Genomic DNA, 534,261 nt, shown 5'->3' with positions numbered 1-534,261 from the left:
GACCGACCCGACCCGGACAAACACAACAGACTAAATACACCGCCGCTAATGAGACACACCTGAGGAACACAATAGGCTGAGGGCACCGATTGGTCAGACAGACTGGGAAGGGACGAAACACAGGTGGACGTGATCAGGCATAACGAGACGAGGGCAGAAATCAGGAACACAAACAAAAACGACAAATAAAAGCTTAATAAACAAAATCCAAACCCTACAAAACCCAAACCTGACAACTTTCATTTGTTTTGGTCATTTTTGTAATACATTTGGACCTTTTTGTCAGTTAAATTAGCTTTTTTTTTAATCTTTTTTTTTTATATATATGTGTATTTGACACTTTTCCCCAAAATACAATTGCAGCTATGCTAATCTTCAATTAAAAAAATAATACAATCCTACCTACTGTTGACTTTTTTGTGTTGTGAGTCGTTTTGATGTTGTGGCGAGTTGTCCAAGGTGCACGTGTGTGTGTGTGTGTGTGTGTGTGTGTGTTTGCGCGAGTGTCTTTGCCGCAGGGAAGGCCCCCCCCCCCTCCCCTCCCCCCCCGCGTGCACGCTCACAGGCAAGATGGAGAGGACACGCCAAGGACTCCCATGATGCAACACTTCTCATGGTGAGCCCTGAGAGTTTGACTCCCTGAAGCCCGCAGGCCCCGTTGACCCCCCCACACATATTCCTCCAACTTCCTGGACCGCTCTCCTGACCCCCCCCCTCCACTGTTGTCTTTGCCCACCCGGGTATGTGGTCCGCGCACGCACGCACGCACGCGCACGTTGACTTTTCCACGCAGGCAGCAGCCAAATGGCCTGCCTGCCCTCTGCTTTAGTTGCTTGTGGTCAACTTTTGTTTTTGTCTTTGACGCTTTGACTTTAGCTCACAAAGCCCAGGAGGACTTGCGCAGCCGAGGGAGTGACACGCACGCACACGCACACGCACACGCGCGCACGCACGCACGCACGCACACACTCTTGCGCCAAGCTGAAGAGTTCCGCTCGGAGAACCTCCGGCATCTTCTCCAGCTTCTGTCAGAGCCATGATGTCATTATGAAGAGACACAATGCCTCTTCATTACACGCCGAACTCTCTACACGCTCGCACAACCTTCACACCCTACACACACACACGCACACACGCGCACATGCGCACACACGAGACGACAGCATGAAGAAGTGGTCCAGGTAAGCCGCTCTTTTTGTTGTTGTGGTTTTGTTTGAGGCCGCGCAGGTGCAGCGCGGTGGCGCTCGTGGAAAGCGCGTCTGCCTCACAGTCCATCCGTTCTGGGTTTGAAATACCAAAGTTAAGGTGAGCTCCATGTTTTTTTTTTTACTTGGTCAAATGTGACGTAAACAAATGATGTCAAACTTTTGATGATGCGACGATAACTGCCTGCTTCACATAAAACATTGAAAGGAAGGAAAAATCATTGAAGACTTTAAAAAAAACACGAATTGAAAACATTGAAAAGCAAGTCGTTTAGTACAGCGCAAGGATATGATTTCGGAAAAATGGATTTTAAAAACGCTTGACGAGACAAAAAAACCCGTTTTCAATCTGGATTTCACAGCATTAACACTCGGGCCTACAAAAACGAACGGAAACCAAACTTCACATTGCACGCCATTTCCCGCCCCAAGTGCGCTTATTTCACACCATGTTTGGCAACGCAAGTCAACTCATCTGAAGGCAAACTTCACCGCGATGTACGTAGCATGTTTGTGTGAATAATATAAAATAGAAGAAGATGTACATTAGAGAGGAGACGGAAGGCCGTGATTGTTCGGGATCGTCAATGCAAGCAGGACGAGTTGCGATCCAGCGGCAGATTAAAAAAAGAAAGAAATACTTGAAAATTCATTGAATTATCGTCTCCTTGACGACTAATAATCGATATCAGTATCGGCCTTGAAAATCGCTCTACCGCTGCTGAAAGTGAAAAGCCGACATCCGACATCCATCCCGAAGCGCATTACAAGACGTTCTGTCCTTTCTTTCTTTCTGAAAAATACAGCAGCAAATAAGCCAAATGGCCTCCAGGATTTAAACAAACATCTTTTTTGGGTGCGGTCGCGTCACGCAAACCAACAACTGACGGCGTTTATCGGCGCAAGCGTTGAATTTGTGTCAAAAGTAATGGACGCTGACGTTTCCATGATGTCGCCAAACGCAGCACGCCGACAAATGCGATTTGTTGACTGAAGACGAGCGAGCGCGACTGAACGTCCCACAAAGTGGACTTCAAGCGCCATTCGCCGATTGCGCCCCCCCGCTCCGCCGAGGGCCCCCGCGCACCTCCACTGGAAGTGTCGGTTACGGTCGGCGCTCCGAGCGTTGTTGGAGCTCACCTTTCCCGCCACATCGCATTTGCGGCTGCGGCGCGTGACTCACCCGAAGCCGTCGAGGCTCAGATGCTAAAGGAGCGGCAACCGGTGGCCAAAAGACGTGTCACGGGTAATAGCTTCCCCCGAGACCTGAGGTGTCTCCTTTCGTTGCGCTGTGGGCCTCCGTGATCCGTGTGGAAGGGCCGCGCGCCGCCACGCAGGCACGCCGTTAGCGGCGCGCTAACGCGGCATTAGCCGGGCGCCCGTCTCTGCGGACCCGCGCTGTCTCAACGCTTTGCTCACGCTCGGCTGCGCGTACCTTCTGCGGCTCCGCCGCGCTTCCCCCTCCCCTCCCCTCCCCTCCCCTCCCCTCTCTCTCTCCCCTCCCCTCCCCTCCCCTCCCCTCCCCTTCCCTCCCCTTCCCTCCCCTCCCGTGCGTGCACCGCCTTCTGGGCCTTGGCGTTCTTCTGGCCGCGCTGGTGGTGGGAGAGGCCTCAGCGGCTCGCTTGCCCCCACAAACAAACACCTCAAGGCCGCTTTAGCTTCAGTGGAAGCTTTAAAGCAACACTAAGGAACTTTCAGTTTACGTTGATTATGGCGGCGCCATCTGGCCCAAAGCGGTAATGTTATGCCTGACGGAAGACCACAAATCATTCCAAAAGACTCAAACGACCAAAGCGCGTTTGACCTTGGAGGTTCGACGAGAAGTGCAGATGGAGAACACATCGGATCCGTTTCTCATCTTGTCTTTTTCTAAGGGGGGCCGGATTGGAGGGGTGGGATCTGGCGTTGCCGGCGGCCACCCGGAGGCCAAGTGACGCCTGTTCAGGAGACCTTCGCCGCCAATGTGGCGCTGGGAGCAAAGAAGCCAGCCGCTAATCTGTCTGTTCCTCGGAGGCGTGGCCTCTTGCCGGCCAGGCGATGGCACAGCCAGACCACGCCCCCTTTCCGTCCAGGGGTTGCAAAACGGGAGCTTGAGAGGAAGGCCGACGAGTTGACGTCTCATCCATTTTGACAGTCATTGCGGCAAAGCGATGATGTCGCCGACTGGGGGGTGAGGAGACGCCGGGAAGCGGGCGATCCGGGGCCGACCGGGGCCGACGGGCGACCGGGGCCGACGGGCGACCGGGGCCGACGGGCCCCCGCCACACTTCAGCAACGTAGCGACGGAGGGTCCGATCTTGAGGGAGCGCCCAAGATGGCTGGCAGTCCCGCCACCTTATGGCATGGCCTGCAGTCAAACACATGCTGCGGGGAACACGCGAGCGAGCGCCTCGTTGTTGTGTGTGAGACAACATGACTTGTTTATTGATGACATGCTAATGCTGGACTTTTTGGGTTGTTGTTGCCAATTTCAAAAGCGAGCTCCGCAATGCATTCAAGTCTCGTCGAGTGAAAAGAAAGATGGCTTCTCCATGAGTGGCGTTGTTCCGATACGCCGTCCGAACGACGCCATACGTGAGGCTGAGCTGACCTCCCGGTTTCGCCGGGACCCTTTTGTCTTTGTGGCCCTTCGTTTTGTCTCACAGGTCTCCGTCCCGGCGTCGCCGTTTTTCCCTCCAATAGCTTCCGGAAATCAGCAAAGAATAACGACGGTGAGTACATGGCTTCGTTTACGGCTGTTGAACTTTCATTTAGCTTCCGCTAAAGTGAAAGCACGACCGCCGCTCACCAGATGGACGAGCAGTTCAACGAGTTCGACGAGTTCCTGGTCATCATTTGTTGTACATTTGATTTGTGTTGTGGTTTTTCATTTTGCAAATGTGGTCACCCGAAAAAGTGAACGCGCTCCCAAATGTGACCTGCCGCATGCAAGAGCGTCGCTAACGGCCGCGCCCGAACGGAACACAACAAAGCTGTCAAGACAAGCAAAATGAAGCCGCTTTCTCTCTGGCTAGCTAGCGAGCTACGTGGCTATCGCTAGCACTGAAAAATGTAATGACGTATTTGTACTTGCTTTTGCTGTTTTGCGATGTTTGCAAACGACCCCGTCGTGCTTAAGAATCGGGCGAGCGGCGGCGGCGGCTCGTTAATAACCCGACGGGCAGTTTTGCGCATGAACATACCAACGTTTTGTAAAAGGACTGCATGTCGTGGGAGGAAGTAAGTGGAAGGAGAGCGCGAGCGAGCGTCTATTTTCTCTCCTGCATTTTTCAAGTGTAAGTGATCGTATTCTCTCCGCGGCTTGAGTGATTTGCTAAGGCGGCGTGTGTGTGCGTGCGCGCACGTCTCCTATTAGGCCTTTTTTTGCCATTAAAGCAATTTTGCCGCCCATTGTGTTGGTGAAGAGGACCCGGGAAGTCACTAATGGTGCCTTGCGTCCACACTTGGGCGCTCGCCGACATCTCTGGCGGCGAGCGCTCGTGCTCACCTGTCGCCTGATTGCCGTAAAACACACACGCATTAGCATAGAATGAGACGCATTATCGCTCCTGAGAGGTTTCGGCGGCAAATAGAAGAACCCGCCACCTTTGCCGCACAATGGCGCCTGCCGCTGAGATAAATGCGTGTTGTCCAACATGCGTGACACCGACGCTAACTCTGAAGACTCCACTGATGCTTTTCAATGGCCTCTTGTTGTCCGCGCACGCCGCATCGCGCCGCGCGCTACTTCTCTTTTAATTGACGCCCGCCAGCCTCCATTACAAGAAGTGCCGGCTGGATTTGGCTCCGCTTGCAAAAGTGTCCCGAATGCGCTTGCTGTCTTCCTTCTTTTCACTCGTAGCAACTATTTTTTTTTTTCTTATTTATTTATTTATTTTTTTTCTTATTTTTTATTTTTTTTCTTAAGAGCTCAGTATTGTTCATTCGGAAATGTCATCATCATTGCTCTCTCACTCGTAGCAACTTTTGAGACGGACCCAAATGAAGGTTCGTCCGGCGCGAAGGACACTTGCGGCCACGCTGACAAATAAAAAAAGGTATTCCTTAGCAAGGTCCGATTGTAAACGATTGACTTTCATTATTAATAATACGGATTCCTTCCTTCGCTCGTCTGCAGAAAAAAAAAGATCTTTATGTCTTGAGTTCTCTTTCACAATTCAAAACTTTATTACCGCATGAAATGGTTTTCTTTCTTTTCCGTTTCAATCATTTTTCTCATTCGTTTGTAAAAGAAAAAAAAAAGACGATTTCAAACAATACCCTTCGTCATTGAATGAAAGGAGCAGAATAAAGACATTTCACATCAAATATTTACTTTATTCCATGAAAAAATCTCTTTCTTTAATACAACAAATGTTCAGCTTTTTTTGCAAGCAACACGCTTGACTTAATTTCTTCATGCTAGAATATTATTCTTTTGAAATGATGATGATATCACCCGTTTAAAAAAAAAGCAGCTTCACTCTTCTTCTGTTCGCTTTTCTCAGCAGGTGGTCTCGTGCCGCCGTCTTAAATTCAGGAAGCGTCTGCCATGTCCAACGGATGCGGCAGACGCTCGCGTGGGGCTAAAAGGGTCTTGCCCGTGTTTTCTTAAGTCTGCGGACCCCAACAAGGTCCTGCCACTGTTAAAAGGCTTCACTCATTTTAGATATTGGTGGGTGGGGGGTCGGGGCGGGGTGCGAACGTGTACGCTGAACTATTTTCCTCTGGTCTGTTCCCTTTTGTGCGTAGTGGAAATGAGCGGAAGGCCGTTTGTCCGTTTCCCCAAATAGCGCCACGGCCTGAAACGGTGGACGACAAAATGGGAATTCCCCAACTTGTGCTGCGGGGTCGCGGGTTCAATTGGAAACTAAATACTCTTGACCTTTTTGTGGTTTTTCTGCTCAACTGCGACCTGAAAACCAAAGTGTGATTTTTTGGCCTCGGGTAGTAACGAGCTACGTTTACTAATTGACTATAAATTGCACTCGTTAAGAAGAAACGATTTGCATTAACTTGCATTTTGTACTCATGTCGTATTTTGGTTGATTTTTCCAAAATGAAGACTTTTCTTTTTCTTCCACGTTGCGCTGAAAATGGGTAATCCACGCCTTCGTCTCTTCTTGGCTGGATCAGACTTGACTTTGGAGTCAGCCAGCCCCCCCCCCCCCCCCCCGCTTCAAAACGCTGACGCTCATGTCGTAACTGGCAGCTCCGATTCCGTGGATCGCTTTCGCTCCACATTTGAGTATTTGTCCGTCGTCTTCAAAGACGTTTCATGCATTTTGAACTTTGAAACTTTTAAATGGAGATTTCCTGGAAACGTTGGACCCTTTTTTCGCAAGTCCACCCCAAAAACAGAGATTCTTCCACGGCACCTTGAAATGCTAGGCTAAGATTTGGACTTTTGTTTGCCAGTGTCACGCAAACAAAAGGCGTGCGCAGCAGTTCGCCGATGGCGCTAATGGCATAATTGTCGCGGCGCGCGGCTAGCATGCGAATGGCGCGCGTGGCCCCGCCTCGCTCTTTTTTGGGTCTCTCTCCATTATTCTAATGCACTGCCGCTGATGACCTGCTCTCACACAATTAGCGCCGGCTGCAGGTGTGTGCGTGAGCGGGCGCGTGCGCTGCCTTTCAAGTATTTTGCTGCCCTCGTCTTTCCACGATGACACGTCGGCCTTTTGGAAAACGCCGAATGCGGAGCGCTCCGTCTCTCTCTCTCTTTCCATCATGTGCCGCGTTTCCAAATGTGGCGCGCTATTCATTTCAGCGCGCGAGAGATCTTGAGAGAATGAGCTGTTGATTCTGCCGCTGTGCTGCCTGGCTCCCGTCGTGGCGGTCTTGGCCCGGGTGCGATCCTGTGATTGGATGCGGGGGTCTTTTGTGGCGGCTGATGAGTAAAAACAACGCCAAGTGGCGAGCGGGCAGATGGGCAGGACGTGAAAGAGACGTATTTTTTTCATTTGCGGGGCCGCTGTCGTCTTTCTGGGGCGCGGACCCCCGCCCGCGGCCTTCTCCGATCAGTGGACCCCGCTTGCCCCGAGTCCAGATGATTGATCCGCCGGGTCTTCCTCTTTATACCGCATAAACAAAACAACAACGAAAAAACATCGAGTTGCCGCGTTTGGGAAGACGCTCGAGCCTTGGCGGAGGTCCGCGTTCACCCCAACTGAAATCGTGCGTCTCGCCTTTTTTGAATCAAGCAAAGCGAAAAGCGAAGTGTTTGATTGCGAGTGTGCGCAGCTGCTGCCAATAAGCTCGTCCGCTTATGAGATTTAGCGAGTCAACAGATGCCCCAAATGTCTGCTCGACATTTTCCAAACCTGATTAAAAGCATCCAAATGGCTGAGAAGTTGACGCAGATAACGCTTGAACCTCTTAATTTTGTCCCGGGGGGATTTTGCCGGCAAGGGCGTGTCATATGTGTTTGACACGTTTGTTTGGCTGAACGTGCCGATTACAGCAGATTACTTAACACCGCCGTTCGAACGGGCATTAAATGCCACCCAGAAAACTGCTTAAAAACGCGGAAAGAACACGCCAGGCCTATTTATGAGGCCGCCCCCCCGCCCCCCCCCATCTTGAGCTCCATCCAGGAAGTGGTCCAAGTCGAAAGTCTGCGAGCAACTGGAAGGCAGCGAAAAGCCGGCAGATAACGCCGATGACACGCATCCGCCGCTAAGGCGCGAGTGATCTACTTCGAACGGGCCGTTGGCGAACCCGGCCGGCAGAAGCCCGATAGATGCCCGAGCGGCCCGGCCTGGCAGCAGACGCCCCCCGTTTTAAATCTGCGAGCGGGGCTAATCTCTAATCTGGAGATTTGCGAGATCTGTTCCACCTCTCGCTCGTGTGGACTTCTCAAATGGAGCAATCTGTGACGAGTTCATAAAAAAGAAGCCTTTATCCCCAAAATGTGTTATTAAAGACATTCCCTGGGCTGGTCCGGCACCGGCCCCCCCCGCCGGCCCCCCAATATCCTTTTGCAGATGGTCACATAATGCACAATCAGCCTGATTATAGGCTGCAATGTTGGACTCCCTCCTTGCTCGGGAACGAGCCACGGGGGCCATTTTGCATCTCCTGGCCAATGGATGCCATCCGCGTGCAGTCAGACAGCGATGAGGGAGAAGAATGCGCGGGTTGCGCACGATTGACAGGCGGATTGATACGGAAGTTCATGGCCGGAGACACGTTGCGGAAGTTCATGGCAGGAGACGCGTTGCGGAAGTTCATGGCGGGAGACGCGTTGCGGACCCGTCCGGGATGCGCAAAAAACTCTCAGCTCGGCTCCAGCGAACCCGCAGCCTCAGCACAACGGATGCACTGCAAAAACCAAGTTACGCCACATGCTGCTACTTCAAATGTCTGCATTTCAGCCTCCAAGAATTCCGCTCGGCGATGTCAACTTGACGAAGAGTAATGATTGGACCGAACGATGACGACTTGCGGACCTTCAAACGCATTCAGCGAGTCGCGTCCGATATCACCAACGTTGAAGTCCAACGCGGCGACCCGGAGACCAAACGCTTTCAAAGCATTCGTCCAACATCGCTCGCGGCCAACAAAGCAAGACGGTCCGAATCCAACGCCGACCAGAATGTCCACAAATGAGCTCCCGCGGGCTTGACTCGGTTCCGTTTTCCAACGAGAGGCCGCGGTTAAGACCGCCATCGTCCCGGCGCGGCTGACGTTGTCTTCCCTTCGCAGCCGCCCAAAAACAAAAGCAGCCTCCCGAGCAGCAATTATGTCCAATCACGGGCCTCCGTCGGAAGCGAGGCCCCTTTTTTGTTTGCGCTTCGGAGGTCATTCAGGACGCCAACCGAGAAAGGAATTAATGACTTAATTGCGGAGGAAAAGCCAGAAAGGAGAAATGACGGCGGCAAGACTGAGACGTGCGCCTGCGAGGCTCGTGGAGCAACATTTTTGGTGCGCCTCCAAAACAGATGGCGGCGGCGGCGGCGGCGGCGGCTTGTTGTTCACGTTGCACCTTTTCTTCCCGCCGTCCACTCACGGAGCTGTCCCTCTTTTGTGCCAACCCACCTGGAAGTCCACGTCCGTGTCCGGGATTGTAAATTGAAAGTTCTGAGTTGTGAGTGTGAAAGATGCTGCTTGGAACGAACGCGCGGCTCGTGGCGGGCTTGGCGGGCTTGGCGCCTTCCTCCTCATCGCTCCCTCCCGCCGTCTCTCCGTGCCGCTGCCAAGCCGCTTCTCCTGCTTCACAGACTTCTGATTACTGTGGATAAACACACAAGAGGACCCCCCCCAGCCCCCCCCCCTCTTCTCTATGCACACCAACTGAGACCTGAGAGATAACGCTACCTCCAGGAAATTCTGGCGCCGTTCGCTCCAGCAATTTCTTATCCCGTCCAAGATTTCAGCACAATAAAGTAATCAAGGGGAAACGGCTCGCCGGCTTCTCGCCACTGACTTTAATTGCTGCCTGAAAAAATGTGAAGCCTCGCACCTTCGGCTTTACGCTCGTCAGTCGAGGTAATTTGCCCACTTTTTTGTGTCCCGGGTGCGTCGCGCCATATTTTTGTGTCATGGCGGGCCAGTCGAGCCTCTTCTCGTGATTCCTCGTGTCGTTGAAAAAGAACAACAAAACGCAAGTGAAGCTGATAATGCATGTATGCTAATGCTAATGCTAATGCTAATGCTGGCCCTGCATTAGTTATTCAAATGTGATCCTTTTGGTCAACAGTTCTGTTTACCCAATTCCGCCGACGGTCCACTCAAACGCAAGTGAGGAGACGCCACACGGCCAGACAAGCGATCCGGCACAACAAAGCGACGCGGCGGGATTAGCATGACAGAGCCGCTGCGCTTCACATGCTAGCCGTAGCCTCCGTCACCTCTGGGCTCTACTTTAGCGTCCTTTTACCTCCAGCGAGAACTTCTCTTTTCCTCGCCATCTGGTTCCCAGCCTTGCGCTCGTTCTCGCTCGACGTCTGAAGGGCCCTCCAGTCTCACCTTTGCAGACATCGAACCCCCCCCAAAAAGACCACAGGAGGATGGCAGGATGCTCGGTGTGAATGTGGAGAAGAAAGGGAGGGGGGGGGGGGCGTTCCCATTGATAGATTAAGGACCAGGTTGGCTGCACTTGAGAACTGCGCTTCTCTTTGGCGCGAGGTGAGACTTGAGAGTCGGGTCACGCATTAGCATGCGTTTCGTGTTCGTGCTCCGATTGCCAGCGGTGGGAAGGAAACGCGCACTGCTGCCTTGAGATACAAGCAACCTGACTTACAAGTTTTCCCAATATAACGTTGACCAGCCGCCATTGTCACGACTTCCACTTTGATCAAAGTCTTTTATGACGACACGTAACACGGACTACTTTTACTGGCAGCGAGAAAAAAAAACACTTTCCTATTTTCTGTCAGTATTTACACAGCATCGCAGGCTTAAAGCTAAGTATGTAAATCTTCCTCTCGCACGCGCTCGCCGGCGCTCGGCGGCGCTCGGCCCCGACGTTGCTTTGCCGTACTAATGACCGCAGTGACGACGTTTGGCCTTGGGGAGGGAAATAATCACAAATGAGTCCCCGGCAGTTTTAGCAGCCGCGTCGGCCTCCGCAAAGCTCAAGCGGCGCCATCTTCAATGGCGGCGCTTCAATGGCGGCGCGTGGCGGGAGCCTTGCCGGGCGGCGACGGCCGCGCTCAGCGGTCGGCGCCGACTTTCAACCTGTCTTTAAAAACGTATTTGGGGGTGTTTCATTTTGCCCCGAGCCGAGCTCCTCAAGGTGATCCGGCTCGCAAATGCCTTTCAACCGCAAGATCAAAAAAAAAGAAGAAAAAAGGTATTTTTTTTTCCCACCCGCCCGTAGTTGGCATAAAAAAATAGAAGGTTGCCCTCTAACTTCACTGATTGTCCCTCTGCAGCGGCAAGGTCGAAACCCCCAGCGTTAAATGAGCCCCAAAACAAGCCATAATGAAACAAAGCGTTTCAGGCGCCCCGCGACGGCGTCCGCGTTTGATCACGATCGCGCCAATCGCGCCTTTTGTTGATGATGACGGCGAGCATTGAGACGGAAATATGGCCGCAGCGGACGGACAGAAGACGAGAAAGCGGACGGACAGAAGACGAGAAAGCGGACGTCAACGTGGCGCCGAGAGTCGCGCGGTTTTCCGTCATCAACGGGACGACCAACAAACGTTCGCTACCTTCGTTCAACAAGCAAGTCGACCTTTTCCGCTAATTCATTTGCTGTGCGGCATTTTAAGAGATGACGCAAGCGTTTACTGCCGTTGGCCAACACGTCGGGTTTGAATGCTCAATAGAGGGCGCTAGCGTGCCACCCGCCGGCGGTCGCTACGAACGTCCGTTGACGGCAAAAACCGTTTCTGACAACTGAGCCGTCTCGACGTCACGTCTCGGCTGCAGCGCTTCACTTTGCCGGCGGAGTTGCCACGACGGGATCAACAACTTCTGCTCAGCAAAGTTGACTTGCCGTCTGTTGGAATTCGGTTTTCAACAAATCAGCTTGACTCAAACGGATCTAATCAAAGTATTTTCAGAAGAAACTCGGCCAAAAGAAAAGGCTGACACCTCAAAAGATTCTTGAGTTTTGCTTCATCGCAAATTGCAAACAAAACTTCTTGTTGTCAAAAAGACAAAATGCTGCACGGCTCCCGCAGAGCGAGGAAAGAGGCGGAGTTTTACGACACTTTTCAGACCGTTGAGTGTTCAAGAGAGTGAAGCGTTTTGTTCCCAACACTCGAAATACTTAAATAATGTATGAAAAGAACAATAATGTGAAATTTGACCATATTTGGATCGACGACGGCGTTTTTTGAATCGATATCCACAAGTCAGCGACGCGTCAGAACAATTTGAAATATGTTGAAAATGGGCTCGTTCAAAAGTATTCGGACGGAAGAACGTCCAACTTTGAGCTGAGGCTGCGAACGCGCTCGCTCGCAACAAAAAAAGCGCGTTCTTAACACGACGCGGCGGTCCAGATGCTGGAGATCTTTCAAAATGGTGGCCTTGTTTTTTTTCTTTCAGTGTGGCGAATGAAAATGGATGCGAAGCCAGCGCGGGTGTGAAATGCTCGAGCCGAGTGTGATTACAGCCGCGCTCGTCATTAGGCCCGCCTCTTTAGTCTAATTGATGGAGTGGATTCTCGTCGCGGACCTCGACGGGCCGGGCAGGAGCTCCTCATTTATTTGGCCTCATCTGCATTTCGGCTGTTTGCGGGTGCGAGTGCAATAATTAGGACGTCACACACTTGAGACACTTACGAGAAAGAGCGCAACAAAGCGCCGTAATCAGCACGTGCGCGTTTGCATGTGCGATGAGATACATTTGCGGCGCTAATTGTGCAAATGTGCCGGCGGCTCGCGGATGTTTGTTTTTTTGTCGGCGGCGGCGGAGAGAGCGCCGCTTTGCATTTGCTGAAGGATCCCGACCCTTCGGAAATGAGACGTTTTCCCGGGCCCGCCGTTCTTTCCCCACACATTAGGTGCTTACAAAAGACAGAGCGCTAATGCATCATCTAATTGGCCGAGGCTCCTGCCGCCGCCGCCTCCCTCCGCCTCCCGCCTCCGCCTCCTCCCTCCGCCTCCTCCCTCCATCACTCTATTAGCTCAGTAATTACCCATATGCCTCGGCGAGGCGGGCGTCCAGATAATGGCCGCCTCAAGGGCCCTTGAGCGCGGCAGAGAGGGGCCGCAGTCTGTCGCCGCGGGAACGCTGCGAGCTCTCCCGACGCGCTCCCAGCGCCGGAAAAACACACAATGGCCACGAAAAAAGGAGTTTGGCAAGTTTGGACGAATGCAAATTGCCGCACTTAAGAAATGTTTTGTTGTTTATTTGGGACGGGAAGGAAACCTTGAAGGTTCGCCTTTCAACGTCCTGCGTCCAGTTTCTGTAAGGGTCTCAAGTTGACTTTATGAGGGGGGGGGCGCTGCAGATTCTGGGTTTGTCCGGACCACATCAATGAATCCGGCTTGACACAAACGGCAACTGGGCCAAGTGATAGCCGAGCAGAATAATAGAAGACGACATTTGCGGCGTGTCCAGAAGCAAAGAGACCTCGTCGGACGCATGACGAGCGTCAATTTCGCATTTTCAACTCCGCGTTTCTTTACGGCCGTAAAGAACCGGCAGCAAACGTTACGACGGCCGCCGCGTCTCCCGAAATACTTCCAGCGCGTTTGCCTTTAATTGGACCGAGGCCGCGCTTGAGCCGTCATCTCCTTTTCCAAATTTGCAATCCTCCAATCGGCCATCTTGAGCCTCTTAATTGAAATCGCATAATCTGCGGCAGAATTTAGCTCGCCGCCGGTCATCCCTTCCGAAAGGAATGCAACAAAAGGCTTCTTAAATAATTCCCCGGCTTTTTCGCCGTCATATAATATGGATTACTCGCGGCTGTCCTCCAGCCGGGACGCGGTCTCATCATCCCCCCCTAAAGCACCCAAGGCAGATTTGGTGACACTCAAGCTAACCGCTAGTATGATCTCTTTTGAAAATCTGATAAATATATAAATAAAAGCCCTCCCGCTAATGCTAATATGCGCTCTAAGAGGGTCCGAGGCTGCGTATCTGTGGACGTAATCTGGATCGGAGGCCGGCGAGGTATCGTTGCGAGATCGCGGCCTGAATTTTCTCTCTCTCTCTCTTTGTGTTAATCTGTTGGCACGCAGATTGCGCTGGACTAAGGTTCAAGAGGGAGGGATTAGGGCAGATCTGAGCAAAGCGGATGCCAAATAAGGCCCGGCATGCGCTCGCTCGGTCCGAAGGGAGCGCTCGCCCTCCTCCTTCGCATAATTCTTCTCTTCAAATGTCCGCCGCGCCCGCGGCGCCCAAAAGCAGATGACAAACAGCGGCTGTGTCCACTCTGCAAATCCCGAACCCTTTTAGAGCTACTTGACGAGGCGAAGTCCATCTGGATCCGAGATCCGGCTTCCACTACTTGTTTATTTACATCGCAGCATCCAAACGAAGCACTTTCAGGAGCTCAAGCCGCCCGCTAATGCCTTATTACCGGCATTTCTGCCGCAGAGCCAGAACACGGACCAGGTTCGCCACTTTTAATTGTTGCCGCTGCGTCCAACGAGGCCTCGCTTTGTGTCCGACTCTGGCGAGCGATAAAATCACTTCAGGCAAACGAGTGATTGCAGTGGAGGAGCGTTCGAGTACGGCTGAGCAGTCCTTCAGCCGCTTCTGTTTGCCAAATGGAGCCGCCGAGTTGGGAGGATGAGGAGGCTGGAGGGGTCACTGTGGGGGAGGGGGTCGGGGGTCGGGGGGGGGCGGCTTCCTCCCGTCCAATGGCGTTCTCTACAAATCCTTAACCCCTCGCGGCCGCTCTTCCACCAGCGACGCTTAATTGAACAATCGCCGTCTCTCAAGTGCTTTGATTCGCGGCGAGTTCTCAACAAAAGGACGCGGACGCGCGGGTCTTAATGGAAACGGTGGAAAAAAAGTGATTTGGGCTCGACCCAGCAAGCGACCAAACGAAAACAGCACAAGATGAGAGACGAACCCAACAGGCACGAGCGAACGGCGCCAGACCGCCTCGTTCAACGCCTGAAGCAAGTAAAAGTAATCCGATTACTCAGACATAACTTAAAGATAAATCCCTGAAAGGCACACTGTGACAGATGCTAACCGTTAGCTCGTGTATGTTGATTTCCATTATGTGTTAGCATGAAGCGAGTACGGCAGCAAACGTCATGCGGGAGTTTGAAGCCGGCAAACTGTCGGCTTGCACGGAAAAGGTATTTATTTGCATGGCTGCCTGCGTGAAAGGCGGTCCGGACCGCTTCCGGCCCACAACCGGCGAGGACGATCCATCAAGCAAATGTCCGTCTTTGACTTGTCATGCTTGTTGCCTATTAGCGTCTTGGGCCGCTTTCTGCCGGCTTGCCAGTGCTTAATAGGTCGATAATGGGACGAAGCGTCCAGTCGGGGGACGCGCGCACGCCATTTTAATGAAGGAGGCCGGAGCGACCCTTCAATCATCTTCCACGTCAAGATGTTTTGCCGCGTCTCCAATTAGCGTGCGCAAGCGGCGAGATGTTGTTCCCTCCGCCTTTCACGGCAAACAAGACATTTGTGACCCATGAGCGAGCAATAAGGACGCAAACAAACGCTGACGAGCGCCGTCCGGCGCGGCTCCTTGCTACGTTCTTGTCCCGGCTTGTTTGCCGCGCATCTAATTAGCTTCAGATGAGGACGCTAATGCGACTCCTCACGTCATCCCGCAGCATCGGTTGGCGCTCTTAGCAAACCGAAGGTTGCGTAATTACGAGCGCCGTTTTTGTAGTAGCAATTATTATTGTCCTACTTTCCTTTCAAGAGGAAACGTGCGTCGGCAGCGGCCAAGAAGAGAAATGGCGAAAACATGTTGAAGGCGCCAGAGAAGAAGAAAAAAAAAAAAAAACATCTTCCGGTGACCTTGTCCTTTTTTACCGCTTGTTTTAATGCTCAGTCGTGTTTTTGTGGTTTTATAGTTTGAAGAAAGAAGAAGCAGATATTTTTCTGCCGGCAAAGTGTGACGTTTGTTTGTCTGTCGCCGTCGGCTTGTGTGGCTCTTGGCGGTTTTGACAACGACTCTTGAGAAGATTCTTAGCCGGGCAAAAAAAAAAAGGAAGCCCACTAAGCAGATCAGCGTCTTGCTGTGCGGTCAACAGCTTGAACCTTTGTCCATTATTCGCTGCCTTGTCAAGAGACGAGGAAGAAACGTCTGTCCCAGCAGCGGAAAGGTTGCATGTCGAGGGACGGACGGACGGACGGACGGACGGACGGACGGACGGAGACGAGAAAAGCGCAACTAAACCACTCGATCGACCCTTTTTGACTTGTTTTTGTTTACAGATTGATTAACAAGCGCCACAGAAAAAAAAGAGAAACCGTCAATAATCTGTTTTCCCAAATGATTTTTAATCACCCTTTCAAATATTTGTGCGTCCTTTCGGATTTCTGACGGCCACACAAACAACGGGAGGAGGCGGCGAGGGCGGGCGGGCAGAAAAAACAAAACAAAGCTCCATCCAGAAAGCGAGCGAGTCGAAAAAAACAATCAACAAACAGTCGACGCGGCGACACAACAAACGCCGCTAATCCCGACTTCGGCGAACGCTAAAGCAAACGCGTGTTTATCAAACGTGGCATCGAGTTGCAGAAACGAGGACGTGCCGCCGCTCGGCTCTTTTGTTCCGTGATTGCGAGCGGCTTTGAACGAACGCAAGGCGGAAGCGCGGACGCGGCCGCCTTCAAGAAACACCGCGAAACTCGGCAAACGCGTCTTCCGGTTCCGTTTTGAGCTCTTAAGGTTTTTCAGCGGTGGGTTCGAGTCTGCTTATAAGTGCGAGTCACAAGTGGACCAAACGTCCCTCATGAGACCACATGCTCTTCTTTTAGGGTCCAGCAGGCTTGTTTGCTCCAAACGTACCTTTTACCCAATTCTGGCCCAAAAGTCCAAACCTTGGTCTCATCAGACCGTCACACATTTTCCCACAATTCCGACACTTTTGTAACCTTGACAGTGAACATGAACTTGCCTTTAAATGTGTTGAATGACATGCAAGTCAATGTATGAGGATGCGACGTTAGCCAGCTGTTTGTTAGCGTTAGCCGTTGCGGTGGACGGCGTTGCGGTGGTCGGCGTTGCCGTCCGTTGAGGTTAGCGACAAGTGTGTTTTCCACCAATGCCTTTTCTTACTCTTTATTTAAGGAAGCCATTGAAAGAGCGCCGGCGGCTTCAATAGCAACCGGAGAAGAATTGAAATTGAATTCAAGCATCGGACAGCACGTTGTGTCCAAAGTATGAAAACTGCGAGTTGAAAGGTCACGGCCGGCCAAGTTCAGCCAAGCTTCTCGTTTTATCTTCTTCTTGAACTTTCATGCCGAACGTTTGAAAGAAGAGGGTGCGCGTCAACATGTTGACGTTTGGCATCTGCTGACGTGCTGCAGGTGTGTGCGTGTGCGAGTTGCAGGAAGGCGACACCTGACGCCCCCCTCCGTTGACACCCGTGAGTGTTGGCACAACTCCGGCTTTGCGCTAGCAGTTAGCGGGCTTCCGCGTCCAACAAGCTAGCGCCGCGGCAATATGTTGTGTCGCTCGCTGGACGCGACGCGTTCCAAACGCGCTCGTGATGTCGTCAACAACGCTGAATGTCAAGGACGCCGGCCGGGCGCATCTCGCCGTTCCTTGTGTTGTGCAATATCGCGCCCGCCATTGTGCGAGCTCGTAAACACACTTCATATGCTGGAGTGTGCGCCATTGTTCCTCAAGTGGCGGCGGCGGCGGCGGCAACGGCGGGAAGGGGGAAGGGTGAGTGTCGGCGCTCTCCAAAATGGACGTTGGCGCATCTCCTGAAACAATGCGGCAAATTAAAAAAAGAAAAAAGGAAAAAAAGCCTTGACCACTTTTACCCGACTGGAAAGAAAATGAGGCCAACACAAAGCGCCGGCTCTTCTGTTCACACCCTAAACGGCGTGAAGTGGACTCGCCGTCATTATCAGCAATTATCGGAGCCCTTCACTCAGTTTGCTCTTTGCGATGCATTGTGTTGCGCGCCACAAAATCGCGTGCGTGCGTTGCGAGCGGTCAAGGTAAGGCTGGACACAAGTTTTGGGACACCTGGTCGGCAACAAGCGCGTTTGTCATCGGTGGGCGGGGCCCTTTTTTTCCCTTCAATTATTTTGCTACCTCGCGCGACAGAAACAAACGACCGCAGTGCAGCGAGTCCCGCAATGTTGAGACGGCAAAGATTGAAAACACGCAAAAGTCTGAAAGTGTCTGCCATGAAAAAAAAAAGAAAAAAGAAGTCCGGAGACGCGAGGTGAGAGACGCGTGGGTGTTTGGCCGGCACCGCCACCGAAGCTTAACGAGAGGTGAGCCAGAGGAGAAACGGCGCAAGGGCAGACGGAGAGAAGCAAGCTGGGAAGAGTCACGGCGGAAGGAGGGAGCGAGTGATGGATGGCGGCCGGAGAGGACGAGAAGTAAACAAAGGCGGCGAGAATAGATGGCAGGTGAGGGAAGTGACAGCGCAGGTGAGGAGGCGCAAGCGCGGCGCCGCAGGAGGAAGAACAAATATTGGGCCAGCCGTGTCGCTCGTCATATCGAGGCGCGCACGTTTCAACAATCGGAAGGGAAAAGAAATCTCTTGCGAGTTCAATACATTTGCTGAACAACGAGGCGCTCTGAAGTGAACACGCCTGCGTAAACCTCCTGCCAAGTTGCACTTGGAAGAAAAGGAAAAAAATCCCCCCTCCACCCTTTTCTGGCTGTTTTGAGTCACTTGCGCCCACTCGCAGCTGACAACGAGGCACTCACAATGAGCTATGACATTGGTTGATCTGAATTTTTAGGCTGTGGGCTCTGAGGTTGCACATTGCACGTCGCAAAAATCGCCATTATGCATTAACCCCCCCCCCCCCATCCCGTCCCATATAAACCCCGCACATTTTGGGGGGGGGAATCGTGTCTTCAAATTTACGATTTATACCCGTCGCCACACAATAAAAAATTCTTGAACACAAAATGAGACAGTCCCAACTTGTTAAGGAGTTTGGGATGGCGGCGTGAAGCCCCCCCCCCCCCAACAAAAAAGAATTCCCCCCTGCCCATAAAGCTGATATATGGTTGGGGGACGGACGCGCCCTTGTCACACGCTGGCATCTGGAGGAGCTGATGGATGGAAGGCGGAGGCGGAGAAAGGAACGCCGCTGATAGGGAGATGACAGTGATGGAGGGCGGGGGCTCGCCAATGACACATCGCACACACGTTTGGCAAAGGGGGGGGGCAGAAAAACCAAAAACACAAGCATGCCTGTGAAGAAAACTTCCGTTTTTCCGTCCAAATATGTCAAACGGTCTTGTGTGTCTGAAGCGCACGTGCCGCAGCCTCGGGGCGGCCCCGGGGCCCTAAAACCCTCCGAGCGCGCGCCGGGTCGGACGGCAACGTGCACAGCTGTGCCTCGCGGGCTGTCTCGGCTCCTCCAAGAGAAGCACGAGCAAAAAGGCGCGCTGGATGTGTGTGCGCTTGCGCGACTAAAGGGGACGGCTCCTGGATTTCTTTCTTCTCTTGGGGCCAAAGGGGGGGGCTTGAAAAACCAATCCAGTAAAAAACTGGGGCTTAACGAGGGCTCTAAAGAGATTTGTAGCGCCATCAAGCCACGGTGTCGCACCTTCCTTGTGGACGACGGCGTTTGCTCGTGTGGAAAACGGTTAGCGTTGTGGCGTTCCCACGATGTGTTAGCATTAAGCTAGCAGACTTGAAGTGACGCCATCGTTAGAAAAACACAACGTGTCATTTTCCCTTTGAAAGCAAAAAAACTGAACAATAGTTGCAAAGTTGAAAAAACATTAAGTGCGATTGAACAGTTTGATAGAATTATTATTCGTTCCGGTGTTTACGTCATTTACATAAATTCATGTTTGTATTTGATATTAATAATTGAAGATGTCATTTTTGCGTGCATACAAGATTTCGTTTCCGGGGTTGTGTCCTTCGGGTTCAGTCAAGACGAGAAAGGACGATGCAGCCGGCTTGACCTCAAGGTCATTTCAGTCCAATGATGTTTATTTGATCAACGACGCAAACGGACTTCAACAACTCAAGACTCTTTTCTTTTTTTTTCACTGAATTTATTAGCATGTATTTTTGTTGTTTTTCAACCTTATTGATGAAAATTGTATTCGTATTTTTGCACATTTTTACGTTGCGATGGAGAATTTGAAGCCGTCAAAGAAAAGCTCTTGGGTTGCTCTCGCCTGAGAGGGACTTGCACCCGCCACTCGCATGTCAAGGCCTTCTTGTATTTCTTGACTTTTTTAACGAATCCTAATTTCACAGAATCGGACCTTGTTGTGATCGTTCGCATGAAGGACTCGCGCGAGGTTTTCGCTCGTGACACGGAACGTTATTGACGAGCCGCTCGTGCCCCTCAGGAAACCTTCACAATTCAATCCCATTGATTCCCCACACAAGAGCAGAGGACGCCGCCTCCGGTTCGAACCCGGAGTCGGCATCACACAGCAAAAAACAGTCGGCACGATCCTCCCAGATGTCTTTGCGCTTTTTGCTTTTGTTTGTGTTGGTTTCGACGATCATGTGAAGTGAGCAGGAGGAAGGGCCAAGTGGGCGGGGGGGGGGGTGTTAAGAGTGGGTGGGGGGGGGGCAGGTTGTTGTATGGGTGGCACAGAGTCCATGTGTTGTCTGACCTTGGTCAGTGGTGAGGGGACCTCGTTTCTTGCCAAGCCAATCAATAAGCTAAACAGGCGGGGGGCGCTTATGGGGGGTTATTTGGAGCATGGGAAGCCAAACTCAAATACTGATAGGTTATCTGTCTGTCCCAGCACCACTTCTGTACAAATATTGGACCAGCACATTTTTCACGGTGACTTGCATTTGGATACAGAAAAAAAAGACAGAACAAGCGAGGGAACGAGAGAGGGAACGAGAGCGGGTGCGCGCATGTTGAGAGGGGGCCAAACGTGTCAAAATCGTCCATTTCAGCAAGTTCATCAGGGGTGCTGGGTTCCGACCCAAGGATACTGATTGAAGTCAATTGAAGCGACCATCGTTTGTGCCAAGAAAGGCCACGCCCACTTCCAAAAGAAAAAGTCTTTCAAACGACCACATGGCTTTTTCTTTCAATAAATCAGCTTAGCTTGATGCTAACAGATAGCATCAGCGTCACCATCTTTCAGACATGAGATCATATTGATGAATTGTGTTGGGAAAAAGCGGCACAGACAAGTCGAGGATTTTGTTGTTGCCGTGGCAACAGCAAAATGTGTCCAATAATGACAGCTTTTACTGAACAGAGCTTGCCAACCACATGTCAACACTTTTATATATTCTTTAGAGCTAAATGGAACTTGTGTGTGTGCGTGTGCGTGTGCGCGCAATAGAGAGCCAGAAGAACGGCCCCTCCCTAAATGATGTGCACTCCATGATGGCAGTTGGATGTGATCAATAATAGATGAGTGACACACGCCAGCGCCTCTGGAGGCGCTCCAGACAACGCGCGCACACACAATGCGCGTGCGCGCGCGCGTATCGTGCAAAAGGTTCCAACGGCACATCCCAAAAAGTCCCACTTGGAACGCGGCGTAAGCGTTTCGGGGGCGTCGCGAGGTGGAAGAGCGCTTTTGCCGTCAGGTGTGGCAATCAAAGGCGAGACTGGAACCCGTGACTTCAAGAGCGGCGTGCGGCGAAAGCGCATGAATAATTGCAGACGAGCGATCAAAGCGCAACTGTGACATGAAATAAATGAATTAAAGGTGGGGGGGGGGCGTGCGGGGGGGGGGGGCGAGGGGTAATAATAATAATATTGCCATCTGGATACAAGAGTTTCTTTTCACACGTTTCAACTCTCACTTTTCAAAGCCCAAAAGTTGCCATTTTTCATATTTTCTTTCATGTCATTTCATTTGTGTACGAAAAAAGTACAAATATGCAAAAATATGACATTTGAAAACAAATCCACCCAAAAAGCGTCAAATTAAGCCCAACAAATATGCAAATAAATTCACATCGTTATATTTCATTCAACATCTCATTGATCACATTTTGTCTTTCAATATTCAATTATGATCTCATATTTCATTCGCTTTTCATTTTGGAATGATACATTTTTTGCATTTATGTATTCGGGGTGCGAATCTCTGCAAAAAAAGATGACTCCATAAGTGATTCTGTCGCGGTGGGGTTGGAGGTCCCGAATGCAGGAAGGCACGAGAACCGCGTCATACTGAAAAGGCTTTATTCAACAAAAACACGACCAAGGGTGCGAGGCCAACAAAAGCAACAAAGGTGTGAAAAGAGCCCAAATCAAAGTCACAACAAAACACAAGAACGGCGACAGCGACGACGATCCAAGCACGACGGAACCAAACCAGGAACTAAATACAAGCCAAGTGACGAGACAACGAGAGACACCTGGACACGACGCAAGGCTGGAGATGATCGGATAACGAGTGCAGGTGCAATCGCGGTTCGATTCTGATTGGGTCGGCTTAGTTGATGTGACGCAACAAGTTGTGGAATGAATTTGTCACGACTTTGAACGAGCATTTCCTTCAAAAATGTCCCTCCAAAAAATCACAATTTGAGACGAATTTTGAGACATTTGAAAGTGATTTGAATTACGGCATCTTTTCAATCAAACCTGATTTCCAATCCAAATGAGTTCTGGTTAGGCCCCTAATATATATATATAGTGGTTGTACCTGTTTTCAGCCGTTGCTCATATTTTGTCTGTCTTTTGTGTGCACGTGTTGCGTTCCAGTTTTGTGGTCTTGCTTCGGGTTCGGCTGCCGTCTCGTCGTCTTCCTCATTTTAACTTCGAAACCCTGCATGTGTGTCGCTTGCTCTTTTCCATTTCCCGCCTTCGCTCGCTCTCTTGCTCACTGACACTGGCCACTACTCGACCCCCCCTCCCCTGCCCCCCCCCCCCCCCCCAACCATCTGGGCCTCTCCTACACATGCAACACACACGTGGACGTGTACACGAGTAGCGAGAGAGCATTCTTCCTCAGAGGCGTGCGTGCGTGCGTGCGTGCGTGCGTGCGTGCGTGCGTGCGTGCGTGCGTGCGTGCGTGCGTGCGTGCGTGCGTGCGTGCGTGCGTGCGTGCGAGACCAAAAGGACTTGCGCGGGCCAGGTGGACAGATGCTACTTAGTAGCTTGACAGGTCGGCCAGCAGAGTCGGGAGGCAAATCTGGCCGCCTTTCTCGTCCCCAACAATCCTTGCCGGCCACAATGCGCCGACGCGGCGGACGCGGCGGACGCGGCGGACGCTGGCACTTGAACGTCGCCGTGGGCCGCCACTGCCGGCCAACGAGGGCTTCGCTCGCTCTTTTCATTTTGTAGCGTTTGCGTGACGTGGACGCGAACGTCCGATATTTTTGGGGGGGTTCGATCAAGATTTCCGCCTCCTCGTCAGTGTAACGTTTGTAACGGTGACGACCTCTCACGCTCGCCACGCAAACAACGGTGCCGTTTCTGTCACTCATCCGACTTCAAATTCGTCCTCACTCGCCAGGCAGCGAGAAGAGAAGACGAGCTCAAGGAGCCGCATCAGACGTCCCCCGGCGGACCGAGACGTGCAGGCTTGCAGGTGTGACGCGCTCGACCCCGGCCTCGACCGATCTCGTGTTTCAGTCCATTTTTCCTGCTTGCCAGCCACGTCCGTTCTTGCCGTACATGACGTGCAGGGGCTTGTCTTCCCGTGGCAGTCCATCTGGCTCCTTCGTTCAGTCCTTGGTATTTCGTCCCTTTTTCATGCTCCTTTTTTCAGATGTTGCGATGAATCAGGATTGCAACGTGTGCTTGTGTCTCGACTGCTGTCGTGTGATGTTTGTCCATCAGGCTGGTTGTCTCTCAGCAGTTCGTCCGTCTGGATCTGGAAGGCCCACAGGATCTTGGCCCGGTTGTTCTCAAGCACCTTTGGAGGCGTCTGCCATCTTGACTCCGGAAGCTCCAGTTCCCTTTTGCTACAGAAGTCGCTGCCGACTATTCCCGCCGCCTTGTAATGGCCGCTCCGTGCATGCCTCGCCTGCCAGCAACTTCCCACCTGCTGTGATGCGCTGCGTCGTCTCTGGGGTTTCTTTGCACAGCTCGCACCTGCGGCCCCGCCTGATTTAGGAAACCCCGGCCTCCATTGATCTCGCGTTTAGGGCCTGTTCTTGTCGTGTATGCCATGCGGGGGCTTGACTATCCGTGACAGCCCATCTGGCTCCTTCTCCTTGCCGGGCTTGTGTTGCCTGAGGCATTCACGAAGCACGGGGTCCCTTGGGGGCCGTCTCGGTGTTTGTTTTCTCCTGGATGGTGCCCAAGACCCTCGCCAGTCTTGTGTACTCTCCCGTAGTTTGTACGTGTTGACGATTCTCCAAAAGTCGAAGGTAACACAAAAGATTGAAAATCATTTGATCTTGTCGCAGCTGTCAGGCATTGTCCTTTTTTCCTTTTTTTCTTTTTTCAAACAAAAGTAAATGTTGCCTTGAAAGTAATTGATTTATCAATCCTACTGAATCGAAATGTTTTAATAAAAAATGTAACTATCCTAACGATCGTCTTTTATTGGTGAGATGCACGAGCCTCATCGGTGTCAAGTGTTTTTGCGATCAACGATTTCAGCCAAACGTCCTTTTGCCGACCGGCGCCTTGTTTTCAATCGGCGCGTTGCGTGCTTTGCCAATGTGCATGAGGAAGCGCGCGTGCGCACGTGCGCGCGACTGAATGGGCGCCGCGGAAATGAAAAAGGCTGATCCGTCCCCGGGGCCCTGTCTTTGTCTCGCCCTTAAATGGAGGTTTAGCCCGTGCGATGGTCGGGGAGTGAGCGAGCTCAATGAGCTTAATCACGCCATGAGGGAGGCCGGCCCCCGAGGACGGCGCTCCATCGCTACCTCCTACCGAGATACGCCGGAAGACAAACCTCTGGATTAGCCCGCTTCGCTTTCCTCCGGCACGCCGGCCTCAATGCGCGCACGGCAAACACGGCAACGCAACACGGCCGCCTGCTTCGGACAACCGACGCTCTCGAACGCCACTCGATGACGTGCACGCCAACGATGTCCTTCCTTCATTTGGATGACTTTGTTTCAGGTTACAAGGATGCCGACTTTTGGTGATCGGAGCTCATATTTTCCTTTGAAAAAAAAGAGAGAAGATGTATGGATAAATCGTTGCCTTCTGTTTGTTTGTGTTGCTGCCCCATGTGTGGTGAAAATCGTGATGACGTCGACGCTCATTTTCGCATTAAGCTCACCTTTGTTAATAAAATGGGTTTGTCGGAAATGTTGGTATTCATCAAAAAAATGTATGAATAAAAAAATAAATAATAGGAAATCTACTTAAATCATTTGTAAAATACAGAAATATGATTCATGATTAAAAAAAAAACAGTAGTCAATAAAAACAAGAAACAAAAATGAAACTATAAATAAAATGCCAGAAATCAATTCCTACTAATGAAAGAATGAAAATGAATCTTCCTTGGTGGAGGTCATTCATACATTGCAATCCAATGTCAGCATCCCAATTGTATTCTGTTTTGAAAATGTAGCAATTGTGCAGTTTGTGCGGCTCGCGGACGTCGCGTCACTCGTCCTTGAGAACGCCAAATGGCGCTCGTTCGCTCTCTTAATTGATTTAGCATGTGACGCGCGCGCGCACGTTCGCCTTTCAATGATCTTTGCGTGTCGTTTGCGTGTTCTTGCCTTGATAAGACCCATCGGAGGATGTTGGGAATTAGCGCCGGCCTCTTCCCGCACGAGAGGCCAGATTAGCAAAAGTGCGGCGAGCATTTGCCGAGCGGCGTCCGCGCTCTTTGGACGGCGATGTCCTTCATTGTCGGCACGCTGGCTCCACCCCTTTTGTGTGTGCGTGAGGCTCTGGGGAGGGCGGAGAAAGGAAGAAATGGGACATCGCTGTCGTCAGCTGCTGAGGAATTAAACAAATGTTCAAATCAAAGAAATAAAAAAAAAGGAGGAGGGATCAAAGCGGCTTAGACTGTTGAGACGAGTGCGTGTAAGAGAGAACGCACAAAAGGCTTCGGGTGTAAATGGCGGATTCTTGCCGGCTCAAAACTTATCAAGCGCGAGCTTTGTGCTCAATCCATTTAAGGGCGTCCCCAACACGCCCCCATTGTGCGCCTTTTAATGGCGCAAAAGTCACTTGTGCGCCTCTTCATGGGGATTACGGCTAAGTGCTTAAGTTGTGCTCAAACCCGGATTTGCTGGTGGCAAAGAGAGCAGGCTGGGGGGGGGGGGCCGGAAAAGGACCCTTAGTGAGGATTTGTGTCAGGATGGCAGCCTTTGCCTCGGGTGTCTCGCGCACCGCAGGGAGGACGACGACACACACACACACACACACACACACACACACACACACACACACACACACACACACACACACACACACACACACACAATGCCCAATTTGGATGTCGCCACCTCAACGTTCGTTGCAACACATCAAAATCCACACAATCCAAATCTTGTCTTTCTACTTTTACGCCTCCCGCAAACCAAAAACAGGCTTAAACTCCTTTTCGGCGAGCAAAAGTTTGCTAGCTATTATTATTATTTGCTAGAATAATGCAATAGCCGTCGAAGCGCTGCTGGAAATTAGCATGGAAAGCTACGAACCCGCGGAGACGCAACGCATGCGACAGTTCTCACAAGCAAATCTGTCGGAGGCTCAGTTGGGGACCTTCCCTGCCTCTTCTTCTTGCCGTCAACTTTGCTGCACTACACGACCGGTCGAAAGTTTTCAAAGAACCCGATTTTCTCCATTTTCTTGATTAGAAGTCGAGAAATTCAAATCCAAGGTGGAGCTTGAAAAAGTGCAAAAATAACTAAAAAAGTGAAAAGGGACCAAAAAGTGAGCAACAACTGGAAAATGAATCCTCATTTCACAAGTCGACAAGAATGATGGAGCTCATTTTGTCCTCATGACCATTTTCAAAAAAAATTAATGTTTTGATTTTCCTCGGTGTTTCGATATCTGACGGCGTTGATGGTTGGACTTCTGGTGGCCTGCGGGTCTCGTCTGACCGCAGTCTCAGACGGACAGATCACGAGAGCGTTTGGTGCAAAACTGACAACGTGACGAGGCTGCCGGTCGCTCGCCGGCGACACTTTTCTTCGTGCTGAGTCAAATTTGGAAGACAAATTCATTTCCACTTTGATGGCGTCTCCGATGACAGTTCGTTGCGAGCGAGCGGCGACCTTTTGTGCGCGCGCTCCTTGTGCTAACAAACGGTGGTCGGCGAGGTGAAGCGCACCTGCCCGTATTGTGGCGCACCTTTGCCTTGAGCACACAAGGGCCCACAATGGCCAGTCAAAAGATGAGATGAGAAAAGGGGCGGCGGCCTATTCAAACACATCCTGTCTGCTGCCTTGCTCGCTTCGCGTTCTCCTCGGAGCCGCCCCGGACCTTTGTGGACGTCCGCGCGCCTTTTGTTGCCTTCAAGCAGCCGCCTGATCGTCATCATCATCATCATCATCATCATCATCATCATCATCATCATCATCATCATCATCATCATGATGGCAATAGCTTAAGGAGAAGCAGCTGCTGCGGGTTTGAGAGACGTGCAGACAATCGGCGTGTTTGCTCGAGAAAACGGACACTGCGCATGCAAAAATGCAAACATTGGGTACGTCCCTGCCAAAGCTACAACGTAACAACATAAACCGCATAGCAACTGACAACTTGATGATCGCACATCGTCGTCACAATAGTCAAATGTAAAAGCACTTTGAGGGCCTTGTAAGGTGGAAAAGCGCAATGGAAATCGAGTACCGGGTACCATTTACGTTCGGCGGGCCGTCGTCTTGCCGGCAAGCTTTGGCTCCGCCCACTGGTGACATCGATGTCGTCGTTTTTTAAGCTCCAGATGCTGAGAGGCTCCTTGCCCTGGCACTGCTGCGAGAGGGCCAACGAGGTTAATGCACCCGGGGACGAAGCCAAGCAACCAGCTGTTGGCCTTCTAATGTTGAAAAGCGGCCCCCACCCAACACCCTCCGTCTATTATATCCCCCCCCCCCCAACCCCCCCTCCAAGAAAGAAAATGCGCTGAAATGGCCAAACATCTGCTGGCAGCGTTTCAGTGCGTCTTAACTGGTCCTGAGCAACAATATGAGGCCATTTTCAGGCCTCGCTCGCACCGACGGGGACTTAGGATGAGATAAGAGGAGATAATGGCTGGGGAGGGGGGACTTGGAGGGGCGGGGGCCACGGGGGCGACGGGGGTGGGGGGCAGCAAATGCACAAGCAGGAGGTCAGCACGGAGATGCGAGGCAGCGCGGCGGGGAAGGAAGGTTTTGCCGGCCAAAGGAAAGTGCTTTGCTAAACAATGGCTTGCTTACTGGGGGGGGCGGGGCTAGCCGGTCCTTGCTAATGCTAACGTGCACATCATGACATTTTCATGAAATATATGCTAAGAATGACGTACAATGAAGTTCTTGGGGGAAAAAAAACCTTTTGGCTTCCATCAAGAGATAAAAATGCACAAAACTCGTTGTTTAAATTCAACAAGGAAATAGTGAGTCATTCTGCGAGAACATAAATAATTGCAGCATCCATTTTCATCCGTTTGTTGCCATCGGCGCTTTTTGGTTCCGTCCTGCCTGAAATACGCTGATTGGTCCGATCGAGAAAATAAATCTGACAAATAGCGGCAGAATTCATCTTGCCGGCCAAATGAGGGATTTTCCTCCCGCAGTCTAAAAAACATGCTAATGCTAACGCTAGCTTCATCGAACACTCATCCATCTCGTTCGCCTGCGACCAGTTGAGCGTGTAGCCCCGCCTTCTGCCTGAAGACAGCTGGGCGGGACGAGCTCCGGCGCGCCCGCCGCCCTTGACGGAAAAAGTGCTTCAGACAATGCGGGGTGACAAATAATGATGTCAATAAATTCATTCAATAATTAATACAGTCAATTAAAATTCTAATGAGCTGGTTTAAAATATGACTTTACGAGAAAAGAATGAATGTTCCCGTTGTTCTTTGAAGTTATATTTCAAAATGTAGATGAATAAATATGGAAATCAATGAAAAATCATGTTTATTAATCCTGATTTCAATATTTGGCAAAAAGAATTGACAGCATTCAATTTTTCCCGGATCGCCGTAAATCTTTGCAATTGGACTTTCATGCAGAACATAAGCGGCTATTAATAAGCACGGACAAATGCTAACAGGCCGTGTTATCGTTACACGCGCGCGCGCGCACGCACACACAATCGTTGTACATCCTCATCACATGCTCTGGAAAGGAGAAGTCGCGACAGCTGAGTTTAGCGCCGGGTCCGAGCAGCGAACATCGACCTGCCGCTTGTGTGTGCGTGTTGTATACTTACTTTGGCGTGTGTGTGTTGGCGTGCGAGTGCGAGTGCCGGCGGCGCCACAAGGCGCTCACGAGGGCCCTTTGACACTCAGCTGTTTAATGGCTTCAAGTGTCTTTGCTCACTGGCGAAATCACACGCACGCACACACACGCGCTCCTGATGGGTTTACATTCCTAGTGGGGACATCTCATTGACGTCCTGCATTTCCGAGACCCTGACCCGAACCCCGACCAAAACCCAATTCAAACCTAAACTCTAAAACCAAGTTTCGACCCTCAAAAAGAGGTTCGGACTTCTGGGGACCACCAAAATGTCCCCACGATGATAGGAAAAACACAGAAAATGGTCCCCATGATGTGATATCAACCCACATTTAACAAGGAATAAGTCTCCAAGACGAGCGAGCTGATTGGCCAACAGGAAGGTCCCGAAAGCTGACAACAAAAACTGCGATATAACGATTAGCATTTAGGCACAGATTTTTGGCTTCATTCATTGTATATAAATATAATTTCAATAAAGTGCGGTATTACTTTTTGCTACTTTTCTTATGAGCCGTTTTTCTTCTTCTGTTTGTTTTGCCTTTGAAAAACGTGACGTAACGAAGTACGTACCCGTAATGATGGCGCCATGTTTGTTGTCGTTGTGCAGGCGGGTCGCGCGGCGGGTCGCGTGGCGGGTCGCGTGGCGGTTCTGCTCCGGAGGCCGTCCGTCCGGCGCTTCCTGCCGCTCTTTGCAAATGGACCGAACCCCGTCCGCTGCCTTTGCTGAGTCGGCGCCAGCGAAGCAGGCGCGAGCCATTCAAGTGGACGCAACGTGACGAGCGGCGGGCGGCGCCGGCGGCGCGGCCGGGTCGCGCGGCCGCCGGAGGTCAACTCGCACTTTCGAGATTGGGTGACGGCGTTCGGGATCCTCCCGCAAAACGTCCGCATCTGCAAAAACGAGACGCGATCATTCATTTGATGCGTCCCACAGGCTGCAAACTTTGAGAACGAATTCCTCAGGGTTTGCGGCGACGCCACAACGACAACGACATCACTTTGACGAAGTGCAACAAAAGACTGCGAATAGAGACAAAGTGCGCTTGCGATTTCTTTTACTTTGCTGGACACAACTTTTATAACGTTTTTTAACGTTGAGAGGAACCAGTTGAGGTGGCTGGGGCATCTGGTTCGGATGCCTCCTGGGCGCCTCCCTGGGGAGGTGTTCCGGGCATGTCCTACCGGCAGGAGGTCCCGATGGACGACCCGGGACACGCTGGAGAGACTACGTCTCACGGCTGGCCTGGGAACGCCTTGGGATCCCATCGGAGGAGCTGGCTGAAGTGGCTGGGGAGAGGGAAGTCTGGGCTTCCCTGCTAAAGCTGCTGCCCCCGCGACCCGACCCCGGATAAGCGGAATTGAAGACGGAACGGAACGGAACTTTTATACACTTCAAGTTCAAACGAATGTTCAAACCCTTCTTTTTGTTCAACAATAGTCCACTAGCTTAATGCTAACATGTCATGTGATTGATGTTGTAAAAATAAAAGTTCAAACCAAACCTTCCGTCTCGTTATGTCATTGTTAAAATGTCTTTTGGGGACAATTTTATATCATTTTGCAGTCATTTTTTGTCGATGATGATCTTACTTATTCTACTTTTTAGCTCTCAATTAATTTGATGATTATAGATTCTTGGAATCATCTTTTAAGATGATGTATGAATTTATTGTTCTGTATTTAAACCTGATTTTGCTTCTTCATCCGCGCATGGAATGTTTTCATTTATTTATGGACATCGTTTTCATATTTGTATCTCTTGTGTTTCGTTTCCAAACAAGCGTTGACCTCGCTGACCTCGCGGTGGCGAAGGCCCTGTTGCTGTTCTCGGTTCTTCTCAGCATTGTGACTTTCTCCCGCCGCGGCGCGAGCGTCGTTGGTCGCGTCTGGCGACGCCTTCGATGCTATCTGCTTGCCGCCTTTTCATTTCTTCAATTCTTCATTCACGGAAGCAGACAAAAGCGGCGATTTCACGGGAATTCCCCCCCGAGTCCGAGATGATTCGCCAGCAAAGGAAGCGGCGTATTTGGGCCGTACAGTACGCGGGTCCCTGGCGTCTGGGCCGGAACCAGGATGTGTTGCTAGGCGCGGGGATGATTGTGTCAGCACTCGCTGGCCGCTGCGTTTCCTTACAGGTGATCTCCTCAATGGACAATGACAGATATACGTTTCCTGCTATTTTCCAGCGCTTGCAGGAGGGCATCACAAAAACAAGGAGGGGGCCGGGAGGGGGGCCGGGGGGGGGGGGGGGGGGGTCAACAGACGCTTTCGGCGAGACTGCCGGTCACAAGTGCAGGAGGCTGATGAGGAAATATTGAGGAAGCCGCTCTTGATTTCTGACGCGTTTGATGAACTGGGATGGAGCGGGGGGGTCACGGGAGGACAAGCGGGGGGGGGGGGGGGGGGCGCGGCGGCGTGTGGCAGGATAGCCCAGGGTTGGACTTTTCCACTTGCTCTCAATCTGCCGCAACAGACCAGCTTGAAAGGTGGCCAAGCGTTAACCGCGCACATTTTGACACCAAAAATGAGTCCAAAGAATTTCTTTCCGTTCATAAAAGTATGGTTTTTTTCATCATTTGAACTCTTTTGGAGTTTTTATGCTACACAAGTCAGAATTTCAAAAATTTGCATAATTAAAAAGTGCATCCGTGCGCTTTCAGTCCCACTTGACGTTGTTCCCCATCAAGTCGTTCAACTTCCAAGAACTTCCACCGCCGTCCAAAACGGGTTTTGGTCCCGAATGTTCCACACCAAATGTGAGTGACGCATGAAGACGCGAGAGAACGTTTTAACGACACTCTCGATGACGGCCGATTAACGCCAGAGGATATTAGCTCTTGGAAAATGACCCCCCCACAGCCCCCCCCCCCCCCCCCCTTTGTGCCCCCCTCCACTGAAGTTGTGTTTTGAAACACGTCTGCGGGGCAAGAGCGATTTGGCCTCCTTTTGTTTAGCGAGGCCAAACGGCGACAGGGGTCATCTCTTGTCCCACCGCCAGGAAACATCTTTACGATGGACTTTGAATCATCGGCCCCCGAAGTGAGAACCCCCCCCCCCCCCCCCCTTACTCTGAAAATGCGTTCCCGTAATAGCGCACCCACTCCCGAGTGGCCGTTCTTTGAGATTAGTGTTGAAGTTAGCGGCTAAATGTAAGGCTTTCTTCTATTTATAAACGGCTGCCTGTCCACAGTCGCGCGCTAAGCGCTAACAATGCGACCCGTCATCCATATTGTTGGGCGGGGCCACCCTTCGACAGCATCCCACCTTCATTAACCGCACACGCGAGCTATTCATTTAGGATTCAAAAGGATTTTGTGTGATACGAGTGTAGCAAAAATGACATCCAGCGTCACCAAAAAAGAAGCGTTAGCAATACTAGCTCGCTAGCATGAGCAGTGTCAACAAGACAAGGCTAGTCACATGCTAGCATGGAGTGTTATTGCTTTCAAGTTTTATTTTCAATCAATGAAAAAAAAAATCATGTGCTCGTTGAGAAGAAATGTTGCGCGTCATATTGTTGTACTTCCGTTTCCTCGTCGTAAAGTAGCACCGAGAAACTTTTCAACCTTAACCAAATATTTTCATAACTCTTCTGATGAAACACGGACTTAAAACGAGTTTAATGATATCGTTGCCATGCTTTTGTCCATATGGCACCGCCGTAATCAACATGAACTGAAAATTCCTTAGTGTTGCTTTAATGTCCATTTGTTACAAAAAAAATGAGGGATGGGCTTTTTTTTTTCTATTGAGGTGCATATTTCATTCTAATATTTCATTTCAGCAACGCTTCTGAAGTCCTCCACTGTCACATCCACACGTTATTGAAAGCATCGCTACGTTTGGCAAACGCGATTGAGCAAAAAGTTCGATTTGCTGGTCGCGGTGCAGCCAAGACAAGCGACCAAATGAAGAAAACGGACGAAACCAAAGCAATTCCAACATCCACATTCATGTTGCAAATGTTGCTTGTGACGCTTTTGAGCAGGCCGACAAGCAGGAAGGTCCCGACGGGCGCGCGATGCCGTGTTTTGGTGCGTCCGTTCCCTCGTCCGACACAGCAGGATACGCGAGGTCAGCGATGGTCCGGGGACCGGGAACCCCCCACCCGCACTTCATAAATCAGCGCCAACGGAGCAGGTTCCTGCGCGCTTCAAAGGCCTTTTGTTTTCCGGCGCCGGCACGGAGGTTATCGGCGGGCCAGCGCCGATTGACCGACTCGACGCGGCCTGATAAAGACGCGGCGGGCGACGCGCCGTCGGTGACCGCGGCCTGTTTTGTCAGGCGGCGTGTAAATGCTCGTTGTGGGATTGTTTGGGTTCCTGTCTGCGGGTCTCCGCCGTTGACCTCGTCTGGGTCCCCCCCCCCCCCCAACAAGGTGACGCCCCCGACATCCAGGCCAGTCTTGGAGTCAAGTGGCGTAATGAGCACCTTCTTCCTCGTTAGCTTCAATTCCATCCATTTTGTAGAAAATGGTGTGCTTTTATTTTTATAAGCATTATTTACACCAAATACATTTCGCAATTATTTAGTGAAAACAAGTCTATATTTTATTAATAATATAATTCAATCACACACATAATAATTAAGAATTAACTAACCAAACATTTAATTAGAAATACATTGACAGGATTTGATTTTATTTTCCCAAAAACAATGATTCAGTATTTTCACAAATGTGTTCCTATTTTTCATGACACTAAATTCACCAATTATTTAAGTCAAATATTTAAATGTACAGTATATGCCAAACAGTTTATAATGTAATTTTTTTCATTAAAAAAAAAACGTAAATTCCGTAAAATATCTAAAATGTTACTATATGAATAATTTTGTTTATCTTAATATTTCATTTGAATGATTATTTCCTATATTTCTACCCAAAAATAAGAATTTTCAAGAACATTTCAGAGTCCGTTTGAATTTTCAGCCATATTTGAGATTCGATTTTTCTGTCTATTTTTTGGGGTCATTTGAGAAAAAAGTCAACCAAAATCCTGTCCAGACATTTTGCGGCCGCTCGTCAATGAGGCCATGTGACTTTTCCTTTCTGTCAAACGGGAGGTCACCCTCACGCTTGTTGGATGCGAGCAAGGAGCCCCCCCGAGCAGAGAGGAGGACGATCGGTGGGGGTGTGGGGGGGTTGGGGGGGGGGGGGCTGTTTGTGTTGCGTTAGGGCGCCTGATCGCTAATCACTAACGCGCCGGCTAACGCTAGCCTAGCAGCCGTGTGTGATCTCCAGCTCACCTTGCCCACGGGCCTCTTTTGTCTGAGCGCGGCCTCGCTGCTATCGAGCGGCAGTAGATGGGAGGGCTGCGGGGGTCGTGTGTGGGGGGGGGGCGCAATCAATGGCCAAATCGCTGGCACTGTTCTCAGGACAATGACCCAAAGCCCCAGCTTGGCATTCAAGCCCCTCCCCTCCTGATTGGCACTTGAAAGGTGTCGCCGACGTGGCCGGAGGCGACGTTGGGCGCGGGGGTGTACGGGGGGGTGTACGGGGGGGTGCGCGAGGGACGCCTCGGTGCGGGGGAACAGCTGGTGACATCTGCACCGAGGCCCACAAAAGGAAGTTGAAAGCGCGGCGCTCGCGTGGCCCCTTCGTCGCGCCGCCGCCGTCGGCCCCGCGCTCTCGCTCCGCGCTTTTAACTTGCCTTTTTGTGGAAAGCAGACTTTTGGCTACGTGCGCCTTTGAAAGGCGCCAAGGTACGACCAACAACAGCACAACAACTCCCCTCGCTCATTTTTCACGCCGTCTGATCTCCTTGCGTGGAAAACCATCGGCTGGATTGATAACCGCGTGCAGTTAAAAGCTGCCTTTTTAAGAGGGCAACCCCCCCCCAACCCCCCCAACCACCCCCGCCCTTATTGCCCTGTTCCCGCTCAATGGCATCAGCTCGCGGTGAGTGAGTACTCGGGAAGCGGAAAGGGGCCTCATCGACTCCCGTTAAAAGAATCCAAGCGCGTTTGTTAACGAGACATGCATCGCCCGCAGGAATGTCAAACTTGCGTTTCCGTCTGAAGCCGTCAAATGTTGCCACGTTGTTCCGATTGCAGAAATGCTTGGAAAACAGGCCTTGACCTTTGACCCTGACCCAACTTTCAGGGAAGGGAAGGAGAATGCATTGATTATTTATTCATTAGAAGCCTGTCGAATTTCAATGATCGGGCTTCGAAATAATAAAAAATCTCAACTGTCAATCAAATATGACACGCTTGGATGCAACTTCATGTTTGAGCTGCACAAAAATATTTGCTTCAAGCCTCCAGTGGATGGAAAATTTCATGGCAGGTTGTCATAGGGCTTTTCCACACTGTGACAACGAGGCACTCTAAATTGGCTACAACAGCATGAAGCTCCTGTCCACGTGCTGCTTGCACTTTTCATGCCTCAATTTCTCTTTTCTTCCAGCGTCCTCACAGGCAACAACGAGGCACTCGAAAGCAGCCGCGGCGGCACAAAAATGAGACATTTTCAACATGTCAACAACGGGACATTTTTCCCCGCTTTGGTTTGTCGTCAAGGGGTGAAAAGGTCAGCAGAGGCGTCGCCGGCATGAATATTTCACGGCGGCGCGACTCGTCCTCGCTCACTGAAGACACAAAGCGGCCGCCGAGTGCGAACGTTTGCGTGTGTGCGTGAGGCTCAGGCGTCCCCCGCGGACCCTTTGTTGGGTCCGGCTGGCGCGTGAATGGAGCGGACGCGTGAGTGACAGAGGAAAGTAAAGTGAGCCGCTGACCTCGCGGCGGCCGCGCGGGTCCCGACCAGCGTCCGAGCGAGCGCCTCAAGGCCGGCCGGCGTCTCTTCAAGTGTCTTCCCCGTACATTTTTTGCGGGCCGACATGAAAGGAGACCCCTCCCGCCCCCCCGCCCGCCCCCCGCCGGCCCCCCGCCTGCCCCGCTCGCGCTAATATTCAGTTTCAGGCGGTCCAAGACAAAAGCGGCAAAGGAAGCTGGCGAGGGAACACAAGCTTCTTGTTGCCGGCTCGGGCGGTAACATGAACTCCTTGCAAGACTTCTGCTGTCATCCCGGCCTCAGCGCGGCCTTTATTCGGCAGGCGGGGGGACGCCGAGGTCACAGCCCCCCGGACGGATGATGCTGGAACGGGGAGGGAGGGGGGCCGCTGGCTCGGCGAGCCAAAACAGAGGCCAGTCCAAGCTCGCTTGAGGGGAAGGAATACGCGCTCCGTCGCGACACTCGCTCGCAAATACGAAGAAAACAAATTCATTTTCACGCGATCGCATTTCGTCATCATTTCAGAATCAAACATTATCGCAGGTCGTGAAAATGTTCAACGTTGCACACAAATAATTGAAAATATTTGACCATGTTTTGTGGAAAGAATATCAAATGAAAAATGTTGAAAATAGAAATGATGAATGGGAAATATAAAACTATAAATGACTAATTATGGGCCTGCTGAGCGACGCAAGGAATATTGTTGTTTTTTTTATATCATCTTCCGCAAAAATGCGGCCCGTACCGTAGATCGCACCGGGACAAATGAGGTATCAAACGATGCGGCTCGATCCGACTCGCTGCGCTATTATTTTTCCAGGAATTCCCAGTTGCCATGGCGACGCTATTCCCAAAAAACTCCCAAAAAAAATTCCATAGGTGAGCAGAAACCGCTGAATGTGTTTACCTGAAACTTTGTAGCCTGGCGGCCATGTTTGTTTGTTTGTTTGTGGTGGCGCGCCCGACCAGGTGACAGCGACGCGCGTTAAGGGAAGAAATAAATGTGCTGTGAAAAGCCGGCAAGCGGCAAATATTGCGGCGTCAAACGCGAGCGCTGCAGCCATGAATCTCTCCAACGCTCCATCAGCCAATGGCGCCCCCCCCCCGCCCTCCTCCCCCCTCCCCTCCTCCCCCTTTCTCGCTTGTCCTCCTCTGAGAGAATGACAGCCATAGATGTATAATTCACGCCGCTTTGGCTTTGGAAGGCTGCGGCTTTTTGTGGCAAAACACGATGACAGCCAAGTTAGCGCGAGCTCTCGTTCCTCTCAGCCACCTGTTCACCGGGGAGGGGGGACGGCCAGGCCGAGGGGGGGGGGGGGGGGTCGCTTGATTTATATTTCATCTCTCCTCCCGGCCCGCTAACTTTGTTGCGCCTCTCATGTGCTAAAGACGTCAACTTAAAGGAGGCCCCGACGTCCTGACGCGCTGACGGCCAAACACTTTCGGCGTGTCGCTTGAATTGCCGGCGTCAACTTCAACTTGTCAGCGGCCAATTCCCGACCAGCGCACTCGTCATTTGGCATTCAGGCCGCCGTCGCCAACTTGGAGATGAAGAACGGCCGACTTCGATACAACGTATGATTTCCTGATCACTTTCTTCTGGGTTTTTTTGCTTTGTTTCAACTTTGCCGCAGAGGCAGACCATTTCGAATGGTGACCACATGTCCTCTTTTCTCAGGCCACGCCCACTTTTTGTTAAGCATTTCACACCCAAATTGACACAACTAAATTCAAATTGTATATGAAGTCATTGAAGATTCCTTGGCTGAAGCCGAGTTAGTTAGCGCTTGGCTAGCTTGCATGTGCGCCTTCTCGGGGTTTTCTCACCCGCGACGGGGGTCGTCGGGGGCTTTTTAACCTCCCAAGCGCGGCTCCGCGGCTGACCCTGATCGCGCATTCATGACACGAGGGGAGCCGGCTGGCTCGCGCCGGCAGCGTACTGACGAAGAGGGCAATTAGCGTGTGGCTAACATCGTAACCTCCGCCGAACCTCCATCGATGCGTGCGCGGGGGGCGGCGGCTGTTAACGGAAAGGTTACGCGGGCAAGACGCGGCGCAGGCTCAAGGAAAGCGCCCGCTGCTGCCGCCAGTTGATTGTCACCCTCGCTTGTCGGCCTCCGATGATTACGTTTTGCCATCAGGACTGACGGCCAAGATGGCTGCCGGCACGTGTCACTTGACTTCCACTGACCCCGCAAGTACACAAAAAACGAGTTTGTTTCGACTCATCCTAAAATATTGTGCTTTGAAAACTTGATTTCTACCATTTTCAATTCTTTAGTCATCGGCAATAGAACACGTGTTGGTCTCACACACAAATAAATTGTTTTAGAACAAAAAAGCATCAGAAACCCTTTTTGTTTTGTAAAAAGAAAAAAGAAGCAAAAATCAATGAATACTGTCACAGTCATTGTTCTGCTTGATTTTGTTCATTTTCTCCACTTTTTGGTCCGAATTTTTATTTATTTTCATGAAACCGATCCGTGTTGAAATGATGACGACAGAACAGAAACAGATCCAATCTGTCACGTGTGGTCACGGAGCGGCGTGGCGTCTGCCGGCGTGTGAAGTGGAGGTACGAAATGCGGGGAGGCAGGAGAACCGCGGCGGGAGTGCGGGTTAGACTGCCGTGCTTTATTTGACAGAAAACACTAACCAGGCTACTGGTTAACGCTAACTAAACAACAAACTGAAAAGATAGAAAATCAAAATGACAGCCAGAACTCCGACCGCGACAAGCGGCAACGATCCCGCGCGACCGATCACCCCCGGGAACTAAATACAGCCACGCTAATTGGGTAACGAGCCACACCTGGGCAAGGCACACGTGGCCGGAAGGGCTGGAACCCACTCAGGACCAATCGGGACCCTCAACCAAAACCAGATCTTCCCAGACGTGACACAATCAAACTTTTTTTTCTTCCTGGTGAAAAAAGTTTCTTTGTTGAAGAATCAGACCAAAATGAGCAAGAAGCTTCTTTTGCATTTTCATCAAGTCAAATCTTGTCAATCGCAAGTTCAAGTCCAATCGTTTATTGGGGCGGCCAGAATCCCCAAATTGGTGACTCCGGTCAAGTCATGTGACTCGATTGGCGCAAAGTCACAAAGAACGACGGCAGCTCAAAAAAAGTGACGGAAAACGGAAAAGTTGCGGATTTTAAAACCATTTTGTGCTCGTCACCTCTGAAGGGACAAAGATTCACATTTCATCAAACTGTCTTTGATTTGGCCCAGGTACGAACACAATCACGTGCACGTAGGCACGCGCGCGCGCACGCACGCGGCAGCGCTGTCAGCCGCGTGCGTTCGTATGAAATATTTACAGGCTCCCGTGACGCCGTTTGAAAGGTGCGCGTGTTGGCCGCTTGCTCTCTTTGAGGCCATCTGCTGGGGGGGGGGGGGGGGGGTGAGTGGGGGGGGGGGTTCCGCGGGGTTCCGTCACCTCCTCGGGGAGGGCAACGCTCGGCCTGCTGGGTGACGCCGCATCAAAGTGCGAGCGGCCACGACGGCCGCTCATATGGAAAGATGGCGGCATCCAATCAGGATGCCCCCGACGCAAGCCCCGCCCCCGTCACCCACCGGTGACGGGGGCGCTCTTTATGTACAGTCCAATCATTAAGTTGATTGAAAAATGTCACATATGCATATATTGTTAATCTGCTGCACGTGCGTGTGACGTTGAAACTCGCCGCCGCTAACGTTTCAATATGTCCGCTTGAGGCGTTGACGCCATTTGTTGCACATTTGCTGCCATCGACTCAAGCATTGTTTCCTGCCTTGCCGTCATGATGGGAATATCGCATAATCCCAGATTAAAAAGGACACACAATCAGCCTTTTGTGCCTTCTGTGCGTGCGCGAGCGTGCGTGCGTGCGTGCGTGCGTGTTGTTTACTGTCCACCTGCGCCGATGTCGAGCCTCCCAATCCGAAAGGACGCCACCAAACTCTCATTTTGTCTTTTGAATAAAAGCAAAGCCGGCGCGGTTTGAATTGTAGTCTGAAATCCAAAATAATCACCCAAATTGCATGTCAGAAGGAATCCTGCCCCCCCCCCCCCACATGGGGGGGGGGGGCTCGTAGAAGGACAGATCCTCGTCCGTCATTTCATTTCCGTCTCCAATTACTCGATTACACACACGGGCAAGGAGGAACATTTACTTGCTATGTTGGGAAAGAGGACAGACTCAGGTTGGGGGGGGGGGGCCCGCGGGGGAGGAGGGGGGGTTGCATAAAGAGGATGTCTCACACACACACGCATTAATCTCCTCATTTTCATTTCTCTTACCATGCGGGATTAGAATGATTTTATTTAAAGTGTCAGCTTGAGCTTGCGGATTGAGAAATCTGGATTTCACAGGGATTACGATAACGCACACGCACACGCACGCACGCACACGCACGCACACACACACTCATTTTCTTTCCCGCCACTAACTAATGACCTGCTTGACCAACAAACATTATTTATCCTCCAATTGAGGGATGAGGCAACATCGTGATACTCTTCAGCGCGCGCGTGTTTGTGTGAAGAACCCGACGCCGACCGTTCTCTTTGCGCGCCAGACAGAACGTTCCATTTCCGTTACGTATTGCTGACGGTGAGAGGCAAAAGTTTTTCCTGTTTTTGAACCCGCGTCACCTTTTTTTCCCTCCTCGTGGTTGCGTTGACGGCAGCCGAGCAACATTTCAAGGCCACGTCGCCTTCATCCCATCAAGCTTTGATTGATGGGATGCCTTTCCTCCATCTGACCTCTTGACCTTCCTCACGTCACCACCAAGCACACGTGCGGAAAAAACGGCAGAGTAGAAATGTTCCCAAAATTCCCGGTGTGAATTTGTTTGATCTTTCAATGACATCAAATCACACCAAAAATCTTCCTTCTGGACAGTCGACTGAATGGCTGCTTTAGAGTGCCCCATTGTTTGCCATGAGTACATGAATGTCGCACAGGAAAAGGCGGGAGAGGCAAAGGGGTGGAGAAAAACATGACAGCCAGCTGCTTTAGAGTGCCCCATTGTCAGCCATGAGTGCAAACGCAGAAAAATGGATGCTGGTGTGCTGGCACTAGAGTGCCTTGTTGTCAATGAGTGCGCGCATGTCACGGAGCTAAAGCACAAGAGTCAGGGACTTGTCAAAAATGAATCAATTGGACTTGATAGCAAGCATGTGGGCAGCGTGGCCGCTTTAGAGTGCCTCGTTGTGGTGGCATGGAAAATGACGTCTCTGTGGCAAACAAGCAAAAACATTTTCGTGCCTCAAACATGTCAAAGAGGAAAATGTCCAGCTTCATTTTTCACCATTTGCAAATTTCATATTTTAGATTTGACTTTTTGTTTGATCATTTGAATTTTGCACACGTCAACAAACTTCTCAGCGATGTGTCCGATTCGCGAGATATCGATTTTCCTATGCAGGGACTTTAAACGTGGCCTTTTTTTCCCTGTCGCTAAATGTCGGCCTTGTGGCCTTCAAGCAACAAGCAGGGCAAAATGTTTTTCAGCGCGTGTGTTTTTCCTGCCTCATCCATGTGCGGGCGTCATCCTTCCTGCTTCCTCCCCTCCTTATCTCGCCATCGCCGTCTGCCTTCCTCCACTCGTTCTCTCCATCATCTCCACTTTTTATGATTTTTTTGCTTTCGTTATTATTATTATTACGATGAATCCTGGCCCACTGCCACAGCTTGCGATTGACTCACCCTGGCTGAGACTCGTCTGCCAATCCGTCCGTCTGTCCGTCCGTCCGTCCGTCTCGGCGTCCCTCTTAAGCGAGCCCGTAATCTGCCGATGACGATTCCCTCTGGAAGAGAGAGCGAGCAAGCGGGCGGTTGAGCAGCTGTGGGCGTCCTTCAAGATGGCGCCTGCGGGAGACAACATCTTCAATGGGGCCTTTTTTTTCTTACTTTTTTAAAGTCAGGCAATCCTAAACCAGTTTTACTTTTAACGGCAATACAATGTAAAGAATTTGTCCATTATGATGAATTGACTGTGACTCTGGTGTGTGTGACTTGGCCACCAGGGGGCAGTACAGTATATTATAATATTGGCCGTTCTTCGCAGAGGATAAAGAATAAAGTGGATGCTTGTGAGCGTCTACGTTCCGATCCAACATTGTTTTTTCTTGAAACGATTGTCAACTATCAATGCTATTTGTTAGCAGGTCTATGGCGTTTTGTATTGTGTCTTAGCATAAAGCTAGCCTCAGGCAAAGTTGCGCTTGTTTAAAATAAAAAACACGCAAGCAAGCGCCTTTGTTTGATGTTATGGTTTGGCCGGCAAGCACAAAAGACGCGCGCAGCTCAGCTTATACTGAAAGTGCGAGAAGCGTCCACGTCAGCTTCCTTCACTTGAAAGAAAAGAAAAGAACGCCTGAGTCAGGTTGGCCACGCGTGTGCGTGTTTTGTGTGTCTTCACGGGTCAGCGGGTCGACAAAGTGGCTGTCACTTTCCTCTGGGGGGGGGGGGGGGGGGGGACGAGGGGGGGGTCACCGTGACTGGCACGTCCACTTTTAGGCAGGAAGAGGAGATTCCGGCGAGGAAGAGGGATCAACTGACGCCTCACATTCAACTAATGGCGCACAAATCAGCACGTGTGCACAAAACGTACGTCGCACACTCCTTGTGATGTTTGCGCGACTTCTCGCCATCGCTTGCACCCGATCGTGGAGCCAAGTGGGCGGAGTTTACTTTGATCAACGTTCTGCTTCTGCGAAGTGACGTTAACACTCAAAAAATCATCCATCCATTTTCAGAAGCGTTGATCCTCACAAGGGTCAAGGGGGATGCTGGAGCCTATCCCAGCTGGCTTCGGCAGTCAGTGACTTTTTGAATTCCAAAAATGACTTTGTATCATCGTAAAAAAAAAAGGACCTTTCTTGTGTGAAGAAGACCACGTTTTGCCCAAATATGGGCTTTTTTCCTGCCAAAAGTCAGACACAAATGCATGAAAATGATGAGAAAGACGAAAATGTAAGATTTTGTCACGTGATGATATTCCAGAAGTTGACAAAAATGTCATGTTGTTTTTCTGCAGAACATTTGAGCGAGCCAAAAGTGGCTTGAGTGCTCCACGTGCGTCGACGGCTTTTGTTCTTGCCGCATGAAGCCAATTGGAGCACGCACGCACGCACGCACGCACGCTCGCTCGCTCGCACGCACGCACGCACGCACGCACGCACGCGCGCACGCACGAAGGCCGAATGAAGCGCCGATTGCCGTCTCGTCCCAATTGGAGGCGAACGTGCCGATGACAGCCGTGCTATAAATAGACGCGCGCCTGGCGCTATTCTTGGGCCCACGTTTGTCTCAAAAGTCCAACATCCAAAATCAAGTCTTTCACAACCGTCATGCAAGTGTAAAAAGAACGTCACGATCGGTCTGAACGTCATCAACTTTGCCACGTTCATGCGTTTCTCTGCCATGACTGATCGAGGGGAAGATTCAAAGCCCTTTTCGATTGATTGCTGGAGTCCGACCATAACGCAGTCCAGAAACACCCGCAATCTCCCATGGTTGCGGCAGCCCTGCTTGCATGGCAACGCCAAAAGGTAAGCAGAGCTGCATGGAGTTTAGATACACAAAAAATATATAGCTTTTTTTTTTTCTCGAGGTTGGACAAACAAAATTGGTTTTAAAAAAAAGTCTTGGCTCTTCTTTTACAACAAGGACTGGGGGGAAAAGCCAAAGAAAAAGCAAAGTTGTTTTTCTCTCTGTTTTCTTTCCCCAACTCGATGTCAAATTCCAACTTTGGACTTTGTCCAAGTCATTTGAGGAGGAAGTAATCAGTTTCGTGTTAGCGCGCCAAACTCCACAGGCGGCGCGGGACAATGATTCCAGGCGCGTTTTTCGTCTTCCTTCAAGTAGAGCCAAGGGCCGGGTCGGGCCGGGCCGGGCCGGGCCGGGCCGGCCGGGGCGCTTTTGTTTGCTCAGCTTCTCCCGGCGAGGCCGTAAAAATCAGGAGAAACAATCAGCAGCTAACCTGACAGCCGACACCTTCTTTCTTCGGTCTTCACCTTTTCTTTCATGTCTCGCTATTAGCGGCCGTCTCCAGTAAAAACACTTTGTTTTGTTTCCCCCCCCACAAATTGCGCACGTTCTCCACAGCGTCAAAGTCGAGGCCTGCGGGCAGCGGCGAAGACCAGCAAAATGAGCTTCGACATCAACGCAGTCGAGCGAGGACACCGAAAATGGAGATCTGAAGCAAGCACGTGTTTCAAGTCAACAAGCCTGCTCGTGGTGGAGCCCATCTGGATCCTTCTGGAATTTTCAAGGCTCGCTGTCATGTCTGCAGGGGTTCTCCTTGTGTCCTCGATATGGAACAATATCGGACGCGTCTCGGGGCTCCCTTCGGGCCAGGACCGCTCGGAAGGAACCTCGTGCGAGGGTTATCCGAAGTGTCAAAGGGGATTTTGACATTTTGCAACAAAAGAACAGAATTGATTTGTTCAACTTTCTTCATGAATGCCAATAAAAGGCTTCCTGTTTACGCAAAAGCATTTGTTGTTCATCTGCTGTACCAAACGGTGATGGAACCGTGACCTAAAAACCAAGGTACGGTACATAGACAACGTGGGCAGCATGTCCAAATATGGTCATTTGACTTTTGTTGTTGTTGATAATGTCCACATTATTAACCAAGTTAAATTGTTTGACGATAGCAAGAGAAAAACTGTTGCCAAACTCCGCCTTCTCCCTCATTCCACGAGAGCCGTGCAATATTTTGCAGCCTCAAGACCGAAAATCTGCTCGTTCTTCAGACAATAAGGAGGGAATGAAATTGTTACGTTTGGTACATTTTAGTGAGCCTGTTATGTTGAAATCGGGACACTGTAAAGGCCTTTTCACACTGCACTTATCGTTGAACACATTCATGGAATGCTGTCAGTCACGTCACAGTGCGACACGCGACGTGATAACGTCAGAAGTGGCACCCCCGCTGCGTCCTAATAATTGGCTATGTAAGCACTTCCAAATATGGACAAGCTTGCAACAGGATGTGATGACAAGAAAAGCAAGTGCAGTGTGAAAAGGTCTTAATGCTTTGGCCAGCCAGGAATGAATTCAGATGTAGTTCTGATTCTTATACTGCTTAGTCAGCACAAAGTTGCATTTATTGGATCACTCATGGCCCTAAGACCTTTGGAAAACAGTTCGAGAAGGTCGTGTGATCACAATCGTTGGCTATTCGGGGGGGGGGGGTTAGCACGAATACGAAATTTTAATCAATCACAGTGTAATAAATGAGCAATTTTGGAGGCGTATGAAAATAGCAATTTTGGAATCATGTCATGTTCATTAGGACGCAACGACGTGCGACAGCTTCGGTCCGGTCCACAGGGAAGGTGGCGGTGGCGGTGGCGGGGGGGGGGCCGGCACACCCGATGCTAAGGCGTCAAGGAGCCCCCACGATTGCGTGCGGCTCCTCCGGTTCAACTTCCTGCTGTTTTGCTGGCCTTGTACTGTTTAGCGCTCATCCCCTTTTCCAAACAGGAAGTCATTGGCGAGATGGAGGGAGGGATGGGAGGAAGGGAGGTGCTGGGGGAGGGGGGGGGGGGGGCGTGGGGGGGTCTTCTCTTGGGTGGCGCTTGCAGGGCGGCACAAGAGGCAGGATGTTTTGGTTTATTTAGCCCAAGAGTGGACAAGGTGCGCCTTGCCCTCAGCACCAGCGCCGGCCTGATTTATGGCCGCGCTGGCAGACGTCCGCGGGGGAAGTCTTTGAACGCCGCCGGCGTGGACGCGCGCGTGTGTGCGTATGCGCACGCGCGCGGGGGCCGTTCTATCTGAACTCTTGTTATATTGCCGTATGGCGGAGCACCGACGGCTTTGATCATTGTAAGAGACGCGACGCAATTCGCTTGGTAAGCGCCTCAAAAAAGGGCCAACGCGCACCAGACGCGCCAACAAGGTCGCACAAACGGCAAACGAGAGCCGGCTCTGTATTCAATAGCAATCTGCAGGCAACTCGGCTTTTCATGATCAATCCAAAAAGGAGAACCAAGTCACGCAAAAAACAAAAACAGCATTTCCAACAGGAAATGATGTCAATACAATGAAGTCGTTTGCTCCCAAAAACGTATAAACACGTTCTTGTTTAAATATTGCCGCGCTCCCAAAGACATATTTATACGCTTTTGTTTATGCTAAAGCATACAGAAGGCTTTGACGCAGCCTCTGAACTGAAGGGAACAATTAAATCAATGGTAGTTATGACAAAAAACGACCAGCAGGTGGCAGCAGAGTATACGAAATCAACGACAAAAACCAAACGAGCTCGTTTACCCAAAGTTCGAAACAGATTTGTGAATAATGATGAAACTTATTCTAATGCTAATTTGCTCAGATTTCAAAACATCAACTTCAGAGACGTCGCAGCAATTCCAAATGCCAAAAACGTTTGCTCAGCAAGCACGTGTTTCATATTTGTTGATATTTTGAAACAATTCACATTTTATGGCCACCCGTGTTTGTTTTTCACAAGGTCACGCTTACAAAACGTTGTTTTAATGTTTATTTTGTTTTTTAAAAATTACAAATTGTAAAAACAATTTTAAAACCCGCCAGGAGCTCGGAATGTCCTGCATGTCTGCAGTTCCAACTCTGAATCAAGTTCTATAAAAAAATAATAATAATAAAAAAGGGGGGGGGGGGTTGTGTTGTAATTGCAAATTTGTGGAGCTTCTATTTTTTTTGAAGGACTGAATTACAAATTGTATAACCTGCAATTTCTTGTCAACGTTACGCATTTTTCTTTCCAAAAAAACAAAACCACTGGTTATAATTTGAAGATCCAATAATTTGTTGTGAATTGTCATGTCCAAATGTGTTGATTACGACACGCAAGCTGGAGTCGGCTGACCTCTTGGTGACCTCGCCCTCGGGCAGGCTGCCCTGGGGTGAAAGGTCAGTCAAAGGCTTGAGGCGGGGTTCAAAGGTTACAAAAGATACACGGGCCAGTCGAGAGGCTGTCAACAGGTAGGGATCGTGCGCACGAGCGCGCGCACACACACACACGCACGCACGCACACACACACTTGGCAGCCATCTTCCCCATAGGGAGCAGCTCACAATAATAACACCTTAAGCTTAATTGGCCCCCTCAGAGAGGTGTGTGCGTGTGTGTGCGCGCGTGCGTGTGTGTGTGTGAGAGAGAGAGAGAAAGTGTGTGAGTTAGTGCCGTGTGAGACCATAAAATGTGTGCATGTGTGTGCGTGCAAGCAACTCCAATTTGTTCCTTTATGTCAAAAGCCTAAAATTCCCCCACAGCAAAGAAAAAAAAAAACATGTCCCTGGGTTAAGAAGTTACAAGGGATGTTTATATATATATGTGTGTGTGTGTGTGTGTGTGTGTGTGTGTGTGTGTGTGTGTGTGTGTGTGTGTGTGTGTGTGTGTGTGTGTGTGCGCGCGCGCGCGCGGTCTTTTTTTAGTGGCCAGAATAAACAGATGGCAATAAATTCATGTTTTTTATGCAACTGTTTTCTTTCAAATGATAATTTCGACGAGATTATTTTTTGATGCGTTGTTGCTGTGAACCAAAAAACCGACGCCACCAAAAAAAAAGACTTCTCCTAAATGTTTCCAGTGTTATCGGCTCCTAAACCCGACATGTTGCTCCACTTTGACAGGTGAGGTCGTCAACAAAGAAAAGTGGACGCGCGCGCGCAAAAGCAACAAAAAACATAATACCAAAAAAAAACGGCGACATGCTGAGAGTGTTTGTTTGACGGAGTTTTTTTTTTTTATTCCACAGCGCGTTTCTCGTTTGGTTTTAATGACGTCATTCGCGCCAGCCTTGCAAAACTGTAAATACTCACGATTCCATGCAGTAGTTCAGATGCAGCTGTTTTACAAGTTGATCTTGTTTTACTAATCATTTGAATGAGATTCCACTCGATATAATTGCACATTCACACACGCAGCATTTACGATGATGATGATGATGATGATGATGATAATAAGTACCTTATTATTATTATTATTATTATGCTGCGTGTCGTCTATATGTTTTGGATGCAAATCAGGCAGAAGTGAAGAGCGCGCGTGCGTGTGCGTGTGCGCTGTGGACGGGATGTGGGTCACCGAACTGGGGCCGAACTGTGCCAGCCAACAAGCAACAATAAGAGTGGATGCAAATTGCGAATTATTTCACGGCAATTACGACCGACGCGATCCTTTTCCTCCTTTTTTTTTTTTTAACACTCATTTGATTCGCTTTAATTGCAAAGTTGCAACAAGACAAAAGTTACATTTTATATCAACACACATCTGCATGCGCCTTCTTTACAAAAGTCCTTTCGGGGCGACAACATGTTTTTTCTCGTCATGATGCCGGCGTGCTTCGTGTCGAAATGCGAATTTGCACTCTCGAAAGTGGAAAAGCGAATTCGAGGCCGCGCATTCGAAGCGCTTGCGAAGGCAGCAAAGTTGATTGGAAACATTCGTGCGCGTTCGTTGTGGTGAAAGGCAACATATGAAGGGTCCGACAAGAACCCTTGATCGGAAGCCAGGCTGCATGTGTGAGAGTCCGACGCCTACTCTTCGTCTTCATCATCATCATCATCATCATCATAAAAGAACAGCATTTAAACGTCTCTTTCTTCGATTATTTTTCTTCATTATAATATTCTACATTCGCAGTATTTTTACTGCAAATGTTTAGTTTTTGTTGTTGTTTTTTTACAATCGAACAATGATCAATAGTGATGAGAAAAATAAGTGAAAGCAATAAAACGGCACCTTTAACACCAACGGGGGCAATATCGTTTCTCCTCGGCCTGCACCCCCCAATAAATGTGTCAGTACACGCAAAGCCCAAAGGAGGTTCGGCGACGAAAGGATCCAACACCAGAACATATCAGCCTGATTTCGGCTCCAGTATTTTCACTTTTTCTTTTTTTTTTCCAGGGAGGAAGAAGGCCGGTTAATTGGACTCTCTTGGGGGTTGTTGGAAAGAATCTGGTCGGAGCATTTAGACATCCAACTTTGCTGACTCGGTTCTATTTATTTCAAACTAAATAAAAGAACTTGCGAAATGGAAAGACAACCGCCTCACCCTTTCCTCTTATGGAAAACGACGACGGGGGGAGGGAGGGGGGGGGGGCAAATTGGATGTACAACATGTGCACAACCTGCAGGAGAAACGCAAAAACGACAAGCAAGCAAAAGCGCTCGACAATCACCAGCAAAATATATATTTGGGGGAAAATACATTTTAAATCCGGCAAAAGGAAACAACCGAATTCCAAAGAATCTTCTCGTTTTAACGACCTTCTCGTGAATTGAATGAGCAATTGATATTTTTAAAACGCGTAAAATCATCTTCAGCATTTTCTTGCACGTTTCCAATCATTGTTTTTAGCATTAAAGTGAGATTTCGTTCGATTTGACTAAATAATAAGAAAACAAGTCCAATTGGGTCGTTTAATATTCAGGCAAATTGCACGCGCGCAACTTTTTCATCGCGTAAAACAAATGAAACAAGCAAAACATGAAAAGATGAAAAAAAAAAGATTCTTACTGGCAAGAGGCTTGATTATTTTTTTTAAGGGGGGGGGGGGCAGAAACGAAGATGGGCGCTGCAGGTTGCTGGGGAAAGGGGGGGGGGCGGTTCAAGTTCAGCGCGTGGTTCTCCTCCTGTGTGTTGGGGGGGAGGGGGGGTCGATCGGGTGGGGGGGGGGCAGTCGTCTCTTATTGGTGGCTTGCCACGGTTACATCACGCCCCGTCGTCCGTGACGCTCGCGCGTCTTCCGGCTTCCTTCAGCCGCGTCTTCAAGTGAATCTTTTTTAGTGGCCGGGGAGGAGCGCGCGGACGCATCCAGTCCTCCTGAGCTGCTGCACCGCGCACACACGCACGCACACTTCACACTCACGCACTCGCCGGCAGGTCTCAAGCAAGAGGGACGAGGGAAGGCAACCGAAGGGATCCGAGCTCGCATCGTCCGCCGCAAGCTCGCTCGACTTTTTGCTTCTTTTTGGTTTCTCGCTTTTCAAGCTTCCCGGCCGGCAAAAGCTGCGCTCATCGCTTCCATCTTTTTGTCGTGGAGCGCGTGAGTGTATGATCTTTTTCCCCCCTTTTTTTTTTTGGAGCCCCCTCCTCCTCTTCCTCCTCCTCCTCGTCATCATCATCATCATCATCATCATCATCATCATCTGCGGGGGTAAGTAACTTGTCGTCGGATCCCTCCCCTCTCGTCGGCGCCTTTGGGCGCTCAGCACATTCAAAATACGTTCAATCTTATTGACGCGGGCACAATCATAATAACAGTAGTAATAATAATTGTAATAATAAAAAGAAGAAGAAAAAAGTGCCCCGCAGGCAGTGCTCGCGGTTTTCCGTCACTTCCTGAACATTGTGCGCTATTTTGTGGGTGAGGAAAACGTTCCTGCTTCGGGAAAGTCGAAAGTAAGTTCGGAAAGTACATTTTCAAGGCTTTTAAATGAATCTATTAATTTTTTTTATGCGTGTGCGCGCGCGCGCGCGTGTGTGTTGATGTACGGGCTGATTCTCGTCATTATTGCGCGAACACGAGTCCCATCTTTCAAAGTGGCGCACGTCCGCTTTGAATTGTTGCATCTATAAGCTGAACTCTCACTCGCTCTTATTTATTATTTTGGAATCATTAAATATAATTTTGGGATCATTTATTAGGGCAACAATTTGAAATTTGGCTTTATTCCACAATGTTTTTGTAGGTAGGAAAGGGAAGTTTATTGAGAGAAGTGTGTGTGTGTGTGTGTGTGTGTGTGTGTGTGTGTGTGTGTGTGTGTGTGTGTGTGTGTGAGGGTGTGTGTGCGTGTGTGTGCGTGTGTGCGCGCGCGCGTTGTGGTAGACAGGTGCTGGCTCCCAAAAGACAGGTGCTCGCGCTGGCGACTATTTCCAGCTTCATTGTTAAGGCTCCTCATGGCGATGATTTTTTTCCTTTTCTTCATCTCCTGTCTGAGCTCTTCTAATGCATAAAAAAAAAAAAAAAACTTCCTGCATGTCAACTATTCTGCCGTCAGTAATAACGTCATTTTTTTCTTGATTTGATTCATTTGCCCCCAAAATTACAGTAAATATAATATTGTTTTTTTAAATGTATTATTTAAACCAAGAATAACAAGTGAATAATTCACCGCCTTGACGCTCGGTTCTGTTAGATTGACATTTCATTCTTGATTTTTTTTTGAGGGGCAGTGACTAAATAGAAATGAGTGCTTTGTGAGAACATTTCAAGTAGTCAGAATTAATTTTCACATTCTTTGTTTCTCAAATTCAAATTAGACTGTCAACTGGAAAGTGCTTCACAAAATTCTCTGTCAGTTTCACATCATGTTTCTTAACATATATTTGGAGTATTTGTCACAGAAGCACTGCTGCTTTTTTTAATGTGATTTTTTTTTTGCACGTCGCGCTTTTTCAGTCTCCGTTTTGACGGTCGCGACGTGCTCGCTTGAGCAGAATGAAGCGAGTGGCCTTGCCACGTGAAAAGGAACAAAACCAAAGCAAACAAAAAAAACACAAAAAAAAAACGCGCCCAGCCTCGAGCTCACGCAGGCAACAAAATCAATTGTCCCATTTTGCTTTTCTTTTGTTGCCCTGCATCGGAGTTGTGGCGGGCTTATTGATCCGCGCGGATCGGGCATTTTGAGAGGTGGACTTTGCATTTAGATCATCTTAACCCCGTTTTGTCACGTGACCCTCGCAATTAATGGCGCCTATGTTCGCGCACACAACACAAACATGGAAATGAGGACAAGTGCTTAAGTCATTATCATAATTTTCTGCCGCTTTGTGTTGCGTGGGAACTGGTTCAGTGTCACGCGGTGTGCGACAGGGGACGGGATAAAATGTAGGACTTTGCCCTGGAATGTCAGGCCGGGGCCCAATTCTGACGCCTGTTTCCCATCAACCCTCCCGAGGGGGTCAAATTGTCCCAGGAGCAAAAGTTGGCCGTGTGCACTTCTCCTGCTTTCTTGAATTTGGAGAGTTTTAATTGCAGGCTCTAATAATTGATGTGTTGTGACCCCGCCCCCTCTCCAGGTGCACACAGCCTTTCCTCCCAGAGACACGTGCGCTTTTGTGGGAAATGGCCCAATAGCAGCAGCACGTGATGCCGGACCATGACAGCGACTCCCTCCTGAACAGACAGACCAAGCGAAGACGTGTGGACATCGGTGTGAAGAGGACCGTGGGCAGCGCCGCCTCTGCCGCAGCCACAGTGACCAGTGATAGCATCGCCCGCGCCAAAGCAGCCATTTTTAGTGCCATGAACTCTCTGAGCGCTCACTCCCACCACGGATCAGACGCCGACCCCATGGAGTGCTCTGTAGTGCAGCCGCACGGGGGGCCTGGCGCGGTATCAGCCGGCGACAGCGAGTCAAAGTCCAACGTGCTGCGCAAGCTGCTCAAGAGGGCCAACTCCTACGAGGACGCCATGATGCCCTTCCCTGGCACCACCATCATCTCACAGTTGCTCAAGAACAACTTGGCGAAGAATGGCGGCGGGCCGGAAAGAGGAGATCGAGGGGAAAGAGGCGACCACGGCTTCCCTGGATCAGGGCTCTCCAATACCAGTTCGGACGCGCCCCAGGAGGACGCCTGCAGCAACTCCTCCCAAGAAAGCACACCTCAGGAATGTTTGTCGCCCTTCGGCCGGCCCCCCGGCCTGGGCGCGTTCGACATGGAGCGTCTCAACGACGAGCACCTGCGCGCCAAGCGAGCCCGTGTGGAGAACATCATTCGCGGCATGAGCCACTCCCCCAGCGTTCTGGTGCCGCCGTCTTCTCGCCACGAAATGGACGGCGAGCGGGAAATGGATCTGGAGTGCCCGCCCCCTCGCTCCCAGCACCAGGGCCAGGGCCAGGGCCAGGGCCAGGGCCAGGGCCAGGGCCCCGGCAGCCCGCGAGCAGGCGAGGTGTGCGGCGGTGGCAGCCGCGAGAATAAGCGCAAGCAGCGTCTGCCTCAGCAGCAGCAACAGAGCTTCACCCAGCTGGCGTGTCAGAGGAAAGAGCAGAAGCAGGAGGAGCGGCGACAACTCAAGCTGCAGCTGGAGGACATGCAGAAGCAGCTCCGTCAGCTGCAGGAGAAATTCTTCCAGATTTACGACTCCACTGATGACTCTGAACACAACGACCTGCACAATGACCTCGGAAACCTGTCCGAGGACAGCCCGGTGAGGTCCGACAACGGCGCCGACGACCGGGGAGGCGACGACTTGCGCTCCGACAATGAGATGTCCGACCTGGATCCGGGCCACTTCCTGGATCGGGCGCGGGCACTGCTTCGAGACCAGTCTCTGCTGGGGGGCGCCGGCAAGCCAAGGCGAGATGGGCTCGGTCGGAGCAAAGGGCAGGGAGGCCCGGGCGCTTCCATGCACGCCGAAGGCAAACAGCTGGCAGAAACGCTCAAGCAGGAACTCAACTCAGCTATGACGCAGGTGGTGGACACTGTGGTCAAGGTGTTTGCCAAACCCCCTCGCCCCACGCCCCAGCAGGCATTCCCCCCGCTTTCCTTACCCCCTGACAGGTTCTCCGCCGCAGTCAACGGAGACAACCCAAACTTCCACACCACCAACCAGAGGTTGCAGTGTTTCGGCGACGTCATCATTCCCAATCCGCTCGACTCCTTCACCGGCATTCCAGGGATTCCAGGTGCGGTGAATGACCAAACGGAGGCCCTGCCATTAGTTGTAAGGAAGGCGGCAAGCGAGCATCACCACCACCACCATCACCAGCCGTCAGCCGTGGGTGCCCACGGCGGCCACCACCACCCGTCTCTTCACCCGTCCTCACTCTCTGCCACGATGGGGTTCAGCCCACCCTCCTTCAGACACCCCTTTCCACTGCCTCTGATGGGTTACCCCTTCCAGAGTCACCTGGGCCCACCCACGGGCGGCTACCCGAGCAAGGAGCGCTCCTCGCCAGACTCCATGGACCTGTCCCGGGAGACCACCAGCCTGAGGACCAAGATGGCCTCCGGGCACCACCTGGGGCATCACCATCGTTCGTGTTCACCAGCGCACCCCGGCAGCACGGCCGAGGGACTCTCCTTGTCGCTCATCAAATCCGAGTGTGGCGACCTGCAGGACATGTCCGACATCTCGCCTTACTCAGGCAGCAATGTATCCTTTCTTGAGAAAATGCGCACGCAGACCTCAAAAAGTCATTTTCCAGACTGCTAACAAATAGCCAAAAGTGTTGATGAATCATTTCCCGTCCTGCTTCACAGCATCGTTGTATGTATTTTTACATTCCTAGCTCGCCTTCTCACGAGCTTTTCTTCCGTCTTCCACAGCGTAAGTGCTTTAAAAGCTTTCTTATCGCGTATCGCTTACTCAGACAGATTAGGTCCCCGTGACGTTTTCTGCCCCAATTGCTTTTGTTAAAAAATACATTTGAAAAAAGTCCTGAATGAACCAGGAGGAAGATCAGCATCCTGCAAGTTGGCACACAATCGTGTTCTACGTCCTGACTTATAGTTTAACCCCAACGGCGGCTCGTGGATAAAGAAGCCCTCCCCTACGGGAGGCTCAGATTGAATCCCCCTGGAGACGAGAGGCTAATAGCTTCAAGTCCCTCCTGCTTCTTTTCCTCCTCAGCCCCCCGCGCTACTCAAGCCCCTTTTACCCTCATGAAAATTTGATTGGCGCCCTCGGTTATCCTTGCAAAGCTTCAAGTCATTAGAATTCATGCTCCGCTAAATGAACCCGTCCCCTCGTTTACCTGCTTGGGAGGAGGACATGTTTATTGAAGGCTACGAGAGGCCCTACCAGAGGCTTTTGCATTTTGCGCATGTGAAACAAGGTTCGGCCGAGGACTCGGCCAAGATGCGTGTTCAAGATTGCTTGTGTTTTCTCCCGCGCTGCTCTTATCGGCCATCGCTGTTGTAAAAAGCCCACAATCATTGTCATTTCTCCTTCTTTCTTTTTTTCATTTCATAAAGATCTGTCAACAGCCCGGGGGGCCCTCGGGCTGTTGCTTGGCAGCCAAATGCTTCTTTTTTGTGTGTTTGTTTTGCCTCCCTGCAAAGGGCCCCTCCTCCCCTGGCTTTTCTTTTGAAGCGGACGTTAACAGGTGTTTGCAGTGAGCTGTTTATCTTTCATTACCTCGCCTTGTCTTGTCTTCTGACCTAAGGCTGAACGCTTTCCAGAGATCCATAATCCTTTGCTTTCGCCCGCTCCCGATGGAGGGATGAAAAGAGATAGAGAGGAGACAGCGAGCGAGAGAGAGGCGGACGGTAACTGGAAGGAAGTGGAAAACAATCAAACAACAAGCGCCCAGGCCAGATGCTGGCGCTTTTCATGGTGGCTTTTATACATTCTGGCTATTCACCAGCTGAGCAATCTGCACCTTTTTTATTATTGATTGCCATACTTGAGGTTGCGCTTTGTGCATCCCCGCTTCATCGTTCTGCCCCAATTTACGAATCACTCTTAACTTCTTTCCGAGTCTCAGAGGTCAGCGACAGCTTGTCAGACATTTTTGCGAGGCGCGCTCAAGTTCACCGCCGTCCTGCGCGCGTCGCCGAGCAGATGGCCGCGGTGGCTTTCTGCTCGTTTGTCCGCGGTCCAACTCGGAATGTTCTTGTGTCCACACCTGGAGTCGGGGAGGGAAGTGGCTATTTTGCTCTCATGACTCCGGGCGTTGGGGAAGTATTGAGGGAGCGGTGATTTCTTGTCGGGGTTGTGTCCCGGCGAACTGCGGCAGCCAGCTGGTGCGAGCGCACCATCATGACAAAATAATAGCTCTGCACGCCACCCCTAAGTCCAATCACAATTACATTTGCAAGCTGTGAGGGAATTAGAGATGAAAACGTCTCATCAGGAGATGCGAGGCTTTCTTAATGGTCGACTCTTGATGGCTGCGGTTGGTTTAAAAGTGAAAGAAGCCTGATAAAAAAGAAAAGTGACAACAACAATATAAAGACAATATCCTAATGAATTTGAAGTGAGAGCGTTCAGATGGCTTCCCCCCAAAGCATCCCACCTTGCCTGATTGAAAACGAGCTGCTTCTCTGTGTCTGAGGGTCTATTGTGTCCCCTCCACTCGGAGCAGATGGTGTGGTGCGGGGAGTGAAGTGCTGCTCTTTTGGCCGGGCCTGATGGAGTAACACCAGCCTGCCAGTGTCCCCCCCCCGCCGCCGCCGCCGCCGCCGCCGTCGCCGCCCCCAACTCCAGCCTCCCCGCAAGACCCTCGCTCCCTCTCTGCCTCTTGCTTACTGAAACAAAGTAGACAGGATCTTTTAAGGAGCCAAGGCGGCGCGGTTGCGCATTTGCTGGCTTCGCCGTGTAACCCCGAGGCCAAGGGCAATCCAATCGAGCAGCTGATGCCTTCTTCCCTCTCTATAGTTACAGCTACATCTGGACACTTGACTGGTTTTAACGATCAGCGGCTACCCCCGCCGATCGTAAATCAAGTCAAGTCGGTCTACTTTGGCCGCTCAAATGTAAATCTTCATAAGAATTTACGGCTCAAACCTGTTCTTGCTACGACTGTTGTTTGGGAAACAACTCAAAGTTGAAAACAGTCCCCCCTTATCCAGATCCCCTCCCGCTTCCTTACCCTTCAGATGGATGCAATCAGACACATTATACGGATGCTAATTCACCGTGGAAATGGCTCGGGCCGTTCAGTGGCGCAGATGTGATTCAGTCCCCCCGCGGTTGGCTCGGTCCAAAGCGTCGGAGGCCCTCTTCTCCTTCTCCTCCGCCTTCTTCTACTCCTCCAAGGCTTTGGCAGAGGCAGGGAGGTTGAGTAGGGGGTCGGGGGGATGTTAGGGGTGGAGCAGAGGGAGGAGGAGGGGGATGTAATTGTAGATTGGAACAGTACGATCCCTCAAGTTAAACCCCCACCAAAACCACCTCCATCCTCTCTGCGCCGCTCAGTCCAGGTGATCCATTAGGAGGACCTCTGCTTGAAGGTGGTCCATGTGAGCGTAAGAAGGCTTTTGATGGGGCGGCGGACTATCTGCCTGAATCTTGTTCGTCAGCCTGTTAAGACAGCCAACATCAGAGCCTCATATTCAGGCTTGGCATGTGGTGTCGCCAGGCCATTAGGCTTTCTTGCCCATCGCTGGCGTTAACTGCTGTCTTTGTCTGTGATATGCAAATGGCTTCCTTTTTTCCCCTGCAGCCCTTCTTCCTCTTTTCGGGTGGAGGTTAGCACAGGGAGAAGGCAAAAGGCGCTCGCTTGCTTTGACTGTGAAATGAGCCTTCTTATGTAAAAAGGCATCAGCTGTAGGGCCGGACGGCGTTTTATTAGCCATGACGGCGTCACGCCCGATACCAACAATGCTAATTGCAAGCAAATTTGAAACTTGGTGCGCCGTCATCTTGAGCAAGTTTAGCAACCCTTCAACAACAACCATCATCTTGGGCTATAGTTGTAAAAAATCTCTTCCATGTGGGGACGCTAAGATATGCATAAAATCGTTCTGAACCTAATACGAGTCAGGTCTTGGTCATTTGTGGGTAAAAAAAAATCCAAGGAATGGGATATATGCAGTCCATGTCACTGCAAACCAGGTATTGCCATCCACCGTGGGCCAGAAACAAACTCGGTTAGATTTAGGATTAGGGACTCGATTTTGGGTCAAATGAGGTTACCATTGGGAGATAAATGCTCTGTCTGAATAAATGTTGGTCCTTAATGGCAGCCGTTTCAGATACAAGAGGGTCTCTCACCCAATCACCTGAAAAAGGCCAAGCTCATGTTCTTCTACACCCGCTACCCGAGTTCCAACATGCTCAAGATGTTCTTCTCTGACGTCAAGGTGAGTCCGACCCACTTTAATCATCGACTCCTTGCCCACTGATCCTCTATTGAAGTTTCAAAATGGTCAGCAGACTTTTTTCTTTTCTTTCAAAGACACACCTGCTGTAAAAAAAAAAAAGAAAAGAGGAAGTTGTATTTGTGACGCTGTTCGGTCTTCAGTTCAAACAAACAATGTATGCCCGTCATTCTCCAAATGAGGCCCTTCCCTACCCCTAACTTGCGGTTTTATGCAAAAGACCCGAGATGAGGAAGTCGGGTTTGAGTCTACGGCCGCAGAGCTTCGGTAGTCGTCCGTATTAACTGCAAAGGGATGTTGAGGATGGCGACAGAGAAGCGCTTATCCAAGCAGGTGTTAGCGTACACGGCAAGGAAGAGCCCAACTGGGAGTTTGATGAAGAAAACAAAGCTCCATTTTTAAGCCGCGCTGGAAAAAAACAAGCACAACACAATAGCTGTTGTAAGCACGCTCAGCCGTGTTTGTTTGTTGCTGCCGCGTTTGTGTGTGTGCGTGCGCCCCTTTTGACCATACGGAGGGTAAACGCTGTGACAGATCCAGGCCATCTTATTCAAATCAGAAGATAAAGGTTCCCCTTTCTCTCTCTCAGCTGCCTCCTCTTGGATGCCGCTGCCACCGGCCGCCATTTGCGGGGTCACGTGACTTTCACTCGCCACGCCGCCACTCGGGCTGAAAAGGGCTTTGCCGAGCATGTTTGGCATCTGCCAATTGGGCTTGGAAAAAAAAAAAATTCTCTTGGCTCAAGATTGAAAAGGATGCGGGGAAAGCGGCAACATTGGTTATTATTATGGAAGATTCAAAGCGCTTTTGTTTGAGTGACTTAATGGCCGCCGCGGAGGAGGAGGAGGTGGCGGGATCACAGGCGACCTCATCAGACAACGAAACAAGGTCAAGATCGTTAAGAGGATTATGAGTCACATTGGTTTGTTTTTGTTTTTCATGCGAGACAATGGAAGCCGAGCCGCAAGTTTGTAGACACGTACGGGAATTAGACGGAGCATCTAATGAGATTCCGCCGGCGTGGGCCTCTTCGCAAGTGGCTGTTCTCAGACAAGTCTTTAAGGCTAATCAGGTCTTCCCTAATCAGCCAAGACCTAATGAACGTGGGAAGCGGGGCTGCTCGGACCGCCGCACGCCGTCCGCTATCGCGCCAGATACCGACTTTGGTTGCGTTTTACAATGTTTTGACAGACGTGTCAAAGGGCATTGTTTGGACTCCAGATCATCGCCATTCGCTTTAAGACTTTGCATTTTGATTGGCCAGGACGGGTTAATGTGTGCTGATTAATTACACCAGATGAAGCAACAGATTAGAGAAAGTTACACTAAATGTTGATGCGCGTGAGTCATCTCAACAAATGTGACATCATTTTGTAGTCAAATGTAGTCAAACGGGCTACAATTACAAACGTATAAAAATCTTTCGACACCAGCTACTGTTGCATTTTTTTAATAAAACAAAAAAAAGTTTTTTTTTTGGTATGTTTTTAAATATATAATGCACTTTTATATATATATAGACTTTCCAATAAGATTACTTATTTATTAAGGGACGAATGGGCAAAAAGTGTGACGCAGCGTTGCAGCAAAAACAGGAAATGTCGAATCGCTCTGGACGTTTATGAATAGTAAAAAAAATACAAAGTCGCTCTGCTTAACTCAATTCAATTTCAAATCATTTCAAATAAAAAAAAAATGAAACGGAAGTCAGGCCAGAGCTGCATTTGGAAGCGAGATCCTGAGATCCGTGAGACCGACGTCCGAACGGAACCAGCGCGCTGCCCACGATGGATGAATTCCTCCATTAGGATTTCCATCTGCGGTTCTTTAGGCGAAAACATGGTGCTCGTTTTTGACACCGTTTAGGAGGGTTAGCCCCCTTCTGGAGGTCATCACTCCTGTTTTCCTTCTTTTGGTTTTTGCTGATGATGAGGGACATCATGCATGCGCCTCGTTGGGGCTGACCAGAAAGAAAAGAAAGAAAGGAAAGCCGGCGGCTGGATTTGAGTCACCGGCGCTAACAAAAGGCCGCTTTCTAGGGCCGCTTTTTGTGTGCAGCCAGCCAATCGGCAGCCGGAGATTATCTCCCACAATTCCCCCCTGCGAAAACAGGAAACGTTAGAAAGCCCCGATGACCGTGAAGGGGCTTACGAGAGCGAGGCCCAGACCGGCTTCTGTGTCTTTCTGCTCTCTGCTGCTCGTTCTGGATCTCGCTTAGCGCGCTGAGGTCATCGGTGTGCTTTTTGTTGGACGCCACCGCCACCGCCACCGCCGCGGACGCACTCCAAATCTCAACACCTCTCAAATGCATATTTCGCTCCACACCAATCCAGAAACGGCAATTTGGGGGGGATATTGGTTTCGTTCGTCTTACAGTCGTGAGGTTTGGGCTCGGAAGCTCGGCTCCGGCTTTCCTGGGCGGACTTGGCGCGCCGGCATATAATAGTTGCTTGACAGAAAAGAAGTTCAAGTCACTTTGTAGAATATTGATTGACTAAATGCCGACAAGTATCTGACATTTGTAACTTCTAAAAAGTATTTGTACTTGGTTACATTACAAGACTGCCTCTGACATTCCCAAGCTTGTTAAGCTCCTAAACGAGTCGTCGTCAAAGTTGGACATTTGAATGTGCAGTACTGAAATCTGATTCTAAATTTGTATCACATTAAAAATGGCCTGCATCAAAAGCTGACATGTTGAAAGATGGCACACTATTTTTGAAATGAAAAATTCAGCTAAAAAAATGCTACAAGATACCAAGCTTGTGTCAACTACAAAGTTGAATGTTACAAAATATTGTACATTTCTTCAATCTAAACATCACACAAATACTGCCAATAACACTAAGCTGTCATTATTTTAAATGTGTTTTTGTTTTTGTTTTTTTAAAATTACATTTCACTGCATCAGCACAGTGAACTGCATTGAGCACATCCTGCCACGTTTTTGTGAGCCTTAGTGGAAAACGTTTGGACATCCGTACTCCAGCTTTAAATGTTTGTCTTCACGTGCCCTGCGATTGGCCGGCGACCAGTCCAGGGTGCATCGCGCCTCTTGCTCAAAGCCGGCCGGGATTGGCTTGCGCTCGCCCTCCGACCTTCACCAGGGCAAGCAAGATTGCAAATGGAGGGACGGACAGTTTGAAGTGAAGCTACCGCTGGAGCGGGTTCTATTCTCGACACTGCGTGCACGCATGTGTGTGTGTGTGTGTGTGTGTGTGTGTGTGTGTGTGTGTGTGCGTGCGCGCGCGCACCACCTTCTATCTGCCGCTGTTAGCATTAAGAGTTGACCTTTCACAGGCTCTTGAGTGTGAGTGTGAGAAACACACTCTTGCTGTCGCTCTCTCATCTGCCTCTTAGCTAAGCGCACACGCGCGCACGCGTGCACACGCGCACACGTGCACACGCGCACACGTGCACACGTATAGGTTGCATCTGATGTGAGTGCTGGCTGACCCCTGCCAAGTCTGATTAAGGAGCGGCGGTGATGTGCTCCTTTGAGTCCGTTCCCTCCTTCTACACCCAACACGCCGGTCCTCAGCTGCATTTGGGATGGGGGTGGGGTGGCGGCTCTTCGGGGGTCTCCTTAGTGCCCCCACCAGCAACTTAATGGAGCAAAACTGCTCAATGTTGCCAAACTTGATGGAAAGGACGCGTTGAGCAAAAAAACGGATCAAGCGGAATTTGAACGCCGTCTATAATTTGTGTATTTTATGATGTGTACTTTGCATTGGGGGAGGGGGGGTATTGGGGGGGGGGGGGGGCGCTCAGTTACATTTCCTCCTGAGCTGTCTCCGTAATAAAGTGACACGTCTATCTGTCACTCCGCCGCCTTGCGCTGACACCAAAGGTCTCCGCCGTGAGCGATGGCCGCCGTTTGCCCAAGTCCAATCTCCAAAGCGAGCGGCTTTGCAAAGCTCCCGCCGGCAGTAATTCACAAAAACGGACGCAGAAGAAGCCGTCTTCCGGGAAGTTTGACGGACAAACGCTGACGCTCGCCGCGGCTCAGTCACGGATCTCGACCTGATGGGTCCTCTGACGTCCAATTTTCACATAAGAAACAATGGACGCGATCCATCCTTCTATTTGTTTGATTTTTATGTTCCAAATGTTGTCTTTCAAAAAGCAAAATAGCTTGACATTTTAGTCCTTTATTAGCCATTTGTTTAAAACCCCAACAATGAATGCTAATAGTAAATAGCATCTGTGCATGTATGTTGCATAAATGCATCGATGTACACTTTATGCAGGATTGAACACAAATGGTGCAGCAGTAGACAGACCTGCATGCCAATACTCAGTCATGTATTCTTTATCCTACGCAAAGAACAACTAATATTCGTGGCGTACTGATGAGTTGAGAAGTCTCAATGAACAGAAGAGATGGCCATTCAATTGATATCGTGTCACAAAAACAGTTTAATACTTAAGAATGATGTTATTCATCATCGCTATTCACGGAGTAAACGAGACACAAGTAACTCATTAGTCACAGATGTCGCCATCTTGAATAGAAACAAGTGCAGGGCTACTACGAACTACAATAACGACTTGCTTGCAGGACTTATAGTGAGTTGGACTTTTTATGTCGGTACCTACAAATATTGCCTCAGGTGAAACCAGACAAATAAGGTTTGGGGGGTGGGACCTGGTCGGGTCTGGATTTTGGCAAATGTTGCACTGCTTGGTAGCAAGCGAAGCTTTTGTGCACATTTAAGCAGCCGCATGCAGCCCAGCGAATATTTGGAAGTGTCAGTGGTTTGTTTGTTTGACGCGTCCATGTCACGACCTCAGCCTGCTGACTGCTCACGTTCCGGCCCCCCCGCCACCACCGCCTGCAGCTCCCCACCTCCCCGTCCCAACGCCATTGTCCGACAGCGCTGACCTGCACCCGTCCGCCCCCCGCCCCCCGCCCCCCTCCCCCCAAACTCATTTCCCAGTTTATGCTCACCACGCACTTTACGGCAGCACCCCCACAACGCAACGCACACCCTCCCAAACCCCCCCAAACAATGTCAAGCGGACTTACTGGGCCGTGACATCAGCCGCCGATGATTCCAGCCTTTCCTGACTTCTTCGTCTTTGCCCCCCGCCCCTGCCACAATGGCGCTATCATGAGGAGCGTGCGCATGTTTGTGTGTGCGTCTGCGTGTCGGCCAACAATAGCCACGAAGCTAATCTCCATGTCAAAACCGCTCGGCCTCCCCAGCCAGCGGTCCGTTCAGTGTTTTTGTCCCCCCCCCATGCATCAAGCCAGCCCCCCAATTCATTATTCTTCTTCAGAGGGGCGGGAAGGCCCGTTTGTGTGCGAGCAGATGACGCTTAGCAGGCTTTTAGCAGTGGCGGGTATTTGCCACCGAAGCCTTCAGCGGCGACGTCACACCGCCATCATCATGTCGCAATGACGACATCAACAATATTACACGTGACGCCACGTAACCGAACATCCTCTCTGTTCAGTCCATTTCCATCGAATAATTGTGAGATTTAAAAAAAGTCAATAAATACATCCTACTCACCAGAGATGCTGACGATCAAATCAGATGAGGAAATTCAATTTGCTCCAAAGTCGGGTGTGCGCATCTCGGCCACCTGGAGGCAGTATAGCAGACACACGGTTATCGTTTATCGGAGGCTGCTCATTTCTTAGCCGAGGATATAGAATGTACGCCTGTCAGTATCGTGATGTGGTCTGTCGAGATGTGTCGCATGAGATCAGTTCTTTAAAGGGTAACAACTTTGTCACATCGATGCAAATTGTTGGCTCGTGTGCCTTCGGAGTTTCCCATCGTTTGTGAGCGTTGAAGTCGCACGAGTCCGCGATGCTGGAACTTGCGCAGCCAAGAGAAACGCCACCAAACCGCGAGAGAATCCTTCATACCATTCCGTCCCACCGCCGACTTTTAACGGGCAACAAAATGAGAGCGTTTGGAGCGTTCGGACCATGTTGGGGTGCCTGCAGTCCTTATCGAGCGTCTGCCTTGTTTAGACTGTGTTTTCACAGGCGGAAAAAAAAGAGCCCGAGACCCGCTGAGGCTCTTAATAGGTTTACTTGGCCCTATTGAATCCAGCCGAGCGGCACAGATCAGATAGCCAAAGTCTCCGTCGCAGCTTATCGTCCCGGCCCCTTTCTCTCGCCCTCTTTTTTTGCCCGGCTCTTTTTCTTCTCCTTTCTTCCTGCCCGGGAGGTGCGGAGAGGGGAGGAGAATCAGGGTGTAATTGGTGAACGGGGTTAAGTACTTGTTTGAGCCCCCCGCAGGCCGGGGCGCTTCAGATGATGACTTAATCGTTTTTCTGCTCAATTATGCGTTTGCGGACCAAACCCCGCCGCCGCCGCCGCCTCCTCGCCACCCTCCATTCACCATTCACCTCTCCCTCCACTCTTCGGGTTATGATGGGGGGGGGGGCGGGGGGGCGGGGGGATGTCGGATCCCAGCGGGGAAGATGAACACACTCTCACTTACGCAGACTCTCTCTTGTCTCGTTGTCTTACTTAATGTCTCTATTATCTCCTGCAATTTTTCTTTTTTCATTCGGCACCTCACGTCTCGACTCCCTGACGGGGACGTCTTGTCTTTTTACTTCCAAATCCAGCGGCTGAGACATGATGGCCTCCACCGAAGATGCAGGAACTCTAATGACATGGACCTTTACGATTTCCTTGACAGATGTTCTGGAAAGACTTTCTTGACTGAAGATTCTGAAGCGTATGCGTACCCCAAAGCTTAATGACGGGTTTGAGATCAGAGTTCGTTCCCATCCTGTTCCCACAGAGACACTAATTGTCCAAGAGATTCAGTATCGGAAACATACTAATTGTCAAGATGTCTCGGTAAAACAACTAAAGCAGCATTTCCGCCTCAAGTAGAAGGACATTTAACATGATTCTTCTTTAGCACTTGAACTTCCAATCAGTCCAGCACTGAAGTACCGAGCCCACATGTTCCTGGACCTCTCAAAACGACTAACTCTCTAGGGAGCTTGAAGTCTCTGGGGAGATCCAGGAACTTTAAGGCCAGAACTAAAAGTTTTACTTTTGCAGATCCCACCTCAAAATGTATCCAGACCTCTTTGTAGCAAAGTCTTGTCTTGACTCTGATCAATTCCACCAGAACTCAAGAGAACTGGGGTCTTCTAAAAGTTTTTAGTTCTGGGGTCAAGTTGAAATGCTAGTCTAAGTGCAAGTCGAGTTGTAGTTGTAGTCGCGAGGAGACATGACGTCTGGTGGTGCGAGGTCAAGGCTTAAGTAGTTCTAACTGTCCCTGGTCTTCTTCTTCCAGTTTAACCGCTGCATCACCTCACAACTCATCAAGTGGTTCAGCAACTTCCGGGAGTTCTACTACATCCAGATGGAAAAGTTTGCCCGGCAGGCCATCAACGACGGCGCCGCCGGTGTGGAGGACCTGAGCGTGAGCCGGGACTCCGAGCTCTTCAGGGCCCTCAACATGCACTACAACAAGGCCAATGACTTTGAGGTACGCACTGGAACCGAAACGTACGACAGCGACCAAGGCCAGAGGTCAACCTTGAGATGCTGATGCTTCGTGTTCTTCTTTCGTGACCCGTTTATGATCGCTCCCGCACGGTTAGGTCGACTAATGTCGAAAAAGTCTTTTTATTTCAAATTTGATCCAGAAAAAAAGACGTTTGGATTATTCTGAGAAAAAAATTGTTTTCTCAGAATAATCCAAACGGCTTTTATGGCATTTTGGGGGCAAAGCGCGACGTTTGATTTTTAAAATGAAAACCCCATTCAGTGAGTGGATTTCATTCTGTGGAATGAAAGAATTGAAACAAACTTGGTGGCAAGTGCAGCGTTGCATCTTATCGTGAACTCGATTGAAGGATGCAAGTGCGCGCACGTAAGGCGGCTGCTGTTGTGTTTTCAGGTTTCTGGCGACTTCAGCTCAAAAGGCAAATGAGGAAGAAAAGTTGACTGACTTGATTGTCGCGCTTCTTCCCCACCTTTTGTTTCGCGGCCTTTCGTGCGTTTGACACGCTTGCTACTTCCCCGTCCTCATCTTCCTCTCGCGTGTCTTCCAATTTTACTGTAAGCTCTCAATGGGTAACTTCAACTTTTGGTGGCTTATTATGGAATGCGCTTCTCCTTTTTCGGCCACCTTGGCTCAACCGTTTCCGTTTTCTGTGTGGGCGGAACGTCAAGAAGGTTCGTACGCGCGTTTGTTTCTGCCGCTCGAGCGTTTTGTTGTTGCTGCATTTCCCAGCAGTGTCCTGTTCACCTCGAAGGGTACCGCCGTCCCTTGGACCAGACCGAGCGTGCTGGCAAAGCATTTCTCCCGCGTGTGTGTGTGTGTGTCACTTTGAAGAGGAGGGGGGGGGGGGGGGGGGTTCCACTGCTATCAAGGTTAAGCGTCCTACTGTTTTAGCGAAAGGAAGAGAGGAGGGGGAGGAGGGGAAAGCGGGAGATGGATAGATAGGGTATGGAGGGTGAGAGCTGAGAGACAAAAGAAAGAGCATTGAAGGGAGGGAGGGAGGGAGGGAGGGAGGGAGGGAGGGGGGGAGTCAGGGGAGAGTGGAGGTGGTTTTGGGGGGGCAAAGAGAGAGATGACGTACCGGATAGAAGTGCCCTTGCGAGCAGTGGGAGTTTTGCACGGCGTACACTTGAAGTGCTTCACTCTGGCTTTTCTTTCTCTTTTTTCCCGTCTGTTTCTCTGTGTGCGTTATTTGTCCACTGGGGCCACACGCACACACAAACACACGCGGGCGCGCACACACACACACACACACACACACACGCAAACACTTTCCTGCATCCATCTTCTGTCCTCTAAAGGGAGGCTTTTGAAAGGTTCGACCTGGCAGAAGCACTTGGATGCTGATGTCTCAATAAGTCTGTTGGAAATGAGCAAAGAAGGACAATAGAGCGCTGCAAGCATCGTCTCGTCAACGGTCTTCGCGCCTCCATTTAATGTCCAATCTTTGAAATGAAGAGCAAACTTTGACACCATGTGGAGACCATTCTTTGAGAGTTTTTTTCCTGTTTGAATTCATATTTGTGTAAATATGTGCAACTGCTGTTGGGAGCGAATCTGTTGCAACTTTCCAAAGCGGGACTCTTAACATTTCTGTTGACACAAGGAGACATTTACGTGCAAAGATTGCAATCCAAGTATTTTGATGACATCTGATCTGCGTGTTTCAACAACACGTTTGCGTGAGTGTGCCCAAAGTTTCATTCAGTGCGTTTACACGATTGGAGGCGCTTCTTGCTCGCCTTCCCCAGCACGAGCGCGCATCATTTGTAAGACAAAAGAGAAAATTGCCAGCGTGCGGCTTGAAAACTGGTTGAAGAGGAACGGCTTTTTTTTGGGCATTTGCAAACATAAATGTGAACATTTGCACGAAGAGGCCAGCACAGGTGAATAAGTCTGTGGAGGGGTGCGTGTGGTGGGGGGGGGGGGGGGGGCAGGCAAGGCGTGTGTTGAGGTGATTGCGGCTGGGGGTGGTTTTGCATATGAAGGCTTTTTACGCAGGCGTGCGGGCGGGCGGAATGGCGGGCGGGCCGGCAGGTGTCTGAGAGATGCGCGAGCTGATTAGAGGCCAACGTGAGGAAAAATTCGCCCATCCATGCAAATTGCAACAGCGCACAAGAGAAACTCGCAATGTTTGTGTGGCCTTTTGTTGTGCGCGTGGGCGTTGTTTGTGTGCATGTGTGTGTGCCACCACAAGTGTGCGAGCGTGGGTTTTTGTGTGGGACTCACGTGTGTGTTATATATGTGCAAGCTTGTTCCGATGTTCCGTCTTAAGTGTGTTGTTTGCCAGTGTGTGCGTGTGTGTGTGTGTGCGTGTGCGTGAGTCATAGAGGAAAAGTGGAGATGGATGGAGATGACGGCATGTGTGGATCAGGATGCCCCCAAGGCCCTTTTTCTCTGGATCTCTCCCCTTTCTCCTACACCTCCTCCTCCTCCTCCTCCTCCTTCTGTTCCTCCCCTACCTGCCTGCACCACCACTTGAAACAGGAGCCTACGCACATTCAGCACACACACACACACACACACACGCACGCACTGAAGTTTCCGTTTGCCAGATTCTGCATCATCAAAGTTCCATCCACCTTGGTGGCGTCTTTGGAATGAATATGTCCTCTGTTTCAGTGTGACACACACGGACACACACGGACACGCACGCACACACACGCACACACACACGCACACACACACACCAGTCCGTGGCCTTTCTTGTTTGATGCTAATCTGCTCTGTCACTGTGTTGGCCTAATACGCTCGCCATCTTCCCTCCCAGCTCCTCTTTTGTGGCGATTGTTTCCTCTTTTCCTTTCATATCGCTCCCTCGCTCGCACCGTCCTCTCTTCCGTCCGTCCGTCCGTCCGTCCGTCCGTCCGTCGCCTCTCTCCTTTCATTCTTTCATCCTCCTCTCGCATGTCTTCCCCCTGCCTCGCCTTCTCCTCCTATTAGGAAACTTTTAATGGCATAATTGTCACATTCCTTCTGGCACAATGAACACTAGCTGGTAATTAAAAGAGTTTGCCGTTAATTACCTACTTTGGCCTCTTTTCTTCCCCCGTCCCCGCCCCCCTCCTCTCTTCTTCCCTTTCTTCTCGGCTTTCTCATTGGCGACGTCCGCCGCCATCAAAGTGCGGCCCTCTGCCGAAAAAGCCTTGACTTTGAGCGGGCGGCGCTTTCATGTCAAGTGAAAACTCTCGCTTAGCGTCCCTTTTTCTTTTGGCAGCCCCCCCCCCCCCCTTCCTTCTGTCTGTTTGAACCCCCAATGACAACACACATCATCTTTCATGAGACAGGAATGTGTGTGACCTGCTAATGGCGAGGAGGGTGTGTGTGATAAAAAGACAGTTTTATGATGGCTCTGGGAAACTCTCAGATTTCCATAGGACGGACCGGGCCAAGTTACCTCAATCACACACACGCACACACACACGGACATTTAAAAGAGGAAGTTCCTATGATCTCTTTGAGAGAGGATAATACCGGCGAAAGTGGTGACACACAGTCAGGTTTTGAGTTTCTCCTCTTCCTCTTTTGTCCATCCGTGGACTGGACGTGTTTTGTCCAACGAGCTCACGGCTGTCAGACTTGTCGTTAAAATACAAAGAAAACTGCTTAGAGAAACCTCGACAACTTCAATCTTTTGTTTTTAAGGAATTAAGAGGCAAAAGTTTCTTGTTGTCGGGAACAAGTGCAAGGGCGGGGCTGTTGGCCAGTGAAATTCGAGTGTCTTCAGCAGGTTCCATATCATCCTTCAGGCCGTAAATCTGCCCACGAGTTTGCGACCCCTGACGTAGAGTGTCCCTCACTCATTTTAAAAATAATGCTAATGGCATCAATTAGGTGAGTTTTATTATTCGTCGAAGGCTGCTGCAGTACTTTAAGGCAGAAAGTTGAAAAGATCGATGGAAAGTAGAAGCCGCTGTGGGAATGAAGAAGTTAATAAAAGAGAGTTCGGGTAGTGGTATGCATGGTGAGCAGAGAGCCAAGATGGGCTGGAATCTTGTAGCCTGGCAAGGTCTGGACAGGCGTCCATAGACAACGATTCTGCACCGGCCCAAAACAGGCCGGCCAATCAAATTCGTCTATTTGCGTGACGTCTTGGTGAGCAACGTCACGCTGCAAGTTTTTCCCACAACAACGATTCACAACGGTCTCGCTACAGATAGTAGCCATGTTGGATTTTTTAAAAGACTTCAATGAGTCACTTTTCTGACATCACGTCCACTCTTTGCTCATTAGTTCATTCTACTGTCACCTCAGAAATGGGACTGACACGGCGGTTGACCAGACTCACTCTGCGGCAGTGAGTCTGGATTTCCAGGCTAGGAATCTTGTAGTGCACAGAAAAATTTGTCTCTAACTTTTCGTGAGTCTATTTTCCGTGGGGGAACCCTAATAATATTCCATAATCGTCCCTGCATTGGATTAAGTCAAGGGAACATCCATGTCTTCTGCAGGCCGCATGAAATGAGACTAAGATGCAGCTCTTGAGTGTGACGCCAGTGGACTAACTCCTGCCATCCTCCCATTTTCCTCGATTCTTGCCCAACTTCCTGCCGTCCTCGTCCACCTGCTGCCCCCCCCCCCCCCCTGCCTGCCTGTCTGCCGCCTCCTTCTTCTCTCCTGGCCTCTCCATCCATTACCGGCGAGCCAAGAGCAGATGCTGTGTGTCCAACCGCCGTGCCCCGGTGCATTGTGTGCTTCACCTCTCCTTCCCCCTCCGTTCCTCCCTCCATCCTCCCTCTCGGGGCTCCATTTGTTCCGACGCCCGTTTTCGGCGCTCCCGCTTTCCCATTCCCTCTTGAAAGGAGCCGAGGTGGGGGGACGTCACCACGTAAGGACACGGTGTGTGTTTGTGTGGAAGGGGGCGTGCGTCTTTGACCAAAGTCTGACCTCTGACAACCGGGGGTGAAAAGTTTGCGGCGGGTGCAGAGGATGCAAGCAGTGCGAGCGCAAGCACTGATAGTCTCGCCCGGCATCTACTCACCGAGATGTGCTCACAGTTGGGACGAAGGCAACAACAAAAAATATAATAACCTCGGGAGATGAATAAGATGCTGCTATAGATTTAAGTTCAGAGCTGCCAAAAATAAGAGCAATACAATGTGCCACTGGCATCCGCACTCCTGAATGTATATAGACTTTATATGCAGCGAGCATATTTCCTCTCATTGAGGAAAGGCGCACTAAGCACTCTCCAACAATATAAGGGAAAACAACTTTTACACACAGGGGGGGAAAAAGGCATCTTTTGGAGGCTCGTTTTGAAACGTGAGGGGTAATGCTTTAAAACCATTGCTCTGGTCTGAGTTTGACTAAAACTGGGGGTTGAGTCGAATCCGGTTAGCATTTTACAAGCACAGAAATGACCTTCACTTTAGAAAGAAATTGTGAATAAAGCAAAAGCATCCTGCCGAGTCGTCTTTCAATTGTCTTGCGACGAGCGTTATACGAGTGGCATCATCTGCGTCTCGTGAATGGCCGCAGGCTATTGAGGACCCCCACTTGATGTGGCCTGACAGCTCTTTTCTTTACCATGTGGGTGTCCTAGTGTGTGTGTGTGTGTGTGTGTGTGTGTGTGTGTGTGTGTGTGTGTGTGTGTGTGTGTGTGTTGATTGCACTGAGCATATTTGTGTGTGTATGGAGAGGTCACAGCTTGGAAGGCCCAATCACTTGATGGTGTTACCTGCTTTGCCCCATTCTTGACTTGTCCTCCCTCCATTTCATCCTCCCCACTCCCTCGGGCCCTCCTTCCTTCCTTCCTTGCTCCTTCCTTCCTTCCTTCCCACCTTCTTCTGTCCCTGGTCACCTTGCTCAGTGGCACAGCTGCTGATGATGTCATTATTTCTGGAGCATTTTGTGTGTGAGACTAATGAAGCGTGGCGAAGGGCCCGATGCCAAAATGACCAGGGCGTGCATCAGAGGTGCAGATGTGTCCAAGTCCGAACCCCCGCCCCCTCACTTCACACCCCCTCTGATTCCATGCATGATTCCCCCTTTCTTTCCTCATCCTCCTCCAATCTGCATCCCGGCATCTTATTCCTCTTTATTGTTTGCCCCCCCCCCCTTCATCACGCCCGTCTATTCTACTCTCCCTCTCCAGATGTCCTCTTTCCATCTTGCAGACTCCCTCGCTCCTTTCTTTCCCTTCCGCCTCCTGCTTGCTCCGTCTCCCTGACTTGCTGACCTCCAGAGTCCCCCTCCCCCTCCGTTACATGACTTGATGACCCCATCTCATTGTGGTTGCTTTCCCCCAGTGTGTAATCACGAGATTGAACTCTCGATTTCTGGCTTCCTTTCGATGTTTCATTTTCTTCAACGTCCATATCACGAATGGTTTCGAGCTTCATCACCTCAACATATCAAATAGCTCCAAATAGGCTTTTCTGCTTGTAAAAAGGGTTTTCAAGTATTTTTTAAAGAAGAGGTGGTCTTCGGATTACCAACACACAAGGTTTTGAGGCACAATGAAGTATTTTGCACAGAGATGCAAGAATACGCGGTCACGCAGCATAAGAAGGCACCCTCACTTAACGCCGTACATTCCGTTTTTTTATTCGATTGTGTTTTATTTGTTTGACTACACTACTGTGTAAGCGTAGATAAAACTCTCCCTACGTGTCTCATTTACCTGACGTACATTAGAAATAGAAATGGCGCCATAGAAAAGATGCAAACAGTAACATCTTGATACGAGATCCCGTCGACATAAATGTCAAAATGACTTTGGCATCTAGAAGTAAGGAAGGAGCGAAGGATGGATATATAAAAATAAGAACTGTGAGGCAAATGTCCTATCCACTAGTACACCATGCTGCCTGGTTGGAGGTATCTTCCGGGAAAATCTTGGTCAAAGACAGCCTCGTCCGCTTTAGCTGGGAAGCATACCGGTTTTATGACTGGTTTAAGAGTTGAGACTAGAACAAGGCGCTAATGTCACAGGCTCCTCTAATAGTAATGTGAGACACGAAGGTGTTATGGTGAGAGCACCGGGGCCTGAAGTGAGCGGGAACGAGAAGGGAAGATGGGGACAGGAGTGCGAGCGCTTCGCTTCCTGTGCGTCTTTGACCCTGTGCTGCCATTGACTCGGTGAACCTGGACAGCAGCTAAAGTGACACCGCTGCTCAGTCTCACAAACACACATTAGACACACACGCGCACACATTCACGCGGACGCAGAAGCGCCTCAAGGGCTCGGCATTCTCGAGGCTATCAGCGGACCGAGGGTGGCTGATGTTTGCTCAGCTTTAAGGCCCCTTTCCTGTCCCGGTGCTCACCTAAGACTTTCTGCCGAGGAGCTGAGCGGAATCTTAGCTGGAGACAATGCAGCATTTGAGGGGGGTGCGAGTAAAAACAAGGACTCTGCGCTTTAGTTGGACTCTTCATCCGTGGCCCGAGTCTTATCAGTGGTTGCGGACGAGCGCGGCGAGGGGCCGAAAAGACAGGGGACATGGGTTGTGTTTGTCCAAAGTGACAGTGTGGGCCAAGGACTTATCGAGGCCTTTGTAGATTATTGATCGGAACAGATATGCGAGGCAAAGGGGACTATGTGTTCTTGCGCGTGAGAGAGGGAGTGTGGCGAAGGTTCGGGAAGTTCTGCTTTGACTCAGTGCAACTGGCCTGTTCAAGGTTCACCGGAACAGGCAAGGATTCACAATAACGTCGAGTTTTCCAACGGCCTTACGTTACTATTGATTGACTTTTTGGAGAACAAACGCCATCCATTGACGGCTTGCGTGGCAGCATTCGTTAATTGCCTCTGTACTGTGTCGTACCATTGACTGCTGACTATAAAAAACAAAAATTGTATTACTAGTTTCTGGTTAATGATTACCAAAAATGGCTTGGCGATTAGGGGGTTAGCGTGCAAGTGAATTTTTAGTGAGCCAATCAGTGTAGAGTAGAGCAAGGATTCATATACCAGAGTGAAACACTGGTGCTGTGAGGCTAAACGTGTTTTTTTTCACCATGAAGCTAACTCAAAAGGATTTAGCTACTGTATGGCTACGTCTTGGTTGTCACGTTGTAAAGGGTCCGTGACTTGAAGTTTTTAATATTTGTAGCTGGTTCTGAAATGATTCCCTTTCAGCAGACATGATACTACTAAACACAAATGCCAAGTCAATGATCAGACACACCAGCGTTTACAAACACGCAGTGAGCCAGAAAGCCATGGGAATTGTGAGCATTCCCAGCCGGAGTGAGAGTTAGGAATTAACCTGGCCAAACTCAGGGTCTGTGTCATTTCACTGCATTTCATCCTTCAAGGCTATACAGTACACAAACACACACACACGCACGAGCACAGCCTTATCTTCCAGGGTCTCGTCTTGTTTGGCCAATGCTGTGCAAATAGAAGGTGCAATACATCTCCTGACAGTTCCCAAAAGCAAGGGGGGAGAAACACGCTGGCCAAACAAACAGCCAACCCTGAGTCACCAAGAGGGAGGCGATTTCTCAGGCTTTCCCAAACACATACAAACGCACACTTAGACGCCGGGTGTGTAACAGTAGCCCCAGCATGGAGGCTTTGGGCCCCCTGGCCACCTTTCTAAACGTTTGTCTAAGCAGTCTTAAGACAGGGTGCCGCGAGAGGAGTGAATGGATCCCAGCAAGCTGTCCACAGGCTCCTATTGTCTGCCGTCATATTTTATTATCTCATCAAAAAGCAGGAAATCCGATTCCCTCTCTCTGAAAAAGAGCTTATCCTTGTGTCTCAAAGCAACCTGTCAGAAGAGCGGAGGGGAGGAGGGACGCCAGTGAATGAGAGTGATTAACGGCCTCGTCGGAGAAGACCCCTCTTTTTCTTTCATCTGCCTTGCCTGCCTTTCTGTCTTCTTGATTGGTATTTACCCAACAAGAATGATCCCCTCATATCGTATTCGTATAGTGCGCGACAACCGCATCTGGACCTGGCAAGTGAACTTTCTTTCTGGTCAAAGGGACTACAGACTACATACTATGTCCATAGATCACAGTGGACGGCAGTTAGTTAGTCCTGGCCCTTCGTTTGGGGTTGTACCCTCAAATGTACTGCTTTTGTACCCTTGATACGAGAATGATACAGCCAAGGAACACAAATTCACCCTGCGGTCCAATAAATCACCCTTTGGCATCCATGTCGTCTGTAGCGTGAGGACGCATGGACTTGGACAGGAGAATATAACATTATTGAGATCTAGCAATTGATTATTTGTGTCTACAACTTCTTTCTTGTCAGAGAAACTGCAGACTACAAGCAACGTCCTGAGACAGGAGTAGACAGCTTCAGTTTGTCTCTCCCAAACACGATTGCATCTCTCAGGAAAACGGACTTCATGGCTTCGATGCTTGTCACTGGGGTGGCAGACCTCTAAATGTACCGCTTTTGTGCCCTTGACAGAATGATACCGCCTGGCACTATTGTTTTGGTTAGGGACAATAAAAATTGACCCCGGGGTCCAATAACTCATGTAGGTTGTACCATGAGGGCGGGGGGCAATGGACTTCTGTCGTAGTCCTCCATTTGCCAGCCTACCTGCAAACGTGCGTTTGCTAATCATGTTTCTTCAGGTCTGTAAGCTGATAAGATGACGTTTTGGATCAGACAAAAAGACCGTGAAGGTCCCTGCAGGACAGCGTTGATCTCTAACACAAATACTGAATCGCCGGCTCCGTTTTTATTTGAACCAAGGCAACATAAGGACAAAAAGAGACTTTGTACTCTCGGTTACCTTGTTTGCCTTTTTGTCTCCTCTCGGCTTTGTGCATCTGTCCTTTAATTTTGGGCTCTGCCGAGAACTTGTTCAAAAGCCCAATGAAATATGTATGAAGGATTGTGAGCCACGCGATTGGCCCCATTTAGCGGACAGCAGAGCGAATGAGCGGCCACACGGATAATCCCCCACAATGCCGGTGGAACAAAGGCCCAACAGCTGACCCAAGAGAGAGTGATGAAGGCGAAGGGGGGCGGGGGGGTGCGTGAAGAGGCTTGCAAACAGTTAAGGCTCGCCGATACAAAGATTTCATTCGAATTTTTCATTTTACAATTGTGATGTCTGTTGTCCGGTTCACATTGACCCAATTTAAGTTTAAAACTCGAGAAAAAAACTCTGGGTTAAAAGGGGTCTGTACAAACTGAATTTTAAACGACATAGATTTTCAATATATGGAGAAGATATTACACAATTCCTTTTTTGTTGTCCTAGGCACTGTGTATGTGTGTATGTGTTGGCGGGGGTGGGTGTGTGTGTGTGTGTGTGGGGGGGGGGGGGTTCATCACTTTATGGGCTACCACAGCTCAGGCCCTTGACAGCTTTCAACGAAATGTATTTCTGAAGTGACACAAAGTGGAAGGAAAAGACTTCCTGTCAACCAGTCCCTGTCATGTCTTTTTCAAAACCCGCTGTCAAGAAAAATCTTGGCGATGAGAACAGCCAATTTCAAGAAAAACAGGAGACGGAATGTTTTTTTGGTTGAGCACGGGGGCGCCCCGACATGTCTTGAATGCACAGAGAAAGTTGTGCTGCTCAAGAAATCCGACGTCTTGGCTCAAGCTGAGGAGGATGCAAAGTAGCAGGAGATGAGAGACAGGACCAGATCAACAATCGTGTTCACATTATGAGGAACTGTTCATGTTCTCAACTAGTAGTAGTAAAGATTGGATTCGTTGGACTTTTTGTTTTTTTAATACTTGCACCATTTTTTGTGGAATACTTGATGTGGCCTCTTATCACAAATGAAATTTGATTCAATTGAGTTCCGTTCCGTTCCGTTCCGTCTTCAATTCCGCTTATCCGGGGTCGGGTCGCGGGGGCAGCAGCTTTAGCAGGGAAGCCCAGACTTCCCTCTCCCCAGCCACTTCAGCCAGCTCCTCCGAGCTAAATTGAGTTGACATTCCAAATGAGTTATAGTTAAGAAAATAAGATTGAAGTTATGATAATTAAATGGCACAAGTGACATTCGCCTTCTCCCCTTCGTCCAGAGTTAACCTTGTCAAAGAGTCCATTTTCCAGGAAAACCTTGCACTTGGGAACCAGTAGACCAGGAGTCACCAACATAGTCTTGTTTTAAAACGAGCTCGCCAAACATTGTGATTTCTTAGTAATGCTGTCGAAGCGGTCATTCGAAAATGGAAACACTTGCAGAGTTATCGAAATAAAGTGCAGCGTATTGACATGTATCTGTTTGTTAAATGAATGAACGAATGATGATTATTACGTTATAATTGGCGGTCATTTGAGAAAATGTGTCACTTCATAAGTGTGCATCAAAGAGGTAAGCCTTCTTATTAATCAGTAGGCAAGAAGTCGCTCTCAGTTTTAAAAAGGTTGCAGCAGACACACTTTGAGAGGTCGATGATTGGGGCATAAACAAAAACAAATAAACTGGAAATAAATAACTGTTCTGCCACGCCGGTCCTTCGGTCCTCAGACTCTTTGCAGCCCCTTGGTCCCCCGCCATCGCCATGACCCCCCCCCCCCCCCCACGCTGCCACCTCCCTTCGTCAAGAGGATCTAAAATACCAATACCCTTTTCTCCTTGACATTGCATTCTCCTTGTAGTCAGCGTTTTGCTGTCCTTTTATAGTCAAAACGTCAGGAGAAATTCCATGCGGGAATATTCTTAGTAATGCGGCACTCCCGGCGCAGGGTCGTCGTGACCAATGCCACCAAAACAAGCTGCTACGTTGGGATTTTTGGTACAGGGGGAGGGGCTTCTTATTCACAACTCACCTTTCACACTGCTGCGTACATTCTGTACACAAGCTCAGGCTAACGGGCTTCGTAGCCTCCATTCATCACTTGGAGGGGGTGCAGGGGGGGGAGGGGGGCAGATTGTCGTCCCATGTGTGTTGTGTGCGAACAGGCATGACTGCTAAAGTGTGTGTGTGTGTGCGGGGGTGTGTGTTTGTTACAATGGCCACTAACCTTGCTGTGTCCTGACACTGGTGATGAGTATCTGCAGGACGGCGCAGGAGCAGGGCCACTGCAAGCTATTCTGTCATATTGCGTGCAGAGGTGGCGAACGCGCTCACACGCTGACGTGCAGATGCGTGTGCAACAAAGCAGACACACAAAAAAGACTCTGGTAAAAGTAGAACTGATTCAATTCCTGTAAGTAAAAGTAAAAAAATGATGTATTCAAGCACAAAAGTCAAAATGAATTTTGTAGCCATTTCATAAGCAGTATTAATAACTTTCCACGATGAACAAAAAATGCTTCTATACACTCAAAATATTTCCCCAATTCCCTCGTTAATAACTTGCAAAGTGTTCATACAGAGAAAATTTTTTTGAAATCGCGTTACATGTATCATGTTGTTGAACAGTCATACTATCAAAAGAAGTCTTATTGTAGCTTTGCTAACATTGCCAAACGAGTAACAAAACAAAATAAAATCTTGTTACATGTAGCATGTTGTTGAGCTAGCTAATGACACTCATACAAATCAAAAGAACGTGCTTTTGTCGCTTTGCTAACATTGTCAGCTGAGTAACGAAACAAAAAAATCACGTTAAACGTAGCATGTTGTTGAGCTAGCTAATGACACTCATGCTACCACAACGTTTTCCCGTAGCTTTGCTAACAATGTCCACTGAGTAACAAAAAAATACCATCACGTTAAACGTAGCATGTTGTTGAGCTAGCTAATGACATTCATACAAATCAAAAGAACGTGCTTTTGTCGCTTTGCTAACATTGTCAGCTGAGTAACGAAACCAAAAAAATCACGTTAAACGTAGCATGTTGTTGAGCTAGCTAATGACATTCATGCTACCACAACGTTTTCCCGTAGCTTTGCTAACAATGTCCACTGAGTAACAAAAAAATACCATCACGTTAAACGTAGCATGTTGTTGCGCTTGCTAATGACATTCATGCTATCAACACAATGTGTTCCCGTAGCTTTGCTAACATTGTGAACCAAGTAAGAAAAAAAATGTTACACGAGCTAATTATAACAACTGAAAAAGAACCTTACCGGTATGTGTTTTTCCAGATGAGACAGAAATTGCGAATGGCGGAAGCGGGCAGTTTTGAGGCTGGCACAAGACGTCACATTCGCCACCAATCCTTCTTGTCCCCAGAAATGTCTTGTCGACGTCATTAATATTCCTCGGTTCGCGTTGCTCCATAGCTGCGTTCAAATGTTGAAGATCTAAACGGAAATTGACGCGACATCGAGCTTTCAAAAGTAAGGAGCCTATTTTGAAAAATAAGGACGAGATAAAGCTAAAGGAAAAAAGATCAGGCCACCATTGTTTCTTCCCTTTTTGGTTTATTTTAAAAGATACAATTGTTTGGACAACTATAATAAGAATGAAGTGCTTGTACTTGGATATGTCCCACCACGGCTTGTGCGTGTGCGTGCGTGTGTGCGCGTGTGTGCGTGGGGGGCGGCTAAGCGAGGCGAGCCGCGGAGACAGTCAGCATTCTCCGAGCAGGTGACCCCTGAAGGCTGCGTCGCCCTGACGCTCCGGTCGGGAGGAAGGAGACGGAGCCAAAGTGTGGCGAGGGTGTGTGCGCGCGCGCAATATGTGGCCTCTATCGCCGTACAGGAAGTGTCATCTCCTTGGCACAAGGAGGTGTGTGCGCTTGTGCGGGCGCATGTGACAGCGTGTTGGCTGGCAGGAAGGTGTGACGGAGGCTTGCCAGGCGTGGTGTGGCTGAGCGCCGCTGTCAGGGGCGCGGAAGGGCCCGGCCGGGGCTCCCGCTCCCCAAAACAGCATTTAGTGCTTCCTCTTTTGCCGGCGCCGCCGTCACACTCGCACCTCTCGGCTTGTTTGGTCACAGCTCGCTTGCGCGCGTGTGTGTGCGTGTTTTTGAACGAGAGACGTATATTGCCAAAGTACAAATACCAAGTTGATTTTTCAGGTATGCTTCCGGGCTGCGTCCATCTTTGAGCACCTTCGGAGGATTTACGGCTCGTTCAAATTCGCGGCGGCAGGCAAACATTTAGCGAACAGTTGCAGTCGTGAAAGCCACTTTTGACTTCTCGCCACTGAATCGTAGCGACGACCACCGTTTATGGTTGGGGCTTGCTTGTGACTTGAGCAATCTTTTGTTTCCCACGCCAACGCTGGGGAGCGAGCGCCGTCCTAAGGAGCTCCGAAGCCTGCCAACTGTTCAGTTGCGATTGACTGACAAAAAGGTTCTCGACATCGTGACCGCTACAAAAACAAGCAAGCAAACAAAACACCTCATTACCGGTACTGTGCAAGTTTAAAAAAGAGGAACGCCATTTTTGTACAATCCACTTCAGAGCCACAAGTTGAGTCACTTCTACTTTTACGAGCATCTGCAACTTCTCCTTCAATAGCGAATGTACGCAGGTCCTTTTATCACCTTTGGGGTCACAGGTCGTATTTTCTTTCCTTTTTTTTCTTTTTACAGCAAGACCTATAAAGATGTCAGCGTGTGGAGGGAAGTGGGCGTTGTGAGAAAGTTGACAAGAAGTGGCTTTTCTCAGGTGGAAGCTTCGATGAGCTTTTAAGGAAGTCGAGATTTATGCTTTTATCATACGGCGACCTATCGTATCGGCATCGGGTGCCATAAAGCAGGGACCACAGACACAATCCAGTAAGATGGCTGAACTATCAAATACATTCACTTTCCTTTTGAGCAATACGATGACAAATCACAACAGTAGTTGTTGCAGGACATATGAAGTGTGGAGGGGGGGGGGGGGGGGGTTCCTCTTCAAATCCACAATGACATCATTTTTCAAAAAGCAAACAGAAAAAGACAATTCCTGGTCCAATTAGAAGAGTGGTTCTTTACTCTGTTGGTACTGAACAACATCAGTTTCTCTTCTTTTTTGAAAAATAATATATGATTTTTGGGGGTTCCAAATTCAGGACATTAGGATAGATAACGTTTACCAAAGAGAGAGCAGCCTTTTCATGGAATCCGGCACGCTTCACCTTCAATTCCAAAAGTGTTGTGTTTTTCAATCTGCATGCAGCTGAAGGACGTGTTTCTTTAGTTTTGCGAGATAAGATAGTTGTGCTGGCCGACAATTGCAAACCTGCCAGACTCCCAACACGCGTATCAACCCAGGCAGCAGATGGAAACAGTAGAGGCCTCAGAACGGAACCTTGCGGAACGCCATATGCTCGGTTATACAGCTCCTGGTTGGATCCCAGTTGCGCAAAAAGTCACCAAACGGTCGGACACGTTGATTGAAACGTTTGGAGACGGTGAAATCCAACTCAGCTGGAAAGATTTGCGCGCAATTGAAATCTCAGCCCAAAGTCCCGCGACGGGCGTCGGTCCGTTGCGCAGACGTGTATTGACGGCCGTGAATCCTTGCAGGTTCCCGATCGCTTCCTGGAGGTGGCGGAGATCACGCTGCGGGAGTTCTTCAACGCCATCGTGGCGGGCAAAGACGTGGACCCCTCGTGGAAGAAGGCCATCTACAAGGTGATCTGCAAGCTGGACAGCGAAGTGCCCGACGTCTTCAAGTCGCCCAACTGCCTCCAGGAGCTCCTGCACGAGTAAAAGCACCTTCTCCACCTTCTCCACCTTCCCTTCAACATGATTCTCTCAGCTTTTGTTTCCTTTTGTATGAAAATGATGACGTAGCATTCCCCGTTTGAAGCCTCGCTGTTTCTTCTCGCTGGTGTGTTGCTTTTCTCCGGAAGACGATAACGGCCGTTGTTGCTTTCCTTTTTCCCGGCGATGAACTGAGCATTCGAAAGACTTCGGGCTGATTTGGGACCGCGTGACTCCTCCTCCGCATTTCTTTTGGTTCGCCTGCTGTCCGACCGACGCTAATGGACGCGTGGCAACGAAGGGACCAGATTGGGAATGACGGTCGGTCCATTTGGGGTCCCATCCAATGAAGTGCCCCCAACAGACCATTCGGCGCAAAGAGCAGGACGAGCGAGGAGCTTGACTGGACTTAGTGGTGCCAGTCTGGACCTCCTTCAAATAGATGCTGACCTCTGAACCCCGTTTTGAAGTGTTATTTTTCCCTGCACGGAGGGCGTTGTGTTTAGCGGGTGTACATTATTATTATTAATATTATTATTATTATTATCATGATTTTGAATTATTTCTGTTGTGTATGATGATTTCATTATTTGTCACCACCGCTTGCTGAAGGTTGGCACTTGAAGATGTGTTTGTCCCCCTCGGAAAAAAAGGCACAAAAAAAGAATAAATTATTCCTATTAAGAGCAATGGAAAAGCGTTTAGATTGTGGAATATCCCGATTCTTGTGTCCGTCACTTGAAATCTTGTCTTTTGAATTTGCTTCATTGGGGATTTTAGCCTGAGGCAACATACGTTGATTTTGTCTTGTCGAGTTTCCTGCGCTGGCCGGTGAGATGCTGATGAAGCAGACTTATTTTTTTTTTTGGGGGGGGGGGGGGTGCCACTCATCTAATTGATGGCAACTTTTACATGGCTGAACATTGGGTTTTTCGCTTGCTCGCTTTACACAAGTGAGGTCATTTTATATACGAGCACTATTTTTCACCAAGCAGCGCAAAAGTCAGCCTTTTTGTACGCCGGGATTTTGATGTTTTCTTGTAAATGGCTTGCGATGAAGTGGCGCGAATAGCAGCTGATACTTGAATGATCGGCAAGCAGAGTGTCACCGATACAATGGACATTTGAAGAGCCTCCACAAACAGGGGGGTCATTAAGAATCCCGCCCCCCTTCCCCGACGCTCACCTGCATTTATGCGATCCGGCTCCCCGGGGGAGGGAACAATACGAGGTCGGAGGTGAGCGCGCTGGCCCACGGCGAGACGCAGGAGACAAAAGGCGCGAGGGGCCCCACGCACCCCAAAAACTCCCGCTCCGCACCCCGCGCTGCGGAAAACATGAAGAGACAAATGTTCGCCGTCAGCACAGGTAGTTTCAAAAAAGATTCATTCAGAAAGAAAGCACTTTGTTTGAAAGCTTGCGTACGCGTTCAGAGATTCAAACGTTGACCGTCACTTCAGTCGTCAAATGTTGAAATGAAAAAAAAACGGACTCAATGAACGGTTCATAAAGATGCTATTTAAAAAATAAATAAATTGCATGTAGAAATGTGCATTTTGGGGGCTCTTTTTTCTTCTTCTTTTTTTTTTTTAAATAGCATTTGTGTCATTGCGCCTTTTGTCGGCCTTCTGGTGGACGTACGGCGAGCAGTTGGATGAAATGTTTTATTAGGTTTGGAAAAGGTTTCACAGTCTTTTTATACAATACTGACAGCAAAAGATTATTTCCCTCTTCTTTTTTTTTACCCTGGAAGTCTTTAACCATAACTTTACAAATGAACAATGTTAGTCATTTTAATTTTTTTTAGGACACTAAAACAGGGGGGAGAAAAAAAAGTGAAATGAGCCCATAAAGCTCTTGACTTTCTTATCCTTTATGGTTTTGTAACTTTCTATTCACACGGTATGTGATATTGAGACGATTCCTCATTTTCCTCGATTGCCGATTGTTGTCGTGAACATTTTTGGGAAAAGACTTTCTTCCGATTTTGATTGCCGACGTTGGCCTCGCGCTTACGGGAAGTTGGACCTGCTTGGGCAGCCAGTGAAGTTTGTTTTGGGTTTTTTTTTTTTTTCAATAAAACCTGTGCTCGACTCTGCACATCACAGACATCGCGTTTGTGCAGCGTTTGCTCGCGGTGCGTCCGCAGGGGATGACAAAAGATGAAAAGGGTTCAGGTCGCTTAACCTGCCGACTTTTGCCCGCCACACAAAGCGGCTGACAAAAGGAGGCAGAGAAAGAGCGAGAGCAACTCCCTTCATTATCTGCGCAGACGGCGGCGGCGTTCTTAAGATCGGCGGCCCTGAGAGAGCGCGTCGGACCATTTTCTCACTCGGCCCGAACGTCTCAAAGCGCCGGCCGAAATTGCCCCGAACAAAAGCAGAAAGGATCCTCGTCTCCAAATGGATCCACGCCCTCGCGCTTCCTTTCATTCAAAGCAGCCCTCGCGACTCAAAAGATACATTCGAGATGCACAACTTTCTTTCTTTTTGGGGATCATGACGTTATTAAATGACATATTTCATCTTTTTCTAAAGAATTGTACAGTATGGATTTATGGGGAAATATAAATACTTTCGTGGCAAATGTTTGGCAACGCAAGTTACTTTTCGTGACGACTTTGTTCAATTCTGTTAAGTGACTTGTTTGTAGATTAGGAGCAATCGTTTTGTGATTTGGTTTGCCCAACACTTTCTTTTTTCCAAATAAATAATGCTTGTTGTTTTCTCCGGATCCGGAAAAATAAAAGCAACTAAAAAATATTGTTCTTGCTACTATAAATACAAACAATAGCTGTTCAGTTTTCTATGGTCAATCAAATGGCGTCACGTTCAGAGAGAGAGAGAAAAAGGGAAAAAAAAGGGTTCCGCGCCTTTAACTGGGGGCCCGTCGGCCTCCGGTTGCACCAGCATCCGCTTTTTCCAACCGAAGCCCGAAGAGAGTTTGCAGGTTCCGTAAGGCGTGGAAAACAACGGGGCGCTCGTCAATACGAGGACCACCCGTGTCACACCTTGTACACAACAGATGGGTTTTTTTCCCTGGCGGGTTCAAACAGTCGCTGAAAACTTGTTGTGTTTCGGTGGAATTTTCAGAGTGCTTTGTGTGTGTGTGCGTGCGCGTGTGTGCGTGCGTGCAAGAGAAAAGGCCGATTATGAGAACCTGTGAACCAGTTAGTGACACAATTCTCAACGCGCCGGCCCCCTCCCCTTCCCCCTCCCCCTCCCCCTCCCCCAGCCCTGGGACTGCCACCCTGACATGTAAATGACTCTCATTAAGCCTCGGCGCCGTGCGTGCAACGTGCAACGTGCGACGTGCGTGCGTGTCGCCATCTTTTCCTCTGATCCGTTCGCTGACCTGTTTGGAGGGATTTTTTTTTCTTTTGCTTTCACTTGTTCATCTTTTTCTGATTGTGATTATGAGTGGAATTTCTTTTGTAAATATCCATGACTTGAAAACTGCCTTTGTAGAAGTGAGCAATATGTTTTGTAAATAGTGTTTTTGTTTTGTATGACATGATGATGATGATGATGATGATGATGATGATGATGATGATGATACTAGTGCAGTAATTCCAATAGGAGCGGTGGTGTTGATTTTCTTTCTCTTGTTTTTTTTTAAGACAAACGTGCTGTCAAGTTCAACTCATGCGACTTCATGGCTGCTTGTTTTTGTTTGTTTCTGTTCTTGGTGTCCATTTTGTCCTGCAGATTGTGTGTAATTTATTGCTTTAATTTATCCTAATTTATTCAACATTGCTTTCTTTTTCAAGCAGGGAAGGCTGTACTGCATTTCATGAAGTAAATCCAACTTTTGGGAAATAAATGCTACCTGAAAGTCAATTCTAAAAAAAAAAAAAATGGTAAGGGTCATGGCAGCTAAACGGACATTTTGAATTTGTTGCTTTTGTCCTTTTGTGCAGGCTGAGGCGCTCAAACGACTTTCAAGCTGTTTTGTGTTTTCTCCTGAGAAATTCTTCTTCCTTTTTCCTCACGTAATTGCTTTTGTCCCGGCCCAAACACAACCAGTAGTCAAATTGCCTTTCGTGCCTTCGCCCTCTCTGAACTGAATGTATGTGCAGTATATATGCAAGCTTGTGAAAAATGAATAAAAAATGGAAATAAAAAGGAGAAAGTGATGCCTTGGTTGTCCTTTTTCTTTTCATATTCTACGTACGTACACGCGAGATCACAAGAATGCATCCATAAAAATGTGCTGCGTATTTCACTCACTCATGAATTCTTGTATAATCACTAACGTTTGTGATAAGGTTGTCAAAATATCAAGATCATATTATTGCAAGTTACTCTCCCAAGCCTTTTGACTGTTTGGCTGATTTCAACTATTTATGGTTACATTGTCAACAAATGGAGGCCAGATTGGGTCGGCTAAATTCATCACAAGGCATACACAATAATAAGAATAAGAAGAATTAAAAAATGGTTATTTATTATACACACACTTGCGCAATCCATTAAAGCAAGAATTGTCTCAACAATGTTGACTTTACAAAATCCGGTCGATGTCACTTCACTTATTTCTAATCGCCTCTTGTAAATAAATAAGGTGTTAAAAAATATTCGTATTTCAGGTGTTTTGAAGGTTTATGCCGTTAAAAATGTGTGAAATGGAAGACAAGCTGTCATTTCCAAGCTATCTCCTATTTGTGTGCATCATTTCCCATTTTAGTCACGATGATGACCTCATCGTACTTTCCAGCTCGCCTGCCCGCTTTTCTCTCCTTTTCCTTCCTTTTGTTCTTGTCCGACCGCTTTTTCTTTCTCTTTTCTTTTTTTGTTGCTTTGATGCTCATTTTTGGAGTAGCTTCTTTTGTGTGTCTGTGCTTTGAGTCTTTCCTTTTCTTCCCTTTTCCCTCTTGTCCTCCACCTGCCGCCCCTCCGCTCGCTCGCCTTCACCGGAGGCGAACGCGGCTCCTTAGCTCGGCTGAGACAGCATCTTTGTACAACACCCACCGTCTGCTCTGTAATCAAATACCATCTGTCGCTACATCTGAAGACTCCCTCTCTTGCCTCGCACGCACACGCGCGCGCGCACACACACGCGCACACACACACGCACATCTGTGCTACTCACGCCTGGACAATGTGTGCGCACGTGTGTGTGTGTGTGTGTTTTATTAGCCGTGTACTAACAATTATTCCACCCGACTCATTTCTTGGCCCGCAGGGACCACGTCGCCGGAGTCACTTTCGCCGCTTCCTGTTTTGCTCCACCTCGGGGTGGTTCAAAGGTCATTGTCTTCAGGTATCCGTGTTTGTTGTGCGACTGCGTGTCAGCAAGACCTTGGCTGCTGTATCGGACGGGAGATAGCGGACGTTAGCTTCTCGGTCTTAGATCAACAGCCGACTATCTCAAAAGGCTGCCAGCCTTTCCCAATGTTTGCCCAATGTTTGTCCCTGCTCCGGCACAGAAAACGTTGACACGGTCCCCAAGGTCCCTCTCGGAGTCCCACACAGGCGCCCGCCCGCCCGCCCGCCCGCCCCGCGCTCACTTATCACATGCTCAGGTTCAAGAACATTTTCGATTCGGCGCCGAGTGCCTGTGCCGCGTCTCAGCTGTATTTTTCCATAGCGCGTCCTTCGCAACACGTGACTCAACGCTTGTGAAATATGGTAGAGCGACTACGAAATATTGTGACAGTCGTCGTAGCGGTGGTAGCTTCCTTTGAGTAAGCTTATCCGAGCAGCGATGCCCCGACTTGACGGCCCGCCACACAGCAAGCGATGACGCCAAACGTGGCTAAACTGTCGCAGAACGAGCGGCCGATTGCCGCACGCGAGTTTTGCTGCAATTCGAAATTTGATTAGCAGGCGAACAGCGACGCAAATTCAAACAACAGTAATTGTTCACGGATTTCTGTAGTCCTTGATGAAAGGAGACTGATTATCTTCTGTGTTCAATCAAAATAAGATATTTACAAACATCAGTTTTTTAAACAACGACCGAACCGATAACATCAATCCCCCGTTTTTGTTTTGTTTTATCACGATACAAATACAAAGTACAAAATAAACACCAATCTCTGCTTAATAAAAAAGTAATCGGGGGGGGGAACGCTTTTGTAAATACACTTCAATGCAAAATTTTAATGAATCCGATTGAATAATCAATTCTAAAAATATTCGATAGTGACAGCACTACTCTGCATTATAAGGCATATTTATAAAGCGCAATATATACAGTTGCGCTTGAAAGTTGACAAACCCTGGCTTGTGGTACGTGAACTTATGAGTGCACTGAATGGTGGGCAAAAGGTTTCATGCCCAAAAATTCCAAAATACTGTAACAATTGTTTTGATATTTTCAGAGATTGAAGTTGACGTGAGTGCGCATGTGAATTTTCGTGATGATTCATCGCATTTTTGACTCATTAAGCGACCTTTAGCTTTTGTATATTTCCAGTTGTGCTCATCATTTTCTTAATCACTTGATGACAGCACTTAGAAAAAAACGTAATTCTGAGGTGACAAAAAACATCCCGTCAGACGCTTGGTGGCGGACTTTTTTTTTTAAATGTATTATTATTATTCTTTTAGCACCGAGAACGTTTTGGTGCTCAAGTAATCCGACGTCACGACTCAGCGAGACATGCAAAGTAGCATAAAGATGAGAAAGAGGATCGGCTCACCAATCTAGTTCATGTTCTGAACTGTTAAGATTGAGAAGATTGGATTAGTTGTGCTTTTTCTTTTTTATACTTGACGACCTTCAGTGACCCCCACATAAGCCGAGTTCGAGATCCCTCATCCAACACTAACCCTCGAGATGCTCCTTAGCACTTATACCCGCCTATTCATTCAATTTGAGTGCAGGCCAGAAGAAAACATCATGGCGGTAAAGCAGTTAGCACTGTTAGCGCACATCAAACTGTTTCAGCTTGGACAAGCATGCGAGGGGCCCACTTTGCCTCACAAATAAAAAAGCATGTCGGCTTCATTTGCAGCCGGTTTTCTTGACCCTGCCCGCCGCTCCACAGGAAGGATTTCAAGACCGAAAAGTTGGTCGTCCTAAATTGGTGACGAAAAACAAGCCCCGTTTGCCGTAACCCGCGAGCGGGCATCTCCTCTGTGATGCGGATGCGAAAGAAGCCACGCTGGCGTCCTTCTGCTGAGCCGCTGGCACCGTGTGGGATTAAGTGTGGGCCGGCAGCAGTGGACACCTAGTGGTCAGCGTGCGCAACTGACGATGATCGACAACGTCCTCGTCTTTCTTCTATTCCCGCCTCGTTCTTTCTTTTGCGTGCTCACTTCTCCCGCGGGTGTGTATTTGTTTGCCGCAATTGAAAGATTCCAGTTGGACAGATCATGCTGCCCCCTTTTCCCTCTCTCTCTCTCTCTCTCGCTCGCTCTCGCTCGCTCAGTCTTTCTGTGTCAGGGACTGGAAGGCTCCAACGCAACTGGAGCCTCGGAGGCTCAAGAGAGGAGCCTGGGAAAGGAGGAACAAAGGGCCGTCCGTCTGCAGCCATCCGCACCCCGCGCCTCCTCTCCGCTTTGGCCGCTACGACCCCCACCGTCCCCTTGCCTCTCTTCCATCTCCCCACTGGCCAGCGCCCCAAATTAAGACTTCAGACAAGAATTGGACTCGCTAAAAACCGGGGAGAGAAAGAGGGCGAGCGAGAGCGAGGGAAGGAAGGAAGTGCGTAACAAGCCAAGAGGAGCAGCGCGACAAAGCCTCCGTTGTTGGCTGGCAGGGCCCCTCTGTCGCTCGGCGAGGAACTGTCACTGTGTCGACTTGGACCTCTTGTTTGCGAGCCGCACCGACAAAAATGCGTTCATCAACACACACACACGCTTGCACACTTTCCCAGAACGTCATAAACCCCCAGGTGGAAACGTCAAGGCCTACAAGTGAGCATCGCTGAGGGTTTTGTCTTTGTCTGGTGGACAACGGCGCGAGGGTCCAGCGCGGCCTTGAAAGACGCACCGCATCCCCTCAGGGGCGAACACCTGCAAACACGTTCATCTTGTATATGAATAGTGTGCGGGAAAAACAGGTTGCGCATCTCAAAGCGAGTCACTTCAGATAGAAAGCGAAACTCACTTGGCTTCCTCTGCACGAAAAGCCGAGTCTAGTGGCTCCAAGGCAGATGGCACTCGGGGCAAAGATGGTCTGGGATTTGTGTCTCCCTTTCCATGGCTCCCTCCAGGACACTCTCGCTTTTAATAGCCATTATTGGCATTCTTTGCCTCTTCCAGATCCCCCAATCACAAATCACAGAGGCCCATTATATTTCCTTTTGACCCATTTGGCAAGGTGCTCGGAGCATTGAGGACTGGATTAATTCCAAAGCAGTTCATAATCCCATAATTCTAATGTTTTAATTACTTAGATGAACAGGAGGCATTTGAGCGAAGGCTAATCTCGGAGACATAAGGGGGTGAAAATGGGAGACAGGAAGAGATTTGTCCTTCTCCTTCACCCCCTCCGCAGTCCACACACACACACACGCACACGCACACGCATGCACACACACACACACAAAGGCCAGCAGAGTATTCAAGTTGACCACCTGTTATGCAGAACAGATTAAAAGAGTGGCAGACTTGATCACTCATAGGATGAAGTTGGGAACTGTTACCCGGCTCGGATGGTCCTGTGTTGGTATGCAACTTGCATTTATGTCCTGATGTTTTGGCCTTCAAATACGCGCTGATTAGCTTTGATATGAAACCGATTTGTAACTTTCTATTTTCTCATTTCTTGCAAACTACATTCTGTTCTAGATTTGCCTGCAGTGTCACCAGAATTCCCGTCAACTTGGCTCAATATATATTATATATTTACTCAACCATGACTAAGTCTCAAAAGTCCCCAAAATTTGGACGACAATTTCTGTGATAAATTGTTGATGAAATAGCTTGAGAAATTGTGATCTTTCAAATCAATCAGCTAATTCTACCTTCTAAACAAAAATAGCACACTTGAAAGGGCAAAATCATTTAAGATGAATTGAGGCCCAAGCAGACCCAGAATGAAGGCGCCGCCCACAACTTAAGCAAGCATGTGCAAACGATTACGTGTACGGCAGGAAATGAACCTCAGTCATGAATATTTTTTTTATTGGCGACATATCGGCCGTCCGCGTCTCTCTGCAAGTCGCAATTGTCGTTGACATGCCAGCCCTGCTGCCAATCAGGCGGCGGGACAAAGGCTTCTAAAGCAAGGCGGGTGACCTCATGCCTGGAGTCAACCGAGGGGTCTTAACAGCGTTCAACGTGCCTTTTGTGTCTGGGGCCGTTTTTCAGATGCTGCTAAGTGCAGAGAATCGCCTCGCCGCATCTCTTGGGGACTCGCGGACGCGCCCACACAAACACTTGTGCCGACACACATCCCCCTGATCCGCGGGCTGGAGCGTTGAGCCAGGAGTGAGCCTTAAGACAAGGAGTGACAACCGGGACAGCTGCAGGGGCTGGAAGCCAGTCTTACGCCCCCCTCCCACCGCCACTCCCCCCACAGGGCCTCCAGCCAGCCGAACCAGCCATTGTTTCTGGCCGGGGCTTGTGGTATTTCATTTGTCATGAAATGGATACAGACGCGGGATGAGCGTCAGGCTCCTCCCCCCCACCCCCCAAAAAAAAAACACGGCTACTGCCGTCGCTGTGGCTGCCGGGCCCTCGCCGCTAACTCCACTCATTCTTAACCTTCTCATCCAGATCGCCCCAAGCAGCCAACTATTAATAAACTTGTCTTCCCCAAGGAGGGGTGGAAAAGTGGAGGGGGTGATTCAGGAGGGGGCTTTTTTTTTCTTTCAAAAATGATATGAGAAGAAAGAAAAGGGGGGGGGGGAAACACAATGTGTGAGGGAGGTTAGCTTTGTGCTGTCAGTCGGTGTTTTTGTCATCTTTTATGATCTTCACTGTCTCGGGTTCCTCAGCAGACACCAGGTAGGCCAACCATTTCCTGCGCAGCCAATTTGGTTCTCCGGGTATTGTGACAGCGTCTCCTCTCAGGCGCATGACAACTGGCCGGTCTTCTCGCCTCGGTGCTAAGCTTCTCGCACTTGCTGCATCTCAGGATGTTTTCATCACGAGTTAACTGCAACGAGAAACGTGTCCGTCTGGACAAGAATAGCCAAGACACCAAGATGGTGGTCAGCTTGGCCGCGAGATCATCTGTAATACCCCAAGTCCGAAAAGAGTTCACGGGCATACAAACAATACCCCCGTTATCTCCACCAAGGGCATTCCTTGGTACAACAATAGGACCATCTCCTCCCCCTGTATTTTCCTTTCCTCCCCTCCCTCCTCATTCTCCGGCCAGTTCCATCAAAGAGCATTCCAGCTCCAGAGCCCCTTAAGCCCTTCACTCAGGGCTCGTCCATGTGACACGGCATGCAGACAGTCATCTTTAAGAATTGATTCACGCTGGTATCCAAAGCCTCGGGGGAGCCGGCCTGCCAAGATACCCGGCACAGGCGCCACTCATGAGGTCCAGGTACACGACAGCTGCTCACGGATAAAAGCAACAAAAATGGGAGGCACTCGGTGGTGGGTGGGGGGCAAGATGCGGCCGTAGCCTCTCTCTCAACCCTGCAGTGGTCACCTTGAGCCATTTGTTGCCATTGAGTGCCAGTCTTCAGGGAGGACAAAGGCTTGACTTCAGCCGTAGGGCGGGTTTGCTAGATGGTGGTACCTACTGGGGGCTCCTTTGCCAATTCATCTCTCAGAAGATATCGTAAACCCATTAGTACCCATGGATTTGGGGTAGTTGTATGCATCTGACATTGTGAAAACCTTGATTTATTCCAACATGTCTGCACAGTGAGGTCCTTAAAGCTTGGTGTGGAAGTACTTGATTGGCCTGCAGACAACCCCCATCTTAAAAAGCATCATGCACCATCAGCGTACGATGGCATGTTGACCATGTGGACGAGCTGGATGGGATGATGGCAGTATGGATGGACGGCAGCCCAAAAATCCATCAAATGTGCTCTGGGAAAAAGACAGACCTGCAAACAGCCCTAAAACGTGATTCGCTGGTGACCAGTTCAGGGTGTATTCCACCTCCTGTCCAACCTTATCTTGGTCCCAGTGCCCTTCTAAGCCAGAACATTACCGGAAGAAACTGCATCAATGAATGTTTGGGGTAAATACAAACCAAATGTTTGAGCCAGCCTCAGTGAACTCCACCAACACAGATTTTGTCCCAGGTGGTACTGTAGGGCACAAGAACCGTTCTTGTACCTCTTGAAAGGCAATGGCCAGTCTCAGCTGTTGACCGTGACGAATGGAATGAGACAATAAATTTGACAATGCTGTGCTGCTTTCTTCTGAGGCTGATCATCTGGTAACACAATTTGTGCTGAAGGTCAAGTCAAGGAAAAGAAGTAACAGCGACGTTGGGACACTACGGATCGACTGCACAAATCATCCGCAAGGAGACAGCTTGGATATTGCTTCACCTCAAGTGTTTCCATAAAGTCCAGTGAACCAAAGCCTTGGGAAGTGGGATCACTCTTCAAAAAGGTCTTGACCCGCACACACTCTGATTTATGATGATACAATCTTGCGCATCATCTATCATAAATAAGAGATTAAATAAACACACTCAGGCTTGAAGCACTTCGAGCCCTTGTTGCGCTACGATAAACAAGACTGCCTGGGACAGAAGCAACATTGCGTGCGTGTGTGAGAGAGGGTGCGAGTGCGATTCCTTGTGGGTATCGGAGTGGAGCGAAAGGTAAAGCAGAGATGAGAACCCCGTTGAATAGAATGGCTTGGCATCACCTTCTTCCTGTTCAATGGGAAAGGCCGGGCAGAGACGAGGAGTAGCGCGAGGGGAGGGAATTTACCAAAGCAGCTCAGGAGGGCCCTCATTACGATATTAAACAAGATTTAATAAGTGAGAGTGATTTGATGAGGTGATTATCCTGGCCCATTAATCAAGCAGGTTTCTGGCCGTGCCGTAATGTGGCACATCTTTCCCGCCCGCCTATAGCAAAGCCTCTTTCGATGCTGAGCTCCTTACTGTGCTAACGCCGCTCCAGAAACAAAACAAAAAAGCCATATTACATCTCATCTCTCCAGCCAGCGGCCATTTTCACTGCTCGCTCATCCCACCTCCTCCCCGCCAGTCTGCTCTTGCGGTGCATCTGATAAATTGAACTCCTTAACATCTGGGTCACAAAGTAAAGTCTTATCGAGGAGCGTTAAGAGTGATAACTGGCAATGATAACCAGAAAGCATCTGTTGGCTTAAAGGCTTTTGGTTGGAGAATAGAAGGAAGTCGTGCCGACTCCACCGGCTGGACTGGAGACGAGCGGGAGATGTGCTTTTTTCTACGTACATTAGTAGATCTGCGTGTATGTTTGGACTGAGTGACTGCAAATTGTAACATCGTTCACCAGTCTTCAGTTGAAATGACCAATCATCTATTGAATATCAATACGAACAAACCTCACGTTGTCTAACACCTCCGAATGTACTCCGATGCCTCGAGCGCTTCGTTTTCATCATCAAGCCGAAAGGGAACATCCTGCGGTAGCGCAGTAAAGGCTCCACTTCCTTTAGCGATTGTTTTCACGCATACAATAATAACGGTCTTGGTTATTAAAAGGAAGTCTTGACACTTGCGGCTGGAGAGACCCGAGCCTTGATTTCCTTTTTGCACATGTGAAACCTGAGCTCGGAAAGCGGAAGTCAAGTCAGGTGTCGAGTTGACCACGCAGATGTCTGAGCTCGGCACTTGAGTTGATTCCCATGGCAGCCACTAGAGGGCATCCGGGACGGCCAGGGAGGCCTCAAATCTTTGCGCGTGAAGACAAATACTGCCATCGGGTCACCATTTATTTATTTGCGGGGGAGTTACTTGGACTTGTTCCCTGCACTTCATACTGTCATGTCATGTCTGTTGTTCTGTCATTTCTAACAATGAAACACACATTTTCTTCCTGATTAAAATCATTTGCAAATGGTCCAAACTAAGTCAACGGAACACATTAAAGAATAGAAACGAACGTTAAAAGTGAGGTATACACTAATTTAAGATGTTTTTCAAATCTACCAGCTGAATCTACTTTGCCGCTAATGCACGGAGAATCTGCATATTCATTTTTGATTAATTATCCAGCGTTTTTGGGACGTCGTTTAAGCGAGAGGACACCTACATTGAAGGAGTAAAGAACACAAAGACAGAGCGCCTCCCCAAACCATTTTAAAAGCTCAAGTGGAAGAAGATTACCTTAAAGCAGGCACAGCACAGGGACCGAGCTTTTAGAGGGCAAACCGCCGCAGAGTATTAATACAATAAGCACCGACAAAATAATACAAGAATGTTTTTATCAAACGTAATCCGGAGAGACGAGGCCAAACCAACCTAGGACATAATCCCAAGGAGAAGGTCAGGGACGCACTTGTACATGGACTCCCTCCGTGTCTCCAACTGGCTTCAAATAATCAACAGATAATCTTCAAGAGGACACGGTGCCTTGTCCCGTCATCATCACTTCAGCTTTCATCAGGTCAACGTCATCGTATTTACAGCCGCCCCCCCCCACCATATCGCGGTTCTTCGTGCACGCCCACGCTAGATTACGTTTTTGGGAGGTTTTTACAGTAGAGTCAACCCCTACTGTTTGTGTTGCGACGAGCGAAAATCTACAAGTCATTGAAACTCACCCAAAAAGGCTTGTCATTGCCTGTAGAGGCCACAAGGTGGCAACACTTTGTTCTTGGAGACTGTGCACATCTCATCCGTTTTTTGAACACCAGAAGCTCACTCAGATATTCACGCGCAGACTTGTCACACACCACCCCAGCAGGCTCCGCCTCTTAACTCTTTCGCTGCCGTAGACGTTCAGAGTCATCGGCCGGAATCCGACCATGTACTGCCGCCGCCGACGTTTATATTTGTCAAGTATGTTTTTCAAGGGGTAGTCGTGGAAGAGGGCCTCGCCGAGACCAGCTTGTCTTGGCTGTGAAACTCAAGAAGGTACAGCACTGTCATGACTAACGCATCTCTGTAGATGGCGCCGTTGACAAACCATCAGTCGAAATTCCGTTAGAAAAGCAGGCGAATATTTTCGATGTTTAAGTGAGTTACAGGTATTTCTTTAAAAAAAAAAAAATTAATTTTTCGTAAATGACACCACTCGGATTGCAGTAAACTGAGTTTGAGTGCAATTTTTTATTTTTATTTTTAAAAAGGGCTGATGCGAAACTCAAAAGCCTTGCTGACGAAATCTCAGGTTTGTTTAGCGGAAGAACGGCCGCAAGATGAATGTGGCCGCCGACTGTGAGACAATGTCGCCTTGGCGAGTACGTTTGTCTGCGGAGCTGGCTCGCTCCCTGCGTGCATCCGTGCAGCATAATTTGAGTAAATGACAGGCGAACATCTGCTGCGCATAAGAGAGAGGCCAACACTTTAACATGCAGATGTCTCTCTCCATCTGCATTAATTCAATAATTACCGCAATGGAGGGAGGAGGGATGCGAGGGAGGGAGAGAAATCTTTTTTTATAGCTTAAGACAATGTTATTGCTGCCAGTTGGTACGGGGAGGGCAAAAGGGAGGTGCGCGCGTGCGTGCGTGCGTGCGTGCGTGCGTGCGTGCGTGCGTATTTGCTGTCGGACGTTTGTCAGAGGAGGGCTCGATTATTACACCGTTTAGCCGGAGCAAGCTGTCACACGGCGGAGGATGCCGCTAATTCCATTGTGCCCTTGGTGAGTCACGGACGGACTCCGAGTGACCGACGATGCCACCACTCGGCTGCGGGGCCTCCCTACCCGCTTCTCTCACGTTTTCCTGCGTGCACTGTATGACGAATGTGCGCGCCCGTGGGCGTGTGAGGGGTACGCTCCGGTCTACGTCAAGTACTCTGCAGGATGCGTGAAAAGGGGCTTCGTGGCCAGCGCAGCCCCAAATGATTCAGAAGAAGGGAAACTGGCATTGCAGCCTTTTCAGAGGGGGCGGCCATTTTGGGACATTGTTGACGTTGAACCATTCTTGCAGGTTTGGCCTGAGAATCTTCCGAAAACGCTTCACCAAACATTCCTCTTATTAGCATTGAGGAGCTCCTACACATCAAACCCACATGTTATTTACGGATTAGGGTGGCACCCCATGACCTTCAACCCCAAATCCTTTCACATTGTCTTCTAAGCTTTCAAACAAAAAACGGCATCACATCCTCATCATCATCATCATCATCATCTTTTGACAGTCGCTGAAGCAAAAGCAGAGACAACGCTTGGACACCCAAAAGTGCTGGCAGATCGTTTTGAGGAGGGTCAGTTGGGGCCACTTTTGCATGTCAGTGGGTGGGTGGGAAAAAAATTGGGTTCATGGCCAGCTCTGCCACAGCCCTGAATCCCTCAGTGGTGCCAGAACCAGCACTTTGAGAAGCCCAAATTAGCATCAGACCCCAATTTTGGCAAGGTTAATTTTTCAGGAGCATGGTTGCTCCAAAAAGGGCCTTAATGCAGATGTTGCGGCAGCCGCCAGATGACCTTCCAAATACAGAAGAGAACATTCTGGGCACTATCAAATTGTGGTCTTGATTTGGCCTCTTTTTTTAAAGTCTGCCCTTTAAATTGGGGGCCATTTTGGCATGACATGCGAGTCCTGAATATAAACAGTTATGTACCACATGACTGGAAATGAGCACGTCGTCCATCGAACAGCAAACCAAAATATCAACAACCTGCCGGTACAGTCACAAGCACTCAAAAAAAGCAAACAAACAAAAAAAGGAGACGCATCGCCGTCGATATCGAGTTGACACGCGAACAAGCAAGCCGACATCCATCGGCAAGCAAGTGGACACGTGCGCGCACGGAAGCGCCGTCTAAACATAGGGACAAAGGAAAATATTTGTAGACTTGGCAAGCCGACTTCCTTTGATTGCAAGAGTGCTGCTGCCGCTGTAGGAAACAATGCACGGGCGCTATTAATACACCAAGGAGAAGCCGAGAATTCCTCTTGGACGACGGCTCAAAGGAGCCGGCGCTATTTTCAGACCCACCGACTGATTGAATGTCTCGGCGGCCAACGCAAACGGCCGCGTCTTGTCTTACGTGCCGGCACTTTTCTCGCCGCAAGGTCTCCCAACGTGCCGGCAAAAACACACACGCGCCACTTGTCACACTTGACAAAACAGGCGTAATTAAGGCCTGGTTCACATCAGGATTTTGAAAATAATTGTTTTTATCTGTGACCGTAAACCACACACACATGAAGATTCTGTTCCGTCACCGGCCTCCGAACCGTCCTGCCATCTCACAAACACAAAGGCGAGACCTTAAGACAATTCCGGGTATGCGCCCAAAAAAAATGAACACTTGCTTTCCTGCCCTGGAAACGACTTTTATTCAAAAAACGTCATCGGGTCGGCCATATTTTGTTCTTTGGCTACATTCTGTTCACGTTCAAGTCCAATGGCTCGAGAGTCGTCAGCTTTCTCCACACTAAGATTTTTGCTTGCACATATTAATAAGAATACAGTTTAATTTGAAGTATAAAGTGTCGGTCCGTTTTCAAACCACAATATGGGGACAAACTGGAGGAGTGGACTTGGCGCGAGTCAAGTCATAGGACGGGCGTCCGCCAGCTCTGTCCCGCGCAAGTGTCCGCTTAAAGACCATCAAATCCCCACTCGCTACACGGGCTTGCATTAGCATAGCTAACAAACTCCCCAAAAGAGCGAGAGTGGATGGAGAGAACAATGGCGGTCTGTAATGAGGCAAGGGGCGGGGGCGGGGGCGGGGGCGGGGGCGGGGGCGGGGGGCTATTGTTCTGGTCTTATTTAGACTTTGGTGTCACCCCGCAACTGTTGTCACTTCTAAGTTTAGCTGAGAGGGCAGCGCCAAGGAGGTGGAGGACGAGGAGGAGGAGACGGTGAGGTAGAAGGGGATGCAAATGGAAGATGGAAAGAATGCAGATGGAGATGATGTGGAAGGCAGCCAATCGTGAGCAAGAAGGAAAATGATGAGGTCAAAAAAATGATGACTTCACCCACACCACACGCTCCCAAAAGACCAACTGTCAAGTCCCAAAGGATTTGGTGGCAAGCCTTGCTACGATTTCATAAAAGCTACCGGCAGACAGTCATCAACGCAATGAGTGTAAACAGTTTGGACGGACGGCGAGTCATCAAACTCAGCTGCAATGCTGCACCCGCAACAAACCGCACATTTCTGTTCAACTGTCCAGAACGGGTGCCAGTTGAAATTTGGTTAGAGTTGACAGTTTTGTCTTTATAGGGATTTGATTGACAGGTCCTGGCCAAGCGCAAGTCAAGGTAGCGGCAAGGATGGCGCCTGATATTCATTTTTGCCGCCGAACAATCCGGGCCGCAGGGGCAGTAAAGAGCACTTCCGTCACAGAACCAAAGGAGTCCAAAGACGCAATTGGACAGGACCGAAGGAGACGGGGGGGGGGGGCAGATTAGCTCAGCTGTCTGCTCATAAAGCGGCCGAGGGCTGAAGGCGCTAAGCCCTCCAGTGAAAGCACAGCTTAGGCGGGGGGGACGGCGGCCAACGGACCCCGCTCGGCCCAACGGTGGCCCACGACGCGGGGCGCCCGCCAAAGCAAAGACACGTGGATAAACACAAGCCGTGAGGGCTTTTCGGCCGGGTTAAGACGGCCGGCGTCACCCTCCCCTCGTGGACACGCGGGGCTAGACTTGAGGCTCGCCACTCCAGATAAGGGCGGGATGAACATTGTCTCGGTCCACTAAGAAAGCGGATTTAGTGTCCGTCCCTATATCGGGACCATTCTTGGCACGCCGTCCCCCTTGAAGCGGCCACGGCGCACTTATACAATACGCACACACAAACAAGCGTCCATCTCCGGAGCCGTGCCCCGCCGGTGACCCCTAGTTAGCGCGGCGCGCTGCCGGCGGCGCGCGATGACAAGGTCAGGAATACGAGGTGACGAGGGCCCCGGTTCACTGGGACCGCCGGGCCGAGAGCGGCAAAGGGTGTTTAACCACGCTGGATTTCACACGCGGCGCGCACGGGCGGCCTCCCGGCAGCGAGGCATTAGCAGCTGCTGCTTTATGAGCTTCCCAATGTGACAATGCCTCCGCGCATCCGTCAACGCTGCGCCTGTAAATTATACGCACGCCGTCTTTCAGGGGTGTAAAAACAGAGCGCTTACCACGCCGGGCGAGCGGATCATTTATAAAATAGCAAACAGATCGGCGTTGCTATCCAAATACAACATGTCATCTGACTTTGACATAAGCATAAACAGAAAGCTTTCATGTACAGCACATGCGGACTCAGTGCTCGTCTATTGTTAGCTTGTGATGACGGATCAGCCGACTGAGACGCATTTTAGCGAAGCGACGCCCATCAATTGCCTTCATAAATTGTCAATTGAATTCTGACGAATGTTGGCTAAAATCCATTGGAAAGAAATGAGAAAAGCTTCCAACGGTAGATTGAAGTCATCTTTGCCAGCTTTGGTTGCAAATGTTTCACTTTGCTTTTAAAATCTCAAAAACATAACTGACTAAATGAATCCCCGATATTAAAAAAAAAGTTTTAAAAAGGAACTTAAGCAACATTAAGGAACTTTCAGTTTATGTGGATTATGGCGACACCATATGGACAAAAGCGGTATTGTTATGTCTGAAGGAAGACTCATTTCCTAAGACAAGCGCATTGACTGACCTTTCATCCAAGGTAGCTTTAAACGCATGCCATCAAGCAGTCGTTTGTCGTTTTCGTGTGTGGCAGCGTTCCTACCATCCTCGTTCACACTGCAGGGCGCGATGCCCGATTTGGAGTTTTTGTTCAATCCGATCTTTTTATGTACCGTTCACATTACAAAAACAAATGCCACATCTAATGTGAACGCACCCGCGATGTGAATCGCATGCGCAAAGAGCACACGTCGAGTGACGTACACCCAGAACGAGGTCACGTTGCGGTGTGTGCGGAAGTAACCCGACCCGCAACGTTTTACCGCCGGCCAAGCCACTGAGGCGAGCGAGGTTCATCAGTGGCATATGCAAATTTAGCTATGCCAACGCACGCTCCAGATTGGTGGACTGGTGGACTGTTTTCGCAGCCGTCTTAGGAATTCCATTCATGTGTCTTGTCTGCATACATTATGCAAATTCACTGTGCGAACGCCGGCGCTCCTGGTTGGTGGACTGCTTTCACGCTCGCTCCTGGTTGGCTGCTATCCTCGGCTTTCCTCGTGCGGCAGTTTTGAACGTGCTGTTGAGAAACAGCAACAGAAAACCGACGGACTTCTTTTTTCATCTCATGTCGCCAGAGTAGCGAGGTACGAAGAGGTCAGTTGGGGGAAATGAGGGAGGGGACACTCCTCGACCTCTTCGTTTCGTTTCATTGAGAAGTCTACCAAAGACGACGTGGCGTCATCGCCGTTCGTGACGAACCGTCCGCAGGGCTGAATTTCTACTATCGCCACACGTGTCAACTTTATGCTTCACGTTTCAAGTGTGATTGAATTAAAGACAAATGAACAAAACAGCTTTGTATATATTGGCAGACGCATATCTGGCTTTTGATGACGTATGAATCGGATGCGCGCGGATGAGCGTTCACAGTGCAGACGCACCGCATACATATCCGATTTACATCCACACACGAAAGACGCCCAGGTCGGGTGTGAAAAGATCGGAATTGTACTGTTCATACTGCATGAAAAATAAAATCTGAATCTGAATTGAGCTGCAGTGTGAACGCAGCAGCCAAAGTTGCGTCGTGCCAGTAAAAAATGAGACAGAACCCCTCAGGCCATGGCAAAGGTGACATTCAACTAGTTTTAAATTAATGTTTGTTGTTTTTTATGAAAACATTTTATTACGGCTGAAAAGTTCCTTAATGCTACTTTACAAGTAACTTCAACTTGAGTAACTCATTACTCTACACAGACGGTATTATTGTAAAGAAACTTATTACAGTACTTTCAAAAGCAAGTAACTAGTAATATGAAATATGTTACATTTTGGAAGTAACGTGCCCAACACTGCTTGCAACAAACTGCCTGGTTTGAACGCTCGTCACAGGCAAAAGCAACACGACGCCGTTAGCGTTGCATGACCAGAAATGCCCGGATGTTGCCAATTGTCCATTGGGTGTTGACTGTCCTTCTTGACTCAGCATCACCTCATGCGTCCGTCAGAAGCATTTCCAAAGCATTTGGGACTCGTGTATTTATTTACTGTTCAATAAGCCTGACGTGGCCAAATAAAGTTGGCCCTTTGATAAATAGTAAATTACAAAAATGATGGATTTCTCTTCCAACACAAACACAAATGGTGGATAAATACATGAATGGACAGCATATTGTAGCATACAACATTTTCCTTCACAAAGGCTTAAGAAAGAATAAAAATTGGACTTACATTGAGCAGACGGAATGTACTTTGTACCTCTTTTGCTGCGGTTTGTGTGTATTAGTTGGCGTTCTTCAAGCTAACAAAAGCTAGCTCATCTGAATGACGACATAACACTCCGAGTCGATAGGGGGCAGCCTTTTCTTGTTCATTCCGGCCTTTTCCTTTCTTTCTTTTTTCAATTATTGGCGGATGGCAAGCGACGTTCATGGCGCATACCGCCACCTACTGTACAGGAGTGTGTAGCGCTCGCGTCCCCATCTCTTCATAACAAGCTACATTTAACAAATGAACTATGAGTTGCCCTTAACATTTAAAAACAGCTTTCCACACACACCTGATTCGTTACGGCGTCATACTGAAAGGCCTTCAAAAATATTTTAACTTTTTTTTTATTTCTCATGAGGAACACATACAATTACACATTCTCCATTTCTAAATAGATATAAATATATTTCCTCAAGAAAATTAAAAATGAACTTTTATATTTTCTAATATTGTTGACATCAGGTCAAATGAGGACCTCTCTGGTCATGACTTTGCAGAGGTAGAATTGACAGAAAGTGGGAACGACAAAAAGAAAACAATAATAAATGCACAGAAGTTTGGAAACAGGTCATGCCTTGTGCATCTATTTAATATCTCTTATTCTGTTTTCCATAACAGGTTTTTCCTTGAGAACTAAATCTACTTTAGGATTTACTGTTTCTTATCATTCCTCATCATTGGAAATGATAATCCTTTCACCTAATCCTCGCTCTTTCAGATCATATTCATCAAGATGATCCTGTGTGTGGCAAAGCAAGAACCCGGCACGCCAGCCAAAGTCCAAAGGGAAACAGGGGTGTGGGGGGGGGGCAGGTTGGGGGGCTTCTTCCAAATCAAATCCGGTTCCTCTGATGTAATCAAGACGAGACACCAAAGACGAGCGACTAATCTGCCTTTGCTTCGACATTATTACAAAAATGAGGAGGAACACATCTTTAGATTGGGAGAGTGGGGACATGAAATGATAATAAAATCATGGAGGGCGGGAGGAGGTAAAGTGGGGCAAGGTTGGATCAAAGCTTCAGATGCACATCAAGGACAACGAGTGCTGATTGGTCGCTTTGTCTGTGACAAACACATCCTTGCGTGCATTACCTGTTCGAACACAAACGCATCAACTTCCCGCTCACATAAGAACAAACGTTCAATGGAAATAAATACTTCAGTTAAGTCGATGAAAGGTCAATGGAAATAAATGATGCACCACATGGAGTTGCGGAAAGGTGGCGTTTTATTAAAAGTGTACTTCCTACGCTTCTCCACCAGAGGGCTCTCTCTGCAATCGGGAGAGGGAAAATGTTACGTGTTTTTCTTTTTCTTTTCTTTTGTGGGCGGCTTTCTTTATTAATTCAAACTCCAACATCCAATTCAAACACACAAACCAGAACGGTGCTGTCAAACAAGACACAAGCAAAAGAAAACACACAAAACAACTACACCACTACTTATTTCATGTATTTTTTTTAACTGGGTAGTTTATCCATTTTCTTAATCGCTTTTCCTCACAAGGGGCGCTGGAGCCTATCCCAGCTGGCTTCGGGCAGTAGGCGGGGTACACCCTGAACTAGTTGCCACTGCCAGCCACTGAGTAGTTATCAGTAGTCTTTATTTAATTTTTTTTAATGTTTTCCTTCAACCATTTGTTTTATTTTGTGGGGTTTTTGTACATTAACATGGAGCCCCTAAAGTGACATGGGAGAAAAAAATAAATGTGTTTCTCGTCTGGACGAGAAAGTGTTGTTATTATTATTAATATTATTATTTTACAGTAGTTTTACTTGGCGACGTGTCGTGTCTGTCAATCTGAGTCTTCACCACCAGGTGTCCTTAGTCACCCATCTAAAAAATGCAACAGCAAGTCCATGGCTCGCTCGACTTCATATAATAACAATAATAATAAAATAATAGCAATAATATTAATATGCTAGCAATTCGTAAATTGTTCGTTATTTATTATTTTTTTAAATTGACTATGCAAATATAACTTTTTGACATTTGTATTTAAATTGGCATTTTCAATCGTACTTATTTAATTGTTTTGTTTTTTACAAAATGATGCATACTACAGATTTTATTAATTAAATGTTTGTATTTCTGTCCCCCCTCCCATAAATACATCAATATTTCGTTTTATTTCATAAAATGGCTTTTATTTGCATTTTGTTTCACTTATGTATACTCATTTTAGCCCCTAAACATTTTTTATTATAAGTAATAAGAAGTTGTAGTAGCAGTAGTAAAAAAAATTCAGTATTAATCATTTAGGATGCTCATAATTTATTATAATAACATTGCTACTTTTAATTTATGAAGGGAGTTCATATTTCAATTTAATGTGTTTTTGATTTGTATTCAATTGGGTGTATTGCAGCCGTTGAACACAGGGGGTCGCTGTTTCCTTAATTTGATCCAATCAAGTGGATTAAAAACACGATGAAAATGACCTTGCCTGGAGCGAACGTCCTCTCATTGTTATTTATGTCACAGATTACCAAAAAGTTATTGCAAACGGAGCACTGCAGTCGTTTTCCCTTAAATGGAGTTCGCATTTATCTGCGTGACAAAATTAGCGTGGGGGGCCAACCGGAAGGAGGGCCCCCAACCTTTTAATAGCAACGCTGACCCCGCCCATTTGAGGACTTCTTCTTCATGAAGCAGGACGACCGACAAGAACAAGAAGAACAAGTGGACGAGCATGAGCACGAGCACGAGCACGAGCACGAGCACGAGCACGAGCACGAGCGGCGTCGCCATCGACGGCATCGAGAGGTTCGAGAGCCCGAACAAAGGGCGAGGCCTCCGGGTAAGCAGAAGCTTCCGCGTCGGGGAGCTGCTCTTCTCCTGCCCGCCCTACACGCACGTCCTCTCCGCCACCAACAGGGGGCACTACTGCGACTTCTGCCTCAACAGGTACGCAACAGCAACAACAACAACAACAACAACAACAACAACAACAACAACCATTGCCGATCGATCGATCGATTTGGGTCCTCCATGCATTCAAACTTAGTATTATTTTAAATTTTAATGGCGCAAATTGCATGAAGCTCTCAAAAAATGTATTGATTTAATAGATTAAAAAAAGTTTTATATGATGTGTAGATTAAACAGTTTACTGTAGTTTTAATTTTATGTATTTAATGTATATAAAAGTAGTCTAACTTATTTTACATTTTATTAGTGTTAATTGTATTTGTTTTTAGATTTTTAAGGTCAATTCATTTAAAAAAATATTTTATTTGCCATTTTTAAGTCGTATTTATTCGTCCCGGAAGTAGTGGTCGTAATAGTAGTAGGATTAAACGTGTATCTTATTTTGTAATTATTATTTATGTGTATACTGCCTAATATTTCAATGAAATTTATTGATTTCTATTATTTTGGTTATATTTATGAACGGTGCCACATGAGTTCATCTTGTCGATTAAAAAAAAGGTTTTAATGAAATAAAGGTAATTGAAGGGCCACAATATTAGGTACAGGAAGAGCAAAGATTGCGTGCGTCACAAGTATTGATTTGACGAGAAATTGTTTTTCTGAAATGGTTTGTAATTGCTGCAGTTTGAAATATTTGACCGTCTTTCAGTCCTGCAATGTTGTTTTTCTCTTCCACGCTGATGCAAAGCGAGACTTTGGACGCGCGTCCTTCTTCGTGTCCGTCCATTAAGCGGGATTTCATGTGCTCCAAACGACAGCGTCTTGGATTTGCACCCTCGCATTTCTTTCAGTACGACTTCACGCCATCTGGCAGAAGGTCGGCGCTATTAATACCGTGACCACCACTCGCAACTGCTACTTGTCGTCAGCGCCGACTGGGATGTCAAAATGTCCACATGGGAGATACCGTGGGATTCAAAAAGGCAAACACAAACGTTTTTTAAAACATGAATCTGATCATACGTGTTGCCTGCCCACGCCATCATCTGAAGACGCTGTTGTGCTGAATATTTAGGCGACTGCACCCGTTTGTATCCACGGAAGGAATCCGTCAACCTCATTGCCTTCGGGCTCGCATTACTAACGCAGCTCACCTGTTTTCTGGCGTTGCTCACGTGACTTTTTGCAAGGCGAGCCCGAAGGCACTTTCAGGTCAATTGAAGTTGAGAGCAAAGGGCGGGACAAGACCACATGAGACGGATCACGCAGGATCCGCTTCGTTCACGCTCCACAAACGCAATATTTTGCTCTCGGCTTCTCGTCTTAACACACACGAAGCAGCAACGCATGCAAGAGTACACGCATCCAAATGCTGTATTCTCGCTTACTGGAGCGTAGTTGGGGACCTTCTCTGCCTCTTGTTCGGACTGACGAAACGTCGTCGGTCCGTCTGCTTTGTGCCGTCTGGCCTGACGTGGCTTCGACGTTGCAACCTTCCAAAGCGGAAAGACGTCTTTCCAAATAGTCGACGCAAGACGCTAGAAAAGAATGTGAGCATTTTGTGTGACTTTTTGTGTTTTTAGGAAGGAGAAACTGGCAAGATGCGGAAAGTGCAAGAAAGCGCACTACTGCGATGTCAAATGTCAGGTAGGATGTCAAGGACAACCGCTCGCTCGCTCTTTGAAATGACGGCCACTTGACTTTGTCATATTTCCACGTACGCGCCGTGTTCCGACCGTTTTTGACTTTGACTTGCAAACCCAAAGTCCAGATGTCAACAAACAGCCGTTTGGCAGATCAGCCACAATCCAGCCACAATTTTGCCGCTCAAAGCAAAAACAAAAACGTAACGAGAAGGCGCTGACGACTGTTGCTAATTGCTGGATTTCCGCTGCGAGCGCAGAAAAGCGATTGGGCGGCGCACAAGCTCGAGTGCTCGGCCATGCTGGCCTACGGGGACAAATGGGGCCCGTCGGAAAGCAGCCGGCTGGTGGCCCGAATCCTGGACAAGAAGGTGAGAGGGGGGGTCGGGGGTTTGTGCTTGCCGGCTCGGCGCCGGTTCCGAAATCCTGCGGTGTGCGTCCCTGCAGAAAACGCAGACGGGAAAGAGCGCATCCGAGAGGATCTTACTGGTCGGGGACATGCAGTCGCGTGAGTCCAAAGTTCCGATTTTTCAAACTCCATCCTGTTTGAAATCTTGAAATCCTAACGAATCCTTTTCAAGCCTCACACTTGAAATGCGAATGAACCTGAGATCACGTTGGATTGCGAACGAGGGTGGCGAGTGTCCGCGGTTGACGTTTGGCGTGCGTGTTTGGGTGGCAGACGCGGAGGACGCGCCGGACGAGCGCCAGGCCGACGCCGGCGGACTGCATCGCTTTTACTCCAAACATTTGGACTTTCCCGACTCCAAGGAGCTGCTCGGCCTTTTCTCGCAGGTCAAAAAACGCTGGCGAGGAAACACAAGCGAGCCAAACCCGTGACGCTTGTTCGCATTCTTGCTTGCGCTCAGGTGTCGTGCAACGGCTTCACTATCGAGGACGAAGAACTGTCCCACGTGGGCGCGGCCGTCTACCCGGAGTAAGAGCAAAGTTGCTTGCGCTAATGCTAAGTGCTAACGCGGACGTTGCAAAAAGGAAAGCGTAACCTCTGTTGTGGCCGCGCAGCGTGGCGCTCATCAACCACAGCTGCGACCCCAACGTCATGGTCACCTTCGACGGGTCTCGTGCGGACGTGCGCGCCGTCAAGGATGTCAAGGCCGGACAGGAAGTGAGCTGCGCGCACGCACATTTCACTTTGCAACACAAACAAGACAACATTTTGGGGCTAACATCATCAAGTCACATTTTGACATGATGAAAAAATAATAAAATCAGCTCCATTTTGAAGAAATTGTACAAATGTATCGAGTGGTGAAAAAAAACGTCACTATTGCGTTCAAAGACAAAAAAGATGTCGTATCGCATCAACATGGATTTTTGTTGATGGCAGGACAGCGTCGTTATTTGCATACCGTCAGTCATTTTGCACTTTACAGAAGGCCGACATGTTTGGTCGCCATCTTTCTGCTACGGATACCTGAAGGAAAAGAAACGGAGTCGCTGCTGGTTGGCTGCCCGCGTGCACGCGCTTCAAAGTCATTGCATTAGTTCACCACTAGAGGTCACTAAATAATATGCACCCTACCTTTAAAGTAATTGAATTAGGAATAAAAGTGCTTGTTCAAAAATAAGGTATAAATAAAATAAAACAAATCACGCAAATCAAAAAATAACATTCAAATGGTTGTCGTGAACGAATTTGCCCGTTTTTCCCCCTTGCAGGTGTTGACCAGTTACATCGACCTGCTGTACCCGACCGACGAGCGCAACGACAGGCTGAGCGAGTCGCACCGCTTCACCTGCGACTGCGCCGAGTGTCGCAGCGGCTCCAAAGTCCGAACGCGCGCAAACGTCACGTTGAAGGCACACGCGACATTTGTCCCTAATCTGCGTTTGATGTGCGAGCGCAGGACGAGCTGAAGCTGAAAGTGCGCAAGCGCGGCCCGTCGGCGGAGACGGTGAACGCCACCTTGCGCCGCGCCCGCCAAACCATCCGCCACTTCCGGGAACTCAAACGTGTCAAAAATATCCTTTTCAACCGGAAACAGCCTTCCATTTTGGACTTTGGATTGGAAAATGCGTCCCCTTGACTCTTGGGCACCCCCTAGCGAGCTTCTGGAGATGTGCGAGCGCAGCCTGGAGGATCTGCGACCCGCGCTGCACGACGCCAACGTCTACATGCTGCACATCAAGTACCAGGCCATGGGCGTGTGCGTCCACCAGGGGGAGCTCCAGGCCGCCGTGCGCTACGGAGAGAAACTCCTCACACCCTTCAGGCCAGCAGCAGCATTCCTTCTTTCTGGTCGTATTGCCGTTGTTCATGTTTTGTCCAGTAGGGGGCCTGGAAAACAAAATGTAGGATAATCCCAACGGCAGCGTGTCTTAACAACGGCAAGGTGATATTGTGACGGCGTTTCCCGCATGTAACCAAGGTGAACGTGCGCACGTTGCAGCCAGCTGTATCCGGCGTACTCGCCCAACGTGTCGTCTTTGCACCTGAAGCTGTCCCGGCTCTACTTTGCCTTGGACCGGCGCTCGGCGGGCGTGGCCGCGCTCAAGAAGGTACGCCGCTTTTTCCGTACTTGGCCAACCGTTGTTTTCCATGCTGACGTGTCAAACGTGCGTCGGCAGGCAATCGGCATCATGGAAGTGACCCACGGGAAAGATCATCCCTACCTGCGAGAGATGCGCACACGACTCCAACAAACTTCACATCAAGGGAATACGCTGATGCCGTAACTCATTCACTGGCAGCCATTTTCACTGAAGCAACCCCTTTCGCGCCCGGACGTTTGACTGAATTTGGACTGATTTTGCAAGGCCCACAGAATATTGTGTTCTATTGCTATAAAAAAAAATGGAACCTACCAGAAGAAAGATTCGAGTCTCTTCCTTCATCAGGAAAAAAAATATATATTTGTATCTGTTAGCATTAGAATATAGCTAAGTTTCATCATTGTTCGCAAATCAGTGGGGAAAAGAGCTTTTTGCAACATGGCCCTGGTTGATCTCTTATACTCGGCTGCCACCCGCTGGCCATTTTTGTAATAACTACCATTGCTTCCAGCGTTCTCTTCACTTCAGAGGCCGCATCAAGTATGCTCTAGCATAAAAAAAACATAACGACCAAACATATCAATACATCTTTGGGAGCATGCTAATCTTTAAATGAGAATCTTTTTTTATACATTTTTGGGAACCAATCAGTTGAGAGTTTACAATCCGTCCCAGGACGGAAATGTACTTGAGACATATTTTTTCTTTATTGCCACCCTCAGTTGACGTTCACGCATACTTGCTACGTTGGCACCTGCAGATTCACGTTTTCCACTTATATTTTCATGGAAAACACAAAATGGACATTCGTCAGCCATTTTTGGGGGAAAACATTTTTCAACGGACGGCAAGTTTTGCGATCAACGGGCCGGCTGCGCCGTCAATGACGGAGGTCCACTTCACTGTACTGTGAAAGCCACGCCCCTCACAATGCGTGGGTGCTACATGGCTAGCGTGGCGACGAAATGGGAAAAAAGTTGCATTTTTGAGATTGATGAACAGTTGATTTTGCAGGCCGCCCTAGGAAATCACCATTTCATTTGCAAACATTTCAACCATTGAGCCAAGACAAAAGCATCGGCGCCGTACACGCTCAATTGATTGACAGCGGCCAGCGCTTCATTTGAATAATCGTCGCCTCAGACGCGTTTCGGACAAAAAGTAGGTTTTGTTTTGACTTTGAACGCATTTTGAGATGAGCAGAATTTGCATTGATTGTGAAGTGACGGAGAAAATCCACCAGGTCGCACGTTGACGTGCAGGGACGAGAAGAATGTAGTGAGAAGACATCCAGAAAAAAACGTACACGGCAAGAAAGAAAGGAGGAACAAAGTGCAAGAAAAGACGAGAGCGCAGGAAGAGAATATAAGATATATTTATATGCTTATATATACATTCGTACAGATTTGTTTCAAAACAAAAAAGGCATGCATAGGTGAGCAGGTTGCGGTATTTCTGATCGTACCAAGTCATGAACAATTCACACACATTTGCAAACAAAACACGTGGCTGTACAAAAAAAACACAAATATATATATATATAAACATGTTGAAGGATAAATAATGAGTCCAAACATTTCGGATGTCATCGGATAGATTTCGGCACAATTTACACTGTGTGGGATTTCATGGACTCCTTTCCTTAATTGTTGAAATGTTCGCACCCGCAATGCAACAAAGAAAAAAGACTTTTCAAGAACTGCGAAGAAAATGTAAAAAAAAATCCCAGAATTCAATTTGTGATGCATCATATGAAAAGCATTCACAGTTTTACCATTTGAAAAGTCTGCTTGCATGGCCGCTTTAGAGCGCCTCATTGTTGGCCGCAAGTGCATGCCCTTTACGGATGGTGTCATCGTGGGAAGGTTTTTGTAAAGTCGAACTTGACAGCCATCTCGTAGGCGGGATTTGGGCGAGCGTGACCACTTTGGAGCGCCTCGTTGTTAGCAGTGAGTGCGCGTGGAAGAGCAGTGTGATGTGTCAAATACATTTTCACTTTATAGCAACTTGAATCGATTCAGAACATTTTCAAAAGAAATTTGGTCCTCTATTGTGTTTAGTGGATTATTTGGAGATTAACCCCCCCCCCCCCCCCATTAAAAAAAAAAGGCTGTGATGAGAAAATGTGCAAAAATGAAGTGCTTTAAATATTAGTTCCGTAATGTCGTGGACATAATCAACTGAAATGTTGAGATGGAGAAATAAATATCCAAGGCAAGAGGACAAACTTTTGTTGCAATGTTTATATTGCTGCCGCCTTCAGCCCGCACGTCATCATGTGGGGGTTTTCATTTTTATTTACACAACTGCAGATGGGGGAGGCACTTTTTTGGAGTCACAGGAAACAAGATAACCCGCTTACGTTATCTTTCAAATGATGACATCACTTTTGTGTTGATAAGTGCTGTTGTTTTGGTTAGCAACAGAGTTCAAATGGGCCAGCTGTGCGCCAAAGCACTACTTTTCTGTTACGAGGAGATTTGGTGCGTCGAAAGAAGCTCCTCCACACTTCAGAACGGTCACACAAACGACTCCAGTGACATTCAAAGGCAGTGCTTTGGCGCCATCTTGTGGCTCGTTAATGGGGTCCATTGGAGGGATGACGGCCACCGCGAGAGGAAATGAAACATTTGAGCGGTTTAAAAAAAGAAAGCAAGAGGGTGAGGGCTTGCCAGTTCAGATGAGTCTGGAGTTGTTGAGGAACTGGATGAGGACCCGGTAGACGAACTTGTACTGCGAGATGGTCTGGACCATCAGCATCCTCTGCTGCCTCAAACCCGACAGCATGGTGGGGATCTCCACCGGCTGGAAACACACACGGGAAAACCACAACGAGCCGTCAACTGCCGTCCAAAAATAAAACATCCAAAAGATTCAGTCCCGCCCGGACGCTAAACGTGCATTTGGGGCAATGTTGTACGCGCCCCACGACGGAAAAGGAAGAAGAAGAATGAGGTTTTTCCTTCGACGACCTTCGACATCGGTGCTTGCCGGCTTTCTTTAAGGGTTGGCCACGCGGATGCCAATCGTTAGCATGTTTTCCGTTGCTTGTTAGCATTCAGCTCAACACACTTGATAGCCGAAGTGGAGTTTTTGGGGCCCAAAAAATGCTAACTTTACTTCACATTTGAACGGAACTTTTAGGTTTTTGTTTAAATGATAGATTGGAGAGAGACTGATTATTGGCGGTACACAGCATTTTGGCATTTTATATATAAAAAAATATATATATTTTTTACCCAATAGCCGATAATATTAAATCATCCATTTCTAACTGGGTTCGCACTTTTAGCGTTTAAGTGAAAGTTGAACGTTTGACTTCTGTTGAGATTTTGGAAAACTTGATTTGGTGTGGAAAGGTTTGGTCAGATCTTTTTTTCTGCCGAAACTGAAACTGAACACATCTCGCCGGCAATATTGTCCACAAATGATGAAATATTTCGACTAACTAATAATGGCTCTCATCATGCCAAGCGCGGCTAATGCAACAAAGATGCGCTTATGATGACCTCATTGTGCTCCAGGCAGCTAATCATCAACTCGCTGAGAATGACCACGCCGGTGCGGCCCACGCCGGCGCTGCAGTGCACCACCACGGGCGGGTTGAGGCTCTTGGAGGTGTCCAGCATGGAGTTGGTGTGCCGTCTCACCGACTGGATCTCCTCCAGGTAGGCTGAGGGCCAACAAGAGAAGGACATGAAAAGGGGGCGGTCCCGCTGGGCAAAACGGAAGCCGCCGGGCCGGCTGACGCACAGAGGAAACCCTGAACGTATTCGGGGCAGCCCTGCTCGGGCCAGTCGGTGTACTGCAGGTGCCACACGGTCCTCTCCTGACCCGACAGCAGGTGCTTGACCTTCAGGCCGGTGGTGGCGTAGCAGCCCGAGTCGGTTCGGAACTTGGTGGTCACCTTGAACTTGCCGTGCGTGGCCGAGTTGTGCTTGGAGCCCAACTTGGGCCAGTAGCGGTGACATTTGGACCGCCCGCCCTCCTGCGAAGGCAAAAGGCGCCGTCAGACTCCAAGACACGCTCGCTCGCTCGATGGCTCACCTCTTCGGCCGTAACCATGGCGATGACGTTGACGCCCTGCTCCCACACCATCTGCCAGAAATCGGCGCAGGTGTTGGCCAGCGGGCCCTGCGTGGCGATGTAGTGCCACTCGTCCCCTCGGATGCTCACCTGGCCAACACACGACAAGGCCGACACCGTCAGAACTGCTTCAAAACCCAAAATATGTTTTGTCTCATCGTGACTTGCGTCAGGGCTTCATTTTGGACAAAAGCCGGCAAATACCTGCCGTGGCATTGCAAGAAAAATCTTGTTGTTGTTGCGCCTTCAAAAACATTTTTATGGTAAGCGGGTTAGACGGGCCGGTTACAGGCGGCGATGGCACCAAACGCAAACGCGGGCACGATGTGGCCAGCGAGGTGGGCGGGACACTTAGCGGCTCAACTGGACTTAAGGAGGTTTTAGTATTTGCGAGCGCATTCCTGATGAATTCCTGCGAGCTGAAAAGAGCCGGCGAAGACGTCAAGCGCGACGGTGGAAAAAATTAAACAAGAAACAAACCACTGGAAATATTTGGTCACGATGAGCTTCAGCTCACAAACCCGAGTCAGGATCAGGGACAGCAAAAAAAATAAGCAAAAATGCTTTTTAAATGCATGGATGCAAATATTTTGGACATTTCAATGATTTCTGGTTTTATGACTTTTTGGGGGGGAAAGAAAATGTCAGGAAGGTTTTGCCAGGACCAAGTTGACGATTTTGTGTATTTATTGGACTCATTTGCATATATCATGTTTTAAGAAATGGAATAACAAGAAATGACTTGCAATTTTTCGTATATTATAGATTTATATACAAATCAATTGAGAATAATTTTTGGGATGAAATCAACACAAAATGTCCGTTTTTTTTTTGCTTTTAAAAGATATGGATTTCTTTCCACGCATTGCAAATGCGAACGTGCGCGTGGCGTTGCCGCGTGCCCACCTTGACGTGCGAGGCGTTGACGTAGCCGCTGTTGTTCTCCTTGTTGGGCACCAGCTCCACTCGGTTCTCCTCGTAGGGCAGCACGTCGCGGAAGCGGTTGCGCTCGGCGTTGTCGGCCAGCGTTGCGCTGGTGAGGGCGCCGTCCGCCATCTTCTTGGGCACCTGCTCGTACTCGGTGAAGACGCGTTCCTCCTCCAGCTTCAGCTCCAGCATCTTACACTGCCGGACGGACGGACGCAAAGCGTTACGGGGAGCTTCAAACCAGTTCCTACCGAGCTTCTTTTTTTTCTGCCGCTGTCCACGAGCGAGGCCGGCGGCGCACGTGCTTCACACGGAGACGGGCCGTAAAGCGCCGGCGGGCCCGCTCGGGCCTCATCCTTAATAATGAAACATTTCAACGCGGAGACGCCATCACATCCATTAGAGCTTCACTTTTTCCCCCCAAAATTGAGTAAAAATAAAATGACAATGAAATGACCTGATTTTTAAAAATCATTCTTATTTAAAAAAAAAATTATAAAAAAAGTTTTTACTTGGTATGTATTAAAATAAAGTTTGTTATTTTAGATTCTACTTCTTATTTCAGTTTAAAAACAAACAATGCAAATAAAACGGAGTTACTTCATTTTGAATCTTCAGTGAAATAAGTTGTTTATGTTGGGAATGTTGACTTGTCATATCACACAATAAAAAATATTCTATTTTAAGAAAATGTAATTGAGTAGATTTGGTAGCTAAAAAAAAAACCACATTACAAATATTATGAAAACATTTTTCCCCAAGTCAATTTGCCTTTATGGGAAATTTTTGCTTTTGCTTTTGATTTGCATTGACTGAATCAAACGTCAAGATGAAGCAGTCCAATCGTTAGCCAAGTCGGTCTTACCCGTTCGTCGGTGGCAGCCTTGGCGCCGTCCTGGACCGGGCACTCGGGGACGGGCCCGCGGGCCACGTAGAGGCCGTTGAGGGCGGCCATCATGAGCGGCCGCTTCATGGAGTCCACCGACATCTTCTGCCTCTCCAACGTCTTGAGGAGAGAAGAGAAGCTCGCCGTCATGCTCGCCAAACAGAACATTGACTCACGTGGGCCGGCCGCCTCCCTCCCTCCCTCCATCCCTCCCTCGCCCCCCTCCCTCCTCCTTTCAAATCCGATTAGCTTCCCTAATCTGCCACGCTATTAAAGCTTGCGAGAGGAATCCGTCTTGCCTCCTCTCAACTTCACCACGGTCAAACAATAAGACTCCATTCAAGGCGATGGTCCGCTTTGCTTTTGCTTTGGACTTGGGCGGCACCGCGTCCACATTGAGCGCGAGGCCACCAAGATGAAAAAGGACAGACAACCCCCGCCGAAGTTTCATCGGCGGGATTTAAGGTTTTAGCGGGCCTGGCGGTGGAGTTGCACCTTTTCAGGTGCCGAACGGCGGATTAGCGATCATCGGCATGTGGCTAACAAACGACATTTTTGTACGCTGTGCACTTATTTGCCGCATTTGCCGGCGGCGGCGTTGCTCACCCTCTGCGCGATCTCCCTCTCCACGATGCTGTCCTCCAAGGAGAACATCTCCGACACGGGCCTCTCCTTGAGCGGCTCCTTCCTCAGCCTCTCCTTGACGCTGGTCAGGTCGGGTTCGGAAATGGAGGGCCCCAAGACGCTGCCGTTGACGGCGGCCTGGTCCCCTCGCGTCAGGGTCCCGCCACCCTCGGCGCTATCCTCGCCCCGGGACGGGCCCGGGTCCGTCGGCGGCTGGCTGGCGTGCGGCGGCGGCGGCGGCGAATTGCGGTTGTGGTGGTGCGTGAGGTTGTGAATGGAAACGTTGCCGGGGGCCCTGGGGGGCCCCGGGTACTCGGGAGGGGGCTTGTTGGGCAGTTTGGCCAGCGCGGCCTGCAGCTGCGCGCTGATGCTGATGTCCTCGTTGAGACCCGGGATTTGGACATCCAGCTCGGGCCTCTCGTCTTCCTCCTCGTCCTCGTCTTCCTCGCTCTCGCTGCTGTGGATCAGCATGGTGGCGTTGGAGAGAGTCTTTTGGTGCTGGTAGGGTTCCGTCTGCGGGGGCGCGGCCACCGGCAAGTCTTTGGTTTGCGAGGGAGGAGGCGGCGGGTGAGGCTGGGGGGGCACCACGTGATCCCGGAGCGTATTCCTTCGATGAAGAGGAGCGTTGATGGCCTTGATGGCGGCGGCCTCCATGCCGGCGCCTCTCATGCTGCTGATCACCTCCATGCTGTGCCTCTTGGCCAGGGCGCCGCGCTGCTTGGCGGCGGCGGTGAGCGGCTCGCTGACCTCCTGCAGGGACTGGCGCACCACCGCCGAGCTGTCGGGCTGGAAGGTCTTGACGGACAGCTGCACCATGCGGGTCACCAGCTCGGGGCTGCTGCCGCCGATGCAGCGCAGGCGGTGGCTGGCCAGGTCCGGCGTGCTGGTGGCGGGTCGGAAGGCCGTGGAGGGATACGGCGGCGGGGGGCGCGAGATGTGGTTCCTGGTCACGTGAGCGCCGGCCGCGTAGCCGCCGCCGCCGCCGGCGTTGTTGCTCCCTTGCTGTTTGCTATTGGCGAGCTCGGGCGTGCTGACCGTATGAGAGATTGAGCTCCCCACGCTGCCGCCGCCGCCGCCGCCGCCGCCGTTGATGCAAGGTGAATGACAAGGAGCGCTGGCCGGTCCTCCCTGATGAAGGCCGTGAGACACTGGCGTGCTGTAGCTGACCTACAAAGCAGAAGACGTCACATGTTGTCAGGACAGGAGCGGGGGGTCAAGCAAACCTGCACGCCACAAGATGGCAGCAAGCACTACTTGTGTCCAAATCAAACAACTTGACTGACTTCAACATTTGCATACAAAAACAACTCCACTTTATTTAAACAGCACTTTCACAACAAGAGGGAAAAATCCACAATTAAGCAAATTTACTGCGAAAGCAATAATCTTTTCGAAAAAGAGCTTACCAGTAATGGGACATCGTGATTTCCTAAGAATGTTGTAGAAGTGATCGGTTGAAAAGGTTTATACAAATTAAGTGTGGCACGATGATTGTTTCCTTGGCATTGTGAGAAATCATCAGAATGATCAATACGGTCACATAAATGAAGGTTCATTATTCGTATGTTCAATGTTTTCTCTCCAGAAATGTGAACAGCAGGTCTTACCCACTTTTTTGGAAGTGAAAACTACTTTTTGGGTACCCATTAATGCAAAGGGCGACCAGCTTGATACACACTTCTGAAATATGAAACATTTTTGCTGAAATGACTCATTGACTTTCACTGAAGCAATCTCCTTCACTCTCGGCTGTTTGACTGGATTTGGACTGATTTTGCAAGTCCCACAGAATATTGTGTTCTATTGCTAAAAAAAAACATGGAACCTACCAAAACAAAGATTCTCTTCTTTCATCAGGAAAAAAAGTATATTTCTATCTGTTTCTGTTTTGCAGCAATTAGCATGAGAATATAGCTAAGTTTCATCATTATTCACAAAAATGGCCCTGGTTGATCTCTTATACTCTGCTGCCACCTGCTGGCCGTTTTTTGTAATAACTGTTATTGCTTCAAGTCACCTCTTCAGGTCAGAGGCCGCATCAAAGCCTTCTGTATGCTCTAGCATTAAAAAAAACATGTAACACAAACGTATAAATACGTTTTTGGGACCATGGCAATATTTAAAATAGAACGCTTTTATGCGTTTTGGGGAGCAAATGAGTTCATAATATCGTGTTTATTGACTGTGTAAAGACACCAATTATGGTGATGATTTCTCACAATAATGAGCAAATATGCCAACACTTCATGTGTAAATCTTTGCCAGCGTTTAAAAAGAAAAAGAAAAAGAAAAAGAAAAAGCACAAGGTCCCATCAGGTTGGCGAGCTACGCCTGCGCTTACTGGGGGCCAACGTGGTAAGCGTCAAGTATCAAAGCGGATGCCCTTGGCATTAAGCGGGATAAAGCTGTCAATTGGAAGAGGTTTCAAGCCGAGCGGAACGCCATTTAGCCGCAGGTTTGCGTGCACATCCAAACACACGTGATTTCAATTTGGAAGCAAACCTGAGACGCGAATGTCCATCTTGAATGAGCTCCTTCATCAAAGTGCGAGCTCGGCTATCATTTGACCCGGAGTGACCTTTGTCCACTTGCCGGCCGGATATCGCAAAGGAACGCATAGGCCGGCGTCTCGCTCACCTGCGCGTAGGGCCCGTGTCCGGGCCCCAGGCCGTGATAGGGTCCCCGCTCCCGCATTTCGGGCTGGCTGTAGACCAGCGCCTCGGGCTGGCGATAGGCGCAGGCGTTGCTGATGTTGAGGCTGCGCAGCGATTGGCTGTGGAGGTCGTGCTGAGCGTGCAGCAGGCGGCGCTTCTGCCGCATGACGGCGTCGTACTCGGGCGTGGGCCGGTAGGACGGCGCGATGATGGCGCTGTGCCGGTGGCTGGGGATGTAGTCGGGCCGCATCAGCTCGCTGCCCGGGATGCTGAGGTTGGACGACATCGGCGAGGGCGGCACGAAGGTCTGCGAGTGGTTGAGCGAGCTCAGGCTGGGGCTGCTGTACACGCTGCCGTTGGGCAGCGTGCCGTTGCGGAAGGGGAAGTCCGCCTGGCAGCGGTCCAGGCTGCTCTCCGACTTGTAGTACGGGTCGTCGTGGAAGATGCTGTCTGCGAGGCGCAAAAGCAACATTGGGCAACATTGGGCAACATCCGGCAACATTGGGCAACATTGGGCAACATCCGGCTGCGCGGATATCCTACCTTGCGAGCTCTTTGTGTCTTGATAATGTTCTCCGTACTGGGAATGCATCGTCTGGAAGTTACACGACTGCGGGCGAGGCTAAAACAAAAGCGCATGCAAGATTTGGGGGATTTGCGCAGATACGAGCCAACAGTAGCATCAAAAATTGTTATCTTCACAAGACCACAGAATTCAAATATCATATTTGATATTTCATTCCATCTCATGAACTTGTTTCTGTTCATCTGTTTGGAATCCAAACATTTACGACCGCTGATGTTTTCAATGTCTTCGGACGGTCTCGCTCTGCTTGCACTGCAGTGTCGGGCTGGCTTTTAAAAAAATCACACTATTTCCTTTTCAAGCCTGATATCGATTCTTAAAACCATGAATCAATCACGTCCAAAAAGAAACGCGCGGTCAGCGTTACTCACGGCAGACGTTATGTTGACATCTCTCGGTCTACTTTTGGTTGTTTTGTAGTTTGAAGCGTCACAAAAGAAAAGATAAGCGTCAAAGTCATTCTTGTGTTTGTTTCTCTTCATTCCAAATTTCCATTTTGACATTGGATGGATTTTCGATCCATGTCGGAACTGGGTCAGTGCGACATATTTGTGGCCAGCATGCTCGTAAACAAGCAGCCAGCGCCTGCGGTGGCACGCGCACACGCGCATTGTGCCGCATTTAGCCGCTCCATTGTCTGAAACCGGCGGCAAAGGAGACGCGCAAATCACCGGCTTCTTTGTCAGACCGGAAATCACGCCGAGCCGCGGCCAGGCAACAAGAAAGAAAAAAGAAAACAGATTTGGGCTGTTGACTTGCGAGGTACCAGAGAAAGGCGATGCGTCCAGGTGGGCCGCCTCCTGATGGGCGCCGGCGAACGGGTGGGCCTAAAGAAAAGGAGGCAGACGTGACGTTACGCCTATTTTTCTTTTCCGGCGGCCTTCAGACGTCCTTCCCACTCACTCACTCTGCGCAAATCTTGTTCTGTTTGTAGAACTTGTGTCTGGCCGTGAAGAGGCGAGCGATGTACTTGGCCATTTCCATATCCTCCTGCGCTCACAAAGACAAAACACGCACACCAACGTTGTCCTTGTGCAACGTTCGCTACACAACGCCAGCCAAAAGTACTTTTGATTTGATTAAGGCAGACTTCAGTTTGAACTTTGCAACGTTTGAGCTGATTTGAGAGCGCTGCCGTCATCTGCGGACGACAAGACGCTACTTCCTTTCACCCGCCTTGTCGAGAACGTACGCACGTTGGCGTGCGGCCCCTCGCGAAGCGTCCCGGCAGGCAAGACTCACCATGTGGAAGCTGATGGTGTCGTCGCGGCTGGTGATCTCCACCGTGATGGCCGACTTGTTGTGCGCGATGGTGCCGATGTCCTTCCACCTGGTGCGCAAAGCACACAAGATTGTTCCCGCGCCGGACGGCAGGCGACGGGATGGGGTGAGGTCAAAGGTGAAAACAAACCTGTGGAGCATGATGGATCGGCCGTTTCGGTGTTTGACAAACACGCCGATGAAAGACATGCCGATGAAAATGTCGTTGGTGTAGTTGTCCTGCGGGGAAACGCAATGGCTCAGAAGAGAACGGTCGCCGGCAAATGTTGGGCGGTCCGACCACACACCTTGGCGGCGAAACTCTCCTGGCCGAAGCCGTCCAGTTTCTCGATCTCTTTGATGTACAGCAGCTCCGCTTCGGCCGCCTGCATTCGACTGCAAACCGCATCGCCAATCAATCAATCAATCAATCAATCAATCAATCAGCGGAAGGCTTCATAGACGCGCTGAAGGTGTTTGTCGCTCTTTTCTGCAATTATTTACGAGTTTGCTTGGATTCCTTTTGTAATCATTGAAAAGCAATTTGGTACCAGTGGCTCTTGTGCTCTTCTGCCACCTTCTGAGTCCACTCCTCCAGAACCTCGTCGCCATTGGGCCAGTTCTGAACAAACGTGCAAAATCAGGACGGAAAAGTCTGAAGGTGTGAAGGTCCGAAAGCTTGGACTCACCACCGGGAAGAGCACGTACTCCCTGAGGAAGTCCTGAGACATGAAGTGCGTGAAGTCGCCAAAGTCGGCTGCAAACACAACAAAGCGCCACGCGTCGCTTCAAACTCAAAGCAAAGGATTTCCATTGGATCAACACAAAAAAAGTTTCAAGCAAAATAAGCATTTGGAAAACAATTGCACTCGAGGGTTACATTACAAGGAAACATTTTGTCAAACTTGAAAGCAAGACAAATAATAAAAAGCTTTTGTGACCTCTAAGTTGAAAAAATCGCATTTGAATTCTTCTCGTTAAATGGAAGTCAGCAGCGTGAAAACCCGCTGTTATTTCAAATGTTCTAGTAGGCTTTCTTGACTTGAAAGTGGCGAGAGTTCAACAAAGCTCCATCTTGAAGAGCCCAAAGGATGATGATGATGATGATGATGATGATGATGATGATGATGATAATGTCACCAGCACGATTGACTGCGCTTTTTGTTTTTTGTTGCTGGGTTGTGCTTTCCTTTCATCAGAACGTAACACCTTTTCATTTTTATGCCCCCCCGCTACTTTTTGTTTGATGTGACAAGACAGCATTGCGTACTTCCATGCACTCGCTGGAGTGTCAGCTGAAAATCGTGTTTGTAGCAAGTGGATCGTCGCCTCGCCGCCGCCGCCGGCCAAGACGAACCTTGGAGACGCCGATAAGCAAACTGGCTGTTTACATTCCCAACGGAGATTTAGATATCAACCAGGAGTGTGTGCGTGTGTGCGTGTGTGCGTGTGTGCGTGTAGCATAGGAAGTCAAGTGGACTGGTCTCTCCCGCGGTATGCAGCCATATTAGGTAGCGGAGTCAAGATGACCCGAGCACGTGCGCGAGCTTGCGCTGCGGTCGCCGCCAGTGAAATTCTTGGCACGAGTGTGTTGTCGTGTCTTACCTTGCACCGCCAGGCCAGCCAATCGGATGCCCGCCTCCACCGCGCAGTGGAGGCGTCCGTCCAACAGTTCCTTCTTCACCTGCAGGTAATACTGATACCTGCAAAACACAAAACAAAAAACATCCCTTTGGGTTCATGTTTAGAGTTCGAGGAGACGCATAGTGTCGCTTGATTTGATATTTTCCCACTAATCCTTACTATCGCTCTGTCCCTGTTATGTTTTGCATTCTTGAATGAAAAACTGGGCTCGGAGTTTAGGTGTCAATTGCTATAGCAGAATGCTAACATCAGATTAGCACACGTCGATGGATACGGAAACAAGGATTGGCGACTGTCATTTCCATCCAACGGTCCACTTCAGCCGCTTTCCGACACTTTGCTTGTTGTGTAGCAGAATTCAGGCTTCTTAATTCTACTTATCCACGGAGAGGATAAATACGGTAGCAAACGCTAATTGCAGTTGGAAAGGCAAACCTTTTGAAATGTTGTCAATAAGGTGCAAAAAGTGTTTCATCTTGAGCCACGACTTCTTTTGTTGACTTAAGTCAGCCGAGCAAATAAAGCGTCCTACAAAAACTTGACTTGAAAGCACTTCTTGAAGCTTTCAACGTTCTGCTCATTTCCAAAACCGCTTCTGTAAAAACAGTGGCAAAGAAGAAAGTAACGTGATGATAGATGAAAAAAATGCTGCAACGCAGAAACGTGGGCAAGATCACAGAAGCCTTTTGGTGAATTTGAGCGAGGAATGAGTGAATCATCCAAGTGACTCATTCTGGACGGCAGATTTATGACAACCCGAATTCTGCTTGGTTAAGATGGCCGAATGCGAGCGAGCGTAAAACGCAAGCCCGCCCGCCCGCCTGAAAAAGCCGCAGGATGCCTCGCGGTTCCGGGCCGTGGCGGTCTGGCCTGCCGGCAGGCTGCCAGAACATGACGCTGCGAAGAGCACAAAAACGTTCTCAGTTGCTTCCCGGCCACTTTGAGCCCGGCTGGCGTTCGTCATTTGAACGAAGGCAAGTCGAGCCGTTGGAGCTCCGCCACATTGCGACACTCGCACGCCGTTTCCTGTTTGTTTGTCGCCATGGCGACCGCAGGCCGAGACTTTCCAGTGTGAGGTGGAAGGCAAACGTTCCCGACAGCGGAGAACGCCGCAAGACATCACCGAGCAACATTCGACATTGTGGCAAATTGCGTTCCTGCAAGGTTCATTTTCAAGGCCGACACGCTTCCGCGCCTTCGCGTTCAACCTTCCGGACATTTTTTTTCATTTTCGTCTCCTTTTTTTAGCTCCTCTCAGCGCATCGTGGCGGCTCTATAATCGGACCTCGCACTCCTCCTCCCTCACTCTGTCATTACACCCGCTGGCCAGGATGCCATTCCGTTCCCGTGGCAACCCTCTAATTAGCCAGGCCGCACCGCCGCCGCTGCAGTGAGAAGAGTGGGGGTGGGCGGGGCTTGATGGGGCCAAGAGAGGTGGAGCAGGGCGGGGCCAAAAGTGGACCTTGTTGATATGAAGCTTTCGTGTTTTGGGGTCTGCGGAGCGCTCGGCGCGACGATTTCATGACGCGCAACGGCGAGCGGCGATGGCGGACAGGAAGCTCTAAAGCGTTCCCGGGTTTGTCCGGAGCACAAAAACATCTCCTCTTATCGCCACACTGAAACCAAAGCAGGCATGTTGACTTTTGCACTCGTATGGCGGAATGTCGTGAAAACAAGAAGCACAATTCGCTCTCACTTTTTGTGGATTTCAATATTTGAAGAGGCAAAACAATATCTTACATTTACAACGTTTTGTTACTCCTTCTCAACTTATTTTTTTTTGGGGGGGGGGGGGCAGCAAAACGGGCATCTTCACGCCTCGATTACGTACAAGAACCGTTTTTTTTAGTCAGTAATTTGATAACCGACTAATTGGCCAAGTAATAAACGAAAATACATTATGGGTACAATAACTTCTTTTTTAGTCCCTTAAAACTTATAACATGAATGATATGAATTAAAGGCAGAACATTTGTACAATACTTTGTCCTTTAGTATTTGAAAGAAAACGATGAAATGATTTGATTGTGTGTGTGTGTGGGGATGTCAATGTGTTTTTTAAAAAAAAAACATTAAAACGGCCGCTTTTTGTCCATTTTCAAAGAGCTCAGCCGGTGTGGCCCTAAATGATTGCAAATGAATCGTAGTTCCTCATTGCAGGATTCAGTCCTCGACCCCCCACTGGCATCTCAAGGGCCCGCTGTAAAAAGAAAACCAGTGTTTTGCTGGAAAAATGTGAGAAGAAGATGGCGGGCTCACTTTTGGGACACCTGACGTCACCAGCGGGTTCGAAAAGGGAGGCCAACTTCCGCCTGCATGCGATTGCCGCTTGTGACTTGCAGCGGGGCCGACTTTGCTCTTTTGGCTCTCACCGGTTGACAAAGAGCCTTTCTAACGGTCAGGAACGTTGAAACCCGCCACCAGATGTCCAAGTGGACCTTTTGTGAGACCAGCCTGCAAACATATGCGCCAACTAAGCCTTGCAGTTTGACCCCCGAGGACCCCCCAAAAAAACCTCAGCCATGACAGCAGACGTGTGGGAGGGCTCGAGGATCTGCATTTGTACAGCTGTGCGTGCGTGCGTGCGTGCGTGCGTGCGTGCGTGCGTGTTGGATTGAAGGGTGTTGTTAGCCTGGAGGTCTGTTGAGGCCAGACGGTCAAGTTGGGTCAACAAAGCGCAGCGTTTTGTCCCCGTGGTCCTCTTGAGACACATTTTGTGAACAGGGCCCCCACAAAAGTGTGTTGCATGCAGCGTACATGCCAGTCGGTACGAGGGCGTCTTCTGCTGTTTTTTCCAATGCCGCTGGCGTGTGTGCCGAAGAGACCGAGACCACGCCCCTTTCTACTGTCAATTAAATCCTGGACTAACTTTGTCAAGCATCTTTCTTTCTCCATGTTTCAACCACACACTTGAGATGTGAAAATAAATATGCAAAGCCTTTGATGGTGTGATTATATCCCACTATTGTGCACCGCAACCACGAGGCACTCTAAAGCAGAAAGACCCGCACAAAGCCCTTGTCCACATGCTGCCTGTGTTGGTTGCTATTTAAAAAAAAAAAAAAGACCTTACTTTTCTGCCGCCCCCCTATGACATGCACACATTGAAAGCCAACAACGAGGCACTCTAAAACAGCCACACCAGCCTATCGCCCACATGTTGGCTGTCGCAGACTTTTATCCAAAAATAAATAATTGACTTCACTATTCCGCCTTTCTTCTGCAATATGTATCATTGTTTTGTTCATATTATTGAATTGTTGTCCTGATTAGCTACAAATGGGATTATCCCGAGTACTCCTTGCGGCGACGGCAAAAGGAGCCAGTGGGAGGTTTTCACATCTGCACAGGCGAGGAGGAGACACAAGGCGGCCGAACGGCCGGACGCTAGCAAGCGAGGGAAGAACGGGCGTCGGGTTCCACCTCAGCCTGCGCTTGATTCAACACAGATCACCCGAGCTCGCCGCATGCGGACATCAAACACGGGTCACATCACGTGAGAACTCGTTTACAACCTGCAGTGGGATTTGAGAAAATCATTATAGTTGACAGCTCTAGGGGGAGCTATAGAGCAAAAACAATAACAACTGGGTTTTGCCAGCGGCCAGTCAAGAAAACAATATAGCCAAAAGCCGAGTTACTCACTCTTTAAAAAAAAAAGCATAAACATAGTTTTGTGTGTGGTGAGCCCGGACGTAATTATGCTTGAATTCAAGTCCCCCAAAAAATAAAAAATAAACAAAATGGGGAAGGCGGTGAGTTATAACCACATAAATAACGCGGTATAAACCAAAAGACAAGTCTGGCTGCAAAACATTGAAATTGGTCTGCCCGCCCGCCCACCGCTCGTCTTCTGCTCCTCCTTTGAGAGGCGGAGACAAATTCACCTTAGAACGCCACTTGAAGAGAAGTCTCGACAGCATTTGGACACGAGAGACGCGCAGACGTCAGCGTTTCACCAAAAACGTTCGTTACTAAACAAAAAGCTGAGAAAAGCGACATTTTTTGTCAAGCAGAACGGTGACTGACTGAGCAAATACGTTTGACCTTTGTGACCCCTCAAACGAGGAAACAACACAAATAAGAGCTTCTGAGAATTGATTTATGAAACATGCCGCGAGTGACGTGGCTCGACTTTTTTTGTTATGCTGTTCGTCATTCACGCCATGAAATGCATCATTTCTCACGATCGTGTTTATAACGTACGAACGTGTCCCGTGTTCGACTGTCGGCCGCCTGCACGTTTCTTTGCCGCGCTGAAACCCAAAACAATGCAACGGCGCCATCGGCGGGGATCTTCTCGTCATTACAGTGATGGACAGAAGAATGGACCAGAATCATTCATCCATTCATTTTCAGAAGCCTTTTCTCTACTTGATTGAACTCTGCAGGTAACCAAAGAATTCGGTTTTTGTAAAAAGAGGAGATTTTGATCTTGTTCAAGGAATAAGATGACTTTCTGATGCCTCTGATACGACACAGAAAGGTGAAAATTCACAGAGGTCATCGCTAGCGACCTTACACTCGGTGCGGAAAACCTCAGATTAGCAGAGACATTTGACAAGGTGGATTCTAATACAGGACAGGAATTTGGTGTACATTTATAGTCACAGTGTTTCCTAACAAATGGAACATCGCCAACTAGTGGCCTGGCATGCATATTACAAGCTTGTCCTGGCAGGTTTGAAAGCAAGTTGTCCCATTTTTGCGAGCTTGTTGGCAAGTAAACGTACACGCCATGCCTCGGCCTAAGTGTGGCGCCCAAACCTTGCGACTGTGAGGATTGTTTACAAGCTTGAAGCGAGTGGGGGACTTGGGGGGCGCTTTCCCAAAGCCCGGGGCGGCACGTAGGGGCCCACAATGCGGCGCTTTGTGACTAAGTGGTCTGACAGCGCTTGCGCAGCTGGCTTCTCCCAAGATTCTTGCGAGGTGTGTGAGCTGAAGCCAGCGTGTGCGCGTACGCATGTGTGTGTGCGTGCGTGTGTTGTGTAAAGCAGACATCGGCCCCCTTGGCCAGGCTCCCCCCACTGCACTTCTGCTTGGAGGAATGTGCGGTCCGCCTCCTACGCTGGACGGCTGTGCCAACATTCCTGACTCACACAAGGAGAAAAAGGAGGCAAGCAAGCGATGAAAGGGAGCGAAAGACGGGCCTGGAATGAAAATGAGCTGGCGACGCCACTAAAAGTAAGAAGAAGGGACTAAAGAGGAGACGATTGTTGCCGAAATTTCACGCGCATAACCCCCCATAGACACGCACGCGCACGTGCACGTGCACGCGCACGCGGCCTTTTATGCCGCGGGGGATTCCTGGAATACCAAACCTTTAACAGAGCAGATCCCGGCAGCTGCACAACAAACCTGCGATTTGGGAGTTTTGTGTTTTTAAAACAAGCACCAGGCTTTGGGGAAAGTCCCCTTAGCCTAATGCTAACAAAGGCTGCAAAATGTCATGGATGAGCTAACATATAGTGGGCACATAGAACACAAAGAGTGGAGCAACGCATGTAGACAGGTACTTCAACAAATCTCACCAGCATATTTTCTTGATCATCTGCAAAGAACGACCATTTTTACTGTCGCACTGAAGATATGAGACCATGTCCACACACACCAGAAGGAGCAACATAATGTCCAATGAACTGAAGCAGAAACCGTTTCACTATTTTCCTACTGTTTCATTACGTCATGACTGGAAACACAACCCTAGTGTGTGCAGTCTGCTCATGGTTTTATTTCTTGCATCACCCACGACTCGAAGACTGAACACGATTTGTTGTGCTGTTGATTTTGGTTGGTTCGTAATCTCAATATTAGATATAATACCGACTTGAACGATGTTTGGTAACTCATGCATGATGGTGGGTTTTTTTTTTCTTTCCTAAAAAGTAGCAAATCATTTTGGAGATGCGATGATTGGTCACTCCTCTTGCCCGCCATTTGGGATAAATAACATCTTGTACAAGCAAAATAAACACAAGTACGCGGTCAAAAAAAGGTCAGCGGCAAGCGCAGTCGCACATATAATTATTATGATGGCTCCTCTCTTATGGAATCGTAATAAGCATAAACAAAAAAGTAGTCCCGCACGGCTTCACTTCAAGCGTCGTGACCCGCCGTCGACCTTTTTGCGCTGGCAGCCGGACAGAAGCCACAAATTCAGCAGCCGGGTGTTAGCGCCGCCTGCGCGCGTACACGCCACCCGCATAGCGCGCTGACCCCCGCACCGCCCCTCACATCTGCTCGACCAAACAAGCACGCTGCGCGGGAAGAAGACCGTCGCTGACGTTCATCGGGCCGCGTTATGGCGCGTACGAGCGGATTCAACACGCGGGTGTAATATTCTTGGACGAGCGGCAAGACCGGTCCCGGCGCTTTGGACTTTTGGAAACGCAATCCTGTGGAAAAAGTTGTTGAATGAGAAATGACAACAAACAACAGCAACTTTACCCAAGCCGAGACTGAGGGCTGCCTTGGAGCCAATCACAAGAAGGAGTCATGCCATAGCAGCGGCGACAAAACTCTTTGTCTTTGTTAGTTTGAGTAATCCGTTATCAAAATATTTTTCAGGTCAATATTGGAATTGCATCAGCCTCCAAAAATCCGTATCGGTAAGACCCCGCACATCCAATTGTCACAAGCTCGGGCAATTAAAGTGAGGCTTTTATGCGGTTGCTGCCTCAAACTTGCAATGGCCTCTCAAATGTTCCATAACGACCAAAAGGCTCTTTTAAATTGGGGATACGAGCTGTCGGGATGTTTCAATCCTTATCTACTAACCAAGTGGCCTTCTGATGCAAACAACTCGCCACAGGTCTGAGCCACTCAAGTCCATAACACACTCGACCAAACGTCGTATCATCAAAAAGATTTCTCCGCTCGCCCGCTATTTGCGAAACGCAACTCATAGAAATGGCAAAAATCCGGCGGCGTTCTTTTACCTGGTGGCTTCCTGCTCCAAGCGGGACACGCTGGGGACGTAGAACATGACCCCGAAGAAGAGCAGCGGCTCGTTGCCGAACTTGTCCAGCTGCTTCTTGAGGGGCTTCTCCAGCTCCACCCAACGCTGTGCCGGGGCCTGAGTCTTCCCTTGGAACCACAGGCCGAAGTAGGGAGTCTAAAGTCCGGCGGCGGGGACACAGCAAGATGGATGTCACGAGACGTATTCAAATGCATGGCAAACATCCGATTTGAATCAAAGTAGAGAAAAGAAAATTGAAGGACGGATCGCTCGATCGAGGTCAGCCAAAACATTGAAACTTTTCTACGCTCTCCATATGTTGTCTTACAAGATACACTATTTGTCCATAGGTAAAAAAATAAAATTAAAAAAAGTGAATGCTACGTCACATATCTTTCAAATTGATTTACGTTGACACTCAGTTACAAGATATTACACACAATTTGCTTTTAAATAAAAATTAGTTTAAAAAACATTGTTCGGCTCCTCTCGTTCTTTAAAAACCAAAAAAATTCAAGTTTATTTGGTCACAAATATCACACGATTACAAAGTTATTTGACTTTAGTATTGTGATAACAATATTTAAAGTGGCACTAAGGAACTTTTCCACCTTCATCAAATATTTTCATAACGAGTTAAATGGTACATTTGCCATGGCCTGAGGGGGTTTGCATCATTTTGACGAGCACGACGCAACTTTGAGGAGGATGGTAGGAACACTTCTACACAAAAAACGACAAATGTACTGACTGCTTGATGGCATACGTCAAAAGCTACCCGGATGAAAGGTCAGTCAAGGGTCAACATTGGCCCGGATTTTACTCGCTGGAGTGAGCTTTAAAAAACAACGACAATGCGCTTGTCCTCATAGGAAATGTGGCTTGTGCGAGATCGTAAAATCTCGCAACGTGACTTCAACGTTCTTCTGACGTGAACAAGCATGCAAGAGCAACATTCATTGGGGGGGGGGGGGGCATGTGTGTTTTTGCATACACTGCAGTGTGTCCTACACTCGTAAAATATTAACAAGAAGCTGCCACAGCTGCGAGGATGCACGTCCTCAGCAAAAAACAAATAAACAAAAAATCTCCTTCCCATGCAAGCGCGCCAGAGCCTGGCCGGCGTGAAGAAAGAAAAATGGAAGGAACGAGGCCAAGGCGTCGCGGCATCAAGACTTGTATGGTGTTGGACACCTGACCAATAGTCCAACACTTGACGCGAGTGCAGATTTTGTGCTGACCAATCGTTATATGACGCCGATTTCCTTTTCTCCACTTCTCGTCTGTGAGGTCAGCATATCATTTCCTGCCTTATCGTGTGCGGCGTCCATTTCAAGTTTCAACGAGTGTTACTTTCCTTGCCCAAACAAATGAGATGGCAGCCATGTTGCGCTAGTGAGCTTTTTTGTTTGGATAGCTCACCTCACGTAGTTCCAGTCGCTGCGCCACGGCTTCCAGGCATTCCTGCCCCGTGCTCTCCACCGACAGAGTGCATTCGATCACGTTGTTGTCCAGCAGCCGAATGCGCGTCACAAAGTAGTTCTTGCTCAAGACGTTGTAGCGCCGCGTGCGCCGCAGCTTCAGCCGGAAGGGCATGGCAAGTTCAAAAGTGAAGAGAGAGGACCAGCGAGAGAGCGAGACAGCGAGAGAGCGAGAGGAAGAGGGGGCAGGGTTAGGCCGCCTTTAGGAGCTGGCCGTGGCCCCCCTCAACTCTCGGGCGACGCCAGCCGCACCGCCGCGTGGAGAGATGCTCATTGGCCAGATGCTGGCCCATTCCCGGCCGATGACGACGCGTGCTGGAAGACAGAAGGAGAAGCAAATGTCAACAAACAAGCATTACGTAGTCATCATCACTTCATAGGTCTGAAGCCCCGTCCCACTCCGTGTCCAAATGACTTTTCTATTAAATCAGAGGACATTGCGACTCTTAATTTGCTAGCGACGGTGTGGGAAATAACGACAGCCATCGACAACATGCAGAGTAATAAAGCGCCAGGACCGGACGGATTGAAGATAAAGTTCTTGCTACGTGTACAAATGAAATTCTATTATTGGCTCCATGAAACATTGATTGCTTGTAGTTCAATCGGATTTCAGCCCGTGTGTGGTGCCATGTCAACGTAATCTGCCCAGGGCCCTCAGAATCAGATGTGCTGGCCCATCTAACTTCAAGCAACGGGACAACTTCCACTTCCAAATACAATCTGCACCCTTTGTAGGGTTATTCCACTCAAAACGACCCAAAGTGTATCTGAAGTCAGCAACAATAGTCAGCCATAAATCTATATTAAAAACAACAACAACTATACTATATCTGTCTCCGTCAATAAAAAGGACTCTTCAACACACAAACCGCAGCAGCAGGAATAAACAGCAATGCCGTAAGAGACGCGATTAATGGTTCAATCCGTGGCACAGTTCGATCCGAATGACACTTGAGGCCGAGCGTCAGGCAACATTTGGGAAACGAGTAGGCAAGATGGCCGCCAGTCAACATCAAACGGCCGAGCGGCGGCAGCTAAAAGAGCTTCACCATCTCCTTCCTCCTTTTTCTGTCTGAGAATGTAAACAACTGTCAGCTCCAGTAATATCACACACACACACACACACACACACGTTTTGTTGTTAGCTCATGCTAAAAAAAAAAAAGCATCTTTTTCGTCGTTCCTAACGTTTATGCTGATGTCTGCTAACAGGTCAGTATTGCCAATGAGAATCGGTTTTCAATTGCCGTACCTGGAAAAGTTCCGTTTAAATGAAACAAAAAAAAAATGCATATGGTTTCACTAATGGTGGACACGTCATTGACAATAATAAACAATACACAAATGATTGATAAATGAATCCACAATAAATAACAATAAATAAATCAAATGAGCCAAATGTAGTCTAAAACTGACGACACGCAATAAAAATTCCACAATTTTGTGACATTTGTGGTCGGCCAGATTAAAGAACAGATGATTTGTCCAACCCTGGACTAAATCCTGTCAAATGGAGTTGACGCTTATCTTAGCAAGCGGAAAAGGAATGATGGAAAGTGGACAAGCGGGCGTAAGAAGAATGCTTGGCTGAGCAGAGGGGAGGCGCAGAACAAATGTGGATGTGTTGTTTCTTGTCCCGGGATCTGGCAACCCACGTACTGATGAGAGTCAGCTTGGACGCCGGCCCAGATTCCTCCGACTCGGAAAACAGGGCACACCTGACCCAAGTGTGGCGCTCACGCAATAAGAGCAGGAGGCAGCCTCTTCAAAACAATGTTTGTTTGGTGAATGCCCCGCCCCCAAAAAAATTCATGACAAAAAAGAAAAGCCATCCCAGGCGTGACGTCACATTCTTGAGTCATCAATCAGTCAGCGTGCCGTGAAGACGTTTCACAATTTGTTTTGTAATTGGCAAAATCCAAACGAGGCATGAATAACAAGCGGCAGTTTACTATCCTTGAAAGACAGAAGTGACCTGCCGCCATTGACGCTAACAAAGCGCCGCGGTGCCAGCAATTGCGTGGCATACGTGTAGCAAACAAACACGGGCATGCGCTAACAAGGACGCGGCGCAGAAACACACGCTCGGGATCAACAACACACCCGCCGTGAGGTTAGCCAAGGGACCAGACGGCAATTTAGCGCAGCTCCGAAGCTAGCAATCAGTGTCACGCCGCGGAGAATGCGGCGGCGTCGGGCCAGGCACACACACAGAAAGACAATTGGTTAGTTTGCATTTTTTTAAGTCACGCTCCGCTGTTTATTTTAAGGCGCGAACCTTTAAGAATTTGCACGCTGTAATTTTGCGGCGTGAAGAGCAGCGGTTTTGCTTTTCCGCCGCAAAAACTTTGGGCTAAATTTACGAGAAAACATTCCTTGCTAGTGTTGTTGATTTTTTCTTTTTTTTGTGACTGCTGTAACTAAAACACCGTCTTTCTGGAATTGACACTTGAATAAAGGAAATTTAACTTATTTAAATGATTGAAATTCTCAAACTTTTTCCACTTCTTACTTCTTTGGACCCGATTGGTGAGGACGTAGCATGCCAGAAAAAAAGTAAAGTCATCATGCTAGCTTGGGGTTATTTAACCTGACTTGCAGTCACTTGGGAACTAATTTGGACAACAAAAACATCAAAAATGCTTTTTTTTTTTAAGTGTTTCCTTTTTCCAAACAGCGCTCCAGTAAAGTAGCTAACTACAAAATGTAACTAGTTAAGTAACTCAAAGTATCGCTAGCATTCTAGAGAGTTAGCTTGGTACTTAAAGGGTAACTTAACACTAAATCACATTTTTTGCTGATAAACTGCATAAACTGGTGTCTACAAATGCTGTCTTTGTGTCCTGGTCATCATTTGGACATTTGAGTGCAAGTTTGTTGAAAGCTAAGTGTCAAAAAGCGAGTGTTTGGGTGCCATCTTGAGGCCAAACACAATTTGGCCGTTTGTCCTCTCATTACACGAGAAGTCACAGACGATAGCGGGTTTTCCAGCCACCCGTTTTTATTCGAAATTTCAAGAAATGTGAACAAGGGCCCAAAATTCGCAACAAACGTTTTTACGCTTGGGGGGGGGGGGGTGAATTTGAAGCGTATCGAAAAAAGGAAAATGCGAATGTTGCCGATGATTTTGCGAATAACCGCTGGCGAGACCGGATACACGTGGCCCGTTTTGACCGGATATGACGTCACGCGTGCGTTTGCAATGTCGGACGATAAAGCGAGTTATGTTTGGGGGGGCGACAAAACAGAAATCGGTTTGAAATGAATGAAAGAAGCGAATACTCGTGCAATTTTAGATGGAAAACAGCAAAGTAACGCTTCGGTTGATCAAGAATTACAAAAGCAAACTCTTCTTCTTCTTTGAAATGAATGGCGGATCTCATCTCGATGGTGTATAGCGCCACCTACAGTGGTAGATCCCCTCTTTCAATATTCGCAAAAGAACAACAGATGGAAAAAGTGAGTACATTTGCTTTCAAACTTCCAACCAAGAGGATGGAAACCTGACTTGTGGCGCATGACGTCGTCGGCCCCGCCCCTCACCGGCTCCTTCTCGTACACGCCTCCTCGAAGGCCTTGTTCGCAAGTTGCAGCTGTCAATCACAGACAGACGCGCCCAACTTTCTTCCCATTCGCAACCCAGCGGTCCGTTAGGCCACACCCCCTTTCAGCGCCCTCATTTGAAATCATATTGAGGGCCGCAGCAAGAGTCTGACTTCCTGTCGAATGACTCGTCAACTTGACACTCAGTCACTTTTGAATTGATTTGGACTGAAAAGCGCAAGGACGAGACTTTTTGAATTGGATTTTCAAGCGAAAAGAGCCGACGTGAAAAGGAGGAGGCGGCTTTCGGCAACAACGCATGCGTGCCTTAAAGGAAGCGAGAACAGAAAAGTCGGAGAATCGCGTGTTTGCCAGCCATGTTCTGCTACGTGTGAACAACAGCCGGCAAAAAATGAGCCTGAAAAGAGTTTTGAAGTTCGGCTCGCAACCGTCGAGCATCGGCGCCGTCGGGCGGCATCTGAAAAGGACGCGGACAATACGCCGGCAAAATATGGCTGCTCGATAATGGTAAGGATTGCAAATAGTATGCGTACGCGGACGTGTCTGCGCATGATGGGACACAAAGTTGTCCCGCTCGCTTTCGGCCCCCCATTGGCGTCCACACAAAAGGCGGCAAGAACAACAAAAGAACACTTTGTTGCCCACCGCTGAGACGTTAGCGGAGGACGCAAGTGGAGCGCGTGTAACTCAATCAATGCGATCTGTGTGGCTGGTCGCGGGCTCGAATAGCACAGATGACCCAACACACACACGTGAACAAATGGGTTAAGCGCTTTGCCGCCTGACTCCTCCCCCTCGCACCCGCTGGCTGCTTACAAGTCGACGCCAGTCCGTTCTGATTTCAGTCAACGTTTGACTTTCTGCTTCAAAGCGACCCCGACGAGGCTCAAAACTGGATGGATGAATATTGAAACAGAAAAATGTTCAAGCAAGCCAAATGTTAACAAACGTCTGCTCGCTTTTTGCCGCCAGATCACGCGCAACACCGGAGACCACTTTGCGGAAATTAACTCATTTGCTGCCAAAAACGCTCGATTCTAAATATTGCCATGGTCCCGAAAATGTTAAATGCATTTTGGGACCTTTTTTCTATGTTATGCAAGAGCATACAGAAGGCTTTGGTGCAGCCAATGGTCGTCAAATACAAATACAGCCAGCAGGTGGCAGCAGAGTATAAGAGATCAACCAGGGCCATGTTGCAAAAAAGCCATTTTTCCCGCTGTTTCCAAGAGGTTTGTGAAGAAGGAGGAAAGTTAGCTATTTTCTAATGCTAATTGCTGCAAAACAGAAACAGATACAAAACTTTCTTTTGGTAGGCGTCCATGTTTTTGTAGCAATAAAACACATTCTTTTGTGGGCCTTGCAAAATCAGTCCAAATCCAGTAAAACAGCTGGGAGCGAAGGGGGTTGCTTCAGTGAAAATGGCTGCCAGTCAATGAGCTAATGACCACAATTATTGGAGCAGCAAGAGAATACAACATTTTAAACACCAAAACGTTTAAACTTGTCAACAAGCATGAGCAAAATTGCTCGGCAGAATCCTAATCGACACCCAAATTGACACCGGCGTCTACCGCGCACCGCTAGAGGGCCACTTTGTTGTTCAATTGGGAACGTTTGGGTCACAGGTGATGTGAAACCCGCATAGCGACAAGAACGCGCGCCAACATTTGATTGGACGGCGAAGGAAAAAGAGAGCTACTGGATTCTGTTGTTGCCTGTTTAGTCAAATACAATTGCAGGACAACCGACAGAGAGCGATTGGTCATTTGACCAGAATGCAGCGTGCGCGCGCACACACAAACACACACAAGCAGCTGCAGAGACGCAGCTGAGTTGCCAGACGTTTCTTGAAAGCGCATCTGTTCACTTTTCAGCGCCCGTTTTTTCCTCCATCCTTGATCCATATCATAAAAAGAAAGAACGCGGTCATAACAACGCAATAATTCTTTTCTTGCCAGATGCTAACGCCTTAGCATTAGCTCAAGACGCTTTAGAATGAAACAGCACAGTAGGAATAAAAGCCTTTTCCAAAGTGGCCCGTTTGATTATTTATTTATTGAATTTTCACTTGCACATCTTTGATGAATTCTTCTTCACGTTTTTATAGTTACATTTACATACATTGCTGTTTTTTCCACTATTTTTATATTTCTATTCTAATTGATCTCTTATCTATTTTTTTGTTATTTTCTAATATGTTAGTATTCAGTTGTTTTGCATTTTTGCTGTAACATGTTTGTCCATTTTTTTCGAATATGTTTTTGGTGGTATTTTCATTTAGTTTTGTTTTAGTTGTCAAAATTGTGTACCCTTTTGAGCCTTGTTTGGATTTGTGCCACCGGCCCTCACGCCGCACTTTGTACAACCTTGCTAACATTTGCTAACGGATCATTTTGTTGACTCAGATTGTGAAATGAAACTTTTTGAGCGCCACAATTTTGGACCGTCAAATGGGTTAACAATTGACACGTTCACACATTAGCAGGGAAAAAACATGCAAATTGCAAGTGAAATAAGCACCGAGATGACAGGGAGTGGGCGGGGCCACAGTAACTTTTGGTGGGAAAGGGAGGAGGTTCGACGTCTCTTATCATGTTGTTGCAGCTGTTCCGAAGAACGGAAAGGAGGAAAAAAATCAACAGCGAGGAACACGCACGCCGTCATGGCGCCGTTCACTTTTCCCGTGACGTTCCCACCAAGCGCGAGCGGTGCTCTCCCACCGAGCGAGCGCATCACACTCACAAGCAAAATGGCCGACCCATTAGCATTCAACCAACGCGCGCGCCTTCTGTTTTTGGCCTCCATTGAAGCTTGTTTGCAAGCCACAAGCTTTTTTTTTGCTGCATTGTGAAGAAACGTTCTCCGTGATTTCTTCTTCTTGTTTGGATTTTCACAAGTCTTGCGACTTACTGGACTCACCTGAGACGTCGGCTGTCAAATGACGTGATTGGCGTGTCGCACTTTTCGCACCTAAGAAGGGCGCAGGTCGTAACAGGCTTTCTGTCGTAGCTCGCTGGGCTGCCAGAACACAAGCAGGTAATGTATTGTTAACGGGTGGCGTTTTTTTATGTATTTATAGAAATCGCGTTTCCTCTGCTTCAAAGCACGCAGAAGGTCAACGCACGGGCCCGTTCCGCAACCCCTCGTCTTGTCCCCGCGCTAAATTGGTGCTGGCGAGACGTGGAATTTTTCAGACCTTTCAAATTCTCCAGCAAACTGATCCATATTCCTCAAAAACCACCGGCCCGGCGACCGTGTCATTTACACAGCGTGCTTTTGGACCCAACATGCGGCCAGATGTGCATGCGTGCGCGTGCGTGCGTGTGCGTAAGGCCCACACCTCCTGCAGCTGTATTTGCCTTCTGTTAATTGCACGTGCATGTTTTTTTCTTTTTTAAAGATTATTGGGGCATGTCCAAACACATGCATACACATATAAACATGTACGAGTTATGCAACACAAATATGCATCATGCGCTAATTAGCAGCGTGTATAAGATGCACTTTGGGCTAATGATGGACGCCACAGGTGAGTGTTGTGATGCATTCCAAAAGAAAAACAACTAAGAGAATGTTGCGCTATTTTGGAACGGTTTGATGGTAAAAGATCCAGGTGATAGACTGCTCCCTTGACTTGACCCTTTAACGGTGCCATCTTTGACTGCTTTTTTTTTGGGTTGGGGGGGGGGGGGTGGGGTGGGGGTGGGGGGTCTTGGCTCCCAGCTTGGCTGTCGTTTTTGACTGATGTAGCCAATGTAAGTCCAGGTAATACGCCGCGCCTTCATTTTTGACCACTTTCATGGTGAAGCTCCAGGTTCGAGACAATGAGATTCTGGACTGACTTTGGGCCGTGAGTTGGAACCTGCCACTCCACCGCAGGTGATAGATACGCTTCTCCGTTGTCTGATTGGATGCCGTCCTGTGCACATTTGAGGCCTCCTTCAAACGCAGCCCGAATCTTCCACCTCGAGTGTCTTTTTGAATTGAAGCATGTCGATCTTGTCGGCAGACTGTTGCTTCGTCTCCAAGCAATTCCTGACTTTCCGAAGCCATCACAGTCGCGTCCTTTAGGCCGAGCTGTGAATCTTTGGTCACCTCACGAACGTGTTTTGGAAGTGGGTGGGGTGCGAGGCGTGCCAATGTTTGGGATGCCCCCGTCTCGCTTCCTGACGTGGCTCGGCCATTTGGCCTGTTTTCCATTGACAAACTTTTCTTTTCTTTTCTAAGTAGCACAAACGGACATTTTGAAAGGGTCAAACTCACCTCGCTACATGCCGATGTGGCCCGAGGAGACTTTTCTCCGTCTCCTTCTTTCCCTCACGACAAAAATGTAATCCCCATCCAGTTTGGATTAGGTTTCCACGTGAAAGGCAGAATTTGGCGACGGACTCTCGGAGGTGGGTAAATCTCAGACGCGGTTGTTCAAAAAAATAGAAGAAGAAAAAAAAGAAGAAGAAGAAGAAACGGGGGGAAAAACGACAAAGTTTTCCGCGCGCCTAATTCAGAGTTGAATGTCAACAAACGCACGAGTGGGCCAACTTGGCCGCGGAGGGCAGTCGAGAAGCGACGTGAGGTTCTCGCCTTTGCTAGGCTAAGCGAGCCGAGCCGAACCGAACCGAACCGGACGAGGAAGAGGACGAAGAGCCCCTGCTAGCCCCACGAGGGCGTTCTGGACACGAGGGGGCGGGGGTGAGCCGGCGGCGGAGTGCGTTCACAAACGCCACATAATGTCGGAAAACAGGCAATTCTTACAAAGTGGACACTTTGCACAGAGCTGAGCAGACACAACTTTTCTCTTAGAAACACGCGTACACAACTTGCAACTTATTTTAACATACCATAACAAATTCTCAGAAATAAACAACTTTTTCACAAAATATATATTTTTAAAAAATAATCAATTCTCAATACAAAACTTCTTCATAATGGAAAATGGGAAACGTTTTTCTCTAAAACATACACCATTTATTTTCTTTAAAAAAAACATAACTTCGTTTTTTAAATCAAGATCAAGATCGCTTTATTAGGCAAATTCGGAAATTGTTGCGACATTGCAATACAATATGGAGCCCAATCCGCCACCAAGCCCACAAAGACAAAAGCACACCTTTTTCTAGTGAGTATATTGGCACGAGGATGCGGAGTTTCCAAATGGCAGGCAGGAGGTCGCGAGGAAGACCAAAGACGAGGTTTATGCATGAAGTTAAAGAGGACATGAAGGCAGCAGAGGATGCAGAGGATGCAGAGGACAGGGTTCGATGGAGACAACTGATAAACTGTGGCGACCCCTGAAGGGAAAAGAAGACACATTTTTCCAGTAACTTTTTTTCTAAAGAACACCCCAAAAAAAAAAATTTCTTCCCCAAATGTATTTTCTTTGGACATTTTTTCCCCCCTACAAAATGCATAAAACTGGTTAAGACGAGTAAGTCTTTAAAAATTCCCAGCTCTGTGGAGTATCTTGAAGGCAGCAGGCTGTGACATCACAAGATAGGAATGCGAGGAATGCAGGGCTCCTGGTCCAAGACCTCCTGCTTTCAGGCTTTTCCAGGGGCCACACAAGTGCAACAAAGGACCCGCATATGTATTTAGTTCTTATTTATATGCGCCCTCCTTTTTTATGATTTACAACGTTATTTGAATAATCAACATTTTTAAAACACACATTTGTAGAATGTGCGAGCAATTCTATTTTTTTAAGCCTTCATAGTAACAATTAGTGTAATATTAACTTCGTATTTACCGGAGTTCCTTTTTTCTTTTTCTTTTTAATAACCTTTGCAGTGCTTGACAAAGCTAGAAATGTTGTAATTCAATTTGATTATTATTATTTTTGTTATTCTTGTTGAAAACCGTCAATGTGTCATTGTAAATGTATTAATATTTTTGTTGACGCAAACTCTCAGAATTATTTGCAACTAAATTGCGACATCGTGTGGCCTGTCGGAGAACTACCCAAAACCGCCTCAAAACGTACAGTGCGCTGCATGCACGTTTGCATATTCTTTGGCCATTTAACCACTGAATCCATTCGAATGGCTTACTCATTGCAAACAAAACAAAAAAAACGCCAGAGTCACAAAAAAGAAGAAGAACAATCCAAAGTAATAATGGTAACATGAGTGCATGCCAGAAATGTTTTTTCCGTGGGGTTATCAGGGTGACGCAACACCTCAGTGAGGGGCGAACAACGTGCACGTGTGCATGCGTCATCCTTTTTCAGGCCGGCTCTCATCAAGTCCAATTCACAAGCATCCTGAACAATCACAATCCAAGTCCATAATTGAGGGGTGCTCAAGTTGGGTCCTGGAGAGCCCCTACTTATGCAGCCTGTTTCCTCTCCACTAACACACCTGATTGATGATCAGGATCGTTATCAGGCTTCTGCAAAGATTGCTGACGAACCGATCATTAGCTTCAGCTGTGCTGCAGGAGGAGAAACATCGAAAACAGGCCGGATAGGGGCTCCCGAGGACCCAACTTGAGCACCCCTGACATTGACCTTGGATGGTGCGTGAAGCACGACACGAGGTTTAGCAACAACAACAAAATACATTCCTCGGCAACTCGGGTATAAACATGGACACAAAGCAAATCATTACAAGTTGCACTTGCAAACAATCGTCAAGACAAAAGAAGAAAAAGGCTCACAAACTTCGTGGCTCGCGACCGCAAGGGACGAAATATGCGTCTTAGACTTGCTTGTCTCCTTCTTTCTTGCTTTAAGTCAAGAGTTAAATGTTATCGCGCGGGAACAATTCTGGTGGTTTCGCGCATGCAAATCAAAGAACACGTGAGGCTTTTTTCTCTCTCTCTCTTTCCAGTAAAGGGAATAAAAACAATCTGGTTATCCGAATTGAGCATCTTTGGGTGTCTTGACAGGCCTGACATAATCGCATCGTCATTTATTATTCGTATGGTAAGAAAAACAGATCTGTCACGAGGAGAAGAATTACAGGTCAATGTTCTCCCAAGCCGGCCTTGAGCTCGTCCGCCGCCCGCCAGAAGCAAGCAGACGGCTCGGCCGCCATCTCTCCACGTAACAAAGGGAGGGAGTGCCTCAGGGGTCAATCGAGGGGCCACGGATGTTGTGAAATGATTGCTCCCAAATCCAAAAAGAGAGTCGGCTTGTTGGTGGATGCTGACGACGCGGGCCGGGTTGGACGCGGCGCAGGACGGTTCCGAGCTTCTTCAGCAACTTCTCTCCGTGTCCACACGCACACTCGAACCTCCGTCATTCCAGGTGAGCGTCTTGCGCTCTTCGGGACTTTCATGAGCCGTCGGGCAACGTAAGCGTTTTTTCTAGCGTCTGTCTTGAGGGTCAGACTTGCAAAAAGACGTTTGCTCACGTGACAAAATGGCGCCGCAGGTAGCCGAGGACAAGCGAGCGGATGGAACAGCTGTCTTACCTCCCAGCATGAAACGACGGCCGCCATCACTTCCTGGTGAGGCAACGCGCTCCACATTTCAGCATTCTTGTTTGCTTTAGAGGCGCACACATCTGCTTAATATCAGCAATAAGAAACGATTTGCTTTCTTGCCAGCATACTCGCAGATCTGCTTGCAGAAGAATGTGCAAAAACCAAGCAAGCTTATTATTGTTATTATTAGGGCCCGGCCGAGAGCACAGCGAGCAGCTGCGATCGCTCCGATGAAGCCGAACGTTTGGAGCTTGTTGCAAAAGGACACAATTCGAGAAGCTTCCAAAATCCACCCCATTCAAATAAATGAGGGCGCCTTCACCAAGTCTCAGCACGAAACGCGGCAGCACAAAGTGTGGGGGGGCCACGCGTGGAACTGAAAGGAAGTTCGGCCATTTGGCCAAATTGCCCCAAATCAGTCCCATTTGATAACTATTAGCGTTAATTGCAAGACGCATTCAATTGATAACGGCGTGACTAGTATGATACTGCCCCCATGTGGCCAAGAACAAAAGTAGGAGCAGCTCCTGAATGAAAGCAGAAAATGTGGACAAAAGTTCCAACACCATCTCTTGGATGTGTCAGAAGGTTCCTTGTGGACTTCTGCAAGGGTTCCGACTTCCGTTTGGATTTGGGTCGATGGGAATCCCGCGACTCTGTTGGGAGAACAAACTGCTACGACCGCTTCAACGTCAACAGAATTGTCGTTGAAGCTTCCTGACAATCAAAGCGCTTTTTGTGCGCTTCTGTCGCTTCGGCTTCGCTCGTCGGCGGATGACTTTTGCCGCCCGCCGACGGGAGGCCGCACGCGGGCAAAGCAAGCGCGCTCATTTTGGAATCTTCGAGGGAGTCCGCGTCTTTGGCTGGCGAATGCGGGAGGAAGCCCGAGTCGAGTTGACTGCAAAAATGGAGCCCAACCCAATCAAGATTCATCAAAGATGCTCGCTGCTCGTTTGCCAAGATCTTTCTTCTCTCCGGGAAGTTTCAGGGAAGCAGCCTTTCACTTGTCGAGCGTTTTCCCCAAAAGCGAACATTTTGCTCTTGCAAATTTGAGAACAAAGAAAAAGGAGAAGACAGCCGTCAGCAATTTGAATGATGATGAAAACCGCCACACGGACAAGATGAGGCTTCGAAAGCACGAAAAATACAGTCCGCTTTCTCGCAAATGTTCTGAAGCCACGCCCCCTCAGCTGCCAACTGCCAATCAAATATCACGTTGACGACCTGCAAAATGCTGGTTCTCGTATCTTTGCGAAACCAAATGACGTCGTCGCCGGTACGAATCGTTGCCACAGGATCACATTGGAGCTTTTCCACGCCGCAGCAACAAAGCGCTCGACAGCGGCCGCGCCAACGCCAACGCCAAGGCAAAGCAAAAAAATAAATAAATGCTTCATTCATACAAAATGTCAACAGTGTAGCATCCGCAAAAGCAAGTGGACTGAGCACGGAGCCTTTTGGAACTCCAAGTAACTATCGGTAAATATTTGTATCTACTCCCTTGTCCATTATAGAGGACAGGACACGCCCATCGGCAAATGACGGCCACGGAGATGACTCTGCTCGTGTGCGGGCTCATTCGTTCGTCGACTTTGACCTCGGGTCAGACGAATGAACAGTCTGTTCCGCACAAGACGATGATGTTCCGCAGCTAATGCCGTTGCTTGAAGTGGCCACGCTTTTGGCCTTCAAGGCACAACATGAGGTCAAAGGTCGTGATTGCCGATCACAATGACTGGTCGCAAACGGGGGCCAAAGCAAAGTGGCCAACACGGCAAACTGTGTTGAATAAATGGCGCGGCTTCTTGTTACTCCTCAGGTGCGGCAACACACACGTGATGGAAATGCATTTTTATGTGTCCTCATTTTCACACATGTAACATATTGGCGTCAAAGCACAGCGCCAGCAATATTTCAATAAAGCAAAGTGATTTGTTGTTTTGCGTAAACTGGAGCGGAACCAAAATGTTCATCATAAGCAATGTTTTTCATTTCGGGGCTTTGCTTCAAAGGAGTTTGAGGGCCACACTGAAAGCAAAACAAAACTACTGATGCCGTTAAAGTCACCATCATTTTGCAAGAGAAAAATGTTGAGGATGAGGGTCCTAATGAGGAATCTTCCATCTTGGAACGGGTTTGTTTTCACTTGAGTGTTGGTGGGCGAGCTGGAGTCGGAAGATTGGAACAGAAAAAACTCAGACTTTTTCTCGTGGCTTTGTGAAACCAAGGAGCCCTTTTATAGCTGGCGTAGCATTCATATTTGGACATTGATGTAGCGGGGACCCAGTATGGAGCCTTGTGGTATTCCAGCAGGTAGGCAAACTCATCGACTGCCATGACGACGACAGATGCCACGTGTGCATTGTTGACAGTCAATTAGCTTGCGTTCATGTGGGCCGGGTATAGTCTGGGGACTGAGCAGCAAGCCTTGCGGAACGCCACTCCTTTTCTACTCAAACTGCAATTGTGACTTTTGTTCTTTTATTGTTGCTGTTTTTCGCCCCCCCCCCCCCCCAACATTACATCCTTTTATTTTCTCTCGCGCCATTGCAAATGTTCCCATTTCAGTTTTCTCACAAAACATTGACTTTTTCTCACCCCCACCCCCAACATTGCTTTTTATTTGATCTTTTCAGGAAATGACATCTTTTTTGTTGCAACGGGCATTTTTGGGTCACATTACAACTTTTTTACATCTTGAAATGAAAATGTACCTTAAAAAAAACCTGCAACTTTATTGCGCAATACAACATGTCTTTTCCCACATTATGACTTCTTTGGGGGGGTTGCAATATTCCGACTTTTTATTTTTTGCACTGAATTTGTTGTCTCGACGCCGACTTTAAAATGTGAACGTTTTACGGATTGTATTTTTTAAAATGATGCTCTCTTTTTTTGTAACGCGACAATGTTGTGTTAACGTCTTGGTATGAATGAGCCTGTTGTTTTTGTAACCTCACTTTGTTTCCTTCCCCAAACACAATCGTCCCATTTAGCCGTTGGAACATGAGATTTGTTTTGTGTGTGGGAAAATCCCGTGGCGGGAAGATGAAGATGCTGCAGGTCAAGTGTCAAGGCGGCATCAGCGCACGCATTCCAAAAAGGTGCAGGGCCACACGAACACACACGCAGAGAGAGCAAACTGTTCTCCTGCTCGCCCACGCAGAGTGGGAGATCCATCGCCCCCCCCTCGCCCCCCCCCCCCCTCGCCTGGCGTCCATCACACCCCCCGAGGCCTTGAGGCGCTCTATAAAAAGAGCTGCGAGAGAAGAGAAGAGAAGAGAAGAGAAGAGAAGAGAAGAGAAGAGAAGAGAAGAGAAGAGAAGCGCCTGCCTGCGAGCTGACAGCAGCTGAGAGCGTCAGGAGACGAAGCGCAACAGGACCACAAAAAAGTCGGAGGAGGTTCAAAAAAGGAAGAGATTGCAAAAAAAAAAAGACAACCTTCAGACCGGAAAAAGGTAAGAACATTCGTCTTTTTTCTTCAGTGAGAGAAATCCGTTGGTTGCATTGTTGTAAATGCCTTTGTGCTTTTCATGTTGGACAACAAAATGTGCGAGCAGAGCGAATTGTGAGTCACGGCCAAGAAACGCAACAATTATCAGACGTGAAAACAAATAAAACAAAAGACCTGAAGCAGAAAAAGCAGATTGCATAACTCATCTGCAATCTTCCAGTCAAATTGGAAAAAAAGGGCAAGAACGGAAGCTGCTCACTCGTCAATATTTTACGGCAGCCTTCCTTCGGGTGGGGAACAAACTAATCAATCAATCAATCAATCAATCAATCAATCAATCCATCGAGCTGAAACTGTGAGCAGCAAATCATGTCAATTGAAATGTTGGGGGATCAATTTGGCTGCGGCCACATTTGCTGTCCGTCTTCTTTGTTAAAATGACGTCAACAACTTTGCCTTTTTACTTTTAGAGCAAAAACAACTCGATTTGCAAAATGGAGTTGTTTTTTAAATGCTAACATTAAGATAAATATTGTACAAAGTGGAAGACTTTTTGCTTATATAAGATTCAGGCTGGATTCGTCCGACATTGTGACTTGTCCTTTTACAACTTGATTATTATTCTAGCCGGCTTTTCATTTTGTCTTTTGTATTGCGATGAGGGCTGACCTTTGAGAGGGGACCAAAAAAATACAAATAAAAACCCACAAGGGAGCAAACAATAGCATGCAAATGGGTTTGATCCATTCGACTTGGAAAGCACCGCGTGGGAACTTGATTTGTTTCCATGTCATTTTACAATTTGATGAAATACTAAAAACAATAACCGGCTCGTTCAATAGCAACGCATCAAGCAAACAGCAAAGACGGGGCGAATTCAGAGCATCTACGTTGCAATGCTCAAAAGTGAGCCACTCAATATAATGGCACATTTTCTTTATCCTCAGAAAAGCAGTCTGCGTGTGTCTGCCAGTCGGTACGAATTGTTGAATTGAGGACATGATGACATTTAATGATGTTGTTTCGATGTTTATTTCTGCACAATTAATGGTGAGATTCTTTACTTGAGATAAAACGGATCCCAAAAAAGAGAATTGACTGAAAAGTAGAAACCCCCCCAACAAGCTTGAAGAAGCCATAAATGAAAATGTTATAATGTGCCAAGAAAAACATACCTTCCATTCGACCGCCCGCAAAGGGGGCGGAGCTATCTGCTATCATGACAAACCTTTTGGACTTCAAATCAACTCCCCAAATTGCTGCCAGACACTTTTTGCACAAGATTTTCTTCAAGCTGTGCTGTGGTATATAAAAAAAAAAAAAGAAGAAGAAAAAAAGAAAAGAAAAAGTGTTGCCATTTGGCCGCGCGGTGACATCATATTGAAAGAAGACAAAGGCAACATTCCACCGCGGGCTCGTTGCAGATGACGGCAAAGTCACATGACCTCCTCCATCCCCAAACGGCCATCATTGGAAGTGAGCCATTCCATACTGTACAATAGCAAACATACTATGGACACTTGCAACTTCAAATATGTCAGCTTTAAACTAATTCGACTTTTTTTTTTTTTGCTACTCGTTGTCATTGTTCGTACAACAGCACAAAGCAGACGTTGAACAAGTTGATGCCGTCATCCAAGTGAAAAGTGTCTCCACTGGAATGGAGACGCTCGCTTGCCCTCGAGCCTCTCGTTAGCAAACCGACGTATCACGTGACGCACGTGACGCTTTTGTGATTGGCTGCAGCTTTTCTCACCCAGCTCAACTTTGGCTCCCGCACGACATTTTAAGCTTCTTACGTCGTATATCAAAGGTTGCCTTAACTCCGCCCAACAGTTGGAATGGAAGAAGAACACGCAAGTGTGCCCTTTGCCCCAAAAAAAATTAAATACAAAATTGGCATAGCGGACGGGCCCAACCGCAAAAACAAAACAAAAAAATATGCAAAGAACTGATGGCACTTTTTTTTCTTTTTACTTTAAACCCTGCCAAACTGTTGCATAAGCGAGGATATAACACAAATAAGCACTGTGCATAAAAAACAGGGTTACATCCCCTAAAACAAAACATTTCTTAAAATATTGGGGGGGCGGATATTTCGGAGCGAAATTTGATAAAAGTGCGCTTCTCAGCATCGCCGCTAGATGGCGAAAGATTGTGCACATGTTCTCCCCCCCCCCACCCCATTTTTTTATTTTGCTCCCAGCAAACTCGCCCCAATTTGGACTTTTTGTGGCTGGCCAAAAGAGTAATTGGAGCTTTTCAAACAAAATGGCAAGAAAACAATTTGTGTTGGATTTCGGGGACGCGTTGTCAAGACAAAGCCCAAAGATGGAGATCGGTCCCATTTGTCATTCCTGTTTTTCTCTTCTCTTCGGCAGCAGCTGGCCGTGCACCTCTCAGGCATGGCGTGTCCACTTTGGTTGTCGCTGGCGCTGCTGACGTTGGCGTCCATGCCGGCGTTGGCCTCCCACTGCTCCGTCTGCCGAAAGATCAACAAGGGCCGGATGCTGGTGAGTCGCAAACGCAGTCGGCACATTTACGAGACTTCTCCTCCGGACGCACGTACAAATTGAAGGATCGCATTTTGGAACACGCAAAACAGTCAGGATCCAAATTGAAATTGAATCCTCAAAAGGCTGCCATGACCACAAATCACTCAATTGACTACATTTCTTGACTTTTATTTCATTGAAACGTTTCAAAATGTTGCTATCCATTTGCTCAGCTGCAATTTGTATTTCATTTTGATGTGCATTCCATTTTCAATCGTTATTTAATATATATAAATATATATATATATTCGAGAGCATACAGAAGGCTTTGATGCAGCCTCTGAAGGGAAGAGAACGCTTGAAGCAATGGTCATTATTACAAAACCCGCCAGCAGGTGGCAGCAGAGTATAAGAGATCAACCAGGGCCATGTTGCAAAAAGCTCTTTCCCCCACTGTGTTCAACTGATTTGTGAAGAATGATGAAACTTAGCTCGATTGGAATGCTAATTGCTGCAAAATGGAAACAGATTAAAGAAGAGATTCTAATCTTTCTTTTGGTAGGCTCCTTGTTTTTATAGCATTAGAACACAATATTCTGTGGGACTTGCAAAATCAGTCCAAATCCAGTCGGGAGCAAAGGGGGTTGCTTCAGTGAAAATGGCTGCCAGCGAATGAGTTAATTGAGTACATGAGCACTTGCGGCTCGTCCGCATCTGTCTATTAATGTTCTGGTGGTATTTTTTGAGGTGGTGTTAAAAAAATAAAAAATGAAATAAAGAAATGTGAATAGGATGAAAACCAAATCAGTTACCTGCAAGTGATGACTTTTGGGAGCGCAGGTGAGGTGGCACCGCCTCCGTGATAGAAGCTCAGATCACCTTTTGGGTGTTTTTTTGTGTGCTAAAGTCTTGTTGGCCTTGCCTCCACCTCTGACATCATCAGTTGTGAAATTTTCAATCTCCTCGCCGAGTCTTTCGTTCTTCATCTTTTTGGCAACTGGTGGGAGCAAAAAGACACCGCAAGAAAATTGGCATCTTGTGGAGTCCATTTTGTTGAGATTGGCAAATTCTAACCCGAAGCTCTTCTTGTCTTTGAAGGCCTGCCTGGACATCTGCGAGTCGACCAGCCAGACGGCGCGTCCGCACGTCGACGGCAGCCAGGAAAAGCAAACGTTGGCCGGCCTCCCCAAAGGAAACGCGTCGGCGGCGAAAGGCGACAGGCGGCGCTCTTACCTGATGGAGCATTTCCGCTGGAGTCGACCCTACAGGAACAAGACCCAGGAAAGCCGAGCGGGCTCCCGCAACCCTAAGAGGGGTTACGCCATGGAGCACTTCCGCTGGGGAAAGCCCGCCGGCAACATGACCCCCGGGACCAAGCCGGCTCGCAAAGGCTCCAAGAGGAGCCCCTACGCCATGGAGCATTTCCGATGGGGAAAACCCGCCGGGCGCAAACACAAAGCCGTCAAGATCTTCGCCTTGCCCGCCGACAACGCCGGCTCCCCGGAGGCCGCTTGGCGCCCTCGGGCCAGCAGGCATCGCAAGGGCAAGGAGGACGCCAATCAGATGCCGGCCAGGCCGCGGGGGAGGAAGACCCGCCCACAAAGGGGGAGTCCGCCCAACGGCGACGTCGGCGACAATCCGCAGGGACTGCTGGCCGACATCTTCAGGGACATTCTTCTCAATGACGTGCACAGGATTGTGGGATGACGACGGGGGGTGTCCACTTTTGCATGTTGCCGTCAGTAACTACGCCGTTTTGTCATTAGCATGTTTTAGGACACTAAAGAGGAAGTCTTTTATTATTCCTGGGTGTAAATATGGTTAGTGAGCCAATGTGATTGTTTTAAACTGCGGCTGTCAAAGTCGAGGCCTGCTGGCCACATCCGGACCCGCAAAAGTTTCACCTTGTGACACCTTCACAACATCCCGCCACCGTCAATTTGTGACAATCAGTGGTACTTTAATTCCCGGTTTCCTCGCAATGGCAGAACCATGTCAGTAGGTGGCGCTAACGCAACATTATGCTGGTTTGCCAACCATCAATAAAGGATGGACAATACATTAGGTACAGCCCAGCCCTCTTTTGTTTTGCTCACGAAAATGCTAACTATGACGAGGCCCGGCCTGACATTGACACTCTGGCTTGAAACTGCCGGCAAGGATCCTCGTGGTTTTGTCAATTAAACGGCGCACGTGAATTTCCTTTTGGCATGGTGCTGCTGAGTCTGCCTGCAAAAAGACCAGGGAAGGCCAAAGGTGATTGTGGTCGACGGGCAACTTTTATTGGACAGCTAACACATCACAGGAATTGCATGCAACGTCAGGTAGGACACGTGACCGACCGGCGCTAAGGCCTCTTTCCATTCACGTCCCGAAAAGCACAAGAAAATAAAGCTGCCTTGCTCCTGCAGTTTCTAAAGTGCAAAGTTGACAGGAGGACTTGACACGGACGGACAGACGGACGGGCACGACGACGTTTGCAATTGGAGAGATCCACAGCTGGACGGGCACAGTAAGGTGGCAGGGAGCGTCACGTCTTCAAATGTCAATCGGGACGCTTGATAGATGACAACAGAGTCACATGACACGACTGCAAACAAGGAAGAGTTTGACGATCGAGACCAGGACATTTATGACGTGACGGCGTCCGCTTTGCACGCACGACAAGCGACTGGGAGACCAAACGCATCACGACAACTCAACTCACGGAAGATCAGAGGTCACAGCGCCACACCAATCTGGGTTGTTGCTTCTGTCACGCACGCACGCACACGCACGCACACGCACACGCACGCACGGTCCACAGTTGGCAGTCTACTTGATTTTCCTTCCATCGTTTGTGATGATTTTTCACATTTCAGTTGTTTGCTTTTGGGCCGTTTATTCACGTCAGTTTCATCTTTAGGAGGCAAAATGCATCCTCGATGGTGTTTAAGTCTGTCGGGACGGACTCGAACCTTTCGCCGTCTTGCAACGCATACAAGAACTGCTGCTTGATTTATGGGCAGCTTATTGTTTGGCGATGGCTGGCAGTTGGCAAGACGCCAGCGCTCGAAGGCGCCAACCCACACGCACACGCGCTGACTCAGTCAACACGCTACGGCAACAAAACTCCACTTGGAGAAAAGTCGAGCCTGCTAATCATAATAAGAACATTTACAACTTGCACATGTATAACACATTTCAATTTAGCAGTTCAAATGTGACTTTTTATACATTACATACATACATACATACATATATATATATATATATATATATATATATATATATATATATATGTATATATATATATATATATATATATATATATATATATATATATATATATATATATATATATATATATACATACATACACACACACACACACGCACACGCCCGCCCACCCACCCGTGCATACCTCCTGACTGTACACGAGCGTCAAGATTTATATTCTTTCTCCATATGTACACATTTATACTTGACTTTGGATGATCTGTTGAAAGATATTATGATCCTACTGTTAAAAAGGAATGTTTGAATAATAACTAAGGGTAAAAGCGCGGCTGCATGGATGATGGAAATCACGATTGGCTAACCCATAAAAAAACAAATAAAACAGAAATCAGTGCAGAGGATGTAAAAGATTGTCCATGGCGAGTGAGAGCAAAAAGTGGCTTGTTATCAAAGTTTGGAGCTTGCAACATCTGCATGTTCACCCCCCCCCCTCTCCCCCCTCAACAAAAGCCGCGCTTGCGGTTTGCCCCCAAGGGGAGGATGAAAAGTTTGTTTCGTCAGCTCAATACACGCAAAGGTCGGGAAACTTCATCTCGTAGATGGGCACCGAACGAGACTGGCTCTGGCCGTACCCGGACGAGATGGTCCCGTACGGGCTGGGCGGGGGCCTGCCAACAAACGGGCCTCGTGTCATCGTCAAATGGAAAATGGCGGAGGCACGCACGCACGCACGAACGAACACTGCGGCTCACCTGATGGTAATCTCAAAGATCTGGTTGAGTTTACTCTGCAGCAGCGTGGCCTGAGCAAGACAAAAAGCGAGTGCGATGTGAGACAAACAGCAGGACGAGAGAGAAAGAGAAAAAAAAAGTCCAACAATGGTCTTTGTCGTACCCGAGCGCCGCAGTGGGCAGCAATCTCCTCAAACGGAGCTTTCTGGAACTTTTCCACCACTTGCCTCCTCCGCTCCCTCTCCTGCTCCTCCATGCCCACGCTGTCCACTAGGGGGAGACACAAACAAGACAACTTACAACAAAGGCCTCCGGAATAAATACGTCCGTCTGTCCGTCCGTCCGCAACACAAACGTTAGTTGGCACATCAATCGTGACTTTCGGCCTCGGAAAGGTTGCAGAATTGCAAAGGCACCGATTGGCTGCGGATTGGCCACCCAGGACGTGACACACTCGCGGCGACAACAATGTTTACATGTGGCAGTTGGCATTTCCGTGGACTTATTAGTCCCATGACAGCAAGACGTCACGTGATTCGTGCCATCTGGGCCCGGCCAAGTGTCAGCTCGCTCAACATTTCAATTGAGGCTTTCGTGAATTACGAGCACGACTCCCCAGATGGAACCTCATTTATTTTTGCTGTAGATTGAAAACAGATGTCTTGCACTTGAAAAGATCAACATTTCAACTTTCATTTGCAGGCCGATACATCAGGATCTAATACTCAACGTCGAAAGTATTTTGAGGTGAGCCACTTTAGGGTTGAAGAAGGGCTGGGCAATAATAAATGGAATGAATTTGATACATTGTCATTTTAAAAATCAAATTGTTGAAAATTTGCTACATCGTTAAATCTCATTTTGTCTTTTGGATTATTAAGTTGTTGTTGTTGTTCTTTTGTTCTGTTACATCAAAATATTTTTGTGAGTTACAATTTTGCACAAGTGGCAAAATGCTGAATGGGTGCTTTACAAGACATGTTTACAAATAGCAACTCCTTAATTGTGGCATTTAAGCACAAACTATCAATGCGAAGTTTATGTTCAAACGGATTTAGAATCAGCATACATTGTTGTTGTCTGAACATTGAAACCATGAAATGTTTTCTGAATGTATTAGATTGAAATCGATTAAAATCGTAATCGTCCTGAATGACTGCAAAAAATTATTATTATTGAGTTTGAATTTTTGGGCCATATCGCCCAGCCCGAGGTTGAAGTCGGGAGAGAGTGACTTCGACAGAATCAAAGTGTCTCGTCTGTGGCAAACTCGTGTGTCATTTTGAGAGTCGCTTCAAAGTTGTGCTTTCAGATCCAGATGTGGCGCAAATACCTGCTCATAAAAGTTACGACTTGTCTCGTATTCATCTCGGGATAGCAGACGCAACCCTGGTTTGGCTGACAAGCAGTTGAGGGTGTACCCCGCCTACTGTCCAAAGCCAGCTGGGATGGGCTCCAGCACCCCGCGACCCTTGCGAAGAATAAGCGCTTCAGGAAATGGACGGATGGATACCAGAAGCACGTGTTGGCAGTCCACAGCAAAAATCAAGCAACTGGCCTTTTTGGAGGGGAATTTGTTGAAGCTCAAGACAGAAGACACACGCAGGACGGCCTGGCCTGGTGGTCTCCGCAAATCTCTTCTCCGTGTCCGCGCCAGACAATGAGAATTCATGTCGAGGTCATGCAATAAACACTCGTGTTGACATGGAAGCCTTCAGATGCTCAGATGAACACTAAAGCTTCAACATGTCCAGCGACCCGCTCGTCAAATTGAAAAGCAATCGGCGGTGGTCTGCACATTCAGTCATTCTCATGTTTCTGTTTGGACGAAAGTCTGTGGAGCGAGCGGACATACCGATGGCGTTTTTCAACGTTTCGAAGGTGATCTCTTCAGCGGGAGTTCGCTGAAAACACAAAGGGTTGGCAGAAGGTGATGAGTGAGCACATCACTTTGCAATGCGTGAAAAGGACTTTTGGCAAGGACCTCCTCTTTCTCTGGACTGTTTCGGGACTCCACTTCAACTTGAAGCGAGATGGTCTCCCCGATGCTCTTCCTCTTTGACAGCCGGTCCTCATCTGGACAAACACGGCAAGATGACATTTGAGAGGAAAAGCAGACACACTTTGAGAAAACACATTTGAAATAAACAAATCATTTGCTTCTGACTTGCGCAGCACTTTGGAAACGCTTGTTTGTCAAATGTGCTATAGAAATAAAGTTAAAGATAAATGACGGGAAAATTGCGCCACCCGCTGAGGTCTAATTGACAGAACGGCCATACGATGAGCTGGGGACGTCCTTACCAGTATACTGGGGGACGTAAGGGGTGGCCAGTCGCTCCGTGTTGTAACCGCTGCCTCCGAGGACTTCCGTGATCTTGGACTGCAGGAACAGCACGTGGCCTTCCACCTTGTCAAGCGAGGAGGGCAGTCTAGGAAAGGGGAGGAGGGGAGAGGTGAGCCGACACGTCACCGGAGGCAAACATGTGGCACGCACGTACCTGGGCGCATCAATGAAAACGTCCTCGGGCAGCAGGTAAGGACTTTCTTTCTGTCGCACCTCGATCACCTGAGGACGAGCGGAGAGCGTGGAACAAGGAACCTTCGCCGCGGCGGCAGCGCAGACGGCAAACTGACCTCGTGTATGTGCTGGCAGAAGGCGGGCACGGTGGTCAGCTGGCAGATGAGGTTGAGGTAGGCGGCGGCCAGCGCGTGGACGGCGCAGCGGTTGTAAACGGCCAACGCGTCGTCCGTCGACACGGCCAGGTCCTGCGGCAAGAGAAACGTCGCATTTGTCATCTTTCCAAAGTGGCCTACGACACGCAACGCCGTGCGTGACCAAACGCGTCCTTCCTCGCATTCCATCCCCACCTGCAGGGCGAGCGCCAGACGAATGAGGTCGACGACCACTTCTTCGTTGGCCAGCTCGACGCTGAGAAGGCCGAGCAAGGCAAAGAGACTCTCGTAGTGCTGCCTGCCGCTGCTCTGCTCTTTGCAGCCCAAGTAGATGTGCCGGTACAGCTGCTGGCCGTGCTGGCGGAAGAAGGCACAAGGCCTTCAAGACCACACGCTCGCCATCGCTCGCCATCACTTCATCACTTCCACATTCGTCACACACCTTTTTCATGAACAGGTTGTCCTGTCTGGAGCACTTGTCCACTTTGAGCTTCAGCACCGAGATGTCGCTGATAATGCTGCAAAGGGAAAAGTCGAGTTCAGCGGTGGGTGGCCGAGCGCCGAGCGGGAGGAGCCCTGGCAGGTACGCACCTGATGTTGGAGAATTTGGGCCGGTTGTCATGCCTGTCGATGAGACTGAGGAGGATTTGGAGCACCAGCAGTCGAACCTCGGGCTCTTCGGTGAGGGAGAACGAGAGCAGAGGCTCCAGGAAGGAGCTCGGCAGGGCGGTGAGCATGTTGGTGGTCTGGAAACCTGCAGTCACCTGCACAAAAGCCAACAATGATTTCATTTGATGTCCTGACTAGTCATGTTGAGCGAGGACGCAGACTTGCTTACCTGGACCAATGACTTGAGTAACATAACCTGAATCATCCTGGTGCCCTCGGGCCTGACACAGGATGAAAACCATTAACGCAACAATTGTTAGGCCGCGGGAGATTTTCAATAACAATAACAATAATAATAATAATAATTGGAGGTGTCAAAATGAGTGCGTTCATTTTGAGATCATTTCAAGTTCCTTTAAAGGACTGACCCTGTACTGGGGGAATTCCGGTCGCACGTCCACGTCAAAAGTTTGCACTAATAAATGTAATAATAATGCAAATATTTGTGGAGACCGGGTTCTAGTTGCATTTTCCAATTTAAAAAATGTGCACAATTTCACAAGTTACTTACATGTTAAGGACGAAATAGCCCTTAATATGAAAAGCAAAATGCACTAAGCTGTCATCAACACAAATTAATATCACACTCATTTTTTACAGTACACATCTTTTACAATATATTGCAATTTTATGAATTCTGTATTACTAAAAGATGCAGCCCTTTTTCTATCAGTTGAACATTTTTCCCACGTTTACATTAAAAAGAGTGTGAAAAGAAAAATATGTTGTTGTGCGATTAATCATGAGTTAACTATTGAAGTCCTAAGATTATTGACGATAGAACTATTTTAAATTGCCCGACACCCCTAATAATAATCGGTGAAGTGCGGCGTTTTGAGGGAGTACCCAGAAGCCGAAGACGGTAGGAGCGGGTGAACCCCGGGAACGGGGATCTTGCCCATGATGAAGAGCATGACTTCGGACCGCTGGTAGGTCGGTAAAGTGTTGGCAAAGGAACCTGAGCGACACAGAAGATGAACATAAGACAAATTGAAATTGAAATGTAGTTTTCAGGGCAAACACATTTGCAGCAGTCTCCAAGGTGTTACTACATAAAAGTTTGACAAACACCATGTCCTGGGAGGCCCGAGTCGTGCAAGGTTTTGGATGTCGGAGCAGGGAAACATCCAAACCCTGCAGGACTCCGGCCCTCCGGGATCCAGTTTGCACACCACAAGTGCAGCATATGCAAATAAAGTACGAGTGGCACGCTCACCGATGGTTCTGATGACGGCTTCCTGCAGCTGCCTCTCCTCGTGAGCTTTGATGATCTTGGTGCCGATGTTGGCGCCGCCGTCATAGGAGCCGGTCAGCTCGTAGTCCACGCTAAGACGGAGTTGTCGCAGCAAAGTGTTGAACACCTCCAGCACAGTCGGGCCTGCAAGGCAAACACAAATGGCGTCAAAAAGCGGCCAGGTGCGCCCGGGCGCCGCGGCGATCTGGTCTTCGGACCTACGGAGCCGCTGGCCGCGATGGCGGCCGCCTCCAGCAAAACCTCAACAATGCCAGCTCGGACGGTGGCCGAATTCTTGCTGTTGGCGTCCAGATGGCCGAGAAGTTGCTGGATGACCAAGTGGGAATGCTGCGACTGAAATCAGCAAAAAAGACATCAATCCCACTGCTACGCATGTACAATGATCTAGTTAGGATCCCTGTGGAACACCCACACTAGCACACATTTTACAAACATCTCAATTCATTAGTTAAATGATTCCTCACAACGTCAGAGGCAACTATGTGGATATCACACAAAGATTTGTATTTTGTAGATAAAAGCAATTAAAGGCATGACAATCCTGTGCAGGTCAAAACTGGTGGCAGAAATGTGAATGCATTTCTTCAATGACATCATCAACATCCTTGTAGCTGGTTACGCAACCTTTCAACATGAATCGATACGTATTGAAGTGGTGCCTAATCACACGGTTCCAATTCCAAAATGGCGTCTATGTGGCACTTACCTGAATGGAGTACATGATGATTTTAAAGCAACGCACGGCGAAGGTCTTTCCCTGCCACAGCGAGTGATTGTCCAGGTGCCTTCAGGGACACACATGTGAAGAATTGCACGTTTTAGTCATGACTTATTGACTCCAATTAGAATAACATCACCGTTGTCACAATGACACAAACGGCAAAAAAAAACAAAAAAAATGTTCTGCACAATCCATCAAACATCATCAAGGTCGCTCAGCAGGGGGGAGGCAAAAATCACCTCAGACAAAAACAAGGACAGTGATGGATGGGGGGGGGAAAAAGAGAAAAAAAAATCAAGCTGCTCTATCACAGCAAAAAAGATGAGCGGAAGCGAATGAGGAGGAAATCCAAGCTTAAGGACACGAAGCAGCGATTGAAACATGAATTGGAAAAATAACATCCGTCAGTCGTGTTTGTTGTCGACATCTTACATGAGCACGGGTGTGACCGCGTTCTTAATGTTGCCATAGGCGGCTCGGCCCAGCAGCTCGCGGAAGCAGCGTTCCGTCAGCTCCACCGGGCTCTCTTTCTCCTTGTCCGACGCCTGCAGCGGGGACGGCGACCGACTGGTGAGGAGGAGAGGGGGGTCAAGGGTGCAGAAGGAGGTTTGAGGGAGGAAGAGAAAAACTGCATTAGTTTGATGAACAAACATTCCCACACGGGTTCCACAGTTCAACTTGAACCTCAACGCGCATACGATTGGAGGAAAAGAAAAACAATGCATTCAATGCCACTTTTTTCACGAAGTATTTACGCGAGTGATACTTGATCATGTCGGTACGTCTTGCAGTTTAGATTTCATTTTAATCAAATGTAAAAAGAAAAAGAAAAAGATCATTAAAATCAAGAGCCCGTTTCAAAGCAAGGCTTTTATTGTTTGGAATGTCGGCATACTAGCCTGATTAGCTTCAATTTAGCAACGTTTAAATGCGACTTGCCTGAAGAGTTCCAAAATGAAGACATTTGTGAATGTGGAAGGGATTACTTTATTCCAAATGGAATTCAATGAGAAATGTCAACGGCCGCCATGTTTGTGCAAGAGGGTGTTATTATCCGCAGTTGGTCCACTGCTGATTACATTATTCATCGTAAGCCTGCCACTGTCATCTCGCCTGCTGCGTGAGGACTCGCAACCTCGCGGCGGTTTCGCTACTCGCCTCTCTAATGACTTACATAGCATAAGCGCAAACATGTTCGAGTGTTCGTACACCACAAACCGGAACGATAACACAAAGAAATTGTCTTTTAAGCGTTTTGTTGACGTGTCCACCGGTCTGCACGTGCGCATGGCGATTAACAGGAAACGAGCAGCATCTGTGAGCCCGCAGTAATGTCATGACACAATGTTGCGATTTGTGCCAGTCACTTGCTAAAACTCCCTGTGAAGGAAAATTGAGGAGGTGCAACGGGAGGCGACCTCACGCGGGCTACAAGATGAAAGGAGCAAGCCGCGCGTTTCGCCATCGTTATGATTTTTGTCCGACTCTGACGTTATTCTACATTCAATGCAATATTTCTGCTCAAAGTCAGTGTGCCGAGTGACGCGTGATGGCTGATCGTCTTGCTGGGACAATTGTGGCAACAGCAACAACAAAAATAAGAGACTTATCTGCAGTATTTTTTTTCCCGCAGAGCAGACAGAATATTGTTATACGCGCTTTTTGTATTTGGGTTCAAATTTCAATTGTTTCGAGGTTTAGACCTACTTGATATCAATGTTAGATTTGGTGGCCCTTCTATGGTGTGTTAGCATTAAGCTAGCAGACTTTCTTCAAGCAAAGTTATGTGCTTTGGTTAAATAACATGTAACGTAATTCATTTTTTGTTTGCCATTTTTGAGGGAAAAAAACATTCTATGAAAAAAAAACATTAAATATTTTTGTTTTTGTTTTTGTTTTTAAAACAAAGCCCATGAGCACATTTATCCAAACGGAACCTCTCTGCGCGCTCGCTACTCTGCAAGTTGAAGAGCAGAGACGGGACGATCTTGTCCATGTGCTGAGGATCCCAAATGTTGGCTTGAAGCTCGTCGTTCACGGTCTTCCTCACGACGCCCTGAAGACCCTTGATGCCCGCCATCCGGATCCTGGGAACGAGCAAATACGACCGTTTGGAAGGGAATCCATAAAAGCCCGCCACACATTGCCAAAAAGAAGCCACAGTAGTCAAACAAAAGTTGAAAACATTTCCAGATGTGTGATGTCAACAATTGTGTCTCTCAGGCATCATCAAAGGATTTACACAGTTTCCGTTTACATCTCCATACTCCGTTAAGAAAGTTAAACAATCATAACTAAAATATCAGCTGACCACGTCCAAGTCAGGCGTCTATCTTCAAGGTTGAGCTTGTTTATTTATATTATACAGTAGCCAATGCTGTATGACAGTCAAGAATGTTACTTAAATCCTTACCTGACCAATTCATTCACAAATTTGTCACATATTACTCATCTTAAGTGCGCCCCCACCCAAAAAAAATCATGAAAACTCAAATGACAACGACATAATTTGCACGTTTACAGCAAATGGCTTCAAACATGGAGAACGTATTTCGGAATAAATGTCTGAATGATGTGAAGTTGCCAAGTGAGCGTGTCCACTGACTTGGTGCGGATGTCGGGGTCCTCGTAACCCGAGTGGCACATCTCGCTGAAGCGCGACACAAAGAAGTCATAACTTCGGTGGTAGGAGGGCGTGTCTTCCTCGATGTTGGCAAACTTCACAAACTGAAGGAGACCAACAAGTTGATTAGACGACCGGCCGCCATTTATACACTTTATAAACGATGTTGCTTTCATGTGATCAAAACCATCTTCCACTTCGCGGTGAATTACCGTGAAAACCTCGTCACATCAAATTTGATCAGGAGTGAAAAGCACTCTCATTAAAACATTTCTGACATTTAGCATCACATCCAATTCATAAGCTGTAAAGTGGAGGCTAATTGCAGTCCATATCAATAACAGATTTCCCATAAATATCAAATGTATGTTTGCACTCATTCTCAAGGGGAAATGGAAATAAGCCCACGGCTTTATTGACGTTTTATACCTTTGGCAGCAGTTGTGTCGTTGTATGTCTGTAAACATGCTTTGTTGTTATTAACACTTTTACTGCCAAACGTTCTTCAAAAACAACAACTGATTTCCAGCATTTTCAATCATATTTCAAGGCGAACACAATATTGTGTGCTATGACTACATAAACATGGTGGATTCCATTCTTTCAATAGGGAAAAAATAAGTATGATTCTACCTTATTCTGTTCTTTAGTAATCACTATTTGAATAGAGATCATTTGAGTGACGCCAAGCGAAAATGGAAAAAATAAGGAGAGAAGAAGCTTTTTGCGAAAAGAGAAACAGTGACTTTGACACGAATATCTTTTTGATTAATGACACTGTGAATACGATTTAATGTGACAAACGCTCTGATTATTCACGTCATCCTTGAAAACGTTCTCTTTCCTTAGTTTTCATGTACAGTAATTTGATACACGGGAGCCCATTGAAAAAAGATACAATGCTGCCATCTGCTGGGCGTAGTTAGTGGGTGTGTCCCCCCCCCAGCCCATTCACAAATCAGAGCTGCACAAGACGTTGCGCTGCACATTAAGGGGGGAAAAAAACGTAGTTGACGTCAATTGACGTTATTGGCGGTACTCGTTGGCTGTTTCCTTAATGTCAATTAACGTCTCTGGCGGGAAAAGAGTTAATCAATCAATCAATTCAGCAAGGCCAGTGCTGTCGCTACTCTCAATCACGGCAGCCGTTACTCACTCTTGACTCAAAAGTAGCAGTCGAGTCGTAGGATCGCATTTCATCTCAGCGTACATGGCCTTTATACGTGTTTATGGAATGAACTGCACAGGAATATAGTCAAATAAAAAACACGGTTAAGTCCTGTGGTGATAAACGCTCCAACACGCACGCACCTTTCAGCTCTGCCTGCTGAACGTCTGCTTCCCATCGGCGACTTAAAGCGCGCGTTAAGCATTCAAACAAGTAGCACACAATATTTCAATTTGATTTTGGGGCCCCATGTTGAAGGTTGTGGCAAGCCTTGAACATGGGCTCGCGTTTCTTAATCTGGTTTGGAAGTGCAAAGCACTGACCAAAAGTAATTGGACACGACTGTCTTGAATACTTCCAATGAGTCTGATTATTTTCTTGCATGACTTGACCTTTTCAAATTGCGCCAAAGGAAAAAAGCTCAAAAGATCAAATCCCTTGCTGCTGTCTGAAATGAGGTCGAGTGAGGCAAACTGACAGCTTGAAGATTTTGGCTACAATTTCAAATTCTTCAAGCTTTGAAGGTGCACCACTTTTGCTTCAAATGTTACGGCAAAATGAATATCCTGGCCAGGTGACGTGCGCACGTCGTTATCGCCGCCTTCGGACGTCTGCCAGGAAGACCATAATGGAGATGGCGGCGCGTCTCGTCGAACCGCCGTCGCACTCCGCGGCTAACCTCGTTTTCCTCTCAGCGTCGAGCTGCTTATGTCACCGGATGACTCTGCACTCTCAATATGACTTTGATCAAACGTCCTCTAAAATCAGCAGTCCCCGACCACCACTGGTATGCAGCACATTCGGTACCAGGCTGCACACACAAACTGGACCCAAAATGGATCCTCAGAGTGTGAAAGAGGTTTTGTGCTTGAAATGCATCAACTTGGTCATGTGATATCAATGTGAGCCCGCAAGCTATCAAAAAGGAGTAAAGGCTTTTCCATTTAGTTTCTGCATTGTGCACCCGAGAGGGACCGCTTTGGACCGACACCATGTGGTTCCAGTCGTACTCCATTTTGCAAGCTTCGCAAATATACTGCAACTGCATTCGGTATTTTGTTGGGGGCTGCCGCTCAAAATCAGACACGCTAAACGAGTGTCTTTTACTGTAACAAGTGTTGAAAAAGGTATCAGCGACTGACCGAGTTGGTTCCCAGGATCTGCAGACTGGGTTTGTCGGACTCCAGCAGCTTGCGGACCATCTTGAGGAAACTCTCCACAAACAGGTTGATGCTCTGGCAGTGGCAGGCCATCAACAGCTGGTCCAGCGCTTCCATGGCGATGCACACGTAACTGGAAGACCAGACACACGACACACGACACACGACACGGGGCGCTATCAAAATGAGCCAACGCTTTTGCTTGTCTTTGGATTTGAGATCAGCTTGGCAGCGGGACATAAAGATTAGCGGGCGAACATCGGCTTGTTACAGCCATTATGAGGGTGACAAATGACAAAAGGCTGACGAGGTAGTAGAAAGTGTGTGCCGCGTTTAGAGCTGGGTCGTTATTGCCGTTAACCGGTCGCAGGGCTGAAGGGATTTTTGGTCGTCCGACATTGCTGCTAACTTGATCAAATCCCACTTGATTGGATTGTGTATAAAAGGCCATTTCTGGGGATCTCAGCATAAAAGAGTCGTGGCTAACAGGATTCAAAGTTGTCCAAGCGTTGACATGCTGCAGAAATGGAGCAGCTTCCGTCCCGACTGTTTTCAACAGGTTTGTGAATAATGATGAAACTTAGCTATATTCTAATGCTAATTGCTGCAAAAGGGAAACACTTTTTTTTCTGATGAAAGAAGAGACTCTAATCTTTCTTTTGGTAGCTTCCATGTTTTTCTGGCAATAGAACACAATATTCTGCGGGCCTCCCAAAATCAGCCCAAATCCAGTCAAACAGTCGGGAGCGAAGGGGATTGCTTCAGTGAAAAGAGGCTGCGAGTGAATACGTTAATATTGAGGGATGTGGAAAACAGTTGGCGGTGCTCACCCATATCTGTGGCGCGCCACGTCCCTGGACAAGCGCTCAGACAGGTACGCCCCGATACGGTCCAACTTCTCGGGCGCTGACAGGGCGTAAAATGTCAGCTTCTCCATGTTGGCCTTCACCAGACCATCCTAGGGGAAGAAAACAAATCAAAAGAGGCAAAAAAAAGAAGAAGAAGAAGGAGGTACTTTTTCCGCCACTTCCATGACCTACTTCCTTTGCATGCCAGTACAGTCATACGCATGACTCTGATCTCATTTACAAAGAGGATATTTTAGGAACCAAAGTGGTGACTTAATTTAGAATAAATATTGTGACAGGAATCTTGTTTGTTCCACTTCCCGAGTGGATGGCTTAAAAGCTAAACTTGTGGACGAGTACGAAATTCAGCCGTGAAAGCCACGGAAATGAGGCAAATTCCCCGTTGGATGGTGTTGGCTGCAGATCTGACGAGGAAAGTGGGCGAGTGCCCAACTCGCAGAAACTTTTCAAGCTGTAACAAATCAGAGCCTTTTCTGCACAACTTAATTCTGTGTTTACAATTAAAGACAAGGTCTGCGTTTTGTGTCAACTTCTGACGAGAGCAATCATGGTTACACGTTGACCTTGACTTTCGATACAGCACAGCTGTTCTGTGGGCTTCTACAGTCATTTGAATTAGGAAAGATGCTTTGAGATCAGAGTATATAAAATTGTATCTCAAGGCACCGATGCCACTATAAAGAATCAATGGCCATGTAAGGCGCTCACCTCCGGGTCTTCGGGGAAGATGTTGTCCACCAGCCTCTTGTAGCGAGGCCGGAGAGCCCCGCAACAACCGCACACCCCTGAAGGCAGCACAGACAAACATGTCACGAGAATTCCAAATCCTGAATTGAAAAAAACACTGGCATTCCATTTCAAACATTTGCAATTTGCTTGTCGCGATATTCAGCAGGCAGAACGCACATGACAAGGAAATTGCAGGTGCAATGATTCATCCAATCAAAGGAATTCATAATCCATTCATTGTTTCGGGACGGCTTGTTCAATTGAAAATGATCCAACTCGGAATTTTTGCCTCTCAACAGTAAATACTTGCAGATTTTTTTAATAGCTTATCTTTGTGTTGATTCCAAAATTGACATTTGCAAACATTTGCTTTTACTTTGGAAAACAATGATCAACATTTTTGCATGTTTTCGTCATAAATTTATGTTTGTGCATTTTCATTGTACTGTTATTATGAACAAAGGGATGCAAATTAAAACGTTTTTTTTTTTTTTTTTTTTTTTATCAATCTGATCCATCGATCAATTGGCAAAGGAGTCATCCATAATGGTTAGTTGCAGGCAGCCCTAATTGGGTCCTAATGTTCAAGCACACGTTTCCTCTTCAGTGTCATGATGAGAACAAGCATTGCAGCATTCCTCTGCTTTTTTTGGGCTGTTAAATTTGGGAGTCACCGATTGCTGTATTTTGGTTGGTTGAAGGACTCCTGCAGTGATGACTCATGAGGGGCTTCCAGAGGAAGAGAGAATAGACAGCAAAAGAATCCAAGATGAATGATGGGAGCCGTTAAGGAAGTGTTGTTGCACCTGCTTCCCGACAAACACGTTTGAGCGGGCCGGGCGGGTCACTGAAAGGCCAACAGCCACTTCAAAGGCCTTCCTGACCGCTTGGACGCCATCTCAGCTCTTTTCCTTCCTTTCATCACAACTTGGCGTCTCTCAATGTGAACGCGACACTGAGGACGCATTTAAGAAGATTATCAGAGAGTTGCCAGCGGCCCATCGAAACAATCAATACCTCGTCACTCTGGACACGCACAAACTCGCCCATGAGCACTGAAATGTATTAAAAGTCTTGACAAAGCGCTCGGGCCAAAAGAGGCCAACAAAGAGGAGGAGGCCTGACCGAACGTCAAAAGTATTATCCATATGATGGATTATTTAACAAAAGTCATAAATTGTTTCCACGGAAGCTGGAGTCGTACAATCTGGGCATTTCATCCCATCTTTGGGGGAAATACAACTCTCGAGGAACAATGAAAGAAGTTCTGGCAGCTCAGTAAACATAAGTACGTGTTCAAATGTGTGCTGCCAAGTTACATCATCGCAAATTGTGAGTAGAAGGTTCAAAACATGCTAAAAACAGGTTCCGCGATCATGCGTCCTATCCCTCACTAACTTTTGAAAGTATGACATTGGGATGAATGAGGTAACTTTGATTATTTGTTGCCATTTGAGGCAGAAAATAGAAAAGATGACGAGTGACCAACAGTAATACTTCTCGAAGGAGCGTGCGGGTGGTGGTATGCATGGTGATCAGAGAGCAAAGATGCCAATGAGGACTTTCCAGATAAACACTGAACAGTCAATGTTTCAGCGTGAGCGAAGGCAGGGCCGATCTGGAAGGAAGGTCAGACTGATGTATAGCAAGCACTGAAGGCCATCTAATGCGGCCAACGTCTGAGGATACTCACAGCGGGAAAACTAAATTACTTACACCCAATGAAACACAAAATCGCGATCATCTCTTTCCTAATTCCACGGCGGTTCGTAGCACTGTATGTACTGTTGACTTTCTTTGGGCCCATGGCGAAGAAAAATGTCGTGGAAAAATCTAAATGCCCTCACGAGTATGAAGCACCTCCGGGAGTATTCACGATCTGACTGGAAATGAGCAGTGCATCGTCTCAACTACCGCAACGTGAGCATTCGGCTCCGCTCGGCTCCGCTCGGCTCCGCTCGGGTCCGCTCGGGTCCGCTCGGCTACCCGTTTTCAAGGTACGTTCGGTTTAGCTTGCTTTGCTTGGGTGTTCGAACTCCAAAAATGAGTTCAAACTCAGAGGCATTTTTTTACTCAGGTTTTTTGGTTGAAGCCCGATTTGTACGAGTTCCGAGACGTTCAAACTCCGAGGTTCCACTGTATAGATTTGTGCAAGACAAAAATCAATAGTTCCTAAGACAAACAGTCCCTGGATGGACACCACTGCGGGCACAATGACCTTGAAGAGTCGTCGTGTCTTGAGAGAGTCAAAGAATTTGAAGGCGGGGACATGCGCGCGCTTATCAAAGTTGCAGTCAAGTCGACAAGAGGAGGCCGCGGCGCCGCGTCTATTCATAGAGACGCTCTTCCTTGCCCCAATGTTGGCATGCCATCAATTCAGGACTGGAATACGCAGGTCGAGGTCCAACGGAATCCCTTACCGAGTAAGGGATCAAAAATATGAAGAGCTGGATGGAGCGTGCGATGGGGCCGAGGGCCCGGTTTGTGACGCAATGAATGAGTGGCAGTTAAAAGCTTGCGATTGCACCTTCTGTGACCAGCATCAATCTGCTCCTTTGCTGACTGAGCACTCGTGAAAAAGAGATTTGTGGGTGAGCGTTTTTGAGGCAACGCAGAAATAGTCGCCAGCCCACAAGCAGTGAAATGCGAGCAGCAGAGCGCTCGCAATATCAATCAAATGCACTTGACACATTTCCTGCAATCATACTTTGGTCGTCAAGTCATGTGGCATTAGTCAACATTTTCCTAATTGAATGACATTCGGCTTTCATGTTTTTGTTGTGCATTTGAGCAAGCATCCATCCATTGTCTGAAGCGCATGTCATCATTTCGACCGCAGACGATGGACCACAGCAGCTAACGTTGGACGAGCCACGACCGATCGCACAGCAATTTTGAGCCTCCACGCATGTTTGTGTGGGATTGTGTGAGAAAGTTGACCGACCCCAGAGAAAACTCACGCAAGCGCTGGGAGAACATTCAAACGAGGGCTGAACAAGTCATCAAAGTCGTTTGTCCACTTGGAAAGTGTGCAATTGAGGTTGGGGGCGGAGGGGACTTCATTGGTCCTTCATTGGTGCCGGTAGGTAGGTAGGTAGGCCTTATTCATGGATATTCTTTATATACTGTACTATCCATCTATGTGGAAGTCCGCCGGGGTCGACAAAGACCAGAGAAAGAGAAAAAGAGTTAAGAAGTATCGTTGTGCCGCCTGCGGCTTCGAAGATGGGAACGAAGCCCAAACTCGGAAGCGCACCTTCGTCCGCAAGTGGGGCAGAGGATGCCAATACCGGGATAAAGTTGGCTCTCCAAGCGCTCGTGCCTGTGTTGGCGGCGGTCCTCACTGGCACGTGTGCGGTCACGTTCAAAGGTGTTGATGGCATGGCGACAGGTGGAACGCCACAGCTCTCGGTCAGTGGCAGTGGCCTCCAGCTGAGAAGGTTGGATGCTACATTTCTTCAGGACAGCATGGAGATGGTCCTTGAATCGCTTCTTCTGTCCACCTTGCGAGCGTGGACCAGACGAAAGTTCGCCGTAGACAATCTGACGAGGGAGGCGGTATTCCGGCATGCGGATAACGCGGCCAACGTAGCGAAGTTGCCGTTGCACCACGAGCGCTTCGATAGTCCGGAGGCCAGCTCTCTGCAGTCTCTGCAGTCTCTGGACGTGTGGTACGGGGTCCTTGCAGGTGATGCCGAGGACTCGCTGCAGAGATCTGATGTGGAATGCCTCAAGTTTACAAACATCAGCTCTGTACAGGGTCCAGGACTCGCTGCCATAAAGCAGGGCGGAGATGCAGACGGCAGAGTACACTGCGACTATTGAAGTGATAAAGCCACAGATTCGTTGACATTATTGTTGCTATAAGACTTATGGACTACTTACGATTTCTGTTTATCTCACACTTGATTGGTCGAATTTTGGTCACATTTTGTCCATGACTTACTTCAAAGCGTGCAAGTCAAAGTGTTAGCAACTCAAATTGAAGTAGATAAATAAATGGTCTTGTTTGCTTCATTTGCTTTAGCATGAGCCGAGCCTATAAAAGCAAAACATCAACCTGGTGGTGTTTATTGCGATGCAGACGGATTTATTTATTGCTCAGCCCTACAATGCAAAACCCACGCAAGGACTGCGGAGACCAGAGGTGAGGTTCGAACCCACACGTGTGAACTGGTGGGCCACTGAGATGTCCTAACATGATTTCCAGGAGAGAAAAATTGATCGGCAAGGTGACAAATTGCAGGTCTGTTAGCATCTCAGAATATTGAGTTGCTATAGGCACTGATGGAAGACGGAGTAAAGAGGAGGAGGGTCCGAAAAACACATCTGGTATGCCCACAGGCAGGTTAAGTTTGTGCATGGTGGGATTTATCAAGGCGGATTAGTGCGGATGGAGCTCAGCAAACAAACACTAAGTGGGTGCATACAGTCAATCAAGTGTTTTAATGGCAGTGGTGGAAAAACACACACGAGAAAGAGGAGGGGTCACGACATTCGCCCACCCAGCGGGAGGAAGTGACAACACTTTCCATGTTTGGAGGCGACATGCAAACACCAACAAGGAGACCTTTGTCACATCTGCAACCTGATTGGGCACACAACACCAGTGCAAGTGTGTGTGTGTGTGTGTGTGTGTGTGTGTGTGTGTGTGTGTGTGTGTGTGTGTGTGTGTGTGTGTGTGTGTGTGTGTGTGTGTGTGTGTGTGTGTGTGTGTGTGACTGACGGGGGTCCCGCCCCCTGCTTGTGCACAGCAAGGAAGCAGCCAATCACGTGGTTATTTATATCTCCCTAATAGAGGCCCGGCCACATGAACAGATTACTGCATCACAAGGTCCATTTGTATTTGATGTAAGATTAACATCCTCCCATCAGGATAAAAGAAGGAGCAGAATGACAATCCTCTGCTCAAGTCACGTCAGGGTGAAAATTTAAATCCAAGACATTAACTGACAAACCAAACTCAACGTAATATTTGGGATGGCATCAAAAATCTAACTTTTTCAATATGTGAAATAGTTTGACTGGGAAGCTAAGCAAAGAAGGAAAGTAGTACATGAATTCCATTTCCAGTGAAGTTCATCTGCATGCCTTCCCTTTGCTACGACAAAAGGCAACACACACAGGATGACTAATGAAAGGCTGGAGGAGGAGGATGAAGATGATGATGAGGGTGCGATGGCAGGAAGTGGCGGGCGAAGCTCAACCGAGCTGAGGATGAAAAGCGACTTCCTGTGGGCGTGCGTCCATGCGATCCAGAAGAACACGCCTTGATCACGTGACGCGAGCCATGATCTGCCCACAGCACGATTGAAACGAGCCGCGCGGGCTGCTTCGTCGCGCGCGTTTCACAGCCCGGGATTTCATATCGCATTCACACTTTATCAGTCACAATCCATCAGAAAGGAGGTTGGGAACGAAACATTTCCAAAGGACGCAGAAGTAAACTGCGTCCTACCACCTTTTTCTTGAGAACACGGCAGAACAAGAAATGTCTGATAATTAACAAATACACGAAGCATCCACGGGCGCACGTTTCATCATTCCAGTGTTTGTCGGGACAATCATGAGTCCGCCCTTCCGCAAACAGCCACAAGACACCGATCATTGACATTCCCCAAGAAAAGGAGGTTGTCATTGCGAACAGATGTCACAAGATGGCGACATAAAGCATTGAAAAACCACAAGTGATCATGTGACATGAACACAAACGCGAAACCTAAAGTTTATTTGTGCAATTATTGGACACAAACTTAACTTCCCACGAGGCTCGTCAATAGCATGAGCTAAATAACAAGCGAGCACAAACTCAAGTGACATCGCACGCTAGTCTTGTACGCGACATAATAAGCGTTAGTGAATACAGCGAAAGTCGCATCGGTGAAAGATACTTTTCGCTTTTAGGACTAAAAAAAACATGAGTGAGCTAAGGAAACATACAACAGCAAGATTCCACTAGATGGCGCCAAAGTTTTATTCCTTCCGCCTGAGCACAAAAACAACAAACGGACGACAAGTTCAGCAAATAATACTTGTAAAAGCTAGCGTTCCCGAAAATGGATTCATTTGCACATTTGTGAATGCCAAACCACGAATAAGTGGGCCGGGCGGCTCACTGCATTTTCATAGCATGTTGTCACGCTATCGTTTGATATCCGATCAATTCGCAAATACCTTCTCTTTCCGTATGTCTTCAAACGGGGAGTAGTTTGACGTTATTTTATCAAGAATAGCATCTAACAGATATTTAGATAAGACGAAGGTTGAGAGGAAATATGCAAATTGTGTGTGGGAAAGATGTTTTGTGACGTGGACATGTCTCAAGTTATTCACAAACTGCACAAGATGGTTCCAATCGACCGATTCAGCAGATCAACTCGTCACTTTGACGACAATCAGTAGCGTGGAAATGTGACTTTGAACTTTCCATTTTCATCGGCAGCTCGCGGTTTGGCCTTGCAACATTTGTTCACTTGACATGACATCCCAAGGGGGCGTTTGTTTTGAAATTGAGAAGAAGTTGGACGTGACGGAGCGCATCGGGACCGCGATGTTTTCGCCGCGTGGGGAACTTTTCAAAGGAGGCGGAATGAAATATTGAGGTCGCCAAGATGCGCCAGCCAAGAAACCCGACACGCCGTCAAAGGGGCCGAATAGATATAAGGCAACATTTTCTCCTTGGCTGCAGCAGCCCACGCTTGCTCGACACAAGTGGACACAAACAAAAGCCAAAAGCTCAATTCCACATCGTTAGCCGATGTAGACATCTCCAAAGCGGGAGTCTGCTCGATCAAGATGCCGTCCTTGTGGGCGCCGGCGGTCCAATGACGCAAAAGTCACGCACGCGTGTGCAAGGAATGCGGACAATCCGCCAAAAGCGTCCGGCGGGCTTCCAATGGCTGACGTTTGCCACAATTGACCAAACCACGGCTTGTTCTTACCGTACATCGAGCGTGACGCTGGAGAGCCGTCGTCCGCCTGCCGCCTGCCGCCTGCCGCCGCTCGGGTTTGCTTTCAGCAGGTTCACTCACTCGCACGCGTGCGCGATCGCACTTACGCACACGCGCTGCTGTGCCAACACACGCACACACATGCACACTTGGGGATTAATGGCTGCCTGCATGCACGTGTGCTTGGAGCTAAAAGGCATGAGAACGCGCACGCACGCTGATTGGTGCAGAGGCTGCATCCATGCCATGAATTATACGCGCACACACACAGAAAAGGGGGGCTGGTATTCGACGTCACAAAGAAGCACGCCGGGATGACCTTGGATTTTCCTGTTTGTCTTCAGCAAAAAAATTATAATTCCATGCATGTGCACGCTCAATGCATCATGCACTTTGCAGATGGGGGGTAGCGAGGGCTGAAATTAGGATAGCGCGTCGGAATTCCGAACGCCCACGCAATCTCCTTGCTTCACGACTACACCTCCCCCCCACCACAACTACTTCCCACTATTATCACCCCCCCCCCCCCCCCCGCAATACTCCTGGCTTTACTTTCACTACCCAAAACATGTTTGCAGTTTAGCCAAACGTGGGGGGAAAAAAAAGTGTCCTCAAATTCAGATATTCATTAATCGATTTGCAATTTCTTGTCCGCCTCAATATTGCAATTGCAATTTCATTCGCATTTTTTTTCAAGGCGCTCTTCCAATGTATGATTTACCAAACACAAGCAATATGAGAATCTGTGTTACAATAAACAGAGTGAGATTGATTATGAATAAATGTTTTGTCTTCCGAGTCATATTTCTGAATCAAATGCGATGACATCCACCACATGTGTCCGCTGAGCTCAGCATCTGCAACCTCAATCAAATCCACCTGTGCCACAACTTAGACCTGCTTTCGTCCGGTCTAATGTCTCATCTACTTTCTTTCACCTGCCTGTCTGTCTGTTGTCACCTGCGCCAGGGGCAGGTAAGAGAAAAGGCCCTTGGCAGTCTGCCAAATTCCCCAAACGTGCTCAACGAGACTTGCCTCAGCAGCAAAATGAAGATATGGCACTTTTTACGCCGTCGACCAAAATACAGCCACAAAATTCTAACAAACAAGTGTGGCGTAAACGTATGTCAGTCAGTCAGTCGGATTACAACCAAAATGCAAACTCATTTATGGCTTGATCACTTTGTGAAACAGTGTAAACATGTGGACTGCACTTAACTTATGTGGACCTTATATCAACAAATGTAGAAATAAAATATAGGTTGTAAAAAATCAACCCTACCGACTGACTGACCCAAATTGCAGAGACTTTGCATTTGAAAAATTGCATTCTATGACATTACAACGTTGATATGAAGTCCATGAATTGTTCAGTCCTTGTTTTTGTCGCATGTTAAAACGCTGATCAAGTGCAAACAACTGAAGGTAGCACAAGAGAAAATGCATACGGCGCTTCTTTTCGTGGTTGTGATTATCTCCTCAACTTGACTGACTAAGACTTGTATAAGCCTGGGGGGTTGGATTGCAATACTATGCGTTACACTCAATCTTTTTGCAGTGTATCAAATGTTCAAAAGTAGAGTTACGTGCCTTCAATGGGGGCAGCTGGAGGAGATGCGGTGTGATTACAAAATGGAACCAAAACCATGTTTTTCTTGCAATTTCAATAAGAAAAGTTGATTTGAGATAGACATGATTTGGCAGGTGTGCTCCCAGAATAAAACGGACTCATAGTAGTAATGGTGGCTAGTTTGACTTTTTTTCTTTTCTTTTGATTTTCCCCAGCGAGGCATCCAGTGACGAGCTGTGACAAGCATGCTGTCAAATCGACAGGCGGTGGCAATTTGAAGAAATCGACTACGTTGCCATTTGAACATGAAAATCGTGAAGATGCAAGAATGCAGGAAGCAGATGTAGAAGGCCACACACACACGCACACGCACACGCACACACACACACTTACCCTTGCCAACACGATGGTCGAGAAGCGTGCGACAGTCCAGTGCCAGCCTCTGAGAGGCCGGCCCGTCCACGGGCACGGGCAAGGGCATGACAGCCAAAGAAACCTGCTCCAGATAATGCAAGAAAGCTCACGGCCGCGCCAACGTCTTCAAAGTCATTAATATTTAGCACATAGGCAGGTCGGCCGTATTAACGAGAGAGATTAGCCACGAGTCCGACAGCCTTGCGCTCTCTGTGCCAACGCTTTCCTCTGCGTCTCATTGATCAACATCTCACTGACACACAATGGACCTCTCTATCCGCTCCAAGAGTCACTCTGGACCAGGCAGAGACAAAAGACCCACGGACAACTCAAAGCATGGAGTCACTGGGTTTGGCATTCAAAAGAGAAGTTGTACTCACAACATACTGATAATCAATTACAACTGTAAACCCTTTCAATATTTCTAATCGCAGGCTTTTTTCCAACATCTAAAACTTCAGTCCGCCTCTGGCTCTGAAAGCTTTGACATCATGGAAACGGTTACAATGTGAAAAGGAGTTGACACTGCACCAGAAACAGTCCAAAGTTGCTCCTTAAACCATCAGAGAAGATCAATGACAAAAGTTATTTCGTGTGGTAAATATGTCGGGAAATTTGCGGGGTTTTCAAATGGTAAATACAGTTTGTAATCACGCAGGTTGTTTTCAGAGATACTCCAACATTATGTGACCAACAATTTCACTTTTGCCAGGCCTGTGTTTGTTTTGATGGTTTGAATGTAAACTGGGTGACTTGATTACATAGTTCAAGAGAAGAAGAAGAAAAATGAAAAAGTGCTGGTTTGAGCAGCATAAGAGTGACCAGAATGGTACAAATTCTGACGTCTGGAGACAAAGACACTTCCATCCATCTATTGTCTATCACTCGTGTCACTGGACGGCCTGTCCCGGCTGTCTTGTGGCGAGAGGTGATGCCGGTAAACCCTGCAGGACTGGTCGCTCACATTCCCGCTTCCAAAACTCACATACGTGTTTGTGGAATGCGAGTGGAAACCAGATAACATGGCGAGGTATGTTATGGCTTGCTTGAGTTTTCCATTATGGCTCACCTGTCATGCTGAATGTCAGCCACAAGATGGCGGTGCACCTCCAGCGTCACAGAGGCGGGAAGGAGTCAGACACTCGGGCGCCCTGACTGACGCTTACGCCGGCCTTGGACACTCAGGAAAACCGCGGGATGTCCCTTGGCCTGCGGAAGTCGCGGGTAAACCAAAATGAGCCGACTATGTGAACAGGCTAACGTCACTAAGAACATGACAATATATATACATATGTATCGCACATGTATACTGTCGTTTACGCATTACGACGTTAATGCGGTTGAAGTATTCTGACCGAAATAGTGAATGAGAACTAGCTAGTACTGTATAGTAAATGCGTGGCTGTGTTTGGCTTGTCATTTTAGTTTACATTTGCACACCTTCGGTGTTTTAAAACATTCGTTTTGCTTTATCCGTCAACAGAACTACCGTCATAGACACGTGAAATCGTGTCTACGATAAAAATGTCATCGATAGTGTGTCACTAACCAAGCTCTGCTTAGCTAACCATTAACTAAACCATCTCAACCACTGTCAACATTGACTAAATTACTACTCACCATTAAATGACGATAATTGACAACGTGTAGCGACTCTTTTTCGAGAAGTTGGGCTTTCCACCAGCCAGGAAAAAAATAAATAAAGTGTTTTGTTGTTTCAAGCGAGCGAGCGAGCAAGCGATACAAGCGCACAGCTGCGCTACTCGCTCACCGGTAAACGTGAGTCAGCCCAGCACGACTTTGAAAGGAGCTCATTTGAATACATGCACTTCACTTTCATGCGGATAGACGTCACAAAAAGCAATGCTTCTCGAGCAAAATTCTCTCAAATCAATTCAAATCACCTTGTGAGTGAAACATAAAGGTCATGGATACATCATATCGGTGTTGTATTTAAATTCAAGTTCCAAGCTTGCGAATGCTGATTTTCGTTCCCCTCCACTTGATGGCAGCAGTGAGTCGGGATGATACTACCGGAAGTGTTCTTTATAGACGTCTCGCTTTACGACGGCGCCCCGGCGTAACAATAATTAGGCATGATGATAAATAATAGTAGTACAAATCTAGATTTACCCGTTTACACAAATATAGTCATTGCAAGTAAGGAGTTTACTTTTACTGTGCTTTCATTTGCTGAAAGATTCATTCATATCAGTCTTTTTTCTTCTTCTTTTTCAATTTAAGACGTTTTATTTGTTTTGGGCAGAAATCAAATTCCATACGATCTGCTGTACCTTCCTACACAAGATCATATTGTACATGCCAAAATAACACTCACTTCTCACATACACTATACCAACAATAACTCACAGTGAGGGCTGTTTGTTTGTTTTGTGTGTGTGTTTTTTTGTTGTTGAGAGGTTCATGTTGTTTTGGGCCTATATATGGCACCTCATACTATTCTCCTTTTGATTGTTTTATCTCTATTGCCTACAATGGTTTTTCATACAATTGCTAACATTGTATTTACAGTACTTATGATTTTACTGGGCAGCATGGTGGGTAAGCCATTAATTAGCACATCCGCCTGGCAGTTCTGAGTTTGGAGTCATTTTGAGCACTATTACGTACCACGGCCATTTACAGTACGATTTGTCCTTAATAACAAAGCCAAAGACAAATTAAAAAGCGCTATGCTCAGCAGCACTCATGGAGGCAAAAGTGTCAGCCTGTTTGACAGTGAGCTGATTAGCGCGCAGCCAAAGACATTTGCCTCAATACCAATTAGCTGCCAGGGCTTGTCAAGTTCACAGGTCGAGCCATCCGAAGGCCGGGTCGGGGGCCGCATACGGCCGGTGCAATTTTTTATTTCTGGCCTGTACAATTCTAAAAACATCAAATATCACCCCAAAAAAAGAACTTTTCTCAGACACTGGTTCAGAACGTGTACAATGTGTAGTAAAGATGATTGACAAACCTATTTGCAAGTTGCACCGACTTAAACAAACACAGTTGTGCTCATAATTGTACATGAGTTCAAGAAAACACAAGTGATAAAGCCAAACACATTTATTTTTTAAAATATGATTCAAATTAAACTAAGGCATTTCAGAATTTTTAAACAAAACATTAAAAAAATGAGAGAGCGTCTATTCGGCCATCGGTCGTATTTTGCCCCAAATTGGCAATATTGGACACATTTGGCCAAGCTGTCTAAACTGCCGAACACATTTGTGCCAAGTGTAATACCAACATGGCTGCGGACGGCAATAATCGGGCTAATTGCCTTAAGGTCCGCTCGGGTCTATTTTTAGAGGTACGCTTCTCAGTCGCCTTGGTCTGAGCTGCTGTCACATTGAGACAGATGGGATCGTGTTGGACAAGCTTTTGTGTGTTGTACTGGAACCGGCTTACAGGCCATGGAGATCTTGGTGCAGCACTTTCTGCCTTTCCTCAAGTCCAATCAATAATTAAGAAAAGCATATTTGTGAACATCACATTGAAAAACATGCTTCTTACTTGACTCGTCCCGTAAATGTAGTAAAGAGGTGCAGTAGCTGCAGCTCCATCTGCTTATTATGGTTCCACCATCACACAAGCATTTGTACAAAAAAAAAAGGCAACCTCTGAAATAAACGCCTTACTTGCGGGGGTAAAAGAGAGAGAGAGAGAGAGCAAGAGAGAGAGAGAGAGAGAGAGTGGCCTGAGCTTTGCCGAGCAGAGCCGAGAGAATGGCTGCTGACTAATTAATCCTCTTTTCACTCCTGAGTGGCGCTACGCTGCTTCCTGACAGTTATGGACTTCCTTTGCAAACAGGTGCTGATCTACAATCCTGCCGGAAGCACTCCACGTTCTCCGTCTCGACCACACGCTTGTCCTCCCATGTTAGTCCGTTTTGGATAAAGTCATTGATTGTTTATGAACATTGTTTTCCCGTTTGCTGGATTCTGCCAGAAGTTTTGCATCCTTGTATGGATCGTACGCTATGCGATCCGGGAAAAATGGATTGTGACGGGCCGGCTGCCGACATCGAGGCTAAACCTGAACACGAGTGGCAGCGGATACAGCAAATGCAAAACAGTACAGGTAAGTTTGGCGGGCGTGACTTGTGTTGACCCATGCAACCCTTTGTAATCTATGGAAGTGCATCCTTGAAAATGCAGGTCAAGACGGTAGGACATGTTCTGCTATATTAGGGAGGTCTGTATTCAGAGACGGTGCGGGAAGCGGCCTGGTGACAATGGGAGTGACTTACATTTGGAAGCAGAGCCACCTGGAGGAGTTTTAACTGTGGGGCATTAGCCAGCTCATGTCTATATCTGGCCACCAGATTCAGAAGCTTCTGGCGGCACGTGGACTCAAGCAGATGGTCCAATCTGGTCTTCTGCACACTGTCGTGTCCCCGTGTGAAAATAGGTCTTTGCTATGTCCCGCTTTGCTGCTCTTTTTGTTGTTTGTAATTCAGAAACTAGTATTTATTTCAAAAATGTCAATGAAGATGAAAATTCATTTGTCTCTTCGTCTGAACAAAAACTGAATACCTTCCTCTGTAACTCAAGAGTCGTGTTTTTGACTTCATATTGAACTGCTTCATGTTTGGACATTTCTTCAATTTGGTGTTTAGAGTCATACATCGGGCCACCCATGACCTTTTCTTGTAGTTTGCTCTTCAGATTTGGTAGTTTTCCTCCCTCAATTGCAAATAAAATATCAGAAACATACATGCATGTCATGACAATAGATACAAAAGGTTTGGTACCCGATATTGAGCTCTGAGGGACTCCACACACAGAACAGCACTTTGGTCATTGTTTCCTATTGCCTCAGTAAGTCATTCAGTATAAAAGGTAGAATGTTCCAGAACATGCAATTGAAGAGCACGAGAGGTGATTATGCCTTGTGACTGAATGACATTTTTCTCACCCAAAAGGTCTTCGGCCTCGTCCAGGCCAGCGTCTTGATTGGATCTGACGACGCCAGCGACTGAAGCCAGCTCCGTGCTATGGTGACTTTTTCAGAGACAACTCAGGTCTCCCCGATGGAACTGCGCGAGCCCCCTTGCCTGACGGCCACCCTGTCCCCGGGGCTCCGGCGTAAAAAGATGCTGTGGCAGAATGCTGTCAAGCACATCATCATCCAGCAGGAGCTCAACGCTCAGGTGAACGATTGCTCCCGCAGTTGTCCTCAATCAGGTTCTTGGAAGAACTAAACAGTATTTCATGACTCTGGGTGACAGGTGGGCGTGGAGCCAGCTCGCAAAATCTTCGTGACGGACGCCTACATGGAAGAAATCAACCGGCAGATCCGCAGCAAGGCCTCACGTGGAGTCAAGCGGCGCTCGTCCACATTTCGAGTCCACCCTTCCCACCTCCGTGGTTCTATGAGCCACAGTATGGGAGGCTCGAGCGGGAACGAGTACGCCAGCGACGCCGACTTCTTTGTGCACTGGGGCCGCATTATTCACGGTATCTACATACCCACCCTGAGGCACACCTTTAAGTCAAAAGACCTGGAAAAACTCTACCAGCAACACTCTTCTCACCAAAGACGCAACTCCTTAGCCATCACCAATGTGATCGATGCTATGGCCAAGCTGCAAATCCTGGTTTTGTACCTGGCTTTGGCACCTGAGGAGGTGACGGAACCCCTACGAGGGTGCTTGACGTGCGCCTTCATGGTGTTTGCCATCGCGCTGTGCATTGTCGTGCTAACCTTTAGGGACTCCATGTCGCCGAGGTGGCTTCATTACGCCGGCCTGGCCAGCTGGCTGTCGCAGACCGCGCAGGTACTGGGAGGCCTGGCATACGGGCTGGAAAAAGACCCGTCCTGGTACCTTTTGTTCTCGCTGTTTGCCACGTACACGCTGCTGCCGTTACCTCTTCTGTGGGCCATGTGTGCCGGTTCACTGACGTCGGCGTTGCATCTAATAGTGGAGATCATATGCTTCCAGAACGATAGCGTACTTTTGAGAAAGGTGAGGGAAGCATTCTTCAAGCGTTAGACCCTCGTTCTTCATACTTTGGACATTCGTGCAGGTAAACGAAGTGAAACTTTTTTGGGTTGTAGGTTTTTGCCAAAGGCCTTCTGTACCTGGGCATGAACACAGCCGGATTCTTCATTCACTACCTGACAGATCATTCGCAGCGACAGGTGTTCCTAGAAACGCGGCGTTGCATCGAAGGTCGCCTCAAGCTGGAGCAGGAGAACCAGAGACAGGTCGGATGACGGCATTTTAGCAATGCTTACCGGGTAGGATCTGATGATATCTGGCCTTCATGTTCTCTCACATTTCTTCACCATAGGAGCGTCTAGTGTTGTCCATCTTGCCCCGGTTTGTAGCCTTGGAAATGATTGCCGACATGAGTTCGATGGAAGATGAGCTTATTCCTCAAGAGTTTCACAAGATTTACATTCACCAGTACAAAGACGTCAGGTAAGCACAAAAGCGGCATTTTTTTTACAGAACCTGATTTCTTATGGAGCTAGTCTGTCAGGTCTTGATGTTGGTTTCTCTTGTCTGCAGCATCCTTTTTGCAGATATCAAGGGCTTTACTCTGTTATCCATGAACTTGTCAGCTCAGGATTTGGTCCGAACCCTCAACGAGCTCTTTGGACGCTTTGACCGTTTGGCCGAGGTAAGAACCTGAGCCGAATTTTCCTCAGATCTTGCTTCCATTTACTTTGTCGTCTTGGTCTTGTCTGTGTTACAGGAGCACCAGTGCCTGCGAATAAAGATACTTGGGGACTGTTACTATTGTGTGTCCGGGGTCCCAGAACCTCAGCGTGCCCACGCCCGCCACTGCGTGGAAATGGGGCTGGCTATGATCAACACCATACGGTCAGTCCGATTCTTGATGGGTTGCTACTGGAACACGTCTGATCCCGTTCCATCTTGCTGATGTCAGGTCTGTCCGCAAGCAGCTCAACTTCAACATGGACATGCGGATTGGCATCCATTCAGGCTCTGTCCTGTGCGGGGTGCTGGGTCTCCAGAAATGGCAGTTTGACGTTTGGTCTTGGGATGTTGGCATTGCCAACATGCTGGAGGCAGGCGGCATACCGGGGTGTGGATTTTCCCTGCTCGCTAGTACAATTGGAGAGCATTCATTGGAAGCGCTGCAGCTCACCGCTGATTTTCTTGACCTCAACAGGCGGATCCACATCTCCAAGGCTACCCTGGACTGCCTCGAAGGCACCTACAAAACCGAGGACGGGCATGGAGCTGACAGGAACGAGTTCCTGCGGCGACACAACATCGCCACGTTTCTCATTTGTCCTCAAGAGGACAAACATATCGACGAGCACAACGAGCCTCGCAAAGTCCAGAAAACTAGTCGGGCCCACGAAATTCCTTTCGGGAGCGCCATTGACATGAATAGTGTACGTTCTGTTGACAGCACCGGTGGCCTGGCGGCCCTCCCTGCACCGATCTGATCCATGGCATATTTCATTGTAGATCTTGGCATCGTTCACAAATGGATCGCTGCCCAACATTTGGCCGTCCACCTCCAAGGAAATCAACCAACGCATCAAACACGCCATCGAGGTTCGCAGCAGCGAGCGTATGCATAAGGAACATATCACGCCTCTGTCTCTGGTCTTCAAGGACACACACATTGAGGACAAGGTATGGATGTCGATTTTTTTTTTTAGACGGCAATGCTTTTTTGGTGTGAGGCGTGAGGGGCGGCGTTCCTTGGTCTGCGGATGCTGTATTGGACTGTTGTGTTGTTGTTCGCAGCTCTGGGTAGTGACCGAAAGGACAAGATTGCAAATATGAATTGAGTTACCTTCACAGTGCGTCCGTGGCTACTGCTACCGGACGCATCCTTGTGGAGGTGTTCCAAGCATGTCTCCCACCAGCGCGAGACTTCCCGGAAGACCTAGAAAGAAGGAGTGTGAGAGATAGGGAGGCAATCTGTCTGATCCAGGTGACTTCGGGGTCACCAGGAATAGGATTTTCTTCCTCTTCCTGGCTTTTTCCTATTCAGGGTCCCCAAGCCTTCTCCTTTTTTTTACAGACCGATGCCCTTTCTGACTCCAGACCTCTTATCCGGGCTCCTGAAACTCTGCCACGTGATCATCCTGTCTTAGATGGCTTTGACACGTTATAGAAGTCCCACTTAGGTCGTCACATCGATACTCAAGGGTTTTCCTCAGGAATTGGATACCGTACAAATACAATCTACGTATGAAGTCACTGGTTTCTCTGTGTCATAGAGGAAGATCTGGAGCACCACAACCTTAGTTAGATGTTAGACACCTCCATTCACTTTGAATCTTAAATGGCAATCTTAGCAAGACAGCATCAAGCTGACTTTGGGTGATTTTTGTGGAATGTGCGCTAGTCTCCCGTACATGCAGTGGGAGAACTTGCAAACTGGAGTCCAGTACCACTTGTCCACCGTGCTGCTCCCTTCCTTACAAAGACATTCTGTTCTGGCAAATTGCCTGCTTCCTGGCAAAGAGTTTGGGGCTTGATGGGCTCATGAGTCCACCGTCTATGCGGTGTCCAGTATGTACGGTAAATGTCTGTGCTAATGGTGTTTGACATGCAATCCTCTTTTGTGAATGACTTCAGTTTTCCCAGATGAGAGACGAAATGTTCAACTCCAACTTGCTCTGCTCCTTCATCCTGCTCCTCTTTGTCATGGCCGCCCAGGCCCTCATCCCCGCCCCCAGGTTGGGAATTGCCAACTCTCGATGAATCTTGAAATGTTCATTCCTGAGGTCTGCTTTTGATCATTTCCTTGCCCCCCCCCCCCCCAGGCTGATTCCAGCCATCCTGCAGTTTTCCCTGTTTTTGCTCACCTACTCGCTGCTGCTGCTGTTGGTGCTTGCGGAGGAGTTCAAGTGGAGTCCCGCCACACTGCAGCAATTGTGCTGCTGGATCCATGAGAACAACAGCGCTCGCAACACGCTCACCCTCACCGCTGTGGTCATCAACTTTGGTTTAGCCTCCACCGACATTGTGAGAGGTCACCTGAAAGTGCACAGAGAGGCGATCGTTTCCTTGCTGACTTTTTTGTATGCGTTTAGCTGTGGTGCATTCTCACGGACACGGAATTGGCTCACGAGATGGAAAGGGCAAACGTGGCTTCGCGTTCACTCACTGTGTGTTCGTACCCGGAGGTAATTGTTCTCATTTCGCAGAAGTGCACGTCCTTCCAAACTTGGAGCTTGAATATATTTCTCTTCTTCAGGTGTTTGTGCTGAGCGGCGTGATCGCCATGGTGACGTGCGCCGTCTTTCTTCGTCTCAACTCGCTGCTGAAGCTGGCCGTGCTGCTGCTGGCCGTGGCCGTCTATTCCTACCTCATCCACCTGGCCTTCCTCAGTCTCGCGCGCCAGGACGTCACGCACAGGTCGGAGACCAGTAGGGATGCAACCATAACCACAATATCGCAATTTCCCCATATTTAAATGAGCACAATATCGTCATGTCACGATATTAAAGGCGGCTCATCTGTTTAAAAAAGCGATGTAGTATCCATGTGTGCAGTTCTAGCACCCACTGGTGGTTAATTTACTTTAGTGCACTTTCATTTGAATTAGGAATGTTTTGGCCACTGTGGCAGTTATGACTCCCATAAATCAGTCATAGCAGCAAATATTTGTCAGCATCTCTGTATAAAAACAGGACTTTTGGCCCAACACAGCACGGTGAAGCGCGTAGATACTTTGTGCCAGTCGGAGCACATGACAGTGACATGTGACATGACATGATATGGCCAAGTCGATTTCTGCGTCACTATGATGTACAAAAACACAATATTCTGCTTCTTTTTTTCCAATATGAGCTTCTTCTTTTTTTGTTTTGATATCGCCAACCTTGCCACTATATCGTGATCATTATCGGATTGTGATGTTTGGATATGGTTACATAGTAACTGCATGCTGAGCATTCTTGATATCGACAAGGGCCATAAAATGGTGTTAAGATAGGGCAGTCCTGTTCTTTAGTGTTTCTGGGTCCAGGTTTATATGAAATATATCACAGATTTGGACCTGTTGTGGGTGGTTATGTCCCCCGGCTGATGATGCGATTGGCTGATTGTCCAACGAGTACCGGGCAGCTTGATGAGCTCGTGGTTAGCACGTTTGCCTCAATGTTGTGAGTGTGAGGATTCAAATAAATAATCATAGTTATCTTTGAAAAGGATGGTTTTAGTTGTTATCTTAGTGCTAGCGTACCTAATGAAGTGTCCAGCGAGTGTCTTTATCAGTCCAAATGAGATTTGTTGTTGTTGTTGTTGTTGTTGTTGTGTGTTCCAAACCTGCACAGGTCTCACTATGCGAGGAGGAAAGGGATCGCCATCCTCCTCTTGGTCATGTTCATCGTGGCGGTCTTCTACAACGGACGGCAGGTACTGCTGACATTGTCAATTTCTGGGCAATTGAGGTGAGCGAGTGCCGCTTGTATTTGCTCCGCAGTGGGAAGCCACGGCCAGGCAGGACTTCCTGTGGCGTCTTCAGGCTCAGCAGGAAGTGGAGGACATGAGGGAGCTGCGGGAGCACAATGAATGTCTCCTGCACAATATTCTGCCCGTGCATGTGGCCCGACACTTCTTGGACCGCAGCAAGAACGATGAGGTGCGCGTTCAACCTCGCTCTGCCGCCTCCCCCCGCTATTCGTTGGCCCGACCCTCCCTGCCTTGTGCTCTTCTTTGCAGCAATCTTTTTCTTGTTTTTCTTCAATCGTCCGCCAGCATTGAAATGAATGCAAATGCCATTGATTGGATAGAAGTTTTCAAATTGTCGTTGCTGTTTGAAGCGAAGCAATGGCATTTTTGAATCCATCGTGTGCAGGCAACGAAGAGTCCTGTTTTGTTTGCAGGAGCTTTACTCGCAGTCCTACGATGAGGTGGGAGTGATGTTTGCATCGATTGCCGGCTTCAATGAGTATTTTGAGCAAAAGGAGATCGGACATGAAGGCGTGGATTGCCTCCGACTCCTCAACGAGATCATCGCTGGCTTCGACGAGGTGAGCGAGCGACAGATGTTTAATGAGGTTGGTTTAAGGTTAAGCTTAGGTCAAGGCGGGTTTTTAGTTGGGGTTAGCGCTAGCACCAAATGGAAGCTAGGCTTAGGTTAGAATTTCCGCTTCAGGGTTTGGTGTTTTGCCTCGTTGGGGCTAAGATTGAAGATGGAAATGTGCTTCAAAACAGATTCCAAATGTTTGACAATTATTGAAGAATATGCAAAGACAGAACACGATGTAGTACTCAGATGTCTCAAAACGTCTCTTACGATAGCACATTAGAGTGCCTTGTTGTCAGTGCATGCAGGCCATGGAGGGAAAGACAAACGAGTCAGGATGGAGATTTTTTGTTTTGGGTCCAACTTGCCAGCCAGCATTTAGAGTGCCTCGTTGCCAGCCGTGAGTGCGCGCAGGTCAAGGAGCAGACGAGTGTCAAAAAGAATGGCGTACGCCTGTTCTGTGTAAACAAATTGAAACGATGCCTTTGGTCTGGAGTAAAAGTTTTCCGTTCTAGCTGCTGGAGGAGTCCTACTTCCATTATGTGGAGAAGATCAAGACCATAGGCAGCTGCTATATGGCCGCCTCCGGTCTCGCGCCGGACAAACAGGTGGGAGAGACACGCCGCTAACCTTCCTATCCATGCGCTGCTGTCTGACTCCGTCCGTCCGTCTTTTTCAGACGTCGATGGACGAATGGAATCACTTGAGCGAACTGGTTCTGTTTGCGTTGGCGATGCAAGAGACCTTGAAGGAGATCAACCGGCACTCTGCCAAAGACTTTCAGCTGCGTGTCGGTAAGTCGCCGAGCGCGTCCGCGGGCTGCGTTGACCGCGTGTCCGCAAACGCTTCTCGTGGCGCAGACGCGTCGTGCCGCGCTGTATGTGACCGGGATCCGTGGCTTAGGCATCGCCCACGGGCCGGTGGTGGCGGGTGTGATCGGCGCCAGCAAACCGCAGTACGACATCTGGGGCTCCACGGTGAACTTGGCCAGCCGCATGGACAGCACGGGGGTGAGCGGACGCATCCAGGTGCCCGAGGTCACCCGCAGGATTCTGGCAGAGTGGGGCTTCGTCTTGGAGCTGCGTGGGGAAATCTTTGTCAAGGGGGTGAGTGCGGCCAAAGGCCCGTGGACCATCTCCGCTTGCTCCGATTGCTTGCTTGGATGTGGGACGGTTGCTCAATAAAGCGCACGGGGACCGTGGTAGTCAAGTCATCATGGAATATACTGTACGCGTCAATCTTAATGGTGGCAACGCCAATTCAAAACGAGCTAACTCACTGACTAGCTAAATGACCCACGACTGTACTCAACGAACGACCAATGAATCGACTTACTAAGCATGTGACCGACGGACGGACGGACTTGCAAACTAAGCAACTGTCTCATTAACTAATTGCCTGACAAATTGACTCGTACTACCTCACTGACCGATTGACTAACTGAAGGGTTTACTCACTAACCGACTCACAGACTGACCTCTCATTGGCTAACTAACTGACTGATTGAACAAACTAATTCACAGACTGAGTAACTTATGAACTGACTGTCATAAGTGCAGGATGCTTTGGAAAGCAACGCGACGGGGCCACCTCGTGGTGCATTCAGTGTCCACTCGCCTGTCTGAGGCAATGTGACGTGTGTCCTTCCGCGCAGGTGAGCGAGTACCAGGGCAAGATGCGCACCTACTTCATCAGCACCATGCGCAGCAAGCGAGCCAACGCCGCCACGGACGGACGCCCCGGAGGCAAAATGGAGGGCCGCATGACGCTGGCGGGCGTCGTCTTCGGTCTGGTCCAGGCCAGACACAAGGACACGTTGAGGGAGAGCAACGGGGGGGGCTTCGCTTTGTCAACGGGCGCCCTCAAGTGCTGATGATGAGCGGCAATCCACGCGCGGGAACCGTACAGGAAACGCTGCCATGAATGCTGTTGGAACTGCACTTTAAAGCATCATTTCCGGTGCTTTAAATTGTGACAATGAAGAAATTGGCCATATTACAAGGCCAATCGTCTTCTTACCTGCAAGCCAAAAACACGGAATACCTCAACAACAACCACAACAACCTCAACCTTTTCAATGAGCTAGATAGTTGTTGTTGTTTTGTTTTTAATGCTTGATCCTTATCGGTATGTGTTTTTAAAAAGTACGTTTTCATTATTTTGTATCAACAGGCTCATTTCCTCGATAGAAGGACTGTCTTTCATTTGATCCACGAATCTCAGACACCACTTCAAGTCAAGCTACATGTTTTGAAATTCACCCCACCCCAAATTCATTTCAAGAAAAACAACTTTCTACTTTAATCACAACCGTTTTTCCATCACAATTAATTGGACCCTAAGATTCTTATGTTGTTTTTTTACACTCATCGTAAGTGAATCTCAAATGTATGTGCTGTCAGAAATAGGAAACTTTACTGAAAATAAAACATTTTAAATGTGTATTTTAGATGCAATGATTTATCGGCAACTATTCGATTATTAATAGCCTTAGCCTATACTTCTTTTCTTTTCTTTTTTATAATCGATGAATTGTTCAGATACATTTTTTGTTTTTTTGTTTTGAAATTGGATGGAAATTACAACTTTTTTAAAATATAAATATATATATATATATATATATATATATATATATATATATATATATATATATATATATATATATATATATATATATATATATATATATATATGAGTAGGCTATTCCATTGACCAACAAAATAAGAGACTGATTACTCAATTATTAAAATAATATTTTAGTTGCAGGCTGCAGCTCTAGTGTATTTGTTTTTTGAATCATGTATGCAGATTTCCATCACTGAGAAACATATAACTGGCCAAGTGTAACCTGCAATAAATGTGTTGAAGTGGATACGATGATTGCGTTTTTATTGGGTTTGTTTCTGAAGTTGTAAAAAAAAAAAACGTGCAAGCACGCCGGTGGTTTCTGTTCACGACGCATTACGGACGTTGAGGTAAAAGTGAAAGCTAATCGAGCGAGCTGTTCCTGTCGCTTGTGGACGATTACGCTCCACTCGATTAGTGCTGTCTGCGGCGGGGCCTGATCGTCTATTCATTACAGATGGATCATAAAGTGGAAATGATGCCAATCGTGTTATCATGCTGTTATTTCGTGCTTATTTGAAGGCTTTCACTTCAAAATGATAATTATGAACCAACAATTGCAATAATGAATTGATCACGTCGATGTCGGAACCTGATAAAGAATCTGCCTTTAATCGCCACTAGACAAATACGATCCTTTAGAACTTGGAATTAGTGAAACGGTTGATTTTGATGAGCTTGCTATAAGAGTGGCGAAGCACGCGAGGAATTATTTGAGAAAATGTTGCGTTGGGAAGCGTAAACATGGAGGCAGACGTTCGCGTTTGGCGTCGGACTGTGAAAAGCGATGGAGAATGAGCCCTCCTGTTTTGATTGCTCTCTCTCTCTCTCTCTCTCTCTCTCTCGCTCTCTCTCGCTCTCTTTGAGCAGGCCAGCACTCAAGCACGCGGGCTTTGCGCCTCTGATCTGATTGTTGTCTGCCTGGCTGCCTAACAGCGAACTTTTGCCAGCTTTCTCTTCGTCACTTTTCCGGACAAAAAGAAAAGAAACATGGCGGAGGGTCAAGAGGACAAGCTGTACAAGGCCGAGTACGCCAAGAGCGGCCGCGCGTCGTGCAAGAAGTGCAAAGAAAACATCGCCAAAGACTCGCTCCGAATGGCCATCATGGTGCAGGTAGCGTCGGCCGGCGGCGATTCTCAAAGCAGGAACACTCCAGCTAAGCGGCTAACCGCCACCTAAGACCTTTTTTCGCGGGGGACAATATGGCGCGTTATCGTTGAATAAAGTTCACATTCTCTCGCCTTTAACGTACAGTTAAAGGCGTTTTTTCGTGTGTGTAAATGGGGCGTTCAATTGTGCAACGAAAAGAGAGGACAGTGAACGACGACAGCCTTTAAAAGCGATTCCATTTTCATCACACGTGCAAGATGGTTAAGGCCTAAAACGAAAGCATACATTTGATCACACCCCCAAAACATTTAGGAAGTGCTCTCTATAAAGCACGCTGGTCCTGGTTAGCCTCCATTTCGAACCGCCCGCTTGCACGCTTTGACACATTTTCACCGATGAAAAAACGTGTGATGAAAATGGACTTTTTATCAGGTTATGGTCGGAACAGCCAACAACTTTTATCGACAGCCTTCAATGCTGTTTGTTTTCACCCAGTAAGGGGCGTCACATTGCGGAAATATCACAAATGTTCGGAATTGTCAATAGAAGCACCCAGAGATGGGAAATCCTGGTCCAGAAACTAAGTTAAAAACAACAACAACCCTGTCACGGCTTGGCTTTACCTGCAGGTGTTTGTACACAACCGGCAGGTGAACGGGGTCATTACGTCGAGCAGCACCTGTGGCTAAAGCCAAACTCTGGTAGGGCTTTTTGCTTTCTTGAACCTGCTTTTAAGCATCTCCGGAAGCACCAAACCTACCACAAGAAAGGCTCGATTTCTCTCGTCATCAGGTTTCACCAAAACACTTGTTTCTGATCACATAGTCGAGAAAACGAGTGTTTGTGCTGTGCGGTTCCTGCCTCGCTTCAGCGCCTTTGTGACTTGGAAGTTTTCATTTTGTTTAGCCAAAGACAATCGGCTGTTGTCGGCATAACCATCCTAACCATAACCTTCAAGCGCAAGGTGGCAAGAAATGAACATATGTCAACATATGAACAGAGCGTGGTTCGAACCCACGACAGCACGTTCAGGACAATTGTGCTCACCACTCGGCCGCAAGCTGGTGCACGGGCGCGGAATTTGGACTTGTAGTTCTTGAGCGATTCACGGCAAAATAGCACTAGGTGGCGACGCGTTGCCGGTCGTGGCAAAATATGCACTTTGCTTGTGTAAAGGAACAAGAAGAAGCGTGACTTGGACTTGCTTTCGTGACACCTCAAACTATAAATGAACAGCAAGAGGTCGAAGCAACGTGCCATGATTGACGCTAAACGAGTATGAGGCGGCGTGCAACATTTTGGAATCTGGACGATTGCTTGGACAACTCTGTCGGCTTTAAACCGTCAAACTGAAGTTTTCCCTTTTGGAAATGACGTACTCGTGAGATTGTGCTGTGTCGTATCTCGGAATAAATGTATGGCGACGACGTGATCATGCCTGGCTTTTCTTTGCTCCTTTTCCTCGTGCCAGTCACCCATGTTCGATGGCAAGGTCCCACATTGGCATCACTTCTCCTGCTTCTGGCTGCGAGCGGCGGCCCAGTCGCCCTCCGACATCGACGGCTTCTCCGCCCTTCGCTGGGAAGACCAGGAGAAGGTCAAGAAGGCCATCGAAAGCGGCGGAGCTGCCGGAGGCGGTCGGTCCCCGTTCCCAGGCCTCGCGAAATTGCGCTCAAGCGGCCGCTCGTTGATCGCCGTTTGCTCTCGTCTTCCCTCGTAGGGAAAGGCGGTAAGAAAGGCGGCGCGGGAGGGGAGAAGACGCTCAACGGCTTTGCGGTGGAATACGCCAAATCCAACCGCAGCACTTGCAAAGGCTGCGAGATGAAAATAGAAAAGGTTTGTCGTCATGTTGGCCCGCTATCAAGATTGTTTTCTTGCCAAATCCCATTTCTATGTTCATCGCACCGCAGTCCATCCTCGATCCATGCGACTTGCCTTTTGTTTGGAATCCAAAGCAATCGTTCCCTCCGCAAATAAAAGTCACCAGTGGGCATCCCACCGACTTCTGGCTGGCAAAAACTGCTATTGCGCCACCAAACATCAAACAGTTGATGCTGGCTCTCCAAAATGGACGAGCGAGCGGAATGCGTAAGAAGTGCGATCATCGGGGCCGCCCGTTGACTTTTCCGGCTTAACCGGCAGGATCAGATCCGCGTGTCCAAGAAGACGGTGGACCCGGAGAAGCCTCAGCTGGGCCTGATCGACCGCTGGTACCACACGGCCTGCTTCGTGGGCCGCAGGGAGGAACTGGACTTCAAGGCCGAGTACTGCGGCGCCCAGCTCAAGGGCTTCAACACGCTGAGGTCCGAAGACAAGGACCAGCTCAAGAAGACGCTGCCGACGCTTCAAGGCCAAGGGTGAGAACAACCGCGCCGCCTCCTCGCCGCAAACGCGCCAAAACACAACCCTTCTCATATTTGCCTTTTTGGGCCCTTTCAAGTGGAGACATGTTTTTAGTAAGAATACAAAAAGAAAAGATCGTTTCGAAGTTGGCCTTCAACGCGCGTTATTGAGTAAACGAAGCCCGCTTGATAACGCAAACCAAATTAAGAAAAACGTTACCACAAGCAAAACCAAATATATATATATATATTTTTTTTTCATCAAGATACGGTACCTCAAGAATGACTTGAGGACTTTTGTCAACAAATCTATGCAAAAATGATAAGTAATATGTACAACCGTTTGAAATGAATGAAATATATTTTTTTAAAACAATGAACACAAAATATTTCAAGTGGACACAAATAAATAAATGACGATATTAAAAAGTGGGAAATATTTTTTATGAATGATAATGAAATATAACAAATCTGAAACTTTCTTCTTCTTCTTTTTTTAATATTTGACACAAATGCCACCAACTCGAAGCTTCAGTAGTATTTGTGAAAATAAATGTGACTATTTATATTGATTCAGAAATAAACATGGAAAATGAAGTCATTTTGACGTCGAAAATCTCATTTGCTATTTTGAGAAAGCAGAAAAGTTGTTTTTAATGTCAGAGCCCCAAAAAAAGACGTCTTTGCGCCTCTCGCAGGAAGCGCAAAAACGAAGAGGTGGACGGAGTGTCAAAGAAGCAGAAGAAGGAGGACGAAGAGGAGAAGAAGAAATTGGAAGAGCAGCTGAAGGTAACGTTGACTTGTGTTGCGCCGCGCGTGTCGCCGCTGCCCGCCGCTCACGCCAGTCTGGCGACAGGACCAAAGTCAGCTGATCTGGGGCATTAAAGACAAGCTGAAGAAGCATTGTTCCGTCAACGACATGAAGGAGCTGCTCATCGCGAACGGCCAGGAGGTCCCGTCGGGAGAGTCCAACGTGAGCGAGCGCCTCCCCCGCGACACGTTGGGCGGGAAAAAGCGTTTGGTCCCACCCGAGTGCCGTTGACAGGTGGTGGACAGCTTGGCCGACGGCATGGCCTTCGGCGCTCTGGAGCCGTGCGAGGCGTGCTCGGGTCACTTGCTCTTCAAGGGCGACGCCTACTACTGCACCGGCGACATCTCGGCCTGGACCAAGTGTGTCTACAGAACCAACAAGCCCGCACGCAAAGACTGGATCACACCCAAGGTACGGCCGGGGGGGTACGGCCGGGGGGGTACGGCATCACCAGTTATTTCTGTCAGTCAAATAAAAAAACCGGGATGATATTCCAGGAGACGTCTTTTGCTCCTCGTACATCACAACAAGCACCTTCGCATGTTCTCCAAACACGTGCACTATTTCCTGTTTTAGGAATTCCATGAGCTCGCTTTCCTGAAGAAGTTCACGTTCAAGCGCCAGGACCGAGTTTACCCCGAAGAGGAGGCGCCCGCTCCGAGCCAGCCCGCCGTCAAAGCCGAGCCTCTGGCCGGCGCCTCGGGCGCCCCCGCTCAGCCGCTGCCGGAGGGCGGAACCCCGGGTCGGTGGCCGCGGCGGACGTCCCCGGCGGGAACCGCGACTCCGTCTGACGGACGTGTTTGTGTTTGTTCCGCAGACAAACCTCTGAGCGGCATCAAAGTGTTGACGGTGGGCAAACTGACCAAGAATAAAGACGACATCAAGGCGGCCGTGGAGGAGCTGGGCGGGAAGATCAGCGGCGCCGTCAGCAAGGCCTCAATCTGCATCAGCACCAAGAGTGAGAAACTCCCCGGCACACGCTGGCCAAGTCGCTTTTGTTGCGTCAACGTGTCATGTCATGTCATGTCATGTCATGTGACGCTCGCAGAGGAGGTGGAGAAGATGGGCAAGAAAATGGAGGAGGCCAAAGAGGCGGGCCTGCGCGTGCTCTCCGAGGATTTCCTCACCGACGTCAAGTCGTCGGGCAAAACGCTCCAGGAGCTGCTCTCCCTGCACGCCATCTCGCCGTGGGGGGCCCAGGTCAAAGTGGAGGCCCCCCCGCCGACCGACGCCCCCGCGCCCTCCAAGTCGGGCGCCGCGGCCGCTGCCAAGAGCGGCGGCGGCCGCGGCGGCAGAGTCAAGGAGGAAGAAGGTAAAGCGCTCGGCGCGGATGGAAGCCGCCGACGTACTTGAAACTGATCCTCGTTGCAGGGAAGAGCAAAGCCAAGAAGATGAAGCTGACGGTGAAAGGAGGCGCCGCTGTCGATCCCGACTCAGGTAGGCTCACTTCAAATGCCGCGTCCGCATTTGTGGCCTCAACTTGATCTGTTTTCCGTCTCTGCCCTCAGGTCTGGAGAACAGCGCTCACGTTTTGGAGCAGAACGGCCAAATGTACAGCGCCACGCTGGGCCTGGTGGACATCACGCGGGGAACCAACTCCTACTACAAACTGCAGCTGCTGGAGGACGACGTGCACAAAAGGTCGGCGCCAGCCGTCCATTTTCGCACACGCTGCCCCCGGTGGCCGTCTTGCACACACCATTGATTTGCCTTGTGCGCAGGTACTGGGTGTTCCGTTCGTGGGGTCGAGTGGGCACCACCATCGGGGGCAACAAGTTGGAGAAAATCGCCGACAAGAACGCGGCGCTCAACAACTTCCTGTCGGTGTACAAGGAAAAGACGGGCAACGAGTGGGGAGCCTCCAACTTCACCAAGTACCCCAACAAGTTCTACCCGCTGGAGATCGACTACGGACAGGTTGGCCCCCCACAAGCGCACGCGCGCACGCACGCGCATGCCTCTTGGAAGCTGCCCTTGATACCATATTTGGAATGTCAGGACGAAGAAGCCGTCAAGCGGCTGACGGCCGCCGCCGGAACCAAGTCCAAGCTGGCCAAACCCGTCCAGGATCTCATCAAGCTCATCTTTGACGTGGAGAGCATGAAGAAGGCCATGGTGGAGTTTGAGGTTGGCCACTTTACACTTTCAGCTCGCGCTCAAACTCGGGCGCATCACCATGGCAACGTTTTCCTCGCTCCTCTTTTTAGATCGACCTCCAGAAGATGCCGCTCGGAAAACTGAGCAAGAGGCAAATTCAGAGCGCTTACGCTCTCCTCACACAAGTGCAGCAGGTCAGTCGACATTCCAAAAAAGAAAACAAAAAATTGAGCATGCTGCAGTTTGATGAGAAATAAAGAACAATTGGACACAATTGTTACCAAGAAATGCACCAAAATCAAGCAAAAGTCCCACAAAAGAAAGAAATATGGAACTTTTCTCCCCAAAATATCTTTACAGTAGCCTTTTTTATTTGACCATTTATGACTGAAATGTCTTCTAATTAGTTGATTAACACCTTAGCTGTTCACAATGGGCACTCCCGCCAATAGTTTTCAGACTGGATTCGGGTTCGAATTTCCCGCGTCCTGTTGCGCATGTGACTTCATGTGCGCGGAGTGTATGTGAAGAAGGTTATGTGCAGTTTCATCTTTCGTCAGCAGGTGGCAGTAGCAATTTGAAATGGAATCTTTTTTGTTCAGTAGCGGTAAGAAATTCAACATTTTACATTAATAACGTACAAATATTACAAGAATGTAGCAAGAGAAAAAGTAGATTTTAACTAACGATATTTGTAATATCACAACCCAAAAAATTTTTAATAATGAGAATAAAACATTCCAATTACAGAAGCAATGTAAAACTTTAATTGTGTCAGGTGGGAAAAAAAAGGCAATTTAACATGCAACAAATTGTCAATGTTATTTACGTTAAGGTGTTTTAGGTGAAGAAAACTAAAAGGCATGAATTGAGAGATGAAAAGCCTTGTTTGTCCTTTTTTTACAAAACAAATCAGCATTTCACAGAAATTAAATGATAAGAAAAACATGTACAGTATTGTGTTAAGAATAAAGCCATATTTAGGACAAACCAAACTATAATTTAATTAGAATGCAGTTGTCATTTTATTCATTTTTTTATAACTATGGGAAAAGAAGATGATATGGTAAAGGTCAAAAATAAAGGATATTACAGTTGTAATGTCTTCCTTGATCTAGGCGGTGTCGGACCATGTGGCCGAGTCGCACATTTTGGATCTGTCCAATCGCTTCTACACGCTGATCCCGCACGACTTTGGCATGAAGAAACCGCCGCTGCTCAGCAACCTGGAATACATTCAGGTACGCGCGCGCGCACGCACGCACGCACGCCGTCGCCATCCTCGTCTTTCCTTCTGCGCTCACACAAAAACCAGCGCAGGATTGACAATGTGCGCACGTGACGGCCGCCCGCCAGGCTAAAGTTCAGATGCTGGACAACCTGTTGGACATTGAAGTGGCTTACAGTCTGCTGAGGGGGGGCGCGCAGGACCACCAGAGCGATCCCATCGATATCAACTACGACAAACTCAAGACCGACATTGAGGTCAGGCCACACTTGGATTGCTGATTTCGTCTTTTTTGGCTCTTGCATATTTCCAAATGTTTGTTCCTCAGGTTGTGGACAAGAGCACGCAGGAGGCGGACATCATCTTGCAATATGTGAAGAACACGCACGCCGCCACGCACAACACGTATACACTGGAAGTACAAGAGGTAAGTCGCACCCGGGAGATGGGCGGGGCTTTCAAAGCGGCATTTCCGCACCGACCCGGAATCCGCAATGCGCGACGAGAAATGTTAAAGGGCCGCCGCGCTTTTAGATTTTCAAAATCAAGCGCGAAGAAGAACGCCAGCGCTTCCAGCCCTTCGAGGAGCTGCACAATCGCCAGCTGCTGTGGCACGGCTCGCGGACCACCAACTACGCCGGCATTCTGTCTCAGGGTCTTCGCATCGCCCCTCCGGAGGCGCCGGTGGTGAGAGATGCTTTTCTTTGTCCTTTTTCACGGCCGCCCATTTCCTCTTCTTCTCACATGGAACCAAATTGTGCCTTCTTAGACGGGTTACATGTTCGGCAAAGGCGTGTACTTTGCCGACATGGTGTCCAAGAGCGCCAACTACTGTCACACCTCGCAGTCGGACCCCGTTGGCATGCTGCTGCTCGCCGAGGTGGCCCTCGGCAACATGTGAGTGAGCGTTTGCGCGGCTGCCGCAAGAAGGCCACGCCCCACTGATATTGCAATTGTCTTGGCTTGATTGCAGGCACGAACTGAAAAAGGCCTCCCACATCAACAAACTACCAAAGGGCAAACACAGCGTCAAAGGTGCGACGCTCGCACAAAACCTTGCAATCTCACTTGTCACGTGACAAGAACATTTTCATTTGTCTTTAGAATCACTTTGAATCAGTCGTCATTACAAGAACAAAAGAAAGTGTTTGCAGCCAGCCAGCCAAAAATTCTACAAAGGAAAAATGGAGTCTGATAACATGACATATTCCCGATTTTGAGAAAAGCTTTTATGGACATCCACAACAGTATTTTGGCAGGAAGTCGTAAAGTAGAGTCCAATGTCGTCAATGATGGCGAAAGACGACATGTTGAAGGAAAGAAAAGTTGTCTGTTTTCAAGAAAGTGGCGGAGAGATCTTGTGGGTTTGGTCTTTCCTCGCAGGTTTGGGTCGAACCGCTCCCAAATCCAGCGCCAGCACCACTTTGGACGGCGTGGAAGTGCCGCTGGGCAAGGGCGCCAACACCAACATTGACGACACCAGCCTGCTGTACAACGAGTATCCTTTCCGCCCACGCCGCCACTTGATTATTAGCCGGCCCAGCTTTCCTTTTCCTGAGCCGTCGCCACAGATACATCGTGTACGACGTGGCCCAAATCAATCTCAAGTATCTCCTGAAGATCAAGTTCAACTACCCGACCTTGTGGTGAGCGCCATCGCTTCCGGGGGCCTGCCGTTGCTTCCCGTATTCTTTTTGTCCCTTTTCAGCGGGTTGGCTCGTTCGCAGATCCCGTTAGGAAATCCCCCTTTCAGGTTAATTGTGGGTGGGGGGATGGATTAGCTTTTTATGTTTTCCTTGTTGAAAGACAACGACTCGGATGCTAGATTTAGGGAAGTAGTGGGGGGGGGGGTACTTGAACGGGCTCACCACAGACAAAAACACGCCGCTGCAATAAAAGCATCATACTCATAAGTGATCGTCATACCCCACAAACATTTAAAGGACAAACGGTTCCCCTGGCCTGATTTATTAAAGGATTTGCGACCGACAAACTCACCAGGCCTGACTTCATTTTAAAATAGTGTACGCCAACCATTGACATGATGTATATATTTGCATTGTTTTTGTCTCTTCCTCACTAGCAAAAATTAATAAAATGCTCTTCCTAAGCAGCAATGTCCTGTGTTGTGTATGCCATTTACGGTCAGTTGCATCAATATTGCGACATGCTCACAATTCTCATTTTTTCACCACAACGGATTTGAAATAAAACGATCAACATGTTTTAGGCTATTTGCATCCAAATCGGCAATTGTTTGCGTAGATGCTTCCCAGCTTGTAAGGGACCAAAACGTTTAATTAACTTTTTTTTGTATCACTTTTTAATATTTTGTTACATATAACGTGTATGTTATTTCAAATGTCATCACTATGCGCCCTGTTGTTTTTCCTTTTTTTAAGACTAAAAAGGTTGTGCTTTACCTTGACTAGTTTCGGCGACGACTGCCGCCTTCCTCAGAAGCTTCAACAGGACGATATCGATTTGTAGACGAGATTATTTTTATTTATTTTTTTGCCATTCATCACTGCCTTTTCGTTTTTCTCATCTTGTGAACATGCATGCACAATCAGATTCAGGTCTGGTGATTGGCGTGGCCTTTGCTTAAAATCACAGTGGTTTAACACTAGTGCTCACGGTTTTTTTTTTTTTTTTTTTATAATAAAGCATTCATGCGGTTACGCCTTCATCTTGTTTGAAGAGCACTGAAGCCCACTTGATGTGACTGAGGCAGCGACGTCTAAAAAAAAAAAAATGGAGCAAGTAAGTGTCTGTTCTGTCGAAGTTGCGATCTGGCAGTTGTGGCGGCGTTGCCGACCCAGAATGCATTTTGACAAACCCTTTGAAAAAGCGGCGCGGCTCATTCAAGATGGCGGAGATGGAGCAGCTGTTGGACGAGAGTGAGTAAACCAACGCCAAATTGCACCCACTTTCGCCTTGTTGTTAACCCCAACAACTCGCAGCCGCGTGGCCGCCTCCCGCATTTAGTTCCAAGTCTTTATTATTGTGATTTCCCACCAAGTGGGAGACAGCAGCGGTCTTCCCCACCCGAGTCGGTCAGGCTAATGCTTGTTAGCATAAGAGGCTAGCGCAAGCTAACGGGGGAGTTTGTCAAGTTTCTCGTACTCGCGCTGGGTAAACAAATAACGTTAGCCTAGCCGCTAGTTAGCACCGGCTAATAACAAAAGGACCTCCGTAGCGTCCCGGGAGTGGACTAAAAACACCCACGCTTAGCAAGGTAGGTTAGCTCGCCGTGCTACTCGTACTCTTATTAACTTTCCCATGTTATCGTCTTTGTGTCATTGATTTGGATGCAAGAAGCTTCCGGCTTTTCACTTCTCAGCCCGCAATTTGAGTCGGCCTGTACTGCACAAAGTGCCGGTTGTTGTCGGTTGCCAGCCAGCCAGCTGCCGCCGTGACGTTCCCCGCGTTTGACAGCTCGATCTTGGGCGAAGGCCTCGCTGGAGGCGACCCGAGAGCTGCTCAGCTATTTGCATTGCCACTGTTTTGCTCAAAGACAATTGACAGCATGTATACATTTTCCTCATCTCGTGTTTAGGCTCCTCGGCAGAAGCACTTGTCAGTCTAAAAGGTATGTGGCTTCTTTTCTTACTATTGCAATCTGGGGAGCATTTGGTATTCAAACCAAAAACATTACTTTTCCCACCAATGACACGCCATGTCATTTTTTCTTATCGGATTTATAGGGTTTAAAGGGCAAAGTATCTCATTTTTGTTCACCAGAAACTGTGGTTACTTAGTCTTTTGTTTTGTTTTTGGTAAATATTGTGTCATTTATGGTAGCATGACCTGGAATGATCCCATTGACACTACATAGAGTGGACTTTCTCAGTTGGCCTCCATCTCGAGCTGTTACTAACAATTATCAATTATTTCTTCATTATTATTGATTGATGACTCTGATTAAGAATACCATTGTTAATATCAAGCCCTCTATTTAAAAAGATGACATTATTTCAAATTGACAGTGCAGAAAATGCACTCATGGTAACTGATTATGATGGATTTGCCGGTTTGGGTCATAGCTTGTTGTAAGGGAGGCAATCGTGTTGATCATTGGATGTTTGTAAATGTCTTATTTTCACTCAACACAAAGATAATAAGTCTGCTTTCATGGAGGACTGCAGAAATCACCGAATATTTACTGTTGGCAGGCCGACGTTCCAAGGATTTGTACAATCTTAAGTGCTACTGCCTCTGCCTGAATTTGAGCGAAACCTTGCTTATCAATTGTGAATGACTTGCTCGTCCTTCAAATGACCTCCGACAGAAGGAAGTTTGTCCAACACTCTGAATGAAAAGAACGCCTTCCCAAGAGCTCACAACACCCGGGGTCGTCCGTCCACCCTCACCATGGAAACGGCAAGATATTTCCCGGCTTATTATTCAAAGTATGCGGCCGCCATGATGCCAGACATCCTCGTTTGCCCTCACAGCCCACCCGGGGCTCAAAGAGGAGTCGGTACGAGGACGATCATCCACCGCAGCGGCTCCCGTCCAGATCGCCACGGCGGAGCCAGAGGGTCAACACCACACCGCAGGTCTGGAAAATGGTTCATATAAGCACGACGACGACGATGATGATGATGATGGTGGTGGTGTTGAAGGGTCAATCTCTGCTGCTGTTCTGCATTTTCATGCAGAAGTTTTCCAGTGTGGTGACGCCTGACAAGAAGTCGTCGCAGAGAATAGGCTTGAGATTACGAAACCTCCTCAAGCTGCCCAAAGCTCACAAGTGGTGCATCTACGAATGGTTCTATTCCAATATCGACAGGCAAGTTCAACACTCGCAAACCGTATGATCCGATGATTTTTGTCCCGATTTCATACGCAAATGTTTTTGTCTTGCAGGCCTCTTTTCGAGGGCGACAATGACTTCTGTCTGTGTCTGAAGGAATCTTTCCCCACCTTGAGAACCAGGAAGTTGACCCGGGTGGAATGGGGCACCATCCGGAGGCTGATGGGGAAGCCCAGACGGTACATCCGACGCCTTTGTCGGCCCTCTTGGATGAGGAATTGAAGGCTGGCGCTTTTGTGCAGGTGCTCGTCAGCCTTCTTTGCTGAGGAGCGGACGGCGCTGAGGCAGAAGAGACAAAAGATGCGCCTGCTGCAGCACCGCAAGCTGTCGGACGTGTCCAACTGCAAAGATCTTCCGGATGAGATCCCGCTTCCTCTCATCATTGGAACCAAAGTCACGGGTAACGTCTGCCGTCACAACCTTTGAGCTGCAAGTGCCCAAGTCAATATTTCGAACTTGTAAACAGTAGATATATCCCAGTGTGTGTGCGCGTTTTGTTTTTGAACGCATTAGGTGTCTATTTGGTTATTTGAAAAATAGGCTAAAATATTCTTTTACATTCATACAGTATATATTTGTTGTTTTTATCATAATTGAATGTGTCAAATTGTCCTCAAACCTCTCCAGAATGTTTTAACACACCAACGGTCAGCCTACTTTTGACCCACGGTTTTATATATATATATATATATATATATATATATATATATATATATATATATATATATATATATATATATATATATATATATATATATATATATATAAAAAAAGTTTGTTTTGTTCCTTATTAAAACACAATACAAACATTTGATCATGGATTCCATGCATGTTTCTTTTGATATTAGCAACGCTGCTTGAAAAATGTGAATTGTCACTCAAGTTGAAATGTTGTTGGGTCGCGCGTGTCAACAGCTCGACTGCGAGGCATCCACGACGGCTTGTTCACCGGGCAGATCGACGCGGTGGACACCAGCGCCGCCACATACCGCGTGACCTTTGACCGCAGTGGCCTGGGAACGCACAACGTACCCGACTATGAAGTTCTGGTACGCCAGGCGCGCTGGTTGCGTGTGCTGCCTTGCCAGCTATGACCACAACTTTTTCAAGCTGCTGCTCATCACTTGGCACGTTCTATTTATTAATTTAAAAATTTTTTTGTGCTTCCAGAGCAACGAGCCCAATGAGACCATGCCCATTTCCGCCTTTGCCCAGAAGCAGCGCACCACGCGCTACATGCAGAACATCATGACGCCACCTCGAGGTCCCTACACGTCGGCGAGCGCTCCCGTCCTCATGGTACTGCGCATCTTCGGGATGAAAAAGAGCTTGAAGCGCACGTCCCGAAAAGATTAATCGCATCCGCTGACCCCCCCCCCCCCCCCCCCCACTGTCCAGGACCACGACCCTCTCATCAACCAGTCGCCATGGAGGAACAATCTGCCCGCTGCAGACGGAGACACCCTGGGAGGCTTTCCTGTCAAGTTCCTGGTCCAAGTGGTAAACTTTTTTTTAATTTTTTTTTTAGAAGAGGCGTATTTTGTTTTGAAACTCACGGCAGACATTTTCCTGCCGCGTTACCAGACACGGTTGTCCAAGATCCTGATGATCAAGAAAGAGCACATCAAGCACTTGAAAGAAATGAACACCGAAGCGGAGAAGATGGTACAAACAGGTGTTTTTTGTTGTTGCCATATTCTGATGTGAAATGCCGAGTTGAGGCGAGCCTTGCGTTGATGTTTCAGAAATCGTACGCGTTGCCCATCGAGCTGGACTTCCAGAAGCGCTACGCGTCCACCGTGCTGGAGCTGGAGCAGCTCAATAAAGATCTCAACAAAGTCCTACACGAAGTGCAGCAGTTCTGTTGCGAGGCAAGTTGAGCAAACGGCGGGCTCCGTTCCCGTGGCGCGGTTCGCTCGTGTCTGACGCCGGCGTGGCATGCAGCTGTCCCCAGACCAGGGCGCGCTGGCCGCCGACCCGCCGGCGGACCTGCGGCGCCACTGCGAGGACGAGGCCCAGCAGATGGTGCAGCTGAGCGCCGACGCGTCCAAGGACAGCCAGCAGAGCGTGAGCAACGGCGGCCTGGCGCATCTCGTCTCGCGCCTGACGGCTCTGCTGCTGCAGATCAAGGTGCGCAAACGCCCGCTCGCCGCTCGCCGCCCGCCGCTCGCCGCTCGGCACAATTGCCTTCCCGTGGCCTTCGTGGCAATCGTATTGTTTTTCAGTGCCTGGCCGACGGCGGAGACCTGAATTCCTTTGAGTTCAAATCGCTAACGGAGTCGCTCGACGACATCAAAGCGTCCATCGATCCTTCCAACCTCAGGTAGCTTGTTGCGCAATCGCAATGTCCGCACCGCTCCGTGACTTGAGCCGACCTTTCATGGAAGTCGCTTGCTTGTAGCAACCTTCAATATTTTGCAACCTCCTTAAAAAAGGCAGCAATCAAAAAAACAAGGCTCAAAAAAGCTTATTAGGATTTTTTGTTTGTCCAAATCTCAAAAATAAATTTGTGTTCTTTAAAAAAAAAAAAAAAGAAGATGGAATGACTGATAAGATGGTGCAATCGTGAAAGCGGAACCTTTTGCTGCTTTTGGTTTTCTTCGAGAGACGTCTTTCATGTACTGGGGCAGCTTTGGACAGCACCGCATTTGCTCAACACAACGTTGTTGTTGTGTGCTTGCAGTTGCTTCCAGAACAACGTGGAGATCCACGTGGCGCACATCCAGAGCGGCCTGAGTCAGCTGGGCAACTTGCACGCCTTTTCGGCCAACAACACCAACGCGGTGTGAGCGCGCGTGCGGTCGCCATCTTGGTTTATCGCCCTCCACTCTTGACGTTTGTGCACTCAATCCAGGAGATTTTTGCCACAAAAATCTCCACCTCGTTCGTTGGCTCCGCGTGCCAAAATTTCATTCTTTAGTTGCTATGTATTTATTTCTGGGGGGGGGGGGGGGGTAAACCTGTTTTGCTCGTTAAGGCTTTGATCCGAGTGCAGGCAAAATAATGTTTTATAAAATTGTAGATCATTGTACAGAATGTATGAAATTATTCCTACTGTTGGCTTTTTGTATTCTTTTCTGCGCCCTCGAAACGAGACTTTGGTATTTTTGTAACTCTTCAGCGGGGAGTTTAAAAAGGCCGTTTCCTCCAAAACACCTCGTGGTTGCATGAATCTTCAGCGCTGTACATATCTCATGTTTGTCCTTCGCAATGTTGTTTTGCAGCAAGACAATGAAAAAACATTGAATTCCACATGAAACAAAGACTTTTATTACAATTTGACAATAAATAGAAGACATTTTATGCAAACAAATGTCGTTTTACTGGGTTATGTTTAATAACCCAGTCATAATAACAACTGGGTCGTTGAACAATAAGCTGCCACAAGTCATGATTTTTATTTTATTTTTTTTCCTGTAATGAATGGAAAAGTCGGGGTCACGTCTCTCATATAAAAGCGCCAAATCCCAGCATGGCGTCATTTTCCCAGTCAGAGTCCGAATCTGAAAAGTCGCCGCGGATGGGGGAGAATCCGTTGAAAGGCTCGCCCGCCGCCCTCGCGTGCCGGTACTGCAACGGGCCGCCAGCATCTTTGGGCGACGAGCCACTGAAGGTGTTTTGCGCGGGAATGGGCGGGATCACCACCTTCATCTCGGGCCCGATGGTCTTGTTGGGCGGGAAGTTGTCGTACTCCACCAGAACTTTGGGATCGCCGCTCGTGCCGTCCTCGGGCGAGTACATCAGGATGTTGCCGGCAGGGACGTCCGAGCTCGGCTCCCGGCGCCGCATCTGCTCGCCTTTCGCTCGGCCGGCGGCGGTCTCGTAGAGGCAAGATGGCGGCAAAAGGTCGCCTTTGGTCCTGTGGGGGTCCTTAATCGAGGTTCTGTATGCGTCTTCGCGTCCAAAAACAGTCCGGTGAGCCTCTGCACTGCGGTTGTTGTCAAAAACTGAAAGAATGAAGACCAAACTTGAAATTCAGTTGACATGGATGTCATCATCATCATCATCATCAGGTGTGACGCTAGTTGTTACCTTTGTCTTGGTTGAGCTGACTAAAGGACGGCGCAAGCGGCGGCGGGTTGGGGGCCTTCATGGCCGCCGAGGAGCCCACTTGGCGACGGGATTTTGCCCTCCTGTTCTGGAACCACACCTGAAAGTCGAGAGCAAAAAGGACGTTTGCATTTTCTGCCTTCCAAACGTCAAGTCGTCGTAAATGCCGCCAATATTCACTCGTTTGCATTCACGTGACCACAAAGTCGTTAGTTGCCCATCGGTGCAGAACCTTCAATAGGTGGACCTCCATCTGGATTTGGAACTATTTCACGTTCGTTCTTTGACATTCTTTAGAACTAAGGCAGGCATTTCAAAATGCTCTCATTCAAACCTTCACTTCTTCTTTCATATCTGACAAAGAGTCAGAGCGGTTGTGTTTGACTTGGATTGCACCTTTTGCACATTCCGATGCTAGCCCGGAGGACCGAGAATCCACACAGACAAAAAGAAAAAAACATTTTCAGCAAATGCATTGTTTTGGTGTACAGCAACTTCATCACAATCAATTATAATATATGGCAAATAAACGTGGAGTTTAAAACGTGGTTTCCTTAAAGCTCAGGTAGAACATGCACAACATTGCGGAGGTAGAACATGCACAACGTTGCGGTCTCAGTCTACTGCGTTATAGAGTCTAATGAAAAAATGCTGAAAGATGATGACATGCAGTGGAGGTGACTATTTGAGGAAGCACCGTAGCTTCTTTTTGCATTTCAGGCTAAAAAGTGCGCACGCGCGCGCGTGCGCGCGTGCTACTTGAAGATACTGTACCTGTATCCTGGACTCGGGCAGGCCGGTGAGCGCCTCAAGCCGCTCCCTCAAGTAGATATCCGGATACTTGGTGTCGGAGTACACCTTCTCCAGGACTTCGATCTGCTGCTGGCTGAAGTTGGTCCTCTTCCTGCGGTGGGTCAGAATGGCCACGCATTTGTCCACTCGCGGCGCCGAGCCGCCTGCCGTCAAGTAGTTTGTTACGTCAGCGCCCCGGAAATCTGAAAGAGTCGTGTTCGGTTGGTGTTGTGTCCATATTGTACCCCACTGGAATTGGCATTTTACAACAATATCGGTCATAAATTGTCTTTACCTATTTGAACTTGAACTGAATGGGAATGTTTTATTTTAATTGTATTTGAAATAATTAAGCCCCCCTTCAAATCAATGGCGTGCTGCTCCTTGTGGTGCGCGTACCTTGGCAGCACCAGTGGCAGGATAATTGCGATAGGGGGCGCCCTTCTCAAGGTCCTCGCTAAAATGCTGCACTGTGTTCATTTTCAGAGGATTGCATGTCTGTCATGGCAGTTGTTGCTTCGTGAGCTTTGAATACTGGGACGGCGATGCTGTTCGTTAGTCAGTCACCTCGACAGCATTTTGCATTCTTAGCATTAAGACATAGGAAACTCTCAGCCAAAGCTGAAGCTACAGTACGTGTTTTAAATACACGTGTAAACTTGACCGCGAGTCGCAATAAACATCTTGAAGGTTCTTTGTGGAGGAATTGTTTACAATCTGCCAAACGACAACGCGATTGAGTTGAGTTGACTGCCACCATACAATGCTCGCATCTCAAACTTTTACTGGCAAGTCAAAAACAAGACAAATTCGAAAAATCACGCAACTCGTATCTCAAAGCGAACCATCGCTGTACTCATGAGACACCAATTTTACGGAGGAGAATCACGTGTCATACACCAAATAAAAGTGGTAAGGGAAAAAATCGCAACGAAAAAAGTATTAGCACTCCTTTAATGAAACGATTGCTGTTGTTTGTTTTTAAGTCAAAAGTGAAAGGAGGGTATGAGGCCAAAGCAATCGCACTGACTGAACGAGTTGGGTCGAGGTGAGCGTCGCGTGACGTACCGGCGGTGGCCATCTGGAGGCTTCCCTCGTGGTACATCTGCAAGTGGTTGAGGTCCCCGACCGGAACGTTTCCGTGGATGGCAGACATCGCTCGCTTGGTCGCCGCCGCACAAAGTGAGCTCGCCTGAGGCTCGGCTGCAGTTAAATGTCCCGGCGGATCAAAGGTGTGACGTGACGTGCAAAAGTGTGAACGAGGCGGCCGGCCGGCCGGTGGTCGACGCTCGCCCACTTCAGACGTCTGAGCGAGGCAAGCAAGGGGGGGGGGGGCGTGGGGGTCAGGAGGTGTGAAGCCTCGGAGGGCCGCCGCGAGTCTCCCAAAAAAGGAGGAGAAAAAAAAGGAGCTTTTAATGGAATGAGTGCGTTCAATACACATCGGCAGAGAAAACATTTATCCGCTTTGCAGCCATTAATGGACCTGTCGCCTTCAAAGGCCGTCGGAAACTACCATCTTCCTCTCTGACCTCACAAGCTGCAAACTTGCCCCTCACGCACTTTGAATTCGCCCGAAAGACCAAAAATAAAGTCCGACCATTACAACAATGGCGCCCAAATATAACAATTTTAAACAAATCCAAGTAAGCTGTAAAAATGACATTTTACAATATTCATTATGCACCAAGTCATTTCAGAAGTCAGTTTGTCATCACCAATAATAATAAGAATAAGAATATAAGAATAATGTCTACACTAATTAAACACAGTTACTTGACAAGAACATTGACATGATGTCATTTTAATTTTACACCGTGATTAGACACAAATTGGAATTTTATAAGCCATTATACAGCCAATAATGTCATTTTATGAGAATGTCCTCATGCCGCAATAAAAGTGTAATTTTACAGTACTAATCAATACACAGTAATAAAATTGCAATTTTACAGCATCAGTCATGTATGCTCTAATAAAATTACAATGTTACAAGACTGAGATTTTATGAGGGAGAAAGTCAAAATATACAAGAAATGATATAACTGTGGACATAGATTTGCTTATTTTCTTCTTTCTTTTTTTTTACTATTAATGTGTGCTTTGACTGTGTACTATTATCGACTACTAAAATATTTGGAGTGTTGACTTGTTAATACACCTAAAAAGTATAATGACCGTCTTGTTTTTAAGCTATGTGAATACTTGCACATTTGTTTTCAAGATGTCAAACAATCACTGATCTTGAATGACGCGGTTCCTATTTTCATATCAAGTAAATGATGGAGATTTTCTGTGGTTCTTTGAACCTGGCTGCACATAGGAAGTGATTCACCTTCAGTGACAACAAAGTGTGTCACAATACACAAAGCCCAGTTCAAAAGTGCTCCAAGGTGCTTGACACCTGAATGGCCTCATTAAATCCTTGCGAGGATCATGTCCAGAGGTGAGGAGACGCCAACTTCATCCTGTCTACTTGACCCCCCCCCCCCCCCCCCCCACACACACACACAATTAAAAAAAGAAAAAAGAAAGAAAGAAAGACAAAGAAAAACTTGAAATGGAACAATCGTATAAACTTTAGGAACAATTAATAGTCTAAAAAAATATGCCAATATACTGTAAACCAAAGTGAATATGAACAGCAGCAAAAACAGCTAACAGCATTGGATGCAGCCAAAAGCGCATACAGTACAGTACATGCATCAAATTAAATTCACCAGCAGCAGCAACACTATCAGTAGTGGATTAACAAAAACACATCACTAATATCGCAATAAATGTCTCATGTGCTGTTTATTCATTAGTGCGTAGCATTTAAGAAATTGAGATGTGAACAGCAACAGTAATAGTCAGCAGTGTTTTACTATATCAAATAGGCTTTTATAGTCTTTTAAACGTATTTTGCTTAATTTTTTTTTTATCCACGTTACAATAAATCGTCTTGCAATAAGCATTTGAGCGTAAACGAAACAGTACAGCACGAGGCGTGACGATAACCGGAATAAATCCATTGATGATGCGCTGAAGTGCCATCGGCCGTCTAATGAGCAAATATACAAAGAGCACTGGACTGTTAACATGTCACTGCACAATGGGGGATCATTTACTCGTCTGTCTGTTAAATGTATAATGGTCAGAAGATGTGGGGGGTGTTGTCGTGCATCTTTGGTGTCAAACAGACAGACGAGCAGTACATATCACCAAAGTGTTGTACCCTGTTTGATGTTTGACAGCACAACCTCCACAACTGCTTTTTAATCTTACTAAAACTCACTCACGGCACAGTCAGTGCAGATGTGTGTGTGTGTGTTTAAAAAAAAATGTCTATAGAACCAGGTTGTATTTGGAAATGCTAAAACATCAGACAAAGCAACGTGGGGGCTTTTACAATGGCTGCAGAGAAAGATCACCTTCAAGAACGCTTGTCCTCGAAAATAAAGATTTGCAACAGGTGTATGTGAGTGACATATAATCATTTCTTTTTTGTCATATTAAAAAAAGTGCTTTTATTGACACACAGGTAGGTGCAGGATAAACATTATTTTTTTTAAGAATTAGCATAATACTGGTGTATAGACTGCAGGATACATTTTTAAATATACTTAAAACACAAATACATAATTCTAACAAATAAAAAAACAGGATCCTGAATAAATACGAAAACAAAATATAAAGTATAGACCTATACAAAATATAGGATGCAAGATAAATGTAAAAAAAAAATCACGTCTACAATGAATAAAAGATACAGTATTAATAAATGAAGTTAAAAGTCAACCCCAGTGATGAGCTCATAGATTTGGACGCAAATAAAAAGCAAACACAAGAAATACATTACATCATGATCACATATAATACATTCCAAAAATATACTTATTTCGCAGTGAAAATATTGAAGTTTAATGAGTCAAACTCGATTTGTAGTCTTACAAAAAAAGAAAAACGGCTATATTTGTGAAATGTGTATATCCCGGACCCGGAAGTACCAAAACGGAAGTAGGTACGTGGCCGCTTCAGCTGACAGTCTGCATGATGGCGACTGAGGTTCACAGCGGCTACCTGGACAGCGCTGCTTCCAGCCGGCTCGAAGTCTCCATCGACGGCCTGACGCTCAGCCCGGACTCGGAGGGCGAGCAGGCCCAGCCGGAGGAGACGCCGCCGCCGGACGCCGCCGACGCCGCCGCCGCAGCCGCCGCCGCCGCCGCAGTCGCAGCCGCCGAGCCCGACGCCCAGACACCGGCCACCCTCGAGGGCAGCGGCGACGATGGCGAGTGTGACAAATCGTCCGTCGAGACCAAATGGGGCTTTCCTCTGCAAGAGCTCTACGGAATGGCGCTCAAGTTCTTTAAAGGTATGGCGAGTGTTCACTCGGAACGCCGAAACGGGCTCCAAAGTCTCAATGTGACGCTTGTACGTGAGCTGCGTGAAGCTAGCCGCGGCTAGGCTAACTGTCACTTCACCTCTCGCAAGAGTGACGTTAGCACGTTAGCCACCGAAAGCTAAACCGAACGAGCGCCGCCTGCTTCCGCCTTGCTCTCGCGCTGTCTTTTTCTATCCGCCTGGCCGGACTGGGTCGCTCCCAGTCGGCTGTTGGCACTCAAGCAAGTCTGCGCGCTAGCAAACGTTCGAATTCGCTCTCAATTCATATTCGGCAGTTCAACTGAATGAGATCCTCCTCCTTGATGTTGGCACCTTGTTGGCTGTAGGATTTGAAAAACAAAATATGAGTTATTTGGCGTGGGGTGGATGACCCACCTGGCCAGGAACAAGGTGTTGCGTCACGATCAAAGATTGTAAGATTCGATCCCGCGTTTATAGTTAAAAATCAAAACAAGGTAACCTTATTAGAGATTTGGGGCGAAGCGCTTATTTTCTCAAGTGGATGACGATGATTCGAGTCCACTCTCTCTGTTGCTCATAAACCAAAACAGTTATTTAGGTTGAGGCGTTTATTTTCAATCAAACAATTACGGTGAGGTGACGGTAGCAAGTCCAACCAGGACTAATCAATAGGTATGCAGCGAGCGGCTGATACTTGAAGAAATGTGCAAAATGGCGCCGTTTCCTTCTCTTGGGTAATATTCTGCCAAAGACAGAACCAATGGAGTCCGTTCATTGTTTGAGGGAATGTGCAAAATGCCACCGCTTCAGACTACGACTATCTCGCCGTCTTTAGAAGCTAAAAAGCAAAACCAAATATGAGCTGTTTGTGGTAAGGCCTTTATTTTTGGGAGGTAACAGAAACACGGCCAGTTTGGACGGACTAATTAATACTTGGCTTCCGTTGAAAAGGAGGCCACTGCTTGAATACGCGTGTGACCAAAATAAGACATCTTTAAGGGGCAGCGTGATGTACGACGCTTTGTGGAAAAGTTATCTTAAGCGGGTCATGCATTCCGATGTCCACGTAAGGAAACGTTGTCCAAATGTCAAGAGTTGCGTTTCTGTGTTTACGCTGCAAGCACGCCTGCAAGCAAGCCGCTGCGTTTGTGCTGCTCATTGGCGACGTTGGCGTTTGATTGTTTTTGTTTCCCTCGCCGCCCTTCTGCAAACCTTGTCGTGTGTCAGATAAGGACGGCAAAGCCTTCCACCCCACCTACGAGGAGAAGCTGCGGCTGGTGGCGCTGCACAAACTGGTTCTGCTGGGCCCTTACAACCCCGACGCGTCCCCCGAGGTGGGCTTCTTTGATGTGCTGGGCAACGACCGCAGGTAAGCGAGCGAGCGAGCGAGCGTCGTATGCGCATGACGCCTCCTCCGGTCTCAACCCTCACCCGCGCGCCGCTCGCTTGTCTGCCTGGAAGACGTCTCACCTCTGACCTTTAACACTTGATTCACAACAATTCAAATGATTTGCTTTTCCACTTTTTTTTCTTTTTTTTTTCAATTTTGGCCACCAATTTGAATCAAAGCCTCTTTTTTTTTTCCTCTCGTCTTTTTTGCTGTTGCCGTGCAGGAAGGAGTGGGCCTCCCTCGGTAACCTGGAGAAGGAGGAGGCCATGGTGGCGTTTGTGCGGCTGCTCAACACGTGCTGTAAGCTCTTTGCGCCATACGTCACCTCACACAAGATAGAGAGGGAGGAGCAAGACAGGAAAAGGTACGCTTAAGCCCCTCCCTCATCCTTGTCACAGATCCATTTGTACTATCTTGTAAAACAAGACCGGGGGAGGGGGGGAATCGCCAGGTGTGTTTACGACTTTTCGAGTCGGTCAAGTCGAACCCGTGCGGCTGACGCAGATTCTCACCAGGCCGTACGATAAGCAATTGGGACAAAAAAGATCGGCGCTCCTGTTGGCTTCCCTTCCAGGAAGGAGGAGGAGGAGCGCCAGCGGCGAGAGGAGGAGGAGCTCCAGCGGCAGAGGCAGGAGGAGGAGAGACGGAGGCTGGAGGAGGAGCAGCGGCAGCGGCGGGAGGAAGAGGAACGGAGGCAGGCGGAGGAAGAGAGGATGCGGGTGGAGCAGCAGAAGTATGCGCCACACCGACGTCCGTCCGTCCCTCCGTCCGTCCCTTGGCTGTCCTCAACCAATGGCTGCCTTGCGCTCCGCAGGCAGCAGATAATGGCCGCCCTCAACGCCCAGACGGCGGTGCAGTTCCAGCAGTACGCCGCCCAGCAGTACCCCAACAGTCCCGAGCAGCAGATGGGCCTCATCCGACAGCTCCAGGAACAACACTACCAGCAGTACATGCAGCAGCTCTACCAGGTCCAGCTGGCCCAGCAGCAGGTCCGTCCGTCCGTCCGTCCGTCCGTCCGTCCGTCCGTCCGTCCCTCCGTCCGTCCGTCCCTCCGTCCGTCCCTCCGTCCGTCCCTCCGTCCCGCTTCTATAGCGCTTATCCCCACTTGGAAGGGTTACGGTTAGTTAGTCACCTGGTGGTACTGGGCCATCGAGGTAGACCCCCCCAGATGCCGATTATTAGCAGTCAAGGACGCCGATAACTGATATTTGAAGGGGGGAAATATTGGCGTCAATTTAAAAAAAAAATACAAATGGCAATCTTGACTTTGTTGTAATGTCTTACTGCATGTTTATTGAACCATTTTTCTTAGACAATAGACTTCATTTAAAATTTCAAAAAAAAATGTTCTACAGTCTTTTTTTTTTTTTACCCAAGATGTAAAAATACCTGCAATCCTAAACTTTCAGCTTTCTTTGTTTTGAAGTCGAACAAAAACAAAAGCTTGAGAAGCATTCCTTATAAAGTTGACTGGAAATTGAAATAAATAGCTCCCTGACATTCAAATGTTTTTAGATTGACCTTTTATCGGCCGGCAGATTTTTTTTAAAAAGGCCGATAGTCAGCCAGCCCGTTTATCGGTCTATCCCTACCGGGCCGTGACCCAAAGACCCGCTCGCGAGTCAATGGAAGGCCGCATGAAGTTAAACGTTCACTTTTGCGTTCATGTCTGTGGATGAACCTGACATGCTTTTTTGTTGTTGTTCTCATTTGGAAATTGGGAGGAAGATGGACTTCCGTGTTCCACAAGCGCTCCTGCCCGCAAATGCCACATGATGGCAGCGAAGCACTACTTTTGTCTCTGCGGAGCTCCGCTTATCACGTCACAATGCTTCCTTGGCTCCGAGACGGCGCCAGATGGTGCCAAAAGCACAAAGTAGTCAACATTTGTTGAGCGATTGGAGTTTTTGAACCGCAGGAAGTTGAAATGGGACACCAGAGTAGACGGAATGTCATTTCCACATCGCCCAGGAAGTTTTTTTTATGAAGCAGCAGCACATAACGGTTGACGCATTCTGAGGTTCTGATGCCAATTGCTTGAAATGTGTGACGCTCGTGCAAGTGTGGTAGCAAGCGGCTCACGCGCCCTCCTGTGGTCTCAGGCGGCCTTGCAGAGGCAGCAGCAGCACGCCGAGCACCGGGACGACGGCGGCTGTTGCGGCGGCGAGCCCCCGCCCATCTCGGCGGCGGGGCCCGCCTGCGCGCCGGCGGCTTTTCCGCTTTCGGCCCAGGATGCGCCCGCCGTCAACGGCGGCGACGCCTACCTGGAAAGCGCGGAGCGGGAGATGGAGCCCGAGCCGGCCGAGGAGGTGTCTGAGAACGGGCCCTTATTTGGTGAGTTGCCGCCAACCCAAAAAGGAAACCATTTTTACTTTCTCATGTTGCTTATTTTGTGATACTTTCAAATATTTTGTAATATTCTATTCTTTGTTTAAAAAAAACAAAAACATTTTGTTGATTTGATTCAGAATCCTGAATCTTCACATTTTGTTTTGCGTATTTTTCTAATATTTTTAAGCCACCTTTTTTTTCTTCTGTAGGTAGCAGAGCGCCACCTTGATTAAAAAATATTATTTTTTTAAATAAATATCCTAATATTGAGTTATTTATCTTTTGGACTGCAAGTCTCCCTTTTTTTCATAGTTTGGCTGATCTTGCGACTTTTAATACTCAACTTATGTTATTATTTTTTGTCATCATTCATGCGTTTTTTTTGGACCGCGTCGACTTTTACTACGAAGTCGTGTAAAAGGGCAAAAAATCTGCTCGTTGAATGCTTATCGGAATATTCTCTTCTTTTTGTGTGTGAACCGCAGCAGACTCTCCGGCCGTCATCGCCGCTCCCTCCATGTGGACGCGGCCCCAAATCAAAGACTTCAAAGAGAAGATCCGCCAGGACGCCGACAGCGTGATCACGGTGGGGCGCGGCGAGGTGGTGACGGTGCGCGTGCCCACGCACGAGGAGGGCTCCTACCTCTTCTGGGAGTTCGCCACGGACTATTACGACGTGGGCTTCGGGGTCTTCTTCGAGTGGACGGACGCCGCCTCGGCCTCGGTCAGCGTGCACGTGTCGGAGTCGAGCGACGACGACGATGACGATGAAGGTGAGGAGGGCGGGGCCGGTGGGTGACTTTTCTAACAGCGGGGAAAAAAATCTGTTTTTTTTGTCTTTTGTGTTCAATGTTCGCAGTTATCTTCAAACATATCTAATTGGAAACAAATGTCTGAATTGACTTGACATAGTCTTCAAGTAAACGAGTTTTTCATGCCTTTTTTCAAAACTTGTATTTAGGTGTATTGTGAGCAATTTTGCCACCTGTGCTCATGAGCAAATGTCAAACTTGTGCGCGGGAGAGTGGAAAGCGCGAGCTCTCAACCTCGCTGTTGTGGCCGCAGGCGAGCCGGGCAACGAGGAGGAGAAGGCCAAGAAGGAGGCGAGCAAGCCTCAGGTGGACGAGATAGTGCCGGTGTATCGGCGGGACTGTCACGAGGAGGTTTACGCCGGCAGCCACCAGTACCCGGGCCGCGGCGTCTACCTGCTCAAGTTCGACAACTCCTACTCACTGTGGCGCTCCAAGAGTGTTTACTACAGAGTCTACTACACCAGATAAGCCTGAAGACAAACCCGGCCGGGGAGGGGAGTGTGTGTGTGTGTGCGTGCACGCGTGTGTGCGCGCGTTGTCCATATATACAGTATATGTATGTATGTGTGCAGGTGTGTGTCTTTGTGTGCTCGTGTGTCAGGGGACTGAGGCAGAAGATCAAGTTCCTGAAACCACCACCAGAGGGGGGGACAAATGAACACACTTGGAGCCCTGTTGTGTTTTCTTTTGGGTGAAGGGACCAATGAATGGAATGATTTGTTGTCCCCACATGGACAATACATTTCTATTCCTTTCAGCCACATACTCCCAAAAAGTTTGGATGCCCTTGCTCGCTCGTTAGATTTTATGAAGGAAGAAGCATCCATTAGTACGCTGTTCGCTCCACTTGATATCTCACCGAGTATATAAGACAGAATTTCAATTGATATTCCAACTACAAGTGAATGCAGCACATTCATTATTTTAGCAACTACTTTGATTTTTTTTTCATTTCTAACATTTTTTTTTTTATATATATAAACCGTCATCTTTTGTGCAATTATGTTTTCCCACGTCCCGAGTTTGTGTCGTTTTTCACAAGTTGACTCGCTCAAGCCTTTGTAATGTAAATAATTCTATTAATAAGTTTATGTAAGGGAGGGTTTTTAGATCAGGGCGGAGGCTTTGGGAAATTCAGTGCACTGTTGAAAGTACGGTGAATGAGATGCACGTTATACATTTTACCCCCACTTGAAAGAAGGTCTAAAATAGAATGAAAAAGTAAATAAAGGTATATAAAGCAGCTACAAGACTGTTGACATGGCAGAAATGGGAGGCATATTTTGTTTTTGTATTGTTTGGGTTTATCAGTTGGAAAAATCTTTTGGGCATATATTTAATCTTGATTAAAGTTATGTTCATCTCTTGGACTGGAGCAGTTTGTTTACATGGTGATTGATTGATTGATCATGCCCCCCCCCCCCCATTTCTACGGTCTGTTTCTTAACCATCTCAAACGAAGATGAAGCCGCCTCTTGAACAAGACGCAACTCTTTCAGCAGATTTGGATGGAGGTTTATTTTGAAATGATCATCTTTGCTAATGACAATACAAGTGCGCCGTCTGCTCGGTGTCTACTTTATAGTGAGCGTTTTATGCCTCATTTCTACCACTTTATGTTGCTGTGCGTACACACGACGCAATCGTACCAGAGAGACACTCGAACTTCGAATTTGGAGCTTCAGTTCGGGAAAAAAAGGGAGCCTTATTGTGCCTTTGTGAGTAAACCGGGAGGGAGAAATCACAAGTCAAGTGCTTAGAAAACGTGGAGGAGTTGTTTTCAAAAGAAGGTATGAGCAAACGACAAGTTGGATATTTTTGCTGTGAAGCCGCTTGAGTAACTCGAGCCAAGCCAGCAGGCTCAGAATGGAGCGCGCTTGACGACGACTTCTTAGCACTCGTAGTTGCTAAAGCTTGAATTTACATCCATATACACCACCATTTTTTCAAATGTTGAACTGCTAGACTGCATTTGAATGGAACGTTTCATTTCTTACGTTCATGTGCCGTTTATTTTCCAGTTTTTGGTTTTTAGCTTAGCATGCTGCTAACTCTACAAACTACCACAACGTGACAAAGCCACCAGGGCAGGTATGTATGAAATTGTCGATAAGAAGAATATACTTGCTTATAAAAAGGTGTTCCTGGTGTATTTCATAATTTACAACGTTGTCTTGCCTTCAATTTTTAAGTGTTTTAAATATGAAATGTTAAATCTATCTTAGAATTTTTGTCTATGTGCCACGTTTTGCTCCCTCAGTTTGTTGGTATAATGTTGTAGTCACGTCGAGATTGTTCTAGATTGTTGTTACATGTAGTTAAAGTTAAACACAGGTTTTAATTGGTCTGCCTCGCGATTTGACTGAAAAAAGTAAAAGAAAAAAAAAGAATTGTATTCATTTGAAATGAACCTAAAGTCCTCCGGCTTATTTGAGTGTTACTACAAGTTTAGTATAATTTTGAATTGTATTTATTTTCTACATTGGTTTACTTGAACAATGAAATCGGGTTCGTTTTTATGATGGGCATGTAACTCGACTTTGAAACATTTTGTTGTTTGTGCATCCATTTTTACATATGGAGTATTTCTGCATCTAAAATGATGATGCGTTGAAGTTTACAGCCTTTTATGTTTGAGTAAAAACTAGATAGTCTTTTTTCGATTGTTGACGGTCGTCTGGCAGCCATTTAAAACTTTTATTTAAATGAATATTTTGTTTTAACCTTATAACTTTTGTTTAATGGTATGTGACCAAGTTTGTAGATGAGTTTATCACATTAACAGTGAGCGCTTTACTCTTAAGCTAATAAATAATACTTGAAAATGCTCTAAAAAAATAGCATGCACCGGAATCAACATTGAGTATTAAAAAAATAAATAAACTACAGTATGTCATTCACCAGAGCTGATTTTTTTGTTGTTGTAATAATAATAATAATAACGCATGGGATTTTTATAGTGCTTTTGTAGACACTCAAAGACGCTTTACAATGGAACGGATACATTATTCACACTGTGGTTGCGTTAAGCTACTTAAGTAGCCATAGCCGACCTGGGGAAGGCATTGGCTGACGGAAGGAAGCGTGGCTGCCAGTGTGCGCCTACGGCCCCTCCCGCCACCACCAAACATTCGCACCTTCCATACGCCAGTGTGAGTCGCACCGGAGGCAATGTGTGTCAAGTGCCTTGCCCAAGGACACGGCGACGCATGACTTGGGGAGAGCGGGGATCGAACCTTCCGGTTACTGAACGACCGTTTCCACACCGAGCCACGGCCGCCACGCTGTGCGTTATGTTTGCTCGTCAAAAGTTGACTGTAACAAACTTTGCTCTGAACAAATTGTCATGAAGTGCCAGTCGTCGGGCCTGTGAAGATGAATTTGAAATGCGGTTGGGTAACGAAGCTCTCGCGCTGCTGTGAGAGGCCGTTTCTCAACTGGCTTTCCTGTCCGTCCTTGGGATCTCGTGAAGCATCATCAGTCACGGCCCGAGTACCGTTCCAGTTGAATTGTGAATAAACGCACAGAATACATGAATGTTGTTATTCCGTGTATTTATTGTTGGCTTGCTTGTGAAGACTCGGCCAGGAAAATATCCCAAGATGTGCATCATCTTTTGTGCTGCTATCACGGAGACGCGTCAGGAGTTAACAAGTACACGTCCGTTCCAATTGACAGAGAGATTTGCGTTGGTTCTCGTGTACGTTCTTAAGATGAGGACTTGATGATACCATCCTCCTTCATATTGGTTAAGAAGCGACGTCAGCCAGAACTACAGATTCTGAAGGGCTGACGTGTACTGGAAGCCGTGCGGGCAAGAGAAGCGATGTTAGGTGAAAGAATAGACTTGGGACTAAATGAAGACAAATATTAAGATTGAGGTTGCAACCGTAGGCAAGATCCAGTTCTGCTTTTGCCAACATCCTCCATGAGCGCCCGGCAGGTAAAAGTTGAGCTTTGGCTGACTCCGGTTCCAGCGTTCTACAGGTGGTTGTTTGCTAGTATTCTCCGGGTTTTCTGTCCCCCCCTTCCCTCCCCTCCCCTCCCCTTGCCTTACTTTTCCTTGTGTGTGTGTGCGTGTGTTTTTCTGCCTCCTGCCAGCAGCCCGCACTCCACACGGCGTCGATTTGAATTTCAATAGACGAGTCCAGCTGCACGAACATGGCGGGATTGTTGGATTATAAGGTTGAAAGAGCGCGCGCCATTTGGCCCAGTGCGCCTTTCTAGCGCGGAGCTCGCTCGACGTTCGTCCCAACAAAGCAAAAGTGATCCCGGCCGAGTGTTGACGATGCCTTTCCACCCGAGGAGCGTCGAACCGCGGCGCGCGAGCAGGTTGCCGCCGAAGGCGAGGAAAGCGGCGGCGCCGTCGCCGTTGCCGTTCGCGTCGCTGGACGAGGTGGGCTGCCTGACGCTCGCCAACATCATCCACCAACTGGCCGACCTGTCCCGCTTGGCCGCCGACATCTTCCTGGGCATCGAGCAGGAGGCCCACTCGGTGTTCCGGAGGTCGCTTCGGGTTCACGGACGCCTGCGCAGGCTGCACGCCGCCGTCCACGTCATGGAGCCCAAGAAAGTCCAAATCCGTAAGTTCCCGCAACTCGCTCACCTTGCATGCGCTCTCGGTCCTCCAGCACGTCACGGGACATTGTCCCTGCTAACTTACGACATGCAGGCGTTCTCAAAACTTTTGAACCCAAACGTTGGCGACACATGAGCAACATGTAAGGTAGTAAAAGTACTCATCGAAAATGACACGGGTTTTATTCGTAAAACGTGTCTTCATGATTGAAAACCACTGTAACATTATGCACACTGGACTTCAATAGAAGAAACAAAAATGTTCTCAAGTATTCAATTCAAATGTATTGCTGTATACGTCACGCTCGCTAAACTGCACAACTGCACTGACTGTAATTGTCTTTTGAGGCCTGTGAACATATAATAACTGTTGTAGAGTCCCCCCCCCCTTTTTTTTTATTTTAAAGTGGAATTGTATTTTTCATCCCCTGGATATGTTACAATATTGACATAGGTCCAAATCCTGCAAGCGGTTGTATACTTTTAAGTGCGTTTTCATTTTCCAAACGAACGTGTGTGTTGCTGTAACGCAGAAATAATTCCAAATCTTGTTGCTTTCCATACTAAACAACGGCACTTGCAGTACTTGCATTTCGACTTCAACAAACATGTAATGTGCACTACATCGTGTTTGACGCGTGAAAAGCAAATACGGAAATGTACAATCTGACCTTTTAGATATCGACTCACAAACCTACGTTGAACGTAACATACTGCAAGTCCAAATCCGTCAAATCCGCCATTTCGTCCTCACAACTTCCTCAAGCTGCCCCAGCGCTGACATACACACGCCATACGTAGAAATGAACCAAGTTGGCCTGTCATCGAGCTCCCTCCAAAGCGCTTGCGCGAGCCACTTCCGCTTCCCAGATCCACACGTTGGCAAGCGCAGCTTTGGAGAATTGTCTTTCTTTCCTGCCATACTCACTTTGTGCGGAGTGAGGAGAAAATGTGGCCCTTGCGCAAGTTTCAATGAAGCGCGTTCCACCTTGTGTGCCTGCTTTGGTTTCGCCACCGCAAAACATTCCGACTGGACCAAGTTTTGCTTGACTTGGTCAGAGAGGCCTTAATGTCACAATCTGTTTTTTTGTGCAACTGCTTGACCTCAGAGTTTCCCATAGATAATAATAGAAATCGTCTGAAGGCGTCTTAAAGGCTTCATTAAGTGTACAAACCTGTTTTGAATGTAATATTTTCGCATTGCTGCTGTCAAAACAAGTCGACTTCATAAACAACCGCAGCGGGAACAAAGTGCTGAACATGAATCAAAATTGAACAAAGCTCAATCATAAAAAAACAAATAAGATGGATAAAATAGATGTGTGCAAACCTTTTCATACTGCACTTATGCTGATACTATTGCTTTAGCATCACGTTAGTAAACCCCGTCGTAATCAGATGTGGCCTGTATTTTGTCACAAATATCTGGAAACCATTTAGCGTAATAACAACCCAAAAACGAACAACTTGGAGATGCGTGCTTTTGATTGGATGGCAAACTCGGCATCGTGTTGAGGAAGCAGAAACTTGGCTAACTTTGTACTTGGTGAGCCGCCACCACCTGAATACCAAACTTGCTCTCAAGTCATGCGGCACATCACGACCTCCATTTGGCGCTGTCGAGAGTCCGTCGTTGTTGGAGGTGACGGCGAGCAAAGCGGGAAAGCGCGAGCAGCGCCTCCCGACCGCACGCGGCTCCGTTTGGTGGCCTCGTGCTAAATTGGAGGCGTCGGCGCCTGCCGCCACTGATGGACATCTGCCGCCGTCCGTGTCTCCGTTAACACGCCTCAGCGCGCCAAATGTGGAATGAAAGCCTTTGACGGGGCGGCCATTACGTGGCAGCTCATCTGCTACGTTAGCATGTGCTAACCTGCTGCTTTGATTGATTCACTCCTGCGAGGATTTTTGCTTTTTCTTTCTTCTAAAGAAAGTAGAGGCAGAACTTTGGCCTGAGTGGTTTTTTATTGTATTTATGTGCGTCCAATTGATTTAACATCGTGGCACTTTGCATTGTTGAAATGGAAAAATGAATTGAAGTTGGAAATGTCATTTTCTGCCCTTCTCGAGTCTGTCGACATCCACGAGTGGGTTACGGAGGACGAGGTCAGAAGGGGAACGAACACCTGACGCTCAGGAGTCAAAAGTTCAAGCGTAGTCGTTTATCTGGCTTGAGTTTCCCCTGCGGGGTCACCTGCTGTGCTCCGATTGGCTGCTCAAATATCTTCACGCACGCACACACAGTCAGAGTGCAAACAAACAAGAACAGTCCCTCAGTGCGTTGACGGTGACATCATCCGCGGGAGTCCACAGACGAGCGGCGAGTCAAGTTCATAGGAGCGTTCCACTTCCCGTGAATCATTTGCTATTCAAATATTGCGGCTTGGCGACTCCCAAGTTAGTGCAGTCGGTGCTGTAAAAAATGGTAATAATGATGTTCCTAATGGCCTGGCTGTCGGCGTGTTCTGAATACTGTCGGCTTCAAGATCGCAAAGGCGTATTGTTTGCTCATTTCAAAACGCATACGTGGCCCGAGGAGTGCGCGGAATATGGCAGCCCGGCCCACTGAGCAATTGCCCGAACGTCCAAATGGACGACCCGGGCCTGCTTGACTTGACGTCTTGTAGCTCCACTTGCTTTCACACGGAATGATGTCATTGTTAGCATGTCTGCCAGATGAATTAAGCGACAAATTCATTCATGATGCTCTCGCGTGAATAGGGGCGTGTTCTATTTTTAGCTGCAAAGTAGGTCGCAGATGTAGTAAAGGTTAATTGGCAGCCGGTAGCAACTTTTCTGCCCGTCCTGTCAAAAAGATCTCACCGGCACTCGCCACTGGTGTGCCGCCTTCCGGGTCGGCACTCGCCCCAAATGGAGACAAGCCCGTTTGTTTCCTGCTAAAATGCACTCCATCATCCTCGCCCCCTTTCACACTGGCTGGAAAACTCTCACCAGACAAAACCTCATGGCAAGCAACATGGCACAATTTGGTGGAGCTGCCGCCCTTCGAAAGCCTTTCCGGTTAGACAATAAACTGGAGGGAAAAAAGTAGCAAAATTGCAGATTTTTCAGGCAGGAGCGCCCAAAATTGCTGCATCGGATCCCTCGTGAGCTCAAGTATCTTTTGCACGAAGCGAGACATCAAGCCGCTCATTCTTGCAGCATGCGGTGCTGCCTTGAGATCCAAATTGGATTTCGCAGTGAACTTGGCCACTTTCATTCATTTGGACGTCTCTCAGATCATCATGATGGCCCTAATTGTACTTGTTCTACGCAGGGGAGAAAGAATACATGACTGAATACTGTTATGTTGTCTGTCTGCACTGTTTGTGTTGTTTGTTGTTGTCGCTCAAGTCGCCTTTCTAACCATTTCGAGAGGCCTAATCTAACAGTTGCTTGAAAGTCCGCATCACTGAGCATTCAAGGCTTGAGATACGGTGCGCACATCGTGAATGATGTTCGTTCAAGGGTGCAAAAGGTTGCAAAGATGTCCGCAAAGCGTTTTCATGGTCACAAAGAACTTGTTCTTTTTTTTGTCCCGGTGCTGAACAGTGGAATTGAAGACGGCCCAAACCGTGTAAAAGGTTTCAGCAATTTTGTGGGATATCGGTGTTCCAGAGGCTTTTGTTTCCCACAAACGTTTCTTCTGCCGCCCCTCCGATATTGGTCGACGTCATGTGCGGTCGCACTTGACTGATCTGGCAAAGGCCGTTTCTCACTCAGGCGGGCGCCGCGCTCAATCGTTGTTGTTGTCGCGCTCATCAACAAAAGTTGCTGTTTCGGGTGTTTAGTGCCTTCCGACGGCGTGTTTGGATGCATAACGCGCGTCTGTTTATATTCCCTTGAAATGTTCCTTTCGTTCTAAAGCCCTCAAAAGAAAGTTCACGCGTGATAAGATAACGTCATTGAAAGTGCAGCTTGGCGTTTCTTGTCCAACCTCTTTTCTCTCCTCTCCTGGAGAGTTCCGACCCCAAGTTAGTTCCCACGTGCAGCTTCAGGCTATGAAAAAAAAAAAGGATTTTTCTGGACCAGGGTCCGCCATGTCCCACAAAGGACAACAGGGCAGACTGGACAGTGAAAAAGGGGCAGGAAAGACGAAGAAAAAGGTTTGCAAGCGCAAAACTGGAGGAGGAATTCTGCCATTCAGCACCAGCCCGCGTGTGTGCGTGTGCGTGTGTGCGTGTGTGTGTGTGTGTGTTTGAACTTGTATCTGGCTTCTCTCACGCCTCCCCGTGCCAAGGATTCAGCCGCTGGCCCGGCTGGGGCACAAAGTGCTTCTTGGGAATGAAAGGTCCATGGGAACGAGATTGACAGATGCTTGATGCGTGCAAGCGTTCAGTCAGAACCAGATTGCGAAATGATGATCAAAGAGTTAAAAGTGATGCAGCACTCGGTCGTGAATTGAATTGCGTTCTCGCCGCAGGTGGTCAAGGACAGACACCTGACCACTTTCAATGTGCAACAAACGCTAACAAAATAAGCACATTGTGTGTGCTCGCTAACGCTTTAAAAGGGAAAACCTCTCAAGGGTATCCATTTTGTTTTCCGCACCACATCATCCACCTGTTCCGCTCCTTGTGAGCACGTTGCGCAAAAAGTATATTGGAGGAAGGCAGGCCATGCAAAAGGGCCTTTTGTTTTGTCAAGATGTGAGTTGAAGGCAGCGGGATGATTTGGGAACGTAATCCCGGAGGTCGCGACCTCTGCTTCGGCGCAAGATTGAAGAGATGCAACTTGTGCCACTCCGTCGATCCCCGCAGCCGTTGTTCAGGCGCGAGAGAAGAATGTGCTCCGTGTTTTCCTCTGGAGAGCCAAATAGTTTGGCCGGCCGCAGATCTCGTTTGGAATCTGCTGGAAGCAGACCAGCTCCGTTTGCCAGGACGAACAAAAGAGGTCTGAGAACATCTTCACAACTTGCGGCTTTGCGGCCGCTTCAACTCACGCCGCGCCATTTTTTCCTCTTTGTCCTTTCTTTCTTGTCCTCCTTTGGACTCATCCATCTTCCTGCCGCTTCATATGCTCGACCGACCGTTCCCCTCTTTCCTCGTCCGTCCGTCCTCGCCGCTTTCATCTTGACGCTCGCCACAACAAAGGTCGCGCTCGCACCTGCGGGGCCTTCATCCTTTTCGTCCCTCTTTTTGCCCGCTTTTGTCATCACAACAAATAAGAAAACGATTTGTGCCGAATCAAACGTTCAAATCAATTCTTGTGTCATTCGTTCCACTTTTTACATGCCTTCTATTCTTGTGTGACGCAACTTTGTGCAAATAATCAACGCTCTCTTCCAAGTGATGATCATCGCCTGTTCATAAATCATAAACATGCCACAAAACACGATCCCCAAACACTTGCCGAACGCGCCATTCATCAAACCTCTTCAAACGGGAAGCACGCAGTTGCGCAATGCGCACTATTTGCATGATCCGCAAATGACTGTCGTGTCGAACCGTCACCATTTGACAGCGTAGCAATTTAAAGCATGGATGGCGGTGACGCTGTCGGAGCCTCCTGCGCGTGTTTGGAACGTCGCCTGCTGGCTCCCAGAGGGCGAGCGTTTATTGCTTCGGGTGCCCGTCGATTGCGTTCGTGACCTTCCACTTCGCTGCTGCTCCGGACTTGCCTGATTTTCATGCCCTGTTTGACGATGTTTGTCGATGTTTGTCTATCCTCTCCTGCTCACTGCCAATCGCAAACATGGCTACTGTTCGACTTGTTCTTGGACGTGGGAGAGTCGAACCTTCTCCTGAACAACTTTGGTGGCACAAGCAGCCCGCTTGATGTTTTGTCTTTCGTACTCTCAACTTGAGATGCGGACGTGAAGCAAGGGGAGCGCGTAACCCCGCGTCACTCGGGGTTTGAAAGATTGGCAGTCGGTGGTCACGCTCGGGGGGGCGGCGCGTGCGCACGCGTGGAGCGGAGCGTCAGGCTGGCAAGCAGATGTCAGTGAAATGCACGCTCAAGCAGGTGCGAGCGACATGTCAAGCTTATTGTTCTCCTCCATCTGCGCATCCCGAGCCTGCACCAACACACGCATGCACTTTCCCGTGGAAAAACAAACTGCGTGCTTGCCGCCATGTTGGTCACGCGTGGCGCATCAGATGTCAACGCAAGCGGCCGTCCGCGTTCTCCGTGCCGAGTCGACTTCTCGTCTCGCAGCAAATTTTGTTCCTTAGAAAACAGCCGATGCTTTTGTGAAATATATTTTTCTCTCGTCAGCACATCGTGTCTTATGCATCGTGTTTGTTTGTTGTCTGTGTTGGCGTCCGGTGCATCCACGGGGAATCGTTCATGTGTCACGACATGCTGAAATAAGCAGCGTGGAATTCAAGTTGTTGTCATGGAGTAGTAACGCTTTTGTTTGTGTGCGCTTATGTTTGCCCTGTGGTTTGCCTGCAGGCTTAGTTTATGTGCAAAACATCTACTCGGTGCTTTCTATTGACAGTTTGTCCGTTTTTTTTTAGGAAGGTCTTGTTGGTGCACACGGGCGGGGCCCTTTTCGTGAAGGTGTGCTCAAGGTGGAACATGTTGACTTGCACGGGTTCGCTTGCAGGACAGAACAGGCCGGGATGTCATGCCAGGAAAAATGATGTGGGCCACAAAATCGTCAAGATTTGTTGTGGCACCGCAGGCCAGTTGTGTGTAATGGAGGTCATGCCAACAAGGTCGCGGCAGGACATTTAAGACGGCAGCCGTGAGAGAGACAAAATGGCACGCCTTCGGGTTTGTACTCAAGGAAAGAAATTGAAGATTAGTTCTGACATGTCGGCAGCACAGTGGAGTCCAACCGTAATATTTTGCAAATCAATAAGCCTCAGACGTCAAAGCGCTTCAGCTTTATTGATTGTATGTAGCCCAAAAGAGTCTTAAGGGGATTGACCACATTGACCACCGGCTGCAAATTCACACGTGAGTTGAAAGATGAAGTCAAGTGAGTACGTCGGCTCGCCAAATGAGCACCAACAATCGCGTCCAAGGAGATTTGAGCTGTTAACTTCTTTCTGTCTGTAGTTTCGCCTGCACGGCTAATAAAGGCTTGGCGACGGTGACATCATTTGTAAATGTGGGCGGAGCAACATGCACTGTGACGATTCGCTGTTCAATGTGTCGCATTTGCTCGTGCGCTCGATCCCCTGACATTAATCCACAGGGTATTGTTTTCATCGTCCCGCTGTTTTGTGGCGAGCGTGCGTGCGTGTGGGAGGGAGGCCGTCCCGTGAGCACATGGCCAGATTTTCCCAGTCACTGAGGAGGATTAGGAAAAATATCATTTCATACATCTGGGAATGCCTAAGCTCCTTAAGCGCTCACTTTTGAGGCCGAACGCCTCTAAAGGCAGCAGACACTCCTGTATTGTGTGTGTGTGTGTGTGTGTGTGTGTGTGTGTGTGTGTGTGTGTGTGTGTGTGTGTGTGTGTGTGTGTGTGTGTGTGTGTGTGTGTGTGTGTGTGTGTGTGTGTGTGTGTGTGTGTGTGTGTGTGTGTGTGTGTGTGTGTGTGTGTTAGCTGTGACTTTGCCATGGCAAGGGAGCAGCTGATTGTGCTGAGCAGTGAAAACAGGTCGGGCGACATTTCATGTCTGAAGTTTGCTCAACTGAGAGTGACTGCAAAACTTTTCCCACGCGCTTCAACTTCCGCTTCAATATGTCAGCGCACACTTCTTCACGTTGTCGTCGCTCTCTTGCTCAAACGTTGCCAAATAAGCGGTCAAGCGTGCTTGCTTCAAGCTGTTTGTCACTCCGAGTTGAAGTGGACTGTGAAATTGACACATGCGAAAACAAAATAGAATCAAGCGCAAGCGAAACATTGGATTCCGTGTAATGAGCTAAATGCTGAAAAGTTGAGCTCGCCTCGTGAACCAGATGCTACAAGTCCTGAAGTGCTGCTGATTGGCTTGCCTTGGGTTTGTGCGAGGATTGTGAGGATGCCGCACACATAATCCAATGACGCCTTTTTGAGTGGCTGCTCTCCGAGTAAGTAAAGTTTCATGCGAGCTACAGTAAATGCATCCCGGCACGGCGATGCCAGCGTATCGGGTGACTGCTGTTGAGCGTGTTTCGCTCGCTGCATACGATGATGCTTGTGAAGGATCCGATATCTCCCTCCGAGCTACAAAACTTTTTCCCGGCTCTTTCGTGTCTTGTCTTCCCACACTAGTGAGTGTGTGTGTGTGTGTGTGTGTGTGTGTGTGTGTGTGTGTGTGTGGTGTGTGTGTGTGTGTGTGTGTGTGTGTGTGTGTGTGTGTTTGTGTGTGTGTGTGTGTGTGTGTGTGTGTGTGTGTGTGTGTGTGTGTGTGTGTGTGTGTGTGTGTGTGTGTGTGTGTGTGTGTGTGTGTGTGTGTGTGTGTGTGTGTGAGTTGATCTCACAGTGTATTTAGCGCGGCACAGCCTGATATCTTCATATTATGCAAAGTAATATCTGCGGTCAAAGGATTTGCCATGAACCCTAATCCCCCCCCCCAAAAAAAGGTTTTACAATTTGAAAATTGAACACAAGCCTGAAATTGAAATGTTGCCTGAAACAGAAGAGAGAGAGAGACTTAACTGGTGGCCCTGCAGCCAAATGTCAAGGGACTTGAACTGTCAATCTCCTCCGCCATTAGGCTATGCGGTCGCCGTCGTGACATGAAAGCAGCAGCATCTCCCATCTAAAATGGCCGCCTGTAATTTGGTGGCCTTGAAAGGCAGCCGCCTCCTTGTGGCTTCTTGGGCCGGGGGCCGAAAGAAGCCCCGCCGGCAGCCACCTTCTACGCGCGCGCACACGCCCAAGCCAGCGGGTCTGTGATGTGGTTCGGGGCGGGGAGGCGGTTCCACAAGCCGTCAAGTGACACCGGAAGATCTTTGAGGAACACGTTGGTCTTGCGCTCGGCGTTTCAACCGCAAGCATTTTTGTGTTTTTGAATTTTTGGGAACGTGAAGAAATGGAAGGTTGCGCCCCAATATTTGTTGCAAGCGCGCATCAAGTGGCCCCAGAGTCGCATGCTTGAACATTTTGGAACGACGAACGTGGCCCTTTGCTGCGTATCCTTTACGAGCTCCCTGGAAAGAGGAAATCACAGCAGAGGAGAACGTTGTTAGCACCCTTTGCTAAATTTGACCGATAACAAAATCACCATATCAATCAAAGCGTTCCCTGAATGTGCACACTCATGGCAGACAACAAGGCGCTCTAAAGTGGCCACACGAGTGGACTATCCCAAGGGAAGAAGATGCATTTTTCAGGGTGGAGGCCAAGCTCGTGCGCTTAATGCACATTGCAATTGGATATCTCGGGGGGGGGGGGGGGGGGGGGGCAACTCATGCCTCACTAAAACCCCTTCGAAGTCACGGCCAAGAAAATCCGTCAAGTCCGATTTGTTGACACTTCAACGTTGACGGCATCTCCACAAGTGAGCGCTGCATCGTTTTCAGCAATTACCTCCAAACAAATCTCTGAATGGACATGACGGGTCTCGTTCATAGTTTTGGGACTTGGAAGAATGTCCAGTTCTTGAACCTTGCATTGTCGTTTCAGCAGCTTCCAAAGTAAAAAGTCAATTCCCACAAGCTTTCTTCTTCTTCCTCACTTGCTTGCCTGCATTTCATCTCATTCATTTCTTCTCCCCAAACAAGGCGGCCATTGTACAAGCAGTTAGTCCAAACGCAGACGACTGTGGTCCGAATCAGCTCGGCCCGCCTTTCATATTTCACACCGTTGGATGCGTTTAAGATCTTCGGCAAACATGAACATTCTTTCCAGGCTTCTGTCGTTACACGTGTTTTGAGACGTTTCCTTGCGAGCTTGTGATGCTTCCATGATCTTGAAAACATTTGCGTCCCAAAAGTCGTCCTGCGACTGGCGTGTTGCGCAATAGGCAGATGGCCGAGGGGATCGTGGGGAAAAAGGGAAAAGAAAGCCTCGAGGGACTAATCGCCATCAGGGAAGGAAGCGACACGGCTTACGAGAAAGGCCGGTTGCGTTCCAAAAGCGTTGACGGCGCGGCTGTGATGCAATCCATCATCTCCGCCATTTTTTCTTCAAAGTCTAACTCTCTAAGCAGAATCAACAAAACGCTTCCTTTCACTGACTGTGAACAGACACCAAGTGCACGTTTGTTAGAGTTGCTGGGGCGACCCCCCCCCCCCCCCCCCCTGGGGCGACCCCCCCCCCCCCCCCAGCAGTCAGCAGCGTTGCAGATGCACACAATTCAAAACAAAAGGCAAGAAATAAGCTGACCAAAGGGAACATTCCAATTATGAAAACAACTTGCTGCATGTTGGGTGGCGGTGTGCGCCATGCGCGCGAGGACGCCGAGGGGGCGGGGCTGCTTTCTTTGGAGTCATCATCTCCCCCAGACTTTGTAGTATTAGATGTTGAAGGAGATTTTCATCCCTTTGATATCGGTTGTACGTGCATGCCAGCGGTTGCCATTTTTCTGGAATGCTGAGCTCAAGTCAGCTGATATGCGACACGGAGGAAACGAAGCGCACGAAGACTGAACGGAAAGAGGAAATCCGAGCCCGTGTTGTGTTTGACGTTCCAAAGGCAGAGCAGAAAAATGTTGAAAAATGAAAAGTTTCTCCTCCTCGACTTTCGCCCAACCTCCCCAAGGAGCACCTCCGCGTCCCCCTTGTTGAGCCGTCCTCGCGCTCATCTCGGAGCGTGTCCGTCTTTTGGTGGTGTCCCGGCTTCCTGCGGGTGACGGCGCCTTCGCGTACATCCTGCCCCGTTTCCCGTCCTGTCATCGTCCTGTGCCCGTCCTGTCACCTCCCTCTAAACATTTCCTGGGGCCTTTTTCCAGCCGCGCCATTGTTGCTTCCTGCTGGATCTGCTTGGATGATGAATTGGCCTGGTTCCTTTCCGATCCAGGTGAAGACAAAAACTGCATGGAGGCTTTCGCGCTGACAAACAAAAAAGACACCTCTAAAATTGCTTGCTCACCTTTTGTCCGACCATTCAACTTACTTGCTAGTTGTGCAAGTATGTAGCTAGCGATCGGATTAGTAATGTAAAGTAGTTTGCTATCATGGAGGCCGCCAACTGGGCTTCCTCAAAACCTGTCCCGCTCCCTCCGTGCAGAATCCTTCCAGCGACAGCCTCGCGTCACTCATCGCCAACTTGGCCCGTCTCCCAACAGTCAGAGGGAAAAGATGAGAAGTGGCAGTAAAACAGGCCAAAATCCAGATGCCATTGGGTATTTGCATACGAGGACTGCTTTAGGGTTAGGCTTTAAAAGCTACGGACTTCTTTTTAGGTCTCAGACCACCAGAAGACCAGCACGTTGCCGGCACAGGTCTCAGGATGGAACATCTGCTACAACTAAATCAATAAGATGGGAAGGTGCGAAGCCAAATCCTATTTCATGACTGACAAATCTCCGCAGACCTCGCAGGTCAAATGGCCGCGCTCAGTTCTCCTTTGGTCCACATTCCATCCAAGCCGTACCATCCGTTGCGTTTTGCTCTCTACCGCACGCACGCACGCACGTGCGCGCACTGGGAGTGTCCCAATGAGGCCTCGTCATCCGCGCGCTGTTTTCTCACTGGAGTCGTCCGACCTGCTCTCACGCTCGCGCGGAAGCGTATCGCTTCACTCGGTGCTCACGCTGCTCGCCTTGCCCCGTGTCGTTCGGCCCCCGACCACAAACCGACTTGTTTATTACCTCTGCCAAGGAGCGCAGGTTTGCATTGCTCTGTGTTTGTGCAAAAAGTGATTTTAACTCATCTTAAGTGGTAAAGACACGAAGCCTGAGCTTTTTCATTCCAAGTTGTGGGGACGAGCACCATTTGAGGAAATGGCAGGAAATGAATCTTTATGAACAGTACAGGAAATGTTTGGAAAATATGTTGACCGCTATTGGCTTGTGAGGTTCCATTGTTACGTTAGCATCCTGCATGCCTCTGATCACGTCACTCGTTAGTCACCGGTTGACTGGCGCTGACGGGGGTTCTTCTTCAATCCAGTTGAAGCCATAAAGTACAACAACACATCAAGCCTTATTACACACGATCTCCAACCTGCTATACATTCTGTTCTCTTTCATTTGTTCTACGACCATTCATTCGTATAACTTAAAAACCACCAAACATTTTTTGTAGCATGTTTTTCAGAAGGAAAGTAGCACTACAACGGTGACCCGACTTGACGAGTTTTTCGAGATACCAGCCGCCATTTGGACCGGACCATTTTTTGGCTTTTACTTGTGATGCTAGTGTCTTGATTGACTTCATTTCATAATAAGCAGCAAACAATTCTTTCTTTCGTGCCACACACAAACTCTCTTTTGTCTTTTAAGCTGCTGTGGCTTGCTTTTAAAGTGCTCGAGTTGAGTTAAGAATGACATACTTGCTTAATGCTAGCATATGATGGAAAATCCCATTGGCATACATGCTAACACTTAGCATCAATAGTTGTGGTTTGGCAAGCCTTGAAGCAACGACTATTTGGACACAAACAGTGGAAGAACGCATGTAGACAAATAATATAGCAATACTGACAGCCATAGATTCTTGATCCTCTATGAAAAATGACAAACGTCACAGCAACTGTCCAATATGATGGAGTGCTGCTCGGCTTTTCAAACTAAAACCAACACTGATGGTGGTGCAAAGGTTGCGATAAACCAAAAGAATAACAAACCAGCTCACCTGCAAGTGTGTGTGTATTGCACTTTTGTGTGTTAGCATCTGTGGAGGCCCCCAAAGCGGGCCCCTATTGTCACGCTAACGCCGGAGCTTTTGTCTGCCTCATCAGCATGAATCTTGCTTTCCAATTTGCTTGCCGGGTGTCACCCAAGCAGCTTCTGCGATGGTGGCAGAGGATCTCGCTTCTTGCGATGTGTTTGTTCCAAGACTCGGTTAGCAAACGACTTCAGCAACAAGTGCTCTCAAGTTGTTAGTGTAAAATGACTACGAATGGCAAAATATCATATTGAGACTTTATCCAATGATGAGTAGAATCGATTCCCAGTCGGTCAGTACCAGACCCGATTCAGCCCTGCCACCGACTTCTTTCAGTTTGATGGCAGTGTCGAGGTTCCACCAACAGAGGGTGCTATCAAACTGTTGATGATGTGTTGGTGACACATCTGCTGCAAATGCGCAAAGATAAGAACAAGGTTAAGCTTCAGGCCCAACATTTACAGCTGACATTTTTTTGCTGTCTCTTATGTTATGCATTGTTTTCTTTGTTGTTGGTGACTTTGTGAGGCGGCGGCAACCTTTTCATGCCTTTTCCATTCATTCCGTTTCATTGTGAAAACACATTTGCAAAAACCAGCGCATGCACGCAAAAACACATCTGGCCTCAGGTCTGCTGGACCGCCGCCTTTGCTCAGGCAAGACCCGTCAGGAATGTGCAGACGACCGCACCCCTTCTCCCTTTCAACCGCTGGATGGGAGGTTTGTGTGTGCGTGAATTCCCCGCTCGCATTACCACCCGTTTGTCTCGAAAGCGATCACGCTGCTCCTTTCTCACACGCTTGTTGTTGTTCTCCGGAGTTGCTGTTTTGCTTCATTGCCATCGGCACTCAACAGGCAGCGGAAACAAACGCACACGCCTTGCACATGTGTGTCCGCTTTGTCTTGTGATGCGTTTGGGAAGCGGACGGAAGGACACTTGACACCCTTTTGTTTGAAAAAACAAAACAAAGCATCCTGACCTCAACTCGCTTGGGGTCAACGGGCAAAGCGGGCAATACCTGCTACGCATGCACACGCACACACTTTTTTCTCCGCCTATAACTTGACCCTTTGTGTGTGCGTGTGTGTGTGTGTGTGTGCGTGTGTGTGTGTGTGTGTGTGTGTGTGTGTGTGTGTCTTCCTCCTGAGTTTTGTTTAGGGACAGTAGTCTTTTTTTTTTTTTCTTTTCTTTTTTTTTTCCACGCATAAACACAATCCTCATGCTAATCTCCTGGGCTGGCCGTCCAAAGTGGACAATCAGGACATTTTCTGCCCCATTAGCTTCTTCTGCACAAGTGTTTTTTTTCTCTCTCTTTCTGTGCAATCTAGTGAGATGGCGCCCCCTTGTGGAGTTAGTAGTCAGATGAGACAGAAGGCCAGGCTTATTTATAGGAAATTGTGATTGCAGGCAACGCTGATCAGTTGCACGAGTTCACAATGACTTTTCTTGTGGCACAGCATATTTAGATTGAAAATATGAGTGACAAAATCAACAAATCTTTTTGTCCTTTGCTTATTTGTGACTGGACAAGTTTAATATGTCACAAAGGTGCAAATTTGGCAAAATGCAAAGAAATTGCTTGGTCTCCCTCTCAACCACAACAATTTTGCGCCCACCTATACATCGCACAATAATAGATTTGAAAAAGAAAAAGAAATTCCTTTCCTCAGCTGTGAGTAAAAAGTACAAGCGGACGCTTGTGTTGTATTTGAAGAGCTGGATGTCATCCTGCAACTTATTGCTCAGCTCACCTTTGCTGAAGCCTGCACACGTTAAGTGCCACCAAATCTACTTAGCGTTTCTATTGACGTGCTATTTATCGGGGCTCAGATGGCCGAGCCAATTTGTCAAATGTGGATGAAGAAAAAAATGAGAGCAAATAAATGACGCAAGTGCGATTTGATCTCACGTCTTCTTAAGGGATTGCAAGTCACCGTCTGCAGTCCAAAATGCGTGAATGTGCACGTCGCACATTCAGTGACCTTTAGTGACCCTGGGCTGGCTCGATCCATGAGCGTCTGTGCCTTTTAGGAAGGAAGAAGAAACAAAGAGAAAAGAGAGCTGATGCAGCCCAGATCAACATGAATACAATCTTGTGAGCATTTGTTTTCATCCGTTCTGTAAATTCTTTATTCCAAATGTTGTAGTGTGAAAACAATGCACAGAGCTCCCTTTGTTTCCTGACTTGTCCTTGACTGTCTGAAGCCGACAAAAAGAGGGAGAGAAACTGATGTCTTGCCATCTGTCTTGTGTGCTTTACGGTCACGTATTTAGCCTGCGTTGCGTGCGTCCGCTCCGCTCGCAGGCTATCGGTGTCACTGATCGAGTTTCTTGCGGCGGGAAGCCGAGCGTGTCTTTTGTTTGACCGGCTCGTCACGCGGCCGTAAACACCCAAACGTGTTTCATTTCTGGCCTCGTCTCGTCGGATTTTGACAAGTTGGTCACAAACTCTTGAGGCGTCTTCTGGACCAACCTCAACAAATGAACAAAAGGTCAAATAAGGCCGTTAGCCGTCAAACACCGCAAAGAGTAACAGATTGCCGTTTATCGATCCAGGAAATGAAAGCAAAGTGCTCAAAAGTGGACGTGCTGACCTTTGACATTCTAATGCCCCTTGGGGTTAAACAGCTTCTCTTACTCAAATGGAGAAATCAATGGACAAAAGCAGGTTTCGGTTTCTGTTCTTGTTGTCGATGTGACATGAAGGTCGTCATTGTCCTCAAACGGATTCCTCAACAACTTGACAATTCCAATGTAAGATGCTGGATTTTCCCACTTTAATGGAACCTAGCACAGGAACGTTGTCGTGTGTCTTACGAGCTCATCTTGGGACCCGTAAAGTAGGATATTCAATCCTCTGTGTTAACAGGACCATTTCCTCTGGAAAGGGACAAATTGGGGCTGAAATGAAAGTCAGGGTTGAAGTGGGTTTGGACTCCCTTGACATCAAAACCTCCACACAAGACTCGGATGAACTTTCAGAAGTGTAACAAAGATAAATATTGTAACTGAAGAATAACAAGCATATAGTAGCTTTTTGTTGTCATGTGTGTGTATTTCTTCATCTTTCCATAAAGACAAACACACACGTTTGCTGCTTTTTGTCACGCACCGCCCGAGTGCAACCGCAAAGCTGAGACTTGGGTGGGAAGCCGAGTAAAAAAGAAAAGAAAAGAAAAGTTGTCGTCGTCCCAGAGGGCGCCTGTTCTCAGACTCCGTTTTCCCGCCCACAGTTTTCTGACTTTGTCACTAATGACACACGAATCCCCCTCAAGTTCTTATGACGACGGTCGACTTTGTGGTGATTATGTTCCATGTTTGTTTTCTGTCAGCTCAGGCAGAATGTCAGCAACATGCGCCTTCATGAACGTGTCCTGAAATAGAGACGACTTAAAGCAGTCGCTTAGAAAATTCTTGCAGACCAACAATATGCTCGCAAACAATCGACTTATCAAGTCATGGCAATATCATATTTGTAGGACGCTTTGTCTGTCAGCTTAAGACTCGGAGGGAGGATGTGTCGGGAGGTGCAGCAGGGGAGGTTTGAAAAAGCCAAGAGGGGGCGGAGTGGTTGCCATGTCGGCACATGGACGGAGGGGCGGTGCGAGGATCTTCGGAAAGAGCGTGAGGGAGGAGACAAAGGGGGCGGAGCGACTCGGGTTTCAGCACCGCTGCTCGCAGGCTTGGGTGGAATCCTAACCTTAACCTCACAAGACACTCAACCAAGTCTACAGTTCGGGCTGATCCTTCCTGCCCTGTGCAGTTCTTACTTCGTCATGTAAACTTCGTTTTTTCAACCAAGCCACCACCAGCTCAACTGCCTCGTCTTTGTCCGCTTTTGATAGTTGATCGTTTTCTCACGTGTTGCTTCTGTAGACCTTCAGGCTGGTAATGGACTGGAGGCTGCCACATCTTGGTCTCCTGGTGTGTCGCAGTGGCGAGACTGTACGTGTCAGCTGGTGCGCGCTCACTTCAAGTTCGCCACACTTGAGGGCGCACGTGGTGCCGAATAACAACGGGCGACTTGTTTGAATTTGTAATCGTCAGGAAAGGGAATCTTCTTCTCCGCGAGCATTTCTGTCCTCCTGCACGCGCGAGTGTGCGTCTATCCCGAAAATCCACTCGTTGGATTTGTGAATCCCATCCAAGCTCTTTAAGCTTGAAGGAAGAAAAAACAGCAGGAGGATTTAGTCAGTTGTGATGTAGAAGCCCGGATGAATGTTGAAGTGGCTGCGACTTGGAACTATTTTCATCCTCAACATGGGGTCCAAACACTGGACTTGTGAAGTCCGTGTTCAAATGTGGGTGAAGATCTCAGAAACGTGAGGAATCTCTCCTTGTCTCTGCACCTGATAACCTACGTTGGAGGATTGTAACTTCCTGTTACGACCTCAAGGCGGAGAAGTCTCTCGATCCGTCATGAGCTTGCGAGGATGAGGGGGGATCGGCGGACATTGGACAAACCGGCCAGGCCGTCGCGTGCTCTCAGCTGGCTCAGCGTGTCCACCCTCTCGCGCCAGAGCAGGCACATCTTCCGCAGCCAGAACGAGCTGCACCTGGTCCACAACCGACGCCCGTCCCAGGAGCCGCTTTCGCACCACGGCCGTCACGCCAGCGCCGCGGACGCCGCCGATGACTGGGTGTACCAGCCTCAGCACAAGACAGGTTGTTGTTTGGATTTGTTCGTCGCTCGGAAGATCTGCGAAACCACGAGGCGCTTGCTTTGCTTTTCACGACACAAGTGCACGTTGTTCTTGCTCTTCAACAGGAAGACGGTGAAGCGGGCCACCGTCTTTTTATGGCCTCTTGTTCTCCACTTCCTTGTTGCTATACAAAGCATGTTTTCTTTTTAACGGGGACGTTTAAGGGGTCAAAGGCGACAGGTAAACAATGATGCTTTGTACTGGGAGAAGCGCTGTAGGTGATGTCATGGTGGGACCGTCTTACAGACTCTGTGGGTGTTAAGTTCTTTCCAGATGTTCAAATACGAGTCATCTACCCAAGAAGAGAAACTGACACCACAAGCTCATTGACTTTGACCTTGTTTTGTCGTCTTTGGCAGCGTTCTTGTTTGCTCACATCAGCCTCAAGCAAACGGGCTGGCACAAATAGTCGTCCATATTGAAATCAATTCAAATTCTCTGACACCAGCGAGGCGGTGTGGCGCCTGCTTGCGAGGGTTCTGACACATTCCGCGGCCTTGTGCGAGTTTGCCGGAGTTGCGTGTCGCCGCTCTCGTTAAAAAACCATTACGGAGGTTGCGCCGGTGCGCGCAATGGAGTCGAGTCGCATTCCATTTTCTCCACATCCACTTGAATCTTGTCAGCGGTTCTGGGCCAAATGTGTTCAATAGCCTGAACCCGATGTCGATAACAAGTTACACGTCTGCAGTAATTTCTGTTAAAATGCTGATAAGTTGGACGGAAGCCATTATGGGCGTAGACAGTTCTTGCTCTTCTTTCCTCTTCTTTGAGTTTGTGTTGTCTCTGGCCACGCAACACAAAGTATGCACATTTAGCGAAGGCCGCGCGGAGAAAACTTGTCTCATCGCGATGCTGAAGCTATTTTTACGATCCGGACGGCACGCCAGGAGTCGTGACAAGACGTTGAGAGCAGCGCCGTGCGTAAATTTAGTCCCAAAATGAGCGTCTGTGGCTCGCAAACCATCAATTTTCACACCGCGGCTCCAGGCTCGGCTGTTTGGATCCGTCTCCACGGCAATGATGCGCATGTGAGTGTAAGCCTTTTGCTCGCTGGCTCCAGAGGTTTTAAGCCGCCTAAGAGGAGGGGGGGGGGGGGGGGGTGACCAACCAGCTGTGACAAGAGCCAACTGGAGCCAAAGCAGCTGGTGAAGACGGGCCAAACTGGCCAAAGGTTTTTCAGCCAAGAGCGCGGTGACCTAGTGGTTAGCACATTAGCCTCACAGCTCTGAAGTTAAGGGTTTGAATCTCGGCTTTTTCTGTCAAGTGGCTTTACAGCTGCAAGAAAGCCTAAAGAGAGAGAGTGTGAAAAGAAATGCATGCACTTCTTTCATACTTTCTTTTTTTGGACGCTTCCTGTCGGCTCTGGATTTGGTTTGACTTTCAGCAGCAGTGCCAGCGAGCATCTCCGCTCATTCGTCACACATTACACCTTGGTGGGCTTTAAAACCTTTGCCGGCAGACGGGATCCTGATATGATGAGCGCTAATGCAACCCTCCGTGTCTACGGTTTTCTTCGAAGTACTTTGAACACTTTGGCCGCATGAAATCTCAAAGTTGCTGGAAAACAGTCAAGTTCTGCACGAACAAGCAGGACTTTTCGTGGAATTCCTTTTGTAATTTCTCTTGACAAGAACTTTGCCAGTCAAACTTTCGAAGTCGAGGCGGTGATTCGTACTTTGCGTGATTGCTTCCCGGCATTGTCTTGTATGTTGATGCGAGACGCCAGCTATCACGGGACGCTACTCGTTCCGATTTCTGGCCAGCCGAGCATACGATGTGTCAAAAGCTTGCAAGCTTTGGGATTTGAGACATGTCGTGTATTTGCTTCACGTTTCACGCATGCACAGATGTGCGTGGCATTATGTCGAGTATTGCAAGTATTTAGGGCGGCAGCATTTTGGCCTAAATATTAACCCCACCTTGGCAGCAGCGCGAAGCAGCATTGGCCCTCGTGCAAATGCTTTTAATGAGATGTTTATGAATTGAGGTTGTATACACGCAAGCTGATTGCAGGACACAACTTCTCATTATCAGATCATCTCCCCCCGTTATAGTGCACCCCTTTTTTTATGGAGTCGTACAGTATACTTACTGTTAAATGCCCATGCACGTGGGAAAGGGGCGCCGCCAGTGTTGATGTGCTTTTCAACTGTTTATTGACGGTAAAAACATCAGAGGATAAAACAAGCTTTTACTTGAAAAGAAGCATTTCAAGCGGAACCGTTACTTTTACGCTCGTAGTTTCTTACTTTTGTGATACCCTAAAACTAGAAAATAGGAAAAAGAAGACCAAGAAAAGGCCAAATAATCTTTTATTTTTAGACGCACAATTATGAAACGTGCTGTGAGCAAGCGACTGTCTCAAGTTGAGCATCTGCGACTTTTTCACATGGCTTTGCCGTTTACTGATCTTTTCTCACTTGTGTTCATTCTCGTACGTGGGGCGACTTATCCAAATCGTTCTTGAAGTCAACCAAGCAGGTTTTCCCGTAACTTGAAAAACTCGTAAGGTACCACAGCATTTGCTGCAATGCTGTGCGTCAGTCAATCCTGATGAGCAGCTGATGTTTTTCCCCAAGGGGAGGGGAGGAGGACGTGAGGCCTCATCAAAAAATGGCCGATGGGGAAGATGTTGGTTGTTCACGCAACTACTCGATCACACGCGTGTCTGTCACCTGTCTTGTCTTGTCTCCTATGTGGCCAGGACTGTCCTGCTCTGTCCGGGTAACTCACTTCCTTTCTCTTTACTTGATGTCTCTTTTGGCTGATCCCAGATCAGTCCTACAAAAGCCGGCTGCATGTTTCAGCTTTAAGCCTGCATGGAAGTGAAATCGCATTAAAAAAAAAACACACTCGCACACAAAATCTCTCACTGGTATCGCGAGTGTTATTTTGTCTGATCTTGCGTGCATCCTATTAGCTGGGCATTACCGGGTCTGCCAACCACGGCCCCCCCCGAATGGCCCAAGACTTGATGAAAAGGATTACATTTTGTGGCCGTGGTTTCAATTTGCCAGCTTCTGCTTGATGGGCCGTTGGGCCAACACGCTCCCCGTAGGCCGCGGGCGATTTGATCACTTTTGCAAGTAACAAAACGTTTGCTGCACTTGATGACGTGCGGCACACTCGCGACTTGCGCGATAAGATGCCGTCGGAGCGAGGGCACTGACTGGGTTTTATCTTTTCGCTTGGGATGTCCTGTACGTGGAAACGATAAGAATCCTAATTTGGAGGAGCGCTACAAGTTTGACTACAAGCAAGTATTGCTAAGTGGCGACATCTGGTCTTGGCAAACGTGTCGCAGCCTGCAAGCAATAACTGGGCCGGATTAGCGAGCTCACCACGCAAACACGTCGACTGCGCTCGAGCTGCCTTTGACAAAACGTTCTGGACTGTCTGAAAGCAAAACATCGACTTGTTTGCTGGCATGGAAGCCGCCTTGTCGTCTGTTGTCATGGCCAAGTATCCCAAAACTTGATGGATGACCTCAAAAACAGAATCAGTCCATGTGAAAGGCCATTAGGGAACCTTCATTGGAAATCAATAGCTTTTTGTTTGCTAATGCTAGTGAAGCATTTCAGATGTAGCGGATTGCCGCGAGATGGGGACCGGCTCGTCTTTCCATCAACGCTTTGGCAGCAGCGTGCGCAGACGAGCTTGAATTGGGGGATCACATTTGATCAGGGCTTGATGGCAACCGCCGATTGGCCGATTTTCTCTACAAGCGCATACACGAGCGTCACAACGCTGTCATTGTGCCATTTCGCCAACTAAAAACTTTGCCAAAGTCTTGATGTTGTCCTGCGTACATTTGGAAACAATGCTGGTGGTACCTTGACTTGCGAGCGGGCTTGGGCTGATATCAGATTCGCTAACGCTCTGATAGCCCGCAAAAATATCAAACTTTTGCGCGTTTGCAGTATTCAAATACTGTGAAACCGGCAGCGCCAGGTTTATACTGACGACTGATCAAAAGTGTTTGTTTGGGAGGGAGGAAGTCGGCAAGTCCTCCTTGAATGACATCATTGTTTTCAGATTGCTTTGGGTTAACATCAGCGAATGGATTATTTAGTCCAAGGTTGTCATCTGTACATTAATGCAAAGAAACACACAAGCTTGCTTTTTTCTTTAGCAGACTTTTGGCATTGAGTTGGATTGCAATAAATAATTGCGTGCAAATCCCCATCGAGGAGGTCCGATGTGGTTAAACGGCGACAGTAGCGTGCTGAGGCTTTCGAGATGAGAGACGCAAAAATACAGCAGCCAACCGGAGGGAGGGGGGGGGGGTTCAAAGCAGTTTCCTGCGGTGAGGAAGCTGGCGTGTTGCCGCTGGTGTGTGACTGGAAGAGGAGAAGAGGAGGAGAAGTAGGAGGGCGACAGCGGGCGAGCAAGCGTCAGTGTCTCCGCGGCGGCGGCGGCGGCGGGCGTGAGTGAGCGGCGACAGCGAGGAGGAAGGAAGAAGAAGTTTGTTTCTCGTGGAATTAAGTGGGAAGGAATGTTCTGCTTGAGCGGTAAGTGTCCGCAACGGACGCCGATGTTTTTGGCATTAAGGTGTGTGTGATCGGCGCAAGGACAAAGACAAGTTGAACTTCATCGCAGTCTGTCCGAGCCGAGCTCTTTCCTCTTAACGGCGCGTGCCGGCTTGCGAAAGCGGACGCTTCAAAGTGCAGCCAGCGCAACAGCAGTCTCACTTTTGTGCCGTCCGACCCTTCGTGCTCTCCACTCGCTGTTGTTGGCTTCTACCACCTCCTCATCACCTCCCAAGAATGCGTGTGACATCATTGTCTTGGATAGAGTTTTCATATTTGCCCGACTTTGCGTGGAAGCCCAACAAAGACAAACGCATCTTCGTCACATCGGAGTTATGATTTCAAAGCAGTATGATGGTGAAAATCATCTGCAGCTCATCATTTCATGACCACAGGCGGCGAAGAGAAGCCAGAAATTGGACTCAAATCACAATATTGTTACTTGACAATAAAATTGACTCAAGTACAAAGTTGGCCTCCAAATAATGACTTGAGTCAAAGAGTGCAAGTGTGCTACAAAGACGTCATCCTTGTGGAAGTCGTTTTTTCTTCCAGAAGTAACAAACACTTGGACTGTTAGGGTTTGTAAAAAAAAAATAATAATACGTCAGGCCGATTGCAGTGTTTGGCACCAAACAGATTTTGGGAATTGGAAGGCTTGACTTCAGTCAATCAAAGGAGACGACACCATTTTGCAAAAAGTTTTTCCCCGCAGAAAACATTAATGTTGTCACATAATGGAATGTTGACTAAATAATAATACGGACATTTGGATGTACAGACGCTTACTCCTCTGTAGGCGGCAGTCATATTAGTCTTTCTTCACAGAGGATAAAGACTATATACTGATAGGATTTTTGTATTATCTGTTTCAAAACATATGCAGTCATATCAACGCAATGAAATGGAATGCAAACTTTGTTGAAATGTTTGTCGGTCTCTGAGCAGCGACGGTTTCAAGTGCCAAGATGAACTGACCCTGATCCTGCCGTGCCCCGTCGTGCTTGCCAGAGATGCAGATTGCTTGCTTATGTTATGATTTCCACAAGCCGTAATCCAGCGTCACGTCCGTGTTCTTCGGCAGCCAGCTGACCAGTAAGCTTCCCGATGGGGCTTTTTGGCCTTGCGTAAGCAACCTCTTCTTAAGGACCCCAAATTGGAAGGCGATCACACTTGGGATGTTGGATGGATGTCGTCGTTGTCGTCGTTGTCGTCGTCGTAAGGTTTGTTCGGGTCGGGTCGTGTCGGCTCTCAAAGAGGCTGGAATGTAACCCTGTTTACGAATCAACATTGCACTTGCTTATCTTTGGATGTGTTAAAAAGATCAAGCGGTTGTTAGATGGAACTAATGTTCCTTGCAATTGGCCAAATGTAGTCAACTGTACATTTTTGGGGCTCAAATGGATACGCATTACACTGTAATTCATCAACATGCCCAATAGGGGCAGCAACTACACTCTTATCTCCGAGAAGTGTGGCAAGCAGGGTGGCTGCTTTCAACAAGCTTTCTTTTCACTTTTTTTGTTTTTTTCATCAGCGTGTGAGGATGGGAGGGTGCGCCAACTTCACTGGGATGTTGAAGTGGATGCTTGGCTTCAATAATTTAAGAACAGTGCTCAAATTCCGCATTTGCCACAATTCCAATGAAATCAAACATGTTAGCTTCGAAAGTTGACTAATTGCTGGTCCAAATGGTTTTATTTTTCTATGCCAGGGTGTGTGTGATGAGTGACTCTTTTGGGATATTGAAGGGGGATGTGTATTAAGCCAGGGGGTGCGCCAACCCTGCCAGGATGTTTGGATGGCCAAAAGGTTTGGTCAATTTTCCCTAAATTCTTAAGCCACGACATTACAGAAACTCTTGTCATAGGGGTGCGGGGCTTTAAAGGTTTAGGCAACTTTTTAAGAGGGGGGGGGGGGGTGCCAACTCTGTCTGGATGTTGAATGGGGTGCATGACTTCAAATTGTTTTGAAAGACTGCTCGAACGAATCCTTTCCCTGACCTTTTAAGGAGGGGTTGCGCTAACTCTGTCGGAATGTGAAAGGTGTATGGGATGGGGTGTGCCACAACCGTCTGGGTCGGCGTCCCCTCTCGAGTGCGCACACGCCAGCAAAATGTCATTGTCAAATTGTGCAAATATAAGCAAAACGTTTTGCAAATATGTCCTTGCATTTTGGAAGGTGTGACAAGTTCCGGAAGATCATCTTGGAAATCTATTTGCTGCCCAAAAGGTGATATTTTTGAAGGATTGGAATGTGACAGGTCATCAAGTTAGTTGAGGCTCGCGAGGGCAGCGAACTACCTGCATAGCTGTCTGTATGGCCAACAACTACATTTATCCGCAGCTATGTTATTGCGTTTCACGCACCTTTTTCACGGGACACACGCAACACACACCAGGAGTTGGAGAAACGGACCCAGAATGCCACATCAGAACTGATTTCTCCAAAACAAATGCAAGCTAGTTTCATTCTCTTGATCCAAAGATACATAAAGACCGTTTTGGAGTCAAACATGGTCAATCATGGCAAAATAGTTTGTTCCGTGGAGAAAGGGGTCCAATTTACCATCACCACCCACACAATCGAATCCGATTATTTTTTTCAAATGGCCAATTAAAATAAGATGTTAGTTAGCGCTAGAAGCTAATGTAGCAATCGGCATTGTTTTCTTTGTTTTCTCTCAAGAGAAAATTCAACTACTTTGTTTGCAAAAACATGCTTCCTTCTTCTCTTACCAACATCCTGCTGTTAACAAAAAAATGAAACACAAAACAACTATGATTTTTCCCTTGTCATTATGGAACGAACGGTGTGTAAATAATATTGCACCGAAGTTTGGACGGGGTTAAGTTTTGTTTGGAACAATGGCGGTCCCCCTGCGGATGAGTGGAGGACTAAAAGGCAGCATGCAGGTGCTCCTTTGGGATTCATGTGCAGCCATGGTTACTTTTGTCCCTCGTTGCCCAAAGCCTTCCGCTCGAGTCCTCCCTCCCCGTCAACCCCCAAACGCTTCCACGCTCAACACATGTGGACGTCCACAAAAATGCATTTGGACCTTTAAGTCAGGCGTCAGCGCCCGCTAATCGCGTTGCACTGGACGACCTGCGAAGTGGACGCTTTTATAGGCTGCGGTCGGCCCATTATGGTTTGCACGCATGCAAGCAGTGGTTTTAGCTGCCTAATCAGCTTGCGTGTATTGGCTGAGCCGACCCTGCGCAAATGATAAGCGTCGTTAATGGCTCCGTTAGCCGCTGGCTATCTGCTGCTGAGGCTTTGGCTGGATGGCAGCCAAGCATGGACACAACCACACGTTCCAATGAGAGAGGATTTCCCAAGTACTCTTCGTGTTTTGGTCTTACAATTGTCTTTCTTATACTTACAGATAGCCTTGAATTGCCTTTCAAGTGTAAAATCCTTGAGATGAGCAATAGTGCACTTGTCTGTCACAGTCTGAGCTGTGAGAACCACACTGGAACGGTGCCACAGCACATCCAGACTATATATATAAATAACGAAGGAAAAATAAAGAAATCAAGGACAAACTCGGCTAACTGTGAGCTGATGATTTTGTCCTCTGGTCTCTTTCTGGTGACTGATGGTGACCAGTTTGCATCCCTATTTATGTCAGCCAGCAATTGGCTAATGATTCGCTTACGTCACAATCTTGGAATCCGTTGCTCAGCCTAATTCGATGTTGACTAAACACATGCAAGGATTTGCCACCGTAAATATTGAATTGGTTTCACATTTACAGACCTTTTCTGAGCACATCGGGAAGGAAAGATCGCTTTACACACCCACGATAATCGCTCGGGATTATCTTTCAGAGACAGCCAACAAGCAGGTCTTTTCTGACTTGTATTGGAAATGGGGGCAAGACGCTTTTTGGTTTCATTTGTGCTTTTGTTCCACCACTAGAGGGCGACGTTTACCCCCCACCCCCAAGCGCTGACTAGTGATCCCAGAATGGCAGCCCACTAACCAGCTGCCCTCATCCTCACCTATCACGGTAGATGCCAGCAGCAGTCGCGGTCTGACGGTGATCTATTCTGCTTTAATCTGCGGTGTGTACATCCGGCCACGCTGAGGTGTCGGGTATTAATTCACGCCGCCCATCTGTGACTCACATGGCTCCAGTAACACTCGTTAACGCTTGTCGTACCAGCTTGTTTTGTCCACTAACAGCCATTATTTTGTATGTGACATCATCAGCCCGGATGGGTGCATGTTTTTAGTAACAACAGCAATTCAAATGCGGGGTTTGGTGTTCCATCATGCACCCGTTTGTGCCATTTGTGTACCATCTGACAAACAAGCGGCAACCCAGTTTTCAGGCACCAGCTAATTAGCACCAGTATGGTGTCCATCTGTGTTGAGTGCGTTCTTGTGGAGACCAGGCTGGATAATCTGGGTTTACAGATTAGATCAGCAGTGTTGAGAGGCAGCGGCATTGGGGACAGGCAGGCGGGGTGGGGGGGGGGGGGGGTGAGGCTGTAAGGTTCTGGACTATCACCAAGTTCCTTCTCAAGTTGCCTGACAAACTGAACGGACTGCCTGCTGACGTGCTTCAAACTGATGCACAGCTTTCCGGATTTCTTGTGAACATTACAAAATGCGTTTAGGTCAGTCTCAAAGTTTGATTTAAAACATACGGTAACGATTTGTTTTTCAACCTCATTTTTGGATCTATTCGATATCTGGATTTCTGTGGTCATTTTTGAGAGTCCAAGATGCCAAGAGCCGGCCAGGATTTTCTGATAGCCTACGGCTAAAATAAGTGTGGTGAACGGTTGTTGTGGAGTTCAATCTTGTAATCTAACCCTGCGCACAAGCCGCCATTGTCAAGCAAATCAATGCAAATCAATAGGATCCCCTGAGAGAGGGAGCGGAAGGACAAAAACAGTAGGAGGAGAGGAGGAGTCCGAGTTGGGGAGGCATCGGGGTCCCCGGCGCGTTAGGAAAACTACCAACCAGCACGCTCGCAGCCACCACCTCAAGTGGAGGCTCCAGAAAGAGGGAGGAGTTGGAGGGGGGTCTGCATAGCCCAAGGGAGGAGTTGGAGGGGGGTCTGCATAGCCCAAGGGAGGTGGTGACTTGCTTGGTGTGAAGGTCTTAGTTGGGGATGATCACATACGTGCACTGCCTCTCTTCGGCGCCGGTGGTCAGCTGCTGGCACAGGGCCTGCTATGAGGACCCCCCTGGCGAGAGGCAAGCGCCGTTCTCCTTCCAGCCCGCCAACAAGATGGGGAACCGCCTCCAGTCCGAGGCCCTCCCCAGCGCCCGGCCGCCCAGGAATGAGGGCTGCCTACGCAAACGTCTGCTCTCTGTGTCCAAAGTTCACCAAAAACAGGACTCTCTCTGGACACCTAAACCGCTGCTTGGACCCCTCGGTAAAAGCCCGTCAGGGAAGACTCAAACCTCCCATGATGACCAAGGTACCGTGTCGAATTCCCAAGAAGCAAAGTGCACATTTACGGTCCAGACTTTTGACGCTTGTTCCAGGAGACATTTAACTTGAATTTTGGAGTTGTGTACGAATTTTTGAGGCAGGATTACCCAGGATAGCAGTTTTTTTTTAGCCTAGAATTTGTGTTTACTTCACGAGTGATTGAGTATTCTCTAACTACGATTTGTAGCATCCAGACTTTTGCTGTTTGTTCCACTAGACATTCAGTCTGAATTATAGACTTCTTTGAGGGTTTTGAGCTTGGACTACCCTGGTAGCAGCCTCCATTAGCCTGACATTGTTTACTACAGGACTGATTGTAGTATTTGTCCTGGCTCGGTGTACTTGAATCACCTGAGGTGTTTTTCTTACAGGTAATAATGACACAGCGGCCAAGCGTCTTGAGCTCCTCCCCAGCCAGTCTTTGTCTCTTCCCATTAGGTGATTTCCATCCCCCTAGTAGCTTAATGATCCATTCCTTCTGTCTCGTGTAGTGTGTTGAGTGGCGTCAGTTCAGATTGGCTTTGTGACCTCTGACACCATGCAGTGGTCTTTGGTGTGGCATTGTTAGCGTGAGTCCCTAAGAAGGAACTAGATGGTCCAGAATGGTCTCCTGGTATGTTCTGATCGTGTTTCTGCGGACCGGTACTGTATGCACACAATACTCGCGTCAAACCTCCACAGGGGTCACCTCTTGGGAACCGGAGACAATAGCTTACAGCTGGAGGCAATGCTTCTGCTCTGAAAGGAGGTTGAGGGGTGACACATCGGGGTCACGGAGGTGCCCCACTTTCACCTCCGCAACTCCATTCAGGAGCGATCATGCAAGCCACGTTTTAGCACTGCAACTTTTCTTTCTCACCTAACTTTCTCTTCACTCCTCTTTTTCTTCTTTTTTTTTCTACCATGCATTTAGCGTGAGCAAACTGTCGCAGACGGGCACGCTCCATCTTCACGCCCGCTTTGGCTAATGTGTAGCGGCAGCTCGAGATGCGTACAGTTTTGTCCCGGCTCGCGTCACAGTCACTTTGTGCTCACGCGTCGCTGAACTGACGCGTCGCGTTGGCACACACAAAAACGCAAGAGATAGATTTGCTCCTCAACGCTTTGATTTAACTCTTGTGGTTCTGCTGCAGTGGATATGAACTGTGACAGACAGTTTTTTGGGATGGAGCAGGTGTTGGACAGGCCCCGCCCACCCTCCTTCCTCTGAATCCTTTAGAGGGAGGCAGGTTGAGCTATCGACCAATCACTGCCAACAGCTCCCGTGGGTACCTGAAGGACCTCACAGATTAACGAGAGGAGCGCAAATGAAAAGGATCGGATCCGGTCAAAGTCAGCTGGGAAAACCCAATTATGGGGGGTGCGTTGTGTTCTGGTCCCACGTAAGCGAAAATACAAGCAAATACTTCACTTTTTCTGGGACAAAGTCTGCCCAGCGATTTTCCTCTTTAGGATTTAGTATCAGAGGTGGGCGGTCGCCCCCCAAAAATAGTCGGTTTGCGGGAACAATGGAGAAGGGTGCATGTCACAGCGGATAATGAGGAGGTTCCACACTCAGTTTGCGGAATGGGGGGGTCAGGAGGTGAAGTGAGAATCATTCAAGTGTAAAATGGCGTGTTCTGTCATAGCAACGTGCGCTGCACGATTCTGCTTTTTAACTTTTGATGAACGTCTCGTGCACGTCTGAACGCTTTCTTCTGTCGAGCAGGACCAAGGAAAGGAGGTGAGCACTATTTGCTGCTTAATTGCGAGCTGCGCCACGGACAGGCCAGCGCACAGGCGGGCGTCTCGCTGATCTCATTACGAGATTAATGGATGCTTAGCGACGAAACGGGCGCAACTGCTCCATCACAGCAAACCAAATCAAGCTGCCATTGTCAAATATTGGCCAGTAATGGAGTTGGGGGGATTCTCTGCGGACCCTCGCAGGATTTTACAACTTACGCACTTTGCCCACCCCTCCTCAAAATGTGACGTTATGCAGCAATTGTAGTCCTTGGAGAACGAGAGTTATTTTCTGGATTTGATTAAATGGAACAGCGGCGCTATTGAAGACCTTTTTTTTTAGTTATTTTAGATATTTTTATGGGTATCTGCAGCATCCAGGCAAATCTGAATTTACAGTTGCCTGCCTTCCGTGTAGCACCACATTTCAAGTCAGCGGCACTGAAACCGACTGGAAAAGATACAACATGGTTAACAAGAAGAAGAGGCGAGCATAAGTCTGTGAATTTTGCTGTATGCTGTTGGTTACTCATTAGCGATAGTCAAACATCCCGGGAAAAGCTATGATAAACTTGACGTAGGCCAAAGAAAGTCAATAACGTGAACAGAATCGCTAATGACGAGCATGAAACGAACCAGAGAATCTTGCTGACGAGCAGAAATGAATCTGGTCACACTTAACTTCGTGGCTGGCCTCTCCCTTCCGCACGCACGCATTACAGAGATCAATTTTTAGCAAAACAAGCTGACTCTGACAAGATTTTTTATTTCACTCATTATTGTCTTAAAGAACCCTCCAGACTTTCTTGAGACGACTTAAAACTGGACGGCTCAGACAGACAAAGCTATTTTCAACACTTGAAATGAGTTAATGATGACTAAGAATGACACAATACGGGAGACAGATCAATAGTATCAATTTATGAAAATATGAAATGTTTGGACACACAAACGTTTTTTCAATGGCGACAATCTGTATGAATTCTTGAATACCAATGTGACTGCAAGTCCTTAAGTCTGAACCTGGTTTTGGCATCCCCAAATAATACTGCGCTACATTTGTTAGTTTGGAAGGAAATCACACTGACAAACATCCGATTGGATGACAGTATCGTATAGTAAAATAGTGAAGTTGTGGAACTTGATTGTCTTTCATCAGATCTCTCAGTCCACTTTGTGCGCCAGACTCGGCGCTCCCCCCATCCTGTCTTCGCCTCCTTAAGGATCCCAATCAGTTGGAGTTTCCATTAAGCCTTTATAAGAGAGCCAAGCAAAGCCTTAAAAAAAAAAAAAGGAAGGGGGAAAAAAGCTCATGTTTGTTCCCCGTGGAGAGTAATAATAAAAGGAACAAGCGAGCGGCTGGAAAGTGATTGAAAAAAGCTTTTGTCATTGATAAGTAATCTTCTCTATGGCAACGTCTTTTTTTCATGAGCTTCTTTGCCAGTCGGAAGCAGGACAAGCCTTCAAACATGGCAAACCTAAAGCTACCGTCCCACTGTCTTTGATTTGATCTTAGCGTCTGCTCATTTTCACCACAAGGGGGCACTACAACACAGGCAAGCAACAGCTGCCCTTATCCAGGCTGCTCCCAATTGGATTGTCTGTTGATTTATTGGCTCGTAAAACTGATGCACACACGCATGCTTGTCACAATTTATTAACATGCTGATGGTCATTAGCAATTGGAATTATCGTTGAATGACACAGCAGACGCATCTTTTTACTTTAGACAAAAAGACACACCAGGCGTCACCAGGAATTCGATTTTGGAATTTCTGCTTTTAAATTTGCTCCCTTGAGACTCGCTAATATCTCCATGATGGCTGTGCCGTAGAAGGGGACGTGTCAATGGACAAGCACAGCGAAGGAGGGGGTGAGAAAGGGAGGGGGCTTAAGTGGATTTGGGGCTCTCCTCATTTTCCCCAGGCAAGGTCTCGGCGTAGGGTTAGCACGAATGGGAACCTCCTGTGAGCACATGAATGTGCAGACACGTCTGATTTGAGTTTTGATGAGACAACTTGAATGGCTGTTGTGTTTTATGGGTTGCACGCCACTGCCACGTCCATCTTTGAACATCGCCAAACATTTTTTATCCCCAAGACAAGCAGCTTGCTAACGCGATATTATGCCTTAACTTGTGTGTAAAAGTCCAAAGCAGATCAATGTTGCAGCAGTTCTGATGCGGCTATTTGGCAGAATCTCAGGCTCAGAATTAGGTTGCGCAGTTAGAACCTAAATGCAAATGTGACATACAAGTACAGTACATTTCAATACATTAGAATATTCTATAAAAGTTGATGTATTCGTATGAGTCTTTCACGATGCGGCAGACAGGAAGTAAAGCAAATGATGAAATCCGTCGATGGCGTCCAGCAGAACTTGCGTCCGACTTGCGAGTGAACCGGCGCCCCGAGCCTGATAGTCTAGCCCACTTCCTCTGAATTAGCGCCGGTCGCTCAATTAGTCATGCTAATTACTGACTGGCTGCTTCAGCCCGCCCCATTTATGGGGAGGGGCCACTGACAAACGAAAGTAGGTCACATGCTCCGGTGTCGATCGAATCGTCAGATTGGAGGAAGTGCAGATGAACGCAAGGACACACACTTTGTTGTTGCATGAGGATTTAACCCACTTCCTATTGATAAGCAACCACCCAACACCCCTTGCTATGATTGAGGTTAGCCCCAGGTGGCTTGTTGCTATGTGCCCTTGAGCTTCTGGAGGCACTTAACCTAAATGAGCTCAGTGTGTCGCCGGACTTCTGTCAAAAGAGCCCTCCGATGGAGCTCAATGTTACTCTTTTGTGAATTGCTTAGAAATATTCTTGCCTTTTGGGGGGGGGGGGGGGGGGGGGTCCTGACCACCAAAGCATCAAAACGTACTCAGTAGTTTCCCCTGCAAAGTTTGGCAAAAATTACCCACAACAGTAGTTTGACTGATCAACACCAAAATAAGAGCCCGCACAGCTCGTACCCAACTTGGAGAGTCCCTATCCTTGGAGATTTGCCCAAATTGGCAAGCAGGCATGGATGGACCATGTTAAATTGAAATGCTTGTGACACACCTCCATCAGCTAGCTAAGCTAATGTGGGCGGAGCAGTGCGGCAAAGTTGGATGATCGTTTCAAAGTGGGTGCAAAGGGCACTTCTATCACTATTGCAGCTCTAGTTATTGTCACATTCTTGCATTTGATTAGAAGTATGGATGGATTGCTCTGTTAAATGTGTCACAATCCTGCCTCATGGCATCATACTGTAAATGTGTAGATGCACATATAAGTGGATTCGTGAAATTGGGTATGCACACAAACAAAAGGGAGAGCAGCTGATGAGATATGTAGGTCGAGATGTACAATATATGTTGAGGCGTTTGCAGCCACCTAAAGAGCGACAATGTTGTGCGTGATGAACTCCGTTGTTGGTGTAGAAAGCGCTGCAGGCGCACCCTCGCCCAGGAACAATAACGCGTCGGTCCACACGCACCAGAAAGGGGAGTGGTGGCCCACTTAACCATCATCAATATATCAGTGACACACACACACACACACACACTGAGTGTGCCTCTAAGTAGATGTGGATGTAAGAAGGTCTTTGAGTCGATATTCATGGAGACGGCACGGCTGCTGGGAAATGACGCCATCTTGATCACTTCTTACTTTTTGTTGGGTTGAGAGCTCAAACTTTTGCTGGGTCTTTTGCTGGGTCAGCATGCGTGAGCGTTGTCCGGGCCGTTTGGTTTTAGGATGAAAAAGCGCGTTGCCAGGGACAGCAACGGGCGGTTAGCGACCAATCCGCTGTGCACATAAAGCTGGCTAAGCGCTAAGAGACGCGACAAACAAATGCGGCCGCTCATAAAACGTCAACAGCTGCTGACACTTTGGATGGAGTTCGAGCCGTAAAAGTTTCCCTGCTGAGCGAGCGCTTAGCGCTTAGCGCTAACGCGCCTTCCGCACCGTCCGGGCTGCTTCTCGCTTGCTTTTCAATGTTCGCGGGACTGGAATTGTAACGCACAAATCGAAATTCATGATGACCTGAAATGTTGGTATTGGAAACATAAATATAAAACTGTCCAATGAAAACCAGTAAGCACGACCGGTAACTTAGTGTTAAGAAAGAGTACATTAAAAAAACATTAGTTTTTATTTTTATTTATTTTTTTAAATAGCACTCTATATAAATTGTGACTTTATAAAAATATAACCTCATTTAATTGAATGTAAAGAATTTACCAATTTGTGCATGCTCACTAATTAATTGCGCTGCCTTCTAGTGTGCTTAAAATGGCCACCAGGGCAGCAGTATATTACAATCAGACAGACACAAACGAAAAAGGAGTTTCACAACTACTGTAAGGGACTCGGTCATCTGCAGAAACATTTGTTGTCGTTTTTTCTTGGGTTGCAGAGGATCAATAACGTATTCCAGTGACTTGTATTGATTGTTTGGCTTGATCAAAGACACTCAATTGATTTGGTTTGTCAACGAACGTGCGTGAAAATGTTGTCTGCGCGACTGGCCGGCGACCAGTGAATGACGTGAGCCCGCCTCTCACCCCAAATCTGACTGAATATTTTGTTGTGGCATGCAGCAAGTCACATGACTCCCATTTTAGGTGACTAGCGTAACGTAACGTAGCCGACTGTCAGCAAGCTTCAAATTTCAAAGCGGCAAAGACCGTCAACGCCTTTCAGTCTTTGTGGCGCCTCACATTGTTGTTGTGTGTGTCCACACTCTTTTTTTTTTTTTTCACTTTGATCTCTTTATTTCACTTTGGCCTTGCATGGCTGCTCAGCAAAAATGGCTTCCTCCACATCAAAGTGACCATTTTTTCTTTTTGTCTGGTCTGCGTTTGTTTGCTCTCCATACAATCGCAATATCATTAAAAGCGGGACCCGGCGTTCCCACACGTCCAGTTGCATTGGCAAAGTCAAAGGTCAGAAAATGTTGCAATTGTGCTTGTAAGCATTTTCATCAACGTGCTGGCCTTAAAACATTGAAACGCAAAGTGTTGCAACACAAGCAGGCAAACAATTCATCTCGTTTATCCTCATTGAAGAACAATATTAGCGCCGTACTGATGAGCAGAGGTTGTGTCCCCGTGCACGCGACATGCAAATCCGCTTCACTTTCTTATTCTGTCAACAAGAAAATTGCATCTAAAATATTGAAAAACAAAATCGCAATTCGATGATTCTTCCAAATCGGTCACGTCTAATTCTTATTACAAGAGTGAAGGAATCGCAGCCAAATGAATGGAGCCGGTTAGATGGAAACAGCAGAAAGTGTGTGTGTGTGGGTGGGGGGGGGGGGGGGGGGCAACTCTGGCGTGAAAATTGTGTCTGAAACACATGCAGAGTTGTAAAGCTCCGCTGACAGAAGGTCTGAGTACACACACACACACCGCGGGAGAGTTTTTAGGTGTCAGCAAAAGGTCAGAGGAGGAGGAGGAGGAGGAGGGGGAGGAGGAGGAGGGTTCCCGGGAGTGGTGGGCGGGGCTGTGAATTTCAGCGTCATTTGTCGCGCTGCAACAGCATTTCCTCATGTTCAAATCATTAACGGCGTTGTTTAGTCAGGCTCCTTCGCGTGTGTGTGAGATTGTGTTTATTCAGGACTCGGGTCGACTTTCGCCTCCCTTGAGCTTTTTAGTGAGACGGCGGCTTTTTTTCTGCTTGACTCGTGCTGTTTGGTGGCAGTAAACTCGAGTTGCTCAACGACGATTCTTCCAAAAAGAAGCTTCGAGCTGTTTAATGGCACTCCCGGCTGAAGTTTGACCAAACAAAACTTGAAACTAGGAAGACCGTTTCACCTTGTGCATTTTAAACAACGGCATAGATTTACTGCATGCTAGCTTAATGCTAATGCTAATCCATGCTATCAAAATAGTTCGGAAAATCTTTTGATTGCAACTGAGCGACGGTTGTGACGTCGTGCACCACAAGTGTTAATTCGTGTCGTCATTGGCTGGCGCGGCGTTAAACACGCCGATTGACAGCCAATCAGCCGTCAGTTGGCCCGGCGGCGGCAGCGGCAGCTTTTTGCCATCAAACCATGTGACAGCAAAGCCATCGCCTTCCTGCTTGAGTTGTTTAGGAACTTTGAACATTTCCTTGTATTTTGAAAAGGATTTGACTTACTCAACAACCTCACAAGAAAGTCCCACGTTTAGAACACATTCCCCGGGAAAACCGAAAACCTCATTGCTCTTGTCCCCGCACACCAAATGTGTCCACTTGAAAGCAAAGCCGTGCCGCGTGTGCTTTTCACGACTCGGGACACATGCGCGCACCTGCCTTATAACGTACCTGCCTGCCGCTTAGTTTCGAGGCCCAGCTTATCTCGGGCTGGCCGACGGGCAGAAAATGCACAAATAAATCAACTCCGGCGAGAATCTGAGATCAGAAAATCAATATGGCCGACGCGCTTCACATCTGAGCAAGGAGAAGAAGAAAACGGGGGAAGATTTGCCTTGAGCCGATCAGGTCCAGTTGAGGGATTTTCAGAACAATAAAAGGCCAAGAAATCACTTTCTGCAGCGGTGCCATGAGGTCCCGTTTGTGGGACGAGTTTTTCAAGATACAAGCCATCGTTTGACTCCATTTTCTGCTTTGACTTGTGAACAAAAACGTTGATGCGAGCGCGACTTTGTGGCAACTCAACTCAAAGAGAAAACTAACACTTTGTTAGCAATCCGCGAGCTAAATGCTAACACCTCATTAGATATGCAAAAGAGGGCCTAATGGAAACATGCGCGTAAACCCGAGAGATGCACTTGACCCGCCCGCGTCTTTGTATGCGTGAGAAAACAATCGGCTGTTTAATGACTGATCCTAATACTGTACACGTGCCAGCCGAGCCCAACAAACGCACGTCACAGGATTTGTCGGAGCGCTGCTTGTCACACGGGACCAAAATGTCACCATTCATCACTTGGGGACTTTTCGAGGGTTCAATTTGTCTCCTTAGTTCAAAGGCTTTTTCCATATGAAGAAAAACATCTTTTGCTGGCACTTTTGTCAACATTGCAAACAATGTTTTCAAGTAACATTTGGACATTTTGTCACGCAAGTGTCCAATGAGATGAGCCGCTGCTTTTGGTGTCATCTCGAAGATCGGGAAAAGAATATAATAGAGAACTTTACGACGGGACTTTACTGAACTGGTATTTCAAGATATTACGTACCTGTGAAGGCTGCTGATAGTTAAGACCCAAAAGTAAGTCTTCCTTGCCAGTAGGTGGCGCTACACCGCGCTGGTTAGACACATACTTGTGCTGGTATCGGTCTGAAAACTTGCAGTATCGGCCATCCCAAGTGCATATCGAATGTAACGCGTCTTCAGTCTATTCCTGAAGTGCCTCCCCCCATCTGAAGTTGCGCTGAAAGGGGGGGGGGGTCACTTGCAATCCCATTCAAGCTCTTGTTGCGCTAGACCCCCCCCCCCCCCCCCCACCAGACAACATTCTCCTCTCCTCATTTGTCTTGAAAAGAAAGACGCTGGCAGGAGGGGGGCTGCCGACGTGCATTTTGCGTGTGTGTGCGTGTGCGCGCGTGTGTGTGTGACACAAAAGGAGGCTCGCATGTGACCAGCCTCAAATTCTTCTTCTGCCATCACCTTGTGGAGGCCTTTCTTCTTTCCTGCTGGCTGGCAACTCCAGACGACAATTGCGGCAAATGGAAGCCAATTCAACTTAGCAACATGAAATCACACGTCGTCGGCCATTTTGCTTTGATTGACGAAAACAATGTTTGGGGCTTAAGGCTTTTATTCCCTTCAAAATTGCCAGCCTGAAACCAGTTTGAGTGGACAGGCCACAAAAACTAAATGAGATCTTGTCCCAACAGCTCGGCTGAGTTTGTGTTTGTCCATCATCGTCATCGTCATCATCGTCATCGTCATCATGACCTAAACACTTAAAGTGGTGGTCACACTGCTTGTGTTTTCCAACGCAAGGTGCGGACGTCTGAAATTTGAGGCGAGGGAGGGAGGGAGGGAGGGATAGGCCGCTCCCTCCCTCCCTCCCTCCGTCTCCTTGGTTACCAAAACGCATTAGCTCCCAGGCCCCTCCCACCAGTGTGTGTGTGTGCGCGTGTCCCCGAGGACCGGACCGCCTCAGGGTGGAGTGATGATAGCGATGGTGCAAGGGGTTCGAGAGAGAAAGAAGGTTGTGGCGAGATCGTCAGCATCGCGGACGCCGGACGATCATGTGAGCTGGCGTTTGCTTTTCTTGCCTGCAATTGTGGAAGGAAGGCAAAGATGGTGTTCATCGGGACCTCGCTCAAGTCGCTCGTTAAATACTTCAAAAGGAAAGGTAACACAAATACGTCTTTTTCTGATCCTTGTAATCTTCTCACTTTTCTGTTTTTCGTCATTCTGCGAGCGTCAAATCGTTCTCATCATATTGCAGGTTTTTGTTTTCAATGAAAATCTTCCTTTCTGCTTTTTGGCCTCACATATTTTCTCTTCATTCTTGTAACACGGGAATTTCATTCTCAACTTTTCCCTCCCAAAAACAACACTTTTCAAAGCTGATCGTAAAGAGAGAAAATCACAAAACAATTGACTGTCCTTATAATTTGCAAAATGGGGGCTTGGAAAGTAAAAATAAATGTTAAGAAAAAATCCAACTACTTCTACTAATACTAATGATCATTTTTCAAAGGCAAGTAGCACGGGTTCGGTTAACAAAAAAAAAGTCTTTGGTCTCATCGTACAACATCATGTATAGAAAAGCAAAACCTGATTTGGTTTTCTCCGACTTAAGTCCAACTTGACTGCTCGTCTTCGTTCTGTTTTTCTGCCGCCGTTGCCGTATTGTCGTAAGTCCTCGTCAACGGTGAAAGCGGCTTCGGCATTGAAGGTGAGCTCGTTAGCAGGAACCCGCGCGCATTTCACAACACTTTGGACAACTTGTCATCCAAATCCCTCGACGATGTTTATCATCATCACACGGAATCTTTATGAAGCGTGCAGACGAGAGCGAGCGTTCTTGAGTGGACGCTTGGCGGCTTGAGGAGCGAGCGGCGAGTCGCTCGTGGCGTGCGATTTTTTTGTGACGTTGCGGACGATTATCTCCCGCGCGGCCTCGGCCTGCCCTTTGCCCGCTGCCAACGCGTTAATGCTTCACTTTGCAAGCGTCGACTCGTGGGCGATGACGTAAATAAGGCTTGCCAATGTGAAATTTGCATGAGTAAGAAATGGCAGATGAAGCAGCAATGTTAACGTTTCACTTCACACTTTATATCCAGCACAATAAAAGCATGTTTTTGAAAAAATCTGATGAATAAAATAGTATGATAATCAAGTTGCAGTGTTATGAGAAGTTTTTATTTTTTATTTTTTTGAACAAACTCGCGTACTCAGATTCACATATTTGCAGATTTGTTGATTTTTTTTTTTTTTTTTTTTGAGATGGCTGAGTAAGTACTGATAGCACATATTAGTTTAGCCTTCTCTTATTTCAAAGTATTGGTGCTTGTAAGGATACTGGTATCAGCAGATGCCCTCTTGTGGCCATTTTACAATCAGGAACTCAAAAATCGAAGAAGAACAAAAAAATGACATTCATTTCATGCAAATTGAATTTAAAAAAATGATATTGGGATTTATATATATATATATGTCTTTCTTGAAAATTATCATTTTTTTTTGTAAATTTTAGATATCAAAAGTAGTAGTGGTATCAGTACTTGGTATCTGTGTGTACTCAAGAGTTGCTGACTTGTACTGGTTGCTATGGAACATTTCAAATTTCAATTTCTTAATGTTGTGCATTAGAATATACGGCGATTTTGTCGATTGGCGGTCCTCGTTTGTCATCAAAGCTCAATTGGCCATCAATTAGCAGTGGTGAAGGCCTCCGCCCTCCGCCACCTTCCTGCCGGCAAACAAACGGGGCCGGTTGCAGTGTGTGAGAAAGCCCCCCCCCCCCCCCCCCCCCCCCCCCCTGCACACACCCCCGCTCGGGTTCCTTCGCGTCCCAGTCTCACTCGGCAACCATTTGGAGGAGCCGCAAAGTTGCCCAAATGGAGCTAATCCTGGCCGTGGGCCCGCCCACTTTGGCTTGGTGCGCGTTGAAGGTCTGGAACGGGTCTGGAACGGGTCTGGAACGGGTCTGGAACGGGTTCTGGTTGTTTGTGTGGCCCAGGAATGCTTCCGATCTTGGTGTGTGTGTTTGAAGATGCGCTTCGAGTCGCAGCTGGTTGACGTTGATGTGTTTTGCTTTTTTTTGTGTGTCCAGCCGTGTCCAGTCTGGACGAGGAGAGCAAGTGGACGGTCCACTACACGGCGCCGTGGCACCAGCAGGAGAACGTCTTCCTGCCCGGCAACAGGCCGGCCTGCGTGGAGGATCTCCACCAGCAGGCCAAAGTCAATCTGAAGAGCGCCTTGCGAGGTAATCCGCCGCAATCCCGTTTTCACCGCAAAGCTTCCAAATGAGACACTTTTGGATTCTGTTCTACGAATGCGTTTCTTTGTCATTCTTTTCGTCTCGTCATCTTCAAACTTGAATCTGGTAGCAGGATGTCGTTTTCACACCGATATTTCAACTCACGAGCTCAACATTTTGCTTTTTGTTTTTGTGGCTTTTTCCTCCTTAAATCTCAGTCCTAACTTTAAGACTTTTGTCTTCATTTGAAATGTGATCGAGTGGAATGATTTTTTTTTCTTGCAATTGGTCTGCTTTGCAGCATATTTGGCTTTTTCCTCGTAATTTACAACTTTATTGTTATACGCTACGTCATTATTTTTCTTCACAATAACATGACTTTGTTTCCCCAAATTATTTCTTTACTGTGAAACTGCAACTTCATTAAAAAAAAAAAAGAACTTTAAAGGGGGTTTTTTTCACGTCAAAGTAAAAAAGCAATAGTAAATATTTTTTCTTATAATATTACGACAATCTTTATTCCTGCAGCATGACGTCCGATTTCCTTTCACAATTTGATTTGTGTAGCGTGACATTAGCGTTCATTTGCTTGTTTGAGGAGCTGTTTGGACGCTCCCACAACACACGCAACGTCTGCTTATCGACAGCAGCGCAAGAAAAATGTGCAAAACGCGTGAGATCCTTTTCTGGTCTAATCAGACAGCGAGCAAACAAACGGCGCGGCCTCGCCAAGCGGCGGGTCAAAGGACGACAAGATGGCGGCCCGCGCTCACGTGTCACGCACTCGCATTGTGGGAGGGTCTTTGCAATATTGACGCGTCGCCATTTGGGATCAAGTGAGCAGGGCAGGGCTGAAATGCAACAGGTGTCACATGACAACACCTGGAATGTGTAAGGGTGGAGCGCGCGCACACACACACACACACACACTGGTTTTAAAAGCCTTTTTACAAGTAGAATAATATGAAATGCGACATTATTTACAATTGTACGACAAAGTCACACTTTTTCACTGACTTGTGTCACGTTATCTCGACTGACTTTTGATTATGTGGAAAGTGATTGTTGCAATGATTTTCCTCTCTTGTAATCACGATAATACATCAGGTTAGGGAACACATCTGTATTTGCATTTATTCGACTGACACGACTAATTGTTAGCAAACAATTGAGTTTGTTTTAAATGCTAAATTATTGTCATAAAATGAAAAAGCTCAAGTGAAAGGTTGGCAAGAATGTGCAATTTATCAAGGAAGGTTGCCTTGCCCAGCTGCTGTTGCGCAATCCACGGCTCATGTGCGGTTGCGCCACGTGCTGACCCGGTTGGCGTGTGACGAGTTGATGACTTATCGATCGATCGATGTGCTTGAGGCCGCTCAGAAAGCGCACGCGGGGCCACGGTTGCTTTGAATCGGGAAGTTCACGCCCACATGATGCAAATATCGCACAAATGGCCGGACTTTGTCACTTCCCTATCGGCGACATTTGGACCAGGAAAAAATGACGAGCAATGACGCACGCGCTTGAGGGAGAAATTATTCGCTGGAGAAGTTGCTGGCTGCATTTCTGCCTAGCAACAGACATCTTTGATCTCAAATCTTCAAGCGTGCCAAACCGCTTCACCCGCTCCATCGGGAACATTTAACCATTTAACTCGTGCGCATAACGAGCCAGGACGTCCATTGAACGCCACTCATGCTGGAAATGTCAAACAAAAGAGCCTGTGAGGAAATGATGCAGACCGAGCGAGTGAGCGCGACCATCTGACACACGCACACGCACACGCACGCCATCCGGTGGCAGCAGGTGGTGATCCGATCCAATGGTGGATGCGCACACGTGACAAAAAACACGCGTGTGTGTGTGTGTGTGTGTGTGTGGCTAGAGTCGTAGGAACATGCAAATGGTGTCTGTCACACGCCGACAAAAGAAAAGAAACACACTTATTGTGTGGAATTTGTATCATTTCTTCCTTATAGCACTTCTGTATGCGATTATTTGAAATATATTTGAAAAGATTTCCGTACTGGAGATGGACCATTCATTTGTTTTCATGCGAAGGTAAAATGTCCCATTTTTGTTGTTGTTGTTCAAAGTGTGAAATGTTTGCGTGTGCGCTTGCAGAATGTGACAAGCTGCGTAAAGATGGCTTCCGCAGTTCTCAGTACTACTCGCAGGGGCCCGTCTTCTCCGACAGGCCGCAGTCCGCCAGCAGCCTGCGCGACGACCTCGATGACGAAAGGAAGGTGAATGCGAAATTGTCTTGTGCTGCTGGTTCACGTCAAATGGGCTGCCCTCTAGTGGCTGCAACCGGAACTTCCATCCCTGAAATCTCGTTCTCATCAACGTTCAATCTTGAGGAGACGTCATACTGCACGGCTCTCGCGCGGTTTATGTTGTCAAGCTGCTTTTGACAAATTGACTACCTTGCCATGTGGAATCCAATTTGCATCATTGTACAGCCTTGATTCAGATGCATTGTCATTCTGTTGCTAACCAGAACAGCAGCCCCTCGTGACAGTCTGCAAGAGGAATGAAAGTGTGGCGTTGTTTTCAACGACTTTCCCACACACTATGAAAGTTGACCTTATGTGATGTGGGCTCGCGTGTGTGCGTGTTCCAGGGAAGCGCCACAGTGCTGTTGCTGACCAAAACAGCAGCACCTTCAAATCAAAGATGATTTGACATCATGTGGAGACCACTTTTCAATTCGTGCCTTCCTTTCCCGTCTCGGTCCGTCAGTCGCTGGCGTCGTCGGCGGAGGACGGCGGGTCCGCGAGGCCGCGCGCGCCCAGCGACAAGGGGGACGTCTCGGAGGCCGACGGGACCAACGGCCCCGCGCTGCCCACCCCGGAGGAGAGGATGAGGCTGACGGCGCGGGCCGTGCCCACCGACGTCATCGCCATCAATGTCACAGGTGTGTGCGTGCGCGCGCGCGCGCGTCAACAGCTCATCGCAACAAAAGTCAACTCATTCGGCTTTCACGTTTTCAAAACAAAGCAAAAAAAAACTTGGGGGGGAAATGTACAAAAATACTATCAAAACTTTAAATAAGAAATAAACAAACTTTAAATCAATTTTAAAAAATAAGATGAAAAAAAACAAAATGATCATGCACACAAAATAATCAAATATGAAAATACTTACAAATAATAAAGCAAAGAACTACAAAATAAAACTAATAGTAAGAAATACATCTGAAATAATCCTCTTACAAATACAATTATTATTATTAAATATTACAAATAAGACAAATATAATATTGAGAAAAAAATCATAATGTCAATATTTACCCCCCAAAATTAAGTGATGTTAAAATGACTTAACATAGTTTAAAAAATAAATGAATAAATACTAAAGAATGAATGTTTATTTTGAAGCATTTTTGAAGGCTGTTTTGTGTTTCCTGTGCATGATTTCTTCCGTCACTCGTGTTTCCTGCTAACATGACGAGCACAAAAACAAAAGCAAAATCTTCTCCTGTTGCTCTCGTGGCATCTTGAAATCTTCGGCACCATTTGCATGTTGACAAAGTGTTCTCTTTTTTTGCCACGCACGCACGTTGGCTTGAAGATGAGCAGACTTTTGTCCCCTGCATGTGCCCGCCACTAACAGTTTGCACTTGTCTTGTGTTGTGTTGCCTGCGCGTGCGTCTGGCCCGGCCTCCCGCCGCCCCGCCAGGTGCCATCTTTGACCGCCAGGCGAGCGTGCGGCGCTCCTTGGTCGCCACGGACACGGTGTCCCGCCGGCCCAAGAAGGTCAAACGCAGAAAGACCATTTCAGGGTTGCCCGACGACGACGTCCTGCTGGAGTTAGGTACAGTAAGCCTCGCTGCCCTCTGCTGCCCTCTGCTGCCCTCTGCTGCCCTCTGCTGCCCTCTGCTGCCCTCTGCTGCCCTCTGCTGTATGCAGACGGCAAGTGCCGCTTTCTCGCTGCTTCTTCAAAACCAGCGTCCTCTTTTTCCTTTCCGCTGATGGTCATTTGCTCGACTTTTTCTTCATTCTTAGTTTCAATTGAAAGTCAACTAAGGAAGTTGGACTGAGTTTGATTGTTTTGTTGAACAACTTTTCTGATGTGTGTAACATCTCGACCGCTTGACGACTTTTACCTGCCTGACATTTTCAAAGGCTCAACTGCTGAATTTCAGCAACAATTGAGCTCATGTTCTCGTTTGGGATTTTTCTTTTTGATGTGATTTGGACTTTTTCAATTACACACTCTCAAATTCTTTTAGTGACTTTGAAGTCCGTTCGGAAAATTCTTCCTTTTCGTTGGCATGTTCGTTGTCAGCGTTTGTAGTATTTGTCAATTCAAGGGTTACGCTTCCTGCATGTCGAGTCCCTCCCCCATTGTGGAATTTTTTTTTGTCTTTCTTGCATGTGTGCATGTTGCGTGACCACCGACTTACTGTCAGTGGCGTGTGCTCACACGTGCACATGTTGATGGCGAACCCCGACAGACTCTTTGTTGACTCCTCGGCTTAGGCAAGATGGAAGTAAACACTGCTGCCATCTAGGGGCACTTGTCAATATTGTTCTGCTCAAATACATTTGCGCTCGCGGGGAAACATGCTTCAGATAATAAATGGAGGCATTTTTAAAAAAAGGATTCTTTTAATATTTGTTTTGTGCCGGCAGCTGCGAAAGGACGCGGCGGAGAGCTGCGGCCGCACTCCATGTTCATCCCGGGCCAGTACTCCACGCTGGGCCGGGTGGGAAGCGTCAACTCGGCGCTGCGGCGCTCGCGCACCCGAGATTCCAGCTGCCAGACGGACGAGGCGAAGGTGGTGCCGCCGTCCATGAGGAGAATCCGCGCTCAGCGAGGGCAGGGCATCGCCGCCCAGATGGCCGCCATCTCCACGTCCTCCTCCACCGGGAGCATTTCCGTCTGCGACGGCTCGGGCGTCCGCCGGCGGAACGGGGACCCGTCGCCGTTCAGCAGTCTGCCCCGCCAAGGCGCCAGGGTGTCCCTCAGCGCCGACCCCATCTACAGCAGCACCCCCATCAAGGCGCAAGATGGCGGCGCCCCGCGCCGGCAAATCGGAAAGCTGCAGGCGGACGACACGGCGGTGCACATGAGGAAGGCCCCGAGGACCGGCGCCCTGCCCAGGCCCAGGTCCCAGGAGGTGAGGCGGACGCCTTGCGGCGACTGGGGCGGGGGTCCGGCCTGTGCGGTGTCGCCGCACGCCGCCTACTCCGCCTCGCTCATCCCCAACGCCGCGCTGTCCCATTCGGCGCTGGTGGTCGCCCTCAGCGCCGCGGGACAGTCCACGGCTCGGCCTCTCTCTCGGGCCGACTCCCTCGTCAGCCACAGCGCCACCTGCCCGTCGCTGGCCACTTCCGGCGCAACGCCGGAGGGGAGCACCTTGGCGCCCGCGTCGCCTCCCCTTCAGACGGACGAGCAGTGGATCTACGACGCGGCAGAAAACGTGGCGGTCCCGCAGCGGACGCTGACGTCCAGCTCGTCCACTCCCGTCAATCAGCTGTACGCCAGCCTGGAGGCGTCGTCCCGGACCACCACCGATTCCAGCTCGCTCCACTCCCAAGACAACGACGGCTATTACACCTCCATGCACCTGGACTCGGGTCTGCGTTCGCGTAGTCACGGCAACCGGGCCGCCAGGCACAGCATGTACGAGTGCCGGCAGATGGCCGCCGATCAGGACGAGTACGGCAGCTTGTACGGCGACCGCTCCTTGTCCCGAAGCATCTCCCTGCGCAAGTCCAAGAAGCCCCCGCCGCCCCCGACTCGAACCGACTCCCTAAGGCGGAAAGCCGGTCCCAAGAAACCCCTCGGGGGCACGTTGGACCCCAACCTGATCGCCAGCCTGCAGCGCAGCCTCCAGCTGGGGCTGCGGCTCGGCAGAGCGGGCGCCTCGCCGTCGCCGCCCTCGCACAGTCCCGGCAGCGACTACGACGACCCTTGGGTGCCGCGTCCGCGGAGTCAGAGTAGCGTTAGCGCCGGCAGTTCGGCCGCCAGCGCAAACGGCGTCTCCAACGCGTACTCGCTTTGCCACGTCACGCCCGCGCACAGCGACAGCAGCAGCTTGCGGTCCGACTACGCCGACTCGTGGGGCTACTACGCGGAATACCCGCCGCGCAACCACCACGGTGAGCAGAGCGCACCGCCGACGCCGGCGGCTCAGAGCGCAGACGGCGTGTCAAGCGGGCCTCGGCAGAACGGAAGCGACGGGAGCAACGAGGGGCCGGGAACGCCGCTTCAGGAGGAAAGGCTGCCGGCAAAAAGCAAAACGTCCTCGCCGGAGCGAGTGCACAGGCTGACGTCGCCCTCCAGCGGCTACTCCAGCCAGTCCAACACGCCCACCGCCGGGACCCCCGTCCCCTCCGGGATCAGGTCCACGTCCCCCTCGGGCGGCCGCCCCAGACCCAAAGTCCCCGAGAGGAAATCTTCTCTGCTCTCGTCGCTTTCCGTCTCGTCTTCTTCCACGTCCCTCTCGTCCAACACGTCGGACTCGCCCAAGGCGCCGGCGCCGGCGCACCTGCCGCTGACCTCGTCCTCGGCTCCGACCACGCCGCTAAGCCCGCCGCCACCCTTCCCACCCGACATGAATGTAGATCCGCCGGCGCCGGGATGCTCCACGTCCCCGGAGTTCCCACCGCCACCCTCGGACGAAATGCTCTTCAGCCCCACCTTGTGTCCTCCTTCGCCTCCTGCGTCCCTCACGGTTCTTCCTCCGCCGCCGCCGCCGCCGCCTCCTCCGTTGCCTGCTTCCCTCGCCGTCTGCCCCAGAAAGGCGGCGGCCAAAGCCGAGCTTCCGGAAAGTCCCGCAAAGTGTCCCGCCTTCCTCATCACACCGTTTGCCCTGCAGAGCGTCCAGCTGCGCTCAGTCGCACGCGCGGCGAAGGAGACCGACGGCCGCCTGGACTCGGACGAGCGTCGGCCCGCCTTGCTCAACGGCTCCTCGGAGGATCCCGCTCCGCCGCCCGTCTCCGAACTCCCGGAGGAGCCGTCGTTGGACGGCGGTCTCCGAGGTGACGCGGCTGACAACGACAAAGTTGATGAGCGCAACTGCCTGCTTCGGACAGAAGAAGTGCAGAAAGCGTTGCCGAGCGCCGGCGGCGCCCCCGTCAAACGGAAGCCCCCCGTCATGGCCAGGAAGGACAAATTGTCTTTTGCCCTGTCGCCGAATCCCCAACCAGTCCAGGAGGCGGTCCCGTCTCCGTGCAGGGACGCGGACGGAGCGGCGCAATCGCAAGACGAGACGCGCCAGCAACGTTGCGAGACGGCTGCCCAAATCTCCGGCGTCTCGGACCTGGAAATCTTCCGCGACGGCGGCGACGAGGACGGCGCCAGTTGGTGGGCGGACTCCGTCAACTCCCAGGACGACGACGCAGGTTTGTTTTGCAACTAGAGCTGTCAAATCACGTCTTCGAATTTGGATTCATTACGATGAATCGCTTCATTAAAAAGGCTTTTTAATCAACATCTTTTGCCGGCCAAATTGCAAGCGCACCCGTCATGTGTTCGTTTGTCATGAGGACGACTTCAACCATTTTGGATCCACTGCACACGCTCGTCCCCTTTTTCGAATCACTTAGTTACGTGCATGATTTAAAAGGGGGGCAATAGTTTGAACAAATATTGTGAATGTCAAACCCCAAAATGGATGACGTGTTCGTGCATTTCATCCATTTTCTGTTCTGTTTATTGCTGAAACGCAGCCGGCGCCGCCTTCAACGGAACCGTCCGCTGTCAGCGAAAGGATCGTCTGTGGGATCAATCTGACGTAATGAATGAATTCGTTAGTTGAGGCTTGAGCGACTTTCACCGCGGTTGGCGCTTGGCAAAGGCTGACGGCGGTCGACGCGTTGCGCTGGTTTAAGGCCGTTGATGGTTCGCCGGCAAATCGCAAAGCCGGCTTCTCCGGCGAGGACTCCGCTGAGCAGCACGTCACGCAAATCGCAAATTGTGGAGATGGGAGGTGAAAGTTCAAATTTGCCACTTTGGCCAATTTTAGGAGCGTCCCGTCCGACCTGATGAGCGTTTGCTTTGTCACGTGACGGATGACATCATCATGTGACCGCGGTGACGTCGCAACCACACGGAAAACAAAACAAATGTTGGCTGACATTTTGCTGTCATTGGAGACCAGCGCAATTTCAACGCTTGCTTTCTTTCTCTCTCTCTTTCTTTCTTTCTTTTTCTCTCTCTTTCTTTCTCTCTCTCTCTTTCTCTCTTTCTTTTTTTCTCTATCTTTCTTTCTTTCTTTTTCTCTCTCTTTCTCTCTCTCTCTTTCTTTCTTTCTCTCTTTATTTCTTTCTTTCTTTTTTTCTCTCTCTTTCTTTCTTTCTTTTTCTCTCTCTTTCTCTCTCTCTCTCTTTCTTTCTTTCTCTCTTTATTTCTTTCTTTCTTTTTTCTCTTTCTTTCTTTCTTTTTCTCTCTCTTTCTTTCTCTCTCTTTCTCTCTCTCTTTCTTTCTTTCTCTCTTTATTTCTTTCTTTCTTTTTTTCTCTCTCTTTCTTTCTTTCTTTTTCTCTCTCTTTCTTTCTCTCTCTTTCTCTCTCTCTCTCTTTCTCTCTTTATTTCTTTCTTTCTTTTTTCTCTTTCTTTCTTTTTCTCTCTCTCTTTCTTTCTTTTGTCTCTCTCTCTCTTTCTTTCTTTCTCTCTTTATTTCTTTCTTTCTTTTTTCTCTCTCTCTCTCTTTCTTTCTTTCTTTTTTTCTCTTTCTTTCTCTCTCTCTCTCTTTCTTTCTTTCTTTTTTTCTCTTTCTTTCTCTCTCTCTCTTTCTTTCTTTCTTTTTTTCTCTTTCTTTCTCTCTCTCTTTCTCTCTCTCTCTCTTTCTTTCTTTCTTTTTTCTCTCTCTTTCTCTCTCTCTCTCTCTCTTTCTCTCTGTCTCTGCACGATTTACACAAGAGCAGCAGGACAGCGAAATCCTTTTGCTGTCGTTTTCTTGCCGTCGCTGTTGCAGCCGCTGTCGGCTTTCGCGCGTGAGGGGAGACGCTTTTGATGCTCGTCGCCAAGGGGGGAGGGGCTCCATGGCAGATAGGGGAGGGCGGCGGGTGTGTGTAGGGGATGAAGCGGACGCTCGCGCGTAACCTGAGAGCGCTGGCAGCCGGCGGCGGCGGCGGCGCATCGCCGGCACGTCAGCGAGCGGACGGCAGATGTAACTCGGCATGCGCGTGTGCGTCCGGCAGGTGACGTGTTTGACGAGGCGTCGCCCGACGGGACCCCGGAGACGGCGAGCATGGTCACCCCCACTCCCACGCCCACCCGGACCACCGAGGACCTCTTCGCCGCCATACACAGGTACGAGCGGCAGCGTTGTCTTGCGATTGACTGGCGAGCAGCCGCGGGCGGGCGCGAGCTTCGCGCTCACGTTGCAAAAAGTGGCGTTGACCGTCGATGCTCTTTTGCGAGGCATTAGCATGAAGCGAGCTGACTTGTTTTGCGTTTAGTTTCAAGTGCAGCTAACATGAAGCCGCTTGAACATCTTTATGCTCACTATCTGAACCCAGTTTCATTTTGGGCCAACGAGCAAATGTGTCCAATTTTGCCAAACTCTGAAGTTGTCAAGGTGCCGCTTCAGTGCTCCAAGTTGCCGTCGTGTGAATCTGCCGCGTTGTTGCCTCTTCAGACCGCAGCCCAGTGGAGCGCCGTTTGGCCTCCCTGCTGATTGATGGCCAAACGATCTCGCCATCAATCTCGGTGCCGAATCAGCCTCTGGCATCCTTCGGCACCGTCAGCATTCGTCTTGCGGCATTTTTTCATTTAGTGGGAAGCAAATTTCCAATTGCAGCAATTTGGCCCAAAAAAAAGCAAATGAATAACAAAAGCTCTGCTTGGTTTTTGATGACCGGCAAAAAGTGAGTTTTGCGGATCTTTCGCACCTTCATTCGTACACTCCAATGTTGTCAACGTTGAGGGAGCGAACGCTTCAAAGACTCAAAAGTCAACCATTGAAATCCAGCAAGAAAGTCACTTTGGTTTCGTGTCCTTTAGTTTTCTTTTAGTTTCATGTAAGCTGAACCAAGAAGACCAAAAACATTTGCCTTCCAAATGGAGGACATTTGTGCTTGTTCAAAACTGCAAGAGGACCTTGAAAAAAAAAAAAAAGTTGCCACTGCAATATTGATGGAAAACAACCTCAGTCAGATGAGTTTTTTTCCCCCCAAAAGCTGGCGCGCGCGCGTGCGTGTGCGCGCTTGTGCGTGTGCGCGCGTGCGTCTTCCTCGTTTTGGAAGCGACTTGATGTCCGCCGACCTTCTTTTGCCCTCAAGAGACGCAAAAGCGCCATCTTGTGTGTGCTTTTGCGCTCTCTGACATACATCTCGTATACGCTGTTGAAAGGAGGAAGGGGGAGGGGCACATGAATTTGTCATGCGGCGCCACTTTCTTTTTCATGCTCACGTTTCACTTCTCTGCGCACGAATGAGTTGATCGCTTGCAAACGTCGCCATCTGCAGGGACCTGTCGGTCGTTACAAAGCGCGATTGTCTTCCACATGTTGACAAATGGACTTGACCGGTAGCCGCACGGCGGTTCAGACGTCCCAGTGGACGGAGTTAAAGAGCCGGCGATGAGCGGCACAAGCGTGACATGAAACGTGATCACGTGACAGATGAGACGCGAATGGAACGCCGTCACGCCGGCATCCGTTTGTGTTGCCGGCGCGATGCGAACGTTGCGTGCTTATGTAAGGCAAGCGAGGCGCCAGAGTCGGCTTGAATGTAGGCCAACGCCGGCGCATTCCACTTTGCAAAAGCCAGGGGGGAGGGGCTCCGTGGCATGACGGCAAAACACCGCCCCGCCCCCTCCCCTCGCTGACATCTAATCTGAGGATTAGCGATTTTGTCTCACTGCCGCCTTCATTGCTGCAACGCAATCTGCTTTTGTGGCACGTTTCGTTTTCGATACGAACGCATTCGAGTCAAACGAATTCATTCATGAAAAAAATGGAAATGTGGAAACAATTTTACAATAAATGATTTCATTTATATATTAAATAAACAAATACATGTTAAATGCATTTGTAAAATTATTTTGATGTTTTCTTCATTTTAATCTATAAAATAACAAATATTTGATCAAATAATTCCAATCCACCCCGTTTGCCGCATTTCCAACTTTGTGTCGACGCATTCCAAAGTTGACAATTGAGGTCAAAGGTCACAGAAGAATCCAAAGTTTTTTTCTGACAGTTGATCAAAACCCAAATTTTTACAATTTTCGTCATTTATTTTTCATTTTAGTATGTCAACAAAATATTTTATGGAGGGGCAAATGTTTGAAACATCATATTAATGGGGGGGGGGGGCGTGTGTTGTCATTTGGGATGTGACGTTTGTGACGCGAGTTGAGTTTGATGCTGACGTGCCGTCCTGATGATGACGTTTCCCGCCGGCAGGTCCAAGCGGAAGGTCCTGGGTCGCAAAGAGTCGGAAGAAGACAAGCCCCGGTCGGGGAGTCAGTCACCCCCCGCCACGCCCCCCGCCACGCCCCCCTGCGGCTCCCCCGTGGCGGCGGCGGCGTGTTTGTCGCGGCCGTCGGGCTCCATTCAGCGTCCGCTGCGCAAGTCGTCCACCAGCAGCGACAACTTCAAAGCGCTGCTGCTGAAGAAGGGCAGCCGTCCGGACGGCGCCTTCCGCATGTCCGCCGCCGAGATGCTGCGTTCCACCGACCCCCGCTGGCAGCGCGACCCGCCGTCCTCGCCGCCCCGCGGCAAGCGCGCGGCGGACGAGCGCGGCCGCTACGAGGCGCCGGCCCTGTCGCCGCCCGCCGCCTTCAAGTACGGCCGCTCGCGCGCGCCCCCGTCGGCCGCCAGCAGCAAATACAACGCGCGATGTCGGATCCTCAGCAGCCCCATGACCGTCATCTGCGAGCGCGACGGCGAGTACGCCGACGCCAACGCCGCCGTATCCGACGGCGGCGGCCGTTGAGGACTCGAACGAGTTGGGAGCTTGTTCAGGTTTCATTTTCATGCGTTTGTTTGCGTTCTGCTGCCACGCGTCCTCCTTGCGTTTTGATGAGCAGCCATGCTTCAGTCCAGTACCACAACGCGCTGCGCAAACTTTGTTTTCGCCGCCAGCAACCCGTTCAGGCTCGTTAAGATTTTCCATCGGGCGACAAGAGTTTGTTGTTGAATCCCACAGAGGCGGACGCTCGCCGCCATTCCGCATCGCGACGGATATTGATATTGAGGAGATCATTTTTTTCTTTTTGTTCCAATCGAACCGTGCGGCAAACCAGTGGTGGGATTTTAGTTTACTTTTATGGCACACAGGTTGACACTTGACCTTTGCGTGCCCCAACGTACAGTTTTCATTCATGAACGGTCATTTTGTTTTTTTTGCTACTGGCCAAAATTCCAATTTTGTGCTTCAAATGAAGGCCAGAAAACAAAGCAGAAAACGTCCCAGTCGCTGTTGCGTTTTCAGACAAAGACATCCAAGGATGCAAAATGAACACATTCACAAGGAGCACTCCAGCTCCTGATGTCAAGCAATAAGGCCACGCCCCTTAAAGGTACACATCTAACACCAATTCTACAATACGATCCTTTTTTCACTGCACTTTATACAATACAATGTCCTCTCTTCTTTGTAATAAAGAACAATAGAAAAGTGCTGAGTCACTGTCTGTCTGTCTCACTGCGCTTCCCTCCTGTAATGCCCTCGCATGTGGGAAAGGAGAGCCACTGTTGCCGATGCACTTTTCAGCCAGCAAATGGCATAACGAGAAGGCTCATGCACGAGCTGCTGTGGGCCACGGCTCACACCCGGACACTTACGCAGATTCTCGGATGTCACCGCCAAGTCCCGCCTCTTAAAGGCACATGCATGTTCACGGGTTGTTTTTGTGTTGCAAAATGTCTATGCCGCATTTGAGAAGTGCGTGTTTTGAATGTATTGCTCTGGAGCATGTCTGTTCACCGAGACAAAAAGTTGACAAGGTGCTGTCCAAAACAAAAAAAAATTCCAATCTTTTGCACTGTGCGTTCTTGTGCTGTTCCGTTTGTTTGTTCAAAACGTTTTCCTCCAAACCAGCTTCAACCGGTTCTTCTTTGGCTAGTGGTCGCCATGGTTACCAAAGTCACACAAGCTGCCGTTTATCCCTTTTTTTTTGTTACATATTGTTCTGTAGTGTTTGTAAATAAATGAACGTTTAAAGCCACGTGCAGTTTTTCATTGATTTTGTTTGCTTGATGAACGAAACGTATATTCGATTTCAACGTATGGATCGATTATTTCATATCAAGTATTATTGAGGCCATCGCTACGACTGTCCACTTTCAAATCAAACCGGCTCGTAAATCACGTTTGCCTTCCAATGCGACGACTGCGGCTCGGTCTCACCTTCCGCAAATGTCAACAGGCAAGTCAGCAGCTCATCGTGTGACGGTGGCTGGGTGGGCGGGGCTTGTCTGTCCAATCCCACCGAAAGGACAAGACGTGCCGGGACAGTCGACTCGGCACAAATTGACACCGCCGGTGCCCTTGGCGCACTTTTTCCACAGCGAATCCAAATGCATGTGAAGCGGATGGCCACTGGGGGGCACTGTAACATTAAGACGCAAACAAAAGGAGCATTTCACAGCTGTTGGTTTTTGCACAGGATGTCAAGTTCAATCCGATTCATTTTTAATCACAAGCAATTCGCAAGGCCACTGCCCGCGTCTCGGTTTTTGTTGTTTTTTGCTCGCAAGTCAAAGCCAAAATGAGGACAACCGCGACAGACAATGGCCTGTCAATGTGAACGAAATGACATGAAAGTGACTTTCCTGACAGCATCGACCTGAGGGTTTTTAAATGCGCGCGCGCGCGCGTGCGTCAACGGGACGTTTGCTGCAACTCAGCACATTTGTATCCTTTCAGACAACAATGACAGCACAGAGGGCGAGAAAAAGGTTATATTGTGGATATGGGGGGGGGGGGGTGTAGCTATATTAGTTTAAAGTGATAACGATACTGAGCAAATGTCGGGAAAATCACAAATAAATGATGACAGTACACAATCATTATTAGGATCAAATAGTTTTGTTAAACAGCAAACTACACATTCAGATGCATGAATTTGAGTCAATAATGTTAATTTCATGCAATGCTTTTCCTTTTTGTTTATTGAACATATAAACCAGCAACAGAAATTCTGCAATTAAAATAAAAGGATTTAAAAGAAAAGTTTTGGGGGGTGTACATACTTAATCATCATTAAGCACAGCTTACATGTTCAAAAGGGAATAGGAAGAAGTAAAAAAAAAAAAGCGTATGGAGTCCTAACCCCTTACAAAAGAAAAAACCCACAAACGTACACATAAACAGCTGCACTTATACGTGCATAGATATGTCAACAGTATTGTAATTTTTTACAAATACATAAATCAGCACAAAGGCTTACACGTACATTTTTAATTGCACTCTATTTTCTACGTTTGTACTGACTTATATTATTATTATAGTGATTATTTTCCAAATGTGAAGTTGTGAGCAAAGGAGAAAAAGAATCCGGCTCAATTCAGAAAGTGTCCAAAACAAAAGAAACAAGACAAAAAAGAGCTTCATTTGACTGTTTGCCCCCCCCCCCCCCACACACACACACACACACACCCCACCCAGTGACCCAACCACTGACATTTTTCAGAACTATCTAATCACGAACCCAATACACGCATCCAAAACTATTTATTTGTTCCACAAAAAAAAGATGTGTATTTTTGTTTGTTTATATTCACGTGTGTGCGTGCACGAAGATTACAAAGATGGCCAAATGTTTCCAATCCAGCGCAGTCTTGCTTTTGGCCAGGAGAGGGCACCATAAGTGAAGCTGGAAGAACTGAAGGCAATTTTCCAAGCAGTTTCTTCAAGTCCTTGTTTGTGTTTCTGGCCGGGGATGATTTGATTTAGAGACAAATCTCTTCCCGTGCATGTAAACATCACAGATATATTTGCGTATGTGTAAAAACGCATGTGAAAATTACGAATTTATTTATGCGAGCCAAATCTCTCTCTGTCTTGGAGGTGCGTGATCATCATGTGACCAGCGGAGGGCAGCAATGCGCTTGATGTGCCTGTGCCGGGAATTAAGAAGAAGAAGGAGGAGGCTTTCGCCGTGACGTCATCGTGATCTTGTTTGTCGTACATGCTACAGCTAGGCGCTCGTTTGTGTGTGTTTTGTGAAGATGGCAAGCCCCAAACCCGTCAACATCAGCTCCATACCCATCGACGGCTTTAGCCATTTAAGAATTACCTCCATTTGGACCTTCCTCATGTCTGTAGGTTCAACAAATGAGTGACGCTAGCGCGCTAAGCGCCGTCGTCGCCAAGCCAAACCAAACGTGCTTGTTTCGTTTGTTTGACTTTTGGCGTGTTGACGGTTTGTTTTCGTGTTGTTGTTTGCAGGTGAAGTGGTCGGAACCGTGGCTGTTGGCTGCTTTGGCGTTTCACATCGTTTGTCTTTGCCTGACTTTGCTGACGTGCAAGTTTTACCGAGCGCAGATCTGCCACTTCCTGCTCATCAGTAAGAAAAGAAAACGATTCGTTGGATCGCCACCTTGTTTTGATTTAGTGCTTCCTTTAAAGTAAGGCTTGTTGCTAGCGTGTAATGAAAGCATTTTGATGGCGCGCGGTGACATCCAACTGCAAGTATATGCTGAGTGTTTGCTGTTGTTTCCCACAGTTGCCTTAGTGTCCAGTGCTGAATATTTAAATGAGTTGGCAGCAATGAACTGGAGGTAAGCCGGCCCGGTCGCCTTTTGGGAATGTCGGCTCCATTGCGACATGTCGCTGAGCGCTTGAATGAGTGAAGGCGAAACCTGTTGCAGGTTGTTCTCCGAGTTCCAGTACTTTGACTCCAAGGGAATGTTCATCTCGTTGGTCTTCTCCATCCCGCTGCTCTTCAACGCCGTCTTCATTGTGGTAATATGACATGTCATTGATTTCGAAGATACGACTTGTTGTTTTGTTCTGGAGGCCGCGCGTTGTTAGCGTTGCGCAAGTGAATTTGCAAGTTGCGTTTGTGCGCCGCAGACGGTGTGGCTTTCCAGGACCTTCTGCACGATGGCCCAGCTGAAGACGCTGCAGCTCAAGCGCAGGGCGCGCCTTGCCAACAAAAGCGACTGACGCGTTCCTCGTGCGTCGCAGCGTTCCCTTTGTTAGCGGGGGTGGCCACGTACGGCCCCGCCCGCTCGCACGCACGCCGCAACATACAAAAACAAATGCAACCTCAGAGGAAGTGCTGCGAAAGTTGGATTCCAAGTCAGACTTGTTTTGTTTCTTCTTCTTTCTTCCTCCTCACTCGACATGCTGTGCGCACACTGGCGGCCAACAACGGGGCACTCTAAAGTGGCCACGCCAGCAGACGATCTGACAGGAAGATGCGTTTTTCCGACCGTAGACGTCGCGAGCCGGCTCACTGCTGATGCGAAAGAAGACGCTTGAATGAATTGTTTGACTTTGTTTTCAAGTTTTTGATCCCGATATCAGCATTTGTGTCCATTCCATGTAGATAACAATATGACACAATTCGTCGCTGCTATGTGAAAAACACGTATGTCCATTTTTGACCTTTTTACGCTTTTGGGATGAAATTGAATGCTGAATCCAAAAAAGGAAAAAAAACAATGGACACAAGTGTTTTTCACATGGCAGCGATGAATTGCAAACGATGACGTCGTTAGGAACGAAGTGGCGTCGCGTCCGTTTCAACACTTTGTCCAAAAGGAAAACTCCTTTTCAGCTGGCCTTCACCCCGTGACGTCATCTAGTGAAAGTGAGCCAACACGGCCCCTCGGTTATTCACCAGCTGGCCGCTAGAGGGCGCCATGAACTAAAATAAACGAAGGCTCCTTGTTTGAGGCCCGTAGAAGAAGCGGAAGAGGACGAAGAGGTGTCAAGTTTCATCCTGGACGAAAGCAAATGAGGAGCGAGTGTGATGGAAGCCATTTTGGCCGCGGTCGGCGTCAACTGACTGATTGGCTGATTAGCGATTGTCAAGGCAAGCGTGTGTAAACTTGATTTCTTTCAAGCAGGATCGTAATTGCTTGGCTCGGCTCGTTTTCCGACATTTTTATCCAAATTCCTTTTCTTTCATCAACAATTGACTTTCAAATCGCTTCTTTTCTTTATAAAATAGAAGTTCTGTTGGCATACAATTTTGTGTAACTTGTGGAATGTTTTTTGAACAAATATTTTGAATGTAAAAAAATAAATAAATGTATTGACAAGTCAGTGTTTTCCATTAAATTTTCAGTTTGATATAAAAAGATCCCATTCCTTCAAAGTGCTGTTGGTTGAGAACGGAGTTCCTCTCCCTCCCCAGCTTGTTGTCACAAAGCAACATTTTGTTGTCCGGCGGCCTCCAAATTGTCGGACGCGGCCAACTGTCCTTTTCCCACGGTTCCATCCGAGTCGGGTTGAAAAGTGCGGCAGGCAGAAAAGAGAAAAGAAAGCTGCACGTCGGCACGAACGAACGCGTGGACAAATTGACACCAAAGTTAACACGAAAAACTCTTCAAGGGTGACGCATCACTAAATCAACAGTTTTTTTTCTTGCTGATAAATTGCATAAACTGGCGTGGACAAACGCCGTCCACATGTCCTGGTCATTATTTGGACATTTGAGTGCATGTTTGTTGAAAGCTTGAATTTGGGGCAAAAAGCGTGCGTTTGGCGCCATCTTAAGGTTCATCACTGACATCAACTCCATTTGTCTGATTGTCCTTTCGTTAGATGAGACGAGACGGACGACGTCACTTGTGGCGCATGACGTCGTCGCCCCCGCCAGCCACCGGCTCATTCTCGAACACGCCCCCTCAACGCCTTCTTAGCCAGTTGCAGCTGTCAATCACAGCCGGACCACGCCCAACCCTGCGGCATGCGGCGGCCGTGGCGTAGAGACGGTCGTCCAGTAACCGGAAGGTCGTCTCTCCCCGAGTCACGTGTCGTCGTACGGAAGGTGCGAATGTTCGGTGTTGGTGGGAGGGGCCGTAGGCGCACATTGGCGGCCTCGCTTCCGTCCGCCTTCCTCGGGACTGAAGTAGCTTCCCGCCGCCACAGTGCGAATGTGTGAGTGCACGAATAATGCATCCATTGTGGAGCGTCTTTGAGTGTCCAAAAAAGCGCTCTATAAATCTAATGCGTTATTATTATTATTAAACACGTCCAGCTAATTAACCACCGACTTTTCCCTCCCTCGCGCCCGCGCTCAATTGTCGCCCGATGACGAACGTTTTGACGGCGGTAATGGATTTGCTTTTCTCTCAGCCATTCGCCGCAATTAAAGGCGTCAACGCAAGCAATTAAAGAAAAGAAAACATCTTTTTTTTCATGCTGTTGTTGTAATATGAGTCCTCGTTATGCATGCGGACGCTAATTGGCGCCAACCGGATCTCGTCGCACTCAATTAGTCGCCACAAAACAAGTTTGCTTTTGTCGGCTTAAGCTGCAAAAAGAAAACATCTCTGCTGTTTGCTCCATTTTGGATTCGAAACCAGATAGTTTGCAATTGACAGGATTGTTCACCTTGAAGCAAAATGGCCGAAAGATGCCGATCAACAAATCAATCTTTTTGGATGGCTCGCCTCAGCAAGATGGAACGAAGAAGGCGGGCCTGCCTGCATTTCTCTCATCGACTGGACAAACAGACGCCCGCCGCGGCTCGACTTGACGCGGCCACAACATCGGCGCTGCGAGCAATTTTCCACTTCGGAGTGGCTATAAAAAGTCTACACACCCCTGTTGTTGAAATGCCAGACTTGTGTGACATCATCACGAACCCAAGACCAATCATTGATCCCTTCATCAACGGCGGAAAATAAGAAACAGAGGGTTGCGCAAGTGTGCACACCCTGTCATGACTGCAACGCTGGCATGAAACTCTTTTGAAACGGGAGTCACACCTGCCACCATTTCAAGTGCCACCGATGAATCCCAAATCAAGTTCACAAGTTCCAGCAGGCGAGCAGACGAGCATCCCTGTTTGCAGGTCGTACTACTTTGTTTGCGTTTGAGTGACAGTTGAGTCGTTTCAGCGCATTCAGTAGACAAGGACGGACGGACGCAGCATTTGGGAGCGCAGACGATTGCATGATTTGTTGCCATTTCCAAGCCTCATTTGATGCCTTTTTCATCGTTCAAATTTGACACGGCCGTTGACAACGCTCCATTGCGTCACGAGGACAAGACATGGAATGTTGGACTTGGAAAAGAAGGAGCTCCCTCTGCTGGCTTTTCAAAGCTGCTGCAGCAGTCGATCCAAGTTGACTTCTTGAGCTGACCAAATTGACAAGGACATTTTGTATAATAATGACAACAAATGATTTTAAAACGTTATGCAGTAGAAGAAGCCAAAAAAGAAATGATCAACTGTACACGGCGACGCTAATTTGATGAAGGCCTGAAGGCTTTCAGGCAAACTGTTTTGTTTTTAAATGGAGAGTTTGCTGCTTGTAAACAAGATTTCAATCTGCTATCTTTCCTCAAAATGTATTTATATCACAGACGGTGCATATTAATAAACATTTCAGTAAATATGGCAGAATTGTCCAGAAGGCTAATTGTCATCTGCAGTCTTAAAAAAGATCGTAAATGCCCCCCCCCCCCAAAAAAAAGGAGACCAACGAAAATACGATTAAGCTCAAATGACATGTTTACATAACAAGGCAATATATTTACTGTACTAAAACAAAATGACTGAGCTCAAATGTACAATAAACAAAGACTTGCGGCCATTTTGAATGACGAGCGATTGTGAAAGTGTTTGGCTGCTTGTTTATTCAAAATGGTCACTGACAGCAGAGAACCTGCTCGCACCACCTTCAACTAAAAAAAAGCGCGAGCAATTTCAAGCTAGCATTAGCCTACGTCAGCTAGCCACGGCTGCTAAGTTGCTAACATGACGTATTAAATGTTTCTCTAGAAGTTTTGTTTATCACAATGCGTCGTGAATTCAAGATGGAAAAAGATGAACAAAAATGTAGCAGGCAAAAACACAAACTGTCTTTGCTCGACTTATGCTTGTTTTTTTTTAGCAAATGAGGGAGGGATGTGTATTTATGTATTTCTTCTGGAGATGTGTATTTAATAGTCATTTCAGCCAAACTAGCAGGTCAGTCAGCGAGTGCAGACCAGGACAAATGATTGACATCTCATGCTGGTTTCTAAAAAATAAAAATAAAAAACTCTCCACTTGTTAAAACGCAAAATGCTGTCCAGTTATTAGAGGGTTTTTTTTCCATTCTGTAAACATAAAAACAAGCTTTTAATAAATGATGTATGTTCAACAAGTGGATGACTCACCTGATTTTGTGAAAGAAAAAACCCAACATCTTCTGACCTGCGTTTCGTGACGCATCGCCTTCCAATCATGTCAAGACGCTTCGGCACTTGTCTTAATTGATCCTGATAGCGAATCGGCCCCGACACTTATGTGGATGAATAAACAGGCCCGAGAGCCACAAGGGAAAGAAAGCCATTAGCACACAGGACCAATGTTTGGTCACAATGTCTTGTGTGTGCGTGGGGACGATCTTCGGGCTTTGTTGTGCGGAAAGCCACGCGACGGAACTTCTTGAACCGTCGACATAATTGACCCTGAGCGCTCATGTTCTCAAGCTGATCTTATCGTTTGCCATCTTGTGTCTCGCTTCGGGTTATCTTTAGCCAGATGTGCGGGAGAGCCCGGCGTGGGCCGCTCATCGGGCTGATTGCAAATGGGGATTTGAGGGACAGGAAGTGTTTAGACTGTAGACCGACTTTGTTCGAACCCGACCCCGTCAGCACCGCAGCAAGATAACATGAGGGCAAACAAGGGCTTTGGAATTCACATCATCAAAGACTCGTCTGTTGTTTGGGATGGCTGCCGGCGGGCGGGGTACGACCCGGACTGGTCGCCAGTCAAGCGCAGGGCATATCTAGACAAATCGACAGTCACGCGATGAACAATTTCAAGCATGGTCGTGTCCCGAGTATGGCTCACTATCTTCTACAGTGCTTATCTTAAAAAATGAAATAAAATCAGAGACAGGGCAGAAGGCGTGACTGATGAGGTGTCAGTCGTTTTCAACAACTTTGGAATATCCACATTTGGATCCCTCGCTTGATAACACTAGCAAACGCACTCCAGGGTTCAAATGCTGCGCGGAATTGGCAACATCTCTGCTTGACAGGAACATTTGTCATCTCTTCAAACTAATACATTTAGCGTTCCAGCGTCTCTCCTGATGTTACTGCAGACTTATTAGTGACTTATTTATTTGTGCTTTATTAAGGAGAGTCATTGTAAGACCGGCTTTTCAAGCTGTGGAGCCAAGACGTGTATTTTGTGCCAGGGGGAAAAAAACAACAACAACAAAAAAGAAGGAGAAAAAAAAGCATCATCTTGTCTGACATGAGTCACAAATGTGAGACGTCTATGCTTGTGTCGTTGAACGCTAAGAGGATTTATTTGCATAGAACCACCACGAACGGCAACAGCAGATGGATTGGATAGCTTGCTTGTACCTTTTGCCATCCAAATGAAGAGCATTTATTTGTTATGCCTGGCAGGAGAAGAATAAAATAATCATTTCAATAAAATAATAATAATTATTAAAAATGAACATACACTTTCACTTAACTACAAGAGATAATAGATTTTTCAAAGAGTCAACGCATACTGAACCAAACCGAACACCGTGAATAAAAAACTGAGAACCAAAACTAAACCGTGGACCTGATGTTTTTATTCAGGCACAACTTAGGGTGTCTATAACACGTTATGATGACGTCATGCAGGACCCCATTACGTCGGTGTCAAAATGGCGGCTCCAAGCGGCAAATCTGTTCTGTTTGTCTGTCTGGGTAAGATGCGCACTTTTCATTGAAACAAGCAGAAAAGGTGGCAAACAAATACAAACGTTTAGCATTTGGTGAAAAACTGGACACGCTATTTGCTTCCGAGTGTTCGCACGTTCACGCCGCGATGTCCTAAACGCAATCAATCAGTAATGACGACGAATGAAGTTGAAATCTGAGCGTGAACTTGTGTTTAATGGTGTCCAGAAACCGGCAGTGAAGGTGAACATCGTTTCGCGTCTTTTGTTTGTTTTTTGTTTTTTATCAAGCGTAATCCGGCCCGAAAGGTGTGTAGAAATCTCGTGACTCGGAACCGCTGTGAAAGTCCAAGGTGCGTCTACGGCAGGCTTTCACCCTCCAAGGTCGGATCCGTCATCGAACACAACACTGAAGCTCAACTTGTGGCTATTTTCACTTCCTGTTTATTTGCTATCAAGAACGCAAATGTTTGCATCTTCCTCCCCAAATAAAAGATGTTGATTATTTGAATGTCTTTAAATGTGTTCCCATTTATGGCAAAAACCTGAAACCAAAAATGTCAGTGTGCGGTTACACATCAGTGATTAAAAACGTTTGTGGTTTTTACCCCGGTAACTCCCCCTGAGGGCAACCCCTATCCGGTCCTGCAGCTTTTGGATGTTTCCGTTTGTGTTGGAAGAGGGAAACCTCCAAAACCTGCAGGGCAGTTTGACACCTGTGCCCTAACCGTGACGTGGACCCAGGTCGAAAACAAAACCACACATGACTTCATGATCACAGGAGGAATTTGCCATCATTAATTGTTACTCCAAATAAAGTATCTTTGTTCATCTATTTATGCCATTGATGTATAGTGGCAGACAGAAAGGCTTGTGTTTTTTTCCCATTCGGAGGCAGAAGTTCCATATTGAACTTGCGTATCCGCTCGTCGCCATTCACGCCACCGAGTCGTGCCACAAACGCAAGTCAGTAAATGGCGAGACATTTTTGAAAAGGTCTTCCTGTTGCAAAGCGTCATCGGACGGCGCTCCAAATTGTTGAGCATCTTCAGAGCATCTTCAGCTGTTCTCACGTTTCTCAAGCTTTGTAATCAATTTGCACGCTTTTGCTTTTCAGGCAACATCTGCAGGTCCCCCATCGCGGAGGCCGTCTTCAGGAAGATGGCGACCGAAGCGGGCGTCGTTGACAAGGTACCACGCACGGCACACGTCGTTACCACAACGTTTTAAGGAGACGACAGGAAATTGTAGATCTCTTCAAGTCCAATTCGGAATGTAATTGTAGATGCCTCAAAGTAAGGCGAGTTAGCAAAACATGCAATTCCGTTGCAGAGATTAGCAGCTGAGTAGTAAATAAACGTCATGACAAACAATTGCAAGAGTGAGGTTGTTGTTTGTCTCAGGCTAAATGATGCGAAACGTTCATCTTTAAAGGGACACTTGACTCGCGGAGTCCTTCTCAGCAGTCCAAAGTTCATATTTTAATGTGATGGCATCGTTATTTCTCATGTACAATGAAGACCTTTAAAAACACGTTTCCCACCTGCGGCCGACTGAAGATGACATCACCTGTGCCGAGGAAACGGGCACCAATCACGGCTCGCCTCTTTTCTGGCCTTGCTCAGAACGGAGCCGTGATTGGTCGCTGCCCGTTTCCTCAGCACAGGTGATGTCATCTTCAGTCGGCCGCAGGTGGCATGACGACCGCTTGAAGGCTGTTCATGAAAAATAACAACGTGATCGCCTTCATTATCGACATCTGATCTTCTTACTGTTGAAAATGCCTCCATGAGTCAAGTATTCTTTGCATTCAATTTGGGCACGCAAAACGGAATTCTGTTGCACTTCCAAGAATTCAAAATGTAGTCAGAAAGATGTTGTTTATATCTACAATGTTCATTCTTTGAATGTTAACATTCTGGTTTGCTGTGCATTCCAAAGTTAGCATATCCATAAAAAGAAATAAATAATAATGCTAGCAAGGGTTGCAATGTTAACAGATAAAAGCCCCCATCAATATTTGTTCCCTACGACGGCGACTGAAACGGCATTTGTACGTTAGTCGGAACCCGCCGCAGTCTGCCACTAATGCCGCGTTGAAGTCACAATCACGGCAATAAAACCTCCTTGGCTCCAAATATGAAGCAAGCCCATGAAAAATGCCTTCTTTGTCGAGTCGAGGTTGTCGTCAAGCGAGGACCCCTGAAATAAAAAGCAGTCAGCAAAAGTTTGTTGTATTGTCACCGAAGGCCATTTGAAAGGTTTGTTGTGTCCCCCGGCCAGTGGAGGATAGACAGCGCCGCCACGTCCACCTACGAGATAGGAAACGCGGCGGACCATCGCGGCCTGGCCTGCATGACGCGGCACCAGGTGCCCATGACGCACGTGGCCCGGCAGGTATGATCATCGTCCGCCTTTGCTCTGTGTTGTTGCAGTGGCTCATTGACAGCGCCGCCACGTCCGACTGGAACGCGGGCTGCCCGCCGGACGGCCGCGGGCTGGCTTGCTTAAAGGCCCACGCCGTTGACAGCGCTCATAGGGCCCGACAGGTACACGGCACGTCCGCAGACATCCGCTCGCTACGTGACCCCAACCGCTCGGCTGGCTTCTGGAAACGATTCGTAGCTGCAGCGTCATCTTTTGTCACAGTTGACAAAACTATGCTGAGTTTTCGTGGTAGCGGCCGCGACGGTCAATGGCACAAATGGACTCTTACATACTCGCTTGAGTTCAAAAGTCTTTCATCTACCTTGACTCGTTCCGCAAATCTAGACTTTGCTTCCCATTTGCGTTGCATTGCTCACAAAAAGTCAAAAATGTACACTTGACATGATTTGGTTGTGTTTTGTAGAAACAAATAACAATATGAACTCAACTGGCGCAAAAATGGCAAATCCAAATGATGTGTACGTGACGCGTCTCGATAGACGGGACGGGAAAGTCGGTTACTAAACGGAAGATGGAACTTGACCGGCGCGAACAAATGACACCGCCGGCCTTCTTATCAGGAAATGCGTCACAACGTTTTCCCCATTGGGATTTCCATGCCGCTGTAGCTACGCGTAATGTCGTTGGCTGTACAAAGACCAAAAAGGTTTTCTTAACAACCTGCTGGCAACAACAGCCTCCTTTCTTTCGTTTCCCTCGCAATCAATCACTCAAACATCTGCAAGTATTTGTCAACAACTTTCGTGCATGCGTTGCGGTGGCTGAAAAGCAGACGTTTAGCATTCTTGAATACACGGTCGGTAAATGCGGAGTGTCGCCATGTCGCTGACTGGTTGCAGGCGCTCGGCCAATCAACCCTCAAGCGTGACCTTGCGGCTGTTGCTCGTCCTCCACTCGATGGCAGAAGGTTCAATAATCGGCAGCGGGAGAGAAAAAAAATCCAGATATCACACGTCATTCAATTTGTTGTCGTTGAGTCGGCATGGCTCCTTGGTAGAGCGGTTGTGGGTTCCAGTGGATCCTCCATCCTTCTGACCATGTGAAAGTGCCCTTGAGCAAGGTACTGAATCCCCAGTTGCTCCTGATGCGGCGCCATCAGTCAAGTTATCAATATTTTGACAGTCAATTTCCCATCGATTATTCCATCGGCTCGCGTTAGCGTTTATTGCCTCCAAAAAATGATGTCTTTATTTGCAAGTCCACTTCCACTGGATTTTCTTACTCTCCCCCGGGCTCAATCCTCAAAATCAGCAAATAATTACTGTTGAGAAGCGCAAATCGGATGATTTGGACAATTGTAGTGATGGCAAAAAAGGATGGATCAATGATCAAAATAGTGAGGATGGATGAATTGTCGATGAATTGATAGATTGTGACGCCTCCGGCATGTAGGCCACGCTGGCGTTGGCCGATAACGGATGCGCATCGGATTTTTATCCGATTCCAGTCATTGTTTGTCAATGAAGCTTTCATGACGCACATCCCGGTTGTGACTTGAAAGCAGAAAATGCCAATTGCCTCACTCGTGCCAATCATGCAACGCAGCAAGCGCAATTTGGCCCACATGACGCTTGCTGCGGTTGTTTCCCCTCAAGAGCCGGCAGGAGACATGCCACCGTTGCGCGCCGTGATCATAACGGATTAAACCCTGAAATTGCTCACAGCCGAGAGGGTCGCAAAGAAGCGAAAACATGAGACATCTCTTGGAAACGTTGAGGGAGGCGTCAGGCTCGTCCTGCTCTGCACGTGGCCGCAGGCCAAGAATCAAATGGCGGCGGCGGGCGGGCGGGCGGCCGTAAAGTTTGCGTCTCATCACTTCTCAGCATGTTTCACATTCCCAATGAAGCTTGCAAATGTTTTTTTTTTTCATCACTTCAATTCCTGATACCCCCCCCCCCACCCACCTCCCCAACCTCCCCCCAACGGCAATTTTCTCCCGCTTGCTCAGATCTGGCCTTTCCCGTTTGTCCGCCCAGTTGGACCCGCTCTCATCTCACTGCCAGGCCCGCCGCACATCATTTGATATTTGCGGCGCGTCTTGCCTGTCTCGCAAGTAAACAAGCAGGCCAAGCGCGCTTTTCGGAATGTGTTATCATTGAGTGGACGTTTGAGGAATGAGCGCAACGTTGGCCTTCCACAAACTTGATCTGCCGCTGTTTGTTTGTTTTTGGATGGATAACAGAAGCGCCATTCCAAGCAAAGTTTTTGAAACGTGAATAGGTGCGAATGGATATTTGTCGTTTCAAAGGCGTGCCTGATACACGGATTTCCAGCCTGCTCGCAAGCTACTCGTCTTTCAGCCACAACATTAATGAGCTCGACGCTGACAAACGTTGCTCATATTCATTGGCTGTGTAAATATCGCACAATGACCTTTACTTTGTTTTGGGAACTAAGAGCGCTTATGATTTGATTCCAGGCCAAAAATGGCGTCTTTTCCACCGATGACATTTGTATGACAGTCTTTTGGTCTCATTGCATCCAAATGTCATCGGGTCCAGGAGAGCAAAATCCCTGTTTGTGCTTGCGAGCCGGGTTGAAAGAGCGCTCGAGTTGCTTGCACGACGTCCCGACGTGTGAGCGGATCTCGACGCTGCTCTGCTGCTGCCTTGCTTCGTCTCGCTTCGTCTTGCTTCGTCTCGCTTCGCCTCGCTTCGTCTCGCTTCGCCTCGCTTCTCTCTTTCTTTATGGTCACAAGTTGCTCACAATGACCCGGGGCGCTTGCCGTCCGTCTGTGACATGAAGCGTTCCAGCAGCTGCTCGTAACTGATCCAACGAGCCATTTACACAAATTGTCTGCTCCTGCCTGCGCTTATTGCGGTTTTGGGACGAATCCGTGCGTCCGTCTACGGTACGTGTAGGCCTTCGCTGAGTTTGTGCACAAGGTTCGACAGACGTTGTTGAAGCACGGCAATGTTAGCAAACGTGGTACGATGACACGTCAAAGTGGAAATTCCTCCGTACTTGACGCTTTCTTTTGACTCCCAAAAGTGACAATGGGGCGCAAGTGCGGAGGAGGAGAACCTTTGACAGGAGTGGACTTCAGCACCCTTGACTGTAAATGTGTCACAAAATGAGCCACTTTTCTCGTCGTATTTCTTGCGCACATCTAAAAATGACTATATTTTGAAATGTTTGGTGTTTCCTATTTTCATGATCATCTCGGTGATGGGTCATCCTTCTAGCGCCCTCTATTGGCCATCGGCGGACGTTTTATTGACATTTTCTTTCCGTTTCTCCGCTGGGCTGATGTCATCGCTTTGCGTGCAGCGACTTGGTGTGATGCTGTGTTCCGCTTTCTTTTGGACTGTTGTCGTTCTTCCCACGTCGACTCACGTTCTTCCTTTCCTTGGCATTCGTCTGCCACTTTGCAGGTGACCAAGGACGACTTTATGAGCTTTGAATTCATCCTCTGCATGGACGAGAACAATTTGAGGTGCGTAAATGTGCCGTCCGGTTAGCTTTTTTCTCTGCGACTTTCAAAATGTGTGCGGGGGGGCGTCATCGATGTCCGACTTGGCTCAACCAAAAGAAGCGAACATAAAAGCAAGGGGGTTGCATGGCGGCCGTCTCCCAACTTGTTTGCTCCTCGGCTACCGATTCCCAGCGGCGGCGGCGAGCTCCGACTAACGTGGTGGCGAATGCCTCCTTTTAATGAGCAATATCCTCCCTTAATCTCTTTGCAAAGGTCAGCGCGAGTGGCCATTTGAACGTTGAGGGATCATTTTTGAGATCACATGGCCAGCGCAGATCTGATGTGTAAGGAGCTTAGCGAGTTCTTTGGATGCCATGTCTGTGCACCTTGAGCACTTTTCGCACTCTTTCCCACATGTTTTTCTGGGCAAAATGTTAATCTGAGCAGAATGAGCAAAGTAGAAGTTGGCCGGCTTTTTTCTCCCCATTTGCTCTTTTCCTTGTCTGGTTAAGTGCAAACGGATCGGATCCCGCGAGCGCATGTCGACATGCTTTGCATCTTGGCGTCAGTGCAAGATAATAAAAAGCATGTTTTTCCTTTTGTCCTTTCAGCGAATTGAACCGTAAAGCCAACTTGGTGAAGAATCGCCAGGCAAAAATCGAACTGCTCGGCGCGTACGACCCGCAGAAGCAGCTCATCATCAAAGATCCTTATTACGTAAGTGGACCAGTCAATGAGTTGCCCATCGCGGGAAAGAAAAAACAAATAAAAATGGCTGCAAATGCACGGGTCCATCCCGTCCGTCTTTGGACGGCAAAGACTTTTGGACTTCCCAAACGCAGCATGCAGAACTGCATCATGGGGAAAAAATGGCGGCACATTTCACAGCCAGCATTTTCCCAAAGAATATTTATGACCTGCTTGTTTTCCGCACAAAATCGCAAAGACAATCAAAAGCTTTTGCTGACGAAGCACTTTTATGGGCTCGTTCGTCAAATGCATAAAAAGTGTTTGTTGTACATTGTGAGACATTTGACACGTTCGATAGGACTTGCTCAGCTGCTGCTTCTTCATCGGGCTCAGGAAAAGCAAGATCTGCAGAGCAGCAGCCCGTCTTCCGCGACGTTCTCAACATCGGTCGTTCCAATCTTGATTTCGTCTGCACAGTTTGAGCGCTCGACTCGTAGCGACGTGACAAGATGTCCCCAAAATCACCACGGGTACGAATCAGGAAGGGAAACAATACAAGGTGATTGTTTTGTCAACAACTGCCTTGCTACGTGCTGGAAGCCCTCTTCCGACCCACTGGCAATTTTCTGTGGAAAATACCACCAATAAAAAGTGCCGCGTTTGAAGCGGTGTCAATGGCCCTAAAAAGATGTTCGAGGAGCGTCGTTTGGGAGAAGAGCCGCGTGGACGGTTGGAAGGGGGAAATGCCTTTGACCTTCGTGCACGTCAGCCAAGGTCCATTGATCATTAAAACGAAAAAAAAAAAGGACCCGGAGAAGAAAGTCCAATTGGCCGGAAGGTTCCCGTCCAATCCATTTGCCGAATGACTCGCGTTTTCCAAGTTTATGTCTCGTAATCAGTCAAAAGGCTTTTTGTTTAGTTTTTTGTCCACTCTTGGCAATAACAAATCTATTATTTGCACATAAGCATATTCATTTATCACGGAAAGAAACGGTTGTGTTTTGCTGTATTTTTGTAATTTGGCTTTGAGTGCGAGGCACGAATCTCCAGCTGATTGAGATCTCTCGTCAACAACTGAAAAGGCCAAAAGGAACATTGGATGGTGAAGACAAAGATGGAGACGCAAATGCCGGCGCCAAAGTTGGCATCGGGCTTGCTTTCCCAAAGGCCGGCATCTCGACAGCCGTTCGAGTGGATTGGGACATCGTAAAAGTCTTATTTGAGATTGAACTTCCCGAGCGAGAAGAAATGAAGCCGATGGATATTTGTCCCTTTAGAAATGAAAGCGATATTTGTCCCTTTTGTGTCGTCTGACCTTCCTCATTTGTTTCTTTTCTCTTTTTTTGTGCAGGGCAGCGACGAAGATTTCGAAAAGGTGTACGAGCAATGTCAACGCTGCTGCAAGGCCTTCCTTGAGTCCAACTCGTAGTCTGTCACTTGCCAGTCGGCCACGGGTAAGGTGTTTTTTTGGGGTGGGGGGGGGGGGCTCCACGTTGGACGAGCACGTGGTGGCTGTGGCTCTTGCGCTTGAAGAAGGATGACTGTTGAAATAAAAGCATACAACTCACTCGCATCTTCTGGATGTCTTTGCGAGTCGTGCGCAAAATCCAACAATTGCCAACGCAATGACTCATTAATGCAAAAAGTGCTTTATTTGATGAATGAAACAAGAAAGGGGTGAGTGAGGAAGTTGCGTAATGGCTTCCTGAGAGCATATGGAATGCGACTTTTGGCTTTTAATAAGCAACCTGCTCGCAACATGCAGCGAGTCGCCGCTCTTTGATTTCTCGGACCCGGTTTTGCCGAACAACACAGTTGAGACTTGCTCAGCGGTTGCGTTTTTAACCACCATGTGTCTTCCTTCATAAACTCGTGTAATTACACTTAATGCCGCTCGTTTGAACAGACTTAAGGCAATGTTTTTTTTTTACTAGTCCAAAGACTTTGGTAATCCCTGTAAATGATTATTTTATGGTTAAATGACTCATTATTGTTATTATTTTGTTTTTTGTGGCCCGCAAACATACCATTGAGGAAGTTTGAGAAAAAACACAAAAGTTGTCTCGATCAACACAACACAGTACAAGAGGATGCATAAAAAAAGTCTCAACAACCTTTGCCTGATACTGAACAGGAAGTCAGCCATTTTGGTTTGAATCTGCCATTTTGGGCGAATTCCGGGTCCCTGGCATCCAGACGTGGACCTGGACTGAACATTTTGCCAAGAATCTTTTGGTGGACTCAATCAAAATGGGTGTGATGGTCCCGGCTTTCTTTTAAACATTTTATTTCTTTTTGCCATTTGTCTTTGACAACTGGTATCGGAAGCGTATCCGTCACGTCAGTGAGGGGCCAGTCACTTGCGAATCCCAAGTATGATAAAAAAGGAAATGTAACGTTTGCACGTTGCATGACAGGAAGCCAAGGTGACTCAAGAAAGTCCTCTGCTGTCCTTATTTGGCATTCACGTTCTCCATTTGTGAAAAGACCGCTACGAGTCTCGTTTCAAAGGTTCCCGCCGTATCTTTATAATAATGGTGAGCATCCAGGATGCCGTGCTGGCAACTGGCAAGCTTTTGCGCTTTTGCGCTTTGTGTGTGTGTGTGTGTGTGTGTGTGTGTGTGTGTGTGTGTGTGTGTGTGTGTGTGTGTGTGTGTGTGTGTGTGTGTGTGTGTGTGTGTGTGTGTGTGTGTGTGTGTGTGTGTGTGTGTGTGTGTGTGTGTGGTCTGACTGCAGCACATGCTGTCTCTCTTGGGGACAGTTCAAATCTCCATTTGTTTTCACACTCTTCTGATGATTTGCGCCTGATGACGTCTTGCCACTTGTTAACGCGAGGCTTCCTGTTAACAGTCTGCAAAGTTTGGATTGGCACTGTTGCATCCAAACGGTTTCGTTGAGTTTTTTTGGTCTATGTTAGCTCGAGCTTATTTCTTTCAAACGGTTTCTCTTTCATTGAACGCGATTGTGGCATTTAATGTCGATGCGTGTTGTGTCAATCCAGCATCGTTATAACGACTAAATGATGCTGGAAGGGCCTGCGAATGATTAACGAGGGTGGAGCCAAAGTTGAGATGAAGCAACTGCTCACTAGACTCTTGCCAATTGTTTCATATCAGGGCGGCGTCCATGTGTGTCGTTAGCATCTGCGATAGCGAAGATTAATTTCATTCATTTTTCAAAGAACTGTCAAATACGGCAGGACGTGCTTTCTTGAGAAAACGTCTTCATGTCTGACTTGGGATTGGGAGCGTTTTGAATACTCTTTTCAACACAGATTCAATAAGATAGAAACTCGACAGAAGCCCCCCCCCCTCCCCATTAAAAGATGACAGTTATTGTTAGTCCTAATCTTGCACCAATAATAATTTAATGAGAGCATAACGTGTAAGAGAATCCATCTTCCCCGGACCTTGTTGTGGAATTTGCGTCTGTATTATTAAGGACATGAATCAAACTGCTGGCCGCCACTCGTCTCCTACGCAGGAAGCGCTCTGGTCATGGACGACAGCTTCTTTCGTTCACTCTGCTGCTCGGCTAGGCTAGGCTAGGCTAGGCTAGGCTAGCATTAACTTTGTACACGAAAGGCCGTCAATATTGTGTGCTGCGCGGACATGGTGGCCGCCGACTGCCCAATCCACGGATGAGGTCAACTCCGCTGCTCTTCTTTCTGCGTAGCTAGCAAAGCATTACAAGCAAACTTCCTTCTGCTAATCCAGACTTTCCAGCTTGACCCTCTAACGACAAGCCCGCGTTTGCTCTCGGACCCCCTGTTCAATGATGCCTTTGTCCCCGTTTGGTCTCTTGAACCTGCTGTACTTTCTTTTGGACTCAAGAACCAACTTCGACCTCTATGACCTGGCTCCAGTTTTGATTTGGCAAATGCTGGGAAACTCCTTGTCCTTGCTTGCATTTGCTTCCAGTTGTGCAATGGAATCATTTGAGCTGTGCTTTCCAAAATAAGCATTGACCTGCTGACGGCCGCTGATTCCGCACTCCTCCTCATCTCCATCTCACTTTTGGACACAATCACACCTGATGACCTCTCACTTTTCCAAGCTTATCGATGGAAAAATAAGTCAACATTTGGCACCAGGCGGGTCCTCTGAAAATGGAAACCTTTTCTGTTGGTGCGACAACTCGTCGGAAAACGCGTCCATTGCATGAACTTTTGCCCATCTTGGCGTTCTGTCAACTTTCTCAAACTTTAGCGGTTGAAAAAACACAACTTCTCCTCGCTGGCACCCAAATGGACCCTCCGTTGTAAAAAAAAATAATAATAATAATCTGCACCTTTCTATTTGGGTTAACTTTTGGAATCATCAACTTATTTGTGCGTATGGTGTTGAAATCCTGGCCCTCATCAATCAATCTTAGCTTAAGCCTGAGAACGTCAGCGGCCTCCTTCATTGTCCGTCCTCTCGGGTCTTCCTCGTCGGCCCGAGCTTGTCTGATTACCGACCCGTTAGATGACCTTGAGTGACAGCCAAGGCGCCTAAAATACAATTCTTAGATTTTGCATGGTAAAAAAAATAAATAAATAAATCATTTGTGGGTCGGTTGACCCATATCCTGGAACTGATTGTGATTGATTTGGGAAGTTGCGCTTTGAATGAATAATGGCGAACGTCAGATTGCTGCGTTCCATTTTAAGGTCCTAACATCCAAAACTCATTTGATCTGTTGATGTTTTCAAGCAGCCCAAAAAACCAAAGCAACAATTCCCATTTTGTGCTTGTTATTCACAAGTGCAGCTGCATGGCTCCGGATCTGCCAACAAACACAACAACGTGTACTTCCTGGTGGCGGTTCGCACCATTGACAATCTGATAGTAGAAGTCAGACATGATTATTTATTGCCCGCTAACACACGGCCTTCCCGAATGTCCGATTTTCTGAGGAAAACGACAACAAAAGTGGGCGTGTATTCCCTCTCCGGTCTTGTCAAAACGCCGTCCGTAACAAAACGCTTGATAAATGCTGCTGGCTTTTTGGAGGATTGGAAGGATGCCCCCCCCACCCCCACCCGTCCAAACTTCAGGAAGCGGGCGTGACATCGGGCTGTACGTTCGCCACCGTGATTGGCTCAGCAGTCATGTGTTCATCAACATTCCACGCGTTGTCGGCGGGGGAGAAAAAAACAAACATGAAAAGCATCACAAGGACTTTTGTAGCAATGATATAATTTATTTAAATGTATCTTGTTTTGGGTTATATCATAGAGTTATATACGCTTGTATGGCGTCAACGTTGAAATGCGTGCTAGCAGCTTCCTGTCCAGTCTTTTCAAATCTAGAAATGGAGACACGAAAATGTGTGACTGGCCACCGTGGCCGATGTCGTCTCGGCGACATCGGGTGGCGTTGGCGCTCGGGCCCACCGCGCGCGTGCGTGCGCGCGTGCGTGCGTGTCCTTAAGTCCTTCACACCAGCGAGCGCAACATCTTCTTGTCGTCTTTCTTCGCGTCTTTTCCAACACATTTGAAAGGACTCCGCGTCAACGTTGGCTTCTTTTGTCCTCGTCCCTCCTCGTTGGGGTTTAGTTTGTTTTTCTCTCAGCAACGTCCACTTTGTCAGGAGACTTGAGTAGAAGGACACTTGCTATGCCTGAGTTGTGTTTTCCAGACGGCTCTCCCAATGTCCAAGGCACTTTTCCCAATCGAGAGCATTGGAATTGTGGCTAGCAGGTGTTTCGCTTGGACCTTGAAAAGAGAAAACAAGACAAATTCACTGCTTTCTTCTTGGACGTTTTTGGCACAATTGCCAGAATTCCCCCGACGGGCTCCTCTTAATGTGCGCTGTTTATGCAACTTTCCGGTGCAAAGTGCTCTCATACCGACACGATTGGTGCTCGGGGCTTCCAAAATGCTCTAATCAAGAAGGAAAAGCTTTCCATGTTGCAGATTGAAATGCCTTTGCTATCGCCAATCAGGTTGCAGGTGTGTGCAAATACCGTCCGTCTTTCTTCGGACTGCACATTTGGGCAGATCAAAAACAATCCGCATCTCGGGTCACTTGTTTTTTTATTTGATATATTTTATTCCATAGATATCGCCTGCGAACGTCTCCAGAAAATGTGTTTGCGTGTTTGGTGTGATTGTTCATGATTGACGGTTTGGCTAATTGTGATCATGTGATTGCGCTCGTATTAAAACGGCACGCTGCGCCGCTAACAAAGTAGCGTGACTTCAGCGTCAAGTCTCCAAAGTAGCGTTTGTCGACTCGATAGCAGCTCCCAAAATGAAAATATTTATGATTCCGTTGTGTTTTTTTTTAACGGATATTTGGAGTAATACAAGCGACCGAAATGAGTTTCCTCCGCACGGAGTCCGGGCTCTCCCCTCGAGATAGGGTGAGAAGCTCGGCCATCAGGGAGTTGACTCCGTGCCGAGCCGCTACTCCTCCGCATTGAGAGGAGTCGGCTGAGGTGGCTCGGGCGTCCGGTTGGGATGCCCCCTGGACGCCTCCCTGGAGAAGCGAGGCCCCGGGGACGACCCAGGACATACGCCGGAGAGACCTTGGGATCCCGCCGGAGGACCTGGTTGAAGTGGCTGGGGAGAGGGTAGTCTGGGCTCTTCCCTGCTAAAACTGCTGCCCCCGCGACTGGTCAAACTGGTTGGAGTCGGTTGCTGACGTGCTAGCAACGGAGCCGTTAGGGTTAGCCTCGTGGAGGTGTAGCACGCTTTCAAAATGGAAATTCAAGGTGTAACGTTCGTATATTTCTAGAACTCTGTCGTGAAAGGAATGCAAGTGTTTGCAACCAGCTGCCAGAGTTAGCATTTCGACAATCGGTGACCCAAATATGGCTAGCGGGACTTGCACGAGAGAAGTAGCTTGTGCTTCTTGAGTGCGAAATTGCAATTGCCTGCGACGGTGAAAGGCAGCGCAAGGTTTTTGCTCAATGCTGTGGTATCGTCACCATCGCCGAGCGCGTGCACTCAACTTTGTTTTGTGCAAATGCTGGCGACGACGGGGCGTGTCTTTCCGGCATTTATTCGGTCTTCTTACCTTGCCGGTGTTAGCTGCCCGTGCACATGGGACTGCCGGCGAGACGCGTGAGAAGCCGCGCGCATCTTTTGAAATCTGCCAAAAGGGAGAAAAAGTGTTTGCTGCTTGTTTGAGGGTTCGCGTGCGTGCGCGGGTGATCAGTGAGGCAAGCAGTCAACGGGGCGCTCTTCGTCTGGCTTACATGCGGGTATCGTGCAGTCCCTGGTCTGGTGGTAAACGTGGTACACGTGCTTTCTGCACTTGGGACTGAAGTAGAGCGGACCTGTGCAGGCAACACAATCAAAGAGTCAAAAAAGGCCAACGTCCGTTTGGGATCTTCATTTCCAAATGTCGCATTTTGCAACGCAAATGTGAATGTTGTCTTTCCGTTTAACGCTTTGAAGTGCAAATTTGCCAAATTCAAAAGGAAAGTCTCACCCGTGATGTGTTTCAGGTATTTGTCCTTCCTTCTGTGATCTCGCGCCGACCCGGCTGTTAAAGAAGGAAGACAAGACAGACAATTTTTCAAAATTGGCGGACGACGACGACATCGGTCACGCTTTGCGGGTTGGACTGTCCGATGCGCATCCCTGACAACGGAACGAGCGCTTTGGCCACTTGATTGTCGCAAGCATTACCATCAAATGCCAACGAAGCACCAGATGGGCTCTGAGGCAGCTTTTGTCACGCGGAGTCTTGTTCAGCTTTTCTTTTTTGGGGGATGAACTTCATCTTCTGGACCGGAAATGCCACCAAAACGAATTTTCTTTACGTCCAAATGATGTCAGATCAACTTTTTGAACAACGGGCCAGATGTTAGCGTCGCATATCCTCGGGTCAAACCGACTGCAGTCATGAACGGAGCCTTTTCCAGCCACTTGTAATCCCACAAGGGAACATGTTTGTTTGTTTGTTTGTTGTTGTTGTTGTTTTTAATTTGCTTTACTCCTACTGCAGTAGGTGGCAGTGGTGCTCTCATTCTCAGAGTGCTCAAGGAATATTAGTTCCTCTGTACAAGTGTACTTACAACAATTTTATAGACAAGTGATGGTATGTAACGTCGGGCGGGAACAATTTTTCTTCCTGCTAACAAAAAGCAATTGAGAAGCAAGTGGTGTTGCTGTAAGAGACAGTTGAGTCTGGCGTTTTGAGAGCCAGAAGACAAGGACTTGAATTTTGCAATTTTTAAACCACTTTTTTTTTTTCAGTCAAGTTGTTCCAAAACAATTTTCACTTGAGAGACTTCAACCGTTGAGTAGGTTGAAACACCTTTTAGCAGCTGCGCGCTTATTTTGCTGAAAATAGATCATGAATTTGCCTTTTGTATTTGATGGAGACATTTATTTAATTAAGCCCCCCCCCCCCCCAATCCAAATGCGACCGTGGACTTCGCAGCTCACTCACCGAGTGGCCGATCCCTTCGCTCCGTTTTCAATCTCCGTGAATCTCTCAGTTGGCCGTGCGGGGTCGCGCTGACGGTGGCGGTGGCGGTCACGGCGCTTCCCCGGCGGCGGCTCCAGGGGGCTTCGGTGGTCCTCGACGTCCTCGCGGTGGTCCGGGCGCCGCGGCTCAGCTCCTCCACGCGCCACAGCAGCTCGGAGGCGCGCCTCGCGCTCGTTCTCGGCGTCGGTGGCGCGCCGAGCACCGTGCACGCGAGAAGCAGCAGCAGTCCCACGGTGACGTGCGCGCGCATCGCCCTCATAGCTCACGCGGACCCGCGACGGGGAAAAACAAAACGCGTTGCCCTTAATTCTCTTGATAGCTGCAAGACAAGAGAGGATGAAAGTAGTTTAATTTGCCGTGACAAACTCTGGCAACACTTTCTGAGCCTGATGAAGGCATGTGATAATAAAAAAGAGGGAAAAAAAGTACATCAGATGCCCCCAAGCCCTCCCACAGACAGAACCATTTGGTGAAAGTTAACACAAACATTTACACTTAAAAAGATCTGGCTGTAAAAATAGGTAAATAAATGATTCAAAAGATTCGAGGTACAATAACCAAATGGTTGTTTGCCTCGTATGCCAAAGGAAAACGCTTTTGGGTACAATTGAGAGATAAACAATGGCTGCGAAATAGGAAGAAAAGTACTCATTAAAACTTTGGGGTACTAAAAATCCAAAGAACAAGAATTGGCTTCTTGTGTAGAATACGTATTTAAAGTGCAAATAAATGTTTTTACAATGAAAAAGAAAACACTTTAGGGTGCTTTAAAAAACAAACAAATCCTACCTGATCAGATTCATGACGAATGAAGCAATTTCGGCACATAGCAAAGCCTACAGTCTTTTTTTTCTTTCTGAGGTGGAGCCAATTCAAATGATTTAAAATGTGTTACATTCCAAACACGCACTAAAAGAAAAGAAATGGTGCTTTTTAATCATTCTTGCTGACTGTTCTTCACGTTCATGCAAAGAAGCCCCAAAAAGTCTCTTTGATTCAAATCTAAAGAAATCAGCAATTGAAATGATTACAAGTACATTAAGACGTACCTGAAGTTTCTTTTTAATCCCGTTGAGAGTCCGCTAATGAAAGTCAGTCAAGTTGCCCGCTTGTCATTTGTGGACCCGGGTTGGCGGTGCAAGTCCCGCGGCGGCCTAGGAGGTGGGCGAGGGTGGGCAGGGGGCTTCCGATGCCAGTAAGCAAGCAAGCGGCCGCTCGAAGATGAGAGAACGACTCCTGCCTGCGTGCGTGCGTGCGTGCGTGCGTGAATCACTCCGCGATGCTAGCGCTTCGGAGGAGGAGGAGGATGATGATGATGGCGAACATCCTTCCTCGCCTTTATTAGCTCCGAACCTTCTGCTCAATACTTCCAGGGAAATTCTCAATCAGCCTGCTTGGGATCCAATTGCGCGCCTGTCAAGCTTCTCCGAACTCGAGCGAACGCGAACGTGCGCGTCAATGTGCGGCTCGTTCACTCGCAAAACTTTTGCCGTCACAAATGGTGATGGATTGGAAGGCCCCTCCTCCTTTTAATCCAGCCAATCATTGCCTCAAGGCTCGGAAACATTTTCAGCTTGGACTCAACAAGTGTGTTGCTTTGCTTAATTTGCTTAATTGGACGTCGTCGTCACTCGCTGCATGTCCAGTCCGGCCTGGGGGGGGTTGCATGGGGGGCCTGCCAGGTCAAGGTCACGAGTTGAAGGAGATTCTGCTGGCGTTTTTCAGACTCCAGTCAGGCAAGACGACCCAAATTCATCACAATCACATCACACAAAGGCACATCCATTTTTTATTGTCCGGTTTTGTTGGTTGTTTTTTAATGATTTTAGTGTCTATTTTTTAAATTCCACTGGGGAAATAAAAAGTTGCCACTTGATGTTTACTGCCAAACTCATAACACGGGTTCACCTACACGTCCACTAGCTTCATGCTAATGCTAGTTAGCATCTTTCAAGGTGCTGGGTGGAGTTTGTCACTTATTTTGACTGGTGACTGCCACCTCTGGCCTAAAGTGTAACTGCAGCCTCTGGGCCGTGCACGTGTGAATACGTGTGCACCTTTAAGCCATGAATTGAACACAAATGATGCAGCAACACATGTCGATGAAGAAGAAATACTCATCGTGTTTTTATCCGCTGCATAGATTGACTAACATTACTGCTAAAAACAAAACGTTTGTCACAATCAAATCAAATGTGTGCAGATCATCGGAAGGCGCGAACGTGCAGATTTGGAGGCGCACTTTCTTTCCCCATTGTTCGAGTAGCGACTCATGATGCTTTGTTTTACATGCCGATGCAAGATGGCGGGCGATCATGTGCAACGACATGCTCGGGTCAAGCCGGTCAGATCAGATCAGATGAGTGCGAGTAATTGTTGCCTTGAAACAAGCGTGAGGAGGCTTGACGTCCATTTTTTGATCGCGCCGAGCGTCTCACGCGTGTTGAGCGCCGAGCGTCTCACGCGTGTTGAGCGCCGAGCGTCTCACGCGTGTTGAGCGCCGAGCTCACTTGAGCCGCCGCACGTCACAAACGGCTTTTTTCATCCAACGCTTGTTTTGCTTCCTAATCGATTCATCGGCTGAGCAGGATGGGGCTTTTTTTTCTTTTTGGCGTTCTGGTGCCCAAATAAGGGAATACTTGACTTCCTCAAGTTATTCAAGGACACTGCCCCCCCCCCCCCTCCCCCAAGTCTTATTTAGTTGGTGTGTGTTTTTTTTTAAAGATTTGTGATATGTAACACTTTGCCTTGGGATGTATTTATATTTAGAAAAGTATCAAATCGAATTAAAATGATCGTAAAAAAATGAACATCTCGAAGCCTCCTTCTCATCGGAGCCGGAGATTCCAGGCGCGTCCAATGGATGACGCCAATGACCACGAATGGCTCCATTTCAGCGTCGTCGTGTCGGAAAGGGAGAAAATGGAATGTCGCCGAAAGCGCGCTCTTGGAAAAACACGGCTGCGCTCGCCAGGGGCCTTTGGGGCCCACGACAAAGCCGGTCATGGGGCCCCTCCGACCTCCGTGTAATGCGGACACAAACATTGGATTTTCAACGCCGCACATGTGCCACAATGTGTTGCGGCCGGCTTCAGCATGGACGTATGTTGTCGTTTGTTTGTTTTTGCATCCAGATGACGAGACCTGAACGATCTTTGGAGTCCTTCGTCGTCAGCCCCGAGTGTGCGCACGAATGTCCGACAGTTGAGGAGTTTTCTGTTGTTGGACTTTTTCCAGAAAGTGGTTGGGCTCAAAACTGAAAAATGAGCGCTGATTTGTTTTGGGTTTTTGCCATTCACCTTCTCTGTCGTTGTGACACGGTGGACGTCTTTCAAGTCGTGGCGTCCACATCCGTTGTGTGGACTTGTTGAAAGAATGTGTTTGGCGTCCGCTGGTGAAAGCGGGACGCCGGCGGCGCTGCTTTCGCTTGAAGAGCCAAATCGTCAATTGTTTGAGGGACGCGATTCCTTTTGGTTAATTCTCGCAGCTCCTCAACACGCACGCACATCCGCACTACAATCCACGCGCGTGCAAAAGCCATGACTCGCCATCCGCCAGGGAGGGGCGCGTCCCTCGCAAAAAATGTCCCGTGGCTGATATTTCCGCATTCTCGTCATACGACGATTTCTATGATTTCCCCCAATTTTGACCTGATAATCCACGGCAGCTCTTCTTCTTTTTCTTCTTCTTCTCCTTTTTTTCTTCTTCTTAAGAAAGAAGGCTCAAAAGTCTTGTCGCTAGCTAGCACGTTAGCTTGGATTTTGAGTTGTGAACATCTTCTTTTTGTTGTTGTCTGTTTTGAGGGGGCGGATCCATGGCGAGGTTGCAAGTGATGTTGCGTAACCGTTGGCGCTGCAGGCTTGAAGGCCAATTCACATTGTTTGTTGTTGTCGTCACCATCGTATCGTTCCAAAAGCAAACGTGACTTGTAATGTGAAGGCAAGGCATCCGTGACGTGACACGCATCCGCGCCAGGTGTAGTGACACGCCCCCAAAAAGAAGAAGCCGTCGTTTTTCTCGTCTCATATGGACGTCGGAGGAGCGAGGCGGGCGGGCGGGAATTTGCTCATTTCATGACGTGGCGATGATCACCACGTGATTGTCGCAAACGAAGCCCCGGATTGGTTGGCAAGCGGTTGAGGGCGTTACCCCGCCTGCTGTCCGAAGCCAGCTGGGATAGGCTCCAGCACCCCTGCGACCCTTGTGAGGAATAACAAGCAAACAGAAAAGGGATGCGCGGAACACGATGATTTTTTTCTTCCTTATTTTAATGGAGTCAGAGTTTGTGAGGAGCAGATTGTAGCGTGTAACTTCTCATTTCAACTCCGTAGTTTTTTGCGTGCCCCTCTTAGTATTGCTTTGCAATATTCTTGTATCAATCCGTTCTCAGGGGTGTGATGCCTTCATGATGTCTTTTGAAATGTGTCAATGTTGGATCGGTTCCTCATCTTTTCCTGCGTAATCTTCCTGATTGCACTAGCGAGATTAGCCGACGAGGCTAACGAGACGTTTGAGGTCACTCATTCTGAGGAAAAGCTGGTCTGGGAATTGACGTTCCCGAGGAAAAGCCGAGCGCTGCCGCGAAGCGCCGCCGCGAAGCGCCGCCCCGAAACGCCGCCGGCCGGCCGGCTCGCTGGCTGGCTCGGGTTACATCAGCTGAGCTCTCTGGAAGCACCGCAACGCTTCGGCCATTATGCATGACATCAGCCAGCTAGCGTAGCCTCGCGTTGCTCTCCGCTGTGTGCTTCTTCTCACTCCATCTTTCCAGCAGCCGCAAACCAAATTCCAAAAAACACTTTTCTTGCTACTGGCCTGTGTGCATTCAGGAAAAATGGCCTGCTTGCTTCTGGCAGGCGATGTTCAGCAGAACATGACGCATGATGTCATCATTTTCTACTGATTGCAAAACGTCAAAGCGTCCTGCACGATGGACACCAAGTGAGCGCGTGAATTGTTTTGCTGCTCGGCTGGCGATGGCCATCCTCACCTTCGGCATCTCGTGTCTATGACCTTGAATGTTTGTGGCTTGTGAGGGCGAGACCTGGCACCTCGCACGGTGTCATACGTTATGAGCGGTCACATTTGGCATCTGTCGTGTTCTGTCACTTGTGCGCTCTTCTTCAAAATGTCCCATTTGAGCTCAAGAAATGTCATGCGAGACGTTTTGGTTTTGGTTTTCAAATCCAATTGTCAGGAGAAGCTTTTGGATGCAGTTTGGCAAGACGACAAAAGAGCAAAGTTGAGGCTTGCTAATCCAGCGATCTGGGCTGCCATCTTGCATGTGGCAACGCATGCGTTCCCATCAGAAAGAAAAGACAAGAAAACAAACCCGAGTCCATCTTGACGGCAATGTGTAAGAAAAATGTTGCCGTGGCAAGAAATTCTCCTTTAATGTTCCCGAAAGCAACAAAACGTTTCTTGATGACGGAATGTTGACGTCCGGTCTGACGTTGGGCTTGGTCGTCCCCGCAGCGCGTCAGCGGATCGAGTAACGTTCGAGAAGCCGCTCGGCTCATGACGATGACACAAACAAGCAAATGAGACTTTTTGTAGCGCTGACTCGGAAGCGGAATTGTCATTCCGGACAAAAGCGCTAGCTCATCCCGGCCCGGCCCGACCCGGCCCGGCTCGTGTGTGTGTGTTGGGGGGTCGTATTTCCCGCCATGCGGCTAACCTGAGGCGACACATTGAAGCGAAATCGATTCCAGGAAGAGCCAACTTTTCTCCGCTTGTAGACTTTGGTCCCACTTCTTGGTCACTTATTTCTTTATTTTTGCTATCATGGCATGGAAATGTTCTGCTTTTTCCATTTTAGTCGTGATGACGTGCACATGTTCTTGTTCTTGTTCTTGTTTTTTGTCGTGACACCAGCAAGCCAGTTGTGCCACATCTGTGCAGTTTCCATTCTGATTTGTCTTGAGATGTTCTTCATTTTTTTGGTTCTGAATTGAGTTTTTAGCCGCAACGCCGTCTGCATTTACTCACGATTTTCTCCGTTTTGATCCACTCTGACGTCTGCTATTTCTTTCTTTCAAGTGTTTTGGTGCTGAGCCAAGCATTTTCGTCTCTATATTTAGACTCAATGTGAATTTTCTGCTTGCATTCACAAACATTTTTGTGAATGCAGCCCTTAAAGAGAGTCTGCATGTTTGTCGGTTTGTCACCATTTTCATTTTTGCCCCGATGACGTTTGCATTTCTTGTTCAAGTGACTTGTGCTTTGGGGGGGAGAAAAATCATCCCGTGAACTTTCTCTTGACCACGTCACTTTGTCGTGGAGGAAAGCAATAAAGCATTCAAAATAGGCATAAGACAACAAAGGGGTAACGAGAAAAATGTGGCTGAAGTGAAGAATTGGCAAGCAAAACAAGAAAGGAATGAGCGAGGGGACGAGCTGGCGGGCGGGACTTTGACAAACGGCTTGAGCGTGTCTGCTTTGGGGATGGCTGCCTCCCTCGCCTCCTTCGCCTTCCTTCGCCTTCCTTCGCCTTCCTTCGCCTTCCTTCGCCTTCCTTCCTCGCTGGAGATGAAAGCCACGGATGTACGTTTGATTAATCCCTCCCACTTTTTAGAAGGAAGGTGTGCACGTGACAAAGACGGCAAATGTGTCTGGCGGCGGGCGTCTAAAATCTTTGATCCGGCGTCACGGCCGGGCTAATAAGCGTGACGGCTCGACGACGCCATGAAATAGCTGCACAAATGTCAGGAAGGTCCGTGCCTTGTTGTTGGAGACGCAGCGTGCAAAATGTTGTCTTTGTTTTGCTTTTCGTACCGTAGCAGACACATCCGCCGGCCCGTGTGACTAATCAACATTATTAGGGCCTGAACGCAATTTGTTAGCGGTTAGCATCTGATGTAAGTACGCCTTCCTTCCGAGCTTGTTAAAGGTGACCGTCTCCTTCCTTTTGGTGACGCTTCCTGCCTTCGTCCCGATTCGCGGACCCGCGATTTGCCGGCCTTTTGTCTTCTGGCCAAATGGAGGCTCGTCGGCAGCAGCTGTAACCCAAAAAAGGAAGCGAGATGACGGTTGAGATGTACGCGGTGAGAGGAGAGCGTCTGGATGGCACTTCAAAAAACAACGAGAAAGGCCCGTCCACATCCATCAAGGAGCGCAACGCTAAATTTGGACAGGAAAGGATCACTTAAAGATGTGCCTTCTCACCTGGAGCATCCTGGAACGCATCACGGGAGGAAAGTGCTCAATCGTGATCCCGGGATTTGGTGGACGCCACCTGAGGCGAAGGGAAGGCCAGGATATCCCGTGCGGTGGGTTCGGGTGGGCCTCTGCCACGCCATCAGGATTTTGCATGCGCGGCAAAAAGCCATCAACAAGCGGTCGGTGGCAGGTAATGGCCGCCTCCCCGCCGGCGGCCTGACGTTAGCCAGACGCGCGCGCCGGCGTGCCTGTGACGGATTGCGGACAAGCCAGAGCCGCGCTGGCTCCGGCCCGCTGACAAATACGCGCACATTCAACAAAAACAACACAAATGATGCATACGCCAGGTCAAAGGTTAGCGTTGCTTACCTCCCGCAAAGACTCGCCGTTGTCAAGCGCGAAGCTTTCGTGGCGGGCCGACGCTCAGCAAATTGTGTCGCTCCAAACATCCTCACACGCCGTCACAGCTTTCTTTGGAGGGAAGACATTTGGGGCTCGTTGACGGAATTTCAGGAGGAGTTTGCACTTTGAAATTGGCGAGCAAGATATCAAGCAAGCGACGCTAAGCTAAGCTAGCATTAGCGCTGTAAACAAGCTCGAATCACTTTTTTGCAATACATTCCATTTGAAAAAAGAGGCGATAAGCTTTTCAGGATTTATTTCAGGGATTTGTTTCTTGCATATTCCAAAATCCTTCCCACAAACATCCTTTCAACATTTATTTCACTTCACTTTTTTTTCCTTCTTCAGGAAGTCGTCTCTGAACTTTAAGCCGTCGGAGTCGTTTGTCTTAGGAAAAAAGCTTTTTCTTTTCCCTGCCTTGGCGATGTGGCCCTTTGAAAGGGCTCGCTATTCCTGATGATCGGGTTCAATACCCCCCACGCGGACATTTTACAGATACGAGCACTTGCGTTGATCTCAAACGGAAAGCGTTACGTTGCCTTTCCAGGATGATTTTTATGAAATGACTCGGGTTGAGCCGTCCCTCAATACCAACAGAACGTAGGCTACAAAACGTGTCATGTTTCGTACACGCGTGACGGCAAATGAGAGCGAAGGTCGTCCTTTCCTGTGCGTGATGTCATCCGCCCACTTTTGCCCCGAAACGACGCGAGTCCAGACGTGCTTTCAATGTCATCTTTGTGCTCGCACAAGCGGACAAATAAATCCAAGTTGGCCTTGTCATATTTCAACGTGTGTCAACACGAAGGTCAGCGCACTTTCCTGTCCAAAAATGCAGCCGCCCAGACAGCAATAATAGAAAATCATCACTTGTCAGCCCCTGGGAGAGGAATCATAACAAATAACAATAATAATGAGGGAACTTCTCACAGGAAGACATTTATTTTTATTCAACTTCAGCGATGGCCGCTCAGACTGGAGCGATTCGTTCCACTCTCAACATCATACAAACTGGAAAAGCTTTTGCAACATTTTCACATCTTTGAACACACACGAGTGTAAGGAGGCCTTGACTAAATGGGGGGGGGGGTTACTGCCCTGCCCTGCCCAACTGTAACCCACAGAACCCGTACAGCCCCTTTCTGTCTGTAGGGTCTATTCCAGCCCATCAAACGTAGTCTTGCCATATTTGTTGCTTTCATATTTTCACCCAAATAAAATCGATAAAAGCAAATGTTGCACATGGATTTAAAAAAAATAAAAAATGTGCTTCATTTATTGTACGTGAACTGGAAACATACTAACAAAATAAACAATGTTCATTAGTATTATGTTATATTTTGTGTTATTTTATGATGATAGTAATTGTAGAAGTTTTTTTCCCTCCTGAATGTGTGTAAGGGGGGCATGAATCCCCCCCAGCGGCCAAATGAGAGCACCCCCCCCCCCCAAAAAAAACCCAACAATTTTGTAGGAAAACAGATGTGGAATGATGAGCGAAGCCAAAAACAATCAAAGTGTGAATGAATTTGTGGTGGGACAGCAAAGCAAGTGTCCAAAATGGATGGCGTCCGATTGTGGCCGGCGGCGCGGCCCGCTTGAGCCTGACTGGACCTCCGAGCGCAGGCTCATCATTTACAAGCACATGCTTCCATTTGGACAGCAAAGCCTTCTTTTCCCTCCCAATTCTTTTTTTTCTTTTTTATTTGCTGTGGCCCGAGGAGCACGTTCGAAATTGGTTCCACCGTTGCCATTGGGTTTGACAATTTAGCAACACATTTTTTATCGCTGGTGCTAAAAAGCAGCTAATTTGGGAGTGGAGGAATGAACAATTAGCAATTTTGCATGCAATTGGTTTCGGCCCCTCCCACCCACAACAAGTCCAAATCCGCAATCTCGCCGTGCAGGCCATGTTGCTTTTGTTCACAACTTGACCCCTCCCACATTCTTACAAACAACAAACGTAGAAAGGAAAAGAAGAGCGACTTGCACAGTTGCTGTGAAGTTTGCTGTCAAACTGACGCTCGTCAACAGCAAATTGTTCAAGGAGTTTTGTCAACCCAAAACCGGCCGCTTAATGCTAACATATAAACAAAGTGGAACCCTCGACGGGCTGACGGAAATTGCCGTGGATGTTGGAGCAAATTTGGAGAGAATTGAAGTCGATCCACATGCTCGTGTTTTAGAAAGGCAAAAAAACAAAAAGCCAAATAAGGCTTGCGTTCACACCTGAACTCTTTTCGCTGCTCACCTCAACATGAAAACCCGTCCTAACTGTCATGAAGGCTTCAGCTCAGCGGCTTGGAAGCCGGCCGAAGTCGTTCATTAACTCGTCGAGCCCATTTCAACGCTGTTGCTAACCAAAACAGAGTGTGTGCGCTGCACAAGCGTGAGCACACGTGGTAAGCAACAGCAATGCACGCAATCTTGCTCTTTGTGTCTTGAAGGTGACATTGGATCACAAATAGTTTGGCAAATTGAGCGATCCAGTCAATCTGTCGGTCGTTCGGCACCGGAGCTGTTTCAAGTGGACTTTCTCTGCCGCGACATCTCGGCAGCGTGAATGTCCCCGAGTCGCGTGCTGCGAGATGAAGGAAGGGAAAGTCGCAAAATGTGCTTGTGGACGAAACCCCGCCCTAAATGGGAGGGAACGTGTCGCCTTTCACTCTTCAGGTGTACTTTGAACAGGCCCGCGTTTGACTGGAAGCAACAGGATGGGCGAGGCGCGAGGCGCGGGGCAAGGCGAGGCATGTGTCGCAAGAGGAGCGAGGAAACATGCTCAGGCAAAGGACGGGATCGAATGGAATCCTGAGAAAAGCTCACACTTGGCTCGCTCGCAGCTGCGCGGACACGCTATGGAGAGCCCCAGCGATACGTCCAAAATTCTGGAGAAGGGCCCGGACTACCTTCGCAAGCAAATGGAACTGGAGAGCGAGGTGAAGGGACCGATGAGCGCGGTGGAGCGATTGGCCGCCAGCAAGCCCAAGTACGTGATGGGCCCGCAGCGGGTCGAGTCCGCTCGGGAGCCGCCGTCCGCCTCCAGCTCGGCGTCCTCCAACCGCAGCTCGACGCCGCCCGGCGGCTCGCCCGTGCAGGTCCGGCGCTCCAGCTCCAAAAAGAGACCCGACTCCATCCTGCTTTACAGGCAGAAATGCCAACTGCTGCAAGCGCCCGGGCGGGATCGCAAACATCACATCACGCGAAAACTGCTTCGAAGCTCTGCCCACAAAGCCGCCGCCTTACCTGAGGCCAAAGAGAAGGAATGTCAGCCCGACGGCCCCGACGACCCCGACGGCCGACCGGGCGCGCCTGAGAAATCCGCAAGGGAGAAGCGCTCCGGCGCATTAAGGACAACAGCGCCGGAGAGGGTGCGGACGGCAAACCTGAATTGTGCTCCAAAAGAGGCCGCGGCTCATCTCCTCGACGTTCCCGTCAGGAGGGGCAGAGCGGTGGCTCGATCCCGCTCGGACATCACTTCCCGCTATTCCAAGAACTTTGCCGACTTTGACGCCTTCTTCAAGTACTGCGGCCTGGACGGGGAGGTCATCCAGTCTCTGGGCAAGGAGAACTTCTCGGCGCGCTCGGACGAGACGGCCGTCAAGCTGAGCGCGCCCACGTCGGACGCCGGCTTCTCGGACCACGGCGAACACGACGACCACAGCGACGACCACAGCGGCGACCACAGCGACGACGGGCTGCAGGAGGACGTCCTGCGCCAGAAGATCCGCCAGGGAACGTCCGTCATCGAGCGCAATGCCAGGATCATCAAATGGCTGTACAGCTGCAAGAACGCCAAGGAGAGCGGCAAGACCTTGAGAGACCTGGACTGAAATCCGTTCGGATCCTCCTCAGCTGCAATTGTCACAGACGACTTTGGAGGAAAGGCGCCTTACGCCCACGACTGGTCGCCTACTGTGACCACAGATGCAATTGTTTTTCTTTTATTGCCGAGTCAGGAAAGCCACAGGTGAGAGAAATGCTGCAAATTTGACACGTTTTTCTTGATGGAAAGTTTTTGTTGGTTTCAAATCGCAAATGCTGCTTCAATTTGTGCTGTTGTCTGGCGTTGGCCTCCGTCAAACAGGAAGTTGCTTGACAAATGGGAACATCGGCACTCCTCGCGCAAACCAAAGGCCGCCTCCCATTTTGGGATCCTGGACAAAATACAGTTTTGGGGCTCTCGTGCAACACTCGTCCAATCGGGCCACCTGGAAGAGAAGAAACAAAGCAAAAAACAGCCCTGCCATGACGCCATTTTCATCAGCCAACAGCAAGTTTGAAAAGTTTTTTTTTGGGGGGGGGGGGCTTGCACCATCCGCTGCAGGCGGAGCAAGGCATCAAAGTTTGACCAGGATTTGCCATCGCGCTGTCGTTCGTCTCGGCACTCCTGACGGTGGTTGGACGTTTGTGCACGTTTTGTCCTCTGAACCAGAATCTGGAATTGCAACGGGTTCCGAAGCAACACCTGAACTCAAACTCGCCATGAGCTCACTGACTCTCTTTCTCGTTCATTTTTGCTCTCGTCGTAAGCGGCCTCACATGCTAACGTAACGGGCGCACACTAACAAGCTAGCTAGCAATTTCTGTCCGCCGTCCCGCTTCAAGGGACCCTCGACCCATTGAGCCGTTTGCAGCATTAAAAAGTTCATATTTGGTCCCAAATTCATTTGATACTTTCATGATTTTCATGTCCAATGAATACCTTTAAAAAATATTTCTCCCACTTGCTGTCGACTGAAGATGACATCACCCGCGCTGACGAAATAGCCAACGAGCGATCGCCGTGATGGGTTGTCGCCGACTTCCTCAGCGCCGGCGATGTCATCTTCAGTCGGCAGCACAATTAGTTCTTAGAGGTTTTCATATCACAATCGTTCCAGACAAAATAGGATCTCGGCTCCATGAGCGGAGAGTCGGAATCCATTTTATTGCCATGTAAGTGAATCCATTTCACATGAGTAGGAATTTGTCTGTGCAGACATAAGACTTAAACGGCTAGCATTTAAATGACATAATATCAACGATCAAGTAAAATATACAAATATATAAGATAAAACAAACACTTCGAAGTCATACTTTACTTTAATATGTTGTTTAAATGTTTGTGTCGAGAATGCAGATGAGAAGAAAAGAGTGCAAAAAGTCAATATGACGAGAGTGCAGTGACGAGCGACCGTTGGAAGAAAAAAGAAAACAAACAAAAAAGTGCAGCATTTGGTCGCTTGCGTTTCAAAGTACGCTTTCACGTTGCTGTCTCGGAGCCACAATTGTTGTTGACGAACGTTTCGTGGCGAAAGTGGATTTGCCCCGCTTGGCCTCCCAACATGCAAGCAAACCAAAGCCATTTCTTTTTCGATGTATTTGTCTGCAGACTTTTTAAGACGTCCCAGACAAGTCGTGTCCTGCAGGCCGCATTTCAAATGGAACAACCACGAGGCTATTTTTATGTTTGTCTGTTTTTTGCAGCTGCTTCCGTATTGTGCCACTTTTTGTGCGCGCGTGTATAAAAGAGTGTTTTATTTTGCTGTATTCTATTGTTGACTTTATGAGGCCTCATTCTTGACTTTTAAGAGACTTGCCATTTAATTCTGAGATGTTTTTGGGCTTCGTATAACAGTTTGTTTGACTTTTGCCAGCTGGCCGAATCAAATGTCCTCATTGCGCACGTATGACTTCCAGGTTGGAGCTTTTCCGTCACTGCTAATCTCATCTGTCCACAGCCTTCAGAATCAGGAGTGTTGGCCTTGGAGCATTTGCCGAGGTGACGATGAATGCCCAGCAACCAAGTCGTGTATGCCATCTAGTGGTGAATGATGATATTACAACTTAAAGCTACCATCAATGCACATTCAGTTTGACAGCCACTCATTTGCATATTTGCTGATTTAAAAAAACAACACCCCCTCCCCCCACGGCTGCCTTTTTTTCACCCATTTCCTGGATTTGGGATTGCAAAAAAAAGAGAAGAAGAAAGATGCATATGTATACTTCTTAGAAAATGAATAAATGGGCCGCTCACAGGATGCAGTCGCGGGCAGGCAGGCCGCCAGTTGCCCATCCCGCTTCAACCAACCACATTTGAATTTCAAATTCATCCGCCGGTGCGCCGACCCTGGATGACGTCAGCGCTTGTGTGTCCTCTGACTGGTCGGTCAGGGCAACATTTGTCATGGACAGATTCAACGTGCAAAATGCATCTGTAGCAATAAATGTAATCATCAGCATCTCTGGTCGTGTTGCGTACTTGCTGTTGTGTGTGTGTTTTAAATATGTTTTTGCCAGGTTATTTGATTTCTATTGTTTCTGAACTGCTCCAAATGATGGATGTGTAACACTTGCGTGCTGTCACAGACAGTATTGATGTTTCAATAACGACGACGTGATGGCGATGGCATTAAAAGGTTTAAAAGGTGGCTCAAGATGCTTTAAAGGCCACTTTGAGCAAAGTACCAAATGGCGATGGCCGCCCAAACTCGAGGATTGCTGCTAACCTTAGCAGTCTTGTGGAAAAGGATGATATCTTTATTGTTGTTTACAATCTGCATTATGATGATCATTCCATCCTCCCGTTGGACAAATCAAAACAGAAGTCACTTTGTCGCGCGTGGGAGAAAGACCCCAACAAAAGAGAGAAGGTTAGAAGGAGGGGCCGACAAGATTGACAGCCGTGCCCGGCGAATCCGCAGCGACCTTCTGCGTAGCAACAGGGATAAATACCCACGCTTCGTCCAATCGGAGAGGAGGTGGGCGGAGCTGGCTTTACTTCCGTCAATATTTCCAGCAGCTGAGCGAGAAGAACGAAGGCGAAAAACGGCGCAGAAACTAATTGTCATCGCTTCTCAAGGTAAGTTGACGGCTTTATTTGGCTTAAAAGGGTCACTTTTATGTTGCTTGTAGTCCATTATCGACGGTACGTAGTAAACTGACAGCTGGTCATTAATGTAGTTAAAGAAGAAAAAAAAGGACATGCTTATTATGATTCTGTTTATCTGTTAAATGGTGGCAAATGTGTTGTTGGATAAATGTCACGATCAGCGACTCTATTGTTTGTCGTGGAGCCAAAGCAACGCAATGTATCTGGTTGTTGTCAACGAGCTTGTGGTTTGATGACGTCATCACGTGTTGTCTCCTCACGTGTGTTGCCATGTTAATGTGACTAATGCCAAGTTGTCGTCATCCGGTCAGTTACAACATTTGCCATCATTGCCGTCCGTCGGCCAGCTGGGATGCCTTTCTTGGGCAAGGACTGGAGGTCGCCGGGATGGAGCTGGACCAAGACGGAACATGGCTGGAAGAGGATCATCATCTATGGACACGACATGGACCGCATCCACGGAGGGCTTGAGTAAGAACACGTCGGAATGACATCCACATTTGTTTAAAAATGACAAATGGTCGTCGTCGTTGTCTTCACGTTTCAAGCAAGGGAGAAGCGCTCAGGTTCGTCAGGATCATCAGGATGGTACATTAGCGACCCCCCCTTTCCTCTCTCTCGGGGATTAGTTAACGATCAGGAACCCGTCGTTGATGAACGGTTGCCGGTTCGCAAACAACTCGAGAGATGGAATTGATTTTGTTTTATTGCCGTCCCTTTGCCGGTGGTCGCCCAATAAACACCTGAACGCAATTGTTGGAGACGGCGGATAAAATAGGCAAGTTCTTTATTTTCTGTCCTGTATTGTCCCCGTTCCTCCAGTAGCCCTATCCAGCCTCTCTTCCGTGTCTCCTTCAGCCAACACAGCTGAGGATCGTTATCAGGCTTCATGCCGAGCTTGCTGGTCGTTTGAAACACCCGTGTTGCTTGTGGGAGACGTGGAAAACGGGCTGGATAGGGGGTACTCGAGGACCGCGCTTGAGAACCGCTGTCCTCGGTGTCCGTGGCTCGCACATCAGGAGCAGCACAATGTCCTTTGAATTGACGCAACAAGCAAAAAAGCACGTTGTTTCTTTTTTTCAATGGTGTCATTACTTGGCATTTTTCAAATGAAATATTATAGCATGGACTTTTTCTGATTAGAAATGAGTGATTATCATCTCGACATTGTGCTAAAGCGGGACGGTCGACGCGGCGAGTGGCCGACCGTCTCGTTGAGGCCCATTGTTGCTCTTTTCTCTCGACGGCCTCACGTGACGCCACATTGAGCACGTAAGCAAGCAAAGTCCTGGCACCGAAAGGCCCGAGTCGCCACGCGAGACAATTGCAGCGGACGTCATCTCGGCTCCCGCTTGGCCGCTCGCCAAGCGGCGGGCGGCCCGGCTCGGTGGCGTCGTCAAACGCGGCCGCAGACGAGATGAGACCGTCGTTTGGCATCTCGCAGTCGTTTCATCAACATCGGCGGTGAACCGGTCGAGATCAGAACAAAGTGGAGAGGATGTCTTCTCCGCCTGAGTCGATAATCATGAAATCGGTTCAAACTGCCGACATCGTAAAATGTTGATTTCGTGTTTCAGTACAGCAATTGTTCATCTTTGCGCAATGAAATGGAGCCGTGCAAGTTGCGGTGTGACGTACGTGCGCGGCGCTGGTCCGCTCGTCCGTCCGCTCGTCCGTCCGCTCTCGTAATTCAGACGGACGGATTGCCGTGCGTTCCCGCTGTCGTAAATCCAAAGAGACAAGGAGGATTAGCGTGAAGCGCGCTCCGCTCCAGGAGGAGTTGAGCGCGCGGTCAGTCCAGCGCAAGCACTTCATGCACTTGCTGGACGCTCCAAGATGGCGGCCGTCGTGCAGGCAAGCATGTTGAGTGGAATGCGAGATCTCCGTGCTTCTCTTTGAATTTCGGACTTGGCGGAGGTCTGCAAATTCCTAAGCGAAGTCGGGAACCGGTTGGAAAAAGAAAATATGACAAAAATAGATCATCGATATAATCAATTGTTTGGTGCAAATGTAGAGAATGAAGTCAATATTTTTCTTGATGTCTTATTTGTCACAGTATAATGATGCTTTTCTTTCTTTTCTGTTTGACCTTAAATAGCACTGAGAACGCACGCTTCAAAGGAAGCGAATATGCTGTCGCTTTTCTGACGTTGACACGGACGCCATTCAATGAATTGAGCCACACACAAAAATCATGAATCTTCACAATGTTGTGCAATATTTGGATTCTTTGAAAAGTACATTTTAGTTTTTGCGCTCCTTTTGTGCTCTTCTGGGAAGCCCTTTTCGTTGACCCTGATCAAATCAATCTCGAACCCGACAGATTCACCTGCGACGACAAAGAAAATGTGTTTGTGGACGACATTTGTGAAGTGGCCAGCCTGAAACGAAGAAAGGACTTGCACAACCACAACACCAAATCTCAGTGTGAGTTTTTTGCAAGATGGCGTTCGAGCGCATACGAATCGTGTCAAGAAGTTTTCCGTGCTCTTCAGTTGTTTTCAGGGACAAATGGATCTCCGTGCAGAAAGGCAGCACAAAAGAGGTGAGCGAGCGCCGGCGTCCGCACTCACTGGCGTTCTCACCGGCAACAATTTGACCAGCGTATGGAAATGAAATGCTGCTCCTTCCAGCTTCTTTCCTTCCGTGGCAGCCTGCGCACGTTGCCGCCCTGAAAATCACAAAAATCCTCTTCAAGCCTCCACTGGCTGAAACGTAATCGCGGCCGTGACCACGCGAGGTCACGTTCACTGTCATGTAGGATTTAGAAAGAAAAAAAAGGATCTTCCTCCTTCTCTCCCTCATGCGCACACACTCGCAACCAACAACGAGGTGCTCTAAGGCAGCCATGCCAGTGAGTGCACGACCCCAAGGGAAGATGCATTTTCAGGGCCAAGGCAGAGCTCGCTACCTTTTTAATGTCTTCGATTGCACACGGCAAAAAGCGAAAATAAGAAGCGAGGCTCGTCGCGCCTGACGGCAAGACGTGTCCTGTCCACGCTTTGATGGCGCTTGTTGTACGTTGACAGCGCCACGGCTATTGCACTCTGGGCGAAGCGCTGAACCGTTTGGACTTCTCCAGCGCCATCCACGACTTGAGGAGGTTCAACTATGTGGCCAAGGTGAGCGCGCCGCGGTTTGCCGGCCCTCGGTCCGTCTTGACGGCAGCTTTCGGCGTTGCGCCGCGGTTTGCCGGCCCTCGGTCCGTCTTGACGGCAGCTTTCGGCGTTGCGCCGCGGTTTGCCGGCCCTCGGCCCGTCTTGACGGCAGCTTTCGGCGTTGTGCCGCAGCTTTTCCAGCTCATCGCCAGATCGCAGCTGACGTCCTTGAGCGGAGCCGCCCAGAAGAACTATTTCAACATTCTGGAGAAGATCGTTCGAAAGGGTACGAATGCGCCGGCGCCGCGTTTGTGTTTGTGGCGTCTCGTGGGTTTGTGTCGGTTGTCACACTCGGCCATGTTGTGTCTTCTTCTGTGGTCAGTGGTGGACGACTATTACAACCCGCGGCTGGTCAAGGAGCTCCTGCAGGATCTGAGCGGCACGCTCCACAGCCTGATCTTGCACGCGGGCCGCTGCGTGCTGGTGGGCAACGTCAACGTCTGGCTGTGCCGGCTGGATAATATTCTCAAGTGGCAGCAGCAGCTCAACCACCTGCACATCCCCAAGGTGCGCGTCCGTCCGCTTTCTTCTTTTCTGACGCTGGTATTGGAATGGAGGGGAAAAAGCCATCATCAATTTTTCTTAGAACATTTGACCTTTTATTTCCCGAGGAAAAGAAACAAACATTTTTGGGGATTCCCCCCCAACCAAAAGCTGAATTTTCAGGAATGAAGTTGCATTTTTTTAGCCCCCCCCAGAAAAAATGTAAAAAACAAGATCCATGAGCAATTGATGTCCTCCCCCTGAAAAGGTGCAGAATTGCCAGAACATGCCACAAGATGGCAGCAAAGTGCTAAGCTCCTCAGCCAATGGTCCTTTGGCACCAAAGTACATTTTTGAAAGCAAACGCGTGAGTTCTTCTTGATAACGTGAGCGTATTTCTTTGGCTTTGTGTGTGCAGCAAATATGCTCGGGCATGTCGTTGAGCGACCTGCCGCTCTACATGCAGAGCAAGATCCTGTACAACCTCTCCGACGCCTGTGACATCATCAACCTGGGACAGGCCACGCCCACGCTGCGCATCCTGAGCGAGAACCGGACGCTGTGGAAGCGGCTGTGCCATTTCCACTTCTCCGACAAGCAGGTGAGAGCGGCCGCAATCCCCCCGCTCGCCGCTGGAGGGCGCCGGCGGCGCGTGTTTGCTCACCTCCATGGAGCCGGTTTGACAGTTTCAAGGCAGCCTTCGACAAAAATGCATGCTGGGGAGCCTTTGTCCGTTCAACTGCTGGAACGCGCCCCTCACTTCCCTTTTGTGCGTGTGTGACCGTGGGGGGTCTTCTTGCAGCACTTGTCCCGGAGTTTGGTCCTGACCAAGAGCGACAACGTGGACTGGAAGCTGATGTACTTCACTCTGCAGAAGCGCTACCCCGTGAAGGAGCAGTACGGCGACACGCTGCACTTCTGCAAACATTGCAGCGTCCTCTTCTGGAAGGTCAGATCCGCTTTCTTCCTCCTTTCCTTTGCAAAGGCAATTTGTCCAATGAAACGCAACAAATAGCTAGAAAGCGGACGTTCGGAGGCAGCGTGCGTACAGTTGACACATTTGATTGCATTCCTTTTTTTTGGGCCACCCTGAAAAGTGAACGGCACATTTTCACAACGTTGGAGTTTGCAGGCGCACTCGCACTCGCACTCGCACTCGCACTCGCACTCGCACTCGCAGGGTATTTCCAAACGCGCCCACAAGGGAAGGGGGATTGTTTTGTTTGATTTTGCGGCATTTGCAACGCTTGAAATGTGTTCACAATGTGACCTGGGTTGGAACAAAAAATAGGACCCTGACCATATTTGGATGTAAGAAGAACAGCAACTATGTGTACCCCCAAAGAACGTTTTTCATTTCTTTGATTGCGATCGCTCGATATGAGTTCCCAACTTGTCTGCTTGTCCTGTCCTTCGAATATTGCCTGCCCGTGTGACCTTTAACCTCTGCTCTCTTTCCTCCCCCATCTCCTGCTTAAGGACCGCCACCTGGCCTTGTTGTTGAAGGTACCCTCTCCTCTGTCCCTTGGCCTTGTCGTCCTTCCTCCTCCTCGCTGACATTCGTCCTTTGGCATCATTTCAAACGGCAGCTGACGACGCCAGCGTCGCCTTTTTTTCCGCTTTTGTTTTGTCGCGCCGGCTCAATCAATCAATGCCATCAAAGATTTCATGACTTTGTTTTGTCATTGGCAAAAGTGCTGTGTGGTGGTTGGCTCCCCCTAGTGGTACAAAACAATGGCTGCCATTTCCAACACACTTGCTGTGGAATGTTTGACAAAGTAGGCAAGTATTATTTTCACGAGCGAGTTATGAAGGTGAGAGCGATTGTCGAAAGCCATGTTATGAAAATGAGCGCTATTGTTTTCAAAAGCTACTACTTGGTTCTGAAGGCGGGAGTTAATTAGTGAGTCACCTTCTGAAAGTGAGTAGAATAGGTCAGTTGTTTTGAAAGGTGAGTATGAGCCGCAGCAGCGGGTTAGTTACCAAAGCACTTGTTTCAACCAGGCAGTTGGTTTTCTATGACGAGGAGTTTTTGTGTCCAGGGATTTTTGGTTTGTATTTTTTTAGGATGATTTTTCAAGTCGAGTATTGCTTGCGTGTCGTTTGGTTGAGATTCGTGGAAACCGGTGACTGTTTCATCTTTTCCATTTCATGGTCATTCGGCGCCATCTTGTGTCGGAAGTCATTCGGCGCCATCTTGTGTCGGAAGTCATTCGGCGCCATCTTGTGTCGGAAGTCATTCGGCGCCATCTTGTGTCGGAAGTCATTCGGCGCCGTTGCTAATGCCGCCGAAGAAGCCTTTGAGAAAATGCCTGAACGCGTTTGTCTGCTTGTCAGGACTGCGGCCACCCGTGCACGGCCAACGACCCGGACGGCTGCCTGGCGCCCATCTCGCCGCAACGCTTCATCGAGCTCTTCCGCTTCTAGAGGCTTCTTTGGCGTCCCTGGCCGGCGGGCGCCGCCTCCAAAGCTGTGAGTGGAGCAAATGCTAACCTTGTTGACTTGCGCGACGCAAAGGGTTCCGAATGAGGCGCACTTCAACATGCGTCTCCGTTGCGCAACTGTTGCCGTGGCAACCGGGGCGAATCCCCACCAGACAGTACCTTGCTGATTTTTGCACAAATATAAGAGGAAGGTTCCACACTGTATATAAATGTACAAAGGTTCGAGTGATGTTTAGCATGTGATGAGACGTGTTTTGTGTCTTTTTCAGAACCGTTATGGCAGATTTTTAGAAGTCTTGCTGACGGATGAATGCATTAATACGTCATGTAACAAAAAGCGTTTTGCAACCGCGGTGATGTTTTATTTTTATTTGTTTTTAACCAAACGCATGCGTCCGTTAACGTTAGCTTGTAAAGTCATGTTGTCCATTTCCATTCAGAGAGAAAAGTTTGAAATGTAAAAAAAGTGTTATTGATGGGCATTGGGGGACGTTTGTAACTTTTTGTAATATTTCTTCCCGTTGCGCGTGTTTATAATGACGATGTCTTTGGATTAGGAAGTAGCTTAACGGAAAGATTAAAATTTCCCCCCCAAAATCCAGTGGTTTTCTTTTTGTCCAATGAAGTAGCGGAGGTGAGGGACGGCGACGGCGGCGGCGGCGGCGGCGGCGGCGGCGGCGGCGACGGTTTGTTTATTAACGTCGCGTTTGTGAGAAAAGAACGTCAATCGGTTCCCTAAAAAAGATTTTGAAACAATTTGTCATCAGCTGAAACAATTACAAGATCATCATGAAGGCTTTTTTTTTCATTTCAGACAATTGATCACATGAAAATATTTGCCACACGCAAGTTCTCACAATCATTTACAGATCGAATAGAATTTGACAAACAATACATTTGATGACAATTAAAGACATAATTGCAGACTTTGTTAAGCACAATTTGGCACCATATTCACATTTTCAGAACCATTTTTTTTTTTCATAAAACAAGAAGGAAGATTCAAATGTTGCCCTTCACAAAAAAAAACGACAAAATATACTTTGAAAAATCTGATGTCTATTATCACAATTTTTTTTTTTTTAAAGAAATATTTCCCCCCTTTTTTCTACTAATTGTGTTCATCCGTGTTTGAAACTTGTTGTGAGAAGCGACGCAGCAAAGCAACAACATGAGCAGCACTTAAGTCGGTCGCTGGAAATCCAACCATTGCCATCGTTTGCAAACGTGCCGGATGGAAATCATTTGCATTTGCGTCGCCGGCGGAAGAACAAACAAAAAATGGCATCAAAACAAACGAAAGCAACATCAATTGGAAGATTCAACGTGGAAACGTTTGCGATTGTCGTCAGCAAATTTCCGTGATTGCCAAAAAAGGATTGGAGCCCTTTTGTGGGCGTGTCCGCCTGCAGGTGCTCAATCAATGGCTGCCGGTCCTGGAAAAACGCACGCATGCCTGCGTGCTGGCTGGAGAAGCCACGCAACAACGAGGCGCTCTAAATCTTCCTTGTCAGTTGCTTTCATACCGAAGGGCCAAGTGTTGTTGCCAGACGGACTATTCGAGTCCTTCCCAGCTGCCGTCCGGTCGAACCCGCCTGCTCATCCTGCGGATGCCGGCCAGCTTGACTTTGGCGCGGGACGTCCACGTGACGGCGCCGGCGGCGTCCTCGGAGTGCGGCAGGTTGGCGCAGCGGGACCGGTCCGCCGGAGGGGGGCGGGGCTTCTGTCCGTTTTGGACGGCGTCCTCCTCCGGGACGCTGATGTCGTCTTTCTGGGCTTGGGGCGTTTTTTTGTGCCTCATCGTCATGGTGACGCTTTCCCAGAAACAAAGAGCTTTGTCCGACTTTGCCGTCTTCTTGTCCTTCTGCCATTTTGCTTTCTTGTGACGTCTGCAAAGAAACATCATCAACGTCATCGAACCCCGACCCTGGTTTGAAACCTTACTTTCAATACCCGACCATGAAACCCTAAACCAGGTTTGGGCAAATTGGGTCCTCGAGAGGCCGAGTGCTGCAGGTTTCCCTCTTTCAACACAGCTGATGCCAATCAACAGGATCCTTATCAGGCTTATGCGGAGTTTGCTGATGAGCTGATCAAACGTCAGCTGTGTCGGAGAAGGGAAAACGATTTCAGCCCTCCAGGACCCTCGTTTGTCCCAAACCTGGCTTCGAAGCCGTAAACCTGGCTTGACGCACGAACCCTTGTCAGGAAAGCCTGAAGAGGCAACCCAAGCAGGACACGCCCGATGGCCGGTCCGGTCCTGCTTGAGCGTTAAGGTCAGGCCGAGCTGAAAATGAAAAGTTTGTCCGTTTACCCCGAGCGCTCCGCCAGCGTCTCGCCGGTCAACAAAAAGCGTTTGTCGTCTTTGGAGGAGAACATCTGGTTGTCCTCGCGGTCGGTCTTGGGTCTCACCTTCGTCTTCACTTTGGCCTCCTGACACAAGAAGACGTTTGCGAGGGATTAGCTGATGAGCTGTCATCGGAATCACCTGCGTGTGGAATAGGGAGACATGGAAAACCGAAAACCTGCGCCCCGAGGAGACAAACAAACACTGAGCAGGATGAAAAGCTTTTTCCTCTCGGAGTCCAATTTCCTCCAATCTGCATGTTTTCGGTCGTGTCGCTCGCAGATTGCGGAACAAACTCTTGAAGGCCGCGCTAACTTTTGTGAGGTCGTCCTCACAAAATGGCGGGATGCCATTTTGTCAAAACGTTGCCGCCAGTTCTGCGAACAGGCCTTTGATGGATTCCCTTTTGCTGCTTGCGTTTTAGAAGGCGCAAATTGGCGGACGGTCAAGTCTGCCATGTTGACGGAATGTTGACGGAATGAGAACGTTTGGTCCTCCGGGTTCGCGCTTGCGTCCCAGAAATGCTACAAAATGGCCCAAATGCGGACGAATACGATCAGGAAATGCGACGAGCTGCCATCCGGATCACGTCGCTAGCTAGCCCCGTTAGCGTCAAGCGCCGCTCGTTCACGATTGAACAAGGAGAGGCATCCAAGAATAAGGGCAAAGGTCAGCGGTATGCGCGTCCGTTCCAGCCGAGTGCGAAAGCAGCAGTTCGGGTCGCGGTTCAGCTTTCAAAAGTCCGTGTGACATTTTCAAGCCAAAATCAATGTTTGGGTTTTCTACTTCTGGTTCAGGTTTCAAGTTGGGCTTTCAACACCGGCTCGGGTTTTGAAATTAGGCCGAAGAAAGTAAATCAGGGTTTGAATAGCATGGCTGAAGGTTTGCGGGCAGGGTTAAGCTTTTAAGCTGGCTTTCGGCTTTGAACGCGGGCCGTCCGGCACGGGTTCGCATTCCGACTTTGGCTTAGCTTTGAAAGTTGGCTTTTGTTTGCAGCAAGTGAAGAAGAAAGAAGCGCCGGTGCCGATGAACGCAGATTAAGGTCGGCGTCCGCTTGACCTCAACTGACAGCAAGAATTTGCACGTCCGCATGTGACCACGGGAATGCCGACCGGCCCCCCGAAAAGCGGCACTTCCTTAGCTTGAGGGCGGGCCGATGCCTCCAAGCAACTTTCACGGCGAGCTTGACGATGCTAACTTGCTCATGCTAAACTCCATGCGAAAGCCGGCTGAACAAGATGGATGCCATTTCTTTTGGGGTGCAAAAAGACACAGGCTGGTTAGCATAGCGTGCGCGCGTGTTAGCCAGCGAGCCGCCAAGTTGTTTACCTTGGAGACCGCCGTGACGACCTCCTCCTCTTCCTCGCCGTCTCTGTTTTTGTCCTGAAACGCACACGAGCCACTTAAGACGTTAGCGTCCCCTCAAATGCGTGTGCGTGTGTTTGTCCTTATATATATGTATCGATATAAAGATAGACATATAGACGTGCGTGTGTGACTCAATTTGGGTTTTTGCAATATTTGACCGGATTCTTTTCCCACCGAGCGCTCGACTCGATCTGCTTGTCAATCTGTCGCTTCAGTCGGAAGGTTCGAGCTTCTTTCTGCGCAGCTCGCTGACTCTTTTCAATCTTCTTCAAGTCAAGCCTGAGATTTTGTTTCAAACCATAATTCCTTTTCAGCAGCAGCCTGAAGAGTGCCTCGTTGTCGGTCGGCCGTGATTGTGCACATGTCGCGGCAGAAGAGCGCGGCCCGGGGTTTGACACAAATTGAACATCATCGTCAGACTGCGGCAAAGACAACATCACACCTGAAGATCATCTTCAGCATCTCAAGACTTAAAAAAAAGGAAAGAATAACGACGGCAAGACCATTTTGTGCGAAAGGTCCATCCTGCGTCCGTTCTCCTTGAAAGCAAATAAAGGAGCTCATTTTTACCAGCAGGAGGTTCAAGTCGGAAAAGCGCTTGCGAAGGCCTCCTGCAGACTCTTGGACCGAACTTCAAGGTGGGAAAATGAAGCCGCAACAGCGAGACGAGCCTGCGGGGGCTCTCCAAGGGGCGTACGTGGAATTCGCACTTTTGCGCCATCTTGTGGTGCTTCCGTCTTTTTATCCTGATGGAATGCTGACTTACGTTCATCAACATTTGATCCAAAGTGGACGCATGACAACTTTAAAAAAGAGAAAAGAAGAAGAAGCGCAAAGAGAGCAAGCTCACTCCTGAAAAGGAAGCCAAAGTGGGAGGAGTCACAAGTGACAGCGGGGGCGGAGCTACTCTGGGCCAGCCCCTCATTGAGCGCAGATTTGGTCAACCTGGTGACGCGTCGCAAAACTTTTTCTTTCACAACTTCAGTGAGTCGTCGTTTCGAAAACCGTCCACATGACAAGTTTCATGAAATCAAACGCGCGAGTGCAGGATGGAAAAATCTTGTTGACAAATATTTGACAATAAGATGCTGAGCAATTGTGGCGAGCTTCGCTCACGTGCGCGTGCGTGGCTCGAAAAGCTCACGCGGGGCCGATTGGGAAATCCGTTCCCAGCAAGCGCGACCTGTCATGTTGATCAAGCGCGACCTCGTCTTGTCACTCCCACCCTGGGAAGAAGGAAAGAAAGGTCACACTGCTTCCTGGGACCGAACCCAGGCCAGCGCCGCCATTGACCCGCGAGCAGCCGGGAGGAAGCCCAAAAGTGACACGGAGGACCAACCCGCTCGGGTTCCGAGGGGCCGCTATGTCAACACAAGATGCACAATTCAAAAAGTGGAGGAGTTTGTGAAATGGGAGGCCCCCGGGCCAAATCGGCTCCCTCAAGACGCAAAAGGAGCCTCCGAGGAAAGACACGAAAGCCGAGTCGGAATCGCGACATTTCTTCAGCGGGTACGCGTTCAAAAACTTTGTCGTGGTTTTGAAACGCGTGGCTTCATTGGAGATCGGTGACGTCATCGCCACAATTACCTTGTGTGAGTGTCGGCGGCGCCAGGACGCGTCATCGGCGTCGTCGTCCTCCACCAGCACTTGACTCTTGCTTCTGCGGAACATCGCCACCACTTGCGAATTGCCACCCTTGTTCTTGTTGTTGTTGTTGTTGTTGTTGTTGTTGTTGTTGCTGGAGGAGCGGCCAGCGTGTTCGGCTCTTCTTCATTCACTCAAGTCCAGCTTGCGTGTGTGTGCGCGCGCGCGCTGCCGGGTTGGTGCGTATTTACGCGAGCGACCTGGGCCGGCTCCTCCTCTCCTCTCACCCCCCCCCCCCCCCTCCCGCGAGGGAGTGGAATGTCTGGGGGAGCAAGAAGCCACTTTGGCGTTTTTGTGAGCGCTTCAACACATCAACATGCCAAAATGCAGCTTCGGACGCTGACACGCGTGCTGCTGCCGGCAACATTTGGCACGTTCTGGAAAATGGCTCCTTGCTTTTTCCTCCCATTTTGATATACTGTTACAAAAAGCAACATTTGTTTTTTAATGTGCAAATGACGGGACCCACATTGAGCAGGGGAGGCTGTATTTGACTTTACGACCTTTGACCCTGATCGATCAATGTGTTAAGAGCGCTCACCTGACTCGGGGTTCAAACTTGCGTTCCCGTTGCGCTCGCTTCCAGTAAGTCGCTGAGGAATGTCGACCAAATCCAAACGTTTCCTCATTGAAAGGAGCGTCGCGTTCCATTTCATCGCGTCGTCATTTGATGTTTTTACAAAGTTTGCAGCTCTACTGTCATTCTTTTTTTCTTTTCTTTTTTGAAGGGATCGTGGATTTGTGGGAAACGTTCTCTTTGAATGTTGCCGTTTTTGCTCCTGTTCAGACTTCTTGATGTTGCCTCTTTGTTGAGCGTAACAAGAGCCCCGTGCGCGCGCGCACGCGCACACACAAAGGACCCCTGGGCATGTGCGACCCTCACTTGGCCGAGAAGCGGCCGGTCCGATTCCACAGGTGTGCTGTTGAGAATAACAATGCCTTTACGGTTGTGTGCGTGCGTGAATGTGGCGTGGCAGCTTCAGCTTCAGCTGCCGGCAAACATTTTGTCCAAGCGGCTTCCAACCACGAGCGGGTCAGAACGCAGCGGCCGACACGATGGAAGGAGCACCGAGCGTTCCCGCTTGTCTGCTTTCCCACTCGTTCTCAATTCAAAACGTTTTTCTTTTTTTGGGGGGGGGGCTCGATTGGTCGCTCAATGGCGGTCGGTCAGCGGTGAGCTCCGAGTCACGTGCTCGCACTTCACACCAACTTTGCTGGCAAAAGGAAGGAGTGCAGAAAATGTGCTTTTCTCTCCACGCTGTTTGCACGTCAGCTAAAGTCATGTGATCATGCGCTCATGTGACCGTGTGGTCATGTGACCGTGTGGTCATGTGATTCTGTGAGCGAAAGACCGCAGCAAGTTTGCATCGTATTTCGTATTTATTTCTGCTCTTTTACATTCACAAATCTAAGAATGACGTGTTGCTGTCATCTTGTACATAAACAAACTGAAGGAGTTTTTGAGCCACCCCAAAAATAATTCCGGACCTGAACGCATCATTTTCAACATCAGATTAGTCCCAATATTTGTGTCCATTTTCAACATATTTACAAGAAAAGAAATGGTACATTATGTACAACTTTATTCCCCTCAAATTATAAAGTCAATCTGAAATATTAGACATCATTTGTTGTTGTTTTGAGAATAGACGACTTTAATCTCGAAAGGAGTCCAAATAAAACAAAAGCTTATCATCTTTCAAAACAAAAACACTGATTGGACTTTGGTCTCTTTTTGTCATTCGTTGTTCTGTGTAGCCCAAAAACATTTCGTTGGCTTTGCTCATGCATATCTTTCATCGACGCCGACGACGACGACTGACATTTTTATTCCGGTTCTTTATCGTTCTTGAAGGCGACAATGCGATAAGAACGCTGAACTCAACGGGCTTTATCAGCATTCTTAGCACAATACAATCACACCAGAACATTGCAAAATACGCACAGTACAAACAATCCTGTCATGTGACGTGCTGAATTATTATTCCATGATTTTGTCCTCAAACAAAGAAAAGTGACCGTTTCGCATTCAGAGCCGGTCATGCTCCATTTGATCCAGCAGGTGGTGCTGTGGTGGGAAAAAGCATGCATGTTTACTTGATTTTGACTTTTCAATTATGACACAATTTATTTTCCATCAAATTTACAACATCTCCCACAATTGATAAGCAATTGTAAATTCCTGAGCTCATCAATTGACCAGAAATCCTTCTTGCATTCTTTTTTGTTGTTGTTGATAATCCATCTAAATCTAAAAGAACAAGCCCATGAGCAACTACAGAACAAAAACAAGATTACGTTGCATTTACATGATGTGCTGACAGTCACACTTGCTTGCTTGTTTGCTTTTCTTTTTTTTGCTGCGTCACAGTGGCGCTCGTCTCCATTTCGGGGTCGTGACCTCCAACATGCAACAAGTAAGCTGCTCTTAAAACGGATGCTCGCTAAGAGGATCTCCAACATTTCCTTCTCTGCTAATCTCCTCTCACAGCCTCCCTTGACACACACCTCGTCACACACACACACACACACACACATACACACGCTAAAAACAGACACAAAAATGTGCTTGACGTCACCAGCTGCATTTTGGATTGGATGTGGTCCGAGCCAGCTCACAAGTGGAGCCGTCGCCCTCTTGTCACTTTGTGCTAATCTCATGCAGCGAATCAAAGTGACGTGTGTGACGTCATGTGCAGGTTTGTGCGCACGAACACGCACGAGTGCAAAGTAAGCAGCAGGACTACAACTGCATTTTTCTCCCTTTTCCTTATTTCTAATCCAGGAATCAGAAACTCCATTTGAGGGCAAAAGAGGCCAGATTGGATTGTGCCCCTGCAAGTCCAGCAGATGGCGCCACGTTTGCTACTTTTCATTGACAAGTGAGCGAAGCGTCTCACTTGACGTTGCTATTCAATCTCTCGGTCCTTTCTTTGCTCTCGTGGGGCCAGCAAAGATTTCTACTTCCCACGTTCAAACCTAAAGCGGCCATTTTGCATTCTTGCCCCACCTGGTGTAGCAGATGCTACTTTGGTGAGTGGAAGGGAAACCAAACTTGTGCTGCCCGTTGCCCTTTCTGCCTGATCTCTTTTCCATTTTGCCATTAACAATTCAAAGTGGCACTTTTAGGGGCAAGTTGTCTGCTGGTGGATTTGCACTTTCGGTCCATTATAAAACAAAATTGGTCAATTCAACGTTCAAATTTTAAACGGCGGCAGGAGATGCAACAGCAGTTTTGCTTTTGGGGCAAGCATACTTGTGCCCCACTCGTTTGCCTTGGAGAATGTCGGCATCCAGCAGATGGCGCTGGGTTAAGGAAAACGTTTTGCAATGCCAATTTTGAAATCCATGCTAGTCATCAGACTTTGGTTGGTTGGATTTGTTTGCGTTTAGCCACCTGACCGTGTCCTTTCCCCGCTTGCCGGAGCAGCAAAGCCACCTGCCCCGCGTTGCCAGGAAACAACACAATTTGGTGGGTGACAGTTTTTCAAACTGGCAAATTCTGCCTAACAACAAGTGACTATTTTATTTTGGGAAAGCGGGTTCAAATTGTTGCCATCTAGCTACCAAATGGTGTCTCCTTGTTTTCCCTATGGACTGTAAAACCTGAGATGTCGGTGGTGTGCTTGTTGTCGGTGGCCGTGCGTCCATCTTGCTTATCTGAAGAGGCGACCGGCGGGCTTGCAGTGCAGCGTCAGTTGCCGGCAGCTGTAGCCCGACACGCCCACCCCCGTCAAGCCCAGCAGGAAGGCCAGGCGCGGCATGACGGGACCCTCGCGGCTCTGCAGAACCGTCTGGGCCGCCTGCGTCTGAAAGACACGGCGGGGACGGACGGAGAAGTCCATTTTGTCATTCAATCCATTGAACTAAATCAAATGGCCGACGACCAAAAGGTCAACGTTGGTTTGTGTTGATCTTGACGTTTCCTTTAAGTTCTTTCGGCAATCTGGAACGCCAACCCGAATTCACGCCAGCAATATGGAAGCCATACGCACCTGCAGGTATCGAATGTATCCCGGGGTCAGTCGAGGGATGCGGAAGAAGAACATGTTTGTGGTGGCCCCGCGGCGGCTGCACTTTTGCCGTCCAAAAGTCACACGCACACACACGCCAGCTCTCCCGTCCGCGCAGGCACACACCTGCCTGGCCGGCCGCTATATGTAGAGAGGCGGTTGCGTAACCAGCGGACACGCCTGCGTGCGTGCGTGCGTGCGTGCGTGCGTGCGTGGCTGGGCCTGCATGACGAAGCTTTCGTGTGTCGAACGGTGTCAGCGGAGGATTAGCGGCAGCTTCCTCTGGAAATGTGCTCCAAGAAGAGACAACAAATGACACAAGCAACGCCGCGCTGACGTCCGCGCCGATGTCAAACTCATCACGACAAAGCGGATGACGAGAACCGTCGAGCACGGAATGTGGCATGTCTCCTCGATTCGTTCAGTTTACTGTCAAACTAAAGTTGAAATCAGACAATGACACTTTTTCAAACAAGCATGCAGCTCAGCTAGCTTCATGCTAACACGCCATGGGAAATCCCATAGACAGGCTAACAAATAGCATCCGTGCTCATAACGGCCATTTCGACACAAACACGTGCAGAAAGATAATATAACAATACTCACAAGCGTATTATTAATCCCCAAATGACTATAATAAAACAAAACATGACTGTTGCTTAAATAGGCTAAAAGCAATTGCCTCATGACCCGAACCCGAACCCCAGGTGGCCAAGGTCTGTACACAAAAAGAAAGAACACAATGTGCATTGAGTCGAACGCACGAGACGAACGAAGAGCATTAAAATCTCACGAACAAACAGCAAAGATTTTTCCATTTTCGTTTTGTGTGCGGTGGTTAATTTTTTGCATGTATAATGGTTAAGAATGTTCTCATCATTTGTACACCGTTCTTGGCTTCGAAAAGGAGCGCGTTTTTGTTTGTTTTTTTACATGAAAGTCCAGTTGTAAGAATGAAAAGGCTTCCAGTGTTTTGAGAGTCAGCTCAGGATTGGCCGACTTGATGCCAGGTAAGGATTAGTCCAATCCACAACACATGCAAGAGCACACGCGTGCTAATCGCTTCATGGCAAAGACAACGTGCGAGTCAAGCGGATGCGTGAAAGCGATTGTTATTGTTCGGGTGACCAAAATGAAGGTTCTGTTTTCTCTTCAAGTGTTAAAACCTCAACTTTGACACAATAACACTGTCACGAGTCTGTTAAGTGGTTCGGCATTTTCCAAAATAAATGTACCTTTAAAACCTTAATAACACTTTTACATGGAAAAGTATGTATTCAAATGATTGTAAAAATGAAAATGACATACGGCCTACATTCAATGCAAGTTGATACAATTTCAATTGCTTTTTGTCTGATTGAAAAAATATATAATACTTGAACTCTTTAGTGAATGCAACCAAAGTATGACTACCTTCCTTCCTTCCCATAAAATGACTTTATTACTAATGCATGTAGCCATTATTACAAGCAGATTCATCAAATACACTTTTGTTTTTCACTCTTTTTTCCGCAAAAAGACAAAAAGGACATTATTCTAAAGTAACAAAAACACTTTTCTACAATGCAACTCGTCACAAAAATCGATAAGGTACACAGAAATATTTGAATTTGGATGTTAAAATGCAGGCAGCTTTGGCGATTGTCATACGTCATCATCCCGCGCCCAGCGCCTGTCTGCAGTGAGAGGACCCCTTTGAAAAAATAAATAAAATCAAGCTGCAGCTGAGCATTGGCTTTCCGTGTGCAATTTTCATCTCTTTGACAGCAACTGTCACGTCAAGGCCGCATTTGTTGGCGGGATGTTGAAGCCCGCGTGGATTTGACGTTGAATCGCTGAGGAAGGAAGTGACGCGCCAGCACTTTTGTGCCCGAATCGGTAAAAGTTAGCTTAGCTGTCTGTGGAGTAGCTAACAGCCCAACTTAACGCAGTCAGCGAGTGCCGAAAAGCGCCTCGCGGACCTATTTTGGACTTTTTCAACGTCCACATGTAGTTCTATAAACGGGACGCATGTTTTATGTTCTCCGTGGCATGTTTGTGATCAAGTTTGCAGGCTGAGGCTTCTTACTGTTGGTGGGCTTTCTGCTCAATGGACACTACTTTCCAGTCGTTACACTTTCGTCCTCAATGACAGTCTTTTGGTGTCAAGTGAATGTGTGGCGGGGCAAATTGAGCGACATTCTTTGATAATGGGTCAAAACGCCTCGACAAATGTGAACTGTGCAGAATACGTTAGTCAGTCTATCTCGCGCGTTGCTTTTGGCGCTCTTTCTTCTTTACAGAGCATATTCCTCGCTGCATGTTTTGCAGCAGCCATGATGAAGAGAAGAGTCGACGCTGCTCCCGTTCTGGCTGCAAAGAGGCGCTGTGAAGATAGCAGCTCTGATGAAGAGTCCAGATTGTCCAGGCAAGGTAGGCCGAGGCCGCCGGTTCTTCTCATCTGCTCGTCCTCGCCTGTCTCCTCGGTCGTCGGCATGGCTTCTTCTCCTTTCCAGACTCCAGCCAGAATGAGTCTCTCAGCGACCAGGAAGAACCCCGAGCGGGATTCTCCATGCCGTCCGTATCGGTCCACGCCGGCGACACGGACTCGCCGCCGCAGGCCTCCAAGTTCTCCATGTACAACAGCGTGTCGCAGAAGCTCATGGTAACCTTTGGAATGACTTGAACCGCCCCACCCGAGTTGTGCTTCCAAAAGCGTGCGGCACCTCCTCCTCCTCCTCGTCGCGTCTTTCAGGCCAAGATGGGCTTCCGCGAGGGCGAAGGTCTGGGCAAGTTTGGCCAGGGTCGTAAGGAGATTGTGCCGGCCTCCACTCAGCGGGGGAGGCGCGGCCTGGGCCTCACGCTGCAGGGCTTCCAGGGGGAGCTCAACGTGGACTGGAGGGACGAACCCGAGGTAGCGTCACAAACTTGCCTTTGTAAGACGCAATGATGATGACCGGCAGAATTTGCATGAAACAAACAAATGGTTAACATGGAAATGAGCAATGAAGATTGCCAACAAACAGCCATTTTTTTTGTCGGCGTGTCAACTTTTTGTGGCGTATTGCTTGTGTATTACTCTTTAATTTGCAGTTAAGAACTTGATTTGTTACGGCAAAGATTGTACTGTTTGTAAACATATTTTCTTTCTGACTATATATTGGAAATGTGTCTTTTTTTGTTTGTTGTTTTTGTGGGCGTGACCAGCCCAGCGCGAGCGAGAAAGTGGACTGGTTCCCAGAATGCACCACAGAAATTCCCGATGCAGATGAGTTGAGGGACTGGATGTCAGTGGGAACAGTCAGTACTTCCCTTCTTATTATTCTCCATCTGCACCGGATTTCCCTTTTTCTTTTTTCTTTGTTAAATGAATTAATTAATTGATTGATTTATTGAATGCGTATTTTCTTTTGTTCCAGAAAAAACTGAGGATTGAAGATGAAACCCAGTTTTGCACCGAAGACCTCCTGCACACGCTTCTCAGATGCAAGGTCAGCACTTTCATCTGTTCAAGTTGTTTGGATTTTCCCCACCGCAATTTTGCTCCCGCTTTGAGGACGCTCCCTTGAAATTGATGCCGGCATTTTCTAGTTCTGCCGCCATTATTGTGCCCAAAAATGCGACTTGTGCAAGCAGACGGTGTTTGACGGCCTGGAGGGCGAGGAGATGCGGAGAGCGCGCACGCGTTCCAACCCGTACGAGACCATCCGAGGAGGCATCTTCCTCAACAGGTGGGCGGGGCTTGCGGGCGGCGTTCCGGCGGACTGACGAGGTCACGCTAACGTGTGGCGTTTGCAGAGCGGCGATGAAGATGGCCAACTTGGACCACTGCTTCCAGCACATGTTCACCGAGCCCAAAGCTGGCGACGGGGTAAGTTGCGCGCTCGGAAGGCGGTCGTGCTCGCCGCGTGCCACTGACCTCCGTCCGTCCGTCCGCCCGCCTGCCGCAGAAACCTCTGACCCACGACAACGGCAGCGAGCTTCTGTACTTCGGCGACGTGTGCGCGGGGCCCGGCGGCTTTTCCGAGTACGTCCTGTGGAGGAGACGCTGGCACGCCAAAGGCTTCGGCATGACGCTGAAGGGGCCGTGCGACTTCAAGCTGGAGGATTTCTACGCCGCGCCCAGCGAGCTCTTTGAGCCGTACTACGGTACCGACCCAGATGGAATACGAGCTTTGTTTGAATGCGTGGCGTGCGGCGACACTGGAAAAGACGCTCCTGCGCTACGTGACGCCAGTTGCTTCACAGGGTGATGGAATCCTGCCTTCACGTTGTCTCTTTACAACAAGCGGCCGTTTGACGGCGAGTGAACGATGCTTGCCGGAAGGTTGAACGACACCCGCACGCACTTCACTGCTCTTTCAAATGACTCAACTTTTCAGTGCGGCCGCAAACAAGCTAGCAATTCGCATCAATAGTCGCAATGTTATAACCCTTTCATGTATGGCGGACCAAAAATGACAAAATCATCATAAGCAAGAGAAAATGAAAACAATTCAATTCAAAAAAGAATCTAACACACGCTGCGTATTGTGTGCGTTTGTCAGGTGAAGGAGGCGTGGACGGCGACGGCGACATCACGCGGCCCGAGAACGTGACGGCCTTCCGGAACTTTGTGCTGGACAGCACCGAGGGGAGGGGCCTGCACGTCCTCATGGCGGACGGGGTGAGTCGCGCTCGGACCTCTTCCAAAATGGCGCTTGGTTGCTGCTGCTGCTGCTCCAATCGATCCTTCCTTCTTTCCGCTCTCAATTGCCGCTGAAGAAAGTCAAACTTGTCTTTGTGATCTTTGTGAGGGCTTCTCGGTGGAAGGCCAGGAGAACCTTCAGGAGATCCTGAGCAAACAGCTGCTGCTCTGCCAGATCCTCACCGCTCTCTCCACGCTCAGGACAGGTTGGCTCCGCCCACTTTGCTCACACACTCACGCTCAGCAACCTTTGATCGATTTATTGGCAACAAGGTCAAACCTTTTTTTTTCATTCAAGACGATGAAATCTTTGCTTCATGACAAATCTTGCTGAAATAGAACGACATTAATTGCAAATAATGAAATCACGAATCATTATTTTGTCATTGAAATTTGAATTGAAATTGTGGAGCAGCGCCAGCCACGGTGACATCACAAGGCCCATCCAATAGGAGAGAGGCCGGCGGAGGGATTTGAGCCAATGGGAAGAGCGCAGCCGCTTCCAAAGATCAGCCTTGATGCCCTCACATTTGTGGGCAAGGAGAGACACTTTGAGCCAAAAGGACAAACTTTCAAACAAGCTTCGAAGAAGTTGCCGTTGGCGCGCCTGCCTCCGCTCACGAGGCCACGCCCCCTAAAGACGCATGCCGTTTTTCTTGATCATTGTACTTGTGAGTGCGGCCGTCTCAATGTGACGCTCGTTCTCTTCCAGGCGGCCATTTTGTCTGCAAGACCTTTGACCTGTTCACGCCTTTCAGCGTGGGCATGGTCTACCTGCTGTACCTCTGCTTCGACCGCGTCACGCTCTTCAAACCCGTCACCAGCCGGCCCGCCAACTCCGAGAGGTAACGCCTCGTGTGTGCGCGAATGATGCGGGAGGTCTCGAGTTGCCGAGCGTCCCCGCATGCGCCGTTTACAGCTTTCCAAAGGCGTCTTTTTCATTCCAGTTTTTCTCTGAAAGTTTCCGTTTTTTCAAATCTGAAGATGACAACGCATATTTTCCAGTTGTTGGCCATGTTGTATTTGCACGCCACATTGATTTTGTGGCGCGTGTCGGCCGCCGGCTCGTCAGGTACGTGGTGTGCCGAGGTTTGAAGCCCGGCCCGGACGCCGTCCGGGAGTACATGTTCCGAGTCAATCTGAAACTCAAGCAGCTGCGGGGCAGCGACACCGACGTGACGGACTTGGTCCCCCTCAGCGTCATCAAGGAGGACGCCGACTTCTTCCACTTCATGGTCAACTCCAATGAGAGGTGCGTGCGTGCGTGCGTGCCGGCAACATGTGGACACGCACGAGCACTTGGCGACTCCTTTTGTGTCCTCCATTTGTTTCAATCAAACGTGTTTTCTATTGATATTGCTCACATGTCTCTAGTGATCCATTTTGAATTTGAAAACACTCAACTGGAGCTTTTAAATGAAGCCGTTTTTGGAATTGACAGCGAAATGAAAGCAGTCAACGTGACTTGACTTTTTGATGTCGGGCTTTCACGCTCCTCCCCATCGATTCTTCATAATTGATGACACATTTAGTGCGGACGTTTCCTTTATTTTGTTTCCTGTCCATGTCTTGAGCCGCCGCTGGCGTTTGTCTCCTCAGCCTGTGCGTCGTCCAGATCAAAGCCCTGGCCAAAATCCACGCCTTTGTTTTGGACCCGTGAGTACTTGCGGCGGATCCACGTGGCACACGCCTGCGTTTGTCTCGTGTGTGCATGTGAGTGTGTGTCGCACCGGCAGGTCGCTGAGTGAGGCCCGGCAAGCCGACATCCGCAAGCAATGTCTCAAGCTGTGGGGGGTGAGTGAGCCGCCGGCCTCAAGTTCCCGTCCGTCACGTAGCCCCGCCCCCGCCTTCACGCCTTGCGCATCTGCTCCCAGGTGCCCGACAAGGCCAGGGTCACGCCGGCGTCCTCGGACCCCAGGTCCAAATTCTACGAGCTGCTTAAGGTGCGATGCCAACGTCGCCGTTGGTCCCGCGATTGCCGTTGACCCGCCGACGTTTCTGCCTCAGAATGCCGACGTGGAGTTGTTCAAAAGCAACATGGCGGCGCTCGGCTCCGGCACGCTGGAGAAGCTCCGCCACGTCCTGGACCACCGTTGCATGGTGGGAGGCGGCGAGCAGATCTTCCTGCTGGCGCTGGGCGTGAGTCAGCGCGTCATGAAAAGTGGAGTTGCTCTCTTCGGATGAATCCACGCCAACATGGCCTCCGTTTGTCCCCGTACAGAAATCTCAGATTTACACGTGGGACGGCAAGACGCCGCAACGCTGGAGGAAGCTGGAGAACTTCAAGCTGGAGCTGCCCAGAGATTCGCTGCTGAGCGTGGAGATCGTGCAGGAGCTGAAGGGCGAGGTGAGGCCCGCCGTCCGACCCGAACCGGACCGGGCCGGACCGGACCGCACGGAGATGGCGCTCCTTGAAATGTGGCCGTCCGTTGGCAGGGCAAAGCGCAGCGGCGGATCAACGCCGTGCACGTGATGGACGCGCTCATCCTGAACGGCAGCGACGTCCGAGATCAACACTTCAACAAGCGGTGGGCGCCAAAAACGGAAACGCAAACATTTGCACTCCGCAAAATTGCAAAAAGGAGCCTTTTGTTTTCCTTTCAACTCGACGCAACAACAAAACAAACGTACTCGTGTAATGTCATGACTTTTTTATGATGATGATATTTGATTTTTAAACATTTTATTCTCCTTGAATAAATTCTGCATTACTAAGGCTTTATTTCTGAAAAATAAGGCTTTGCTTTCTTGTAATATTGCAGTTTTACGCACATTTATTTTCACAGTTTTCTCATTTTGTGGATGGAACATATCATAAAAAAGTATTTTCTTGCAGTCTGTGAAATGTATTCCTAAAATACTCGTTTTTCTTCCAACGTTTGCGGTTGGTCTTGTCCCGGGTTGTCATGTCGTGCGTTTTGCGTGCAGGATCGAGATGGCGGAGAAGTTTGTGAAGGCGGTGGCCAAGCCCAGCAGACCTGACATGAACCCCATCAGGTGCCGTTTGCTTCTTTTGCGCTCCTTGCCATGACAAACGACGGCGGCGTGCACGAGCGCCGCCTCTTGCCTTGTCCCAACGCCTTCAAACTGCTTTCATGCGTCCGCAACGGATGCTGGCGTCCCGCCGGTCTTTTCCACGGCAAATGTTGCCGCTGACGGACGAATCATCAAGATGGCGGACGTTCCGCTGTAAAAGTCTCGTGAAGCACTTTGGATGTTACGCGGACAATGGGCGAGCGCGGCGGGACCCGTTTGATGATTGATTGTCTGTTTCCAAACAGAGTGAAGGAGGTTTACAGGCTGGAGGAAATGGAGAAGATTTTTGTCCGGTACGCTCGCCGTATGAAGATCCTGCAACTCTCGAGCTCTTCCAAGTGTGAAAGGTGACCCGTGTCGTCTTTTTCAATTTGCCTCCCACTCAGACTGGAAATGAAGGTGACCAAGAGTTCGGGGGGGGTCCCGCGTCTGTCGTACACGGGCCGAGACGACCGGCACTTCCTTCCCACCGGACTCTACATCATCAAGACCACCAACGGTGCGGCTCGTCTCCGCGCACGCTCGCCACGTTCAACATGTGTACAATGTCGTAAAAAAAGAAAAAAAACATTTTGCACGAGGAGCTTGGAAATAAGAACCGCAATGGGCTTGTTTTCATCCCTGCTCGAACGCGCTGTGCCACCTCTCCACGTAGAACCCTGGATGATGGCGTACAGCAAAACCTCCAACAGGAAGTACTTCTTCAACAAGAACACCAAGAAGTCGGTCTTCGACACGCCAGCCGACGCCGCGTCGCCCTTCCAGTATGTTGCGTCCGCCTCCGCTGTCGTCTCACCATCGCGATGGTTTTTTGCCAGCTAGCTTGTGTGTTTTGTTTTTTTCCCCTCCCGCGTGCCAGCGTGTGCCACGCCGAGCGTCTCTTCTGGGGGTGGGAGGACGGCGTCATCGTGCACGACTCTCAGACGCGAGTGGACGCCGACAAGCTGTCCAAAGACGACCTGCTCGCGTTCATTCACCACAACCACCAGCTGTGACACTTTCAGAGCACGCGCGCTGGCGGACAACACGCAAAGCTTTCGTTTTTTTATACAAACGTATTGTATCACTTTCTCAAGTAGCCTTTTGCGTTTTCCTGAATTGCGGCGTGCCATAGCAACTGCACGACAAACCATCCAGCCATACTTTGAGCACCCACGAGGGCAAATCGCTCTTGCGCTCGTTTCCATGATGACAACACAAGGCTACGGCGTTTCTCAAGATGGGAATCATGTTTGATATTGAGTGTTTGTCGGGGCGTATTTTGGGCTTTTTCTTACATTTCCTTGAAAACGGGTTTGCGCGGCACTCCGTGGATTGCGTAATCCAGTCAGCGAAGATTTAGTGGCTGCAATGTCAACCGTCTGCCGGCAAAGTCGAGACGCAATCCTGACTTGCGTTGCCTCCGGGTCAGCGTTGTAAATGAGAATACGTACTCCGTTGCTTTGCCTGCCTGCTGAAGGAAAGAACATTTCTTTCGTGTGTTTGTTGTTGTTTGTTTTTAAAGAATTTCACTCTCAAAACGGACTGTCGCTTTCTCACCCCAAGTTTCACACAATTTCAGGAGCTGTTTCTTATTCATTGCCATATTTAGTTGCTCTTTTTGTACATAACGGACTTAAAGAACCAGCTGTCAGCACTCACAATAACCTTCAATAATTCTCTTTAAATAATTAACTAAGGCAAAGTTGGACATGTTAGGCTGAAAGTGCAACTCTGAAAGGAAATTAAAGATAAGGTGTGTGTTTTTTAAAAAAAATTCCTTATTCATTTGTCATGGATCTGACATTTTGTCCTTTTTTTGGGTGGTGGTGGGGTGCTTGCTCTCGACCCAGACCTCTGGTCCTTTAATGCAGTTTCTTTGAAGAACATGAAAATATCGGCCGGAAACGGCGCTGATGTGTCAAACCCGGAAGTCCGTGGCATTTATCCCATTCACTTCTGCACAAAAGGTCCGGATCAGCGTGGGAAACAAACGTTTAAAGCAGAACAAAAGATGCAGGTCTGAATACAAATGACCAAAATGATATCCAAACTTGTCATTTTTGTTATGCATGACTTAAAAAAAAAAAAAAGTATTCATATGCATTTTATTTGTGATGAAAAAGCTATTTCTTAATGGACGCACTTATTCATAAATAAATAAATACTGTAAGCGTGGTGTCATAAGATGGCACAGGAACCCGCCAAGTTTATAGTTTAGTATAGTTTAACAAAAAAAGAAAGAAAGAAAAAGGCGCTTAGAGGGCGAGAATCCATGTGGGTGGAGTCAAATGTTGACGTTGAGCCACGCCTCGAGCTACACATGTTTACTCAAGCCAATAGTAGCGCCGAACGGGGGTTCACGTGACAGGAAGCGATGTTACAAAACACACTTTGTGTGGCGAGTTGTTCAGACAGGTGTCAAAACAAGTTTAATGAAGACAAAAACGTCGCGGTTTTTAAGCGTCCTGTTAACTAACTTCACCACCAGCTCGTACTTACGACGCGTTATCATTGTCAGTCGATTTAGTCGTCTTTTATCAAGTTGCTCGAAGGAGTGAACCTTTTCGGAGTAGCAGTCATGTTGAAAGCGGCGAGACAGGCTCTTTTCTCCAGCGGACTACAGTACCCAGAGTTCACAGCGCCTGAGAAGCAGGTCCGCTTCTTTTCCCTCTCCCTTCAATGATACTGGCGGAATGCATGACGTCACCGTAGTGAATCGGTTTTACTCGTGCAATGAGGTCGAGCTGCATCAGGAATGAAAGCATTTCTTGCTGGTTTTGTGTGTGCAGCCGGAGGACTACCAGGTGCGCACCTACCAGGCGGCCAAGTGGGTCAGCACCACGCTGAGCGGGACGAGTCTGGATGAAGCCATGCGAGTCGGATTCCGCAGACTCTTCAACTACATTCAAGGCCACAACCACAAAAGTGCGTCCCAAATTTCCCTGTCAGCAGATGGACATTCGCCAGCACACAAACTCTGCATTTGATGTCTGTTGGCAAACGTTTCTCACGGGCTTCAGTGTTCGGTGACATCAATAATAGCGCTTTATAGATCCACTTTGGACACTGTTCTGTTTTCCGGACTTTTCGGGACGAGCGTCTAACAAATTGTTTGTGCTCCTCCCCGAACTGTCAGAGGTGAAAGTGGAGATGACGGCCCCGGTGACGTGCCGCGTGGAACCCGGTGCGGGCCCCGCCTGCGAGTCGCACTTCACCGTGTCCTTCTTCATCCCCGAGGAGCACCGGCAAGTGCCGCCGCCGCCCAGCGACCCCGACGTCTTCCTGGAGAACAGGGAGCAGTTCACCGCCTACGTCAGGTGAGCGGCACGCAAAGTACGGAAGTGCTCGCGGTCAGGTGAAAAGCCGTCTGGAAAATTGGACGACCAGTGTGCTTGTTGTAGGCGTGTCCTCACTCTCGTGGGTGCACTCGTGGCCAACAACAAGGTGCTCCAAAGTGACAATGTCAGACACGTGCCGGCTGTCTGGTTAGAAAAATACATTCCTCGATAAAAATAAAAATAAAGTATCCCTTCTTCCATTTCTCTTTGTGATGCGCACACTCAAGGCCACCAACGAGGCGCTCTGCCAGCAGACGATGCATTTTACTGCTGATACCAACAAAGGCGCTCTGGTGCTTATGTGCGGCAGGGGAGGGGCGACTCATGTTGGGGCGTCGTCACACAGCGGTTTTAAGCCCCCCCCCCCCAAATGTGGAAAGTCATCCTTGAATCGACTTTGGAGCAAGGGGTCTCCAAGTCCGGTTCTGGGGAGCCCCAATCCAGCCCGTTGTCCATGTTCCCCTCCTCCAACACACCTGAATCCAATGGTCAGGCTTCTGCAGAGCTCACTGATCATTGGGCGGTCACAGGACTTGGTCACCCCTGCTTATAGAGGGTAGATTTTGCAAAATGGAGCCTTCTTCTTTGGAACCTTTTGCCTGGTTCAAGTAGTTGAGTATGCGTACTTGCGCTGACTTGGTTTTGTGGTGTGTGTTGTGATGTCAGAAGCTACGGCGGCTTTTCCAACGAGACGCTGGTGCGCGATGAGCTCCTGAAGCTGCTGGAGAGCCTCGGGCGGGACGGCGTCCATTTTGCAGAGCGTCCCTACTACGTGGCCGGGTACGACAGCCCCTTCAAGTTGCTCAAGCGTACCAACGAGGTGTGGCTCCTCCAGACGCAAGCGCACACTTGATAGCTCGCGCTCGTCGCGCTCGTCGTGACTTGACGTCAACAAGATGTCGTCAGCTTTTTTTTATTCTCCTTTCTTCTTCACTGTCACATTTGCTCTCTCTCTCTCTCTCTCCCCCTCCCTCCCTCCCTCCCTCCCCTGCGTCTACTCGTTAGCAGTTGCATGTCTTCCGCCAAAACTTGTAGTATTTCCTGTTTGAATCGCGGGAAATGCGCTTATACTAACACCGACTTGTAATTTGACATCTATTCATACGCATAAACATGTATACAATTAGTAAAAATACTTAACATGCAAATGTTTAATTTCCGCCAAACGCTCCTCAAAATTAAATATTCAAAAAATGCAAACATGTCGTCTCTCTTTGCCATTCAAGTTAAGGATTCCGATTCCTGCCCGTTTCAATCGAAGATTATGAATGAGGAAGCTTATTTTTCAATTTCCTAATAAAAAAAATTCAGCACCGCCGACCGACCGCAAATCAACCCCTTCTGGAAGTTTACACTTCTTATTTTTGGCTGCAGCGGGCGATAATCCTGATGTGGAAGTGCGGACGCTTTCACGGGCTTCTCCGACCTAAAAGCAATTTTGTCTGTTGTTACACACGCGTACTCATTTTTATCCAAATAAAGTTAGTGATCCTATGTAAATACATGTCCAAGGTTGAAGTCATAATATTACAAAGTTGTCATTATAGTCAATCATATTTATATTTTCTGAAACCAAACAAAGTCATGACAATGAAACGTCATTTGATGGGATCCAAATCGTCGTACTTTATTACAAGAAAACAAACGAGTACAAGGATTCTTTTATTGTAGAAAAAGAAAAGCAGAATTTTTTTAAATATTCCGAATAGCTTGATATTATTATTGTTGTAATATTCCAATAATATTGCAATTGGGAAATGAGAAAAGAGAGACATTTTTATATTCATCGTATCGGCCTTAAGAGAATTCACGTTGGTTGGGCCTGAATCGTTCCGTTCCGTCCAATGAAAGTCAGCTAGCTTCATGCTAACGGAAATGAGCGTCAATATGACGGTGACGCCGTTTACAGCGAATACAGAGACGATCCGATGCCTTCAAGGTCTGTTCCTGGCCGGGCTGAAGTGCGGCACGAAGGCGGCGGCGACGGCGGCGGGCCTGGAGTAGACGGCAGCAAAATGGTACAGGCCCAGCATCAGGCACTTCCAGGTGGAACCAAACGCTTTGGACGCGTTCTGCAGGACAAACGGGCCACAACGTTTCCTGCTTGCAACATTGTCCTGATTTTGCACGCAAGACGGAGACGCGCAAACAAACGCCCTCGTCGACCCTCACCTCCTCCGGACAGGAAACGGCTGCAAAAGCAACTTTCCGGCAGCCATTTTCCACTTGAACGCCACAAACGGCAGCGCAGCATTTACGGTAGGTCAGAAAATCATGCATGACGGACGGATTGATTGATTTGAGTGACTTGATTTTGAAGAGCAAATATTTGGAGCAATGAAAACATTCCATTCAATCGACATTTCTTACGTTGAAAGAAAGTCATGTTAACGTGCTTCGTAAGTCGCAATGTCCCATCGCCGCTGAGCTATTTTTGCAACGGACCTGTGGGCTACTCATGTTGTCATTGGGGCTAACGAGTACACGCTGGCACCTGCACATGCACTTTTTTATTTTGGACAATGCATCGGCACCCGTGTAAGTGTCTCTTTTGTCAAAGCTCTGACGAGGGAAAAAATGGAGGTAACAAACTTGAAAGAGGCAGCTTGTTTACTCCATTTTGCAAGCAGCCAATCTTGTGCTGCTTCCATGTCCCGTCAAAAAAGAAAAAAAAAGGTGACAGCCGGTACTCGTGTTTAAGCTTAACGTTTTAAAAGCACGTGAAACAATCAAAGGCACCTCCATGACTTTGCAGCAGCAGTCGGATAAAAGATGACGGGAAAAAGAAGTTGGGACCAAAAGATGACGGGAAAAAGAAGTTGGGACCAAAAGATGACGGGAAAAAGAAGTTGGGACCAAAAGATGACGGGAAAAAGAAGTTGGGACCAAAAGATGACGGGAAAAAGAAGTTGGGACCAAAAGATGACGGGAAAAAGAAGTTGGGACCAAAAGATGACGGGAAAAAGAAGTTGGGACCAACCTTGCCGACTCGTTTGTGCTTTTCCCTCTTGCTCGTCTTCTCCTCCGTGACTTCCTGCTCAAGCAGCGGCTGGTAGCGCTCGGCCCGGAAACCCCGGCGGCCCTCCCCGCGCCGTGGGTGTCGCTCGGCCTCGGCCTCGGCCTCGTCCACGTGCCGGCGGTACGAGGCCGCTGCCGCCTGGACGTCCCGGTGCTGCCGTCGCCGCCATGGCGATCCTTTCAGCTTCATGGCGCTTGTGAAGGAAGTTTGTGCTTGTTGGGGAAGTCGGCGGTCAGATGAGAAGAATTTCCTTTCCACTGCGGGGGGGCATTGGGGGTGGGCGGGGTTTCTGTCCACAGCGGTCATGTGCATGAGTGCATTGTGGTGCCTTAAAGGTGCAACAGTCTTCCAACATTTCATATTTAATACAGACTGGACTCCAAATAATCCATACATTTCTTACAGGACCTTTTCTTGGGTCTGTCATCAATTCTGCCTAGCAACAAGTGATATTGGACATTTTGTTTTTTCATTGGCGTTTGGGGCACTTATGAGAGAAAGCCAAAAGCAGACGTGACACGACTGATTATTAACATGTGAGGCGCTGGCGCTGTTTCAGCCCACCCTGTCGTATCTGTGACTTTGAATGCGTGCGACTCGGCTGGTGAGTGATATGGGGGGCCGGCAAATGAGAGTGTGGAGTTAGCTAACCGTTAGCTCGTCTGGCTTTAATGTCATTTTCCATCGGGCTCAAGGCCACGTGCGGAGTCTGCCTAGCAACAAGTACGAGACATTTTCTTTCATTGGCCAACGGGGCGGTTCCGATCCTTCCAGCCCGAGCAATTTGGACTTGCACAATGCGGTGAAAACAAAACGTCTCTTGTGTTTAGAGTCTTAAAGTGGCAGATCGGATTTGGCCGAGGGCGAATCTCTCAAGGCCAGAAAGGTTCTCATCTTGAAGTCAAAGTCGACGGGACGCCGGCTGGGGAGTTTGTAGTCGGCCCTCATCACCGAGCTCAGGTACGGGATGAGCGCGCAGTCCTCCTCGAACGAGGCCAACTTCTTCTTGTACGACTGCCGAACGTGTTCCGTGCTGCTGTGGTTGAAAGCTGGAAGGCCAAAAAGCAGGACAGTCGAGCCACACGCTGCTTCACCCTCCATTGAGCAAATGAGCAAATGGCGAGCGCGCACCTTTCAGGTAGAAGGCCACGTAGTGGAGCGCGGACCGCTCCATGCTGCAGAAGGGGAACTTGGGCTTGAGGCAGCCCACGGCCGTCATGGCCTTGATGACCGCCACCGCGACGCCCTTGGCAGCCACACAAAGCGCTCACAAACCACTCGCCGGGAAACGTGCGCCGTCGGCGTTCGCTCACCTGCTCCAGGTAGCCCAGCGTGGGGAGGGAGGTGAGCGGGATGGGCTCGCAAAGAGGGGGCACCTTGCTGGGCAGCTTCAGGTCCCAGTAGAGCTCCGGAGCACTTGACCAAAAAGCCAAGACAAACCATCGCAAGCTCGTGACGGCACAAAAGTGGCGGCGCGTGCCGGTCGTCTCTCACCTCAAAAACTTGTACTGCTTCTGCTTGGTCTCGCACGTGTACAGCCGCTCTCGGTATTCCACCGCGAAGTCCGTGTTGCCGTGCACCAGCGCTTCGTACCTCACAAAAGCAAGCACAACTCCCATCTTTACTCTCTGACATTTGTATCCAATACAGAGCAGACGAGCAGTGAAAATGAATGCGAAGAAGTAACAGTGGTTTTCTCGGGGGGGGTGTGGGGGGAGGTTGATATTGCGAAAAAATTGATGAGAAACCAACTTTTACATGACACGTAGCCGACTGGAACTCATGAAAAGATACTTTTTGGCTCGGTTTTCAAAAACCTATTTTGAGGAGGCATTGCAAGAAATGAAAAACTGTAGCACTGGTCTGGACCAGGAGCTGCTCATCCTACTATTGGGGCCATGTGTAAATTGTCATAATGTATATTATTTAAAACTATATATCTTTTTCCTCATATATTTGTGAGTTTTTTTCTTCTTCTCACAATATTTCTACCTCCAATACCTATTTTTCTGTGTCCCTAATAGACCGTACCAATGCAAATAGTCCTCAGGGATGACATTTTGCGGCCTTGGGGGAACAAATAATGATGCTCCGTGAATTCTGCCTGGCAACACGTGTCTGACATGACCAGGAAATGATGTCAACTTTTGGGGTGGACTTGAGGGAGGAGATTTGTCTCCGTCCCCTGAAATCTGCCTGGCAACAAGCGGCTGACATGAATGAGCAGGAAAATTCAAACAAAGCCACCTTGGGAATTCTGCCTAAAGCAACAAGTCAAGGTCATTGAGTTGCACTAAATAATTACTTTCAAGGTCACTTGTGTCCCTTTTTGTTCTCCTCTGCTTTATTGCGCCGTGCCTTTGAAATGTCTTGTGTGGGCGTACCTGAGTTTTCCGTCCAGGTACGTGACGGGGCAGAAGCCTTTCATCTCGATCTGCTGAGGGAACCTGCCGGCGACTTGTTCGGCGCTCAACTTTCTGGGCAGCCGCTCCGCCGCCGGGAGAGGTCGCGGGCACCCGGGGCTGACAAACTGATCGGGATGGGCCAGGAAGCTCTGCCGCGCAAGCAAACTGTCGTCAGAGCAAATTTTCGAAATGTCGCCCCGTTGCTATCTTTGCGGCTGACCTCCAAATGCGGCCGGCTGCACATCTTGAAGTATCTTCTGTTGTACTCGGCGGCGTACATGAGGGAGGCGCTTTCGGAGCAGTCCAGCAGGTGGTCGTGCAGGGCCAGGCAGACGGGGCAGTACTGGGCGAACGCTCCCAGCTGCCGCTGAAACTCTTTGGGTGTGACGCACAGCCGGTCGATGCAGCCCGCTCGACCTGCGTGCGGCAAGTCGCCGTTTGAAGGCCGCCGCCGCCGCCGCCGCCGGCTTTTTCCGCCGCCGACTTACCGCTCCTGGTCCTCCTCAGGTAGGTGTGGATGGAGTCCACGCTGACGCTGATCTGCTTGATCAGCCGCTCCCAGATGTACCACTTGCTCTTCAGGCCGTCCATCTGGACCCAGTTGTCGTACTGCTGTCGGAAGTGGTGCCTCATGAGCTCCGCCTCCTGCCTGTAACACGTGTTGCGGATGTGGAGGATCTCGGCGCTGTCGTGCAGCAGGTGGGGCCTGCCGGGGGAGGAAAAGCACAAGACGGGAGCCGTGCGTCAATGTTGCCGGCTCGTCACGTGACGACGGCGGCGGCGGCGGCGGCGGCGGCGTTTCCGACTTGTTCTCCTCCATCTTGATGGCCAGGCCTCGCTTGAGCACCTCCACCGTGTCCAGCTCCATCTCCACCACCAGCATGGGGATGATGCTGTTGGCCTGCATCAGTTGCGCTTGCTTCATGGTCATGGGAAAGCCGTCCAACACGTACCTGCAACACGCGCAGTCTTTATCCGCGAAGGCGGCCCGTTTCCTGCCTCGCGGCGTACGCACCCTTGCGTGCTGCACAGCAAGCTCATGAGAACCTTCTCCAGGCACTGCACGGCCAGCTCGTCGGGCACCACCAGGCCCCGGTGGAGGTGCTGCTTCATCTGCTGCGCCAGGTCGCTCTGCGCCTGCTCCTCCAGAATGCGCCGCATTACGCCGCCGATGGACAGCAGGTCCAAGCCGTACCTCTGCGCAAACATGGTGGCCACTGCCCACACGGCGGACAGCCAGTTGGAAAGGGAAGGAACTTGGGGGGGGGGGGGGGGGCAAGGCAAGTCAAGTCGGGGGCCTACTCACCGCTGGTTTTGCCTGATTTGGGAGGTCCCACAACGGCCATATTGACGGGAAGCATGGGGGAGGGCTTGGACTGCCTGAGGTACTTCAAGGGGTTGAGCATGAACGTCTTCTGGTTGTTCTTGGAGTTGAAGAAGTAGATGTACTGGTTGAAGAGCACCGGGAAGGCCGAGTCCAAAGGCCACAGCACGGGCTGGATCAGGTCGCCTTCGTTGTAGCGCTGCGCCCGTCGACACACAAGCAGACAGAGGAGCTTCGCACACGCACGCTTTTCATGCCATTGGCCCCGAAAATGGCCGCAGGGGTCCTTTTTGGACCCAGAAACCAATGCGGTCGGGGGCCGCAAGTCTTTCAGCCGGCGCTCGCCACTTTACCTTGACGGGGTCGAGGCATCCGAAGGCGCTGTGGAACTTGAAGGAGTAGAGCAGCAGCAGCTGCGCCAGGTTGTACGAGATGGCCTGACACTTCTGGAAGAGCGACTCGCGGTTGGCCTGCAGCGGCTCCACTTTCAGGAGCAGCTGACGCCGCACCACCGGCGTCTTGCGCGAGGCGTTGATGGATATCCGCGGAATTTTCAGCTCGCTTAGAACCTCCTGCATGTGTGAGACATAAACAACACATTTGAACACTATCCGCTCGACTGCACAGAGCGCGTCAAAAGCAGAGGCGGACGCGTCAATGAATTTTCAGCGCCCGTCATTCAGCAATCGGGACCGTCATCGCCAATAGATCAAGCCGAACCGTCATTCCTTGAGTGCTCAGCAAAATGAGCGTCCGTCAATGTTTCTGTCATTCGAAGCAGGCATCCGTCAAATGTCAGCAAAATGGGACGGACAAAAACCCCTTTCCGTCAATGCTTTGTCAATTTTTCCAAGTTTCACATCAATCATCAACAAAATGGCCGTCCGTCACGGACGGATTGACCTTCCGTCAATATTGACAGAATGCCCACCTCTGGTCAAAAGAATGTTTTCCATTTCACAAGTTGAGATGTGCTAGCCGCCAGTTAACTGCTACAAACAGCATCTTCTTCTTCTTTACATGACATGAATGCTTAACTTCCTTAACCTATTTCCATTTTGTATGAGAAAATAGAGATGATATCTGAAAAGGACCTGTATCTCTGTGACCAACTAAGAGTTAACAAAAAATATGTTATCAAAAAATAGGGAAAACACCAATAAATCATATCATCAGCATATTTCTTTCAATTCATGAAGTTATTTATATATATATTTTTTTTACAAAATCTGCCGTTGATTTAAACCGGAAGTTCCTCCCCCATAGTCACTTGATTGACAGGTCAAGACGAGACGAAAACTTTCGAGAGCACGTGAGACGAAGCCGCCCGAGCAGAAAAACCAAACGCTCAGAAACAACATTTTAAACCCATCTTATGCACATATAAATCGACAAAGACAGCTGTTGAAGACATGAGAAGTGACCAGGAACCGGGAGAACCCGTGTTTTCAATCATTGTTGGCCTTGGTAAGCTAAACCATGCCAAGTGACCTTACTGAGGCAGGCGAGCTAATCGCTAAGCTATGCTAAAGCTCAGCCATGCTATGTTACCAGCCCATTATTAAATGTTTTTAAAAAACGGTTATTGATGCCAAAGCTGGCTGTGTGAAGTTTACAAAGTTAATTTAATGAAGGACGCTTTTACATATGAGAAGAATTATTACTGTAAGTGATGTTTTAGTATGTTTTGAATACAGTGCCATTAAATGCTATTATTTTTATTATATGCTTGAGTATAAAAAAAGCATTGCAGCCACTTACATAGTGTATAAGATGTAATTAATTTGCACTATTGTGACTATTTTGCTTTTTAAAATAAATGAAAAGATGTATCATACAGTTTGATTTGATCATTGTTATTGTTTTGTCAAGTTACATTACCCTTTAAAAATGCTTTAACAGCATTAACCTAAAATGGTTGTACAACATAGACTTAAAATTGACTTTTGACTTGGACTACTTAAGATGACTCTGCACGCATTTTTATTGTCTAATTGTTTAATTTGTGTGGTGCTGTTATTGATGACTTATTGTGTCACTAAAGCCCTTTGTTAAAAGTTACTGATGTGCTCATTTATGGTCACAGCCCACTTCACTTAGCTCGCTCGTCTTATCTAGCGTCATCTGTGCAAACTGGTTACAAAGCCAGAGGTCAATTTGTGCAAGCTGGAGAACGATGGCAATGTGCTCATCTAACAATATGGCAGATTGTCTCATAGTTTTGCTTGGTTGTTGTTGCTGTTGTTGTTACCAGGACGATGGCCATGTTGTTTGAGTCGGCCACGTAACGTTCTTCGATTTCCGTGTTGAGCCTCTCCGTGGTGGCTTCCTCCAGTTCCTCTTCCTCCTTGAAGTCGTCGTAGCGTTCCACGGGGTACTCCTCCTCCAGGATGGCCTCGATCTCGTCCTCGATGTTGGCCGAGTCTTCGTCGTCCTCGTCTTCCGCGCGGCAGCTGAACTGGTTTGTTTCGCCGTGAAAATCAATTCAGATCGGTCACACCATTGCTGACGCGAGCAGATGGCTTACTTTTGCGGTGGCGGTCGAAGAGGCCGCTTTCTCCTCCATCAGTTCTGCCCTCCTCTTTGTTATGTTTTCTTCCTGGAACACGTTGCGTGCGAATGTACACATTACACGGTACACACGCACACACGTCCCGTGAGACTCACCCGAGCCTTGCTGTGAATTTCACGGAGGCCGTCGAGCAAAGCTTCGCGCCGGTCGCAGTGTTCTCGCCACCTCTGCCAGAATTTGGGCAAAAGGCGCGCCTGGACGTCCTCCACCTCCGCCATCAAGGTGACCACCACGTCGGGATAAAGCTGATGCTGCATCATGTGCTGCACGTCCTCGGTGTTGTGAGGGAAACCCTCCAGGATGAAACCCGTCGACCTGGCATGGATGGAAAGAAAAAAAGGACAGATTCCGTGGGAGGGCGCGTTCGTGCACGCGCTCGTGCACGCGCTCGCACCAGCATACATGTAAGGCTCCGTTTTCCAGTATGGATTGATGACCTCTTCCAGGACGTGCGAGCTCAATGGAAGGTCGTCAGCCAAGTAGGCTTTAATACCAATTTCCTCATCGGTCAGTCCCGGATCCTCCTAATGGGCAAAAAAGATTGGGCAGAAGGTGAAAAGGGCAAAAAGCCACGCGGGCTTACCTCGGCGGGTTCCTGGCCTCGGGCGTCCTCGATGGCGACCCTCAAGGCCCTCAGGTGCTCCTCGGTGGACTCGTCGGCGGGGATGACTCGCTGCTTCATCTTGGGCATGAGCAGCGTTTGCAGGCGCTCCTGGAATTGAATGTGGAAGAGGCCGAGCTGCTTGGCCAGCCACTCGCCTTGCGTGGTCTTGCCCGAACCTCGGCAGCCCAGCACGAAGATGCGCAGGGCGGGAGGCTGAAAGACACGCGGGAGATCAGGTGAAAGCGTTCCTTTCCTACCTTTTCCTCGTCTCCTACCTTGAGAAGCTCGGTCCGTCCCACAAAGTGCTCGGGGGCGAGCAGGAAGGCCTCCCTGGCGTCCACGTTGGAGAAATAGTAGACCTTTTCTAGATACTTGGCCGAGATCTCGTCTGTGCAGGGCACCAGCGCGTTCTGCTTGTTCAACACCACCGGGCAGAAAATAAAAGTATTGCCAAAAGCCCGCTTGGAAGGTGCGTCCCCGGCGGAGTCCGACTTTAAGAGGAAGGACAAAAAAAAAAAAAAGTCAAATTGTGGTCAATAAGTTGAGTCAAAAAGAGAGCAAGTGGAGGTCACCATCCTCACGTTTGACACCGTCCTATCAATGACTTTGAATGTGTGTGGCTTTAGGGGGCGGGCCTGGCCTGTTGTGTTACGTGGGCGTCGCCAACGAGAGTGTCGAGTTGCCTGTTGGCTCTGGATAGTGGCTGTGCCTGTTAACTAGCTAACCGTTAGCCTGGATACACGCTGGTACACAAATGTGCTTGATTTGATTTGATCATGTTTGAAAGTGCACCACCGGTGGCAGTGGCGGGAATTACATTTGGTTCGAACTTGCAGTGGTCGCTTGTATGAAATTAGCTAACTTTCGTGATGTACTGTCGTGTACGCAAGGGGTTTTGCATTGCACTTGATCTTTTTTGATGTGCCCAAACTTTGGACCTTCTCTGCATACAGGAACATTAGCCTGTGTGGAAAAAGGATTACAAAAATCTTGCAACATAGCCAATAATGTACGCTGTAAAAATAAAACGGCAAATAACGAAGCGCGATATATCAACGTTGTCGTTCCTATTTTCCAGCAGTCTTGATACACTTTGGCGCTATGCTGCCTCTCACGGGTCAGTCTTGGTACTACGGGACGTATCTGATGAAAGAGATGCCCGTTTCTCATCTCAAGTCCCCAACACGCTAAAAGGACAAACGGCCCGTTTACTGACATTTTCGCCCTCCTCTTCCTCCTCCTCTTCCTCTTCCTCCTCGCCCGTGTCCTTGGAGTCGCCGTCGTCGTCGTCGCCAAGTTCCAGATTTGCAATGGCTTCGATATCTTCTGCTTCCTCATCCAAGTCGACGGCGGAGAACTCTCTGGGCAAATACTTGAAAGGTTCTGCGCAACAATGGAGGACAGACCTTGTTTCAAGCGTTCCCTGCAGTTCTTCCAGCAAAATAATAAAACATCGTGTCATGTTAAATGAATTCCTTTCCGCCTGTGTCATTCAAAACAGGAGCATGATTATATTTGTCAAGGGAGAATATTGTGCACAGGTGAGAGTGGACTTTGGTACCTGGGCCTTCCTTCAGTGGCTGCTTACCTGACCATCTGAAACCATCACTCCTACAAATGTATTATTACAGCACACAACTGTGCTCCACTTCAGGATCAATATTGATCTAAAAAATTGGAATCAAATTCCTAATACTCAGCAGAGATGCATGGCCAGGATGGAGAAATGCTGTCGTTAAGGACTTTTGCTTAGAAATGTGATTCAACGAACAGTCCCCTTGCTAACATAGTTGAAGTTCTTTAGCCAGCACGACCGACTGCGAAGGCCCCAGGCAGGTTTCGATTGTCGGGGCAGCAAGCATTGGCTGAAATGTGATTGGACAAAAAAATTAAATAAAGAAACATCCAAAGCATACTGTATACCGAAGGAGCGCAGCCTCGTGCAGATTGGAAATAAAAAATGAATCCGATTTACGTCCATTTTCTATCACGATGCCGGCTGACCGCGCCCCGGGCTGCTCCATGAGGACAAACGCGGAGGCTTTCCACTCACTCTCCATGAGCTGCACAATCTCGTCCAGAAGCTCGGCGGGGCTCCTGTCGCCGGTGGGCAGCACCGAGTGGCTGATGCTGAGCGACAGCTGCAGGGCCTCCCATTCTCTGGTGAACTGATCCGTCTCTGCTTTGGGCTCGGGCTTGTCTGGAGAACGCGTCGGGATCAGACAATATTTGGGACCTTTGGAAGAAAACCTTCCTTGCCTTACCTTCGGCCTGTTCTGCCGGTGGAGCGCCGGACTGATCTGCAGTGCGAACGGAGCGGCCATGTTCATAAATAGGCGGCTGCGAGGGATGACAAACACCTGACGAAGGCCTGCAAGTGGACACGACTTACTCTGATTCTCCTCCGTGTGGATGAGACAGAAGAGGAAGTCTGGATGGATCCCGGCTCGATGTAAAGCCTCCAACTGTGACGCGTTCCTGGGAAAGTTGTCGAGAACCCAGCCATTGGCCGTGTTGGAAGATTCATTCTGTGGCCCAGAAAAAAAGAAAGAAAGCATTATTGATTGAGATTGGCGTTGAAATGGTTCCACACTAAAATGAATGGAAATGTCATGAATCCGTTCCAGCCCCCCCCCCAAAAAAAGGGAAAAAATACACTCGTAACCCTTCTGATGAGAAAAAACACTTGATGACATGAAATGGAGTACAAATGAGTAAAGTTGAATCAGTGGCCTTCTGGCGTACCTGCCTTGGCCACCGAGGGGCAGTGTCAGACAAACGGATAAACGCTGACAAAATGGCCAGTGATATTCACTAAAAAACCTCGTTAAGTTTTGTCTCACACAAGAGTGTGTACAAAGAGGACACGCAGGCACGTCCACTTGGCCGTCAAAGAAAACTCACTTCTCTTACGACCTTCATCAGAGCTTGAGCATAGACTTCCTTGGCGGCGTCCTGCTTTTTGGCCTCTTCCAGAGCCGTCTGCACGAGCGCCACCACTTCGGGATGGTCCTCCGTCACTGACGGCGGGCCAAGCAACATTTTCACATGGCCTTCACCACATCGGCTTCTTGGGAACTGAACGCACGCTTACCTTCCACAGCGGGGGTTCCATCTGGCCAGGCAAAATGGCGCACGTCATTGAAAGCACGTGGCGAGACACGGCGAAGGAAACGCTGCGAAAGCGGAACGACGACTTGCCGGAACTTTGCTCGTTTTGCTGCTTGGTCCGGATTTTCTCCATGGCCACCTGCGTGCTGTCCTCTTGGACTTTGGCCAGCCACTCCTTCTCCAGCTCGGCCACCAGCGGCTCGGCCAGTTTTTCCAGCTCCAGCACGGACACGTTGCGCCTGGCGCCCATCAGCTTGGCCAGGGCGGGCCTCCCCGAAGCCTCCGTTCCGATGATGCAGACCCGGCAAGGGGGGCTCGGCATGGGAGGCAGCAGGTACGGCCTGGGGTTGCTCACAAACACATCGTAGGCTTCTTGGGACGAAAGGATGTACATTTTGTCCCGAAAGCTGTTTCGGACCAGAGATGACAATCAGGAATGAAAAGGGAAGACCTTTCCCTCGGAAGAAGCCTCCCTCACCCGACGGAGAATTCTGGTTTTCCGGGGACCAGGTGTCCTTCCTTCAGGGCCACCGGACAACTGCGACCCCAGCGACTCCTCCTCCAGCGGAAGCCCGGCACCAACATCCTGGAGGAGGACATAAACCTCAACAGATCCTCCTGCAAAGCAGAGGCGGCGTTGAGGCGCATTGGCGCGTACGCTGGAACCTCGTACACTGGAACCTCGTACGCGAGGACGGACAAACGCAGCTGACCAGGCAGTCAGTTTCCTTCTTTTCTTTTGATCTACACAGCAAAAAAAACAAAAAAAGTGCGCAGGACAGACAAACCGTTTCGATGTCTTCGGGCAACTCTTCGTTCTGATGGAGGACCACCGGAATGGACACGCGCTGTATGGCCATCGAACCCAGGCGTGACAACACAAACTACAAGCAAGCAAGGACACGCGTGAAGTCGGCAACACGCTAGATGCCAACACGCCACACGTATGAAGCCGCTTACTAAGAGCAACTCCTCCGGGGTGTCGCTTCCGTCCACCTCGAAGAGGTAAATAGGGTTGTGGTCCATCATGTAGTCCTGACCCACAACATGGAGCTTGTTAGATCAGAACGGGTGCGAGTCGGCTGCAAATTTGTACCTCCAGCGGGCGCAGGATGTTGTCCTTGTATGTGTTGATTCGAAGAGACGTATTTCTGGACTGCCGCTCAGGGATCCACACCAGCTGGTCTATCGTGCACCTTGGGCTCATTTGCTCCTCTTCCTCTTCACCTTCATCCTGCAAGCGCCACAAAGACACGTGACACCCGAGTGCAGAAGACAACAACCCCTCGATCCTGCCTCGGTCCTGGTAAACGTCTAAACAATATGTGAAAAATGTTTGTTTCTTATTAAGCCCCGCGTATAATAAGATGACCCCACACCCCCGATTTGGAATTTTTAAAAATATTTTTTTTCTTTTGAGAGTGTAATTAACTGGATTTGAGGGTATTTCCTGGAGGTGCTGACATGGATTTTGCTGGATCTGGGTTGGGCGGGCCTCCGCCCCAATTTAGTTGTTGAAGAAATAAATACCTGCGAGTCTTCCTTATCCTCCTCCTCCACGACTTCCTCATCAATAAATCCCGTTACATGGAAGTCATTGTCCCACTTGCATTGATCTTGATTGTACAGAAGACCCGTCATGGGGTGCTGCTTCTGACTGGACAGCCTCTGGACCAGGTCTTTGTCGGCACACTGACCAAACGGCAGATGCGAGTGCATCAGTGACAGATGGGGTTTGTTTTGGATGACTTTTGATAAGCCAAAGAGACGCGAGACGCACCTTGATGTTGATGATGAAGTCCGGCTTGAGCTTGAGCTTCCTGATCATTTCCATCTGCTCATCGACGCCGACGCCCTCTTCCGATATGAACGGCAGGCAGCTCAGCACGTAGCCTGTGACGTCATGTGCCGTTTCAACATGGCTGCCATAAAGCGCGCCGCCATATGCAATATGCGGCTAACGCGGCCCCATACCGACCGTAATGCTCCACTTTGGACGAGTTGAGCATGTCGAGGATGAGCCGCAGGACCACGTCTTCCGGGACACTTTGACCCGCGTTGAGGATATCCAGGAGCTGCAAAACGATTTGATCGGCTTTAGCGTAGAGGTGGGAACAAACAAAGCCAACTTTGGAGCAACTGCTGGTAAAAAGGTTGTAACTCGCGTCACCTTAATGCCATCCTCTGTTTTACTTCTGATGTGGAAGTCGAGCACCTCCGTGTCTGCAATTGGGAAACGGACGAATGAATAAAAAGATGAGGTTTGCAAACGGAAGCGTGAGACAGCAGATGCTTACCATCAATTAAAACGCACCCCCACGTCTCTGCAATGTTTTTGGCCAGGGTGGATTTACCAACACCCTGCAACACACGTCAAAGCTTTATTTTGGGGACATTTTATGGCTGGAGTGAAGCATTATTGCTAAACATGCCAGCTTTGTTCTTATTGATCCTCCTGGACTCAAATGCAGATTTCAAATGGTCTTAATAAAGTTTTGCACTTTTGTCGCTCTTGTATTGGAGCCAACTGGAGCTCGGGTGAGTAACAGAACTGGAGAAAATAATCGAGTTGAGTGCTTCTTTCAGGGTTTTCCTTTCTAGGCTGCAGGTTCTGGATTCAAGCCCTTTTTTCAACCTGCACGTGTGTGTTTGCAGCTCGCTCCTACATTCCAGAAACATGCACGTTAGGTCAAATGAAGACGCCCAAGTGAATGTGAGAGGGAAAGGTTGTTTGTCCGTGCCCTACGATAGACTGCTGACCAGTCCAAGGTGTACCCGGGCTGGGATCCAGTTAAGGCAAGAAAACCTTAATTAAGGACACGTGCAATACAAAATAGACATGGGCGGACAGTATGACCTCATAACAACACAATTGCAATTGCATTTGCATAACGATTGTGTGGCCAGGTCACTCTTGGAAAAGAGATTTTAATCTCAATGAGCTTCTTACCTGGTTAAATAAAGTCATGAATGAATTGAACTCTGCAGGTGTACCTCGTGAGGTGTCTGCTGTGCATATGTGCATTGTTATGTAACCTACTTACCGGCCTTCCTACCACGAGGAAGCAGGTGGGTTTGGAAAGCAGACGCTCTCTCTCGGCGGCCTCTTCCATCAGATTGTCCACCAGATCCATGCCTGACTTGTGCTTGCCTGTCACATCACAAAAATGGTCAAAATAGACTAAATGAAGTCATTAACGTGATATGACAGGAATTGGCAAAAATAATCAGAACATTTATACTTGATTTAACATTTGAACGTTCATGACGTAAATGCGGTGGCGAGGGCTAGCCTGTTAGCATTGTACAAAGACGGGAGAAATTGGGCATAACGTTTTTTAATATTAAAAAGAAAATATTTTCCCGCATGTCAAATTCACATGATGAACGCCATATATTTCAATAAACTCGGTGCATTTCAATAAAATGTGCAGTATGCAGCAATGAACAATTCAGTTTTTGTTTTGTTTGTTTTTGCTAACATTTACATTTCATTAACCACTATTTATCGAAAGATGGTTTTACCTGAGGCCTACTTGAGAATTTTCAGAGAGAGAGAGAGAGAAAGAAAATTCTCCAGCTGATGTGAACTACTTTAATGTTGCATTATTGCTCGTTGGGGACAGAAGCTGCGTCAATTTGGCACTACTCGTTATGCACAGTGATGTTTGTTACCATAGCAACTGTCAACAAGCGTTTTCAGAAACATTTTTTTCAACTAACTTCTACTGACTAAAATGAATTGTGGCCATCAATCTAAAGTTGACGTTTAAGGGTTTGAAGGTATTCAATTAGGCTGTCAATTTTATTACCAATACGGATTATCGTAATTTTTAAGAAAGCGAAATTCAAATATTTGGGCTTCGCCGGGCGCCGTCCCGACGTCTTCCGCGTTCATGACAGTCACATGACTAAAACAAATTCACGTCGCTTGCTTGATTTTGCTAGTCAAATACACCCACGCATTCAATTCAAATGGTTTCCGAACGCGTTGTATGTGAATATTTTAGGCATTTGCGGCCAAATGTATATTGAATATTGGCGCCGTGTGTGGCTGTCGCCGCTCGTCGCTTGAATCATTTCACGGTGAGTCAATTGGCAACAAATTTGCAGCTGCTATTTCGTTCATGTTCCCTTTGTAATTCTTGTCTTTTTTTGCAACGGCAGTTTGTGGATCAAACATTTTGAGCAAACATGCCTCAGTCTGCAGCTGTCATCAGTGGGCTCCAGAGGATGGTTCTGTACGAGACCAGAGCCGTAAGTCCATTCTACATCATCCTCATCCTCATCCTCATCCTCATGTCGGTCCACTAATGTCTCCAAACTCGCATATGTCAAAAACGACTTGCTCCTGTTAATATCACCTATGTACTATTCACACAATGGGGACATTTATTTGGTTAAAGTGCAACTTTACGCTTTCAACTTGTAATCAGCCGCCTTGAGAAGGCCCAAAGAAAACCGCTTTGGAGAAAGTAAGTCCAGTACCGCAGATGACTGGAAGTCATCTGAAAGGAGGATTGACCTCCTCGTGGACATCAGAGGGCAGCAAAGGCCTGTGTGGGATGTTTGGCTGCTTTTCGTGTCGAACTCAAGTCAACTATTTTGGACACAGTGGAAATAAAGCAGTCTTTTTAGTTCCAACGGTGACTTGTCAGCTTTACAGATGCCAAGTCCGCTGATCAGGTTTTGGTGGTCTGGTTCCTTTCTTGTCCTTTGGGGAGACATAAAAGATCATTTTACCCAGCTGTCAGCGTTCTATTTATGAGGACAGGTTTTTTTTTTCATTTGTACCAATGCAATTATTATGATCATGTCCCCCCCCCCGCCAACAGATTGCAAGCATCACAGTCTATAGTTGGAACCCTCTGAACAAGCTCAAGTCACTACAGATAAAACGCTATCACTCACTGAAGCATCTGCTGAATGAAGCTTTTGTTGACGCTGAGTTCCAGTGCAGCACTCCGGGAAAACTTTCAGAGGATTTGCGCCTGTTTTTTGGGTCAGCGGTGGTGGTAGCAGCTACGTTTATAAGAACACATCCTGTTCCGAGAAACTTGCCATGTTTAGCGCAAGTTGTACTACGCGTGGGAACATTCTGCGTGATGATGGCCAAGCTTCTCCAACTGCTGCCAATTTGTAGTCGACTTTTAAAACTGTTGACGTCAGCTTTACAGATGCCGTCCGTGTCTGCTGAGCAGGCAGTGCTTGTTGTGCTGGTAAAATACACCTTCAGCCAAAGACCGAATGCACAAAGTGTTCTTTGGGCCTTTGCAGAGATATTTTTTGGTGGGGAGCAACCAGGCTCAGACCAAACACAGAGTGCTGAAGATTGACCGCACGGAACCGAAGGACCTGGTCATCATGGACGATAAGGTGAGCAGGTGCTTATGTGATGCTGCTTTATGTAATACAGTTGTATTGTGCAACCCCCCCCCCCCCAAGTGTAATTCTGTGTGACAGCCTGGCTGATGACTTGTGAGCTCGCCGCACCCGTTTATGAGCTGCCGGGAATTGATTTCTTGCTCATAATGTCGGCTTGTTATAATGATGATGATGATGATGATGATGATGATGATTGTTATTAGGAAGCATCTTCCAGTAACGATCCACCATCCCATGTTGCCATTCTCGCAAATATTAATGGAGCGTTGTGTAATTGACAGTCTGTTGATTCTTTAGAACATCATTTCATTCTTATTAAAGTGGAGGTAGATGTCCATCTCTCGACTCGAATCGTCCTAAATCTCAATCACTTTAAAAATGCGGCTCTTTCGCGGTTGCAACAAATAGCCCAGAGTGTTTTTTTTTTCTTTTTCTTATTTACGTTTGATTTTACTTGTGTTGCTTTCTCTTGCAGCACGTGTACAGCCAGCAAGAGGTGCGCGAGTTGCTGGGACGTCTGGACTTGGGCAACCGCACAAAGATGGCCCAAAAAGGTCCGTCGGGCCTGTCCAGGGCCGTGTCGGCCGTGGGCGTTGTGGGTACGTGACCTGCGCCGCCGAGCCCACTCTCGGCTCACGCACTTGCATAACCGGCGACGGGCTTTGTGGTCCACGCAGATGGCGGCGGCGTGCGCCTTTTGTTGTCCAGCTGCGGCCGCTGGCCTGCTTTTGCAAATGACTCGCAATAAAAGGCCCAGCTGGCGCTTCTGCGTAATATTGCGCTCGGCCTTTTTCAGCTTCACATCATCACCGTCTGCAACGTACGCACGAGCAGCTACTCTGTCTTTATTCGGGTTCTTTATTATTGTTGTTAATTAATAAGCATGCTTTGTTTAGTCCCCCCCCCCCCCCAAGTTTGGTGCATTGTGGTATCAGTAATGCAGTGTACTATGTCGTTTTTTTTTTTGAGCTTGGGAAGTTTAGTTCAGGCGCTTCTATGATCTCAAATCTGCATGAAAATTAGCTTTCAAATACAGTAGCGTATTATTCCTAAAACGTGTCTAACGGTGAATATTATTGTAAGACAATGACATCATGCACAGATTGAACATTAACACTGGCCAAATATGGAACATTTCAGCAGTATTTAAATAATGATTCCAATAAAAGTCATCACACATAAGCGAAATGGAATATTGAATCCAAATAGAATTGAAAAGCAAATAGTTGTCAACGATGAGATGAGCATTGTCCTAAAAAGTGTAATACAAGCAGTGTCCACACGAGAGAAAGCCTGCATCGTGCTCGAGATACGAGTGGCACACGTTGGCGATCAACAATGTACGGTGCAAGTGGTGTGTCTACAAATGTTCTTATTTCATGAGACCCAATATCTGCATCGGTCCCACAAATCCCGCGTCAATCTGATGGAATGCTTCGTGACTGCTTATTTTTGCCATTTGAAATGACAATATGTTCGTCAACGAGTTCAAGTCACCTGCGTGTCTTGTTGACTTTTTTGTTTGCCGTCTGCGAGATGTTGATGTCAAAGATGTGCGCCATCTTGGTTGTGGAAGGCAACGTTTTGAGAACAATCAGGCGCTCGCTCGTCGGCCTGCCAACTTGAATGACGTCTCATCAAACTTTGCAATCTTCCTCCCGATGTCATCAGGTGGTGACGGACCGCGTGCGACGTGCGTCTTATTCTTTTCAACTCGTCGTCAACGCATGCATACGTTGAGCAGACTGACATAAGACCAACTGATTATTTGCCGGCAAGCACTGGCGCTTGATTTGTCTGCGTACCAGCGTTGACGTTGCCGGGCAACATGTTTGGAGAGCTCGTTTGGGATTGATCATCCATTTTGTCTGCACTCATTTGTTTTTCAGCCATTTCCTTTCAGAATAATGAGAAGAAGAATGGCATTTTCCATTTTTTATCAGGTCAACCAGCTGCTCACGTTCATGTCTCAGAATCTCTGAGACAATCTAAAAAAAAAAAGCATGTCCTTTTCAAGATAAAAGGTCTCGGCAACAAAGTTCCCATTTCCAGTTAATGGTAACATCAAGTTTCTGTAGTTTTTTTAAAATTCCGGTTTGCAATTCTGAAGCTTTCGAAATAGGCCAAGTAGATTCTCATTTTTTGTCTTTCTCGGGACTTGAATGGATGGCAAGCGATGACGCCGTCCGGGATGAGAGGCCAACCGCAGCAGTCCAGTTGCCATCCATTCGTCGTCCTGAGAAAACGTGACCAACGCAAATCTACGTTGTCGTGTTTCAACATCCCCTCACATCACGTACGTGTTTGCTGCCTGCTGAATTGTGACTAGCAAGAGGCGCAAGCACACCGGAGTGGGCCGGACATGTTTTTTATCGTTCTTCGTGCCGGAGCTGCGGTGGAGAAATCCCTTTTGGGAACGAATCATGAGTTGTCACGCTTTCCATTTGAAATCGTCCGTGACCACAGACGGACTCGTTGACATTTGCTCAAGTACACAACGATGTTCTTCCCTCCCCCGACCGACCGCGTTGGTCTCGGGCTGCTCTTTGGGAAAAAAAGTCATCGGGTCGCACCATGCACCCTGCCAGGCAGGCCCCGTTTTGCTCAAATGCAAAAGTCATTTTTTTCGTTGTCCTTCCTTGACAGGCTTCGTCCGCTTCCTGGAGGGTTACTACATGGTGTTGATCACCAAACGCAGAAAAATGGCCGACATCGGGGGCCACTCCATTTACAAAATCGAGGACACCAGCATGGTCTACATTCCCAACGACTCGGTCCGCGTGGCGCACCCCGACGAAGCCAGGTAACCCCGATGGCGTGGCCTTCAACCGCACCCGCGCCTGACTGATTTTCACCCGACGCCTCTTTCGACTCCTCCCCAGATACGTCCGGATCTTTCAAAACATGGACTTGTCCAGCAACTTTTACTTCAGGTACTTTGCTGGTTCGTGTTTCTCTGCTGAATTTGCTTCCAAACTCATCATAGGTCTTTGCTGAAAACATGTCGCGAGCCTAACAGCTGGCGTACGTTGTTGCTGCTTGATTGCAGAGATGGCGCGAAACCTGTTTTGTCACATTGAGCCAAAGAAATGAAATGCTTTGATTTGCTGCTGACGTTTGCAATTTGTCGCCTGTCGCCGGGCAGCTACAGTTACGACCTGAGCCACTCGCTGCAGCACAACCTGACGCTGCTGCAGAGGCCCTACGAGGCGTGGTCATCGGCGTCGGCCGCCGACGCGCGCAACAAGCAGGACAGCTTTGACATATTCGAAGACGAGGGCTTGCCCACTCAAGGTAACTCGGACCCGCGAGCCCCCCCGGCGCCATTTTGTCTTGATCACACGTGTCCCTGACTCCCGCCGCAGTGGTCTATGGCGTGCGCGCCGAGCCGTACTACAAGTACGTGTGGAACGGCAACTTGCTCAAGCGCGTCAAGGGCGCGGTCCACCCCGACTGGCTCATGTATGTCATCCACGGATTTTGTGGGCAGTCCAGTATCCTTTCAGCCAGAAGCCAATAAGATCGTTTGCTCCGTTGGCGTCTTTGATCGGGTCGCGTGTGACATTTGCGACTGGCGCGTTGCAATGTTGCCTCCTTGACTCGTGGCGCCGCCGCAGAGCTGCTCATCTACGGCCGCCCGGTGCACATCACCCTCATCGCCAGACGCTCCAGCAAATTTGCCGGAACCCGCTTCCTGAAAAGAGGAGCCAACTGCGAGGTAGGAAGCGGCTTGATTGGAGCGACTCGCCGTGTTGCTTTGATCTGCGTCCGGCCGCCTCCGCGAGTATTTGCGAGTGTCGCCGTGGAGGTTTGAGGGAGCGCAGCTGCTTTCCTGTCGCCTCTTTTCAATTCTGCACTCATCAGCCCGCTGAGGAGTTCTTTTGCTTTGGTGCTTCAAATCTTTGTAACTAACTGTAGTCCCGCCCCAAATATTTCCCTGTTACCTTCCGCGGGATCGGGCTCTTTTTCGCTCTTTTTCGCTCTTTTTCGAGGCCTGATCAGTCATGTTGATAAACATCCTGTTGGCGTCATGTGACGTGCACGGACACTCGTGGTTAGCACGTCTTTGTGATTCGTCCCACAGTCGGAAATGTGCGTCCGGGTCAGGGTGGAGCCGGCCGAGGACCAAATGAGCTATGTCGGATCGTAACGTAATGCGGATTGGTGCTCCGGCAGGGGGACGTGGCCAACGAGGTGGAGACGGAGCAGATCGTCCACGACGCCTCGGTGATGTCCTTCGCGGTGGGAAGTTACTCGTCCTACGTGCAAACGCGTGGCTCGGTTCCGCTCTACTGGTCCCAGGACATTTCCACCATGATGCCCAAGCCGCCCATACGACGTAAGCCCGCCCGCCTGTCGCATTTGCTTTTGCTTTGCGATTGGATCTGATGGACAGGACGTGAATCTTGACTTATTGTCACCCAAAAGTCGATTTGGTCAGGGTTCGTTGCGAAGACGTTGGCCAGACACTCGTAAACGCTTTTGATGCTGGCAAAGAACATGTTCAAAATGTGATGGCCACAAGAAAAGTGCTCTGCGAGCGTCTTTGCAACGTTTTGCAACCTTGAAGGAAGCAACACTCGCGACGTGCCGCTCAGGCAGTTCGCAACCTTAAGGTGACTTGTGCTGTGCCGGCAGTGGACCAAGCCGACCCGTATGCGTACATCGCCGGCCTTCACTTCGACCAGATGCTGCAGCGATTCGGATCGCCCATCATCATCTTCAACTTGGTCAAGGTAGGCTACGCGCTAAACGCTATTAAGCGCTATTAAGCGCTAGCAGGTTTGCTGGCGCTGCCGTCCCAATGACAGCCGATTTATTTCCATGAAATGCGGTTGATATCTTTCCGCTCCATTCACACACACCAAAATCATCATGGATGCATTTTGGCCTTCTTAGGATTGATTTGAAATGTTTTACATTTTCAAAAGGTTTCAAATAGGAGACCAGGATGCAACTTAGACCAGCCTGGAAGAAGCCGTTTTTCCATTTGGTGTTGAAATCATGATTGACAAACGTGACTATTTATTGATTCAAAACTACCATCACTTCATCGTACTTATTCATCTCGGCACACTGAACACTTTTTTGTTGTCATGTACAAAATGACCTTGAACATCTCGTGCAATTGAAGCCTCGTGCATGTTCCTGCTGCTGCACGCATTCAAACCATCAATAAGCGGCTCTTCGTCATATTTCCTTGTCCCATTCGGATTTTCAAGTCTTACTGGGCTAACCTGGGAGCTAATTGCTACGTGAAGGCAACTGAACTGACTGATGAACGAATGGGTGACTTCGATCACGATCTCTTTCAACGAACCTCAAACGTGCGCACGATCGTCCCGATCGACCGCGGCCGTGTCTTCTCCTCGCTAGCATCACTACGATGGAAAGAAATTAGGAGTGAAAACCTTATCAGCAGATCTGCAAGCGAAGTCACCCCCAAAATGATGACGATGTCTGCAATCGCATTCTGAGGAATTTTGCATTTGTGGAATATGAGTTAGGCAGCAAAGTGCAGCCGTTTTGATCCATCTGAGGGGGGCGGCCATTTTGTCACTGGCTGTCGACTGAAAATGACATCACAGTTGCTCAGGTAAGAACCAATCACGGCTCACTTGATTTGGGGAAGTTGAGCCGCGATTGGTCGTTCCCGGTTGGTTCCCACATGCGAGCGGCAGAGAAAGCAGCTGGTCTCCACCGGTTGAGACTGGAGCCAAACTCTTGAGGTTTCTACTTTCTGGACCTGACTTCTGTGACGTCATTTTTAGTGGTCAGCAAGTGACAAAATGGCTGCCCCCTCAAAACAGGTGGATTTGGCCTGCTTACCTCATATTGCACAAATGCAATATTCATCCGAATGGCGCGTTGACACCACATAGAAGATTTTTTTTTTTTTGGCTCAACCATCATCATCATCATCATCATCATCATCATCATCATCATCATCTGTATTTGTTGGAAATTGGCTGTGAAAATGCACCACGGGCTTCTTTTGTCACATTGGACTCACGCGGCAACTGCACCGCATCGCCTGGCACAATGGGGAGCACGAGCGCGCGCGCACATGCGCGCGCATCTCTCTCCGGCACGTTGTCTCTGGCGGAGGGAGCCGTGGGCGATGGGGGGAGGGCCAATCACGGACCTCCGACATCCCACACAAGCTGCGGCCATGTGATTCTTCTTTTTTCTTTTGTCACCGGACCTTATTAGCAGACCCTCTCGCCCATCCACGTGCCGCAGTGCCGTACATCCGACGGCCGGATGGACAGGCAGACGGACGAAATAATCGGCAATTAGCTGTCAAATGACGGCATTCCATCTGACGGAATGGACTTCCCAGGAAGGCCGGGCGCGCACGTGGCCCGGCATGTGAAGCGCTTTCCTTTAGCAGCTGCTTTAATCAACTACTTGCTTATTTTGTGTCTTCCTTTGAACACGTTCGACATCAGCACACAACGACGCGGCGTTCACAGCAAATGGGATGCCTTTTCAAATCCAATGAAAAGAAATCCAAATTAAATCATTTAGCGTAGAGAAAATGACCTCATTCAAGCAAGTTTCGTTTTTTTTGCTTCTTAATTTGTTTTCTGACACCAGGCAAGGTTTGAAACCGTTTTTTTTTTCGTTCCACACGTGACCTTGTGGCAACTTGCACAAGCAAACAAATGATTGCAGAAGACGTGCAAATACGCGCGTCCTTTCGTCAGGCGTCCAACAAAAGTTACGCTTGCTGAAGAAATGAAATGAAAATCACATCTTGACATTTGAGTTGAAAACTAATCAAATGGTTAAATGTGCCAACACGACTTGCAGTATATTGTCGGCCTTGTAGCGTTTGTGCGCTAATGCCGCAAATGTGCACGTGTGTGCGTTTAATTGCTTCTCAGCTGCTTGTGGAATATGAACTTTGTGTGCGCACGTGCGCCCGACTGCATAACCGGCGGGGCTGAGGAGGATGTTTGCGGCGGTAGCGATGATGCGCCGATGATGGGTTGGGTTGCCTTGGCTGAACGAGCCGCGAGGGCGCCGTCTGATGGCGCGGCGAACGCTACATGCAAAGACGAACCAATCCGCCGCGTCCATCATGACACATGATTGCCGTCCGCTGTGTGTGGGAATAAGATGTGCAGGTGACGGACGAGCAGGTGCCCTTGATGAGGACGTGCAATTATTCCAATTATTCACGCACAAGCGCCTCACCAGGCAAACTTTCACAAACTTAGCTGAACGCACAATTTCTGCCTCTTTCTGTTGTGTAGTAAGTCGCACTTGAACGTCGGTTGCTTCAGCGAAAACGAATCCAAATTTCAGATGGTGAGATCCTCTTCAAAAACGAACTTAACGAATATTCACATCGGCGGCATCGACACTTTGCTGAATCAAAACTGAATGAATTTCAAGTTTGAAGTATCGCAAAAAGTCATCTTCCAATATCGCTTGCGGACGTCGTCATTCATTCTGCTTCTTTTTTGGCCTGTGTTGATGTTTGAACTACTATTTGCTGTTTTTAAATTCCACACTCAATTGCCCAAAAAGGCTTTGAGGCCTCACACTTAATCATTCCACATGTTGTTGCGTCTCATCCTGTGCACATGATGTCCTCACAGCGAGAATGCGGCCGGTCAAGGGAGATCTTTTTGCGCAAAAGGAAGCGGCCCAAGTTGCGGCCCATGTTGCGGCCCAAGTTGCCGCCCAAGTTGCCGCCCATGTTGCGGCCCATGTTGCGGCCCAAGTTGCGGCCCAAGTTGCGGCCCAAGTTGCGGCCCAAGTTGCGGCCCATGTTGCTTTTAGTCAGTCCTACATGCGACGTGTCTTTTGTGCTGCGTTGGCAGAAACGAGAAAAAAGGAAACACGAGAAGATCTTGAGCGAGGAGCTCCATCCCGCCGTCGTCAACCTCAACCAGTTCCTGCCGCAGCAGCACGGGATCGAGTACATCGCCTGGGACATGGCCCGCTACACCAAAAGGTTGCAAACATTTCACATCTTGCGCACTTTTTGCTTTTGCCATAACTTTGTTATAGTTCTTTGTCTTTTCAATTTGATGATATTTTATTATTTATTATTTGGTTTTATGATCATCTTGTATTGGTTTCATTTGAATACAGTTTTATTTTACAATTTATATTTTTCATTTTTTTTATTAATTAAAAAATGTTTCATTGTTGTGTTTTTTCTTTAGTTTTTTTTAAACCTAAAGACCCATAAAAGCCAGAAAGCATTTCCCACCAAAAAGAGATCATTTGTTGCCAGGCAGACTTCCTACAAGATTTTGAATTGATCAAAGCAGCGTTATAAGAAGTATGATGATTTTTTGTCTCGTTTGCCCCCCCCCCCCCCCCCCCACACACACACACGCACACACACAGTTGTTTGAAAGTTGAATTGCTGCTCTGCATTCGCTATAAAAGGCCTCCTTTCGTTTTTGTATTTTTCCCACATGATGCATGTTGTCTTGATGTTTAATGTGTGCGTTGTATGTGATGTTTGGGCCAGTAAGCTTTGCAACGTCCTGGACCGTCTGAGTATGATTGCCGAGAATGTGGTGAAGCGGACGGGCTTTTTTGTCAATCGATCCGATTTCTACTGCCATGCGCTTCATCCCGACGAAAGGTGAGACTCTCTTGACTTTGATTTTGTTTCGTTTTTTTGTACCGATTTGTGTTACTCTTCCATATAGAGCCAAGTGGAAGCAAATGAAAACAAGCTTGTTGATTGCTTTCATCGTTTTACGCTTTGCAGAATGTTTGATTTTGTTCTTTTCAGAAAGGAGAGCAAAACGGAATCCAGCTCGCTCTCTTTCTCGGCCTCTCCTAACATCCTTGCAATTGCAAAGAACACATGAGTGAGGGTTTGTTTTGTTTTTCTTGGACCCCGAGTGCAAATGAGGTCCGGCGGCAGTTGCGCCGCCACCCGTGTTCATTCCTTGTCACGAGCGAGTAGATCGCCGCTCGTGTGATATACGCGCGTCTTCGTCTCCGTGTCGGTCTGCGCGTGGATCGCTTTTCTTGTTGCGTAACGCAAAGCGCGCGCGTTCCCGTCTGCTCAGAGCCTTCAAATGAAGTCCGAAAATTGGGATTTTCCTCTCTATTCTTAAAAAGGGAATTTATTATCAGCTGAAGAAAACTCTTCGGCTGATGTGTCAATAATTGTGGAGGGCCGCGTAATGTATACTGTGGCAGTGGTTCAACATTTTTGCACATTCCATTTCTAAAAGTTGGCACAAAAGTTAAATTGTTTACATTCTTTTAACTTGAGGTAAACAAAAAATAAGTACATTTTAATGATTGAACTTCAAAGTGAAACAAAACAGAACTGCACCCGGTGTCGTTTCCCCCCCGCTTACAAGGAGAGGGCGCTCACGTGCAACCTCACTGATTGGAATGCTTGGATGCCGCATGAAGAAAGTTGTTGTGGGTCGCGTGTGGCGCTGAGATGACCTGCGCGGTTCTGGAGTGACGATCTGTTGATGTCGACCGCGCGCGCTGTCGTTTTTGTTTTGCTCTGTTTTTGTCAGATGGGGAGACTTGGGAGGAAGCGTTTCGGCCAATGGACGAGTGCAGGTTCGTCTGCTTCACGTTACGTTACCTTTGCCCAAGAACACAACATTTCGCATCTCTTTTGTGAATATTAGCAAACCCGTTGCATAGTCGAGCAGTTTGCGATCGAGCGTGGATGGCCGCTCGCGTTTGCCCGATTTGAGCCCGATGTGTGCGTGCGTGACGACGACAGTGGTGACGTGCTTCCAGACGGGCGTGCTGAGGACCAACTGCGTGGACTGCCTGGACCGGACCAACACGGCCCAGTTCATGGTGGGCAAGTGCGCGCTGGCCTATCAACTGTACGCGCTGGGAATGATCGACAAGCCCAAGCTGCAATTTGACACGGACTGCGTCAGGTAAGCGCTCAGGCTCCTCGCGTCCGTCCGTCCGTCCGTCCCCAACTACGTCAATGCGTGTCTGCAGAAAGGTTGCTGATTTTCGTGTTCCCGAGCCTCCCCGATTGGCAGCAGATCACATCATCCATAAGCCGTCCGCTCACGTTTGTTTGGCGTCTTTTCAGCGTTTTGGTGAAATGTGGCTCATTTCGCATACTGGCCCGCTTTTTGTCAAAGCGTCTGTTGCCACAAAAACATGCAAGAGCTTTCTCACAACATGTTGGAAGAGAATTGCTGCAAAGACTGACGAGTCGGCTTCATCAGTTTAAAATGTCCAGACTTTTAAAAATGGTGCCTCGTGATGAACTTGAGCTGCGGCGCGAGTCCCTCCTCCGATGTTCAAGCGCCTTTGTTAATATTATTGGCGTGATTGTCGCGTGCAGCTGGCGAGGCTAAGCTAGCTGTGCCTGCACCCTGAAAATGAGCTTCCTTTTGGATACTTGTCTGGTGTGGCAGTTGCGCAGGTAATAATAATCGCAGCACGCTAATGCTAATCGTGGTTGCTAACCCTTGAGCAGCATCGGCTCATTTCATTGATGATTAATCATGCGTATGTATAGAAGCTAAATAAATGAGGAGTACTTATATCCACTCAATCCAACCTTAGTGGATTAACAAATATATATATATATATATATATATATGAATTTATTTATATTTGAGGGATGGGGGGTCGATTATTCGATAGAATAATGGATGTTTGATTGCTGACGTGCTTTGCTTCTTTTCTCCTCGCATGTCTCCACTTTTTTGTTGTTGTGCGTCCACACAAGCGTTGAGGCTAGCAAAGCAAATGTTTGCGCTTTCCAGGCTGTTTGAGGAGCTGTACGAGGACCACGGCGACACGCTGTCGCTGCAGTACGGCGGCTCGCAGCTGGTGCACCGGGTCAAGACCTACCGCAAGATCGCGCCGTGGACTCAGCACTCCAAAGATATCATGCAGACGCTGTCGCGCTACTACAGCAACGCTTTCTCAGGTTCCTTCCCAACACACACGCAAGTGCATCGAGCATTAGCACAGCACGCATTAGCACTGCCGCTCGCGTCGTATGCATGGGCGGGGCGAGGGCGGGCAAGGGCGGGGCGAGGGCGGGCAAGGGCCACGTCTCATTCTGCAAGCAAATCCACAAGCACGACTGTAGAACGCCACTTGTTTTCCAATGGTGTTATTTATTACCGGTAACGATGTCTGCTGTATCGTTCCAAAATGTTAACCGTATCTGTAAAAGGGTTCCTGTCATGCACATGCTGGCGGGGCTCAGCACCTCACGCACGCGTGATGTCACATGACGCGTGCAAGTGGGCCGGCACCTTTTCAGGCTTTTCATGTCTTGCGTTTGCCGCCTGAATGGCGTTTCTGTCGCGCGGACGAGTGATCGACGCGCTGCCCCTGAAATTGGAAAAAACTGAGACGACGATGATGGCGGCGGCGGCGCTACGTGACATGCGGCGGCCTCGGCCCTTCGGCACCTTGTCCTCGCTCTCGTCTTGATGGAACTTCATTTTCAGACATTTGCCCCCTTTTGCATTTTGGTGGCTCATCAGGCTGAGCTTGACCCACATTTATTAGTCACAAAAGTCACAAATGCAAAAGAGAATGCACACCATAAATATTCCAAAAGAAAAGATGCAAAAATGTGTCCTATTGCGGGAATGCGGTTGCAGCAAGTGAGAAAATGTCGTTTGCAATAACCCGAAAGACGTCCTGGTGATGAATGCGGTCTTGCAAATGCTTTGCAATCCAAATCAATCAGACATTTGTTGACTTGCTCTCGAAGTGCTGCTGTCAAACGTTTCAGATGCGGACCGCCAGGACGCCATCAACTTGTTCCTGCAAGTGTACCGGCCTGCGGAGGGCAAAGCGCACCTGTGGGACCTGCCCACCGACTTCTACCTGCACCAGAAGAGCACCATGGCCCTCCCCGTCCACAGACGCAGGTCAGCAACAAACAACTTGTCACCGCCAAATATTCGGCGACCCACTTCAGTCTGGATATTCTTTAAAAAAGAAAAAAAGTCATGTAATGAGCCTCAATTTTCATATTGCTACGATTCTGTTTTCAACTTTTTTTTTGGGGGGGGGGGTGAAAATTGTGACTGGACTGCGCCGTTCATTTCCTGCCGTGTGTCATGTTGAACAGACGTACGCAAGCTTTGACGAACAACTCCAGTCATAATAACGCCGTACGCCGTCGGTCTGCTCGGCAACACTCGAGTTAGGTCGTAGTATCGCAACTTTATTGATAAAGCATTTTGAAACGAGCATCGCTGCACACGGAATAAAAATCAGTCGTGATCTGCAAAGGCAGACCTTCAAAATAAAAGCATGCGGTTGCACCACATTTTCGTGGCTTATTTGTACTTGACATTTTTGGATGGCAAAAGTTGTTTTTGTTTTTTCTTTTGCTTTTCGTCCGACGCTGAGGAACGGCGGGTTTGCAAAAGCCGAGCTTCTGTCGTCTTCTTGCCAGTTTGATTTATTTTCCTATCAAATCAAAAGTGCGCTGGTTAGGCAACGTTGTCAGGGCAACGTTATTGACTTGAGCAGGACGGTCTGTTTTTGTTTCTTCTTCGTGACAAGTAGGACAAAGTCCCGCTTCCATGAAGACATTTTCTGTTTGGCACAAAATGTTTTGTTAGCACGTGCTCGTCGTGACGCTGACACAAAAGGAGACCCACTTTCCCGCTCCGCCGCCGCACTCGATTCTTCATTCAGATGGACACGCACACGCACACAAAGCTCATTTGTGTGTTTTTCTTTCTCCGTCTGATTGGCAGCTACACGTTGTGGTGGTCCGAGGGAGTCTTGTCTTACCTTCCCATCGCCTTGGATCAAGGTAATCGGCGACATCGTCGTCATTCTGCATAAATGGCCAACATCAAGTTGACGGCAAAAGTGTCAGCGCACAAGAGTGGAAGTGACTTTTTGTTTTGAGGGAAATTGCCGCTATTGGACTTGAACAACAAGCCGGCGGCTGCGCTGCGGCGATTCATCGACTTTACAAAAAAAAAAAGTTTCTTTTGAGAACATTCAAGTGGTTGCAAATTGAGAATTGAGTTCAACTCAAGTTTGTCACAAAATCAGCAGAACGAGCTCACATGTGCGCACCAATGCACTAGTATCTTCTTGCTCCTCATTGGTAAGGTGAGTGCACTAGTAGCATTGCGTCTCAGCAGCCATGTTTGTATTTTGAGCCAACTCATTTGCATTCTGACCTGCTGGTAACCGACGCTGCTGCACTAGTAGCACTACTAGGCCACCTCGAGGCATGTGTCATGCACTAGTAGCTGCTCTCACTTTACTAGTAGCGCTTTGAATTGTTGTACTAGTGCACCCGACCAATTGAGTTTTTGTTTTGCTCGCCAGTCCCGTGCGAGCAAACCATGAAGAAGCTGTCGGTAAAGCGCGTCAACCGCTTTGACGAGAGCATCGACATCTACGCCGACTTCTTCAGACCCGACCAGCTCACCTCCTTCGACGACACCTTCTGCAAAGCCATGACCAACTCGGCCAGGTGCCGCCCACCTTCTGCCCTCCGGGATGTGGCGTCGTGCTAACGGCCGTGCTACGCTAACCCGTCCGTCTCTTCTCCAAGGGAGTTCATGCCCAAAGCGGTGGGCGTCGATCCCAGCCCCTTCACCGTCCGTAAACCGGAGGAGACGGCAAAGTCCGTGCTGGGGTGAGTCTTTTCCTTCAATGATCCTTCATACCCGACTGAAGGTCCATGTACTAGTTGGCTCTTTGGCTCTCTCTCGTAAGACAATTGAGTGCACTAGTGCAGCGACTTCAGTTTTCCACCGAGCATTGCCGCAAGTAGTGAAAATAGGGAATTGATGGCACTCTCAAAAGTTGCCTGTAGAGGCCAGGGGACGGCAGCAAAGCACTACTTTTGTGCAATTGATCCCAATTCCACAATATTCACATCAACGGGCATCTCCCTGTTCAATACGAGGACGCACGCAATCGTTGCTTCGTGAGACGGACAACTGCCACTCAGCACGCCAATCAAGCCCTTTTCAAAAGCAATCTTCAAAGCGGGAACAAAGAAAACGTGTACTCGTCAAGATTTGTCAGCCTGATATTGACACGATGGCGGCAAAGCACGCGTTTTGTCTAAATGAAATGTGAGATGCCGCAAGCTGAGGCCAATGTCCGAAGGCCAAAGTTGTGGCGCTTCTGGCGCACGTCCACTTGTTTTGTCCGACTCCCAAAATGCCCGTTGCCAGCGGTGACGGGCGGATCCGTCATCCGCCTTCCGAGTCTTCGTCAGCCGTCAAACGCCAGCAAAGGACTTTCCCGCGGCGCCAGCCACCGACTCATTGCTGCTCATTGCTGCTCATTGCTGCTTGTTTGAAACTTTTGAATGTTGTTTGCGTAGCAACAAGAGCAGCAAGGAGGAGACGCTGGTCCAGAGGAAGACGGCGGCCAGCGCGCCGCCGCCGCCCAGCGAGGAGGCCATTTCCAGCTCGTCGGAGGACGACTCGGAGGAGGATCGAGACGACGACGCCTCCGTCTCGCAGCGCTCCACGCCGCTCAAACGTTCCGGGGAGGCGCAAGAGGTGAGCCGGCAAAACGAGTTTGCAAATTCAGACACACTCATTGTCGTCGTACACTCACCGTTCGGAGACATTTCGTCATTCCCGAAAGGCTCGGGTTTTGGCAACTGTCAGTTCTTCACGGATTCCTCTCGTCTTTCAAGAAAGATTGTCTTCTCTGTTGAACCCAAATAAGACATTTGCAAACATCGTTTTTTACGATGAGAAAGCAATGAGTCAACCGGAAGCAATGGTCGTTGTTACAAAAAACGGCCAGCCGCTGGCAGCAGAGTATAAGAGATCAACCAGGGTCATGTTGCATAAAAGCTCATGATGATGAAAGTTAGCTTCAGTCAAAATGGCTGCCTGTTAATTTTTTTCTTTTTTTTCTCTTTTCTTTCTTTCTTAAGAGCTCAGTATTGTTCATTCGGAAATGTCATCATCATTGCTCTTTTTTTTTTTTTTTTTTTAAATATATATATATATATATATATATATATATATATATACACATATATACATACATATATACATATATACATACATACATTTTTTTTTTTGTGTGTGTGGGTGAGTATGTGTGTGTGCGTGCGTGCGTGCGTGCGTGTGTTTGTTAGCTCACCAGAAAACCTATTAGAAAAAAAAAATCTCATACCGTTCACCTAAATCGAACACCAGGAGACCCGAGGGGACCGAAGAAAACCAAGGAAGGTGAAATCCAGCACCGACCAGACACCCCCCACCAGAACTCCTCCCCAGCCCAACAAACATCCAGACCCCAACAAATCCAAAAAACATAAAATCAGGGAGGCCTCAAGAGACCAACGGAGAGACCGAGAAAAGGAAGGAAGGACAGACGAAGCCGCGTGAGATCCGAGACACCAGCCTCCACCGATTCAATAACCTGAGGCTGGCTGTTAATAAACGATCATCTAACACTAACGATCATCAGGGGGCAAATGCTTTTGTAACACGTTCATGCAAAATAAAAATGGATGCAATCAATCAATAGAATAATCAATTCTAAGAATACTTGATAGCAAGGGGGTGTCGAGCGTTGCCTGCCGCCAGTTGAAGTGACGACGCCCTTCTGGAGGACGCGTTGATATTGACCGTACCGTCAGATTTGCATATGGTATGGAGGAAAGTGGGCGGGGTCACCTGTGTTGGGATCGTGAAGAGAAATGGAGGACAATCTTCAGTTGAAATGTTTTTTTTACTGCGCCTCCATTTGTCTGCCCTCCTCTTGGCTTCTTCATGAATATTTAGCTTTTGGGCTCTCACGTGTCGGCCGCGCCGCCCGCCGTCCCTCGCCGTCCCTCGCCGTCCCTCGCCGTCCCTCGCCACCTCGCCTCACGTGGCTCTCGTACATCACGCTGTTGAAATATTTACACGGCGGATCATTACTGAGTTTGCCGCCGGCCGGCAATACGTAAGCCGGCGTGTGCGTGCGCTGCTGTTTGTTTTGAGCCGTGCGTGCGTGCGTGCGTGCGTGCGTGCGTGCGTGCGTGCGTGCGTGCTCACAGCTGCACTTGGCTGGAATCCTTCCAAGAACCGTTGATTAATACAAACATGGTGGAAAAGGAGATTTTCTGGAAGAAGATTAGCAGCGGCTGGCGACGCGCTGACATCATTCGTGCAAATTTCACAAAATCTTCAAGTAAAAGTCACATTTTCAAATCCTTCCTGTCAGGAAAAAAACAATTGCGTGTGAACAACTTTACCGCCTCAAATCAACGAGCGAAACAAAAATGTGAAAAATCATTTGGATGGCGATGGACAGTTTGTAATCTTATAGAAAAGTGTGAAAAAGTTGCCCTTCATGTATTGTGTGTGCGTGACGTCGTTGCGCAATGCCAGGACAGAAGGAAAACATTAGAATTAGTTCAGGCTGATTTTGATATTTGTTAGGATCCAGTTTCCATAAACGTTTGGAAATATTTGATCTGATCTCGTCCAATGAGTCAAGGGCTCGGACCGTCGTCAAGATCGCGGAACGTCCCCGGTCCCAGCAATCTCGTCGTTGTCCAGCGGAAGCGCTGGAGGGTTGTGTGACCTTTGACCTTTGCCATCTTCCAGGAGATCCAGCAGCAGGTCTGCAAGGAGCCCTACGGACTCCATCTGGTCCAGTTCCCTGCGGAGCAAGACCTGCTCATCTACCAGCGGTAAGTCCTCGCCTTCAAAATGTCCTCCAGCGCAATTGCATCAACTTCCGATCCATTCTTTTATCTTTTGCTTGTACAAATATTTACAATTGGCCGCTTGTCCCGTCAATGGCGGATTCGCCAAGTGTCCAATGTCTCGCTCACGGACGCCATTTTCACAACTGGACCAATAAGTCAAGATTGACGGCCATTTGCAACCCATTACAAAGTGATGATGATGATGATGATGATGATGATGATGATGCATCAGCACATTTTCCATATCAGGTCCTCTTTGGAACGTTGCCTTTTTTTAAGCTTTCACGTTTTGTCTTCTCAGATGGATTTTTTTCTCCTTCTTTGTTGTGGGATTTAAAAATGCGTGTGCGTATCGCGTTTGACTTGTGGGTTAGTGAGACGTGAAAGTACAGCGAGTTCCCGCTAAAAAGCTGAAGACGCCACAGGCCGAGTTTCCCGCCGAGCACGTAGCGGCCGCTTGATATCCACGAGTGCGAATTCTTCCCGTTGGAGAAAAGAACACACGCACACACATGCTGGACTGAATGTTTGTGTGTCAAGCGTGGACGGGCCGGCCCGGTCGGGGTCAAGTCTGGCTTTCATTTCATGGCCGTGACCTCCGAGTTGGTGACCCCCCCCAAAAAAAAACCAGATGGAAAAAGGTTTGCGAGCTCGTCTTCATTGTTAGCAGTGAACAGGCTTCCTTCCTCCAAACCGAAAATGGCGTCCTCAACCACCAACCTTGATTGAAGGGTGACCCCGCCCACATACCAAACACTCTACACAAAAAGATACAAATATACAGATAGAAATGCAGTCCAGGTTTTCATCTTACAAGTCACATGACCACTTGTCCAATGAGCATCGCCTCCCAAATCAAAAGAAAAGTCTCCCACTTGGGAGAGTCCAAATCAAATCCGGGGGGGGGGGGGGGGGGGGGGGTGCCACCTGGCCTGCACTCGCATCTGTTCGCTCTCACGATGCTGGCGATCGACTTCGGTCTGCTTTGCGAGACACAATAACAAATGGGAACTTGCAAGCAAAGCGCCTTCCGATGACGTTGCCGGCGTCGTGTTTTTTAAACATTGCGCACGAGTAATGCCCTTTTTGGGGGTAAAAACACCGAAACGAACTAAAACTCAACTAAAACTTTTAAAGCATTTATGAAATAACTCAAACTAATTCAAACTAACCACATTTTCAAACCCAAACTCAAAACGAAATAAAAACAAACTCAAATGAAAATGAAAATGTCCAAAACTATAAAAACCCTGATGCTGAATTGCAGTCGTTGAGAATGTCAATTGATTTCTTTTTTTCTTTTGCTTTTTTTGGCGCACTTGTGATATTTGTCATCTTGGACGCCTTCCAACGGCGTGCGTGTGTTTCGTCAGGTTTGCGCGTCTGGGCGAGAGGCGGCATCAGCAGCAACGGCGGCGATCGGCGGCGAGCGAGCGCCTCCACCTGCCGAGCGTCGTCTGCTTGTGAGTCGAACGTCGGTCACGCGAACAAAAAGCTGCTGATCGTCTCGGGAGGCCGCTGAAGGTCGCCGGCGGTTCGGCGGCGTCCGGGCTACGTTTGGCGAAGCGACAACTGGTCGCAGCCTTCCGGCACAAACCACGCACAGCGTTACTGTTTAATAGGGATGTTGGGACGAGCCGATGGGGGCGGGGCTTATGACAATTGTGGCGTGTGTGTCCCCGAAGGGAGCCGGTGTCCCGCTTCCCCGAGGACAGCGTGTACGCGGCGGCGGCGCCGCAGGTGGACGGCGTCAGCCGCCATGTCTTTGAGAGTCACGTGATGGCGGCCCGCGGACAAGTCCCGCCCCTCGCCCGACACGACCTGCTCATCTACAGGGACTACGTCAAGAACCGATTCATGTGACGCGCATTTCTTTTAAAAGTCACTCTCCTCTTTTTAGTTGACGTCGCTGATTTGTAATTATTTTTCAGAAATGTCAATAAAAAAAAAAGTGTTTTGATGATGAAAGCTTGTGTTTGTTGCTGATTGACAACATGTTTGAAAAACAATCGGTTTTGTGAAGCTTTTTCTTGACTCGTGCGGCGCGACCATCCACAAGGAAGGCAAGTTGCACCTTCCCAAATGCGGAAGTTGCCGTCAACCGTTGCCGTCGTCTGACGTGGCCATTTTCACTTTTGCTTTCAGATGTCAGCAAAACGGCCGGCACGCACGCACGCACGCACGCACGCTGGCTGGCCAGCCGCGCGAGCGCCTCGTGAGCCCGCTGCCGGCAGAGGAGGGGCGGAGGGGGAGGGGCCAGCAGCGGCATGCGAGCGCCAGGACGGCACGGCCTGCTTCTCTACATTCACAAGTAAGTCACAATGGAGGTGTCCTGCCTTCACGCCGCTGGCTCACTCGACTGCCAGCATCATGCGGGCACGCGATGCACAACATGCTAACTGTTAGCATTCGCGTCGCGTCAGGAACGATGTCAAATGCTGCAACGGCAAACAGCACGCCAAAATTCACAGCAGGCGTATCTTCTTTATCCTCTGCCGCCGTCTCCATGTATGTCCGTGTTGGACTCTGCTGCCACCTGCTGGCCAAGATTTTTCCCTTTATTATTATTATTATAGCATATGTCCCTCGAGTGTGTCTGTTTGTGATTTTTCTGTATGTTTGTTGAGCATTTGTATTCTAAGTGTGTGTGTGCGCTTTTGTCTTTGCTACATTGTGAGGCCCACACGCGTGTTTTTGCAGGTTTAAGTTCGGACCTCTTTTTGAGGATCAAGACTTGGTTTTCGAGATTAGCTTTGAATTGGTTAGGGTAAGTCCCCACTTGGGTCGTCAGCTCGGTTTGATTTTTTAAAAATATTTGTTCTCGCCAGCGAGTCTCGTGTCGCGCTCAGCTTGTTTGTTTTGTGGCGTGCGGGCGGGGCATGCGCGATGTGCCGAGCGAGCCAGCGCGTTTCCCTCCTAACGTGATTGTGTTGGTTGCACTTTTAGAGCGGCGAGCGTACGCGCTTGTACGTCAACACACCTGCCGAAGGAAAAGAGGGCGGAGTCATGTGACCCTCGTCACCCGGCAAGCTGGCTGGCAGACGGACGTGTGCGCCGTCAGGTATTTGCACCTCACACGACATGCTTTCGTCACATTTGCAAAAAATCAAGATCAAGATGGAGGCCGTCCGATGATATTTGTGTTTGTTTTCAATGTTGACTATTTCTGTTATTTTCTTTTTGCGTCCTTGAAAAATGATGATGAACTTTTTTTTTTTTTCATCCCTCTTGAATATTTTCCATGTGGCCAGCTCAATGTTTGTTGTGTCCACTTGGGGGGGGGGGGCATCTTGTGCCCAATCTGACGACAGCACCACTGCCACCTACTGTAGTGGATGTGTAATCACACTTTATTTGAGTATGTCAACAAAGTGGGGGCCTTATTATATGTTGATCCTCTTTTTTTTTTTCTCGTGCCTTGTGCTTTTTTTGGGTGGTGGGGGGGGGGTGATGTCTTTAGAGGCGTCAGCATGAAAGCGCTGGCAAGCCGCAAACAATGGCGCACGTAATTTGAAGGCGCGAAAGGTCGTCATGCCAAAACCACTTTTGCAACCGGTCGCAGTTACGCGTTGTCATCGGCGATCATCACGCAATCATCGTTTGTGCTTTCAAGCGGGCCGACCCATTTCATGACACGCACGCAGACTGCCGGTTACAATTCTTTTTTTCCTTCTTTTTTTATAACTTGACCGGCCTCATCGCCATTTCCAGCTGGCAATCATCTGTCAAACCAAATCTGCTAGCTTAATGCTAATTTATAGACAAGCTAACATCGATTGGAGCACAAATGGTGCAGAAACCCATGTAGACAGACAATATGACAATACTCACATCTTGACATGTAATTGTGGCTTTCTGAGATGAGCGTTAGTTGTTTGCAATAAAACTACCCTGACAGCAGGACTTTGTGTTTTCTGGCCAGGAACTGTCAGATGCTCAGGTCACACGTGAACGGATGCGATTTTTCCTGGCACAACTGTTGCTTCTTGGCGTGCGCTGAAGCAAGCAAACACGTTTGGCGTGCTGCTTGTGGTTTTGTCCGTCCGTCCGTCCGTCCGCCCGCCGGCACGTGTTCACAAAACGTCTTGAGCGGCCTTCGGATGGATTCCGCTTCCTTCGGCGTGTCGTCTCCTCGTGAGCCGCGTCATGTGAGCCGCCCGCTCGCTCGCTCGGATGAAAAGCGTGCGTGCCCCCATGGTGCCCCCCCCTCCCATCTATGGCTCCGCCTCCTTTTCATCCTCTTCCCTCTTTACTGGGATGTAACAGGTGGCCCAACAGCTGTTGCTAGGCAACCAACAAGTGCTGACGGTTGAAGCGCCTTCTCGACGACTATATTTAGCCGCGATGCGCGTATCGGCTGCAATTTGTTGATGCAAAAACAAAACATGTTTACTGTTCAGATCTGCGTCGTTGCTGTTGTTGACTAATATCTGTATTATACTGCCCCCAGTGGCCAAGCCACGCATAGCACACCAGGGGTTGCCATGGATGATGATGATGTTGTTTAATCATTTATGTAATTATGTTCTTGATGTGTTTTTTTTTCTCATGTGGTTTGTGTTGCGTTCAAAGACAAAATGTGCCTTGAGATGCACTTCAAGTGTTTTGCTGCCGCTCGAGCTCTCGTCAGGTGTCCCTAATCAAGTGTCCGCCGCGCGTCTCCCCGAGTGACAAACCCGCCCCCCCCTCTTCCTCCCCTCCTCCTCCCGCGTGACGTCACGGCCGCTTAAAGCTCGCCGTCCGCCTCCAACGCTGCTTCTTGCCAGCGCGTCTGCCCGTGTCTGGTCGCACCGACGTCCGCCATCCGCCGGTGGGAAATCGCCGCTTCCCCGCCAGCGAGCAAGGTAAGCCGCACGCGCGCTGGCTTTGCTTGTGTTGGTTGAGCGCGGAGTGGAGCTCGCAACTTGCAAGGAGAGCGAGCGTCAGGCGGCGCGCACGCTTGAGCTGCTGTCGGCGAGCTCGAAAGGGGAAATGGCGTCGCGTCTCAGCATCGTGCTGGAAATGCCGGATGACTTCGATGATCGGCAAACGCTGCGTTTTGTGCGAAGTTCCGATTCCAATCACGTTGAAATGAAAAACCGATTTGAGTTGAGGCCGTCGTCCGCATTTATTCAAATTGCGATGCTGAGAGACGAGCATTGAAAAGTAGGAATCGCATGACAACATATTTTCCGAGCATTTGAAATCGTGCGTGGCAATTTTTGTGCAAAAGTCACGACGTCACATTTAAATATTCGCCGTGTCGGTGCTGAGACACGAATGTCGGCCATTCAGCAAAATGCATCGTGTGAATGCCGAGAGACGAGCGCGTTCGCGTTTGACGAGCGTGCTGCTGCGAACGTGATGTTTGCGCTCGTGTTGGGAAGTGAGGACAGGAAGTGACCCCCCCCCCCCCTTCATCCCGTTGCCGCCTCGCAGGAAAGCAGAGAAGCGGCCGGTGGCCATGGACGGCGAAGGGGCCAACGACTCGTGGGCGGAGCTCAACGGCACGGCGCCGTTGCCGCCGCGTGCCCTCAACCCGTGGGACGTGATGCTGTGCGCCTCGGGCACGGCCATCGCCTGCGAGAACGCCGTGGTGGTGGCGGTCATCTTCTACACGCCGGCGCTGCGGACTCCCAGCTTGGCGCTGGTGGGCAGCCTGGCCACGGCCGACCTGCTGGCGGGCGCCGGCCTGGTGCTCAACTTCGTCTTTGAGTACGCGCTGCCCTCGCCCACGCTCAGCCTGCTGACGGTGGGCTTCCTGGTGGCGTCCTTCGCCGCCTCCATCATCAGCCTGCTGGCCATCACGGTGGACCGCTACCTGTCGCTGCGCCACGCGCTCACCTACCTGTCGGACAAGACGCTGCGCCGGGCGCACGCCGCGCTGCTGGCGGCGTGGGGCGCGGCGCTGCTGCTGGGCCTGCTGCCCGTGCTGGGCTGGAACTGCCTGGAGCGGCCGGCGGCGTGCGGCGCCGTGCGGCCGCTGACGCGCGGCTGCCTGGCGCTGCTGGCCGCCGCCTTCTTGCTCATCTTTGCGCTGATGCTGGCGCTGTACGCGCGCATCTGCAAGATCGTGTGCCGCCACGCCCAGCAGATCGCCCTGCAGCAGCACTTCCTGGCGGCGGCGGCGGCCGCCTCGCACTACGCCGCCGCCAAGAAGGGCGTGTCCACGCTGGCCATCGTGCTGGGCACCTTTGGCGCCAGCTGGCTGCCCTTCGCCGCCTACTGCCTGCTGGGCCGGCCCGACGACCCGCCCGTCTACACGTACGCCACGCTGCTGCCCGCCACCTACAACTCCATGCTCAACCCCATCATCTACGCTTACCGCAACGCCGAGATCCGACGCTCCGTCTACGCGCTCCTGTGCGGATGCTTTCGGACCGGCGCCGCCCGGCGCTCCGGGTCGCCCGGCGACGTGTGAGCCCAGCCCACGCCGCTTTTGCCGTCAAGATTCACGCCACTTTGTTGGATTGACATCACGAGAAAGAAATCCCAAGGTCAAAGGTCGAGCTCATGAAATGACCCGATGACGGCGGGAGACTTTTGAGCACGCAAGATGAAGCTCGTCGGGTTGCGATGTTTACGTTCAAATGACGCTTCTCTTAAAAGGCCAACGTTTGGAATTTTCAAATGAATCTCAAAAACGAATCGCTGCGAGATGAAAGTCAGAATCGTCTTGAAAGTGCAAAACGTTTGGAACGTTACGGAACCAAAAGCACGACATGACGGATTTGGTTCTGGCGCGAGAGAAACGACGGTCACGTGACTGCATTGTCGTCGTAACCGGATCCAGCCAGAGGTTCGACATGAACGTCGCAATTGGGTAGTCAAGATTGGAATGAGATATTTCACCTCCGACATTTTCATGCTCCCGAAAGTTCGAACGCTTCAAGTTGGCGGCGACTTCGCGTCAATCTGGAAGGAAAAAGTCTGAACGTTGACGTGGAATGAGGAACTTTGTAACGTTCCAAGATCAAAGCTGTGTTGTTCCGCTTTTATTTTCTCCAGACAAACGATGATGATGTCACGCGTCACGTCCAAAATGGCCACTTGGTTCTTGTCATCTTGTCTTTTTCCGGACCTTTTTTTTGTAATATTGCAAAACTCATTTTTGGGTTTGTCTCAAGCTCCTGCGTGAGCAATCCATGACGTTTTGCAATCCAAACTTGGGATGGGATTTCTTTCAGCGCTTTCGATGGCGTAAAGCGACGGACGGACGGACGGACGGACGGACGGACGGACGGACGGACGTCGGCACTGGAACTGCGCCGCCAGTCGTGTTTGTCAAAGTTTGACAAACACTTTGAACAAGAGCAGAAAGTGGACACTTCGCCTGTGAATGTACCTCGATGACAACACGAGCACTTTGCCAACGTGTGTTTGTTGTTGGGTTTGTAAACGCCAACGCAGGATTGGACCAACAACCTCCTCGCATCGTGGGCGGCGTGCCAATGTTCACGTGTTCTACCTTTCCTGTCTTTCACTGCATTTTCTACCAGGCGGGAAACAAAAACAAATAAAGTGCAACAACAAACGGCAAAACACGTCGGCTTGTCTTGCTTTCATTTTCCGTGGGAAGCTTCAAGTCTTGTGGAAACGCCGCCCGCTAATGAAATATTACGCAATTCCAAATCAACTCAATATTTGTAATTCTACTCAAAAAAAGATTTACTAATGAATACAAATTATTGACACTTCATTTAAAAAAAATACTTGTTGAAAATGCGAAATGAAGAAAAGTCTTCAAGGCCACGCCACGGCTCACGTTGAGTTCAAAGGTCAGCTTGCAAGGGACACACGTTCTTTCTCACAGCCTGTCGAGTATTCTTCTCTCTTTTGTGCAAAATGTCCGGCGGCGGCGGCGGCGGCGGGTCAGCCTGACCCAAAACCCAAAAGGAGGTCGCCATCACTTCATCGCCATCTCGGGCGGATGCAGCCGTCCTCCCTCAGCCCGTTTTTAATGGCCATCATCAGGCGTGTCGTCGCCTGCTCCCTCCAAAGGTCATTAGCAATGTCAAGTGCTTTTCTCGTGCAGACGCCGTTTCCGTGCACTTCATTACAAAATAAGCCAATTTGCAATTCATCCTCATTTGTTTGGACATCAACTAAAGTTCCCAAAAACCTTTTTGCTCCTCAATTTTCACTTTCTGTGCAATTCCCTCCAAACCTTTTGTTAAAAAAAAATTCCTTATTTGAACTTGTACACTTTGGCATCCTGTTTTCTCGGTACTGCGTTTACTCAACGACGACCCCATTTGTAAGCATTTTCTGACACAATCACAAGTTTGTGCAGGTGACATCCGCACCCGGACCACTCGGACCACTCGGACCTCCTAATTACGACTGAGCAGCCGACGTAGTCTTTGCTCGTAAAACCAAACCATTGCGGCAAATAACGCCTTGTGCAGGACGGGACATGACGTCACGGGGCCGATCGTAAAACCGCCTGCTGTGCTCGCGGACGACGACGACAACTTCGACGTGTTGCTTTTTCTTGCCATTCGCGAATCCTGCGGCGCTCGCTTTCCGCCATGTTGAAAAGTTCTCAGCTCAAAAACTCGGCTATCACAATCAATGCCCGACATGAGGGGGCGCTCACGTGCAATTTTATACTCGACATGTGCCATTTACTATCATCAAATTATTATTTTTTTTTAATTGAACCTATAAACCAGCAAGAAAAATACTGCAATTAAAATAAATTTAAAAGAAAAGTTGTTTTTTAATCCAATATCGGCAAACCTATACACGCTATTTAGTTTAGCTTACACAAGCGTTTCGTCTGACGGGAGAAAAGGGTCCATTTATTGTATTCTACAAATGATGGATTACTGAAATGAGCATCGACGCCGAATTTAACGTTTAAAGTCTATCAGCCGATATGATCGAACCGAACCCGCAATTGCGTTTTCTGGCCTGAAGATGGCAGTGTTTTCAGTTTTGCATTGGTGAAGGCGCTGCTTTCCTCGTGACCGAGTCTTAAAAAACAGATTTGTTTTTAACCTGCTCTCATTTCCACAAAACCAAAATGGCATCGAGTTTCTCGCCTGTTTCACACTTTCTCAAACAAATCAAACTTGTATCTTCTTCTTTGTTATTGACGTGCTAAACTGTGGGTGCAGATTACTAAAAAAAGAAAGAAACGTTTTTTTAAATCATACCCTGGAACCAGTAAATAGTACAATAGTAAATATCATCGTAAAATTGTCCGTGCGCATTATTGAGGTGAATCGATTGTCCGTGAAAGTGGAACGGCGCTTTTTAAATAACAATACATTTGATTTGTAATGCACTTTATATTTCAACAATCTCAAAGTGCTACAGAGTAAAACAATCAAAACAAAGAAGCGCACTTGCTGGTGCGGACGTCACAAAGCCGTTGCTGCAACTTGTTGTCGCCACGCGGAAGCCATTGGAGCATTTCGTCCACTTCCTTGCTAGCGAGAGCGCTAATGCTAGCGTGACAATCGAGCAAGCGCGTCGTACAAAAGCAAATCCATGCCACACAAAGGCAACTTTTTACATGATCGGCAGCAGGCGGATTGCTCACAAATCCACGCGCGGCGTTTCCCTGAGATGGCAACAAAACAACAGCAGCAGCATTTAGCGGTCACGAGTCTCGCTGCGGGTCGCCGAGGAACACGTAGTAGACGAGAGCGCCGAGGGCCAGCAGGGCCAGCGACAGCATCGCGTTCCTCCGATTGTGCTCTCGTAAACGCCGCAACTCCTCGTCTGGGACAGCAAAAACAACATTTCAAGCGTTTACTCATTTTCAAACATTGACTTTTGATTTCAAAAATGAGGACGATTTCAATTCCAATCTCATAGTGGCATTTTTGGCACGCATTATCTGATTGGCTGGATCAGATTTCTTTTGTGCCCGTTTTGGCCGCCACGGCTTTAATTGGCCGATAGTGATTGATCGGGCAAAAAATCAAACATTCCAGCAAGCAGTGTTTCCCGCGCACACCTATTTTGTCTGCTAGCAAAACAGTTTGCAAAAAAGTTATTGAAATGGACATCGTGCGATGGGACCGGTCGGCTCCGATGGTGTCAACGAAAGCCTCGTTTGGCGAGCACGACACTTCGCAATTCGTGTCAAAACTGCAGACATACCCAAATGTTGCAGCCTTTCCGTTAAGCTTAGCATTTCTTTTTACAGCTGTTGCCTGCGAAAAGAGGCGAAGGGAAATCAAGTTGAACAAATGCAGACAAACCAAAACAAATCTGATGATGTAAACGTTGGAAGCGCTGACAGTTTTTTCTATACCGTTTGACTGCCTTCGATCATGTGACTATGGTCATTGGCGTTATATCTTATGCTAATTATGATGATGAATATGACCGTCAGTGTCACCTCTCCTCGTCGGACAATTTCGCCTTCCGACTCCTGAAATCGGCCTTTTCCAGGTTGTCATGGCAACGAGCCCGCCGTTCCTCCAAGCGGTCAATCTGCAGTCAGTCAACATTCAAAGTCGATTGCAAAACGTTCACTCGCGGTTGTCATGTCGTTACCTCGCTGGCCACGCTGTTATTGTCCCGTCGTTTGTCCTTCACTCTCACCATTTTTCAAACGTAAAAAGTAACACGTGGCCACCGAAAGAAGACTTTCAAAGAGGGTGACGAATGCGGAAGTCATTTTCTTCTCATCCTTCTTCTTCTTCTTCCAATAGTTAGCGGACTTTTAGCTGCATACCGCCACCTACTGTACAAGAGAGTGTAGCACGCATGTCCCCAACTCTACCATATCTACGACTATGACTTGTATTTATTTATTACTCCGTCCTGCTTGCTCCGCCCACTTTCAGTAAGTACACCGGCTTGCGCTCCGTCGGCGCAATCATCGTGTTCAAATAACACCGGCTGCGTCGTGACGGAAGCCGCCGCGCCGATAGACCTCGTTTCTATTTTTGCCGGACGACTCATCCGTCAAATGGCAAATTAGCACAGAAACACATCGAGGGGGACAGGAAAACCGACGCAGTTTCAAAATACAACTTCCGGTTACTTTTCAGTACAAAACACTCGCCAGATCCTATTTCGCAATCATGTCAGTAAACGTCATTATGGGCGTCGCCAGGCCTGGAGTCATCGGGCCAGGTGCTTCTTCACGGTTTTAATCCCAGCCAACATGGACGAGGAGAGGTTTATATTGGAAGTGGAAAGCCACCAAATAATATATGGCACAGCCTTTTTATAAGGATTTAAAAAAAAAGCAGGAAAAAAATGTGAAATCAAAGAAGGTTAAATCAGAGGTTCCGGTCCACCTCTTTTTCTGCTTTTCTGTTCAGCACAGACAAAGGTGCGTTTATCGTTGTTTTTAATGCCACATTCTCGCGCGCGATCACGCGAGACACGGCGAGAAGTTGCCCGCGACGCAGCCGCCGGACCGCAGCTGTGAGTTTTGGCCATAAAATGGACGTGTCCGGAGCACGCAGTCAAGACGCAGCAATCCCAGGGGAACCCAAAAGTGCTTCATGTGAAGAGACTCGCTCAAGGCCCACGAACGTCTTTGAAATCCAGCACACGTGCGACCGCCCGTCGGGACGAGAGGAACCCGCTTCCAACGGATGCTGCTGACCGAGCGTCCACTCGGGAAATGCGACGCGTCGCTCGCGTGTCGTCACGGGCGCGGGCGCGGGTGAGTCCAGCGCAAAAACGACTTGTTTACACTTCTCAGGACAATGGCTACGCTAACATGACAATTTGATTGATGGATGACATCCCACGCGAACAACTCATTTTTACACCAAACATTTTTATTCATTCAAGCAAACTGTAAATGATGAGACATTGATGGAATCTTCTTCTTTTTTTTGTGTCTCTTCCAAACCTTCCCCAACATAGAAACAGCAAATGCATACAAGCACAAGCAGGCAAGTAAGTAGTAACGGCACAATACATTCATCAACTCAACGACATCACACATTAAGGCAAGTCCAAGAAAAAAAAAAAAAACAACGGACGGACGGACACAAATCATGGCTGACACTTTTTTCTTTTTTGCTGTTTTTTGAGTGACACAAAATGTCTTCCGCAGGTTGCTGCTGTAGAACCCAACGAGCTAAGGCCTCTCGTTACAGTAAAGGGGTGTCCGTGTGTGTCCGTGTGTGTGCGTGTGTGTGTAAAAGCTGCCTTGATTGCCGTTGGACGTGTTGCACCTGAAGCCAAAGTTGAAATGAAGACGAACAATCGGACATCCGGTCCTGCTGAAGCTGACGATGAAAAACACGAGTTGCTCGCAAGCTGCAAGCTCTCTGGAGTTCAAAGGTCAGTGGGTGGATGCAAACACAGCACAACACACACATTGTTCCCAAGCACACACGCACACACACATACACAATATTTTTTTTTGCAGATGCGGCAAAGAAAATGTGCAAATGCCTTCACGAGTTTCTCTTCTGCAGGGCTGGGCAACATTTTGCGAACCTTTTTGGGATCCTTTTTTTTACCGCCAAACCTTGATTAGAATTTTGCAAGCGACTTTCAACTCAAGATTAAAAAGATCAAAACAAAAGCCTCAATTTGCCCAATCGACTTGAAGTGGTGCGATTTATGAGAGGACGCGGAACAGCAAGTCGGCCATTTTGGGCCCCTTTCAGGTGCCTGTGACGCGAGTCAGTCCGTCAGGCTCGACGCAGCTTTCCTTTTCATTTCTTTCTTCTGAAGGGACTTTAACCATCTTGGACAAAACCTGCAGCGAGTTGGAAAATAACCGCCGCATGTGACGGACGTCGCCAGACGGACGGAGACCTTTTCTTTGCTTTTGGAGCCGTCCGGACGGAAATGCGCCGGCTTCACCGACCCAGGGTGGCCCAGCCCCGTTTTCAGCCTTACAGGCAGGACACAAAAAGCATGTGCTTGTTGAAAACAAAACCTAAAAGTGAAATCTTGCAGCACGGAAAGACGACGACGAGGGAGACGAAGAAGGTGGGAGCCTTTGCTTGCCAAAGGAAGACGAAAAGGATGACGGCGCGACGTCGCCTTCACTCCATCCAGTCGCCTTCGTCAAACTCGGACTCGTCTTCAGAGTCCGAGTACTCGACGGCGATGCGGCGGGACAAGATGGTGGCCACGTCGTTGCCCACGCGCTCGTGTTTGGCCTCCTGCTCTCGCTGCTCCTCCACCTTTCGCAGCTGGATGCCTGAAAGGGACAAGAAAAGAACTCGGGTTCGTTTCCAATGGTTTCTTTTGATTGTGCAACGCGGCAAAGAAAATGGAAAAATATTGAAAAAAAGGCTAATATGCAAATTTGGAAATGTCAAACTGCGAATATGTATGAAGTTATGTTTGAAGTTTTAATATCAGCATTCTCCACTAGATGGCAGACTAGATGGCTTGCTTGCATTATATGACACGGTGAGTCGGCCCAACATTAAAGTGAAAAAACAAAACAAAAACGTATTCACATTTTCAGCCAAAAATCAACAAGCGTTCACATCAGCGGCAGAAAAGTCGCCAAGTGGCGCCGGGCTTTTCTTTGCCACCTACCCTTTCGAATGGCCTCCAGCAGGACACTGCGGGCGTCGCTGATGGGCGGCAGATTGGCGGGATGGTGCCGCTTGCTCGCCAACTCGTGCGCGTTGGAGTGGGGAGGGGGCGTGGCCGGCGCGGGAGAGGAGCCCCGCGCCCCGGTCAGGGGCAGGGGGGGGGGCACCGGCGGAGGAGGCAGGGCGGCGCCGTCCGGCCGGGCCGAGTAGCTCCCGCGCGGGCCCTTGTCCGCCGCCTGCTGGAGGCGGGCCGGGGAGGAAGAGTGGAGGGGTGGCGCCACCGGCGGGGGCGCCGGGTGGAGCACCCCCGGGGCGATCTGGAGGGGGGTCGGGGGAGGGGGGACGACCGGGGCTTGCTGATGCCCGGGTAGCGGGGGGACGGGGGGCGGAGGTGTGCCGCGTGACCCTGAGGAAGGGAGGGGCGGAGGCGGGGGAGGGAGGGGCGGAGGCGGGGGTGGGTGAGCGTTGCAGTTGAGGCCCGCCGTCCGCGCCGGAGACTCGGGTCTGCTGTCCGACAGGCCCGAACTGCAACAACAAAACGCCTTCATCAAGCTCAGGGGAAACAAATTATATACAAAAGTTACATTTTACTTTAATAACATTTTTTATTAAAAAGTTGTCATTTCATGCTGCATTTTGTTCACGCTTCCTCCTTCCTTAACTTAAATGTCAAAATTTTCTTTTAGCTCTTGTTTATTTTTAGAGAGAAAACATACAATCATTTAAACATAAAAAAAAGAAAAGATTTTCAAAAATCATACTTTGTATTTTATTTCAGAAAGCAAACAAAAACGATTTTTTCATGGAATAAAAAAACTTTCAAGCAAGAAAGTACTTTTTTTTTTTTTTAATAAAAAAAAGCAGATTTTTATTTTATTTCAAGATTTATTTATTTTTTTTTATTAAAGAAAGAATCTCTTTTAGAGCGTTTTTGAAGTGATTCAAGTGAAAATGAAGACTTGATGCAGTGCTACTACTCGAGGTCCGATACGGTGAGGAAAAGCGTCGAGTGTTGAAAAGGTTTGCCGAGTCCCACCTGACGACAGAGAGCGCCTTGACGTCCCCCAGCGGCGGAGGCGGCGGCGGCGGATCGTTGGGCCGCGAGTACATTCTGTCGCCGCCGCGGCTCAGCAGGTCGTTCATCTGGCTGTAGGGCAGCGCCGCCAACGAGAAGGGTCCGTCCAGGTGCTCCGTGTACGACTGTGCCCTGCATGCCAACAACAACGCACGTGGTCACGCAACATCCCTCATGAATTCGCTTTCCTGGCAGGATTTCCAGCTGTGATGTGACATTAAGAAATTGGCAACCGCAAGGGGGCGTCCCGAACATCCTGACTGGATGCCTCATTCGATACACAAATATACGAGGGGTGCGCCAAAAAACCCCCAAACCAAAGCAATTCTCATAGGAATCTGAACTGATATAAAATCTCCCCAAATTGATTTTATTTCGATTATTTGATGCTGTCTTCAGTGTCTTGCCCTTGTTTGCGTGTGTCTTTATTGGGGGCGCTCTTCGTGTAATACACGATTTGGCCACTTAGGGGCAGCGTGGTTCCGCGCGTGTTCAATTTGTAGCCACATGAGAGATGTGATGAAAGTCACGATCAAATGATGACAGTAAATGTTGTTTTTCTTTTACAGCATAGGAAGAGCATGTGCTGGTGAGTCATGTTAACGTGCTTCTTTATACATTCTTGAAGCGTTTTTGTTTGAATAGCCGTTCTTTTGGGTAATGAAAGTGCTGCGAGTGGCGCGCTAATTAGCGTTAGCGAGTCAATAAACCTGTTTTCATGGCCAAAAGTCGCAGTTTCCTTTTTTCGATACGCCTCCTCGAAGCGTAAACGTTTCTTTGCGAATTTTGGGCCCTTTTTCGAGTTTCTATTCCGTTTTCGCATTTCTTGAAAATTCCAATAAAAACGGGTGGTTAGAAGGAAACCCAACTAATGTGAAGCTTTAGCTTTAGCCTTGAGCTAGCTGTGTTCAGATAACACGATGAACAAAGCGTGTCTGCATTTAAGTGGGCACTGCGTTTAATTGTCTCGGTTTTGTGTGTTTAGATTTTCAGCCAACTCCAAGAAACTGCTTGATACTGTAAACAATAGTATGGTTAGTTTGTCTTTATGTTGCTTGGAGGACCGATAGTGAGGAAACACACTACAGGAAGTGAGGTCGACATGTTAGCCCGGAATAACGAACGTACTTTATGCTGTGTTGAATTACGCAAATACAATCAATACCAGTAAGCAAGTCACTGCTACTCTTTATGGTCAGTGAGAACGGAACAGCGTGAAACGGATTTCAGCGTTGGACTCTTTTTCAGGGACTGTTCGCTGTCTGCTAAACTGGACTCCGTCTGCTCAGGAATACTATCAAAATCATCAACATTTATAGCTCGCTACATAGAGTAGCAGTTGTGGTCCACACACTGTTTTTGTGGGAAAAGGTACTTTCCTTACAATTCAAAACTTAATAAATATACTGTTTAAAAAATTTTTTTATTGTCTCCATTTGTCATTCTGTCTTGCAAACCAGATTGGAGTAGAATATGACGATTATTTGCACATCAGCAGAAATCATTGTCAATCAAATCATTTTGAATCAAAAATCATTTTTTTGGGGATCGAAAATCAATTTGGAATCAAATCGCAGACTGAAAAATCAGAATCAAATTGTGAGACAGTCAAAGATTCCCGTTCCTCAGACATATGCACTCCAGTCTAATGAGATCTGGATTAAAAGGAAAAAAAAGCTGTTGATGAAATGTTTGACTTTTTACAGAAAACAATCGAGTGCAGTTCCAAACAGGGCTCAACACCTGGAAATGACTCACAGCCAGACGTATATTATTTATCCTCTGCCAAAAACAACAATTCTTACTGAGCATACTGTAGTTGTCAAAAGATTTGTGAATTGATGATTATGCACCAGTGCTTTCATTGTGACGTGAGCGCATACCTGTTGTCAGGGTAACCGGCGGAGCCGTTGGCCTCTCGGTGTTTGTCGTCAGCCGCGTCCTGCGCCAACTCGGCGCCCAGCGCCAACTTCTGCCACTCCTTCTTGCGGTCGTGGGGCGCCCGCGGCACCTTGTCGAGCTCCGCTGGACGATCGATCCCCTTCTGCTTCAAGGTAAGAGAGGCCGACGGGTGAGTTTGTTTCCTCTGTTGTCATTTGGGTTCAACTTGACTGTTTGAGCATGCTGGCGCCAGAAGCGCACGCAAGGAAACGGCGCTTTCTTGTGAATTGCAACAAAAGTTGGGAACAAAAATACATTTATACATTTTCTCTCTTTTTTGGGGGGTAAAACTCTTTTAAAAGTCAGATTGTTTGAAGAAAAAAAGTGATCATATGAGAATGATGTTGCATCCGGTAAAATTAGGACACTGTTCATATTATAGTTCCTTTTTCTTGGGGATTTTTTTTTTCGTTCCACTGTACCACGTTTCCCTTATCAAATAGACCTTTTTGCAGTAAAAAATACAAATAGAATAAAAAAAAAAAACCAACTATATACAAACACTGTACAGGCCTTGTCATATCTTTGTCACTTAGTTTTGTAAAAGCCACTTGGTTAGCATTAGCAGTTAGCAATCTACTTCCTAGTCTAAGATCCAAACAGTCGTGAGGTTTCATTCTAAATCTGCGCGGGTTGAACGTTGGGGCCCATCTACTATTTACTGGTGACTGCGTGGAAAAATGCTGCTTATTGTGAAGTGAGTTGGAGCTCAAGTTTGACTTAGCAAAATCAATCAATCAAGAAATCAATAAATACATCTGCCCGATTTTTGAAAAACATTGAAGTTTAACTAGTACCTCAAAGCATCGCTCTATTAGTGAAGACATTATTTTGGAAATAATAGTGTTATAGCAATAAAGGCCTCCCCCAGCTGCATTTGAGTAAGTGATCAAGTAGGGCTTAAATGGCTTGATTTTTGCCACACTTGCGCTTTTTGCCCTCCCATACGAACGTCCGCATTGAAGCACACGCAAGCTGCTGGAGCACAAATGACAAAGAGCAAAAAGACAAATAACGGCATCTTGAGCATGTCACATACCTGCCCGGGAAGGTCTAAGTACCGATACACCTGATCATACATGCGGGGCTCCTGCGACTATAAGAAACAAAGCAAACAAAAAAATACAAGAGGAGAAGCATCGGGGATGGTCAGAACAACAAAAACAAACAAATCAACACCACACTGCACTCATCCGTCATCACGATCACGAGAGGGACCACAAAAGAGGGGAAAAGTGCTGGTCGACACACAAACGCCGGCAGCAAGACGGAGGTCGCAATCATGCACGCGCATTCACGGAATTGAGACACGCATACACAACAGAGCTTCGTCGTGTTGAAAAGAAAACGCCAGATCGATCACCCTCGAATGGATCATATTGTTGAAGAGACAAACCGAATGCATCTGAATGGTGAAGTCAAGGATGAAAAAGCGATGAACCAAAATATAAGACGTACTCAAACGTGCCGTTGGTTCCGCCTATGCCAGGGATTGGCAAGTTTGGACCTCGAGAGCTGCTTGTTTTCGGTGTCTCCTGCCTCCAACCGGCCGGTGTTTCAAATCACCAGCTCATCGTTACGTTCTGCAGGAGCCTCTCAGTTGCGTTCGAGGAGGGAGACATCCAAAACATGCAGGACTGCGGCTCTCTCGGACCCGACTTGCCTACCCCTGGCCTATGCTAAATGTGCGCTGGTGGACTCGTTTGTGGTCGGTGCTGAGATGTTGATGTGAACTCATGTCAGCCGCTTTGCTCTTCAATCCCATAGTTTGTTTCCAAAGTTTGAAAAAATGTGAGCTCATATCGTTGCTTGTTTTGTTTGACAAACTTGGCCAATGGAGTCCATTGGGATTGTGATGAGTGACTTGAGCAACATTCCTTCAAATTGCTCCCTTCCTTTCCCCAAGAGGGGTTTTCTCTCTGCTGCAGGGTCCTTCTGCAAAGGCGGGGACTTCCTGAATAAGAAGATGAGCGCAAGAGGAGGTCTGGGCTGTAAACGATCCCACTCCTGTGATGCAAATCAAACCTTGTGTCGTGTGGCGCCGATGAATTGGAAAAACTCCTCATGGCAGCCGACCTTCCCCTCCCTCGTAAACGCCGTCTCGCATCCTCGATGAGCCTCGCTCGCTCGCTCGCGCTCGATCCTCGTTGACGTCACTCCGAGAGCTCTGATTGGCGGATTGTGAGAGAGGAAGATCTCGTCCTTCCTGCTCCGCATGAGAGCTTTTCAAGTTGCCTTAGCAAACAAGTGTTTCGCAAGCGAGGATGCCTTCAAAGTCCAAAACGGCAGATGACAGTCCGTGCTTGTGACGCAATCATCACGCAAGTACCGGCTCACTGGGTCCATTGGCCAGTCTGGAAAAATCCTCTGTCATAACGAGGTTGAGTTAAAAAGGCGCCCGTGCGCCGAGCGCCACTTTTGCAAGCGTAGCCAACGTAACGCTTCACCATGGAAACGCAAAAGAAAACGTATCCCTAAATCAGGAGACGTACCTTCTGTTTCCGCCTCTCCTTGCGCTTGTCTTCCGTGTCCTGCAGCATCTTCTCTCGCCACAGGTCGAAAAAGTAGGAAGGGTTGGTGTAGAACTTGAGACCCTCCTTCCCGTCGTCCCTGCACACAAAAGGAAGGAAGAGCATTGTGACTTGGCGACCATTTTTTGTACTGCTGCTTCTACTGCCGGAAGACAAAGTACCACAAACAAACTGAAAGAAGAGAGTCTATTTGCTCTCTTGGTCGGTGTGCTGCCGATAATGCAACAAACATTCGATGGCTCGTGAAGGATCTTGAAGGATTCGTCCAAACGCCCTCAAATGGCCACTGACAATTTGAGGAATTTGAAAATGAGTTCTTCGTCATCTGGATTATTTGATGCTGATCCAGGTTAGGATCGTTCACTTGTCGGAGGCTGTGTGTCATCTGGACTCAAGTGGTTGTCGCAGCCGAGAAGTTCTTTGCAGCATGACCCGGATCATGTTTTTGATCATCCAAAAGCGGGAACTGGGCGAGAAGATTGACTGAAACGGCTCCAACAATTTCTTTGCAGCTTGTGACGATCTGATTCCCTTTTGTTCATCATCCATTTGGAATGTTCGGCCTTGCCATGACATCAAATCGTTAGACAACGTGTTTTAAGTTCCTCCCTCAACTCTTGTGTTGTTGGTCTTCGTTGACTCCCGTGAAAAGCACCTGAGGGAGATCCCGCAGTTGTCAAACCGTCTGCTGGTGGTGTCACATCACGTCAGTCCGGCCTCTTGAAGATGAAAACGATCAGACCGAGATGATCGTTCAGATCAGAAGGCGCAGCAGAAAGGAAAGGACTCCAGCCTTCTGACGTCTTCTCGGGGATTTCGTCTTGCTCTTCACTCGGGTGCAAACTTCTCTCATTTCGGGTGCCTTTCGGGTGTCTTTCACTTCTCAGTGTGGACCGTCAGCAATTTGTTTGACTCCAGATGGTTGCCACAGTCCTTCTTAGCAACGTGCACCGAGTGCGCATCAGTCGACAGAAGAAGAATTTGGCTGTGAAATGTAAGATCCTTCAAGCGCAACTCGAAGAGAGGCGCGTCCTCATCGCAATCTCAATGCAAGCATAACAAATCAATTTGTGACCTGTAAGGCGAGAGGATGTTGAGAGGCGGCGGCTGCTCGCAGGCCTGGTAGGTCTCCTGCATGGGGACGGGCAACGAGTCGCGGTCGAACAGCTGCTGGTCCTGGATGGTGGAACTCCTGAAGGCCTTCCTCATGGTGATGTCCTGCAGGGACACTGAAGGGGGGGGGGGGGGGGGCATTGCAAGCTATCGTTAGATCTCGTCTCACCTACAAACACAATCCATTCGTGCGTCTCAGTGGCTAACAAAGCCAACCACGGCGCCATCCGGAAATATCGCCTGCCTCCGACCTTCAGCTCAGTCTCTCATGTCGTCACTCGCATTCGCTCGACGTTTACTCACAATTCACTTTGCTCTCATCTTTCATTGACTTTGCACAGCTAAGATTCGATTTTCAACCAATGCTGACGTTAACATTCGGAACCTTACTCGCATCCATTGATTGACTTTTTTTGTCCAAGCGTGTGCTATATGAGAATGCCCAATGATTGAGTTGTGCTCGCATGACTGACACGTGAGGCCGTCTGACAACGCAACAAACGCGGACTGAAAAGTCCGCCACTGGTTGCACAACATTCGTCTGCAAATCATTCAAACAAATGCACGTCGGACATTTGCATCCGTTTTTCAGATTCACAAATAAATCCACAGTTTCCTGTTTTTTCAGATCCTCAAATATTTGCAATTGTGGCCGTTAAAGAGCAAGACGAGTGCTCACGTTCTTCCTCTTTGGGGTCCAACTGCGTGACGCTGATGGAGAGGCGGTCCACGCGCTCCTGCAGCGAGTTGACCCGGAAGGAGAAGGAGTGGGCCTCGTTAAACAGCTCCCCAAACAGATCTTCCGCATATTTGCCTGCAAATCAGAATCAGGATGATTACATGTCCGTACACGCGGCATCAGTCTTGTGGTGCCGAACACTTTCGTATCATTCGCTTTCTCGTACCAAAAAATAGAAACCGACTCGCCAAATGGATGATTTTGTAAGTCGTGTGTAACATATAGCATTCCACTGTTCAATCTTTATTGAACAAGTGGAGGCAATAACGAGCTTCCTGGTCTGCTCGTAACACTTCCTGTCAGAATGTCAGACCTTCAAAATAAAAGCCGGCCGCTATTTTTGGTTGCATGCTGGCAGTCACGCTAAACAACCACAAAATAATTGGAGTGCAAAAGCCAACAGAAAGTCTTACTATATTGGCCGGCTTTTATTTTGAAGGGCCAGCTTTTGACAGGATGTTTCACCAAGTGCTGTCAAGCAGACCATGAGTTTTGTTATTGTTTGGACAAACCCAAATAAGAGCATACTTGGCTTTTTTGAAACGCTAAATATTTTGGAAGGCTTCTTGACTGAACGTGCGTACCACATATATTGCGTGCGCGTGCGCGTCATGTTTTCGCATACTGACTGAGGCTGCCGAGCTGTCGGATGACGCTGGCCAAAGAGATGTTGGTCACGCATTCCAGCTCGTTCTTGATGTTCCTGGGCAGCGCTGTGTGGCACAGGTGCCGGGGCTCGATGGCGCGCTTGACCAGCGGCATCCTTCCGCCGTCACCTGGGAGGGGACAGCCGGTCAACACCATCGCTGACAACAATCATGCAAAGGGGAGCAAAAGGCCAGAACAGAACGTCTCCAGTCAAGACAGCAATGCCCACAAGAGGCCAGAAAAGGAGAATGTGCTCTTTTTAAAGGTCTCATCTTATTCAACTTTTCAACATACTAAAATAGTTCTCAAATGTGTCAACAACATGTCTGTGACATGCATTCGTCAACATTGACTTTGAATCTAATATTTTTGCTGTCCCGAAATCAGCCCCAAAAAAACGCTCCGTTCAAAACAGCCTGTTTTAGGGGTGTGTCACTTTTATGTAAATAGCCGCACCGGGCCACGCCGAGGGCGTACCCTTCTCTCACTCTTGAAGGGGCAGTGATTTCGGTCATGGTAGCCATGTGCGAAACAACTGGCCGTGGGAGCAGAAGAAAAGAAAAATACAGACATGGCTTTTACACATTTGAGAAATATTTTATTATGTGGATAAGTTGCATAACGTTTTACCATAAGAAGAAGTAGCATAACGTTACTACAGAGACTATGTTGTAGCGTTAGTTTGATTGTTGAGGCAATGGTTGTTTTTGCCGTAAAAAACGCGACCACACGTGACAGGCCTTTCGCCGGCCGCAGCAGAGCGCTGTTATTTCTCGTGGCTTTCCCAAAAGACCCTCACACACACACACGCGTGTCCCCAATCTGACATATAATGGAAACTTTTGAAATCAAGTCGAGAACGACTGGACGGAGACGTTGAACAAAAATCATCAATGCTGAGCAAAGCTTGACCCGCAAGAAGTAGATCATTTGCCAAACCACGAAGGAGGTCAACACATTTTGTGTCTTTTTCAACACGGATGGTATGATGCCCTTTAGCAAAGTCCACTTCAAACAATCGGCAAAAAAACCGAAGCCACCGCCATGCATGAAGTCACGTGACAAGAGAATCGCCGGCATTTTCTTTTGTGCCTACGGATGACACTTCATTCAAATGACGAGATCCATACTGCTTATTGATCTGATTCCTTATCCATTCTCTTATCAGTTCTCACTGGGAGAGGGAATGAAATAATGCAACATGATTGATGATCAATGTTTTTATCGTTCTACATCCATCAAGCCAACCTTGATTGAGCACACTTCATGCTGATTGGAACTGAAAGATGTCAAGCGAGGACGCTGCCTTGTGTGAAAAAAAGCGTCTTCTTTTTTTGCCTTTTGTTGAGGCTTGTCAGGGAAGGTGTCGTCTTTGATAAAAATCAGCGCTTTCTTGACGACTGGCCCGGCAGGCTGAAAGTACACAAAGGCGGCAGGCAGGCCCCCCCCCCCCCCCCCCAACAAAAGAATTGTGGTGTGGCCCACAATGGCGTCTCCTTGACGACGCGCTCAGGCAAACGACACGAGCGGTGACGACGTCGACATTGCACGGACAGGTTGGCTTTAGATGCGTCCTACTTCTGACTCATGCTCTGCTAATTCTGTTCTTTGCCATTCACATAACGGCCAAGCTTTTGTCTTTTTTTCTGTCCCAAATTCCCCTAGGGGACAAAAGCTACAAAGACTACAACGAGAGATACTTGTGTGGGAATTTTTTTTTTTTACATCTACATTTTAAATTTTTACATAAAGAACTGAAATGTGAAAAGTGAGAATGTCAATGGAGCGATCCTCATGAAGCGAGCGGCTTCTCTTTGGATGACAACTTTTGCACAAAACGCCACACTGTGTCGCACAAGAAGGTTACGCTCATTTCCTGCCAATATGGCCGACTTGCAATGTTTTTGTGCCTCTGCATATGGTAGACATGTCTAGCAAATGTCATGCTGCTAAGTCAAATGGGCTAAGAAGATGGAAATGAAACCAAAGTGGTGGCTTCAATCCAGACTGGCGGACTTCCTGCGTCGTTTGCAGCACGGGTTCATCAAACTGGCTTCAGGGGCTGAATTTGGGAGGGGAGAGGGGAAAAAAGTGTAATGTTGGCTCCATTCAAAGCAGCATCAATGATGAACTTTGTACTGCGAGTGAGTCGACACCCAAAGTCCGCTTGAGTCTTTTATTCCAAATGGATCGGAGTTGTGACGCGATCTCGGCGGTACAAAGAGCGACAAGTAAATATTCATGGCTGTCGAGTGTGTGATGAACAAACAGAATCAAAGACGTTGATCTGCTGCCGAGCGCACAGAAAAGCCGCCGCTATGAATAATGAAGGGCGGCTTTCAATAAAAGATGCCCGAATGCTGCCACTGGGCCACGAGTCGGGCCTGGGAGGCACATTTCGCCATTGGCGTACGTGCGCATGCGGCAGGAAGCCATCCGTCAGAGGCGGACGGATGCCAAATAAGGAGAGGCCGCTGCATTTGTAAACTCGTCATCCACTTGGAAAAATATCAACAAATCCCGCAGAAGGCATAACCGCCTGCTGGCGCAGTCGCCGCTCGCAAAGTCCGAGCGGCTCTTCGGCCCATCGTCAAGGCGCCAACGATGGCGGGGACCAAAAGTTTGAATTTCCAGCAACTTATCAAAACAAGACAGTTGACTTCTTTCAACCAATATGAAAGACGATTGAATGTCGCCTGTGGGCGTGGCCCTCAGCAAGCGTCCCAGTTTCTCACATGACCACTTTTGAACGTGAAGTTTTCCCGCCACTGATTTGGAACCTTCAATGAAGCCAACTTGCTAGTTGATTATCTGAACGTTGGACGACAGGGAATCCTCGTCAGCACTCCAGCGATCATCTCCACCACCGAGGCGGACCTGTGCCAAGCGGCACGCTGGTTTTGATTTTGGACGCGGCAGACAAACGACCAGCTGACCTCTGACCTTCAGAGAGGACCATTGCAGGAGGATGGATGTGTAAAAAACAAAAAACAAAACAAGCAGCTTTGCTGGATTTTGCTGATTTTGAAGTCGTTGCACAGTTAAAATAGAATTGCTAGTTGAGAACGAGGAACGTTACATGGAAGGCCTCCTTCCTAATCGACGCCTCTTCCCATCTGCAGTTGAGTCAAGGTCCCAGGCCACCATTTGCTGGAATTCAAATGAATTCAAAGACGTTTAATCAGAAAGAAGATCAACATCAGCTTGCACAATGCACGTCCATCTTTTAGCCGCCGCAATGCACAGCACGGTTTGACAAGTTTTGAATGCGTGCGCTGTCCACAGACCAAAACGTCATCGTGGCAAGTGGACGTGTCAAGAAGAAGAAGAAGAAGAAGAAGAAGAAGAAGAAAAAGAAGCAACAGCTGGCTTGCCTGGCGGAATGGCTTCCCTCCGACCTTAAAGGCGCTGAATCACATTCGCGCATCTTCATCCGTCTTCCAGTCCGCTGCACGGCCGCACACATGCACGCGCACGCGCGCGCACACACGTGTGCCAAAGACACAAGGCCTTCAGAAAGTCAAAGTGCAAGATGCATCAATGTGAGTGCATGCTTACGTTTTACACGGGCGCTCAGCGAGTCTTATATAACGGCAGCTTCACACACGCACGCACGCACACACCGAGCTGCGGGCATGTGTGTAGAAATGAAAAGGCTTACGTAAGGGCCACTTGTGTCCGTCCCCTTTTCTTGCCCTTTCATTTTGCTTGCCGGAGTTTGATGTTGAAGGACTGGCAAGACATCCATCTTTGGCGCCAGACGCCGTCCACGTGAAAGGACGAAAATTGCAATTCCTAGCAATAGCATCCTCATCTATTCACTTGCTAGCAATCGGACCAAATCTCAATTTCGAGGGAGCCTTAAAATTTGACAGACTTGCTGTGCATTTTCCGCAGAATAATCAACACATCCACCCAAACCCGTGTTGCTCATTTGGCTTCGGCGGCTCAATTTCCAACTAAAGTGGACTTTCCAAATCTGCAGCGGTCAACTTTCGCTTAGTTTTAAGGCTTGGATATATGTATTATTATTATTATTTTTTTTTTTTGTGAGCCTACCAAATTTCATCTGGTTAATTCAAGTGAATTTTCAACCAAAATGAAATGCCACTAAAAGGATGTTTTCAACTTTGTGTGTGTCGGCATGAGGGACGTTCCTCGCAAATGTCACGCAGCTAAATGTAAGCGTCTTCGGGCGGGTCCGTTTGACTTTCTGTCTGACTTTTGCATGAAACCAAACGGGCCAAATAACCCCGAAATTGACATTTGAAACCAAAATGGCCGACTTCCTGTGTGCTTTCTACGACAGAATTTCATGTGACAGAGTGAAAGTGGATGTGTATGTTTTGCAATCCAAGCTTTTGCAGCACGCCAGCGTGATTTTCAATCCTGGCCGGTTTGTCATACGGCAATGACGGCCCTTCACTCTTACGCAAAATCGGTTCCATAATGTGACGCTCGCTAGGTTGTCCAACTGATGATTTCACTCATCGCGGCAGACAAAAGCCAAATGTTGCCGTTGGAGCTGGTTAAGAGTCGTGTGTGATCATCAGGCAGCCGGCAGGTTTTGTGCTGCCAAGTCAATCCCAAACTGTTGTCATTTTCATTCAAAGTGACACTTGTTAAGCGCTCCTGCTGCAAAAGGACAACGTGCCAGCAAACGGCAAGCTCATTTCATGCCCAAATTGCCGTCATAAGGGAAGCAATCGGACATGCGTTCGAGTTTGCCTTTCACGCAGAAGCGAGTGGAGCAGGATTCCGTCTGTGCTTTTTATACGACATGACCAAGTCCGCTTTGGCTCTTTTGCCAAGTTTACAGCATCCGTGTGGGAAACGTTTGGACGTTTTGCTTATTGAAATGTCGTCGGATACGGTCCAAGGGCAGCTGGCGTCCTTCCAAGTCAGCTTTTTAAGACCGGCTGACTTGAAAGAAGGCTCGTAAGAGGCTTTCAACTTGTTCTGCTAATATCAACACAGGCCGATCCAAAACTCACCTGTAAGAAGATCCGCTGAGGAAAATTCCTCATCGAGTTCCAAGCAAGCGGCAGCGGAGACGGCAAGCCGTCAAACACGATGCAAATACAATCCAAACACAAAAACCGGAGGAGTGGCCTGCTTGGCTTTTCATTGTGCTCGTCATTCCGCCTCTCATCCCGTCCCCAGGGAATAATCCGGCTCACTCGCGGATACGACACAACCGTGCTTCATTTGGCAAAAGAGTCACCTGTGCCTTTGCCGCTGCCAGAATGTTTGACAGCCGACCTGTTCGCCTTCCATCCCAGTCGAGATAATCATGGGAAGGAATGTCAAAGATGCTTTGGAAGGAAGAGCAAAATCGGATGCAAGTGGGCAAGGTGCGGAAAGTGCCAGGAGAGACTCGGGGCAAACTGCTTGAGACGATCGTCGTTGATCACGATAGCGTCAGCTGTTTAGTAGGAAAGGTTACGAAAATCAGATTGGCTGCTGACCCGTCACGGGTGTACGCTGCCTCCAACTCATCCAGCACCCTAATGAGGACACGTGCAGGCGAAACTGGATGGTTGGGCATCACTTGTTATCAACGTTAAGGATGACCGTTTTTCCCTTGACAGGAAATCAAGCAAATGCACAAGAGTTTTGAGTGTTTCTGACTGCAGCGAAGACGGAAGCGCGGTCGGGGACAGACAAGGGACGCAAGGCCGAGTCGTCCCAATGGAGGCCGGTGTCCGAGCGTGTGGGGGCGGGGGTATTGGGCAACGCAGAGCAGGCACAGAAGCGCCATTTATTGTGCTGGGCCCGGACCAAGAGCACAAACAATGGTTCCTGTGTGAGTGTGTGGCCGCATCCCAACAGCTGACAGATAGGAGGCGGGACCCTCGCAATGATGGCACCTCACATCGCAACATCGCCCAGACTCCTTTTTCACCACTACGTCATTTTCTTTATGTACTCTTCCCTCTCCACGAGAGATTTGGGGGGGGGGGGGCTGGCAAAGCATCAGAGCTATGTCAACAAAGGTGAGCCATCCAGCGACCTCAACAGGAGGCGGGCCAAGGCTCCTCTATTGCACGGCCTCCCCCCAAAAAACAAACAGGCAAACCAAAAAACAGCATGAGAACAGCAAAGTGAGCCAAAACTTTCCTCAAGTTGTCCCCAACTTTTTTGTTCTTTTCTGCATGAAGCAATATTTTGACCGACTGATAAGTTTTCTCTTCTTTTAGTAAGACCATCCTGGGGCAATGCGATACCACCCGTGCTACTTATGTTCAGCAGGTTTGTTTCGGTTGCAGAACAATTCCAAAATGAAAGATTGGCTGTTGATTGTGTGTGCGGCTGGCCCAGGAGCAAGATGGCTGCGAAAGTTGTGAAAAGCCGAGTCACGTGACCGCGTCGGAGGAAGACAACGTCAACAGCTGCAAAGTCTATTTTGCACAGTGCTGCTTTCACACAGCACACACACACACTTGTCTTTGTATCATCATGGGGACGTCTCATTGACATGATGCATTTCCGAGCCCCTTCCCTTAACCCCAACAATGAAAAATGATTGCCTACCCCCATTCCTTACCCTAACCCAATTCAAACCTAAACTTTAAAACGAAGTCTTGACCCTCAAAAAGAGGTCTGAAGTTGTGGGGACCACCAAAATGTCCCCACAATTTCAACTTGGTCCCCACAATGGGAGTTAAACCTGGGAAAACATGTGTGTATGGGCCCCGCAATGTAGCAAAGACAATGTAGCAACTGCAAGATCCAGTTGGGGGCGCTCAGAAGCACTGTGCCCCCCCCCCCAAAAAAAAAAGAGAGAGAGAGAATCACTGAGTGGCCTTCACAAGCATAATTGTGATCTTTGCTGCCTGAAATTATTTGATTTTTTTTTTCTTTCTCCCAAATGTCGGTCCACTCCATTCATCACTTTTGCCTTCCAGTGCACGTAAGTGGATGTCAAGATTTCTTGACCAATCGTATTTCAGCCTGATTGTGTTGCCATGTCAGTCTAATCTGCTCCGGGCCTTCACAATCACTTGTATTGGCCAAAGCAATTTAGGCAGGCAAGGGAATTTTTTTCTTGACCTTTGTCCTCACAGGGTGAGACGCTCGGTCATCTGGGAGGGATTCTGTGTCGAGTCGCTACTCCTTCGCGTTGAGAGGAACCAGTTAAGGTGGCTCGGGCATCTGGTTCGGATGCCTCCTGGAGAGGTGTTCCGGGCATGTCCCACTGGCGGGAGGACCCCGGGGACGACCCATGACACGCCGGAGAGACGTCTGTCTCTCGGCTGGCCTGGGAACGCCTTGGGATCCCGCCGGAGGAGCTGGTTGAAGTGGCTGGGGAGAGGGACGTGTGGGCTTCCCTGCTAAAGCTGCTGCCCCCGCGACCCGACCCCGGATAAGCGGTATTAAATGGATGGATGGATTGTCCTCACAGAGATCTCCACCACGTCAACATTTTTGTCAGCATGTCCTCCTCTGATTGGCTGCTCATACAAGTAGCAAAACAATCACTACTTTTAATCATCGACATTTCTGGCGAGTATGAATGTTTTGATCTCATTTGTGCTTTTACAGAAAAATATTGTGGAGAGTAAGAGACCATAAAGAAGTCCATTCTTTTTCTAAAGTGTCATTCCAGTACAAACTGTAAGATTCACGTGCCGTATTGGATGTGCACTTGTGCAGTACGTCGAAGTCACATGATGAGCTGGAGTCAAGTCGTGAGTGGCCAGTGTTTTCATTGGTCCCGTTGAGTCTGAGGCAGAAAGCGCATCTCGTCCTCTTTCTGCCTTCATTGGCTTGCTTTCATCAACTCCGGAATGGATGCCTTCTCCGTCCGCTCAATCAAATAGCAAGAGTGCTAACGGCCCAGCAGCATGCAAAAAGTGTCAAATAAGGGCGAGCACGTGTAACCACGCCGTTGTCAACAGGCTAGCGGTGAAGGCGGACACAAGCGCCAATACTCGCTGACAATCAACGTTGTGGCCAACAACGCCCGACAGACAAGAAAGGCTGCACAAGTGGAAAGAATCCATGAGAAAAATGAACGCGCTGTTGTAACTGACGGGCGGCGCTTTCATTTCGAGTTCTGCACGAAAGTCTCCTTTTTAATGCGACACCAACTTTTCTTACAAGAGTTTCAGACCATCCATTTTCTACAGTGCACGTGCTCAACGTATCTGGGTTTGTTTTCCAGATTGAGTTCACTAAAGTTGTGCTCAAGAGCTGAATCTGGTCGTCATTTGGGACATTAATAAGTACATTTCAGGCAATAATGTTTTGAGTTGGCTTAGAAAATATTGGTCATAAAATTAGCATTTGATAACCTAGTAGCTTTAACTCATCAGTATGGGTAGTTTTTAACCCATTGTTGGATCCAAATCTTGACCCAACATGCTGGGGCAAATCCTCAACCCGACCACCGTTGGTTCGGTCCCTCTTGGATTAGGGCACCGGTTTAACTAATTGACCCAATTTGGGCTACTTTTGACCCAAGACAAGCAAACTGCAGTGAGCAAATGCCGGAGCTGAGATTCCAACTCCGAACCTCATAACTGTGAGGCAGAAGTGCTAACCACCAAGAAATTGAAAAACCCAAAGTAAAAGTTATAAGGCACTTTCCCGTGGCAGATTTCATGCTACCTGCACCCCGATGCCATTCAGATCGTACCTCGTGCACTTTTTCACTCAAATGAATGTCATCCCATCATGATCTTGAAGCAGATTTCATGACAGTGGCCACTCGAGCGCTCGTAGTACAAAGAAGGTTTCAAATTTCACCAAGCATGATCTTTTTTTCCCCTTCTTTTTCCAGCGTGCCTCCCCATCCCCCATTGTACGGCAACGGCAGGCTGGCCGATGGAGCCCATCCATCCTCTCCAGTGCGGGCAAATCCAGTCACGTCACCTTGAAGGCCAGGCGATGGCTTAACGGGGAGCCCCCAAATCCTGACAGCCACATGCGATATGTTGTCAGCTTTGTGCTCTTCACGGTCAATATTTGCACTGCCACTGATGTGATGTTGCGCATGCAGGCAGGGCCAACATGTCAAGAGGCTGCTACTGCCCAGATGTGGGCCACGCTGCGGCGCAATGAGTTGACATCAGCACAAAATTGCAATCGGTAATGTCACACTTGAAATCGGATGAGTGCACCCAAAGTTACGACGTCTGCTTCGGGCTGCAAGAGGAAGACGCATATTCAAATGTGCCCACGCGAGACGTGCGCGCACTGAGGGCCAAATACCTGTTTCGTTCGATGGATTCCTCTTCTCCCTTTGGATTATTTCCGATCCATCATCATTTGCTTGTCGAGTTTGCCGCCGCGTGCAAGCATTTAAATCCCCGGTTTGTGTCCATGACTGTCGCTCCTCGTACCAAATGTGCTCCTGGGTGCAAGAAGAAGAGGAGGCGGCGGCGGAGGAGGAGCCGGCCACTTTTCTTCCACGGTGGATTGCTTTAGCGTTGGATTGGTGAAATCGGGACCATACCAAGTCCGTCAAGCTATCATCAACATACGCGATATCTAAATGTTGACTCCGAATATTACAAATGCGCTTGCCGACCGACCATGTTCGATATAACAGCGTGTAAATAGCAATTTGCCAGGGAATGTCCCCGTAAAACGTGACGACAATGGTACGGACCACTCTATTGTCAGGGTGCCAAAGCGTCCTATGCAACCGCTCCTGCGTGGGAGCCTCAGGGCAATCTAACATACGCTAACTATATGCATTGATGGAAAATATGGATAATAAATGCTAAAAAGTTGTGGTGACTATTTTAACATAAATGCCTGTTTATCGTTAGATAAGCAGTCAAACGTGTATCGTATTGTTTTAATAATCAATTTAATATGTGATATTGAAGCATTTTAAAGCCTCCCCTTCCAAAAAAAAAATATTATTTTTTCAAATATATATAAAAACAAGGGTATCGTGTTTGTTAGTTTTTTTGGTCTTTTGTCATAGTACCAAAAAAATATCTTATATTGTTTATTAATTACTTTTTATTTTTGGTCGGCTGTTGTACAGTTTTAAAGTAATGCCAAATACCACTGTTTTATACGAGGTTTTACACAATAACAAAACTATAATACTATGTCGGAAGTGAAGATTTCGCACTTCCGGCGAAAGCACAACATCCAAGATGTCCGCCGCCGTGTCTTCCCTCGTTTCATACGGCAGCGATTCTGATTCGGAAAATGAGTCACAATCCAGCACCAGTCCCGAAAAGTCGGACGCTCCAGATCCGGACGCAACGGCACACCTTCAACCTTTACAGTCCGTTCCGACTATGGCCTTAGCGCTTCTTAATTCGGCTCCCGAAGTTGCCGTCAAGGTAAGCTAGCGAAGCTATTTAGCTATCGTTTGCTAACTATAAGCGAGCATATCGATGATTATTCTCTAGCGATTTAAGTGATTTGTGTAAACGCATACTCACGTGTATTTACATAGAATACTTTCAAACGTTATCGTTGTGCTTGGGGCGAAAAGGTGCGAGATTGACAAACTATGAGCTAAAATCGTTACGTGACACTGTCTAAATGTAGATTGTAGAACATAAAATACCCCATTCTTTACTACACAAAAAAATATGATGCCAAATGTAATCGTTTTCCCACCTTCGTGTTGAGAAAAATCCAACGACAGTGTCTTCAAAAGTTTGTCTATTAGTTTAGTTTAGTTTTCCCCCCTTCAAAAAATAAAATGCAACATTTAAAAGTGGACCATATCTTTGCAAATGTTCCACTGGGTACCATTCTTGATATATTTAAAACCGTATGAACATATTTCTGCTCATGTTGTATGTATCTTAAACTCATTAGTCACAATTTTGAAAAATAGCCGCTCTACGCGTCAGGAAAGTTTTGTAAACACACTCCTATTTGTTTTTAATGCATAATGGAAGTTGTTTGAAGAAATACTTGAAACATTGCAACACATTCTCTGGACACGATGACGTTTTTACTTATTTGATCCTCATATCAGGAATCTGTTGAGACCGGCGTACATCTTGACCCTTCCTTGAAAGAAGTCACCTATAACCCAAGATATGAAACCATGTTTGCACCAGAGGTAAGCGCTTTTAGAAGCATCGCATGCTACTATAGTGCTGCATTTGTATACCGTGTGTGCAATGCTGTTTGTTCTTTGTGGCTAATGGTGGTTCGTGGAGATGACGGATGAAATGAATTTGATGGCACCATTTTCATGACCGAAGTGATCAGTAGAAAGAAGGGGAAAAAAATCACTGATAAGAGCATTGAAGCTGATCATTTGCAGTTGAAACCTTGACATTCAAGTGACAAGTCAAATGTAGTTTCAGTTTTTTGTTTTTCTTCCTCCCGCCTTATCGTTTTTATTTTTGTTTGTTACCAAACGTGTTTTGAGTTATTTTGTTAGATTTGTTATTCTTTGACCCCGACTGATAAATGGGTCGAAAGGATGGAACTTTCCAAAAGAGCGATCAATGTGTTCTTCCCTCTTAGTTTGGACCGGAAAACCCGTTCAAAACCGAACAGATGGCCGCCCCGCGGAACATGTTATCTGGCTACGCCGAACCCGCTCACGTCAACGACTTCATGTTTGAACAGCAGAGGCGGACCTTTTCGTCGCTAGGTAAACTCTCCATCGCAGGCCTGTTTAATGTCCATTTTGGCTGCATTTCTTGTTTTGAACGTTTCCTCCCGTCTCTGAGCAGGCTACGCGCTCGACCCGTCTGTGGACACAAACCAAGTAACTGGCAGTAGTTACATCGGTGCGGTGGACGAGGCTGAGAAAAATCAAGGTAGGTCAGCGCGCTACCCGTCGGACGTTTCCACCGAGGCAAAGGGCAAAAAAAGCGCTACAATGCATTGATCTCATACTACTTGGTAATGTGAGGTTTATTTAGAAATGAGGTTTCTCTCACCGCGTTGGCGCCGCGTACTGTCATGCATACTGCCGTTCGCTTGTCTACGAATTCCTCAGTAAACAGATGTCGCATCCAATTTCTGCTGTTCTTTTCGGCTATGCGCACTTGTTTTTCAACTGACAGTATGCACGTGTCACGTGCACGGGACATTCGACGTCAACGTAAAGTTGTGCGCGCCGACGTATTCACGCTAGTCGGGTCAGCTCTAATGCGATGTTGTTACCAACATGCGCTACCGCGGTAAGACGATAGAGGCAAAATCTCTCCCTTCGGCAAAATGTATAATTTATATTGAATACACCGTTTATATCGCCCAGCCCTAAGTCAGGTCCGCCTTTCTTGTATGTAAGTAAGCAATATGTCGCGGGAAGTCCTCCCACACAGTCGGTCAGATTTGAGAACATTTAAGACTTTAAAGTGCGCCTTATAGTTGTGAAAATACGGTCATTTGTTCTCGCATCTATTTTTTATTACATTTCCCGGCTCTCTTTTGACCAGCAGAGGATGCCTCGGTGCTGGAAGTAGTCCACGGTGATACCGTGGCCTAAAATGAATCACCGCAACGTTTTTAATGACTTCAGACTTGTTGTTATGAAGTCTTTGGAAAAACTGATAAAGACAGATCTTCTTGCAAAGATTGAACATCTACTTGACCCCTTAGAGTTCACCTATAGGGCTGGTCGGGGGGTTGAGGACGTCTTAAAACATCTTGAAGGCAAGAAAAAGCATCCAAAGTTGCTATTTGCAGATTTTTCGTCTATCCAGCCCCACATTTTAATCGATAAACTTCTTAACAATTTCAACACTGTAGGCTGGATTCTTGATTATTTTTTTTTTTAACTGCCAGAACGCAGAGAGTGAAGGTGAATGGATGCATGTCGGTGGAGCTGTCATCTACCACAGGGCGGTGTCCTTTCCTCTCCATTCTTTACACTGACGATTGCCGTAGTGGGCATGAGAACAGATTCATGCTGACATTTGCAGACGATTCTGTAATAGTCAGTCTCCTTGAGGACAATGAGGATTCCCATGGCTCTGTGGTTGATGATTTTGTGGATTGGTGCGATAAGTTCTTCCTGCAATTAAATGTACCAAAAAAACGAAAAAAATATGCATTGATTTCAGACAGAAACTCCAAAAAACAAACCATTATTAAAGGCCAGACGCTAGACACTGTTGAGAGCTTTACATTTCTTGGGACAATCTTAGGCAATGAGCAAAATTTTACTTGCCACTCAGACAACCTTCAAAAAAAGGGCCTGCAATGACTGTCCTGTCTGAAGAAACTGTCCAAGTCCCACATCGATAAGTCCTTGATGATTTGATTTTATAAACCATACGTTGGATCTGTGTTGACTTTCTCTCTCCTCTGCTGGTTTGGCAACCTTAACACCAAATCAAAAATGCGCCGAGCAGAATAAATAATACAAGCAGTAAAATACTGCGAGTTCCTCAAAGCTCACTTACAGATTTGTTCAACAGGCATGTATTGAGGAAAGCCAATTTCTTTTGGATGACTCCCATCCTTTACATTTTGAGTTTGAGATGCTGCCGTCTGGATCTCGGTTAGAATTTCCGAGGATTAAAAGCAACGGGTACAAGAATTCCTTTTGTCCCTTCAGCTATTTCTCTCTTGATCTCCGGACGGGAGAGGAGTCGTACCCGATTGTTTTTATCGAATCGCTTGATTTGGTACGAGTATGTTATTTATACCGACATTTCTGTCTGCGCTGATTGCACTTTTTCCCGTCATGTATGGCGTTGCTTTGGACGGAGTTGATTGTTGTGCCAGCATACGCTATATTTTCTCAAAACTGTTGCGCTTTTCGTTTTTTATGTTTCGTACGTCTTAAATGTTGTTCACTGCTTGCTGTAACAATAACTGCCCTACGGGGACACAAATGAATTTGAACTTGAAGTGTCCTAACTTGTGAGCTTCGTTTGTGGTCCTCCAGGTTTGACCGTGTTTGAGAGCACTTACAAGAGGCCGGACAAGCGCAAAAAGGTCAAAGGCGGTGACGCGGGAGATATCGACAACTACCTGGGACCGTGGGCCAAATACGTCGACGAGAAATCGGTGGCCAAACCCACTGAGGTGAAGCACCTCGTTTCTGGCTTATGTTTATTTGCATTGTAAAAAAAAATATATATATATATGTATGACTCATATCTGATCACCTTTCAGGAGGAGAAGAAGGAACTGGATGAGATCACTGCCAAAAGGCAAAAACGGGGGAGGAATGAAGAGGAAGCTCCGGCAGAAGAGAAGACAATCCTTCATGGTACCTTTCCATTTTTCATGCAATTGTGTTGCAGGAGTCAAAAGTCACACAATATAGACTTGAAAATGAAATCAAATTCTGACGACCTTCATGAGAACATTGAGCAAGTTAGCCTGCGTCACGTGTGACTTTGCTCTTGCAAGGATATTTTGTAAAGCTCGTTTGTGGACCTTCTCACCTGTTTTCTTCTTCTTCTTTCCATCAGTTAAAGACATGCTTGACTACCAGGGCAGGTCGTACCTGCACATCCCCCAGGACGTGGGCGTCAACCTGCGTTCGAGCGAGGCACCAGACAAGTGCTACCTGCCCAAGAAGCAAATCCACGTTTGGTCCGGCCACACCAAGGTTGGTGGAGGACGCTGGCAGCTTTCAAATGCAAAGCCAACCTCGTTAGCTTCGGCAGCCGAAATTGTGCCGGACTCACTCGCCTTGGACACTAACATCCCGTCTGTCCGTCTGTCCGTCTGCCCGCCCACCCGCAGGGCGTCAGCGCCATCCGATTGTTTCCACTTTCCGGGCATCTCCTGCTTTCCAGCTCCATGGATTGTAAGATTAAGGTAAGTAGCAACGCACACGCGCAAAGGCAAATGGCTTCTTTTTCATTTCATCTTGTCTATCTGCAGTTGTGGGAGGTGTACAACGAGAGGAGATGTATCCGCACATTTATTGGTAAGTAAATCCTAATCATTGCAAATGGATTTTGAAGCTTCCTTTGAACTGCTGAGGTCGGCCACCAACATCAAATCAGCAACTGCAGTCCAACAGCTTTTGACATTTCAAAAGGAAATTCCCAAACGATGCTATAAGCCTCACTGGTACAAGAGCACTCAAGACACTGGGAGGAATGTTAGTTTAGTGTTTTTCTCAGGAGAAATGGGGTCAGTGGGGGGATGGCGGGTGCCGTGGGACCTTGGTTCATTTTGCGAGATGTCAGGATGGCAACATTTTGTGTTTGTTTTTTCTGCACACTTGTGCTTGTCCGCCTGCTCACAGAACAAGATGCATTATTGATGACTTGGGGCGGGCGGGTGACGAGGCTCACACACACGCGCTTGTATTTTTATTTCTGCTTGATGTTACATGTCACATTCATGGCAAAAGTCTGCTTGTTGTGAGTGTGTTTTCCCGCAACTAATGACACTTCAATGACAATATCATGTTTGATAACAGTTGGCTTCAACATTGGATCGTGTACCCGCTTGAGTTTAGTGCTTGGTGGAATAAATCCACTTGATTTCAATTTAAGCCCCCCCCCCCCCCCCCCCCCAAGTGGACAACAGCACGCTCGCTTTTGCTCCCAAAGCTCTGTCATTAGCCCACATTTGGCGTGCGTCCAATAAATGTCCTATCAAAGGCAGGCGGTTGGGGAGACGCACTAATGAGACGAGGGGGCTGGGGGGGGCGCTTTCTTTCTTTCCTGCGTGATTCTTGGCTACATTCATGTTTTTCTTTTTTCTAGGCCACAGCAAAGCGGTGCGAGACATTTGCTTCAACAACAGCGGCAATCAGTTCCTCAGCGCCGCCTACGACCGCTACATCAAACTCTGGGACTCGGAGACAGGTCGCTATGCCAGCACAACACTTTGACGCACGTGCTGTCAATGCATTTGCACCATTTCTACACTTGCTATTGTTTGAAGGGCAGACAAATTCACTTTGCATTGTTCCCATTTTGATCGTGTCGATTGTGCACCCAAGAGAATGAAGGAAATGCGTCATGTTACTAAATGTGTATTTTAGCTCGATCCAGAATAGCAGTCGATCCGAGGGCCGCGGAGGCGTACACCTGAAGGAGTCGCAATCAATTAAGCATTACGTATCAAATGGGAGTGCAGATGAAAATGAGCTTTCAGCTATTTTTGGTCTGTGCAACACATTTGTTGTGCAGTGTCCCATTTCAAAAAATAACATGAAATGAAACCGTTGAATTGTTTGCGTTGTTGTGGAGCTCCTCTCCAGCAGAGGGCAGAAAAGAGCTTGTTGGCGCAAGCTTGTCATAACACTGCCGCAATTGCTGATGTCAGCCAATCTGCGTTTGCCTCCGCAGGCAAGTGCATCTCTCGATTCACCAACCGGAAGGTTCCTTATTGCGTCAAGTTCAACCCCGACCAAGAAAAGCAGAATCTTTTGGTGGCCGGCATGTCGGATAAGAAGATCGTCCAGGTAAATGACGCCTCTGAAATCTTTTCTTTTTGGGTCAAAAAAATGTCATCGAGTTGCATTTGCCGAATCAAGTCTTGTGTTTTCCCAACATGGAAAGCCATTCGCATTTCTTCAGAATTCCACTTGATGATTTCTTTGTGCAATATTTCATTTTGCGGCTACATTGTTTTTTCCAAAGCTACCAATGCTGGTTTGATGTGTTGACGACGTTATTGCGCTTTTCTGCTTGTCAGTGGGACATCAGGACGGGCGAGGTGGTTCAGGAGTACGACCGTCACCTGGGCGCCGTCAACACCATCACCTTTGTGGATGAGAATCGGCGCTTTGTCAGCACGTCGGACGACAAGAGTCTTCGCGTTTGGGAGTGGTCAGTAAATCCAACGGCACTTTTGACTTCTTCACGACCTCCATGCCAGAGTTGAAAAAGATTCCCCCAGCCACCGAATGTTGGTTGGGGCAGGCCAGTTGGTGTTCGCAGTGCCCCCTTTTCCCACAGATGCCAGCCGCCGCTCGGCTGTTGCGAAACGAGCTCCGCGACAGCATGAGGCAAAACTCGCCAGAAGCTTCTCATTTTGCATGGTCCCACTTGGACCCGGGCTTTTTTCATCTCGATTTTACTGTCGAGATGCTATCTGTGTGTCCTAGCAGCCCCCCCCAGTCTTGGCTTCGGGGCTAACGTGCTGAAGTTGTGTTGTCGTTTCCAGGGACATCCCCGTGGACTTCAAGTACATCGCCGAGCCCAGCATGCATTCCATGCCGGCTGTCACGCTCTCTCCCAACGGTGAGTGTCAAGACGGAAGTGCATCTTGTGTTATTAGCGGGCTGGATTTGTGAACGGAGACCAGCAGAATTGCGTTGAAGCCGCTGTGGGATCCAAACCAAATTAAATCACCTCCTATTTTTTTTCTTTCTGGGGAAAAAAGAAAAACGCATTCAAGTTCCGTGGCAGGATTGGACAGGCAGTTTATATCGAGTCAAGTCCAACATATTTGGGCTAAAGCATTCGCTAGCTCAACTTTTTGGGGGATTGGGGGGGGGTTGTCGACTGCACCATCTTGTGCGATTTTTGGTGCCAAGGAAGTAATGTTGCAATGAGTTGAGAGTCTTCTTTCAAACTTTGCTGCCGTCTTTTGACGACTTTCGGCAATCATAACCTTTTTTAGGGCGCTCGATTACGTGAGGATTTGGACTCTAGACAGCAGACTGATCATATTTGTGCAATGTTCTGCAAGTCGGGCTGAGGAGAATGATTTTTAAAATGCGTCTTTTGCAGCTGCGTTTATATTTGTCTTTCTTCCTTCTGAATGAGGCACGTGATTGGCTCGCCGTCCACTCGGGTGGCTGCTGCGTCTTGCGTGTGTGTTTGACGGCGCCCGGCTCAAAGCAGCCTGATGACACAAACGCGACGTTTCTTAGGAGTCCTTTCATGTTTGACGATACGTCTTATTTGTGTGTCACTGGTCAATCCGATTGATGTGGCTAATCATGAGCAAAATGTCATGAAGAGCGAGCGCCGTGTTAGCCTCCGTCATCTCCACTTTGCTTCAGCGGCGGATGATGGATGAGCGGCATTATGCCTGGAAAAATCTGCTTCCTTCTTCAAAAGTCTCGTGAGGACTTTGTCATCACAATTTAGTTACCACAAGATAATCCAAGACAAACCTGAGCGACAAAATTTGGCCAGATGCACGGAAGAATTGTCTGCGGAGGTGTCAAATTACGATTCTTTGCTGGCCGGAGTGTGGTTTGAAATGTCATCATTTGACCTTTTTCACTGCCCCACCCTCCAACCCAAGGCAAGTGGCTTGCGTGCCAGTCCATGGACAATCAGATTCTGATCTTTGGCGCCCAAAACCGCTTCCGACTGAACAAGAAGAAGATCTTCAAGGGCCACATGGTTGCCGGCTACGCCTGCCAGGTGGACTTCTCCCCGGACATGAGGTGAGTGGACAACGTTTTGAATTGAGACAAGCCAAATGTGTCGATGAAAAAACACGATGTCATGTTGTTTTTGTTGAAGAAGCGTAATCATCTTAAACCCTTTGAGTTCATGAAGAGTTTGGCTCATCCACCAAATGCACTAACAAGGCCCTGAAGTGGACTTGTTAGCGCATTTGGTGGATGAGCAAAACCGTCATTCAAGTCTTCATGGATACCCGCAAAACCAAAATCCGTCCGTTTGTACTCTCCACCACACCTGTTTGCATATTCTCATAAGGTGTTTAACGAGTACAGGCCTGTTTAAATGTCCGCCTTTTTGCTTTGAGCAGCTACGTGGTGTCGGGCGACGCCGACGGGAAGTTGAACATTTGGGACTGGAAGACCACCAAGCTGTACCACAGGATCAAAGCTCACGACAAGGTGTGCATCAGCGCCCTGTGGCATCCACACGAAACCTCCAAGGTCATCACTTGCGGCTGGGACGGCCAAATCAAGCTCTGGGATTAGAACTTTGCCTGCAGGGCCGCCCGCGTGTGCGTCAAGGGGAAGGCAAGTGCAAACATTTCTTCCGCCGACTTGTCTGAAGGCAACATTCTGATGAATCTTGTGTTTGGGAAAACATGAGTGAAGCGCAAAACCCTTTTCATCCGTCTGATGGGGCGGCCATTTTGCAAATGTCACATGACCGAACCCATCGTGACATTCGTTACCTGGCAACTCGACAGCATGTAGCAAAATGGCCGCCACGCGTATATTTCAGCTTCATTCATGTTATTCATCACAGTGCCGTGTTTAGGCTCGCGGGGACATTTTTGACTTTTCATTTCCCGTTTTTGTCCATCTGGGCCGAAAGGTGAAGAATTGCGAGTGAAAGCCACGGGACTGGCATCCAGTCTTATTGTAGGAGCTTATTTTTTTATCCACACGAGTTCAAGATGATGTTGTACAAAAACAAAAAACACCTTTCACATGTTCAACCTTGACCAGGCACGCGTTGGCACGTCTTGATGTTTTATTTTGCATTAGTCTGTGTAGTTTCTATTTTGCAAATGTTTTGATTCTCAATTTTATGGCCAGCTATGTGGAAATAATAAACTGCCCGTCAATTGTACACACCATCGGCTTTGATCGTTATTCATTTGAAAAAACAGAACAAGCTGTCATTTATTGTTTTTATTCCTTTTGTAAGCTTGTTCTTTGTGTGTGCAAGACACTGTTGTGGCAATTTCGCTGAAGACACAACTGTCAAAGCTCTCCTTCTTTCGAGCACACGTGGTTTTGTTTTTCTGCATCTTCCCGCAGGATGGAAGTGTCGCTGATGGAGTCGTAGTGGCAAAACTCCGTGCCGCTTGGCAGTTATCCCCGGGAACTAACCCTAACCTCAGGAACATGGGTTGCCCGAGGGCTTGAATGAATCACAGGGTCACGTACATGAGGTGGACCGACGAGGACGCCGACCCGTAGCGAACGGCGCGGCTGAGATTCCACTTCCTGCCGACGGTCGTTTGTGTCGCTGTGCGTTATTGAGCAGGCTGGCAAAAAGGTCCGTGTGAGCGGAGAGGCCTGCTTCTGCCACTACTTTGCATCTTCAGTCCACGTGTCCTTCTCGCCGAGCCGCTTGAGGCGGTCCAGCCAGCGCGTGTTGAGCCAGGCCAAGGTGTAGGCACTGCTGGCGTTGAGGACGTTCTTGTGCAGGAAGACGCGCGCTTGCGCCGGGTCGCTGTGCGCGCGGAAGAGACGAAAGTTTGCGTGTTCCAGCTCCTTGAGCAAGCTGAACCAAAAGCGGACCACGGAAGGCTCGTCCCCCGCCACCTCGAAACCCGCCCAGTGGAGGTGAACCTGCAAAAGCAGTTGCCCCACAGAGTCCAGAACTCCTTCCAGGATTAAATTCTCCAGAATCTTCCACTCGGCACTCTCCATGTCTGCTTTCAGGATGTCCACCTGAAATGGGACGACAAACCGTTAGCTAATCCAACACTGAGAATCACCCGGGAAAAACATTTCACCCGTCAGGCTAGCGATTGTTGTAGCGCTTGTAAATGTTGGCCGCTTGTGTCGTTTGGATGATGGATTGAGTCCCGGGGCAGCCTGACAAGAAAGCACCTTTTGGCCTGCGTGGAATCACAGCTCAGATCTGGGGTTTTTTTTTCGTTTTTTTTCACCAAGCCTACATGTCTTAATTATCTGACCTTTTATAGCCTTATTTGTCTTCTTTGTGAAAGAGATTTTATTCCCTCACTCTGAATGTTTGATACGAGCGATCGATACCTGGATTCATTGAGGGGGGGGGGGGGGATCCCTGTTCAAGTGGTTTCCACAATGAAAGCAGCACAACACAAGGGAAGGCAGGTGTTGTGAATAACTAATCGTATACAATAATTGCCGTACCCTGGTCTGACCGTGCAAATTTGGGATGTGTTTTGTGTCTCGGTGTGAACTGACATGAGGCCAGTCGAGATCTACTTGCATTGACGCCCTCTTTGGATTCATTCACTCATCTAACCGGGCTTCCGGCCAGTTCATTGATGAGGTTTCATCTATCTGGTCAGGTGGACAAGCGCTCGCTGTTGTGTGAAGTATTTCTCATCTGGAGAAAGTAACAACAAGTGTGCCATAATGTCGACAAACATCTTTTGAAGACTCCTGAGGAATTGCGTCATGCTGCGATTGGTCTGGAGTTGGTATGGGACGCTGTGACTGAACGATGGAGACCCACTCAACTTGTCCGTCTCTTACCTGTCTGTGGCCAAAGTCATTGAGGATGGTGGCCAGTTTCTTGGTGTAGCGGCGCTGGGGAAGGGCAGCAGGGTTCGAATCCCTCCAGTCTACCGATAGACGGTGAAGCCACATCTGGCCGTGCTGCTGGTGCGGCTGCTTCAAACTGGGATCGAAACAGTGGACCTGGCATCCGGAAGCGGCCAGGGATGCTTCCATCTTGCGCTCATCAGCTCCCAATCTGGAAGCCAAACACAACAAGTCAGCGGCCGATCGGGTTCAAGGGCGTTGGACTGAACTAAATCCGGGTTCCCGCTTTGAAACGTGCAGTCTAAGTCTTTCTTTGCTTATCTGGTCTGTTTGGTTTCCAAACTCCACTTGTGTCTTTTCCGGCCATATTCCTGCTCCTGTCTCCACCTTCTGCCGCTTGGTGCTTTGACCGTGTTGTGTCATTGCGGAAGGGGCCGCCGCGCTCATCTTTTACTGATGAGGCCCCAGATTGCATCCCTCAAGCGCGAGCATGAATGATGCATCGGAGGAGAAATGGAGACGCCGCTCCGTGTGCTCTCGTGCCACTAAATATTTCACGGAGACCTGGTTTGCCGTCGGCGCAGCATGACGGACGCGAACGACACCTCAGACGTCGCTGCAATTATTTGTGGCTTGAGACTGTAAAGTGCAGCGATGAGCTTTTGTATGGGATGTCCGTCTTCTCTTCATGACGACAAAGGGTGAGCAAACCGGTTCCTCGAGGGCCGGAGTCCTGCAGGTTTCGGAGGTTTCTCTTTCCCAACACGCCTGATAATGATCCTGTTGATTGGAAACATCCAAAACCTGCAGGACTCCGGCACGCGAGGACCCAGTTTGCCCACCTCTGACTCAACGTGCGTGCCTGTTGCCTCGTTTGTCTTCCTGCTGTTAGGCCTTTCCTTTTAGTACACTGCCACACGTGGACTGAATGTTTCTACTGGATTTCTACGCCATTTGTTTTCACTTCATCACAAGTTGAACCGGCGACCGATCGCCTGCGTCACGAGGCTTCATGTCAGAATGTCTGAATTTTCATCACTTCTTCCAAAAGTAACTCGGAACGGCTGAAAGGTATCCAAGCAAGGACAAGCGCAAAGTTTTCTTGGTTAGGCCCGAGTGAGGCTGACATCTGCTTTCAAGGCAGATTTTCATTGGCTGCTAGACTTCAGCTTTCGGTGGCTAAAAGGGAGCAGAAGAGAACTCTTGAGAGAGCTGGGATAGATTTGGAAGCATGATATAGGTCGGAAAGAGGACGGAACAGTTTTACTCACCCTGCCTTGTTTCGATAAGAATTTCTGCTTGCTTGGGTGTCATTGAATAAGAGAATAAAAAAGCGAGTGGCACTTGAGTCGCTGTTGACTTGAAGGGACGTCCCACGGTCCCGTGGAGCTCACAGGGTTGGGTGCTTCTCCTGCCGAGCCAGAATTGGAATTCAACTGAGAGAAAAATGGACTTTGAAAGACGCAAAGACCGCAGCCTGAATGGCGGTCATGCAAGACCTGAATTCAGTGGAGCCCTCCCACCGACCGGATGTCGGAACTGTTGTTTAGGATGACGGATGAAGATTCTTGGCAGAGACGGTTTGTCCGAAGCTTGCCGAATGTCTGTCGAATGGGATGTCACGTCAACGGCAGGCAATCCAGTGCCGTTGAGCAAATCCTGTTGCATCGTTGCCAGACTCGATTGCAGCACACCTGCTCAGCAGCCTCTCACTGCTCACTTTGATATGCGCGCTCTTCTCCAGAGCTCGAACCGCCCGCCGACTTGAGCGCGGCAGGCTAATGTCAAGCCGCTACTTTTGGACTGCACCATCTTGAGCAAATTTCTTGCCACCGAGTCCTGCTGGCATCTGATCCGAGTTGCTCGAGATGAATTCAACACATGAAGAATTGGAGCAAAAGATGGACGCAGCCTCACTGACAAAAAGGAGGCTTGCGTGGGAAGCAAATCCGGGCGGAAATGTGAGAACAGCTGCATGTGTCGGTCTGCAACGGCCTGACGTGCTGAAACGTGCACCACGTGCACCACGTGCACCACGTGCGGCTGTTAGTCGCCAACATATGTGCACGTGCCGGAACGCGCTGATCATTCATGGAGTGGGCCAACGTTTTCATTGAGTGCTCAAGTTACAGATTAGTACAAAATCTGGAAATGCGGCACCGTATCAAATTGATATTGCGAGTGTCCAAATATTGATATGGCGGTTCCAAATGCTGATGTCGTCTCTTTTTGCTATCAAATGATGAACAAATCGTACTCGTCTAATAATAATGCTGTATCAAATATCAGTTCTGTGCACGAGTAAATATGGCTATTGTGATCATCTGGAAGCAAATATTGTCACTCTCGTTATTGTAACTGGCTCATTAAAAAAACAAATCTTGGAATGATGCCGTTGCCAATCTGACAAGCTGTTATTTACTATTAATCTCATCTCCGTCCTACGTGTTGTCAATGATCCGTATTGTGATCCGCTTTCAAAACTTGCTATTCTGGCTGCCGCCTTATACAAAAGTTGACGATATTGGATGTTGACTTGAGCGGATGGACTCACCCAAAGGAGTAGAGGCGGCATTGCTTGCGTTGCATGCGATGAGTCAGGCTGTACTTCGGGTCCAGACACACAGCCCAACCTCCATCCGGGTCCACCTGCGGACTTGCGCACGACACCTGCACGCATCAAGGTCGTAGCATCCTGGATGTCAAACACTCCAGCACATTTTGGACGCAAACGCGGATTGTTGCGTCAGTCAGTTGCTATGTGATGAAATTGCTCAGTCAGCGGGTTCGGGTTAGTCGTTCCCAAAGGTAGCAAGTAGGGGTGTGAATTGCCAAGCCCATTTGATTCGATACCGATTGATCCCGATACAAATCTATAGGTCAATTATTGTGGTTTTTGTTTTGTTGACTCCAATTGACAAAATACTCGTGAGTAAACTGAAAAAAAGACTCATCTGAAAGTTCAGGCTTGGAACCGTGAGCCACGGGTTGCAGTCTGTTGGAATAGCATTGAAATGAAATGTTTGGTTTAATGTTGCATTAATATAACCTGTAGTAGCGAGGATAGATGGTTAGTCGGTTGCTTGCTTTTGTCAGTTGGTAGATTACGGTCGTCGCTCAGTCAGTAGGAAAAGTTGACATTGCAGGTTTTGGACTCGGAGGTTGTCGGCTCGGAAGTTGAAGTCGTCGTCTGACTCACTTGCGGCGTTGTGATGTAGTGAAGAAAGCGTTTTGCTTCCTCCTCCAGAGACGGACTTTGCTCGGCCCAAGGCTGCATCCGGATGCGCCAGCGACGCGCCTGCACACAAGCGGCGCCGTCAAGGATTTCAAGTCGACGCCAACAGCAGACCACAAGGCAGCCTTCAAGAAATCCAAGCGTTTGAAGCGATTGAGGGAAGCGACGTTGTTGTTTTTGTCCTTACCTGGATTTACGGTGACGCAAGTTCATCTCGCATTGACGGCCGCTTCAAATGCTGCCGTCGCACTTTCTTTTTGTTTGTTTTTTCTTTTACAAATGCGCGCTGCCTGACAGGAGTTGGCGTTCGTGCCGGCGGGGCCCGCGCTTGCTTCAAGAACGCCGCAATATGTGAACACGTTGCCGACTTTGTTGGCTGGAGAAGCTTGACTGTCGTTGCGCTGGATGCAGGTTGGAACATGACGACGCATCAGATATCGGCACGTGCGCACGTCACCCGTGTGCACGCGGGACAACGCGTATACGAACAAATGTCCCCGCCCTCACCGATTGGTTCCCGTTATTTCTTTTCAAATGTCCTTTTTGAAAACAAACCAACTTGACTCACTCCAAATGTTTGTGTGCGCACACGATGGGAATTGGACATCAAGTCATCAACACCAGCCGCCCGCTTTCAACGCCAAAAGCCGAGAAGGTCTCGGCTCGCTGGACTTTAAAAGCGACGTCAGCACGCGACCTGAACACTTCTGAATGTTTGGGGAATTATTTTGCTGCGCGGCCTGACGAAGCATGTCGGCAGATGCGCGCCCGACAGCCGAGGCGTGACGGGAAGGCCGCGCTCGCGCATGAAAACAACCTCCGGGACAGGACGGGTGGCGGGCGTCAAACATTTGGACTTGATTTCACGACCCGTTGAAAGCATTGTTTCGTAAGGGAGCGAGTGAAGGGATGGCGAGTCCGGTCGTCCGAGACGCCGTCATCACTTGATGCTTCCTTGGGACAAGTTAACGAGTTGCACGCCAGCCGGACAATCTACTTCCAATCAGCTGCGTGACGAGACGATCCGCACCCGTCCCCGTCCCCGTCCCCGTCCCCAATTGCAGGAGCAGCCAGGACACGCTTGGGAGGTGTCCCATCTCAAGCGTCCTGAGGTGGGATTCTGCTTGACTTTTCATTGCGCTCGCGCTGGTGATTTACGCTGCAACTCACTTGAACGTGTGTGACAGGAGGCAGCCTGAGCCGCCAGGTCACGCGTGAAGGAGACAAGACACGGACGCACGGACGGACGCACGGAGGAATGCGTGAACGCGTGAGGGCTACGTTCAACAAGAGAAGGGACAGCCTGTCAAAACAATGGGAGCAGGTGAGAGGAAAACACACACATTAGATGGTGTGCATGTGTACGTGCACACAAACAACAAATGTGTGCAATTTAACCAAGATGAGAAAATACGTTTCTTAAATTGGTTCAAATGTTGCCAGGCTTTTTCAAAGTTGTCGTCCACTTTGTTTTTTTACAAAGCTTTTGTTCGTAATACGGTACACGCTGTGTAAATCTTGAGGAGTTGGGCACAACTTGAGCAAATTGCTCCATAATTGCCGATCTTACAAATGGACTTGAGAAGGAATAAAAAAGAAGTCAATGGTGTTTTTATGGCCGCGAGTGTCCAAGATGGCCGCCACGGACGCTTTGCGTTTGCAAGGCCAGTGATGCGCGTCAGGAGGAGGTTTGGGGAATTTGCTGGAATGTTTCCAAACGAGATGCGTGAGAGGAAGAATTGAGCCAGCGAGCTTCTCTTGGGAACTTTTTTTTTTCTTTTTTCTGCCTTTGGCCGTGCAACAGAGCGGCTTTTGTTCAACCGGGATCAACATGAGTAGCAATGAATCAATTGTTGCCTCTTTCCAAATGAAGGCGAAGGCTGCGGAAGGAAAAATCGTGTCTATGTTGGTCAAGTGTTGGATTCTTGCACGTGTTTGAAACACATGCGCACTTCCGCCTTTCGTGTTCGTGAGCACGTGTTGTGAGCAGCTTCCATTTTTGTTCCTGTTCTTGTCGCGTCTGGTCATGTGACGTGTCGCGTCGCACTTGAAGGTTGATGGCGTCCTTTTTAGCAGCTCACTCAAGCAAGCTTTGTTTGGAGTGTGAAACGAAGACGTCTGAATATTCTCGACCATTTTTGCTTGAAGAATCCAAATCCTGTATGAAGACGAAGAGCGTGTGGCGCGCCTGCCTCCTTCCAGGCTGTTCCCTCCAGTGCGCGTGCCCCCTCCGCCTCCCCCTCCGCCTCCGCCTCCGCTCCTCCCGCTGGAGGTGAAAGGTTGCTAAGAAGTGCCAGCAGTCACACCTTTGGGATTAGACGGCCGCCTTGTTTGATCCTCTGCCAGGTGTGAGTCAGCTCAGCGGCACAAAAGACATCACTTGAAAGTGACTTTGGATCTTTGCTCTTATCATCACGGTTCAAAACTTGGAGTGGGGGGTCAGTTGAATGCATTTTCATTTTGGATTAAGATTGATATTTAGATTTTCTTTGGTTTAGGTACTTTTTAAATTTTTTACAAATGCATTGTTAGAAATCGATATGTTAGGCAAATTCCCAACTTTGGTGTAGCAGCATGCGACTTTCCTCCAAATAGTGTACGGTGCGTCGCCAGCAGCGAGGTGCAAAGCGCGCAAGCATCGAAAGCATCGAAAGCATCGAAAGCATGGCAGCGGCCGCACTCGCGACGTGGAGCCTCAGCGCAATGTTGCGAAGACGATCGCGGCGTGACCGGCTGACCTTTGCGCGCTGATGTTTCCTCGGCGAGTCTTCGTCCGTCCTCATCGTGCGTCCCGCCGCCTTCCAAAGTGCCTTTTGGCTGCCGGCGGGCCGAGCGCTCTCCAGGTAGAAGTGGACGCTCACGCACGCGACCACCGCGGTGAGCAACCCAAGCCAACGCAGGCCCATGTTGCCGAGGCGCTCAGCAGCACCGTTCTCCCATCCTGCCTTCTTCTCTCATTGACGAGCGCGTTGTGCCTCGGAAGACTTTGGGAACTCCCTCCAAACACTCGCAACTCCCCCAAGACACACGCCTCTTTCACTCTTTCTTGCTTTATTTTTTAAGACTCCTCCTCTTGCTTCATGTCTGGCAGCACGCACGCACGCACGCACGCACGCACGCACGCACGCACGCACGCACACACACACATCTGGTGACTTGAGATGTTTGCTGTTCCTTCCCGACCACAAGCTTGCATTTGCCAACATTTGCACACAAGTCGACTCCTGTTGAATTTTCCCCTTAAGACTTTTATAAGCCATGATGATGCATTCCTTTTTTTTCTTTTTTCTTTTTGCAAATGTTAACGTGTTATGTGAGATGACTTGCATTACAATAAATTGAAATGGAGCATCAAATCAAGTATTTCATTTTTTTAATGTATGTTTTAATTTGACCTTTTTCTTTGATTTATTTATCTGTATTCTGCTGTATTATTATTGTTGATTATTTATTTTCATCTATATATTTAATTGTATTGCCTTTTTTTAATCGTACAGACTTAAAGATAAATTGTATGGACTCCTAAAAAATAACTAAACTTGTATAAACTTAAAATATTTTTTGTATGTATAATAGAAATGTTTCTTTGTTCATTTATTTTCATGTATTATATATTATTTAATGTATGCATTGGTTTTAGTGTCCTTTACTTTTAAATGGCACAGTTGAACTTTGTTTTTGTTGAATCATTTGCATGTTTTGCATACCGACGCAACCCAGCCTGACGTCATCATTCAGCTTTGCCCCCCAAGAAAGGGCCAATTAAATGGAGCACGCTCTGCTACCATCTAGTGGCAATATTTTCAGCCCAACCACTTCCCGGTGACTTCATGACAAATACACACAGTGTGCGTGCGTGCGTGTGTGCGTGCGTGTTTTTGGACGTCGTGAAGAATATGACGCGAGCTCTTTTTTTTAAGGTCTCACGACTGCTCTGCTTGTTTTCATCCACCGTCCATAACAAAGTTCAAGTGAGGCCCGCGGTAACCTTTGACCCTTTCCTCTCACTGGGTTTGGGCAAACATCAAATGTCGTCCGCGTATCGCTTGTTGACTCAACTGGCATGAAAGCTTGATCACACGCGCACGTCGTAAAGTTGCTGGGAAAATGGCGGCTTCCGTTTAACAATAAAGAATTCATGAGAATGGAACTCAAATGGACGTTTTGTTTCATTGGTTTTAACGCGCGCGCGTGCGTTATTTATTTGTGTTTTTCACACAACAAAGGAATATATTTGATGAGCGTGTGAGGTTTGAATCTTTTTGAGGGGATTTTAAATATTTTTCAAACCCTTCCTTCATGTGAAACTTGATTTGTTGTTGGCGTTGCATGGGCCCTTATAAGGCGTCCTTGCCCACGTGGGTGTGTGTGTGTCGCACCCTCCTCCCCACCCACTCACCCTGGTCCAAGTTGACGTGGACACACACACACACACACAGAGCTGGCTCCAAAATGACGGTGGAGAGGATATTTGACGAGCTGGGCCATTTTAAAAGGTACCAACGTTTTTCTTGTGCTTTATTTCTTTCTTTCAATTCGTTGATGAAGTTGAGGCCAGCTGCTGCGCTGGTCGGAGGAGCGTGCGTGTGCGCGCGTGTCCACTCTGAAGCAAGTGCACAGTTCAAACGCGATCCAGTGCAACAAAGCTGCTGTGCAAATGCAAATATTCACAACAGCATCCAATAATATAATAATCAATATTTGTCAATTGATTGCTCCAGACATGTTTTGTGTTTCTTTTTTTTCTTTTCTCTCTCTCTCTCTCTTATGCGCGTTTGCCTCCCCCGAGTCCAAACGCGCTTCACGTCTCACCGCTGACTTCAAGTCATCAACCCTTTGTTAATTTACAATCCCGCTGTGGAAAACACTGGCGAGCCCGCTGCGCACGTGCTATTAAAAGTCTGCACACCCCTGCGGAAATGGCAGCTTTGAGTGATTTCAATCCATTCCAGCTGCACTCGTGGGCTTTCCCTGACATTTGTTTGCTTCGCAGCAGTTTTGCATGACGGCCGCCTGCCGCGACGAGTATTGACTGTTGCGCGCCGTCCCGCAACGTTTCTTTTTCTTTTTCAGGTTCCAGGCATGCTTGTACTTTGCGGCCGCCTTCCAGGCGGTGGCCTGCGGGATCCACTACTTGGCGTCCGTCTTCCTGGTGGAGACGCCCAACTTTGCGTGCGGCGTCCCCGCCAACGTGACGGACGTCTTGTTGGGCAACCTGAGCGGTTCCCGCCTGGAGGACTTCCTGCCCCTCTTCAAAGCGGACTCGGGCCCCTTGGTGGTGAGGACCGTGGGCGGGGAGCAGTGGGAGCTGAGCCGCTGCACGCGGGCCCTGCGCATCCGACCCCAAGATTTCACCTACGCCTTTGACGGCAATAAATCGCTGCAATTGTGCCTGGACGGCACGTTTGTTTATGATCGGCGTCAAGTGTACCAGAGCATCGTGACCGACTGGGACTTGGTGTGCAACCGAGCTTGGCTGGCCAAGCTGTGCCAGCCCACCTTCATGTTGGGGGTTCTGATCGGGGCGCTGGTGTTTGGGGATATCGCCGACAGGTGAGCGGAAAGACGCCTCGACTCGGTTCGAAAGCCATTCCAACAACAATTTCAACCGATGGGTGAAACGAAGCTGCTAATATCTCCCAACCCTAAGAAATCCATCTCATTTTGGAACCCAATCCAAATGTTTGAACCCTTGTGGTGGCCCAGGGGTGGGCAACCGCTGTCCTCGGGGGCCTGCAGGTTTTGGAGGTTTTGGTTCCCTGCGGCGACGCATCTGCTTGCAATCAACAGGAGAGTTTATGCTGATGAGCCGATCATATATCAGCTGTGTTGGAGAAGGGAAACATCCAAAACCTGCAGGACTCCGGCCCACCCCTGCCTTAGCCTAATCTCAAGCTTAATCTCCAAATCCCCAACTTTAAAACCAACCCGACCTCCACCTTTTACCCAACTTGAATCCACAAACCCAAATCCCCCAAATTGAAGCCAGACGTCTGATTGTGAAACGTAAGCCGAATGGCTGACGTTGGCCAAAAGGTCATTTGCTAACCCTGAAAGCCCTGAAAGGGTCAAAGGCGACCTTCCGGCTCTCGGCCCAAAGTCCGAATCCCGTCCCCCCGAAAGCGAGCCAACGGAAGGCGGCCGTAATCTCCTCGTCGTCGTCCTGAATGTTTTCTCGCCCTTCAGGGTGGGCAGAGCGAAGATCCTGATGCTGACCAGCGTGTGTCAGTTCGGACTTGGCGTGTGCGTGGCCTTCTCCGCCAACTACTACTACTTTGTGGTTCTGCGCTTCTTCCTGGCCATGGTGAGTTCCTTCCTGCGGCGTCCTGTCAACGTCTCACGTGTTGTTTTCCGCACGCAATCGCGCTCTGATAGTGCGGCGGGAACACGTGCGCCGTTTCAAGGACACGTCGTGCTTGGCAAACTCTGGACTGGAACCGTTTCTGTGCTCACCGTCAACAAGGCAAATGTGGCGATTGCGACCACTTTGAAGTTGAAGACGAACGTTGCCCTCGCCAAGTTGGGGCGGGCAAAAGTTAGACTTGCATTTGACGATGGCAGTCGTCAGGAAAAAAGAAAATGGATTCCGTTTGTCGCAGCCTGGACAAATATTCTGTCCATCGGAGTGACGGACTTCCTGTTTGGGTCCCGCCATCCAAAGTTTGTCCTGTTCACAAGCTGGTCTTCAATGCGAGCAACATTGTCGTCAAGTTGCGAATGGCAAATATGCGGCGGGGTGCTCGAACCCGCGCCGGATGTTATTTTGTCGCGAGCAGCCCGTTGCCGTCCGTCCCTTTCCTCCGGTGCGCACTGACCTGGCGTCTTGTGGTCCCGCCAGGTGTCCAGCGGTTACCTGGTGGTGGTGTTCGTGTACGTGACGGAGTTCACGGGCGTCAAGGTGCGCACGTGGACCTCCATGCACGTGCACGCCGCCTTCGCCGTGGGCGTCATGGTGGTGGCTCTGACGGGCTACCTGGTGCGCGTGTGGTGGATCTACCAGATCATCTTGTCGCTCTGCACTTCGCCGTTCCTGCTCTTCTGCTGGAAGTTCCCCGAGACGCCGTTCTACCTGCTGGCCAAGGGCGAGTACGAGCGGGCGCAGGACCTGCTGGACCACATGGCCCGCGTCAACCGCGTGGACGGCCGGCTCAAGGTGGAGGAGCTCCTGCAGGCGGAGGAGGAGCACAACGGCGCGCCGCTCCTGGACAAGGCGGCGGCGGCGGCGGCGGCGGGGAAGAAGAAGAAGAAGCTGTCCATCCTGGATTTGTTCGGCAGCTGGAGGATGGCGAGCCGCACCGGCACCGTCTGGGCCATCTGGTTCATCGGCAGTCTGGGATACTACGTCTTCTCGCTGGGATCCGTCAACCTCGGGGGGAACCAGTACCTCAACCTCTTCCTGGTCGGTAAGTCCACTTGCAAAACCTCTCCAGGCTCGTCTCGTCACTTTCAAGCGAAACCAAGCATTTCCTATAAAAGGATTGTTTGTGTTTTTTACATGACGAAAATGGAAGGAGGGATTCAATGGACATAAAAACAAATATATTGAAAATGTCAAACTAATAATAGACCTTCAAAGTACATTTCTCTAAAAAATGCAATCCAAATATTGTCTCAGTTCATATTATTCGATACGAGTTCCCGTTTGTCCAAACGGAGGTGATGGCAACGGGCCACGTCAGATCGCCTTCCTTCAGGCCTTTGACACCCCGGACGGCACGCACGCACACACACACATTCACGTGCGCACGCACAGCGGAGCGTTTGCGGTTATTTGCGTGCGCTGACTCAGGCCTGCGTCTGCGATTGGTTGCTTGCAGGTGCGGTGGAGCTTCCGTCCTACGTGGTGGGCTGCTTCTGCATGGACCGCATCGGACGCAAGAAGACGTGCGCGCCCGCCCTGCTGCTGGCGGGGCTCGCGTGCGCGCTCATCATCGTGGTTCCCGCTGTACGTTGCACGGCGTGTCGTTTGGCAAAAAGTTGAGCTTGGGCGGTCCCGTCCTGCTGCGTTGCCACGGCAACGGGAGGCTCCTTCCCGCTGGCGGCCTCCCACGGAATGAAATCAAAGACGCGAGCCTTTCCTCGTCAATCAGCGGTCGTGACAGCCAGTTTTATTTTCAGCGCTCAGGTGTCGCTGTCCGTTTCCCAGGCGACCTCTGACCCGCTTCCTTCCTGCCCGTCGTTCAAATGTCCACTTGGCTGCTTTTCAACCAATGCGAGCGATGACGTCGTCGTCGTTGTTGTTGTTTTTCCAGGACCTGGCGGCGCTGACCGTCGCTCTCAGCATGATGGGGAAGTTCGCCATCGCCATCGCCTTCGGGCTCGTCTACTTGTACACCTGCGAGCTCTACCCGACCACCATCAGGTCAACGCAACCTTCGCATCCAAAATGACTTGAGTCCATTTTCCAGCCACGTGCATTTGGGCTCACCAGCGCCCGTCCTTGAGGGCATGTTTGAGTTGTTTCCCTCCTCCGACACAGCTGATTCATCAGGTGCATGGTAGGGGCGGGGCCTGGAGGACCCCGGCCTAGCCTAGCAAGTGTAAGCTAGCAAGCGCGGCTTCCTGAAGAAAAATGTCAAGTCGACTGTTTTTTGTTGTTGAATGTCTCAATGGGCGGGGTCGGGTGTGTGAACTTTGACCCAAGTACAGGAGTTGAATGTGAACTTTTGAGGTGTGCGCTGAAGTATCCGTCCGTTCCCTGCTGATTTTCTGCGGCGGTCTCGGTGGCAGGTCTCTGGCGGTGGGCAGCGGCAGCATGATGTGTCGCGTGGGGAGCGTGGTGGCGCCTTTCTGCGTCTACCTGGCCGACGTCTGGATCCACCTGCCGCAGGTTTGGCCTGACCTTTGACCTTTGGGGATGACAACATTTTCAAAGTCTCGCTGATTGAAGACTTTTGTTTTGCGGCGGCGGTCAGCTGATCGTGGGCATCCTGGCGTTCGTCATCGGCATCCTGACCTTGCTGCTGCCCGAGACGCTGGGCCAGCCGCTGACGTCCACCCTGGAGGAGGCGGAGGCTCTGGGCCGAAGCCCCCCCCGGGCCGCCCGCGGCCAGGAGATGAAGCGCCACGCGTCGGCGTGAGCCGCTCTCTGCGGCCGGCGTGCTTCCGTCACGTTAGGCGCAGCCAGTCGGGCTCGCGAATGACTGACCCCTCCCTCGGCCGGCACGCGAGAGCCTTCTCTTTCTGATTGGCCGGTTTTCCTGGGGCGCGGTGCTTTCATCAAAATCGAATTTTTTTAATGACAAATGAGTTTCAAAACAAGATGCAAGCGCTCATAATCCTACAATGATGGATATTGAAAAAAATATTGGATTAAACGTGACACCAGAAGGGCCTTCTTTTTATTCCTATTTGTCTTTTTTTTTATATAAATAAATTGTACTGTAATTGTCAGGGTAAATGCCATCTTGCGTATTGTCTTCATTTGAACGTTTCAACTTAATTTGATGTCATTTGTTAAGTCTTGCATTGGACAAGAAGACACAACTTCTCATACCAGTGGAACAAAATCTGCGATTGCAGCACTCCGCATTGGAGGTTTTTTTCTTTGACGACTTTTACGCCCTCTTGTGGGCCGTTAGGGTACCGCTGAACGTCATCAAAGCGAGACGTGCGCCGTGATGACGTCGACCCGGAAGCGCTGGCGGCAGCTTTTGTTTTGGTGCAGTCGTGAGTTGGCCGCTCGGGAGGTTCGGACAATGCGTCGCGCTCCAAATGGGTCGAGAGCGCCCGGTGATGGAAGATGCCGACTTTGGAACTAGCACTTGTCGAATGCCGACTTTGGAAGCGGAAGAGAAGGCGATATGGCCGCCGCGAAGCAGTCAAGTGGAGGCGACGCTTCGAAATTGCGACCGACGCATCGGCAGAGGCAAGTTGTTACGGGAACAAGAAGAAGAAGAAGGAGCGCTCGAACAACAAGGCGGGGAAGGGCGGGATTCGGAGGACAACAACAATAACAACTGCAACGAAGGGGGAGGAGGGAGGTCGGAGGCTGCGGAGTTGCCGAGGGGCACTCTGCCGACTTGGACGACTCCCTGTCAAAGCGGGGGTCCGAACGCGGACGAGGGCGCACGTGGCGACAACGCCGCCGGACAGCCGGGACGCGCCGGGATTCCAAACGAGCCTCCCCAGGCCGAGTTGTCCCCTTCCGACTTTGGGAGATTTGACTTGTTGTCTCTTTTGGACATTCGGCGTGACAACCGCGACAGCGTCCGTTCGGAGCCGACAGCGAGCGTCAAAGAGCACCTTTATTGCACCGTCTACTGCATCGCCAACGAGCGCCGCCATGACGTACTTGCCACTTCCGCCTCCGGTCTGGTTTTGCACACGGCGGACGACTTGGTGAAGCCCTTGAGCGAGTCTTTCCTCGGCCGCCGCTCATCGCAGCAGGGCGCCGGCGCTGCGGATGACGATGACGGTGACGATGACGGTGACGATGACGATGACGCCGCCGAGGCGCAGACGTGCCGGGTGTGCCTGGAGGACAAAAGCATCGCACCCCTGCCCTGCTGCCGGGAGCGAGTGTGTGAAGAATGTTTGACGCTCTACGTCACCTCCCAGGTGGGTACGCTGTCGGCACCTGGCTGAAGTTGTTGTTGTTGTTGTTGTTTCCGTTTGGTGACGTACTTTTCGCTGCTTCATTCATTTTGCACGAAGGCGATATTCGTCCGGTGGGACCGCATAGAACCCTTTTCACTCGACTTGCCCGAGCAAAGGAGCGAAGCAAAGCTACGTTCTCGTTGGTAGCATCGCGAGAAAACCTTTCAAATCATCGTTTTTCTTTTTGTTGAAAACAAGTTCAAAAGTGACAAGAATGTCCAATTGATGTGAGTGCAGTTGTTGTATTTTTAGATCAATCATCAACTAATGACTATTTGAATAATCCACAAATCTGTCGGTTCCTTTTTTGATGAATTGCTGAAGTGTATTAAAAAAAAAAACGTTTTAATTTCCATCCCTTCAAGTCCGAACCCGGGTCACAAACAGGTGCTTCTACTTAACCCATGGACTGCCAGACCTTTCAAAATGTGCGCGCATGATATTGTTTTGACAAATTCAACTAATGTGCCAAAGGACCGAATGGACTCGCCCCATTTCCGCCTCGTGCCGTTCTTTTAGAATGGACAGTAAACAAAATGGAGGTTGCACAAAATGCAGCCGTGACGTCCGTGGGCTCAAACGGCGTGAATTCGCTCTCAAATGCGGCCGTGACGTCATCGTCTGCTGCTTGCCTGTTGAGGAGGAGCGCCGCTGGTTCGAGTCAAAGGGTTTGAGGTCTGGACTCCACCAAGCTGCAACTTGCTAACGTTTGAACTCGCGCAACCAGTTTCGTGCACTTTTTGTCCCGCCCCTCATTGTTATGCCCAAAATAGCTTAGCGTCACATCTTAGCGCACGTCGGTCAAATCGAAGGCGATGAATCGTTAGCCGAGATCGGCGGAGAGAAAAAAAAAGGTGCCATTTGAAGCCACTGCGACGTTTCCACTTTGTCGTCGTGTTTTGGGCCGGCCCACTTCCTGGGCCAATGTCGGGCCCGCTCGCACCTTCCGCGTGGCGAACCATCCGCGTCGGGGCTTGTCACGCAGGCGTGCCGTGTGCCGTCCTAGGTGCGAGAGGCCAAGCGCCGCATCCGCTGCCCCATCTCGGAGTGCGGCGGGATGCTGGAGGGCGGCGCCGTGGAGTCGCGCCTGGCCGGGCCGGACCTGCCGCGCTACCGCTACTTCCTGGAGCTCAGTCGGCTGGACGCCGGCACCAAAGCGTGCCCGCGGTGCGCGCTCTTCACCGCCCTGGCGCCGGACGGCCCCGCGCGCCGCCAGCAACGCAAGTACAAGGTCGGCAAAAAAAAAAAAAAAAGAAACCGATTTTGGATTGCAGACACAAAACGAATGACGTGAAAAACAAACGTCTCGAATTCTGGATTTCTCAATTTGATTTTGGCTTACGGTTGAAAAAAGAAAAGAGAAGGGGGAAATGGTGTTGGTTTCTGTTTTGTGATCAATTTGAAACATTTCATTTGAAAAAAAAGATGCCTTTATTTTCCATTGAATACATTTTGGATGACGGCAACAAGTTGAGAGAACTTTTTTCTCCTTTTTCTGTCCACGTCCAAAACGTCCAATATTTGTGCACTACTTGCAAAAATGTCTTTTTGGTTTGCCAAAAAGTCCACGTTGGGTGCGAAGGGTTTTTGGAAGGGACGGAAGCAGGAGTTGAGAACATGATGTGCTGTGCTGGCGCCGCAGGTGCGCTGCAGCGGCTGCCATTTTGTGTGGTGCTTCAAGTGCCACGCCCCCTGGCACCAGGGCATCAAGTGCCGCGACTACCGCAGGGGCGACAAGCAGCTGACCACGTGGGCGTGCGTCGTGGAGCGCGGCCAGCGCAACGCGCAGAAGTGCCCCCAGTGCAAGGTAAGCACGCCTGCGCGCACATCTGCTCATCCGCCGGCCGCGCGGCGGCCGCCATATTGGTCGCCCTGCACGTTGTTGATTGCCGCCTGCGTGTGTGCGTGCGTGTGTGCGTGCGTGCGTGCGTGCAGATCCACATTCAGCGCACAGAAGGATGCGACCACATGACGTGCACGCAATGCAACACCAACTTTTGTTACCGCTGTGGCGAGCGGTACCGACAAGTCCGGTAAGTTGACGTGCATTTCTCGCCATCGCAATCGGACAGAAAATGAAACCACAATCGAAGCGGTCGGCTTGCAGTCGTCGTCATCGGTTCAACTCAAGCGTCTCCTCGTCATGAATATTGAAAGATAGAAATTGTTAACATTACAATCCATTCATCAATCAATTATTCCATTTATTAATGGAGTCATCAGATTGATTTTCGTTTTGCATTCTCGTCTTTTACAAAAGTATTGCGTCCCCCATTAATGTTTATTTTGTACTTTGTATTCGTGGTGTGATTTCGAACAAACAAAGCGCGCGCGGGATCGATTGTTTTCCGATGGCGCCGCGTCGGTCGCTCCTTCTTTTCCAGTCAAAGGAGTCGTTCGCTTCGGATTCAACACGAGTTCTTCTCTCATGTGAACATTTGACAAATCGGTCAACAATTCTGTCCGTTTGCTAAATCGCAAGATTTTACATTCCAAAATGGCTCCAAGCGATGCTTTGATTCTGAAAAGATTCATTTGATAATCCATGACTTGTCAATTGGTTTGGACGGCTCCAGTGCAGCCTTAAGTTCATATCGCAATGAAATTGAGGTTTGGAATCGACAAAACTCGGCTAACATCAAAAAAGCATTTGGAATGTATTGATTGTTTTTTGTACGAAATAATCAATATTGAGTGTTGTGACTTTTTGTCTTGTCAGGTATTTTGGGGATCACGCGTCCAACCTGAGCGTGTTTGGCTGCAAATATCGTTACCTGCCGCACAAGCCGCATCTGCGCCGATTCGTCCGAGGATCCGTCTGCGGTCCGTTTCACCTTCACGACCTCCGCGTGCAGCACGTTCACATTTGCACTTGACAGCAAAAAGGGGAAAGTCTTTTAAAAAACGGCTACCAGAAAAAAAAAAGAAAAGTCTGATTATAAAAGAAAGAAAAAGTTGTACTGCTGAGGAGGAAATGACGCTGGAATGTTGCAAGGAGGAAACGTTTTTCATGTTGGCAAGAAAAGTTTTGCCGACACAAAAGCAAACAAGCGTTAAGTTGGCAACGTTGTCGTGTTGCGCAACTTGAAAACGTTTCCCGGAAAGTCGGTCCGTCCGTCTGCCGGCTATTGACGGACTTGTGTCGTTTGTGCGTCAGGCGCCAAGCTGCTGCTGGCTCCGCTGGTCCTGATCCTGGTTCTGGTCTTGGGAGCCGTGGCGCTGGTCCTCGGTAAACATTTCACGCTCCAACATTTGCATTTGCCGCTTTTGATGCTGAAGGATCTTCCGCCGTTGACGCCACGCGGCAAAGTAGACGAGCGCAGATGGCAAAACATTCTCCACTCCAGTCAAACGACAACTTTGGGAACGAGACTCGAACAAAAAGTCTCTGACGGGCTCGGAAAATTCCAACTTTATGTCTTTTTCTTTCTTTCCGTCTCCCGCGTCCATTTGAGAGCTCATAATGACGCGAGGGATGAAAAGCGGACGTCTCGGCTGTCCGCGGGACGAGCCGCAACTCGCCGGCGTTGCCGGTCCAATCCCGGCCCGCGCGATGGCCCACCGGCGGCCGCTTTTGCGCGTCGCGTTGACGCCATGTTCTAATCCAGCCGATTGCATGTCATGGACGCAATAAAATATTGAAAAAAGAGGACGGACAAAAAGCCGTCTTCACATATTCCGATTTTAATCTCGAGAATGAACGTTTTCCCAAACGATCATCGTCCCAATTTTCGTCTTCATCAAATGTCCGTTTCTGCTCGTCCAAAACCTAAAACGTGACTTTTGGACGACTGCCGCATTGTGACTAACGCGTGTTTGCGTGCAGGTGTGATCGGCTTCCCCGTCTACTACGTGTGCAAAAGGAGGAGAAAGGGGCGGCGCTCGCCGGGCTCGTGGCGCTTTTGACGTCACAGGAAGTCAACGCCTCCTCAGGGACCGTCCTCGTCCTCATCTTCATCCGGCGCGCCCGCCGCTTGCTTGGCCGTCCGCTGCAGGTTCGACAAAAGGACGCGGACGCACGGCTTTCGTTGATGCGCGTCCGGCCGCGCCTTGAGATACGAGGGAGCCGCGCCTTGAGATACGAGGGAGCCCGCTTGGCTCATTTGTGCTTTGACAGCTTGTAAAGCAAAACGAAGATTTGCATTTGAAGTGGCCTGACTTGACGCCTGCGTTCTACTGCCCCCCGGTGGCCAACAAGGAGCAGCGCAGTGTGGATTCCATCGACGCCCAAACGCTCCCATTGTTTGCTGCGCTTTCATGACGTCATTGCCGTCGGCCAAATCCTGCTTTTATCATCAAATATTGTGGAGGCCTTTTTTCTACCCAAAGGAAGAGAACAAAAAGTGGGCGGATGAATTTGCAACGTCGCATCTCAAAGCAGCGCCATATTTTCAATATGAACCCTTGAAAGTCACGTTTGGAAAATAATCATTCCGATTCCATCCTGGGCAGCGGTTTGACACGTTAAAGGAAGTCGGCCATTTTGGAGGGACTGATCAACCGCGCGGGCGCCATCGTCAGACTCGGCGCAAAAAGACAAACCGCAACAAACCGCTGGGATTTCTTGGCTTGCTTCACTCGGGACCTTTTTCCGCCTCGGGTCAAAACGATGCCGCGTTCGCCCGAGTTCGTCGAATGACGGCCGTCGGTGCCTCCGAAGGAAGAAAACTCGGCACATGGGAAATAAGTCGCCAGACAAATTGGAATATTATCCGTGAAAATGTTGAGAGCGGGTTTTTTAAATAAATGCCTCTATACATGGTTGTTTTTTAAATGTATTTATTTAAAGTTTTACTAGAAATCGTTTTTTTTTAACTTCTTACGATACATTGCCGCTTAAAAAGCACTTTCCGATACATGGTCATTGTTTGTTTTAAGAAAAAAAACTCCTGTTTTAGGGAATTTGCTGCGCTGCGAATGTGAACGATGTGCGCTTCGGGTCAAATCTGTTGGCCCTCCCGGGGCCCCTGCTGGCTGAGGGGCCCTCCCGGGTGCTGGCTGAGGGGCCCTAAGCAATTCCCTGCCTTTCCTGATGGCAAGCTACGCCTCTACGCGCGCACGCACGCTGCCAGTAAGACACAAGGCCACGTGTCCACGACATGTTACATTATTAGTCAACTAGAAAAGAACACACGTTGTTTCAAAAACATCAACAAGTTGAAGGTCACAATAGATTTTTTTTGTTTTTTCTTTTTCAAACTATAATTTTCCACTGTGGACATTTGCCACCAGTAGAAAAGCAACACATTTCACACGGAGGCCGGTTGACCTCGTCGGTTGACCTCGTCGTCGCGAGTCATAAGTCAAGGAGGGGGGTGAGGAAATACGCTAACAGGTTGGTGAGGTGACACATCATGCAAATGTGCACGCACACTCCAAAAAGGTGCGTCGCTCTCCTTGAAGGGGAAATGTTGGTCAAGGTTCGACGTCCGTCCAAGTGTCAGCCGGCGAAAAGGACGTTGGGTCCGCAGAGTCCAAAATGGAGACCAGATTTTGTTTGTTGAAAAGTTGCTGCGCTTGCTTCGTTGGCGTTTCAAAGGTGATGTCATCATGTCACATTTGAGATGGACCAAGTAAGGCAAGCGGAGGCGGGCGGGCAAACGTTGGTCCCCGAGGGCCACATTTCATTTCAACATAAAAAAAATAATAATTCCCGAGAGCCGGACGAGCCGCCATTGCTCGTATTTTGTGCCATTTGCAAAAATGTGCATCTCTCCGACCACATGACCTTTCAAATGCACAAGCATGATTGGAAGCCACGCGACACGGGTGCAACTTTTAATATATAGGAACATGAAAAAAAACATTTCTGTGTTTTCTTTTTTCAAACAATGACGCATAAATTGAGTACAAGTTTGAGCTAAACAAGAATTGGAAGACAAACGGCCGTTTTGTGAAATCCAAGTGAAGCGGACTTGGCCAGACGTTCCGTCCCGCACCACTAGAGGGCGGTCACATAACAGGAGTGGTATACTCGTACCACATTTTGTCAATCTCTGGCCTTGGCCACGTGTAGATTGTGCATAAAATTTGTTTTTTTTCCTTTGATCTAAGCCTAAACCCATTGGAGCTCATCATTTATTGAATACAATACATTTTCAATATTAATAAAATAATATAGAATGGTTGATATTATGAAATAAATCAGCTCATCAAAAATCAACACATGAATGAATGTAAATGGCGGCATTTTTTGTGTTTGGGCAAAATATTGAAGGACCGTGTGACGCAAAAGGCCCGCGTCCAGCCGATGGGTTGCGGGGCCAATTCCCGCCTCAAACATGGCAGAAGGAAGACGCCGGCTCGACCAAGTGGCATCCGTCTTTGCAGGTGTGACATTTGACGGACAGACGACAGCTGAAGTGGGCGTGGCTTCGGTAACTTTCTCATCCTTCCGATGTCGCCGTGCCAGATGTTAGCGGATGTTTTGTGCTGTACTCGGTTCTGGCCGTGATACGAAACAAAAAAGAAACCTCAGCGGCTGTCGACTCGTCCGGGCGGGACTGACTGCTGATTGTCCTTCATTTGTTGGACCTTTGGACGTGTTCTTGGTTCTGGACGGACGCGTCTGTCGTGCGTTCTTTGGCACTCTGTTTGTTGGTGGAAGACGAATGACCCAAACGCGCGCGCACACACGCGCACACACGCGAAAACACTTGGCCGTCTCCTCCTTGCAGCGCTTCCGACTGTAAACATTAAGATGGACATTTTTCTACTTGATCTTCAACACTTGAGGATATCGAGGGGGAAGAAAACGTCTGACATTCGCGAGTTGGTGGTCCGATTGCCGTCAGGAATTGTGCCAGGCACTGAAAAAGTTGGCCAAATCGTCCAGCGGGTTTCGACGATCTGCTCGCTGCGGCGCAAAGACAACAAAACGGTTGGAAAGCCAGCAGCCAGTGGAAGCCGCTTGTAGTTACTGCTCGCCACCGCCAGAGGCCAGTGTCGCGCCGCCAGCAATCCACAGGACGGCAGCAAGGAAGTCGGTCGGTGCGGGTGGGAGTCTCAAATCTCCAAAAGTGCTATTAAGGCAGTTTGCAGTCTTATTTGGACCTGAGGGAGGAGACATGCAAATGAGGCGAGACACACGATGACGTCACGCGTTCAAATTCATATCACCCGCTACACGTTTTTTTCCACAGCAAACGGCAAATACGGGATGTGTTGATGTTTCCAAGGGGTGCAAACGGTGGTGGTGTTGGGGGGGCGATGGGGTTGGGGGGTGTGTGCTTAATTTTTGTGTCTGACCGGACAGAGGACGCTTCTGTCATCTCGTGGCTTTTTGTTGACTTTTGCTTGCGTCTCTTGTTAGCTTCTTGTATTCAGCTGTTGCGTCATGGCCGAATAACTTCACACAACTTCTCAACTTGTCGTTCCAAAACTTAACTTGAGCTGCGCTCAGTACAATTGCTTCTCTTTTTCACTTCTGTTTAACATTGTGGGTGAGATAAGGCGAATCGCGCCCTCTACTGGGGAACCCTAATATTACAATAACATGTATTTAACACAGGGGTCGGCAAGTCGGGTCCGAGAGAGTCGCAGTCCTGCATGTTTTTGATGTCTCCCTCCTCCAACACAGCTGAGAGGCTCCTGCAGAACGTAATGATGAGCTGACGATTTGAAACACCCGTGTTGCAGGCGGGAGACGTGGAACGCATGCAGGACTGCGGCTCTCTCTATATAAAAAAATAAAAATTAAAAAAAGATTGTATTTACGTGCGTTTGCGTTCTTGGAAAAGATTTGAGAAAAAGTGCAAGTGGCGAAATGTGTTGAAAGGTCAGGCGTTGGATTTCGGTGTTTGGCGGTGCCGTACTCACATGTACATGGGCTGCAGTTGAAGGTGCGAGGTCTTCTGAGGCCCCTGGTAGCCGTACGAGTCGAATCCGCCGATGAAATCGACTGCAGGGAAGGACGAGCGTCCGTCCACGATTCCGGGAGGCAAAACCAAAAACAACATTTGAGCTCGGAGACGCACGCGCGGCCGCTGGATTGCGAACGCGCCTTGTCGGCGTCGCAGCGGCGCAGGCGAGCAACGACTCAATTAGCGGCCGGCTAGCTTTCACAGACGATCGTGAATATATTGCCTGTGAGTATGTTGCACCACCATTTGTGTTCAAATATCAGTAACTGTAACAACGTCGCATCGATGCTTTCCATTGAGCCCGTTTGTGGCATTTCCCATTTTGTGTTAGCATTCAGCCACTATGGCAACGTTTTGTGCTTTGTTAGCATGATGCTAACGTACTGTATTTCACATTCCTTGAAGTTTACGTGTTCTCTGCTTTTTGTAAAGTATGTTGACGGCACTCACAGCTGTCCTCCTCCTCGGAGATGAGCTTGACCACGTAGCAGGCGTAGACGAAGCCGGCCAACTGGAGGAGACACAAAGACGCGTTAGAGCACAGGTGAGCGTCGCCTCGTCACTTGCCGACTCTTCGAGTCGCTTCGCGTTTGTGATTGGCTGAAAGGCCGTCCGGCCTTTTCTTGGCCTTTTTCTTTTGTTTCCGGTTGTCGGCAAGCAATGAAATGGGTTGCACAAACGCCGCCGTCGCTATTGGGGGGATTAGTGCGGCAGAGCGGCAGAGCGGCGGAGTGACGCTTCTTCTTTGGCCTTCCTTCATCTTTGGATAACAAAAGCGGCCCCGCCCGCATCTCGTCAACCTCACGTTGGCCTCGGATGACATCACAACATCTGCATCCATTGAAAACGGACATCTGCCGGGACGCTCGCTGGTGTGCATTCACCGCCGGCCCGCCCGCCGCGCCGCCGAAGAGACGAGGAGGCGGACACACCTGCTCACCTTTCTCCATTTCTGACGGTTTCGTCATGGCTGCATACGCGGCGCTTTATTGGAGGTCGGCGGCGTGCGCGTGCGTGTTGCGATGCGCGAGCGTGCAGAAGTGATGAAAGCTGAGGGGCCGGCCCGCGTCTTCCCCGCCGGCTCTTGGTTTCGCACCCTGCCGTCTCCTGATCCCGCTCATGATCTGGGCTTGCTTCAGGACGGTTCGGCCAGGCGGAAGGCGGGAAATGGTTTTGGCACAGATGAAAGGAAAAGGCTCCAAAGAGGCCACGTGTGAAAATCAGCAAAGTCTTTCGCCTTTCACATTTCAAGGCAACATTCTTTGCAGTCTGTCGGAGTCGTGATCTCTCAAAGGGGTTCGAATGAAGATTCGTTGCCTTGAAATAAGTTGCACCTTTCAAGTCTTGTGGTCATCTATGTTTAGTACGCCCCCCACTGGCCAGGTATAGCTACTACATCTCGACACGTGCACTTCCTGCCGGGTAAAGGTTTAAAAAGCAAGATGGCTGCCTTGGCTCTGGTTGTGTGCGCGGGTGCGGGTGCGGGAGGGCAGACGCGCTGTGGGCGGGCCTGTCGGCTTGTTCAGCTTTTTCAAGCAACTCGTGATATTCTGCAATGTTTCAAGCGGAAAGGATTGCTTTTGTTCATCAATCAACTCTTCCAACGACCCAACAGCATCCCGGACCGGGTTCGTGGCCCCGTCTCAGCAAACAATTGGTGAGTCAAATGCATTGAAGCCCTGCTGGGACCCGCGCTTGTCTTTCAATTGAGAACAACCTTGAAAAATGGCACAAACCGTTCTCACGGGACTAATTGTGTGTGCGCGTTGTTTGATACGTTTCGGCCATTTTGAACGGTTCTTGCTTTGGACTTGTAACTTCCGCGGCCCCAAAAGGCACGTCCGGTTGATCCAAGAGGCCGACTTGTGCCGCGTTGGGCCTTCGCATGAAAGCGTCTGAGCTTGAGTTGCTTGGCCCGCGTATTGCGTCCATCGGCCACTTGCGCGTTTGACTCCATCTTCAATTGAAGCGCGAGACGATCCAAAACCTTCGGCCCTTTTTTGAATACCGTCTTGCCGGCCGCCATCTCGGCAACGTCTTTCCGCACGAGTCTGCATTGTGACAAGATGGATGACCGAGCGACCGTCGACGCTCTCTCACATCCGCAAACTTCTGCGGCGGCGGCGGCGGTTTCGCTACTTACAGCCAAGAGGATCTGCAGCGAGGAGTGAGCGACTTCCACCACCTGGAAGTCCAAAAGGCAGCCGGAGATGGAGATGTATCGGTGGTCCTCGGGGGCCCAAGGGGGAGGGGGGCTGATGGGGGTCACGCTGCACCCGGGGCCGTTCTCCATCCACCAGGAGCGATGCATGGACAGGTTGAAGGTGAGGACCAGGTCCGAGTCCTGCGGAGACGGACAGGGAGAGACAGACAGACGTTCAAGCACCGAGCGAGGACGGACAAAAGTAAGAGTGGTCGGTTGAGGAGGGCGTCCTTTCACCGTTTCAGTTGTTTTACTTTTGTTTTTGGGGGGGGCAGCGAGTTAAGCATAATACATCTTCCCTTTTGAGCGCCTGATTGTCTGCCCCAAGTGCATACACATCAGGTGTGTATGGAAGAGGATTGGCGTGGCTCGGCGGTAGAGTGGTTGTCTGGCAACCCAGCCCAGAGGGTTGCGGGTCGGTGGCCATTGTGACCGCGTGGAAGGACCTCGAACAAGCAAGATACCGAACCTGTTCAGTTGCTCCTGATGCTGCTGATGTCATCAGCACAGGAACGAGTCATCCAAAGTCAAGCGCCTTCATCGGCGCTTTGAGGGCCTTCCATGGTTTGAAAAGCGCAACCTAAAATTCACAATTGGACTCCTTTGCAGCTTCGGCCGTTTTCAAGAAGACTTTGGAGCGTTTCAAATGCGTGCATGTTGAGAGCGTGCGATCATTTTGCTCAATCGCAGCTGACCTTCGCTGGTGGAAATTGGACGCATCCAACAAATGGATTTGTCATCACGCAAGGAAAGCAAACGGATTCGGTCGCCTCGTCCGCATGCGTCAGAATGCGGCGTTATGCAAATGAGATCAGCCGGATGCGTGCATTTTTCGAGCTGACGGTCCGCCGGCCGCGCTAATAAACGTAGCGCGTGGCGGCGAATGCAGGGACGCGTAATCTGGACTTCAAGACAGGCGGAAAATCCAAATGCAATGTGACGTCTCTGATTGGGAGGCGGGTTCGAACGCACGAGCTCGTCACGTCGCTTAATGGAGAAGAATGAAAAAGCAAGCGTGGATTTGAGTCGCGTCAAAATGGCCGCGACATGACGACGTGTTATCGTTTGAATTGCAATTGGCCGTGAAGAAAAACCGCCAGGGCGCGTTCAGCCGCACCGCACTCTGATTGGACAGCGCAGCGCAGTGGCCTAGTGGTCGAGTGTCCGCCCTGAGCCTGGGAGGCGCTGGGTTCGGTGCCCGCCGGGCCAAAGACCATAAAAATGGGAGCCAATTGCCTCCCTGCTGGACACTCAGCGAAGCGTTGGAATTGCTCAAGTCGACAAAGCAATTGTTTCTTTTCTTCAAACGACTTCGGACGTTTGTCATTCCAAACGATGCGCTTCCTTTGATGACGAGCAAAAAGACGTTGCATGCAACTTGTTGGCTCCGACTGCCGGCACATTTGTGGACATTTTCTGGCATAGTTTGAACGTGGACAAAAAGGCAACATTGAAAATGAAGCATGAAAGAAACGTTTCCTTGAAGGGCGGCCGAAGGTCACGGCGGGGCCGAAGGTCACGGCGGCCGATTGATAAGATGCTCGATTGCAAAGGCGTCATTTATGCTGAAAAAGAACGTCTTTTTCTCGTGGCCGCCGCCGCCGACCGCAACTCGCACAATCGGCACTGATTGCTTCTGTTAATGGAAGACGTGATTGTCCCTAATTATTTTATTGCAATGGACGTGTCGTCTCCAAGCCATGAAGAACGGCTTGAAGGCAACCGGCGTCCTCGTGACGGCGAGTGGAGGACGCTCTGCCATCACGTCCGAAGATGAAAGATTCCAAACGTATTCAAGCCGGACGTGGATTCATTGGCAGGAAGTGAAAGCAAAAGGTTACCTTGGACGCCAGCTGGCCGACCTCCAAGTAGAAGCAGATGATGAAAACGTTCCAAGTCATCCAGACGAGCAGCCAGGCTGCGTACTGCGGAGAGAAAAAACAGCGGCGTCATGGCGGCAAACCTCAACCGACGAGCGGCCGCGCTTCCGTTCAAACGCTCAACAGAAGTGTTGAAAAGTTGAGGACGCTTCGGCTGCCGCCGCGCACGAGACTTTTGCTTCAGATTGACGACGGCAAAGGAACAAAACGATTCCAAATGAGAAAAGCTCAAACGGCTCCAAATAGGAACAGAAAAGTCTTCCACGCTTCCGATACGGATTTCAGAAGATCTTACGAAGGAACGTGTCCATAAAGCGCGTCTTTGCGATCGCTGGACTAAATCCAAACAATTGCCACGGATTGATTGGGAAAGAAAAGACCTCCATGAGAATATCCGCAAAGCTGAAATAAATACATTTGACTCGCTATCCAGGCAGCTAACGAGCACAAGCTAACGAGCACAAGCTAACGAGCACAAGCTAACGAGCACAAGCTAACGAGCACAAGCTAACGAGCTAACCTGCGCGGCGAACATCACTTTGTTGCTGCTCTGGTTGGCGTCTTCGCGTTTCGCCTGCTAATGTTAGCTACGGAGCGCCTTTCACGGAAAATGGAACGCCGCACTGCATTTGCCGGCGTGCGTGGACGCGCCGACGCCGTGACGGCTTTTGCCAGTGTGGCGGCGCTGAGCCTACCCCGGTGACGTAGCGCGGTCGGAACTGGACGGTGCCAAACAAGCCCAGGACGACCACCAGGATGTGCAGGAAGTTGGTGAGGATGGGCGCCCACTGGTAGCCCAGGAAGTCCACCATCTGACGCTCAAAGACGCTGACCTGGCAGAGGACACAAGACGCAAAGCGGACGGTGAACACGAGCACAAGACAGACGGACAAACGGCGCAACTTTCAGCTCGGGTGCGCAAACTGGGTTTGTGCTGAGCTTTTGCGATCACAAATTGATCAATGACAAGCGCCTTCAACGTGCGCTCTATCTATCGGCGGCGGAATATTGTCAGTGTGGCGGCAAGGACGTCGTGCGCGTCTTCCAAGTTTCGACGATTGCAATCGGATCGATGCTCCTTAAACACGTCATTCATCCGACGTCAGCGGCGGCACACGCTTGTCTTATATCGTTGTTTTCAATCGAAAGCCTCCACGATCACAATTTGATGGCGCTAACGCCGACGGCCGAGATGCTCGGAAGGCGCTTTCATCACGGAGGTTGTTATTGACTGATTGACCGCCATTGAAGATGATTGAAGGTGATTGAAGATGATTGAAGGTTGAAGACAGCCTGCCAAAAATCATCCTTTTTTCGGGCCTCTACTTTCTTTCCAAGCGTCTCCAGCTCACAAGGTTTGTTTTCATTTGTGCCTCATGTTTGAAAATGCGATTATCTTATCATGCATCGTAATCATTTCCACCCGCAAGCCCTGTTTATACTAATTTGCATATTTATGTATGGCGTGGAGAGGGAGGAGTCTAATACTCTCACATTTCCGCATTGATTGAGATGCATGAAAGGAATGTGCTTGGATTCGTACGTACGCAGATTCGTACATCTGGATTTTTTTTATGCGTGCGACGTTTTCTGGAAATGGACGTGCGACGTTTTCTGGAAATGGACGTGCGGCGTTTTCTGGAAATGGACGTGCGGCGTTTTCTGGAAATGGACGTGCGGCGTTTCCGTATGAAAGCGACGCAAGTCTTAGTACATGAGGCCCCAGGTAGGCACCACCGGAACCACAAAAGTGCCGCCGCTTTGATAATTGGCGGATCGTTATTGGACCAAAACAGGACAAGCATTCCAAATGATTTCAATGGGCTGGCATGGAATCGTTGTGGGAATCGGCGAGGTGAAGATCTACAATGAACGCTTTGGTCACGATTGGCAACTTGAAGAGTAATCAGCGACCCGCATGGCATCCTTTGGTCCAAATGCTTGGAAGCCCCCCAGCCTGCCGTCACCGACCCGCAAATCTGCTCGTTAACAAATTCAGTGCGTTGCGGTGTGTGTGATGCGACGGCGCGAAATATAAGCCAGCGCACGTCAACACATCAAAAGACAACGGGTGATGACCAGAAAGCTGGAAAAGCGTTCAAGTCACGCGCGCACGCACGCACACGCACGTTGAAGAGTCGAGCACACGCTAACGTGACAGCGTGCGGCAACAGCGCAGCCGTTCGCAAACACAAACACACACCAAACAGTCCCTATTTTCATTGCATGTGAGAGTTTGAAAGCGTGTTATCTCTCACACACACACACACATTATCTCACACACACACATTATCTCACGCACGCACGCACACGCACGCGCGGGGTTCAGTTGGCTTTGTGTTTGTTGGTGTTTAAGCTCGCTGTCATGATACAACAAGTACGGAAGTGATTTAGTGGCACAATTGTTTCTTTTGTGTTCCGGCAAGAAGTGCGGGGGCTTCTGGGCCCATGAGGGCGGCCCCCCCGGAGGCCCCCGGGAGGCCCCCCACCCTCCATCGTTCAGCAGAGCTAATAATAACGGCTCCATCTGGGAGGCGGCAGCGCACCCAACGTAACGCGCACGGCATCGATCGCGACGTGATTTACGATTTGCCAGAAGGGGAACGTTTTGTTGCTGGTGTTGATGATGGCGAGGAAATACGGGAAAGGGGAGCATCCACTAACGCAAAGTGAGACTTGCGTTCATTTGCGGGAGCGAACGACTTGTGGCCGTTTGCAACCCGGCCGGCTCGTCTTGGAAAAGGAAGGTCGACAGCAGGCGCCGTCCTGTTTGACCTCCCGGAGCAACGGAAGGCGGAAGATGGCCAGAAGCAAAAGGCAAAGAAAATGGCCAAAGGTCCACGTTGGCTTTGTGACCATCATCGTCATCATCGTCATCAACCAAGTGGGCCTCATACGGCTGACTGCTTATTCAAAAGGCCGAAAAGGGGGGCGGGTTGCCGGTTGTCGCTCCAAAGACGCATTTGGCGGCGGGGAAGACGACCCGATCACAGAAGATCCCACTGATGCAAGTTCTTGCATGCGGGCGGGGCCGATTAAGAGCGTTTTCAAATGGAATGTTTCATGATGTTGGAAAATGATGGCTGGCTGGCTGGGAACCTTTTGACCCAATCCAAAGCCGCTTTTACCAGCGACAAGGAAGCACGCGCTCCACGCAGTCTGGCCAGCAAAGTGAAGTGGACGGACAAATGTCCTCCCTCGCCTTCAATTCTTGTCTTTCTCTCGCCACGGACGGATCCGTTTCATATCAATAAGCAGCGCGATGAATTTTCCCCCAGAAGCATTTCTTGATGTGAACGTGACATTTAAATGTCAGAACGGGCCGCATCGTCCGCTTGCTATTTCAAAAGCTCGCCTCTGACTCTGACTTGGTGTCTCGCGCTGTTTTTCGGCTCTACTGGATGCCGGAACCGGCAAAACCCTCGCGGGACCCATCACGCGTCCCGTTCAACGTCAACGCGTGTGTTTTGCTTCGCTTCCAATTCGGCCCCAACGCAAAAGAATTCTCTGCCGACTCGTGGAGGGCAAGCGTCGTCGTCGTCACAAAGTCCGGCAGTGTGAGCGTCGAACCCGGGTCAACCCAAGCGCGAGTCTCACCCGATGGCGAGCGGCGGAACTGCGGCAACAGCCTGGCCGGCGTTAAAAACGAAGCAAAACGATCGGGAGCGCTGATCCGAAAAAGTTGAAGCGGGCGCCGATGGCAAACGCAGCCGCCGGATTCAAAAGTGGACCCGGATTCAAAAGTGGACCTTCTTCACATCACAATTCAAATTGTCCTTTTTGTCATTTTCACAATCAAGAAGGTTTTTCACGTTTGTGCAGCGGATGTCAAATGTGCCCTTTCGCTTGCTTTTCCAAAGCCACGTGGCTTCCATTTTGCCTTCTCCGTGTTCTATTTATAGCTTTATTTCTCCCTCCATGATCTCGCCCTCCTCGCCGCTCTCGCTCTCTCCTAATCGGTTTGTGCGCACGATGCAGCAGCGGCGCAAAGAAGAAGAAAAAAAGAAAGCCTCATGCACGCAAATACGCAAAGAAGCCGCCGGTCTGTAAGTGAACGATCGACCGCGCCCGCCGTCCGCGCCCGCCGTCCGTCCGATGGCTTTTCCCTTCATGGACATCTTAATGGAGCATCCGTGCGGCGGCGGCTTTTATGAGGGAATGTCGCGTGAATGCGGACGCTTAACGACTTGCTGCTAAATTGCTCAGCAGCAAGTTGAGCGACCCGATTTGAAATAAGGCCGGAGCGGCAATCTTGTTGCTCGTCACAAAACTGGCTGAAATTTCAAGCAACCTGCCAACAGTCGCATTCTTTATAGCTTATTCCTACTCTTAAAAAAAAAAAAGTCCCATTCTTGATTCCGAGGGAAAAAAGATCCACTTGAACCGTCTTCCTCGTGTAAAAAGAAGGTCAGAAGGTCGTTTGTTTTTGGTTTGAGGCAAATAAGAGTGCCGCCCCCCCAGAGGGCGGCGGCGGGTGTGGAAAGCAAAGACACCAAATCAATCGGCAGATGGAGGACAGAGAGGGGAAGGGGTGCGAGGTGCGAGGTGCGAGGTGCGATTACAACTTGGCATGAAAGTGGCACGTGTGTGGACGGCGCTTTTTCAAGGAAGGGTCGCCTTGAAGGAGACAAACGCGCACTTTGCTTCCCAAACTCTTGAGCAAGGCACTCAAGCTCTGTGCGCCTGGCGAGGTCCGGCCAAAAGTCGCCATAGCAAGCGGGCTTTCCCTGATCCGGAACAAATCCGGAGCCAAATGCGGGGCCGAAGTCCTCGGCCACCTTCGCCGGTCCAAGAGACGGACTGAGACGGAGACGTGACGCTCCGTCGTCTCCGCCGCGTTCAGAAACGCGTGCCGTCATTCGGAAGCAACCGTCGGCTCCAAAGGCCTTCCGCTGGCGACTTGGACCTTGGACGCATTCCAGCAGAATAAACGCTTTGCAACCCGTTGGCCCGCTTCCAAATTGTAATGCATTGACTGCAAGTTGAAACGGCTTGTTTGGCTTTGGCTGACCATGTGACATCGTTTACGACAGCGTTTACGACATCGTTTACGACAGCGTTTACGACAGCGTTTACGACATCGTTTACGACATCGTTTACGACAGCGGAAACATGACCAGCTTTTTATGACCAGCTTTCCTGTCCGCATTGTGAAAGACATTTTCAACGCGGTTGATCAATCGCAGTGTCCCCCAAAATGCACACGACTTCTGTCTTTTTGACTCTGTTTTGCAAATGGCGACCGAATAGTCGACAACAAACGAGTTCATCGTCACTTGGGAATCCAAAGAGGAAAAGTCATTTGGGATTTCAAGTGCACGGCAACAGAAGATGGAGGCGGAGGAGCAGACGCATTTATTGGCAACCGAAGTTGACCCTAATGGTTTTGGGAGACGCGAGTCCGGCCGGGCAGACGCGATGAATACAAGACGAGCCGCGTTTCCCGGAGCGCGTTCGATTGGCCGGCCGCTCCGTTGCTTTCCTTCGCATCATCGTCCGCTAAAAGCCTCGCCGGGGCGGGCCCGACGCCGGCTAATGGTCTCCATCGAGTCACCCTTTGCTGCCTCCGTCCTTGCCCGCGTGCGGCGACCATCAAACGCTGGTGAGCGAGACTCAACGTGCTCGCCGGGGTTACGCAATCGTTTCTGCTGACAGACTTGCGGCTCTTGTTTGAAAATGAAAATCCTGCAAGATGGAAAAAAAATCTGCAACATAGAAAAGATGGATAGGATTTAGAAATTCACTTGACGGCGAGCCTGCGACGCCAACGGCGGAACGGAGAGCGACCACTGACTGCATTGTCTTTCTTTCATCACAACACTTGCAGTCCCCCGTTAAGTCCCATTGGCGGCATCATCGGGACAAACGAAAAGACGATGTCACTTCTTGCTGACCTCAACGGTAAAAACACAAGTCCAAGTGGACCCAAATTGAAAAACGCCACTCAACGCCATCCTGGAAAAAGGGGTCGTAGAAAATGAAAGGTACGGTACGGAAAGCCCACAACAAAATGTCCACAGTTGCTGAGGGCGTAGACGCATAAAAGGGTCCGAGAGACATTCAAACAAATCTCTGGTGACTTGAGGCCAGGACAGAGCGCTCTGCTGCCACCTGCTGCTGCTTTGTGTAATAACTAGCAATTCTTCAACCGTTCTCTGCAGTTGAGAGGCGGCATCAAGGCTTCTGTATGCACTAGCATAATTGTGTTTTTAGAAATACGTCTTTGGGAGACTTAAAACATTCGAAATAGAACGCATTTATACGTTTTTGGGAGCAAATGGGTTAAGAGGCAACACAACAAGGAAGTTGCACACGTGCCGTTTATCACAAATCTACGCTAAGTCAAGTCAGGAAATATTTGGCTGGGGTGAGGGAAGAAAACACAATCCAATGAAAAAGAAGTTGATGGCCCGCCATTGTGACCTTCAAACGTGGGGACCGTCCCAAAGCGAGGGCCGAGGACCCAAAATCATAATTTCCAGCACAAACGTGAACCTCGACCGATCTCCGGTGACGTCGGCTTTGACGCACGTGAGCGCGGGATCATTGATCCCCGACGGGCTCCATCCCATATCTTAGCAATTAGCCTCGCTGACGAAGCAGGACGAGACGTCTCTCAGAGAGAGACGGGGAATGGAAGCGCAACTCTTGCTTGTCTGTCGGGCTGCAATTAGTTGAAGAGGATCGTGGACCGCACGGGTTCTTCAGCACCGGCCGATTGAGCCCACTTTTGTCAAGCCGGCATCTTAAATGCTCGCAAGTGAAGCCAGCTAACGGCTAACGAACTGCAGTGCGTACTCACCCGCTGCGCGCGAGTGTTTTTAAACTGGCAGAAAGGCTAATGGACTTATTAGCAGGCCGGCTCGCCCGCCCGCTCGCTCGCTCGCTCGCTCGGCTATTCCAAAAGTTAAGAGAGCAAAGCGTGTTGTTGACGGCGCCGTGCCATTTGTTCCACCGCATTAGCCACAAATAAGCGCTCGCGACTTCAGCCACGGTAACAGGCCCCTAGACAGCACCATGGCGCGGAAGCGGCGCGGAAGCATTTTGTTGCAAGACGCGTTGCCGTGTTTGACAATGCAGGGGTGGGCAAACTCGGTCCTGGAGGTTTTGGATGTTTTCCTTCTCCGTCACGCCTGATTCATATGACAGCTCATCAGCAAGCCGGATAACAAACCTGGTCACAGGAATCAGCCGTGTTGGAGGAGGGAAAGCTCTAAAACCTCCAGGACCAAGTTTGCCCACCCCTGGTGTCAAAGTCTGGGAAAATGGGGCCTTTTCACACTCTGTGACCGCAATTGTAAAATAAATGACTGCAAGTTTGCTGTTTTGGTCAATGTTGTATTTGTTTTTCTACAAACATCGTTTTCCCCACGTGGTCGGTTCTTTTCTGACAAATGATGAGGCAACATCAAGTGTTGAAATCTCAACTGGAACTTCAGTCCACCTTTTCTTCACCTCACAGCATTTTGTCTCCTCAAGATTGAAAGTCACAACGATGAAGAAATCCGCAACAGACAAGGAGTGAAAAGAGGTCCGAGGCTTGCTTTGTTCCAAATTGGGACCCCCGCCATTGGACAAGCCAAAGTGATCAGCAGAATTCAGTCACCTCATCGGGTCTGCTTTTGCATCTTTGCCCTTTGAGGGTTCTGCTCGACAGCGACGGCGACGCACGCTTGGCCTCCGAGCGACCCTCGTGACGAGAAGTGCTTGGAAAAATGGACGCTTGGCTTTTTATTGGCGTCGGACTTCTTTTGATTTGCCTCATCCGACCACAGCTCCAATTCCAACACTTAGTCCACTTGGCGCTTTACATACGACACAACGGGTCCTCGGTTCCTCTGATGGTGACCGAACCTGAATTTGTACAAAAGTAACGCTAACGCATGCTAACATGTTGAGGTTCGGCTATTTCTAAGCCATAATCACAGGAAGCATTTGTATGAAAAATGCGTGTCGGCCATTCATATGACATGATCGGCAAACCCCAAAACAGGAAGTGAGCGTGTCGTCTTGTGACGCGTCACAACGCATTCCAGTCCACGAGGCATCAATCGCAACCGATGACGTCGCAATGTACTCCATTTAACAGCTAGCGTACACAATCGGACAGCATTTGCAAGAGAATGGCGTTTCTTAGATGACGCTCGACAGCTAAGAATGTTACTTGGCACACGCAGGCATCATTTGCACGCGTTTACCAGCATCGCACTCCGAAATCCTATTTTTAGAAAACAAAAACGACGGATTACTAATTATTATTAATCATTAAGTGTGTGTGTTTCCTCGCCATGTCCGACATTTGCGCTTGCCACGTTAGGCGCAACAGTTTCCGTCCCAAATGCCAATCGATGCGCTTTTCATAACCATACGCAGTTTTACTTTCAAGTGGGAAATTCGTTTCACAAAACGGAGACAGCATCGCTCGCTCGCTCGCTCCAAAATGTCCGCCGCAAGCCTGGCGACATTTGCACTTTGCTATCAAGGGAGGAGACGTCCTCAGGATGTTCAAACGTTCAAACGCAAACTCGGCCAAGCCTCCCCGCCGTCCGTCCGTCTGGCCTGCCGTCGCTCCGCACACAGACGGCGGCGGCAGACGGACGGCGAGCCGTTCAACGGCAGACGTTGCCTTCCGTGACCGAAGCTCACATCCGTTCTTTGTCTTGATCACTGAATCGCACCCGTCCCGAATTGCCGCCTGTTTACGCACCGATTGACCTCCGGGACGTGACCCCTCCCAGCCGCGTCTCCGTCTTTAGCCGTGACGAATGGCGGGCTGCTTGCCTCTTGGCAAGATCTCAGAAAAGCCTTTCACGTCTCGGCACCCGGGCCTCTTTTGAGGGTCGGCTAGTAATGGTAACGCTTACCAGCTGCATGCCACAGATGAAGGCCAAGGTGCACCTGCCGCCGCAGCACCCCATGACGTCCTCGCACCGTCTGCACGCCGGTCGCGCGGGGGCGCCCCGGATCTCCAGCTGGATTTGTTAATTGGCAAGTCCTCCTTTGTCCTCCCTTGGAGCTGTCAGGACAAATCGAGGTCCTCGGGGGGAGAGTGGAATCCTTGAGCTCGGCTCAGGGTTCAGATGGCAATAAAATAAATAAATACATACAAATAAAGGTGGTCGTGTGGCCCGGGAAAGCTGCTTTCGTGTGGCATTTTCATCAATAATTCATATCATTTGGAAAATGGCTGGGAAGCTTTCATCAATAAAAGTTAAGGTCCCAGAGACAATAAAGTATGGCATCATCTCGGATAAAAAAAAAAATGCAATCGATTAAGAACAACATTTGGTAAATAATCCCACTCGGAAGCGCATGTCGAATATGTAGCAAGACAAGAAGTGCGGACGCGAGGAGACTGAGTCCTCCGGGCCCCCCAAAAATGCGTCAGCGGCCACCTCCAGTCCTCCAGTCCTCCAGTCCTCCCCCGGCTTATGCGCGTCTTATGTCGCCCTCAGCCCTTCCGTCTCCGTCTCCGTCTCCGTCTCCGTCTCCGGCGCCGCACAGGTGCTCCTCCACCGAGGCCGTCACAGCAGCACCGTCCGCACCGGCGCCGTGAATAGGCGGGGGGGGGGGGGGGGGGGGGGGGGGGGGGGGGGGACAATAATAATAAAAGAAAAAAGGTGGCGGCGACGCTTCAGTAAGTCACCGTTGACGTGACGTTTTCACCAAGTCATGAGCCACCAAATGACGTCTTCATTTGTCTCTTCTGCCGTCACAGTCGGGCGGGCGACCGAGATGGAGCAAGATGGAGCAAGATGGAGCAAGATGGAGCAAGATGGAGCAAGATGGAGCAAGATGGAGCAAGATGGAGCAAGATGGAGCAAGATGGAGCAAGATGGAGCAGCCAGCCCGCCATCCAGCTGAGCGATAAGCGGCAACCGCGCGCGCGCGCGTGAACCGTGACGAGCGTCTCGCGCCCGCCCGACAAGCCGCCGTCTGTCAAGGCAATCGTAGGCAGGACATGCCGCTTCCGACTGGAGCTTCCAAAGTAAGACATTGTGAAAGCTACATTATGCTTTTACACCATTGTTTTGTTTACTTGGGTCTTATTTTGAAAGCTATCGACGAAATTCTTCTTTATTCCTGTTCGAGGACTTTGCGTCAAACTGAATGAGAACCTTTCTTTCCTTTAACCAAAAACAAACAAACAACCACATTATCGCCTGCATCAGTAGGATCAGCTACGAGAGCTACCTATGAGAAATATCTGCCTTTACAAAGATGGACAGGGCTATTTTGTATTCCGCCTGTAGTGCATCCATCACACAAAGACGTTTCCTAATATTACTGCCATAGGTAAGCTTAAGCCACAAACATAAACATTTGCTTCAAACGGAACTGTTTATTGTTGCGAGCCTGCAGACAAATTGTTGGCTGCCCCAGCAATCGTCAAATACCAACAACCTCCAGTGACATCGTTGGTGTAGCGCCAGCGAGACGTTTGTGGCCGCAGGCGGTAACACACTGCAAGCCGTGTTGAGAAACGTTCTGTATAAATTGATATGGCGTCTGAAGAAATCAGAGAATCACATCATCGTGGCTTTGACTCGCATCGAGTTGAGGAGCACTGCGGAGCATTTGTCCAAGTTTTGGAAGCATTGCTACGTTAGTCTCCTCTGAGGGCTTTTGATTGACTGATTTTTTATCTGGATGTGCAAATGGTTGCCACTGATTGCACTGTAAAGAGATGTTGTGAATGCTTCTTTTATGTGTCTCTTATATCCTTTTTATGTCATGTTTATTTATTTTATTTTTATTTTTTACCTGGACCTTTTTTGAGTCTGTAATCAAGTTTCCATCCATACGAATCTTTTTGCCTTATGCAGCATATGAAAAAGTGATTTCACTCGCAGTTTCTTTTTTTTGGGAACACTCCATAGAATAACGGCACAGAAACCCGTGCAAGACGTCACTCGCGTTTGCTGCAAAATAAAGTTTGGGCTTAAAGATGATATCAGGATATTTCGAAGAAATTTGCGGGGACGATATTGGTCGTTATTACTGAACAATAGATTTGTGATTGATTGGCGCTTGGGAACCGTAGCATTTTTTATTGCGCACAATATTTCAGCTCGCCTTTTCACAATTGAAATGCAAACAAAGTGCAAATGTAACGCAACTGTGGAGTGACACAGCTTGAGAAAAACAAGGGGGGGAAAACGGGCCAGGTCGTGTTTTACCTGCGAGATGTAATTGTGACATTACGGTTTCAAACTTCATGAATAAATGCAAACTCACACAAACAACAGAAGTCCTGATTTTCTGCTGTGTTGATCCTTTGTCGGAATGAGCCCCAAAAACATCAAAACAAAAAAGTAGGTAGCGGCCAGTTGGTGGCGTCACGCTTTGCACATCGCGGGCAAATGTCTTGTTCCTCGCCATTGTTTGCGAGCGTTACTTTGTCCTGAATGTCTGATTGGTCAGTCAGAGGAGAGAGAAATTGTTGGCCTGCCGTTGAATATCGTGATCGCTCGTCGACATTTACAAGCGGTTATGAAGAAGACAAACGTGCGCGCCGTCTCCAGACCGACATACCGCACCGGCATTTTTAGCTTAGCGATTAGCATAGCAGAGTCACGAGTTGGCGATCACGGCAAAATAACCACCGCGGATTGTTTATCTTGGCCAAACAATACTCGAGCGCTTCCGTACCACCATTTTCGTCATAAGGAGTGCGTCTCATAAAGAGTGCGTCTCATCAAGAGTGCGTCTCATAAAGAGTGCGTCTCATAAAGAGTGCGTCTCATCAAGAGTGCGTCTCATAAAGAGTGCGTCTCATAAAGAGTGCGTCTCATAAAGAGTGCGTCTCATAAAGAGTGCGTCTCATAAAGAGTGCGTCTCATAAAGAGTGTGCCATAAAGAGTGCGGCATAAAGAGTGCGTCTCATAAAGAGTGCGTCTCATAAAGAGTGCGTCTCATAAGGAGTGCGTCTCATAAGGAGTGCGTCTCATAAAGAGTGCGTCTCATAAAGAGTGCGTCTCATAAAGAGTGCGTCTCATAAAGAGTGCGCCATAAAGAGTGCGTCTCATAAAGAGTGCGTCTCATAAAGAGTGCGCCATAAAGAGTGCGTCTCATAAAGAGTGCGTCTCATAAAGAGTGCGCCATAAAGAGTGCGTCTCATAAAGAGTGCGTCTCATAAAGAGTGCGTCTCATCAAGAGTGCGTCTCATCAAGAGTGCGTCTCATAAAGAGTGCGTCTCATAAGGAGTGCGTCTCATAAAGAGTGCGCCATAAATTCTTGCTTGAAACTTTTGTTGACTTTGAGGCCAAACGACGCCAGCTGTTTTCACGCCCCCTCATGTGTCTTCAGCCTGTCCATATTTGGCCGCGTGTTAAAGCTCTCGTTTGTGTTTGCTCTTAACTTTTGAACTTTTTCTGCATGATTGGATCGCATTTGGCATCCGAGCTGACCTCTTGTAAGCAAACAAGCCGCACGCGACAAAGGCAACTCGCTCCTCCCACTTTAAGGCTGAAGACGTGCCACGCTGGCCGCTCGCGCTCACTTGTTACGCAGCAGCCAATGACGCGAAGACGTTACGGATGATGTCATCACGTCAATTTTGCCACATTTCGCATTTTTATCACCCCCAAAAATACAGCGGTCATATTGCAGAAAGTGTGCTGTGGAACAGGCCGAGTAGCGATGGTTAGTTGCTTAGTTGCTTAGTTGCTTAGTTGCTTAGTTGCTTAGTTGCTTAGTTGCTTAGTTGCTTTGCTGTGCGAGAGATTCATCAGTCATAAAGCATTGGCCGAAGATGCCAACGCGCTCGGCGAAAGGTGGCCATCGTGATCGGCAGGAAGCTATTTGAACCCCATAAGCTAAAAAGTCAAATGTCCATCCTGTCCCCTTTCATGCCAACGGAAAGCAAGACTCATCGTTGCGGCGCCGTTGCCAGCGAGCGAGCGAGTCGGGGCTTCATGACTTTGTTTGACATTTTCAAGGCAAACATTCATTTGGATCCTTTTGCTGCTCGGTCCGCAAGCGGCCGATGTTGCGCCCAGCGGGGATCCTTTCATTCCCTGCCAGGAGATTTTTGGCCGCGTCGGCTGCGCAGCTGCTCCTGGAAACGACCTTCAGCCATTCAAGTCAACCGAGCATGCCCCGCCCCCTTCAGCAGCTTTCACCATCACCAATTTGTCCTCGTTCCTCATTTGCTTCATCAACGTGGCTTTTCTGCAAAGCGGCTCATGAAGACTTAATGGCGGCGGCTTGACGAGCCAACGGCAGCGTTATTCGCTTTCTGACATTCGATTGGCTGGCTGGAGTCGAGCGATGCAAATTTGAGGCTTGGCTCAGCATTTGTGGCAAATTCAAGACACAACGGCGTCACGGAAACCTTGAGAAGGGAGCGCCATGGTGGAGTTCCGCCTTCCAGGATGATCGGGAAGCAACGGATGCCGGATGGGCAACAATTGATCTTTACTTCATCTCAATTCAACTCCAGTCAGCAAAAGGACAAAAAGATGGCCGGGCTGCTTAAGGCCGAACCTTGGCGAGCTTCTTTCCGCTCGCATGCTGACCTTCCACCTGCCCCGCCCGCCTCTGCCAACATTCTCTGTGTGTGCGTGTGCGCATGCGTGTGTTGCGTATCGCCACAGGTCGATAGGAAAAAGTGGATCCCTGAAACGCAGGCATTTGAATTGATTTCCGAATAGGATCACTAGAAACGCGCTTGCACGCAGGCAAGGACTGTCAAGCAGCAACGCTTGCAAAAGGCCGCAATAACTCGCTTAGCGCAAAACGCTTGCAAAGTGCAACGATAGAAACAAAGAACAAAAAACGTTTGCAGAAGGCAAGAACTATGAACACGCAAATTATAACCAGCAGTAAACCAAACGGAAAGCGACGTAGATACGAGCGATGGGACCCGCAACCCCGATGCGCCGACGCGCGCGAGCCAAGCTCACAAAGCAATCCCCGCAAGCGAAAACCCCACAGCAGTTAAGGCAAAGGTGTCACGCTGGGAACCGTCTCAAGCTTTTCTCTTTTCCAAAACCTTTCGGGGCGCCTCTTCCGCTTCCAACGTTGCTTGCCAGCCTCGCTTGCAACTGACGGCCGAGAACAATTCCCAAATACGCGAGGAGTCCGCTCGTGCCGAGGATTGGACCGGAACCTTGTTTAGCCACACCTTTTTGAGGGGCGGCTGACACGCCACGCGCACCCGTCAAAGGTGCGCGTCAACAGATCAACAGATTGTCTGGCGCTTGCTTTCTTCAGTGTGCGCGAAGAGGCAAAGGTTGTGGCACAACAAGTCACCTGAGCATCTGACACTTCCTCACAGCGAAGAAGATTGCCGTGCATGCATGCGGCAACCGACCTGGCTGCATGTCCATTTTGTCCTTTTCTCAAGTTTTGAAGTGGTGATGATTGAGTTGCGGAGGATCCTGGAAGAATCCTTCCAGGAGTTGATCGATGTGTGATCTATTGATTCCGTGCCGATTACTTGCAAAGTGAAAACTTGATTTCAAATGTCTTGAAGCGACACATGCATGACCAAACATTTGCGGTGCGCCCTACATTCCAAGTTGAGTCCAGCGCTAAAGCCGGCAGCTGCCTGGGCCTCTAATTATAGCCCGTGCAGCTGGTGCAGGCTCCCAGGGCAACGCTGGAGGTCAGGTTACCGCTCTGGTTCTCACACGTTTGTACACGCAGAGCCAAAGTCGCTCTTCAAAACAAAACTCGGCCACAAAGCTTCTTTACGCTTTGATTGGCTTTGTCGCGGATGGCCCGGGCAGCTAGCCGCTAGCCACTATGATGACGATGATGCTAATGATGTGAACGGACGTCGCAAGCTTGGCTGAGTGGATGCGACTGACGTGTAGCTTGTTTTTCTTTTGCAACTCTGACTGCATTTGTCAATAACGAAAGCAAAGCGGACGGAGCCACAACAGTTTGTGCGCACTTTGTCATGTCAGCAATTTGTCTTGACTTTTCCAATCAATACCGAGTTGATTGAAGTGAACAGCATCAGGCAAAGAAGATACGCACCGTTCAAACCGAACGGCAAGTTTGGACATGTTTGACGTGCGGCTTGTTAGCTTAGGGACACATTCAAAACACAGAGAGCAGATTTTTTTAATTTTTTTGGGGGGGGGGGGGGGGTTCCCCTTTTGTTCACCAACTGACAAACACACAAACAAGATCAATAAAAGACTCTTGGCAGTTTGCTAACAGTTGAACCTTGGCGGAAGTCTTTGCTCTTCTCCTTGCAAGTTCCCTTTTTGTCGTCACTGTCCCCCTTCTGTCCCCCCCCACCCTCCTCTTCATCTCTATTTTGGACCTCAGAGAGGTGGGGGCGGACGGAGGTGACCTGGTCTCGTCTGGCTCTGCGTCCTGCTCCAAAGTCAAGCGAACCACCTCGGACTGGAGACTTTCTCGGACGCAGTGAAAAGTTGGGCCGACACTTGACAAACTTTCGACAAGAACCAAAGCGGGACCAAGTTCGTTGTTGTGCGTCTTTTGGGAAACAGCTGCAACCCAACTTCAAGGGTTTTTTGTTTTTTGTTGAAGCTGCTGGGATATCTTTTTGGGGGGGATTTCATGAACGACTTGCATGCTTTCTCCGGTTACAGAAACCTTTCGACTGGCCGATGGTTAGCACACAAACCCGAGCAAGTTCCAAGTTCGAGCTACTGTAAAAACTAAAACAATAAGAAAATATATTTCATTCCTGCTGAATTTTGTGCAATAACGATCTGCTAAGGATGTTCCCAACATTACAACGTGCAAATGATTTCCGCCTTTGAGTATAAATGTCAGTAAAAGGAGTGATTGTCACAGAGCTAACACAAGCTATTGCTAATTGAGCACCGAGACAACAATCCAAGCACGGCTGGAAAAAAGACAAAGAGCGAGCAAAGAAGGCCGATTTCAGTCGTATGAATGCTTGTGAGGATCAGAAATATTACACACGGCACACGCGGTCTGGACAGTGAAAAACTGTCAATGGCTCATTCGGTGTGTCCCGTCCCCCCCCCCCCAAAAAAGGGGCAAATAGTTACATAGGCATGTAAGCGTTCTGAGTGCCACGTGGTCCTCTCGGCCTTTTATTCGTTACAGTCACTCGTCGCTCTCTTTCTCCACTCAGCTGCCTTCTCCACCAATGAGCAGCCGGACCAGCGGCGGGGAGGCGGTCCCTCCGCGGCGGGTCAATCAGAAGACAATTTTGGAGGAGGTGACGGCGACCTTCAGCTCGCCCGCGGCGTGGCTGCTGGCGGCGGCGCTGGTCATCACCTGGACGGCCGTCGCCGTGGCCGTCTTGGACCTGCTGGACGACCGGACGCTGGCAGGTGGACGCATTCCCGCCGTCTCATCGCACCATTGCGGCGCTCGCCTTTCGTCCGTTCGATCACATTTCACTCCAGTGCTCATCTTCCATTGCTCGCCTCCTCCCGGGCATTTTTGAAGGACACTTCAAAAGTGGACGTCCTCATTTTTCACGTGTCGCACACAACAACAAGTTGCTGTCATTGAGTTGCAAATTGTTTGGGCCGTTCCAGACTTCATCTTCGATGAGCTCCCTTTTTTGGGAAGAAGTCATTCGAATTGAGTACAAAAAGTCTTCCACACGAGACATTTTTACTTGATCCATTTGGATTTACGTTTACATGCAATTTTCCGTGCAATCAATTTGTATTTCTTTACGTTGTGAAAAGATTTTGAATGAACAATGGCACTGAAAGGCACAAGCTAACTTAGCTACGGAGTCTTTCTGGCCACACAATAACTCGATTTTTGCTTCTATTGTCATCATCATCTGTTCATTCATAACTCCTCTCCTCCTCTTCCTTGACCCCTGACCTCCTTTTCACGCCTCCTCCATGCTGTCCATCATCTGCCATCCACCCCCAAAGAGTACACGTCATACTGCGACCACCCCGCGTGTTTATCGCCCGGTAAAAACCTTTGCACTTGCAAGACTGCTTTGCATGCCGGCATGTTGACGGAGAAGACAAATGTTTGACGTCGTCAGAACAAATCCGTGTGCTGGCTTTACTCTTTAGAAACCTTGAGGGCCTCCGTCCTCCGACGCACCGCATTGAAATGATCAGAACGGGATCGTTTGAATCAGGTGTGTCGGAGGAGGGAGACGTGCGGTTTCCTCATCTCCTTCAAGCTGGCAGAGGCCGCGGCAGCTTGATGGAAATTCTTACCTGTTGCCAGTATTGTGCACGGACGGACGGGGATGTCGGATGTTGTTCTGCTGCGACTATCCAGCCAGCTGCCCCCAGTGCCCCCGGTGCCCCCGGTTAATCGGGGCTGGATTGCATCCAAGAAAAAGGCTAGGAAAGGGAGACAATGGACTGTTGGGAAGAAACAAATTCCATTTCATGGCTGAAATATTGAAAAATGGCTTGTCAATGTAGCTGAAATGAAGGAGGGACGGACGGACGGACGGACGGACAGACGGACGGACGGACGGACGGACGGACGGATTTGTGAGCGTGACGGGATGTGTAAGCTAATGAGTGGTCAGCTGTTTTGCCAGCGTTGGTCTCCCCTGAATTTGCCCATTGATGAATGCGAATGGTAATCGGCCCCCGCCAGGTGGAAGGCGCCGCCGCTGATGGCCGCCGCTGATGGCCGCCGCTGATGGCCGCCTGCAAACAGCTGACGAATGCGCTGACGAATGCGCTGACGTTTGTGCGATTGGCAGACAAAGGAAGTCGCGATGTCCCGGCACGGCGGCTTCCTCCTCCGCTGCTTTCTTGGACTTGCTTTCACTCTCGGAATGTTTGAAAGTGGCGACGAGATGGTCTGACGCGTCTCCCAGCATGCATTGCATGAAGTCCCGTTTGTGCATGAGGAGCAGCCGCAACGTTTGCGGTGACCGAAGGCAGCTTCTGCCTTCGCCGATTGCAAAATGTTCTTCTTGAATCGTCGAGCCTCCTTTTGCTTCCTTTTGACCCTTTGCGTTTGTTCCTTCAGGTGCCCCGCCTCCTCCCGCCATCGCCAGGCGAGGTTTGAAGGCCAACAGAGGCAAGTGCGCAAACACGGTCCTTCTTCGGTTTTGGGCTCCCGATGGCAGAATGGGAGCGCTTTGTTTTTCTGAAGTAATGTGAGGACAGTGAAGTCATTCGACTCAACTTTGATTTGTAAGAAAAGTCCGTCAGCAAATTGTTGTCACCTGTTGGGCGAAGCGGCGGCATTTGTGATGGAAATGTCTGATGGGTCACCATTTTAGGAAACTAAACTGCGGTCATGCCATGTGACTTTTTTTGCGGACAAGAGACCACGTCAGCGAACAGAGAAAAGTATACGAGCTGTCGAATCAGGGAGAAAATGGCGACTGCTTGCCGCTATTGGATAAAAGTAGCGTTTTTGTCAAAAGCAAGAGTGTGTCTATGAAGAAGTCCATTTTTTTATTGTGATAGCAAAAAGTGAAGGCCGCGCCCGTTGGAGGTCGTTTGACTTGACTCGATTGAATGATTGGCTTTGCCGTATTTCACCGGGCCTTCGAGGATTCCTTCAATGGTCGCTGCTTTTCCTGATGGCGGAAGACGCGTGCGCCTGCATTTCGTTTTTCTTTTCTTTTCTGAAGTGAAAGTGAAGTGAGGGGGAGGCGGCCACTAAAGCGCAGTCCTCTTGTAATACTCCACAGTACGACTTTGACTTGTGAGCTGTAATTTGATTTGAGCCGTAATCGGAGCGAGCGCTGACAATTTGCTTGAGGTGAGCCATTTTTTTTTTCCCCACCCGGCGACTCATCGATTAGAAGAAAGAGAGACTATTTGTGGAGATGAAGAAGTTGCACTTGACTTTTGTGACTTTTGTGACTTTTGTGACTTTTGTGCTTGTGCGCGGGTCCAGGAGGCGTGCGCTCGATGGGCTCCAGTTCCGTTGGCGGGGCGGCCCCCCCACCGCCGCCACCAGCCGCCACAGACTGGCTGGAGATGATGCGGACGCTGGCCGCCAGCCTGGTGGCGCCCGACGAGGAAGAGGAAGAGGAAGAGGAGGAGGTGGAAGGTATTCAGCAGCTCACCCAAAGCTTGACATGTAAGCGCGAGTGTCGGCCATCTTGTGTCCTACTTCCAAAGCGCCTGCCTCACTTCCTTCCACTCGCATGCCGTCCATCCCTGCTAGCGACAGAATAGCTCTCGATAGCTCATGTCGCTACCTTCCTGCTCATGTGGGAAGTTCGTTGAAGGCGCTTTCAAAAGCACTTAGCATCAACGCCATTTGACATTTTGAATGTCCCGCCATTGATTGCAGGCGGGAATTGAGCGACTCTTTCTTTTCTGCCCTTCAGATTTGCACTGGGAGGAGTTGTGACGGAAGCCCCAGAGGTCACGAAAGGCCTTGGAAGGACGCCACGCAGAGAAGGACGACGAGGAAGTCTGGTTCTATGTGTTGTTGTTAGGACTTCAGTGAATACAGACGAACCAACTTGTCCTTGCTTGCTTTGTTTACTTTCTGAGTGCCCAAAAATGTTCATGATGATGAAGACAATAAGAAAAGAGCAAGAACGGATCGTCGACTGCGAGATCACGTTCGCGCACTCCGTTCAGGGTGGGTACGACGCAAGTTGTTGCTTCGACCTTCTTTGTCTTGTCAAATTCCATCTTTTCCATCCCACCGATTACGATTCGCCGTTTGCTGCTGGGAGAAGGCCGTGCGACCGGCCCGTTCGGTCAACTCCCGAATTTCCCGATGGCCGGTCCGCCGCCATTCACACTTGGGACTGACGCCACTTTGGTTGGCGGCCATCCGTGTGCGGCGTAAGAGCTACGTGTTGCTTCACCTTGTTTGCTTTCAACTCTGGCCTTTACTGATTGGCTGAGAGCTCAGAGCTCGGCAGGCCTTCGTATTCCATCAGCATTTATGGAATGACGTGAGCGAGGAACAAAGGAAGGGTGGAAGAAAAAAAACGGCAGACTGCTGATCGAAGGAAAAAAGGACGAATGGATGGACAGAAGGAAGGAAGGAAGGAAGGAAGGAAGGAAGGAAGGAAGGATGGCATGATGGAAGGAAGGATGAGGGAAAGTGAGGAAGAAAGCAAACAGGGAGGAGGGCAAGAATAAGAGAAGGAATGAAGGAAGCAAGGAAAGGAAGGAGGATGAAAGAAGGAAATGGATGTCTGAAAGAAAGAAAAAACTCACCTGAGATGACAATCATCCAAAAGAACACAAAGCAAATTGTGTCTGCTGCTTGCTGATGTGTGTTTGCCTTCAAGAGGCGGGACTCCTGCTGGGATGCCAAATACGCACGCACGCACGCACGCACGCTCGCACGCACGCACGCACGCTTGCACGCACGCACGCACGCTCGCACGCACGCACGCACGCTCACACACAAAGTAGCTAGCTAGCGCCGTCATGGGAGATTAGCGGCTTTGACACATTCGATGTTACTTCTGAAGCCTTGCACAATATTTGTGCTGCGCTAAATCGACTGCAAGACTAAATGTCTGCTGCCAACAAACAAAGAAAAAAAAATAATATTTTCACCAGGACGCTCATACAATATCTTGTTGATGGTTTTAAAATAAGGATTCATTTTATGCGGATGTGTAGAACTCAAAGTTTCACTTGCAAGCATAATGAGTTTTATGTAAAAATCAAGGGGAAAGTAGTGCTTTGGCACAGATGTTGGTGCCAAGGAAGTTGACGTGGGAGGAGCTTCTGCCCTGATAAATAGAAAAGTCGTCTTTTACTAGTAGAAATTCTTGACTATGCTTAGGTTACATTTTCAACTTTGTATTTGGCTTTTACTATTTCCTGAGTAACATGGAACCCCTCCCTCCTTCACACACACACACACACGCACGCACGCGCGCGCGCGCACGCACGCACGCACACACACACACACACACACACACACAGGGGATGTGGATAGAATAGCAAAGTCCAGCCGAATCCCGCAACGGTCAGAGTGCGATCTGCATTCTGTCCTTCGCAGAGGCTTCTTTTACATCCGCCCTCCCTGCGGCAAGCGGCTTCTCGCTCCTGGCTCCTCCCCAAAATACGGAAGAGCTCATCCAGTCACTGGAGAAAAAGGAGGAGGAGTATGAATATTTTTGGGGATGTGTCCGTGGGAAGCGCACATCGTTTTGGTCGACATCACGACGAGACGGCATTCAAAAAACAAAAACAAGCCTAAAGAATCCTGCTGAAAAATGCAAAGGAAGTCGGCGGCCATTTTTTGCTGGAAGCAGCCATTTGAGGGTCCGATTAGATACCACCAGGGAAAAGAAAAAGAATTGCGGCCCGCCACCTGTTTGTTGACTCAACAGCACATTTGGCAGACATGTCAAGAAGGATCCTGCCAAGTCGTGGTGGGGGAAACGAAGCTTCTCTGCCATTTTGCAGCCATTTTGCCGCCATTTTGCAGCTCTCCAACCATCAGAAGAGACATCCATCACAATTCCAGCCCTCCGGGATGATTGGTCCCAATTGGAAGCACATGATCTAAACAGATCGTCAAAATCCATTTGGGAGACATTTCAGCATGCGTGTGACGACAAAGTCTTGCATTTTGAGGACAACGGTGCTTTCAACATCAAAGCTCAGAAACAAAAGCTATTGGCGTCCTTTAAAAGCAGAACATTTGTGTGGTTGGAGGCGGAACGTTCTCCCATGAAAAGATGCAACACGCATTCCAGCTTTCACATCAAACAAAGTCAATCATTACTTCGAAATTGGCCTCATTAACGATGACTTGACTTCAACTGGAATGCGGGAAATACAACAGCAGCAGCAGCAGCAGCAGCAGCAGCAGCAGCAGAAAAGGCCGCATGAGAGAGAGAAGGGCTTGCTATTATTTAGATCTTTCAAACCAGCCAGTCACAGGAATTCACACAAATTCGAGCAATCTCCGACTTCCCTAATAAAGAGGTCAAGTTTACACCCAGCAACTTTCAAGCTTCCCACTTACGCTTGCTTAATAACACGTTTGGACATTTGTGTGTGTGCGTGTACGCGCGCGCGACGTGTACTTGGTTATTGTGTGAGCGCTGAATCAGAAACCTCCACACCTAAAAATGCCAATGTATTTAATAAATAAATATATCCATCCATCCATCCATCCATACTATGTGTGTTGCAGAGTTACTGTGCCGTCGTTTGAAGGAGCGAAGGCTTGTGGAAGGCGACGCTCGCGGCTTTCAACCTCATCTCACCATTATGAAGTTGTCCACAGCTCAGGTCGCAGGTACAACACGCGCGCACGCGCACACAGAGTGTTTCTTAACTTTGCATCATGTGATATGAGTTTCTTTTCGAGGGCAAGTCCTCCGAATCAAATTTTCTGACTCTGAAGATGCCCTCGTGAGGCCTGATTTCCCTCTGCTGGCCAAACTTTAAAACTGCACCTGAAATCTGACTCCATGCAGAAGTAATGCATCCATTTCACAAAAAATATTATTATTACTACTACATTGTACTTAATAATTGTATTTACTTATTTATGTATTTATTTATTTATGCCTTAACATCTCCTCAGGACGCTGGACACCTCTGCAAAAATCGGCTCCATCCTTTCTTCAATACTGTTCTCTTGCTTTTTTAATGATATTTATTTGTATTTTGGCAGGTCATTTAATTCTACCCCAGAAATGAACTTATAAACACAATTTGGTTCGGTTTCGCTGTATTTTTTTTTTTAAACTGACTTTGGGCATTATTTTAGGAGGATGATAATATATTTCAAACTTTATTATTCGAGTAATTGACCATTTGTGGTTCTTGCACTTTGAGAATCTCTCCGCTCGTTGGCTGAAAGGTTTTACATGGTGACGTGTATGTTGAGAAACACAACTTCAGAGCACAATCGCTATTCAAAATGCGTCTACGATGGAACAACATATTGGAGCACTTACAAGAAAGGCATATCAGTCAAGCTTATTTCAAACTAATACATTGAAATGTAATTTTGCCATCAAGAGGGAAAGACGAGCAAAAATAAATAAAACATAAAAGCAATTTTAGGAGCTGCTCAATAACTTTTGTGTCGTGAGCGCCCCACGTAGCTTGGCTTTTATTGTGAAGCCCTATCTTTACCGGAAGCTACGTTTTGATTACAAACAGGTGGCTTCCGATTTGCGTGGAAACGCTCGGACAACGGCTGTTTTTCCAAACAGCGGTAGTTTCTTTTACTTAACAATTCCCGCAAGCGACAAGATATATCTCTCCAGAACAGACGACAAGTTGTTAAGTTTGTCTATTTGGCGTTTGTTTTCGCTGAAGTCGCGGTGCAGCCTGCTAGCTCGGCACGAGCTTAGCCAACATGGCGGATTGATTGATTTAGACAGGTATGCGATATATGTGACGTCGATCACTTTTTTCTTTTTCTTTTAAAGGTATTTGTCTAACTCGTCCAGGGTTCACCAATTCCGGTCCTCGAGGTCCGGAGTCCTGCAGGTATTAGATGTTTCCACCTACCAACACACCTGATACTGAAGATCAGGATCAGGCATGCTGATGATGTGATAATATGAATCAGGTGTGCAAGTCAGCGGAAACCTCTCAAACCTGCAGGACTGCGGACCTCGAAGACCGGAATTGGTGAACCCTGAGTCTATATAAGGCCGATGTGAGTCGGCTGCTCAATGCTAACTAACATTATATAAACTTTGCACGTGCGCGTGTGTGTGTGTGTTTGAGAGCGAGCGCGTGCGCGCGCGCGTCATGCACCTGAGTCGACTCCTTGCTGGCCTCACGTCGACTTGTTCCAGAACTCCTGTGACCCACAACAGTTTGGTTCGCAATGCGAAAGCAAGGATAAAAATACATCAGGTAAGTCAGAAAAGAAACCAAATGAACACATAAAAAGTCCAGTATTTACAAGATGGATGTGCGGGGCGGGGCGGGGCGGGGCGGGGCATAATAACGTTCCAAGGGGCGGTGTTGTGTCTGCCAATCGAAAACCAGTTCTGCAATCATCTTTATCTGTAAAATGCAAATAGTTTCTGCTCGTTCTTTTGATTGTCGGTGTAACCCTGATTCTCGTTAGTACATTTGAAGCCCTCGCTGTTGATTCCCAATCGTTTTGTTTTGTTTACAGGCCTCGGGTCCGTGTCCGGCGGCCATGAGCAAGACGCAGCCTGACAGCTTCTCCGCCCACAGCAAGGAAACCGCAGCTGCTGCTCCCTGCGATGATGCTTTTCCTAACAATGGAGAAAAAGAGGACACTGTTTCTGCAGGCGTGTCCGCTCTTGAGAGGGGCTCAGAATCGGAGCACCTGAAGGAAACCCAAGGCCGGGACCATGGGGAGAGCGGCGCCTCCAGCAACTCGGGTAAACTCTTTTCAAACTTGCGCGCAAAAACCAGGAATTGATCGAGAATCAACGCATGTTTGGAGTTCCGTTCCGTTCCGTCTTCAATTCCGCTTATCCGGGGTCGGGTCGCGGGGGCAGCAGCTTTAGCAGGGAAGCCCAGACTTCCCTCTCCCTAGCCACTTCAGCTAGCTCCTCCGATGGGATCCCAAGGCGTTCCCAAGCAAGCCGTTGTTTGGAGTCGTGTTCAAATTTCCCCCATTTTTAAATATAGTCTCAATTTTTGTCCCGTTTCAATCACGCTTGTTAGTTTTTCTCATAGTTAGTCAAACTCATCCAATTTTTTAAGTCCATTTTTAGTCAACTATGAATCTAGCATTTTAGTCCAAGAAAACATCCTTTTATTCATCTCGTTTTAGTCAACAAAAACTGTCAACGTTTTAGTCGGGACAATCATTTCACCCGTGTATATTTTTTGTCAGCACGTTATGGTGAACATTTTGGATCTAAAAGTATTGCACATCAAAATTTCTTTCATCTTTTTGATGAAAAACAACTTGACGCACAATTACAGTATATCAACAAGTGGCTGCTATGGCTTCATGCTACGAGCTAGTAAATTAGCCAGCATTGGTTAGCGGTTGGATTAACATTATTGTTGGAACATTATAGCCGTTCGATTAATGTTACGTGATAACTAGAGACAAGATTTGAACAAAATCATATCATTTTCCTCTCGTTTTTGTTCATGAAGTCCATAGATTTTTGTCCAGCTTTTATGAAGTGAAGTACATTTTTGTCTCGTCTTCATGAGTCGATGGAAATGCAGACTGATTTAGTCCCAGTTATTGTTTATTAATGAGGGTTTTAGTCTCGTTTAGTTTTAGTCGGGTGAAAAATGTGCGTTGCCGATATAATTTCTCTTTAGTTTTCCTGTAGGAAATGTAAAGCAGTTCCCTCGGTCCCGGCATTCGATCTGTCTCCAAAAGTTGTGGGGGTTAAAGTTCCTGCCGACGTGCCGCTTGAATGTTTTTCTTTCTTCCTTTCTTCAGCGGCGAAGCAAGAGTGGGGCAGGAAGAAGAGGAAGAGGGGACGGCGAGTGGACGGTGAGCAAGATGCGGAGAAGAGCAAAAAGAAGAAGCAGATCCAACGGCCCAACTACTTTGTCTCCATTCCCATCACCAACTTACAGGTGCGGTGCGCTTGCGAACGCTTCACATCACCGCATTCTTGATGACATCACAGATGGCAAACGCTTTGGCCTCGTTTTCCGGCAACACAAATCTTTGTTTGCCGTTTGACCAAGGCGGACTCATTCCACTTTGACAGCGAGCATGCTCCTTTTCGAGTGCCTTATTGTTGGCTGTAAGTGCCCGCCACCTGACGCTTTCATAAAAAAAAAAATCCTTGATCCAGCTGGTAGAAGTTGTATTTGATTGGCCGTGAACAATCGAGCAGGGCGTGTTTTGTTTTCAGCGGCAGCTTGACTTTGAAGCTGTCTTTTATGCACTTGGCCATTTTTTCGTATCATTCAAATTTGTCAGGCTGGTAAACGACACTTCTCAGCACTGTGTAAGATTTACAAGCCATTTATTTTCACGTTACAGCCACTTGAAGGAAATAAAAGAAAAACAACAACTTTTCGGGTGTATGTGGTGGCGCCACAGGTTTTTTTGTCATGGTTGTAATTGAAGTTGGGGGCAGACATTTTGCTTGCGCCACCAGGAAGTATCCCGCCACCTAATGGTCACTTCCAGAGTCGCACACAAAGATTCTGACATGTGTCATGTGTTGCCGTGGTGCGATGCAGATCAGTTCGGCGGTGACTGAGGTCCAAGAAGCGGTGCTGGAGCGGCAGCCCGGCTTGGCCAAAGCCATGATCCCCGTTCCCACGCTCCACGTCACGCTGCTCGTCACCCATCTGGCCGACCAGGAGCAAGTGGACCTGTAAGTGGACCTTCAGCGCTTCTTGTTGTTCTTGTCTCCTTTCCATGGCCACCGGTCAAATGGATGATGTCACTTCCAAACTGAAGTTGAATATGAAAATTGGCTCGCTTACATTTGGAGAAAAAAATAGATACGGTGAGTTTGTAATCAGTGGCATCCATAAAATAAATGTTTCCAACATTCTGACTGAGAACGTTTAGGACTACGACATGAACACAAACCACCAAATGAAAGTTTACACTCTCTTCTTTCATCACCCCCCAAAAGTTAGTTTCTTCTGCCTGATTCCATTTTTTGTGAAAAGATCGATTTGATGGCAACCGTGACCAATGAGAAGAATTTTTGCTTGGTGACGCCTCAAACATCACAACTGTCCTTTTCTTCTCTAAAATAGCAACAATGAAAATGTACTTTTCATGGCAAAAGTCACCAGTGTAGCAGTTTTAACAAAACTTTACAAATCATTTGCGCAATAAATATTTTGTCCTGGTAGTTATTTTGTTTTGTGTGTGTCATCTTTTCTCCCATCGGTGACAAAAACGTTGATCAATCACAAGCTGCTTGTAAGGCTCCAATTTCAAACATGTTTATGATCGCAAGCTCATCTTACCCCAAAAAGACCATCTCATGTTTTTTTTGGTTTTTTTACTTTCTCAAATTGAAGATGAAACCAGAGCTGGCCAAAACTTTCCTCGGCCCATTCCCATTAAAAGAAAAGAAAAAAGTAGTTAATGACAAAAAAGGTCAATGGTGCTGAAAAACTTTCAAGCTGCTCTGTGAAACAATTTCCCCCCAAATATCTCCTTTTATTTGACCATTTGTGAGTGAAAGATTTTGTAACTAGTAGATACTCACCCGACTTCGCAATGGGGACTCCAGCAAGCCACTGGCCAATAGTTTTCCGACTGGATTGGGGTTTGAATTTGCCGCCTTCTGGCTGCAGTTGTGATGTCATGTGCGCATTGTACTGTGTATGCAAAGAAGTGTGCAGTTTCATTTTGCGTCAACAGGTGGCAGTAGCGGTTGGAAATGGAATTTTCTGCGTTCAGTAGCTTTAAGGGTGCATTGAGGAACCACTTGTGTGTTTTGTTTTTTTACTGGCGACTGCCACCTCTGGCCGAAAGTGTAACTGCAGCCTCTTGTGTCAAGCTCATGCAAGGCGCCATTCTACCCTGTGTCCGCGGGTTCGCCCACACAAAAATACTGAAGGGAAGATCCAAGCTGATTAAAGGCTTTGTGTTCATCTGGCCGTTGGCGGAGCACGCATGATGGCCAGAAAGCAAGAGAATCACTCAGAGGGCAAATGCACACCCAAAAAATCTATGCATGGATCATAAATCCTCTGTTTTCATACCTTCTCGAACCCAGGAGAAGATGGCGACATGAGTAATCACAACATTCTGTCATGATGTAACACGAGAGGGATGCAGAGTGAGGATTAGTGTGTCATTTTGTGTGTGTGTGTGTGTGCGTGTGTTTGCCGTCAGGGCGGCGGCAGCACTGGCCCAGGTGGAGCCGTCATTGGACGAGCTGCTGGGCGGGGCGGAGCTGGTGCTGCCCTTCTCGGGCGTCGCTCACTTCAGAAACGATGTGGTGTTTGTCGCCTTGGGCCCGGGACCGCACACGCGTGTGCTGCGCTGCCTGGCAGGTCAGTCACACGCACGCACGCACTCGCACGCACGCACGCACGCACACACGCAGAACAAGATCTTGGTTGCTGTGCTTGTTGGAGTTGTGCCAAATTTGTGCTCGTTCGCTTCATACGCTGGCCGCGCTCGTAATGTCGTGTCGGATCATAACCAGCCAAAAGTTGTATTCACAAAAGAAAGCAACTTCCAAAATGAACGAGAGCAATATTCCAATTTTCTACAAGTCAAATGTTGAAAAGAAAAACGCTACCAATTCAATTGTTCAGATTTGATATTTGTATTATTTAAATGTCAATTTTTTATGCTACTTTTTGAAGTGTTACATTGATTAGGAAATCCCAAAAATTGACCAATGTAAGCTCGAACATAAAACATTTATGTTCTATATCTAATTTATTCTTTTTCCTTTTTATTATTGTTTGTGTGTAAACTACATTAGTGTTTATTTTTGTATGAATGAAAGAAAAATGAACAAATATTTAATTAAATTCTTATTTTCATATGTGTAATATATTTTTAGGAATTTTACCAGTAAATAAAATGTATTTATGAAATACGTGTTGACTTTTTTATATATATATATATATATATATATATATATATATATAGTTATGTTTTGGAATGTTCATACCCTACATTCCAAAGCCTTTGCTTGTTTTTAATTTTTGAAATTTTTATCTGTGTTGTGCCTTTGGCTCACAATATTAAGCTGGATTTTTTAAATTTTTATAAAGAGGATTCTCCTTCCTCCGTTGGGCCAAAGCGCCAAGCTGGCACGCCAAGTACTTTGGCCGACATCCTTTGGACACGTTTGTTACCATAATGTCAAGTATGAGCTCACAATCGAAATGCAGGCAATAAAATGAAGACGCCATCCGGCGTTTTGGTGGCGAAAGCATGAAAAGGAGTTTAAAAATGAAGAGTGGCACGTTCGAGCTGGCGCGAGGTCACAGCGATGACGTGAACCGCTTGAAAGCGGTCAAGACGTTGCTGTGCACGTGACCCGAGCGTCATCATTTGGATACTCAGACGGCTTACGGCTTTCGGCTTTCATTGATATTTGCACTCTTCATATTTGAACACATTTGGAATTGTGGAACTTTTTCAATTAAATTCAATTGTGGCAACAGTAAGAAGTCGCGGTCCTTCGCAAACGTGCAAGCGATGCCTACTCGGTGGACGTGCGAGCTGTTGCGCCTCAAAATGGGCTGCTGTTGTTTTGAGACAGGAAGTTGAAGCTCCCGCCCCGCCCCGCCGTCTGCTGCCTCCGTTGCTGTTATTGATTACGTTCTAACCTTTCGCTCCCCCGCGGGCCGCTCGCTCGCTCGCCTTCTTAAAATATCCGCCTGTCTCTTTGTCCAAGGCCGCTTTTGTCTTCCCGGCTGTGTCTTGATCTGAATTTGGCGTCCTGTGACGCACGCGGTCCACGTCGGGCGGCCGGCCGGCCACATCCTCACGCTGGCGAGACCGATGTTCTCTCGCTATTTTCACCCGTGTGAGCATTTGGCCAACGTGAGTCACGGACACCGTCCGCTTGGGGGTCCGACCTGAGATCACCAGTTCAATAGAGATCCGGACATTGACCTCACGCGTCCCAAATTGGCCGCCATTTTGACAGTATAGAAAAGGCGCTGGCCAACGCCACCCTTTTAACAATGATTAACAGCTGTTGTGTACCAGCTGCCACAAGGAGAAAAGGCAAAAAAAAAGAAAAAAAGAAAGGAACATTTTCCAGGCTACCAAAAGAGGAACTAATGTGTAGCCAATGGATGACAGCAGCCTTAAAAAGGCTGAACAACAAGACGGAGGATTTGGGATCCTCCTCAATTACTGAATCCGTCGTGTAGATGGAGCTGGATTGTATCGTTGTTAAATGAAGGCCAAAGACGTCATCGGGCACTTTTTGTACATGGCGGAATCAGCAAATGCTAACTTGCTTGCTTGAAGCTTGCAGCTAGCAGCTAGCAGCTAGCAGCTAGCAGCCTCCTACCACATACAAAATGTGGGTGGGGAAAAAATGTTTTCTTTCATAGATATTACACAGTTGAATTTAATAGCTCACCAACATCATAAAGAAGATTTTTTTTCCGGCATAAATGTCAGCGGTACCGTCCAAATTAGCCAGATGCTAAGTTGCTAACGTAGCTAAATAACACTGCAAGACTTGATTGAAACTGCTGACTTGGATGTCATTTTCAATCCGTATCGTACAAACTTGTCAAGTCTTTGTATGATCACATTTGAAAGCAGCAATGTCAATGAGGGGCCAACTTTGTCGCACAATCGGCGAGTTAGGAAAAAAAAAGCACTCCTGACACTTCATCAGCAACAGTAATGTCATTCAACCTGTCTGTCTCACCCGTGCACGCCCAGCGCAAGTCGCAGGCTTCCATACAGCCGCGAGGGGGCGTGTTTAGGGAAGTCATGTGACTGCATCTCTATTGCTTGCCAATTGTCTCACTGCTTTCGGGAGTCATTGGCCAGCGCGATTACAACAAAACAGGCTTTCTTTTTGACCGCGAGCGATGACGCGTATGGCGAATCGAGCCCACCTTCGCCTTCGCCTTCGCCTTCCTGAGCGTATTCTCTCGTCATTCCTCGCGTCGAGGCCGAGGCTGCCTCTTCAAGAGTCACAAACCAAGTTCCAATTGTCCGTGTGTGTTGCAGAGTTGCTGTGCGGTCGTTTCAAGGAGCGAGGACTTGTGGAAGGCGACGCTCGCGGCTTTCAACCTCATCTCACCATCATGAAGTTGTCCAGAGCTCCAAAGCTCAGATCGCAGGTACAGCGCGCGCACGCACGCACGCACGCACGCACGCACACACACACACAGTTGTTAAAGTGTGAAATTTGGAGAAATATGTTGTCCTTACTTTCCCACATGCCTGAAAGGTAATAGAAGACATTTGAGAAAATATTCCTTGGCACTCGTCCAACAAATAAGAAGCCAAGTGTATTTTCTTGAAGCGGTTGGTCAGTCCGAGTTGAAGCAAACTGTCAAAGTGACTCGTGAGACAAAAGAGAATGAAACATTGGCTACGTCAACGTGCTCAACATAATAAACAAATTCATCCTGAAAATGAACTCGCTTAAGGCTAACCTATAAGGTGAAAGGCCACAGATGGGCTGACGGAAATGAGCGTCGATGGGATGTCAAGGTTCAAGCTTGAAGGACGTGCAACTTGAGGACAATGCGCCAACCTCCGCGTGGCTTTGCCGTACTCAATACTCGGTCCCGAGTGCAAATGTTTCCAAATCCAGCTTAAAAAGGTTTTTCCCCCTACTTTTCATTGAGGCCTTTTAAACGGTTGAAATCCTTTTTGTGTGTGTTATTTCTTTTCTTGTCTTGTAAATGTTTTTCAAGTCTTCGGTGAAGGTATCTTCGTCACATTGCTGTTGTTTGTAAATGCTTTTGGAGGTGCTGTCTTTTTGCGCGTCGCGCTTCCAAAACCTGAAATAACAAGCGCCTGTTCCTGCCAATGATTGGCTCCGCCCCCTTTCACACACCGAGTAGCAACACATACAGCGAACACGGCAATTGTAAAAGTCGGACTGCAGGACGAGCCGTGTCTGACCTTCTTCCTGCCCTGAAGTGGACTAGAGCGCGTTTCTTCATTGGGCAAGACCTCAGTTCTGCCCGCCCGCCCGCCCGGCTGGCGTGTTGCGCCACAAGATGGGACCGCACTTGCGGCTCTAAAGGCCCACGTTAGGACTTGCCTGTAACCTATCAAAGCCCACGAAAAATGTGTCTGAAGGATTCTTGTGCTCCGACGAGGTCATGCTCATTCTTTGTTTGTCTTTTCCCGAAAGGGTCTCAAGCGCGTGGACCCTTCTCTGTACTCCGACTACACCAGCAGGTAGGCACGCTCGTCGTTAGTTAGGCTTGCGCACGTCACGCCACGCCACGCCATGACAGCCAATAGATAAACCTCTTGAAAATGCCAACAGTGTCATATTGTGGCGTTGTCAACACGTCCTCAATTAACGGGACATTCAATGTATTCTGACCTGTGCAATTTGTTGTCATATTTCTACGCATCACTTGGAAAATAGACTTCTAAAGGCTTGTCTACGACGCTAATCGCACTCGTTCCTTGTGTTTGAGATCATATGAAATGAAGACTTAAAGTCGATAGCATTTGAATGATGTGAATTGCGGCGCAGGTTTTTTGGCGAGCAGACGGTGGAGCGTCTGGATCTTTGCTCCATGCTGAAAAAGAAGCAGCAGGACGGCTACTACCACACGGAGACGTCGCTGCAACTCGGTCAGGGGCCAACTCGCACGTGCGCGCGCACACACGCGTCAGGGAGGTGGGCGGTGACAGGGGCAATGCTATATGCAGCCACAAGGGGGCTCTGTTGGACGGCACATTTGTATACCGCGTGACAGCTGCTTACGTTTTGTCTCTTTCTCCACATGTGAAAGATGTGGAGAATTAAGATTTCACTTCGGTCCAACATGCTTCATGATTTGAAGAGCGGCAGGGCTGGAATCATCGTTTGCTTTATTAGCAAGCAAAATGTAGCGCACTCTTGAGTGAACCCGAGACGGGTGCAAGTGTGGCGCTGCCATCGCATACGAAAGGATTGCTAACCTTGAATCTGGCTAATACTCAGTTCCTCTAAAACAAGCTTAGGCCCACTAACTAGTGGGAATGAAATGCAACCTGCGCTGGTTAGGCCTCCATTTCTTCCAAACATTACCGTCGAGAGAAGAGTCTCGTCATCACATGGGTCAAATTCCACCTCAGCGACCAAATGTCTGTCAAACGCGTGTATATGTTGATTCCCTTCTCACAGCCAATCAATGCAGGCGACACTTTGGGCAGTTAGGACGTGTCAATGTCAAGTGGGAGATTCTTGTCGTCAAACGAATGCATAAATTCAATTCCAAGGCCCTTGGTTCGGTGGCATGCTACGTTCAAAACATTTGGCAGTAAATGGTCCGATTTTGCCGGGATCTGAAAGCACTTTGTTTGGCCGCTGTAGGGCGAGCGCGTTTTTGCTCCGTAACAGGAATAATCCAAGAAAAGGGGCACGAATTCCATCTTGCGAGGCGCCAGCAAGTCGGCCGAGACGTTGGGAAAAGGTTACAATTAGCCGCAAAAGGCTTCCGATCGGGCTTGGCTTTTGTGCGCTTAATGATTGAAGGGCTGCACGATGAACGAGCGTCGCACCCGACCGTTGGTTATCTGCGCCCTGCGGTGACGTGTTCAGCACTTTGGACCCGCGCGCTCGTTTCGTCAGGGATTGTTTAGCCAATCACTTTGTGTCTTACGTGGAGCTTCGTGTTGCCTCATTTTTATATTGTGAGGCTTCACGATATAATAAAACAATCGTGAAAGGTGGGCAGCGTCGTTGACGGGAATTGACGATTAATGGAAGTGCTCAGCTCTGAACTTTTCAACTGGATGCTTGTCAACGTCGCCTCAATTACGTTTCGGTGGCACGGGGACGATAATTCCCAGCAAGTCTTGTGTGCGTCGCACGGCTGGCACGCTAATTGTTGTTCTTGTGCAAAATCCGCTGCTCCGATTTGTCCATCTTTGGCCAGAATCGAGCTCGCGTTCCAGCCTTGATGTTTTTGGCCTTTCCCATTTCCCAAGTTTACGACGATTGTCATAGAAGCCGACTCTGCTGCTCTGCTGCAGTGCAAAGAGACTGAAAAACAAAGATGAGGGATTGATGTCAAGGATTCAATCCTCCCGCAGCACCAAATGGCTTTTCCAAAACCTTCTTTTCATCTTTCTGCTTTATTTGACAGTGTCATGGAAAGTGTTCATTTGGAATGTGAGGCAAGTGTGAAATGTGCAGCAACCGTCATTTCCTTGCCTTGGACCGCTTGTACAAGGCGGGAGCTAATAAAGTAACATCTGCGTCACAGCACTTTAAGCAACACATGCCAATATAACAATATTCAGATTCTTTAGGCTTTGCCAAAAATGACAGATATTGCACATTTACAGGAGTTGAGTAAAACTCTAGTTGGGCTGCATGGCTTTTTTTAACTGCCACCTGGTGGCCAAGTGGCAAACATCAGGAGTCACAGTGAATAATTTTGAAATGCGTATTCTGAATTTGGATTCTTTCCTATTGTTTGAGACGGCACGCACGCATGCTCCAAAAAGATCCTCTTAATATAAATTTGCATGCGGCAGCAGGCGCAGCTGCCGACCATTCAACAAGCATTATTCAAGCTACAGTGACGAGAGGGGGGCGGCGCCTGTGCCCCCCCCCCTTTCTTAATATTCAGTCTCGCGTCCTCTCTGCCTTTGACTGCCCCCCCCGCCCCGACACCCAGTAACGATCCTTTTGCATTATGTTAAACATGGAGGCGCCCCCAACCTCCCTCACACGCACGCACGCACACGCACACACACACGTACAGATTCATGAAAAATGCCGGTCATCTTGTGTCGCGGCACATCCACCAGCAGCGATCTCCCTCCCTCTCTTGCTCCTCCTCGTCCTCCTCCTCCTCGGCGTGTCAGCGCAAAGCGAAGCGAGACGAGGCGAGCGTTTCGCCACTCGTTGGTTGTTTGTCGTGGATGCAGTCTTCATTCTTCTGACGGAGACATTTTTTTGGGAATCCATTTTCCTCTTTTAACAAGGAGTTTGAGGGAGTTGGCCGGCACCCGCATTGATCACCGAGGGCCAGTTGAATGCTCAGCTCCTTTTCAAATCGGTTTTGTTTTCTGGGGGGGGTAAGAAGAAGAGAGGGGGCGGGCGGGGGGGTTCTGGCGGAGAGGCGCCATGGGTCAGCTGTGCTGCTTCCCTTTCTCACAAACGGAGGAGAAAATCAGTAAGTGTGCGGGCGTGCGTCTTTCGGGATGGCGTGTCCTGCGCACGCACGCACGCACGCCACCAGCGTTTGTGTGTGCGTGTTGGGGAGGGACAATTGGGAGTCTGACGCTCGAGGTCATCAGGATCGTGTGTGTGTGTTTTAAGCATGTGACCTGTTAGCAAAATGGCTGGCTTGTAAAAGAAGTGTTGTGTGTGCAAAGGGATTCCATTTAAGAAGTGCCCTGATAATGAGACCCCCCCCCCCCCCCCCCCCAAGCCCAGAAGTCACAAGAGATGTCAGCAAGTCTCGTGGGAGCATCCGATGTCTGAACTCGTCATTTATATCTTGGGGGTGTCGTGTATTATTTTTTGTGCTAGCACCCACAATGTGAGCGGACGCTTGTTCCACGCGAGCATCGCTTCATCATTCGTTCGCAGCAACGCTTGTAAGCAGTTTTTGGATCATATTTCGTGTCCTAGCACGTTGCGCTGCAACATGCTAGGCGGCGCTGATGTGGACCGGAAGACACAATTATGATCTTCCCTCACCTTCGTAATCGTTAGTGTTGAAGGGTTGAAATCAACCTAGCGTCTATGCTAATTTTCTTGAGCCACTCTATGGAATTTCACATGCTAGCATTAAGCTAGCAGACTTTCGTTTGATGACATTAGAAATATCAAATGTTGAACTGCTTTTTGTGTGTGCCAGTTTTACAGTCAACAAACAAACAGCTTGAGTGAGTCCACTTCGATGTTTAGTATTTGGAGAAGCGCGTGCGCGAGTCTTAGTTGTCCCAAAGTGTCATCCGAATGTCTGTTATTTCTTGACGAGCAGAAAGTCACAACAGGCTGTAAGAAATACTTTCTAAAGTGTGTGTGTTCTGATAGCATCAGCGCGGATCTTGCCTGTCCTTGTGGCCAAAGGTGTTCCACAAAATGGATACAACTGGTCACTGGCCACGTGGGACGGACGGCCTGCCGCTTGCGATGGCGACCAAAACCAAAACCGCATTCTCGTTGAGCATGCGTCGCAATTGCGTTTTTTATTTCTGGGTGGCTTTCCTGCAACGTGATGCTTTTGGAGATGCGAGGACTGCGTTCAGGACTGCGTTCAAGACTGCGTTCAGGACTGCGTTCAGGACTGCATTCAGGACTGCATTCAGGACTGCATTCAGGACTGCGCTCGCCCCCGTACAGACGTGTTGCACCTTTGAACCTCTGTCAGTGCACCATAAAAATAGTCTCGTGCTGTACTTGACTATGTTTTCCGCACAGCTACGAGTCAGGCTGATGATTGCGCGGCCGTGATCTGCTTTACGGCCTTCTTGTGCGCCATCAACGCGGACTTTGCCCCTCGCCAAGTGCTTCAATCACAAGCTTTATGGTCATCGTGCCACACGGACACAAGCCGTCCAATAGACAAGGAAGGACGTCATGTTGCTTGTGCTTATTTTCCCCGCGAGCGCCCCTCCCCTCCCCGCCAGCGCCCCTCCCCTCCCCGCGCACTCCCTCGCAGCTGCGTGGCTATAAACAGTCGGGCCGCTGTGGCCTACTTCTGAGAGGCGGAGGGAGAAAGGGGCAAAGAGAGAGAGACGCTGGGAGCCAAGACTAATGAGAGGGGGGGGGGGAGTGGTGGGAGGGGCCTGGGAAGAGAACAAACGTGCGCGTCCCTCGGATGTTGCCCGTCGCGGCTGGCGCCGCAAGACGTGCGGCTTTGCATGCAAGTCGCCGATGCGATCGTGGCCAACAGGACGTCATGGCAGACGTAGCACAGCGGCCGCAAGGGTTCGGTTCGGTGGCGGTGGCGCGCTTGACAATATTACAATTGGGCACATCCAATTATTCACAATTTGTATAGTGTCCCAACTTTTGGGGAATTGGGTTTGTATATATATACTGTATATATAAAGCCGACTTAAGAGGAGGGCGGGAGTCAGGACAGACGTTTTTTTCGTTGATATTTTATTCAGAATGTAGCGAGAAAAGCGCAGTCGAGGCAACAGTCAGCTTTCTCTTCCTTTTTTAAAAACAAATTCTGTGCGCCAATAATGTGCTCTTGTTGCAAATTGTTGCTCTGTGTTTGTTCGTGATTGTTTGTTCCCTCTCGCCTCGCTTTCCTTTTTTTTTTTGTCACACTTCATGTTTAGCCCGATTTCTTTGCCAGACATTTTGTGAGCCTTTTCAGCCAAAAGTAGGACAAGGTTATGCAATGAAATAGCTTTGAAATGTCACCATTTGTCTTTTAGTTTTTTTCTTTTCTTTCTTTTTTAACCCTAAGCTCGGGCGGCCTTTCCTTTGCCCCCCCAATTCATCGTCAGCTGATGAGATGGCGCTTTGCCTGCAGCCTCCGCTGCTGCCCGCCTGCCCATCCTTCCTCATTGGGCCACTTCGGGAAGACGGACGTCCACGCGCGTGAACCATAAGCATTTCACGCGCAATCATTCCAAGCAGGGCTCCAAAAGAAGAACATTTTTCGTTTCCTCTTGGATTGGTGAAAATGGGGACAGCTGATTGCAGAGCTGCGCACGTTGAATAAACATGAGGGCCAAGATGGCCAAGATGGCCACCCCGTCGGCCCTGTCCGCCAATGACCTCGTGGCTTCATGCCGTCGGCCATCTTTCTTGAGTCAAAACCAGCATTCCAATTCCTCGCTCAGCCATCAGGAAAAGGCTCATGATGGTTGCATTCGTTCATTCGTTCATTCGTTTCCTGAAGCGCGGCTGTGTTGGCGCCTCCCCCGGCTGTCAACGGGCAGACGGCGGCCTAAAGTCACTTCTCCGCCATCAATCTCAGTCGGTCCTCTTTCTGTCCAGCCGGCCGCAATGACGTCATTATTGGCAATGGAGGCAGTCAGCCATTTGATGCTTGCCAGTTTGAAGTGACGGCGATCATAAGCTTGCTTAAGCGGGCTCAAAACGGGTTCCGGGTCCGTATGGGCATCTTTCCTTTGAGTGTGAACTCGGTGGTCGGCATCTGCCGTCGTTCCCCGGCAAATGGGTGTCCTCCGCCTGTCCCGTCCATGTCCACCAAGGACGCTTCCTTCCACATCTGTTGTCCCGTCATCTCAGACATGCCAAATAAGCTGGTGTTTTGTCGCGGGGGAAATCATCTCGGTGTCAGTCGGACACGTTGTCGGGCTGCCAACGTCAACAAAATCAAGTGGCCTGCTAACGAATTCATCCAAGCCTCAGCGAGACGACTGCGGCTTCTTGTGAGCGAGCGCTTGAGTGGATGTTGGCGCTCCTGTCAGTCTTGAAGGCGACTTTATAAAAAGTTCGCTCCCACATGGAGTCGTTTGCAAGCCCGGCTGGAATTGCCGTCGCACAAATCCCAAACGGCCACTTGTTTGAAGAGAAATGTTTGTCAGGTTGGCATGCGACGTATTTGCGCTGTTGCGGTTCCCCCCACGGTCCGGACGAGATGAAGTAAACCCAAAGCAGACGCTTGGTCTTCGTCCGCTAACGTTGTGGAGCCGACGCGTCGCTTTTAAAGGCTCTTCGATCAAATATTTGTCTTGACGCTTTCTTGGAAATAAGCAGCCTGTAGCGAAGCTGGCTGCAAAATGCTTTTCCCCGTCAAATTGGTTGCGTAACAATGTTTAGGCTTGATTCAAATCTTTCCTTTTTTTATGTAAGATTGCGGCGCAGCCAACCCAAATGAAAAGCAGTACAATGGTTCGGATTCATCGAGACCTTCGCCATGAGCCTTTGCTAGCGGGGAGTAGGAAGGAAGTGAGGAAAATGATGAGCAAAATGTGGGCAGCGGTAGCCAAATATTGACACTGTGGCTGTGATCGCACCGCAGGCGTATCTGTTTGTCCTCAAATTCCATTTTTCGGGCTGACCGTCCAAATGGGATCTGGCCCCGACCGCATTTGACAGGTCGCTGTCGCAACCGCGACGGAACGCAGGCGTGGCGTGGCGTCGTCCAGCATGTATAGTGTTTGATGTCCTAAAATTGCCGGCGCTGCCCGAATGCTTCCACGCACATTACGACCTCTTTTGGGGGCGGGCAGAGTTTCCGTCACGTGATTGCTATTGGAGAGTTACGGCGTCTTTCACGCCGTAAACGCTTGAAGAAATGTTGCTTTGATTCCTTTGCAGAATCAAACAAAGCTATCGTTTCTTTGACTGACCAGCGCTGCCATCAAATCTTTATTGACGGCAAATATTCCGATGGAAAAAAAGGGGGGGCAGTCAAGGCAGCTGACTATTTGTCACCGTCTCCAAATGGCGGCATTTCTAAAGTTGCCAAATGGGAAGATCGCTGACATGTTGACCTTTCTTGCACATCTTTTCATCGATTCCAAACATTAGAAAATCAAACGCTTCGCGAATAAACACGGCAATTGATAACATTTGCCGTTGCAACCTTTTTACAATCAAATCCCCAAATGAAGAGATTGTATACATTTCAGTTGAATTCTCCCTTCTTGTTTTTAGGTAGTCGGTGCCGGTCTGAGCCTGAGGAGGCGGAGCTACGGAGGATCAGCAAGCGATTGGTGGACGATGCCGTCAACCGCGCCGTGCAGCAATACAAACAAGAAAGCCTCCAAAACGGGGGCGGGCCCAATGCAGGCCAGCCGCCCGCAAACGCCGACGGGGCCGTGGCGACCAAGTCGACGGGCGCCGCGACGGGCAGCATGAAGTGAAGCGACGGCACCCGGAGCTAACCGCAAGCGCTGAGAGGGGGACGCAAATTGGCCTCACTTAGGTGGCCGTGACAATCTGTCAAACTGGAACGGGAACTAACGGGCAAAATGGCCGGTCCGCTTGGTCATTTGCCGGCTAAACTTTGCGGCGATCCTGGCATGAATGAACGGTTGGGTCATCTGGCTAGCTAGCTAGCTAGCTAGCTAGCTGGCTGGCTGGAAAGCCACTTTACCAAGCTGGACTCGGGTAGTTGGTTCACGCCGCAGGGTGCCCGCACACTTGCCTTGCCTAATTGCTAACGTGCTAATCTTCTACTTTTGAGTTGGATCAGGATTGTCGGATGGGGACTCACCAAAAGTCCGCGCTGGTGGACGGGCTTTGAAAGCACAGCTTGTGGTTTGTCACCGTCCTTTTTGGGGGAGCTGCCATTGTTGAACGAGACCAGCGAGATCCAAATCGATCCGCACAAAATAACACAAATGGCAGAAATTCAGCACAGTGTGCATATTCTTGGATGAGCAAGCGTCGACGGCGTGTTTGGCGGCCGCGAGGTGCAAATCACGCATGCCTGGTGTGAAAAAACGCAAGGATCTTTTTGGATCTATACTTTTGCCCCTCCCGCATCTTTTCAAGACATGGAAAGTTTGCGAACGATGAGGCGCAGGTTGCCGACACGTGTTAGGAAGCATCGCGTCCCGCTTTGGAGTCTCCCGTTTGTTTGCCTCGTGCGTCCCAATCACAAACCGGTCTCCTAAAATTTGCCGACCGCGAGCCTGTCGCCGTCGAACATGGACGCCAAATGAGCTTTTGCATTTCTTCCGCTGGATACGAGGACGGACTGACCAGACGTCCCATTGCTAATATTGACATTGGCCAGAAATAAGTCGAAATAATGATAACGGAGTTGGAATTTTGAGAGAGAAAAATCCCAAATGATATCAAGTATTTTTTTAAATGATTTCATCATATCGTCTTTGTTCTTGTAAATCTGGATTTTGTGTAAAATGTTGGATATTGATTTTTCACAAGAACACATGGAAATGATCAGAACCAAATTCTGTTATTCCAACGATTTTATTCAGCATTTCAAATGATTGCTTAGTGAATTTTAATGATATCAATTTTTTTTTTAAATGACCATTTTTTCCTGATCATATTGAACGTTTTCCTTGAAAGGACGACTCAACAGGAAGTCAGACACTAAAATGAGAATTTGGCGCTCAAAGGGGGTGTGGCCTGAAGGGACCGTTGGGTTGCGAGTGGGGTTGGGCGTGGTCTGGCTGTGATTGACAGCTGCTGTGATTGACAGCTGCACCTCACTAAGAAGCCGTTCATGCGCCACAAGTGATGGAGAACATTTTGTCTCGCGTCACGAGAGGACGAACATCTCCGTGTTTAACCTTCAAATGGCCCCAAATTCAAACTTGAAACAAACCTGTACTAAAATGTAAAAATAATGATCAGGACATGTCGACAGCATTTTATACAGCACATCAGGGAAAAAGAGTTACTCCTTAAAAACATCTATTTTCTCATGTTATTTAAAAAAAAAAAGAAGAAAAAAAAAAAGCTGTCCGGGTACCAGTGACGGCTGTCTGAGAATGCAGGGTAAGAGAATGACTTGTTCATGGGAGGACATTTTTGTTTTCTTCTTCAATTGCTTCCAGGAAGATTTTCCTTCCTCTGCAAAGTCCATCGTTTGTCTTGCCGAGGAACATTTTGTGTGCTTTTGTTTGGCAAAGCGCGCCGCTTCATCAACACCGCCGACGTCGGGCTGCGGTGAGCACATTTCAACTTTTACAATTTGTCAACTGCTCCTCTTTTGGATTTAAAAAAGAAATCTATTTGTTCCCCTTCTTGTGTGATGAGGCAGATTTGTAGCTGTAAAGAAAGTGTCCTAATGGGAAATAGCGGCGCTGCCGTCCGCCGACGTCTTGAACGTTCTCCACGTTTGCTATCTGAAGGTATTGATTGAGCGTTGACTCCTTTTGCTTTTTCACTTCATGATCACAACTGACGATTTTCTGTCGGACCTGAGCCCTTTGGATTGATTTATTTTCTCATATTTGGTACAATGCACTTCCATAACCTCTTACTTAAAAAGTAGGTCATAAAAGAAAGCATTGTTTTACAACAAACAGTCAAATCTTATATTTTCTTCTTGTTTTTGGCGGGCGGGCGGTCAGTGTTTGAATGTCATGACCTTTGTCTTACATTGTAATGTTTATTTGAAAAAAGAGCCACTTTTTGTCTCCATTTGAAAGTGTGGTGGGTGCTGGTTTTTTTTGCGTGTTTTTGAAGATGAACAACGATGTTGACTGCCACAAAGCTGGACTGTATCGGACAAGACGGCTTTTGTAGCCACGTGCGTTTGGATTTTTCAGCGCCGCGATGCCGTCTGCATTCAAATGAACACTTTTCATTCAGCGTCTTCTTGTCACCAGATCCTTAAAGCTCTGTCAAATCCCCTTTAATACACGCCACCTTGTCCTCCCGACCCCCATGGTTAAGTCTTGTGACAAGCGCGTTAGCAATTATCTTCCCCAGGGACTTTGTCTTGTTCCATGATTACAAGCAGGAAGCGAGTGTTTTGTTGTCCCGTGCACAATAAAAGACGATGTGAATTTCCAAGCAATCTCCTCGTCTGACTGCTGGGCTTGTTTATTGTTGCTGTGTTTTTGTCTTGATATTTGCCCACAAGGTGAAGCAAATGGCGCCCTCGGCAAGCACTTGGCCGGGCTCCGCCAAGTGACGTCTCGTGGTGAGTCGTCATGTCAAGAGAACAACAAACAGCCCGCGGCCTCCGACTTCATTTCAACAAGTCGACTGTACAACATCTTTTCCTTTCTTTCAAGGGTTAGGGTTTGGGGTTAGGGTTAGGGTTGGGTTAGGGTTAGGGTTTAGGGGTTGGGGTTAGGGTTAGGGTTGGGGTTGGGGTTAGGGTTAGGGTTAGGGTTTAGGAGTTGGGTTTAGGGTTAGGGTTTAGGGGTTAGGGTTAGGTTTTTGGAAAGGGGTTAACTCCCGGGTACCTCCCGCCTCATCATTAGACTGGACGGTTGTCTAGGGTTGGGGTTGGGTTAGGGTTTGGTTAGGGTTAGGGTTAGGAATGAGGGATTGAGCCCTTCCTCGACCAGGATAGGGGAATTGATCCCCCCTCCTGGAGCGAAAGGGAATCGCACGGTCCTTCCGTCCTTGGTACCTCCCGTCGTCACGTTCCTTCCACTGATGTGTGGGCTGGCGTCTCCGCCCATTGCGGACAACAGTCCACCCACCATCCATCATACTTTTTTTTAAAAAATCTCTGATTCCTTTTTATGGTAATTGATGTATAATCTTTTATTTAATAGTTAGGAGTTGCCTTTGTATCCTATGCAATCACTATCTACAAATCTATTTTATTTAAGATGTTATGTATAATTGATTTTTAATCTTTTATTTATTCAATAGGAGTGGCCTTTGTTATATATGTAATCACTATCTATTAATATAAAACAATAAACAAAAACAATCAAAAAAAATGTTTTATATAAAAAAATAGTTCTAATTCCTAATGAGTATAATTAAATGTAAGTGTGCCTTGACAACGTTTCGGCTCATCCAGAGCCTTCTTCAGGTAAATGGCACAATGAAACAATGAAAATGCAATTAAGCTCTTCAGATGTTGTCTCTGCAACGACCAAACTCCAACTGAGCAGCTGTGAGTCTGCGATCCTTTATATACAACTCTTTAATTATGCATGCATTATATTTTAATCGTATTAACCTATTTTAACATCATGAATTAACTGTCCATTTTAATATCCCACTAATTATGCACCTATGATATTTTTATCTTGTTTAACACCATGAAATTGTGTTATTACCGTGTAATACAACACATGTATGTCATAATACAACATTCACACAATATACAGTTTTCATATTTACTATATACATGTAATTCACATCCCACTAGGGTTAGAAAGGTGTCCAGGGTTATATACAATTATAGGGTTGAGGTTAGGGTTAGCACTCAGTAGGGCCATAGTACATCCACTAGGTTAGGGTTAGTATAGCTGGGGTTGGGGTTAGGGTTTAGGGTTAGGGTTGGGTTAGGGTTTAGGGTTGGGTTGGGTTAGGGTTAGGATTTAGGGTTGGGTTAGGGTTGGGTTGGGTTAGAGTTAGGGTTAGGGTTGGGTTAGGGTTGGGTTAGGGTTGCCAAAAAGTTGCCAATAAAGTTGCCGAAAGTTGCTAAAAGTTAATAAAAAATGCCGAAAGTTGCTAAAAATTGCCAAAAGTTGCTAAAAAATTGTTTAAAAAATGCCGAAAGTTGCTAAAAGTTGCTAAAAAAGTTGCTGAAAGCTGCCAAAAGTTGCTAAGTTGCTAAAAAGTTGCTTAAAGTTGCCAAAAATTGCTAAAAAAAAAGTTGCTAAAAAGGTTGCTTAAAGTTGCTAAAAAATGCCGGAAGTTGCTCAAAAATGCCGAAAGTTGCTAAAAGTTGCTAAAAATATTGCTAAAAGTTGCCGAAAAAGTTGCTAAAAGTTGCTGAAAGTTGCCAAAAAAGTTACTTAAAGTTACTAAAAAAAGGCAGAAAGTTGCTAAAAAAAAATGCCGAAAGTTGCTTTAAGTTGCCCAAAGTTGCTAAAAAAATGCTAAAAGTTGCCGAAAGTTGCTAAAAGTTGCCGAAAGATGCTAAAAAAATGCAGAAAGTTTTGCTTAAAAAAATGCCGAAAGTTGCTAAAAGTTGCTAAAAAAGTTGCCGAAAGTTGCTAAAAGTTGCCAAAAAAGTTCCCAAAAATTGCTTTAAGTTGCCGAAAGTTGCTAAAAAAATTCCAAAAGTTGCCAAAAAAGTTGCTAAAAGTTGCCAAAAAAGTTGCTTAAAATTCCGAAAGTTGCCAAAAAAGTTGCTAAAAGTTGCCAAAAAAGTTGCTTAAAGTTGCCGAAAGTTGCTAAAAAAATGCCAAAAGTTGCCAAAAAGTTGCTAAAAGTTGCTTAAAAAAGTTGCCGAAAGTTGCTAGAAAATGCCAAAAAAGTTGCTAAAAAATGCAGAAAGTTGCTTAAAAAAATGCCGAAAGTTGCTAAAAGTTGCCGAAAGTTGCTAAAAAAATGCCAAAAGTTGCTGAAAGTTGCTAAAAGTTGCTTAAAAAAATTGCTAAAAGTTGCCGAAAGTTGCTAGAAAATGCCAAAAAAGTTACTAAAAAATGCAGAAAGTTGCTAAAAAAAATGCCGAAAGTTGCTAAAAGTTTCTAAAAGTTACTAAAAAATGCAGAAAGTTGCTAAAAAAAATGCCAAAAGTTGCTAAAAGTTGCCAAAAAAGTTTCTAAAAGTTGCCAAAAAAGTTGCCGAAAGTTGCTAAAAGTTGCCAAAAGTTGCTAAAAAATGCTGGTTTAAAAAAAACATGGTTGTTTTTATAAAAAATAAAAAATAAAACCTTACTATGCATGGTCGTTTAAAAAACTAAATGCCTTACTATATGGTCTTTTTTTTTTAATTTTTTTTATAAATTCAATTCATGATAATTTACATAAATTTAAAAATAATCAGCCCTACTATATTTTAAGAAAAAAAACTCCTGACTCAGGGAATTTGAGACTGTCAATTGTCATTGCTGCAATGCTAATGTGAAGAATATGCGGTTTGTGTCAAATTCGTTGGCCCTCTGGGGGCCCCTGCTGGCTAACGGGCCCCAAGAAACTACCTGCCTTTCCTGATGGCAAGTTACACCGCTGCAGCTAAGTGAATGTTGTAAAGAACAAACCTTCACTGTTTGCTTATTTTGGTGGGAAGGCACCAAATGAACGTGATGATGATCAAGTTCCACAAAACAGGAAGTTGGTGTTAGAAGAGGAATGTGTATATTATGATGACATCACTTTCTGCTACTGAGAACTCCCACAGAGAGATGACAGGAAGGACGTGGTGATTAATCCAAAATTGTCAAATAAAAAACTACAGCGGTGCCTTGAGACACAAGTTGAATTTGTTTCATGGACACACTCCTAAATTAAAGCGCACACATCTCCAATGATCCTTCCCCACTAAAATGAATGCAAATGCCATCAAAAGTTTCTAGAAAGTTTATTTTGGGACGATATAATATCATTTATGAAAACAAACAGTAATAAAATAATTAAACAGATCAAGAGTTTTTGTCCCACTTAGTTTGCATGGGGACGTTTACGATATACAACGCTGCAAGATGATAGATGCTAATTGTTAGACCGCTTGCCTATAGAGTTTCCCATTCTATGTTAGCATTAAGCACGTGACGGCTATGCCGAGCTGCCAATCATCTGGTGAACGATGACACGACTCGGCCTTCTCCAGCCACGTCGCATCTCCAAGCAATCCCAAAGCGGAAAGTTGAGCGAGGCGTCACAGACCCACAGCAGATTCCTGGTGCAGCAGAAAGCGGATCAGTCTTCCGGGAAGCGCCAAGTGCTTCAAGCGCCGCCGTCCCGCCAGCTGCACGATCCGGATGCGGCACAACTGCAGCAGGCACCGCGGCAACGCTGCGCACAAAATCACAAAATGCATTTTCCTTTTTATTTCCTTCACAAAAACATTATTTTGCAATTTCAGTTATTTGGTTCGTTTTGGTTAACTACCGCTGATTCTTAACAGCTGTCAATCATTGTTCAAGTTTTTTATTGAATGTATTTTAAACATGCATCGCATGTGGTTTACTGACTTGCCGTTAGCACTCTAATCTCTGCCATTCAAATGACGGTTGGTGGGTCGCCTCGCTTTTTTCCCCACGCATGCGCAAACGTAATGCGCAGTTCGCTTATTGTGTGTAAGAATGCCACTTATTGTGTCACTTTCCCAAAATGAAGTTTAGTAGCAGAGCACCACGTGAAACGGAATATTGAAGAAAGGACATTTGAGCAAGTTGACGGAAGATGCGAGGGAAGACGAGTTGGCCGATGAGTGTGTGAAAGGTCGCCGTGGTACTGAAGAAGCCGCTGTTGATGGAGACCGGCTGGCTAGCAGTAGCGTATGCGGACCGCTGGTGGCTAGTGTTGGAAATCATTTCTCTGATTTCTGCGTGTTCAAATAAATTCAAAGTTGAAATCTGTGAACAAGTTTGCCAGCTTTATTTCAGATTCTGAAAGCCACTTGGAGTTACTGCTCAATCATGCAGCTCACCCACAAATGTGTTCTTCTCAAAGTTCATGCATGCATATATACAGAAAACGTTCCCACCCCCTCCATTGACAAAGAAAGTACCTTTTGGTCTATCAGAACATGTGACATTTCCTGTCTAAACAAGTCTACACACCCCCTCTCCCTATCTTAAACACTTCCTCAAGGATGTGGGCAAACACCTTGCCCCCGCCACCTCCCTGCACCAGGGACCCCCCATAAAACTCCACACAGAGCACAGCCCCCGAGGAAGAGACTGTGCCCCCCCTTTGATCTTGTCCTGTCAGCAGAGTGAAATACAATCAGGCCATCTCCCATTGAGTTCTTTCAGTCCTTAACAGATGTGAGGTAAATTATTGGCTTCCTAGATAAACTATTGAACTCTGTAGCAGCTTCGCACCAGAGATTCCCTCATATCTGCCCTGTAGATTATTCAGATTAAGTCAGACACCTCACTTCCTTAGGGGGAAAACAGACCACATTCCACTAAGATATGGGAACAGTTTTACATATCTAACTAAAATCAAAAACACTTTGAAGAATATATATTGAAACAGAAAAACAATGTTAATAATTCAACATTAGCCAAGAACATTGTTGCAGATCCTGAGCACCAAGATGCGAAAATGGTTCAACAACATTTAAGGTTTGGCAGAAGACGCCAACATGCAAGTACTGGGAAATGTAACAGCACTCCAGTTTAGAACGAGAGAATGTTGTTACGTTTTTTACAAAATCCGCATTGTAGCCGCTGATGTGATGGATTTCATAGAGTGTCGGCAGATTGAGGATGAGCAAGATTATCAATGAAAGAGTGGAGGAGTGAAGGGAAGGGAACAGGCAGTTGATGGAGAGAAACAAGTGGTGAAGGAGGGCAAGAAGCGCAGTAAAGAGAAGAGAAAAAATCACTAAGTCCTCCTCGCCAGTAGTTGGCGCCATACTGTGGCAGCTTTGACACACCGAGGGTTCATCATGCGCATCAGAAAGAAAACGGCGTGGCAGTTTTTTTGTGGCTCACCGGCTTTGTCTTTGATGGCGCTCCAGTCGTCGTAGCTGTCCAGATGCTCCGTGAGTCGGGAGCAGAGCGTCACGTGACCCACGTAGTCCAGCAGCACGTCGATGATCGGCCCCGCCCACCGGCTGATGCTGGGCGCGGAGATCATTTCGCAGAACTGCCGGGAACGCACAAGTACGCCGCTTACTTGCTTGACTGCTGAGGTTGATGCCAATACTGGAAATATTTGTTTTTGCGTTTCGAAAAAAATAAACTGCTTTTATAGAGGACTGCAGAAATCGGAGGATTTGGACAATTTGAAATCCAACAGTGGCTCTAAGGTTCTAAACAATTAAATGATGACAGGGCTGTAATTAAGACCCCCTTTATCGAGTCTACGTTAAGTCTGAGTCACAAAGGGCTGAGTCCACAAGGTCTGAGTCCAAGTCACGGGAAAGTCCAAGTCAAGTCCAAGTTCACAAGTTCCAGATGAGATCCAATGACCAGTCTGGGACAAATCCAAGACAAGTTGTAGTCAAATACCAAGAAGTCTGTCAAGTCCGAGTTCACAAGGTCCGAGTCTGCGTCAAGTCTGAATTCACAAGGTCCGAGTCCAGATGAGATCCAATGGGACAGTCTGAGACAAATCCAAGACCAGTCATAGTCAAATACCAAGCAGTCCGAGTCAAGTCCAAGACGAAGTCCGGACTGAACTCCAGCCCTGATTGATGATCAAAGTAGTCATCAATTGATTTGATCGTGAATTGGTTGTCCATTCATCGATGAATTGTTGCACCTCTTCTCATAAGTCAAGATGGCGGCCGAAGAAGGTTTTCCCACCCCCATCACCTGAACACCTGCTGTTGCGCCACCAGCCGGCCGCCGTTCTTCAGAGTATTCCAGGTGACCCGGGTGCGACCTCCTGGTTTGAAGCGGCGGATGCGGGCCGTTCCCGTCCACGCACTGGAAGCAGGAGAGGGCGTCGCCGCCGTGGTCCAGCAGGTACTTGAACATGGGGAGGTACTTCATGGAGAACATGAAGATGGCGGGGAAGGTGGTGGGGTGGGTGGGGAGGCGGGCGTTGATGTCTGCGCCGCGTTCCACCAGCAACGTCACGTTCTCGACGCAGCCCTGCCTCGCCGCCAGCAGCAGCGGCCCGAACAGGTCCAGGTTGGGATCGGCGCCGGCGTCCAGCAGCGAGCGAACGTTGTCCGCGTTGTAGTTGGCCACGGCCCAGTAGAGCGCCGTGCTGCGCCGGTCCTCGAACAGCCGGGATCGCTCTTCGCACAGCTGGGCGTTGACGTCGAAACCCGCCTGGATCAGCGTCTCTAGCACGTCGTCGCGGTTGTGCTCCGACGCCACGTGGAGCGGACTGATGCCGGTGCGGCGGACTCTGGCCTTGCTGGTGGCCGGGATCAACATGGACACGATGCTGGGAAAGAAAGCAAACAGGAAGTGGCAACTTCTTCCCCATTTGGGGCCGGACTGGCCATCGGGTAAACGGGGCTGATGTTTATTGATCTTTTGGGGCCAACGCAGTTCCTTTGAATGATTATTATCCTGGCCGCCATTTTTTTAGAGGGACTAGTTTTTAGGGTAACTCTAAAAACAGTTGGGTCAAAAGTAACCCACCGGTGCGTCATGCGCATGCTTACGTCGGGTTTCCTTTGCGCGCGGCGATGTGAAGCGGCAACAGTCCGGCTTTTCCTGTTATGTTGGCGTCCGCTTTCTGGGAAAGGAGGAAGTCCACGATTTCCACATGCCCGTTTTTAGCGGCCTCGTGAAGAGCCGTCGCTCCGTCGGCGGCTTGCCTGTTGATGTCTGCGCCTGGGGTCAAAGGGTCAAAGGGTCAAAGGGCGAAGCGGGACACGTCGGTCCGCCGCGATCCCAGAAACTTACCGTGTTTGAGCAGCAGGCGAAGGGACGCGACTCGGCCGCTCTGAGCGGCGGTCAACAACGGCGTCATGCCGTAATTATCCACCGGGCTGTGTTTGCCTGCGGCCTGCAGCAGCATGTGGCAGATCTCCACGTTGTTGCGGGACGCGGCCTCGTGCAGGGCCGTCCAGCCCTGGAAGCATTTGGTGTTGACCGCCGCGCCGTGATTGAGCAAGAGCGCCACGAGCGCGGGGTTGTCCCGCTCGCAGGCTGCCGGGTAGCAAATCAATCGATCAATACGATTGATTTTGAGCGTCATAAAAAAAAGAAAACACGTACAGACCGGAAAGGCCGAAGCTCACGCTTATTTTCCACTTTTTACAAGATCAAAGCGATGAGCTCAATAATCACACATCAGAAAATGAATTTGCATATTTTTCAGTAACTTAACCCAAATCGGGTCAAAAATGGACTGACCCAATGTTTTGAGTTATTAAACGAATGAAATGAATACAATTATTAAAATACAATAATAATAATACAAATAATCCACAAAACAAGCTTTTTTTGTGCGCTTGTTTTGTGGGTTATTCATTTGACCCAACTTTTGGGGTTAATTGAATATCCCAACTGAATTTGGTCAAAAATGAACCGACCCAACTTTTGGAGTTATTTCATCCAAATGTTGGATCAAATTAAATAATAACCCACAAAGCAACCCATATTGTTGTTTTTTTGTGGGTTATTAATATTTTAGTTGACCCAAATTTTGGGGTGAATTGGATGAAAAATGAACCGACCCAACTTTTTGAATTATTCAGCCCAAAACGTTGGCTAATATGAAATGAATAAGCCACCAAGCAACCCAATGTTGGGGTTATTGTGTCCGAGTAAGCGTACGACGACAAACGACCCCGCGTTAGACGAGACGGCGGTTTCCGTACCTTTGTACAGCGGAGTCTCGTGATCCCGATTGGGCGCGTCGGGGTCGGCGCCATTTTCCAGCAGCAGTCGAGCGCATGGCAGACGCTCCCGGTCGACTGCCAGCAGCAGCGCCGTCTCCGCGTGCTCAGTGCGCTCGTTGACCTTCCCCGGCTGGGCTGAGTCGCGCCCACAGGGAGGCGCCGGTCCAATCGGGAACACAAACAAAATAGGTTAGCGGGCTAGCATGTTAGCATCGTAACGCTCCTTCATTGTCTATGTTTTTTTTTCGCGGTCAAAAATAAAGGCGCCGACTCCAGTCCGTTTGACGGCGGTGAGCGTGTTACCCGCCAGGACGACCCCGAGGCAGGCCTCCTGATCGAACCACGCCGCCTGATGGATGGCGAGCCAGCCGGACTCGCCGGGCGGCATCGGGCCGGTGCGAGAAGACGCGATGAGAGCCTTGAGGCGGCCCACGTCGCCCGCGCGGATCGCTTGGAACACGGGCTCCTCCTCCCTGACCGACACAGCAAACAGATGCACACGTGACCCCTGACCTCCCATGACTCCCTCTGATCTGATTAGGGATTAAGAGTTAGGGCTCCATCTAAGGAGAAGATTAGGGTTAGGGTGCAGGAGCAGGCAGAGTCCTCAAGTTAGGAATAGGTGGCCAGGGTTCGGGTGCAGGTTTAGTTTTAAGGCTCGGGTGTAGGGTTCGGGTGCAGGAGCAGACGTACTCCTGAAGTTCTGGCGAGACGTGGACCAAAGTGCCGTCCCGTTTGCGATAAGACAACATCTTCTTCCCAGCGCCGGTGGTGAAACGGCCGACGGTGCCCTCAAAAGTTTGTCTGCAACTCAACACACCAGATGAGAGCCTCGCTGAGCCCGACTCTACTTTTGGTCGCTTTGGGCCGAAGCCGGGTGCGAGCCCTCCAGCCTCAAACTGCGACCAAGCCGTCATGCACTTTGGCGCGCGGACATCATCGCATTCCTTCACATTTGCTGATGACATCACGGAGAGCAAGCATGAAAAATAAAATAAGTCAAATTGGGTCAAAAAATGGACGGACCCAATGTTTTGAGTTATGAAACAAATGTAATGAATACAATTGTTAAAGTACAATAATAATAAAAAATCAACAAAACAACCTTTTTTGAGCTTGTTTTGTGGGTTATTCATTTGACCCAACTTTTGGGGAATATCCCAACTGGATCTGGTCAAAAATGAACTGACTCAACTTTTTGAGCTATTTCATCCAAAACATTGAGTCAAATTAAACAATAACCCACAAAGCAACCCAATTTTTTGGGGGCGGGTGAGTTACTATTTTATTTGAGCCAACTTTTTGGATAAATTGAATAACCCAAATGAATTGGGCGAAAAATGACCCAACCTAACTTTTGGAGTTATTTCATCCCAAACGTTGGGTCAAACAAAATAATAAGCCACAAAGCTTTTTTGGGGGGGTTATTAATATTTTTATTTGACCCAACCTTTTGGGTAAATTGAATAACCGAAATGAATTAGGTGAAAATAAACGTACCCAACTTTTTTAATTATTTAGCCAAAAAGTTGAGCAAAATGAAATGAATAACCCACAAAGCAACCCAATTTTTGCTTATTTTGTGGGTTATCAATTTGACCCAACTTTTGGGGTTAATTGAACAACCCAAAAAGTTGAGTTGGACCCTTTTTGACCTAATTTGGGTTATTTTTGACCCAACAGTTTTTAGAGCTGCAGTGGTTCCTTGCGATATGAGCACATTTTGTTTTCGGACGAAGAACACTCAAATGATGTTCAGGGTTTTGGTTCTTTGAACCTTGAGTTTTTGATGACTTTCTTAATTGAGTTTTTCATTTTCGAGATTCCTGCTGCCTGCCTCCCCGGGCTTGGCTCCTCCCACTTATCTGATGGAACGAACCAACACAGATTGAAGGAAAGCAAGGAAATCAACTAAATTCAATCTAAACCAAACAAAGTCAGCAAAAACACAAAATGGATTTTTTTTTTAAGATGAATTTTCTTTGAATTCATCATTCCGGAGTGAAATGACTTTTTGTTTTTTAAAGGACAGCAGAAAAAAAAGTTTGCTGAGGTTTGTGTGGCGGGGGGGCGATACGTACACTTCAGGAGTCTTTTGGCGCGGCGGGTTTGGCGAGCTGTAGTGGGCGGGGCCTGGCTGCTCAGGTGCCGCTTGTTGAACTCTGCTGACCTTCAGGTGGGGAAGTTGCAGGCCGCGCCGGCCTGCGTCGGCCGCCGAGTCGGCCAGACTGCGCTGGACGGCGAGCTGCAGCAGCTGGTCGTCAGTCAGGTCGCCGTACGCCGAATAATCGTCCATTCCCGCCGTGTCCGCCGCCATGACGGCGCTGAGACCAGCAAAGAACAATCCAACAAGTTGAATCTTGCGACGTGCGCACAAAAAATGTCGAGGAGAACATTTCTCACCGTTTTGTTTCAACGGCGCGGAGAGTCGTGTGTCATCTGCGAGCGGCGCCGTTCTTTTTTTAGCAGCCGCTTCTCGTCTTACGCCGCGTGACCTTTTGCCCCGGGTCACGTACGCCCCACCCCCCCCCCCCACAACCCCCCCCCCAACCCCCCTTCGAGCACACTTGAGTATTGGAGTTCTCATGACAAGGAAAACGTAAGTCTTTTGCAGCCTTGAAACCGCAACTTTGATGTCCGCATCTCGCCAACCGTTTCGACACTGGCAGCCATTTCTCGGGTACGGAGTAAGGAAGGACTACCGCTATTATTATTTTTATTATTATTATTACACATCCATACTCAGGGTTTCTGCAAGTCTAATTTAATGCTGTTTTAATGCAACTTCAAACTAATTTAATGGCTACGTCGTACTGTACACGCACACGCACACACATACTGTGAGTTGATTATAATTTTTAAATTGGAATTTATCGCATGATTTCCATAGTTAAGTCGCGATTAATTGCAAATTAATCCCACGTTGTATCTGTTGTTAATGTACGATAAAAAAAAAATAATAATTTATACTCTTGGTAATTAACATAAAAGTGGACATATTGTTACTAAATACAAACGTGGTTTTCTTTTCAACCACGGATGCAGTAATTTCATAATAATTCATAAAGTTATTTGAAGTTAAAAAAAGCTATACTAACTAAACAGTTAAAAAAAGAGCGTAAAACATTGAGTCATACATTTGTGTTTCTGCCACTAGGCGGCATTAGTGTTTCATGTTGAACGTTGGTGACAAGAACAGCACATTTTTATTTTCAAATTCAGAGCAACATGAAGCAACTTGTGGACTTCCGGCCATTTTGTTCATTGTCAATTCCAACTCGTCACCAGCACCCACAAACAAATATTTTTTGAATCACATTTAATACATTGATTTATTTGCACAACGTTGAATGTCAGATAAAGCAGAAAAAAATGCTATGAGATGTTTTAATGCTTGTGGACATGATGTTGAAGGCTTTTGAATGCCATTGAAAGATATTAGAGAGGATTTTAGTTGTCTGATTGGCTTAAAAATCCCTTTATCAACCTGTAACAAACTTGTACTTATGATTCATTACGCATGCGCATTATTGACAAAAGCACAAAGAGTTGTCGGGCCGCACGTTCGCCGCAGAATCCTCTCGAATACCTTCAGAATCTTCATTTGAGTCAAATGAACCCTCATACTACTCACAGCCACCGGGGGGCGTATCGGCACGGGATCTGAAGATTGTGGTTAAAATAACCCTCCATAAATATGTTAGCTTACAGTTAGCTGAAGGAAATCCAAACGGACTTTGAGCTCAATTCTCGCGACACCGTCCGTGTTCGTGTTTATTACAGAAAGTTGATGAGTTATTAACATTGTTTTTCAGTTTCAATTTATATTTTAGCCATTTTGGATTTAGTTATAGCTGTGTAGCTCAATGAATGGGATTGTCTATTGTATTCTTATCTGTCTCACTCTCCTGAGAAAAGAAGGGAGTGTATGTAGCCTGGTACCGGTCTCGGTCGGAAGAGACAGGCTGATTTATTATTGTTTTTCTCTAATCTGATTTATACCTATGGGAACAGAAGGGGGGATTTTCTTGTATTCACTGAGTTGTAAACAAATGTACTGTGGGCTGATGGGAGGAGACTTTTCGTATTCACCCACTTTTCAATAAATAATGATGTGCCGGAGTAGAGAGGACACACAATCTGAACAGAACACGGTTTGAGTGTCGTCAGTTTTTGTCATCAGAAGCTTCTGTTTTAATGATACCTTTGCAAAGGGACTTCTTCACCAGAATCTCACCATTCAGTTAATTGAACACGCAAAGAGTAGAATACTAATATTATCTACTCTAACAAAGTCCAGCACAATAAGACTTTTTTCAAGACAACATCATCTGGAATCTCGCAAAAAAAGGCTCGTGTGCAGTGTCGCAGACATTCCTAATAAAGTGGTTACGATAGCGAAGCATGCAGAGAGCACGCAAATGGCTCCGCCCCCCCCCCCCCCCCCCCCCGTACGCCGGATAAATAACGGAGCTGAGCGACGACGAGCCGTTTTTCTCGGCGAGCCGCAAAGATTGAACGGAGGCAACTGAAGACGTTTCAGCTTCAAGCCCGAAAGCGTCTCTTTTGAAAGCGGATTGTTTCCCGGCTCACGGACCGGACTCGACGCTTTGGTCTGCTGACGTGGGGAAGCCCTTCTCCAATTGGCTCACACTTTTCAGTTCCAAATCTCCGCCAATAAGCTTGGAAGGGCCGAAATTGCGCCCTCAAAATGCCTCAATTGCCTCAAAATGGAAAATGGATTTGATCGGGAGGAATTTACAGGCCTGCCAAGTTTACTCGCCGTCCCGTCTTTCCACAATTTGGACGTCTTCCTCGGACCGAATCAACTGCTGACTACGGACCCCAAGAAAGCGCCCGCCTACGTCGTTCCGAGCGCTTGTGGGAGGGTTTCGCGTCACTTTGAGGGAGTTTGGAAAGAAAGACGTCGCGACGCTACGTTTGGAGTCCAGTTGCCTCGGTTCAACCTTTGCTGATGACGGCGAGTCCCACGCGGGCTTATTTCTTGGTGGGATCGCGCAGCCGTCCCATCAGGAAGGGGGCGCCGCTGGTCTGATGGTAGACCACGAAGAGGAACGGTCGGTTGACGGTCAGTCGGGGAGGAGGGCTGGCGAAGACGCTGGCTCCGCCTCCCGAGGCGTCTCCTTGGCTGCTCTCGTCCATCGCGGCGACGGCTTTGTGAACAACCTGTGGACGGACGGCGGCCATCTTAGGATGGTGGCACGTTTGGGTTTCGGGGTGTCGAATTCCAGTCGCGACGCAGAAGACACGTCAACATTTTGCAGTAATAAATCGTAATGCAAATATTTGTGGAGGCGGGGCAAGTTGCATTCTACCATTTTTAAAATGTGCAGGATTTACTTCACGGTAAAGTTTAGACAGCTCTTAAAGCGATACTTGACTCATTGAGCCATTTTTGTCCAGAATGAATTTGGTAACTTCATATTTTTCATGCTTAAAATACAAATTTTTCCGCTTTTTGTCAACTGAAGATGACGTCACCCGTGCCGAGGAAGTAGGTAACAACCAATCGTGGATCAGTTTGCTGACCAACCAAACCCAGAAAACAGGTGAGCCATGATTGGTCGTTACCTCCTTCCTCAGCACGGGCGACGTCATCTTCAGTTGGCAAAAAGTGGAAACATTTGTTTTAAAAGTTATTAATTGTACAAGAAAAATAATGAAGTCATCAAATTCATTTTGGAGAAAATATGAACTTTTTACTGCTGAAAATGTCTTGACGAGTCAAGTATGTCTTTAATATGAAAAGAAAAATGCACTGAGCTGTCACCAATGTCTTACAAATGCAATTATGCCATCTCGTGGCAGAAAAATGACATCAACACAAAATCTATATCACACTCGTTTTTGCAGTTATCCGTTTAATTTGAACTCAATTATATGAATTATTATGAAATGACTGCATCAATGACTAAAAGCCCCGCCCCCCAAGAAAATATTTCATTGAACATTTTATTCTACATTTAGAATAGATATAAAATTTGGAGTTAACTATTGAGCACTTGACCTGTGACACTTTGGTGCCTTGAGGGACGCCCATGTTGCTTAGGTCGGCGTCATCCTGGAAGATCTGGACCACGCCCAGAGTCCGCAGGACGTCCCTCAGCGAGTAGGAACGATCCAAGAAGAAGCGCGGCAGCTGCACCTCCAGCTTCCTGTTCCGCAAACATCAACAATTTGCCCACGAGTGGCTTGAGCTCAATCGGGGTTGGGTCCAACCTGCGGAACTCACGTCTTCTTGAGCTGCCTGATCCAGGCCCGGATCTTTTCCGAGGTCACTTCCTCCTCCAGCGTGCCGATATCCGCGTCTTCGTCGGGCAGCACCAGCAACATGGCCGCCCCGTCCGTCATGGGCAGCTTGAGCACGCCCGATTTGAGCGAGCGGTCGTAGGCCAGGAAGTACTTGTCGGCCCGGAACATCATGGGGACCGTCACCACCCGGTACTTGTCCACGTAGAAGCGCTCGTCCTGAGTCGCGCTGGCGTTGAACGCTTGACTGAAGCGGCCTGCGGAGAACGCCGCCGCCGCCGCCGCCGCCGCCGCGTCATTTACCCAAGAATCTATTTATGCTTTTTACATCTTATGAATTCATTCATTATCAATTCAAATCAACAACTGCTTTTATAATTGATTAGTCAACAGCTAATTAAGCGTTAAATTCATTGGCAACTATTTTGATTATAAATCAATGAACAACTATTATTTTGATAATACAATCAACATTGTTATAAATTAATCAACTACTGTAATTGATGATCTACTTTGACAATAAAGTGACATAATCAAACCACTATTTTTAATCGTAAATTGACATTTTGAGAACATAATAGACAACTAATTATCAAATTAACCAACAACTATTTTGATAAAGTGACAAATATTTACATAAATTAACAATTAATTGATTATCAAATTAATTAGCACCTATTTTGATAATAAATTAATTGACATCGATTCTGATAATAAATGGAGAACTATTTAGATCAACAACTCATTAAATATCAAATTAACAACTATTGTTATAGTAAATTGACAACTATTTTGATAATAAATCAAAATAAGACATTTTCCAACATCTACTTTTACTTTAAAAAACAATGACAATGAAAAAAAGTCACCTTGGTAGGAGGCAACAGTGGCGAGGAGCAACTTTGTCTGCGGGTCCACATCGGCCACAGTATCCTGGACCTGATCTCCGGTTTGCACGCGGACCCACGCGTTGACCGCGTCCCGCGCCGCGCCCATGGCCACCGTCTTCACACTGCCGCCGTAGTCGCGCTGGAGAAGCTCGGCGAACGCCGCGGACGGCTCAGCGTTGGCGTCGCCAAACACGGCCACGCCCTGCTTCAGGTTGCTCGTCGGCGCCACATCTGAGGACAGGAAGCTCAATTGCTTCTGTGTCCTTTTGCTCAGAACTCAAAAGACACGCGCGGTTGTTCGTGTCAACACACCCGAGATGTTCTGAGGGTCCAGTCCGGCGAGTCCGAGGGCCGTCTGCAGCTGTTCTCGCGTCGTGCCACCGGTGGCGCCAAGCAACGCCGCCAGGCCGCGCCAAACCGACACAGTGGATACCAAGACGTTATCATCGGTGCGGCTCGCAAGCGCTCGATACAAACGCACTGAAAAGTCCGAGCTCCTGCCGATCGGGTCGGCGGCGGGCTGACAGCTGAGCGGAACCGCCAGGCCGAGGACCACCAACACGGTCAGAGGGATGGACGACATTGTGCTACCAAACAAATAAATAAAAAACACATTTGTTGAGTGTTTTTTTTTTTTAATAGACATTTTATGCAAACCAAATAGCAATAAAAAAAATTTTTAAAAAAGGGGCCAATCAAAATTCTGAACTCATTGACTGTAATTTTCCAGTTAAGTGTTCAAGCTAATTTGGGCCACTGTGGGTGCAAAATGAGCCAACAGCTTCAGTTGAAAAAAAATATTGCTTTATTAGGAATTAGAAGTATTTTGATGTCCACATTTGTAAGGCAGGGGGACAACTGTCTTGCAAAGTTCTACTATTTGGTCTGTTCTTCCAAAAATGTTGCTGCCGGAATTGTGGAACGACTCTTATGTTCTAAAACGCTTCACATAGTAAAGCTTGACGTCACTTAATGGCCGAAAACTGCAATTGATCGTTAGCAAAATGTGTACAAATCTCGTGATGCCCTCGTGATGTTTTATTAAGCAACGTTCATCTTTTTTATTTTATTCCTTTACGCTTACGTTGAGAGCTCTCAGCCGCTAGGAGGCAAAAATTACGCCGCTATTATGCGCTGCAGCAATGAACGTTTAAAAAAAAAAAGATTTATGAACGCTTCGATGTACGTTCGATCACCGTTAGTTTACAATCGGTGACGTCACTATGCTTAATTCCTATTTACATCCTGGCTCTTGTGTATTTTTTTTTTTTAGAACGGTTATTGAACATAGATGAACACAAAGATCAGGTAGACCCATTTAAATGCTTACAAAATGATATGCAAACAAAAGTAAAATCACATCGGCCTGGCTCTTGCGTAATGGAAGCGAACGGATGATGGATGACACCATCGAAGTGCCGACGGATCAAAACATCCTTCGGCTGCCGGAAGTCAACAAAGAAACGAGCTACACACCTTGGAGCGGGTTCTTCTTCTCCTTCGTCTTGTCCAAATAAACAGCCAACGCCGATAGCGGATCTTCAGGGTGTTTGTTCGTCCGTTAAAAACTGCGTATCATCGCCAAAGAGCGTCCACCGGAAATAGCCGCGTCTTTTCCGGTGTACCTTTCCAAATAAAAGAATATCTACACAAGGTGGCTAAACGAAGTGCGAAAATGCGAGCTGGCCAGGCTGACACCTATATATACTGTAACTGTACATATCTTGTAATTGATATTGATATTCATACATGTAACATAATCAATGCGGTCACCTTATAATGGCTAACAAAACCCAAGATGTCAAAGTTTCTGTATACCAGATATTGTTTACATTAATCTGCAAAATTGAAACATTTAAAACATCGCATCTGGCGCCGCTATTTCTAAAGTTAACTTTGGGAGAATGTGACACCAATTCTTGTCTTATTTACTAAAAAAAAATATGCTTCATAACTACAATCGGAAACGTGGTAATTTACAAATTGTGAGCCCAAGTGAATGTACGTTTTTAATTAATGAACATGTTTAATACTTATTCCACAAATGCAATATTCATCAAAGTACATTTGATGTTTTTTAACACTGAAGTTGTGATGTGATATTGAGAATAAGTGTCAAAGTCAAAAAGTCTAACTGTAAAAGTCCAGCTCAACTGTTTGTTTTGAGCATTCATGATATATCAAATATAAAGTTGTTGGTGTGTTTGATATGACATGACAACACACCGTCAGCTGAGCGACACGTCGGCGCCCTCCAGTCCTCGGACGCCCTCCCTCCACACTGCGGCGTCTCGTCCCGCTCGGGCGAGGTGAGGCGCGAAAACCACCTCTAACCTGCGGAGGGCGCTGTCCTGCTCGCCCCTGGTCACTGTCCCCCCAAGGCGCCGCATCATCATTCGAACCATCACCTGATTGGCCCAGGCCAAGCCCAGCGCCGGACACACACTCGAGGACGAAGGACTGGTGGACACAAGCGAATCGGCGTCAGATGTTAGCTAGCTTCATGCTAGCTAGTAGGAGCCAAGCGATTCATTGGTTAGCCCATTTGAACCCTTTTTTAAATAATCTGAATTGGCCAGATTTTTGCTGATATTCTTAATTTCTCATGAAGGAGTAATTGCTGTCAAATCTTCTGCCGAATGCTGTCCTTGCACTGTTTGTCCACTAGAGGGCATACAGCATATCCCTCATGTTCTTAAATTCACATCAATAAAACTGAAGGACAAAGTACTGTAAAACAGTCAAATATTTTGTAAGTGCATGTTAAGGGGCAAAAAAAAGTTATTTGATCATTTTCAGCCACGTAATCAGTTATCAGAATTGTTTCTGTCAAATATCAGAAGACATCCATATCGGCTCATAGCTAGCTTGTATGCTACAAAATGTGACGTTACCCCGTATATTCTTGAGCGCCGCTGAAGATGTCGGTCACCTACAACACACACACACGTTTTTGGTTAATGTCAATTACGAGTGTTTGCGTGCGCGAGTTACCTGGTTGACGCAGAGCACAGCGGAATTAAACTGCTGGCAAAGGTGGTGCAGCGTGGACGAGAGCGACAGCAGCTGCTTGGTTCTCTCCAGCCAATCGGCGAGCCCGAACTCCGACCTGAAGAGCGACGCCACCGAGTCGATGGCCACGAAGCGGACGAGACGGCGAGCCAGCAGGAGTCGGACGCGGCGCCTCAGGCACGACTGCAGGGACGTCTGACCACAGAAAAACAAAAACATTCCAATACAGATCAAATGAGTAATAACAGCATATTGAAGCAGTGGTAGAAAATGCAAATATTAATAAGAAAATAAATAAATAGTTTATAGTTAGTTGATGATAAGTCAAATTGTTGTCTTCCTCTCTCAAACGTTACGTTCCCCCCTCATTTGCCGATTAGCCTGGGTCTTAAACATACGTGGGCAAAACATGCCTAATTCAAATTTAACTGCACTAAGAACCTTACCACCAGAGGGTGCTGAAACTGCTCAAATGGAAACCAACAGACGATGATGATATGGCAATCTTAACTGCGATATTGTCGTTATGACACTGCCCATACGCAGTCGGGGCACCCACCAGATCAGCGGCGTGCTCGACGTAAATCCGGTCACCGAAGCGGAGGTCGCTGGCGACGTGCGGAGGCACATCGGCGCGAAGACGCGATTGTTCACGGATCAGCTGCTGCAGACGTTTGCTGGGAAAAACGTCTTCCGTGCACACAAACACAGCTCCTACACCAAAATAAAGAACACATTCATTGTCGTTTTTTTCATCTAAGCAACTGTTGTTGCTAACTAGTCCACTAGATGGTGCACTGACCACCACGTCAATGACGTGAAATTTGCTGCTAGTCAGGATTTGTCCCCTGATTATTGAGTCACTTGTGAAGACTAAAAGATGGCAAGTTTCAGGAGAACCGACCTGAGTCCAGCCCGCCATGACAGACGGGGTACTGCGCTGACAGACAAAGCTGCAGAGCCAGCTGAGTCTTCCCCACGCCGCTCTCTCCGGACAGCTCAGTGACGGCCCCGACAGGAAGGCCGCCTCTCAGTAGCCCGTCCAACACGGGGCAGCCCAGGCTCAGCGTGAGCCCGGACTCGTCCGCGGCCAGAACTGCGCACACACGATGTGACTCAGTTAGCGTCCCGCAAGTGGTGGCCTTTCCGGAAGAGGCCGGAGGTCACCTGCTAGCGGGCGGAAAGGCCTGCAGAGCAGAGCGGCGGCCGTCAGGAGCCGCCGGACGTCGGTGGCTGACAAGGAGGTGAGCCTCTGCAGGTCTGGACCCGACATGCACAGCACGTGGCTGACGGATCGGATGCCAGCTGGAGGAGAAGCAGCATCACGTTAAGCGCACAGTAAACGTCACAAGTTACAAGAAGGGCTGGGTTGGTTGTAGAGGTCGAACGATTCATCCATAACTATTTGAAAATCGATTAATCAGTTGGTAGACTTAAAATTGTCCAAATTCCCAGATTTCAGCCCTCACTAGTACATATTCTAGACCAAGCTGATGTGCTTGTGTAACTCAATCAATCTCGGAAACTGAACATTCGACCTCTGACCCTACAATCGCCCCATGTGTGATGATCATTTATTTCAATGTGGTGAAATATAAAAATGTGTTCACCTTTGTCGATGGCGCTGATGATCCTCGGGTGAAGATCCAGCTGCCGCCACAAGGACATAATGTCATTCTTTACAAGTTTGCCATGGTTTGCGACTCCCAAAGTTTATTTTCTCTGCAAAAAATTCACCCGCGCGATACTACGTCATCATCTTGCGCCATTTGGAATGTTCCATTTGAGCTTGTGGGAAATGGGTGAGGGCTGTCGTATCAAACAGACCCGATTTAAAATAAAATAAAAAGACGCGTTTTCTTGTCAGCAGTCCTGCATGGATATATTCGGTTAGTTGTTAGATGAAGAGAATGATGATTTAATTTAAAAGCGACGAGTTTAAGCAACTGTTTCAATCCCTCATTACTATCGTCAATAAACACAACCAGGAAGATATGACGTCATCAATTCGCGAATCAGGAAGGCGGAAAAAAAGGCCAAACGTTGATCGCTTTTCTTTTTCACAAGTAAATAAAATGTGAAATCATTAAATTAAAAAGAAAAGTCAGGAGTTCAAATGAAGACTTGAACGCGTTGAGCGAAAATGACGACGGAATCTCGAAGGGATCGCTGATGTGTATCAGCGCCAATTTGCACTCTTGTTGTTGCAGTTCGACATTAGTAGTGAGTCAATAAGATGTCTTTGTTTGAATTCGACCACATGGAATGAACATAAACCGTTTACCTTTGTTTTGTTTATTGTACGGCTTTGTATCCGGCGAGTAAAGTAATACCGTGTATTTATCTAGTCTAGGGACCGCTGATTTAGTACAGTGGTTATGATCCGGTTTAAGATGTCGGAGGAGTGAGGTTCGAGCCCAATTGCAAATGATGTGTAGCAGTTTTCTGTAATGCGGGTTTTTTGCATTTATTCTGGAGTAAACTTGTGTTTTGACCGCTTGCACAATATCAAAAGACATGGAAATATGCTTGCACCAGATTTATCGATCTGTAGTCCAGACAATAAATAATAAAACAAATTGTGGTGCAAAACATCTAAAATACTCATAAGTATGAAATAAAAACCGAAACATACAGTGCAAGGATAATGACAATGTTTAAAAAAAGGAAAAAAAGCAAGTTTAACATGTAGCAACATTTACATTGTTACAGATTCCATTTAAATACCAACCGTTGTAATTCAGTTTTAGAAAATTTAGAATTAGAGAATATTTTTTTAAATACCAGAAATAGCAATTCACAGTAACTTGATTGTTTTTCTCTCTTGAAATAAGACTGGCATCTTCATTTCCGTCATGTTCCGTCGTCCTGATGCTCACCCGCTCCCACCTTTGTGACCTTTGACCTCACCTTAGCACAATGAGCTCCAGGCTGTGCAGGACCTGCGGGGGGGCGGACATCGATGTGGACCAGGCTCGGGGCAGCGCCGTGTGCACGGGCTGCGGTTCGGTTCTGGAGGACAACATCATCGTCTCCGAGGTCCAGTTTGTGGAAGGCAGTGGAGGCGTGTCCTCCGCTGTGGGACAGTTCGTCTCGACTGATGGTGAGCAAAAATCACACCTTGCTTAAACAACGTTTCATGTTAAAGGCCAACACACGAATATTATGCTGCAACTACAGACTTAAGTTCACCAAAAACACTTTAAGTAGACAAAGACATGACGAGTTTCTCCACAATGCTGAATCTGCATCAATTGGCAAATTCAATTTGTGGAACCTAGTTTGCTCAACGTCCACAAAAAAAAAAAAAATCCTTTGTACTGCTGGTAGAGTAAGGAATGAGCGACTGATTGTGAACGCGCCCAAACACGATAAGGTTTGCAATCAGTCATTTCAACATTTCCAATAAAGTACAGAAAGTCGGTGGAAGAAGTTGCATTAGTTTGGAACAGCCACTTTAAATGGAGTAAAATGCACAAACCTCAAAAACTTTGAAAATCAGAAATTGGTTCTAGGGGGAAAAAAATAAATACATTTTTTTTAATAGGAGTTTGTTTAAATATTGAGTGTCGTTAAATGGAAGCCTTCTCCAATTGGGTGACAAACTTCAGTTCAAAATATCCACCAATAAACTCATACAGGCCGAAATTCAGTTTCAACGCGACATTTCACACTTTGTTGCCTGCCTTCGAAAATCTAATAGCGCAAGGTCTTCAACCTGCATAATGGTAAGTTTTGTCCTGAATCAGCACAAGCAAAAGACAGAAACTTGAATTTAAGCACAACTTTGTTTGTTTTTTATTGAAACTGGACAAGGTTGCTTGAGAAACAACACAATTTGCGGATGTCATCTTAAGGTTGCATTTTCGAAGACAGCCTGGCGTTTTCAGCAGCCGCACGTTCAAATCCTTCCATGGCTCGTACGATTCCCTGGTGAATACTTTCTCCGTGCTGAGCCGCCAGTCCACGACAGTCCCTTTGGTTGGAGGTCCTCGAGTCGACACCTTTCGCACCAGAACCAGCGGACCCGATGTTCCCTTCCGTGGCGTCCATGTAGCGAGTGGGTAATTCTTGGTCGCTGAATTCTGGACCACTCGGGGAAGACATCCTGTCAGACCATCTGGGTGCTGGTGGCAAGAATCCTCCGTGAGCAGGTTCATTCTTACTTTGAGATGGACCTGGTGGGAGAAGGAACAGTTCATGATCAACGTTTGAAGAATTTTTAATCATTGGGGAGTAGGGAACGATTGGTTCTTTAATCCTCAATCACAACAGTTTCCTAAAAATCCCTGTCTATGTCAGGAGTGTACAATCCTGGTCCTCAAGGGCTGAAGTCCTGTAGGTTTTAAGAAGTTTGCCTCCAACACACCTGATTAACAATTGGGACCATTATCTGGCTTCTGATCAGATGAATCAGTTGTGTTCAAGGATGGGAACTCTTAAAACCTTCAGAACTGTCCCTAGAGGACTGGGATTGTCCACCAGTTGAAACTTTTTCAGTCTTCTGATAAATTTGAGTTCATACCTGCTACTTGAATGCCGTTCAAGTTGGGAGACTTCCTCCCCGGACTGTTGCGGGTCTCAGACAAGCGTTGCCAGTTTGCTGGTTGTTCGAACAGTTTTGTACCTTCTGGATCTTGCGTCTGGTGCTTTGCATTGCTGACAACAGTTCGGCCGGAGCTTTGTGAATAAATTCTCTGGTTGGGATTTTGAAAAGTTAGTCTTCTGTGTGGTTTAATTCGGATATTTTGGACAAACTGGTCATGGGCCAATGGTTTGTTTGGGGGTTGGATGGATTCTGCAGAGATTTGGGAGACTGGAAACCTTTTAGAAGAATGAACATGAGGAGTATTGCCAGGTCTCCTGTGTTGGTTTATCTCTGTGTGAAATGAACCCTGTTGCGACACACTGGGTTCCTTTAAGGTCCACTGGGGCTCGTTTGGCTTAATAAACTCTGATTGGCTTACAGGAGACCAGTTCCGTATTGGACCAGAGTCTTCCACACGTTTCACATTCAAATTGGAAACTGAGTCGCCGTACACCTTTTTCGCGACACTCAAGCCGTACATATGCTGCGATGGCTGAAAACGGCTGTAATACGTCGAGTCGTCATATTTCAGACGAAATCCATCCTCGAGTTGGCCTTGAGCTGAGACTGTGGTCTGAGTAGGAGGAGTTGGAATGTACTCAACCCGCTTTGTAGCAGTTTGCTGGTTTTGGGAGTCAACCATCTTGTTCGTGTGTCCTGGTACTGAAACAGAATGGCTCGGTCCTGGCGTGGCCAAGGACCCAACTTTTCCCGTTCCCTGGGTTTGTTCAGTTTCTGATGGGATCATTTCATTTCTAGAAAAAAATGTTAAGCAGTCAGGGGGCAGATTCTTTGGATCTGTGGAGAGAGGAAAAAAGAAAGAAAATTAGAAGACAATTGAATTTAATTTTCATAAGTGTACACACGCACAAAATGCTGACCTGTGAGGCTTCCGAAAACGTCGATTGAACCAAATCCAGGAATTTCTGCTCTGGAGACCCGATCCGCCGTCAGTCTGTTGATTCCGCTCAGTGGGTAGAAGCACCTAACAGTTAACCTTTGGAGGGGGAAAAAACCCCAAACAAAAATATTTTAATCCCAGATCTTTGAAGGGACTATAGTACTTGTGTCTTGCTTTACTTGAACTGAGAATCTCTGGAGATGAAATTTGGTCCATCTGCAATTAGCTGCCTGTCATGAAGGATCTCGTTCTCGTAAACCATGTAGTCTCCAACCTGTAGAGCAATACAAACTTTTGCATCCCAGCGGACTTTGGTTGATAGCAGGGTACTCTTATGCCATTAAGAAGTTCTTGAGTTATACCGTGGTCCTGGTCCCACAGGAGTCCAGCTTAAATTCGAAAAGGACCCGAGTGGCGTCGGTCTGTTTGGGTCGACAAGAGGGGTCCAGTAGACTGGTTCTTTCCGGCTGTACTTTGGGCCAGGTTGTCGTAGGTGTTGTCACCACCGTTATGGTTCCATCCGCGGAACAGACTGACCACCACAACATCAATTTACATTTAGCACATCCTTGACTGTCAAGTCAAGCAAACCTTTGTTGTTACCTTACCTATCAGGTCTTCAGTTTTGAAGAGACAATGTTTTGATGTGGAGGTCTGAACCTCCAGAGTTCTGGCATCTCGAAGAAGTAGCTTGAATGTGCCATAAAAGTTTGACAGGTTAATGTCCTGAAACAAGTCACAAAAAAACCCCCAGAAGGTTAAGAGACATTTCACTCACTGCATTTGGGCGTTAGTTGGTCCTGGACTACCACAGTCACTTACTTCATATGAGTATCCGATGGAAAACACGGTAACCTCCAAGCTGATTTCCTGACTGTTGTTGAGAAGTTTGTACCCTCTCTGATCCGCCAATTGTGTTGTCAGCGGTTGACTGTCAACGCCCACCTCCCAAAGTGACTCTGCTCCGGGGGGCATGACGACACTGAAGAGGATTCCTCTGTCTAAACACTGAGCCGTGATCTTTGGTGGATCTTGAGAAGATTGCGGTATAAAAATAAATAAATGGGGATACATTTTCAGGAACGTGACTCGGTACTGTCGACATGGTCTTACAAGCACTGAAGACTTGAGCCGTGATCAAGGTGTTATGATAGTAGGAGTCTGTCTGGGGCATGCTGGTCAAAGTGAAGTTGACATCAATGGAGTACTGGACCACACCTGCACCCATGTACTGTTGGAAGACAATTTTCAGGCGCTTCCATATGTGATCTCTGTGCAAAAACTCAAAGTGCCAGAATCCTTACCGTCCTTTGGACTATGGCATCCGAAAACGGAAGCCGGAGTTTGTAAGCTCGGCTGCCGTTCAGGTGGACGACAGGTGTGACGACTAGTCCACTTCCTGTTGCCTCTAGGAGTTCCTTCTTATTAACTTTGACTTCTTTCAAAACAACATCACTTGGAATGTTTCCCAGGTAGATGCTGAATACCTCCTCATCACTGTTGGTCTCTACGGGAAGAAATGTACGACTTGGCGCTTATCAAAGGAATCAACATATTAGAACCACAGTTCAGCTGGTCCAGTAATGTGCTCATGAAAAACCATTTCGCTTACGTCATAGGTCCCAAACTCTGGTCCTCGAGGGTCACAGTCCTGCACGTTTTAGGTTCCCCTCCTCCCACACACCCAATTCAAATGATCAGCATGCTCCGCAGGAAACTGATAATCTTTTGAATCTGGGGTGTGGATCCTGAAACATGCAGGACTGTGCCCCTCGAGGACCAGAGTTTGGGACCTATGACTTTGCAACAAATTGTACAAGCATGACTGGACTTTAACTTGGCAGACGTACGGTCAATGCTGAAGGGTGGCCGACAGATCAGTGGAGTTTGGAGCACCCTGACAATTCGAAGTTTGGTTTCAACACTGCTACCATCTTGATACGTCACTGAGAACCGGTGCTCATACAGCAGAGAAATCACAAACGTCTCCTTGTACACCTTGTTCACCACCGAACTCTGGAAGAAAATATCGACGTCACAAGTCTTCGACAAATGGCAACTGGTCCTCGTCTGAAACTTTGATTGCACTGATTTTACCTTTCTGTAGCCGCCCTCTGCCCCAAAGGGTACCAAGATTTGGACCAGGTTCTCTTGTCGGACCAAATTGAAACCCTTAGCAGCAGCGCTCTGCTCATCCAGCATCACGCCTGCCACCTCCAGACGGTGCTTCAGACTTTGGACCGCTGCTCCCTCGTCAAGGAGAGGACTCAGCACTCTGGGGACATCCCAGACCAGCTGCGCTCCGTCATAAGAAGCAGAATCTGAAAAAAAGGTGACGAATACAATAGTCTGTTCCACGTACCAGCCAGACTCTGCCCGCCCTGTTTTGACGAGAACTTACTGACGGTGCAGGCCATGGACATGTCGATCATTGTCACTATCAGCTGCTGCTTGTAGAACAAAAAAACGCCAACAACTACTACAGGGACGCCATCCACCTGGGGATTCAAGAAAGGGAGCCAGAAATTGAACCAGAATCAAGTGGAATCCTTAAAATATTCGAGTCTCCTCAATCCACGTCAGGTGTGCGAATGTGAGGATGCGTTTGCTCTTGTTGAGCAATGCGACGTGCGCCGCGACCTACTTGGATCAGCTGTGCATCTGCAGCTTTGTAGGGAGCGCGAAGCACCGCCCTCCCGGCAGTCAGGGTCAAACTGTAACCTCTACTCTCGGCCTCCGTCATTGACACCGGGGTCAGTTGTCCATCACCCTGCAGGAACATCAGCTGAGAAGCCGTGCTCGCCGCCTTCAGAGCCTGAAGCACAAAAGTCGTAAACATGAGCCATCCATCGCTTTGCGCGTCTGGCAAAGTTTCAGTTCCAGCTGAAGGTTGGATGAAGAGAAGTTACCTGCGCCACTTGTCCGGCTGGTCCCGGCTGAACTGCGCACGAAGCCTCCCGTTGGACGTTCACCTGACGAGAAAGAACCGAACACTCGTGAGGTGCACACCCGAGCTTTGACCAGAGCGCCTTCTTACCTCCATGTAGTCTTCCTCGCACACGATCTCTCGGTAGACCAAGCTCAGGCCAGAACACACGGCTGAAACCGGGTGGCTCTCCCACTCTGAACCGCCGTCACTCACCATCACGTTAAATTGGAAGGTGAACACCTGGTCATCCTGAAAACAAAAACGAAAACTCAACCTGGCACACCGAGTACGAGAGTCCCGATCTCGATGTGCGGCGCTACCTGGATCACAGTGAAGCAGGAGTAGTACGAAGCCCTGAAGGTGCTGTAGCCGCTCTCCTTGAAGGCACTAACGGTGTAGCCACAGCGCGAGGCCACCGAATTGCTGATGGGGTGCACGCCATTGGGATCTACAGCACCGTGGACAAAAAGGTCACGAGGTCAACCTTGGAGCTGGCGCAAGCGGGTCAATGTGTGAACTGACCTATGGCCTCAAACTGGACCATCTCTTTGGAGATCACATGAATCCACAGGTAGCGATCCCGACAGGCCCACTCAACTAGGTTGACAGGAAAGTCAAAAGTTAGGGCTGCAACAACAACAAAAAACTAAGACCAGCAAACATGTGCCATGCTAACAAATGCTAATTTCATGTCAGGGTTCATTCAAGGTCACGGCGCTTGCTAAACCGTCTTAATGGGTAAAGGAACTTTTCAAAAATGTCCTTGCAACAATAAAGACCCTTTAGGAAACCTTTAAGATTGATTAGAGAATGTTTAGGAAACGCTGCGACCTTGAACAAACCCTGACGCAAGCGCAACATTTGTTAGCATTGTAAATGTTGGATTATTTTTCACTTTAATCAATGAATCCGAAAAAAAACTCGAAGCTCAAATAAAGATATTCGGATTTGGTCTGTAAAAAAGAGAAAAAAATTGATTTTCAAAGTAAAAGCAGATGTATTAATTTTAGTAAAAATAATAGGACTTCATAAACCAGAAGATTTCCTGTCGTGAGACTGACAACTTCAGGCTTCAAACCATTATTGGAGGACTACATTTGTTGAACATATTAACAAGTAGCAGAGAAATAAAGACTAAAAAGAAAAAAATAACTTTAAGCAGTGTCCCAACTGGGTCCTCCAGAGCCGGAGTCGTGCAGGTTTTGGATGCTTCCCTGCTCCAATGGACAGGATCGTCATCAGGCTCGCTGATGAGATTCAGGTGTGTTGGAGAAGACAAACATCCAAAACCTGCAGCAGTCCAGTCCTCCAGGACCAGGTTTGGACACTCGTGCCTCATGCGGTCATCATTAGTCCGGCTTTACACGTTCAAAAGGGAGCAGGAAGAAGAAATTCGTTGTTGCACCGCGGAAACAATAAAGCGCTTTCACCTTCAACCCTTCCATTGGCCAAGCACAGGAAAGCGAGAAAAGTGATCCTGGAAACAAAAGCAGTCACTTCAGTTCGTACTCTTCCTGTTTGGAATGGAAACAAAACCAACAAACAACGGTTGCAAACTCACCCGAGCAAGACAGCGGCCGTCCTCATCTCGCAAATGAACTCGACTCGCGTTGAGCCGAAGTGACGCGTTGGCCGGCAGGTGGGCTAATAAGCAGGTGGTAACGAGCCAGGCAGCCACACCTGCCGCTGATTGCGCTGGCGAGTGTGTGTGTGTGCGCGCGTGCTCCTGTCATCTTGTGAGGACAATATGACGGGTTTTTACACTCATTGTGGGGACCGCCGGTGCCTTTTGGCCGGTCCACAACTCAAGACCTCTTTTTGAGGGTTAAGACTTAAAACTTTTATAGAGTTTAGGGTTGAATTGGGGTTAAAGTCAGGTTTATGGTTAGGCAATCAGTTGCGATGGTTAAGGTTAGGGAAAGGGAAATGCATGATGTCATTGAGATGTCCCCACTAGAAATGGGGACCCAACATATGTGTGTGTGTGTGTGTGTCTCAGGTCCAGCGAAGACTCCTCTGCTTGGTTCTGGTTTCCACACGAGTGTCGGGAAAGAGTCGCGAGCGCAGGCGCTGCAAAATGGTGAGCTTTTTTTCTTTCTTTCTTTTTTTCCAAAAGTCAAAGGTCGTTGACCTCTCCTGCGTGTGCGCGTGTCAGGGAGACGTCAGATCCATCACCTTGGCAACCAGCTGCAGCTCAACCAGCACTGCCTGGACACGGCCTTCAACTTCTTCAAGATGGTGGTCAGCCGACATCTGACGCGCGGGCGCAAAACCGAACACATCATCGCCGCCTGCCTCTACCTGGTGTGCCGCACCGAGGGGACGCCACGTATCCCATCATGCCTTGCGTGCGCGTGCGTGTGCGTGTGTTGTTGCGGTGTGATTGGCTGCTGATGTTTCTTGAACCGCTCGTCAGACATGTTGCTGGACCTGAGCGACCTGCTGCAGGTAAAAAGTAGCAGAAGAAGAAAGAAACTTTTTTCAATTGGATTTTTAATTTTACATGACGTGTGCAGGTGAATGTTTACATCCTGGGGAAGACGTTCTTGTTGTTGGCGCGGGAACTCTGCATCAACGCTCCCGCCATCGGTGAGAACCGATTTACAAACCATCTTCTCGCTGCTCGGGCGCAAATGTCATCATGACCAACATTTAAAATACAATAATGTAGTGGTCATCAAAAACGAGATATGTAAATATGTCGAGGTGCAATAATTCACCGATTAATCGATAATCATTTTGAATGTTGGCAATTGGTTCTCAATAAATCATTCAAAAACAACAACATATACACATTAATGTGAGATTGCATAATTTCCTAAGCTTCGGTTTTGGTGCTTCTTTCTTGAACGACCTTTTTTTTGTTTTTTACATTTGCAACTTTTTGTAATTGGTTGAAATGGACATTTTTCTTCTTTCCTACTAGAAAGTTTGTTTGTATTTGATTGGGTAATTCTTTGACGTACCACTAGGGGTCCTCAGACCTCACTTTGCAAATGACTGATTAGCGTGCCCCGGTCTCGTGAGCTTCTGGACTACGTTCTTGTATCATCCCAGTTCTCTGGTCTGCTGTTGTTCTATTTGTCCCGTTTGTGTTGTTCCGTTGAGATCCGTGTCTGCTGATCCCTCGTTTTGCGCACATGTTGGAATTCGGCTTGAAGACTCACGACGTGTCCATGACGGCCCTCCGTCTGGTTCAGAGGATGAAGAGGGACTGGATGCACACGGGCCGACGGCCCTCCGGACTCTGCGGCGCCGGTACCAGCTTGTCCAGTTTTGTGGAGAACGATACTCCCTCCCTCTTGTCAGTGCGTAACTGCTCGCCCCTCCCCTCCCCTCTCGCCTCCAGCCCTGCTGGTGGCGGCCCGCATGCACAAGTTCCGTCGCTCGGTGAAGGACGTGATCGGGGTGGTCAAAGTGTGTCAGGCCACGCTGAGGAAGAGGTGAGACGTCCGGCTCGGGCGACGCTCGTCCATCCTTTTGGTGACGGCTCATCTGGTCTCGCAGGCTCGTGGAGTTCGAGGACACGCCCACCAGTCAGCTGACCATCGACGAGTTCATGAAGGTGGATCTGGAGCAGGAATGCGACCCGCCCTCTTTTATTGCCGCTCAGCACAAGACCAAGATGCAGCAGGTACGCGACATCCGTTTTGGGCTCCGCCCACGACGTCCTTCATTCTGGTTTTCCTCCACAGCTGGAACGAGAGCTGACCAAGAAGTTGAACGAGGTTGAAGGTCGGTCCCGAGTTCTGCGGCAAAAGTGGGCGCGACCCCGAAGTCCCGCTGATGTTTTGGTCTCATCCCTCAGGAGAGATCACTTGCTACCAAGACCAGATCGAGAGCGAGCTGGAGAAGAGTCGACCCAAACTCCGAGGAATCTACGCCGCCTACGTGGACAAAATGGGTGAGCCCCCCCCCCCCCCCCCCAAAAAAATCAATTCTCATTTAGTACCATTCAGAATTCATTTTAAACGTCCCAAAATCGATTTCATTGAATTGATTTGATACGGTCTTGCCCTTGTTTGTGTGTGCCTTTACTGGGAGCGCTGTTCATGTTGTACACGATTTGGCCACTCAGGGGCAGTGTGGTTCCGCGTGTTAACCTGCAGCCACATTAGAGTAGAAGGAAAAAGTCACCATCAAGTTATGCCACAAAAAAGTCGTTTTTTTGCAGCGTAGGAAGAGCAGATGCCGCTGAGTCGTGTCAACGAGCTTCTCGAAACATTCCTGAAGCGTTTTGCATGAAAAGTCGATCTTTTGAGTGACAAAAGTGCCGCGAGTAGTGCGCTAATTAGCATTAGCGGGTCAGACTGGAGTAGATCATGACGATTCTTTGCTCATCTGTAAATTGAAGCAGAAATCTTTGTCAATCAAATCATTTTGAATCAAAAATCGAATCGAATCGAAGTCCAAGATTCCCACCCCGAGTGAGCAGCCATCTCAAAATGCAAAAACTGGACTAAACCTTCTCATTGTAAAGCAGGCGTCCCCAGTCCTGGTCTTGGAGGGTATGTTGGTGGACGGAAACATCTAAAACCTGCAGGACTCTGGCCATCGAAGAACAGGATTGGGGAAGCCTCAGGATTTCCAATTCCGGTCCTCGAGGTCCGGAGTTCTGCAGGTTTTAGATGTTTCTGCCTACCAACAAACGTGACACTAAAGATTAGTTGATTAAAAATAAAAATAGTGACAGCGCTACTGATGAGCTGATTAAATGAATCAGGTGTGCTAGAAGGCGGAAACATCTTGAGGACCGGAATTGGCGAACCCCGATTTAGAAGAACCTTCCTTCTCTTCGTAGACCTTCAGGACGAGGAAATCCCGAATGGCTTGACCTCTGACCCTGAAGACCGCGACCTCCATAGCGCCGCCCGTCACCTGACGCAGAACTTCCTGTGCCGAGTGATGCAAGAAGAAGAGGAAGGCTGGAGCCCGAAGGACGGCGAAGAAGCGAAGGCGGTGCCGAAGGGGTCCGAGGCGGCGCCCCCTTTGCGGCAGCCGCCTTCCGTTGCCGCAATTCTGAAAAGTTCTGCCGCTTTGGACCTGCAGCAAAGCTTCCAGATCTTCAGCAAGGACAACGTGGACCGGGACGCGTCGGGTGAGCTGAGCGACCGCTCGGTGTTGTCGTGGACCTCACGCGAACCTTTGGCTTCTTCTCGTTGTTTTTCACAGACGACGAGAATTCGGAGGGCGGCGAACTGGATCTGGACGGTATCGATGAGCTGGAGATCGATAAGGTGAGTTGAGCAGAGCGAGCAGTCAAAGCGGAAAGTCGCATTGTTCGTTTCCATTCCTGCCCGTCTCCTTCAGTACATCCTGAGTGACAAAGAAGTCCAAGTGAAGACTCAACTGTGGATCCAGCAGAACCAAGAATACCTGCAAGAGCAGAAAGGTTCTCCTCAGACGCACGCCGTCAACAAAAAGACGACCAGCGATGGATTGACGGGTTGATTTGTACCTTTCAGAAAAAGAAGCACGAATTCAAAAAGAGAAGGAACAGGGGACCTACAAGGAGGTTCGTGTCCCGCGGCGGCCGCGGCGCCGAGCTCCCGCCGTTGACGGCTCGTCTCTTTGCAGCCCAAGACGCCCAAGAAGAAGAAGAAGAAGAAGAAAGACAGCCTGCAGGCGTCCACGGCGGGCGAGGCCATCAAGAAGATGTTGGAGAAGAAGAAGATCTCCGCCAAGATCAACTACGACGTCCTCAAAGACCTCAACGGCGGACAGGCGGGAAGCCAGGCCGGCGAATGTCCCGAAAGGACCGCCCCCGAGTCGCCCATCAGACCTTCCAGGAAAAGACGGCGGCGCAAGAAGACGGACAGCGACGTCATCGTCAACATGGCCGCCAAGACCACCATCATGGGGAAGAGGTGACGTCAAAAAAAGAAAAGTGTCCATCATGAAACACTAATGCCATCTAGCGGCGGGGACAAAATGACCTGACAAATCTAGAACTCCATTTGGACTGTTTGGTATCGCTTTCATTTTTGCTGGTACTTGCAGAAAGTGAATGTGGCAGTGCCGAACAATGGGGGGCACGTGGTCACATGACTCGCGAGCTCATGATTGGCATCCATGACCAGGGATTCAAACATTATGATACCATCATCATCACAATATTGTGGGAAGGTTGGCAAAAAAAAAAAAAAAAGCGCATTTTGACAAAAGTCATGGTTTTTTGTTTTTAGATGGAGATACTGAAAAATATTTGCCCGTATGACTAGGAATGATTCCTGTTTAAAATGAAACGGCACTATTAAACTAACCACCAGAGGGTGCTAGAACTGCACAGAACCAACGTGCTGCTAATGTAATATATCACGATTTTGTCGTTATGACCAGATTTTTTTATGTTTTATTGAACAACTGTTGCAATCTGACAAGTTCAACGGCAGAATTCTTTTGTTGAGTCGTCGGTCACGCGAGCGTGTCCCGTATTTGTTGCAGGCTGGGCCCGTTCTTCTTGGGACCACCAAAGAAGAAAAGCCCGCTCAAGGTGAGTTGGGTTAAGTTTAGGAATTTGGTGCAAGCGAATCCTAACATTCTTATTTTTGGATACGTGCCACAAATGGGAAAAAAATAAACCAATACAAATCAGAATTGAACTTGACCTCGCAGGTTGTTTCCGTGACGACGGACGGCACAACGGCAGAACCGGAGGCCGGACCAGAACCCGAACCCGAAGTGCAGTCCGGCTGCGCCCCCAGCAAGGCGGAGAGGGCGAACGAGGACGGGGGTGAAGATGATGAAGAGGAGGAGGAAAAGGACGAAGATGAGGAGTGTGTCAGCGCCCTGCAGCTTGTTCAACGTCAGCTTGAACTTCGAACCTCAAATTCTCAAACTTTGGCCACTCGTTGATTGACGTTTGTTTTGTTGTTTTTGTATTCCAGATTTGAACTGTTTGGCGGACGAAGAGGAGGAGATCTTCTAGCTCGCTTCTTCCTTGGCTTTTTTAAAACTTTTGATCTGTCTTTTAAATGATGTAAGTATGAAATGTTGTCGATTTGGAGTGCAGGGTCGCAAGTTGAAGACCCGCCGAGGACGCGCCGCTTGATCACGTTTGTTGTCAATGTCTTGTAAAGAAAAACGGTGTGCTCGCCTGTCGGCAATGAAATGAAGTGAATCCACTCTGTCTGAAAATGTGTCTCGATGGTCTGTTGATTACGTCATCAGCGACTCAACCCAACCAATCAGCTTGTAGAAGCTTCCTACTGCTTCCGGTTTGGAAAGGCTAGTCACGTGACACCCACTCGTACTCGACTTGCTGCTGGCAGGAGAAAATTTCACATGTGGCGCCCTCTGGTGGACAAAATACTGTTGGTAACCAAAGTGAACATCCGGTTTGGAACAGGGTTTTAAAAGGTTTGGATTTTTCATTATAGTTAGTTTTTATATAGTTTTTACTTTTGCTGTTTAATAAATAAAAAAGTTCGCATTTTTGTTAATTCTTATCAGTTTGTATTTTTTCTAATGCTTTGTTTTAGTTTAGTTTTTATTACTTGGAGTATATGTCAAATGTAAAACAATATTTTGGAATAAAGTAAGCTTAGACTACAATTCTCAAACGACTGTTTGACCTTTAAGCGTCTTTGAGTACCTTGAATAGCGCCATAAAAGATAAATGTGTTATTGTTATTATTATTATTATTACAGCAGTACCAAAATAAATGTATAACATTCTTTGACAAGGATGAAAACGTAGAACATATTCGCTGGAATTTTGATAAACGTTTCGGTTTTCATTTGATTTTTAAAGCATTTTTGTTTCTATTTTATTTAAAGAAAATATCTGCTCTCGTGTGTTCTGAAATAGTGAAAGTTAGACTCTTATTTTGAAAGAATTTTGACGGCGAGTGCGTTTCTTTGTTACGTGAACCTGATTGACTACGTTTCCCAGCAGCCTCCGCGCGCTGCCGCGACCTCCTCACACCGGAAACGCAGCTGCTGCCCATTCTTTTCTTTTTTTTTGCTCCCCAAAACACCTTTTGAGGTCCCCGTCAAGTTGTCATAGAACGCAACGTTTGCCACTTCCTGTCCAAGTCGGGATTTGTGCGGACGTGAAAGCAAACGCGACGCTGCTAGCGTGCTAACCAGTTAGCTTGCTGGTTTGTTTTTCTTTTGCCAGAAATGATGAAGAGTCGAACAGATGAGGAAGACTACTGGAACACGTCCAAGTTTAAAGCTTTCACCTTCGACGATGAAGACGACGAGGTGAACCTGTTCAATTTAATCATCGTTGCCTTTTATCATGTGTGTTAAATATATAAATACTCACAGCGGACGCAATCAGCCACGTACATTCCCAACATCCGGGTATTTCTGCAATGCAACACAATGCACATGCTTTGTTTATCAAATCAAAAATAAAAACTCAGCGATCCAAAGTCCAATGCTTTTTCAATGAGTGGAGAGCGTCCTTTCACCGAGGACGCATGCTGCATTCGCGGACAGTGGGAAATCGGAATGATCCCACTCGGATTGTGTCCGTTACGACCAAATGTAAATACAAGACATATATTCACCTGACACGACCTGATTTGGAATGAGTGCGTGAATCAGCCATCTTTGTTGTTTACATTTGGGACACTTTGAGTGGGATCAATTCGATTTCAAACCTTCCTCGAATGCAGCATAAGATGTCATTTCTAATACGATTTTGATGTTCAGGCAAATCTCAGCGTATCTCGCCGTCCAAACAAAATCGAAAATGTGGTCAGCATCCGTTTGGCGTGAAAGAATGGAAAGTTTGACTTTTGTCACCTGCAGTTGAAAGAATCCAAAGCGGCGGTGAAGAGCCTCCCGCAGCTGCTGGACGAAGACGAGCCAGACGAGGTGGAGAAGGTCAGCTGGAGCGGCGAGCCCGTCGGAAGTGAGAACGCGTGGCCTTCCTTCTTTTCTCGCCGTCCGTGATGACTCGCACCCTTCCTCACGTCCGTCCGTCCGTCCGTCCGTTCGTCCGTCCTCCTCAGGCATCTCGTGGTCCGTCCGAGAGACGGCGGCGTCCGACCGCAGGGCGGACGGCGACGCCTCCTTCCCAGCCCGGATCGGCACGGACGCCCCCAACCTGGTCAAGGTCAACTCGGGCTACTCGCTCAGCTTGCTCTTTAAAGGTCAGACGGGTGCAAAGGTCAGAAGGTCGCGTGATCGCGCGTGACTGACTCGTTGTCCGTCTTGTCCGCAGGAAGAAAAAGCGCAAATGTTGCAACGTTTCCTGACGGTGAGTCGCACACGTGATTAGACGTGCAAGAACGAATTGATTATCAAATGAATGTATTGTTTTATTCTGATGTTTTGAATTGTGAGCGCAGACTTGAGATACGAGCGCTTTATAGTGCCAGTTACTTCAAGCAGCACTTTAGCAAATAGTCAACAATTGATCCAAACAGACCTGGCCTGGCTAGCTTAATGCTAATTAGCATCTATGGTTCCACTCGGTCGTGTATTCTTTATCCTCTGCGTAGAACGTCCAATATTAGTGCCGTACTGATGAGTAAAGTCAAATTTAGGAAAAGCTTAAGGTTGAACAATCGTGTTTTTTTTTTTTTTTTAAGCATTCTGCGATCCGTCAGGCAGAATCGTGGCTCCGGAAATCCGAAAACCCAAAAGTGAAAAGCAGGTACGCCAGCGTCCAATCGCGGCTCGATCGTCACGAGCCTGTCGATGGCGCTCGTGACGATGTCGTTTGCTGTCAGGATCTGGTCGGCGACTGGTCACCGCAAGAAGCCGTCAACAGGATGCAGCAAGGAAAAGTGTGTGTGCGTGTGTGTATCTTGTGTGCGTGCGTGTCCTCATTGTGCGTGTTTGCGTGTCAGGCGGTGTCCCTGGAGCGCTTCCGATGCCTGCAGGACAAAATGCGCCTTCTGGATTCGTCTGTCGGAACTCACGACGGGAACGTCGTCACGGCTGTAACGATCGGCGCATTTTCAAAAGTTTGTCCCATCGCGGAACTTGATTAATGGCAAACTTTGCTTCGCAGGTTTTAATTTATCTGAAGAAAAGTTTGAGCAAAGGTGAGTCCTCGTCCTTTGGCGCGAGAGCAAGAATGTCGCTGCGGAGATCAGAAATGACGCTTAAGAATCGAATTGCCGATATTTGAGATGTTTGCTTCGAATAATCAAAAGTTGACTTTGTGCGCGCGTTTCAGAGGTTTTGTTTGGCGAGCTGGCATCGCGGCAGACGGCGCTGAGACATTTCATCCACTACTTGAGCGAAAGCCGAGAGGACGTCCTGCTCATGGACGTCTACAGGTGAACGCTTACGTCAACGTCCTCCGCCGACGAGGGTTCGAGTGGCAACATTTCAGCAATTTAAATCCGTTACCGTTTTAAAACCGCCGCATAGATGCTATTTGTTAGCCTGTCTTAGCATTAAGCTAGCAGATTTAAGTTATGGGGCTTGTCGTCATTTTCAAGTCAACTTCAGTTGGAATTAAGGAAGAAAAAAAACAATAGCTTGAGGCCTTTTTCCAATAATTGTTACAAAGCGAGCGATCTTAACGGACAACTTTTTTTTTCCTCAGAACTCTCGGACGTACGGAGGATGCTGCGGTAAACTTGATCAAACACGCCAATCAAGAACTGTGACAAGTACTAACCTTTGCTTTGTCTCCACGGCAACAGCTGCTTCAGTACAAACAGCACCTGAGCATCTCGGACGAAAAAAAGAGGCGGGACTTCCTCAAGAGCTGCCTCAGGTGATTGACAGCTTGCGGTGGGCGGGCTTTCAGAAAACTGGCAGGAAGTTCATCTTGGATTGAAAATGAGACCAAAGAGGATTTTCTTTTTCTTTTTTTTTTCTTCTAGTCTTCAGTTTTCTCCCGAAGACCAGGTCCAGGTCCAGGACCAGGTCTCTCTGCTGGAGCGGCAGATGGTCATCGAGGTTTGACCGACTTTTCTCAATCCGATGATGGGTCGCCGTACTGATTGTGGACTTGCGCTCGCTCGCCAGTCGACGGACCGGCAGGCCGAGCAAGGAGGGAAGGTGGAGATGTTCCGCAAGTTCCCGCGCCGGGCGTCCGTCCTCCACATGCCGCTCATCACCACCTTGTACTACTGCTGCTTCTACCACTACGGACAACCTGAGGTCAGCTGACGGCCGTCCGTGCGAGGGCGGGACTATGGAGGAACACGAATACGTTCAAAATAAAAACGTCAATAAATCAAAGTTACAAAAATATATAAATGGGGGGGGCGGGGGGGTGTATATATATATATATATATATATATATATGTATATATATATATATATATATATATATATATATATGATATAAATGGGAGAGTGTTTTTGATTGTTTAATTCTATTTCTTTCTTTTTATTTAAATTTTTAGAATCAAATTTTTTATTAAATTTTTGCTTTTGTTAATTCATATACATATATATTTATATAGTTTTTATTTCCAATTATATTTTTTGTATTTCATTTTTGAATTATTTTTATATCTATTTTTATTTTTTGAATCTCATTTTTTATTTTCGTATGGATTTTTTAAATTATATTTTTAATATTCATTTTTATTCATGACTACATATTTATTTTTTAATGTAGGCAGTTTTGGTCGTCCATCGTCGACTTGTCAGCCTGAAAATCTCTGCCAGCCCAGTAAAAACGAACCTTTGACGTCTTTCGCCGTCTATGGCAGTGAATGTGTTGAAAGTCCCGAGAAAAATACTGACATGCCATTTTGTCCGCAGGGGAACTTCAGCAGCCCGTTGAACGTCCGGCAGAGCTTCAAGGTGAGCGCCGTCCCCTCGGGCGGGCGCGCCATGGGGGGGTTCCCGCGCTCCGATTGACCGCCGCGCGCGCGTCTCGCAGATATCGGAGAAGCAGTTCTTCGTGACGGCGCTGAGCGCGCGGGCCAAGCAGAAGTCGTGGAGCGACGTGGACGCGCTCTTCACCAGTCGCAGCTGGTTGGGCTTCGCCAGGAAGAAATCGCCGCTCGCCTTCCAAAAGGTCGTCGACATCCTGCATAGAAACTCCGCCCCCGTGCAGGTGAGTAACTTGCCGTTGCTGGCAAACGGGACTCCTTCCATTTCGGTCTTTCTGACGCAGATTCTGGCTTTTTGGATTTTGCCTGTTGACCGGCAGGTGCTGCAAGATTACGTGAGCCTGGTGGACGACGGCGAGGCCAAGATGGCGCTGGCCCACAAACACAAATGTCACGACCTCGTCATCAACGTGAGCGCTTTCACATCGGTCCCGTTTGACTTGTGGCGACCTCACGTGACCCCTCTGCTCCGATCAGACGTACCGAGACCTAAAAGACCGGCGACTGCTGCAAGGATACCGAGAGAAGGTGGAGGCGGGTTCGGCGGCGGAGAGGAAGATCGACGAGCTGCTCAACAATTCGGTGAGGAAGACGAGTTCATCTTCATCCTGTGACAGCTTTTCAAGTTTTCTTCTTCTTTCAGCAAATCCGGTGGAAAAATTGATGGCCGACTTTCACGCCGTCAGCATTTTCATATCTCCTCAATGTACTTCAAATAATAAAAGGAACATTTGTAAACTTGCCTTTGATGTTCCTCCGCCACATTCCAGAAACTTCACTGTCAAATGTGAAAGGTCGTTTCCCTAGCAACGCGTCCAGCACGTAACTCCGCCCCGCAAGACAATGAGCAGGCGGATCATTCAAATTCAATGAATTCAAAATCAAAAGTTTGTCTACCATCAGGTGATGAGTAGCCGGACGTCCACTTTGATTGGCTCAGCTGTTTCCAGGCAGACTGAGCGCTCGTTGGTGGAGTTAGAAACCCAGCAAAGACGTGAGGATTAAAAAATAAGGTCCAACACATTAGACTCGATTTTGGGAGACCGACTCTAATACTTCGTACAAAAAAATGCAAAGTTTTTAATGGTTACAATATTTTCCTTGTTGGACCAATAAAGTTGTAAAATGATGTCAGAACGCTGCTGATTAGATTGAATGGAGTCAGAGCGCCCTCTTGTGGACAAATGGCACAAGGACATCATTTTTGCAGGAAACCATTTCATAAGAAAGAATACATTGCCAATTCTGCAGAGGTGGCAAATCCAGGCCCAGAAGGTAAAAACCCTGCCACAGTTAACGTTAGCCCCAGGTGCTAGCTAGCTAGCTAGCTCCCTAGCAGGTAAACAAACACCCGAGGAGCAAGCAAGGGAGCTCGCTATAGCTAGCAACTGGGGCTAACGTTAACTGTGGCAGTTTTTACTTTCTGGGCCTGGATTTGCCACCTCTGAAATTCAGATTATTAAAAAAAAAAGCTCATTATCGGCTGATAAAATCAAACCAATCCTAGTTAAGAATCCGGCATCTGATTGGTTCGCGGGTCAAGGCTGCGTAAAAGTTTGACCTGTCAATCAAACAGCTTCCACTATCAGTAGATTCTTTTATTGTTTGTCATCATTACAAAGTCGTTTTTTTCTGGTGATTCTGGGAAGAAAAAATTCAACAGTAGTGTTTGCCTGACCTGAGAGGTCAAAGGTTAAGGGGCGGGACCCGGTGCAAGAGGATAAATGACAACAATGTGCAACTTGGATACAGTGTTTTTTCTTTCTGTCGTTCGTTTTCTTTGTTCGCGCCAAAGTCAAACAGGAAATGATTTCATGAGTACAAATTAGTGATTGACGGCCTCGGGTCAAAGGTCAAAAGAGGCCGCCGTGTTTCCTAGCAACAAAAGACTTAAAACTCCGATAAAAGCAGGAAGCTCACTCATACCGCCACAATAAAAGGGGATTAAAATGCAAAAGCAACCGACGGGCCTCGCGCCTGCGTGCGTTTAGTGTTTGCGTGTGCGCGCGCACGCAGCGAGAGCTCGGCTGCAAAAATCAATCAATCAATCAATCAGCGGAGGTGTCCGAAGACAAATCGATACACGACTCCACGGTCGGTGTCACCTCTCGCTCCGAGTCCGGCTCCGCCTCCTGAGTGCTGACGGGTGAAGCTCCTCTCCCAAAGTCTGCCAAAAAAAAAAGAAGACGAGACCAATCGCAGTCAAGCTAGCAGGCTACGTTCTCATCTTGCTAGCGGCTCGAAGGCAAATGTTAGCGAGGCTAAAGTGCAGCTTAGCGTCAGCTTACCTGAGGCAGTACGTGTCATGTGTGTTTTACTCCTTCGGGAGATGCTCGACAGTGGGCGGGGCTTGTCTTTGACAGCATCCTCTTGAGAGGACGACAACGCCCCCTGCACACACGCACACGCACGCACGCACGCACGCGGGTCAAATGACCAGACGACAACACGGTATGCGTAACATTCGATATGACCGACATGAGCCACCATTTTGGGAAAAGGTCATGCATAGACGGCAACCACCAATAAGTAAACAATATCAATATTTTGACATTTTCAAGCTTCATGCAGTTAATACCAACATAAACCCATGTGAAGTGCAGTCGTGATTTTTGTCCACTTGAGGTCGCCATTTAGTGCTGTCGAATCTTTTTTTTTTTTTAAATCGATTCTCTGATCGTTATTCCATCGCTTAAGCAGCCATTTTGACTGAAGCAACCGCCTTCGCGCCCGGCTGTTTGACTGGATTTGGACTGATTTTGCAAGGCCCACAGAATATTGTGTTCTATCGCTAAAAGAAAGATTCGAGCCTCTTCTTTCCTCAGGAAGAAAAAAGTATACTTCTATCTGTTTCAGTTGTGCAGCAATTAGCATTAGAATTTATTGTTATTCATTTGCAACATGGCCCTGGTTGATTTCTCATCCTCTGCTGCCACCTTCTGGCCGTTTTAGTAAACACTGCCATTACTCCAACCGTTCTCTGCAGTTGAGAGGTTGCAACAAAGCCTTCTGTATGCTCGAGCATATAAAACGTACAAATACGTTTTTGGGACCACGGTCATATTTGAAATTCGAACGGGAGCAAATGAGTTATTGGTGGTCGGGCATTATTTAGTGATTTAAAAAACAACTAAACAATTCAGAGCATTTGGACAATTTTAAGTTCTCTCAACGATGACTCGAAAATGAACTCATTCACCGCCAGCCCAGCAAAAATCGATCTTTGACGTCGACAGCCGTCTGTGGCAGTGAACGTGTTGTCAATCGCCTCGCTAATCGATTAGTTGCCGATTGATTAATTTTGACACCTCTAAGTGTGTGTGTAAATGTTTGGGGGTGGGGGTCATTATTACCCTTCCCAGAGAGCAGATGGAGGGAGAGGAAGAGGAGGAGGAGGAAGGCTGCAGGAGGCTCTGCTGGGAGGAGGACGAGGCCGAGTCTTTCAGCAAGAAGACGCCGGCCGACGACGACGTCATGTGATACACGTGTTCAAAGTTGGAGGGCGAGGAGATGAGGGTGTGACGGGAGGTGGACGAGGAGGGGGAGGGGGAGGGCGAGGGGGAGGGGGAGGGGGAGGGGGGAGGCACATCACCGACCTGGAAGTCAGGGAAGGACAGGAGCAGCGGAGGAGGACAAGAGACCACGAGTCAGTCCGAGGAACGGGAAGGAGGACCACATGCAGGTGAGGTGGAGGAGGAGGACGACCACATGCAGGCGGGAGGAGGACGAGGAGGACATGCGGACAGGGAGGAGGAGCATTTACCAGGGGGAGGTCCATAAGGACCTGCATGCCGTCTCCTGGTCCCATGTGAGCCACGTGGTTGAAGTTGGTGGGATTGGAGATCATCCTGGACCGCAATTCAGGATCTCGGAGCATCTCCCTAAAGGGGGCGACACGAAACATTGAAGAATCGGGATGGGGGTCCCGGTAGGGGCGGAGTCAGGGTGGGGGGGCGACTGCGCTTGACCTGCGCTGCAGAACTCGTTCTTCCTCAGGAACTTTGAAGAGGAACTTCCTCTTACTCCGAGTGCGAACCATCAACTTCCTGCTGTGCTCGGACATCTCCGGGATGGTCAGGTCTCCCTCTGAGGACGGCAGGAGAAAAACCCGGGGTCAAAAGGGGGCGTGGCCTACGGAGAGTCACGGCATCCGGCCTCACCCGACGACGCGTTGCTGAAGTAAATGAGGCGAGGGGCTTCCGAGGTGAGCAGGTTGAGGGTCCCTTCCACATTCAGCGGTCGGATCTGAGGACGGACACGCGGGTCAGCGTGCGGCGGGCGCTTCCGAGGCACGGCGACGTTACCTTGCAGAAGGAGACGGTCTGCACCCACTCGGCCGTGTGGATGTCGAAGACGTCCACGCCGTACTCGCTGTAGACCGTCAGGTGGGAGGAGTTGGAACCTACGGCCAAATGTGCTCGTTAGGGGACACCGGGGGGGGGGGGGGGGGACAATGTGGGTTGTGGGCAAGGAGACGTACTGCACGCCAGCGGCGTGGCGGGCCACATCAGCTCCTGCGTCCGCGAGCGCCGTCCCTGGCCGTCCACGAAGACGCCCAGCTGGCTGAAGCACAGCAGCACCTCGGCCGAACCCACCTCCAGCGCGTGCAGGGCGTCCAGCGGCTGCTGGGCCAGGAAGGCCAGCGAGGGGTCGGCCGGGCTCACCAGGCTGACGGGCGACGCGTCGCCCTGCAGGGCCAGCAGCGCGAAGCCCGACGGGTAGCCCATGCACAGGCGCTCGCGGACCACCCCCAGCCACTGCACCGTCCCCGGCGCTTGCACCTCCCACAGACGCCTGTGGTGCGGTTTGGCGCGAGTGATCTCGTAACACAGGACCTGCGAGGGGGGGGGGGGGGAGACCCGCCGGCGGTCAGAAGGAGAAGACCGAGAGGACGAGGACCGCGCGGCGTCGCCCCGACCGGCTGACCTGGCGTTTGACGGCGGCGATCAGGCAGGCGGGCCCGCCGGGCCGCAGCAGGCCCGCCGTCAGGGCTTGGCATCCTTTGGTTTCCGTCAGCTTGATGTCGAACGTGGCCTCGCCGCCGTCCAGCAGGCCCCACGGGTGGAGATGCACCGTGCGGTTGCGGCCGCACAGCAGCGCGAACATCTTCTCCTTGGGGATGAGCTCGATCTGGTGAACTTTCCTGCTGTCCGCCGCGCGCACGATCACTTCAAGGGCAAAGCGGACAAATCTGTCAGCGGGATTTGGCGTCCGAGCGGGGATTTGGCGTCCGGGCGGGCGCCGGGCTCACCGTCTCGGATCACCTCCACCACAAACAGTCCGTCCTCGGTTCCCAGGGCGATGCGCTCCCGGTCTGCAAAAGGCAAACACGCGACAGGCTTCAACGTTGGACATTGACTTCGTTCCCTAAATAAGCTCCCAACTCGAGGTACGCGCCATCCATCCATCCATTTTCTTAACCGCTTGTCCTCACAAGGGTCGCGGGGGTTGCTGGAGCCTATCCCAGCTGGCTTCGGGCAGTAGGCGGGGTACACCCTGAACTGGTTGCCAGCCAATCGCAGGGCACACAGAGACAAACAACCACACTCACAATCGCACCTATGGACAATTTTGGAGTGTCCAATTCACCTGCCATGCATGTTTTTGGAATGCGGGAGGAAACCGGAGAACCCGCAGAAAAGCCACGCAGGCACGGGGAGAACATGCAAACTCCACCCAGGAAGGCCGAAGCCCGGACTTGATCTCACAACCTTTGCGCTGGGAGGCTGACGTGCTAACCCGTCAGCCACCGTGCCGCTCGAGGTACGCACATTTCAGAAGAATAAGAAGAAAAAAAAAATATATATATATATATATATATATTTAAAAAATAATAATAATAAAAAAAAAAAAAGAGCAATGATGATGACATTTCCGAATGAACAATACTGAGCTCTTAAAAAAAAAATAATAATAATAATAAGAATAATAATAAGAAGAAAGAAAAAGGAGAAGTCGGATGAGGGGAAGACGGAGGAGAAGAAGAAAAAGACACAGAAAGAAGAAGCAACCGATAAAGAAGGCAAATGTGAAGAAGAAGAAGAAGAAGCGTTCGGACCCAGCACGGCTCCGGAGAGCGTGGACTTGATGATGGGCAGCGAGGCGTCGTAGGCCTCGTGCAGGACGTGGACCTGCTGGTTCCTCAGCGCGTTCTTGGCCACGATGCTCTGCAGGCCCTCCAGGATTCGAACCCACTTCCTCTTCTCCGCCTCGCTCTCGGCCAGAACCAGCAGAGACGCGCAGCACAGCAGCGAGCTCAGCTGCGACGACGTCACCTGAACACAAGCGGCCGCATTGGCGTCACGGCGCCCGCGGTTCCGGTTCCGAGATCGGGGACGGGCCGTCCTACCCGGAAGATGCACGGGACGTCCTTCCTGGCGGCGTGGATGACGTCCGACGCCAACACGGAGCTGACGGAAAACTCTTCGTCCCTGCGAGGGGAACGTTTGCGCGTCACGGGAAAACCGCGGTCGTTTTCCCGCGGCCGGGACGTTTTGTGTGAGTTTTTACCTGAGATCCAGCACCAGACTCGCCACCACGCCGGGCTGCGTCGTCTTCCCCTCCGGGACGTCGTAAAGAAAAAGCTTGCAGTCCGAGACCACGGCGAACGCTCGCTGCCAGCCTTTCTTCACGCCGCTGGGCTTCGGAATCTGGATCGGACAAGAAAGCCGCGAAGAAGCCGCGAACGCGGCGTCGTCAGCGCAGCAAAATCGCAAGAACGGAAATGAATCCCTTGCCGGCGCTGCCGCGTTCTCGCACCGGGTTCGATTTGTGAAACCGTTTGCTTTGGGCTCATTAAACCCAAAGTGGGGAACATACGATCGATGTGAACCCACATTCTGATCTGGTTCTGGAACTGTACAAAAACGTGCTTCCTTTTAAATGAGTCTCTTCTCATTGTTCTGGTTGCGTGAAGTGGACCTCCAAGAACTTTGGTGTCCTGGGAGCTTACAAAAACTGTTTTATGCGGTTTCTCTGTATTGCGGATTTTCAGGCAGCGCCGGCAACTAGAAACGTGCGTCAGGTGGCAAGTCCCACGTGAGCGTCGGTGTGCTCGTACCCGCACGTATCCTTTATAGGCAGTGCCGATGCCTCTCTGGACGTCGACGCCCTGCGGTCTCTTGGCCTGCTCCGCCGGGATCGGGCACGCCAGGGGGGCGTGGTCTTTGCAGGCCACGTGACAGATGAAGGAGCAGACTGCGGAGACGGAAATGACATCGCCAGCGTGCGCACGGAGCGGCCGGACCGGCGGCCGGACCCGGGACGTACCTTCGCAGGCGAACCCCTGCCGCATGAGGCCCACCATGAGGGACGTGCAGTGCGCGCACTGCGCGGGGCTGGAGAAAGTCTTGATGCTGAGCTGGTGAGCTTTGAGCTGCAAAACGCATCGCACGAATGAGACGCAAGGCACCGCGCGCGCCCACCTTGAGCTTTTCGTCGGGGGGGGGGGGGGGGGGAGCCGGCGTCGTACCTTCAGCGAGCTCATTGACGGACTTTGGTAGGCGGACGAGGGGCTCATCGGGAATGACAGCGACTTCAAGTCCTGAAGACAAAACGCAGCGGCGGTCACGATGAAGATCTGCGCGTTCTTCGTCGCCGTCATCGTCGTCATCGTCGTCTTACCTCGTTCTCCGAGGCCGACGAGGGCGGCGAGCTTTGGGACGTCAAGGGGGTGCCCTCGAGGTCGGCGGTCTGCAGGTCACGCACATTGAGGACGTTAAGTTCACTTCCTTGATGACGTTCGCCAAGTACACGACCTTGACGAGCGAGTGTTACCGATCTCCAAACTTTGTTTACTAAAAAAGTTGCCCGACTATTTACAAGGGGGGCGGGATTAAAGTCTGGGCGTAACCGACGCCCCCCCCCCCCCCCCGAAAAGGTTCCTAATTACCTACAGATGCGGTAACTGTGTTCTTGGGTCTGTTCTAAGACTAGTCTGACACCTGAGAGACGTCATGTGACCTGCTTCCCAGTCACTGTTTGGCAGGATCAGACGGACGGAAGGACAAACAAACTCACTCTGAAGGTCAAGTCAGGCGCCAGCGGGGACGTGTTGAAGTATTCGAAGATGGAGTCCTGGAAGTCCGGAAGGTTCAGAGCTGCACACAAAAGTGAAAAGGTCCAAGTCGGTCAAGACTATTGCGACACTGCTAATGCTAGCTACTAGCAAGTAGGAGGAGTCATCACCTTTGTCCGTGCGTGATCGTCCGTCCTCCATTTCCTTTTTCATATTGTCCATCTGGGACGCCATCTCGCTGCTCCGCTCCTCCGAATCCTTCAGCTTGCTGCACACGTGCAACCGCGCACGCGAGAACCAAAACCACGGGAAAGGGGACCCGAAGAGGAGGGACAAAGAAAAAGCGAGACGGCTTTCTGTTAGCCGGCGCCGATCCGACATGACGACGACAGGCGCGGCGGAGAAACAAATCGCGACCTCTCCAGCGCTATGTTGGCGGCCTTGATCTTGCGCAGTTCTTGGTGGACCACCTGTTTGGCTCGGATCTCGGCGTCCAGGGCGGACTGGAGCTCCAGACGAGCCGACATGTCCAACTTCTGACTGCGGCGCACCTTCCACAGGGGGTCCTGCTGGATACGTCGGGTCCGAGACCCGGGTGAGTCCCGATAGCGGCCAAGACACTCACGGCGAACCCTCGCGCGTCGCATACCGCGGTTCTGCTGCCCAGGTTGGCGCTGCGGAGCGTCTCCAGCTCGTCCGTCATCTTGGTGGCCAAAGCTTGCAGGTAACCGCGAGCGTCTTTCTCGTCGCTCACCCTGAACACACTCGCGGTGAGAGAGCGCCCCCCGGTGGCCGTCGGCGGGCGGTTCGTTGCCGCCGCACTCACCACTGAATGATCTCGGCGATCTGAGCCTCCCAGTGAGCCACGCTCTCCTTCTTGGAGGACGCGTCCTGGAGCTCGTCGTCCAGCTGGCGGTTCTGAGCGGTCAACTTGTCCACAAACGAACACAACTGGCGGAGGACGTTCAGGAGCGTGGTTACGAACGCGCGCGGGGGAGCGGCGCGCGGACGCAAAAAGCGAAACGCGGCTTCGGCGAGTCACCGACCTTGTCGCTTTCGGTCAGCAGTTTTCGGTTTTCTTCCATCAGGAGGTTTTTCTCTCGCTCCTGTTTGTCCTTCAGGACGCCGACCGCTTCGTCCATTTCCGCTTGTCTGCGCAAAAGAAGGAGCCGGCGCGGCGCGTCACGACCGCGAGCCCAGCAGACGGCGTGCCGGTCTGACCCGACTCACCTGTCCCTCTTGTCCTTGTCCAGCTTGTCCTTCAGCTGCAGGATCTCCTTGTTGGCGGCCTGCTGCAAACTCTCGGAGTTGCGCAGGTCTTTCCTCATCTTCTTCAATTCCGACGAGTGCGCAGAGTCTCTCCTCAGCATTTCCTCCTCGTAGAAGAGAACTTTCTTGTCCAGCTCCGCCTTCAGGCGGGACAGCTCCTGCTGGGACTCCGCCCCCACTGTTGCCGCTCCTCGTCCCTGTTGAGACTGAAAGCGGGGGGACCGCCGTGACGACCTCGCCTTTTTGGGTTGAAGACATTGAATCCACGTTGGTGACTTGGTGACCTCTGACCTTGACGCACTGGAGCTCCTCCTCCAGCTGCTTGGCGTAGACTTCGCTGTTCTCCTTCAGCTTCTTCTCCTTGGACGCTTCTGCAGTCACTTCGTCCAGCTGAGCCTCCAGCTGGGACAAAAAAAAAGGCACCAGGACATTCGCGAGGCCCGCTCCGCCGCCTCCACTCCCTCGCAAAGGCTTCTTTCTCCCTCTCACCTCTTTGCGGTTCTTCTCGGTCTTGCGGATGTCCTGTCGCATGACCTCCATCTTCTGAAGGAGGGCGTCCGTCTCCTCCTCCTTGTCCCGCAGCTGGCGAGAGAGACGCTGCTTGGAGGAGCTCAGCTCGGCCGTCTTCTCCGACAGCTCCGACAACTCCTGCAGGGCCGACCGTCTCTGGGAATGCGCCTCCTTCAGTTCCTTGGACTGCGTCCTCAGGCGCTCCAGGGCCTCCACCATTTGCTGCTCACGGGAGCAACAGAAACGTTCAAACTTCTTTTTTTTTAGCAAATACCCGTCACTTCCCTTGCGCGCCGCAAATAAATCGGGACGAGATTGGACGCCGCTCACCTTGTGGACGTCATCCTTCTCCATTTTGAGGGTCTTCACCTGCCTTTCCAGGTTCTTCAGCTTGGAGGCGGAGCTGTCGTAGTCCTGCCGCAGAGTGACCGCCTCCTCCAGCTGGTGCTCCAACCTATCGGAGTCTAGCAGAGCAGAAGGGGGCGTGGCCACGCCGTGATGACGTCATCCAGCCAAGACAAGCGCGCTCCCTTTCTCACCTTCCAGCTTTTTCTTCAGACGCTCGATCTCCTCGTTCAGCTTCTTGATCTCTTTGTCCCGACTCAGCGTTCCTCCTGAAGGCGGGGCCTGTAAGGCCTGTGTTGACTCTAAATACGGTTGGACGATGTCATGGATTAATTCAGAACGAATGATTTTATGTTGGATCTTAAAAAAAAGACAGCAATAGCAAAGAGGGTAAATAATTGAGTCATACATTTTGCGTTGCCATTTTCTGCCACTCGTGACATTAGTGTTTCATGTTGGACATTGGTGACGGAAACCGTTTTTCTTTTCAAATTCAAAGCAATTAGTATTTGGAACATGAAACTCGTGGACTCCAGGCCATTGTAAATCACAACTAGTCACCCGTCCCCATCTCATAGCGCATTTTTTTGGGGGGGGGGGGTCGAATTGAGATGCCGGCCACTTGTCAGGTTACCGCCACAAAGTATGGCGAGCGCCGAGTCACCTTGCAGTCTGCGGTTGAGCTCCTGCTTCTCCTGCTCCAGACGGCGGATCCTCCTCTCGAAGGCCTCCACATCGCGGCCGGCGCCCGCCTCCCGCGGAGCGCCCGCCTCCCGCGGAGCGCCCGCCTCCCGCGGAGCGCCCGCCTCCCGCGGGGCGCCGGTGGCGCGGTCCGAGAAGGAGCTGTCGGTGGTGTAGGTGAAGCCCACGAAGGGGAGGTGCTGCCCGGTGAAGCCGCTGTGAGACATGGGCGGGCTGATGTCCTGAAGACGGCCACGGCCGGCGTGAGGTCGTTAGCAACAGTTAACAGCCATCGACAAAATGGCGGTCGGCGTCAGCGGATGGATTTAGCAACCGCGATAGGACTCTCATTTTAGGTGCTTGATCGCTAGCTATCAAGCTAATGGGAACGCGATGGACGGAGGACGCCTCACCGGGTTCTTGAGGACGTCGTCGTCCACGTCAAAGTTGGACGTGTCGGTGGGCGAGGACACGTCGGGGATGTACGGCGCCTCGGCCATGCGGATGTTGTCCCAGTCGATGCCGCCGAAGAACGGGTGCGACTTGAAGTCCGAGATGCCTTTGGAGCCCAGACGCTGCTCTCGGGAGCACAGCAGCCGCTGGATCAGGTCCTTGGCCGCGTCCGACACGTCGCCCACGTGGGACGGAAACTGGAAACGCTCCTGCGGGACAAAACCTGGTCAGAATCTCACTGCGCGACAGCGTTGGGTTGCTTTCTGAGGAACGGCAATGCATTGACAAGACAAGGTGACAAGATAAAAACGTTTCACGTTTCATCATAAACTGCTACTATTTGCAGTTCTGTAACTTTAAAATGTCCCACTGGGTCAAATTGACCCGGGCTATGTTGCATACGCATTCCGATAAACATTTCATTGAAAATATGCCAATGTGAACCACTTTAATAGATGAGAAATTTCATAGCAAAAAAACAAAACTCATTTGTATCTTTCATTTTAAAATGGGTCAATTTGACCCGGGCTCTGTTTAATGTTACATAAGCATTCAGATAAACATATTATTGAATTTTTTTTTTTTTAAAGGTGAAACATATTTGATGGTAGGTTTCATAGCAAGAAAATGTATTTTCATTTTAGAATGGGTCATTTTGACCCGGGCTTTATTTACGGTTCCAAAAGCATACCCATAAGCACTAGTAACTGTTTTCATTAAAAAAAATATCAAAGTGAAGCATCTTAATTGATGACAAATTTCATAGCAAATAACTACCCACTCGTCTCTTCAACTATAAAATGGGTCAATTTGACCCGGGACATGTTTAACATTCCAAAAGCATTCTGATAAAGACTTACTTGAAAAATATGTCAATGTGAACCATTTTGAATGTATGTTGATAAGACGTTTGCTAAAAATATTTATACTCTTTCACTCTTAAAATGGGTCACTTTGACCCGGATTGTTTAAAGTTCCAAATTAAAAGCAGCCCAATAAACATTGTTTCTCGCTTAAGTGTTTTCATTGCACATACATCAAACTTCACCACTTCTTCTGTTGATGTCACGTTTCAAAGCAAAAAGACGGTCGGGTCAATTTGACCCGCTATTTGCTCGTTCTTTCAAAAGTGTTTTCTTTGAAAATATGTCAAAATGAAACTTTTTTTATTTTTTATTATTGTCTGTTGTTGCCAAGTTTGATCGCGAAAAGCTAACATTTGTTCTTTAACGATGAAGTCATTCTGACCCACAGCATAACTCAACGATTGCGCAACTTTTGATTCTGGTCTTTTATTGGGTCGTGCAAGCGGAGGAAACAAAATGGAGGCCGCTTCCAATTTAGAAACGAGGACGCGAGGAAGAAATGAGGACGCGAGCCCGGGGACGCGCGGAGGACGCAAACCCTCCGATTGCTGACCTCGTGGTTCATGATCTTGCCGTAGGTTTCCACCAGCGACTCGGCGTAGAAGGGCGTCTCCCCGTACAGCATCTCGTACACGCACACGCCCAGAGACCACCAGTCGCACTCGGGACCGTAGCGGCCCATCCCGTCCTCCATGGCCTGCAGGATCTCGGGAGAAATGTAGTCCGGGGTGCCCACCGCCACTGACGACTGCACCTGCGCAACAGACAATGTGTGCGCTCGCACCTCACGCCACAACGTGTGTGCGCGTGTGTGTGCGTGTGCGCGCGTGTTACCGTGCCATCCTGCAGCATACGCAGGCAAGATCCAAAGTCAGCCAGACGAATGTGGCCATTGACGTCCAGTAAGATGTTGTCAGGTTTGATGTCCCTGGAAGCAAAAAAAATAAACGATGGACGGCTCACGAATGGAATCCTATCTTGCTGAAACGATTCATCCAATCGTCTCCAATCACTGTTTGGGAAGTAACTGATGCATCGTTTAAGCCCTCGAGTTCACTATAAAGGCTACTACATAAAATCCCTGTGTAATGATTGGACAGTATTCGGTTAATCGTTTCAGGCCTACTATATAAAAAGCCCCACATGGTGATTAGAGAGTGCTCGATTAATCGTTTCAGAAAGAGTCAACTATTAAGTCAATTATATAAAATCCCTGTGTAATGATTGGACAGTTTTCGATGAATGGTTTCCGGTCTCGAGTCAACTATCTAAAAATCCTTGAAGTCCACTATGGATGACGGTTTTCCCAAGTCGCCCTAGAAAGTGGTTTTGCCGACGGGTCGCGCGCCATTCAATATGGCGGCCGTACCTGTGGATGTAGCGCTGCTGGTGGATGGAGTGCACGGCCAGCACCATCTCGGCCACGTAGAACTTGGCCATGTCCTCCGGCAGCCGGTCCTCAAACTTACTGAGCAGCGTCAGCAAGTCTCCGCCCACGTAGTAGTCCATCACTAGGTACTGCAGAGGTGGGGGCGTGGCCGAGATGAAGGGGAATCAGTACAGGGCAACGGGTAGTAGAAGAAGAAGTGCGCACTACTAACAAGGTAGTTGTCATCCTGGAAGGCAAAGTGCAGCGTGGTGATCCACTGGCTGTCTCCTCGCACCAGCACGTCTCGCTCCTCGCGGAAACACGCCGTCTGCGCACACGTCAAGATCAGCCAGCGCCGAGGAAGCGCCGCTCGCGTGACCCCGTGACCCCGTTACCTCGGCCCGCTTCAACATCTCCCACTTGCTGAGGATCTTCATGGCGTAAACGCGCTCCGTCTGCTTCATCTTCACCACGGCAACCTGACAAACAAACAAAAAAGGGTGACGTCCTCAATAAGCGGACGGCTGCTGCGTCGGCCAATCAGAGAAGGGCTTTCTCAAGGAGCTGACCAACCCAAAGGGGCGTGTTGAAGAAGTTAGGGCGGCAGTAACAATCCAATTGGATTTTCAGCGCATCAAAACAAAACCAATCAAATCATTCCACTTGACACCAACCTCCTCCTTATAACGACATCAATGGAGTAAGGACTGCAGCTAACGATTATTTCAGCCATCGATAAGTCGATTATTTTTCGATTCATCGATGAATCTAATATGTTGATTATTTTTCCATTAACCGATAAAACAGATAACAATTATTTCAGTAATAGATTGATCTGGCGATTATGTTTTCCGATTAATCGATGAATTGCATAGCTAACAATTTCTTTTAGTCATCAATTAATATGTTATTTCAATGATTAATCGGGTTTAAAAAAAAAAAGCGTACCTTTTTTCAAAAACTGGACATTATTTCAAATCGACAGTGCACAAACAAACTACGATTAAGTTACTGGTTTGGGATGTAACGGGAGAACACTTGGCAAAAATGTTGATTATTGTTTTCCAGAGTAAAAACTATTTTGTTTTGGTTCAAAACTAAGACAATCAAAGAGCTTAATGGAGGACTACAGAAATCGGAGAATATTTACTGTTAAGGAGCTAATATTCCGAGTATCAATATATTAAAAAATTAATCAATTCATTTTTGCGCCTTGGAAAAAAAACCCATTGACGATTGTAAGAACTACGGATTTTTGGGAGCATTCGGACAACTTGATGTTCACTGAATATCAAAATGCTTGTTAGCGGACATTTTGGGGAACGAACCAGGTCAACAAGCTCATCAAAACATTCCTGCAGACGTCTGCGATGCACCCACGATGCATCACGCCCTCCTCGCGAGGGTGTGTGCGTGCGTGCGTGTGTGTGTGTGTTGGTGCCCCGAGGCCGCGAGAAGGTGTGGCGGCGCACCCGCCCAAAAGGTATGCAGCGAAAGTACAGACGGCAACGTCATCATGATGGCAAAGGCGGACGGCTCCCGCCTGCGTTTGTTTGTTTGTGGAATGTCGGGCTCGGCCCCGCCCACAAAACTCAAAGACGGGAAGCTGCCATCCGCAAACAGGAAATGCGCTGGAAAGGCTCGCCGTGGCTCAGGAAGTGTGCGCGCGCGCACGCACGCACGCACACACAGAAAAGATCCCAAAGAGGAATGGTTACCTCGCCAAAAGCTCCGCGTCCGATCACCTTCAACATCTCAAAGTCGTCTCGGTGCAGTCGCAGCTCCTTGATGGTCGACGTGAACGGTTTCACTGCACGCGCACAAACACAAAACACACGTTGTCATTGATTAGCGGCATTTTGATAAGGCTGCGAATTACAATGATTTGAATCATCGATTCATCTCCATTTTTTTGTCAATGAACCAGATTTGAAAAAAAAAAAACAAGTTTTCATTTCCATCAAAAATACAAAAACACAATATCATTAATAGCATTTTATTAGAGCCGCAACTAAAAATGACTAATAATCGATTCATCTTGAATAATTTAATAATAATAATGCATGCGATTCATATCGCGCTTTTCTGAACACTCAAAGACGCTTTACAGCAGGATACATTATTCGTGCTAGAGCTGTCAAAATTAATCATTTAATCGACAAGTAATCGTTATCAAAGTCATCGACAACTATTTTAACAATCGAGTAATCATTTGGAGACATTTTTCATTCAAAATGGTCAAAATCTTCTGATTTACGCATTTCAACAGTCATTTCTGTCGTCCTTGATGAAAGAAGACCGATTATCTTCGTGTTGAATCCAAATAAAACATTTTACTTTCGAAAGCAACGACTGAATCGGTAAAACATACCGCAACATCAATCCCCCATTTTTTTCCCATCACTATACGAATACGAAGTGCAAAATAACCGCCAATCACTGGTTCATAAACAGGAATCAGGAAAACAAATGTCTTTATGCAGAATTATTGGACATTAGAAAGGGCAATATTTGTCAAAATGCTGAAGACTGGTGCCGATAATCGGGTCGGACGATCATCCATCTATCCTTATTTTTTTTATGGCACGACAGAAAACTGAACATATTTACTGTTGGGATGCTGACTTGGGCAACTGTCGGTGTCTAAACCATGAACCGGTTTATCAAAAAGAATGAATTTGATTATCGATTGGTTGTCAATCGTTGCAATTCGACATTTCAATATATCGTCCGGTAATCGATACAAGTCGGATGTTCGTACACAAACAAGGAGTCATTGGATGCGCGGCAATCGAGCGGCAACTCATCGAGGACTTGAGATTTCCGCATCTCGAGTGGAAACGTCTGCCAATTTTCTGTCCTGTTTGATCAACTCGAGACGATTTTCTTGGATTGCAAAACAACGATCGACATTTTTCCGATTTCTCAAATCATCAACTTATGTTTTCTCATCGTCTGTTGTCTTTTTTGTTATCCGATTCGTCCATTCTAATTGGCAGATTCGTCGATGGTTAGAATCATTGTTAGCGGCAAGCCTAGAATCGATCAGAACCCCATTTTGGGGTCATGTGGCTTTGTTATTGATGATCTTGAACGGGATCAATCAAGCCATGAGAGGATTTGCATTGCAAGCTTCAAAGACTTCTTTGAGGAACCTCGTCAAGGTTCGTCAGCTGGCCGCGCCCCGGCCGCTTCCCAACCGCGCATCTTGGCTTGTGTTCGGTTCGGTTCGGTTCTTACCCCAGTCGAGGAAGTCCGTGACGTGCTTCTCCCTCTTGAGCGGGCAGTTGGAGAACTCGCTGGTCACGCAGAGGAGGAGGTCGAGCAGGGTCTCGACGCTCAGGCAGCCCGGTACCGTGCGCGCCACAAGCATCTCCTCCAGACGCTTGAGGCGGACCGGGGCCGCCTGAGCCTTCTGGGCCTCCGACATGCTCGCTCGCTCGCTCGCAGGCGGTTCTGGCCCGTCCCGTCCCGGCCTGGCCTGGCTCAAAGGCTAACAAGGTTCGCTGCTAAGCTCCGCTAGCTTGTTAGCTCCCAGCAAACATTCCCGAGCGGTTCGCTCGCTCGCTCGCTCGCTCGTCTTGTGTGAGTGTGTGTGTGAGTCCGGTTCTGTCAGTCCGGTTCCGCCAGTCGCACGTCGCAGACGTCAGCTTTTGCTCCACATCGGCTTTAATCCCGAGCCGAATGTCCCGTCGTCACGTTCGCCTGCGCCGCCGCTCCATGCTCGCCGCCGGCGGCCTTATCAAGCTCGGGACCTCGTCCGGCAGAAACGGCACCCACCAACCGACCGACCGGACCGAACCGAATCGCTTGGCGCCTCAACCTGGGACGATTAGGGAGCGTTTTTCGGATCTTCTCGACGGGAAGACGGCGACGCCAGAATCCAGGTCGCCTCCCTCGCAGCAAGTTGGCTGCACTAACTACCACTTCCGCTTTCACAAGGAACGTTTTTCCTGTCTTTTTTTTTTACACGCGGAAATCAACGAGCTCTATCGGAATAACGACTACCACTTACATACTATCCGTTAAATAGTCATCTTCACCCATCTTAAGTAAATCATGTAAATCTGTAGCTACGACCTGCGTCGATGCACGTTCGCTTTTGTTTTGAAATACAAAGCGAAAACTCCCGGAAGTCGTCCCCTCTATGCCGCTGCCGAGCGATGAGCCGGGATCACAGGCCCCGCCTTCCCTGTGGGAAACGACATGGAGACGTGACGTCACGTCATCGGCCCTCGGGGAGCCAGGAGGAGACTGGAACGTGACGTCATCACAGCCAGCGAGAGACCGGATCCTACGTCACGGGGGCGACGTCACCTGAACGGACGCCTTACAACAAACAGCGTTAGACAACAATCACAAAGGGCCCCGCTCGCAATGCATGCTGGGAAGAGGGAAGGAAGGAAGGAGGCGAGGAGATTACATAAGGAAATGGACAAATTCCGAGAGTTTACGCCTCAAATCAAAATGGCAGTTTTATGCTGCATTCGAGGACGGTTTGAAGTCGGATTTATCACACTTGAAATGTGTCAGTTCCGCCCTCACAGTGTTTGAGGCAAATGTAAACAACAAAGATGTCTGATAAGTTGATTGTTGTTCTGGTTAACGCAGTCGTTCCAAATCACGCTGTGTCATGTCAACATATGTCGTGTATTTACATTTGCCTCGAATGCTTTGAGACAATCCGAGTGGGA

The 534,261-nt window shown here is 48.6% G+C and overlaps 39 protein-coding genes and 3 long non-coding RNA genes across 94 annotated transcripts; 25 read left to right on the top strand and 17 right to left on the bottom strand.

Annotated features, from left to right (window-relative positions):
• Nucleotides 1-22,675: 22,675 nt before the first annotated feature.
• LOC147159026 (uncharacterized) lies at nucleotides 22,676-49,818 on the bottom strand. Its single transcript, XR_015090784.1, has 4 exons — nucleotides 49,285-49,818; nucleotides 41,471-41,632; nucleotides 29,612-29,929; nucleotides 22,676-25,534 (listed from the first exon to the last, which is right to left on the bottom strand). It is a non-coding gene; the product is annotated as an uncharacterized LOC147159026 (long non-coding RNA).
• LOC147159025 (prospero homeobox protein 1-like) lies at nucleotides 49,467-84,636 on the top strand. Of its 2 annotated transcripts, none has more exons than XM_086060953.1 (5): nucleotides 49,467-49,924; nucleotides 51,790-53,869; nucleotides 57,412-57,519; nucleotides 64,818-65,012; nucleotides 80,322-84,636. In XM_086060953.1, the coding sequence occupies exons 2-5, from the start codon at nucleotides 51,860-51,862 to the stop codon at nucleotides 80,505-80,507; spliced, it is 2,499 nt and encodes an 832-aa protein (XP_085917079.1). In that variant the 5' UTR covers nucleotides 49,467-49,924; nucleotides 51,790-51,859; the 3' UTR covers nucleotides 80,508-84,636. The 2 variants fall into 2 exon arrangements, with proteins under 2 accessions (XP_085917079.1, XP_085917080.1); XM_086060954.1 differs by lacking the exon at nucleotides 49,467-49,924 and adding an exon at nucleotides 49,939-50,169.
• An 18,690-nt stretch (nucleotides 84,637-103,326) lies between these two features.
• LOC147159024 (N-lysine methyltransferase SMYD2-A-like) lies at nucleotides 103,327-108,133 on the top strand. Of its 3 annotated transcripts, XM_086061703.1 has the most exons (11): nucleotides 103,526-103,787; nucleotides 105,338-105,401; nucleotides 105,658-105,768; nucleotides 105,845-105,905; nucleotides 106,080-106,192; nucleotides 106,267-106,334; nucleotides 106,421-106,523; nucleotides 107,078-107,188; nucleotides 107,266-107,380; nucleotides 107,457-107,917; nucleotides 107,987-108,133. In XM_086061703.1, exons 1-10 carry the CDS (start codon nucleotides 103,573-103,575, stop codon nucleotides 107,717-107,719), a joined length of 1,224 nt encoding a protein of 407 aa, XP_085917829.1. In that variant the 5' UTR covers nucleotides 103,526-103,572; the 3' UTR covers nucleotides 107,720-107,917; nucleotides 107,987-108,133. The 3 variants fall into 3 exon arrangements, with proteins under 3 accessions (XP_085917828.1, XP_085917827.1, XP_085917829.1); XM_086061702.1 differs by having other exon boundaries at nucleotides 103,327-103,787; nucleotides 107,266-107,917; XM_086061701.1 differs by having other exon boundaries at nucleotides 103,327-103,787; nucleotides 106,080-106,334.
• A 1,892-nt stretch (nucleotides 108,134-110,025) lies between these two features.
• Nucleotides 110,026-137,277, bottom strand: LOC147159023 (tyrosine-protein phosphatase non-receptor type 14-like). Of its 2 annotated transcripts, XM_086061445.1 has the most exons (21): nucleotides 136,851-137,277; nucleotides 135,507-135,605; nucleotides 128,959-129,332; nucleotides 127,517-127,692; nucleotides 120,540-120,637; nucleotides 119,624-119,691; nucleotides 119,486-119,556; nucleotides 119,243-119,330; nucleotides 119,086-119,174; nucleotides 118,917-119,004; nucleotides 118,582-118,664; nucleotides 118,441-118,501; nucleotides 117,632-117,710; nucleotides 117,072-117,538; nucleotides 114,417-115,601; nucleotides 113,790-113,930; nucleotides 112,904-113,122; nucleotides 111,959-112,087; nucleotides 111,665-111,899; nucleotides 111,421-111,584; nucleotides 110,026-110,716 (listed from the first exon to the last, which is right to left on the bottom strand). In XM_086061445.1, the coding sequence occupies exons 3-21, from the start codon at nucleotides 129,130-129,132 to the stop codon at nucleotides 110,588-110,590; spliced, it is 3,744 nt and encodes a 1,247-aa protein (XP_085917571.1). In that variant the 5' UTR covers nucleotides 129,133-129,332; nucleotides 135,507-135,605; nucleotides 136,851-137,277; the 3' UTR covers nucleotides 110,026-110,587. The 2 variants fall into 2 exon arrangements, with proteins under 2 accessions (XP_085917571.1, XP_085917572.1); XM_086061446.1 differs by lacking the exon at nucleotides 135,507-135,605.
• Nucleotides 137,278-139,717: 2,440 nt separating this feature from the next.
• LOC147159022 (uncharacterized) lies at nucleotides 139,718-141,910 on the top strand. Its single transcript, XR_015090913.1, has 3 exons — nucleotides 139,718-139,830; nucleotides 139,957-140,032; nucleotides 140,199-141,910. It is a non-coding gene; the product is annotated as an uncharacterized LOC147159022 (long non-coding RNA).
• Nucleotides 141,911-143,283: 1,373 nt separating this feature from the next.
• LOC147159021 (uncharacterized) lies at nucleotides 143,284-148,021 on the top strand. 2 transcript variants are annotated; one of them, XM_086061362.1, is made up of 3 exons: nucleotides 143,284-143,466; nucleotides 145,847-145,975; nucleotides 147,056-148,021. In XM_086061362.1, exons 2-3 carry the CDS (start codon nucleotides 145,868-145,870, stop codon nucleotides 147,662-147,664), a joined length of 717 nt encoding a protein of 238 aa, XP_085917488.1. In that variant the 5' UTR covers nucleotides 143,284-143,466; nucleotides 145,847-145,867; the 3' UTR covers nucleotides 147,665-148,021. The 2 variants fall into 2 exon arrangements, with proteins under 2 accessions (XP_085917488.1, XP_085917487.1); XM_086061361.1 differs by having other exon boundaries at nucleotides 143,285-143,466; nucleotides 145,844-145,975.
• A 1,334-nt stretch (nucleotides 148,022-149,355) lies between these two features.
• On the bottom strand, nucleotides 149,356-170,849 carry efr3bb (EFR3 homolog Bb (S. cerevisiae)). Its single transcript, XM_086061422.1, has 23 exons — nucleotides 170,691-170,849; nucleotides 161,757-161,833; nucleotides 161,010-161,137; nucleotides 160,162-160,312; nucleotides 157,834-157,955; nucleotides 157,166-157,315; nucleotides 155,661-155,795; nucleotides 155,214-155,292; nucleotides 154,705-154,840; nucleotides 154,469-154,630; nucleotides 154,099-154,210; nucleotides 153,422-153,473; nucleotides 153,175-153,347; nucleotides 153,026-153,101; nucleotides 152,779-152,940; nucleotides 152,545-152,676; nucleotides 152,409-152,476; nucleotides 152,212-152,339; nucleotides 151,892-151,983; nucleotides 151,763-151,811; nucleotides 150,071-150,177; nucleotides 149,929-149,978; nucleotides 149,356-149,844 (listed from the first exon to the last, which is right to left on the bottom strand). The coding sequence occupies exons 1-23, from the start codon at nucleotides 170,776-170,778 to the stop codon at nucleotides 149,739-149,741; spliced, it is 2,535 nt and encodes an 844-aa protein (XP_085917548.1). The 5' UTR covers nucleotides 170,779-170,849; the 3' UTR covers nucleotides 149,356-149,738.
• A 3,623-nt stretch (nucleotides 170,850-174,472) lies between these two features.
• LOC147159019 (adenylate cyclase type 8) lies at nucleotides 174,473-184,301 on the top strand. The gene is made up of 21 exons (XM_086060871.1): nucleotides 174,473-174,797; nucleotides 175,642-175,869; nucleotides 175,948-176,685; nucleotides 176,778-176,927; nucleotides 177,014-177,144; nucleotides 177,235-177,346; nucleotides 177,422-177,549; nucleotides 177,617-177,775; nucleotides 177,863-178,091; nucleotides 178,168-178,338; nucleotides 179,293-179,393; nucleotides 179,481-179,682; nucleotides 179,751-179,843; nucleotides 179,915-180,075; nucleotides 180,996-181,077; nucleotides 181,145-181,303; nucleotides 181,548-181,694; nucleotides 182,206-182,298; nucleotides 182,370-182,484; nucleotides 182,594-182,796; nucleotides 183,345-184,301. Exons 2-21 carry the CDS (start codon nucleotides 175,714-175,716, stop codon nucleotides 183,561-183,563), a joined length of 3,549 nt encoding a protein of 1,182 aa, XP_085916997.1. The 5' UTR covers nucleotides 174,473-174,797; nucleotides 175,642-175,713; the 3' UTR covers nucleotides 183,564-184,301.
• Nucleotides 184,302-184,793: 492 nt separating this feature from the next.
• On the top strand, nucleotides 184,794-194,020 carry parp1 (poly (ADP-ribose) polymerase 1). The gene is made up of 23 exons (XM_086061629.1): nucleotides 184,794-185,428; nucleotides 186,897-187,062; nucleotides 187,146-187,261; nucleotides 187,568-187,782; nucleotides 188,466-188,556; nucleotides 188,624-188,740; nucleotides 188,813-188,989; nucleotides 189,155-189,320; nucleotides 189,396-189,536; nucleotides 189,627-189,890; nucleotides 189,950-190,015; nucleotides 190,087-190,219; nucleotides 190,300-190,495; nucleotides 190,577-190,705; nucleotides 190,786-190,869; nucleotides 191,794-191,916; nucleotides 192,032-192,160; nucleotides 192,232-192,330; nucleotides 192,438-192,590; nucleotides 192,673-192,800; nucleotides 192,877-192,938; nucleotides 193,287-193,401; nucleotides 193,475-194,020. The coding sequence occupies exons 1-23, from the start codon at nucleotides 185,306-185,308 to the stop codon at nucleotides 193,551-193,553; spliced, it is 3,072 nt and encodes a 1,023-aa protein (XP_085917755.1). The 5' UTR covers nucleotides 184,794-185,305; the 3' UTR covers nucleotides 193,554-194,020.
• Nucleotides 194,021-194,612: 592 nt separating this feature from the next.
• lin9 (lin-9 DREAM MuvB core complex component) lies at nucleotides 194,613-199,656 on the top strand. Of its 2 annotated transcripts, none has more exons than XM_086061780.1 (15): nucleotides 194,613-194,803; nucleotides 195,463-195,495; nucleotides 196,195-196,286; nucleotides 196,361-196,465; nucleotides 196,568-196,698; nucleotides 196,776-196,901; nucleotides 196,965-197,122; nucleotides 197,638-197,771; nucleotides 197,893-198,021; nucleotides 198,121-198,222; nucleotides 198,307-198,387; nucleotides 198,468-198,593; nucleotides 198,667-198,852; nucleotides 198,948-199,045; nucleotides 199,406-199,656. In XM_086061780.1, exons 1-15 carry the CDS (start codon nucleotides 194,773-194,775, stop codon nucleotides 199,509-199,511), a joined length of 1,638 nt encoding a protein of 545 aa, XP_085917906.1. In that variant the 5' UTR covers nucleotides 194,613-194,772; the 3' UTR covers nucleotides 199,512-199,656. The 2 variants fall into 2 exon arrangements, with proteins under 2 accessions (XP_085917906.1, XP_085917907.1); XM_086061781.1 differs by lacking the exon at nucleotides 194,613-194,803 and adding an exon at nucleotides 194,810-195,141.
• Nucleotides 199,657-199,975: 319 nt separating this feature from the next.
• Nucleotides 199,976-202,929, bottom strand: mixl1 (Mix paired-like homeobox). Its single transcript, XM_086061779.1, has 4 exons — nucleotides 202,633-202,929; nucleotides 201,547-201,767; nucleotides 200,755-200,872; nucleotides 199,976-200,669 (listed from the first exon to the last, which is right to left on the bottom strand). The coding sequence occupies exons 1-4, from the start codon at nucleotides 202,718-202,720 to the stop codon at nucleotides 200,170-200,172; spliced, it is 927 nt and encodes a 308-aa protein (XP_085917905.1). The 5' UTR covers nucleotides 202,721-202,929; the 3' UTR covers nucleotides 199,976-200,169.
• Nucleotides 202,930-205,548: 2,619 nt separating this feature from the next.
• On the top strand, nucleotides 205,549-211,808 carry acbd3 (acyl-Coenzyme A binding domain containing 3). 2 transcript variants are annotated; one of them, XM_086060668.1, is made up of 8 exons: nucleotides 205,549-205,915; nucleotides 207,133-207,274; nucleotides 207,519-207,659; nucleotides 207,870-208,028; nucleotides 208,110-208,284; nucleotides 209,398-209,629; nucleotides 210,115-210,399; nucleotides 210,692-211,808. In XM_086060668.1, the coding sequence occupies exons 1-8, from the start codon at nucleotides 205,594-205,596 to the stop codon at nucleotides 210,904-210,906; spliced, it is 1,671 nt and encodes a 556-aa protein (XP_085916794.1). In that variant the 5' UTR covers nucleotides 205,549-205,593; the 3' UTR covers nucleotides 210,907-211,808. The 2 variants fall into 2 exon arrangements, with proteins under 2 accessions (XP_085916794.1, XP_085916793.1); XM_086060667.1 differs by having other exon boundaries at nucleotides 210,112-210,399.
• Nucleotides 211,809-211,916: 108 nt separating this feature from the next.
• nhsl1b (NHS-like 1b) lies at nucleotides 211,917-267,590 on the top strand. Of its 8 annotated transcripts, none has more exons than XM_086060662.1 (9): nucleotides 211,917-212,529; nucleotides 214,543-215,021; nucleotides 254,314-254,466; nucleotides 256,585-256,706; nucleotides 257,203-257,377; nucleotides 258,142-258,276; nucleotides 259,098-261,815; nucleotides 263,615-263,726; nucleotides 265,825-267,590. In XM_086060662.1, exons 2-9 carry the CDS (start codon nucleotides 214,727-214,729, stop codon nucleotides 266,354-266,356), a joined length of 4,242 nt encoding a protein of 1,413 aa, XP_085916788.1. In that variant the 5' UTR covers nucleotides 211,917-212,529; nucleotides 214,543-214,726; the 3' UTR covers nucleotides 266,357-267,590. The 8 variants fall into 8 exon arrangements, with proteins under 8 accessions (XP_085916788.1, XP_085916786.1, XP_085916787.1 ...); XM_086060660.1 differs by having other exon boundaries at nucleotides 214,540-215,021; XM_086060661.1 differs by lacking the exon at nucleotides 211,917-212,529 and adding an exon at nucleotides 214,406-214,425.
• Nucleotides 267,591-269,494: 1,904 nt separating this feature from the next.
• tmem18 (transmembrane protein 18) lies at nucleotides 269,495-271,638 on the top strand. Its single transcript, XM_086061148.1, has 5 exons — nucleotides 269,495-269,688; nucleotides 269,816-269,933; nucleotides 270,093-270,147; nucleotides 270,238-270,331; nucleotides 270,443-271,638. Exons 1-5 carry the CDS (start codon nucleotides 269,596-269,598, stop codon nucleotides 270,533-270,535), a joined length of 453 nt encoding a protein of 150 aa, XP_085917274.1. The 5' UTR covers nucleotides 269,495-269,595; the 3' UTR covers nucleotides 270,536-271,638.
• A 4,549-nt stretch (nucleotides 271,639-276,187) lies between these two features.
• On the top strand, nucleotides 276,188-304,985 carry acp1 (acid phosphatase 1). Of its 3 annotated transcripts, none has more exons than XM_086060480.1 (7): nucleotides 276,188-276,253; nucleotides 277,343-277,416; nucleotides 278,509-278,622; nucleotides 282,048-282,109; nucleotides 282,700-282,805; nucleotides 284,130-284,232; nucleotides 304,441-304,985. In XM_086060480.1, exons 1-6 carry the CDS (start codon nucleotides 276,211-276,213, stop codon nucleotides 284,205-284,207), a joined length of 477 nt encoding a protein of 158 aa, XP_085916606.1. In that variant the 5' UTR covers nucleotides 276,188-276,210; the 3' UTR covers nucleotides 284,208-284,232; nucleotides 304,441-304,985. The 3 variants fall into 3 exon arrangements, with proteins under 3 accessions (XP_085916606.1, XP_085916605.1, XP_085916604.1); XM_086060479.1 differs by lacking the exon at nucleotides 278,509-278,622 and adding an exon at nucleotides 278,661-278,774 and having other exon boundaries at nucleotides 276,200-276,253; nucleotides 304,482-304,985; XM_086060478.1 differs by lacking the exon at nucleotides 278,509-278,622 and adding an exon at nucleotides 278,661-278,774 and having other exon boundaries at nucleotides 276,200-276,253.
• Nucleotides 287,952-292,675, bottom strand: alkal2a (ALK and LTK ligand 2a). 2 transcript variants are annotated; one of them, XM_086060476.1, is made up of 6 exons: nucleotides 292,254-292,675; nucleotides 291,166-291,523; nucleotides 290,200-290,253; nucleotides 289,964-290,044; nucleotides 289,783-289,857; nucleotides 287,952-288,476 (listed from the first exon to the last, which is right to left on the bottom strand). In XM_086060476.1, the coding sequence occupies exons 2-5, from the start codon at nucleotides 291,461-291,463 to the stop codon at nucleotides 289,793-289,795; spliced, it is 498 nt and encodes a 165-aa protein (XP_085916602.1). In that variant the 5' UTR covers nucleotides 291,464-291,523; nucleotides 292,254-292,675; the 3' UTR covers nucleotides 287,952-288,476; nucleotides 289,783-289,792. The 2 variants fall into 2 exon arrangements, with proteins under 2 accessions (XP_085916602.1, XP_085916603.1); XM_086060477.1 differs by lacking the exon at nucleotides 292,254-292,675 and having other exon boundaries at nucleotides 291,166-291,542.
• Nucleotides 296,198-304,985, top strand: fam110c (family with sequence similarity 110 member C). The gene has a single exon (XM_086060474.1). It carries the CDS (start codon nucleotides 301,476-301,478, stop codon nucleotides 302,589-302,591), a length of 1,116 nt encoding a protein of 371 aa, XP_085916600.1. The 5' UTR covers nucleotides 296,198-301,475; the 3' UTR covers nucleotides 302,592-304,985.
• A 51-nt stretch (nucleotides 304,986-305,036) lies between these two features.
• Nucleotides 305,037-312,311, top strand: fbxo25 (F-box protein 25). 2 transcript variants are annotated; one of them, XM_086060472.1, is made up of 11 exons: nucleotides 305,037-305,605; nucleotides 305,947-306,106; nucleotides 307,959-308,062; nucleotides 308,131-308,180; nucleotides 308,665-308,757; nucleotides 308,926-309,019; nucleotides 309,116-309,300; nucleotides 309,695-309,877; nucleotides 310,079-310,225; nucleotides 310,756-310,782; nucleotides 311,614-312,311. In XM_086060472.1, exons 1-11 carry the CDS (start codon nucleotides 305,215-305,217, stop codon nucleotides 311,701-311,703), a joined length of 1,524 nt encoding a protein of 507 aa, XP_085916598.1. In that variant the 5' UTR covers nucleotides 305,037-305,214; the 3' UTR covers nucleotides 311,704-312,311. The 2 variants fall into 2 exon arrangements, with proteins under 2 accessions (XP_085916598.1, XP_085916599.1); XM_086060473.1 differs by lacking the exon at nucleotides 310,756-310,782.
• Nucleotides 312,312-312,555: 244 nt separating this feature from the next.
• Nucleotides 312,556-317,225, bottom strand: LOC147159008 (uncharacterized). 2 transcript variants are annotated; one of them, XM_086060468.1, is made up of 4 exons: nucleotides 317,023-317,225; nucleotides 315,397-315,450; nucleotides 314,035-314,153; nucleotides 312,556-313,609 (listed from the first exon to the last, which is right to left on the bottom strand). In XM_086060468.1, the coding sequence occupies exons 1-4, from the start codon at nucleotides 317,104-317,106 to the stop codon at nucleotides 313,276-313,278; spliced, it is 591 nt and encodes a 196-aa protein (XP_085916594.1). In that variant the 5' UTR covers nucleotides 317,107-317,225; the 3' UTR covers nucleotides 312,556-313,275. The 2 variants fall into 2 exon arrangements, with proteins under 2 accessions (XP_085916594.1, XP_085916595.1); XM_086060469.1 differs by lacking the exon at nucleotides 315,397-315,450.
• A 5,543-nt stretch (nucleotides 317,226-322,768) lies between these two features.
• Nucleotides 322,769-330,568, top strand: cmtr1 (cap methyltransferase 1). The gene is made up of 24 exons (XM_086061543.1): nucleotides 322,769-322,970; nucleotides 323,403-323,504; nucleotides 323,588-323,736; nucleotides 323,827-323,985; nucleotides 324,279-324,371; nucleotides 324,491-324,562; nucleotides 324,708-324,802; nucleotides 324,870-324,942; nucleotides 325,022-325,220; nucleotides 325,619-325,737; nucleotides 325,868-325,964; nucleotides 326,471-326,603; nucleotides 326,831-327,010; nucleotides 327,358-327,414; nucleotides 327,495-327,552; nucleotides 327,633-327,701; nucleotides 327,766-327,897; nucleotides 327,980-328,105; nucleotides 328,195-328,286; nucleotides 328,687-328,755; nucleotides 329,040-329,087; nucleotides 329,181-329,293; nucleotides 329,450-329,558; nucleotides 329,654-330,568. Exons 2-24 carry the CDS (start codon nucleotides 323,408-323,410, stop codon nucleotides 329,787-329,789), a joined length of 2,475 nt encoding a protein of 824 aa, XP_085917669.1. The 5' UTR covers nucleotides 322,769-322,970; nucleotides 323,403-323,407; the 3' UTR covers nucleotides 329,790-330,568.
• Nucleotides 330,569-331,123: 555 nt separating this feature from the next.
• hebp2 (heme binding protein 2) lies at nucleotides 331,124-333,314 on the top strand. Of its 3 annotated transcripts, none has more exons than XM_086061546.1 (5): nucleotides 331,124-331,429; nucleotides 331,566-331,701; nucleotides 331,913-332,093; nucleotides 332,781-332,934; nucleotides 333,123-333,314. In XM_086061546.1, the coding sequence occupies exons 1-5, from the start codon at nucleotides 331,355-331,357 to the stop codon at nucleotides 333,147-333,149; spliced, it is 573 nt and encodes a 190-aa protein (XP_085917672.1). In that variant the 5' UTR covers nucleotides 331,124-331,354; the 3' UTR covers nucleotides 333,150-333,314. The 3 variants fall into 3 exon arrangements, with proteins under 3 accessions (XP_085917672.1, XP_085917671.1, XP_085917670.1); XM_086061545.1 differs by having other exon boundaries at nucleotides 333,120-333,314; XM_086061544.1 differs by having other exon boundaries at nucleotides 331,125-331,429; nucleotides 332,781-333,314.
• A 418-nt stretch (nucleotides 333,315-333,732) lies between these two features.
• LOC147159005 (required for drug-induced death protein 1-like) lies at nucleotides 333,733-335,947 on the bottom strand. The gene is made up of 2 exons (XM_086060536.1): nucleotides 335,095-335,947; nucleotides 333,733-334,186 (listed from the first exon to the last, which is right to left on the bottom strand). The coding sequence occupies exons 1-2, from the start codon at nucleotides 335,527-335,529 to the stop codon at nucleotides 334,049-334,051; spliced, it is 573 nt and encodes a 190-aa protein (XP_085916662.1). The 5' UTR covers nucleotides 335,530-335,947; the 3' UTR covers nucleotides 333,733-334,048.
• A 10-nt stretch (nucleotides 335,948-335,957) lies between these two features.
• ak9 (adenylate kinase 9) lies at nucleotides 335,958-348,803 on the bottom strand. Of its 3 annotated transcripts, XM_086060526.1 has the most exons (35): nucleotides 348,675-348,803; nucleotides 348,194-348,300; nucleotides 347,447-347,510; nucleotides 347,320-347,372; nucleotides 347,128-347,224; nucleotides 346,930-347,042; nucleotides 346,680-346,841; nucleotides 346,246-346,383; nucleotides 346,110-346,184; nucleotides 345,938-346,033; nucleotides 345,628-345,767; nucleotides 345,240-345,556; nucleotides 345,133-345,153; nucleotides 344,943-345,058; nucleotides 344,431-344,566; nucleotides 344,303-344,338; nucleotides 344,092-344,238; nucleotides 343,255-343,421; nucleotides 342,314-342,529; nucleotides 342,018-342,251; nucleotides 341,837-341,958; nucleotides 341,530-341,749; nucleotides 341,390-341,461; nucleotides 341,114-341,320; nucleotides 339,216-339,434; nucleotides 338,845-339,061; nucleotides 338,554-338,755; nucleotides 338,345-338,491; nucleotides 338,027-338,244; nucleotides 337,759-337,955; nucleotides 337,518-337,687; nucleotides 336,628-336,726; nucleotides 336,447-336,549; nucleotides 336,265-336,379; nucleotides 335,958-336,182 (listed from the first exon to the last, which is right to left on the bottom strand). In XM_086060526.1, the coding sequence occupies exons 2-35, from the start codon at nucleotides 348,281-348,283 to the stop codon at nucleotides 335,968-335,970; spliced, it is 4,941 nt and encodes a 1,646-aa protein (XP_085916652.1). In that variant the 5' UTR covers nucleotides 348,284-348,300; nucleotides 348,675-348,803; the 3' UTR covers nucleotides 335,958-335,967. The 3 variants fall into 3 exon arrangements, with proteins under 3 accessions (XP_085916652.1, XP_085916651.1, XP_085916650.1); XM_086060525.1 differs by having other exon boundaries at nucleotides 345,133-345,556; nucleotides 345,628-345,735; XM_086060524.1 differs by having other exon boundaries at nucleotides 341,530-341,958; nucleotides 345,133-345,556; nucleotides 345,628-345,735.
• fig4a (FIG4 phosphoinositide 5-phosphatase a) lies at nucleotides 340,155-372,742 on the top strand. 2 transcript variants are annotated; one of them, XM_086060528.1, is made up of 26 exons: nucleotides 340,155-340,329; nucleotides 341,117-349,235; nucleotides 349,317-349,406; nucleotides 350,427-350,525; nucleotides 351,010-351,133; nucleotides 353,181-353,337; nucleotides 353,417-353,467; nucleotides 353,680-353,828; nucleotides 353,900-354,028; nucleotides 354,152-354,252; nucleotides 354,711-354,873; nucleotides 355,173-355,270; nucleotides 358,370-358,503; nucleotides 359,032-359,148; nucleotides 360,053-360,098; nucleotides 360,285-360,433; nucleotides 361,283-361,449; nucleotides 362,272-362,410; nucleotides 363,251-363,309; nucleotides 363,840-363,987; nucleotides 364,069-364,152; nucleotides 364,852-365,032; nucleotides 367,088-367,173; nucleotides 369,337-369,502; nucleotides 370,138-370,252; nucleotides 372,610-372,742. In XM_086060528.1, the coding sequence occupies exons 3-25, from the start codon at nucleotides 349,344-349,346 to the stop codon at nucleotides 370,201-370,203; spliced, it is 2,676 nt and encodes an 891-aa protein (XP_085916654.1). In that variant the 5' UTR covers nucleotides 340,155-340,329; nucleotides 341,117-349,235; nucleotides 349,317-349,343; the 3' UTR covers nucleotides 370,204-370,252; nucleotides 372,610-372,742. The 2 variants fall into 2 exon arrangements, with proteins under 2 accessions (XP_085916654.1, XP_085916653.1); XM_086060527.1 differs by lacking the exons at nucleotides 340,155-340,329; nucleotides 369,337-369,502; nucleotides 370,138-370,252; nucleotides 372,610-372,742 and adding exons at nucleotides 368,565-368,654; nucleotides 368,877-369,159 and having other exon boundaries at nucleotides 344,674-349,235.
• On the top strand, nucleotides 370,091-375,005 carry gpr6 (G protein-coupled receptor 6). The gene is made up of 2 exons (XM_086060535.1): nucleotides 370,091-370,252; nucleotides 372,610-375,005. Exon 2 carries the CDS (start codon nucleotides 372,635-372,637, stop codon nucleotides 373,589-373,591), a length of 957 nt encoding a protein of 318 aa, XP_085916661.1. The 5' UTR covers nucleotides 370,091-370,252; nucleotides 372,610-372,634; the 3' UTR covers nucleotides 373,592-375,005.
• A 1,212-nt stretch (nucleotides 375,006-376,217) lies between these two features.
• LOC147159000 (uncharacterized) lies at nucleotides 376,218-380,992 on the top strand. The gene is made up of 4 exons (XR_015090692.1): nucleotides 376,218-378,811; nucleotides 379,018-379,050; nucleotides 379,211-379,440; nucleotides 379,578-380,992. It is a non-coding gene; the product is annotated as an uncharacterized LOC147159000 (long non-coding RNA).
• On the bottom strand, nucleotides 376,630-378,117 carry ccdc167 (coiled-coil domain containing 167). The gene is given in 4 exon segments (XM_086060537.1): nucleotides 376,630-376,902; nucleotides 377,287-377,339; nucleotides 377,528-377,622; nucleotides 377,686-378,117. Coding segments are annotated over 4 exon segments (321 nt in total). The 5' UTR covers nucleotides 377,737-378,117; the 3' UTR covers nucleotides 376,630-376,780.
• Nucleotides 378,909-398,064, bottom strand: wasf1 (WASP family member 1). Of its 4 annotated transcripts, none has more exons than XM_086060530.1 (10): nucleotides 397,924-398,064; nucleotides 388,689-388,835; nucleotides 388,000-388,134; nucleotides 387,283-387,436; nucleotides 386,169-386,286; nucleotides 384,716-384,772; nucleotides 383,619-383,779; nucleotides 381,697-381,867; nucleotides 380,662-381,185; nucleotides 378,909-380,314 (listed from the first exon to the last, which is right to left on the bottom strand). In XM_086060530.1, the coding sequence occupies exons 2-10, from the start codon at nucleotides 388,819-388,821 to the stop codon at nucleotides 380,157-380,159; spliced, it is 1,611 nt and encodes a 536-aa protein (XP_085916656.1). In that variant the 5' UTR covers nucleotides 388,822-388,835; nucleotides 397,924-398,064; the 3' UTR covers nucleotides 378,909-380,156. The 4 variants fall into 4 exon arrangements, with proteins under 4 accessions (XP_085916656.1, XP_085916658.1, XP_085916657.1 ...); XM_086060532.1 differs by lacking the exon at nucleotides 397,924-398,064 and adding an exon at nucleotides 393,702-394,185; XM_086060531.1 differs by lacking the exon at nucleotides 397,924-398,064 and adding an exon at nucleotides 392,082-392,264.
• A 623-nt stretch (nucleotides 398,065-398,687) lies between these two features.
• cdc40 (cell division cycle 40 homolog (S. cerevisiae)) lies at nucleotides 398,688-408,094 on the top strand. The gene is made up of 15 exons (XM_086060529.1): nucleotides 398,688-399,017; nucleotides 399,668-399,754; nucleotides 400,168-400,297; nucleotides 400,380-400,466; nucleotides 402,548-402,687; nucleotides 402,778-402,874; nucleotides 403,080-403,219; nucleotides 403,357-403,431; nucleotides 403,498-403,543; nucleotides 404,334-404,435; nucleotides 404,922-405,037; nucleotides 405,271-405,404; nucleotides 405,742-405,818; nucleotides 406,834-406,978; nucleotides 407,308-408,094. Exons 1-15 carry the CDS (start codon nucleotides 398,826-398,828, stop codon nucleotides 407,483-407,485), a joined length of 1,746 nt encoding a protein of 581 aa, XP_085916655.1. The 5' UTR covers nucleotides 398,688-398,825; the 3' UTR covers nucleotides 407,486-408,094.
• A 42-nt stretch (nucleotides 408,095-408,136) lies between these two features.
• Nucleotides 408,137-415,963, bottom strand: mettl24 (methyltransferase like 24). Its single transcript, XM_086060534.1, has 5 exons — nucleotides 415,697-415,963; nucleotides 412,923-413,021; nucleotides 412,278-412,393; nucleotides 409,715-409,934; nucleotides 408,137-408,919 (listed from the first exon to the last, which is right to left on the bottom strand). Exons 1-5 carry the CDS (start codon nucleotides 415,862-415,864, stop codon nucleotides 408,554-408,556), a joined length of 969 nt encoding a protein of 322 aa, XP_085916660.1. The 5' UTR covers nucleotides 415,865-415,963; the 3' UTR covers nucleotides 408,137-408,553.
• A 1,400-nt stretch (nucleotides 415,964-417,363) lies between these two features.
• On the top strand, nucleotides 417,364-422,363 carry slc22a16 (solute carrier family 22 member 16). The gene is made up of 8 exons (XM_086061883.1): nucleotides 417,364-417,454; nucleotides 418,032-418,511; nucleotides 419,145-419,262; nucleotides 419,797-420,361; nucleotides 420,776-420,903; nucleotides 421,211-421,320; nucleotides 421,689-421,788; nucleotides 421,874-422,363. The coding sequence occupies exons 1-8, from the start codon at nucleotides 417,411-417,413 to the stop codon at nucleotides 422,036-422,038; spliced, it is 1,710 nt and encodes a 569-aa protein (XP_085918009.1). The 5' UTR covers nucleotides 417,364-417,410; the 3' UTR covers nucleotides 422,039-422,363.
• Nucleotides 422,364-422,588: 225 nt separating this feature from the next.
• rnf217 (ring finger protein 217) lies at nucleotides 422,589-427,605 on the top strand. Of its 4 annotated transcripts, XM_086060882.1 has the most exons (7): nucleotides 422,589-423,518; nucleotides 424,564-424,788; nucleotides 425,200-425,364; nucleotides 425,493-425,590; nucleotides 426,277-426,380; nucleotides 426,715-426,786; nucleotides 427,384-427,605. In XM_086060882.1, exons 1-7 carry the CDS (start codon nucleotides 422,673-422,675, stop codon nucleotides 427,461-427,463), a joined length of 1,590 nt encoding a protein of 529 aa, XP_085917008.1. In that variant the 5' UTR covers nucleotides 422,589-422,672; the 3' UTR covers nucleotides 427,464-427,605. The 4 variants fall into 4 exon arrangements, with proteins under 4 accessions (XP_085917008.1, XP_085917009.1, XP_085917006.1 ...); XM_086060883.1 differs by lacking the exon at nucleotides 426,715-426,786; XM_086060880.1 differs by having other exon boundaries at nucleotides 426,715-427,519.
• A 1,716-nt stretch (nucleotides 427,606-429,321) lies between these two features.
• Nucleotides 429,322-445,058, bottom strand: nkain2 (sodium/potassium transporting ATPase interacting 2). 6 transcript variants are annotated; one of them, XM_086060884.1, is made up of 7 exons: nucleotides 444,367-445,058; nucleotides 436,198-436,335; nucleotides 435,464-435,547; nucleotides 433,563-433,763; nucleotides 431,870-431,930; nucleotides 431,376-431,457; nucleotides 429,322-430,610 (listed from the first exon to the last, which is right to left on the bottom strand). In XM_086060884.1, the coding sequence occupies exons 1-7, from the start codon at nucleotides 444,418-444,420 to the stop codon at nucleotides 430,601-430,603; spliced, it is 630 nt and encodes a 209-aa protein (XP_085917010.1). In that variant the 5' UTR covers nucleotides 444,421-445,058; the 3' UTR covers nucleotides 429,322-430,600. The 6 variants fall into 6 exon arrangements, 2 of the variants coding, with proteins under 2 accessions (XP_085917010.1, XP_085917011.1); XR_015090773.1 differs by lacking the exon at nucleotides 429,322-430,610 and adding an exon at nucleotides 432,360-433,470 and having other exon boundaries at nucleotides 431,378-431,457; XR_015090771.1 differs by having other exon boundaries at nucleotides 431,376-433,470.
• Nucleotides 445,059-445,204: 146 nt separating this feature from the next.
• On the top strand, nucleotides 445,205-454,894 carry LOC147158993 (uncharacterized). 6 transcript variants are annotated; one of them, XM_086060785.1, is made up of 5 exons: nucleotides 445,205-445,490; nucleotides 451,590-451,791; nucleotides 453,431-453,481; nucleotides 454,313-454,468; nucleotides 454,752-454,894. In XM_086060785.1, the coding sequence occupies exons 1-5, from the start codon at nucleotides 445,464-445,466 to the stop codon at nucleotides 454,772-454,774; spliced, it is 459 nt and encodes a 152-aa protein (XP_085916911.1). In that variant the 5' UTR covers nucleotides 445,205-445,463; the 3' UTR covers nucleotides 454,775-454,894. The 6 variants fall into 6 exon arrangements, with proteins under 6 accessions (XP_085916911.1, XP_085916909.1, XP_085916914.1 ...); XM_086060783.1 differs by having other exon boundaries at nucleotides 454,313-454,498; XM_086060787.1 differs by lacking the exon at nucleotides 445,205-445,490 and adding an exon at nucleotides 445,586-445,798 and having other exon boundaries at nucleotides 454,313-454,498.
• Nucleotides 454,895-457,634: 2,740 nt separating this feature from the next.
• On the top strand, nucleotides 457,635-477,378 carry akap7 (A kinase (PRKA) anchor protein 7). 5 transcript variants are annotated; one of them, XM_086060781.1, is made up of 10 exons: nucleotides 457,635-457,651; nucleotides 459,103-459,234; nucleotides 459,503-459,734; nucleotides 460,766-460,905; nucleotides 461,524-461,660; nucleotides 463,148-463,308; nucleotides 465,977-466,089; nucleotides 467,118-467,164; nucleotides 467,472-467,572; nucleotides 474,534-477,378. In XM_086060781.1, the coding sequence occupies exons 2-10, from the start codon at nucleotides 459,127-459,129 to the stop codon at nucleotides 474,740-474,742; spliced, it is 1,248 nt and encodes a 415-aa protein (XP_085916907.1). In that variant the 5' UTR covers nucleotides 457,635-457,651; nucleotides 459,103-459,126; the 3' UTR covers nucleotides 474,743-477,378. The 5 variants fall into 5 exon arrangements, 4 of the variants coding, with proteins under 4 accessions (XP_085916907.1, XP_085916906.1, XP_085916908.1 ...); XM_086060780.1 differs by lacking the exon at nucleotides 457,635-457,651 and adding an exon at nucleotides 457,711-458,750; XM_086060782.1 differs by lacking the exon at nucleotides 457,635-457,651 and adding an exon at nucleotides 458,790-458,798.
• A 3,405-nt stretch (nucleotides 477,379-480,783) lies between these two features.
• LOC147158991 (ankyrin repeat and SOCS box protein 2-like) lies at nucleotides 480,784-488,226 on the bottom strand. 4 transcript variants are annotated; one of them, XM_086061659.1, is made up of 9 exons: nucleotides 488,106-488,226; nucleotides 487,784-488,026; nucleotides 486,006-486,175; nucleotides 485,682-485,837; nucleotides 484,762-485,007; nucleotides 484,518-484,689; nucleotides 483,712-484,294; nucleotides 482,887-483,040; nucleotides 480,784-481,234 (listed from the first exon to the last, which is right to left on the bottom strand). In XM_086061659.1, exons 2-9 carry the CDS (start codon nucleotides 488,017-488,019, stop codon nucleotides 481,098-481,100), a joined length of 1,854 nt encoding a protein of 617 aa, XP_085917785.1. In that variant the 5' UTR covers nucleotides 488,020-488,026; nucleotides 488,106-488,226; the 3' UTR covers nucleotides 480,784-481,097. The 4 variants fall into 4 exon arrangements, with proteins under 4 accessions (XP_085917785.1, XP_085917786.1, XP_085917784.1 ...); XM_086061660.1 differs by adding an exon at nucleotides 486,396-486,506 and having other exon boundaries at nucleotides 487,784-488,220; XM_086061658.1 differs by having other exon boundaries at nucleotides 487,784-488,220.
• Nucleotides 488,227-490,146: 1,920 nt separating this feature from the next.
• LOC147158990 (protein Z-dependent protease inhibitor-like) lies at nucleotides 490,147-494,490 on the bottom strand. The gene is made up of 6 exons (XM_086061623.1): nucleotides 494,339-494,490; nucleotides 493,175-493,449; nucleotides 492,842-493,093; nucleotides 491,956-492,229; nucleotides 491,731-491,878; nucleotides 490,147-490,889 (listed from the first exon to the last, which is right to left on the bottom strand). Exons 2-6 carry the CDS (start codon nucleotides 493,443-493,445, stop codon nucleotides 490,701-490,703), a joined length of 1,134 nt encoding a protein of 377 aa, XP_085917749.1. The 5' UTR covers nucleotides 493,446-493,449; nucleotides 494,339-494,490; the 3' UTR covers nucleotides 490,147-490,700.
• A 368-nt stretch (nucleotides 494,491-494,858) lies between these two features.
• Nucleotides 494,859-497,632, bottom strand: xrcc3 (X-ray repair complementing 3). Its single transcript, XM_086061327.1, has 7 exons — nucleotides 497,485-497,632; nucleotides 497,042-497,179; nucleotides 496,779-496,970; nucleotides 496,434-496,588; nucleotides 495,857-496,069; nucleotides 495,757-495,794; nucleotides 494,859-495,322 (listed from the first exon to the last, which is right to left on the bottom strand). Exons 1-7 carry the CDS (start codon nucleotides 497,540-497,542, stop codon nucleotides 495,091-495,093), a joined length of 1,026 nt encoding a protein of 341 aa, XP_085917453.1. The 5' UTR covers nucleotides 497,543-497,632; the 3' UTR covers nucleotides 494,859-495,090.
• Nucleotides 497,633-497,887: 255 nt separating this feature from the next.
• Nucleotides 497,888-511,429, top strand: brf1b (BRF1 general transcription factor IIIB subunit b). 2 transcript variants are annotated; one of them, XM_086060445.1, is made up of 19 exons: nucleotides 497,888-498,097; nucleotides 498,790-498,977; nucleotides 506,292-506,372; nucleotides 506,448-506,621; nucleotides 506,709-506,740; nucleotides 506,809-506,881; nucleotides 507,401-507,550; nucleotides 507,642-507,735; nucleotides 507,800-507,926; nucleotides 507,988-508,027; nucleotides 508,101-508,196; nucleotides 509,094-509,390; nucleotides 509,465-509,529; nucleotides 509,603-509,684; nucleotides 509,758-509,807; nucleotides 509,870-510,159; nucleotides 510,737-510,785; nucleotides 510,908-511,097; nucleotides 511,180-511,429. In XM_086060445.1, exons 2-19 carry the CDS (start codon nucleotides 498,794-498,796, stop codon nucleotides 511,218-511,220), a joined length of 2,115 nt encoding a protein of 704 aa, XP_085916571.1. In that variant the 5' UTR covers nucleotides 497,888-498,097; nucleotides 498,790-498,793; the 3' UTR covers nucleotides 511,221-511,429. The 2 variants fall into 2 exon arrangements, with proteins under 2 accessions (XP_085916571.1, XP_085916572.1); XM_086060446.1 differs by having other exon boundaries at nucleotides 498,709-498,977.
• On the bottom strand, nucleotides 499,727-505,988 carry LOC147158988 (uncharacterized). Its single transcript, XM_086061711.1, has 19 exons — nucleotides 505,854-505,988; nucleotides 505,723-505,769; nucleotides 504,815-504,889; nucleotides 504,613-504,740; nucleotides 504,401-504,541; nucleotides 504,273-504,335; nucleotides 504,008-504,178; nucleotides 503,765-503,861; nucleotides 503,461-503,684; nucleotides 503,214-503,379; nucleotides 502,668-502,870; nucleotides 502,477-502,594; nucleotides 502,186-502,394; nucleotides 501,972-502,089; nucleotides 501,726-501,895; nucleotides 501,543-501,637; nucleotides 501,344-501,459; nucleotides 500,400-501,260; nucleotides 499,727-500,052 (listed from the first exon to the last, which is right to left on the bottom strand). The coding sequence occupies exons 1-19, from the start codon at nucleotides 505,877-505,879 to the stop codon at nucleotides 499,727-499,729; spliced, it is 3,354 nt and encodes a 1,117-aa protein (XP_085917837.1). The 5' UTR covers nucleotides 505,880-505,988.
• A 554-nt stretch (nucleotides 511,430-511,983) lies between the features above and the next one.
• vipas39 (VPS33B interacting protein, apical-basolateral polarity regulator, spe-39 homolog) lies at nucleotides 511,984-516,879 on the top strand. 3 transcript variants are annotated; one of them, XM_086060449.1, is made up of 18 exons: nucleotides 512,099-512,500; nucleotides 513,056-513,158; nucleotides 513,259-513,399; nucleotides 513,471-513,506; nucleotides 513,841-513,905; nucleotides 513,982-514,038; nucleotides 514,102-514,194; nucleotides 514,266-514,299; nucleotides 514,434-514,536; nucleotides 514,809-514,836; nucleotides 514,909-514,982; nucleotides 515,092-515,167; nucleotides 515,237-515,371; nucleotides 515,984-516,025; nucleotides 516,105-516,281; nucleotides 516,378-516,467; nucleotides 516,535-516,639; nucleotides 516,701-516,817. In XM_086060449.1, exons 1-18 carry the CDS (start codon nucleotides 512,417-512,419, stop codon nucleotides 516,719-516,721), a joined length of 1,464 nt encoding a protein of 487 aa, XP_085916575.1. In that variant the 5' UTR covers nucleotides 512,099-512,416; the 3' UTR covers nucleotides 516,722-516,817. The 3 variants fall into 3 exon arrangements, with proteins under 3 accessions (XP_085916573.1, XP_085916574.1, XP_085916575.1); XM_086060447.1 differs by having other exon boundaries at nucleotides 511,984-512,500; nucleotides 516,378-516,639; nucleotides 516,701-516,879; XM_086060448.1 differs by having other exon boundaries at nucleotides 511,988-512,500; nucleotides 516,535-516,879.
• Nucleotides 516,880-517,640: 761 nt separating this feature from the next.
• Nucleotides 517,641-533,706, bottom strand: cdc42bpb (CDC42 binding protein kinase beta (DMPK-like)). 3 transcript variants are annotated; one of them, XM_086060442.1, is made up of 37 exons: nucleotides 532,808-533,706; nucleotides 531,286-531,377; nucleotides 529,963-530,046; nucleotides 529,800-529,895; nucleotides 529,568-529,716; nucleotides 529,033-529,126; nucleotides 528,752-528,952; nucleotides 527,293-527,541; nucleotides 526,863-527,121; nucleotides 526,393-526,500; nucleotides 526,184-526,317; nucleotides 525,833-526,075; nucleotides 525,635-525,745; nucleotides 525,305-525,549; nucleotides 525,121-525,226; nucleotides 524,901-525,025; nucleotides 524,724-524,829; nucleotides 524,492-524,643; nucleotides 524,245-524,342; nucleotides 524,077-524,156; nucleotides 523,681-523,749; nucleotides 523,529-523,600; nucleotides 523,327-523,432; nucleotides 523,118-523,254; nucleotides 522,568-522,707; nucleotides 522,407-522,488; nucleotides 522,116-522,332; nucleotides 521,309-521,371; nucleotides 520,984-521,225; nucleotides 520,538-520,892; nucleotides 520,362-520,459; nucleotides 520,218-520,302; nucleotides 520,026-520,143; nucleotides 519,821-519,938; nucleotides 519,411-519,653; nucleotides 518,346-518,448; nucleotides 517,641-518,224 (listed from the first exon to the last, which is right to left on the bottom strand). In XM_086060442.1, the coding sequence occupies exons 1-37, from the start codon at nucleotides 532,995-532,997 to the stop codon at nucleotides 518,106-518,108; spliced, it is 5,289 nt and encodes a 1,762-aa protein (XP_085916568.1). In that variant the 5' UTR covers nucleotides 532,998-533,706; the 3' UTR covers nucleotides 517,641-518,105. The 3 variants fall into 3 exon arrangements, with proteins under 3 accessions (XP_085916568.1, XP_085916569.1, XP_085916570.1); XM_086060443.1 differs by having other exon boundaries at nucleotides 524,492-524,640; XM_086060444.1 differs by lacking the exon at nucleotides 519,411-519,653 and having other exon boundaries at nucleotides 524,492-524,640; nucleotides 532,808-533,701.
• Nucleotides 533,707-534,261: the final 555 nt, after the last annotated feature.

The sequence above is a fragment of the Leptonotus elevatus genome, chromosome 18 (genome assembly GCF_054856555.1).
Source record: "Leptonotus elevatus isolate MCC_2025b chromosome 18, RoL_Lele_1.0, whole genome shotgun sequence".
Taxonomy (NCBI): Eukaryota; Metazoa; Chordata; class Actinopteri; order Syngnathiformes; family Syngnathidae; genus Leptonotus; species Leptonotus elevatus.
This window is presented reverse-complemented; position numbering and strand designations above follow the sequence as displayed.

What these genes read in the sequence shown, in the direction of transcription:
- LOC147159025 (XM_086060953.1), top strand. Translation starts at nt 51,860, where the DNA reads ATGCCGGACCATGACAGCGACTCCCTCCTGAACAGACAGACCAAGCGA. An exon ending in CGCCTTACTCAGGCAGCAAT is followed by an intron (nt 53,870 to 57,411) that starts GTATCCTTTCTT and finishes CAGCCGTTTCAG; the next exon opens with ATACAAGAGGGTCTCTCACC. An exon ending in TGTTCTTCTCTGACGTCAAG is followed by an intron (nt 57,520 to 64,817) that starts GTGAGTCCGACC and finishes TTCTTCTTCCAG; the next exon opens with TTTAACCGCTGCATCACCTC.
- xrcc3 (XM_086061327.1), bottom strand. Translation starts at nt 497,542, where the DNA reads ATGTCCTTGTGGCGGCAGCTGGATCTTCACCCGAGGATCATCAGCGCC. An exon ending in CTGTGCTCTGCGTCAACCAG is followed by an intron (nt 495,795 to 495,856) that starts GTAACTCGCGCA and finishes TGTGTGTTGTAG; the next exon opens with GTGACCGACATCTTCAGCGG. An exon ending in GGCGCTCAAGAATATACGGG is followed by an intron (nt 495,323 to 495,756) that starts GTAACGTCACAT and finishes TGTGTCCACCAG; the next exon opens with TCCTTCGTCCTCGAGTGTGT.
- LOC147159024 (XM_086061701.1), top strand. Translation starts at nt 103,527, where the DNA reads ATGAAGCAGGACGACCGACAAGAACAAGAAGAACAAGTGGACGAGCAT. An exon ending in GGTCGGGGACATGCAGTCGC is followed by an intron (nt 105,906 to 106,079) that starts GTGAGTCCAAAG and finishes TTTGGGTGGCAG; the next exon opens with ACGCGGAGGACGCGCCGGAC. An exon ending in ATGTCAAGGCCGGACAGGAA is followed by an intron (nt 106,524 to 107,077) that starts GTGAGCTGCGCG and finishes TCCCCCTTGCAG; the next exon opens with GTGTTGACCAGTTACATCGA.
- akap7 (XM_086060781.1), top strand. Translation starts at nt 459,127, where the DNA reads ATGCACCTGAGTCGACTCCTTGCTGGCCTCACGTCGACTTGTTCCAGA. An exon ending in TACTCCGACTACACCAGCAG is followed by an intron (nt 467,165 to 467,471) that starts GTAGGCACGCTC and finishes ATTGCGGCGCAG; the next exon opens with GTTTTTTGGCGAGCAGACGG. An exon ending in GGAGACGTCGCTGCAACTCG is followed by an intron (nt 467,573 to 474,533) that starts GTCAGGGGCCAA and finishes TCTTGTTTTTAG; the next exon opens with GTAGTCGGTGCCGGTCTGAG.
- LOC147159019 (XM_086060871.1), top strand. Translation starts at nt 175,714, where the DNA reads ATGGTGACTTTTTCAGAGACAACTCAGGTCTCCCCGATGGAACTGCGC. An exon ending in GTTTAGCCTCCACCGACATT is followed by an intron (nt 179,683 to 179,750) that starts GTGAGAGGTCAC and finishes GTATGCGTTTAG; the next exon opens with CTGTGGTGCATTCTCACGGA. An exon ending in GGGAAATCTTTGTCAAGGGG is followed by an intron (nt 182,797 to 183,344) that starts GTGAGTGCGGCC and finishes CCTTCCGCGCAG; the next exon opens with GTGAGCGAGTACCAGGGCAA.
- brf1b (XM_086060445.1), top strand. Translation starts at nt 498,794, where the DNA reads ATGAGCTCCAGGCTGTGCAGGACCTGCGGGGGGGCGGACATCGATGTG. An exon ending in ACAGTTCGTCTCGACTGATG is followed by an intron (nt 498,978 to 506,291) that starts GTGAGCAAAAAT and finishes TGTGTGTCTCAG; the next exon opens with GTCCAGCGAAGACTCCTCTG. An exon ending in CGTGGACCGGGACGCGTCGG is followed by an intron (nt 509,391 to 509,464) that starts GTGAGCTGAGCG and finishes TGTTTTTCACAG; the next exon opens with ACGACGAGAATTCGGAGGGC.
- acp1 (XM_086060480.1), top strand. Translation starts at nt 276,211, where the DNA reads ATGGCGGCTCCAAGCGGCAAATCTGTTCTGTTTGTCTGTCTGG. An exon ending in AAGCGGGCGTCGTTGACAAG is followed by an intron (nt 277,417 to 278,508) that starts GTACCACGCACG and finishes TCCCCCGGCCAG; the next exon opens with TGGAGGATAGACAGCGCCGC. An exon ending in ATGGACGAGAACAATTTGAG is followed by an intron (nt 282,110 to 282,699) that starts GTGCGTAAATGT and finishes TTGTCCTTTCAG; the next exon opens with CGAATTGAACCGTAAAGCCA.
- vipas39 (XM_086060447.1), top strand. Translation starts at nt 512,417, where the DNA reads ATGATGAAGAGTCGAACAGATGAGGAAGACTACTGGAACACGTCCAAG. An exon ending in TTCCTCAAGAGCTGCCTCAG is followed by an intron (nt 514,983 to 515,091) that starts GTGATTGACAGC and finishes TTTTTCTTCTAG; the next exon opens with TCTTCAGTTTTCTCCCGAAG. An exon ending in AGCGGCAGATGGTCATCGAG is followed by an intron (nt 515,168 to 515,236) that starts GTTTGACCGACT and finishes CTCGCTCGCCAG; the next exon opens with TCGACGGACCGGCAGGCCGA.
- alkal2a (XM_086060476.1), bottom strand. Translation starts at nt 291,463, where the DNA reads ATGAGGGCGATGCGCGCGCACGTCACCGTGGGACTGCTGCTGCTTCTC. An exon ending in ATACCTGAAACACATCACGG is followed by an intron (nt 290,045 to 290,199) that starts GTGAGACTTTCC and finishes TTGCCTGCACAG; the next exon opens with GTCCGCTCTACTTCAGTCCC. An exon ending in GGACTGCACGATACCCGCAT is followed by an intron (nt 289,858 to 289,963) that starts GTAAGCCAGACG and finishes CCCTTTTGGCAG; the next exon opens with ATTTCAAAAGATGCGCGCGG.
- efr3bb (XM_086061422.1), bottom strand. Translation starts at nt 170,778, where the DNA reads ATGCCCTTGCCCGTGCCCGTGGACGGGCCGGCCTCTCAGAGGCTGGCA. An exon ending in AGCCGTCATCAGAACCATCG is followed by an intron (nt 154,211 to 154,468) that starts GTGAGCGTGCCA and finishes TGTGTCGCTCAG; the next exon opens with GTTCCTTTGCCAACACTTTA. An exon ending in AACGTTGAAAAACGCCATCG is followed by an intron (nt 150,178 to 151,762) that starts GTATGTCCGCTC and finishes GTCTCCCCCTAG; the next exon opens with TGGACAGCGTGGGCATGGAG.
- parp1 (XM_086061629.1), top strand. Translation starts at nt 185,306, where the DNA reads ATGGCGGAGGGTCAAGAGGACAAGCTGTACAAGGCCGAGTACGCCAAG. An exon ending in CGGCGGAGCTGCCGGAGGCG is followed by an intron (nt 187,063 to 187,145) that starts GTCGGTCCCCGT and finishes CTTCCCTCGTAG; the next exon opens with GGAAAGGCGGTAAGAAAGGC. An exon ending in GAGGACGACGTGCACAAAAG is followed by an intron (nt 190,220 to 190,299) that starts GTCGGCGCCAGC and finishes CCTTGTGCGCAG; the next exon opens with GTACTGGGTGTTCCGTTCGT.
- rnf217 (XM_086060880.1), top strand. Translation starts at nt 422,673, where the DNA reads ATGGGTCGAGAGCGCCCGGTGATGGAAGATGCCGACTTTGGAACTAGC. An exon ending in AGAAGTGCCCCCAGTGCAAG is followed by an intron (nt 425,365 to 425,492) that starts GTAAGCACGCCT and finishes GCGTGCGTGCAG; the next exon opens with ATCCACATTCAGCGCACAGA. An exon ending in CGTCCGAGGATCCGTCTGCG is followed by an intron (nt 426,381 to 426,714) that starts GTCCGTTTCACC and finishes TTTGTGCGTCAG; the next exon opens with GCGCCAAGCTGCTGCTGGCT.
- cdc42bpb (XM_086060442.1), bottom strand. Translation starts at nt 532,997, where the DNA reads ATGTCGGAGGCCCAGAAGGCTCAGGCGGCCCCGGTCCGCCTCAAGCGT. An exon ending in CTTCAGCAACGCGTCGTCGG is followed by an intron (nt 520,144 to 520,217) that starts GTGAGGCCGGAT and finishes TGCCGTCCTCAG; the next exon opens with AGGGAGACCTGACCATCCCG. An exon ending in CCATCTGCTCTCTGGGAAGG is followed by an intron (nt 518,449 to 519,410) that starts GTAATAATGACC and finishes GCGTGTGTGCAG; the next exon opens with GGGGCGTTGTCGTCCTCTCA.
- ak9 (XM_086060524.1), bottom strand. Translation starts at nt 348,283, where the DNA reads ATGGATCTGGTGGACAATCTGATGGAAGAGGCCGCCGAGAGAGAGCGT. An exon ending in ACAACATGGCCATCGTCCTG is followed by an intron (nt 339,435 to 341,113) that starts GTAACAACAACA and finishes TCACACATGCAG; the next exon opens with GAGGTTCTAAGCGAGCTGAA. An exon ending in AAGCAGTACAAGTTTTTGAG is followed by an intron (nt 336,550 to 336,627) that starts GTGAGAGACGAC and finishes TTTTTGGTCAAG; the next exon opens with TGCTCCGGAGCTCTACTGGG.
- acbd3 (XM_086060667.1), top strand. Translation starts at nt 205,594, where the DNA reads ATGATGGCGACTGAGGTTCACAGCGGCTACCTGGACAGCGCTGCTTCC. An exon ending in GGCGCTCAAGTTCTTTAAAG is followed by an intron (nt 205,916 to 207,132) that starts GTATGGCGAGTG and finishes GTCGTGTGTCAG; the next exon opens with ATAAGGACGGCAAAGCCTTC. An exon ending in GAGGAGCAAGACAGGAAAAG is followed by an intron (nt 207,660 to 207,869) that starts GTACGCTTAAGC and finishes CTTCCCTTCCAG; the next exon opens with GAAGGAGGAGGAGGAGCGCC.
- nkain2 (XM_086060884.1), bottom strand. Translation starts at nt 444,420, where the DNA reads ATGGGGTGCTGCGGCGGCAGGTGCACCTTGGCCTTCATCTGTGGCATG. An exon ending in GACCGCGCTACGTCACCGGG is followed by an intron (nt 435,548 to 436,197) that starts GTAGGCTCAGCG and finishes TTCTCTCCGCAG; the next exon opens with TACGCAGCCTGGCTGCTCGT. An exon ending in CTCCGAGGAGGAGGACAGCT is followed by an intron (nt 431,458 to 431,869) that starts GTGAGTGCCGTC and finishes CCTTCCCTGCAG; the next exon opens with TCGATTTCATCGGCGGATTC.
- LOC147159005 (XM_086060536.1), bottom strand. Translation starts at nt 335,529, where the DNA reads ATGTATGGATTATTTGGAGTCCAGTCTGTATTAAATATGAAATGTTGG. An exon ending in AGCACAAACGAGTCGGCAAG is followed by an intron (nt 334,187 to 335,094) that starts GTTGGTCCCAAC and finishes TTTGTCCTGCAG; the next exon opens with AACGCGTCCAAAGCGTTTGG.
- LOC147159021 (XM_086061362.1), top strand. Translation starts at nt 145,868, where the DNA reads ATGGCGTGTCCACTTTGGTTGTCGCTGGCGCTGCTGACGTTGGCGTCC. An exon ending in TCAACAAGGGCCGGATGCTG is followed by an intron (nt 145,976 to 147,055) that starts GTGAGTCGCAAA and finishes TTGTCTTTGAAG; the next exon opens with GCCTGCCTGGACATCTGCGA.
- mettl24 (XM_086060534.1), bottom strand. Translation starts at nt 415,864, where the DNA reads ATGGGCCTGCGTTGGCTTGGGTTGCTCACCGCGGTGGTCGCGTGCGTG. An exon ending in GGAAACATCAGCGCGCAAAG is followed by an intron (nt 413,022 to 415,696) that starts GTCAGCCGGTCA and finishes GCTTGTGTGCAG; the next exon opens with GCGCGTCGCTGGCGCATCCG. An exon ending in ACTACATCACAACGCCGCAA is followed by an intron (nt 412,394 to 412,922) that starts GTGAGTCAGACG and finishes TGATGCGTGCAG; the next exon opens with GTGTCGTGCGCAAGTCCGCA.
- LOC147158990 (XM_086061623.1), bottom strand. Translation starts at nt 493,445, where the DNA reads ATGTCGTCCATCCCTCTGACCGTGTTGGTGGTCCTCGGCCTGGCGGTT. An exon ending in CACTGTTGCCTCCTACCAAG is followed by an intron (nt 492,230 to 492,841) that starts GTGACTTTTTTT and finishes CGTTCTCCGCAG; the next exon opens with GCCGCTTCAGTCAAGCGTTC. An exon ending in ATCAGGCAGCTCAAGAAGAC is followed by an intron (nt 491,879 to 491,955) that starts GTGAGTTCCGCA and finishes TTTGCGGAACAG; the next exon opens with GAAGCTGGAGGTGCAGCTGC.
- LOC147158993 (XM_086060783.1), top strand. Translation starts at nt 445,464, where the DNA reads ATGCCGCTTCCGACTGGAGCTTCCAAA. An exon ending in TTCCGACTGGAGCTTCCAAA is followed by an intron (nt 445,491 to 451,589) that starts GTAAGACATTGT and finishes TTCTCCACTCAG; the next exon opens with CTGCCTTCTCCACCAATGAG. An exon ending in GGACGACCGGACGCTGGCAG is followed by an intron (nt 451,792 to 453,430) that starts GTGGACGCATTC and finishes TTGTTCCTTCAG; the next exon opens with GTGCCCCGCCTCCTCCCGCC.
- tmem18 (XM_086061148.1), top strand. Translation starts at nt 269,596, where the DNA reads ATGGCAAGCCCCAAACCCGTCAACATCAGCTCCATACCCATCGACGGC. An exon ending in TTGGCAGCAATGAACTGGAG is followed by an intron (nt 270,148 to 270,237) that starts GTAAGCCGGCCC and finishes AACCTGTTGCAG; the next exon opens with GTTGTTCTCCGAGTTCCAGT. An exon ending in TCAACGCCGTCTTCATTGTG is followed by an intron (nt 270,332 to 270,442) that starts GTAATATGACAT and finishes TGTGCGCCGCAG; the next exon opens with ACGGTGTGGCTTTCCAGGAC.
- gpr6 (XM_086060535.1), top strand. Translation starts at nt 372,635, where the DNA reads ATGGACGGCGAAGGGGCCAACGACTCGTGGGCGGAGCTCAACGGCACG.
- fam110c (XM_086060474.1), top strand. Translation starts at nt 301,476, where the DNA reads ATGGGCGAGGCGCGAGGCGCGGGGCAAGGCGAGGCATGTGTCGCAAGA.
- fig4a (XM_086060527.1), top strand. Translation starts at nt 349,344, where the DNA reads ATGCCTCAGTCTGCAGCTGTCATCAGTGGGCTCCAGAGGATGGTTCTG. An exon ending in CGGATTTTGTGGGCAGTCCA is followed by an intron (nt 354,029 to 354,151) that starts GTATCCTTTCAG and finishes GCGCCGCCGCAG; the next exon opens with AGCTGCTCATCTACGGCCGC. An exon ending in GCGCTTCATCCCGACGAAAG is followed by an intron (nt 359,149 to 360,052) that starts GTGAGACTCTCT and finishes TGTTTTTGTCAG; the next exon opens with ATGGGGAGACTTGGGAGGAA.
- cdc40 (XM_086060529.1), top strand. Translation starts at nt 398,826, where the DNA reads ATGTCCGCCGCCGTGTCTTCCCTCGTTTCATACGGCAGCGATTCTGAT. An exon ending in CGAGGCTGAGAAAAATCAAG is followed by an intron (nt 400,467 to 402,547) that starts GTAGGTCAGCGC and finishes GTGGTCCTCCAG; the next exon opens with GTTTGACCGTGTTTGAGAGC. An exon ending in CGGTGGCCAAACCCACTGAG is followed by an intron (nt 402,688 to 402,777) that starts GTGAAGCACCTC and finishes ATCACCTTTCAG; the next exon opens with GAGGAGAAGAAGGAACTGGA.
- cmtr1 (XM_086061543.1), top strand. Translation starts at nt 323,408, where the DNA reads ATGATGAAGAGAAGAGTCGACGCTGCTCCCGTTCTGGCTGCAAAGAGG. An exon ending in CATCATCAAGACCACCAACG is followed by an intron (nt 329,294 to 329,449) that starts GTGCGGCTCGTC and finishes CTCTCCACGTAG; the next exon opens with AACCCTGGATGATGGCGTAC. An exon ending in GACGCCGCGTCGCCCTTCCA is followed by an intron (nt 329,559 to 329,653) that starts GTATGTTGCGTC and finishes CCCGCGTGCCAG; the next exon opens with CGTGTGCCACGCCGAGCGTC.
- LOC147158988 (XM_086061711.1), bottom strand. Translation starts at nt 505,879, where the DNA reads ATGAGGACGGCCGCTGTCTTGCTCGG. An exon ending in GGTCCAGTTTGAGGCCATAG is followed by an intron (nt 504,741 to 504,814) that starts GTCAGTTCACAC and finishes ACGGTGCTGTAG; the next exon opens with ATCCCAATGGCGTGCACCCC. An exon ending in CCTGTGGGACCAGGACCACG is followed by an intron (nt 501,638 to 501,725) that starts GTATAACTCAAG and finishes ATTGCTCTACAG; the next exon opens with GTTGGAGACTACATGGTTTA.
- LOC147159008 (XM_086060468.1), bottom strand. Translation starts at nt 317,106, where the DNA reads ATGTTCCGCAGAAGCAAGAGTCAAGTGCTGGTGGAGGACGACGACGCC. An exon ending in GCCGCCGACACTCACACAAG is followed by an intron (nt 315,451 to 317,022) that starts GTAATTGTGGCG and finishes TGTGCGTTTCAG; the next exon opens with GACAAAAACAGAGACGGCGA. An exon ending in ACGCTGGCGGAGCGCTCGGG is followed by an intron (nt 313,610 to 314,034) that starts GTAAACGGACAA and finishes GTTTCTTTGCAG; the next exon opens with ACGTCACAAGAAAGCAAAAT.
- fbxo25 (XM_086060472.1), top strand. Translation starts at nt 305,215, where the DNA reads ATGGCGATGGCCGCCCAAACTCGAGGATTGCTGCTAACCTTAGCAGTC. An exon ending in GGTTCAACTATGTGGCCAAG is followed by an intron (nt 308,758 to 308,925) that starts GTGAGCGCGCCG and finishes GTTGTGCCGCAG; the next exon opens with CTTTTCCAGCTCATCGCCAG. An exon ending in GCAGCGTCCTCTTCTGGAAG is followed by an intron (nt 310,226 to 310,755) that starts GTCAGATCCGCT and finishes CTCCTGCTTAAG; the next exon opens with GACCGCCACCTGGCCTTGTT.
- LOC147159023 (XM_086061445.1), bottom strand. Translation starts at nt 129,132, where the DNA reads ATGCCCTTCCGGCTGAAGCTGCGGCGCACGCGGCGCTACAACGTCTTG. An exon ending in ACACCATCAGCTTCCACATG is followed by an intron (nt 118,665 to 118,916) that starts GTGAGTCTTGCC and finishes TTGTGAGCGCAG; the next exon opens with GAGGATATGGAAATGGCCAA. An exon ending in AGACACAAAGAGCTCGCAAG is followed by an intron (nt 117,539 to 117,631) that starts GTAGGATATCCG and finishes TGCGCCTCGCAG; the next exon opens with ACAGCATCTTCCACGACGAC.
- mixl1 (XM_086061779.1), bottom strand. Translation starts at nt 202,720, where the DNA reads ATGTCTGCCATCCACGGAAACGTTCCGGTCGGGGACCTCAACCACTTG. An exon ending in CCTCCAGATGGCCACCGCCG is followed by an intron (nt 201,768 to 202,632) that starts GTACGTCACGCG and finishes CGACTCTTTCAG; the next exon opens with ATTTCCGGGGCGCTGACGTA. An exon ending in TGCCCGAGTCCAGGATACAG is followed by an intron (nt 200,873 to 201,546) that starts GTACAGTATCTT and finishes CTCGACTTTCAG; the next exon opens with GTGTGGTTCCAGAACAGGAG.
- slc22a16 (XM_086061883.1), top strand. Translation starts at nt 417,411, where the DNA reads ATGACGGTGGAGAGGATATTTGACGAGCTGGGCCATTTTAAAAG. An exon ending in GAGCTGGGCCATTTTAAAAG is followed by an intron (nt 417,455 to 418,031) that starts GTACCAACGTTT and finishes TTTCTTTTTCAG; the next exon opens with GTTCCAGGCATGCTTGTACT. An exon ending in TTTGGGGATATCGCCGACAG is followed by an intron (nt 418,512 to 419,144) that starts GTGAGCGGAAAG and finishes CTCGCCCTTCAG; the next exon opens with GGTGGGCAGAGCGAAGATCC.
- LOC147158991 (XM_086061657.1), bottom strand. Translation starts at nt 486,838, where the DNA reads ATGAATAACCCACAAAACAAGCTCAAAAAAGGTTGTTTTGTTGATTTT. An exon ending in CGAGACTCCGCTGTACAAAG is followed by an intron (nt 485,008 to 485,681) that starts GTACGGAAACCG and finishes GCTACCCGGCAG; the next exon opens with CCTGCGAGCGGGACAACCCC. An exon ending in GCGCGCAAAGGAAACCCGAC is followed by an intron (nt 484,295 to 484,517) that starts GTAAGCATGCGC and finishes TTTCTTTCCCAG; the next exon opens with CATCGTGTCCATGTTGATCC.
- lin9 (XM_086061780.1), top strand. Translation starts at nt 194,773, where the DNA reads ATGGCGGAGATGGAGCAGCTGTTGGACGAGA. An exon ending in CCACCCTCACCATGGAAACG is followed by an intron (nt 196,287 to 196,360) that starts GCAAGATATTTC and finishes TTGCCCTCACAG; the next exon opens with CCCACCCGGGGCTCAAAGAG. An exon ending in TTCTATTCCAATATCGACAG is followed by an intron (nt 196,699 to 196,775) that starts GCAAGTTCAACA and finishes TTTGTCTTGCAG; the next exon opens with GCCTCTTTTCGAGGGCGACA.
- hebp2 (XM_086061544.1), top strand. Translation starts at nt 331,355, where the DNA reads ATGTTGAAAGCGGCGAGACAGGCTCTTTTCTCCAGCGGACTACAGTAC. An exon ending in TCACAGCGCCTGAGAAGCAG is followed by an intron (nt 331,430 to 331,565) that starts GTCCGCTTCTTT and finishes TTGTGTGTGCAG; the next exon opens with CCGGAGGACTACCAGGTGCG. An exon ending in CAGTTCACCGCCTACGTCAG is followed by an intron (nt 332,094 to 332,780) that starts GTGAGCGGCACG and finishes TTGTGATGTCAG; the next exon opens with AAGCTACGGCGGCTTTTCCA.
- nhsl1b (XM_086060659.1), top strand. Translation starts at nt 242,026, where the DNA reads ATGATCACATACGTGCACTGCCTCTCTTCGGCGCCGGTGGTCAGCTGC. An exon ending in AACCTCCCATGATGACCAAG is followed by an intron (nt 242,339 to 254,313) that starts GTACCGTGTCGA and finishes TTGTGTGTCCAG; the next exon opens with CCGTGTCCAGTCTGGACGAG. An exon ending in CATCGCCATCAATGTCACAG is followed by an intron (nt 257,378 to 258,141) that starts GTGTGTGCGTGC and finishes CCGCCCCGCCAG; the next exon opens with GTGCCATCTTTGACCGCCAG.
- wasf1 (XM_086060530.1), bottom strand. Translation starts at nt 388,821, where the DNA reads ATGCCGCTGGTCAAGCGCGCCATCGAGCCCCGGCACCTGTGCCACACA. An exon ending in AACATCCTCTCGCCTTACAG is followed by an intron (nt 386,287 to 387,282) that starts GTCACAAATTGA and finishes TTTTGTGTGCAG; the next exon opens with GGACGACGGGAAGGAGGGTC. An exon ending in GCTGGAGGCCATTCGAAAGG is followed by an intron (nt 380,315 to 380,661) that starts GTAGGTGGCAAA and finishes TGTCCCTTTCAG; the next exon opens with GCATCCAGCTGCGAAAGGTG.